The sequence below is a fragment of the Rhinopithecus roxellana genome, chromosome 4 (assembly GCF_007565055.1).
Source record: "Rhinopithecus roxellana isolate Shanxi Qingling chromosome 4, ASM756505v1, whole genome shotgun sequence".
Taxonomy (NCBI): domain Eukaryota; kingdom Metazoa; phylum Chordata; class Mammalia; order Primates; family Cercopithecidae; genus Rhinopithecus; species Rhinopithecus roxellana.
The window spans coordinates 34,499,201-35,075,916 of record NC_044552.1 but is presented as its reverse complement, the minus strand read 5'-3'; the positions used below and the strand labels follow the sequence as shown (position 1 = coordinate 35,075,916).

Below are 576,716 nucleotides of genomic sequence, written 5' to 3'. Positions count from 1 at the left end.
CCTGCAGTTCTTTTAGAACATGACCATCTTCTGACTGTTCTATTCTTTTCTTTCTTTCTTTTTTTTGTTTAAATACACTCCTATGATTTGAGCTTGTTTTTCTATCTTGTAAGCTATATCCTGGCAACATTCCAGGAATGATTCTAATTTTATTGGCAGTGGATCCTCAAATTTCTTCCTACAAAATAGGCTTCTGGAACCCTTCCCTGGAGATGGCTAATTTCAGATCATGTTTATGAATTCCTGAGATTCTCATTCAGAGTTAATGATTTTCCCCTGACTTCTGCTCGTTGCTTCATGAGGATTTGTCTTAATTCTCTGTAGGATGAGGGAGCCATCTTCTCTGGAACCTGCAACCTTGTTTACAGGGGCTGGTGTGTGTGTGTGTGTGTGTGTGTGTGTGTGTGTGTACGTGCATATATTCACATGCACACCCACACTCAGGAGGTTAAGCAAACTTCATTAGTATTCCTCTCTTTCAAAACTGAACACGCAGCAGGGCACTGGGCTGGCTTCCTGGTTCAGTGACTCCAGGCTCCCAGCCCACGAGACAGGCCCCGCCCCATGGACTTACCCCTAGCATTTCTCTGCCTCAAAGGACGCTGGCCAGCTCTGTGGTGGGAGCAGCCTAAAAGTCCCTGGGATCTGGGAACTTTTATCATTCTGAAGAACAAGAAAAACAAAGACACCTGGAAAAGCTTTGCAGGAGGAGTGGCCACGTCACCTGGTAGCATGTACATGTCTGCAGGGCCCAGCTGAGTTCTGGGGGATAGAAGGTGGTTCCAGGAAATGGTGACCCGAGGAACAGGTAGGGGCTGGGAAGGTGGGACCTCCTCTGGGAAGACCATCGAGAAAGCAGGACATGAGTTGGGTAGGGGGGGGCAACGTTGTGTGAGGGAGCTGGGAAGTGCCGGGCAGTGTCCAAGAAGGGTGTGGGGGAGCTGGATGGGTGGGGGCAGCCAGAGCAAAGAACAGGTGTAGACAGTAGGTGAGAGAGCAGGTTGGGGGAACAGGTGGAGGAAGCAGATGAGAAAGCAGGTTGGGGGAGCAGGTGGAGGAAGCAGGTGAGACAGCAGGTGGGGGGAGCAGGTGTAGACAGCAGGTGAGAGAGCAGGTGGGGGGAGCAGGTGTAGACAGCAGGTGAGAGAGCAGGTGGGAGGAGCAGGTGGAGGAAGCAGGTGATAGAGCAGGTGGGGGGAACAGGTGTAGACAGCAGGTGAGCGAGCAGGTGGGGGGAATGAGTGTAGACAGCAGGTGATAGAGCAGGTAGGGGGAGCAGGTTGAGGAAGCAGGTGAGTGAGCAGGTGGGGGGAATGAGTGTAGACAGCAGGAGATAGAGCAGGTGGGGGGAGCAGGTTGAGGAAGTAGGTGAGTGAGCAGGTGGGGGGAACAGGTGTAGACAACAGGTGATAGAGCAAGTGGGGGAGCAGGTGGAGGAAGCATGTGAGAGAGCAGATGGGGGGAGCAGGTGGAGGAAGCTGGTGAGACAGCAGGTGGGGGAACAGGTGTAGACAGCAGGTGAGCAAGCAGGTGGGGGGAACGAGTGTAGACAGCAGGAGATAGAGCAGGTGGGGGGAGCAGGTGGAGGAAGCAGGCTGACAGCTGGGCAGGTGTCTCCTCAGTAGGACTCTGAGTTTCTACTGTGGACTTTGCGGTGAGGTCAGTGGGAACTATGGAGGGTGTGAGAGAGAGTGTGTCCTGATGCTGGGAAGCTGGGGTTTCTCCACTGAGGCAGGCATTGCTGGGAAGGTCAGGCCAGATCTCCCTGCCCCTGGGAGCCCATGGGAGGCCAGGACAGACCCGCTATCTCTGTGTGGAACTAGAGCTTAGGGCCTGATGTCAGTGCAAGGCTGTGCCTCTACCGGCAGACCTTGAGGCTCACTTCACTCTTCTCAGGGAGCAGAGAGGTCAGGTGCTCCCTGGTGGGAGGCCTGGGACTTTTCACCACAGGACAAGCCCACAGGGGCTGATGGCTGGCAGGAGAGGCCAGTTCTGCCTCCACTCCAGGGCTGCTCTCCCCCCAGGTCAGCTGCTTAGTCATCCCCGCACTGGACTTCTTTGTATGGCCAGAAGAGGAACTGGAGGGTGGCGCAGGGCTGACTGACCCCCGGGACCCCTCCAGCATTTGGGGCTCAGCTGGGCAGATTCCAATTGCTGGAGGAGAAAGGAGAGCCCTTAAAATAGCCTCAGGCAGCTTGCTTCCAATAGAGAAGAGCCGGGTGGGCTGGGGACCAAGTGTCCGGGAGTGACAAGTACCCCTGAGTTAGTCAGTGAGCTGTGTGAACCTCTTGGTAGGCAGAGACCAGCATTTTTTTGTTTAATGTAATGAAATAGAACAAAAAATACCTGAATGCGTCACATTTAGTAAGAGTAACAACCGCTTTGTGAAGCTGATTTCGGTCTGTGTGTGGGTCAAATTAGATTCATTTCTTTGTGTGATTCATGGTTTTAAAAAACATAGTTTGAATCATATTTAAAAGAAGGTATTAAAATATTTTCAAGTTTCTTACTGATTGGGGAAAAGATCCATCTGTTTTCTCTCCGTCTCTCTAGCTCTCTCTCTCCCCGTGCCTCCCTTCCTCCCACCTTTCTTTGTTGTGAGGAGGATGCCTCCTTGTTGCTTCGTTACTTCTTTTACTTCTTTTTTTTTTTTTTGAGATGGAGTCTGGCTTTATCGCCCAGGCTGGAGTGCAGTGGCTCAATCTCTGCCTACTGCAAGCTCCACCTCCCTGGTTCATGCCATTCTCCTGCCTCAGCCTCCCGAGTAGCTGGGACTACAGGTGCCCGCCACCACGCCTGGCTAATTTTTTTGCATTTTTAGTAGAGTCAGGGTTTCACTGTGTTAGCCAGGATGGTCTCGAGCTCCTGACCTCATGATCCGCCCACCTCGGCCTCCCAAAGTGCTGGGATTACAGGCGTGAGCCACCGTGCCTGGCCTCATTATTTCTTTAGGCTGGGACCAGATCCCAAATGGTCCATTTGTAAGACAAACAGCAGGGTGGACGTGGCACTGTGCTCATAAGGGAAATGCCAGATTCATCCATGAGGCATTTCGAATAGACTTTACACCATCACGATGCCAACCTTTTTGAGGATAGGGGCTGTGTTTCTTTGCACAACGTTAGGTAGGGACCCCATTGCCCCTATATCCTGCCTCAAACATGGGGCGTCTTCAATCAGTGTTAGCTGAAATGTGTGTCCTTTCCATGTTTATCGTATTGGAACAAATGGAGCTCTAGACACCTTTCTTTTGCTGCATTCCCTAGCTAGCTGGACAAATTTGGAATTTAGAAAATATATACATATAGAGGCTGGACACGGTGGCTCACACCTGTCATCCCAGCCGTTTGGGAGGCCAAGGTGGACAGATCACCTGAGGTCAGGAGTTTGAGACCAGCCTGTCCAACATGGCGAAAGCCCATCTCTACTAAAAGTACAGAAATTACCCAGGCACGATGGCGGGTGCCTATAATCCTAGCTACTTTGGAGGCTGAGGGAGGAGAATTGCTTGAACTTGGGAGGCAGAGGTTGCAGTAAGCTGAGATTGCACCACTGTAATGTAGCCTGGGTGATAGAGTGAGACTCCATCTCTCTCTCTCTCTCTCTCTCTCTCTCTATATATATATATATACACACACACATATATATAAAATTCTTTAAAAAAAATTTTTTTTTGAGACAGAATCTCACTCTGTTGCCCAGCCTGGAGTGCAGTGGCATAATTATAGCTCACTGCATCCTCGTTCTCCTGGGTTCATGAGATCCTCCTTCATCAGCCTCCTGAGTAGCTGGGACTACAGGTGTGCACCACCATACCTAGCTAATTGTTTTTTATTTTTAGTAGAGACGAGGTCTCACTATGTTGCCCAGGCTGGTCTCAAACTTCTGAGCTCAAATGGTGCTCCTGCCTCAGCCTCCCAAGGTGCTGGGATCACTGACATGAGCCAACATGCCTGGCTTGAAAAGCAATTTCAAATAAATAAGCTTTAGATACATGTTACCATGACTCTAATATTGAGAAAAACAGAAATCCTTGCCTAGCTAACTTTGGACTTCTTTAATTTCAAAAAGTCTGGTAAGCTCCTTGCCATGAGAATGAGGAGTGCCCAGAATCCCCACCCAGCCCAGCTTCTGTGGAAGCCTCAGCCACCCTCATGCTCATGGGGACCCCGTATCTCACTGCAATCCAAAAGGCTGGGACTGTGCATGCATGGGACACAATGCTAGGATGCTTGAGGTTCAGCTCAAGATGCTAACTTCAACCCTTGGGAATTAGTGTCTGTCTCTCTTCCTCACCTTCTAAGCCCTGCTGCTCAGAGCCTGGCCTGCGATCTGCATTGGGCATTCTAAATGGGGCATGACAGAGGCAGGAATAAAGGCTCTCCAAGAAATGCTGAATCACAAACTTCATTTAAACAGGACTTGTTGGGTGATCCTTATGCACAGTAAAATTTGAGAAACACTTTAATCGCTTCTGTATTATCGATTACGAAGTAACCTAAACTTTTTTAAAAGGCCCTAATGTTTACATAACAGTACTCTCTGGCAGCCTGTGACGTCTTTCTCCCCTTCTTTCTCTGGCAGGTGTGTGCTCTGTGCTCCTGCTCCTCACCACACGATGGCCCCAGAGCCCTACGAAACCTGTAAATGAGTCCAGAGGCCTAAAATGCTTCTCTCAAAGGTCGTGCTGATTTCCTGATTAAAAGATTAAAAGAGCTGGGCACAGTGGCTCATGCCTGTAATCACACCACTTTGCGAGGCCGCAGCAGGTGGATCACCTGAGGTCAGGAGTCAGAGACCAGCTTGGCCAACGTCCTGAAACCCCATCACTACTAAAAATGCAAACATTAGCTGGGCGTGGTGATGTGCGCCCTGTAATCCCAGCTACTCAGGAGGCTGAGGCAGGAGAATGGCTTGAACCCAGGAGGCAGAGGTTGCAGTGAGGCGAGGTCGTGCCATCGCACTCCAGCCTGGGGACAAGAGCAAGACCTTGTCACACACACAAAAAAAAAAGATTAAAAGTGAATCATTCCCACAAAGAATAGATTTGGATATTTTCCCAGAAATGTTCTCTTCCAAACCTGTACATGTTTACAGGTCCCCATGACATAAGGCTTTTGATCACTTTCAGTGCAATGTGCTTTCTGATATGCGATATGGATTTAAAATTAGTCACAACCAACCTATTATAAGAATGCACTCTCCTTTAGGACATGGACATTTGAGGAACCACCTCTGAGCTCAGTATTTTAGCATGAATCTACCTTCAAATCTAAAAAAAAAAATTATTGTATATTTTTGAGCCCGAAATAGGACAAAAAATGTTTGGTTTCTTGCCATTGTATTAGTATTCTTTTTGTCCTGGCTTAGAGCTTTATTGCGGCATAACTGGTGCACAGTAAACTGCACATATTTAAAACCTACACGGTGAGAAGTTCTGACGATCTCCCATCAGCGAGACTTAGACCACATTCAGAAAAACGAGGCTCCTATCACCCCAGAGTTCTCCTGCGCTCGCTTTCCGCAAGTCCCTCGCCGGGAAGAGCGCTTCATTATAGACGTGTCTGCATCTTTTTGAATTGTGCAACATGGAATTATACAGTGCCCACTGTTCTGCTGCCAGCTCTTCTTGCTCAGCGTGACGTGTTCAACATTCAGCAATGCAGGCTGCATCAGCGGCTGCTGCCTTTTCGTTGCGGAGCCGTCCTCCATTGCACTGATACGTCCTGACTGGTTTAGCCGTTGGCTTGCTAGTGGATATCTAGGTCGTTCCTAGGTGTTAGTTGTCACAAATAAACTACAATAAATATTAGTGTGCAAATATTTGTGTAGAAATAGACTATCATTTCTCTTTTCTTTTTTCTTTCTTTCTCCTTCCTTCCTTCCTTCCTTCCTTCCTTCCTTCCTTCCTTCCTTCCTTCCTTCCTTCCTTCCTTCCTTCCTTCCTCTCTCTCTCTCTCTCTCTCTCTCTCTCTCTCTCTCTCTCTCTCTCTTTTTCTTTCTTTTGAGACAGGATCTTGCTCTGCTGCTCAGGCTAGAATGCAGTGGTGCAATTATGGCTCACTGCAGCCTTGACCTCCTGGGCTCAAGCAGACCTCCCAGGATCAAGCAGTCTTCCTACACCTCCCTAGTAACTGGGACTACAGACACATGCCACCATGCCTGGCTATTTGTTTTTTAATTTTTTTTTTTTTTTTTTTTTGTAGAGGCAGGATCTCCCTCTGTTGCCCAGGCTGTTCTCAAACTTCTGGGCTCAAGCAGACCTCCTGCCTTGGTCTCCCAAAGCACTGGGATTACAGGCATGCGCCACTCTGCCCAATGATGAGGTTAAATGGAAGGTATATTTGTAATTTGTAAAGAAATGTCCAAACTGTTTTCCAAACTTGTTGTACCATTTTACATTTCCACCAGCAGTATCTGAGAGTTCCAGGTGTTTTACATTCTCACCAACACTTGGTAGGGTCACATTTTGATATGTGTGTGTGTGTACTGGTATTTCACACTGGCTTTCAACTGTATATCCCTAAGTACTCTGATATTCAGCACATTTCCATGTGCTTATTGCCATCTGTGTGTCACCTTTAGAGAAATGTCTGTAAAAAATTGTTGGCCCATTTTTGACTTGGAATGATTGTTTTCTTTTATTTCTTATTTTTTCATTTTTTAATTTTTTTTTTATTATTATACTATAACTTCTAGGGTACATGTGCACAATGGACAGGTTTGTTACGTATGTATATTAGTGACATGTTAGTGTGCTGCACCCATCAACTCGTCAGTAAACATCAACTCGTCATTTACATCAGGTATAACTCCCAATGCCATCCCTCCCCACTCCCCGTAATAGGCCCCAGAGTGTGATGTTCCCCATCCCCAGTCCAAGAGATCTCATTTTTCAATTCCCACCTATGAGTGAGAATATGCGGTGTTTGGTTTTCTGTTCTTCCGATAGTTTGCTGAGAATGATGCTTTCCAGCTGCATCCATGTCCCTACAAAGGACACAAGGTCATCCTTTTTTATGGCTGTATAGTATTCCATGGTGTATATTCCCCGCGATCCAGCCTGTCTCTGATATTGTGAGTAATATCATCTCCCCCTTTGGTAATTATGAACTCTTTCACAGATGGGTGTACGCCCCCGGTGTGTACACCCTCAGAGGGTGTACACCCGTGTGTATTGGGAGTCATCTCATCCTCTTCCTCCCTGAATATGAAGAACAGTATCGCAGGAGTGTTTCTAATCCCTGCGATATTGGGTGTCATATCCTGCTCTCCCACGCGGAAATTGAAACAATATCACTGGGAGCGTGTACACCTTTTGTGATCTTTAAAGCAGTATCATCCTCTCCCTGGTGGATATCAGGAACAAGTCTATTAATTATTAATATTAATAAATATAATAAAAAAATAGTAATTATCAATATTAATGATCACAAGAAAGATAGTAAAAATTCATACTGGTTTAAAATGTTAACGATTTGTACTAATAATTAATAGTAATATCACTATTAATAATAAAATAATGATATCAGCAATTAATCTTACTGAAATCAATACAATGTGATGCTGGCAATAAAATAACAGTATTGGGGACTAATAATATTATTAAACGACATTAATATTAATAATTAATTTTAAGCGTGCATAATCATGTATTTAAAATCATTTTCCATAATTAATAATGGGATCCTATTGATTATTAGTAAAATTGATAATTATTAAAATCGATCATTGATGTTTAAAGGTCATATTATTACTCCTAATACCACAGGGAGTGTACACCTGCCGGTGATGTAGTTCCTAATATCCAGGGACCGAGAGCATGATTTTAGTTTTAATGTCGCAGTAGGTGTACACTCACCCCGTGACGCTGATCCTAATATCCAGTGGGGTAGAGGATGACAGACTCCCAACATAGCAATGAATGGACAGCCACCTGGTAATATTGCACCTAATATTCCCAGAAGAAGCCTACGCTGTTACTCCCAATATCGCAGAGAGGGTACAGCTCTTCTGTGATATTGTTCCTAGTATCCGGAGGGGGAGAGGATGATAATAATTCACAGGCTGTGTTCACCCGCCCTGTGATATTGTTATTAACATCCTGGAAGGGAGAGGGTGATATTACATTCCATACAGCAGGAGGCGTACACCCAGCCTGGGACATTGTTCCTAATATCCATAGAGGGGAGAGGGTGATATTACTCTCACTATGGAAGAGGGTGTACATCCACCCTGTGACACTCGTCTTAATATTCCAAGGCCGAGAGTTGGATATTACTCCCAGGATGGCAGACTATGTACAACAACGTGTGATACTCTTCCTGATATCCGGAAGGGGAGAAGATGGTATTAATCCCCATATGGCAGAAGGTGAAAACAAACTGTGATATCTGTGAGACACCCCCCACGATGTGGGGACTAATAGCCCATCTCTCTCCCCACCGGCTATTGGGAGCCCCATGGCCTGGGAGTGAGCCACCCCTGCGATCCGGCCCCCAGCAGCCGCCCCGCCCCGCCCCCTGGCGGCTAGGGGCCACGGTGGACTCAGCCTGTTTCTGATATTGTGAGTAATATCATCTCCCACTTTGGTAATTATGAACTCTTTCACAGATGGGTGTACGCCCCCAGCGTGTACACCCTCAGAGGGTGGACACTGGTGTGTATTGGGAGTCATCTCATCCTCTTCCTCCCTGAACATGAAGAACAGTTTCCCAGGAGTGTTTCTACTCCCTGCGATATTGGGTGTCATATCCTTCTCTCCCACACGGAAATCGAAACAATATCACTGGGAGCGTGCACACCTTTTGTGATCTTTAAAGTAGTATCATCCTCTCCGTGGTGGATATCGGGAACAAGCCTATTGTTATTAATAAATGTAATAAATATTAATAGTAATTATCAATATTAATGATCACAAGAAAGTTAGTAAAAATTCATACTGGTTTAAAATGTTAATGATTTGTACTAATAATAGTAATATCACTATTAATAATAAAATAATGATATCAGCAATTAATCTTACTGAAATCAATACAATGTGATGCTGGCAATAAAATAACAGTATTGGGGACTAATAATATTATTAAATGACATTAATATTAATAATTAATTTTAAGCTGCATAATCATGTATTTAAAATCATTTTCCATAATTAATAATGGGATCCTATTGATTATTAGTAAAATTGATAATTATTAAAATCGATCATTGATGTTTAATGGTCATATTATTACTCCTAATACCACCAGGAGTGTACACCTGCCGGTGATGTAGTTCCTAATATCCAGGGACTGAGAGCATGATTTTAGTTTTAATATCGCAGTAGGTGTACACTCACCCGGTGACGCCGATCCTAATATCCAGTGGGGTAGAGGATGACATGACTTTCAACATAGCAATGAATGGACAGCCACCTGGTAATATTGCACCTAATATTCCCAGAAGAAGCCTGCGCTGTTACTCCCAATATCGCAGGGAGGGTACAGCTCTTCTGTGATATTGTTCCGAGTATCTGGAGGAGGACAGGATGATAATAATTCGCAGGCTGTGTTCACCCGCCCTGTGATATTGTTATTAACATCCTGGAAGGGAGAGGGTGATATTACATTCCATACAGCAGGAGGCGTACACCCAGCCTGGGACATTGTTCCTAATATCCATAGAGGGGAGAGGGTGATATTACTCTCACTATGGAAGAGGGTGTACATCCACCCTGTGACACTCGTCTTAATATTCCAAGGCCGAGAGTTGGATATTACTCCCAGGATGGCAGACTATGTACAACAACGTGTGATACTCTTCCTGATATCCGGAAGGGGAGAAGATGGTATTAATCCCCATATGGCAGAAGGTGAAAACAAACTGTGATATCTGTGAGACACTCCCCACGATGAGGGGACTAATAGCCCATCTCTCTCCCCACCGGCTATTGGGAGCCCCATGGCCTGGGAGGGAGCCACCCCCAGCCATACGGCCCCCAGCAGCCGCCCCGCCAGGCCCCCCGGCGGCTGGGGAACCATCGCCAGGGGGTGAGCCACGCCCCGCGATCCGAGCCCCCAGCAGTCGCCACGCCCCGCCCCTTGGCGGCTGGGGGCACCCGATCGGCGGGGGGTGAGCCACGCCCCCCATCCGGGCCCCCAGCAGCCGCCACGCCACGCCCCCCGGCGGCTGGGGGCCCCGGATCGCCTGTATTGGGAGTCGTATCATACTCTTCCCCCTGAATATTAATTACAGTAGCCCAGGAGTGTGTCTACTCCCAGCGATATTGCGAGTCACATCCTCCACTCTCGTGCGGAAATTCGAAGCAATATCACTGGGTGCGTGTACACCTTTTGTGATAGTTGAAGTAATATCATCCTCTCCCCGGTGGATATCAGGAACAAGTCTATTAATTATTAATATTAATAAATATAATAAATGTTAATACTAATAAACGATATTAATGATCATAATAAACTTCGTAAAAATTGATAGTGGTTTAAAATGTTAACGATTTGGAATGGTAATTAATATTAATATCACCATTAATAATCAAATAATGATATCCGCAATTAATGTTACTTAAATCAATACAAAGTGATGCTGGTAAGAAAATAATGATTAGTATTAGGGACTAATAATATTGTTAAATGACATTAATATTAATAATTAATATTAAGCGTGCATAATCAGGTACTTAAAATAATTCTCCAAAATTAACAGTGGTATCCTATTATTAGTACCATTGATAATTATTAAAATCGATCATTGATGTGTAATAACCATATTATTACTCCTAATACCACAGGCAGTGTACACCTACCTGTGATGTTCCTAATATCCTGGGACGGAGAGCATGAATTTAGTTTTAATATCGCAGTAGGTGTACACTGACCCCGTGATACTGATCCTAATATCCAGAGAGGTAGTGTATGACACAACTCCCAACAGAGCAATGAATGGACAGCCACCCGGTAATATTGCTCCTAATATTCCCGGAAGAAGCCTATGCTATTGCTGCCAATATCGCAGGGAGGGTACAGCTCTTCTGTGATATTGTTCCCAGTATCAGGAGGGGAAGAGGATGATAATAATTCGCAGGTTGTGTTCACCCACCCCGTGATAGTGTTATTAATATCCTAGAAGGGAGAAGGTGATATAACACTCGGTACAGCAGGAGGCGAACACCCAGCCTGGGATATTGTTCCTAATATCCATGGAGGGCAGAGGCTAATATTACTCCCAATATGGCAGAGTTTGTACATCCACACTGTGACGTTCTTCTTAATATTAAAAGGCCAGGAGATTGATATTACTCCCAGTATCGCAGACACTGTACAACCCCGGGATATACGCTTCCTGATATCGGGAAGACGAGACCATGGTATTACTCCTCAAATGGCAGAAGGTGAACACCAACTCGGTGATATCTGTGGGGCACTCCCTGTGCTATTGGGAGCCCTATCTCCGGGGGATGAGGCACGCCCCCCGTCCGGCCCCCAGCAGCCGCCACGCCACGACCCCCGGCGGCTGGGGGCCCCTGATGGCCGGGGGGTGAGCCACCCCCCGCGATCCGGGCCTCCAGCCGCCGCCACTCCACGGGGTTTCACCGTGTTAGCCAGGATGGTCTCGATCTGCTGACCTCATGATCCACCCGTCTCGGCCTCCCAAAGTGCTGGGATTACAGGCTTGAGCCACTGCGCCCGGCCGTATTTTTCATTTTTATCCTTATGTTGATATTTGTCTGTTTTACAGCTTTAGCTATTCTCCATTAGACACATAATATGGGAGATGAGGCTTGTACCTCTTTCATGCCACTCTCACCCCTATGCCTTTCCCCCTACCTTTAGCCTTCCAATACAGTCAGATACAGTTACCAGTACAATTAACACTTAGATTTTATATTTCATGACTATGTAAATATTTTTCATAGCCTAGTCATGTGGTTTATTGTGATTACATTTTCTTTTTGGTACTACTTTTTATTTCTGTGAAGTTATTAATTGCCTTATTTATAAAATTTGCTTCATATTTTATGTGCCATCATTTATTCCTTTCCAAACTCTACACCAACAATGTAAGTTTCGTGTCAACATATTCATACATATCAGATCTTGGTTTTATTCCTCCAGCACAGTCCCATGTGGTCTAATGTCTTCCTGCCCCAATCTAGACTAATTTTCCTCCACACTTTCAGCACAGCTGAAATATCCCTTTCTGAGATATCCCTTCACCATCTCCTTGAGAACTCCGATTGCTTTCATCCCGTGTTGAAAGTGCTCTCTCCTGATCCCATATCTAATGCTCTCTTTGTTGATTCCCTCCTTGTAGAGCAGGGTTCGGTAAACTATAGCCCTGTAGCCAAATCCAACCTGACATCTGATTTTGTTAATAAAGTTTTGTTGGAATGTAGACATGCTTCTTCATTCCGTGTACTCTGTGAAAGGCGGCATGCCGCAGTGGCAGAGGTGAGTAGTTGCAACAGAGATCACATGGTCCACAAGCATGAGGTATTTACTGTCTTGCCCTTTACAGAAAAAGTTTGCTGACCCTAGAGAGGTAAGATGATAAAGAATGGAGAGGCAGCCTATATGTAATGGTGTTTCTGAAGGAGTGGCCAGAAGAATGAAAACACAAGCAACAAATACAGGCTTAATGGAAGGAAGATTTTCTGAAATGGATGACATATGTGAAGCTCTTTCAAATGTTAATCCAACCTGGAGTTCCTGGGATAAACCCCATCTGACCATGTGTATTATCGTTTTTATATACTGTTAAATTCAGTACATTAATACTGTGTTCGGGATGTTCATAAGGGATATTGGTCTATCATTTTTCTTTCTTCTAATTCCTTTTCCTGCTTTTTGTATCAGGCTAATTTGAGCCTCATAAAATGAATTGAGATATGTTCCTAGTTTTCTTGAAGAGTTTAAGTTCAATATTAGTTTTTTCTCAAATATTTATGGCATTTTGTCTTGCTAAAGACTATATTTCCCGGCCAGGTGTGGTGGCTCACGCCTGTAATCCTGGCACTTTGGGAGGCCGAGGCAGGCGGATCATGAGGTCAGGAGATCGAGACCATCCTGGCTAACACGGTGAAACCCCATCTGTACTAAAAATATTTTAAAAATTAGCCGGGTGTGGTGGCAGGCGCGTGTTGTCCCAGCTACTCGGGAGGCTGAGGCAGGAGAATGGCACGAACCCGGGATGCGGAGCTTGCAGTGAGCCGAGATCGCGCCACTGCACTCCAGTCTGGGCGACAGAGCGAGACTCCGTCTCAAAAAAAAAAAAAAAAGAAGAAGAAAAAGACTGTATTTCTCTTGAAGTTGGAGGCCAAGATGATTTCACTGGTAAATTCTGTCAAATATTTCTCGGCTCACTGCAAGCTCCGCATCCCAGGTTCATGCTATTCTCCTGCCTCAGCCTCCCGAGTAGCTGGGACTACACGTGCCTGCCACCACACCTGGCTAATTTTTAAAATATTTTTAGTACAGATGGGGTTTCACCGTGTTAGCCAAGATGGTCTCGATCTCCTGACCTCGTGATCCGCCTGCCTCGGCCTCCCAAAGTGCCGGGATTACAGGCGTGAGCCACCACACCTGGCCGGGAAATATAGTCTTTAGCAAGACAAAATGCCATAAATATTTGAGAAAAAACTAATATTGAACTTAAACTCTTCAAGAAAACTAGGAACATATCTCAATTCATTTTATGAGGCTCAAATTAGCCTGATACAAAAAGCAGGAAAAGGAATTAGAAGAAAGAAAAATGATAGACCAATATACCTTATGAACATCCTGAACACAGTATTAATGTACTGAATTTAACAGTATATAAAAAAGATAATACACATGGTCAGATGGGGTTTATCCCAGGAACTCCAGGTTGGATTAACATTTGAAAAATCAATCAGTGTAATTCATGATATTAAAAAGAAAAAAAACCCATAAGGTCATATCAAAAAATGGAGGAACACATTTGAAAAATTAGAACTATAAGCAAAGTAAGAAAATAAAGGAACTTCCTTTTTCTGATAAAGGATATCTGCAAAATACCTATCGTCAGAGTTACCCTTTATGGTGAAATTATGGTTTAAGTACTTGATAAGGCAATAAAGGGAAATATTTTGATTATTATGTAATTACAGAAATATATTAATTCGTAGATTTTCTCATATATTTTCACCATTTCCATCTAAGGAGAAAAGGAAGGGCTATCTCTCTCAGCACTTTTCTTTAATATTGTTCTGGAGGTTTAATTACTTGATAAGGCAATAAAGGGAAACAAAGGGCATACATATTGTAAAGGAAGAAGGAAAACTGTCTTTATTCACAGACAACATGATTGTATATACATTAAATCCTAAGTGATCTATACAAAAAGCTATAACAACCAACACTGAAATTTAGCAGTATTTCAGGGTACAAGGTCAATATAGAAAACTCAAGTGGACCATCTATATAATTGTAGCATACCATAGACAAATGAAATTTTTAAAATGACACTTAAAACAACATCCTAAACCATTACATATTCAGGGCTGAATTTAACAAAAAATGTGCAAGACCTATACATTCAAAACTACAAAATATTGATGAGATAAATTAAAGAAAATCTAAATAAATGGAGAGAAATAGCATGTTCCTGAACTGGGAGACTCAATATTGTTAAGATGTTAACTCTTGTCAAACTGATGTATAAACTCAATACTAGGTTGTGTCACAGACATAAACATAGTAGGCATTTTTGTTGAAATTGATGAGAGGATTCTGAAACGTATCATATGCACAGGGCACAGAGTAGCCAAAACAATGGGAAAAAGAAGTACAAAGCTGGATAACTCACCTCTGATTTTAGGACTTACTATAAAATTACATTAATCAAGACTGTGCTACTGCAGTAAGGACAGATAGTTAAATAAATAGAACGGATTTGATAGTCCAGAGATAGACCCACACATATACGGGCAACTGATTTTTAACAAAGCCACCAAAGCAATTCAATGGACAAAAGCAAAGCATTTTCAACAAGTGGTGCTAGGACAACTAGATATTCACAGAAAAAACTTAATTCTAAATGAATCATAGTCGTAAATGTGAAAGTTCAAACTAGAAAACTTTTAGATAAAAACACTGGAGACGATCTTTGCCTATAATAAATTTTCATATACATGGAATCATACAATGCAGATTATTTTATATGTGTCATCTTTTGCTCGGCCTAAGGTTTTGGAGATTCATTCATGTTGTTGGTGTATCATAGACCGTTCCTTTTTATTGCTGAGTAATAGACCATCATGTGATGTGCTGCTGTTCATCTGTTCATGTGTTGAAAGACATTTGGGAGAAGTGTATTAGTTGTAAAGGCATGTGAAAGAACTTCCTGGTGTAATGCAAACAATCTGTATCTTGATAATGATGACTGATACATGGATATATGTATTTAAGTAAATTGTAGCTCAACACATTGAGTAGAAATTTTCTCATATGTATGTGAACCAAGAGAAACAGCTCTTCTAGTCTTACCCTCAACACCCTAGACTAAAAGATTCTCTGAGCTGGAGGAGAAGAAAAAGAGGAGCTGAATGAAGTAAGAAGAGTGGACTTAAGGCCTGGGCTGGTGTGCACCTGTCTCATGTCCTGCAGATCAGGCCAGGGCCCCAGTGAAATGTCAGGATCTAATAATAGCTGGTATTGTTTCCTTATTTCCTGAAACATGTCCTCGGGAGGTGGAGAATTTTACTCTCCTGCCCACACTGGCATGGTAAAAATTATAAAAAATAAATTCATGGGTTTCTTAAGCAAGGGATAGAGATCCCAAAGTCATAAAACTCCTGAAGTGCAAAACCTGAAAGTTTTTTCTTGTGTCTAAGAGTGAAGATGATCAGGTAGTGAGAGTCATGGCTGGCCTGGCGGGGTCTGGAGGCTGGATGAGGGGAGACACTAGCAGGTGAAGCACGGGCTCCATGACCTGGGCCTAGAGGGGACTGCATACCTTAGCAGATGGCAGCCTGGAGAGGGAAAGGAGCATGAGAGAGGAGTGGAGAGCCTCACCTGGTATTAAGCTAAACATGCAAGAATGATGGATCCTTATCTTATGTGTGTTGGACTTGTTTTCACAACCTCATTGCCAAGGAGCTACAAGTGTAGCACACTTGCAGAGTCAAAGTAAGGGGCAAGTTCAGCTCATTAAATGATTACCTGGGGCTGGGCGCAGTGGCTCACATCTGTAATCCCAGCACTCTGGGAGGCAGAGGCGGGTGGACCACCTGAGGTCAGGAGTTCGACAGCAAGCTGACCAACATGGTGAAACCCCACCTCTACTAAAAATACAAAAATTAGCTGGGCATGGTGGTACATGCCTGTAATTCCAGCTACTTGGGAGACTGAGGCAGGAGAATCACTTGAACCCAGGAGGCGGAGGTTGTAGTGAGCTGAGATTGTACCACTGCACTCTAGCCTGGTAGAGAGTGAGATTTTGTCTAAAAAAAAAAAAAAAAAGATTGCCTGGGTTTCCCCAAACAGTGCTTTAAACCCTTATGATGATTGTAAGGAACATGGCTGAGCTGCAGCCACGTAGGCATAGGCTACATCCTGTATGACTCAGTGGGATTGTAGCACAGGCACACAGTCCTGTGTATAATGTAAACACAGCTATGTAGCCATAACATGGAGAGGTTCATCGCCTGGCTTGGAGCCACTATTGTTTGTGAGGTGCATAAATGCAGCACCGACAGTGTGAGTGAGCTGCTGAATAAAGCCATGTCTCATCCATCTACTGTCTCTTGAGTATTCTTCCAGCTCCCTGTCCCCTGTCCACCTGCTCCCCTTGGACCTCAGCTGGGGCTCAAACCTAAAAATGATCAAAATGGAAAAAAATATAAAGAAAAATTCTAAACTTAAAGATGCAAGGTAATTGCATTTGCCTCTTGTAGAATATTGTAAAATTTTGACAGATATGAAATTTGAGACAATGGTTCTAGAATTGTATGTCTGTCCCAAATTTGTGTAGAACTTGAAAGTGACAAACAGCTTTCAAATCCATTGTCACAAACCCTTTAGATTTTTTCCTTTGTCACCAAACCCTCCAGATCTTTTTCCGCCTCCTCTGCCTGATCTTCATCTCCTTCCATCTAGATGACAGCAAGAGCCCCCACCAGGCTCCTCCACCCACAGGTTTCACCTGCAATGTGGGTTGCACCTGCTGCACCTGGCTCTGACCCCGGAGGACCCCGGAGGACACAGAATTAGTGCTACACTGTAGAGAGCGTGTGGAGGCAAAGAGCTCTGACTCAATCAAGGCCCCACTCTGATTAGCTTGATGCACACACGTGTGCATGTATGTGCAAGTGTGTGTGTCCAGGGAGTGGTAGGAGGTATTGGGAAAGGAACTCAGGCCCACTGAGCTCTGAGACACCCACTCTTAAGTGTTTTCCTGAGCTGGTGGGAACCTCTGCAGGAGACCCAGGGTAGAGGGCCCCAGGCAGGAAGACCTAAGGGGAAAACAAACAAACAAACAAACAAACAAACAAACAAAATCTAAAAGAAGGTCACTGACGTTTATCCAGAGCTATTCACCTCAGAGATTTCGTGAGAGAGAATCCGCATTTTACAGGCAGGGAATCTGAGTTCCCTCGAGCGTGTAGCATGCTGAAACGTGTAGCATGAGTGGGCAGGTAGAATGCCCTCCTGGGTCCCTTGTGTGCTCAGCTTCTTCCAGATTCTTCTTATGTCCTAAATCTTGGGTCCAAGGAAAGAAGGTACAGGTATTCCCTGGAAGAGTAAACAATAGATTCTGGAAGCAATTGGGCCCTCCCCCCAGGGCTGTTTCCTCTAACAGGGCCACAGACTACTCCATTCCCTGACAGTGACTTCCGGTTTCACATTTCCTGGACTCCTCCCAGAGCCCTGTTCCCGCATAGCAATGAGCACCAGGCTCCACCTGGAAGAGGCAACCCTTCTCAGGATTGGGGACCACGGACTGATTGAGGACCTTCCTCTGGAGTTTCTATTCCTGGGGATTCAACCTGGGCTCCCCACAGGACTGAAGGCCCACTTAAACAGCACTGTCTGCAGCCTTGCGGGGTCTGAGACTGGCTATTCGTGGAGGCCAAGAAACGTGGACTCCACCTTCATTGTCTGCTGGTAAGGGAGGACTCCCCTGTCACACAGTAAAGAGTAGGTCAGGAGGGCAAAAGAATAGAGTGTGGGAAAGTGTTCTGGCGACACTGCAGAGAGGAGGCAGGGAAGAATTAGAGAGAAACTACAGGTGGCTGAAGATGCGTGCACGCGTGTGCACGCTGGCGGCAATAGCAGCCTTTGGCCAGCAGGGAGCAGGGGCAGCCTGTCCATCACCCCGGAGCGTAATTAGACGGCTCAACTTGGCGGTGCACCTTTAGAGCCCCTGTGAAGTGCTACGCACGCACGCAGCACCCTGGCTCTGCTTCCTGTCCTCCAGGACAGCGGCACGTGCAATGGAAGGAGCGCTGGGCTGGGCGGCCTGGGCTCCTGATGCCACAAATTCACTGGGGGGAACCTTAAGGGAATCAAACGGGATAGTGGCAACCGCTTCACAAGCATATTGTGGAAATTAGACTAGTCATTCTCAGACTCCTCTGCACGCTGGGATCATCTAGGGAGCTTCAGAAATGCAGATGCCTGATGCCGCCTCAGTGTGCCTAATTTAATTGATCCGGGTGTGGCCTGGGCTTTGGCATTAAAAAAACATATTCCTCAGGTAATTCTAAGGTGCAGAGAAGTTTGGGAATTCCAGGATCAGATACTCCTGTGGCCAGCCACTGTAAACTCTTTAGTTGCAAACGTGCTTTTACTCTTTTGCCTGAGGTCTCTTCTTTTCTACCTTATTTCCATGTAATTGAAATTCGATCCCATCTCTCTATCTGCTAGCTCATGTATAACCTCTTCAAAATGGAAAATGCAGATTTGTCTCACAGTCTGAACTCAAACCATTCTAACATTTATTCCCATGAACTGTAGAAAGTTTGCCTAAAATTCACGATCTGATTAAAAAAATCCACTATGACAAACGTCTGCAAACACCGAAGAAGACAGTCAAGGTGCAGTGAGTGCAAGAGAGAGTGGAGGGTCCATGACTGTGGTGCCTCTGCCATTCCTCATTGGAAAGAGTTCTGGATTTCTCACTGTTTAGTTCTGTCAGGTACCTGGGGGCACGACAAACTCAGGTCTAATTTAGATAAAATTTTAGCTTTAACTCAGTATTCCATGGTTATTTACATCACACTCCATGGTCATTATAGTGTAGAAGGGAAATGTAATTTCTGTGCAATACCACGTGTGCTGCACACGAACTCATGCACTAACAAGACTGTTCAACGTTAAATAATGTGATATTTGGCATTTGGGGGATTACTGTTGTGTGTACTTTTTGGAGCATGTTATAGAAGTGTGTAAGAGGTTGCAGTAATAAGTGGGGACATTGGTTGGGGGTAGATGGCCTGGGAACACTTTACTCTGGTTCCTATGTGTGGTAATTAATTCAGGCTCATGCTAGCTGAACATTGCCATATGCCACACACTGGCATAGACACAACCTTACCCCTAGAGGGTATATAGGTCTTTTTGACCTCAAACCAACTTTGGGAGTGTCCAAAAGGGCCCCTGGAATATCTCAAAAGAATTTATCTTCTCTTCTTATAAAAAGAGACATGTTAAACTAATGAGGCTTATTTGATATATTAAATTGCATGAGAAGCAATGTCAAATAATGGGTTATTGGGGGAACCCACCCCCAATATTTCATCGTAGGCTTTTTCTATTTTACATAAGTGTTGGCTGGCTGAAAAATAAAGAGGACGAGTACAAAGAGAGGAATTTTTCAGTTGGGCGGCCGGGAGTGACGTAACATATTGGTAGGACTGTGATGCCTACCTGACCTGCAAAACCACAAGTTTTCATTAAGGATTTCAAAAGGGGAGGGGCTGTAAGAACAGGGAATAGGTCACAAATATCACATGCTCCAAAAGGCAAAAAGGAGAACAAAGATCACATGTTTCTGAGGAAACAGGACAAGGGCAAAATCAGAAACTCCTGATAAGGGTCCAACAAAGATCACACGGCAAAGGGCAAAGCAAAGATCACAAGGCAAAGGGCAAAAGCAGAATTACTGATAAGGGTCTATGTTCAGCAGTGCACATGTTGTCTTGATAAACATCTTAAACAACAGAAGACAGGGTTTGAGAGCAGAGAACCAGTCTGACCTCAAATTTACTAGGGTGGGGTTTTTCCCCACCCTAGTAAGCCTAAGGGTACTGCAGGAGACCAGGGCATATCTCAGTCCTTATCTCAACCACATAGGACAGACATTCCCAGAGCGGCTGTTTATAGACCTCCCCTCAGGAATGAATTCCTTTCCCAGGGTCTTAATATCAATATTCCTTGCTAGGAAAAGAATTTAGCAATATCTCTCCTACTTGCATGTCTGTTTATAGGCTCTCTGCAAGAAGGAAAATATGGCTCTATTTTGCTGGACCCCGCAAGCAGTCAGACCGTATGGTTGTCTTCCCTTGTTCCCTGAAAATCGCTGTTATTCTGTTCTTTTTCAAGGTGCACTGATTTCATATTGTTCAAACACACATGTTTTACAATCAATTTTTACAGTTAACACAATGATAGTGGTCCTGAGGTAATGTACATCCTAGCTTATGAAGATAACAGGATTAAGAGATTAAAGTAAGATGGGTGTAAGAAATTATAAGAGTATTATTTGAGAACTGATAAATGTCCATGAAATCTTCACAATTTATGTTCCTCTGCCACGGCTCCCACTGGTCCCTCCATTCAGGGTCCCTGACTTCCTGCAACAATGGGTGATGCTAAACCTTCTTTAAGTTATGTTTGTTATTGATGAGTGTTCCAGAAATTCTGTAAAATTCTTAGAAATCTGATATGTACTAGTATAATGTTATCATCCATAATTTTAATTATTATGTTAAAATATTGTATGTTACCAAAGCAACAAAATTCCCTTGTCAGTTGCATGACACAGAATTGTGAGAGATTCATGATAAAGGCTGATGAGTACAGGTTTCTGATAACTTTAAGATCATACTATAAGGCTAGGTAAGAAGTTCCAGACCTCTAATGGAAAAGCAATGTATTATAAATCTGCTAACCTGAGATGAAGCAAAACAAAAATTAATTATGTGAGACTAAATTAACCGATGAGAATAATTATAATTGTTATAACTTTTCATTTGAAACTTTGCTGGTTCTTTAATGTCTTGCTTTCTAGATTTAGGAAAACTTTTTTTCTATAACTTAAAACAATTTGATAAAATATACTTTTGTAAACGAAAAGAAAACATTTTTTTTCTCCCTACATGATCACCCCATAGTTTGGAAGCACTTATTGAATATTCTTATTTTCATGGCAATATAGGTGTTTGCATAGGTTCAATAAGAATCTTTTCTTATAACAAGACACAATTGGGTAAGTCCTTGACTTAGCCTGTTAGCCTAGAGAGGTTTTTAAAGGTCTAATCTGAGATTCCTTGTTACCAAATAGTAAAAACAAACAACAAAATGAACAAATAACTAAAACTGACTTATACAAAGTCAATAAAGCCCCTTGGATATTACCAAAACTTTGACTAAAATGATGTATTTTAAAAATGTGCATACATAGAATCACTTTTCTTGTTACACTTACATAAATAATGAGATCAAGTTTAATAAGACTACTGATTTTGCACAAAAAGAAGAATTAACCATGATTATTTTTGGAACAATTTGGAATGACCATAAAAAAGATTGTATTTCAATAGAAAACTATAGCACCCATCATCAATTCGGGTCTTTGTTATGTCCTTGTGAATTGGATTGAATCCTAAAATTTTCTAGTTTCATTAGAAACTAAAACTGCCTGTTTCTGAAGCCCTGCCAGCTGAAATTGGATGACTTTAAATTCAGAAAAATTACTACAGCAGACCATGTATGGAAAATTTTTCATGCCTGCTGCTATGTGGGTCACTTGGAGAATTCACTGGAACACCTGATGACATTACCAGAGACATTCACATTGCAAGCCAGGAAAATCCATCAGTTTGCAAGTGCCATCCTCATTCCACCACCAAAAATGCTTCAAACTCAAATTTAGAAATCTTGACTGGCTGCTCTCTGGACTTAAAGACAAGATCATAATTTGTTCCTAATATTAACCTTTTTCTTTCTTTTGTTTTCATGGAATGCTACCTTGAACTCCCTTCAAGCAATACAATCTGAAATAAACAATTTAACCTCAACAGTACTCCAAAATAGAAGTCCTTGATATCTTAGCAACTTAACAAGGAGGCTCTTATTTGTAAAAAAAAAAAATATTATTTCTATTAATAAATTAGAAATTGTTGAGCCCAATTTAAAGGATCTTAAGGAACAAATATGTCTTTTATCAGACAGGTGTTGCCTCCTCCACTGATTTATTTTATTGGTGAAATATTGGCTCCTGGGAATCTCTGTTCCAGGGAATTTAAAAATCCTTGGCTATTATTCTTTTTATAGGCATTTTGTTTACCGTCCTAGTATATCTTATCCTGTCAAGGATTGCAATGCTTTCTGGAAGGCACTCACACATCAAATGACTGCCATCATCGTTAATTAACTTGAAGAACTCAACAACCCTACCACTGAAGCCCATGATGCAGGTAATGATGCCATGTAATCTTATATCTCAATACAACGGTTGAGGATAACAGTCACTGGAACTATTTCACTAGTGGTAACCGACAGGAATGCTATCACTTTCTTAGCTTGCTGAGAGGGTGACCAAAAGCGGGGGGATTGTTAAGGTAAATTAAAATGGAGACCAGACCTGCAGAATCCCAGAGAGGACAAAAGCAGTTACGATTCGTAAGTGACCTAAACCTTGCTTGATTTGCAAACATAAACTTAACTTGAGCTATTTCTTGTGAATGCCTATATTAAAAAAAAAAAAAAAAAAAGCAGAACTTAAGCTCAACCAATCAGAAGTTACTACTTATACAAACTTAGATAACAAGGGGCCTTTCAACCTGATAGACCAAAACAGGCAATTGTGTAACTAACCAATTAAATACTTTGCTTTACTTCTGTATCTGTCTTATAAAAGTCTCCTCTTTGTGTTCCTCAGTGGAGCTCCCAAACTATTTCTGGTTTGGAGCTGCACAGTTCATAAACTGTTGATGCTTGAAAAAAAAAACAGGCCGGGCGCGGTGGCTCAAGCCTGTAATCCCAGCACTTTGGGAGGCCCAGACCGGCGGATCACGAGGTCAGGAGATCGAGACCATCCTGGCTAACACGGTGAAACCCCGTCTCTACTAAAAACTACAAAAAACTAGCCGGGCGACGTGGCGGCGCCTGTAGTCCCAGCTACTCGGGAAGGCTGAGACAGGAGAATGGCGTGAACCCGGGAGGCGGAGCTTGCAGTGAGCTGAGATCCGGCCACAGCACTCCAGCCTGGGTGACAGAGCGAGACTCCGTCACAAAAAAAAAAAAAAAAAAAAAAAAAAACCACCGAAACTCTTCAAAATTTTACTGTGCCTCATTTTATCTTTTTTTAACAGTTCAAAAAATATTACAATAAATGATAATTATATTCTGTCCTGGAAAAGTAGGGAAAAGGTCATTCTTATGCATTGTTGGAGGGGAATAATTGATACACTTTTCTTGGAGAGCAGTGATGTAATGAATTAAAAGTCAGAACAAGAAAAACAAACAAGCAAAAGCACATGTTTTGGAACCAGCAGTTCTAAGTTTTGTTTTGATTTTTTTCTCCACAAGTGTTTTGTTGGGCATCTTCCTAAAACGTCATGCCTGTGGCCTTTTGTTGTCCTGTATGGATGCACTGCCTCCACCAGTTGGTATACAGCCATCACTTCCCCATGATTCTGGGGCTTCTCTTTGTCTCCCCTACATCATTTTCCTGGTTCTTGGATCTTTGTTTACTCCTTTATACTGGTGGAACCCATCCTTGAGTAACTACAGGAGAAAGGGGGAATGGAAAATACATTTTGACAACTTTTATATTTAAAAATGTGTGTTTTGGCTTCAACTCCCCAAGGCCTGCCTTAGCACAAACATTAAAATTTGTTATTGTTGATGGCCAAATAGGAACAGCTCCAGTCTCCAACTCCCAGCGCGAGCGACACAGAAGACCGGTGATTTCTGCATTTTCAACTGAGGTACTGGGGTCATCTCACTAGGGAGTGCCGGACAATCGGTGCTGGTCAGCTGCTGCAGCCTGACCAGCGAGAGCTGAAGCAGGGCGAGGCATCGCCTCACCTGGAAGCGCAAGGGGGAAGGGGATCCGTTTTCCTAGCCAGGGGAACTGAGACACACAACACCTGGAAAATCGGGTAACTCCCACCCCAATACTGCCCTGTAAGCATACAGGCACACCAGGAGAATATATCCCACACCTGGCCGGGAGGGTCCCATGCCCACGAAGCCTCCCTCACTGCTAACACAGCAGTCTGCCGCGATCTATCTGCAAGGCAGCAGCGAGGCTGGGGGAGGGGCGCCCGCCATTCCTGAGGCTTAAGTAGGTAAACAAAGCCGCTGGGAAGCTCGAACTGGGTGGAGCTCACAGCAGCTCAAGGAAGCCTGCCTGTCTCTGTAGTCTCCACCTCTGGGGACAGCGCACAGCTGAAGACCAACAGGGGAAGTAGCGGGAGCCGGTGCAGACGCGAACGACTCTGTCTGACAGCTTTGGGGAGAGCCGTGGATCTCCCAACGCGGAGGTTGAGATCTGAGAACGGACAGACTGCCTGCTCAGGTGTGTCCCTGACCTCTGAGTAGCCTAGCTGGGAGAAATCCCCCACTAGGGGCAGTCTGACACCCCACACCTCACAGGGTGGAGTACACCCCTGAGAGGAAACTTCCAAAGGAAGAATCAGACAGGTACACTCGCTGTTCAGCCATATTCTATCTTCGGCAACCTCTGCTGCTGATACCCAGGCAAACAGGGTCTGGAGTGGACCTCAAGCAATCTCCAACAGACCAACAGACAGTCCTTCTGACTGTCAGAAGGAAAACTATCAAACAGGAAGGACACCTATACCAAAACCCCATCAGTACGTCACCACCATCAAAGACCAGAGACAGATAAAACCACAAAGATGGGGAAGAAGCAGGGCAGAAAAGCTGGAAATTCAAAAAATAAGAGCGCATCTCCCCCTGCAAAGGAGCGCAGCCCATCACCAGCAACGGATCAAAGCTGGTCAGAGAATGACTTGGACGAGAGGAGAGAAGAAGGCTTCAGTCCATCAAACTTATCAGAGCTAAAGGAGGAATTACGTACCCAGCGCAAAGAAACTAAAAATCTTGAAAAAAGAGTGGAAGAATTGACAGCTAGACTAATTAATGCAGAGAAGATCATAAACGAAATGACAGAGATGAAAACCATGACATGAGAAATACGTGACAAATGCACAAGCTTCAGTAACCGACTCGATCAACTGGAAGAAAGAGTATCAGCGATTGAAGATCAAATGAATGAAATGAAGCGAGAAGAGAAACCAAAAGAAAAAAGAAGAAAAAGAAATGAGCAAAGCCTGCAAGAAGTATGGGATTACGTAAAAAGACCAAATCTACGTCTGATTGGGGTGCCTGAAAGTGAGGGGGAAAATGGAACCAAGTTGGAAAACACTCTTCAGGATATCATCCAGGAGAACTTCCCCAACCTAGTAGGGCAGGACAACATTCAAATTCAGGAAATACAGAGAACGCCACAAAGATACTCCTCCAGAAGAGCAACTCCAAGACACATAATTGCCAGATTCACCAAAGTTGAAATGAAGGAAAAAATCTTAAGGGCAGCCAGAGAGAAAGGTCGGGTTACCCACAAAGGGAAGCCCATCAGACTAACAGCAGATCTCTCGGCAGAAACTCTACAAGCCAGAAGAGAGTGGGGGCCAATATTCAACGTTCTTAAAGAAAAGAATTTTAAACCCAGAATTTCATATCCAGCCAAACTAAGTTTCATAAGTGAAGGAGAAATAAAATCCTTTACAGATAAGCAAATGCTTAGAGATTTTGTCACCACCAGGCCTGCCTTACAAGAGACCCTGAAGGAAGCCCTAAACATGGAAAGGAACAACCGGTACCAGCCATCACAAAAACATGCCAAAATGTAAAGACCATCGAGGCTAGGAAGAAACTGCATCAACTAACGAGCAAAATAACCAGTTAATATCATAATGGCAGGATCAAGTTCACACATAACAATATTAACCTTAAATGTTAATGGACTAAATGCTCCAATGAAAAGACACAGACTGGCAAACTGGATAAAGAGTCAAGACCCATCAGTCTGCTGTATTCAGGAGACCCATCTCACATGCAGAGACATACATAGGCTCAAAATAAAGGGATGGAGGAAGATCTACCAAGCAAATGGAGAACAAAAAAAAGCAGGGGTTGCAATCCTTGTCTCTGATAAAACAGACTTTAAACCATCAAAGATCAAAAGAGACAAAGAAGGCCATTACATAATGGTAAAGGGATCAATTCAACAGGAAGAGCTAACTCTCCTAAATATATATGCACCCAATACAGGAGCACCCAGATTCATAAAGCAAGTCCTCAGAGACTTACAAAGAGACTTAGACTCCCATACAATAATAATGGGAGACTTCAACACTCCGCTGTCAACATTAGACAGATCAACGAGACAGAAAGTTAACAAGGATATCCAGGAATTGAACTCATCTCTGCACCAAGCGGACCTAATAGACATCTATAGAACTCTCCACCCCAAATCAACAGAATATACATTCTTCTCAGCACCACATCGGACTTATTCCAAAATTGACCACATAATTGGAAGTAAAGCACTCCTCAGCAAATGTAAAAGAACAGAAATTATAACAAACTGTCTCTCAGACCACAGTGCAATCAAACTAGAACTCAGGACTAAGAAACTCAATCAAAACTACTCAACTACATGGAAACTGAACAACCTGCTCCTGAATGACTACTGGGTACATAACGAAATGAAAGCGGAAATAAAGATGTTCTTTGAAACCAATGAGAACAAAGATACAACATACCAGAATCTCTGGGACACATTTAAAGCAGTGTGTAGAGGGAAATTTATAGCACTAAATGCCCACAAGAGAAAGCAGGAAAGATCTAAAATTGACACTCTAACATCACAATTAAAAGAGCTAGAGAGGCAAGAGCAAACACATTCAAAAGCTAGCAGAAGGCAAGAAATAACTAAGATCAGAGCAGAACTGAAGGAGATAGAGACACAAAAAACCCTCCAAAAAATCAATGAATCCAGGAGTTGGTTTTTTGAAAAGATCAACAAAATTGACAGACCGCTAGCAAGGCTAATAAAGAAGAAAAGAGAGAGGAATCAAATAGATGCAATAAAAAATAATAAAGGGGATATCACCACGGACCCCACAGAAATACAAACTACCATCAGAGAATACTATAAACGCCTCTACGCAAATCAACTAGAAAATCTAGAAGAAATGGATAATTTCCTGGACACTTACACTCTCCCAAGGCTAAACCAGGAAGAAGTTGAATCCCTGAATAGACCAATAGCAGGCTCTGAAATTGAGGCAATAATTAATAGCCTACCCACCAAAAAAAGTCCAGGACCAGATGGATTCACAGCTGAATTCTACCAGAGGTACAAGGAGGAGCTGGTACCATTCCTTCTGAAACTATTCCAATCAATAGAAAAAGAGGGAATCTTCCCTAACTCATTTTATGAGGCCAACATCATCCTGATACCAAAGCCTGGCAGAGACACAACAAAAAAAGAGAATTTTAGACCAATATCCCTGATGAACATTGATGCAAAAATTCTCAATAAAATACTGGCAAACCGGATTCAGCAGCACATCAAAAAGCTTATCCACCATGATCAAGTGGGCTTCATCCCTGGGATGCAAGGCTGGTTCAACATTCGCAAATCAATAAACGTAATCCAGCATATAAACAGAACCAAAGACAAGAACCACATGATTGTCTCAATAGATGCAGAAAAGGCTTTTCACAAAATTCAACAGCCCTTCATGCTAAAAACGCTCAATAAATTCGGTATTGATGGAACGTACCTCAAAATAATAAGAGCTATTTATGACAAACCCACAGCTAATATCATAATGAATGGGCAAAAACTGGAAAAATTCCCTTTGAAAACTGGTACAAGACAGGGATGCCCTCTCTCACCACTCCTATTCAACATAGTGTTGGAAGTTCTGGCTAGGGCAATCAGGCAAGAGAAAGAAATCAAGGGTATTCAGTTAGGAAAAGAAGAAGTCAAATTGTCCCTGTTTGCAGATGACATGATTGTATATTTAGAAAACCCCATCGTCTCAGCCCAAAATCTCCTTAAGCTGATAAGCAACTTCAGCAAAGTCTCAGGATACAAAATTAATGTGCAAAAATCACAAGCATTCTTATACACCAGTAACAGACAAGCAGAGAGCCAAATCAGGAATGAACTTCCATTCACAATTGCTTCAAAGAGAATAAAATACCTAGGAATCCAGCTTACAAGGGATGTAAAGGACCTCTTCAAGGAGAACTACAAACCACTGCTCAGTGAAATAAAAGAGGACACAAACAAATGGAAGAACATACCATGCTCATGGATAGGAAGAATCAATATCGTGAAAATGGCCATACTGCCCAAGGTTATTTATAGATTCAATGCCATCCCCATCAAGCTACCAATGAGTTTCTTCACAGAATTGGAAAAAACTGCTTTAAAGTTCATATGGAACCAAAAAAGAGCCCGCATTGCCAAGACAATCCTAAGTCAAAAGGACAAAGCTGGAGGCGTCACGCTACCTGACTTCAAACTATACTACAAGGCTACAGTAACCAAAACAGCATGGTACTGGTACCAAAACAGAGATATAGACCAATGGAACAGAACAGAGTCCTCAGAAATAATACCGCACATCTACAGCCATCTGATCTTTGACAAACCTGAGAGAAACAAGAAATGGGGAAAGGATTCCCTATTTAATAAATGGTGCTGGGAAAATTGGCTAGCCATAAGTAGAAAGCTGAAACTGGATCCTTTCCTTACCCCTTATACGAAGATTAATTCAAGATGGATTAGAGACTTAAATGTTAGACCTAATACCATAAAAACCCTAGAAGAAAATCTAGGTAGTACCATTCAGGACATAGGCATGGGCAAGGACTTCATGTCTAAAACACCAAAAGCAACGGCAGCAAAAGCAAAAATTGACAAATGGGATCTAATTAAACTAAAGAGCTTTTGCACAGCAAAAGAAACTACCATCAGAGTGAACAGGCAACCTACAGAATGGGAGAAAATTTTTGCAACCTACTCATCTGACAAAGGGCTAATATCCAGAATCTACAAAGAACTCAAACAAATATACGAGAAAAAAACAAACAACCCCATCAAAAAGTGGGGAAAGGATATGAACAGACATTTCTCAAAAGAAGATATTCATACAGCCAACAGACACATGAAAAAATGCTCATCATCACTCGCCATCAGAGAAATGCAAATCAAAACCACAATGAGATACCATCTCACACCAGTTAGAATGGCAATCATTAAGAAGTCAGGAAACAACAGGTGTTGGGGAGGATGTGGAGAAATAGGAACACTTTTACACTGTTGGTGGGATTGTAAACTAGTTCAACCATTATGGAAAACAGTATGGCAATTCCTCAAGGATCTAGAACTAGATGTACCATATGACCCAGCCATCCCACTACTGGGTATATACCCAAAGGATTATAAATTATTCCACTACAAAGACACATGTACACGTATGTTTATTGCGGCACTATTCACAATAGCAAAGACTTGGAATCAACCCAAATGTCCATCTGTGACAGACTGGATTAAGAAAATGTGGCACATATACACCATGGAATACTATGCAGCCATAAAAAAGGATGAGTTTGCGTCCTTTGTAGGGACATGGATGCAGCTGGAAACCATCATTCTTAGCAAACTATCACAAGAACAGAAAACCAAACACCGCATGTTTTCACTCATAGGTGGGAACTGAACAATGAGATCACGTGGACTCGGGAAGGGGAACATCACGCACTGGGGCCTATCATGGGGAGGGGGGAGGGGGGAGGAGGGAGGGATTGCATTGGGGAGTTATACATGATATAAATGATGAATTGATGGGTGCTGACGAGTTGATGGGTGCAGCACACCAACATGGCATAAGTATACATATGTAACAAACCTGCACGTTATGCACATGTACCCTAGAACTTAAAGTATAATAAAAAAAAAAATGAAAAAAAAAATGTGTGTTTTACCATGACAGTTTGACTGATATAAAATTCTGAATTGGAAACAATTTGTCCTCAGGATTTTGAAGGCATTGCTCTGTTACCTTCTTGCTCCCATTGTTGTTGAAAAGTCAGGAGCAATTATGATAACTATGATAGTATGTGATCTGTTGTCTTCACTTTATCAGCATTTTCTTTTTGTTCCCAGTGTCCTGGAATGTCACAGGGATGAGCCTTGGAGTTTGTCTATTTCTATCCATTTGCTCCTCACAGTGAGTGGCCTTTTCAATCTGAAAATTCACAGGAAAATTTCTTGAATTAGTTCAGGCATGATTTTCCCCTCTCTGTTTTCTATGTTCTCTCTTTCTAGAACTCCTTTTATTCAAGCATTCACCTCCTGGACAGTTGTCTTTTTCTTTTTTTTCTTTTTCTCTCCCATTTCTCTGTTGTTTTCATTCTCTCTCTGCCTCCCTCTCCCCCTCCCTCTGCATCTCTCCTTCTCTTTTACTTTATTTTCTGGGGAGATTTCCTCAATTTTATATTTCAATCATTCCATTGAAGTTTTAATTCCTACTATCATATGTATTTTTAAGTTTCCAAGGGTTGTTTTGGAAACAGCCCTTGGAAAAAAAAATTTCTCTTCTTATTTATGGTTCGTTGGGTGGTCTCTGTTTCTTCCCGGTTGCCTTCACCATTCTCTGTTTAGTTTCTTTTTTCTCTCTTTCACTTGATAACTTTTTCTCAGGCCTGGTAACAAATTCTAAAGATAATTGGATGCTGTGAACCCACAGTGAGGCTGGTGCCCTGGGAGCTTCACAGGAGGGTGACTCCTTGGCCATTTGCTTAAGGAAGTGCCTTGTCAATATCATTCAGCCTTCTCTCTTGGGCTGCTCAGGATCCCCAGGGAAGACTCACCCCATCTCTTGTCTGGAGGAAGAAGATCTGGCTGCCAACTTTTTGGAATCCAAATAGGAGAAGAGGGATGGGGTGTTTCTCAGCTTCTGGTACATGTTCTTCGCATAATCCCTTGGTTTTCAGGACGTTATCACCATCCTCCCCTATACCTATTGCCCACCCCTTCCCTTCCACACCCAGAAACCCACCCTTCTTTGCAACCTCTCTAAGGCATTCATTCCCGGTTGCCTGCCAAGGTCAGTCAAGGTCGCTCATCTGCAGAAAGTGGCAAGGGGATCTGGGTTCCTTGTTTATTCTTAAACAACTTTCTACCATTTCTTCTTAATTGGACTCCCTTAAACCACCCCCACTTTCTCAGCCATCTTGGCGATACTGTTGTGTAAATAAGATTTGACTTCTGCCTTCCTCAACTCTGATGAAAGGTTCTGTTTTCTCACTTCTAAGTCATTGCCTACTTACTTATATATTTTTTTCAGCTCCCCAAATTTTCTTGCTATTTTACCTTCTAGTTTCCCTCATTCCTATGTTTCCTGCATTTCTTTATGTTCATTTTTGTGGATTTTAGGAGGGAACAGAAATAAAGGTGTATGTTCCATCTGCCATCTTTACCTGAGGATCTGAATGTTAATCTTAGATTACAGAATCTATGATCATAAATAAAATGGGCTGATAACCCATTATTCTCATTTGGTCCTCATGTGGTTTTGGTATCAATATTGTTCTAGCAGAAATTATATGAGCAGCTTCCCCCCCTTTTCTATTTCCTGGAATAAATTGTATGAATTAAGAAATATCTATACCTTGAAATTTCTTCTGTGCCTGAAGTTGCCCTGCCCTCACCTCTCTAGTGCCTGAGATGGTTATATGATTGGATATTGATTTTTGAATTGTTGTTGCTTTAATCAAGCTTTTGATCTCAACACCAATTTTAATATTTTATATCTTCCCAGAAATGTATCCATTTTAAGTTATTCAGTATATTAGTATATGATTATTCACAGTATTGTTGTGAAAATCTCTTTTGGGTGTCCGGGTATTTCTCATTTGTTCTCTTTTCTTTTCTTTTTTTCTTTTGAGACAGAGTCTCGCTCTGTCACCCAGGCTGGAGTGCAGTGGAGCGATCTTGGCTCACTGCAACCTCCTCCGTCTCCTGGGTTCAAGCGATTCTCCCACTTCAGCCTCTGAGTAGCTGGGATTGCAGGCGTGTGTCACTATGCCTGCCTGAATTTTTGTGTTTTTAGTAGATACAGGGTTTCACCATGTTGGCCAGGCTGCTCTCAAATTCCTGACCTCAAGTGATCCACCCGCCTTGTCCTCCCAAAGTGCTGGGATTACAGGCATGAGCCAATGTGCCTGGCCTGTTCTCTTTATTTTCTCTTTGCACTTTTAAACTTTTCTCTTGATTAGTCTTGCTACAGATTTGTAGATCTTGTTCTTTTTTTTTTTTTTCTGAGAGCAGTATTTTATTTTGTTTCTTCTTCACTCCCTCTTCTCTCTTTCACACATATATTTCTCTATTTATTTGATTTCTGCCTATCTTAAATAGGATAATCTTAGCTCCTTTAACAGTATAGTTCCAAATATCAACTCATCTAATGAGTGGTGACTCCGCAGGACCATTCAGGGGCCCAGGCTTTCTGTCCTGTGGCTCTGTTGTCCTCCAGGTCTTCAGAGTTCTTTGCCTCCAGGAGTGGATAAGAAAAGAGGATGTATGGCGCATGGGAATGTTTATAGGCCAGGTCTGGAACAGGTCTGGAACAGTGCCCATCACTTCTGCCTTCACTGCATGGGCTGAGATGGGGTCTACCTGAGCGTCTAGGAAGAGAAGAAAATAGGTATTTGTGAGCACCTTGTGGCTCTGCCTCTCTGCCTTCATTTCTGTCTTTCTGATGCAAAGCTGCACATGTGCTGCGCAGGACTCAGGGAGGCTGAGTAGGAGGAGCTACAGGCAGGTGCTGCCCACATCAACAAGGTAAGTTGAGCAACAATGCGCCTGAGAGACCCTTGCACCTACACCAACCTTCAGAACATCGCACCTGCCGCTTCACCTCTGCCTTCCAAATCTCATGCAAGTTTTTCTTGCAAACCCAATACAGAGCCATAGGGGGAAGTGGGTCCTCAGAAATGCAGTTCCAGCTTATCTAAGTTGCTGTAGCACAAACCCTGTGCACCTTCTCTTTCTCCACCACCCTTTCCCTGTGTAGCAGTTGTCCCCATGTGATGTATGGCTCACTTTTTTGTCTCCATCCCTCCATGAGAATGGAAGCTCTATGAGGACAGGGACTTTGTTTACCTTGTATTCTCATATCCCCAGTCCTAGAACAGTGCTTGATGTATAGCAGTAGGCAATAAGTATTTCCTAAACTGGAATTAATTGAGTATTTATTTAGTGTGTACCAGGCTCTGCTGTAAGTGCTTTGAAAGGGTTAGTTCATTTAATCTTCAAAACACCCAATGAGGGAGCCACTAAATATTTAGAGCTGAGAAACGGAGACTTAGAGAAGCTTTGTAAATCACTCAACTGAGGGAGCTCATAAGGGGCTGAGTTGGATTATAAATGCGAGTGAGGGACTCTGCAGCAATAGCACTGTGATTTAGGTGTCATGAATACTATAGTAGAAGTGTAAATGAATCTATATATTTCTTTCCTCATTTTATTCATTTATTTTTAATACAGCCATGTCATACAGAAAATAATATATTTTTCTGAGACAGGGTCTTGCTTTGTTGCCCAGGCTGGAGTGCAGTAGCACAATCACAGCTTGCTGCAGCCTTGACATTCTGGGTTCAGCTGATCCTCCCACCTCAGCCTCCTGAGTAGCTGGGACTACAGACATGTGTCACCATGCCTGACTAATTTTTAAATTTTTTTTTTTTTTTTGTAGAATGGAGTCTTCTTATGTTGCCCAGGCTGGCCTCAAATTCCTGAGCTCAAGTGATCCTCCAGCCTCGGCCTCCCAAAGTGCTGGGATACAGGTATGAGTCACTGTACCTGGCCCAGAAAATAATTTTTTTAACCGAGAAAAAGGCTGGACCACTCAACAAGGGTTAATTAAGTCTGATAACTTGCTATGTTATACTAAAAGTTAGATAAGTACTTAGTGTAAGTAGAAAAATAAGTAAAAACTAGTTCAAAATTTATCTGTGGGCATTCCTTAAAATTATATCCAACAGAAAAAGATACCCAAGGATTTGAAAAAATCTTTAGAAGAGCTATACCCACAGTATTTTGTATGAAACCATTCCACTTGGTAAATATGTTTCCCAGAAACATTTCTCAATAGGCAAACTGATCCTGAAGGGAATGGGAAGTTGACTTTGGCTAAACTGCTCTGCTCTGGTGAGCCCTCTAGAGGCCATGTGACTCCCAGGCCAGAATACTGGGTTCTGCTGCTTCCCCCCACCCCTCCTGAGACTGGAGGTACCTGAGAAAAGGACAACCCAAGGGTCTTGGAAATTGGCCTGGAGAGCTCATATTCTATCCTGCGAGGGTGGCTTGACTTTGTGGGACACTCACCGAGGCAGAGCTGAGCCTAGAGGATGGCTGTGACCTTCTTAAGGGTCCGTCTTCCCAGTGACCAGAGAGCATGGCCTGTCAGAGGCACTGCCTGCAGGCCCTGGAGACCACTGACAGATCCTTTATTGGCTTCCCTGGTCTGTTGTTGTCAAGAACCCTGGAGGTTACCAACCTGCTGCCCCAGGACCTCCAGCATGTTCTTGGGGAGCTCACATACATCCCTCTCTCGTTGAGAATGGTTTTGTTCCTTCTGTTTCACAGAGGACCCCACAAACTCAGCCCACTCACTGTGGACTTTAATCAATATTATGTTTGGAGCATTGAGGGTAGGAATATTCAGACACACATATACACACACATGCTCACCCCCACACACGCACACACATAGATATACAAATGCACATGCATACCTGTGAGCTATACGTGAAGGCACATTCATGCACACACACACACACAAAACTCAGCTTGATTTAGGAACATATAATACTGCTATGTCCTTTGGTTTTCGGTTTTCTCCTGTCATATTCTCTTCCATTTCCATTTCTACATGTAGGGTTGAATCACACAACAGAACAAACATGTGTGGCTGACCTTTGCATGTTTGAGGCTGCAAGGCTGGAATGGACGGAGCATTCTCCAAAATCTTAACAGTTTTTTACTGTTTTGTAGGTCCCATGCTATTTTCTTAGAAGAGCATAAGAAGTGATAAGGTTGATTGGTGGGTGGGTCAGTCCATGGAGAAAGAACGCCATGCTGAGATAGAAACTTATTATGGAGTCAGTGAGGGGTTACGGTAACTTGATTAAAGTTAAATGCATGTAAAAAAAATAGGATTTCCAGCTCCCAGTCTGGCATGTAAGGAGCTTGAAAATTGTCACTGCATTCTAACAAGTAAAAGTTGACCAAGCTGAAAAATTAATAACTCCAGAGGCCCCAAAGCCTGCACCTTCCCATCAAGCCTGCAGTTTTCCTCTGACTCTGTTCCTGCTTCCTGATCTTCCTTTTTCCTGCTCTGTCTCTGTCCTTTTCTTTCAGCCCAGGGGCTCCATGAGCAAGGACAATAAGAGGAAATTTGTCTTTCTATGGCCAGTGATCAATACTCTGGTCACTCTCTCCTGTGTCCTCAGGTGCCTGGCGACAGTCCAGAGATCTCTCTGAGAAGGCCAATCACAACAATGTCTCAGAGTATTCCTAACCCTTAACTCAGAATGGATTTGGTGGTGGGGGCTCTGAAAAGTCCTGGGCAGTCAGTCCTCAGTCCTGGGAGCAGTAGAAGCTTCTGAAATCAAATGGTCTTTGAGCATGACTTGCTTGGACAGCTGTGCAATACGGAGCAAAACGATTAGGAGCATATTGAGGGGAATTCTTAGTCCATGCTCTAGAAGGATGGAAGTAACTGATGATGAGTGAAGCAGTGTCTCCAAGCCTGGGAAGACCAGTAGACAACCACTTTGATATTCTTTCAGGTGTCCTACAGTCTAAAGGGTAAAAGAGAGAAGAGGCCCTGGTCCTACTCCCACCACCACTGGATGCAAATTTAAGGCTTGGTCATTCTTCTAGACTTTGAGGCACTCTGAGATGTGGATTCCTCAGATGAACAGCATTTAATAAAACATGTCACATTGCTGACATAGGCCAAATTTTTATTTTACCAAAAAAAGAATTACTTTCATCTTCTATGACTACTGTTTTTCCTAAAAGAAAAGGCGTATTTAAATTGTGAACATTGCCTTGGATCATTAGTAGAAGAACCACATCTTGCCCCTCTCTCTTCCTCAGTGCTGCCTATGGAGGTGGCAGCCATCTCTTCCTCGGCATCATGGCCGCCCTCAGGCCCCTTGTGAAGACCAAGATCATCAAAAAGAGAAGCAAGAGGTTCATATGGCACCAGTCTGACTGATATGTCAAAATTAAGCATAACTGGTGGAAACCCGGAGGTACTGACAATAGGATTTTGTAGAAGGTTCAAGGGCCAGATCTTGATGCCCAACATTGGTTATGGGAGCAACAAAAAAACAAAGCACATGCTGCCTGGTGGCTTCCGGAAGTTCCTGGTGCACAACGTCAAGGAGCTGGAAGTGCTGCTGATGTGCAACAAATCTTTCTGTGCCGAGATTGCTCACAGTGTTTCCTCCAAGAACCGCAAAGCCATCCTGCAAAGAGCGGCCCAGCTGGCCATCAGAGTCACCAACCCCAATGCCAAGCTGTGCAGCGAAGACAATGAGTAGACAGTTGATGTGCGCGTTTTGTATTTAAATAAAACTGTAAAATCTGCCGGGGGAGGGGGAGGGGAGAACCACATCCTGAGCTGGAGGAAACCTGAGGCCCTGAGAACTTCATGGAGCATGGACCCCATTCATTCCTAAACAACACACCTCTGGATTTTTACTTGAAGCAGTTTTAAGCCCTGTTACTTGGAGTTTTTCTATTCTTTATAGATGAACCTAACCCTAATACAACTCTCACTATTCAGAGTTTTGTCAGGTACACAATTTTAGTTTAACGGTGATTTTTCCTAAGCATTTTGGTGATATGATATCACCACCTTCTGGCTTGTGTTGTTTCAGTTGACAAGTCTGCTATTTAAATTTCTTCATAAATGATTGGCTGCTTCCTTTTTGGTTTGTATTCTACAATTTCTCCACAATATGCCATGATGAGGATTTTTGTTTTATGCTTATATTGCTTGGTTTATGATGATCTATATTTGTGGCTTAATGACTTTTCAAACCTCTGGAAAATTCTCAGCCACTACATCATCTCATACTACCTCTGAAGTTCAGTTTATGCCCCAGATGTAGGAAGCTCAAATGATTGCAGCTCCCATTCGCGCAAGAAGACAAAGCCAGGTAAACTGCAAAGCCATAGCTTTTCCTGACCCTATTAGAGAACTGCAGTTGCAAGGCACCCAAATCATCTAGAATCCAAGGCCACTCCAAAGAGAGTTGGGATGTGAGCACCAGCTCACCTGTCTTACAGAAAAGAGGAAGAGATGTAGAATACCAAACGAGTGGGTAAGAACAATTCAGCTAAGGCTTTAACAAATTGTTAAAGGTCAGGTGCAGGCTAGCATGACTGTATAGTACTTCTGGGATCCCAGGACACAAAAGGAGTGATCACAGTCACTTTTAATCTCTTTCCTGGGGACCTCCACCAGGTGCTCATGAGAAAGACTGAAGGTGGAGTGAGCAATGAGAGATGGTCCCTCAGTGGTGAAAACATGGAGAAAGAGAGTGGAAAAATAGACTCTTATCCTCTATTAAACAAAAGCATCAAACCACTAAGGTAGGTGGAACAAGCCCTGTCACTTCCAGAGAGGAGGTGAAGACCCACTGAAGCTAAGGAAGCGGCGAGGAGAAAACTTTCTTGTTGCTGGAACGCAAATGTGATGACTGGAGCTCCAGCAGTCATTTTGGAAGTCATGAACTGAGACGGTGGGACAAACAGAAGGAGCCAAAGTCCCTGATGGTGCGATGCCAGCCCTGAGGAGCCTATCACTAAACTTTTAAGTGAGAAGTAACAAATTACTCTTTTGCTTAAACCACTTTTACTGCAGTTTTCTGTTATACCAGCCCGCTAATTCTAACGGAATCAGAACAATCAGAACAGAACGGAATCAGACCCATAACGGAATGGGTCCTACGACCCATTTACAGAGGAATCTCACGTCCTTGGGGCTTCTCCAGATCATAAACCCTGTATGTCCACCAAGATTCAGGTGGGCAGGAAGGCAACCTTGGGTTTCTGTGGGAAGAGCTCCTTGCAAACTCCAACTGCTATTTAAAAAAGAAGAAAAAGGAAATTCTTTTAGGCTTAACTTATTTTGGTGTGGAAGGTATTCCAAGGGTAAAATTTTTGAATATTGAGATCTGAGCGTAAGGTGTCTAAAAGCTACTGTCCCCTAGGCCTTACTTAAGAAATTGTAGGAGCGAAATCAGAGATAAACCAGGTGAATTGCTCCCTCTGGTGGTGACTTTGGATTTATAAAAGGTTGGAGCCTGAGCGTTTTGCTGGCTGGTTTTGTTTTAGGACAAAAAAAAAAAAAAAAATCTGAGTTCGAAAATTTTAAAACTAATTTTTTGTTTACTTTTGTCTTTAAAAAGTAACCTTGTGTAGGCCGGGCGTGGTGGCTCACACCTGTAATCCCAGCACTTTGGAATGCTGAGTCAGGTGGAACGCTTGAGGTCAGGAGTTCAAAGACCAGCCTGGCCAACATGATAAAACCCCGTCTCTACTAAAAACACACAAAAAATTAGCCGGGTGTGATGGCGAGAGCCTGTAATCCCAGCTACTCACAGGAGGCTGAGGCACGAGAATCACTTGAGCCAAAAAGGTGGAGGTTGCCGGGAGCTGAGACCTTGCCACTGCACTCCAGCCTGGGCGACAGAGCGAGACTCTGTCTCAAAAAAGAAAGAAAGAAAAAAAAAGCAACTTTGTGTTTCTTTCTTTCTTTCTTTTATAATAGTGCACTTACTGTGGAATGAATGGCATTTTCCCCTACAAAACTTAAATGGCTAAGGGTTTATGATATAATTATTTCATAGTTTTGAATTACCACGATTAAACTGATTATTGTGTAAGTAGCTGATGTCTGTATAATTGGGTCTGTTGGCCGGGCGCGCTGGCGCACGCCTGTAATCCCAGCACTTTGGGAGGCCGAGGCGGATGGATCACATGAGGTCAGGAGTTGGAGAACATCCTGGCCAACATGGCGAAACCACGGCTCTACTAAAGATACAAAAATTAGCTGGGCGTGGTGGTACATGGCTGTAATCTCAGCTACTTGGGAGGCTGAGGTAGGAGAATTGCTTGAACCTTGGAGACGGAGGTTGCAGTGAGCCAAGACTGTGCCACTGCACTCCAGCCTGGGTGACAGAATGAGACTCGGTCTAAAAAAAAAATAGAAATAAAAATAAAATAAAATAGGCCGGGCGCGGTGGCTCAAGCCTGTAATCCCAGCACTTTGGGAGGCCGAGACGGGCGGATCACGAGGTCAGGAGATCGAGACCATCCTGGCCAACACGGTGAAACCCCGTCTCTACTAAAAAAAAAAAAAAAATACAAAAACTAGCCGGGCGAGGTGGCGGGCGCCTGTAGTCCCAGCTCCTCGGGAGGCTGAGGCAGGAGAATGGCATAAACCCGGGAGGTGGAGCTTGCAGTGAGCTGAGATCCGGCCACTGCACTCCAGTCTGGGCGACAGAGCAAGACTCCGCCTCAAAAAAATAAAATAAAATAAAATAAAATAAAATAAAATAAAATAAAATTGGGTCTTCTAATCCATATAAAATTGAAAACTGTGTGGACCTAGTGTAATCATTATGCATGACCTGGTCAAGTTTTAAACACATAATATTTCTATAGTAAGTCTTAACATACTCAAATCAATTGTTGATAATAATCTAGTCGTACTTTATGATATTATTAGTAAACTTTTCGGACTTTGGGATAAGAAATATTCCTATTTAATATTTTTGAGAAACTGGAGCTCATTAAAATGGATGTAGCTAAAAGAAAATACTAGTATATAGTAGGTACTAAATCTAAGTTAAAGATCTAATATCTATCATGCATACATGCATATATAAAACACATATGTGATTTCAACCAATGGAATAAAGAAGGAAGAGAATTTTAGATAAAACTTCGAAAATTTGTTCTTGTCTATACTCTCTCTTTCATTTATCACATGAAGTTCTCTCTAAAGTTATTAGATGCCCTCCCTAATCTCTTCCTGAGGCTAGAACAGAAATTTGTTCTTTCAGTGTACAGGTATATTGTTAAGGTAATACTAACAGGGAGAATACTCTGGATAAATACAATGTAAAATAAATGCCAAGATATTTGAGCTAAGAATGAAAAAGAATATGCATAGTTCTCATACCATTCCTGTGAGTTTCATACCTTTGAATTTATTCATACCTATGAAACAAATCTATTGTGGGCACTATCTTATCAAACGTTTGAACAAGATTTAATTATTGTACTTGTTAGATGGGGCTAGATTGTGCTGCAAGAATAACCTTCCCCCTCACTCCTCACTCTATCTCAATGGCTTAGGCCAATAAAAATTTACTTCTCACTTATACCTCAATTCTGATGCAAATGGGCCGCTAAAGCTCTGCTCATCAAAGACACTTTGGGATCCCACTGATAGAAACTTCTAAAGCCACTGTAGAGAAACAGGAAACACAGGACGTTCTGTGATGTTTCTTAAAGCCTTGCTCTAAGCGATGTGTATTTCTGCTCAGAATTTCACTGACCAAAGCAAATCCTAAGGCCATACCTACCTGCAAAGGGTGCAAGGCAGTGCAAAGAAATGGGCAGGAATGAGGAGTGGCTGAAGATTTGTGAACAGCCCTAAAGTTATCATATTTTCAACAAAAGTATAATCAAAATGTAGGATGGCAAGATAACATATGATATACTCTTTAAAAATTTTTTAAAAATGCTTTTAACAAACAAGAAAAAAGCTCATGAAAGGGGGAAATCTAATTAATATATTTTCATATCAAGACACAATAGAAAATGACAGAGTAAAGTTAAAGTTGAATTGGATACAACTGAAAGTGCACGTGAAGATTGTATATGCTATGTTTTGTTTTGTTTGGTTTGGTTTGGTCTTTGCCATTAACTTGAATACCAATTTGCAGTTGTGTCAAAGTTAGTAACAAACAATTTTGAAAGTTCACTTATAAATTTATGTTATATTCCACTTACGTTACTAGAATTTCTATTGCTATGAATAGTGAATGCAAAATGAGTTTGTTCAGTGGAGATTCCTGCTTATTAACATGCATTGAGTCATCACTTCAGGTGGACCTGATGTGACATGAAAGACCTGAAGTGACATGAAAGGCTTACAGAGTACACTGCTCACTATTCCCCACTCAGTTCATAATCTGGACTTGCAAAGCCAACTTTGCTATCTTTCAGTGGCAAAATGCTACTAGGAAGTAAGGACTAGTCACACAAAACAAGTAAGATTAGTTAGCTAATAGAGCATGAATGCTCCTGAATGAAAAATCACCAAACATGGGCATCAGGAAGAGTTCATATAACCAAAATGAAATTTTAAATTATTATAAGAAGTGAAGTGTTGGAGCCAGCTTGCACTGGCTCACAAAAATTGTTTGCAAGCCTCTCTTTCCAACTCCACATCCAGTGGTGCCATGTTGCTAGCTTGAAATCAACCATGTGAGAGTATTTATACCACAGAAATTGTCAGTCACTACAAATCAGGGAACCTTTTAAAGAGCTGGTTATTAAACATTTACCTTAAACATTCGTTGAATAGGAATGACTCAAGAACAATGGTTATTGGCCACTTGTATATCTTCTTTGGGAAACCCATTTTCAAATGAGGCTATTTGTCTTTTTATTGTTTTTAGAATTGGTTAGAATTCTTTTCATATTTTGGATACCAGACCTTTATCAGATATATGACTTGTAAATATTTTCTTTTATTCTGTGGGTTGTCCTTTTACTCTCATGATAGTAAAATTTTGCAGCATAAAAGTTTTTAATTTTGATTAAGTCCAATTTATCTTTTTCTTTCTTTGGTTACTTTAGGTGTCATATCTAAGAAACTGTTGCTTAATCCAAGGTTACAAAGATTTATTCCTGTATTTTTTTGTCCTAGAGTTTTATAGTTTTAGCTTTTACATTAGATCTTTGATCTATTTTGAGTTAATTTTATATATGGTGTGAAGTAGGTGTCTAAGTTTATTCACAAGTTCACATTTAATTGTCCTAAACCAACTGTTGAAAGACTATCCTTTCCCCATTGAATTATTTTGGTACCCCTATCAAAAATTAGTCGACCATAAATGTATAGGCTTATTTCTGGACCATAAATTCTATTCCATTGATTTATATTTTTATATTTATGCCAGTGCATGTTGTCAGACTCTACAGAAAGTGAATTTTGATAGGAATTGCATTTAATCTGTAGATCAAGTTGGGGAATATTGTCATTTAAGCAATATTAAGTCTTATAATCCATGAACAAGGAGTGTTTTTCAATTTATTGAGTTATTTTAAAAATTTCTTTCACCAATCTTTTAAAAAATTTATAAAGGTAAATAATTCATTTGGCTTATAGTTCTGGGGATGAAAAGTCCAAGGCGAAGGGGGCACATCAGATCATGGCTTTCTTTCGGAATCATCCCATGGCAGAAGGAGGAAGGGTTGGGAGGAACCAACCTATCCAGAGGAAGAGATAACCAAATCCATCTCTATTAGTTCATTGTCACATTGCCATAAAGATTGGAGACTGGGTAATTTATGGAGCAAAGAGGTTTAATTGGCTCTGGTTCTGCAGGCTGAACAGGAGGCATGTCTGGGGAGGCCTCCGGAAACTTACAATCGTGGCAGAAGGGTGAAGGAGAAACAAGCACATCTTCGCAAGGCAGCAGGAGACAGAGTGAGTGAGAGGGGAAGTGCCACACACACTTTTAAACCATCATATTTCATGAGAACTCACTCACCAACATGAGAACAGCCAAGGGGAAATCCTCTGCCATGATCCAACCACCTTCCACCAGGTCCCTCCCCCAGCATTGGGAATTACAATTCAACGTGAGATTTGAGTGGGGACACAGAGCCAAACCGTATCACCATCCTTTTGTCAGGAACCCATTCCTACAATAACTAATCCAGTTCCCCAATACCAGCATTAATCCATTCATAAGGGAAGATCCCCATGACCTAATAACCTCACCTTAATAGTCTTGTGCTCACTTTGGCAGCACGTATACTAGAATTGGAATGATACAGAGAGGAATAGCATTGCCCCTTTGCAAGGATGACATACAAATTCATGAAGCATTATATATATAATATATACGTTTTTAAACTGTAAGGATTTAATTTTATTTCCTTAACAAGTAACTTTTATTTAGGTTCAGAAATACATGTGCAGGTTTGTTATATAGGTAAATTGCACGCCACAGGAATTTGGTATACAGATTATTTCATCACCCTGGTAATAAGCACAGTACCCAAGTATCTGTTATTCCCTTCTTTGTGTCCATATGTACTCAATGTTTAGTTCTCACTTATTAGTGAGAACCTGAGGTATTTGGTTTTCTGTTTTTCCATTAGTTCGTTTAGCATGATGGGCTCCAGCTTCATCCATGCTGCTACAAAGGACATCATCTTGTTCTTTTTATGGCTGCATAGTATTCCATGATGTATATACATGACATTTTCCTTATCTAGTCTATCATTGATGGACATTTGCATTGATTCCACGTCTTTGCTATTGTGACTAGTGCTTCAGTGAACATATGTGTGCATGCTTCTTTATGGTAGAGCGATTTATATTTTTAGGGGCATATACCGAATAATGGGATTGCTCAGTTGAATGGTAGTTCTATTTTAAGTTCTTTGAGAAATCACCAAACCATTTTCCATGGTGGCTGAACTAATTTACATTCCCACCAGCAGTTTATAAGCATTCTCTTTTCTCTGCAACCTCTCCAGCATCTTTTATTTTTTGAGTTTTTAATAATAGCCATTCTGACTAGTGTGAGATGGTGTCTCACTATGGTTTTGATTTGCATTGCTCTAATGATTAGTGATGTTGAGTATTTTTTCATATGCTTGTTTGTTATGTGTATGTCTTCTTTTGAAAATTGATTGTTCATATCCTTTGCCCACTTTTTTGTGGGGCTGTTTGTTTTTTGCTTGTAAGTTTGTTTAAGTTCCTTACAGATTCTGGATATTAAATCTTTGTCAGGTACATGGCTTGCACATATTTTCTCACATTCTGTAGGTTGTCTATTTATTCTGTTGATAGTTTCTTTTGCTGGGCAGAAGCTCTTTAGTTTAATGAGGTCCCATTTTTCAATTTTTGTTTTTGTTGCAAGTGCTTGTGGCATTTTTGCCATGAAAATGCTATGTCTTTGCTGGGTCCTATATTGAGAATGTTATTTCCAAGGTTATCTTCAGGGTTTTTGTAATTTTAGGTTTTACATTTAAGTCTTTAATCCATCTTGAGTTGATTTTTTTTACATATGGTGTAAGGGAGGCAGCTCAGTTTCAGTCTTCTGCATATGGCTAGCCAATTACCCCAGCATCACTTATTGAATAAATAAATGGTGCAATAAATGATGCTAGGGTAATTGGCTAGCCAAATGGATTTTTCCCATTGCTTGTTTTTGTCGACTTTGTCAAGGATCAGTTGGTTGTAGGTATATGGCTTTATTTCTGGGCTCTGTATTTTCCATTTGTCTATGTGTCTGTTTTTGTACCAGCACCATGCTGTTTTGGCTACTGTAGCCTTGTGGTATAGTTCAAAGTTGGGTAATGTGATGCCTCCAACTTTAATCTTTTTGCTTAAGATTGTCTTGGCTATTCAAACTTTTTGGTTCTATGTGGATTTTAAAATGTTTTTTTCTAATTCTGTGAAAAATGTTATTGGTAGTTTGGTGGGGATAACATTGAATCTGTAAGTTGCTTTGGGTAGTGTGGCCATTTTGACAAAATTGACTCTTCCTATTCACAAACATGGAATGTTTTTCCATTTGTTCGTGTCGTCTCTGATTTATTTGAGCAGTGTTTTGTAATTCTTTTGTGGAAATCTTTCACTTCCCTGGATAGCTGTATTCCTAGGTATTTCATTCCTTTTGTGGCTATTGTCAATGGGATTGTGTCCTTGATTTGGTGGTTAGCTTGGAAATTGTTGGTGTATAGAAATGATACTGATTTTTGCACATTGATTTTGTGTCCTGAAACTTTGCTAAAGTTGTTTATCAGATCAAAGTGCTTTGGGGCAGAGACAATAGGTTTTTCTAGGCATAGAATCATATAATCTGTGAAGATAAATAGTTTGACTTCCTTTATTCCTGTTTGGATGACTTTTATTTCTTTCTTTTGCCTGATTATTTTGGCTAGGACTTCCAGTACTATGTTGAATAGAAGTGGTGAGAGAGGGCATCCGTATCTTTTTCTGGTTCTCCAGGGGAATGCTTCAAGCTTTTGCCCATTCAGTATGATGTTAGCTGTGAGTTTGTCGTAGACGGTCCTTATTATTTTGAGGTATTCCTTCAATGTTGAGTTTGTTGAGGGTTTTTACCATAAAGCAATGCTGAATTTTATCAAAATTCTGCATCTATTGAGAGGATCATGTGGTTTTTGTTTTTAGTTCTATGTATGTGATGAATCACATTTATTGACTTGCATATATTGAACCAACATTACATCCCAGGGTTGAAGCCTACTTGTTCATGGTGGATTAGCTTTTTGATGTGCTGCTGGATTTGGTTTACTAGTATGTTGTTGAGGATTTTTGCATCTATGTTTGTCAAGGATGTTGGCCTGAAGCTTTCTTTTTTTGTTGTGTCTTTGCCAGCTTTTGGTATCAGGATGATGCTGGCCTCATAGTATGAGTTAGGGAGGAGTCCCTACTCAACTTTTTGGAATAGTTTCAATAGGAATGGTACCAACTCTTCTTTATATTAATATATCTCTTAGAATTTGTCTGTGCATCCATCTGGTCCTGGGCTTTTTCTGGTTGGTAGGCCTTTTGTTACTGATTCAATTTAGGAATATATTATTCTGTTCAAGAATTCAATTTCTTCCCAGTTCAGTGTTGGGAGGTTGTATGTTTCCAGGAATGTATTCATTTCTTCTACGTTTTCTAGCTTGTGTGCATAGTGGTGTTTGTAGTAGTCCCTGAGGATTTTTTGTATTTCTGTGGGGTTGGTGGTAATGTCCCCTTTTTCATTTCTGGTTGTGTTTTTTGGATCTTCTCTTTTTTCTTTATTAATCTAGCTAATAATGTTTATATATATATATATAATTTATTATTTCAAATAACCAACTTCTGGAATAATTGGTCTTTTGTATCATTTTTTGTGACTCACTTTCCTTCATTTCAGCTCTGATTTTGGTTACTTCCTGTCTTCTGTTAGCTTTGGGGTTGGTTTACTGGTGTTTCTTTATTTCCTCTAAGTGTGATGTTAGGTTGTTAATTTGAGATCCTTCTAACTTTTTGATGTGGGTGTTTAGTACTATTAGCTTCCCTCTTACTACTGCTTTAGCTATGTCTCAGAGATTCTGGTATGTTGTATCATTGTTCTCATTGATTCTAAGAACTTCTTGATTTCTGCCTTAATTTTGTTATTTATCCAAAAGTCATTCGGGGAAAGGTTATTTAATTTCCATGCAATTGTATGGTTTTGAGCAATTTTCTTACTATTGATTTCTATTTTTATTGTGCTGTGGTCCAAGAGTGTGGTTGGTGTGATTTTGGTTTCTTTGAATTTGTTGAGGATTGTTTTTTGCTTGATTATGTGGTTGACTTTAAAGTATGTGCCACGTGCAGATAGGAAGAATGTACATGCTATTGTTTTGGGGTGGAGAATTTTATCAATATCTATTAGATTCATTTGGTCAAGTGTCAAGTTCAGTCTTTTTGTAGGTCTCCAAGAATTTGCTTTATGAATCTGAGTGCTCCTGTGTTGGATGCATATATATTTAGGATGGTTAGATCTTCTTGCTGAATTGAACTTTTTACCACTATGTAATGTTCTTTGTCTTTTTTTATTTTTGTTGGCTTAAGTTCCGTTTTGTCTGAAATTAGATAGCAACTCCTGCTTTTTTCTGTTTGCTTGGTACATTTTCTCCATCTTTTAACTTTGAGCTGAGAGGTCTCATTTCATGTGAGGTGAGTCTCTTGAAGATAGCATACAACTGAGTGTTGCTTCTTTATCCAACTTGCTACTCTGTGACTTTTAATTGGGATTTTAGCCCTTTTACATTCAAAGTTAGTATTGATATGTGTGAATTTGATCTTGTTATCCATTGTTAGCTGGTTATTATGCAGCTTTGTTTGTGTGGTTGCTCAATAATGTCAATGGTGTATGTACTTAAGTGTGTTTTTGTAGTGGCCAATGTATTAGGTCATTCTTGCATTACTATAAAGAAATACCTGAGACTGGATAATTTATAAATAAAAGAGGTTTAATTGGCTAATGGTTCTACAGGCTATATAGGAAGCATGGTGCTGACATCTGCTTCTGGGGAGGCCTCAGGAAGCTTACAGTCATGGCAGAAGGTGTAGGGGCTACAGGGATGGCACATGGTGAAGGCAGAAGCAAGAGAGAATGGTGGGGCCACACACTTTCAAACCACCAGATCTTGTGTGAACTCAGATGAGAGCTCACTTGTCACCAAGTCATGGCCCAAACCATTCAAGTGAGATCCACTCCCTTGATCCAAACCCTTCCCTCCAGGCCCTACCACCAAGATTGGAGATTACATTTCAACATGACATTTGGGTGGGGACAAATATTCAGATTATATCAACTGGTAATGGTCTTTCTTTAACATATTTAGTACTCCCTTCAGGACCTCTTGTAAGACAAGTCTGGTAGTAATGAATTGCCTTAGCATTTGCTTGTCTGACAAGGATCTTATTTCTCCTCACTTATGAAACTTAGCTGGGCTGGATATGAAACTCTTGGTTGGAATCTCTTTTCTTTAAGAAGGCTAAATGTATGCAACATAATTCACAATTGCAAATATATGGAATCATCCTCATTACCAACTAACTGGTAAGTGGATAAAAATATATGGTTATCTATCTATCTATCTATCTACCTATCTATCTATCTATCCATCCATCCACACACCATGGAATACTATGCATTCATGAAAAAGAGTGAAGTAGTGTCTTTTGCAGTACCTTTGAAGGAATTACAGTCCATTATCCTAAGTGAAGTAACAACTCTGGAACAGAAAACCAAATACAGAATGTTCTCATTTGTAAGTGGGAGCTAAGCTATGGATACACAAAGGCATACAGAATGGTATAATAAACATTGTGAACTCAGAATGGAGAAGGGTGGGAAAGGGGTTCAGGATGAACAATTACCTGTTGGTATAATACACACTATTTAGGTGATGAATACACTAAAAGTCCAGGTTTCACTGCTATACAATTCATCCACCATACAATTCATTCATTCATCATGTAGCCAAAAACCACTTGTACCTCTTAAGCTATTGAGATTAAAAACAAAAAACAAAACAAAACAAAAAAGAATGCTAAATATAGGCCCCCAGTCTCTTCTGGCTTGTAGGATTCTGCTGAAAGTTTGCTGCTAGCTGGTTCTCTTTGTAGGTGACCTGCCCCTTCTCTCTAGCTGCCTTTAACACTTTTTTCTTTCATTTCAACCTTAGAGAATCTGAAGACTATGTTTCTTGGGGATGGCCATTGTATCTAGTATCTTGCAGGGGTCTCTGAATATCCTGAATGTGGTGCTCTCTAGTGAGGTTGGGGAAATTTTCATGGATGATAGCTTGAAATATGTTTTCCAAGTTGCTTGTTTTCTCTCCTTCTCTTTCAGGGATTCTAGTGAGTCATAGATTTGGTCTCTTTACATAATCTCACATTTCTTAGAGGTTTTGTTCATTCTTCTTTATTTTTTTCCTTATTTTTGTCTGAGTTATTTTGGATAACCAGTCTTTGAGCTCTGAGATTCTTTCTTCAGCTTCATCAATTCTGCTGTTAATACTTCTGATTGTATTATAAAATTCCTGAAGTGAGTTTTTCAGCTCTATCAGATCAGTGTGGTTCTTTCTGAAAATGGCCATTTTGTCTTTCAGCTCCTTTATTGTTTTATTGTATTCCTTAGAATCCTTGGATTGGGTTTTGGCTTTCTCCTGAATTTCAATGATCTTGGTTCCTATACATATTCTAAATTCTGTTTTTGTGATTCAATCATTTCAGCCTGGTTAAGAACCATTGCTGGGGAACTAGTGTGGTCATTTGGAGGTAAAAAGACCTCTGACTTTTTGAGAGACCAGAGTTCCTGTGCTGATTTCTTCTCATATGTGTGGGCCGATGTTTCTTCAATCTTTGAAGCTGCCATCCTTTGGACAGGTTTGTTTGCTTTTATCTTCATTGATGCCCTTGGGGGTTTGATTGTGGTATAAGGTGGGTCCAGTTGACTAGCTTTGTTTCTGGAAGATGTTAGGGGGCCAAGGCTCAACTCAGCACTCCTAAGCTGCAGGCTCTAGCTCTGGGGGGCTGGAATGAGGCCCCCAGCTTTATTCTCTGGCCCCTTGAGGTTAGGAACCAGCCATGCTAGAGGGACAGAGGTATTCTTGGGCTGCTGGTCACGACACTCTGATGGGTGGTACCAGTCAAATGCCAGTAGGATCCGTGTGTGTTTGCATCTGTCAGCAGCAGCAGCAGCAGCAGCAGCATAGCAGGGTGCATGCTTTTTGGCTGGGGTAGGGTCCTGGCGGCTGTGAGACAGACTGTGGGCCACCATGTGTGTGTGTTTGTGCTAGTGGTGGTGGCAGTGTGGGGTGGGAGGTGGGGCCTCTGTGCCTGTGTTCACACTGGCAATGGCAGCATGGCTGGGGCAGGGGTATGCTCATGCCTGTAGTAGCGGTACTGTGAGGTTCACATGCACACATGCACCAGCGGAGAAGGGGAGGTGAGATCCGCCCACACATACGTGTACTGGGAAAGTGGTGGGGGGTTGGCTGTGAGCAAATGTGTGCTGGTAAAGTGGCATGGGGAAGGCTGCCACAGAGGGAGGGTGTGGTGGGCTGGTGTTCATCAGCAGGGGCCACTCTGCTGAGTGCTCTGATGGTCAGGACTGCTGGTGAAGGAGCTATGATGCAGGCCCCCAGGAGGCACACCAGTTGGGTATCCAAGGCTGCACTGAAAGCAGGCATGGGCAGGCTGGGGCCCCAGGAGAGGCCAGCAGACAGGAGGGCACTCAGATCAGACTGGCCTGTCTCACTGGCAAGACCACCCTGCTCTGTTGAAATCAGACAGTTTCCCCAAGGCTAAAATCTCCTAGGAGATCATGGTGAGCCTTGTGGTATGGGCATCCCCAGCTGTGCTCCACCACAGACATTCCCACACCAAACCCTCTGGGTTCTACACAGACTGGAGTCCTGCCCTTACTACCTCTCTAAGCAGCTCCTTCTGCCAGCTCAAGTGTCTGTGGGGTTGTGGGGTCTCCTGCTGTCAGGATTCTAGAGGTCTATGGCAAGAGTGGGTCATGCCTTGCCTGCTCAACTCACCTGTTCCCCAGAGTTGTTGGGGGCCAGGAATGAGTCCCAAGGTATGATGGCCCATGCAAGGTTTCCAGCTTTCTCCCAGCTTCTGTGTCCTCCCTCCATCCACTCTCAGTGCCTTCCCTCAGTACACCAGTCTTCTCTATGTCACCGTCCTTAGGTGGCAGATGTTCCTCCTAGCTGCATCTAGTTAGCCATCTTACTGAGCTCCTGCAGGTCACAGGATGGTAGAGGCTGCAGCAGAGTCACCTAGGGCCTCCTGGAGCAGAAACATAAAGCAGTGGAGATGGGACCCAAGCTGGGTGAGTGGGTACAAAAAAACAAAGGCTCTGCCAGATAACAATGTTTTGTAGTTTTTAGTGTGCAAATCTTGCATTCTTTTGTTCAATTTGTTCTTAAATATTCATTCATTTGGATGACATTATAAAGGAAATTGCTTTCTTAATTTCATTTCATTTTCAGATTGTTTGTTTGCTAGTAAGTAGAAATACAACTGATTTTTATACATTGATCTTATATCCTGTAACTTTGCTGAACTTGTTAATTAGCTCTAATAGTTTTCTTAAAAACTTCCCTAGAATTTCCTATGTACAAGATTATGTCACCTGTGAATAGAGATGGTTTTACTTCTTTGTTTCTAACCTGGATGCCTTTTATTTTCTTGCCTAATTGCCTTGGCTAGAACCTCCAGTACAATGTTGAATAGAGTTGCCTGTGAAGACATTCTTGTCTTATTCCTGATCTTGGAGAGAAAGCTTGCAGTCTCTCATCATTAAATATGTTAGTTGTAGGGCTTTTTTTTTTTTTTTTTTAATAGATGCTCTTTATTGCATAGAGGAAATTCCCTTCTTATCCTAGTTTATTGAGTATTTTATCATAAAAGAGAGTTGAATTTTGTCAAATGCTTTTTCTGCATCTATTGAAATGACTGTGACATTTTCCTCCTCCTTTACAATGTAATATGGAGTATTACACTGAAATATTTTCATATGTTGAACCAATGTCAAGTAGGACAAATCCTAATTGGTCATGGTGTATAATCCTTTTTATATATTGTTGTATTCAGTTTGTTAGTGTTTTGCTGAGGATTTTTGTGTCTATTTTCATAAGGGATTTGGTCTGTAGTTTTTTTCTTGTGATGTCTTTGGTTTTGTTATCAGGATAATGATGTTGTTCACATTTAATTGCTATGTAGGCCTTCAGCGTAGGTGAAAGGCTGGTGCAGTTGTCAGAGGCGTGTGAACAAGAGCAACTCCATCTTGAATAGGGGCTGGGTAAAATAAGGCTGAGATCTACTGGGCTGCATTCTCAGATGGTTAAGGCATTCTAAGTCACAGGATGAGATAGGAGGTCAGCACAAGACACAGGTTATAAAGATCTTGCTGATAAAACAGGTTATAGTAAAGAAGCCAGCTAAAACCCACCAAAACCAAGATGGCAACAAGAGTGACCTCTGGTTGTCCTCACCACTACGCTCCCACCAGCACCACGATAGTTTACCGTCATAGCAATGTCAGGAAGTTACCCTACATGGTCTAAAAAGGGGAGGCATGAACAATCTACCCCTTGTTTAGCATATAATCAAGAAATAACCATAAAAATGGCTAAACCAACAGCCCTTGGGGCTGCTCTGTCTATGGAGTAGACATTCTTTTATTCCTTTACTTTCTTAATAAACTTGCTTTCACTTTACTATATGGACTTCTCCTGAATTCTTTCTTGCACAAGACCCAAGAACTCTCTCTTGGGGTCTGAATCCAGACCCATTTCCTGTAGCATCTTTCTGGCAACCACAGAAGGGACTAGAAATCCCCGACCCAAAGGCTAACTCTGGGTAAGTGGTGGGGTCCTGTAACATCTTTCTGCTGACCATGGAAGTGACTATAGTGCAGAAACCCCCAACCCAATGGCTACTTTTGGGTAAGTGGTGGGCCACAGACCTCCCTGGCCTGCCTAGAGGATTTCTCAGTCAATGCTAGTTAACACTCCAGCTCTCCTGGGCCAAAGGCTCTGTCATTCTTTTCTCTTCCCAAACATCTGAGCAGATCCACTCCAGCTTTCTGGTGTTATAGACAAGGCATCTTGCTTAGTACGCAGACTCAGATCCCATTTCCATCCTTCTCCCAGGAAGATTCTTAGATCCTCTTCAATCCAGCAGTCACTGCAAAACCCTATTTCCAGAGGTGTGATCAACAGGATGCTGAGGAACCATGGTTGCCTTTCCTGTTAATCACAGCCACCTTCCTGTTCTCTTCTGATTGAATCTGGCTTTCCCTGGAGGCTGCCATGGTGGGAAGATGATGTTAGAGGGGCCTGCTGTGCTTAGTCTGTCTCTGGGTCAGGGTCAGAGCCCCTCTGCCTCTGGCTGCCTTAATCTTCCCTCTGCTAAGACCAGAGTGATTGCAGGCAAGGAAAGCAACTGGGACCCTGAAAACCGTTCCTCCGAAGTCCGCCTCTCCATCTGTGCCAGAGTCCCTTCGCTTCCACGTGGATGCCATTGTGATTGCTGTTTGTATATTATTAAAATGTTTTTATATTAAAAATGGTCTGAAAATTAAAAGGACTTCATTTAGGAAAAAAAATTAAAAAACATCTGAGGATGTTTCTGTAACATCTTTCTGGTGAACCACAGAAGGGATGGTACTGAGGAGACCCCCGATGCAAAGGAAATAGACTGCAGCACTGATTGGCGGACTTTGGGTAAGTGGGGTGCATATACCTGGGTAAAGAATGGGATTGGGTTAGAGGCTCAATTTAAAGGAGTTAGAGTCTCTCCTAAGACCTAGTGGGTTGGAGCCCCCTCTTAATAAAAGACAAGAACGCTTGACCAACTGGGTTAGAGACCCGACTTACAAGGGTTAGAGTCCCTTCTGAGATTTAGGGGGTTAGAGGTCCCTGTCGGTAAAGTCCTTCTTGGTAAAGTCCTTTTTGGCTAAGAATGAATTTAGCACTATGGGATATTAACTGCTATTCTCTTTGAAATGATCTGCTTTGCACTCTTTGCTGATGGCTGTGGGTGACAGGGTTAAGCGTATACAGGATCATGGGGCATGGGGAGCATTTTCCTTCCGAAAAAGGGGAAACTTGAGAGCTGATGGCACTGCTGGAAAAAGTTCCTGCTTGATCAACAAGTGGCTGCCTGAACTTTGCAGTGTTGCTGCAATGGGTGGGTCTTTCTCTGGCCTCCCTGAGCACCTTGCCTTCCTCACCCTGCCTTAGGCAATGCTTTCTCCTCTCTCTCTGTGCAAACTGGTTGAATGAATGGTAAAAATCACTGTTTATCTCCTCTGTAAAGTTTTGATTAATGGAAGAATTAATTCATGAAGCTAGTCTTAAGCTGTAGTGAATTTGGTGTGTTTTGTGTGTCTTTCTGTGTTCTATAACGCAGAGGAGTACTTTAGGATAGAACACAGGCCTCGGACACCTACCTGTAAGCCCACTTTTCAAGACAGCCCAGTAAACTGGTCAGTTACAAACTTTGCTGCAGGTCCCTGAAAAAACTGGATGAGGTTTCCTTCCTGTCTAGTATGTCCTTGGGAGCTTGACCTTATAACCATGTGGCCATGCTTTCTCTTTTCACAATGGCGGACTGGGTTTAGGGTTTGATTCCTGGCTTATGGGATAAGTCCTCTATCTTCTGTCTGTCTATGTATTTATATGAATCATGTGTGTATAATATAAAATAATTAGATTAATTGGTTTAAAAATAAGTGCTTAAATCAAATATTTTGTCAAAAAAGTTAAAAAGTGTAACATCTTTTGGTTCATATGACTTAAGTAATCTTTGGGAAATAAAAACAGTTTTAAAGATTATTGGTAAAATGAAAATATTTTCAAAAATGTAAACATTTGGTCTAAATTATGCAGGTCAGATATTAAGTTTCCTAAATGCTTTAAGGTCATAAACTGCTTCTTTGACTTTTAAAAGTTGTTCAATTTATTTTGGAGCATTGATTCTAGATAAGGCCTGGGGACATGTGAAATTAGCCATGCCCCCTAGCTATGCTAAGAAGGTTCTTCATAAAATGCCACTGTGACTCTTAACTATTCAACTTGTCTGCTTTACTGCTAGGTGAGACCTGGGACACGTGGAGTTAGATGCTGGAAACAGTCAGCCCTTATCTGCAATTTTGCCTGGTGTGTCCTAGGCTAGGCTCCACACCTAGTACATGATTAAAATCCTGAACTTAGCAAGGTTTTCACAATAAGTAAAAATTGCTAAAAGTTAACATTGTAACATGTAATTGAGACTACTGAAGAAACAGTTTTACATGCAGGGTGTGTGAAGAAAGTAGAATGTGTTTTTGGTAAAAAAAAATTATATGAACTCATGGGAATGTGGATTTTTCTTGCCTAGATTAAAAGGTTAAAGGATTGTTTTAAGTTAGACAGAATAAAGCTGAAAGTTTAAGCAAGTTGTGGAAGATTTCTAAAAAACTAATTGTAAAAGATATTCTATGTGTAAACATATTGGCCAAAGTTAAAGAGGTATTACTCAGATTTCTGTAAATTAAGCATTGAAATAAAAGCACAATAGGTTTTTCTGAAAGCAAAAACCTGCTTATAATCTGCTCTTTAACAAAAATTTATAAAGGTTTATGAGAATCTTACCTTATGGTAAAACTGATTAAGATGAAATAAATTAGTCTATAATGTTTTATTAAAAATTGGGCCTGACATCAATAATGTACTAATGCCATAGTGACATTTGGTTTGTTTGATATTAAAATCATACAGAAAGCATTATCAAATATAAAATGGTGTTTGGTTTTCTTTGGGCTGTATTTGTATAAACATGTTATTGGTATATGTTCCAAAATTATGGGAAACTCCTATAATTCTAATATGACTTAGTGTATGTTATTAATAATTGTTACATAAAATCATTGCAAGCCATGGAGGTAACCAGAATTTTCTAGTCAATTATGACTTTACTAGTGGCTGTCCTAAGACATTTTGCCATCCACAGACAATTGTTGTCTTGTTTTGGTTCTATTTAAAAGGTGGTTTATAATCAGCTATAGGACTTTAAAAGCTGTTCTTAAATGCAGCCTTCTGATAACTCTGGAAATAGTGACATTAGAATAGAGGAAACAACTTTCAGAACTCTCATGGAGAACTGGAATGTTCATGAATATCAAACAAAACAGGAGTTAACTACATAAACTAAACTGAAAAAGTATGAAGCAGTCTTTTTGACTTTGCTTAAAATGTTGCTGATCCTTTGTTTTGTTTTTCAGAGTTAAGAAAACTTTTAAGCTATTTACAGCTTTTAACAATTGAGTAAAGTATACTCCTCTGAACAAAATTTGGAGCATGTTTGTTTCTCTTTACCCGATTTCTCCAGAATTTAGAAACTATTTGTGAGTATTCTTAATTTATGGCAATATAGTTATTTGTGGAAGTATAATAAGAATCTGTTTTCTTCTGCAACAGCACACAGTGGAAAAAACTGGTTATTTTACCAAGGCTTTGACTGGAATGGCATGCTTTCCTTTAAGGAATCAGATTTGACTTGTAGAGCCAATAAAAGCCCCTTGAGGAACTGGACTCACACCTTGCCTACAAAGTCCATGTACAAGGTTTCTTACCAGTGGTAAGTAAAGAATGTCACTTTCTAACAGGTCCAGAACCCCCAAGAGGAATAGAATTTACTCAACTCAGGTATTTAAGGGTACAACCCTATGGCTGGGCTTCACTTTTAAAAAGTCTTATCTAAGATTCCTTCCAGGGAACAGAGTTCCATCAAAGCCAATTTAAAAAGGGCTTATGTGAAAAATAATGATTCTTGCTGCACTTTATACAAATAATCAGGCCAAGCATAATAAAGCAAATCTGTCTTGCCATGATTTGTCTTTAGTAAAAATGGGAAATTGGAAAGAGAAATATTATGTTTCAAGAACTATGGTACACTTGTTATTAAATTCTAGTCTCCTCAATTTTAAGTTTGTTTCTGCAATTTAGGCTAACCTTGCTTATTCCTGTGAACCAACCAGTGACTTCTGGCTGCTGCTCAGAAGAAACAATAGGAAGGGGAAATACAAAAATCTGGATCAATATTTTAATTCTGAGCACATATTGGAATTGGCTAACAACCCTATATCAGCTTGGTTTTAACAGCTGCCCAGTTCATGGAAAGCCTTCTAATTTAGTTTACTTGGGATAATTTTACTTATTTTGCTTTATTGTTGTGGAATATATTGCTGTTTTACTCTTTGTGTAGGAATGCAGGATAAGTTTACTGAATGTTTTCTTGAACTGAACATTTGCTAATCTTCCAGACATCAAATTTTGTCAGAACTCAAGAGTAACGAATGGCCCTCAGCATACTGATGCTTTCTGACTGAGCTCCTCCCTGCACTGAATACAAGAGACCCTAATAGTTAAGCAGGAATATCGTCACCCCTATTCAGCCTGAAGAAGTTACAGAAAACGGATCTTCATCCCTCTGAAACCCTTAGGATTAAGGGTTCCCTTATAAAAGGGAGGGGGGAAATGTCAGAGGCGTGTGAACCAGAGCAGCTGCATCTTGAATAGGAGATGGGTAAAATGAGGCTGGGACCTACTGGGCTGCATTCCCAGATGATTAAGGCATTCTAAGTCACAGGATGAGATAGGAGGTCAGCACGAGATACAGGTCATAAAGACTTTGCTCATAAAACAGGCTGCAGTAAAGAAGCTGGCCAAAACCCACCAAAACCAAGATGGCAACGAGAGTGACCTTTGGTCATCCTCCCACCAGCACCATGACAGTTTTGAAATGCTATGGCAATGTCAGGAAATTCCTCTATATGGTCTAAAAGGAGGAGGCATGAATATTCTACCCCTTGTTCGGTATATAATCAAGAAATAACCATAAAAATGGCCAACCAGCAGCCCTTGGGGCTGCTCTGTCTATGGAGTAGCCATTCTTTATTCCTTTACTTTTTTAGTAAACATACTTTCACTTTACTGTGTGGACCTGCCCTGGATTCTTTCTTGTGTAAGATCCAAGAACCCTCTCTTGGGATCTGGATCTCCTGTAACACAGTCACTTAGCACGGCTCATCAAAGATTCCTGTCCCACAATTGAGGTGCCCTTGTTTATTGACTGTGTGAGTGAGTTGGTTATTCAGTCATCGTCTCTCTGATTAACACTTCTTTACCTTGGTTTGAGTGGAGATTCTGAAACTCACTTTGTCTTTGCTGGCTGGTTCCCTGTTGGACTCTCAATAGGGGCACTAGAGGGATACTGGGAGGCTGGAGGAGGAAGACAGGACACGTCCACTGATTTCTGTTTCATCCCCTTCCATTGTGAGTAACCTCAGCGATGCTTTTCAAGGGCAACAGTGACTGGTTCCAGTTTGCAGTTTTCCCCACCCTCAGAAGTAGTCTCATTGGGCCTCCTCAGAGATATCAGCACCAGGGTCACACCATCCTCAGAGATCTGTGTTCCGGTTCCATGTGGGCCCCTCCTCTGAGCCAGAAAAGAAGATATTGTATATGCAATCTCATTGTTAAAAAATGTTAGACATATATTCTAGCTAGGTTAGATTAACCAATCTTTATTAAGGAAGAAACTGCTAATTTACCCCGTAGTGAAGATTGAGACCGACTGACTTGGGGCACTGACTTACTAAAGACAAAACAAAGCAGAATAATATTGGTATTATTTCATTAATTGTATCAATTTTGAAACTGTATTAATTTCATAATAGCTCTGAAGATAGAGTTTGACAAGTACAAAAAGGTTCATGGTACCCAAAGACTAAATCTTCCTGGTGGTAGAGGCCACCCTATGAGCAAGCATGGAAATGGGACATGTGACCCAGCCTTAGTAAAATTAACAGGAACCATAGGTCACAAATCACAATGTTCTTCTATGAGAAGCCTTAAGAAATAATATCTTGTTGGGAGCAGTAGCTTGAGAATTTAAAGAGACCCTAGTAGTTAGGCAGGAATATCGTCATGCCTATTCAGCCTGAAGAAGTTACTGGTTGGGTCATTAAACTCCTCAGAAAAATAAAGTGGTAAGGATTAGAGAATGCTGCCATGCACTGCACAAGGACGTTTTGGTCCATGACAGACCGCATATACGATGGTGGTCCCATAAGATTATAATGTCATAATACCGTATTGCTACTATGCCTCTTCTATGTTTAGATACACAAATACTTACCATTGTGTTACAATTGCCTACAGTATTGAGGACTGTAACATACTGTGCAGGCTTGCAGCCTAGGAACATGCTTTACTTTAATTTATGTTCAAGTATCATTCTCGCTTAGATTTTGTGAGGTTGAAAGATAATTGTTTAAACTGGATGTGAATGGAGAGGGGGCCTCTGGAGAGCAAAGTGCCCTCTGTTCCCCTTCCTAATATTAATAGTCTATACCATACAGCCTAGGTGTACAGTAGGCTGTGCCCTCTAGGTTTGTGTAAGTGCACTCTGTGATGTTCCCACAACACAAAATCACCTAACGACACATTTCTCAGAATGTATCTGTCATTAAGTGACACATCACTATTTACACTGTTGACCTCAAGTACACAAATAGATCAGACAAGTGGAGAAAGACTTCATTCTACTTCATTCTAATTTAAATGCAGGTGCTGTCTATAGTTAGGAAAATGTGAAGGAGCTATCAGCCTCCGGTGATATTCAAGTCTAATTAGAAATTCTTCTTGGACTGTTTAGTTCAAAGCTCCCTCTTAATCTTCCAGGAACTTAATCCTCCACACAAAGTATATGAAGACACAAAAATGTAGAAAGTATGTATTTCTACATTATGTAGAAAGTATGTATAGCTATTATTTAAGTGTGGAATATTAATTTTGTTGTAAGAAGAGGGATTTATTCACTGAAATGAGCTGCATTAATCTGACTCATCACCACAGAAGTCACACAGACTCTTCTCTGAGTCAGAAAATGTTAAGACCTTTCGTGTCTATTTTTCCTTTTTAGGGACTGCTTGACTACAGCAAAAGGAGGGGCCAGCAGATTTCAGTTCAAGCATGTTTGAAGCCTGTTTTCCGACATTATTTGTAAAACAAAAAATAAACATAGTAAAATCTCCACTACAAATGATCTCTATAAAGTGTAATAACATGATTTAAGTTTATTTCTTATTTTCTATATTTTATAAATTGCTACATTGAACAGTTTTAATTAAAAAAATTAAAGTTAACCTTGAAAATTTTTTTGGTTGTTGTTTTAATTTGCAGATATGATAGTACCTTTTAGTTGTTCCTATACTTTAGTAGCAATGAATTTGGGTATAAAATATTAGGGTCATAATATTCTCTATACCTCATCCCACTCTCTCATGGTATTTGTTACTCAGAGAAGAAATCTGAGTCCTGATTATTTCGATTCCTTTGAAGAAACCAAGTTACTTTTTGTTTAACAGTAGGAGTCGTTGTATTTAAATTTAAAAATTTTCACCTAGACACTTCCTATTCTAGATCTCACTTTATGAATTTTTTCCTTGCCCATGTTGAACTCTCAACCTCCAATTTTAGATTTCTTCTCAGACCTGGAAAGCATATTTTTAAGATAAAATTTTTAATCTTTCTTGTGATCCACCATTCCATTTTATGCTTTATGGGCATCTCTAATTTGTAGATTGGAGTTCTATGATTTTTCCTCGCTTAAATTTCTGAGCTCTTCTAAATGTCTTTATTCATTTTACATTTGGGAATATTTCTGAAGTGAATCCTCTCCGTTACTGATTTGATTTTCACGCTGTCAAATCTGTCTTTTCTTGCTTCTAGTACAAAACCTGCTGGATTTTTTCTTCTTTCTTCAGTGTCTTGAACCAAGTTTCCTTTTTAAATCTAAGTTTGTTCTTGTTGGGTGGTGGCAGTGTCCTCTCAAATTGTTTCTGGGGTCCCTACACTCCTGTGAGCTCCCAGGCCAAGTCTGTGGCAATGCTGAGGACAAATGCAGGGTATGGCCCTCCTGGTGATGAAGAGGAGGTGCACCCCAGGTCACCAGAAGCCAAGAGAACCGGCGGGGCTAAGCAGGGCAGGATGTAGAAACATGTTCTCACAAAAACCCTGAAGATGAGAAGACGAGATACGATTGTTGCCGCCTGTCCCTATGTGGGCCTGACTCTCTTCACTACACTAAATTGGATGTGAATGGAGAGGGGGCCTCTGGATAGCAAAGGGCCCTCTGTTCCCCTTCCTAATATTAATGCCTTACTTTGATTTACATTCAAGTATCATTCTTCCTTAGATTTTGTGAGGTTGAAAGGTAATTGTCATTATTACCACAGAAAGGAAAACTGGAGTTCAAAGAAACTTAACTGAGAAGTGAGTCCTGGTCTCTGGATTCTTTTGTTGATGTCAGGAGTAACAGCAACTGGTGATGAAACAGAGCCCAGGCTCAGTGCCTCCCAGGAATGTCCTCACATCCTGTTGTGCAACTTTCTGAAGCCTCTAGGTGACTGTGGTGCCTTGTAGCTGTCCCGGAAGCCCTCAGCAGCAGTTGGAGTTGGTGCACAGGAGGGATGAGGAAGACCCGGCTCTGGGGGCTGCTGTGGATGCTCTTCGTCTCAGGTAAGACAAGGAAGAGGAGTGGGCAGGGATGGTGTTTGGTCCAGGATCTCGGGGCGCCCTTTTCTGTTGAAGCTTCAGAACACAGGGCCATCCAAGATAGAGCCACCCAATAGTTATGCCAGACTGTGCTGCTCTACCCAGAATCGGGAGAACATGCAGTGTCTGCACACAAAAGTAAAAGAAGGAGAGAGTCAGGGAAACAAGATGTCTGTGCATGTTGACGTTGTCAGAGACAGGCAAAGTCTGGCATGGGAATAATGATAGAGTAGATCTCATCATGGCATGATCTACAATGTTTACTTGATGTTGAAATTTTTTTCTTATATTCCATCATGATGTTGGATGTTATATTCCATTTGATGTTGACAGTCTGTTAAACCCAAAAGGCAGAATTGATTTAACAAATATTTCCCAGGGATCTACTATGGGCCAGCAAATATACTACTGCTGAGGACACAGATGTGACCAGAAGAGGCTGGTGCTCATTTTGGTGGGGGTGATCATCCCAGCTCTCCATGGCACGCTGGGATTGGAGGGCACAGTTGCTGAGGCTCAGCAGGGCCGGCCCATGCCCCAGCTCTTCCATGTGTCTCCTCTTAAGATCTGCACAGCTCATACCTGCACCCAAACCAGAAGCATGTGAGGCTTTATTCACTCCTCCTCCTAATCCTTATGAATAACAGGAGGAAAGTGTCAATATGAGTTAAAAGCGAGGCTTGCCTTAGGAAGGCATGAAAAATTGGGGAGAGGTATTCTCTTGGGCCCTCTACTTTGAGCAAAGTCATGGACAACTGCCTTGTAAAGCCCATGCTCAGACGTTGCTCTGGGGCTTCTTGGAGCTGAAGTGATAATCTAGATGGGCAGAAGGGATTTAGGTCCTCATGGACAAGTGTATTTCCTCGTGTTTGATTCATGTTTTTCTGAAGGAGAACTGGGAGACAGCAGAGGGCTGAAGGTTATGTACTTGTGTGAGAGAAAACCAGTGGTATATATTTCATTGTGCCCTGTGGGGATAGGTTAGGGGTTAACCTGAATGCTCCTTGCAACTGGATGCTTATTTATGCTTGGGCCAGGACTGCTCTAATCCCTATCAGACTGTGTTGGGCCATGTAGCTCAGTGCTTTAGATGGAACCAGAGTCCTTGGGTTTGAATCCTGGCTCTAGCACTTAACTATGGTGAGACTTTGGGCAGATCACTTAATCTCTCTGTGCCTCAGTTTCCTTATCTATAAAATGGGGAGAATAATAGTGTCAACTTTTTACATTACAAAGATTAAATAAGATAGTCTTTGAAAACCCTTAGCACATAATACTTAATAGGTAGTATTTCTACCCTTTTAATTAACATATTCAAAGGATTTCCCTTCTTGCAATGCTGCACAGACAGCTCAGCAGCCTTCGTTTCTTACTGTCTCCTTCTTTCTGTGAGAGACAGGCAAGTTTGCAAACTCAGTCACCTGTAGCTCCCACCTTCCCTGGGGAGCTGGCAAATAAAGGAGATTTATCTGTAACATTAACTTCAGAGGTTAGGGCTTTAGTGGTAACAACTTGAGGATGGAGTCTGTGTGTCTTCCAAAGAGCCCAGCAGAGTCCCTGTGGTAGAGAAGTCTCTCAGCCACAGTCTGATGAGTGAGTGAACAAATGAGGGAACCAGGCTTGGTTTCAGACAACACTCAGCCTCTGCTCAGCTGCCTCTTGGAGGGGCACTCCTGACCGGAGTTTGTGGGAGTTGCCCAGGAGGCCTGTTTGCAAGGTTTCCTTAGAAACTGGAGTCTGCTCCCAGAAGAACTGGCTTTCAAGCCTGGCTTCATCTTTAAATCAAAATCCTTGTGAGTCCCTGAGTCGAGTCTTCCTAAGGTCAGGCAGATCTGCTGGCCTATCCTGGGGTGGGCATGCCAGGGGGCTCCATGAAAGGGGCAGTGCTTGTCGTTTTTCACCAGCCCTGCAAGGACCTAAGTGTGTGGTATTAATAACAGCAGTACTAGTGTTACCTTGACCCTCACAGTAAACCCAGCAGCACTGTCCAGCCTGTTATTTGGTGCTCCATGGGGGAAGGTACCCTAGGCCTGAGTGGGTAAGCTACAGTTTTTCAGCAAACTTAGAGAGCCCTGGGTGTCCAGCTGAAACACGGATCTTGGTCTTCTAACTTCTGCTCTGCTTGGCCTCCCATCAGCAAGGCTCCCTTGGACAAGGCCAGATGAGCATTCCCAATTCCAGATGGTTAACCCGGTTCAGCCTCCAAGAATGTGGTGGAAAACATTGTCACTGTAACTCAGGGGTTCTCAAACCTGGCACTATTGACATTTGGGGTGGGATGATTCTTTGTTGTGGGGGCTGTCCTATGCACTGTAGGATGCTTAGCCTGGTATCCACTAGATGTTAGTAGCACCCACCTCTCTCCCTGGTTATAACAACCAAAAATGTCTAGATATTGTCAGGAAAAGTTGTGGCAGGGAGCAAAAATTGCTGCCCAGTGGAGAACCACTGCTGTGACTCTGTGACATCAAAAATAGGAGGGGGCATTTCTTGGCTCAGGTAACCGGGAAGTACAAGGGGTGCTCCTCTGGAGCACAGCTGAGTCCATGACTCAGATAACGTGGGTTTTTTTTTTTCTCTCTCTCTCTTTCTCTCTTTCCTCTCTACTCTCCCCTCTCTCCCTTCCTCTCACTCACTTTCTGCCTGTTTAGCCATTCTCAGGCAGCCTATTCCCACATGGAAGAAAGTTTCACATAATAAAGTTTCATATCTCACTAACCTGTGAATCCCAGCAAGAAGCATTTCTCTTAATGGCTACAGCAGTCTCAGGGAGGATTCTGACTGGTCCAGCTCAGCCATGTGCTCCTTCCTAAACCAATCAGCCTGGCAAGGCCCAGGCTGGAGTGCAGTGTTGTGATCTCGGCTCACTGTAACCTCCTCCTCCTGGGTTCAAGTGATTCTCCCACCTCAGCCTCCCATGTATCTGGGACTACAGGTGTGCACCAGCATGCCTGGCTAATTTTTTGTATTTTTAGTAGAGGCGGGGTTTCACCATGTTGGCCAGGCTGGTCTGAAACTCCTGACCTCAGATGATCTGACCTCCTCATCCTCCCAAAGTGTGGGATTACAAGCATGAGCTACCACACCTGACCCCGAGATGGGGTACTTGGATTGGCAAAGCCTGTGTCCTGTGCCCATCCTTGAGAATGTGGGCAGCCCCAATAGTAGAGCCACACAGGATCGTTCCCTTGGAAAGGGGTGCTCTGCTACCCAAAGAAGGGAGAAAGGAGTGCCAGGTAGTCAGATATCCATGCTCATCATGCCCTCCAGACGGCTTCCTCACTGTTTGTCCAAAGGTCTTTTGAACTGATGTTCTTGCCCTGACTTAGGTGAAGTTCCTCAAGCTGTCCTTGGAGCCACTCTCTTCTAGCACTGTGTCTTTGCATTCACTTTTTATGTCATACAGCCTTGTAATTGTTCCCTCCCACCATGCTGCAGCCACTTGTGGTCTTAGCACAATGTCCCATGTTCTGTCTCTAGTTGGGTAGTTTCTTCCTCTCCAAGTCAGTCTTCCTGTGATCATTTATGAAATTTGATCCTTGTGCACCATATGAAGTCTCACTCCTATAGTAAAAAACCTACTCACAGTGGAAAGATCTGAGGTCTAGTGCTGGCTTGCAGGGCAAGTTGTGTTTTCTCTGGAGGCCTCAAGAACGTTGTCTGAAATATGGGTGGTTGGACAAGAAAAACAGGGGGCTCCTCTCCTTTTTCCCCACCCAGAGAGAGAAAAATAATTCCTCACAGAACCCAATTCTCTTTCCCTGCTTATAGAACTCCGAGCTGCAACTGAATTAACTGAGGAGAAGTATGAACACAAAGAGGGGCAGACCCTGGAGGTAAAATGTGACTACACACGAGAGAAGTATGCCAACAGCAGGAAAGCTTGGCAGAAAATGGAGGGAAAGATGCCCAAGATCCTGGCAAAAACAGAGAGGCCTTCAGAGAATTCCCATCGAGTCCAAGTTGGGAGGATCATACTAGAAGACCACCCTGATCATGGTTTACTGCAGGTCCAAATGACCAACCTTCAAGTGGAAGACTCTGGACTGTATCAGTGTGTGATCTACCAGCCTCCCAAGGAATCTCACATGCTGTTTGATCCCATCCGCTTGGTGGTGACCAAGGGTGAGTGGCCTGGGATTGGTGGGGACAGGAAGGCCAGGTGAGGAAAGGGGCGGTGGTGGTAGCATCAGCAGAGCTGGGGTTCAGGATTCCTAGCAGGCTGTCTTCCTCCCAGAAGCTCCTTGTCTCTCATCTGAGGTCTAATAGTAAGTAGAACCTTCCATGCATGAGATTCTCCTTGGATAGCAGAGCCTAATTTGGGGTGCTGTGGTAGGAATTGGGGTACAATTAAGGTGAGTGGTAGATTTGGGATAATTTAGTCCCATTCTTTGTTCTCCGCTTAGAAGTCATGTCCTGACTCCCCCTCCCAAGGACGCATTTGGTGGCACGCCTGTGTGCTTCTAAAGCAGCCCTTCTCAGAGCTTTCTGTGGGCACAGACCACCTGGGGATCTTATTTCCAATGCAGACTCCAACTGAATAGGTCCAGGGTGGGACCCAAGAGTCTGCATCTCTATTGATCTCCCAGGTGATGCCAATGCTGATGGTCCATGGCTCCCATTTTCGGGGAGCAAGTCTCCAGAGCTCATACACAACTCTATCTCACTGGATAGGAGAGGCCGGTTTACTTACCTGTCCCCTATTAATTTCAGACCTGCTTGAGGGAAGCCCCTGTGCCTTCCTGGGTTCTACACCCTTAGCAAATAATGTAGTTTCTGACACAAAGTAGGCTCTCAGTAGATGTTGCATTAAGGAATGAATTATGGAAGACAGAGGAAAGGGAGGCAGGTTCAAGTTCCCAGCACCTGGGGAATTCTAAGCCTGAGGAAGACAAGGTGCACACACAATATATTAATAAAAGATAACTTTTAAAGCAATATGCCATAAGCCAGGTGAATGAAAGGCAGAGTGAATCAAGTAAGCCTGGAATTATTCTTGGAGAAGGTGGGGGCACATGAATTGGTGAAGAACAGAAGGCAAGTGCATTTCCAGCAATACGAATGGCAAAAAATTCCTTTCTTCTTCTTTCTGCTCTCCCTCACTTCCTGCCCTTTTTTTCTTCTTTCCCTTTTTCAATCTCTGACTCAGGTTGACTCCACAGTATTTCTTTGGTTTTAGCAAAAGAAAACTTTGCATTTGGGCCATGCTTATTTCCCTCCTCAGCTTCATTTACCATACCACCTACCCGTCCATCAACTCATCCACCTTTTCATCCATATATCCATTCACCCACTCATCCACCCCTTCATCATTCATCTGTCCATCCATCCATCCAATGTGTCTTCTTGCAGGTTCTTCAGGTACCCCTGGTTCCAATGAGAATTCTACCCAGAATGTGTATAGGATTCCTCCTACCACTGCTAAGTCCTTGCGCCCACGCTATACCAGCCCCAGAACGGTGACCCAAGTTCCACCCGAGTCAACTGCCGTTGTCTCCACTCGTGGCTCTGAAATCAACCTTACAAATGTGACAGATATCATCAGGTATGGTTTTCAGGCCCTGGGCCCCTGGTTTGGACACTGAGCCCTTTTTCCCCAGTCCGTGTGCTGAGAGGATGTGAAAGTGAGGGAAAGGGGAGGGTGGGGCAGGAGCTGACTTGAGTCATGTTAGTCTGGGTAGAAAGGTCCAGGGGAAGAAGGAAGTGGTGATGGAGAATAGGGGAGGCTCTCAGTCAGTCTGTCCTTCTCCCCAGTTCACCTTCCTTGTTTCCTTGCAACCTGAGTATTAAGGAGAGGGAAATGGCATCTTCCCCAAATTCCAATGGAGCTCATCCAACCCCAGGGGTCTGATGGGTAGTGGGAAAGCACTCTGAGTGAGGGACCCTGGATCTAGTATCGGCCTGACTAACTGTGACTCTGGGTGAGTCAGGAACCCTCTCTGGCTTTAACTTCCTTGACAATTCAGTAGGCATGCTAGAAACCCAGAGCTGGAAGACATTGTCCACCTAACAGCTCTCAGTAGGAGCTGGAGCTGGGGCTAAATGCAGTATTGGTTTTTGCCTTATTGTTTTGTAAATAATATTGTTGCATGTGTCCAATTATAGATCAATAGAATTAGAATTTTTGCAGATGAGATCCATCTCAGTATTTTTAATAAGATCTTTAGGAGACTTCTAATGTGTACGCAAACTTAAGAACCACTAACTTAGCAATTTCACACCTCTGTACAGTTATTAAATGTTGATTTATATTAGAATGTGTTTATCATTAAATATTGAATTATCAGGGAGGAAATATTCTTTCACATGACCACTAGTCTAACATGTCTTTTTTCTCATATTCTCTTCTAGTCTTTATTTATGTTTATACATATTTTAATATGGCAGTAAGTCTAATTATACCTGTTTTTTTCTTTTCCCTGCTGATATTATTCTTTGATGCTGCTACCTAAATTCCATAAATATAATTTCAGTAAGTGAATATTTTTCTATCAATTGGGAAAGCCATAACTTACATAATCATTGGCCTGTTCTTAGACATTGATATAGTGTTGATAACTCTGAGATAAACATTTTCTTGCAGATGTATTTTTCTTCTTTTAAATAATTAAATGAAATCTCCATGAGATAATTTAAACACTGATATCATTTTGTATACAAACAGCATCTACCAATGGTTTTCCAAAAGATTGGAAACAATTGGCAGTGTGATTCATTATGCATAAATAAAGCAGTGTCACTGCAGGCTTACAGACATGGATTTAGTCTTTTAAATCATTAAATAGTGTGAGTTAAATCACATTCCTGCTAAAATGAATGTGAACTGGTGCCTGCCCTAATTTCTCTATGAGTGAAGACTCCACCTCCATATGGGTAGTAGCAGTGCCTTTTTTCCCATTACATTGTTTGGGGAACAGAGTGTTCATTAAACCTTTGTGGAATAAATCAAACGAACGATCCACTAAGAGTCAATTCTTTTTTCTCTACTTTCATTTTGCAATACATAAGTTAAGAGTACGTGATCTTTGCCCATATTCCTACTTTTACGGGAAGGAGGGCCTTAAGTGTAAGCTGTCCAGGTTCTGAGCCTTTTAAACAAAGAATTGGACAAGATGCACAAAGTAACAAAGGAATGAAGCAGTGAAAGCAGGAATTTATTTAAGCGAGAAAGTGCTCCCCAGGGTAGAAGTGGCCCCGAGCAAGTGGCTCAAGGGCCCGGTTACAAAGTTTTCTGGGTTTTAAGTACTCCACGTGAGGTTCCTCTCAGTTACCCCTTATCTGTATAAAGCATTTGGTTTGTGGCTACCTAAAGGCTGAGGTGAATTGGCGCCCTCTGTGGATAAACGGATGGTCGTTTCTGATTGGCACATGACCAATCCAAGGCACTCTCCCTTTCCATCTGAGACGTGGTGGAAGGGGGAAGGCTGTGGGGAGAGTGGCCTTTGATCCTTTGCTGCCGGGGAATGGGGAGATGGGGTTTTTCCTTTTGGTTTAGCTTTAGAAAATTTGTTAATTGGCCTTAGGTTCCCTGACCCCAGCCCCAGGAGTTTTCCTTTTGATCCAGTTTTGGGAAATCAGCACGAATCTGTCCTAGATTCCTTGCTCCCAGACCTTGGTGTTGCGCCTTGATTCAGCATGAATTGGCCTTATGTTTCTGTCTCCAGACCCTATTCTCCTGCCTCGCTACTAGAGACTGCATCTCTCTTTTACCTGTTAACTTTATCGTCTAATATGAACTATCCTTTCAGCAAAAGTCCAGTCTGGAATCCACTCTAGCTGTTTGAAAAGAAGAAGCTTTTTTCCTTTCCTTTCCCTTCCTTCCTTCCTTCCTTCCTTCCTTCCTTCCTTCCTTCCTTCCTTCCTTCCTTCCTTCCTTCCTTCCTTCCTTCCTTCCTTCCTCTTTCCCTCCTTTCCCTTCCTTTCCTTTCCTTTCCTTTCCTTTCCTTTCCTTTCCTTTCCTTTCCTTTCCTTTCCTTTCTTTTCCTTTCCTTTCCTTTCCTTTTTTGTTTGAGACAGGGTCTCACTCTGTCAACCAGGCTGGAGTGGAGTGGTGCAATCATGGCTCACTGTAGCCTCAACCTCCTCCCACCTTTGCCTCCTAAGTAGCTGGGACCAAAGATGCATACCATCAGGACAGCTAATACTTTTTATTGTTTTTGTAGACATGGGGGTCTCCCTGTGTTACCCAGGCTGATCTCGAATTCTTGGGATCAAGTGATCCTCCCACCTCGGCCTCCCAAAGTGCTGGGATTACAAGTGTGAACCACCACATCCAGCCAGGAAAAGAAGGAATTTAATGCAGGGAATTGTTTGCCCAGGTGATGGAAGAGCTGAGACACTAATTTGGGGATGGAGAGACACTGCAGATGTAGCCACTATCACCTTATCTCTACGTAGGTTCCCCAGAAGCAAGCCATAAAGTCTTGTTAAAATGTTTTAGGACTAGGCATCCTGACTCACATTTATAATCCCAGCACTTTGGGAGGCTGAGGTGGGAGAATCACTTGAGCCCAGGAATTTGACATTAGCCTGGAAAACTTAGCAAGACCCTGTCTTTACACAAAAATAAAAAAATTGGCAGGGCATGGTGGCATGCACCCATGGTCCCAGCTACTTGGGAGGCTGAGGCAGGAGGATCACTTGAGCCTGGAAGATCGAGGTTTCAGTGAGCTGTGATTAAGCCATTGTACTCCAGCCTGGGTGACAGAGTAAGATCCTGCTCTCTCTCTCTCTAAAAAAAAAATGACAAAAAGAAAAATGTTTTAGGAAGTGATTTCTGGCAAAGCCATTGAGGAAGTGGGACCAGGAAGGGAAGGAAGGCAAGCAAGGTTGTCATAACCAAGGAGTATCTCACAGGATAACTCTGGCTCAGTCTTATAAAGGAGCTCTGGGGACTCCTGGGTCACATTTGGAGTTGTCCCTGTAAGGGGCAGTAACTGAGCAAGGGCAGCTCTAACCAAAGCCAAACACATGAATTCCTGGCCCTTCAGGGGGTTGGTAGCTTGTGTGCAGCCTTGAAAGAAATGTAGGTGGTGGCCTGTTGGGAGTGGACATGCCCCGGGAGTTCAGCGTAGGAAAATGGTACAGCACTCAGAGTAGATAAGGCAGAGCACTCGCAGGAGAGACTTGGGGAGGAGGTGCAGTGAGCAGAGCCCAGAAGCCAGGACATTCAGGTTACAGCACTGGAATCAGGGCAGATGCTGAGGATGCTGAGTGGGCCACAACCATGTGAGGGGTGAGAGAGATGCTGGCTCCTTATCCCTTGCTGCCTGTCTCTCTGCCCCATCCCTGCCCCCGTCTCTGCCCCCTGTCCCCTACCAGTTGCTGAACTTGACCAGGCAGCCTTGGGAATGTAGTCCCCTGTGCTACAAGTCAGGGCTGTTAACTAGGGGTGGATTTCGGGCAAATAGGCAGTTTTCTGCTTTCTAGCCTCCTTTATGCTGTTTCCCTCTTTGCTAGTTTGTGCATGTGGTTTTAAGTTTTGTATAGGTGGATGTGTTGATTTTAAATCAGTTGCTTCGCTTTATTCCTTAATGTGTCTTCTTCTATTTCCTGGTGACTTTTCTTGGATTGTTTTTTAATTTTATTTAAATGTTTAATCCAGGGGGAAGATTTATTCTGCTACATGCTGTAAACTGTAGAAAAGGCAACTCCGTTATCATGTTGCTGTCCAGATACTGCAACACTATTTACTAAATGATCCTCCTGCCTCTCCAAGTAGCTGGGACCATGGGTGCATGCTACCATATCCGGCTTATCCACTGGACCTCTGATTTCCTTAGACGTTACGTTCCCGCATGGCACTGGCTCTGCATCTGGCCTTTTTGTTCCATTGCCATCTGTCTGTCCCTGTTTCTTACCATGCCACATCCTTGTGCTCTCATCTGCTTGCATGTCTGCTGATGGAACTGGCCAAGTGCCCCTCACTCCTTTGCATCTTTTTATTATGATACCTATTGATGTTTACCCAGAACCCTTAAAATCATTTCGCCAAAATCTATAAAATTCGTGATGAGATTTTCACTAGGGTTGGATTCTTCCCGGTTTATAGGTGAGGAAACTGAGCTAAAGAGGTGAGATGACTATCCCAGTAGGCAGGGGATGGTGCTGAGAATAGATAGCGGGTTTCCTAGCTGGGGTCCCCTCTCCCTACCACATCACAAGGAAGAGGATGGGCTGATCAGCCTGAGAGTCTCCCAACAGTGCCTCTCCTGGACAGGGACCTATACTCTCCACTGAATTATTTCTAATCAGTAGTTTTTGGCAGTGAGACAGACCGAAAAGCACAGGGTCAGGCAGTGTGGGAAAGGTGCAGCAAGGACCTAAGCAGATGGGAGTGGGACATGAAGGCATTTTCTAGAGGGAACACATGCATGTGGGGGAGCCTTTACCAGCAGTAGCATTCAGCCTCCTCTTTCCCGCAGGGTTCCTGTGTTCAATATTGTCATTATCGTGGCTGGTGGATTCCTGAGTAAGAGCCTGGTCTTCTCTGTCCTGTTTGCTGTTACGCTGAGGTCATTTGGACCCTAGACCCACGAACCCACGAGAACGTCCTCTGACTTCCAGCCATATCCATCTGGCAGTTGTGCCAAGGGAGGAGGGAGGAGGTAAAAGGCAGGGAGTTAATAACATGAATTAAATTTGTAATCACAGGCTACTTTTAAAGTCAGCATCTCACCTTCCTGCTCACTGCCCTCATTTCTCTAATAACATTGGGTGGGCATTTCCACCTCAGAAAAGAAGTTACAGCCCCAAACATGCCTGGTCCTTCATTCCACTGGCCACTTGGGGTTTGCATGAAGTACAGACAGGTCAATGCTTTTCACTGTAATTCTCTTGTGGGGGCTGTGACGTGCAGAAGGCACACCTGATACTTCTGCTCAGTTTTGCCCTGGACCATACAATTTTGGCCTGACCTGGACAGAGCTCCCACTACAGAAGCATCCTGCTTGCCCTATGCTGGGACTTCCTCTTTCTAGCATCAGACACTTGGGTTTCATGCGTATATGTGGTTCTTTCCAACACTCCCAGAAAAGGGTGTTGAAGATTGTGGAGCATGGAGAAATAAGATACCATGGTGAGAAAGTGTATCCTTCTCAGAGAAAAGAGTTAAACTGAGTATCTTGTCCTGAGGAAACTACTGGCAGACTGAGATGGGATCCATAGGAGAACATCAATAGACAGTGTCAGACATCCTGTGTGCATTTATCGCTGGATCCTGAAAATAGCCCCATGAAGGCAGAAATGTATGTGACTGGAACGAGGCCACATGAAGTAAGTCACCGCCCACTGGCAGGAATGAAAACTGAAGAGCTCCTTACCTGAAGGACCCCAAAGCCATATGGAATAGAATGACCAGGAGTTCTGCCTGTGTCTAAATGCCTCTTTCCTGTATCACACAAGGGGCAGGGATGGTGGAGTAAAAGCTCTCCTTCCGGGAGGCTTCTGGAGGCTGTCCCCACGTGCTCGCCTAGTTCCCCACTCTGCCCTCCTCCTCCTCTCTCAGTCTGCTCCTGGAGCACCCGCTTCAGTTTCCATGCTCTCTCCAGTGCCTTCCTCTGTGAAGTAGGTAGGTGTTCAGGCCACCACGGAGAAAATCTCTGTGGGAGATTTTCTTGCAATCTCCCACAGATTTCAATCAGGATTTTGTTATTTCCCACCATTCGAGCTTTAAAGGGAAACAGGCCTCATGGATGGGGAAAGGATGGTGGGTCCTTCCAGCCCAATTTAGTGATGTCCAGGGCAGATACTATCCTCAATTCCCAAGAGCAATCATACTTTTCTACACATACAGTATGTCTCATGTTAGGTAAATGTATTTTCACAATGAGCTCCACTTCTGTGGAAACAATTGTCTGCACGCAGAGGTCCAGCTCCCAGCCTGCTCCATCACATAGGGACTTCCCCATTCCCCTGAACGCTGCTCTGTCAGAACCTGCCCAGGTAACGGTAATGACCCTAGAGAGATGACTTCTGAACCCCAATTTTGGGCCCATTAGAAGATGTGTGGGGGGCATTTATTTCATCCTGATGCTCTGGTGAGAATCTTTGCAGAGGCACTAGATCCAGAAGCTGTTAATCTCTGCATTTATTTTCTTACCTAAAAGAATCAAGCAGCTCAGAGGCAGTGACTGTGCAGGATGCAGTGTTTGTATGCTGAGCTTGCTGGTCTGGAACTTGCACTTTAGCAATCCCAGTGTTGCTCCTGTTTATGAAGTTGACAAACTGCCAGGGCAAGGGAGTATTATCATTAAATGCACTCCAGGAGAGGTGGAACACACGAGGGCGGTGTTTCTCAGAGGTCTTTAGACCACCTGCATCAGATTCTCCTGGAGCATAAAGCAAATGCTTAGAGTCCAGGGCCCCTGCAGACCTTCTGTATCCTAGTATACAGCTCCCTCTTAGTGAATCTCAAGCTTGTTTCCAAGCAGTCATTACACTCCTTACGAAAGCCCATGACACATTCCTAGAGATTCATCCAGATGTAACCCACTGCATGGTCCAGTGCATGCCTGTGTGCTTAACTTATTATAGATCAAGTGTTATTTAAGTCCAACATATCAAACGTGCTTGAAATACTATATGCACTAAATTGGAAGACAAATGGTCATACTGGATACTCTCCCATTTGCACTTACAGGCCACGCCATGCTCCATCCTCCCCATCCTGCCTGGGAACCTGACCAGGTGGCTAAACCAGCAGGCTCCTTGGCTGCCAGTTTCTGGCTGGTTGAACCAATGGGAAACATGAGAGGAGAGCCAAGGGTGGGGAGAGAGTCAGATCAGGGTTTCTGTCCTCAGGGCTCCCTCCCTGGGAGGTGGTGGCAGGAGTGGCTGCATTCCCCTCTGAAGGTTCCTTCAAGCCCCTCACCAAACAGTTCCCATCTCCGAGTCCAGCCACCTGCTCCATCCTCTCCTCTGTAGGCCCAGTGGTGGGAACGGCCCACCACTTTTGCCAGCCTCAGCATACTGAAGCACCCCCTTACTGCATTCCTTAAATTCTATGCACATGTTTATTAAATACTCTTCAATTACCCAGTTTCAATGAGCCACCAGTGTCTTGCTGTTACCTTGACTAATACAATAGTGTTGTGTGGTTAATGACACAGACCTTGGAGGAAAACAATATCTGGGTTTGAATCCCTGCTCTGCATCCTTCCAGGGTGTCTGATCCTGGGTGATTCAGTTAACCTTCTGGGCCTCAATATTCCTCCTTGCCTTAATGGGCATGATGGTGCCTAACCATGCCAGTGATGATTCTGGATGCTAACAACAGAATCCAACTCTGGCTATCTAAAACAGCAAGGGAATTCTAGGGGGATATCAGTAACTCAGAGTTGACGAGAGGCTGGGGGATCAGGTTTGGAAAATGGGCAGAAGCCAAGAGAGAATGGACAGCAGAGGCCACATGAGACAGTCTGGCCATGTTGCCATCAACCAACTCTGGCTATCTAAAACAGCAAGGGAATTCTAGGGGGATATCAGTAACTCAGAGTTGACGAGAGGCTGGGGGATCAGGTTTGGAAAATGGGCAGAAGCCAAGAGAGAATGGACAGCAGAGGCCACATGAGACAGTCTGGCCATGTTGCCATCAATGCCACTGCCCTGGACACTGGAGGCCACCATGCTATTCCTAGACTCTGAATCCTTAAATTGCCTCTGAGTAAGTCATCTCCAACTGGCTCTGCATTTGTGTCTCATTTGCAGATCTGGGGTCCTGGGCAGAATCATGCATGTGGCCAGGCTTGGGTCAAGTCACGTGCCTGCAGCATAGCTGCCGGGAGAAGGGTGGGAGGAATAGCTGCCTCCATCCTCAATAGAAGGGGAAGCAGGGCTCTGCATCTGTGTGAAACTCACACATTGGAGCCTGTCCTCCCAAAAGGAAAAGGTGTTTGGTGCTGGAGAGTCACAAGAGGACACGCCTCCATTATACCAGCTCCCAATGTTGACAGGATCCAAGGAGATGCCTGGGTAAAGCACCCGGCACACAGTAGGACTTCAATCCATGGTGGTTACTGCTATTACTGTTATAACTGTGGTCTCCATGCCTGTGCCTGGACAGGGTAGCTCAGGGAAGCCCATACCTGGTACTCAGGCAAAGCCCCTGAGCCCCCGAGACATGCTACAGGACCCATCTTACCTATACGTGGCTCTTGCAGACATGGCCAGCTTGGACTCCTGGCCTCAGAACCACCTAAGCTGTTGTTAAAATACAGATTCCTGGGCCCCTTCGCAGATCTGCCAAGTCAGAATGTCTGGAGGTGGAGCCTGGGTGTGTACCTGTGCACTTCCTGAGTGAAGCCTCGTGCCTGTGCTTGGGAACCATGGTGCAGGCTGATATTAAAGAGGGCAGGTTCAGCAGAAAGGCTTGAATCCAGCCTTGTGGGGTGAAGAGTATTTGTTTGCACAGTACCATTTCACAGGGAGACTGGGGTGCAGGCTTATGGGTTATAGGGGTCAGTGGTCAGTGATGAGGAGGTTGGTGGCCTGAGGGGGTGAGTGACGCAGTGGGGACCTCGGGTGGGTGGGTCTAGACTCACCATGGTGCAGAAAGGGAAGCAACTGAGTGTTCCCATCAGCACTGTGACATCATGATGGCAGGAAGGAAGCTGTCACAAGGGTGGCTAGCCTGCCTCTCTTCTGCATTTTCCTGAGCTGTTCCCCCAGTCACATTTCCTCCAAGGTTTCTCAATTGTAAAGTAACTGCCCATCCTCCTGGGGAGATAGTGACCACATATGTGGGGCAACATCCTGCAGCAACTAGAAGAGGCCGTGGGCCAGCCAGCAGACAACACATCTAGGTGGCAGAGTGGAGGGGGCAGGGCTCGGGGGGTGGCCCTGGCTGCCGCTGCCGCTGCTCCTGCTGCTGCTGGTGCAGGTAAGGAGAGTGGGTAAGCAGGCTGGGCAAGAGGGCACCAGGGAGAGGGATATAGACAGCCCAGCAGAAGTGCCCACTAGTGGGAGTTTCCTCTCATATCTTTGGGATGGACTGGAATGGGATCAGGTAATGTGGTACAGATGGGAAAGGGAAATGAAGGCAATGCATGCAGACTGTGCTGGTTCACCCTGACTCAGGAGGGACTGGGAGATGAAATAGATGCTGGAGGTTCCTCTACTGCATCTTGAAGTTGAGAGAATTAGGTGGATTCAGCCAAGTAATCCCCCAGCACTGTGCTGATATCCTGGGAGATGTAAAGAAAAGCAAGGCAGGCCGGGCGCGGTGGCTCAAGCCTGTAATCCCAGCACTTTGGGAGGCCGAGACGGGCGGATCACGAGGTCAGGAGATCGAGACCATCCTGGCTAACACAGTGAAACCCCGTCTCTACTAAAAAATACAAAAAACTAGCCGGGCGAGGTGGCGGGCGCCTGTGGTCCCAGCTGCTCGGGAGGCTGAGGCAGGAGAATGGCGTAAACCCGGGAGGCGGAGAGGCGGAGCTTGCAGTGAGCTGAGATCCGGCCACTACACTCCAGCCTGGGCAACAAAGCGGGACTCCGTCTCCAAAAAAAAAAAAAAAAAGGAAAAGCAAGGCAAAGTCTCCCTTTAAGAAAGCATGCACTCACTGTGCAGAGGAGGCATTAGTAGAGCATAAGGTAAATAACAGCAAAAAGACAGGTAGTAACACGAAAACAAAACTTCTGTTGAAGTCACTAGCAAGACAAAGAACGGAGTGTGGAGAAGAGGATAAGAGTTCTGGAATCAGAGAGGGTTGGGGCAACAAATCCCATCTCAGCCACACTCTATGTATGTGACCTTGAGTAAGGTTTGTAACCTCTATTAGGCTCAGTTTCCTCATTTGTAAATGGAACTGACTCACAGGTATGTATTTGTAGGTGGTACCTACTTCAGAGAGTTGTCTAAATAATTAAACAGTGGATGGATGAAAAGCCCTTGGCTCAGTATTTAGGGCCTAATAAGTGCTTAATTTTTTTTTTTTTTTTTTTTTTTTTTAAGATGGAGTCTCACTCTGTCACCAGGCTGGAGTGCACTGGTGTGATCATGGCTCACTGCAACCTCTGACTCCCTGGTTCAAGCGATTCTCCTGCCTCAGCCTCCTGAGTAGCTGGGATTACAGGCATGTGCCACCACACCTAGCTAATTTTTGTATTTTCAGTAGAGACAGAGTTTCACCATGTTGGCCAGAATAGTCTCGCCTCAGCCTCGCAAAGTGCTGGGATTATAGGCATGAGCCACCACCCCGGCCATGCTTAAAAATTTTATGATGGGAGATGATGATGATGGAACCAGGTGTAGGGTGATCTGTGATATTGAGGGTGAAGAAGAGAGAGACTAGTGCCAGCTACAACTGTTCAGGTTGACTCTCCTCTGGGACCAAATGGGAATATCCCTTGGGATAAGAGGAGAAGAGAGAATAGTGGGAGAAGAGAGAATAGTGGGAAGAGCATCTGTCTTGGGGACACCAGGAGCTAATACAAAGAACTGTGTGAGGTCAAGTGCTATGGCTCACACCTATAATCCCAACACTTTGGGAGACTGAGGTCAGAGGATGGCTTGAGCCCAGGAGTTCGAGACCAATCTGGGAAACATAGTGAGATTCCTGTTTCTATAAAGAACAAAAAGTTAGCTGGGCATGGTGGCACACACCTGTAGTTCCAGCTACTTGGTGGGGGCTGAGATGGGAGGATTTCTTGAACCCAGGAGGTCAAGACTGCAGTGATTGCACCTCTGCACTCCAGCCTGTGCGACAGAGCAAGACTCTGTCTCAAAAAACAAAGACAAAGACAAAAGAACTGTATATCAGAAAGCAAAAGGCACGCCTGGGCCACCACAAGTGGAATAGAAAATGGATGGTAAATCTGGTGAAGTTCTTTTGTACCTTTTTATGATGAACATTTTCCAGTCTATGAAATGTAGAAAGAGTAGTTACTGTCAACTCGTCGTCTAGATTCAAACTTCAACCATGATACATATTTGCCTCATTTGCTCCATAGGGGTAGGAATTTTGCTGATATATTATATATATATAATATTATATATATAAAATATCATATCATATATATAAAATATATCACATATATCATATATAATGTATATATACAAACAGACATATATATGATTGCAGAACCTTTTAAAAATAATCACAGAAATACTTAATCACTCCTACATGCTTGACGGAGGAGCTAGGAATACTCTTCATCTGTGGTCCTATGTCTGTGTTGTGGTCTGAGACTGGGGATGCAGAGGTGAGGGAAGAAATCATGTTTGCTCAGCAAAGTGCTTGACTCTTCATTCCCGGATTCCAAGCTGTAGGTGACATGGAGGAGCGAATGTGCCTGCTAGAAGGACAGAATCTGACCGTGGTCTGTTCTTATATCATGAAATATGCCTCCAGCCTGAAGGCCTGGCAGTGGGGGTGGAGCCAGGGTCCCCTGGAGACTCTGGCGCTCATGGAGATTAGAAACAAAGACCTAAACTGAGCCTGGGCCAGGAGGCACCTGCTGGAGGATTATCCCACGGAAGCCATAACCAGGGTCATGGTGATAGGGCTCTGGAGGCAGGACTTGAGGCTGTATCAGTGCATGACCCACCTGTCTCCTCAGGACCCCTTTGTCCTACACCATCGGATTTGGCTGGTATTGGTGCAAAGGTGAGCAGCTGCAGGGCCCAGGTCAGGGAAGGGTCTCCTTAGGCACAGCCAATAAACTGGACCCCATTTGCCCATTCATGAGGGGCTGTCTGGAGAGACAGCACAGAGCAATAGGAAAAGTTCCAGGCCTCAGATCAGGGGACCTGGGTCTTCCATTCTCTTGCTTTGTGACTTTTTTGTGAAAGTCAATAGCTTCCCTGTGGGCCTCCGTTTTCTCACCTGTAAGACAAGGATGTTGGACTAGGTGATATAAAAAATTATCTTACTCTGTGGCAGAGGGCTGCTAGAGAAACTGGTTAATTGAACATGTGCTATGAGCCAAGCACGTACCTTTTTAATCTCTTTACTCTGAAATAAGTGCTGCTGTCTTCACTGCAGAAGAGAAGATGCAAAGAGGTTAAGTTATTCACTATATCATTCTGCAGATAAGTGGTGCAGCTGTGACTTACAGGGATCCATCTGATTGCCTGGTGACTCAATGAAATGGGCCCTGTTTGGCCAATGAAAAGCTGTTCCTCTTCTCAGGGATTTCAATAGCAGTAGATGAGGCACAGTTATTAGAGAGGAAAATGAAGGACATTTTGGTGACCTTCAGTTGCTTCTCATTGGTGGAAACACTGCCAGTTCCCCCTCCTTTGTTAGCAAGCCTGCCTGCCTCCATGGGGAGGTGGAACTGGGATGGTGGAGCTCAATGGTTTTGCCTCAAGTTTTTCTATAAAACTCTTTTCAAGCTAGTGAATTTGAGAGGCCTCCATTAGCACAGGACATTGCTCTTCTGCTATTTGAATATATGCTAATCTGAATATGTGAATATCAGGACAGGCTGGGGCTGAAGCTGAACTTCATAGCATCTGCAAATAAACAGTTGACCAAGCAAAGGGACAGAGCCATGGGCAGGATGGTTGGAATCTACTGAACCCATATAATAGAATATAATAATTTCCCAGTTCTTGAGAAACATCCAAGGATACCTGGTCACTGACAGGCTGATTACAAATTAATGACGCAATTGGTCAAGCGGTTCCATCACCCACTGCTCCTGACTCAGGAACATTTTAGTAATTTGGTCTTAGTGTCTCTTTGTTAAATAAATACTAAAACTTCAGTCCTTCGCAAAGGTAAGGGCAGCCATCACAGGGCAATAGAAGATTCTGGATTCTTGGTCCCTCTCTGCCTTGATCATACTTAGTGACCTTGGGGAAGTGCCTCACCCTTTTTTAGGCCTCAGTAAACCCCTGGCAGTGGGGCTTCCCCTCTGTGACATTCAGTGGCTCCAACCTTTTGGGTTTGTGGATCTTTATTGAGTTCAGGGAAATAAAGGCCTATATTTCACATGTAGCAAAGTTGGCCCAGTCCAGGCACCAGTGGATGGCTTAGTCTTTGTGGTCTGAATCCATCATTGGAGTTCTGCCCAGTTCTTTAACTTAAGTCTTAAAAAAGACAAGAGAAATGGTTGAGAAAGACTGAGCTCATACTATTAAATGAGAACTGTATCAAGTTTAATAAGGATACACTTAAACATAATTATCTTCATTGAACCATAAAACAAGCAGTGCTGTTTTGATAGCAGCTTCATATTTCTTCTCTCCAGGAACTGGAGAAAACTTGAGGCTAATCTAGCCAGAAAAGCAGCATCCCGTACAGATTGTTCCTGTCTGTCTCCTGTGTGGGTTCCCTGACCCAATCATTTCCCCCGCTTAAATTTGCAGGGAAAAAGCATGACATTTGGCATCAGAAGGCCGGATGTGGAATCCCATCCTCCCCCACCACTGCACAGTGGGCACTTTCGGATAAGTCAGTTCCTCTCCCAGGCTGGAACTCAATCCTTGCGTTCATGTTATAAAGGAAAACCTACGTCCTGAAAGATGGCAAGGTCAACTGTAAACAAACAAAAATGCAAACATGCTGTTTTTTCCACAAAAGATCTTCATGTAACTAAACTGAAATGACAGACTCCTTATTTCACAGCCCACAGTCATCAAAGGAAACACTTTACCACTCATTTGGTTTCATGTGTTTTTTTAATGTGTATTTTTATGTATAGAGATGGAGTCTTGCTATGTTACCCAGGCTGGTCTTGAACTCCTGGGCTCAAGTGATCCTCCCTCCTTGGCCTCTCAAAGTGCTGAGATTATAGCCATGAACTACCACTGCTAGTTTAATATATATATATTTTTAATCTTTACTACCTTCATCCTGAGCTCCACTCCCTACCCTTCCCTGATAGGCATCTTCTTAATAATTATATTTCATATTTTCCATGTTTATTTGCATGCATGTAGATTCTTGAAAATATATAGAATCGATTTTGTGCGCTCTTGTTTTTTACACATTTCACTCTGTTGTAGAAAAAAATCTGCAATTAAACTGAAACTTCCGCATTATCTATTGCACTCTCTTCTTCATGTTATCTGGTAATCATTTTGTGAGAGAAGTCTAACTTTCACAAATGCAGGTTATTGATAGACAAGCAACCTCTGCCCTGTCTTCCTTCCCCTGCTGAGAGGGAAAAGCAAATCCCAAACTGATATGCTTCCACATACAATTCATTTCAACATTCCTTTACTTCATATACATTTGTGTTTTTTGACTTCCATTTTTAAACTGACATAATACCTTCTCAAATAAATTATGTATTGAGTATGAGTTAAATAAAATTTTTTAACATGTGTTTATTTTTGTCTCTCATGGTTTAAGCTTTATTTTTTTTTTTGAAAATTATAACTCCAGTTCTATGTTTTCAGACAGCATTGTGCTTCTGCGACTATCCCTTATTGCTATATGTAAACCTAAATCTTCAATTTTTTGGCTGCTAGGTAGGATTTCATATAATGTAGGGGCAGTATTGGATTTCATTTTTCCATTCCTCCTAGTGATGGGAACCTAAGTTGCTTCAACTTTTTACTACCACAAAACAACACAAGCATACAAACAGAAAAACAGACAAAAGAACCTCAAAATAAACATTTCTATTAACGCTCTTGAAGGAGCCATATAAGAATGTTTTAGAGTACATGTGAAGTTGGCATTAAGCCAAATAGAAAATAAGAACAAAATAGAGGGTTTAGGAACATACCCACACACGGACAGTCACTTGACTGCCACTAAAGGGCCTCTGCAATTTAGTGTGGAAAAGACATTGTTTCTATCAAAGGGTAACGATCAGTTGGATACCCACCCAGAAAAAAAATAGGTTTTTAACTCTTTCACACTGCATGTGAAATTAATTGAAAATGTACCATAGACCTAAATATAAAAGGTGAAACAATATGGTTTCTGGAAGAAAATGTAGAAAAAAATGACCTTGGAGAAGGCAAATATTTTCTAAATAGGACGTAAAAAATAGCATAATAGAGCATAAGTCAGGGATGGAACATTGGGTATGGGATATCCACATGTTTATGCCACATACAGGCTCCAGATTGTTCTCCAGAATGCTGGGTCGTGTTGCATTCCCCCCAGCAGGGCTCAAGGATCCCTCTGGTGTCATTCACCTTCCATGTGCTCACCATTCAGATGAGTTCAAAGTGACAGCTCCATGTTTTTAAATTAGTATTTCTCTAACTAACAGGATCACACATCTATTTATGAGTTTCTTGGGTATATGGTTTTTTACTGCAATGTGTAACCTATTTCTAACCATTTTCTGTTGGCTTCCTTCCTTCGCTTGTTGATTTTTAATAAGCCCTTGGTTAGTTTAGATGTTGAAATTATTTGTATAAATTCATGGGACACAAATGCAATTTCATTAACATGCATGAATTGCATAGTGACCAAGTAAGGGTTTTTAGGGTATCCATCACCAGAATGATGTACATGATACCATTAAGCAGTTTATCACCCACCCCACTCCCACCCCTTTACTCTTCTGAGTCTCTATTGTCTATTATTCCACTCTCTATGTTCATGTATACACATATTTTAGCTCCAGCTTATGAGTGAAAATATGCAGTATTTGTCTTTCTGACTTGTTCCACTTAAACTAATGGTTTCCAGTTCCATCCATGTTGCTGCAAAATACATGATTTCATTATTTTTATTCCATTGTGTATATATATCATATTTTCTTTATCCAGCCATCCGTTGATGGACACTTTGGTTGATTCCATATCTTTGCTATTGTGAATAGTGCAGATAAACACACAAGTGCAGGTGTCCTTTTGATATATTGATTTATTTTTCTTTTGTTAGGTATACAGTTGGGATTGCTGGATCGAATGATAGTTCTATTTTTAATTCTTTGAGAAATTTATTTTTTGTAGTGGCTGTATTAACTTACATTCCTACCAACAGTGTATAGGAGTTCCATTTTCGGCCGGGCGCGGTGGCTCAAGCCTGTAATCCCAGCACTTTGGGAGGCCGAGATGGGCGGATCACGAGGTCAGGAGATCAAGACCATCCTGGCTAACACGGTGAAAACCCGTCTCTACTAAAAAATACAAAAATCTAGCCAGGCGAGGTGGTGGGCGCCTGTAGTCCCAGCTACTCGGGAGGCTGAGGCAGGAGAATGGCGTAAACCCGGGAGGCGGAGCTTGCAGTGAGCTGAGATCCGGCCACTACACTCCAGCCTGGGCGACAGAGCGAGACTCCGTCTCAAAAAAAAAAAAAAAAAAAAAAAGAGTTCCATTTTCTCTGCATCCTTGCCAACATCTGTTGCTTTTTGACTTTTTAATAATAGCCATTCTGATTGTTGTAAAATGTCTGTTCATGCCCTTTGCCCATGTTTTAATGAGATTATTTGGGTTTAATGGTTTTTGTTGTTGTTGCTGTTAAATTGCTTGAGTTCCTTGTATATTCTGGATATTAGTCCCTTGCTAGAGGTATAGTTTGTAAATATTTTCTCCCATTCTAAAGTGTTGCTCACCTTTGTTTGTTTGTTTATTTATTTATTTTGCTGTGCAGAAGCTTTTAAGTCTCCTTTGTTTTGTTTTCATTGTCACTGTTTTTGACGTCTTAGTCATAAATTCTTTGCCTAAAGTCCAGAAGAGTTTTCCCTAGGTTTTCTTCTGTTATTTTTATAATGTCAGGTCTTATGTTTAAGTTTTTAATCCATCTTGAGTTATTTTTGTATACGGTGAGAGACAGGGGACCAATTTCATTCTTTTGCATAGGGACATTCAATTTTCCCAGCACCATTTATTTATAAGGGTGCCCTTTCCCCAAGGTATGTTCGTGTCAACTTTGTCAAAAATGAATCGGTCACATATATGTGGCTTCATTTCTAAGTTCTCTATTCTGTTCCACTGATCTACATGCCTATTTTTATACCAGTGCCAAACTGTTTCGGTTACTATCATTATATTAGTGTTGCAATATAAATGGAAGTCAGGTAACACCATGCCTCCAGCTTTGTTCTTTTTGCTTAGAATTGTTTTGGCTATTTGGGTTCTTTTTGGTTTCCATGTGAATTTTAGGATTATGTTTTTCTAATTCTGTGAAAAATAATATTGATATTTTTGATAAAGATTGCACTGAATCTGTAAATTGCTTCAGGCAGTATGGTCATTTTATTTATTTATTTATTTAGAGATGGAGTCTCACTCTGTCACCCAGATTGGAGTGCAGTGGCGCAATCTCGGCTCACTGCAACCTCTGCCTCCCAGGTTCAAACAATTCCCTTGTCTCAGCCTCCCAAGTAGCTGGGATTACAGGCACACACCACCATGCCTGAATAATTTTGGTATTTTTAGTAGAGACAGGGTTTCACCATATTGGTCAGGCTGGTCTCAAACTCATGACTTCAGGTGATCCACCCACCTCAGCCTCCAAAAGTATTGGGATTAAAGGCATGAGCCACCATGCCCAGCCTATTTATTTTTGTTTTTAATAGTAATCCTATTAACTGAAGTATGGTCATTGTAATGATATTACTTTTTTTGATCCATGAGCATGAAATGTTTTTCCATTTGTTTTTGTCATCTACAATTTCTTTCATCAGTGTTTTGTAGATCTTTCACCTCCTTGGTTAAATATATTCCTACATATTTAAGTTTGTTTAAAACTACTGTATATGGGATTGCCTTCTTTATTTTATTCTCAACTAGATCATTATTGGTGTATAGAAACACTATTGATTTTTGTACATTTATTTTGCATCCTGCAACTTTACTAAATTCATTTATCAACTCTGAGAGTTTTGTGGTGAAGTCTTTAGGTTTTTCCAGATATAAGATCATGTGATCAGCAAATAGGAGTAATTTGACTCCCTCCTTTCAAACTTGGATGTCTTTTATTTCTTTATCTTACCCAATTGCTCTGGTCAGGACTTCCAGTACTATGTTGAGTAGGATTGGTGGAAGTAGGCGTCCTTGTCTTGTTCCAGGTCTTAGAGGAAATGCTTTCAACTTTTCCCCATTCAGTCTGTTGACTGTGAGTTTGTCATACATGGCTCTTGTTATTTTGAAGTATGTTCCTTTGATACCTAGTTTGTTGAGGGTTTTTAATTATGAAGGGATGCTGAATTTTTTTTTGAATGGTTTTTCTGTGTCTATTGAGATGATAATACATTTTTTGTCCTTAATTCTGTTTATTCGCTATATCATATATATTGCTTTGCATTGTGGAACCATCCTTGCATTCCTAGCATAAAACACATTTAATCATTGTGTATTTTTTTTTGATGTACTGTTGGTTTTTGTTTGCTAGTGTTTTGTTGAGAAATTTTGTGTCTATGTTTATCAGGAATATTGGTATGTAGTCTTCTTTTCTTTGTCGTGTCCTTGTCTGGTTTTGGTATCAGGGTTATATTGGTCTCATAGAATGAGTTATGAAGAATTCTCTCCTCATTGATTTTTTTGGAAGATTTTTTTTTGAGGAGGATTAGTAGAATTCAGCTATGAATCTATCTGGTCCTGAGCTTTTCTTTTTTTTTTTTTTTTCTTTTATTCTTTTGTCTTTGAGATGGAATTTTGCTCTTGTTGCCCAGGTTGGAGTGCAATGGCACGATCTCTGTTAGGTAGAAACCTAACAGGTTTCACTTGTTTCTAAAATTTTTAAAATTTCTAATATAATTTCTTCATTGGTCCAGTGATTTTGTTTCAGGAGTATGTTGTTTAATTTCCATGTATTTGCATAGTTTCCAAAGTTCCTCTTGGTATTGATTTCTAGTTTTATTCCACTGTGATCCTAGAAGATACTTTATATAATTTCTGTTTTAAGAAACTTATTCCACTGTGATATGGAATAAATTTTGATGATCATAGAAGATATTTGATATGATTTCTGTTTTTAAAAATTTGTTGAGATTTATTTTGTAGCCTACTATATGGTCTATCTTGGAGAAGGTTCCAAGGGCTGATGAAAAGAATGTATATTCTGCAGCTATTGGGTAGAATGTTCTCTAGATGTCTGTTAAGTTGATTTGTTCTAACATCCAATTATGTCCAATGTTTCTTTGTTGATTTTTGATCATTTTGTAGATAATCTGTCTAATACTGTGAGTGGGGTGTTGAAGGCCTTCATTATTATTGTATTGCTGTCTATCTCTTTAGGTCTAATAATATTTGTTTTATGAATCTAGGTGCTTCAGTGTTGGGTGCATATTCAGAATTGTTATATCCTCTTGCTGAATCAATCCTTTTGTCACTATATAATAACCTTATTTGTCTTTTTATGTTGTTTTTCATTTAAAGTCTGTTTTATATTATGTAAGTATAGCTAGTCCTGATCACTTTTGGTTTCCATTTGCTGGAATATCTTTTTCCACCCTTTGCTTTCAGTCTATATGTGTCTTTATCGGTAATGTCAGTTTCTTGTAAGCAGCATATAGTCGAATCACGTTTAAAAAAATTAATTCAGCCAATCTTTATCATTTAAGTGGAGCATTTAGTGCATTTACATTTAAAGTTAATGTTGATATGTGGGGTTTTGTTTCTGTCATATTGCTAATTGTTTTCTAGTTGTTCTATCAAGTCTTTGTTTTTTTCTTTTTCTCTCATTGTCTTTGTGGTTTGGTGAAATATTGTAGTAGTGTCATTTGATTCCTTTCTCTACCTTCTTTGTGTAATTGCTTTACTAGTGAGTTTTATACTTTCATGTGTTTTTGTGTGGTTAATGTCAGCTTTTCACTTCCAAGTTTAGGAGAATTTCATGTAGGACTGTTGTAGTGGTGATGAAGTCCCTCAGCATTTGTTTGTCTGGGAAACACTGCATTTACAAAGCTTAATCTAGCTGGATGTAGAATTCTCAGTTACCAGTTTTTTAAAATTTCTATCAGCACTTTGAATATGTCATCCCATTTTCTTTTGGCCAGGAAGGTTTCTGCTGAGAAATCCACTGTTAGACTGATGGGGGTTCTTCTATAAGTGATTAGACATCTTTTTCTTACTGATTTTAGAATTTTTTCTTTCACTTTGACTTTAGACAGTTTGATTTCAATATGCTGTGGCAAACTTTGTATATTGTATTTGCCTGGGGATTGTTGAGCCTCCTCTAAATAGATATCTAAATCTTTTGCTAGACTTGAAAAGTTTTCATCTATTATTTCATTAGATAGTTTTATTAAGCTTTTGGATCTCTCTTCATCCCTGGGAATACTGATAATTTGTAAATTCGGCCACCTTATGTAATCCCAAATGTTCAAAGGCTTTATTCATTTTGTTTCTTTATTCATGTCTGACTGGATTATTTCAAAATACCTGCCTTCAAATTCAGAAATTATTTCTTCTGCCTGGCATAGTCTACTATTGAAGATTTTGAGTGTATTTTGTATTCCCTTCAACGACTTTTTTAGTTTTAGACTTTCTGTTTTTTTAAGATAGATATTCATGCTTTGGTAAATTTCTCATTCATATTCTGAATTAATTTTCTGAGTGCTTTGCATCGATTTTGATTTCTTTTGCATCTTTTGCATCTTGAGTTTCCTTAAGATCAATATTTTGTTTTGTATTTTAAAATTAAATTAAATTAAATTTCAATAGTTTTGGGGGAACAGGTGATTTTTGGTTACATTTACAAGTTATTCAGTGGTAATTTCTGAGATTTTGGTGCACCTGTCATCCGAGTAGTGTATACTGTATCCAATGTATAGTCTTTTATCCTTCACACCCTTTCACACCCCTGAGCCCCCAAAGTCCATTATATCATCCTTATGCCTTTGTGTCCTCATAGCTTAGCTCCCACTTATAAGTGAGAATACACAATATTTGGTTTTCCATTCCTGAGTTACTTCACTTAGAATAATGGTCTCCAAATTCATCCTGGTGAGTCTGCAAATGACATTATTTCATTCCTTTTTAAGGCTGAATAGTATTCTATTCAGCCTTAAACACACATACCACATTTTCTTTATTCATTTGTTGGTTGATGGGCAATTAGGCTGGTTCCATATTTTTGCAATTGCTAATTGTGCTGCTATAAACCTGCAGTGTATGTAACAGTGGTGTATTTTGAGGTTTTGTTTCGAGACTTAGAGCTCCTTTTGGCAGTTCTTGTAGTGCTGACTTAGTAGTGGCAAATTCAGCATTTGTTTGTCTGAAAAAGGCTTTATCTCTCCTTCATTTATGAAGCTAGTTTTGCTGAACACAAAATTTTTCACTGATAATTATTTTGTTTCAGGAGGCTAAAGATAGAACCCCAACCTATTCTGGCCTGTAAGGTTTCTGTTGATAAATCTGCTATTAATCTGATGGGTTTTCTTTTATAGGTTACCCGATGCTTTTGTCTTACATCTCTTAAGATTCTTCCTTCATCTTGACTTTAGATAATCTGATGACTATGTGCCTAGGTGATGATCTTTTGGAGATGAATTTCCCAGGTGTCTTTTGAGCTTCTTGTATTTGGATGTCTAGACCTCTAGCAAGGCCAGGGAAATTTTCCTCAATTATTGCCTCAAATAAGTTTTCCCAACTTTTAGATTTCTCTTCTTCCTCAGGAACACAAATTATTCTTAGGTTTGGCTGCTTAACATAATCCCAAATTTCCTGGAGAATTTGTTCATTTTTTAAAAAATTCATTTTTCTTTGTCTTTATCTGGATTAATTCAAAAGCCTTGCCTTCAAGCTCTGAAGTTCTTTCTTCTACTTGTTCTAGTCTATTGTTGAAATTTTCCATTGCATTTTGTATTTCTCTAAGTATGTACGTCATTTCCAGAAGTTGTGATTGTTTTTTCTTTATGATAACTATTTCTCTGGAGAATTTTTCATCCATATCCTGTATTTTAAAATAAGATTATTTAAGTTGTTTTTCACCTTTCTGTGGTAGCTCCTTGAGGAGCTTAATAATCAACCTTCTGAATTCTTTATCTGGCAATTCAGAGATTTCTTCTTGATTTAGATCCATTGCTGGGGAGTTGGTGTGATCTTCTGGGGATGTTATAGAACCCTGTTTTGTCATATTACTAGAATTACTTTTCTGGTTCCTTCTCATTTGGGTAGACTATTTCAATGGAAAGATCTGGAACTCAAGGCCTGCTGTTCAGCTGTTAAGATTCTCTTGTTTCACAGGGTGATCCCTTGATGTGGTGCTCTCTCCATTCTCCTAGGGATGAGGCTTCCTTAGAACCAGACTGCAGTGATTGTTATTGCTCTTCTGGTTGTAGCCATCCAGTGGGACTACCAGGCTCTGGGTTGGTGCTGGAGAATGTCTGCAAAGAGTCCTGCAATGTGACCCATCTTCAGGTCTCCCAACACTTGGTCTGGTAGAGGTGAAAGGGGAGTGAAGTATACTCTGTGAGAGTCTTTGGTTGTAGATATGTTTAGTGTGCTGGCTTTATCAAATGTTGGTTATGCTAGCAGTGAAGTTATCATGTGGTGTATTAGCCCATTTTCATACTGCTGATAAAGATATACCTGAGACTGGGAAGAAAAAGAGGTTTAATGGATTCACAGTTCCACATGGCTGGGGAGAGGTCACAATCATGACGGAAGGCAAGGAGGAGTAATCATGTCTTACATGGATGGTGGCAGGCCAAGAGAGAGAACTTGGGCAGGGAAACTCCCCTTTATAAAACCATCAGATCTCGTGAGACTTATTCACTGTCATGAGAACAGCATGAGAAAGACCTGCCACCACAATTCAATTCCCAGACCCACTTAACTCTGCCACCATTGGCCTGAGAATCACCCCACCATCCTTCACAGTGGCTATGTCAAGCTCTGCCCAAGGAGAGTCTGAGCCCAGACTCAGGACCTTTGGCTAGCCAGGATATTGCAGGCAGTGGAATTCCACCACCTGATGGTATTTCTCTATGTGCTCTGGTAGCTGACAAAAAAGAAACTCTTGGGAACTTTATGGCCCCACCCAACACCTAAGAAACCAAAATACTTACCTTGTCCAACTCAGGACATACTTGGATCCCCCTACTAATACCACAGATGGGGCTCTCTTGAAAGCCCAGCCTCTTGTTTGGAGGCCAACCAACACAAGCCATCAGAGCAACTCATGACAGAACAACCCTGATCCCAAGAAAGAGAAGCCTGGATTCTGCACTCTGTCTCAGGGTGGGAGGTAGGATGAAGCTGGGCACAACTGGGCCAGGAAAGCCTATACTCAGACCCTCCAATGGTGAGTGCATGCACCAGCTACTACAGGGGGATGGAGCAGTACTCAGGCCCCTGGAAAAATGCTTGAGTGAGGGGCAACCATTGTTGCACTGAGGTCCTGCCACAGGGAGTGTGGGGGTGGTCCCAGTAGCCACAGATTTTGGCAACTGGTTGAGGATTTGCATTCCTCTTATGCCCCAGTCCTGGTGGGGCTCCCTCCCATATCCTGGCTGTCATAGTAAACCCAGTTACAGTCAGACCAGGCAGTTTGTACCTGGCCTGTAACTTAGCCCTGAGCTATAGGAGGCCCTGCCCAGCTCAACCAAGTCACTGAAGCAAATCTCGTCCTGCTCAGGTTTTGGGGAGGAGGTGTACCCTGTTTCAGCATTGAAGCTGAAGTCCACACTGTGCTTACTTCTTAGTCCTGTTTGTGGGAACCTATTCCCCACTCAAGCCCTGGTTCTGCAGGCTATAGCCTGAGTTCCCCTAATGCCTAAGACTGCCATCACTGGTTCCCAGGACCACACACAATTTTTTAAGAGCAAGGATCAAGAATGGCAGTTTCTTAAGTCTCAGGAAAGGTGTGAAACCCAGGGCATGCTACCTCCATGGGGAAGTTTCTTCTCACAGTCTCCCAGCAGCTCCGTAAGTTAGATTCAGGGATTGGAGAGTCAAGGTGCTCTCCCATGTCCTGGATTGTATGATTCCCCAGCAGAAAAGTGGATCACAGAAAGACTCTCACTCACTCTCTCTCATATGGAAGGGTCTCTTCTGGTTCCCAGCTGGTCCCAACTACACAAGCTTCCTGTTTTCTTTCTATTTTCCTTGATTTTGGACTTTTCTTTTGCTTTTCTGTTGAACTCTCAAGTTCCCTCTTGGATATTGTATTCAAAGTGTGATTGTCTACACACTATTTTGTTCTTCTAAGTATATGAGGTGTGGTTAAAATGCTTCCAGGCAGCCATCTTGGAAAAAACCTAGATATTATTCTATGTTAGAAATTGCAAATATCTTGTCTCAGTCTGTCATTTGTCACTTGTCAAGCTCATACAAGACAAGGCTGCGCCAAAGCCAAGTCCTGACTGATTTGACTGCTAATAATGCAATTAGCACTTTTTTTTTTTTTTTTTTTTTTTGAGAAGGAGTCTCGCTCTGTCGCCAGGCTGGAGTGCAGTGGCGCAATGTCAGCAATGAGCCACTTTTACTTTCAGTCAGTTTATTACTTACATAGACAACAAGGGAAAGATTAGGCAAAGGTGCCAGCTCCTCATGGGTCTTGTCCCACACCCCAAAACAAAAGAGGCCAGACAACTGCAATATGAGTTGTGGGACATTCCACTGCTGAGGAGTCCACTCTAGAGGCAGATAACCTGCAGCCCTATTCTGAGGTATGGGATAGAGCCTCTGGCCTCATCAGAACTCAGGAGGGCATGAGGAACTGTCTTTCAGGGGAGACAGAGAAGTTACTGGGCCATGGTTCTCACAAGCCTCCATCCTTTTATGTTCTAGGAGGGTCGCAGGCATTCTGCCATGCTTCAAATTACCTGTACTTCATGTGTCTGCCAGTGTGACCTATGTGGCATATGCAAGGTTGTCAAGGCAATATCATGGAGCTGTTCCCCTAAGTTGCTTTTGTCCACAATATATTTTGTCAGAAAAAGAAATTTTTTTTTTTGGGAATAGAAACTGTGTATACCCACATTCAGTCTTGACACTGAGAACTGAAATCACACCTTTGCTGTCTACATTAACATGACTTTACTATTCGGGTGTCTGTGTGAATATTACTTTACTGGGAGTTTTCTTGTCCAGGAAAATGGTTTGCTTGTTCATTACAGGAACTTCGTGAAAGATTCATCACCTCTTTAATGGAAAGCATTAAGAGGTAGTTGGCAACCTAAGATTCTTTGAATCCCCCACTTCAAAATCCTCATCTTATTGTTTCTACCAATGCAATACTATTTGATCGTGATCCTTACTAAATCATAGCCCAGCCCTTGCTTTGAAAGACCTACCTTAAATCAAACTTCTCAATAAATCCTAATCTTGCCTTAAAACATTCCCAAAGTTTTGTCAAGGTGGCTATTTACAATTAATTAATAAATGATAAACAGAAATGCAGTCCCTCACTCTCACTTGTCTCAGGTCAGATGCTCAATTATCATGCATGGCTAGTGGCTACCCATGTTGGACAGGGAGAGAGAACATTCCACCATCATAGGAAATGCTGCTTTATAGACTTTTGCCTCAACATAAATAGTCAGTTAAAAAGCATTCAGTTCCTTGTTATAAATTTAGCTTCTTAATACAGATTAAACATTTTATAGCACAATGTGCTTTTACATTTAAGTAGCTTGGATCATAGTTTCCATTTAATTAAAGCAGATTTTCCTCTTAAAGGGAAAAAAATCGCATTAATTTTTTTTTTATTTCAAAAGAAAGAGTTTTTATTCTTTCTCCTTCCTCAGTCTGTTTGTCCTTTCCTCTCTGAGTTTCTTTCTGAAGTGTTTTTAAAAAATACTGAGATGGGCTTCTTTTCCAGAAATTCTGATTCTATTGGTCTGTGTATGAGAACATACATATTAGTATTTTTTTAAAACTATAAACAAGGTAAAAACCAATATTGCATTTAGTCCTAACATGTGGCTCCTGCTGAGAGCTGTTAGGTGGACAATGTCTTCCAGCTCTGGGTTTCTAGCATGCCTACTGAATTGACAAGGAAGCTAAAGCCAGATAGGGTTCCTGACTCACCCAAAGTCACAGTCAGTTAGTCAGGCCGACACTAGATCCAGGGTCCCTCACTCAGAGTCCTTTCCCACTATTCATCAGGCCCCTGGGGTTGGATGAGCTCCATTGGAATTTGGGGAAGATGCCATTTCCCTCTCTTTAATACTCAGGTTGCAAGAAAACAAGGAAGGTGACCTAGGGAGAATGACAGCCTGGCTGAGAGCCTCCCCTATTCTCCATCACCACCTCCTTCTTCCCCTGGACATTTCTACCCAGACTAAAGTGACTCAAGTCTGTTCCTGCCCCACCCTCCCCTTTCCCTCACTCCCACATCCTTTTAGCACACGGACTGGGGAACAAAGTGCTTGGTGTCCAAACCCAGGGCTCAGAGGCTGGGAAATCATAGTTGATGACATTTGCCACATTTAGTGTTGACTGTGGGCAGGAGTGGAGACATCAGCAGTTGACTTGGGTGGAGGCTGGGTCACGGTTCTTGGGCTGGTATACAGTGGGTTCAGGACCTTAGTGCTAGTAGGAAGAACTGTGGGAATCTGATGCATGTTTTGAGTAGGATTAACATTGGAGGCAGGGGTACCTAAGAGACCTGTGAAAAGGCACATTGGATGAATGGATGGATGGATAAGTGGGTGATTTAATGGATAAACTATTTGGAAGTGGGTGGTGGATGGATGAATGGGTAGGTGGATAAATAGATGGATGAGTGGAGGGATGGATAGGATGTAGGAAGAATAAGTAGATGAAAAGATGGATGAGTGGGTGAATGGGTAGGTGTTAGGGTAAATGGAGTTAAGGAAGGAAACGGACATGGCCAAGAAGCAGGATTTTCTTTTGCTATAACCTAGGAATAGTGTATGATCAGCCTAGGTTAGAGTCAGGAAGAAGGAAAGGAGGAAAGGAGGGAGGGAGGAAAGGCAGAAAGAAGGAAGAAAAAATAAATATTCAGGCTATTCACTTTATTGGAACTGCACTTGCCTGCTATTCTTCATCAATCCATATGCCCCCAACTTCTTCAAGAATAAATCCTCGATTATTTTACCTTATATTATTCATTCTACCTTGGATTCACCTATGCCTGTGTCATATTGCTTTATAAGTTATCTTTTATTAATGTATTCCATATGTACTTTGTTTTCCTTAGGCTTAGAATTCCCCTGGTGCTAGGAATTTAAACCTTCTCCCTCCTTTCTCTTTCATTAATCTTCCATCCACCATATTTCTCTAATGCCACCTACCACCTTGCATCATAACCCTTCCTCACATGCTGTTTTTCTGGCCCAACTGTGGGCTCCTCCAGCTCAGGATGGGATCTCAAGGCGTTTGAGTCCCCATCCAGGACCTAGCTTAGCCCTTTGCCCTCCAGGGAATGGGCATTGAGTCAAAGCTTGGGCGTTGAAGATTGAGAAGCTTATTGGGGTCCTCTAGGTGCCCATTTGACCAAGTGGCTGGGCACACTCAGCAGTAGGGAAAAAGCACCACTGTTTCTGACCATCACAGAAAAAGGCAGGAGAGCTTGGCAATTCTAATTTCAGGAGGAATCCCCAGGGGCCTTAGGATTAGTAGTGACCCCTAACTTCTCATTTTGAAGCTTAATGACTCTCAATGGATAAGGGCAGGTCCAGGGAGAGGACCCAGGTCCCCTGAGCCCCTGGCTACTACACCTCCCAGCTTCATACCCTAAGTGTCATGTCAGCCTCATTGTTTAGCTGTCTCCTGTGTCACATTTCTTCCCCGCAACTCCATTACTCAGTGATCTGTCTTGACTACAGCCCTTTGAGAGGATGCTGGGAGTTAGGGTCAAGGGTAGGGATGTCTGGAATGGACCATTAAGCCCTTTGTGCTTGAGCATGGGGAAGCTTTACACTTATTCCAAATAAATTGAGGAGTCCTATTAGTAGCAGCAAAAATGTTAAGGGCAATATGTATGATGTGGAAGGAAGAACCAAAAGCCAGCAGGTCTGTGTTCTGGGGCTGGCTCTGCCCTTCAGCAGCAGGTGACCTTAGGCCAGGGGCTTTTCTTCTCCATGCCCCCAGTTTTCAGTGATGAGAAGGTGGAAGGAGAAGATTTCTAGGATCCTCTCCAGCTTTAACACCTTGTGATTCAGGAATTCTGAGACCCACAAATAAGAAGGGACAGAACTCACCCTGAGATACCACCAGGCAGATGATTCTGACAATGGAGATCTCAGGGGATTTAGAGATTCCACACCCATAGAATCCCAAGGCCTCTACTCTGAGCTCAGTCATGGTGATGGTGAAGACGCCATAGAGGTGATCATCCTGGATGAAGAATCGAGACTCCCAGGTTGCTGTCCTGGGACTGTCCCCTACTATGGCACACATATTGGCTGATATTTTCCCGCACCAGCTTTCCACCTGTAAATGCTGGGAGGGCTGGTACTGCTGTTTTACAGAGGTTGCCTCGCCCTCCAGGCTGGAATGCAACTCTGTCCACTGTGCTCACAATGGCCTCTCTGCCCATATTCATACCCTTCCTAGTCCATCCTTGACAAGTGCCACTACATACTTAAAAATAAGCTGTGACACGCCTCTCTTAACTCTCCAATAACTTCCTCTTGTACTTAGAATCACCCAAACTTTATCTCATGGGCTTCAGGGCTGCTTGACTTCCCAGCCTCGTCAATCACTGTCCGCACTCAATATGGAGCTACTAAATAAGCCTTTTTTTCTTGGCTTTTTTTTTTTTTTTTTTTTTTTTTTTTTTTTTGAGACAGAGTCTCACTCTGCTGCCCAGGCTGGAGTGCAATGGCGCGATCTTGGCTCACTGCAACCTCCGCCTCCCAGGTCCAAGCGATTCTCCTGCCTCAGCCTCCTGAGTATCTGAGATTACAAGCATGCACCACCACACTCAGCTAATTTTTGTATTTTTAGTAGAGACAGGATTTCAACCATGTTGGCCAGGCTGGTCTCAAACTTTGGACCTCAGATGATCCACCCGTGTCAGCCTCCCAAAATGCTGGGAATAAAGGCGTGAGCCACTGCGCCTAGCCAAATAGGCCTTTCTTATACAAGCCAAGCTCCTTCTGACCTCAGGACCTTTGTACATGCAGCCCTTACCACAGAGTGCCCTTCAAAGCACCCAGATTTCAACAGGGCTGGAGAACACTCACCATTCAGGGGTCAGCTTGGTGTCATCTGCTCAGGGAAGTGTTTTCTGATCCTCAGTACTTCCACAGCTCCCGCATTACTGAGTTACTTTCCTGTTTACTGGTGTTTTTTTTTTTTTCTTACAAAAATTTGTTATTTGCAATTATTATAGAGCAAGATTGTGTCTGTTTTTGCTCACTACTGTATCCTTAGAGCCTAGAATAGTGCCTGCCACATAATAGGGGCTCAATGAATTATGTTGAAGCAATGAGTGAATAAAACACAGCACAGACAGTGCCAAGTTTGAACCTCATCTCAGCCACCTGCTAGCTCTAGGACCCCAGACAAGCTCAGAGTCACATTGGGTTTTCAGGTCTCATTATCTTCATCTGTAAAATGGTGACAATAGTGCCATGAATAGTGCCATAAGGGCACTTTGAAAACACTACACTGCAACATGACCATTGATGGATTATTATCCTTATTATCTCTGATGTTAGTAGAGTGTGGGGCAGGGAGGACTCCCTCCACCCGTCCCAGTGCCCCTGAAGCCTACTCACCTGGAGACACATCCAGCTGGATGCCCATCAAGGGGTACAGGGTCCCAGAGGTGTTGCGCATGCACCAGTATCGGCCTGAGTCCTGGAGCCTGAGGGCCACCATGGTGATGTTGACCACCTTGGCCTGGGCATCGTCCTGCAGCAAGTAGCGGGGCCCTTTCACCCAGACTCGGGCAAAGCCAAGGTCACACTTCTTCTTCCTGACTTTGCACCAAACCTTGCCATCCACGCGGCTTTTGTAGCCCTTATAGGAACACTGCACAGACAGAGTCTCCCTTTTGAGGAGCCTCACTTTTGTGTATATGCTGTCAGCAGAGGCGCCTGCAGAGACAAGACTTGTTGAATAAGGTCTGGCAAGAGGAGAGGAAGAAGGCATCATGAAGGTTGAAGATCATGGTGAAGGGTGAGGTGGATATTGTCCTGCTGTCATGAAAACCACAGACTGATGGGGAACCATAACCCCATCCTCAGGGAGTTTTTCCCAGCCTGAAGGGAGGTAAACGGGCCCTGAAAACAGCTAGCTCCCAGTATAATGGGGGACACACAGGCCCCCCTCTCAGGGAGCTTTCAGTCCGATGGAGGAGGCAGGTATATCCTTCAGGGAGCCCCAGGTCTAATGGAGGATACGCAGCACTTACACTCGGAGCTCCATCAGACACAGCCCCTCTCCTCATGGTATTTTCTGGTCTGATGGGAGAGTGACAAGCTCTGTCTTCAGGGATTCCCAGGGAATTCATTTTTGTTTTGTTTTGTTTTTGTTTTTGAGATGGAGTCTCACTCTGTCACCCAGGTTAGAGTGCAGTGGCGCGATCTCAGCTCACTGTAGCCTCCACCTCCTGGGTTCAAACGATTCTCCTGTCTCAGACTCCCAAGTAGCTGGGACTACAGGTGCCTGCCACCACACTCGGCTAATTTTTTGTATTTTTATTGGAGATGGGATTTCACCATGTTAGCCGGGATGGTCTTGATCTCCTGACCTCGTGATCCAACCTCCTCAGCCTCCCAAAGTGCTGGGATTACAGGTGTGAGCCACCATGCCCAGCCATGTTCACTCTTGTAAATAACCTCTTACAGATTTACTTGAAATCTTTTTGGTTTCCCATAAAGTTTGGGTTGTGGGAGGGGTTCCTGTACTCTCACACATGGGTGTTACTGCACATATACTCACACTTACACACAGTCTTGCTTTCTCTCTCTCTCACACACACACGCCTATGCACACAGTCTCATACATCCTCCAGCCGCCTCTCCTTTTCCCTATCCATGCCTCTCCTCTATCCCTCTCCTGCCTCTCCTTCTGTCATCTCTACTCATCACCAGCTCCCTCTAGACTCCTAGTCTCTTGTGCAGGCTTCCTAAAGCCACCACAGTGCTTTTGCTCACCCACCTCATCTCAAGAGCCACTTCCTCCCCCGCCTCCAGCCTCTGTCAGCACGCAGGAAAGCCCCATCAACTTCCCCCTGCTCAACCCTGTCTCGCCTGTACTGCTTCCAGCTCCAGTGGAAATGACCCAGCACTTTGCCCAAGACCACACCCTTTACTTACCCCAAGGCCTAGAATCAGAAGCATCGATTTCTGATGTCCAGTACCTGTGCCATCTACTCCTTCAGTGTGTGGGGATCCAGCTGAACCCCCGTGGTTATGTATGCTCCCCCTACTCACCAGTGCCATGTTTCTACTCCTTACATGGGACTGTCAAAAAGTAAACTGAGGCACAATAAAATTTTAAACAGATTATTTGAGCAAACAACAATTCATCAATCAGGCAGCTCCAAACAGAAGAGGTTGACGAGCTCCACTGGGGTAATGCAAGGGGAAGACTCCTACAGGACAAGTAAAGTGAAGAAAATATTTAACTGGTTACAGTTATACAGTTCCCTTATTTGGCCTATCCTGTTGGAAAGACCCTAGTTTTCTACATAAGCTTGTTGGCATCTTCTGACTGGTTGAGCTTAAGTTCTGTTCTTCCTTAATATACATATTTACAAGAAAAAGCTCAAGTTAAGTTTCACTGATGTTTGCAAATCAAGCAAAGTTGAGGTCACTTATGAGGCCTAACTGGTTTTGTCTGCTCAGGGACTCTTCAGGCCTGGTCTCCATTTTCATTCATTTTAACAGGACTCAGAGCAAAAAGTCCTTAAGCTCTCACGGCCACAATCTTAAACTGATGTTGGACCCCCAAGCTCCAAGCAAAGAAGTCTATCTTGACTGACCCTAAGCTTTAATAGTCTCTCAACTCATTCACTCACTCATTCATTCATTCATTTGTTCATTCCCACAACCTCATTGCTATGCGTGGGGCTAGGTAGGCACTGGGGGCACAGGAATGAGACACAGTTGTCATCTGAGACCTCTCAGCTCACAGGTGTGTTTTGTTTTCCTTCTTCACTCTTCCTTTTTCAATGTTTCCCACCCAGTCTCAGAACTTCCTGAGCTCCCTGAGTTCAGAGGCCACTTCCCCTCCCCAACACACGCAATATGTTCCTTCATCCCTTCCCCCATTAGAACAGTAAGTTGCTTTGGGGGCTTCATGCATTTGCAATCCATGCTTCTATGAAACTGATACAGTGTGCCCAGCACTGAGCCGGGGATCGTCGAAACTCTGACCCTCGGGATCACTGTGCTGATAAGGGTACAAGGAATCAAATACTCATTCACTGATTGAGGAAGTATGTACTGGATTCAACCTTTCTTAAGGGAAATTTGGAAGCGCTGGTCAAAGTCATTAAAAATATGTATACATTAGACTTTTATGTTCAAAATGACTTAACATAACAGTGTATTTTGTTTACATTTATTTTTCCCATTAAAAAATTAAGGTCTAATTTACATACAGTACTATTCACCTTTTTAATGAACAGTTCTAAAAATTCCAGGTATGCAATGCCATAATCAAGAGAGAAGGGTGCCATCATCCCAAAAGCTTTCTTGGATCAGTAACTTTATGTCTTTGACCAAATTTGAGAAGCTTAGACATTTCTTTGAATAATTTTTTAGTCCCACACTTTTTCTCCTTTGCTTCTGGGACTCTGATGATGCAAAAGTTAGCTCTTGTGGTAATGTACCACAGATAGCTGAGGTTTTATTCAATTATTTTCAGTCTGTTTTCTCTTTGTTCAGTCTGAGTAAATTTCTTGATCTGTCTTCTAGTTCACTAATTATATCCTCTCATTTCTACTACCCTATAGTGTCCATCTAGTGAGCTTTTAATTTTGGTTATTATAGTTTTTGGTTCCCAAATATCCTTTTGTTATTCTGCTACTGATTTCTAGTTTAATTCCAAGAAACTCTACTGAGTTTGTTCTTTTCTTGTTTGTTTTCTTTATGACTTACTTTGGACACAGATTAGTTTTAAAATTTTAATTTTGGAAAATCTCTCAGCCTTTTTTCTCTATGATTTCTGTGTCTCTTATATTGGCTGCTTATGCCCGTCCTTACTAGAATTGAATCCTTATAGAGTTATTTCTTTTAGTTATTTAATATTTTCTCATTTAACACTTAATTCTTTGATCTATTTAAAATTTATTTTAGATTATAGTATGAAAAGAGGGTAGCATTTAATTTTTTCCAAATAGTTAAATATATGCTGTTTTCATTGTTAAATAAACTCATTGATGTGAATGGCTATCTTTGTGATATAGTAAGTGTATCTATATATTTGGATGGTTTATGGCAAACTCATCAACTCTATTTACCTCTGGGGCTTCCTTAGGTAGTGAAATCTGTAGTAATTCATTGATCCTCAAAAAAAAAAAAAGGGGGTGGGAAGGGAATGAAAGATGAGAACACAAGAAAAATTACCAAATGCTATAAAAGATAACAAATTGAACAAATTTCTTATAGAGAAACAAATTGAATAATCTATTACAGAGAAAGCAGAACCAGTGGGAGAACAATGATTTAAAGACGCATAGTAGATATTCTCAGAGCATAGTAGATATTCTCGGGACAATATTAGAAGCATAAAACAGGAGCAAGCAATAATGAAGAAGAAAAAATTAGAAATATTGATTAAGAAAATGATCATTGTGGAAAGAAAACTCTGAATGCAATGACTAACAGAAGAATGAGTACATAAGTGAAAGAGTCAAGGAGAGCTCCCTAAAGGCAGTAGGAAGGAATAAAGTGATAGAAAGTGTAAGAGAAACATTAAGAGGTGTGGAGGATAGAAATAGAAATGTCAATATCTCCTCAAAGAAGTCCCTAAAGGAGAAAAAGGAGTAAATGGAGTGGAAGAACTACTTGAAAAAATAATACCAAGGATTTTTCCGAATTAAACAAATATGTAAGACATCAGATTGAATGTGTTCAGAGAATTCCAAATAGAATGGATAATCAAGCTTTTGGCTTCCCGCTCCCTCCCTCTTTCCTCGTTTTGTCGCCGGGCTTCCCAAACACCCCTTGACTCTTCTCCCCCTTTTCTACCCACCTGTGTGCCCGTGGGAGCCCGGGACCTCCTCGTGGGGGTCCGCCACTGCAGCACCGCGGGCTGTTGGGGCAGCCAGGGGCCACTGCTGGCCTCTATGGTCATACCACCCTCAACGCGCCCGAGGCATGACCCAGGCAGGGTCGGCCTGGTTAGTACATGGATGGGATTCCGCCTGGGAATACCAGGTGATGTAGGCTTTTGGCTCCCTGCTCCTTCCCTCTTTCTGCCTTTTGTCACCGGGCTTCCCAACCACTCCCTAAATCTTATCCCACTTTTTCCATCCCCCAAAAAAAAGAAAAAGAAAAAGAAAAAAAAAACCCGGATAATTACCCCACATTAAACACATTATAATAAAAATTTCAAAAAGAAAATTATAAAATGTTCCAGAGATAAAATTGGTCAGTAAAGATGAATAACTATCAGATTATTATCAGACATTTCCATAGCAACACTATGAAGATAAGAAAACAATAAAAAATGTTCAAAATTTTAAAGAAAGATACATTTTTTTTAGATGTTAGCTTATGACAGAATTTACCACCTGCTTGAAAATTGTGGTTAAGGGAATTATGACAATTTTGAGGCCAAGGATGTTAAGATTTTTTCTTTTACTTCTAGATCTTCTTCAGCTTTCAGTCTGCTGATTACAGCCTTTCTTAGTTTCAATTTTATCATTTATTTTTAAGTCATTTCTCTCTCATTTAGGATATCCGAGGTGGGAGGGGAGGAAGTTTAGGGGATACACCTGCTTTCTTGCTCAGTTGCCCCTGACACATTTCAGTTCAGAGGCTGAATTTAATTAAGCACAAGAGGAAATTCATAGGACTCTCGGGCAGACCACAGGCAACAAACAGGGAAAATGTGAGGAATCCTGGAGACCTGCCCGGGCGGGGCTGAGAAAACCGAAGAGTGCTGGAGAGGAGACCAGGCGCTGCTGAAGATGCTGAGCTGGGCATTGACCCGGATGCAGAAACCCCCGCCCCAGGTCTTCCCAATGGCAGAAGGCAGGTCAGCGGAAGTAGATCTAAAAGGGTTCCGGGCAGGGGTGAGGGATCACCACCCGGGAGATACGGAGCTGAAAGTTCTCCCCAACAGGCTTAGTGCTGGCCTTTCCTCACGGGGAGGTGGGGCCTGATGCTTAGGGCAGCTCCCAATAGCTGGGCAGGGGAAGAACTGGGATTCATCCTGGATCCACGCTGTGGCTCATGCACCTAAGGGTCCTGGGACAAGACTGTGCTGGGACAATCAGAAACCTCCGTCACGGCTGTCCTGAGACGGGGCAAGAGGGGGAAAGTCATGAATGGAAGTGATGTTTTTCTGATCCTTTGTCTCACCCTGTCCCTGTTACCTGTTACTCCTTTTCCCGCCCCTCCCCCCACTTCTCCCAGTCCCCTGCTACCTTCCCTTTCCCTTCCTGTCTCCTAAACCTTCTACCCAGGCACTCTCAGCTTTGTCCTCCTGGTCTTTTTTCCTCTTAGGACAGAGACACAGGCAGAGCCCTGGGATGGGACTCCCAGAAAGCCTCTGTCTCTTTCTAAGGTCTGCGTCTGCAGGAAGGCAGAGATTGCAAGGAAACACATATTTAAATTGTTCCCAGCTGTCATTTTTCCTGGCTCTGTGATCTGGCTGCTTCTTCCTAGCCATCTTTCTAGGAACAGAATCTGGCCCCAGCTCCATTGCCCCCCAGACCAAATCCAGGCCCCTCTCACCTGTGGCACCTGCAGGTCAGGAACACAAACAGGACTCACAGCATCAGGCCCTTGGCCATGAGGAGTCCACACAGCACAGAGACCAGCAAACTGGGGCCACCTGAGCCAAGGCAGGCGGGGGCACTTGATTTCCTACAGGGAGGAAGGAGAAAGGAGGATGGACTTGGGCCAGAATGTCACCACCTCCTGTGGTGTCCCTAAGCCAGGCAGGCCCTTTGTGGTTGAAGCTGTTTGTAGAAGGGCTCACCCTGAACTGACTATGACACAGGGGTGTGGGGCAGGAGCCACAGAGGTCTCTGGGACTGAGAGGGGATCCGGTCAGAAGGAACCTCAAAGTCTTGAATGGAGGAAAAAGCTGGCCAGGGGAAGAACAAGGGATTGGAGTTCAGGGAAGGGGAGGGATAGAGCCAGGGGAGCAGGAATTCTCCCTAACCAGGTCAGGTAGGACCGGACCATCAGGAGCCTCTTTGGAATCAGAGCCAAGTGCATCTTCAAGACAAGCCAAGATATCACACCTGAGGGAATGAGGCCTAGAGACCGCACAGGACCTGACCAGACCCTTAGGAGCAGTGACAACACAGACCTAGACCTCCTGTCTGTTGGTCCCAGGGGTCCTCCCTGGGAGTGTGTAGCCCCCACTCCTGGCCTGCCTAGCTCTGATTCTAGGAATACCCTGTCCCAGCAAATCTGCTTTTCTCTTGTAGCCTCAGTAACTTTCTGCTTCAGTGTTACTTAATATATAGTAAAGTCAGTGAGCTCTTTTTATTTTCACTTTTTCATGGTTGACTTAGCTACTCATGTATATTCTTTTTTTCTGCATAATTTTAGAGTAAATTTTTCAAGTTCTTTACAAAAGTAAACAAGTTGTGTTTGGGATTACATTTGAAGACTCTTTAATTTGGGAGAAATTGACATCTTTACAATGTTACTGCCTCTTCCAAAGTCATGGATTATTTCTATTTATTCAGATCACGTGTCATCTTTTAGCATTTTATACTTTTCTCCAAATAGGTCGTGGTTAAATTAATTCTTTCTAGAAACTTTATAGACTGTGACTGTAATGAAAACTATCTTATTTTTCTAAATGATTATTCCTCATAGCAATCTATTTGTAATGTATGTCAGTTGATTTTGTCTCTGGCAGCCTTGCTAAACTCTCTTGTGACATCTAATAGTTTGTTGTTTCTCATTCTTTTTCTAGGTAGATGATCCCATCATCTGCAAGTCATGACAGTTTTTCCTCTTCTTGTCTAATCTTCTTTCTTGTAACCTGTTTTGCTTTCCTTCAAGCATTGATCAGAACCTCTAATATTTTAGAAGACATTTATGGTAGCTGTGAAAATCCTTAATTTGAGTTTATACCTCCAATAAGTAATCTTTATTGTAATCATTGGTGTACAATCTTTACCAAGTTTTCTGTTTTTATTTCTATTTTATTAAGAGCCTTTTCATATAACACAAACGTGCAGAATATTCCCAAATGCTTTTTGTGCAGCAGTTGACTTTTTTTCCTGTAGTTTATGAATTTGGTTGACTTATGTTAATAGATTTTGTAAAGTTGAACAATCCTTTTTGTTCTGTGATAAAACTCTCCTTGGTTATAATCAGTCTTCTTTTCAATGCACTCTTGAATTCAGTTAGCTAATGGTAATTTGGGGATTGACCTCATGTGCATCAGATAAATGAACCTGTAATGTAATTTTTTTGTATCCCCTTTAATTAGTTCTGAGATTTTGATGACACTAACCTCTTCAAATGACCTGGGCCGTTTTTGCTTCTTTTCTATTTTCTGCAACATCTAGTATGAAATATAAATCAAACGTTTCTTTAAAAATTGGGTTTCCTGAAAACCATGTGAGTCTTGAATTTTCTGTAAGGATGGGTCTCATCAACCATTTCAGGTTTCCTATTTATTCATCTATTGAAATCTGTTTCTTCTTGTGTTAACCTTGGCAGTTTATATTGTTAGGAAATTGTGTGCTTCTAGGATTTAAAACAACAAGATTTTATTCAGGATTTATTTATTTTAAAATCTCTGTAGAATGAGTGTGTGGTTATTTTCTTCTTTTTCTTTGATTTGTTGTTTATTCATTATCTTCTTTTGTCTTGGCAAGAACATGTCTATCTTAGTAAACTTTTAAAGAACGAATTATGAATTTCTGTGATCTCCTTTCTCAATCGTTTAATTACATGATTCTTTGGGCTTGCTCTGAAGCTCATGTTCCATCTTCTTGAGATGCTTCCTTAGCTCATTAATTTGAAAGCTTTCATGTTTTCCAACAAATGTATTCAAAGGTACTGATTACTCCCTAATATTGTATGCCTCATACTTTTTGATATATAGTGGTCATATTATAAGTTATTGCATACTTAAACATTCATATATGAATGTATTAGTAAATAGTTTGAAAAGTGCTATTTTATCTTTACTTCTCTTATGCATTCCTAATGTCATTGCGTTAGGTTTGGAGAATATATTCTGTGTCATACTGATTCTTTAGAATTTCTTCACGCTTCTTATATGTCCTCATACAAGGTGTCCTTTTGTAAATACATTCCATGTATTTGAAAGAATGTATACTATCTGTTTTTATTATGTAGAGGGTTATAAACATATATATGTGCACCTATACACTATATTTATGAATACTGTATTTTATAAAACATACATAATATATGGAATCTGGCTGCACAGCAGGAGGGTAGTGGCTGGTGAGCAAGGGAAGCCTCATAGTATTTACAGCCTCCCCATCGCACTCATCACTGCCTGAGCTCCGCCTCCTGTTAGATTAGTGGTGGCTTTACATTCTTGTAGTAGCATGAACCCTATTATGAACATGTGAGGGTTCTAGGTTGCACGTCCCTTAGGAAAATCAAATGCCTGATCATCTGCCACTGTTTTCCATCACCCCCAAATAGGACTGTCTAGTAGCAAGAAAACAAGCTCAGAGCTCCCACAGACTCTACATTATGGTGCGTTGTATAATTATTTCATTATATAGTAAAATGTAATAATAATATAAATAAAGTGCACAATAAATGTTATGCACTTGAGTCATCCTGAAACCACCGCCCACCTCCAAGTCCATGGAAAAATTGTCTTCTGCGAAGCCAATCTCTGGTGCCATAAAGGTTAGGGACTGCTGGTCTAGAATGTTATTTTTCAATGACCATGAATGTATTTTCTCTTGTTCTTCATTTTGCTCTTAGCTGCCATTTCTGTGAATTAAAAAAGATAAAAATAAACTTTCCCAAGATACTGGGGACACTTACTCCCTCACTTCTAGCAGCGTCTCCATTGTTTATTTTTCATCCTAGCTGAATCCTTCCTCCAGGACTGTTTTCAATGGGGATCTCTGCATGTGGCAAACCTTCTGAGACCTTGAGAATCCAGAGGTTTTATGATTTCACATTGGAGTGACAATTTGGCTGAATACAAAACACTGGATACAAAGTTTTTCTTTAGTGCTTTAGAAATATTACTCAATGGACTTCTTTAGTGTTCCTCTTAAGAAGTCTAATTCGTATTCTTTTGTAGGTGATCTGAAAACGTTCAGACATTTCCCTCTGCTTTTTAAATTCTTCCCTTTTACATAACGGATGTAGAGGTATTTTTGTGTGTTTGTTGGCTGTTTTCCCCTATTTGGCAATGTATGAATCTTTTCAATTTGAGATCTTTTCTTCTATAATTTTGAAAAACTTTCCTGGATTCCTTCTTCAAATATTTCTTTCTTTCATCCTTTATCTCCCACAGGGGTTCTTGATACCCATACATTAGTACATCTACTCTTTTCCTTCATGTCTCTTAACTTCTCTTTGATTTTTAAATCTTCAGTTCTTTCCAGGAACTTCTGTGAGGATTCCTCAACTTCTTACAGCTCACTGGCCAGCCATGACCATCCTTCATCACATATATTGTGGTCTATAATATTTTTCACAACTATGATTAGTATTTGGCTCTTTTTTTCCAGTGGATTGTCCTCATGATCCACATAGTTCATGTTTCCCCTCACCCCTTTAGCCAGACTGATCACAGGTACTTAAGTTCCGGGGGAATGGGCAGTTCCCATAGTTCTGCTTCACAGGTTTCTATTGTTGGGTGTGTTGCCATTCTTTTAAGGTAGTGCTTCTACTAAGAAACCTAGGTATTTTGGCTTGTGAATTCAGATTCCACTGGGCATATTAGATACGGATCTGGTAATGGGGAAGAATGGAAGACTAAATCCTCTAGCCGTTGAGGGTTAAAAATGAGAGGAAAAAGTCCTAAAGCAACAGTCCCCAACATTTTTGGCACCTGGGAACTGTTTTGTGGAAGACAAATTTTCTACGGACGTGAGAGTTGAGATGGTTTCAGGATGATTAAAGCACATTATATTTATTGTGCACTTTATTTCTATTATTATTATGTTGTAATATATAATGATATAATTATACAACTCAACGTAATGTAGAATCTGTGGGAGCCCTGAACTTGATTTCCTACAACTGGATGGTCCCATCTGGGAGTGATGGGAGATAGTGACAGATCATTAGCCATTCAATTATCATAAGGAGCATGCAACCTAGAACCCTCGCATGCACAGTTCACAACAGGGTTCATGCTGCTGTGAGAATCTAATGCTGCCACTGATTTGACAGGAGGCAGAGCTCAGGCGGTAATGCAAGCTATGGAAAGAGGCTGTAATTCAGATGAACTTCAGTGGTTCGCCAGTCACTCCCTAATATATGGCCCAATTTCTAACAGGCTTGGGGACCACTGCCCTAGAGCACAAGACCCCAGGGACCCCCATTAGCTGCCATGCTTGTTCTCTGGTTAGGGCTTCACCTTCAAACTCCCTGAGAGATAGTCTGTTTGTAATCCACCCACACTGGAGTTTGCAGGAGGAGAAGGCTAGGGAGCAAATGCTCTGGCAGTTGGTTGTCTGTTTTCATCAAGCGCTCATGGCTTTGCCCCATGGTCCCCTAGAGCACCTGTGACCTAGTCTATTGCAGCCTATTCCTACAGTGAAGGGGAGGCCGTGATGGCCTCAAAACCCATGACTACAAGGATAGAAGCAGAATTTAAGAGCATTCCTCTCATCTTTCTCTGGCTGACATCTCCAGCCACCATCTGCCCCAGGCTGCAGTCACTCTATTCACACTCACCCTTCAACACACCAACATGGCCTCCAGTTTCCACATTTTCTGGTTCCATTTTGTCTCATTGCAGAAATCCATGTTGAACTGTCTTTTCCATGGTTCCTCCACAATTAACAACCTGCATCCTCTTCCCCTTTCCTCTCTACCAAACTTGGAGTCATGGCCTGGGGGCTCCACCGCTGTAACCTATGCCCCAACCCACCCAACCCACCAGAGAAGGATCCTTGCATGCCTGGACCTGATTTGAAGCTTCAGGAGCTAATCAGGTCCTCCCTTCCCAAGACCGCCCTCCCATTGTTAAAATATCTGACCTACCTGGTCTGAGAGCCATTGATGGAGGGATGGCTAGAGGTCCCCTCTGGAGAAGTGATCAGAACTAACGAGGACACAAAGAAGACAGTGGCTGCCCAGGGGACCAGAATAAAGGATGGGATTGGGTCCCAAAAGTGTGAGAGGAAAGGGAGAGGGACCAGAGGTAGCTCATAAGGGTCCCTCAGGCTAAGGGTAACTGAGGCCTGAAATCTCCATACCCAGCTAAAGTTAAGTCTGGCACTGTCCTCTCCATGCTGGCGGGAGGCCAGTGGCAGGAGGGCTGGGACACACGTGTGCAAGGTGTCCCATATGGACTTCCCTCTAGGGCCCCCCCCCCCAACATCGTGAGAACATAGCGATCTTCAGATCACATCAGATAGTGCATGTTTCTTTCCCTGGGAGTCAGTGGGCCCTGAAGGTAGCTTCCCACTGGCCCAGGCCCCAAGAGATCAGTCCTCAGAGGTGGTCCTCCCTGGTTTCCCCTTCCCTGAATCTGAGGCTCCCAAGCTGCCTGGTGACCCTTCTAATCTCCCGCCACTGAGGCCTCCAACCTACCTGTACTTGTTGCGATCCGGGGGAAGGTCCACATAGGAGACGTTGTTGGGGCTAAAGAAAAAAGCAGACAATGACTCTCCAGGGGCCCAGAAGAGAGTGGGGTCTACCCCATACATGAGAGGAGGTAGGGGCCCAGAGCTAGACCCTCAGGATGTCTTAGGCCAGGAGTGTTCTGTGCCTCAGATCTGCATAACAGAACTGTGTGTGTGTGTGTGTGTTAGTGTGTGTGTGTGTGTGTGAAAAGAAGAGTTGTGGGTGTGCCTGTGTAACACAAAGAGAGACACAGAATGACAGAGAGACTGTGTCTCTGTCCAGGGATCTCTGGGGGTATCTTCCCAACAGTTGAGGCCAGGATGTGCTGGGTGAAGGAGAGGTGAGAGTCCATGTCTAGGGACAGGATCTTTGCTCCCCTCAGGTCAGAGCAGAAGACCTGGCAGGATGGGGGATGATAGAGGCATGGGAGGGGGTGCATGACATTTCCTTCAGGTCCCTGGGGGGTGGCACAGAGGTATTTCCTCAAGAAAAGTGCTCACCTGGAGACACCACCAGATTGATATCTCTAAGAACAGTGATGACTTTTTTGGAAGTGTTGTAAATTCCACACCAGTAGAATCCCGAGTCGTTCTGTGTCAGCTGAATCGTGGTGATGTTGAAGAAGCCAGCGTCGGGCTCATCCCAGATTGTGTAACGAGACTTCTGAACTGCTGTCCGGGGCTTGGAGCTGGTGCAAGTATGGTACACTGATCTGGAGATGTCTGCTGACACCAGGTCTTGGACTGATAGGGTCCTGTCTTGGGTGAGTACTGGCATTGCAGGAGGAGGGTCTGTCCTGTGTGTTTGTGAAGTTCTTCAGACACGGCGCCGTTTACCCAGGAACCTGCAGAAAGATACCGAGGTCAGAGCTCTGAAGGGACCCAACCTCCCCCATCACAGGCTCAGGAAGGGGAGAGGGAACTACTTCTGATGCCCACACATGGAAGAGGGCCCCTAAATTCTGTCCTGTGGTCACAGAGCCACGCTGCTTCCCTGCCCCACTCATTCTTCATCCCACTCCTTATACCCCCTGCCCTCTTTCCTTCCATGTCACCTGAGGCCAGGAGCAGCAGCAGCACAGGTGGAAGCAGCGGGTGTGGACCCTCCCAGGCCATTCCAGCCCAAATCTGTTTCTGACAGTGGAGGAGAGGATAAAAAAGGGAGTCCTCTCAGGAGAGGGAGTCAGATGCTCTGCCTGATTCTGCCCCAGGTTCTCAGTGTCTCTCATCTGGGAAAATTGAGGAAGGTCAATGCCTTGACTGAAATGGTCGGCCTGGGAGGGTGGGCTCTGCAGACCAGGGGAGGAGGGGCAGCCAGGCCTGGACAGCAGCCATCTGCTACAGGGTCTGTCTCTGGGCCTGGTCACCTCAGCCCTCCTGTATTGCTCTGCTGCCTTTTACTGAACTTCTCCCTGCATCTGCTGCTTTATGCCTTCCAGCCCATCATACTGCTCCTCTGTTGCTAGGGGCAGCTCTCAGGATGGCCAAGAATAAAGCTGGTGAATAAAGCTGGGTCATCCCTCCTTCCTTCTCTCTATGCGCTTCCTATAGGTGGTCAGGGCACTTGGAGGCATAACCAGACACCTGAGTCCTTCTGGTCTCAGCCATGGTGAATTGATGATGAGTTTTGATCATGGGACATTTTGTAGAGGGCAAATTTTAATCCCAGGAATTATAAGATGTACCCTGGAAATGGTGGGGCCAGGAGAGCAGGGAGGAAAGAGAGTGCTGGTCAGGGATATTTGGAGGGGAAGGCAGGCAGGAGTGGATCAGTTATGGGAGCTTGGGATCATCTCAATCAGTGCTTGTTGGATGAATACATGAGTGGATGAAAGAACAACATGTGTGTAAAATGTACGGTAGAAGAAAATGGCCAAAGTGAGAACTATCTAGCAACAAAATCAAGTGGTACTGGATTACCACCCAATGTGTATATTAAAACTCTAGGAGTCCATGCTGATGTAAGTAAATGACTGAATAAAGAACTGTGGGAGAATAGACAAATATCCCATGTATAAGGATCCTGCTGTGTTCAGAATGTTAGTGTTCCTCCACCTCGTATATTCAAACTTAATTTCCATGTGATAGCGTTAAGAGGTGGGATCTTGTGGGAAAATCTGGTCATGAGGGTGTCACCCTCAAGAATGAGATTAATGCCCTTATACCAGAGATTGCAGGAAGCAGATTTGCCCTGTCTGCCATGTGAGGACAGTGTTCACACCTTCAGTCAACTGAGGTTCCTGCAAGAAAGCACCACCTTGGAAGCAGAGAGCAGCCCTCAGCAGATAACAAATCCACTGACACCTTCATCTTTGACTTCTCAGACTCCAGAAATTTGAGAAAGAGATTTCTATTATATATAAAGTCCCCAGTCTAAGGCATCTTCTCATAGCAGCCTGAAGGAACTGAGAGAGATTGCAAACAACTCTTATAGGTTCTACTCTCAAGGGGGAGTGTAAATTCCCACTGCTAAAGCATGGGCTGTGCAGGTGACTTTCCTCCAGAGGACAGCATGGGGAAGGAGGAGAAGAGTAAATGTACAGTGGAGAAACCTCACACTTACTGTGGCAGCCAGGCAACCAAGATGCAGAACCACAGGGATAACTCTGGTTGTTAGAATGTGTCGTTGACTTGATGTGATGATAGGGCAATTAGCTGTGCAGACTCCTTCCCCAAAGCCACTAGCCCCAGGAGAAAAACATCAAACAAATTCCACATGAGGGACATCCTACAAAATACCTGAGCAGCATTCCTCTAAACTGTCGGCGGCCATCAAAACTAAGAAATAATTTTCAGAAACTGCCATGGATAAGAGGAGCCTAAGCAGACATGAAGACTAAAAGTAATGTGGTGTCCTAGGTGGGATCCTGGAGCACAGAAAGTACATGAGGTAAAAACCAGGGAAATCTGAATGAAGTAAGGACTTCAATTAATAAAATCTACCACAGAAACAGAGTAGAATAGCATTAGCAGAGGCTGGGGATTGGACAGACTGGGTAGGTATTGTTGAAGAAACACAATTTAAGTTAGACAGAAAAAATAAGTTCAAGAGATCTATTGCACAGTATGGTGAGCGCAGTTCATAACTATGAATTGTACACTTGAAAATGATAGAGAGTAGATTTTAAATGTTCTCACCACAAAAAGTTAAGTGTATGTGGTATTGCTTGATTTAGTAATTTCACAGTTAATACACACATCAAACTATCCTACCATGCACTATAAATACATGAGTTCTACTCATCAATTTTGTAAAATTATAGTAATGTATCAATATCAACTCATTAATTGTGAGATACATAGCATACTAGTGGACTATATTAATAATAGAAGACATTGAACATAGCACATCAGGGATGTGTGCAATACTTACACAACTCTTCAGTGAATCTGAAAGCATTCTAAGTGTAAAAGATTAATTTTAATATGTATAGAAACGATTTACCCAAAGCATATGAATAATCGCTTGATACATAACAAACAGCAAAGTTTTAAGAAATCTTAGTATGGCTAGGTGTAAAGCACAGTGACTGCAATGACTGCAGCTATTCAAGGGATTTGTTCATCCCAGGTCTGCTTGCTGCTCTGCACAGTGGCCATGGATATGTCCCTGTAGGTGTGGAATTCACAGGACTGGTTTTTCCTTAGTGTTACATCAGCGAGCTCTCCCTCGGTGCGTTCAGTCTTCATGGTGTCTTGTTGAGATAACAGGATCACTTCAACACCCTAAAATGGGCGGGCATTCCGGTCTTGTGAAGACCCACTTGTCCCTGGTCCTGCTGTGGAATAGAGCCCCCAGGAGCCCCAGGAAGAAGGACAAGAGGCAGGAGGAGGTGAGAACTTGGAGTTTCTGAGGAAGAGGACCAGGAGGCCTGGAGCCCAACCTGTCATTAGGCACGAGGAGGATAGTCAAGTAAGAGGGAAAAAAAGGAGCAGAGATCTCCAGCTACTTCCTGCACGTGGCCTTGTGCTCTCGTCACTGTCTGACCTAGCAGCTCAGCTACTTTGTCTAACTGGACTTCTCGGCTTAGGAAAAGGCCTCTGCCTGCATTAAGTTCTTATGATCGATGTTTACCACCGTCTCTAGCTTCCTACATGTCTAGACGTCATGGCCCCAGCACTGCCTGCCATGCGGGTCCTGCCTCAGACTGTGCTGGTGCTTGGCCCCCTTCCCAGTAAACTAACCTCACTTGAGTGGCGTCACATGGCAGCTCCTCTTGCTGAAGCTAATGTAGATGACTCCAGCCTGCACATCCCCATGCCCATGAGTACTTAGTGGCTGACTGCACACTATGGCTCCTGATACTGTGCCATGTTGTACTGCTACCCTACAGTGCACACTCTTCCTTTCCAGCCACACTGTCAGTTCCCTGTGGGCCAGGACAGCTTCTCTCACTTCCAGAGCCCTGCCTTGCTCATCCCTGTGGTGTTGTCCCTGTGTTTTTGTTGGTCTGATATGGAAGGGGCCACAGAGCACATCTCCAGCCTCCTTCCCTTTTCACTGTGGAGTTTGAGCTGGAGAGTGTGGCAGGGACATGCCCAAGATTTCACAGAGAATGTCACAGCTGTGCTGGGCATTTGAACCTGGTCCTTGAACACATACCCAATGCATACCCACTACAGAGCTGCTCCATCCACCCTGACTTCAGGCAGTATGTCCTTAAGGTTTCTGGAATATCCTATCCCAAAATATGCCACTTCAGCATAAGGATGATTTTGAGCTGAAGACAAGTGTGAACCAGCAGGTCCAAGCAAAATTCTCTGCCCTCCCCATATCTGCCTATAATCAGAGCATAAAATTCCCTTTTTGGATGTGTCCCCCACTTCTGGAGTAGAACAGCACTCATAAAAGATGGAGAGTCAACACTGAGAGGAGTTTGCATAAACATCTTGCTAATTTAGCCCTTGTCTGTCATTAGTTCCCCCCATAGATTTCCTAGTCGCTTCCAAAGATAGGTTGCCCCTTGAAGCCCAGATCCCCTTTTCAATTGTAAAATGGTCTATGAACCCCTGGCTCTAACTGTTTATTTGAGTTTCATTTCTTTCCTGTGAAATCCCATGCACATAAATCTTAATAAAAATTGTATGCTTTTCCTCCTATTGATCTGCTTTTTGTTAGTTTAATTCACAGGCTCTCAGATGAAGATCCTAAGAAGGTAGAGGATGTTTTGCCTCCCTGACAGTACCCATCATCCGTCCAAATGGCCTGCACTGGTAGGCCCAAAGATACGACCCTTATGGAGGAGACTCGGGGGATAAAGGACAAAGAGCCTGAGGTGCACACACACACACACACACACACACACAAAGAAGAAGAAGAAGAAAAATAGCAAGTCTTTCCTTGAGACAAAAGATCAGAAATACAATTTTTTTCCCTTTCAGAGGAAAAACTACTTTAAAGAAATAAAAACTATCAACCAAAGCATTCAGGAGGTGTCAAAGCATGTTGTGCTGTAAGATGTTTAATCTGTATTAATAAGAAGATAAATTTATAGTAAGGAGCTGAATGCTTTGTTAGGTGGCCAGTTATACTGAGGCAGAAGTCTATGCCTCAATGAAGCATGCCATCCTATATGTAGCAGTAACATCCTATATAATTTTCTGTGATGGTGGAGATGTTCTCGCTCCCCGTCCATCATTGTAGCCAGTAGCCATGCAATTGTTGAGCACCTGTCATGTGGCAAGTGTAACTGAGGGACTGAATGTTTATTTTTTATTCAATTTTCATTAATTTACTCTTTACTTTTTATTTGTTTTTGTTATTGACACCTAATAATTGTACATATTTGTGGGAATACATAGTGTTTTGATACACATAATGTAGACTTTTCAGATCAGGATAATTAGCATATCCATCATCTCAAACATTTATCATTTCTCTGTGTTGAGAATATTCAATATCCTCTCTCTATTTTAGAATATATAATATATTATTGTAACTATAGTCATGCAACAGTGGTATAGAACACCTAGACCATATGCTTCCTCTCTAGCTGTAATTTTGTATCCTTTAACAAATCTCTGCCTATCCCCCTTACCCTTTTCCTTACCATTGTCAGCCTCTAGTAACCTCTGTTCTACTCTTTACTCCATGAGATCAGCATTTTTAGCTTCCACATCTGAGTAAGAACATGCTGCGTTTTACTTTCTGTTCCTCCTTATTTCATTTAACATAATGCCCTCCAGGGTCATCCATATTGTTGCAAATGACTGGATTTTATTCTTCTATGGCTGAATAATATTCTCTTGTGCATTTATGTCACATTTTCATTATCTGTTCATTTTTCATTTGGGTTGATTCCCCATCTTGGCGATTGTGACTAGTCCTGCAATAAACATGGTGGTGTAGCTATTGCTTCAGTATACTGATTTTCCTTCCTTTGAATACATACCCAGTAGTGGGATTGCTAGATCATATGATAGTTTCATTTGCAGATTTTTGTGGTACCTTTATACTGCTATCCATAGAGTCCATACTAGTTTATATTCCTGCCAGCAGGGTATAAAGATTTCCCTTTTCTCCACATCCTTGTCAGCATTTGTCATTTTTTTTTTTTTTTGTCTTTTTGATAACAGCCATTCTAACCTTGGTGAGATGATATGATATTATAATTTTGATTTGTTATTTTCTAATGATTAGTGATGTCAAGACAAAACATGTTTATTGGCCATTTGTATATATATTCTTTTAAGTAATGTCTGTTCAGGTCATTTGCACTTTTTAAAATTGGATTGTTTGTGTGTTTTTTTCTGTTGAGATGTTTGAGTTTCTTGTGTATTCTGGATAATATACATATATTCTGTCAGATGTATAGTTTGCAAATATTTTATCCCATTTTATAAGTCATCTTTTCCCTTTGTCAATCATTTACTTTGCTATGCAGAAGCTTTGTAGTTTCTTGTAATCCCATTTGTTTATTTTTGTATTTGTTGCTGCGCTTTCGAAGTCTTGCTCACAAAATCTTTTATCATGCCAATATACAGAAGAATTTCCCCTGTTTTCTTTTAGTAGTTGTATAGCTGTAAGATTACATTTAGTTCTTTAATGCATTTTTAGTTGATTTTGTATAGGCTAAGAGATAGGGATCTAGGTTTATTCTTCTGCATATGGATAGCCACTTTTGTCAGTACCATCTACTGAAGAGACTGTCCTTTTTCCAATGTATGCTACTGGTGCCTTTGTCAAATATCAGTTGCTTGTAGATAGGTAGATTAATTTCTGGGTTCTCCATACTGCTTATTAATCTATATATTGGTTTTTGTGCCAGTATCATGCTCTTTTGGTTACTATACTATAAAATATTCTGAAATCAAGTAGTATGATGCCTCCAGTTTTGTTATTTTTGCTCCATATTGTTTTGGTTATTTGAGTTCTTTTGTGGTTTCATATGAATTTTAAAGTTTTTCTTCTATTGCTGTAAAGAATGTCATTGGTGTTTTGATAGGGGTTTCATTGAATCCATAGATCACTTTAGGTAATATGATCATTTTAACATTATTCTTCCAATCCATGAACGTGGGATATCTTCCCATTATGTTGTGTCTCTTCTGTATTTTTCTCTTTTTTTAAATCAGTGTTCTATCATTTTCCTTGTAGAGATCTTTTACAATTTTGCTTAAATTTATTCCTAGGTATTTTTTGGTAGCTGTTGTAAATTGGATTGTTTTCTTGATTTTTTTTACCTAGTTTATTGTTCATGCATAAAAACACTACTGATTTTAATGTTGATTTTACATTCTGCACCTTTACTGAATTCATTTATCAGTCCAAAGAGTTTTTTGGAAGAGTCTTAAGGGTTTTCTGTATATACAATCATGTCATGTGCAAAGAGGGACAATTTGACTTTCTCTTTTCCAATTTGAATGCCCTTTATTTCCTTCTCTTGCCTAATTACCCTGCCTGTGACTTTCAGTATTATGTTGAATAAGAGTGGTGAGAATGGGCATTCTTTCCTTGTTCCAGATCTTAAAGGAGGCCTTTCAGCTTTCCTCTGTTCAATATTATGTTAGCTATGTGTTGTCTCATAGGGTCTTTATTATGTTGAAGTACTTTCCTTCTTTTTTTTTTTTTTTTTTGAGGCGGATTCTTGCTCTGTGGCCTGGACTGGAGTGCAGTGGCCGGATCTCAGCTCACTGCAAGCTCCGCCTCCCGGGTTTACGCCATTCTCCTGCCTCAGCCTCCTGAGTAGCTGGGACTACAGGCGCCCGCCACCTCGCCCGGCTAGTTTTTGTATTTTTAGTAGAGACGGGGTTTCACCATGTTAGTCAAGATGGTCTCGATCTCCTGACCTCATGATCCGCCCGTCTCGGCCTCCCAAAGTGCTGGGATTACAGGCTTGAGCCACCGCGCCCGGCCAGTACTTTCCTTCTATACCTAATTTATTGAGAATCTTAATCATGGTGGCATGTTTTACCTTATCAAATGCTTTTTCTGCATCTATTGATATGTTCATATGGTTTCTGTCCTTCATTTTGTTGATGAGCGGTATGGTGTTTATTGGTTTGCATATGTTGAACAACTTTTGCATCCCTGGGATAAATCTCACTTCATCATGGCATACGATCTTTTTGATTTCCTGTTGGATTTGGATTACTAGTATTTTGGTGAGGATTTGTGCATCTGGCTCATCAGGAATATTGTCCTGTAGTTTTCTTTTATTGTTGTGTCCTTATTTGGCTTTGATTTCAGGGTTATGCTGGCCTCATAGAATTAGTTTGGAAAAATTATTTCCCCCTCAATATTTTGGAGTAATTTGAGAAGAATTTGTGTTAGTTTTTCTTTAAAACCTCAACAGAATTCAGCAGTGAAACCATCTGAGCCTGGGCTTTTAAAAAATTGTTACTGAGAAGATGGACAAACAGGAACAGCTCCAGCCTCCAGCTCCCGGTGTGAGAGACACAGAAGACGGCTGATTTCTGCATTTTCAACTGAGGTACCAGGTTCGTCTCACTGGGGCGTGTCAGACAGTAGGTGCTGGTAGCAGGTGCAGCCCGACCAGTGAGAGCTGAAGCAGGGCGAGGCATCGCCTCACCTGGGAAGTGCAAGGGGGAAGGGAATTCCTTTTCCTAGCCAAGGGAAACTGAGACATGCAACACCTGGGAAATTGGGTAACTCCCACCCTAATACTGTGCTTTACCAAGGGTCTTAGCAAATGACACACCAAGCGATTATATCCCACACCTGGCCTGGAGGGTCCCATGCCCACGGAGCCTCCTTCATTGCTAGCACAGCAGTCTGAGATCTAACTGTAAGGTGGCAGCAAGGCTGGGGGAGGGGCACCCACCATTGCTGAGGCTTAAGTAGGTAAACAAAGCTGCTGGGAAGCTCGAACTGGGTGGAGCCCACTGCAGCTCAAGGAGGCCTGCCTGCCTCTGTAGACTCTACCTCTGGGGATAGGGCATAGCTAAACAAAAAGAAGCAGAAACCTCTGCAGATGTAAATGTCCCTGTCAGACAGCTTTGAAGAGAGCAGTGGTTCTCCCAGCACAGAGGTTGAGATCTGAGAATGGACAGACTGCCTGCTCAAGTGGGTCCCTGATCCCCGAGTAGCCTAACTGAGAGACATCCCCCACTAGGTGCAGTCTGACACCTCACACTTCACATGGCTGGGTACACCTTTGAGATGAAGTTCCAGAGCAAGAATCAGACAGCAACACTTGCTGTTCAGCAGTATTCTATCTTCTGCAGCCTCTGCTGCTGATACCCAGGCAAACAGGGTCTGGAGTGGACCTCAAGCAAACTCCAACAGACTGGCAGCTGAGGGTCCTGACTCTTGGAAGGAAAACTAACAAACAGAAAGGATACCCACACCAAAACCCCATCAGTATGTCACCATCATCAAAGACCAAAGGCAGATAAAACCACAAAGATAGGGAAAAAGCAGGGCAGAAAAGCTGGAAATTAAAAAAATCAGAGTGCCTCTCTCCCTCCAAAGGAACGCAGCTCATCGCCAGCAACAGAACAAAGCTGGACAGAGAATGACTTTGACGAGTTGAGAGAAGAAGTCTTCAGTCAATCAAACTACTCAGAGCTAAAGGAGGAACTACATACCCAGCACAAAGAAACTAAAAACCTTGAAAAAAGAATGGAAGAATGGGTAACTAGAATAACCAATGCAGAGAAGTCCATAAACGACCTGATAGAGATGAAAACCACAAGACGAGAACTATGTGAGAAATGCACAAGCTTCAGTAACCGACTTGATCAACTGGAAGAAAGAGTATCAGTGACTGAAAAAAAATGAATGAAATGAAGCAAGAAGAGAAGTTTAGAGAAAAAAGAGTAAAAAGAAATGACCAAAGCATCCAAGAAATATGGGATTATGTGAAAAGACCGAATCTACGTCTGATTGGTGTGCCTGAAAGTGACAGGGAGAATGGAACCAAGTTGGAAAACACTCTGCAGGATATTATCCAGGAGAACTTCCCCAACCTAGCAAGGCAGGACAACATTCAAATTCAGGAAATACAGAGAACGCCACAAAGATACTCCTCGAGAAGAGCAACTCCAAGACACATAATTGTCAAATTCACCAAAGTTGAAATGAAGGGAAAAATGTTAAGGGCAGCCAGAGAGAAAGGTCGGGTTACCCACAAAGGGAAGCCCATCAGACTAATAGCAGATCTCTCAGCAGAAACTCTACAAGCCAGAAGAGAGTGGGGGCCAATATTCAACATTCTTAAAGAAAAGAATTTTCAACCCAAAATTTCATATCCAGCCAAACTAAGTTTCATAAGTGAAGGAGAAATAAAATCCCTTACAGACAAGGAAATGCTGAGAGATTTTGTCCACCAGGCCTGCCTTACAAGAGCTCCTGAAGGAAGCACTAAACATGGAAAGGAAAAACCGGTATCAGCCACTGCAAAAACATGCCAAAATGTAAAGACCATCAATGCTAGGAAGAAACTGCATCAACCAACAAGCAAAATGACCAGCTCAAGTTCACACATAACAATATTAACCTTAAATATAAATGGACTAAATGGTCCAATTAAAAGACACAGACTGGCAAATTGGATAAAGAGTCAAGACTCATCAGTTTGCTGTATTCAAGAGACCCATCCAACGTGCAGAGACACACATAGGCTCAAAATAAAGGGATGGAGGAAGACCTACCAAGCAAATGGAGAACAAAAAAAGGCAGCAGTTGCAATCCTAGTCTCTGATGAAACAGACTTTAAACCAACAAAGAGCAAAAGAGACAAAGAAGGCCATTACATAATGGTAAAGGGATCAGTTCAACATGAAGAGCTAACTATCCTAAATATATATGCATCCAATACAGGAGCACCCAGATTCATAAAGCTAGTCCTTAGAGACTTACAAAGAGACTTAGACTTCCATACAATAATATTGGGAGACTTTAACACCCCACTGTCAACATTAGACAGATCAACGAGACAGAAAGTTAACAAGGATATCCAGGAATTGAACTCAGCTCTGCACCAAGCAGACCTAATAGATGTCTACAGAACTCTCCACCCCAAATCAACAGAATATACATTCTTCTCAGCACCACATCACATTTATTCCAAAATTGACCACATAGTTGGAAGTAAAGCACTCCTCAGCAAATGTAAAAGAACCGAAATTATAACAAACTGTCTCTCAGACCACAGTGCAATCAAACTAGAACTCAGGACTAAAAAACTCAATCAAAACTACTCAACTACATGGAAACTGAACAACGTGCTCCTGAATGACTACTGGGTACATAACAAAATGAAGGCAGAAATAAAGATGTTCTTTGAAACGAATGAGAACAAAGATACAACATACCAGAATCTCTGGGACACATTTAAAGCAGTGTGTAGAGGGAAATTTATAGCACTAAATGCCCACAAGAGAAAGCAGGAAAGATCTAAATTGACACCCTAACATCACAATTAGCAGAACTAGAGAAGCAAGAGCAAACACATTCAAAAGCTAGCAGAAGGCAAGAAATAACAAAGATCAGAGGAGAACTGAAGGAGATAGAGACACAAAAAACCCTTCAAGAAATCAATGAATTCAGGAACTTGTTTTTTGAAAAGATCAACAAAATTGACAGACCGCTAGCAAGACTAATAAAGAAGAGAGAAGAATCAAATAGATGCAATAAAAAATGATAAAGGGGATATCACCACCGACCCCACAGAAATACAAACTACCATCAGAGAATACTATAAACACCTCTACACAAATAAACTAGAAAACCTAGAAGAAATGGATAAATTCCTGGACACTTACACTCTCCGAAGACTAAACCAGGAAGAAGTTGAATCCCTGAATAGACCAACAGCAGGCTCTGAAATTGAGGCAATAATTAATAGCCTACCAACCAAACAAAGTCCAGGACCAGATGAATTCACAGCCGAATTCTACCAGAAGTACAAGGAGGAGCTGGTACCATTCCTTCTGAAACTATTCCAATCAATAGAAAAAGAAGGAATCCTCCCTAACTCATTTTATGAGGCCAACATCATCCTGATACCAAAGCCTGGCAGAGACACAACAAAAAAAAAGAGAATTTTAGACCAATATCCCTGATTGATGCAAAAATCCTCAATAAAATAATGGCAAACTGAATCCAGCAGCACATCAAAAAGCTTTTCCACCACAATCAAGTGGGCTTCATCCCTGGGATGCAAGGCTGGTTCAACATACGCAAATCAACAAATGTAATGCAGCATATAAACAGAAGCAAAGACAAAAACCACATGATTATCTCAATAGATCTAGAAATGGCCTTTGACAAAATTCAACAGCCCTTCATTCTAAAAAGTCTCAATAAATTCGGTATTGATGGAACGTATCTCAAAATAATAAGAGCTATTTATGACAAACCCACAGCTAATATCATAATGAATGGGCAAAAACTGGAAGCATTCCCTTTGAAAACTGGCACAAGACAGGGATGCCCTCTCTCACCACTCCTATCAACACAGTGTTGGAAGTTCTGGCTAGGGCAATCAAGCAAGAGAAAGAAATAAGGGGTATTCAATTCGGAAAAGAAGAAGTCAAATTGTCCCTGTTTGCAGATGACATGATTGTATATTTAGAAAACCCCATCATCTCAGCCCAAAATCTCCTTAAGCTGATAAGCAACTTCAGCAAAGTCTCAGGATACATCAATGTGGAAAAATCGCAAGCATTCTTATACACCAATAACAGACAAACAGAGAGCCAAATCATGAATGAACTTCCATTCACAATTGCTTCAAAGAGAATAAAACACCTAGGAATCCAACTTACAAGGGATGTGAAGGACCTCTTCAAGGAGAACTACAAACCACTGCTCAGTGAAATAAAAGAGGACACAAACAAATGGAAGAACATTCCATGCTCATAAATAGGAAGAATCAATATCGTGAAAATGGCCATACTGCCCAAGGTAATTTACAGATTCAATGCCATCCCCATTAAGCTACCAATGACTTTTCTTCACAGAATTGGAAAAAACTGCGTTAAAGTTCATATGGAACCAAAAAAGAGCCCACATTGCCAAGACAATCCTAAGCCAAAAGAACAAAGCTGGAGGCATCAAGCTACCTGACTTCAAACTATACTACAAGGTTACAGTAACCAAAACAGCATGGTACTGGTACCAAAACAGAGATCTAGACCAATGGAACAGAACAGAGCCCTCAGAAATAATACCACCCGTCTACAGCCATCCGATCTTTGACAAACCTGACAAAAACAAGAAATGGGGAAAGGATTCCCTATTTAATAAATGGTGCTGGGAAAATTGGCTAGCCATAAGTAGAAAGCTGAAACTGGATCCTTTCCTTACTCCTTATATGAAAATTAATTCAAGATGGATTAGAGACTTAAATGTTAGACCTTAAACCATAAAAATCCCAGAAGAAAACCTAGGTAATACCATTCAGGACATAGGCATGGGCAAGGACTTCATGTCTAAAACACCAAAAGCAATGGCAACAAAAGCCAAAATTGACAAATGGGATCTAATTAAACTAAAGAGGTTCTGCACAGCAAAAGAAAGTACCATCAGAGTGAACAAGTAACCTACAGAATGGGAGAAAATTTTTGCAATCTACTCATCTGACAAAGGGCTAATATCCAGAACCTACAAAGAACTCAAACAAATTTACAAGGAAAAAAAAAACCAACCCCATCAAAGAGTGGGCAAAGGATATGAACAGACACTTCTCAGAAGAAGACATGCATACAGCCAACAGATACATGAAAAAATGTTCATCATCACTCACCATCAGAGAAATGCAAATCAAAACCACAATGAGATACCATCTCACCCCAGTTAGAATGGCAATCATTAAAAAGTCAGGAAACAACAGGTGCTGGAGAGGATGTGGAGAAATAGGAACACTTTTACACTGTTGGTGGGACTGTAAAGTAGTTCAACCATTGTGGAAAACAGTGTGGCAATTCCTCAAAGATCTAGAACTAGAAATACCATTTGACCCAGCCATCCCATTACTGGGTATATACCCGAAGTATTATAAATCATGGTGCTATAAAGACACATGCACATGTATGTTTATTGCAGCACTATTCACAATAGCAAAGACTTGGAATCAACCCAAATGTCCATCAGTGACAGACTGGATTAAGAAAATGTGGCACATATTCACCATGGAATACTATGCAGCCATAAAAAAGGATGAGTTCGTGTCCTTTATAGGGACATGGAGGCAGCTAGAAACCATCATTCTCAGCAAACTATCGTAAGAACAGAAAACCAAACACCACATGTTCTCACTCGTAGGTAGGAATTGAACAATGAGATCACTTGGACACAGGAAGGGGAACATCACACACCGGGGCCTGTTGTGGGAGGGGGGAGGGGGGAGGGATAGCATTAGGAGATATACCTAATGTAAATGATGAGTTAATGTATGCAGCACACCAACATGGCACATGTATACATATGTAACAAACCTGCACATTGTGCACATGTACCCTAGAACTTAAAGTATAATAATAAAAAATAAAATAAAATAAATTGTTACTGAGAGACTTGTTATTACTGATACAATCTTATTACTCATTATTGGTGTATTCAGGTCTTGTCTGTTTTGTTTCTTGGTTCAATATTCAGAGGTTGTCTGTGTCCAGGAATTTATCCATTTCCTCTAGGTTTTTTAATTTATTGGTACATTGTTTTCTATGAAAATCTGTAAGAATCCTTTGTATTCTTGTTCTATCAGTTGTGATGTCTCTACTTTCATATCTTATGTTATGTATTTGAATCCTTTCTCTTTATTTCTTATTTAGTCCAGCTAAAAATTTGTTGGTTTTTCATTTTCTGAAAAGCCATATTTTTGTATTATTGATATTATGTTATTTCTTTAGTCTCAATTTTATTTCTGTTTTGATCATTATTAACCTATGAGAATATCTTTGCATATAGTCTAAAAGACAATATTCAGAATATAATTGGGTTACATATTGGAAACAACATCTTAAATAAGGTGCTCATGTTATAAATCATAAGAGGAAAATGTATGGATTTAATTATACTGTCTAATTCTAGCTCCCCAAATGTTACCAACACAACCTGTTGATTATGCACAGCTTATGGCCCTAAAGGAGAACACCCGCTTCGCAAGGCTTTGAGAGTGTCTTAGAGGGAGAAGGCAAGATAAGGACTTATTGAAAAGTTTGCTTTAAGGTAGGTCTTTCAAAGCAAGGGCCAACTTAGGACTCAGTAAAGATCATGACACAACAATTGGGGATTGGCAGAAATAACAAGATGAGGATTTTGAAGTGGGGGGATTCAAAGAATCCTATGTTGCCAACTATCTCTGACTGCTTTCCATTGAACAGTTGGGTGGGTCTTTTAGGAAGTCCCCATAATGGACAAGTAAACCATTTGCCTGGACAAGGAAACTCCTAGAAAAGTAAAATAATACTCACAAGGACAGTGGAATCGCAAAGCCATGTCAATGTAGACACAAAAGTGTGATTTCAGTTCTCAGTGTCAAGACTGAATGTGAGTATAGACGGTTTCAATTCCCAACAAAAAATTTTATTTTTCTACACAAGCTATTGTGGGCAAAAGCAACATAGGGCAGTAGCTCTATGATGTTGCCCTGATGACCTTGCATGTGCCACCTAGGCCCCACTGGCAGACACTTGAACTACAGCTAATCTGAGGCACGGTAGAAGTTTCTGTGGCTCTCCCGGAACATAAGAAGATGGAGGCCTGTGACAAGATCTCTGAGTGATCTCCCTTTCTCCTCTGAAAGACAATTTCCCATCCTCTCCTGGGTTCAGAGACTCTGTCCTGCCCCCTCAGAATAGAGCTGCAGGCTATGAAACCACTTAGCTGCCTCTAGAATTGATTCCTTAGCAATGGGTATCTCACAACCCATATTGCAGTTGTTTGGCCCTTTCCGTTTTGGGGTGTGAGACAAGGAACACAAGGAGCTGAAACCTTTGGCTAATCTTCCTTACATAATCTTCCTTGTTTATGTAAGTAGTAAACTCATTGAATCTAATAGTGGCTCATTTTGTCTTTATCAGACAAATCTGTCAGGCCTTGACCTTGGCCACGTCTTGCCTTGTGTGAGCTTGACAAATGACAAAAGACAGACTAAGACAAGATATTTGCAACATCTAACACTTTCCACAAATTACTATCTAAACTCACCAAGTGGCCATTAAAAATGAAGAAACAGAAGCAAGGAAATCCTATAGAAAATGGTCAAAAATAGGTGACACATTGCAGTAAAAATCCATAAGCCTGAGAAGCCCATAAATAGATGTTTGACATTGTTAGTTATCAGAGAAATACTAAGTTAAAAACATAGAGCTGTCACTTTGAACTCATCTGACTGGCAAGCACACAGAATGTGGATGACACCTGTTGTTGTGTTGATGAGAATTGGAGAAAGGGGGAAGCCTCGAGCCTGCTGGGGGGAAAGCAACATGACTCCGCATTCTGGAGAACAACCTAGAGCTTCTGTGAGGCATAAACACATGGATATCCCACACCCAATATCCCATTCCTGACATACGCTCTACTATGCTTACTATTTGTTACGTCCTGTTTAGGAAATGCTTTCCTACTCCAAAATCATGTTGTCTATATTTTCTTTTAGAAGCTATATTGTTTTCACCTTTATATTTAGGTTTATGACTCAAATTGAATTAATTTTGTGTATGGTGTGAGAGAGAGGTAAAAGCCCATTTTGTATGTGTGTGTGTGGGTATCCAGTTGATTAGTACCATTTGATGGAAACACCATCCTTTCCCGACAAAGTCTCAGAGGCCCCTTTGTGGCAGTCAAGTGATTGTCAGTGTGTGGGTATGTCCCTGAACTTTCTATTCTGTTCTTTTCATTTATTTTACTTTATGCCAACTGGGCACGTACTCTAGAAAATTCTTACACGGTCCTTCAAGAACATAAATTAAGATATTTATTTCAAATTTATGGTTTTTATATTTCTGTTCATGTAGGTGTGTGTGTTGTTTGTTTGGGCATAGTAAAGAGTTGAAACAACTTCCGGGTCCATCACTAAGGGGAATGGAAAAGCAAAATCCACTACTGTTCTTACATTGTAGGAGAACTTACATAGTAGCAAAATAATCAAAGAATTAGATTCACATGTAGCAACAAAAAATAGTCACGGAAGAACGATATTGTGTGAAAACTTATAGAGTTAAAATTTTCAAAGATTTAACTTATACCTCTCATACAGACAAAATAAACACATCTTAAAATTTTATTCAATGTATACTGCATAACTCATACTCATTCAGAGGTTATAACTGGTTTAAAAAGCTGTCAAGATTCACAAATGTATATGGAGTAAAGGAATGTTGAAATAAATTGCATGTGGAGAAGCACCAGTTAGGGTTCTTTTCCCCAACAGCAGGGGAAGGAAGATAGGAAAGAATTTGCTTGTCTATCCATAATCCACAGTTGTGAGAGTTGTTAAGATCGCTCTCGTAGAATCACATTCACATAACTTAGGGAAGAGAATGCAATAAACAATGCAGAGGTTTCAATTTAATTGCAGATTTTCCCTACAACAGAGTAAAATGTGTAAAAAAATAAAAGCACACAAAATCAATTCTATATATTTTCAAAGGTATGCATACATGCAAGTAAGCATATGGAAAATTGATTGAAAAGATGTATATTAAATATAATAAAGAAGATGCTTATGAGGGAAGGGTAGGGAGGGGAGTTCAGGATGAAAGTGGGAAAGATTAAAAAAACATATTAGGCCAGGTGTGTGGCCGATGCCTATAATCTCAGCACTTTAGGAGGCCAAGGAGGGAGGATCACTTGAGCCCAGGAGTTCAAGACCAGCCTGGGTAACATAGCAAGACTCCATCTCTATACATAAAAATGCACATAAAAAAACACATGAAACCAAATGAGTGGTAAAGTGTTTCCTTTGATGACTGCGGGCTGTGAAATAAGGAGTCTGTCAACTCAGTTTTGTTACACTAAAATCTTTTGTGGGAAAAAACAAAAAAACCTAAAGCTAAAACAGAAACACAGCATGTTTGCATTTTTCTTTGTTTACAGTTGACCTTGCCATCTTTCAGGGGGTAGGTTTTCCTTTATAACATGAATGCAAGGATTGAGTTCCAGCCTGGGAGAGGAACTGACTTGTTTGAAAGTGTCCAGTGTGCAGTGGTGGGGAGGATGGGATTCCACATCTGGCCTTCTGATGCCAAATGTCATGCTTTTTCCCTGCAAATTCAAGCGGGGGAAATGACTGAGTCAGGAGACAGGCAAGGACGTTTCACTCTAACTGAGATGAACTCAGTAGGTGGGCAGGCATGCACTGGTGAGGGTCTCTAACAACTATGCAGGCAAAAGAGGTGGAAGCAAATGACTGATTCCCTTCAAGCACCAAAGAGGACTCTGGTCCTTGAAGAGCATCCTCTACCCAGAAAAGCCTGCCTTTGGTTCCCAAAGTAATCTTTTAGGATTTTACAAGGTTTTGAAAACTCTCAGTTTACAGGATGCTAAAATGGACCTGTGTTCACTTATGTGACTGCTGTTTAGGCTGAATTTTCCAAGAGTTACTGAACTATTTGTAACAATGAAGATTTCTCAGGAATAGATAAAGAAGATTGATGGTAATAAGAGTCATTTTCTTAAACACACTGAAGTTTCTAAGAAAAGTATGATAAATTCCGGAAGAAGAAAATAGGATTTATTCTCTGCATCTGTATCATTTGATGCCTTCAGTGTGATATGTCGCACATAGTGTCTGATGTACTGATTGCTGTAAATGAAAATGTGTTACTATAACGTTTATACTACAGAATAGGGTTTATTTGGTGTAACAAGGCAAATACTATGTTTTGACAAATAGCGTTTATTTGACATAACAAAGCAAATACTATATGTTTATTTTTCACTTAATCATATTTGACTCACTGACAGCAAAAGAAACAACAAAACTTTTAAATTTTAACTATCGTGATCTCAGTTTTGGCTGACAGTATTCAGGTAGACACTGTGAACTCACCATACATTCATTGCCACCTCTTTCTTTCTTCCCTTCCTTTCCTTCTGTTCCTTTCCTTCTGTTCATTTTCCTTCCTTCCTTCCTTCCTTCCTTCCTTCCTTCCTTCCTTTCCTTCTTCTTTCTCTTTCTCTTTCTTTCTTTCTTTCCTTTTTCTTTCTTTCTTTCCTTTCTTTCTTTCTTTCCTTTCTCTTTCTTTCTTTCCTTTCTCTTTCTTTCTTTCCTTTATCTTTCTTTTCTTCCTTTTCTTTCTTTCTTTCTTTTTCTTTCTTTCTTTCCTTTTCTTTTCTTTTTTTCTTTCTTCTTTCTCTCTCTTTCTTTCTTTTTTTGAGATGGAGTTTTATACTTTTGCCCAGGTTGGAGTACAGTGGTGTGATCATGGCTCACTGCAGCCTTGACCTCCCAGGGCTCAGGTGATCCTCCCACCTCAGCCTCCTGAGTAGCTGGGACTATGGGCACACACCAATGCGCCTGGTTATTATTATTTATTGCTTTTCATAGAGACATGGTTTCACCATGTTGGCCAGGCTTGTCTTGAACTCCTGGACTCAAGAGATCCACCCAGCTTAGCCTCCCAGAGTGCTAGAATTACAGGTGTGAGCCACTATGAGTGGCTGCCACCTCTTTCTCATGGGTCTTTCTATAGTAAAAGGTCTACAAGATCATTTCTGATTCCTTTGCAGCTAGGGTTCCAGATATATTTTAGGTCCTACCCATTCAATGTATTTGTATGAGACTTAAATGTGGAAGTGAGCTGAATGGGAAGAGAGGCATCCATTGTGCTGGTAGACTATGGGTGAGATGGAGGGGTTCTGCAGCCAGGGCTGTGCTGGCAGCTTCCAGATTTGGAAAGTTCCCTGATTTGGAAAGGGTGTTGACTGTGGCAAAGGCAGCGGTCCTTTAGTAGCCCATCCTGTGGCTTTAAGAGTCATGCCCAGAAGTTACATAGGATCTGATTCTGTAAAGCATTTCATGTTTGATTTTAAAAATCCCTTTCTACTTAAAATCTATAGCTTGGATTTTGTAGTTTGCAACTAAATCTTAACTAATGCAAGTCCTAAGAAAATATATGCTATCTGTCAGAGTGAGGTGGGAGGCCAGTGTGGAGCACATGCCAAAAGGTATTGAAACCTTCTTTGAGGAATGAATCCCTCACACACATCAAGGGTAGAAAGTTGTGAGGAGTGTGAAGACTGGGAGAGGACTTTTGGAGATAGTTGGTGGTTGTGCTGTGACCCTGGGGGAGGAGAGGGTTAGATTCCTGCATCTTATCTCAAGCCTGGGGAGAGGCTTGAGATAGGGTCACAACTTGGAAAGATGGTTGTGGTCCCTGCAGACAGGGAGATACCTTGTCTAAGGGGTATAAGAAGCTTGTATGATCATAGTGTCCCAAGCCCCAGCTCCTTTCCTCTGGGGTTGATGAATGGGACTTTTGCTGGCTTGAAGTGGGTACATCTAAGGCCTGTGTTAGGGCATGGGAATAGAAATTGAAGGGAAGGTCATTCTGCCTGCTCAGGTTCAGGACCCCCTGGGCCTGCTTGGAGTGTGAGATAGTCCCTGATGTGGTCCAGCCTGGTTCTCTGGAATCCACAAGAGAGGCATGAGCCTAGGGCCTCAGCTAATCCCAAAGTAATACTCTGCTTTCTTCTGTCCTCTGTGCAGCGATCCTCATTCAGACACAAGTTACGTTGAATCCAAAGTGTCTTTTAGGGTTGACTCTATTCGGGAAGTGCCATGTTCTGGAAGAGATAAAAGCTCTTCAGGGCCTTACCTAAGCCTACGTCCCTACTAGACACCCAGCTATTGCTTGAGAATGATGGGACAGCACACTCTGAGCTTTCCATGCCATCTCTTCCACCTGGGTGACTTAATCTGAGCAGGAGACAGACCTCCAAGGTGTCTGGAACAATTTTTCTCCTTCTGCGACATATATAAAAGAAAAAGGATCATTAGAGACTATTATTGGCAACTATGCTCTAATAAATTAAAAAACCCAGAAGAAACAGATAAATTTCTGGACACACACATCCTATCAGAATTGAACCAAGAAGTAGGAAACATGAATAGACAAATAACGAGTAACAAAATTGAATCAGTAATAAAAAAAAATCTGAACAAAGGAAAGCCCAGATGACTTCACTGCTAAATTATGTTGAAGTTTAAAGAAAACCTAATACCAATTCTCCTCGAACTACTCCAAAATATTGAGGGAGAAATAATTCTTACAAACTATTTCTGTGAGGCCAGCATAACCCTGATATCAAAATCAGATAAGGACATACCTATAAAGGAAAACTATAGGCCAATATTCCTGATGAGTTCATATGCAAAAATCCTCAGCAAAATACTAGGGATCCAAATCCAACAGGAAATCAAAAAGATTATACACCATGATCAAGTGGGATTCATTCCAGGGATGCAAGGATGGTTCAATATATGCAAACCAATAAATGTGATACATCAGATCGACAAAATGAAGGATAGAAACCATATGAACATCTCAACAGATGCAGGAAAAGCATTTGATAAATACAACATGCCATCATGATGAAAAGTCTCAATAAATCAGGTATAGAAGGAAAGTGCCTCAACACAATAAGGCCCTATAATATAACCTTCAGTTAACATCATATTAAATAGGAAAAAGCTAAAAGCCTTTCCTCTAAGATTTGAAACAAGACAAGGATGCCCATTCTCACCATTCTAATTCAACATAGTACTAGAAGTCTTAGGCAGAGCAATTAGGCAACAGAAAGAAATAAAGGGCATCCAAATTGGAAAGAAGGAAATCAAATTGTCTCTGTATGCACATGACATGATTTTATATTCTGAAAAACCTTAAGATTCTTCCAAAAAACTCTTAGAGCTGATAATTAAATTCACTAAAGTTGCAGGATATAAAATCAATATACAAAAGTCAGTAGTGTTCCTATACAAGAACAATAAAGTAGCTAAAATAAAATTTAAAAAGCAATATCATTTAAAGTAGTGACAAAAAATACCAAGAATAATTTAACCAAGTAGGAGAAAAAACTTTACAAGGAAAACTATAAAATACTGAGGAAAAGAATTGAAAAAGATACAAAATAATGGGAAAACATCCCATGTTTGTGAACTGGATGAATTAATATTGTTAAAATGATCATGCTACATAGAAATAGAAAAATAACCTAAAAATTCATGTGGAACCATAAAAGAACCCAAATTAGCAAAAGCTATTTTGAGCAAAAACAATAAAGCTGAATTTTCAGATTTCAAAATATACTACAAAACTATAGTGACCAAAAGAGCATGGCACTGACATAAACGCGGACATATAGACTAATGGAACAGAATAGAGAACCAATAAATTAATACATGTATATACAGTCAACTGATTTTTAAGAACAGCATCATGAACTTGTTTTAGGGGAAGGGCAATCTCTTCAATAAATGGTCCTGGCAAAACTGGATATTAACATGCAGAAGAATAAATCTAGATTTCCATCTCTCACCCTGTCCAAAAATCAATTCAAATGGATTAAAGACCAAAGTGTAAGTCCTGAAACTATACAACTGCTAGAAAAAAAGAAGAAACTCTTCAAGATAATGATTTGTAAAAAAAGATTGTATGATAAGACTTCAAAACCACAGCATGAAAAGCAAAAATAAACAAAGGGGATCATAACAAAATACAAAACTTCTGCACAGCAAAGGAAACAAGCAACGAAGTGGAAAGACAGCCTACAGAATGAAAGAAAATATTTGCAAACTACTCATCGGACAGGGAAATAATATCCAGAATATACAGGGAGCTCAAAAATCACAACAGCAAAAACCCCAAAAAATCCAGTTTAAAAATGTGGAAATGATCTGTGCAGCATTTCATATATATACACATATATATGTATATATGTATAAATATATGAAATATACATATATATGTATATATGTATATATAGCAAAATGTCAGATTTTTATTATTGTTGATGTCCTGTCTGAAAGGAAGATTTAGCTGCATAAACTACCCAAGTCTCCACCCTCCTGACGTATATCATAGCTTTTGGTTAAATCCATATTCATCACTTACAATCGTTCACTAGTATTTTGGGGGGCCGTTATCTCTTTATATTCTTCTTATTATTATTACACTTTAAGTTCTGGGATACATGTGCAGAACTTGCAGATTTGTTACATAGGTATACACGTGCCATGGTAATTTACTGCACCCATCAACCCGTCATCTACATTAGGTATTTCTCCTAATGCTATCCCTCCCCTAGCCCCCGCAACCCGACAGGCCCCACTGTGTGATGTTCCCCTCCCTGTGTCCATGTGTTCTCATTGTTCAACTCCCACTTATGAATGAGAACATGTGGTGTTTGGTATTCTGTTCCTGTGTTAGTTTGCTGAGAATTGTGGTTTCCAGCTTCATCCATGTCCCTGCAAAGAACATGAACTCATCCTTTTTTATGGCTGCATAGTATTCCATGGTGTGTATGTGCCACATTTTCTTTATCTAGTCTATCATTGATGGACATTTGGGTTGGTTCCAAGTCTTTGCTATTGCGAACAGTGCTGCAATAAACATACGTAGGCATGTGTCTTTACAGTAGAATGATTTATAATCCTACATGTATGTAGCCGACAAACATATGAAAAAAGCTCATCATCATTGGTCATTAGAGAAATGCAATTCAAAACCACAATGAGATATCATCTCATGCCAGTTAGAATGGCGATCATTAAAAAGTCAGGAAACCACAGGATGTGGAGAAATAGGAACACTTTTACACGTTGGTGGGAGTGTAAATTAGTTCAACCATTGTGGAAGACAGTGTGGCAATTCCTCAAGGATCTAGAACCAGAAATACCATTTGATCCAGCAACCCCTTTTACTAGTATTTTTACAAGTGTTTGTCACAGCTGAACTATGAAGATTGGTGGATTATGTTTTATTTTTCATCATTATTTGGTTTCCTTAAAAAAAATACCTTTTAGTTTCAGGTGTTCATGTGCAGGGTTTTTAGTTAGGTAAATTGTATGTCATAGGGGTTTGGTATATGGATTATTTTGTTATCCAGATAATAAGCATAGTACCCAATAGGTAGATTTTCACTTTTCACCTTCCACCCACCCTCCATCCTCAAGTAGGCCCCACTGTCTGTGGTTCTTTTCTTTGTGTTCATGTGTATTCAACGTTTAACTCCCACTTGTAGGTGAGAACATGTGGTATTTGGTTTTCTGTTTATCCATTAGTTCACTTAAGATAATGGGCTCCAGATTCATCCATGTTGCTGTAAAGGACATGATCTCTTTCTTTTGTATGGCTGTGTGGCATTCCATGGTGTCTATGTACCAGATTTTCTTTATCCATTCTACCATTGATGAACATTTAGGTTGAGTCCATGTCTTTTCTATTGTGAATAGTGCTGTAATGAACATACATGTCATGCATGTGTCATGCATGTGGTAGAACAATTTATATTCTTTTGGGTACATATCTAATAATGGGATTTCTGGGTCATATGGTAGTTCTAAGTTCTTTGAGAAATCATCAAATTGCTTTCCGCAATGGTTGAAATAACTTACATTCCCACCAGCAGTGTATACACATTCACTTTTCTCTACAATGTCGCCAGCATTTGTGATTTTTTGACTTTTTAATAATAGTCATTCTGACTGATGGGAGATAGCATTTAATTGTGGTTTTGATTTGCATTTCTCTAATGATTAGTGATGTTGAGCATTTTTTATCATATGCTTGTTAGCCACATGTATGTCTTCTTTTGAGAGGTGTCTATTCATGTCCTTTGCCCACTTTTTAAGGTGGTTGTTTTTTGCTTGTTAATTTGTTAAGCTCCTTATAGATTCTGGATATTAGACCTTTGTTGGTTATATTCGTTGGCAAATATTATCTCCCATTCTGTAGATTATTTAATCTGTTGATAGTTTCTTTTGCTGTGTAGAAACTGTTTAGTTTAATTAGGTATCATTTTTGTTTTTGTCTCAATTGCTTTCAGTGTCTTTGTCATGAAATCTTTGCTCTGGCCTATGTCCAGAATGGTATTACCTAGATTATCCGCCAAGGTTTTTATAGCTTTACGTTTTACATTTAAGTCTCCCATCCCTCTTGAGTTGATTCTTGTATATGACGTAAGGAAGGGGTCCAGTGTTGATCTCCTGCATATGGCTAGCCAGTTACCCAGCACTGTTTACTGGATAGGGAGTCCTTTCTACATTGCATGTTTTTGTCAACTTTGTTGAAGATCAGATGGTTATGTGTGTGCAGTTTTATTTCTGAGCACTCTATTCTGCTCCATTGGTCTACATGTCTGTTTTTGTACCAATACCATGCTGCTTTGGTAACTGTAGCCTTATAGTATAGTTCGAAGTTGGGTAATGTGATGTCTCCAGCTTTGTTCTTTTTGTCTAGAATTGCCTTGGTTGTTTGGGCTCTGCATTGGTTCCATTTGAATTTCAGAATTTTTTTTTCTCATCCTGTGAAGAATATCATTGGCAGTTTGATAGGAATAGCGTTGAATTTGCACATTTCTTTGGGCAGCATGGCCATTTTAACAATATTGATTCTTCCTATCCCTGAGAATGAAATATTTTTCCATTTATTTGTGTCATCTCTGATTTCTTTGTGAAGTGCTTTGTAATTCTTTTCTTTCTCAGAGATTTTTCACCTCACTGGTTAGCTGTGTTTCTAGGTATTTTATTCTCTTTGTGGCTATTGTGAATGGATTTATGTTCTTGATTTGGCTCTCAGCTTGGGCATTGTTGGTGTATAGAAATGCTACTGATTTTTGTACATTGATTTTGTATCTTGAAATTTTGCTGAGGTTGTTTGTCAGATCTAGGGGCTTTTGGGCAGAGAGTATGGCTTTTTAAAGGTATAGAATCATAAAATTTGCAAATAGAGATAGTTTGACTCCCTTTTTTCCTATTTGAATACCTTTTATTTCTTTCTCTTGCCTGATTGCTCTGACTAGGACTTCCAGTACTATGTTGAATAGGAGTGGTGAGAGTGGGCATCTTTCTATTTTTCTGGTTCTGAAGGGGAATGCTTCCAGCTTTTGCCCCTTCAGTGTGATGCTGGCTATGGGTTTGTCAGAGACGACTCTTATTATTTTGATGTATGTCCCTTCAATGTCTAGTTTGTTTAGGGTTTTTAACATGAAAAGAATGCTGAATTTTATTGAAAGCCTCTTCTGCATCTATTGAGATAATCAGATAGTTTCTGTTGTTAGTTTTGTTTATGTGATGAATTGTATTTATTGATTTGCATATTAAGCCAATCTTACATCCCAAGGGTGTTTTTGGTAAAGACAGGGTTTCCTCATGTTACCCAGGCTGGTCTTGAACTCCTGAGCTCAGGTGATTCACCTGATAGGTATTTTATTACTGATTCAATTTTAGAACTCATTATTGGTCTGTTCAGGAATTCAATTTCTTCCTGTTTCAATCTTGGGAGGTAGTATGTTTTGAGGAATTTATCAATTTCTTCTAGCTTTGCTAGTTTGTGCACACAGAGGTGTTCATAGTCGTCTCTGAGGGTTTTCGTATTTCTGTGGGATCAGTGGTAATGTCCCCTTTGTCATTTCTGATTCTGTTTACTTAGATTGTCTCTCTTTTTTCTTTATTAGTCTAGCTAGTGGTCTACCAATCTTAATTATTGTTTCAAAAACCAACTTCTTGTATCCTTTAACAAATCTCTGCCTAACCTCCTTACCCTTTTCATCACCATTTTCAGCCTCTAGTAACCTCTATTCTACTCTTTACTCCAAGAAATCAGCATTTTTAGCTTTCACATGTGAGTGACAACATGCTGCATTTTACTTTCTGTTCCTCCCTATTTCATTTAACATAATGCCTTCCAGGCTCATCCATATTACTGCAAATGACAGATTTGTTCATCTTTTATATGGTCTTTTGCATCTCAATTTCCTTCAGTTCAGCTCTGATTTTGGTTATTTCTTGTCTTCTGCTATCTTTGGGGATGGTTTGCTTTTATTTTTCTAGTGTCTCTAGGTGTGATGTTAGGTTGTTAATTTGAGATCCTTCTAACTTTTTGATGTTGGTGTTTAGCACTATAAACTTCTTTCTTAACAACTCTTTAGCTGGTTTAACATATCAGCAATTCTGGTATATCTTTGTTATCATTAGATTTAAAGACGTCCCTGATTTCTGCATCAATTTCATTGATTACCCAAAAGTCATTCAAGAGCAGGTTGTTGAATTTCCATGAAATTGTATGGTTTTGAATGATGTTATTAGTACTGATTTCTATTTTTATTGCCCTGTGGTCTGAGAGTATAGTTGTTATAATTTCAGTTTTTTTGAATTTGCTGATAATTGTTTTAAGTTGAATTGTGTGGTCAGTTTTAGAATATGCACCATGGGCAGATGAGAAGAATGTATACTGTGTTGTTTTGAGGTAGAGAGTTCTGTATATATGTTAGGTCCATTTGATCAAATGTTAAATTCAGGTCTCAAATATCTTTGTTAGTTTTCTGCCTCAATAATCTGTCTAATACTGTCAGGAGGGTGTTTAAGTCTCCCACTATTACTGTGTGGTTATCTAAATCTGCTTATAGGTCTCTAAGAACTTCTCTTAAGAATCTGGGTGCTCCTGTGTTGGCCACATACATATTTAGGGTGGTTAGGTCTTCTTCTGGAACTGAACCCTTTACCATTAGGTAATGGCCATTTTTGTCGTTTTTGATTGTTGTTGGTTTAAAGTCTCTTTTGTCTGAAATTAGAATAGCAACCACTGCTTTTTTTGTTTTCCATTTGCTTCATAGATTTTTCTCCATCTCTTTACTTTGAGCCTATGGGTATCACTGCATGTGAGATGGGTCTCTTAAAGACAGCATACAGTGGGTCTTGCTTCTTTATCCAACTTGCCACTCTGAACAGACATTTCTTAAAAGAAGACATACAGATGGTCGATAAATAAACAAAAAATGACTTGACATCACTAATCATTAGGGAAATGCAAATCATAACCATAATATGATATCTTCTCTGTCAGGTTAGAATGGCTATTATCAAAAAAAAAAAAAAAAAAACAAATAAAAAAATTTTTAAAATAACAAATGCTAACAAGAATGTGGAGAAAAGGAACTCTTTATACACTGTTGATTGGAATGTATACTAGTACAGACTCTGTGGATAACAGTATGGAGGTAACACAAAAATCTACAAATGGAACTACCATATGATCTAGCATTCCCACTACTGAGTATGTACTCAAAGGAAGGGAAATCAGCAATATCTGCACCACCACGTTTATTGCAGGACTAGTCACAATAGCCAAGATAGGGAATCAACCCAAATGAAAAACGAATGGATAAACAAAATGTGGCATAAATGTGCAATGAAATACTATTCAGCCATAAAAGAATAAAATCCGTCATTTGCAGTAATATGGATAGCCTGGAAGGCATTATGTTAAATGAAATAGGGAGGAACAGAAAGTAAAATGCAGCATGTTGTCACTCACATGTGAAAACTAAAAATGATGATTTCTTGCAGTAAAGAGTAGAATAGAGGTTACTAGAGGCTGAGAATGGTGAGGAAAAGGGTAAGGGGTTAGGCAGAGATTTGTTAAAGGATACAAAATTACATCTAGAGAGGAAGAATAAGGTCTAGTGTTCTATACCACTGTTGAATGACTATAGTTACAATCATATATATTTTAAAATAGCTAGAGAGAAAATATTGAATGTTCTTAACACAAAGAAATGATAAATGTTTGAGATGATGAATGTGCTAATTAACCTGATCTGATCATGCTACATTGTATGTATCAAAACATCACTACGTACTCCATAAATATGTACAATAATCATGTCTTAATTACAAAAAAAAGTAAAAAGTAAAGAGTAAATTAATCAGAGTTGAATAAGAAACATTCAGTCCCTCAGTCACACTTGCCACATGACATGTGCTCAACAATCACACATGGCTACTGGCTACGATGATTGACAGGGAGAGAGAACATTTCCACTATCACAGAAAATTATGTAGGATGATGCTTCTTCACAGACTTTTGCTTCAGTAAAACTGGTCAGCTAACAAAGTGTTCAGTTCCTCATTACAAATTTAGCTTCTTATTGATACAGATTAAACATCTTATAGTACAATATGCTTTGACACCTAAGTATTTTGGCTGACAGTTTCCATTTATTTAAAGCAGTTTTTTGTATGAAAGAGAAAAAACCACATTTTAAATATTTATTCTCAAGGAAACAGTTTCTATGTTTTTAGTGCCTCAGTCCCATTGCCCTTTACCCCGAGTCTCCTCCACAAGGGTCTTGTCTTCGGCCTGCCAGTGCAGGTCATTTGGATGGATGATGGGCACTGTCAGGGAGGCAAAACTTCCTCTGCCTTCTTAGGATCTTCATCTAAGAGCCCAAGATCAACTTCTCCACCTGGAAGGCAGTTGGGGTGTCAGGCACAATGTGACTTGTGGCCACACCACGAACTCATATGGAACTTGTCTGGTCTTGGGATCTTGTGCCTGGAAATAGCCTGAGGTGGCTCAGGAAGCAGAGAAAGGGTGCCAGACCATTCTCTGGCAGGGAACAGGACCTAAGGCTCCAGGGCTGGAAGGAGACAAAGGGGCAGCCTCGCTGGAGGGACATTAGTGTCTCCACTTAGACCCAACTCTTTCCCCGTGCAGTTCCATGTTTTCCCATCAGCCTCCATCAGCAAAGTTGCTGCCCCAGTATTTGGTACCTGCTTCTTCCAGAGAAATAAAGTTAGTTTCTATTTCATGTTTTTTTAAAAATCTATTCTCTTTGTCATTTTCAAGTGTATAATTCATAGTTATAAACTCCAGTCACCATACAGTACCATAGATCTCTTTAACTTATTTTTTCTGTCTAACTTAAATTGTGTTTCTTCAAAAATACCTACCCAGTCTGTCCAATCCCCAGCCTCTGCTAATGCTATTCTACTCTGTTTCTGTGGTAGATTTTATTAATTGAAGTCCTTACTTCATTCAGATTTCCCTGGCTTTTACCTCATGTACTTTCTGTGCTCCAGGATCCCACCTAGGACACCACATTGCTTTCAGTCTTCATGTCTGCTTAGGCTCCTCTTATCCGTGGCAGTTTCTGAGAATTATTTCTTAGTTTTGATGGCCTTAACAGTTTAGAGGAATGCTGCTCAGGTATTTTGTAGAATGTCCCTCATGTGGAATTTGTTTGATGTTTTTCTCCTGGGGCTAGTGGCTTTGGGGAAGGAGTCTGCACAGCTAATTGCCCTGTCATCACATCAAGTCAATGACACATTCTAACAACCAGAGTTATCCCTGTGGTTCTGCATCTTGGTTGCCTGGCTGCCACAGTAAGTGTGAGGTTTCTCCCTTCTCCTCCTTCCCCATGCTGTTCTCTGGAGGAAAGTCACCTGCACAGCCCACGCTTTAGCAGTGGTAATTTACGCTCCCCCTTGAGAGCAGAACCTATAAGAGTTGTTTGCAATCTCTCTCAGTTCCTTCAGGCTGCTATGAGAAGATGCCTTAGACTGGGGACTTTATACATAATAGAAATCTCTTTCTCAAAGTTCTGGGGGCTGGGAAGTCAAAGATCAACGTGTCAGTGGAGTTGTTATCTGCTGAGGGCTGCTCTCTGCTTCCAAGGTGGCACTTTCTTGCGTATCCTCAGTTGGCTGAAGGTATGAACACTGTCCTCACATGGCAGACAGGGCAAATCTTCTTCCTGCAATCTCTGGTATAAGGACATTAATTGCACTCTTGAGGGTGACGCCCTCATGACTTAAGAATTTCCCACAAGGTCCCACCTCTTACTGCTATTACATGGAAATTAAGTTTGAACATACGAAGAGGGGGAACACCAACATTCTGAACACGGCAGAATCCTTATGCATGGGATATTTGTCTATTCTCTCCCAGTTCTTTATTCAGCCATTTACTTACATCAGCATGGACTAGCAATTTATTTTACAAACTGTGTAGTAACCCAGTACCACTTGATTTTGTTGCTAGATAGCTCTCACTTTGACCATTATCCTCCTCTACATGTTTTATAGACATGTTGAAATGACAGGGTTTTTCATTTCTCCTCTTTCATCCACTCATGTGGATGAAATAAGCACTGGTTGAGATGATCCCAAGCTCCCATAACTGATCCACTCTTGCCTGCCTTCCCCTCCAAATATCCCTGACAAGCACTCTCTTTCCTCCCTGCTCTCCTGGCCCCACCATTTCTAGGGAACATCTTATAATTCCTGGGATTAAAATCTGCCCTCTACAAAATGTCCCAGGGTCAAAACTCATCATCGACCCACCATGGCTGAAACCAGAAGGACTCAGGAGTCTGGTCATGCCTCCCAGGGCCCTGACCACTTATAGGAAGTGCATAGAGAGAAAGAAAGAGGGATGACCCCAGTTTCATTTGCCAGCTTTATGCTTGGCCATGCTGAGAGCTTCCCCCCGCAACAGAGAAGCAGTATGATGGGCTGGAAGGAGTAAAGCAGCAGACACGGGGAGAAGTTCAGCGAAAGGTGGCAGAGCAACGCAGCAGGGCTGAGGTGACCAGGCCCAGAGACAGACCCTGTAGCTGGTGGTCCCTGTCAAGGCCTGGTTGCCCTCCTCCCCTGGTCTGCAGAGCCCACCCTCCCAGGCCGACCAATTCCCCAGCAAGGCACTGACCTTCCTCAGTTTTCCCAGCTGAGAGACACTGGGAACCTGGGGCAGAATCAGGCTCAGTGTCTGGCTCCTTCTCCTGAGAGGACTCCCCTTTTTCTCCTCTCCACTATCAGAAACAGATTTGGGCTGGGATGTCCTGGGGGCAGTCCACACCTGCTACTCCCGCCTGTGCTGCTGCTGCTCCTGGCCTCAGGTGACATGGAGGGAAAGAGGGCAGGGGGTGTAAGGAGTGGAATGAAGAATGAGTGGGGCAGGGAGCAGCGTGGCTCTGTGACCACAGGAAAGAATTTAGGGGCCCTCTTCTAGGTGTGAGCATCAGAAGTAGTTCCCTCTCCCCTTCCCCAGCCTGTGATGGGAGAGGTTGGATCCCTCCAGAGCTCTGACCTAGGTCTCCTTCTGCAGGTTCCTGGGTAAAGGGCGCCGTGCCTGAAGAAATTCACAAACACTCAAGACAGACCCTTTTCCTGCAATGCCAGTACTCACCCAAGAGAGGGTCCTATTAGCCCAAATCCTGGTGTCAGGAGACATCTCCAAATCTGTGTTCCTTACTGGTCACTAGCTCCAAGCCACGGACAGCAGTCCAGAAGTCTCGTTACACAATCTTGGACAAGCCCAATGCTAGCTTCTTCAAAATCACCATGATTCAGCTGAAGGAGGACTCGGGATCCTACTGGTGTGAAATCTACAACACTTCCAAAAACTTCATCACTTTTCTTAGAGATGTCAGCCTGGAGGTGTTTCCAAGCAAGCTCTTTTCTTGAGGAAATAACTCTGTGCCCCACCTCCGTCCCAGGGACCTGAAGGAAATGTCATGCACCCACTCCCATGCCTCCATCATCCCCATCCTGCCAGGTCTTCTGCTCTGGTCCAAGGGGAGCAAAGATCCTGTCCCCAGTCATGGACTCTCAACTCTCCTTCACTCGGCACATCCTGGCCTCAACTGTTGGGAAGATACCCCCAGAGATCCCTGGACAGAGACACAGTCTCTCTGTCATTCTGCATCTTTCTTTGTCTTACACAGGCACAACCACAACTCTTCTTTTCACACACACACACCAACAGCTCTGTCACGCAGATCTTAGGTATAGGACACTCCTGGCCTAAGACATCCTGAGGGTCTGGCTCTGGGTCCCTACCTCCTCTCATGTATGGGGTAGACCCTGCCATCTTCTGGGCTCCTAGAGAGTCATTGTTTGCTGTCTTTTTTCTTTAGCCCCAACGTCTCCTATGTGGACCCTCCTCTGGCTCCCAAAAAGCACAAGTAGGTTGGAGGCCTCGGTGTGGGGAGATTAGAGGGGTCACCAGGCAGCTTGGGAGCCTCAGATTCAGGGAAGGGGAAACCAGGGACGACTACCTCTGAGGATTGATCTCTTGGGGTCTGGGCCAGTGGGAAGCTACCTTCAGGGCCCACTGACTCCCAGAGAGAGAAATATGCACTATCTGATGTGATCAGAAGATCGCCATGTTCTCGCGATGATGGGCGGGTGTCCCCAGAGGGGAGTCCACATGGAACACCTCACACACGTGTCCTCCTGCCCCTGGCCTCCCGCCAACATGGAGAGGACAGTGCCAGACTTAACTTTAGCTGGGTATGGAGATCTCACACCTCAGTTCACGTTTTAACACTGGGAGGGAGGTCTTGGGAAGGGAGGGCCTGATTAGTTTCTGAACTCTGAAATCAGGTCCAGGGCACCCAAGGATCCTTCTCTGGTAGGTTGGGGCATAGGTTACAGCTGTGGAGCCCCCAGGCCATGACTCCAAGTTTGGTAGAGAGGAAAGGGGAAGAGGATGTAGGTTGTTAATTGTGGAGGAACCATGGAAAAGACAGTTGAACATGGATTTCTGCAATGAGACAAAATGGAACCCAGAAAATGTGGAAACTGGAGGCTGTGTTGGTGTGTTGAAGGGTGAGTGTGAATAGAGTGACTGCAGCCTGGGGCAGATGGTGGCTGGAGATGTCAGCCAGAGAAAGATGAGAGGAATGCTCTTAAATTCTGCTTCTATCCTTGTAGTCATGGGTTTTGAGGCCATCACGGCCTCCCCTTCACTGTAGGAATAGGCTGCAATAGACTAGGTCACAGGTACTCTAGGGGACCATGGGGCAAAGCCATGAGCGACTGATGAAAATAGACAACCAACTGCCAGAGCATTTGCTCCCTAGCCCTCTCCTCCTGCAAACTCCAGTGTGGGTGGATTATAAACAGACTATCTCTCAGGGAGTTTGAAGGTGAAGCCCTAACCAGAGGATAAGCATGGCAGCTAATGGGGGTCCCTGGGGTCTTGTGCTCTAGGGCAGTGGTCCCCAAGCCTGTCAGAGACTGAGCTGCAGAGCAGGAGGTGAGTGGCAAGCCAGTGAAATTCATCTGAATTACAGCCTCTTTTCATAGCTTGCATTACCACCTGAGCTCCGCCTCCTGTCAGATAAGTGGCAGCATTAGATTCTCATAGTAGCACAACCCCTGTTGTGAACTGTGCATGCGAACATTCTAGGTTGCATGATCCTTATGATAATTGAATGGCTAATGATCTGTCACTACTATTACAATGCAATAATAATAGAAAGAAAGTGCACTATAAATACAATGTGCTCCAATCATTCTGAAACCGCCCCTCACATTCTGGTCAGTGGAAAAATTGTCTTCCACAAAACAGGTCCCCAAAAAAGGTTGGGGACTGCTGCTCTAGGGCTCTTCCCCTCTCACTTTTAACCCTCAACAGGCAGAGGATTTAGCCTCTATTCTTCCCCATTACCAGACTAATATCTAATATGCCTAGGTGAATCTGAATTCACAAGCCAAAATAACTAGGCTTCTTAGTAGAAGCACTACCTTAAAAGAATGGCAACACACCCAACAATAGAAACCCATGAAGCAGAACTATGGGCACTGCCCATCCCACAGGAACTTAAGTACCTGTGATCAGTCTGGCTAAAGGGGTGAGGGGAGACATGAACTATGTGTATTGATAAATATAGTGAACCCCAAGTTTCTGTTATAAGAATCAGTATGTCAGCATGGTCAGCTCTCTTATTCTTTGGTTTTCCATTTTAAAGTTTAACTTCCTGGTTCTTTTCGGCCCCTTGCTTCTAGTTTCAGTAAAGAACTTTCCCGCCAATCCTAACTCTATAGTTCACATCTGTTCCCCTGGTCACCTGCTCCAGCCTGACTCCTCCTGGTCACTTACTTTGACTTGAGTCACCTCTGGTCACCTGCTCCATCCTGACTCATCGCTGTTACCTGTTCTGATCTAAGTCACCTTTACTTACCTGTCCCTAACCATCCTTCCTGCCAAACTACTCACCCCACCACTCTGGCTTATACCCCTCCCCTCTCCATAGGCAATCGGAATTAGCTTAGAGGGTGCGGTCCAACCCTAGCCACTAGGGGAATGACATAGCAGTAGGGGCTACCTGCATCAGGAATAAGAACTCCTGCCCCTCCCCTGTCCAGGTATGCTCTTGCTGTTGTTTCATCTGCAAGAAGTGCCCGCCCTTTCTGCAGAAAATAAAAATTACCTTTTTGAGAAAATTAATGTTCGAATGCCATTTGTTGTGGCACTGCAGAACAAGCATTTTGCATTTCTAACTTGGATCATAAGGAAGATCCATTGAAAAAAGGAGCCAAATGGTAATCATAGTTGTGAAAAATATTATACACTGTAACGTATGTGATGAAGGATGGCTGTGGCTGGACAGTGAGCAGGAAGAGGAGTGAGGAATTCTCATGGAAGGTCCTGGAAAGAACTGGAGATTTAAGAGTCATAGAGAAGTTAGGAGACATGAAGGAGAAGAGTAGATGTACTAATGTATTGGTATCAATAACCCCTGTGAGAGATAAAGGACGAAAGAAGGAAATATTTGAAGAAAGAATATAGGGAAGCTTTTCAAAACTATAGAAGAAGGAAAGACCTCACATTGAAAAGATTCATAAATTGCCAAAGAGGGGAAAACAGCAAACACACAAAAAACACCTCTAGTCCCATATGTAAAAGGGAAGAACATCAAAAACAGGGAAAAGTCTGAAGGCTTTCAGATCACCTACAAGGCAACAAGATTAGATTTCCCTCTGAGTTCTTAAGAGGAATACTAGAGGTAAGAAGACAATTGAGTAATATTTCTAAAGTACTAAAGAAAAACGTTGTATCCAGTGTTTTGTATTCAGCCAAATTGTCACTCCAATGTGAAATCATAAAACCTCTGGATTCTCAAGGCCTCAGAAGGTTTGCCACATGCAAAGATCCCCATTGAAAACACTCCTGGAGGAAGGTCTCAGTGAGGATGAAAAACAAACCCTGGAGATGCTGCAAGAGGTGAGGGAGTAAGTGTGCCCAGCATCTTGGGAATGTTTATTTTTATATTTTTTGATTCATATAAAATGCAGGTAGAAGCTAAATGAAGAATAAGAGAAAATACATTCATGATCATTGAAAAATAACATTCTAGACCAGTGATCCCAAACCTTTATGGCACCAGGGACTGGTTTCATGGAAGACAAGTTCTCTATGACTAGGACAGGGGGATGACTTCAGGATTCATGTGTATTATTGTTATTATGCACTTCATTTCTATTATTACATCATAATATATAATAAAGTAATTATACAACTCATCACAATGTAGAATCTGTGGGAGCCCTGAGCTTGTTTTCCTGCAATTAGACGGTCCCATCTGGGGGTGATGGGAGACAGTGACAGATCATCAAGTGTTCCATTTTCATAAGGCGCATGCAAACTAGATCCCTGGTATATGCAGTTCACAATAGGGTTTGTGCTAGTATGAGAAGTGGTGGAGATCAGGCGGTGATGCGAGTGATGGGGAGAAGCTGTAAATACAGATGAAGTTTCTCTCGCTTGCGCACCACTCAGCTCCTGCTGTGTGGCCCTATTTGTAACAGGCTAGGAACTGGTACAGTCTGTGGCTCAGGGGCTGGGGACCCTTGTTCTAGACAGTACCAACAGAGGGTGAAAAGGAGACACTACAAGGAGACACTAGAAGCCCATGAAAGGATGGTTGGGTACTTGTCTCATGAGACAAGCTCAATGTAGCAATCGTACTAAATCACGTAGATATGAGTCTTCAGGTTACATCAAGAGAATGTATACCCTTTCATCCAGCAAAATAAAACTCTAGGTAAAGGAAAGTTAGACATGAATTTAAAAAAATAAAGCACAGTAAATGGAAATATAAAATAAAAAGGTAGAGTTAAGTCCTAACATAAATGCAATTCCAATAAATTTAAGTGGATTAAATTCACAAAATAAGGACAGAGACACTCTGAGTTTTAAAAATTCCAATGTTATATTACCTATAAGAGATAGATACACTTACAAAAAGATCTTAAAAAGTTCAAAAAGTTAGAAAACTATATTTGACTATTAGGAAACAAAATAAACTGTTTGGTACTCTTAATATCGAACAAAATAGAATTTAAGGTAAAATATCATGTCTATAAATTTGTCTATAAAATAGACAAAGATACATTATATATACTGATGAAAGATGTGCTTGAATGTGAAAATAGAGCCATCATAAGCATGTGTGCCTAAATTTTGGCCATGAAATACATGAAACAACACTATCAGAAATGCAAGGAGAAGTAAATATTAGCTATTGTAGTTGGAGGCTCACATACCTCTCAGAGGAACAAAGACCAATCAGACCAAAACTAAATAGAGGGATCTAAGTTCTAAGCCAAATAACTACTAAATTCCAGGTACTATGCCATCATATAATATTTATAAATGTGTTATATATATTATAAGATATGTATAAGAACATAGGATGAATATGTAATAAATTATACTTTTAAATAAACAATATTTTCAAATATATAAATACGTAGTTTCAGATTGAAACTGTTCTAAACTATATAAATGTATTATGTATGTTTTATAAAATACAGTATTCATAATATATATTATATAAACCATGTATAAGTAGATATACATATGTTTATAACCCTATACATAATTAAAAAGATAGTATACATTCTTTCAAATACAAGGAATGTATTTACAAAAAGACACCTTGTATGAGGACATATAAGCAGCATGAAGAAATTCCAAAGAATCAGTATGACACCGAATACATTCTCCAAACCCAATGCAATAACATTAAGAATGCATAAGAGAAGTAAAGATAAAATAGCACTTCTAAAACTAATTATTAATATATTCATATGTGAATTATTAAGTATGTAATAAAATATATTTTGATAATATGACCACTACATATCAAAAAGTATGGGGCATAGTTAACATTGGAGATCAATTAGCAGCTTTGAATATATTTGTTGGAAAACATGAAAGCTTTCAAATCAATGAGCTAAGGAAGCATCTTAGGAAGATGGAATGTGAGCACCAGGGCAAGCCCAAAGAATCATAAAGGAGGGAAACAATCACGGTAAGGGCTGAAATAAATTGAATGATTGAAAATGAAGATCAAGGTAAGTCATAATTCATTCTTTGAAAGTTTAAAAAGATAGCCATATTCTTGTCAAGACATATGAAGATAAAAGAAGATGATAACAACAAATTGAAGAAAAAGAAGAAAATGACCATGCACTCATTCTATAGAGATGTGAAAATAAATAAATCCTGAACAAAACCTTGTTGTTTTAAACCTTAGAAGTGCACAAATTCCTTAAAAAATATGAACTGCAAAGGTTAACGCAAGAAGAAACAAATTTCAATAGATTAATAAATAGGAAAACTGAAATGGTAGATGAGCCCCACCCTCACAGAAAATTCAAGACTCACATGGTTTTATAGGTAACTCAGTCGTTTAAGAAACATTTGATTTATATTTCATACAAGATGTTGCAGAAAATAGAAAAGAAGCAAGAACAGCCCAGGTTATTTGAAGGGGCTAGTGTCATCAAAATCACAAAACCAGTTGGGGGAAATAAAAATACTAAATTACAGGTTTATTTCTCTGACGCACGTGGAGTCAATTCCCAAATTACCATTAGCTAACTGAATTCAAGAGTGCATCAAAAAGAAGACTGTATTATGATCGAGTACAGTTTTATCACAAAACAGAAAGGATTGTTCAACTTCAGAAAAATCTATTAATATAAGTGAAACAAATTCATAAACTACAGGGAAAAAAGTCATCTGCTGCACAAAAAGCATTTGGGAACCTTGAGCACATTTATGTTATATGAAAAAGCTCTTAATAAAATGGAAATAAGAACAGATAACTTGGTAAAGATTGTACACCAATGATTACAATAAACATTATTTAGTGAAGAAAGCATAAACAAACAAATTCAGGATTTCTGCAGCTACCATTAATGTCTTCTATAATATTAGAGGTTCTGATCAATGCTTGAAGGAAAGGAAAACAAGTTACAATAAAGAAGATTAGACAAGAAGAGAAAAAACCATCATGACTTGCAGATGATGGTATTATCTACCCAGAAAAAGAAAAAGAATGAGAAACAACAAATGATTAAATCTCACAAGAGAATTTAGCAAGGTTGCCAGAGACAAAATCAACCGACATACATCACAAGTAGATCTCTATGAAAAATAATCATTTAGAAACCTAAGATAGTTTTCATTACAGCGACAAAATCATTAAGTTTCTAGAAAGAATTAATTTAAGCCAGACCTATTTGGAGAAAACTACAAAATGCTAAAAAATGACTGGTGATCTGAATAAATAGAAATAATCCATGATTTTGGAAGAGGCAATAACATTGTAAAGAGGTCAACTTCCCCCAAATTCAAAAGTCTTTACATGCAATCCCAAACACAACTTCAGTTTGCTTTTGTAAAGAACTTGAAAAGTTTACTCTGAAATTAAATGAAAAAAAGATGATGCATGACTAGCTAAATCAACCATGAAAAAGTGAAAATAAAAAGAACTCACTAGCTTTACCAAATATTAAGTAATACTGAAGCAGGAAGCTACTGAGGCCACAAGAGAAAAGCAGATTTGCTAGGACAGGGTAGTCCCAGAATCAGAGCTAGGCAGGCCAGGAATAGGTGCCACACAGAGGGGACCTGGGAGGACCCCTGGCACCAGCAGACAGGAGGTCTAGGTCTGTGCTCCGTCACTGCTAAGGGTCTAGTCAGGTCCTGTGCAGTGTCTGGGCCTCATTCCTTCAGGTGTGATATCTTGGCTGGTCTTAAAAATGCACTTGGCTCTGATTCCTAGGAGGTTCCTGATAGTCCTGTTCTACCCGACCTAGTTAGGGAGAGTTCCTGCTCCCCTGGCTCTATCCCTCCCCTTCCCTGAACTCCAATCCTTTGTTCTTCCCCTGGCCAGCTTTTTCCTCCATTCAAGACTTTGAGGTTCCTTCTGACCGGATCCCCTCTCAGTCCCAGAGACCTCTGTGGCTCCTGCCCCACGCCCCTGTGTCATAGTGAGTTCAGGGTGAGCCCTTATACAAGCAGCTCCAGCCACAAGGGGCCTGGCTAACGGACACAGCAGCAGCAGGTGACATCCTGGCCCAAGTCCATCCTCCTTTCTCCTTCCTCCCTGCAGGAAATCAAGTGCCCCATCTGCCTTGGCTCAGCTGACCCCAAACTCCTGGTCTCTGTGCTGTGTGGACTCCTCCTGGCCAAGGCCCTGATGCTGTGAGTCCTGTTTGTGTTCCTGACCTGCAGGTTCCACAGGTGAGTGGGGCCTGGGTTTGGTCTGGGGGGCAATGGAGCTGGAGTCAGATGCTGTTCCTAGAAAAACGGCTAGGGAAAAGAAGACAGATCACAGAGGCAGGAAAAATGACAACTGAGTCCAATTTAAATATGTGTTTCCTTGCAATCTCTGCCTTCCTGCAGACACAGACCTTAGAAAAAGACAGAGGCTTTCTAGGAGTCCCATCCTAGGGCTCTGCCTCTGTCTTTGTCCTGAAAGGAACAAGGCCAGGAGGACAAAGCTGAGAGTGCCTGGGTAGAAGGTTTAGGAGACAGGAAGGGGCAGTGAAGGAAGCAGGTGACAGGGAGAAAGGAGGGAAAGAGGAGGAACAGGTAACAAGGACAGGGTGAGACAAAGGGGCAGGAAAGAGGATCAGGGAAAGCATCACCTGCATTCATGACTTTTTTTCTCCTGCCACATCTCAGGACAGCAATGACGGAGGTTGCTGATTGTATCAGCCCAGCCTTGCCCCAGGACTCTTGGGTGCGTGAGCCACAGCGCGGATGCAGGATGAATCCCAGTTCTTCCCCTGCCCAGCTATTGGGAGCCACTCTAAGCATTGTGCCCCACCTCCCCGTGAGGAAAGGCCAGCGCTAAGCCTATTGGCGAGAACTTTCAGCCCCTAATCTCCCCGGTGGTGACCCCTCACCCCTGCCCGGAGCCCTCTTACATCTACTTCCGCTGCCCTGCCTTTCGCCATTGGGAAGACCTGGGGCGGGGGTTTCTGTATCCGGGTCAACACCCAGCTCAGCATCTTCAGCTGTGCCTGCGGTCGTCTCCAGCACTCTGTGGTTCTCTCAGCCCCACCTCAGCAGGTCTCCAGGATACCTCACATTTTCCCTGTTTGTTGCCTGTGGTCTGCCCGAGAGTCCTATCAATTTCCTCTTGTGCTTAATTAAATTCAACCTCTAAACTGAAATGTGTCAGGGGCAACTGAGCAAGAGGGCAGATGTATCCTCTCAACCTCCTCCCCTTCCACCCTAAATGAGAGAGAAATGACTTAAAAATAAACGATAAAATTGAAACTAAGAAAGGCTGTAATCAGCAGACTGGAAACTGAGGAAGTCCTAGAAGTAAAAGAAAAAATCAGATGCCTTAAAATGACAAGAGCAGTGGATTCAGCAGCCTAAAACGGGATCCAGAACATTCAATGGAATCTGATCATCAGGGGTCAAAAATTGTGTATGTTTAATGTGTGAGGAGATTCATAGCCTAAAAGAGAAAAATAAGTTGAACTAACAATAATTGATGGTGGGAGAAAGATATATGTTTTGGGGAACGCAAGAGAAGCACACATCTGTGAAGCAAGAAGAGGCACAGTCATTTTCGAACCAGATAACATAGCGAGGCTGGGATTGACTACTCAGAATGGGGGTCCACCATGAACAACCAATTTGGGGTACCAGTGCATAGCAGCTGAATGCCAGCCCTGAAAAAGGCCACCATAAAGAGAGTACCATTTTCTGGCCGGCCGCAGTGGTTCACGCCGGTAATCCCAGCACTTTGGGAGGCCATGGTGGGTGGATCACCTGAGATCAGGATTTCGAGACCAGCCTGACCAATATGGAGAAACCCCATCTCTACTAAAAATACAAAATTAGCTGGGCGTGGTGGCACAGGCCTATAATACCAGCTACTCGGGAGGCTGAGGAAGGAGAATTGCTTGAATCTGGGAGGCAGAGGTTGCGGTGAGCCGAGATTGCGCCATTGCAATCCAGCCTGGGCAACAGGCTCAAACCAAAACCAAAACCAAAAACAAACAAACAAAAAACAGAGAGAGTACCATTTTCTTTTGCTCTTTCTGGAGAGGGGCATTGATGTGGTTTGGTTGTGTCCCCACCCAAGTCTCATCTTGAATTGTAGCTCCCATAATCACCACATGTTGTGGGAGGGACCTGGAGGGAGGTAATTGAATCATGGAGGTGAGTTTTTCCTCCCTGTTCTCCTGATAATGAATAAGTCTCATAAGATTTGATGGTTTTATAAAGGCCAGTTCCCCTGCACATGCTCTCTGCCACCATGTAAGACGTACCTTTGCTCTTCATTCACCTTCTGCCATGATTGTGAGGCCTCCCTAGCTATGTGGAACTGTGAGTCCATCAAACCTCTTTTTCTTTATAAATTACCCAGTATCGGGTATTTCTTCATAGCGGTATGAAAAGGGACTAATACAAGCATCAAACAGAAGTCTCTTCATGTATATCTCTGCTCCTGCCACATGACCATCACCTATCTGTGAGAGGCACCACTTTTGCTTTCTTTTTTTTTTAATCCTCATTCCCTGTTTCCACTTGCCTTCCCCTCCGAGGCAACCACTCTGATGCATTTGATATGTAACCTTAAATTTGAATATATTCTTGTAAAGCATGCAGCTTTTCTTTCTGTGACTGTATTTTAACTTACATATTAGAAATTGTGATAGACCTTTTTCATATATTCATTTTGTTCCTTCCCGGGTACATATACACAGCCCACTTTTCAGTGCTTATTCCATTGTGTACATATTCCACAGTGTATCATTCCAAACCCAGGGTGCATGTGCTGTTTTACCTTCACTTCTCCATATTGCAAACAATACTGTGAGGAATATTGTCCATCATGTTCTCTGGTGGAATCAGGTAAGACTTCCTTTTGGACTTATACCCAGATGGCATCAGCTGGGTTTTACGATCCCAGATGTCCGAGTAATGCTGTCAGCTTGTGTTGCCCGAAACATGAATCTAGACACTAGAGATTATTTTCTGTGAGTGTATGTGAAGTAAACAGCACAACCTATGGAATGGTATTGCCAATAAAAAAAAAAAGGGAAGGCAAGAATAAATGTAACTGAGTGACGCTACATAGGGGATAGATGTATGATTATCTTCAAAAAAATTTTTTTTGAGTCTGAGTTTTATCTTGTTGCCCAGGCTGGTGTGCAGTGGTGCGATCTTGGCTCATTGCAACTTTCACCTCCGGGGTTCAAGCGATTCTCCTGCCTCAGCCTCCTAAGTAGCTGGGATTACAGGCGCCCGCCACCACCCCCAGCTAATCTTTTGTATTTCTAGTAGAGACGGGGTTTCATCATGTTTATCAGGCTGGTTTCGAACTCCTGACCTCAGGTGATCTGCCCGCCTCAGCCTCCCAAAGTGCAGGAATTACAGCCATGAGCCACTGTGCCTGGCCGATTATTTCTTTTTTGTGAGATACTTTTGTGCCTGCTTGGGAATTTTCATAATTAAAATGATAACTAAAAATAAACAGTTGTGTGTTGAAGCCACTGCTATTTGATTTTCAGTCATTTGTGACTGAACCCAATCCTTTCTCAATTTATTGAACTTATGCAACTGCAGCAGATTGGGACGGGTTCACTTACAGTATGGAAATGTTGAGCTTCACTTAAAGAACATTGGTGGTGGGATAAAAGTGGACTAAACAAAAATAGGTCTTCCTCAATCAGATGCTAAGAGCTAGCATTTAGTTATAACTTTTAAATATTTTATCTTAACATCCTTGGCCTCAAAATTGTCATAGTTCTCTTAACCACAATTTTCAAGTGGGTGGCAAATTCTATGTCATAAGTTAACATGTAAAAGACATATACTTCTTCAAAATTTTGAACATATTTCATTGTTTTCTTACCTTCGCAGTGTTGCTATGGAAATGTCCGATAACAGTCTGATGGTTATTCATCTTTACTGACCACTTTTATCTCTGCAACATTTTTATAATTTTCCCTTTGAATTTTTATTATAGTATGTTTAATACGGACTATTTAATTATCCATTCTATTTGGAACTCTTTGAACACATTCAATTTGAAGTCTTAGATATTTATTTAATTCTGAAAAATCCTCGGTACTATTTTTTCAAGTATTAGTAGTTCTTCTTTCCATTTACTCTTTTTTATTCTTTTGGAAACAGAATAACAATAGAATATGTGGGAATTAAAAACAACAATATCCAAAATTAAAAGCTGACTACGTGGACTCCATAGGAGAGTGGAGATGACAGAGGATGTTATTAGTTAACTGGAAGGCAGACTGAGAAAATTTACTCAGTCTGATCAGAGAGAAAACAGACTGAAAATAAAAGAACAGAATGTCAGCTATCTGCAGGACATTAACATAGGAGCTAATCTTTGCATCCTCAGAGTCCCAGAAGGAAAGGAGAAAAAATGTGAGCCTGAAAATGTATTCAAAGAAACGTCTAATCAAATCTGCCCAAAGACCTAAAGCTACAAATCCAAGAATCTGATTTTATCCCAAATATGATAAGCCCAAAGAAATACACACCAAGACACAGCATAGATAGCCTTCTGAGAAGTAAAGACAAAGAAAATATCTTTAAAATGGCCAGAGAGAAATAATTATCTATAAAGGAACACCAATTCTAATTGTAGTGAATTTCTCATCTGAAACAATGGAAGCCAGAAAAAGGTGGCACAATGTTGTTCAAATGCTATAAAAGACACACAACACAATTGAATAAATATTTCTCCAAGGGTATGCAAATGAACAAATTGTATATGCTCAAGATGAAGATGCTCAATATCATTAATCATTAGGTAACTACAATTCAAAATGTAAGTACATTCACTGGATGGCTATAAACAGAAAGCCAATACAAGTATTGGAGAGATTGTAGAGAAATGAGAGCACGCATACATTGCTGGAGAGGGTGAAAAATTTGCAGCCACTTTGGAAAACTATTTGAGAGTTCCTGAAAATGTTAAACGTAGAGTTGCCATATGATCCAGTAGTTCTACTATTGGTTATGCACTCAAGAGAAATGAAAACATATGTCCACACAAAAACTTGTACATGAATAGTAATAGTGACACTGCTTGTAATAGTTAGATAGTGGAAACAAATAAAATATCTGTCAACTGATAAATGGTAAACATATATATTCATTCAGTGGAATATTATTCAGCCTTTAAAAGGAATGATGTATTAATACAACGTATAGCACAAGTACAGCTACAACATGGACAAGCCTGGAAAACATTCTGCTAAATGAAAGAATCCAGTCACAAGGAACACATATTGTTCAATTATATTTTTATGACATGTCCAGAATTGATAAAGAAATTTTTGATTAAAGATATTTTTGTCTATAAAGACAAAAATATTAGTGCCTGGGATTGTATATATAATAAATATATTGCCTGAGACTGTAGGAATGGGGACTGTGGTAAGCTGATAAATGTCCTCTTAAAAGATATCTGTGTCCTAATCCCTAGAACCTGTGATTGTTACCTTATATGGCAAAAAAAAAAAAAAAAAAGATCTTTGCTGATGTGAGTAAGTTAAACATCTTGAGACGGGGAGATTATCCTGGATTACGTAGATGGATTACGTAGATGGGAACTACATGCAATCACATATATCCTTATGTAAGACAGCCAGAGGGGGATTTGAACACAAAGAGGAGAAAGTGATGTGAAGATGGAGCAGAGGGAGACTGAAGATGCTGGCCTTGAAGATTGGGGTAAAACAGCCCCAAACCAAAGAATGCTGGCGGCTACCTGAAGATGGAAAGGCAAGGAACAAATTCTTCCCTAGAGTCTCTGGAGAGACTGTAGCCCTGTCGACATCTTCATCTCAGTACATTGTGATGCTGACTTCAGACTTCTGCCTTCAGAATGGCGAGATAATAAGTTAATACTGTTTTAAGCCACCCAGTCTGCAGTAATAGGAAACGGATCCAGGGAGTGCCTGCTAATGGGCATGGGGTTTCTTTGGGAGAAGGGGACATGAAAACGCTGTAAACTTGGTGATAGTTGTACAACTCAGTGAATATATTGAAAAGCACTGAATTGTATGCTTTAGGTGGGTCAGTTTTATATTATGTGAATTATAGCTCACAGAACTGTTGAAAAAAGTCACTGTGACCTTGGGTTAAGCAAAGATTTATTAGATATGACATAAAAATATGATCCATAAAAATTATATATTGGACTTCACCAAAATAAGTAAACATAAAGTGCTTCATACTGTACTATTTCCATTCTGGAAAGAGAGAAACGATAGGAAAAAACTCCACCAGATCAATGTTTGTCTGGGACTGAAGGGATGACTAACAAGGAGCAGGGGAAAACTTTTGGGAATGATGGCACTCTTCTCTGTCTCCATTATGGCATTGGATACAAGTCTCTAGAACTCCCAGAACTGTTCATTGAAAAGGATGAAAAGTACTGTATGTAAATTAGGCCTTAATTTTTTAATGGGAAAAATAAATATAAAGACAAAATACACTGCTGTGTTAAATCAAAAGATAGATGTAAAAGTCTAATGTATACATACTTTTAATGATTTTGACCAATGCTTCCAAATTTCTCTTAAGAAAGGTTGAATCCAGTACATACTTCCTCTGTCAGTGAATGAGTGTTTGAACCCTTCTACCCTCATCAGCACAGTGATCCCGAGGGTCACACTTTTGATGATGCCTGGCTCAGTGCTGGGCACACTGTATCGGTTTCATAGAATCATGGATTCCAAGCCCATGAAGTCCCCACAAGAGATAAATCCTCCACTCCTGAAGCAGCTTACTGTTCTGATGGGGGAAGGGATGAAGGAACATACTGCGTGTGTTGGGGAGGGGAAGTGGCCTCTGAACTTAGGGAGCTCAGGAAGTTCTGAGACTGGGTGGGAAACATTGAAAAAGGAAGGGTGAAGAAGGAAAACAAAACACACCTGTGAGCTGAGAGGTCTCAGGTGACAACTGTGTCTCATTCCTGTGCCCCCAGTGCCTACCTAGCCCCACGCATAGCAATGAGGTTGTGGGAATGAACAAATGAATGAATGAATGAGTGAGTGAATGAGTTGAGAGACTATTAAAGCTTAGGGTCAGTCAAGATAGACTTCTTTGCTTGGAGCTTGGGGGTCCAACGTCAGTTTAAGATTGTGGCCGTGAAAGCTTGAGGACTTTTTGCTCTGAGTCCTGTTAAAATGAATGAAAATGGAGACCAGGCCTGAAGAGTCCCTGCGCAAAAACAAAAAAAAAAACAGGCCTCATAAGTGACCTCAACTTTGCTTGATTTGCAAACATCAGTGAAACTTAACTTGAGCTATTTCTTGTAAATGTGTACATTAAGGAAGAAAAGAACTTAAGCTCAACCAGTCAGAAGAAGTCAACAAGCTTATGTAGATAACTAGGGTCTTTCCAACAGCATAGGCCAAATAAGGGAACAGTATAACTGTAACCAATTAAATATTTTCTTCACTTTACTTATCCTGTAGGAGTCTTCCCCTTGCATTCCCCCAGTGGAGCTCCTCAACCTCTTCTGTTTCGAGCTGCCTGATTCATGAATTGTTGTTTGCTCAAATAATCTGTTTACAATTTTATGGTGCCTCAGTTTACCTTTTGACAGTCCCATCTAAGGAGTAGAAACATGGCACTGGTGAGTAGGGGGAGCATACATAACCACGGGGGTCCAGCTGGGTCCCCACACACTGAAGGAGCAGATGACACAGGTACTGGACATCAGAAATCGATGCTTCTGATTCTAGGCCTTGGGGTAAGTGAAGGGTGTGGTCTTGGACCAAGTGCTGGGTCATTTCCACTGGAGCTGGTGGCTGTATAGGCGAGATAGCGTTGAGCAGAAGGAAGTGGAGGGCGCTTGCCTGCATGCTGACAGAGGCTGGAGGCAGGGGTGGAAGGGGCTCTTGAGATGAGGTGGGTGAGGGGAAGTACTGCGGTGGCTATAGGAAGCCTACACGAGGGACTAGGAGTCTAGAGGGAGCTGATGGTGAGTAGAGACGACAGGAGGAGAGGCAGAGAGAGGATAGAGACAGGAGACGCATGGATAGGGAAAAGGAGAGGCCGCTGGGGTGTGTGTGAGACTGCATGGGCGTGTGTGTGTGTGTGTGTGTGTGTGTGTGTATGTGAGAAAGTGAATAAAAGACAAAGACTGTGTGTGAGTGGATGCGCATGCACACCCATGTGTGAGAGTACAGGAACCCCTCCCTCAACCCAAACTTTATGCCCTGAGTCTTACAATTTGCATTTTTGCCCTTGACAAAAGTAAGATTTCAAGTGAGCCTGTAAGAGGTTATTTGCAACAGTGAACACAAGTGACTGTTCTGAGCAGCCAGGAGCCTGGGAGAGAGAGAGAGGAAGGAACAGAAAGAATCTGCAATGAATGAATGAATGAGAGTTTATAAGAACTTCCCTGTGAATGTGTATATGTAAGAAACTAGGGTCAGAGATGCTCCATCTCAGCCTGAGAGCCTGCGCCCCTGGGTCTCTGAGCCCAGAAGATTCCAGGAAAGTCTATACCTGAGGTTCTAGAAGCCTCACCCCAGTCCCCTAGCTGGATCCTAGGGACCAGTTTCCAGGCGAGACTGGGGAGGGTGGAGAGCCCTCTGACTGTGAGTCCTCCCTGGCCTGGGGCCCCAGACTGGGTGGAGCAGCCACACCTGCCTGAAGTTCTGAGGAAAAGGGCGGAAACAGCTGCCAGCACCGCCCTCATGATGGGCTCAATGAATCCCTGCGGTTGGCTGGAGGCAGTGGGTCCCACACTGCCTCACTTCCCTAAATGGGCAGCTTCACTTTTAGAACCCCAGGTCCTTCCCTGGCAGGCCCAGGTGGCACATCCTGTGTCGGGTGGGCCCTCACCTTGGATCTCCAGGCCTGACACTGACCAGCTGAATGGAACCATGGCCCCAGCCTTCCTGCTGCTGCTGCTGCTGCTGCTGCTGTGGCCACAGGGTTGCGTCTCAGGTAAGGGGAGAAGGGGCTGCCTTGTGGAGGAGGGAGTGGGTACAGAGGCAGGAGCTCAGGGCCTTTTTCTTACCCTCCTTACCAGGGGTTTTCTTGTTTAGTGTTTTGTGGGTTGGGGAAGGAGGAGATTAGGGCTGACTTAGTAGCTCTTTACCCTAATATCAGGCCCCAGGCAAAGCTAACCCAGGCCTCCCAAGCTAAGATAAAGCTCTGGACCCTCTCTGCATTGGCCCCTTTATCTGCTAGGCTTCCTCAAGCTTCAAAGCAGAGCCCTCAATTTCCTCACACAAATAGCTTTCTCTGCTTGGCCTCTGTCAGGAAGCCCTGTTTAGTTATGACAGCAATCATTGCATCATGCGTGCTTTGAACTGAATTTGAGCATTTTTCTTGAAATGCTGATGCCACATCCTGTCCCTGCCTCTGTCCTGAAGGGACCAGCGTGTGAATGCCTTTCCCACCTCACAGAAACCAATGCTCCTTGAGGGACCTCACCCATTCCTGCCCCTCTCGCTGCCATGGCAACAAAGTTACCACTTCCTGTTCAGTTCTGGGCATGGTGGGGGTTGGCAAAACTCACCACTGCCTGTGAGAGGGGTGGGAGGTGTAGACACACATGAAGACAGTGCCCTGGAGACCCATTCCAAGGTCACCCAACTCTGCACCTCCCAGAGAGTAAAGAAACAGCTTCCCAATGCCAGGGCAGAAAGGGGTCTCTCCTGTGCTAAGAAATCCTGGGCTCATCCACCAAATAATGAAGTTGGATCATTCTGTTTAGTCTGCAAGGGACAGAGGGATGCTTAGATAGGGTGTTGCCTTACGCAGAGCCTCAGTTCTAGTGGCTGCTGGGTGGGACTTGGGACAGATATCCTGGGTTCTGGTGGGACAGATGTCCTGGGTTCTGGGCCCTTGACTGTCACAGCTCTGGGTTCCCTTAGGGGAACTGGGAGCCCCTAGCATGTGGGAAAAGGAAGCATGCGTTGAGCACGCACTGTGTGCAAAGCACTGACCTGGGGCAGAATTCTCACAGCAACCTGTGAGGGGTGTGGTGCTCGTCTCACTTGACTGATAAAGAAGCAGAGATATTTCTGTATCAGTCAAGTGTTCGTTTTGATATTTCTGTATCAAACAGGTGACCCGATCACACCGCTAAATGGTAAAAACAGGGTTTCAACCCTTGTTTGTTTTGACTCCAAAATGTGTGCTCTCTGTTCTCTACTATGGGGAAGAGTCTTTTTATATGTGTTTTTGTGGAAGGCTCTGGGGTGAAATTATCACAAGAGTCACTGGTGAGCTTAGGGCAGGCAGAGGGGTGGAGGGACCCCACGGCAGCTTTCTCCCTCTCTCTGTCCCCTGAGTCACCCTGCACACCCCAGTTCTGCTCTCTCTCTACCAGACTGTGGAGTATGAGGGCTTGGACCACATCTTACTACTCAGCATAGAGAGAAAGACATTGCAGGTGGAAAGTGAATAATTATAGAATCCTGTGGTTCACACACCATTGGGAGTTTGTTTACATGTATATTTGGACAGGCTTGATCTATGGGTTTTATGTAACTAGGATATTTTAAAACTAAACACCAGCTAGAATGAACTAAGGAAACATTATTTAAAGAGAACTACAGTGAACCTATTTGTGAAACAAATAACCATTAATCATTTTTTTCAAATACTGGATTTTCTTATCTACCTAATTAGTTGGAACTGAAATTTCAGAACTTAATAACTTGTATTTGTGTCTCTGCATCTGTCTCACTGAGGGCATGACCTGGGTTTTTCTCACAGGTATTCCCTGGGAGGCTGGGCGCGGTGGCTCACGCCTATAATCCGAGCACTTTCGGAGGCCAAGGCGGGTGGATCATGAGGTCAGGAGATCAAGACCATCCCGGCTAACATGGTGAAATTCCGTCTCTACTAAAAATACAAAACATTAGCCGGGCATGGTGGAGGGCACCTGTAGTCTCAGCTACTCCAGAGGCTGAGGCAGGAGAATCGTTTGAACCTAGGAGGTGGAGGCTACAGTGAGCTGAGATCGCACTACTGCACTCTAGCCTGGGCGACAGAGTGAGACTCCATCTCAAAAGCAAAACAAAACAAAACAAAAATGAATTCCCTGGGAATCCCTGAAGACAGAGCTTGTCACTCTCCCGTCAGACTAGAAAATACCATGAGGAAAGGGGCTGTGTCTGATGGAGCTCTGAGTGTAAGTGCTGCGTATCCTCCATTAGACCTGGGGCTCCCTGAAGGATATACCTGCCTCCTCCATCGGACTGAAAGCTCCCTGAGAGGGGGGCCTGTGTGTCCCCCATTATACTGGGAGCTAGCTGTTTTCAGGGCCCGTTTACCTCCCTTCAGGCTGGGAAAAACTCCCTGAGGATGGGGTTATGGTTCCCCATCAGTCTGTGGTTTTCATGACAGCAGGACAATATCCACCTCACCCTTCACCATGATCTTCAACCTTCATGATGCCTTCTTCCTCTCCTCTTGCCAGACCTTATTCAACAAGTCTTGTCTCTGCAGGCCCCTCTGCTGACAGCATATACACAAAAGTGAGGCTCCTCGAAGGGGAGACTCTGTCTGTGCAGTGTTCCTATAAGGGCTACAAAAGCCGCGTGGATGGCAAGGTTTGGTGCAAAGTCAGGAAGAAGAAGTGTGACCTTGGCTTTGCCCGAGTCTGGGTGAAAGGGCCCCGCTACTTGCTGCAGGACGATGCCCAGGCCAAGGTGGTCAACATCACCATGGAGGCCCTCAGGCTCCAGGACTCAGGCCGATACTGGTGCATGCGCAACACCTCTGGGACCCTGTACCCCTTGATGGGCATCCAGCTGGATGTGTCTCCAGGTGAGTAGGCTGCAGGGGCACTGGGACGGGTGGAGGGAGTCCTCCCTGCCCCACACTCCACTAACATCAGAGATAATAAGGATAATAATCCATCAATGGTCATGTTGCAGTGTAGTGTTTTCAAAGTGCCCTTATGGCACTATTCATGGCACTATTGTCACCATTTTACAGATGAAGATAATGAGACCTGAAAACCCAATGTGACTCTGAGCTTGTCTGGGGTCCTAGAGCTAGCAGGTGGCTGAGATGAGGTTCAAACTTGGCACTGTCTGTGCTGTGTTTTATTCACTCATTGCTTCAACATAATTCAATGAGCCCCTATTATGTGGCAGGCACTATTCTAGGCTCTAAGGATAGTGAGCAAAAATACTCACAATCCTGCCCTATGGGAGATGACAGGCACACTTATTATCCAGACAAATAATTGCAGAAAACAAGAGGTGTTCATAAGAAATTGGGAAGTATTTCAAATAATTACAGGTAACTAGAGGTCTTCATGAACTAGGAAGTGACTTGGTCGTGGGGGAGCTACTGAAGTACTGGGGGTCAGAGAACACCTCCCTGAGCAGGCAACACCAAGCAGAGCCCTGAATGGTGAGCGTTCTCCAGCCCCCCATCTGGGTGCTTTGAAGGGCACTTTGTGGCAAGAGCTAAATGTGCAAAGGTCCTGAGGTCAGAAGGAGCTTGGCTTGTATAAGGCTTATTTAGTCGCTCCATATGGAGTGTGAGGCAATGAACGATGAGGTTGGAGAGTCAAGCAGCCCCAAAGACCATAAGTTGGAATTTGGGTATAAGAGGAAGCTACTAGAAAGCTCAGAGAGCTGTGTCATGACTTGTTTTTAAGAATGTAGTGGCCACTTGTTGAGGATGGATTTGAATGGTATGAACATGGGCAGAGAGGCCATTGTGGACATCTGGCTGGAAATACCAGTAGCCTGGAGTACAATGTAGGCACTAGTGGCAGAGAGATGTGAATGGGCTCAAATCTGTTTTTCAGACTTTCTGTTCAGCTCGTCTGTTTTGGAGGTAGGACAGGATTTGCTCAGTTGAGAGGTGAGCCAAAAGGGGGAATTGTGGATGATCCAGGGTTTTCTATTTGGTCAGCAGGTGGATGATGGTCCCCTTGATAGTGCAGGGTAAATCTGAAAGAGGAGCTAATTTGGAGGAGAAAAATCAAGAGCTCTCTTTTGTCATGTTAAGTTTAAGATACCTCCTAGAACCCTAAGTGGGGAAATGCAGCCAGCAGTGATATATCTGCCTGGAGCTCGGGTGAGAGGTCAGAGCTGGGGTATGTATTTGAAAGTATCTCTATAAAGATAGTGTTTTAAGTCCAGGGAATTAGAGAAATCTATAGATACAGAAAGTAGATTAGTAGTTGCTCAAGGCTGGGGGAAGGAAAAGGGGATACAGAGTCATAGCTAAATGGTAAGGGGTTTCTTTTGAGATGATGAAGATGTTCTGAAACTCACTGTGATGATGGTTGCATAACTTTGTAACCATAATAAAGAGCCATTGAGCTTTATACTATAAATGGGATGTGAGTTATATCTCAATAAAATTGTTAAAAATATCAAGATCTAAAAGTGTAGGCAAAAAAGAGTGGAGCACCAAGCCATGGGGTCCTTCCACATTTATTAGATAGAAAAGGGAAAGGAGTCAGCTAAAGAGCCCGAAAAAGGCAGCCAGTTATTATGCAATTTACTATCCACCCTTCCCCATTCGCCTAACCCAATTGCATCTCCATCTTCCATGGGGTCTAAACTAGGGAAAATGCTAACATGTGGAGCCAAATCTCATTCCTCCCCTCTCCAGTTCCGAGTGAGACCCAGCAAAGTTGAAACTGGTTCACTGAAGTCTTAATATGTAGGGATAGAAACATTAAACATTACATGCTTTTATTTTTTCTCATCATTTCCTCTAATCGTGTTATGTCAGATCTCACGTTCTACCTCTTAAGGATAATTTGTGAAGATTTCAACTTTGCAGGACCTTTTCGGTTATTAGGAAATAAAAAAATCCTTAGTCCAACTACAAACTCTAGTCATCTAGCAGTGTAGGATATTCCACTGTCCCTGAAGACCAGGTTGTATGGTCCAAGGCACCTAAAGTGGAAAAAGAAGATTGCTGGCTGCCCAGCTCCCCATCCTGCATCTTGGGCTGTGGAGAAGGCGGGGTTCCTCTTAGTTACCTCTTCTTGGCCCTCTTAGTGTGTTGATGTGGGAATGAGGGAGGAGGAGATGGTTATGTGGCTTAACTGAGTGTTGTAGGAATGCTGTCTCTGTTGGATGTCATTCCTTGTCTGCCAGCCCTTTGAGATCCTCTCTGAGTGTCCACATACTCTCCCAAGGCACTAATGTGTGAGTTCTCTGAAGAGTTCTTTAGGGGTGTCCCCACTGCTGAGTATGATGATGTGGGAGCTCTGACTCCAGGTGAGCCTCTTGCTCTATCCCTATCCTTACCAATGCTGCTTGCTCTGGGTCCCCTTCCCTAGAAAAATGGCTCAAGCTCAGCCACTTTCCATGAAGACCATTTGGCCCTTAGGAAATTGCCCTTTCCATGCACAGTAGTGGGATGTAGCAGCCTCTGTTTCCAATTTTCTCATTCTGTGCTGAGACAAAACCAACACTCACTGCTAGGTCGATGCCTCACAGCTCCTCCACCTCCCTCCTCATCCACTATCCAAAACCCAGGCTTCTTCTAGAAAATGGGGTGGAAAAGGGCTGGGTTGATGGGTGAGTGCAGCAGGACCAGTTTGATATCTCTTAGTGAGTCCCCAAGGAAAGTGTCTGACCCCAACTGACTGCAGATTTCTTTGGAATTTGAGGCCCTTAATGTCTCCTTGTCCTCATCTCTGGACGCTATTTGTCAATTATGGAACAGCTGGAATAGTCCCTGTTCGACATTATTTTTTGGAAATCTTTTTGGCCCATAGGAATGAAGAGGGCCTGGAAAGTAATAACAGAGAAATGGGGATGGAGAGGGAACAGGTGGCCTGACATGGGAGGGGAAAAAGAAATTGTGGTAGTCTCTCCCTTCTTCAGTATGCCTACTTCCTTCCTCCTGATATTATTTTCTGAACAAATACACATCTGATCACTCAGCAGCCAGAATCCTAGGCCCAAGGTCAAGGAGAAGAGAAGAGGACATGCCCCCATCCAGGCTTCCGGGCAACTGTGTGGGCTGCCAGGATCTGCTCCCAGCACTGAGGTCCCCAAGTCAGTCTAACGTTCCTCCCTCTCTGTCCTTCAGCTCCCAAAACTGAGAGGAACACTCCTTTCACACATCTGGCCAGCAGCCTCAAGAGTGGAACTGTCACAACTGGCCAAGCCCCTACCTCAGGCCCTGATGCCCCTTTTACCACTGGCGTGACGATGTTCACCCCGGGACTCCTCACCTTGCCTAGACTCTTGGCCTCCACCAGACCTGCCTCCAAGAGAGGCTACAGCTTCACTGCCACCAGTACCACCGGCCAGGGACCCAGGAGGACCACGGGGTCCCAGACAGGGACTGCGTCTCCCAGCAATGCCAGGGACTCCTCTGCTGGCCCAGAATCCATCTCCACTAAGTCTGGGCACCTCAGCACCAGATCGCCCACCACAGGGCTCTACCTCACCAGCAGATCTCTGCTCAACAGACTACCCTCCATACCCTCCATCAGGTACCCATGGGGCCTGGGGTTGAGTGGCACTAGCACCTAGTGCCCAAACAGACCTGGAGGTGCAAGTCTCATATCTGACCTTCCCCTTTTGCTCCCCAGGAACCCAATGTGGCCTGCTTCTGAATGGGAGGTGGGGGACTGGAAGTGACATAAAGGATGGCAATGGAGAGGAGAGGCAGGAGAGAGGAAGGGCAGGGGAAAGGAGGGTCATGGGGAGGAAGGGCAGGAGAAAGAGGGGTCAGGAGAAAAGAGAGTCACTGGGGATGAGGGTCGGGGAAAAGAGGGTGGGGAGAGGAGGGGCAGGGAAAAAGAGGGTCAGTGGGGAGGAGGGGCAGGGGAAAGAAGGGTGGGGGCAGGAGGGGCAGGGGAAAGGAGGTGGGGGAAGAGGATCAGGGAGGAGGAGGGTCAGTGGGGAGAAGAGTTGGGGGAGGAAGGTGGGCAAAGTGTCAGCAGAGAGGAGGGTCAGGGATAAAGGTGGGGGGAGACGAGGGTTGCAGGAATGAGGGCAGGGGACTATGAGAGTTGGGGGCATTAGGGTCAGGGGGATGAGGATGGGGGGAAATGAAGGTTGTGAGGGAGGAGAGTCAGAGAAGAAGAAGGTCAGTGGGAGGAGTATCAGGGGAGACAGAGGTTGTGGAGATGAGGGTAGAGGGCAATGAGAGTTGGTAGAATTAGGGCCAGGCGGGATGAGAGTCAGAGATGAGCATGTCAGGGGATGGGTGGCCTGAAGAGTCTATGGATGGAGAGGAGAGGGTGAGGATGGGGCAAGGATGTAACTCATGGAGTAGGAAGTGGAAAATGGGGGTTGCTTTAATTTTGGGTTTCTCTAGAGAAGCTGACTCTGAGGCAGGGATATGCATCTTATATGGAACACTGAAAAAAAGGTAGGGGAGTGGAACAGGGCAGGGAAGCCTCTAATAAAGAGTACTTAACCAGGTGGCTACTGTGCACAAGAGCCTAATCCCAATGGGGAGAGTCAGATCCAGCGTCAAACACACATCTACAGGGCAGAGGAGCCCATGTAGTTACATACCAACTCCAACTGGTCATCGGTAGAGGGCTGCCTGCTGTGTGTGGCATGGAGGACTCTAGTGACAAGAGAAAGGCCTCAGCCTCCCACCCACAGAAAAGGAGGTGCTGGTGATCTGTATGTGGAAATGATACTGGCAAGGGGATACAGGCAGGGCCCTGACAGCATCTGCTACAGAGGACAGAGTGGGGAAGAGGCATCCTCAAGCTCCTCGAGGAGAGCAAGCATCTTGATCTCTTAGCCACAAATGGGAGTCTCCTAGAATCCTCATCCTCACTGATGAACAGATTTGGGGGCATAATAGAGGAGAGGTACCAAAGTAGAGAGATGCTCCCCTCTACCTGGGGACGTCCTCCTCTTAACTCCGGATGTCACACTCGCTTCTATGGCTGGGTCTGCAAGGAAGAGAGTGGCTGTCTACCCTAAGAAGGGTGTGCTCTCAGGGTTTCTGCTGCTGGTCCGAACCCAAAGTGGGTTAGGATGGGGGACCTTGGTGCTCACCCGCTTCTGCCCTGTCCCTTCTCCTCAGGCACCAGGAAGTTTACTCCACTGTGCCTGTGGTGGTGCTGACCCTCCTGGTGCTGATACTGATCATGGTCTATGGGTTTTGGAAGAAGAGATACATGGCAAGTGAGTAGAGCCCACCTCCCAGCCTCCTGAGGGCAGAGCTCTGGGTAACTGCACTAAGGGTTATGACCTCAAGTCCCCAAGTGATATGGCCCTTGGCCTGTGTCCAGTCAAAAGGACCGTGAGGCTTCCACCTGGGGAGGAGGGCGGCCAGGTGGAGACCACCCAGCACAGCCTTAAGGTGGTAACCTGGAAGGAACCTGAGGCAGAGCCAGAAAGGGGCTGGGGCTGGTGGAGGAGCATCGGGGCACTGTGGGCAGGGCAGGGCCCTTCCTCAGCTCTCCCTGTTTCTTGCAGGCTACAGCATGTGCAGCGATCCTTCTAGAGGTGACCCACCTAGAAGACCAGAGCCCCATGTGGAAGTCTGCTTGATCTGAGGCCACTTAAGCATGGGGTGGGGAGCCTCTCCCAGAGTGGCCCCAGGGGGCTAGAGGAGGGGTACAGATTGGGGCCAGTCTGGATCAGATGAAGCTGGAGGACTTGTGCAGTGCTGGACTCACCCAGGACTTCCCAAAACCAGAGGCTGCCATCCTGAGCAGCCCCACAGCCCAGCGTTCTCCTGGGCAGCAGGAACCTGGGGAGGGGCCCAGAGCAAAGGGCATCAGTCAGAAAGTCCCAAGGAAATGTGCCCAGTGGTTTCTGCTCGGAGCTGCAGACCCCAGGGCTCTTGGTGGAGGCAGAGAAACCCTGAGAGTGCTGTTTACAGAGAATCTCAGCTCCCGTCTGCCTCAGAAACCCTATCAGGCTGAGCTGCCCTCCCTACCAGGGCCACTGTGTCCTCTGCTTCCCTCTGCTCTGCTTTAGCCTCTCCTAAGGTTAGGGAAGAGTCGGGCTCATGATTCCCAGAGGTGGTGATGTCTCATCCTGGAGGAGAGGAAACAGTGACTAAAAGCTGGGGACCCACAGAGGAGTTGGCAGCTTCTCTTGTCAGGCCAGGTGTCCTTTGCTGGGCCTCTGGATGGCCCTGCCCTGACTGGGGCTGCTCCTCCCTCCTGTCCTGGGACCCTGCAGAGCCCATGCTCTCACTGCTGCCACCTGCTGGCCGCTGCCTCCTTAGAAAGCTGTGACCAGGCAGCTAAGAGCTTCTGGGCTGCAGGGTCAGCCTCTCCCAAGACTGAAGTGCAGAGGCTGGACTTGGGGCTCTCTCCCCCAGCTTCTACACCTGGGTTCCAAGTCTGAGTTCCCACAGGGGACCCAGCAGCCTCCAGCAAGTCCATACCCTGGGGTGCCTGAGACTTTGGCTCTGTATGGAGGGTGCTCACCCCACAGACACTAGTGGGGAGACCATGGCTCAGAGGAAGGGTGGAGCACCCCCACTCCCCCACTCTTACTCCTCAGGGTAGAGAGAGAAGACACACACTTGGGACCCAGTGAAGACAGCAACTTGGAACTGACCACAGCCTGGAGGACCGGCCCAGGCAGGGGGACAGGGAAAATGGAGCCCAAGTAGCCTCTGGCCAGGGACCCAATGGCCCGAGGACTCTGCTTCCCACCCACTGACTCAGGGCTCGGACTCAGCCTGTATTGTCCAGACCACTGGCTTGGGGTCCAGCAGTGAAGGCTGGAGAATGCAGCCTGGATTCCCCTACACACACACACACACACACACATACACACACAGGTGTCTACTGACCTGGAGTGACTGGAATAGCACCTGGGGATAAATGTGACAACTGTGCATTCAATCCTGGGTCAGGGACATTCTAATGGCCAGGAGAGTGACACAACCAGGACCTTGATGGACAGCCAGAGGGGCCACTTCAGGATGGATGTGGGGAGAGTGGAAGAGGCAGGGAGTAATCCTGGGAGACAGCAGGAAGGAGGCACTTCTTCCCTATGTCCAGGAGAGGGCAATAGAGGGAAGACTGAGGCTGAAGAACTGATGGCTCTGGTCCCAGGACAGACAGACAGACAGATAGACACACACACACACACACACACACACACACACACACACACCCATATCTGTAGCAAGCAACCATCTATGATAGCTGTTCTCCCTATCATGATGGTGTAGCCACCATCCTGTTTTGTACTAGGAGGGAGCTTAACCTACCTGGGGGAAAACAGCTCCCCAAGAGCTCCCACCAGCACCACTGATGAACCTGCTTCCTCTGAGAGTGAGATGCCCAAGGGGAGGAGCCCTAGGGAATAAGTCAGGGACAGGGACCAGGATGCCACTCTGTCACTGTGTGACCCTCAGCAAGTCACTAACCCTTGGCCTCATTTTTCCTCTCTTTTGAAAGAGGACAATAATTCCTACTTCTCAAGATTGTTTTCAAGATAAAACAGTACTAGCATTGTACAATGATGCAAATGCCTCATTACTATTGTTTCTTAAGTTGTTTTCTAGCTCTAATGTTGTTTCCCACATTACTTTTAAGACCTTAGGATTCTATTTCTTAGTTTTGTCCTATCTGTTCCCAATTGTCATCACTATATGGATGTTGGGGTCCCCCTGATGACAGCCCCTTTGAAAAGGTCCTCTTTTGAGGAGGGGAGGGTACAGAGTGGACTCATCTCAGTGTGAACTTGGCAAGTCACTATCCCTCTCTGATCCTGTTTCCTCATCTGGAAAAGGAGTGAGAGAGGAGAAAGGAAGAAACCAGTCAGGCAGGCAGTTAGGGTGGGTTCTCGGTTGAATTCTTTTAAACAAAAGAACAGCCTGAAAAATCAAGCTGCAGGAACAGATACAGGAATTTGCACAGGGGGGGCTTGGCTAAGACATGTTCACAGCCTCACAGATAAGACAGACTACACAGATGACTTGCCCAAACATGCCCACAATGAAAAATTTCATCCCCTGACATGTGCAATAAGGGGAACAAAGCAATATGGAGTAACTCAAGCTAAGGGCCCACATGCACATTAGAAGGACACGGTGAAGCTACCATTTGCCTTATGCAAATGATCACCCAGTCCTCATTGGTTTCTTATAAAAACCTTTGCATTCAACTGTAAAAATGGCAACCCTCTTTCAGGCCCCTTCTGTACAGCAGAGAGCTTTCTTCTCTCACTCATTAAACTCCAACCTCATCCTTGGTGTCCATGCTTCTTAATTTTCATGGTTGTGAGACAAAGAACTCCAGTGATACCTCAAACAACAAGAGACCGCTACATTGTGGTGCATTGGTGAGACTGTAACAGGAGGGTGGAGATGAGCTCTGAAGCCTCTTCTCACTTCCTCGGGTATGTGTGTCAGAGGTGTTTAAACTGGAGTGACTCCATCTTGTATAGAGGCTGGGTAAAATAAGGCTGAGACCTACTGGGCTGCATTCCCAGATGTTAGGCATTCTAAGTCACAGGGTGAGATAGATTGGCACATTATATGTAAATTATAATGCATTAGCATGCTAAGGGACACTCCCACCAGCGCCATAACAGCTTACAAATGATATGGCAACATCAGGAAGCTACCTTATATGGTCTGAAAAGAGGAGGAACCCTTAGCTCCAGGAATTGCCCACTCTTTTCCTGGAAAACTCATGAATAATCCACTCTTTGTTTAGCATATAATCAAGAAGTAACAATAAATATAAGCAGCTAAGCTGCCCATGTTCCTGCTCTATGGAGTAGCCATTCTTTATTCCTTTACTTTTTAAATAAACTTGCTTTCATTTTACCGTATGGATTTACCCTGAATTCTTTCTTGTGTGAGATCCAAGAGCCCTCTCTTGGGGTCTGGATCAGGATCCCTTTCCAGTAATGTGTGCAGAACAGTTGCATGGACACAGCTCAGCATTAAGTGAGGTGGGACACACTGGGAAAGAACAGGAGCTAGCCCTGGCCTCAATCTGCTCACAGCCTCTGAGGGATGGGAGACACGGCACTGCTGGGTACACCCCAGACCTTACATTGTGTGGTCAGACGCCACAGTGCAAGAGCTAGGAGGTCCTCAAGTCCTTCCAAGATGGGGGAACTGGGAATCCTGCAGGCTCTGGCCAGCCAGGCAGGCTTCAGGGAGGAGGTGGGGCTCTATCTGAGGCCCAAACCATGGGGCGGAATCAGGAGGTGAGATCTAGTTGCAGAGAATGCATAGGCCATGGCAGCTGGGAGCCGTGGGGAGGCTTGACGAGAAGGGGCTGTGAAGGGTGGAAGGAGACATGGCCATACACCAGGTGGTTGCTGGACCCAAGAGGAGGCCTTTAGGTGTGTCCTGAAGTAGGGCACGGTAGCCGTGAAGGTGACCAACTGTCCCTGTTTGCCCCTAAGTGTTCCTGGAACCAAGTGAACCAGCACAATTTGCTCACCCGAGGAGCCTGCTCCTATATGAACTTCCATGGTAAGGACACAGGGGGCTGAGGAGGTACAGACCAAGCCTCATATCCCCAGCCCCAACTGGACACTTTTCTAAACACGCCAGCCTTTCACTTCCTCCCTCCTCTCTCAACCTTCTTCTTGAAGCTCCAGGGACCCAGATCCACAGCAGATCCACGGCAGGAAGATGCAGGGCAAGTGGCGCATCGGACAGGCTGCTCACTTTAGCAGGTGAGACAACAAAGCTTCCTGAGCAACAGGCTGTGGACATAGAACACACACCTGGGAAGGGCTGATCATCATGGCCAATGGAAGAACAAATAAAGTAAATCCAGCACCTCCTGGATATAGACATGCCTGCATGGAGTCCAGTAAGCAGGCATTAGGTTTACAGTTCTCTTCAATGGCTGCAACGTGCCTTCACTTTGGATCAAATCGAGAGAGTGGATGCCGTGCTGCCGGCTCCTCGTGCAGGACATTAGGAGTGAGGGCAGGTCTCCTCTGCCAGCTCCCTTGGAGTCTTCCTCAGCTACAGAGAGCCACCTTGCCAAGGCCAGATTCCCCTCCCAGGGCACCCCACATCCCCTGACTGATTGACAAGTCCTCAAGGGCCATCCTATCCTCGGAACTCCTCCCAGGATAGCCTGAGTCTCGTTATGGCCTCTATTGCAATCTGACTTCTCCTTCTGCCTGTGAAAGGAAAATAAATCTCAGAACCCCAAAATCACTAAGCCAGGGGAAAAGTAAAGCTGGGAACTACAGCAGGCAAACTGGCCTCCCATTTTATTCCTAAATAAGATAACTACAAAGATTTAAAAACTATATACCTCCCTCACAATTTGCCCACAAGACAATTCTTTGTGGGCCTCAAGATCTTGGCCCTAAAACAGTTGTGTTGATTTTCACCCTGGCAATGTAAACTGTTAGCTGATCTCCACAGGTGTAGGACAGAAAGTCATCCCTCTGCTCACCTGGGATGAATGCATGTCTGATTGCTTCTCTGCCCTGTTGTTTATGTAAAAATGCAGATTCACTGAGCCAGAGTAAATTGTGTATTCAGTGAAAAACTGATAGAGGACTCAAAAGAATGCAACCTTTTGTCTGTTATCTATCTACGACTTGGAAGCCACCTTTCCCACTACCCCGTCCACACCCACCCTGGACCAAATGTACATTGGTCCAGACCGAGCCAATGTACATCTTACATATATTGATTGATGTTTCATGTCTCCCTAACATGTATAAAAACAAGCTGTGCCCCAACCACCTTGGGCACCTGTCATCAGGGCTCCTGAGGCTCTTGTGGGCCTGTCCTTAACATTGGCAAAGTAGACTTTCTGAATTGACTGAGGCCTGCTTCCTGCTCTTCTCCTCCCCAGACGTTGGTCCCAGAGCGCTTTAAATCTCCACTGCTAATCCGCACCTGACTCTGTGCCCAGGAACCCAACCTGCAGCACCACAGTTTTACAGTTTTTCTTTTCTTTGTTGTTTATTAACTGTCCATAGCCTGTGAAAATTGATTTTCTATAGTTCATATAAGGACAATTTTTAAAAAATGTGTTTGATTAGTGTCGTCTTTCATGAAAGGCTCTGGAGTGATTATGACAGCTCCGAGCTGGGGAAGGAGATGATTTGGGGGCTGAGATACCCTTTCCCCTCCTCCTCCCATCCCCATCTTCCCCTCCCAAGGCTTTACTCTCTCCCACCTTTGCAATAGACACCGCCTGCACCTCCATTCCTGGAAGTAAATCTCCATCTCTTTTCTCCTCTTCCCCTCCTGTCCCCATGGAACTCTCCAGCTCCCAGGCAGGCCTGGGCATGAAGTCTCGAAACCCTGGGAGCCGGGGGTCTTCAGGTTCTGGTCAGACCTCCAAAAGGCCCCCTAACACTGTCACTCACCTTCAGCCTGTGCGTTAGCTGGGTGAGGAAGAGAAACTTCAGGCTGGAGAGGAAGTGGTAGAACAGAGGGGAGAGAGGAGAAAGAGCTTTTTGTTTCATCATAGTTTCTTCCTGGACTTTCCCAGCTTTCCCCACCCACAGCCCCAGTGGGAGGGAGGTGGCCTGACAAGCGGGAAGAGGCTGGGGCCAGAGGAGCCCAGCAGGAGCTACAGAGGACAGGCTGAGGCTTTTCCAGGCCCAGATGTAGACACTGCAGCTGGAGGGGGTCATATAGGCCAAGGCGTCCCGCTTCCTCACAGGCCTCCTGCTTCCTCAAGGGAGGCTTTACCTTCCTCAGCAATTCATCCCCAGGGCCAGATCCTGCCAGCGCTGGTTCCCGGTCCCCAGGGTTTCCCCGTTCCCTCACTTTCCTCCCACCATCCCAGCTCAAGAAGAGGACCCATGACCTTGGAGGCCACACACCCGCTGTTGAGAGTCCTGCTGGTACTCCTGGCCTCAGGTGAGGGGAAGGGGAGCAGGGCCAAGGGAGGGGGACAGCAACCTTTGTCTTACAGGGTTGTTGTGAATATTCAAGGAGAATACGGACTTGAAGGGCCCAGTCCAGTGCGTAGAATATGACCAGGGCTGTTTCTTTCACCTCTGTCCCCCTTCCAGCCCTTGACCGTGTACCTGTAAGAGCAGGAGAGCTATCCCAGAGTACTGTGTGTCTAGGGAAAGGGCACACTCTGTAGTTACCACAACCTGTGGCCTGCTTTGTTTTCTCCCTCTGCCTGATGGTTTCCAGGCCCCAGCCACAGGCACTGACAGTGTCTTCCTGCCTCTGTCCTCCCATCCCTTCTCTCCATCCACCATCGCTGCAGACGATGAACGCTGGACTCTTGCAAACCATACTTTCTTGCATCAAGAGATTAAACCAGAAACCAAGGGGTGCTGATCACCCCAGCTGAGAGATGTCCCTGAACTGCTTGTCCTTCCCCTTTGACATTTGACACCCCAGACATCTTCCCTAAAAGCCTGCTCTAGTATAAAACAGTCTCCTTTTGTGTTCTTTCTTTGACTTAAAATGGGACCTATTAAAATGTATTTTTTATCTGGGAGAGTCATTTGTCAATGACATCAGTATACTCTGAGAGCTCACTGCGTCTCCTAGAGAGGGTTGAGCTTAAGGACCTGAGACAGAGCTGTTAAGGGAAGGGTACCAGGAGAGCTCGGTGGAGACCCTGCCATAGGAGACCAGATAGAAAGTCAAGGGATAACAGTTGCAAAAGGGAACGAGACAAGGACTTGAGATAGAACCAACATTCCAGTTTTACAGAGAAAGAAGCCGACCCTGAGGGAATAACTTGCCCTAGACAACATGGCTTGTGGAGCAGAGCCCCCGACCACATGGCTGCCTACTGCCTACTGAGCCGAAGGGGACCTCAGGACAGGCTGGAAGCTGGGGAGGGCCTGTGGAGACAACAGGCATGGCGGGAGGGATGATTTTCAGGGCAGGAGGTTGGTCTGGGCTCTGACTTTCCTCACCAGGTGGGTCCTTATTCCAAAGCCCCCCATTCAAGTCCATCATCCTGGGTGTGGCAGTGGCCATTGTGCTGCTGCTGCTGCTCGTCCTCCTCAGCAACCAGTACCTCCAGATAGCCTGAGGAAGAGCTAGGAAAGGTGAGTCCTGGTTGCTGGCTCTGAGCAGACAGCCAAGTGCTTAGCCATTTCTAAGGCAGCCTGAAAGCCATGAGGACAAAGATTCTTACGCTCATTTTACTAACCAGGAAACTGGGGCCTGAGAGGTAAAGTGGCCAAGATCCCCTAGGAGCCCCAAATGGCTTTCCTCCCTTCTGCCAGAGCAACAGCCTGGGCAGCCCTGAGGGTGGTGGACCCGTCATCTTCTAAGGCTCCAGGTCAGCTCACTCAAAGTCAATTCAACTCAGTGCCAATTTGTCTACAACTAGGTGTGCTAATATCCATTTTGGATCATGTCTTATTGCCATCTTTTAGGTGAAGACTTTTAAAACAAAAAAAACTGCAGCATCTTGTGTAAGATTTATCAGATTAGTCGCCTTTAATGAATGTTACCTCCTTTCTTGCTGTTTTATGTTGATTGGTTTGTTTGGCATATAGGTACTGTGAGCTTAATAACCCTATATACTGACGATGTTTCTGCTGACAAGATTGAAACATGGGAGTGGGCCAGAATTATACTGGACTTCATTGGTTTTAATTATTCAAGCTATGAAAATCCAAAGAAATCAGTGGGTTGTAAAATTATATATATATTTTTTTAATCAGTGTAAACTCAATTTAATGGATCACAATAGGATTTTTATAAAAACATAATAGAAGAGCATAATGTCATAATGCTTTACCCATTTTTTTTTAAACTTTCGTTTCAGGAGTGTGTGTGAATATGTGGGTGTGAGAGTGTATGAGTGTGTTTGCGTATGTTGTAGTAGGTAAATTGTGAATCGCACTGGAGTTCCTGGTTCAAAAAATTGGAAAGACAGTACTACATAGAATTTCATCAGCAAATAGATGATACTCAGGTCTAATTTTAAATTTGGAATTTTCAGTGATCTGGAACTGATAATTAAGTTTATGGATTTTATGCACATTAACCACAGACAGCCAGTTTGTTTTGCTCCTTCGTATCCCTGGACACCACTCTTGCTGGGCGCTGGGGACCTCCCCAGGCAGAACATGGCCACTGATCCAGCCCTGGCCTTTTTCCCGTCAGTGTCCTTTCTGCCCAGCCAGGACCCCAATATCTCCCTCTTGTTTCCATAGGAGTTGGGTTGGGAGAGATTCCCTGCTTAACCTTGACTGTCTTCTTTGCAGGCAAGGGTGAATCCTACCATGTTTATGATGACATCCAAAAGGAGAAAACCACTGTGAGTAAGAATGACCCTTCCCTGGGGCAGCAGTACCACAGCTTTCCTGTGCAACTTTATTCCTGTCTTTTTTAATTTCCTGGCTTATACTTACTCTTAGTACCTATTTACTCTAAACCTTGACTCGCACTGGTGACTACTCATTCCCCTGCTGCCTCGTGCTTGACTTATCTACGTGTTTCCTTTGTCTATGTTTCCCCATTCAAATTTCCTAGAGAAAAAGAGAAGTTGGCTAACCCAGCTTTGCCATTCACCCCTGTGGGAGGCAGCTTTTCATGTCTCACATGTCATGAACCAGCTTGTGGATTGGCTGCCATTGGTCCAGTCAGCTGTGGGGAAGGGTGTCACATGGCAGACAACATGGCTCCCCTAGGATGCTCTCCTAGCAGGTGCTAGAGACTGGGCAGTTTCCCTTGGGTAAGTGTGTCTTGTCTAAAGATCTGAGACTCTTGGAATCACAGAATTGCAGAATTCAAACAATCTAAAGTCATCTTGATCAACCCTCTGTATTTAACTTCAGAATCAGCTCTACAAATAACATCCCTACCAAGTGCTCATTTAGCTCAGTGCTACTCAAACTTGAGTGTGCATAAAAACCACTTGAAGAGCTTGTTAAAACAGTTTCCTGGGCCTCACCTAAGACACTTTGCCTTAATATATCTGGCATGGAGCCTGATGATGCACTTTTAACAAGCTCTGAGGTGATCTGGTGCTACTGGCCTGGGAACTGAAGGAAGAATTCACTGGACAGTGAGCACTTATCAAGTACTCACATGATATAGAGCTGCTTTACCAGTGATGGATGACCTCCATGTGGCAAAGACAGCTACCAACCAGCAGGGGCCACCTCCTCTTAAAGGGATGTGAGGAAGGAGGAGCAAAGCAAAGTCAAGTACTTATCAGCTAGAGGGCAGAAGGTTTGAGTCTGAGGCCTGTGATAAGATCATGGAGGAAATTTCTGGACACTTGCCCCCCTGTTCCCCAGGGCCTACTAGGACAGAGTCCAGGTAGATAGGGTCTGGGACCCAGTGCCTCTGAGTAACCCAATTCTCGCCTCCCTTTTGCCATCACTTCCTTTCTGACCAAGGGCTATGAAATCCTGACAGATTGTGCAAGTATTTTATTGGTGCCTATGTCCTTGAGAGACCCCTCCTTTAACTGTCCTCTCAGGACCTCTAAGCCAGGCTGAGGAGTTCTGCCCCTGCCCTAACCCCCAGGCCAGATCCCTCTTCTCTTCCCTGTCCTCCTGATTCAAAATCTCCTCCTACTCATGAGATTCTTATGACCTTGCCAGAAGGAATGCCAGGATGTGGGTAGTGCCTACTGCTCAGGAGTCTCCCTGGCCCTAGCCCTTGCCCTGTCTTTGCCAAGCAGGGTGTGGCGAGGGACCTTCCTTCCCTATGGCCATCCACACAGCTCCATTAAAACTGATTTGGGCTCCCCTGCCTTGCACAGGATCATTATCCAGTCTGCTAGCTGCATCTTACTCAAACAGAGTGGGCTGGGGGCTGCCTCCTGCTTGGCCCACGTATGTTCCAAAAAGGGGACAGGGGTCCCCTTTTTATTGTGTATCCCCAAGAAGTGACTTTGAACTCTGGGAACTTCAGGCCAAGTGACCGGAAGTGGTGTCCTGCTACATCATGGGGAAGATTGCTTGGAGTTGCAGATTCATGACTTCCCAATGGTGACCTTAAAGGTCCCTGATTCTAGCTTCCAATGGGACGCCAAAACCCTCTCTACAAACCTCAGTAAGGAGTCATGAAGTCTCTGCCTCCATCTGTCAAAGGGCAGGGAGCTCACCATCTCCTCCTTAGGCAGCTGGCTTGTGAATGCTTTTGTCAAATAGGACTTGGCTTGTCCTCAGTCACAGTGAGACATCAGCCTTGTCCACAGGATGAGACTGAGATCAGGCTACATTGCGGCCAGAAAGAGTTGGGGATGGAGAGGAGAAGGGTGGGAGGTGTGAGGTCTGAAGAGCCAGGCTGTGAGGATGAGGTGTTCCTCTGGGAGGAAGGTAGGTAAGCTCCTATTACTTCTGACTGTGACAGCTCTGCTGCCATCATCCACCTTCTAGGGTCCCAGTATCAAGGATGTGGTTCTGTCCTCAGCCTGTGGCTCCATGGGGATACAAACCATGCAGGCCTGTAGGGCCAGACACTCAGGCTAAGGGAGATGGGGAACAAGAGGGAATGGGGTGTTCTGGGTGTCACCCTGACTCCTGAGGTTCCAGTCCTGCCCTGCCTGCCCTAGTCTCCTCCTGCAAGATGGATCTGACTGCTGAAGGCTAGGCAATTGCTTCACCATGCCTTTCTACCTGACCTAGCTCTGTTTTGAGAAGGTCACTGGCATTGAACTGTGGCCTCATTTGACCTCTGGTCCTTCATAGTTATAGGCTCTTGACAGTGCCTTCGTGCTTGGTGTATATTTTAGACTACATGCCCACTGGGAGAGCCCATCTCCACCAAATGATCGCTGACTTGGGTTTCCTGTCTGCATGGGTCTGGCTGCAGCACCAGGAGCCACCCTCACGAACTGTCAAAACCCAAAGAATTTACCCAGACCTAGAACTCCAGCGTTATTTACTTTTTATTTTTTGAAACAGAGTCATTCTGTCACCCAGGCTGGAGTGCAGTGGCATGATCTTGGCTCCCTGTAACCTCCGCCTTACCTCCCAGGTTCAAGCCATTCTCCTGCCTCAGCCTCCCAAGTAGCTGGGACTACAAATGTGCGCCACCAATCCTGGCTAATTTTTGTATTTTTAGTAGAGATGGGGTTTCACCACATTGGCCAGGCTGGTCTTGAACTCCTGGCTTCATGTGAAACTCCCGCCTCAGCCTCCCAAAGTGCTGGGATTACAGGGGTGAGCCACCACCCTGGCCAGCTCCAACAGTTTTGACTGATCTGTATAAATTACACAAGCATTTAGGGGTGGCTACTGACTGTCAGGCACTGTGCTCAGGGTTGAGGACACAGAGATTAATTCTAGTAAGACAACATTTATGGAGTGCCAGATTCCTTTTCATGGATTAATGCCTTGAACATCCCTGTAAGATATTTTACATATGTAGCTATTGTGGCACAGAGAGGTTAAGTAATTTCCTGAATTCACATAGTTAGTAAATGATGAATTCTAGACTCTGAAGTTTTAACCACTACGCTTTGGGTCCCTGTTCCCTTAAAGATTTCGTGTGTGTGTGTGTGTGTGTGTGTGTGTGTGTGTGTGTGTGTGTGTGTGTGTTGGGGAGATGCATGGAAAAACAATGACAATATAAAGCAGTTATGGCTACAGCTAGAGGAATGCTGAAGGTGCCAGAGGAGGATGGAGAGGATGGGGGAAGCATGACCTTTCCTGACACAAGCCTCCAGAAGGCAAGAGGGGAGAGCAGGGGTGCAGCTGACTCAGCTGGGGAGTTCAAGGGACACGATTCCCAATTAACCAGTGGCCCCAGACAGGAGGATGTGGGTTCCTCCTCCCCACCCCGCCCCAGGGAAAGAGCTACCCCTGCTACCATCAAAGGCCTGAAGGCACCTTTCCAAAGCTATGACCTCAGGAATGTACACCTTTTCCTTATCTCAGTACCAGGGCATCCATGTCTACCTCAGGCCCCACAGGAGGGATATGTGAGGAGAACCAGGACAGGATGGAGAGGGAGAGCTGGCCCTTGACCTTTGGAGTCCCAGGAGGCTTCAGGCCTATTGTGCATGTCTGAGTGTGTAAGCAGCCTTCTTCTCCCTGCGGGTCGTTCTTCAGGCCACACAGTAGGCCCTCCCTTCACTTCATCTCCCTATGCTCTTGACACATATGACACATTAAGAAAAGATTTTATTCACCAACCTGCGTATTTGACCTTTGGGTGGTTGTTTCACACTACTGTTTTGAGATAGCTCATTATGCAATGACAAACAATCAAAACAAATAGCCAAGACAAATGTGAAGAACAAGGCTATGGGGAAAGGAGATGGCTTTACCCCACCAGAAACCAAAACTTACTACGAAATCATAGTAATTACCATGCAATCCTGGAATAGAAAACTGGCAAAGGCAACAGAATCGAGAAGTGAGGAACAGATCCATGTATATGGCAACTAGATATTTGACAAGAGCAGGCATTATGAATTAGGTGGAAAGAAGAGAATATTTAATGCTGCTGATACAACAGTCTAGCCATGCGGGGAAAAATATAAAATTAGATTCCCACCTTATGTCTTACGCAAAAATAAATTCCAGGTGGGTTATCAACCTAAATGTGAATAGCCCAACAATAAAATGTTTAGACAAAAATATGAGTTGTTTATGACTTCAGGGGCCAGAATGATTTCTTTTTTATTTTATTTTATTTTTTTTTTCTTTTCTTTTCTTTTTTTTTTTTTTTTTTTTGAGACGGAGTCTAGCTCTGTCACCCAGGCTGGAGTGCAGTGGCCGGATCTCAGCTCACTGTAAGCTCCGTCTCCTGGGTTTACACCATTCTCCTGCCTCAGCCTCCCCAGTAGCTGGGACTACAGGCGCCTGCCACCTCACCCGGCTAGTTTTTTTGTATTTTTTAGTAGAGACAGGGTTTCACCATGTTAGCCAGGATAGTCTCGATCTCCTGACCTCATGATCCGCCTGTCTCGGCCTCCCAAAGTGCTGGGATTACAGGCTTGAGCCACCGTGCCCGGCCCAGAATGATTTCTTAAGCAAGATCAGGAGCAATGGCGCTCACCTGTAATCCCAACACTTTGGGAGGCTGAAGCTGGTGGATCACTTGAGGCCAGGAGTTTGAGACCAGCCTGGACAACATGGCAAAACCTCATTTCTACTAAAAATACAAAAATTAGCTGGGCATGGTGGTGTGTAATTCCAGCTGCTTGTGAGGCTGATGCATGAGAATCACTTGAACCTGGGAGGCAGAGGTTGCAGTGAGCTGAGATCACACCACTGCACTCCAGCCTGGGTGAAAAAGCATAAACCATAAAGGGTAAAATAATATGACACATCTGGCTATATTAAAATTGAAAACTTTGGTCCAAAGAAGATACCAGAAACAAAGTGAAAGGATGAGCCACCGACAGGGAGAGGCATTTGCAATGCATAGAACTGATTAAAGATTAGTGGCCAAAATTTATGAACAACTCATTCAAATCTATAAAAAGGACAAACCACTTTCAATTGAGCTGTAGGGAGAAATAAAACACAGAAAGTTTAAAAGCCAAAGGCACATAGATAATGTGTAACTTCACTAGTAATCAGAAGAATTCAAATCTCAGCTAGATGCAATTATATACGGATTGGTAGGGGTTTCAAATATGCCTGTAATTATTTATTTAATATATATAATATATATTTATACACAAACGCACACACACACACATAGTCAGAGAGAGAGATGACCTCACATATTCCAATTCCAAGGAGGCTATGGTAATAATCACAGAAAAAAGATATATAGTTCCATGGATGCATTTAGGGAGCCCAGTGGCATTTGTTCTATAAAATGCATATAAAATCACTTTAGGTATGTGTTGATTGATATCAGGTTTCTATTACATCAGTGATTTATGCAACATGGAGGCAATAACACATGGGAACAAGGAAAAATTTAAACTATGGCACTATATACAAATTTTAGTGTTAAGTATGTTTACTATAAAATTTTGCCCAATACAATGAAAGAGATAACAAACTTTTCATCTCCTAGATTTGAACCAGTTTTGTTTTTTTCCCTTCATTTTCAAATACAGCAAAATATTAAGGATTGACAAAACTGAGTAATAGGTACAAGTGTTATATTATTCTCTATACTTCCCCGTGTGCTTAAAATATTTCTAATTAAAAACAAAACAAAACAAAACAGCTATTGCAAGAGTCCACACAAGAGCCATAGCCCAGGGTGCTGTAACTTGAGGAAGAGAGAGTGGCACTGAAAAGAGGACTTAAGGTGCCACCACCTGGCTTGAGAAGAGAGACAGCCACGAGGATAGCAGAAGCGTGGGGATGGATGTGGGAGAAAGAGGAGTGATGGTCTTCTGTCTGCTGTAGCTGGTGAGAAAGAGGGAAGAATTGAAAACACACAGGGATGTACTGCCAGTTTGACTAGGAGAAGCCTGGTGACAAGTGAGTGGCAGTGAAAGATAAGTTAGGAGAATCAGTTTGGGGAGGAAGAAAATGAATTTGGTTTGCATCTGCTTGCAACTACAAGACAGCTAACCTTAAGAAGCTGCCGATGAGCATCTGGAACTCAAAAGAGAGATCAGGAGTAGGTCACTTGCTGACCCAGAGGCAAGTGGCCAGAAGAGCTCTGATTTTGGGGGGATACTTTTGTTCAGGTGATGAGAGAAAGAAGAGAATTCCAGGAAGGAGTCAGAGAAGCTACCAGAGAGGCAAAGGACATAACAGTATTCTACAACGTATTAGTCAGGGTTAGCTAGCTGCTGTAATAAAAAATGCTAACAAATTTATTTCCCACTCCCATCACATGTAGGTTGGTGAGGAAGCTCTGCTCTGCTCCACGCATCACTCAGGAACCCAAGTTTCTTCCAGCTAGTGGCTTTCTTGTTCTCTAGAATCTCAGAGCCCTCCACTGCATCCTCTATATCTGGGCAGCAAATGAGAGAAGAGAGAGAGAACATTCAAGATTGCACAGAAGGCTTTATGGGACAGCCCTGGAAGTAGCAAACTTGAAATTTCATTTCTTTCAGAACCCTGTCATGTGGCCACCTCTAAGAGCAAGAGAGGTTGGAAGACAGTCTAGCTGTGTTCTCAGGAGGAAATAGTTGGGTGAACAATTACTTGGTCTCTTCCAATAGTCAAAATGTTGTGAAATGAAAGTTCTAAATCCTTTGGGAAGCTTCCCTATGGTACCTAAATTTGGCCTGTCTTCTCTTTCGTAACTGCTACTACTTCTTCTCCTGCCTGAGCTTCTTTCCTCTGAGAATCCTTGCTGCATTTCTCAAAATAAGCTGTGTTCCTCTCCTCTTGCAACTATCATATGTGTAACTTATTTGCAAGCTGGACTTTGTAGTGGTCTTGTCTTTCATGGAGTTTCATTCTAGGAAACTCAGTACACACACACACACACACACACACATACGCACATCATCATCATCATCATCATCATCAGAGTAATCTACAACTTTATTCTGTCCTCCAAGGAAACACGCGAGTTTATATTCTCAAAGTCCATATTTATCTTGCTGTCAATACCTGGCAGCTACCTTCTCACTCACATCTCCCGACCAAATCTCTCCTCCAGCCAGTTTTTCCTGGCTCTTTAATCCTTTGCCCACCCACTGATAGGTCATTAGTGTCTCCACTGAAGAAGACATGTTTCCTCAGTCAAAACCAGAATTCACTAAGTTGGGGCTTGAGTTAGATGAAAGAGTGGGTCCTCCATGTCTCTTCAATCCCTGATATTTTAGGTCTTGTGTTTTAGGAGTTGTGATATTTGAGGCTATGGTGATGGTTTGGAGATCCAGGGCATGAGATTGACTAAAAGTGGGTTTGTTACATAGCAGTAGCCTTGTAACACAAAAGTAGCGAATCAAGAGCTAAGGCGAGTAAGCTCACTGTATCTGTTGAAGGACTGAGACTCGCTTCTCAGTGTTTCACAAAACATTAATTTTTTAAGAGATATTAATAAGTGTTATGTGAACTTACTAGGACCATGCTACTAACATATTTTCTCCAAATATTTTTAATGTAAGGAAAAATAAGCCATGTTTATTACAATTTGCAAGAACCAACTTTTAGAAACTCTTTTAATATCTGTTAATAAGAGGATAATCAAATAAATTGCTATATCCACACCAAGGAGTCACACATAGACATTATAAAGAATGAAGTAAGCCTATATTTGTTGATATGGAAAGATGTCCCTGATATATTAAATGGGAAAAATGCAAGCCCTAAAATGAGCTTATTTGTGTGCGTGTGTGTGTGTGTGTGAGTGTGTGCGCACACACATGTATGTACAACCACAGAAAAAAGTCTAGGTCAACAAGCACCAAAATATTGGTAGTAGTGTTTCTCTCTGGGGAATGGGATTAGAAGAGTGGAAGAAAATTCCACTCTTAATAAAATTGTTAACAGGTCTGGCTCTGAAGCCAGACTACCTAGGTTTAAACCTAAGTTCCACCTTTCACTAGTTGGGTGATCCTGGACGAGTTATTTAATATCTCTGAGTCTCGGTTACCTGGAAAAATAATATTACCTGCCTCACAGATAATGATGTAATATATGATTCATAAATGTGTTAATACAATATGCGTTACAATATTAACACACACTATATTAATATATTAACATCAATATAATACATTGATTTATAATGATGCTCTAAATGCTTTATGTAAAATGTTTAGAACAATACCTAGTACATATTTAGCACTCAATAAATGTTAGTGTTTTCAGTGGGAAAATTATGGACAACTTTTACCTTTTTAGAGTGAATTTTTATGTATTTTTCACAGAAAAAGTCATTAAATATGGTTTTTAAAAGATTTTGAAAATGCTTAACACATGTTATACAGTTAATAGTGTTAAATTAAGCCTGACCAACGTGGTGAAACCCAATCTCTACTAAGAATACAAAAATTAATTGGGCGTGGTGGTGGGCGCCTGTAATCCCAGCTGCTTGGGAGGCTGAGGCAGGAGAATTGTTTGAACCCAGGAGGTGGAGGATGCTGAGATCATGCCATTGCACTTTAGTCTGGGCAACAGGGAGAGACCTGGGCGACAGGGTGAGACTCTGTCAAAAAAAAAAAAAAAAAAAAAAGAAGTACTTACCAAGTAACTATTGATATCATTGATGTATGTCATCTCCTTAGTAAGTGCTATTATGCCTTGAGTCATAATTTTAACACATAAGTCTTTAAAAATTAGTTAACAGTTCTAAGTTATTTTTAAAATTCTGCTTAAAAGCATTGGAGAATCAAATTTGTATGCTAACTGATTTGTCTTAAGGACTATTTTTGCTTTCTACTCTAATCCAGGCGTCAGTTATAACTCCAGAGCTCCTGTTGATGTTGTGAAAATTTAGAATAGTTTTAAAAGGGTTTCATGGTTAAATAATATTAGGATGCACATTGGTTTCAGTATTTTTTTTTGTTTGTTTGGTCCCGAGCTGCCCAGTGTGCTGTGGGTGTAAAGGGAAGGACTTGTGACCTAGCTTAGATGAAGACATTCCAGGGAAACAGCACCACCATCTATGGGGCCCGCCAGTGCTATTTCACTAGTGGGAACTGGACCCTCTGTTACAGGAGGTAGAAAAAAGCTATTTAGCATTTTTTCGTGTGTCTGTTGGCTGCATAAATGTCTTCTTTTGAGAAGTGTCTGTTCCTATCCTTTGCCCATTTTTTGGTGGGATTGTTTGATTTTTTTCTTGTAAATTTGTTTAAGTTCTTTGTAGATTCTGGATATTAGCCCTTTGTCAGATGGGTAGATTGTAAAAATTTTCTCCCATTCTGTAGGTTGCCTGTTCATTCTGATGGTAGTTTCTTTTGCTGTGCAGAAGCTCTTTAGTTTAATCAGACCCCATTTGTCAATTTTGGCTTTTCAGAGAAATGCAAATCAAAACCGCAATGAGCTACCATCTCACAACAGTTAGAATGGTGATCATTAAAAAGTCAGGAAATATGCCGGGCACGGTGGCTCACACCTGTAATCCCAGCACTTTGGGAGGCTGAGGCGGGTGGATCACGAAGTCAGGAGATTGGGACCATCCTCGCTAACACAGTGAAACCCCGTCTCTACTAAAAAAAAAAAAAAAAAAAAAAAAAAAAAAAAAATTAGCCAGGGGCATGGTGGTAGCTGCCTGTAGTCCCAGCTACTCAGGAGGTTGAGGCAGGAGAATGGCGTGAACCTGGGAGGCGGAGCTTGTGGTGAGTCGAGATCGCACCACTGCACTCCAGCCTGGGGAGACTCCGTCTCAAAAAAAAAAAAAAAAAGTCAGGAAACAACAGGTGCTGGAGAGGATGTGGGGAAATAGGAACGCTTTCACACTGTTGGTGGGACTGTAAAGTAGTTCAACCATTGTGGAAGAGAGTGTGGCGATTCCTCAAGGATCTAGAACTAGAAATACCATTTGACCCAGCCATCCCATTACTGGGTATATACCCAAAGGATTATAAATCATGCTGCTGTAAAGACACATGCACATGTATGTTTATTGCAGCACTATCACAATAGCAAAGACTTGGAACCAACCCAAATGTCCATCAATGACAGACTGAATTAAGAAAATGTGGCACATATACACCATGGAATACTATGCAGCCATAAAAAAGGATGAGTTCATGTCCTTTGTAGGGACATGGATGAAGCTGGAAATCATCATTCTGAGCAAACTATCGCAAGGACAGAAAACCAAACACCGCATATTCTCACTCATAGGTGGGAACTGAACAATGAGAACACTTGGACACAGGGTGGGGAACATCACACACAATGAGAACACTTGGACACAGGGTGGGGAACAATGAGAACACTTGGACACAGGGTGGGGCCTGTTGTGGGGTGGTGGTGGGGAGGGATAGCAACAGGAGATATACCTAATGTAAACGACGAGTTAATGGGTGCAGCACTCCAACTTGGCACATGTATACATATGTAACAAACCTACACGTTGTGCACATATACCCTAGAACTTAAAGTATAATTACAAAAAAGAAAGAAAGAAAAGAAAAAAGCTATTTAGGCAGATAGTGAGGGCAAAGAGTCCTCGGCTGAACTTCACTTCTAACAAAAAGCAACCCAAGAAATCACTTCTTTTCTAACAAAGAGCAGCCTGGAAGATTGGGCTGCAAACATAGATAAGGAAGCTGGAAGCTGGCACAGGGGGATGGCTGTAGCTGCACAGATAAAAAGGGCTACCTGGGGCCAGGCATGGTCACCATGGGGGTTCTACCTCATGCTTTTTTAAGCACATGCCAAGTAAGAAAGAAATAAGCAACTTGGAGTAGCTCAGGCTAAGGACCCACCTGCATAATAAAAGATTGGGGTGGGGGCTGGCAGAGATTCATGCCCTATGCAGATGGCACACCGAGTCCTAACTGGTTTTCCATGCTTTATGTAGATCAGGTACTGCCTCCCCACTAGCTCTTCGGTAAAATCCCCTCAGTTTCACTGTGGGCCAGCAACCCTTTTGCTGGGACCCCTCTCTGTATGAGAGAGCTGTCCTCTTTTCTTTTCTGCTATTGAATTTCTGCTCTAAACTGCACCTTTGTGTCTTCGTGTCCTTGATTTCCTTGGCTGGGAGACCAAGAACTCTGGGTGTCACCCCAGACAACAAGGCCACTTCACCTCCTTGGCAAAACTATTTTCTTTCTCTTCAGAGAGGCAGCAATTCTCTAACAATCCTCTTTCCTTTTGAAGGTGTTAAAAGCTTCCAGCCAAGGCAGGACCCATCTTCATTGGCAGATCTCTGTGGTCAAAGTGTTGGTGCCCATTTGCACCCTGATGGGCATCCTGACTTCTCAGCTCACCCTAAGACCAGAAGCCAAAATAAGCCTTTCTGGCTGAGATGCTCTGACATATATATGTTCCAAATTCCTTCTGGTAACTCATTTGAGGGTCTCCTTTCACTTTCCCAACCCAAGGTATTGATCTAGAATTCAGCCACTACAGATTTACAATATCAGCACCACTTCCATATCCAGCAACAGAGAGGCAGCGCCTTCCTGGCACCAGCATGGTGCCTGGCACATAGTAGGTGCTTAATGGAATAAATGATTGTGTCACTTGGGAGAGCTACTCCAGGCTCTCCCACTTTATCCAGTAAGAGTGAAAAGAATAAGGTAGCTATAGGCCAAGTTTCAAAACAGATGCATGCACAACGGGTTTAACTGCCGATAATTTAAATGAGGTTCTTTTAAAAATGGGTAAGGATAAGGGAATCAGCAGGGGATGGTGATGCATCCAAATACAGAAAGCTGTTAACGCCCCTGGGCTTGAAAGAACAAGGAGGGAGAATTCTCTTACTGGAGCCAAGAAAGAGCTGGAGCCATGGAGGAGCCATCAATAGGAGTTGTGGCCATAGAGGAAATCAGCCACTGTCTGAACCACATGAAAGCATGGACAATGTAGGGAGAAACAAATACCACAACTTATTTCTCTTCCTATGTTCCAAGCTCCTTTTGATGTCTCTTTGGCCAGGCCCAGCAGTAAGCCTAGTCATAGAGTCCAGAGGTATCACTCTCCCAGGGACGGAGCAGGACTGAGCAGGGCACAGCATGGGTTGGGGTGGGAGCAAGCATGAAGAAATATCACAGTGGTCACCCATGTCAAAGGCTTAAGAGGTGCCCGAGCTGGGAGGAGGCCATTCATGACTTTCTAGGGAGCACATACACAGGAGCAATTGAAGACCATGAATAAAAAGTTGTCTGGGCTGGGCATGGTGTCTCCCACCTGTAATCCTAGACCTTTGCGAGGCTGAGATGGCCAGATTGCTTGATCCCAGGAGTTTGAGACCAGCCTGAACAACATGGCAAAACCCCGTCTCTACAAAAAATACAAAAATTAGCCAGGCGTGGTGGCACATACCTGTAGTCTCAGCTATTCAGGAGGCTGAGATGTGGGAGGATTGCTTGAACCCAGGAGGTCAAGGCTGTAGTGAGCCGTGACGGCGCCACTGCACTCCAAAAGACAGGATTCCAAGAGTTTCCAGCTTGCTGAGTAGGTGGAGGTGTCTCGAGGGTGGTGCGCCCAGAAAGGGCATGGAAGACTACTTGAATTAGCCTAAAGGACTGAAGAACTAACCATTGGTCACAGATAGAATATTCTGACCAGGCACGATGGTTTTTGTCTGAAATCACAGCACTTTGGGAGGCCAAGGTGGGAAGATTGCTTGAGGCCAGGAATTTGAGACCAGCCTGGGCAATATAGTGAAATCCCATCGCTGCAAAAAAATTTAAAAGTTAGCTGAGCATGATGACACACACCTGTAGTCCTATTTACTCAGGAAGCTGAGGCAGGAAAATTGCTTGAGCTCAGGAGGTTGAGGCTGCAGTGAGCCATAATCACACCACCGCACTGCAGCCTGGGTGACAGAGTGAGACCTTGTCTCTTAAAAAAAAAAGGAATAATCTGAAAATCAGTAACAATACTAACTATATAGATTGTTATATATCAAATGTGTCTAAATCACTCATTTATAATTATACTAAAAATTAAAATCGAATTAGTCATAATTGAAGAGTACTAATGAACTAATGCATAATTTTAAAAACATGTTAATTAAAGAAAGAATAAAGCATTCCTCTTGCCCTTCTTGTACAGGCCAAATGATGGGTGAGAGTAAGTTTACTTTCCTTATCCATATCAAAAAGGAATGATCAACTTTGCAACCTCAAATGAATTAGTGGATCTGGGTGTTGAGCAAGAACAGCTGCCAGCATGACAGAAAGAGCACCCCTCCATATCAGGTGCCTCCAGGTGGAAGAATATACCGCTGCTTATGAAGTATTTGCCAAAAGAAAAAAGTCTGAAAAGCCTCTGTAGTTAAGTATCAATTTATAGAAAATGCAGGGCTCAGAGGAGAAAGCTAAGCAATACTGTGGGGATGAATCAGCAAACTTCGTGTCACAGGAAATTCTACAGGACAAACAATCTGGTTTCTTCAACAAATAAATTGCAAAGGAAGATAAAGATGAAGGGGGAAACTACAGATTAAAACAGACCTAAAAAGCTGCGCGCAGTGGCTCACGGCTGTAATCCCAGCACTTCGGGAGGCCGAGGCAGACGAATTTCCTGAGCTCAGAAGTTCGCGACCAGCCTGGGCAATATGGTGAGACCCTGTCTTCTACTAAAATACAAAAACTTAGCAGGACACAGTGGTGCACACCTGTAATCCCAGCTACTCGGGAGGCTGAGGCAGGAGAATTGCTTGAACCCAAGAGGCGGAGGTTGCAGTGAGCTGAGATTGCACCACTGCACTCCAGCCTGGGTGACAGAGCAAGATTGTCAAAAAAAAACAAAACAAAACAAAGCAAAAAGAAAAAAAAACCCAAAAAACAAATAAACAAATAAAATAAAACTGACCTAAAAGACATATTGACCAAGTGCAACATGCAGACTTCTTTGGATCTAATTTTTATTATTATTATTATTATTATTATTATTATTTTATTATACTTTATGTTCTAGGGTATATGTGCACAACGTGCAGGTTTGTTACATATGTATACATGTGCCAAGTTGGTGTGCTGCACCCATTAACTCGTCATTTACATTAGGTATATCTCCTATTGCTATCCCTCCACCCTCCCCCCACCCCACAACTGGCCCTGGTGTGTGATGTTCCCCACCCTGTGTCCAAGTGTTCTCATTGTTCAATTCCCACCTGTGAGTGAGAATATGCGGTGTCTGGTCTTCTGTTCTTGCAATAGTATGCTCAGAATGATGGTTTCCAGCTGCATCCATGTCCCTACAAAGGACAGGAACTCATCCTTTTTTATGACTGCATAGTATTCCATGGTGTATATGTGCCACATTTTCTTAATTCAGTCTATCATTGATGGACATTTGGGTTGATTCCAAGTCTTTGCTATTGTGAATAGTGCTGCAATAAACATACCTGTGCATGTGTCTTTATAGCAGCATGATTTATAATCCTTTGGGTATATACCCAGTAATGGGATGGCTGGGTCAAATGGTATTTCTAGTTCTAGATCCTTGAGGAATCGCCACACTCTCTTCCACAATGGTTGAACTACTTTACAGTCCCACCAACAGTGTAAAAGTGTTCCTATTTCTCCAAATCCTCTCCAGCACCTGTTGTTTCCTGACTTTTTAATGATTGCCATTCTAACTGGGGTGAGATGGTATCTCATTGTGGTTTTGATTTGCATTTCTCTGATGGTGAGTGATGGTGAGCATTTTTTCATGTGTCTGTTGGCTGCATAAATGTCTTCTTTTGAGAAGTGTCTGTTCATATCCTTTGCCCACTTTTTGATGGGGTTGTTTGTTTTTTACTTGTAAATTTGTTTGAGTTCTTCGTAGGTTCTGGATATTAGCCCTTTGTCAGATGAGTAGATTGCAAAAATTTTCTCCCATTCTGTAGGTTGCTTGTTCACTCTGATGGTAGTTTCGTTTGCTGTGCAGAAGCTCTTTAGTTTAATTAGATCCCATTTGTCAATTTTGGCTTTCGTTGCTATTGCTTTTGGTGTTTTAGACATGAAGTCCTTGCCCATGCCTATGTCCTGAATGGTATTGCCTGGGTTTTCTTCTAGGGTTTTTATGGTTTTAGGTCTAACATTTAAGTCTCTAATTCATCTTGAATTAATTTTTGTATAAGGAGTAAGGAAGGGATACAGTTTCAGCTTTCTATTTATGGCTAGCCAGTTTTCCCAGCACCATTTATTACTTAGGGAATCCTTTCCCCATTTCTTATTTTTGTCAGGTTTGTCAAAGATCAGATGGTTGTAGATGGGTGGTATTATTTCTGAGGGCTCTGTTCTGTTCCACTGGTCTATATCTCTGTGTTGGTACCAGTGCCATGCTGTTTTGCTTACTGTAGCCTTGTAGTATAGTTTGAAGTCAGGTAGCTTGATGCTTCCAGCTTTGTTCTTTTGACTTAGAATTGTCTTGGCAATGTGGGCTCTTTTTTAGTTCCATATGAACTTTAAAGTAGTTTTTTCCAATTCTGTGAAGAAAGTCATTGGTAGCTTAATGGGGATGGCATTGAATCTATAAATTACCTTGGGCAGTATGGCCATTTTCACGATATTGGTTCTTCCTACCCATGAGCATGGAATATTCTTCCATTTGTTTGTGTCCTCTTTTATTTCATTGAGCAGTGGTTTGCAGTTCTCCTTGAAGAGGTCCTTCACATCCCTTGTAAGTTGGATTCCTAGGTATTTTATTCTCTTTGAAGCAATTGTGAATGGAAGTTCATTCATGATTTGGCTCTCTGTTTGTCTGTTATTGGTGTATAAGAATGCTTGTGATTTTTGCACATTGATTTTGTATCCTGAGACTTTGCTGAAGGTCCTTATCAGCTTAAGGAGATTTTGGGTTGAGACAATGGGGTTTTCTAAATATACAATCATGTCATCTGCAAACAGGGACAATTTGACTTCTTCTTTCTCTAATTGAATACCCTTTATTTCTTTCTCTTGCCTGATTGCCCTAGCCAGAACTTCCGACACTATGTTGAACAGGAGTGGTGAGAGAGGGCATCCCTGTCTTGTGCCAGTTTTTAAGGGGAATGCTTCCAGTTTTTGCCCATTCAGTATGATATTGGCTGTGGGTTTGTCATAAATAGCTCTTATTATTTTGAGATACGTTCCATCAATACCGAATTTATTGAGAGTTTTTATCATGAAGGGCTGCTGAATTTTGTCAAAGGCCTTCTGGATCTATTGAGATAATCATGTGGTTTTTGTCTTTAGTTCTGTTTATATGCTGGATTACGTTTATTGATTTGTGCATGTTGAACCAGCCTTGCATGCCAGGGATGAAGCCCACTTGATCATGGTGGATAAGCTTTTTGATGTGCTGCTGGATTCGGTTTGCCAGTATTTTATTGAGGACTTTTGCATCGATGTTCATCAGGGATATTGGTCTAAAATTCTCTTTTTTTGTTGTGTCTCTGCCAGGTTTTGGTAACAGGATGATGTTGGCCTCATAAAATGAGTTAGGGAGGATTCCCTCTTTTTCTATTGATTGGAATAGTTTCAGAAGGAATGGTACCATCTCCTCCTTGTACCTCTGGTAGAATTCGGCTGAGAATCTGTCTGGTTCTGGACCTTTTTTGGTTGGTAGGCTGTTAATTATTGCCTCAATTTCAGAGCCTGCTATTGGTCTATTCAGGGATTCAACTTCTTCCTGGTTTAGTCTTGGGAGAGTGTATGTGTCCAGGAATTTATCCATTTCTTCTAGGTTTTCTAGTTTATTTGCATAGAGGTGTTTATAGTATTCTCTGTGGGGTCAGTGGTGATATCCCCTTTATCATTTTTTATTGCGTCTATTTGATTCTTCTCTCTTTTCTTCTTTATTACTCTTGCTAGCCATCTATCAATTTTGTTGATCTTTTCAAAAAACCAGTTCCTGGATTCATTGATTTTTTGAAGGATTTTTTGTGTCTCTATCTCCTTCAGTTCTGCTCTGATCTTAGTTATTTCTGGCCTTCTGCTAGCTTTTGAATGTATTTGCTCTTTCTTCTCTAGTTCTGTTAATTGTGATGTCAGGGTGTCAATTTTAGATATTTTCTGCTTTCTCTTGTGGGCATTTAGTGCTATAAATTTCCCTCTACACACTGCTTTAAATGTGTCTCAGAGATTCTGGTACATTGTATCTCATCGGTTTCAAAGAACATCTTTATTTCTGCCTTCATTTCGTTATGTACCCAGTAGTCATTCAGGAGCAGGTTGTTGAGTTTCCATGTAGTTGAGCAGTTTTGACTGAGTTTCTTAGTCCTGAGTTCTAGTTTGATCGCACTGTGGTCTGAGAGACAGTTTGTTATAATTTCGGTTCTTTTACATTTGCTGAGGAGTGCTTTACTTCCAAATATGTGGTCAAATTTGGAATAAGTGTGATGTGGTGCTGAGAAGAATGTATATTCTGTTGATTTGGGGTGGAGAGTTCTGTAGACGTCTATTAGGTCCGCTTGGTGCAGAGTTGAGTTCAATTCCTAGATATCCTTGTTAACTTTCTGTCTCGTTGATCTGTCTGATGTTGACAGCAGGGTGTTAAAGTCTCCCAATATTATTGTATGGGAGTCTAAGTCTCTTTGTAAGTCTCTAAGGACTAGCTTTATGAATCTGGGTGCTCCTGTATTGGATGCGTATATATTTAGGATAGTTAGCTCTTCATGTTGAATTGATCCCTTTACCATTATGTAATGGCCTTCTTTGTCTCTTTTGATCTTTGTTGGTTTAAAGTCTGTTTCATCAGAGACTAGGATTGCAACTCCTGCCTTTTTTTGTTTTCCATTTGCTTAGTAGATCTTCCTCCATCCCTTTATTTTGAGCTTATGTGTGTCTCTGCACGTTGGATGGGTCTCCTGAATACAGCAAACTGATGGGTCTTGACTCTTTATCCAATTTGCCAGTCTGTGTCTTTTAATTGGACCATTTAGCCCATTTACATTTAAGTTTATTATTGTTATGTGTGAACTTGATCCTGTCATGATGATGTTAGCTGGTTATTTTCCTCGTTAGTTGATACAGTTTCTTCCTAGCCTCGATGGTCTTTACATTTTGGCATGTTTTTGCAATGGCTGGTACTGGTTGTTCCTTTCCATGTTTAGTGCTTCCTTCAGGAGCTCTTGTAGGGCAGGCCTGGTGGTGACAAAATCTCTCAGCATTTGCTTGTCTGTAAAGGATTTTATTTCTCCTTCACTTATGAAACTTAGTTTGGCTGGATATGAAATTTTGGGTTGAAAATTCTTTTCTTTAAGAATGTTGAATATTGGCCCCCACTCTCTTCTGGCTTGTAGAGTTTCTGCTGAGAGATCTGCTGTTAGTCTGATGGGCTTCCCTTTGTAGGTAGCCCGACCTTTCTGGCTGCCCTTAACATTTTTCCCTTCATTTCAACTTTGGTGAATTGACAATTACGTGTCTTGGAGTTGTTCTTCTCAAGGAGTATCTTTGTGGTGTTCTCTGTATTTCCTGAATTTGAATGTTGGCCTGTCTTGCTAGGTTGTGGAAGTTCTTCTGCATAATATCCTGCAGAGTGTTTTCCAACTTGGTTCCATAGTCTCCGTCACTTTCAGGTACACCAATCAGACATAGATTTGGTCTTTTCACATAATCCCATATTTCTTGGAGGCTTTGTTCATTTCTTTCTATTCTTTTTTCTCTAAACTTCTCTTCTCGCTTCATTTCATTCATTTGATCTTCAATCACTGATGCTCTTTCTTCCAGTTGATTGAGTCTGTTACTGAAGCTTGTGCGTTTGTCATGTAGTTCTTGTGTCATGATGTTCATCTCTGTCAGGTCATTTATGGGCTTCTCTGCATTGGTTATTCTAGTTATCCATTCGTCAAATCTTTTTTCAAGGTTTTCAGTTTCTTTGTGCTAGGTTCATAGCTCCTCCTTTAGCTCTGAGAAGTTTAATCGACTGAAACCTTCTTCTCTCAACTCGTCAAAGTCATTCTTTGTCCAGATTTGTTCTGTTGCTGGCGAGGAGCTGCGTTCCTTTGGAGGGGTAGCGGTGCTCTGATTTTTTGAATTTTCAGCTTTTCTGCACTGCTTTTTCCTCATCTTTGTGGTTTTATCTACCTTTGGTCTTTGATTATGGTGATGCACAGATGGGGTTTTGGTGTGGATGTCTTTTCTGTTTGTTAATTTTCCTTGTAACAGTCAGGACCCTCAGCTGCAAGTCTGTTGGAGTTTGCTTGAGGTCCACTCCAGACCCTGTTTGCCTGGATATCAGCAGCGGAGGCTGCAGAAGACAGAATATTGCTGAACAGAAAGTGTTGCCGTCTGATTGTTCCTCTGGAAGCTTCATCTCAGAGGTGTACCCAGCCATGTAAGGTGTGAGGTGTCAGTCTGCCCCTAGCAGGGGATGTCTCCCAGTTAGGCTACTCAGGGGTAAGGGACCCACTTGAGCAGGAAGTCTGTCCGTTCTCAGATCTCAAACTCCTTGCTGAGAGAATCACTACTCTCTTCAAAGCTGTCAGACAGGGACATTTACATCTGCAGAGGTTTCTGCTGCTTTTTGTTTAGCTATGCCCTATCCCCAGAGGTGGAGTCTACAGAGGCAGGCAGGCCTCCTCAAGCTGCAGTGGGCTCCACCCAGTTCGAGCTTCCTGGCTGCTTTGTTTACCTACGTAAGCCTCAGCAATGGCAGGCGCCCCTTCCCCAGCCTCACTGCCACCTTGCAGTTAGATCTCAGACTGCTGTGCTAGCAATGAGGGAGGCTCCCTGGGCTTGGGACCCTCTGAGCCAGGCACAGAATATAATCTCCTGGTGTGCCATTTGCTAAGACTCTTGTTAAAGCACAGTATTAGGGTGGGAGTGACCCGATTTTCCAGGTGTTGTGTGTCATGGTTTCCTTTGGCTAGGAAAAGGAATTCCCTTCCCCTTTGCACTTCCTGGGTGAGGCAATGCCTCGCCCTGCTTTGGCTCTGGCTCATTGGGCTGCACCCACTCTCCTGCACCAACTGTCTGACATGCCCCAGTGAGATGAACCTGGTACATCAGTTGGAAATGCAGAAATCACTTGTCTTCTGTGTCGCTCATGCTGGGAGCTGGAGGCTGGAGCTGTTCCTATTCGGCCATCTTGGCACCCAATCTGGATCTAACTTTTTTTTAAGCCTGGAATATATATATGACATTACTGAAACAATTGGAAAGTCCTTAGGTTTTATTTTCAGTTGCAAAAAGGAGTCTCTTAGCTGAAATCATTACGGATGAATTAATATTATGTATGGGATTTGCTTCAAAATTATACGTAAGACATTGGAGTGAGTGGACCAAGCAAAATTGGCCACGAGTTGATAACTGGTTGAGGATGGCTTATTGGTAGATGGCACTTATTATACTTCTCTTTTTGTGTATATTTTAAATTCTCCAGAGTGAAAAGGTCGAAACTTTTTCTTTTCTTTTCTTTTTTTTGAAGACGAAATGTATGGACAGGACAGAGTGGAGAAATCAAAGACCTGGAAGAAAGGATTAGGAGAGGATTAGGAGAGAAAGCAAGTTGCCAGGGACCATCCAGGGTAGAGAGAACAGTCACCTGAAGCAAGTTGCCAGGGACCATCCAGGGTAGAGAGAACAGTCACCTGGGAAGAGGAAATGGACATCTGGGACGGAGTGAGGCAGGAGGATGGAAGGAAGATTTCAGGGAGAAATAGAATGAGGAGGAAGGAAAATAATACTGACTACCTTTTTTTTTTCTTTTTGCAATTAACAATATGCCATAACTTTACATACCCAGATAGTGAAGCTAGGCTCAGAGAGTTAAGAAACTTTCCCAAAGCCACATAACTAGTAAATAACAGAGCTGGGTTTAAGCAGAGATTTGTAAGAAGCCAAAGTCTATGTACTTAACCCCTACTCTGTATTTTTAGTTTCTTTCACACCCAGGCTTCAGTGCCCACACTTTTCCCTCATGTGTAGGCTGGATATCCTTCCTGATCCCAGCCAGAATCTGGAGCAGTTCTGATTGAATCAAGAGGCAGGAGAGGTTCCCTTTGCTTTCACCTCCGCCCTATGATGCCTGCGATGTCTGCATCAGTCTTAGCACCTGGGTTCGTCTCATCTCCTGAGTTCTCATCCAGCCCTTTCCTTGGTTTAACATCCTGCATCACTTCAGTTGGACTCATTGGCTGCTGCCAGACTGGCCTGCTGCCTGCCTGAGACCTAGTCTAGTGCCATCACACACTCGCGTGCACACACACACTCCCCCAGGAGATGTCCTGGCTTAGAGGGGAGTCATTGGCCCTGAATAGGAACTGAGATCTTCAACTTGGAAAATAGGAAGTGTTAAAATGGAAGACCTGTCTGAGCTGAAAGTGTCAGAGGATGATGGTACAAATACAAAGAGAGAGAAGGGAAGAAGGGTCAAGTCTGAGCCAGATCAGAGGTGGGATAAAGATTGAGACTTGAAGGCAGGGGTTTGGATGTAGGAAGGTAGGATAAAGTAAAAGCAGAACAGAATCAAAGAAGGAACTGGAAAAGAGAAGTCTTAAGTGGCTACTTATTAGTGAATGGCATTTGTGGGCTCTTATGTTTGTAGTTTGATGGCCCCAGCCAAGGGTGGAATGGACAGCACCAACCACCCCCTTAAGCCCAGTTCTCAGGCAAGGCTTTGCAGGGGCTGTCCCAGGTTGGGCTGACAATAAGCCTGATCAAATTGGGGTTATTCCAGCTTTGAGAGGCCTGTTCCTATGTCGGCTATTCCAGTCACATGCCTCCCCATCCTAGCACAGGGGCTGGCACTGGCCATGGTCCTGACCAACACCTAGTGCTTTCCTGGCTGTTCAGGTTGGCTGTGTGCGGATAGGAAGATAATGGAGGATCTGATCTGAAAGAGGGTGAGGATGCTCATACTTGACCGTCTTGATTTGTTCCTAGGGAGAAAGGAGAAGAGAGTAAAAGTGTGTGTTTGAGGAGAGTGATGATTTGGAACAGTTACTTTAGGGCTTACTAGGGAGCCTCCAGGAGTTCTGAAGAGGATGACCAGGCAGCTGTGAAGTCTCAGTTAAAGTTAGACATCAGGAGCATGTCATGTGTCCAGTCATGCTTCTGGTTCTGAAGCTTTCCCTCCCCAGGAATGGTCACTATCACATCTAGGAACACAAAGGCTCCATGGTTCTGTAACACCATGCCCGGCACATGAATGAATGCACACATCGGTGAGTGATGAAGTTCAGATGTAACGACAGACGGACATAAGCCCTGTGCCCAGATGTGAGGTGGCAGGTGTCTTTGAACTCAGATTTAGCAAAGGGAAAAGAAGAATCCTGTGCTTGGGAGCGGGGTGGTTCAGGACTGTTCCTGTGCTCAAATATGAGGATCGAGGGATCAGGAAAATTAACACAATTTTAAGGAAGAGCATTTGATGTACGTGTGCTATGAGTAATTGGTAAGGATTTCTTGGTGCCTTCACTTTTCCATGATGTTTAAAGATCTTTTCCTCATGTGGGAAGGTGTGGGGACAAGGGGCCAATATACAGCTTAAATGGACCAGAAAGTAAGACAAAAACTTATGGAGCTGACGAGTTATGTTCTGCCTAGGAAACAGAAAGCTAGAATCATGTAAAATAACACCCCAAATCATAAAATATTTAGGTAGAAATTTAACAATATATGTGTAAGATTTGTATGCTAAAAACTGAAAATACCGATGAGAGAAATCATAGACGAAACAAATAAACAGACAGCTGAATTGTGTCCATCGCTTGGAACACTCAACAGTGTTGTCTATTTCCCCTCAGAACTAACCCATAGGGTCAATGCAATCCCAACTGAAAGCCCAACAGGTTTTTGGGGGTGAGAAGAAGAGGATTAGAAGCCCACAAGCTGATTTTATATTTTACATGGCAAAGCAGAGTAACTAGAATAGTCAAAACAATTTTGAAGAACCACTGTTTGATTTTAAGACTTACCGTAAAGCTACAGTAAGTTATCATGAAAGTGTGATATTGGAGAAAGAATAGATATATAGATCAATGGAACAGAACAGTCAGAATTAGACCTACATGTCAATTGATTTTCAACAAATATACTAAGGTAATTCAATGAAGAAAAGAAAGTCTTCTCAACAAATTATGCTAGTACAATTGGACATCCATATGTTGAAAAAATTGTACAGTGCATCTTATGCCACATGCAAAAATTAATGAAAAATGAATAATAGACCACAATGCAAAGCCTAAAACTATAAAACTTCCAATGGAAAATATAGGAGGAAATATTTGTGACTCTGAGGTGGGTAAACTTTTTAACAGAGCACAGAAAAACACAAATTGTAAAAAGAAAAATCAAGGAATTGGACTTCATCAGCAACAGAATCTACCCACATAGGCTGGGGGCAGTGGCTCATGCCTGTAATCCCAGCACTTTGGGAGGCCAAGGCAGGCAGATCTCCTGAGGTCAGGAGTTTGAGATCAGCCTGGCCAGTGTGGTGAAACCCCGTCTGTACTGAAAATACAAAAAAATTAGCCGGACGTGGTGGCAGGTGCCTGTAATCTCAGCTACTAGGGAGGCTGAGACAGGATAATCACTTGAACCTGGGAGGTGGAGATTGCTGTGAGCCGAGATCTCGTCATTGCACTCCAGCCTGTGTGACAAGAGCAAAACTCTGTCTCAAAACAAACAAACAAACAAACAAACAAACAAAAAAAGATGTTGCTAATGCTGCTAAGCAAATGAGAAAAACAGTTACAGACTAGAAGAAAATATTAGCAAATCACATATCTGATAAAGGACTGCTATCCAGAATATAAAGAATTTTCACAGCTCAATAGTAATGATAATAACAAACAATTACAACCAAAAAAAGTCCAGGACCAGATGGATTCACAGCTGAATTCTACCAGAGGTACAAGGAGGAGATGGTACCATTCCTTCTGAAACTATTCCAATCAATAGAAAAAGAGGGAATCCTCCCTAACTCATTTTATGAGGCCAACATCATCCTCATACCAAAGCCTGGCAGAGACACAACAAAAAAAGAGAATTTTAGACCAATATCCCTGATGAACATCGGTGCAAAAATCCTCAATAAAATACTGGCAAATCGGATTCAGCAGCACATCAAAAAGCTTATCCACCATGATCAAGTAGGCTTCATCCTTGGGATGCAAGGCTGGTTCAACATTCGCAAATCAATAAACGTAATCCAGCATATAAACAGAACCAAAGACAAGAACCACATGATTATCTCAATAGATGCAGAAAAGGCTTTTCACAAAATTCAACAGCCCTTCATGCTAAAAACGCTCAATAAATTCGGTATTGATGGAACGTACCTCAAAATAATAAGAGCTATTTATGACAAACCCACAGCTAATATCATACTGAATGGGCAAAAACTGGAAAAATTCCCTTTGAAAACTGGCACAAGACAGGGATGCCCTCTCTCACCACTCCTATTCAACATAGTGTTGGAAGTTCTGGCTAGGGCAATCAGGCAAGAGAAAGAAATCAAGGGTATTCAGTTAGGAAAAGAAGAAGTCAAATTGTCCCTGTTTGCAGATGACATGATTGTATATTTAGAAAACCCCATTGTCTCAGCCCAAAATCTCCTTAAGCTGATAAGCAACTTCAGCAAAGTCTCAGGATACAAAATTAATGTGCAAAAATCACAAGCATTCTTATACACCAATAACAGACAAACAGAGAGCCAAATCATGAATGAACTTCCATTCACAATTGCTTCAAAGAGAATAAAACACCTAGGAAACCAACTTACAAGGGATGTCAAGGACCTCTTCAAGGAGAACTACAAACCACTGCTCAGTGAAATCAAAGAGGACACAAACAAATGGAAGAACATACCATGCTTATGGATAGGAAGAATCAATATCGTGAAAATGGCCATACTGCCCAAGGTTATTTATAGATGCAATGCCATCCCCATCAAGCTACCAATGACTTTCTTCACAGAATTGGAAAAAACTGCTTTAAAGTTCATATGGAACCAAAAAAGAGCCCGCATTGCCAAGACAATCCTAAGTCAAAAGGACAAAGCTGGAGGCGTCACGCTACCTGACTTCAAACTATACTACAAGGCTACAGTAACCAAAACAGCATGGTACTGGTACCAAAACAGAGATATAGACCAATGGAACAGAACAGAGTCCTCAGAAATAATACCACACATCTACAGCCATCTGATCTTTGACAAACCTGAGAGAAACAAGAAATGGGGAAAGGATTCCCTATTTAATAAATGGTGCTGGGAAAATTGGCTAGCCATAAGTAGAAAGCTGAAACTGGATCCTTTCCTTACTCCTTATATGAAGATTAATTCAAGATGGATTAGAGACTTAAATGTTAGACCTAATACCATAAAAACCCTAGAAGAAAACCTAGGTAGTACCATTCAGGACATGGGCATGGGCAAGGACTTCATGTCTAAAACACCAAAAGCAACGGCAGCAAAAGCAAAAATTGACAAATGGGATCTAATTAAACTAAGGAGCTTCTGCACAGCAAAAGAAACTACCATCAGACTGAACAGGCAACCTACAGAATGGGAGAAAATTTTTGCAATCTACTCATCTGACAAAGGGCTAATATCCAGAATCTACAAAGAACTCAAACAAATATACAAGAAAAAAGCAAACAACCCCATCAAAAAGTGAGCAAAGGATATGAACAGACATTTCTCAAAAGAAGACATTCATACAGACAACAGACACATGAAAAAATGCTCATCATCACTCGCCATCAGAGAAATGCAAATCAAAACCACAATGAGATACCATCTCACACCAGTTAGAATGGCAATCATTAAAAAGTCAGGAAACAACAGGTGTTGGAGAGGACGTGGAGAAATAGGAACACTTTTACACTGTTTGTGGGATTGTAAACTAGTTCAACCATTATGGAAAAGAGTATGGCAATTCCTCAAGGATCTAGAACTAGATGTATCATATGACCCAGCCATCCCACTACTGGGTATATACCCAAAGGATTATAAATCATGCTGCTATAAAGACACATACACACGTATGTTTATTGCAGCACTATTCACAATAGCAAAGACTTGGAATCAACCCAAATGTCCATCTGTGACAGACTGGATTAAGAAAATGTGGCACAGGCCGGGCGCGGTGGCTCAAGCCTGTAATCCCAGCACTTTGGGAGGCCGAGACGGGCGGATCACGAGGTCAGGAGATCGAGACCATCCTGGCTAATACGGTGAAACCCCGTCTCTACTAAAAAAATACAAAAAACTAGCCAGGCGACGAGGCGGGTGCCTGTAGTCCCAGCTACTCGGGAGGCTGAGGCAGGAGAATGGCGTGAACCCGGGAGGCAGAGCTTGCAGTGAGCTGAGAGCTGGCCACTGCACTCCAGCCTGGGTGGCAGAGCAAGACTCCGTCTCAAAAAAAAAAAAAAAAAAAAAAAAAAAAGAAAGAAAATGTGGCACATACACACCATGGAATACTATGCAGCCATAAAAAAGGATGAGTTTGCATCCTTTGTAGGGACATGGATGCAGCTGGAAACCATCATTCTTAGCAAACTATCACAAGAACAGAAAACCAAACACCGCATGTTCTCACTCATAGGTGGGAACTGAACAATGAGATCACTTGGACTCGGGAAGGGGAACATCACACACCGGGGCCTATCATGGGGAGGGGGGAGGGGGGAGGGATTGCATTGGGAGTTATACCTGATATAAATGATGAATTGATGGGTGCTGACGAGTTGATGGGTGCAGCACACCAACATGGCACAAGTATACATATGTAACAAACCTGCACATTATGCACATGTACCCTAGAACTTAAAGTATAATAAAAAAAATTAAAAAAATAATAATAAACAATTACAAATGGACTGAAGTGTTGCACTTTGTCCAAAATACTTTGCTGAAGAAGGTATAGATGGCAATAAACAATAAAAAGATGTCCAATATCATTACTCATTAGAAAAATATAAGTTAAAATTGAATGAGATATCACCTTAAACCTATTAGGAAGGTTTTTTCAATATTAACTGTTGACAAGGAAGTAAAAATGGTACAGCCTCTTTGGAAAAGACTTTGGCAGCTTTTACAGACTTAAACGTACACTTACATGTGACCTAGCACTCCCATTCTTAGGATTTTATCCAAGGATAATAGAAACATACGTCCACACAAAATATATGTACATGAATGTCATAATTGTCCCAAACTGGAAAAAACCCAAATGTCCATCAGCAGGTGAATGAATACGCTACTTGTGGTCCAACCATAGAATGGAAGATGGTTTAGCAATAAAAATGAATACATTCTTGAGAACTGCAACTTCACGCATGCTGAATTTATTCTGACGAGTGAATGAAGACTGATCCAAGAGGATACATAATGTTTAATTCCATGTCTATGACATTTTAGGAAGGGCAGGAAGCTACAGACACAGATGTCAGCTCAGTAGTTGCCAGGCCCTGGATTAGAGAGAAAAAGACTGGCTAAAATGGGCACAAGGGCTCTCGCTTGAGTGAAATGAACCTTTTTGTATTATGGCATTGTGTTACATAGACCTGGTGATTGCGGTGGTTGTTATAGAGATGCTCGAGTTTGTCAAAATTTATACAAGCAGACATTTAAAAGGGTTAAATTTTTGTATATGTAAATTATGGGCCAATAAACCTGACTTTTAGAAACAGACCCTAGAAGAGTACCTACAGAGTGATCTTCAGCCCCCAGGCCCTTGGGGCAAGGCTGGGCAGTTGACCCTTTGAGTGGAGGCCTGTCTTCTCTTCTCTATGAACTCCCCATCTCCAAGCACATTCCCTGTCCATAAGGTAGACGCACCGTAAATATGAGTAAATAAATGAATAAAAGAACAAATAAGGGAGTGTTTGCAGGAAACTAAAGTAGACCCTGACAATCTACTGGCTCCTGCAGGCTTCTCCAGCCTCTTCTGCCACTCCCAGCACAACTCCATTTCCCACTCCTAGAATTGCCTCAAGCCTCCCCATGCAATCCCTGACTCACTGGGCCATTTCACACCTCTGTGCCTTTGCACATGTGGGTCCCTGTGCTTTGATCACCCTTCATGGGAACCTGTACCTGTAGGAAAACTCACCCCTACCCCCAGAACTCTGGAAAATACCCTGTTCTGTCCTGTAGGATAGGATGATCAGAAGTTCAAGCATGTGTGTGCACAAAATAAACACCAGTGTGAGCATATGTGCACAGGAGACACCCCACAGTTCCAAGAAGGCTAAACTTGGGCAGAAAACTCCAGGTGGGAGAGAAAATTCTCTGTCTTATGGACAGCCCATTTCCCTTTTCCCTGCTAACTAGGATAATGGTAATAGTTAATATTTGTTGAATGCTGTGTGTCAGGCCCTACTGGAAAGCACTTTACCTATAGGAACCCATGTGGTGTTCCTGATAACACTTTGCACTATCATTATTCCCACTATATGGATCGGGAACAGACACAGGTAGGTTTTGGATGTGTGGTTACACACCCAGAAAGACAGGAAGTCTGGCTCCAGAGCTGTGTACTTAACTGCTGCCACACTATAGGAATGACAGTCCTGGAGGGAAGAACTAAGAAGAGCTGGGTGAGGGTCCTGGTTTCTGAGGGCACAACTGTTCTCCAACTCTTGCAAGGCTGAAACCAGAAGACGGCAGGCATTGTAGCTAGTGGAGGGTCTGAATACTGCTGTGAGGGCAGTGATCCTTGGGCTAGGCTCTGCAAGGAAACTGAGCAGTGCAGGGCCTTACCAGCCCCAGCCATCTGGGGGCCACCCTGGCTGGCACCAGCAGGAGGGTGGGCTGGCTTCTCAGAGGTCTGGGAGACTCAGGATCCTTCTGCCATGCTGCAGTGGCCGACTCCTCCTCCCCCTCCCTCCCCACCCTGCACCGCCTCCAGACCCCAGTCCTGACTATTGCTTAATCCCCAGGAGCCCAGTTCCTGTGGGCAGCGCCTGACATGCCTGATCCTCTCTTTTCTGCAGTTCAAGGGAAAGACAAGATCTTGCACAAGGCACTCTGCATCTGCCCTTGGCCAGGGAAGGGTGGCATGGAGCCTCTCCGGCTGCTCATCTTACTCTTTGCCACAGGTAGGATCTTCTCTGTGCCCTGTGATGCCTTCTTTTCCTCACTTTGAGTATGTGGTTAGGGAGCAGGTGGCGGGCCCTGGGGTGAATTATGAAGGCGGTGGCAGTCCTTGGCATGCCTGAGTGCCCTGTTCTGCACTCCTCTCCTCCCCAACCTGCCCATATTCTTCACACCCTCCTTCCCCTCCCAGTATCAAAACCCACCCTCAGACTTTTCCTGCATGTGGACATGTAAGGGGCTGGTGCACTCTGGTTGCATTGGAAGGGAAGGAGTGCTAACGGTGGCATCCCAGGCACTGGCTGGCAGTCGGGGGAAGCTTTGGGGGGGGTGCTGGCACTGATAATAGCTCTGAAATTATAAGCCACTAATTATGAGCCCCTGCAGTTATAAAAGAGGAAAGAACCTGAGGATGTTCATCTGCATCTTTCATCTGCACTCTCTCCCCTGCTCTGAAGGTCCTCTTGTCCTCAGCTCTTGATGGGAGGTGAGGGGCCTGGAGATTTCCATCACTGAGTTGCGGGGAATTGACACACCAAATTTTTGTACACAACTGCTTCTTCCCACTGAGGGAAGTGAACCTTTTGCTCCCCCACAGCACTGGACAAACCTGGGCAAGAGGAGAGATGGTGCCAAATGGAGTCTTGTTCCTGCAGCTTTAGATGGTGTGGGGGCGGGGAGGAAGGTGGGGTCCTGAGGCAGGGATGGGAGGTGGTAAGTTGGGAGAGGGCCACTGCCCATCTGGTCTCTCTAGTTCCAAAAGGCAGGCCACCAGCTTCCCAATCCTATCTTTCAAGCCTCTGTCACAGTAATAGTTGAAGATGGCAGGCAAGGGAGGACCAAGAGAGAAGTCAAAGCAGGGGGCTCTGGGGGCTTCTGCAGCAGCCCCTGCCCCAGCAACAAGCTGGTGCTCTAAGCCCATCTCCCCCGCCCTAAGGAGGGTTCCCAAAATAGCAGCCTCATGTCTCCCCCAAAATATCTCCGAGACGGGTCCTTCCTGAAAGGGGAACAAAGCCACAGAAATAGGGAAGCTGGAAGCTAAAGGTCAGGAAAGTCGGTACCAATGTGGGCGGCTGCAGAGCAAGCAACAGTGGCGGGGCAGGGAGAGCCAGCCCCAGGACACGAGGAGAGATCCTAGTCCCATATGACAGCAAAGAGATATGCAGAACAGAACTGGAGGGGATTTTAAGACCAAGTGTCTCCAGAATAGACCCAGAGAGGGTCAGTTACTTCTCCGAGGAGGCCCAGCAAGACCAACCGTGAGAAAACCAAACCCAGGTCCCAGGTTTCCTGGTTCCCAATTTCCCACAGACACATGCTGTGCCACCTGCTCCCAACTTGCATAAGAACCTAAGCTCCTTCAGGGCAGGATTTTTGTCTGTTTGGGTCACTGCACAGAGCAAGTGTTCAATGCGTATTTGGTAAATGAAGGAGTGAATGAATGTCTCCTCCCCAGAGCTGTCTGGAGCCCACAACACCACAGTGTTCCAGGGCGTGGAGGGCCAGTCCCTGCAGGTGTCCTGCCCCTATGACTCCATGAAGCACTGGGGGAGGCGCAAGGCCTGGTGTCGCCAGCTGGGCGAGAAGGGCCCATGCCAGCGTGTGGTCAGCACGCACAACTTGTGGCTGCTGTCCTTCCTGAGGAGGCGGAATGGGAGCACAGCCATCACAGATGATACCCTGGGCGGCACTCTCACCATTACACTGCAGAATCTACAACCCCACGATGCGGGCCTCTACCAGTGCCAAAGCCTCCATGGCAGTGAGGCTGACACCCTCAGGAAGGTCCTGGTGGAGGTGCTGGCAGGTGAGTAGGCAGTGGCTGCCTCTTTGGCCTGCCCCTGTTCCAAGCCTCATGTTTTGGGCATCTGTGTGCAGAACCACCCACTGGGCTCTCAGGAATCCTGGGAAAACCCATCGTGTGGGTCTCATCTCCCTACTCAGGGCTACCAAGGATTGTTGTGCAGGTTGCTCACTGCACAAGAGGGCCAAAATCCAGCCCTCAGCCCAGACTCCTTTTGCCAGACTGTGTTCCCTGGTGCAGAGCTGCATCACCTGCAAGAAGGGCACCTTTCTCTACTTTGCATTAAGGCACTCTGTGAACTAGCCTGGCCTTAGCCCTGCTTGCCCAAACAGCTTTATCCATCTCCATCCAGTTAGCATGTGAACATGATGGGAGGTCCTTAAGGAGGAGGAGGAGATTAATTTATTCCCTCACCAACTGACCAATGGTCCTATCAACGTAAGTGAAGCACCAACCTGGTACAGAAAATCACCCCTAGAAAAATACACTGCTTGTGCTGGGCAATGTGCTTCACTTCTCTGGGCCTCCATTCTCTCATCTGTAAATGGAGAGGGTGGTGTCTGTCCTGCTGACCCCACAGGGTTCCGGTGAGTTTTTGTTGTGGGGCAGGGCAGTTGGGGGCAGGGTGCGACATGTGCTCCAAGCCTCCTGCTACTGAACTGTCTTGGGATCATCATTCCAGGTGGGAGTAGGTGGGCCAGGGTGTCTCTTTCCATCCCCAAGCTTTGCGCAGGGACCACCCTCCAAGAAGGCCTTCTGCTTGAGTCTTCAGAACACAACTGTGTCCCCAAAGGAGAATGGTTACAGAGGCCGTTTCTGACTCTCCTGTTTTCCAACCCCTTCTCCCAGTATGGCTCTTTACCATGGAAATGAGGTCAGGAGTAGTATTTGCCTGACATGGGGAGGTCAGGCGAGACTGCCAGCCCTAGACACAAACCCCACCTCCACCGCTTTTCTAAGGATGGCGGGTGGCAGTGAACTCCCTTAGCCAACTCCCAAGAGGGAGACAGAAAAATAAAAGTAACCCATAGCTTGTGTAGATAGATTGACAGTTTAGATAGGATTTTCAAGTACATCCACGATTGCATTCGCTCTTCTTAGCCCCTGTGCAGAAGGAGTGGGGAGTTGCAGTTACTGAGCTCTGATGAGGTGCTAGACACTGCCCAGAGGTGCCCTCATGGAATCCTGGTAACCCTGCTATTAAGGAAGTATTCCTAACTGCCCACTTTATAAGTGGGGAAATTGAGGCTTATGGAGTGTAATGACTTGATCCACATAGGACCAGTGCCCAGGGGACCTCACCCCACCCATAAAGGTTCTCCCCCTGCCTTGAGGAGGAAGGGGCTGGAGGCTCATGGCTTTGCCACCCACAGACCCCCTGGATCACCGGGATGCTGGCGATCTCTGGGTCCCCGGGGAGTCTGAGAGCTTCGAGGATGCCCATGTGGAGCACAGCATCTCCAGGTACAGCGATGGTTCTTTCCTAAACCCCGTGGGCAGACTTCCACCCTGCAGAGCCCCACAGGGGGTGGGGGCTGGGCATCCTGAACTACAAATTACAAGGCAACTAGAGCCTGAAGGGCCCTGGATGTGTCTTATCTAAACACCCCTCCACCAGCTGCTACATGTTAGTTAGTTAGTGTGACTGTGTCAGTTGTTCATTTATTGGAAGACTTCCATAATGGTTTGTAAAGAGTAGCTGCTCTAAGACTCCTGAATACCAGCTCCCGCCCCTCCCCTGGCAGCCCCAGACATTCCCATAATTCAGTAACAATGAAAGTTTTAGTACTTTAGTACAAAGCTAAGACCCCCAGATCTCTGCTTCTTTGGTAGGACCAGAATCAGTCTGACTGGTCCATGCCTGTGTACTGGTGTCTAAACGTTGCTCATATAACCACTGAGCACACATGTGTGTACACACACACCCCCGTGGCATAGCACTATATACAGAAGAAAACTGCTCAGTGACGGAAGGTTGTGTGTTTAAGTGCACTCAGCAGGTTAGTGGCAGAGCATGCCTAGAACTCAAGTCTCTTGACTATGGGCTCCCAAAGCCCCAAAAAGACCCATCCCAGGGGTGGTGCTGGGTGGGGAGGTGTGCTGAGGTCCTAGAAGCTCCTGGTTTCTCCCCATTCCCTGAGAGAAGATTCTAATCTGTAGGTCATCTCAAGGCTCCCATCTGCCCTCTTGTCTCTCCAAGGAGCCTCTTGGAAGGAGAAATCCCCTTCCCACCCACTTCCATCCTTCTCCTTCTGGCCTGCAGTCTTTCTCATCAAGATTCTAGCAGCCAGCGCCCTCTGGGCTGCAGCCTGGCATGGACAGAAGCCAGGGACACATCCACCTAGTGAACCAGACTGTGGCCATGACCCAGGGCACCAGCTCCAAACTCTGCCAGGTGAGCTTGGAGAGCACAGCCAATCGAGGGTGGACTTGGCAGGGATGGAAGGTGGTGCTGAGAGGGGCCACATGAGTCCTTGGACTATTGCAGGGCTGACAGACACGTGAGGAAGACGATGGGAGGAAAAGCCCAGGAGAAGTCACATCAGGGACCAGTCCAGCCTGTATACGTGCTACTTGGCCACCAGGACTCCTTGTTCTGCTCTGGCAAGAGACTACTCTGCCTGAACACTGCTTCTCCTGGACCCTGGAAGCAGGGACTATTTGAGGGAGCAGGGAGGTGGTAAGAACACCTGACAACTTCTGAACATTGGACATTTTAAACACTCACAAATAAATCCAAGACTGTCATATTTAACTGGATAGTTGTGGGCTTCATGAAAGTCTCATTTTCTTCCACAGGGGTAAGAAAATGAATCTGGATGACAAAAAGATAAGAGATCTTGCTCCTTGAGGTGCAGGACCACAAGATACCACATCCCTCCATTCTCACAGGCTTCAATCGGCCAGTTTTTTTCTTCTCTCTCCTCCCTTCCCTAGATCAGATTGCCAAGTTCTGCCTCCTCCTCTGGGGTTTCTCTAGCATCCAGTCTTCCTCTGCTCTCCTCCCCCGCATTCACCCTCTCCATCAGCTTCCCGTGGATTATGGGACATCCCTGCCTCAAGGCCCCCTCCAGCTGACTCAGTTCCTCCCCATCAAGGTCAACTCCTGGCAGACTCGTCCATTCATCTCCTTAGAACTCTGTTTTTATCATGTCACTTCGCCTTTGGAGAAATGACAAGGGCTTGATAATGTACAGCATATCAAACTGGGAACTGATGGTTCAAGCCCCTCATCATATAGAAGGGAAACTGAGGCTCAACAAGGGAAAGGAACTTATCCAAAATCCCAAGTAGAGCCTGGAAATCCAAATTTCACTTGGCATTCAAGGTGTTCTTTCCTCTAACTCACTCCTACTTATTTATTCAACAAGTATTAGTTCGAGCAACTAGTCTGTGGCGAGTGCTATTCTGAACACTGGAAATACAACAGTGGACAAAACAGGCGAGAGTTGTGCCCGCACAGAGCTCACTTTAGTGGGAGGAGAGGAGACAGACAATGCACACAGTAAATAAGTCCATCTGATTACCTGTTAGAGGCAAAACGTGCTGAAGAAAAAATTAAAATCAAGCAGGGTTAGGAGTATGGGTGTGCAGGGACAGGGGATGATACTATCTTAAATGCAGCAGCCAGAAGGTGAGGAACACTTGAAGGAGGCCAGGAAGTAAACCATGAAGACATCACGGGGAGGAGTATTCAGGGCGAGCGAACAGCCAGGGCAGCTCATGCAACCTCATCTCTCTCTTCAACACACACACCACCCTGGCCAAGACTCTGGGGGAAACTGGGAGGAGACTCCCCTGAGGGTGAGCTGCAGGGGAAAGAAGTGAGTTGGTCATATTCTTGGGCTCTCTGGACTGGGCCCAAGAGAAGTGGATGCCCAGGATCCCCTGTGGCCACCGCTCACATGGCTGCTTTGCCACCTAACCTGGGCTTGGGCACCTAAGGTTTAAATCACCAGGATGGAGCTCCCGGCACGGCCCTCATGTTCCAGCCTCACTTCAACATGTCACTCCCTGGCTCCAGCTGTGCCCCAACCCTGCCTTGTCCACTCCCAATGTAAGCTGCTCCACTGGCTCCCTGCCCTGGAGCCTTAGGATTCTGGTCCAGTCTGTGTTCCCATGGCCTGCCTGGCTCAGGGGCACATTAAACTTCCTTATTGTGTCCTGGGGCAGTGCCCCCTTCCTATAGATCCAGGGCACAGGTAGACACCAAGAATGAGCCGAGCCCAAATTGCACCTTCTCCACCTCCCTCCCACCCCTGTTGTGGGCACCAGTGCTGATGACATGGCCTGGGAGGCTCCCTGCAGCCTGCCTTGTGCTCAGGGCAGTGGCTGCCGTCAGTCCCAGCCCAGAATCAGGCTTTCCTCCTCATGGGAGCTTGGCCTTTTCTCTTTCCTTCTCTGCCGTGTCAGAGACATTGCCCTCTGGATTGGAATCACCCAGGCTCCCCTGCCTCAAACTCTGGGAGCACTCTGGACTGAAGGGGAGTGAGGCCATTTGGCCTCAAATTTCAACTCTGCCTCCTATTAAGATACCTTAGGCAGCCTCCTCAATCCCTCTCAACCTCAGTGCCCTCGCTTGTAGAAATAAATAAACAAAACACCCACTTCCCCTACTTTGCAAGGTTTTTGTGGGGTTAAAAGAAATAACATTTGTGGCCGGACATGGTGGCTCACGCCTATAATCCAAGCACCTTGGGAGGCTGAGGGGGGTGGATTACTTGAGGCCAGGAATTCAAGACCAGCCTGACCAACATGGCAAAACACTGTCTGTACAAAAAAAAGGAAAGACAAAAATTAGTCGGGCATGGTGGTGCGTGCCTGTAGTCCCAGCTATGTGGGAGGCTGAGGCAGAGAATCGCTTGAACCCAGGAGGCCAAGGTTGCAGTGAGCCAAGGTTGCGCCACTGCACTCCAGCCTGGGTAACAGAGTGAGACTCTGTCTCAAAAGAAAAAAAAGGAAAGAAATAACATTGTGAAGGTCCTTGGCCAGGCGACTAGCACATAGTAGGTCCTCAATAAACACTGGTTCCTCCATCTAACGCCCAGCAACATGATGCCTCTGTGAAGGCCAGGAACTTGCCTGGTCACCTCTGTCCCAGCACCCAGCAGTGGACCATATTCAACACTTAGTCCAGCGTTGAATACAGTTCACCTCTTCATACAACATGCCCGGGTGGCTTGTTACTATGAAAATAACTTCCTTCTAAGGCAATCAGAGAAAGCCTGATCTACATTGGCAAGACAGATGCAAGCACATCACCAACTAGGGTGACCCATTCTGGTTTGTTCAGGACTTTTTCAGTTTTTGCACAGAAAGTCCCATGAAACCCCTCAGTCCCAAGAAACCCCTCAGTCCCAAGCAAAAAGGGGAGGTTGGTCACCCAATCTTCCACTTCCACAAGGCCCAGTTTAACACATTAACTAGTTTTCTTAAGCTCCTGCTCCCAGTTTCCCATTCCTCACTCCCTTGTTCCCAAAGGAAGGAAGGAAGGAAAAAGAGGAAAAAAGGAGGTGAGAAGGGAGGAGATGGGAGTGAGGGAGAACGGCCTTTCCAGACCCTTTTCTAGGTCTTACCCTCCAGATTAGAGCAATACTCCCCTCTTAACCATCCCCAGCTGCTGTAGTCTCTTTGACCAATGGTGCTTCCACTGTGTCTGAGGTCAGATAGTTTATTAGGTTTATTACTCACACTTTGTCCCAGTTCCCTGAGCCCATTTCCACAGGGCAACATGAATGAGAGCCAGGAGCCTCCTGTGCAGGCAACGAGCTTGGATCACAGGAGAGAAATCCCCAAATTATGAGACTTGGAGTTTATATAGAGAATTTGGTGTATCTTCCTCTCTGGAAGAAAGAGAGAGAGAGAGAGAGGGAGAGAGAGAGAGAAACCTTTACTGTGGAATGTAAACAAATCTCCGGTGAAGAAGAGGAAGAATGCGAGCAAATCTCTGGACGTTGCACTCAAGGCATGTTTGCTATTCAATCACCCTCCAACAAAACTTGGCTAGTACCCTTTGCACGGAAGGACTAGAACATGCAGCAATGTGAAAATATTCATGAAGAATTGTCTTCCAACAGAGAAGATAGAGCATTCATGAAACAAAAATAGTATGCCAGAATTTTAAAATGCTCAAAGAACGAGGAATATCTTGTCTTGTAAATTAAAAATATTTTAAAAATAACATTTTAAAAGACAAAAATAGAAGGATGGAAGAAAAATGAGGAAATCTCCTTGAAGGCAGAACAAAAGAGACAAAAAGATGGAAAATGAGAGAGAAAAGATATAAAAATGAAATGAGCACATGACATTCAATAACCAACTAGTTAAGGAGTTGCAGAAAAAGGGAGGGGGAGAAGAAAATGGACATGTAATTATGAAAGAAATAATTGGTTTCCCAGAACCGAAGAATGTGGATCCAGATGGAAGGGGTCTAGAGTGTCCAGGACAATAAATGAAGAAAGACCCAGTCCAGGGTACAGGATCAAGGTGAAACTTCCTGTTTGAGGTTGTACTGCATGCAAGGACAACCTCTTAAAAGCTTGGGTGGTGGGGCGGCACTCCCAAAGAATTGAGAGTGAGAATGGCATTGGGTGAGGTGCAAGGCACTCTACCTTCCTCCTTCACAGCTGTGCACCCTCAGATTCTGTATTAGGAAGATCCTGAAGATCATCTTTCCTCTTTCTCTCTTGTCCTCCAATTGTCACAATCCTCCCATCTCACCCCTTAGCTGGGCCCCAGCCACTGCAGGCTTCTAGCTTTCTTTGGGTCTTCTCATCCTGTCTTGCCCACCCTTACCCTCAGGGCAGTTCCTGAGCACTAAGCCAACCAGGGCTTAGAAGAACTCCCTTTCCCCACTCTTGGAGGTGCCCATCATTTCCTGTCTCCCACCCCATAGTCACTAAGAACCCCACGTGACTGTCTGAGGCAGATGTTTCCTGCCCTCAGGGGAATGCTGTGTCAGTCTCCAGGCAAGCCCAGGAGTTGACATTTCTCTGCCCAGCCATGGGCCCCAACCTGCTCTTGCTGCTGCTCCTGGGACTAGAAGGTAAGGTTCAGGAGGAGCTGCAGCTCCGGGTCCCATATGCTCAGCCCATACCCAGGAGTAAAGTGTTATTGTGAACGCCACACCCATACCAGCAGCTGGGCTGGGAGGTGCTCCCAGCTCCGGCCCACAATTCCCACCTCCTTTCCTTCCCCAGGTCAGGGCATAGTTGGCAGCCTCCCCGAGGTGCTGCAGGCACCCGTGGGAAGCTCCATTCTGGTGCAGTGCCACTACAGGCTCCAGGATGTCAAGGCTCAGAAGGTGTGGTGCCGGTTCTCGCCGGAGGGGTGCCAGCCCCTGGTGTCCTCAGCTGTGGATCGCAGAGCTCCAGCGGGCAGGCGTACGTTTCTCACAGACCTGGGTGGGGGCCTGCTGCAGGTGGAAATGGTTACCCTGCAGGAGGAGGATGCTGGCGAGTATGGCTGCATGGTGGATGGGGCCAGGGGGCCCCAGATTTTGCATAGAGTCTCTCTGAACATACTGCCCCCAGGTGAGTTATCCTAGGTCAGCTACCACCCCTTGGACCTACCCTCCCCACCCCCACCTATTGCCAGGGCTCTTGGGTTCTTGAGGAGTGGGGGCCCCTGGGGAGGCGGCATTCCGAGGAGATATCCTCTTGACAGCTCTGCAGGGAGCGGAAACCAAACTGGGTGGGAAGTCTGAGATAAATCAGCTGAAAACCGTCCCCATTCCCCTTCCGCACTAGTGTGCTTCCCAACAGGAAGGCGTGTCCTTCCTACCCCAGGGACTTGGCCTCTTCTTCCAGCATTTTCAACATACTTGATGCTAATTTATTTTTTAATTAGAAATATTGTAAACAATGTTTAATCTGAGTATATAAAACCAGAATTAATTTTTGTAGCTTTCAGTGTTTTATTCCTGTAATAGTGGGCTTGATGGCTTAAGAATTATGGAATTCATACCTTATTTAATTTTGTAAGTCTTCACAGGGCATCTAGTATGTCTCACCTACAAGTGGGTACATTCAGTACCTGAACTACTTCAACTCCTTTCGTTTTAAAAATGGAAAAAGTGTCATTAATATTTTAAGCCAATATTCTTGACCCTATTTTCAGTATTAAAGACATTATTTTTGCAGGTTTCATTCCCAGAGCCCATAACTTTTCTAGTATACAAGCATTTATTAAAATAAAATTTTAAAATATTAAAAAGTTGGGTTTTTTAAAAGAAAGATAGGATGTTCTAAAAATAAAGTTCTGGAGGGAAAATGGTCAGCTACCTCAAGCACAGACAGCCACTCCTTTTCTTTTATGGAACTGGCCATTTTTTCACCTTTAAGTCTTCCTTTTCTCAGGTATTTTATGCCCAATCCCCAAATAATAAAATGAAGTAGAGCATTTTCCCTTCCCTTGTTTTCGTTTTGTTTCATTTTGTTTTGTTTGAGACAGGGTCTCACTCTGTTGCCCAGGCTGGACTGCAATGGCAGTATTGGCTCACTGCAACCTTGGACTCCCGGGTTCAAGTGATTCTTGTGTCTCAGCCTCCCGAGTAGCTGGGACTACAGGTGCCCGCCACCACGCCTGGCTAATTTTTGTATTTTTAGTGGAGACACGGTTTTATCATGTTGGCCAGGCTGGTCTTGAACTCCTGACCTCAAGTGATCCGCCCCGCCTTGGCCTCCCAAAGTGCTGGGATTACAGGCATGAGCCACCGCCCCAGCCCCTTCCCTTGTTTTTTTCCCTCTAAATAAGAGGGTAGACTATGTTGTCATTAGAATCCTTCTCATCTCAAGCCCGTGGTTATTGTCTTATAAATATATTGTTAATACTTGTCATTCTTTGCCCTCCTCATTCCTTGACACTTTGAGTTACTAAATTCAGGTTCTAACTCCCTAAAAGGCAAATTGTGACAAGATGAGACTCTCTGGGAGGAGGGTCAGGGAGGCAGGGACCTGGGCCCCCGACTTGCTGCTATGGGGCAGGTGCTGTGGAGAATGATTTTCAGGCAGGCAGGTGGCACATAGCATCCAGAGATGATGTGGCTTGCAGCTCAGGCGAGCATTTAGCTTCAGAGAAGGTGGTCAAAGGCAGCCTAATAGGCACCAGGAGGACAGGACATGTGCCACAGCAGCCCCAGTTCCTGGTGTGGCATAGGATGGGGAGTAGGAATGGTTTATCTCTCAAGAACAAGGCAAGGCCCCATTCCAGTTGGTCTGAAAGGACTGGCTAGGTTCCTAAGACAAGTCTCCAGGCCCAGAGAAACCAACCCCAAGTCCTGCAGCCAGAAGTCAATTACATCTTATGGGTGACAGAAGCCTTGTCTTCAAACTGAACCTCAGGATCCCAGCAAGGCTCTCAGCAAGGGTCAGTTGGTTAGTGTTGCATCACATGAGGGCCCACCCAGATTTCCTTCAGTCCTGAGGGCAGAGCTTGGGCTGGGGTTGCAGGGTTGCGGGTATGTGAGGAGGCCCCATTTAAGACCCATGAGAGCCAGGAGCTATGTCACCCTGAGGATGAGAACTGGAGAAACCTATTCGGGTGGGAAGGAGAGGTGGGTACAGATCATCCAGTAGGTGTTTTTACACAGACTGAACAGCTTGATAAGGCCAAAGGGGTGAGGGGTAGAGCAGGTAAAAGGGAAGAAATGCAGCGGGAAGATGGGAGGAGCTGGTGGTACAGGAAAAAGTGGGTGTAGTCACAACCAGGTAAAGACATAAAAAGCCAGTGCTATTTCCTGACCTGTGGAATGACAGGCCCCTAAAGAACTTCCCATCCTCCCCTTTCTGTGTTTCTTCCTGGGGTCCTCTCCTTCCTTGGCTCCACTCCTCCAGTCCCTCAGAACTCAACAGGATATTGAAGCCTGCCCACATGGGCATGCACTCATTAAATGTTTCCTTCTGACTCCGTTCCTGGTCTGACAGAGGACGAAGAAGAGATCCATAAGATTGGCAGTCTGGCTGAGAACGCATTCTCAGACCCTGCAGGCAGTGCCAACCCCTTGGAACCCAGCCAGGATGAGAAGAGGTACTGACAAGATTGGATTTGAGAGGCCAAGAAAAGGGTGGTGGTGGAGACAATGACTTGTTTAGAGCTCCAAACTAAATTGAAGGGGAAAACCTATGATTCTTCCCACCTCTGGGGAACTTCTGGACAGACAGACAGACAGACACATACATACTTCTCTGTCCTGGTTCAGCAATGGTCCCTTCATGCTGGTGAATCTTCAGCCAGGACACCTTAATGAGTCCCTCTTCTGCCTTGCCTCAGTCAGCCCTCCTCATTCTATTCCATCTCCCTCTCCCAATCGAGAATGTCACCCTTCTGTGGCTGTTCCAGGGCTCCTGGCCAGCAGCTCCCCACAGGCTTCAGGTCTAAGCCCGCCTATCCCTTTCTGTTCCTCAGCATCCCCTTGATCTGGGGTGCTGTGCTCCTGGTAGGCCTGCTGGTGGCAGCGGTGGTGCTGTTTGCTGTGATGGCCAAGAGGAAAAAAGGTAGGTGGCTATCTTCCTATCTCAGCCTGGCCCTACTATTCCTGTATCAACCAGTTGTGTAGATAAGGCCAGGAGTCTAGGTCCAATCCCCCTACAAATGGATTTACCTGGGCTTAAGTCTCAAGGCCCCCATATCCTAGAATTCACAGGGCTGAGGGATGGAGGGGAGGGAAGGAGATTCAATGGGAGCAGCCTGCGGAAAGACAGGAATTAGAAAGGGTGGGGCAATGCAATGGGAGGAAAGGCGTTGCAGAAGGTGGGGAAAGGGTTTCAGGAGGTAGGCTGAGTGCTGAGGTGGGTTGAAGGGAGCTCTGGAAACCATAAGTGGGTGGGGAGATTTCCAGCAGGCTGGGGAGATGGAAGGGGTAAAGGTTTGGTGGTGGGAGTGGGGAAGGTGAGTCTGCAGTAGTGAAGAGGTTTCAGAGGCTTCTGAAGGAAGGGAGTGAGGGAAGGGCTCTGAGCCAGCCCCGGAAGCAGACTATGCTGCTGTTGTCTGTTCTGCCAGGGAACAGGCTTGGTGTCAGTGGCCGATTCCTGAGCAGCAGAGTTTCAGGCATGGTAAGAAGCCTCTGCAGGCCCGCAGCCAAATTCCCCAGACTTTTCATTCATCACACTCACTGAGAGGTCCTAGGATGATGGGGTGGAGAAAGGACTGGGACCTAGCTGGGGTCGAAACCCTCTTCTTAAATGCTATAAACTTGACACTAATGGTCTCCCTTGGCATCCCACCCTCCCAGACTTGGGGAGAAACTTGGGGCTTGAAAATCTTCACAATGAAGCCCTCTTGCCCAATGACATACTCAGGATTCAAGAGATAGATCTAGTGTGGTCCTGGGCTTCCCACCAAAGGGAGATCTGGGGCAGAGGGAGGTATTCCTGATTTGCCTGCTTTTGTTTCAGAATCCCTCCTCAGTCGTCCACCACGTCAGTAACTCTGGACTGGCTGCTGAATTGCCTTTGGATGTACCACACGTTAGACTTGACTCACCACCTTCATTTGACAATACCACCTACACCAGCCTACCTCTTGATCCCCCATCAGGAAAACCATCACTCCCAGCTCCATCCTCATTGCCCCCTCTACCTCCTAAGGTCCTGGTCTGCTCCAAGCCTGTGACATATGCCACAGTCATCTTCCCGGGAGGGAACAAGGGTGGAGAGGCCTCCTGTGGGCCAGCCCAGAATCCACCTAACAATCAGACTCCATCCAGCTAAACTCATCACACTGTAAACTCATGAGGACCATCCCTAGGGGTTCTGTGCAGCCATCCAGCCAGCTCATGCCCTAGGATCCTTAGGATATCTGAGCAAACAGGTACTTTAAGATCTAATCCAATGTCCTAACTTTACTGTCAGGGAAAGTGATGCTCAGATATGACTGAGATGTCTTGGGGAAGACCTCCCTGCACCCCACTCCCCCATTGGTTCTTCTGCTATTACACACTGGGCTAAATAAATCCTAATAATGGTGTGCAAACTCTTAATGGCTGAATGGGAAAGGAAACTGCCCAAGTTTGACTAATTGCTTGGCCTGTGAACGGAAAAGACTCTGGTCTGAATTTTGTGCTGTATGATCTCCTGTCTCTCGTCAATGGGGAAATGGTTTCCTTCCCTGGTCAGAACACTACAATGCTGTTTGATTCAAGGGATGCTGAAAAGTCTTCTTCAAAAGTATTTTTTGCTTCTCTCATGATACCTCCAAGTACAGATTCATTTGCTTGAGTCAAGGAAGCTCTTCTCCTTTCTGCTCTGCACCTTGTGAATATGTGACATGATGCGACACCATATGATGAGGTGGGGGTGGTGATAGTTAACGATAGTTAAAAGAGACCCAGGACAAATGGTGTGTGAGAAATGGGACTGAAAGGAAACAGGAACAAGGACAAAAATGGAAATAGACACCAAGTCTGTTCCTTGGCAGGACACAGGATTTTCAAGCACTAGAAGACCTTTACAGATATCAGTCTTACCAGAGCTGGCTGTCTCTTAACTAGGTGGTCATCTAGTAGCACTGTTTCCCTTGGTCTAAACTCTGGAGCCCGGGAAGGGCCCCGTGGAGAAATGAACTGAGGGGAGGGAAAAAGGAATGGTAAAGGAATGGCCATGGTCAAGTGTAAATGAAAGCTAGTCCAGGCTAGGGGTGAAAGAGCCTTTAAGGACTTGCCAGAATTTCCTCTGAAACTGTTCAATTTGAAAATATAGTCATCCCTCCATATCCATGGGTTCTGTATCCAGAGATTTAAGCAAGCGTGGATCAAAAATATTGAAAAAAAATTAGATATTTCTTTAAATATTAGAAAAAAATGGTTATGTCTGTACTTAACATGTACAGACTTTTTCCTTATCATTATTCCCTATACAATACAGTATAACAACTATTTACATAACATTTATATTGTATTAGGTATTTTAAGTAATCTAGAGATGATTTAAAGTATATGAGGAGATGTGTGGTTATATGCAAACACTACACCATTTTATATAAGGGACTTGAACATCCATGGATTTTGGTATCTACAGGGGTCCTAGAACTAATCCCCCCCCAGATACTGAGGGATGTATGTATTTGCCCATATTGGGATGAAATGCTTAGTAACCCAGTCTTGTTACAATCACAAATAGCTAGGCATAAAGAGGTTTTCGACATCTGGAGGGGCCCTAAGCTTGGCCTAAGCACCTCAGGAAGAAGGACAAGCAGTGTGCCCTAGGCTCCAATTTGCCTACCAATCAACTAATGACTAGGGACTGCCTGCTGGGGAGTGGAGAGGTGGCCGAAAAAAGGGCAGAATAAAGACTAAAAAGAACCCTCTGGAAAAACTCACCATGGTCTGAATATATTTAGAGCTTTTTAGAACATGTCAGAAGTAAAGAGTGTATTTTTACTTTTGAGTTCAAAGGAAAATACTAAGAAAAATAACAATCAATTGAGTGGTAAGGAAGAGGAAATATAAAAATTCCATCATTGATCATGATAGGAGGTCTATGAATACCAACCAAAGTCATAGTTGTAAAAGTAACTTCTAAGATGAAAATACTGCCATTCTAAATTTTACAATAAGAAACACATGCAATATAAAGCAAAGCAAATGCAGGCAACATGGTGAGATGACCTCCTCATATCAGAACCTTTGGAGTTCAGTTAAAGAAGTACTCAGAGGAAAATTCACACTCTTAACAATTAAGCATCTTACTCAAAAAGTTAATTAAATTAATTAATTAATTAATTATTTATTTATTTTTTTGAGACGGAGTCTCAGCTCTGTCGCCCAGGCTGGAGTGCAGTGGCCGGATCTCAGCTCACTGCAAGCTCCACCTTCCGGGTTCACACCATTCTCCTGCCTCAGCTTCCCGAGTAGCTGGGACTACAGGCGCCCGCCACCTCGCCCAGCTCGTTTTTTGTGTTTTTTTAGTAGAGACGGGGTTTCACCGTGTTAGCCAGGGTGGTCTTGATCTCCTGACCTCGTGATCCGCCTGTCTCGGCCTCCCAAAGTGCTAGGATTACAGGCTCGAGCCACCGAAGTTAATTTTAAAAGAGAAAAATGATATAACTAATACATAAAAGAACAGCTTCTTTAAAATAAAATGAAATTAAAGAGACACTGTTAGGCAACTTAAGCGTGAAATAAAAAATGACAAAGGAGAAATAACACAAAGACAATGAAAAATGTAATGAGAGTATTTTGTGTCGAAGTTGGGAGTATTGATGGAATGGGAATGATGACAAAGGGACCTGAAATAACTTTTCTGGTTGAAATGTTCTCTATCATGACTGTGCTAGTGATTACACAGGTATATATATTTGTCAAAAACCTTTTGCTAAAATGGGTACATTTTCCTAAATGTAAATACTATTTTGATAAAATTGGCCTAAAAAATAGTTGAAAGACTGTCGAGAAATAGTTAAAATAATTTTAGAGAGAAAAGAGCCCTTTCAAGAATGAACCAAACTCAGAAGCCATAAAAGAACTCATATATTAAAACTGATCCATGCCAGAGTAAGAACCTGTGAAAACGCTCTCGTCCAAAAAGCAACAAGAAGGCCGGGCGTGGTGGCTCATGTCTGTAATCCCAGCACTTTGGGAGACTGGGACAGGTGGGTCACCTGAGGTCAGGAGTTCGAGACCAGCCTGGCCAATATGGTGAAACCCCATCTCTACTAAAAATACAAAGATTTGCTGGGTGTGGTGATGCATGCCTGTAATTCCAGCTATTCAGGAGGCTGAGGCAGGAGAATTGCATGAACCCAGGCAGTGGAGGTTGCAGTGAGCTGAGATTGTGCCATTGCACTCCAGCCTGGGTGACAGAGCAAGACTCTGTCAAAAAAAAAAAAAAAAAAAAAAAAAAAAAAAAAACACAAAAAACAAAACAAAACAAAAAAACAGCAACAAGAAACAAGAAAACTGGCAAATATATTCAGAATCAACTTTTTCAGAACTCTGGAAATTAACCAAAGACTTGCATCAATAGAGGGAATGTTTACTTAGGAAAAATGTCTTTCTCCCTATCTATCTGATTTAAAAGAGAACTTCATAGATTAACAATTATAAATCTAAAGTTAAAATTATCTATTTAACACAACATTTAACACAACAGAAGGTAGTTGATGAAGAGAGGCAAAAAGACATAAGACAAATAGAAAACAAATAAAATGGCAGGCACAAATCTAACTTTATAGTAATTACATTAAATGTAAATGGATTAAACATTCTAATTAAAAGGCAGAAATTGGCAGAATGGATTAAAAATACATGATCCAACTACATGTTGTCTATAGGAGAAAAACTTTAGATTAAAAAACACAAGCTGGTTGAAAGTAAAAGAAAGTAAAAACATATACCATGAAAACTAGCTAAAGAGAGCTGGAATGACTATACAAATATCAGGCAAAATAGAGTTAAGACTTAAAATTGTTACTAGAGATAAAAAGGACATCATAATGACAAGAAGGTCAATCCATCAAGAAGATACTACAATTATAAATATGTATGCACCTAACTATAGGGTTTCAAAAAATGTGAGGCAAAAACTGACCGTTAAAGGAAGAAATAGAAAATTAAAGAGTAATAGTTGGAGACTTCAATATCTCACTTTAAAAAATGGATAGAACAAGTAGACAGAAAATCAGCAAGGAAACAGTAGACATGAACAACTCTATAAATCAACTAGACCTAACAGACAGTTATAAAACACTCCACCCAACAGCAGTAGAATACATATTCCTCTCAAGTGTACATGCAGCATTCACTAGGATACACTATATATTAGACCATAAACAAGTATCCATAAATTTAAAAGGATTGAAATTAGACAAAGTATGTTTTCTTACCATAATGGAAAAAAATTAGAAATTAGTAACAGAGGTAAATTTTAGAAATGCATAAATATGTAGAGATTAAACAACGTACATCTAAATGACAGCTGTGTTAAAGAAGAAATCACAAGGGAAATTAGAATCACTTCGAGATAAAAATATAAACACAATATACCAAAACTTATGGGATGCAGCAAGATCAGTGCTTAGAATGAAACTTACAGCTTTAATCACCTACATTAAAGAAGAAGATCTCAAAACAGCAACCTAATCTTTTACCTGAAGCAACTAGACTGAAGAGTAAGCTAAAATCAAAGCAAGCAGAAGGAAGAAAATAATAAAAATTAGAACAGAAATGAATGAAATGAAATAGAGAACAGAAAAATAATAAAGAAAAATCAACACCACCAAGAGTTGGTTCTTTGAAAAGATCAACAAAATTGATAAACCTTTTTAAGCTACACTAGCCAAGAAAAAAAAAAAAAGACTCAAATCACTAAAATACAGAATGAAATTGGAGGGACAACTACTGGCATTAAGAAATGAAAAAGGATTATAAAGGAATACTATGAGCAATTGTATATCAACAAATTAAGATAACCTAGGTGAAATGAACAAATTCCTAGAAAGACACAAATTACTGAAACCGACTCAAGAAGAAATAAAAAATTGAATAGATCTATAACAAGTAAAGAGGTTAAATTAGTAATAATAAAAAAAAACTCACAACGAGAAGCCCAGGCCCAGATGGCTTCACTGGTGAATACTACTAAATATTTAAAGAATTTTAAAACCTACCCTTTACAAATTATTCTAAAAAGTAAATGAGAAGGGAATTCTTCCTAACTCATTCTATGAGGCCAGTATTACCTTAATCCAAAAAACAGACAAAGAAATCACAAGAAAAAACAAAAACAAAAGCACTACAGACCAACATCCTTTATCAATGGAGATGTAAAAATCTTCAACAAAATACTAGCAAATAGAATATAGTAACAAATAAAAAGCATTATACACCATAACAAAGTGGGATTTATCCCAGGAATGCAAAGTTGATTTCACATATAAAAATCAGTCAATGTGATATTATACCATATTAATAGAACAAAGGCCAAAAACCACATGGTCACCTCAACAGACGCCAAAAAAGCATTTGACAAAATCTGACACCATATCATGTCAAAAATACTCAACAAATAGGAATAGAAGGGAATTTCCTCAAGATGATAAAGGCCATCTATCAAAAGCATACAGCACACTTAAAGGTGAAAGACTGAAATCTTTTCCCCCAAGATCGGGAATAAGACAGGAATACTCACTCTTTGCCACGTTTATTCATCATTGTACTAAAGGTTCTAAGAAAGCGAAATTAGGGAGGAAAAAGAAATAAAAGGATTCCAGATTAGAAAGAAAGAAAAGCATCTATTTTTAGATGACATGATCTTGCATATGTAAAATCCTAAGGAATCTAAAAAAAAAAATTTAGAGCTAGTAAGTTCAGCAAAGTTCCAGGATGCAAAATCAATACACATTATGTAACTTGTCTGAGAAAAAAAGAAAACTATATATACACAAAAATCAGTTGTATTTCTATATATACTTGCAATGAACAGTTCAAACATGAAATTTAGAAAACAATTCCATTTATAATAGTATCAAGAAGAATATGATATTTAGGCATAAATGTAACAAAAGAAGTCTAATATTTATACATTAAAATGACAAAACATTATTGAAATAAAAAGACCTAAATATATGGAAAAGCTATCCCAGTTTCATGGATCAGAGGACTTAGTATTGTTAAGATGGCAATTCTTCCCAAATTAACCTATAGATTTGATGCAATCCCTATCAAAATTACAGTTGTCCTTTTGGCAGAAATCGGTAAGACAATCCTAAAATTCATATGTAAATACAAAGGACCCAGAACAGCCAAAACAATTTTGCAGAAGAAGAGTAAAGTTGAAGGATTCACACTTCCTGATTGTAAAACTTACTATAAAGCTACAATAATCAAGATTGTATGGTACTGGCATAAGGATAGACATATAGACCAACAGAATAAATGGAGAGGCCAGAAATAAACCCATTCATTTAAGATCAATTGATTTTCAACAAGGGCGTCAAGACAATTAAATGAGTGAAAGAATATTTTGCTTAAAAACAAATGATGCTAGGACAACTGGATAGCCACATGCAAAAGCATGATTTTGTAACATGACCTCACAAGATATACAAAAATTAACTCAAAATAAATTGAAGACCTACATGTAAAAGCCAAAATAAAAAGTTGATTTTTCTCTCCTAGAAGAAAACATGAGTAAATCTTTGTGACCTCAGATTAGTTGATAGTTTCTTAGATATGACACTTAAAGCACAAAGATCCAAACTAAAAAATAGATACATTGACTTCATCAAAATTAAAAACTTTCATTTTGCAAAATGATTTTGTCATGAAAGTGGAAAGACAACTTACAGAATTGGAGAAAATATTTGCAAATCAAATCCAATAAGGGTCCAGTATGCAGAATATATTTTTAAAACTCGTAAAATGCAGCAATAAAAGGCAAAAACTCCAATTAAAAAATGGGCATATAATTTGAATAGACATTCTCCAAGAAGATATACTAGTGTCCAGTAAGCTCATGAAAAGATGCTCAACATCATTAGTTACTAAGGAAATATAAATCAACATCATAAGATACAACTTCATACCCACTAGGATAGCTATAATAAAAAAGACAAACAAAAGCAAGTGTTGGCTAGGCTGTGGAAATTGCTGGCAAAAATGTAAAATGGTACAGAGGCTTTGGAGAACAGTTTGACAGTTCCTCAAAAAGTTAAACACAGAATTTCTGTGTGACCTGGAAATTCCTGGAAATGCCAAGATAGGCATATACTCAAGAGAACTGAAAGCCTATGTTCACATGAAAACTTGTACATGAATGTTTACCATAGCATTATTTATAACAATAGTTAAAAACTGGAAACAACCTAAGTGTCCACCAACTAATGAACAGATAAATAAAATGTGGCATCATGTGCCACAATGTGGTACAATGGAATGTTACCTGGCCATAAAAAGTAACCCTACACCATAAATAAACCATGAAAACATTATGCTAACTGAAAGAAAAAGCCATGTATAATTATTCCATTTATATGAAATGTCCAGAATAGGCCAATCTTTAAAGACAGAAAATATATTAGTGGTTACAAAGATTGGGGAAAGAGGAAATGGGGAGTGACTCCTAATGGGACCACAGTTCCTTTCTGGGGTGATAAAAATGTTCTGGAATTAGATAGTGGTGATGATTGTACAGTCTTACAAATATACTATAAAGCACCAAATTGTATACCTTAAAAGGGTGAATTTTTTCTCAATAAAAAAAAGTGCCAAAAGGGAATGCCAAAAAAAAAAAAAAAAAAAAAAAGGATGAAGTACTGCAGGGTGTTATTATCTATCACCACCTTTTGTGGGAAAGAAGGATGCAGTAACTATATACTATTGCATACATGTGCATAGAATAATTTTGCTAGGGTACACAAGGAAGTGGTAACACTGATTATCTCTGGGGAGGGCAACTGGTGTCTGGAAGACAGAGATGGGAAAGAGTTTTTCACTGTTATACACTTGTTTCTTTTGAATTTTCTACCACATAAATGTAACATCTACTTTTAAATATAAAAGCTGAACCAATAATAATAGCTACCAGTCACTGAGTGCTTACTATATGCCAGGTGCTTTATAATCATTTAATCTTCACATTGACAGTCTTTTGTCCTATTTTTAGGACAAGAGGTTATTTTATCTCCATCTACAGAAAAGGAAACTGAGGCATATAGAAGGATAAATTATATGCCCAAATGAATGCAGCTAATAAGCAGCAGAGTTAGAATTTCAACCGAGCCTATCTGGTTCCAGAGTCCTTGTCTGGATTGCTACTCTATATTACCTCCCAGAAATTTAAAGGAATGAGGGAGGACATAAAGTGGGTGAGAAGAAGACAGGGAGTAAGATGGGAGGAACTCAAGTAGGAAGAGGAAGGGAATAGAGCGACAGGAAAAAGAAAGGTATAAGAGGGAGAAAAGTGGAAGGAGGAAATGTATAGATTAGATTGCACGATTTCCACATATACACCATGGAATACTATGCAGCCATAAAAAAGGATGAGTTTGCGTCCTTTGTAGGGACATGGATGCAGCTGGAAACCATCATTCTTAGCAAACTATCACAAGAAGAGAAAACCAAACACCGCATGTTCTCACTCATAGGTGGGAACTGAACAATGAGATCACTTGGACTCGGGAAGGGGAACATCACGCACTGGGGCCTATCATGGGGAGGGGGGAGGGGGGAGGAGGGAGGGATTGCATTGGGGAGTTATACATGATATAAATGATGAATTGATGGGTGCTGACGAGTTGATGGGTGCAGCACAGCAACATGGCATAAGTATACATATGTAACAAACCTGCACGTTATGCACATGTACCCTAGAACTTAAAGTATAATAAAAAAATAAAATAAAAAATAAAAAAATAAAGGGTAAGTGCAGGCCTCCCTTTCATAAACGTCTCCCTTCCTGTCCTTAAAGTTCTGATCTTGGCCATTTGAAGAGAATAGTAAAGACTGGGTACAGGAAAGCCTAGTTCCCATGAAAGCCTGCATAGCCTAGCATAATCTCTGGAATCAAATTTGAGTTAGAAGCTCAGCTCTATCATTTTTTGGCTATGTTTGTTGGGGTAAACTCTTTCTAGGCTTCCATTTCTTCATCTGTAACATGGGATAATAATAGTACTTGACTCACAGAATTGATACAGGATTTAAACAATGTATTTCAAGCACAAGTAAGTAAATAACAAATTGCAGCTATCATAATATTAGCAAATTCACTCTATGGACACTAGATGATTGAGTTACAAAGTGTAAGAAATCAACGGGAAGATCATACTCAGCAGAAGAAACACCATCAAATAGATAAAGGCCAAAGATGGCAACTCCAAAGAGAAGAAAAAGGGAGAAAGCTAAAGTTACACGTACTCTGGCAACTTCGCAGTTTTACCTGGGAATGCCCAAATCACACAGCACAAAGGAGAAATGGATTCCCATAACCCTTTGTACCTCTCAAAAGACTCCTTGACTTCTTAGGAGCCCATTACCATATCTGTGCCAAAAGAGGGCAACACCAAGGCACTCGCACTACCAGCCCTCCTTAAGTAATGGCAATTTCTTTATTAGGGTCATAGTTTTTCATCTGCTAATGGATCTCACCTTACAAAAGATGGAATCAGTTCATCTTAAAGCCTTCCAGGCCTCCTGTCTACTCCTGGTTTTAACTTCTGGTAGAGTTGTGCTTATGACTTTTAAGAGTTAAAAAAAATCTAAGTGGCATGTTTTAGAAAAATATAGTCTTTTATTTTGATAAACATATAGATAGCAGTAACTATAAAGGCTAGTATACTTAATATGTACACTATATATTTAAAAGGAGAATCTGGGGCATTTCCTTGTGTTATATACAATAGGAGAATCACGGTCCCTTCAGGTTATTGTTCTTTTAACACATATATCTTGAGTTTCTTCTGTATCCTTGTTCTCCTTGACATCAGCCACTCTGTTAAATCCTGAAAGAAGGAACATAAAGAATGTGATAAATACAAGGAATGTCCTCAGCAATTACAAAGTTAAATAGCGGCCCTGGGAAAGAAGGAGATTTGCAGGGCTCTGAGAAAAGGAACTATATTCTTTCCTCTCCTTTTCTTGCCTAATGTTATCATTCACCTTCATAGACATTACATTGCGACTTCTAAGACCTTTTTCTCTCCTTAGTGACCATCCAGTTATTCCAAGGAAACAACCCAATTGCTTTGGCTAAAAGCAAGGAAGAACTTTCTATGCCTAAGGGTTACCAATACTGAAACAAAGAGCTGAGAGAAGCTGAAGAAATTGCTGTTTAATAGTAGAAGGGATTCCTATCTGTCCAGGCAGGGCCTAGCATTAGGAAGAGGATTATACTTACCTCTGGAGCAAGGACTAACTCCTTACATCTGTGTGTCCCTTTTTACTTCAGAAGTGCAGCCTTTGCTCATGAGTAAGAATCTGAGACTGTCTTTATGTCTCTCACACAAGGGTTCCAGGAAGAAATGCTTACTCTGTATTCCTAAATTTCTTTTCTAAGAGTTATTTTCCTGCAGAAATTCTCCTTTTATCCAAATCCTGGTCAAGCAAGTGTCAAAAGGTCTGATGCTGTTAGTCAGGGACATGAATTCTCTCTTTTCACATCTCATTACAGAGGCCTTAAGCTCAGATACCCACTGGTGATAGACAGGGCAGGTCACACATCGACAGAAGAACTCCTTAAAGTACTGAAAGGAAAGGAAGGTCCATTAGCTCTGGGATTAGTGCTTCATTCTCCTAACATGCCACTTCATCAGAACTTACAAAGGTCCTCATTCAGCATATTCACTCATGGCTGAGGGAACAGGGAGGCGTTACTGATGGCAAAATAGGCCTGGAAAACTGGTTTTGGGATACAGAGGAATTGCAGTGTGTTTTAGACTCAAAAGGGCTATAGGGAGATGTGTCAAATTACAGACTGAACCATAGAGTACAGGTCCACTGAGCAAGGCTAAATGTTAATGTTTTAATGATACTGGATAGTAGCTGGCAAAGGTGGAAAGAAACCCAGTCCAGAACTAGACGCAATAATATCTGGAATGATACATAAGGCAGGTGGAAACTTTCTAGGTGGAGAAACAAAGGATTCAAAGAGTAAAGGGAGACAGAGCCAGTAAAAGGGAAAACAAGGAAGAGATGCAGGTGGTAGAAAGGTAGAACTAATTCACTTAGGGTAGAACTAAGTGAATTAGGTGTTAGTTGAAGGACAGTTGAGAAACAGGTACCTCAAGGGTTTGGCTGCGAAGCTCTAGAGGAATATGCATGAAGATACCCTCTGGTATTTTCTGTAACATTAGCACATGGCACTCTAGGAATCGGACAAAGCCATGTGCACCAAATAGCGAAGCATTGGTTTTTTTCACCAACTGGCAAGCCTTGGAGAAATAGTGTTCAAACAGGTCCCACTGTGATTCCTGGGCAAACCTGGAGGAAAAGAGTAATAGCTCTCAGCAATATCTGCTGCTTACCAATCATGACTTTTGCTTAAAATCGTCACTTCTTTAAGGCTCTAAGACCTTCTGGACAGTCAGAATTGTGATGCTAGAAAGTGATCAAGGCTACTAACTCACATACAAGGAAACTTAAAAAGAGACCAATTATATTCAGCCTTGCTATGGGTTACTCTAGCTGTTAAGTGTAACCCTAAATGTAACCCTTGACCTACAGGCCAAAACCTGTTAAAGGGCAAGAGCCCTTTTAATAAGATGGGAGGGTATGGGAGGTGAATGGTCTTTAAAAGTTGGTTAGAGATGTTCAACAGTCCTGTCAGGTGGGGAGAGACAGCGTAAATGACTTATATGTCTATCCTTTTCCACAACCCTTGAGTAAGACATTACCACATGGCCAGGGAGGAGTGGACCCCCAGCATGACATTGCTCTGAGAGGTCAGAACACGGCTGTGCTCGTAGATTTGAACAAAACGCAGACACTCACTAAAGGGCCGAAACAGCAATCCTGTGGACAGAGAAGGTAACCACGCTAGTAATATACTATCAGTGTAGGAACCAGGGTATAGAAGTATGTGATACAGGGAAGGAAACAAGACCCCAAAGGCAGACACCCCTGAATCACAACATGGTTCCCAGACTTTAAGGAGCCAGAGGTCAGGGGCAGAGGCCATGCCTGAGGGACAGGTTCATGACTGCCTGTATTCCAAACCTAGAGCCCCATCTGAGGTCTGAATCCCTCAGTAGTACAGCAGAGACCCTGTGCAAGATTTACCTTTTCCGTAGAGCAGCAGATCTAAGCAAGCAGAGTAAAAGCAGGCCAGGCCAAGGACATCATAACCCTGAGAAATGAGCGCCCACTGACTCTCCAGTACATGGACACACAGACCAAATCTGCCGAGAGACAGAGCCACTGGGACCAGCTAGGGAGTGAGGACGATGGGTAGGAAAGGAAGGGGTCTTACACCTTCAAAGCAGCCTAACATCCTTTACATCTCCTCTTCATAGCTCTATTTATATAGAGAACATCTATGCCTGGGATCAGACCCATCTCTAGGCAAAGGAAGTGGGAGACTGCCTCTGAGGCAGCTTCCAGGGTCTTCAGCTGCTGCAATTCTCTATCTCCCTGAAGATTTTTTTTTTTGAAGAAAGTTTGTCCATGAGCCCCAAGTACTGAGGAATATATAGTAGCTCTGACTCTGCATTTCCACTCCTGATTCTTCCACACTTAAGATAATGTGTCTGGAGTGGCCAAGGGAAGGATATCCTGGGGTGTGGAAATGGAATAGCATCTCCCTCTCCACTCCAAACTTCTCTGGGAAAATATACACACCCCTCTTAGGAAACAAATACAAATGACAGAAAATGATCTTAATACTTCTTCTTCAGAAATGCAGATCTGAAGAGAACTGAGAGAACCAGATTCTCCAGAGCTGGTTTCTTGAGGTGTCTGCGTATCTCACGAGCTTGAAAACCTGAGGAGGTTCAAGAGCACCGTGTGAGGTCCAGCTGTGAACATGTACTCTCTAAAAGCCCTAGACCCACCATCCCTAAGTCCCTTTACCCAGCTTGATGGAGAAGTCAAGATGGCCAAGGCAGAGCTTGGTGTAGGCCAGGGTCTGCATGAGCTGAGCTGTGGCCAACAATCCCTCTCTGGAGAACCAACATAAACTGCTTTTCTGAATGGCCATCTGCTCACAGTACAGCCACTTGTCCTTGATGCCCATGCTCTGGGAGAACTGAGAGAGCTCCACATAGGTAGAGACAAGCTGCAGGGAAACAAACACAGGGCAAAATATTCCCATTGTACATTCATGTAACATTTCCATTTTGTTCCTTTCCTATGTAAGAAATTATGATGTCTTGCTGCTCACTCAGTCTAAACTTCTGGTATCCCACAACTTGACTCCAACCCAGCTAGAAAAATATGCTCCTTCTCACCCCTATACTTCTAACTGGATCATTCTCACTGCCTGTTCTTTAAACAAACCACTTTCTCTACATGCTTCTGCTTTTCCTCTCCAATCCATGACTTTCCCTTTCAAAACACTGATTAAACTACCTCTTCTTTGTTTTCTAATTTAAGACCTCTGATATTTGCTTCATAGAGCTCTTCAGGGCTGCTGCCTAGATCTCTATATAACTATGTGCACATCTGAAATAGTTAGTGTTCTATGTAACTATGTGTGCACTTGAAATAGTGCTCTCTTCTTGGAACACTGTCTTCCCTAGCTTTCCAGCATGCCAGGCTCTGTTGGTTTTCCTCCTGTCTCCCTGGCAACTTATTCTCAGTTTCTTCTGCTGGTTTCTCCTCAGCATTCTGACCTTTTAACACTGGAGCTGTTAACAAAGTCCCTGGAACTTTTCTATACTAATCCCCTTGGTGTTCTCTCACAGTCCTGTGACCTTAAACAGTATTTGCACACTGATGGTTCCCATATGTCTATTTCCAGCTCAGACCTCTCCCATGAACCCCAGACTTGAATATTCACCTGGACTCATATTCACCAGACTTGTCTCCACCTCGATGTCTAATGGGCATCTCAAATAAAACATGTCTAAAGCCTAGCTCCCAAATCTTCCCCCAAATCTGTTCTTCCTGCAGACTTCCCTATCCCAATTAAGAGCATCTCTGTCCCCCTAGAAGTTCGGGTCACAACTTTTTAGATTATCCTTGACTCTTCTTTCCCTCACATCCCAGAAATGGTCCATGAGTGAATCCTATTGCCTCTAAACCCCCAACCTTTTTTCCCCACAATAATCAAAGCCATCACCATCTCTTGCTTAGATTACTGCATTAGCTTCCTAACTGGTCTCCCTGCTTCCTCCCTTGTCCCCTTCATGTTATTTTCAACACAGCAGACAGAATGATCTTATTAAAATATAAGTAGATACCGTCACCCCTCTTCTCAGAACCCATTAATGGCTTCCCATCTCTTTCAGAGTAAAAGCCAAAACTCCTACAGTGGCCTATCTAGGGTCTGCACCATTTGCCACCCCACCCGTTCCCAGTCCTTCTGACCTCATCTCTTGGTTCACTCTCCTCCTCTTCCTCCCCTCCAGTCACACTGTCCTTCAAATACAGAGGATATGCCTTGGGCATTCACTGTGCCCTCTGCCTGGATACTCTACTCCCAGACAGTGTGACTTTCTTGCCTCTTTCAGATATTTACTCCAATGTCACCTGCTCAGCAAAGCTTTCTCTTGTTCAAAACTATACCCCACCCCTCACCTCACAGAACCCCATATCCCCTTGCCTCCACTTTATTTTGCTCCACTGCATTGATTATCACCTAACATACTGTATATTTTACTTATTATATTTCCCTGGAGTCAAGATCAGTGCCTGGCATATAATAGGTGTTCACCAAACAGTTCATTGTTGAATATGTGGATAAGACAGAGAGAAAGGTAAGACACTAAAATGAGGAAGACATATTTCCTTTTTTTTTTTTTTTTCCTAAATCAGCAGTTTTAAATCTTTTTTAGATCACAGGCTTCTTTGAGAATCTGATGAAAGCAATGACCCCTTTTCTTCCTCCTGCCAGCCCCCAAAGGTTCTTTTGAATATACACATAAAATTCTGCATTCAGTTCTGGGAGTTCACAGATAATCTCATACCTGGAAACACATCTATAAACTGTAAATTGAGAAACCTCACTTGAACACATGATCAGCGTTATCTGGGTTATTGGAGAACCATGCTAAACCAGGAACTTGGTTTCTGAGTGAGGTCCAAAGGTAAAGCAAGGACCTTCTTACCTGGGCTTCATTTGTAAACTCCTCGGCTGAATTCTTCTGCATAAGAGTAGCCAGGCAGGCAAACCTGTAGCTACTGGCTGTGGCCTCCAGGTTATAGAGCTGCCAGAGTAGGGAGAGGCAATGCACCTGCTGCTGCAGAACTGCCAAATTCTTCTTACTGTTGCAAGGCACAGGGTGGTTAGCACACCCTTATTCTTTACTAATGCCCAAAGTTCCCTCCCTACAAGAGCTCCAAGTCTACTCATCATGGGGCCATCTACAGATGTCCAAATTCAGAAATAGTCCTTGGTTCCCACTACTCCTAACCTCATATGCCATTTTAATTAATTCCTCTTGATCAGGAAAAGTTCAGAGAGAGGTTTCAAAAAAAGATTCATTCTTTAAATCCCTATTTGCTACATGTAATTGGCTGGGGGAGTAAGGTGGAAGAGTTAGAACTGTATGTTATACACTTATTTGTTACATGCATATATATATATATATATACATGCTAACTTATATATCTTGTTATCTGCTTGTCTGTTAGATGCTTGAAGATTATTTGATAGAAAAAGAGTAGTTCTAGGTCAAAAAGGCAAAGCTCAGGCTAGTTAACTACAGTCTTAGGAAGCCTTCTCACTTCTCACTAGGGTTGTTTGGAGGTTGGCTCAGGGTACAGGGATGCCAATACTTTTCCAGGAATGTCTGGAAAAGGACACCAAACCATGTCCAAGGGAAATTCCTTTTCAGCAGCCGAAGGGCTTTCCTAGCCAATTTTTTGGCTAAAGTGATGTGTCCCATGTTGAAACAGACCTGGAGATGGGAAAACAAGAAGAATTAATGTAAATACAAGGTTTTGGATATAACACACTGGCTCTTTCATTTTGAGATGTGTAGTTGGGGTTACTGAGGTGCTAAGAGTGAGCTGAGCTAGAGCATAACCTGGTTAGCAGTCACCCTAACAAGCACCAGTATGGCCATAAGTGAGTAAAGGGTTGAGAAAATAGGATTATGGAGAAAGTATCCTCCTTTCTCATCTCCCACACATTTGTCAGTGGGCAGTAGAGGAAGGCTGTGATTTAAAATGTGATGCTGCTAGACTGAGAAGGGATCGTCATTTGAGTGGAGACTCAGATGCTCTCACATGACATAGAAAACATCTATAATATCACCAAATCCTTTATCTCTCTTCCTAAATAGGTTGACTCACAGTAGATGTGGGGTGGGAGCTGGGGAACTACCTTGAAGCTATCCTATATCTTTACATTCTAAGGCTGAATCCCTCAAGAAAGTGATAAAGTCTATGTGATTCTAGAACAAAGAACAATCTTGGGAGGACTGTACAATAACTCTTACTTATAAAGGGAAAGAATAATTATTTAACTTTGCTCTGAAGACCTCTTGGTTGAAGCATAAATAATGCAACAATGTGACAACTCTAATACTCCCTTTGGCCTTCAAGACATTATGTACCTTAAGTTTACTATCTTAACCAAATTATCTTAAGGTTTACATTAAAATTCGTTTACATATACTCCAATGAGCAAATTAGTTTATATCTACTTCAATGAACATGAATGGATAATTCACAAAAAAATACAAATGACCAATAAACCTAGAAGAATGATGTACCTTATTAATTAAGAGAAACACATTAAAACAATATAACTTTGTCTAGGAATTAGCAAGGTTAGAAAAGACTGGTAGTATCTGATGTTAGTAAGGATATGAGGAAATGGGAAAAACTTGAATTGATATAAAATTTTTGTTTGGCAATTTGGTGATGTATTTATGGATTTTAAAATTGTGTCTTAGCATTGCCACCTTTGGAAATTTTTCTTACAGAAACACTCTCACAAGGAGAGAAAGAGATACTTAAGAAGAATATTCACTGTAGCAATGTTTAAAATAATCCCCCAAATAGAGATAACCTAAATGCACCTGAAGAAGGGAAGAGCTAAGCTATGATCTAGCCAATGGAGTACTTGGCAGTTGTAACTATGTGGTGGATCGGTATGCACACCAATATGTAAATAGGTTCTGTCTGTACTATTAAGAATAAAAGCAAGCTGCAGGAACAAGAAAATGTAGAATATGATCCTATTAAAAAATAATGGAAAACAATGATATGGCTGTGTGTGTACAGTTGGTGGAACATGCATACAATTATTAATTATGGTGGGGGGTGTAGGATTAGTGGGAGCTCTTTCACTTTCTACCTATTATATATTTCTATATTTTAAATGTGAATAAACCTTTTATCACATTATCACATTTATAATCATACACACAAAAAAATGAAGAGATTTTGAAAGAAATAATAGGGTAACCCTCAAGGAGAAATAGCCAGCACTTCAAGGTCACCCCCTGTCCTCACCTCTGACAGAAGACGGCAGAAAGTAGCCTCCTCAAACTGACAGATCTTCACCTTGTGTTTTTTCAAAAATGAAAATGCTGAGGGTTGGCCCAGAAGACTGCTTGCCTTCCTTAAATAAAAGAAGGCCTCCAAACAGGGCAAGGGATAAAGAAACCAGATTAGGATTAGGATGATGCTGGTGTGATTAGGGCAAAGGCTGGAGTAAGGTTATGATGAGGGTCAAGATCAGAATTTGAAACAGATTTGGACTTCAAGCTAGAAACAGGAGCTGGACTGCTTGTGCAGGAGTCAGGGGCAGGGCCAGCACGGGTTGCTGCTATTCCACTACCATATTCCCACTTCATGTTTTTTCCTAAATCCTTTCTAGCTCTTCTCTCTCTCCTACTTTCTTCCACTTTTCACTCATGGTTATGATTGTAAGAGATCTCAATCAAATTCTCAAAGTAAAAGGCTCAGCTGAAGGGCAGATTGCAGAGCCTGCTCACCATATAATTATCTGACAGATCCAAGGAGGCAGCCGCAGCCTCCAGCAGGTAGTAAAATGCACAGGTCGTTTCTCCAATGACCAAGCAATGCTGGGTGAGGGGTGAGAGCACTAACTTCAGGATATCCTTACAGTGACAAGGCTTTGTGATCAACAGGTCTTTCTCAGGGCTGGTCTGAGCCAGCTTCCTCTTCACTTGATCTAGGAACTCTTCCTCTGTTCTTTGTGGAAAGAAAATGAAAACCTGAGAGTGGCCACCTTTATTGGGGCATTACCAGGTCTCAAAGTCACTTTTTCCAGGAAGCTTTCCTGCATCATTCATTAATTATTTGTCTATCCTTCTCCTCAGTTACTCCATAAAATTTTAAAAGTCAGGGACCAGAGCTGTAACTGCAAAGCTCTATTAGGAATTTTTAAAAGCTGAAAGCCAATTTAAATACCTCAATCTAAATGGGGAAATACCACACTTGAATAGTTAAATAACAATCTAAATGTTAAATAAAACATAAAAATGATACAAAGCAATAATAATACATTTTTTTCTGATAGCATATTTGAATTTTCTAATACCACATTTTAATATTATTTTATATATCATCATCTAATCCTACAACAACTCTGTCATTCAGGCAGGCAAAAATTGCCTCTTTTAGGTCACTGAGGCTCAGAGAAATTACGTATAGCTTCGTACTGAGAAGTAGAACCAAAACTAGAGCTTACCACTCTGACTTCTAATCTAGTGTACTTTTCACAAGCACGCTGAGCTCAAAAGTCAAATCTCTCTGAGCTATAATGATCTAAAAACGTGGAGACTGAGGAGGGCCTTGAAGGATGGTCAACATACTGATAGGTGGAGAGATGTGGAGGTCACTCAGCATTTAACAAGGGAGAAATGTGTGAGCAAAGACACACAGGTTAGTGTGGGAGTGGTTCATGTGGAAAAGATTTTTGTTTGAAAACAGTAAGAAATCAAGTTAGATAAGTGGGATGGGAAACTGTATATAGAGTGGCTGGTGAACTCCAGGTAGGGACATTGAACACTGAAAAGCATTAGAGATCCAGGAGGTACATGGTTAGGAAATGTATGTTCATTTTAATATCATCTGGGCTAAAATAATTAAGAAGACAAATCTATAGCTGGAAATAAAAATGCTATGTATAAAATGCACTTAAAAGCTATTAAAAGGCTGGGTGTGGTGGTTCACACCTATAATCCCAGCACTTTGGGAGGCTGAAGCTGGTGGATCACCTGAGGTCAGGAGTTCAAGATCAGCCTGGCCAACATGGCGAAACCCCGTGTCTACTAAAAATACAAAAATTAGCCAGGCGTGGTGGCATGCACCTGTAACTCCAGCTACTTGGGAGGCTGAGGCAAGAGAATCGCTTGAACCTGGGAAGCAGAGGTTGCAATGAGCTGAGATGGTGCCACTGCACTCCAGCCTGGGCGACAGAGACTCCATCTCAAAAAAAAAAAAAATAGAAAAAGGTGTTTTTAAAAAGTTTTTCCCAACCATTAAGAAATAATTTCCCACCAGGTGTGGTGGATCATGCCTGTAATCCCATTACTTTGGGAGGCTGAGGTGGGCGGATCATGAGGTCAGGAGATCAAGAGCATCCTGGCGAACATGGAGAAACCCCATCTCTACTAAAAATACAAAAATTACCAGGGTGTGGTGGCACACGCCTGCAGTCCCAGCTACTCGGGAGGCTGAGGCAGGAATCACTTTGACCCGGTAGGCAGAGGTTGCAGTGAGCCAAGATCACGCCGTTGCATTCTAACCTGGGTAACAGAGTGAGGCTCTGTCTCAAAAAAAAAAAAAAAAAAGAAAAAGAAAAAGAAAAAAAAAGAAATAATTTCCCTATAGAGAATCAAAAATTGCCTTTCCAAATCTTCTCTGTTAACCTTAATACTGGGCTTAGTACAAGAGTCACCACTCCTCAACTGCAAGTGACGTGAGTGGCTCAGTTTAATGGTCATCTTTCTGTCACTTTTGGTCCCTCCATGTTCACCCTCAGCATCTCTGCCTACCTGCAGCATTCACTTGAGAAGGCCTCCTGAGTTCTGGATGGTTTCATCTGGAATGGAAAACTATCTGTAGGGAGAAAAAAAATATGATTAATTCTCCATGTTTGGATGAACTGAGGACATTTTAAATTCCTGACTACCTTTCTTCTGCAGTTTACAACACAAAATTAGGATGGTAGTTTGTAAATTTCTTCACAACTACTTGTGATTCAAATAGTAACTTTCATCATTCCCAAACCTTCAAACTAGTTCTGATTTTGAAGGAGGCACTCAGTATTTTCAAGATGAAGGAAAAATAAAGAATGTGTCCATCCTGGTTTGCTGGCTATTTCTAGTAGTGGAAATCCCTGAATACATATGGATCAGGGTCATGACCAGATCAGAGTGAACTGTAAAGGCTAAAACCAAGTGAAGAAAATTGTGATAGTATAAGATACCACAGTTCCCTAGTCAGTGATCAAGAGAGCTTTCCAGCTTTACGTAGCAGGCTTTTAAATAGCCTTTATCCTACAGATCTGATTCTTCTTCTGAAGCTGCTTTCTAACAGATAACAGCAAATATGAGGAATGATGTTGAGATGTTACCCATTGCAACTCACAGCATGGATGGTGGGATTGATAAGGAGTCTAAGAGGACTGTTTTAGGGAGAACTTGGGTTAAGTAAAAGGACTGGCTTGCTGATGATAATGATGTTAAATCACAGCTAAGATAACTGAGGATATTGGCAACTCTACTGCAGTACACAACTCCAAGAGGCACCCTCATATCATAGCCTCTGTAATAGTACCCTCTGGAGTCAGGCAATGCCAGGTCTGCAATGGCAATGCACAAAGGCCTGGGGTCTGGGAAGCCTCCTCAGGGTTCTGCTGGGCTGAGAAGGTCTTGAGCCTTTTTCCTATGGACGGACCAGGCTGTCTAATCCAAAGCAAAAAAAAAAAGAAAACTGACCTTTATTTATTTTTTTTTTATTTTTTGAGACAGAGTCTTGCTCTGTTGCCCAGGCTGGAGTGCAGTGGTGCAATCTTGGCTCACTGCAAACCCTGCCTCCCAGGTCCACGTCATTCTCCTGCCTCAGCCTCCTGAGTAGCTGGGACTATAGGTGCCTGCCACCATGCCTGGCTACTCTTTTGTATTTTTAGTAGAGATGGGATTTCACTGCGTTAGCCAGGATGGTCTCGATCTCCTGACCTTGTGATCTGCCCACCTTGGCCTCCCAAAGCCCTGAGATTACAGGTGTGAGCCAACAGGCCTGGCCAAAACTGACCTCTTAAAAGCAAAAAAGTCACACAGGAAATATGAACAATAGCACAGTTTCTTCACAATACCAGACTTTGGAAAGCACAACAGATGCAAATGCACATAGAGCTCATCAACCAATGACTAATTGCTCCAAGTCATTGGTCCACCTTCATAGTCATGATGTTATACCTAGAAGAATTGTATCATACACCAAATCCCTCATTTTAGCCTTTTGCCGACAACTATCTACCATTTTCCACATACCATCACCCCACCCCCAATACCAAACCAACTCCCTTTTATCAAAGTAGGGAAAGAGGATTTGGTTGGGTCTTGATAGCTATCTTCAAGTATGGAAGAGGGTATAATTATGAAAAATGGGTGAAGCTACAAGGAGGTACCTTACATCCTGATGAAAGAAGAAACTTTCTGACAGCTGGAGACAATGAGTTGTTCTGTAAGGTAAGCTAACTGAAAAGGCTAAACAAAGAGGAATGACCTCATATGTTTAACAGGCTATGGTGAGTATCTATTAACCAATAAAACCTTCTTCAGGTAGCTAACTCCTACTTACCCCTCAAGATGCAATTCTGACATGATCTACTTCAAAGGAGAATCTTCACTGACATATTTCCCCAGCTGAGTTAATGGTCCCTTCTCATTTTCATTGCTTTTACCATGCCATACTAGAATTCTCTATCTATATGTCTGTAGTAACCCCCAAAACAGATAGCTTCAGAAGTACAAAGATCAAGGCTTATTCACACCATATTCCTTGGTATAGAATCTGACACACATAAGGACTCAATATGTGTGTACTGAGCTGAAAAATAATAGTAATAATCAAAACAATAGCTAAAGGGTATTGAGCAATCACTGTATGTCTGGCACTGTTCAGAGCACACTACATATTTTAACTAATCCCCACAATGACCCAGTAAAGTTGATATTATTATTAATTAATTAATTTATTTTGAGACAGTCTCACTCTGTCGCCTAGGCTGGAGTGCAGTGGCACAATCTCGGCTCACTGCAACCTCCGGCTCCCGGGTTCAAGCGATTCTTCTGCCTCAGCCCCCTGAGTATCTGGGATTATAGGTGCCCACCACCATGCCTGGCTAATTTCTGTATTTGTAGTAGAGAGGGGGTTTCACCATGTTGGCCAGGCTGGTCTTGATCTCCTGACCTCAAGTGATCCTCCCGCTTCAGCCTCTCAAAATGCTGGGATTACAGGTGTAAGCCACTGCACCCGGCCCGTGAAGTTGGTATTATTACTGTCCCCAATTGATTGAGGTTAAGTAACTTGCCCAAGATTGCCAATCAAAACAAATATGATCTCTAAGGTAGTCTTTAACTCTGAGATTACATTTTTGTAAATCTCTAGTACTTAAGGAATAAATAAGTGGTTCTTTCTACCTACTTTTCTCCTTTAATCTGATTTCAACTTTTTGATGAAGAATTTCAAGTACATGAATACCCATATATCCTCTTTCTGCCTCCTGGGTTTACCTTGGGGAGAAGGCAGCTGCAATTTTTCTGTGATCACTTGTGTTAGCACTGAGCTAGTATCTCTGTAAGTACAGAATCGAGAGGTCCCCTTGGAATTCTTAGTAGAACAAACTGCAAAACGATGAAAGGGGACAAAGTCTCCTCCATGGCAGCTCCCACAGCGGCAGGCCAAAACTTGGAGAAAGCAGGCACATTCGAGGTGTAGAGCTATCTGTTGTTCCTTGGGCCAGAGCTCCCAAGCAGCTGCCCGTAGTAGAGGCACTCCAAATTCCAACACCTCAGTTTGAGGTAGGGATCATTCTTCTTTTAGCCTGAGAAGAGAGGCTGAACCACCATCTGAAATTTAGGAAAATCTAAGTGAGATTTTCCCTTATAATCCTTTGTGCATCAATATGGCAAACTCTCAAGCACATGGCTGCTAGTGTGTAAGAAAATTTTATTTATAACCCTAGGCTAATATTACTGCCTCCTTTGTATAAAAAATTTTGCACCATTGTGAGAGTGATACTGACCATATCTTGTACAAAGTACAACAGAGAAGAAATGATCAGTGGTACGAAAAAATCCTGTACTTCTATACCACTGATTTCTTAATTGTTTCTCCTAAATTGAGATTTTACTTCAAATTATTACGAATGTCAAATTGTAGGAAATGCTCTGTTCAAACATAGGGCCCAAACATATTTCAAAGTCAAAGGGAAAGTATTTGTGAATTATATGTGCTTTGGGTAGTCCATGTTACAATCTTATTCTTTCATGTGGAGAATTTGAGATTGCAAGCTATTTATATCTTGCTTTGTTCATGTCTGTTTCAATTCCACATGTGTTTGTCTTCCTTGTGAGTTTCTAAAATTGGGGATGGTTTATCTTTTTATCTCATTCTTTGTACCTAGAAGCCAATAAAAGATTATGTCAATATTTTCTGAACCAAAAATCAAAACACAAATACTAACACCTGGGTTAAGAAGGCGCTAGAATTCCTGAAATGAAGACAAGACTGAAAAATACAAGATATTTTTTCACTACATCCATGTCTCCTTCATGGTTTAAATGATAATTTTCTTTCTGTTTCTTAGCCATAGGCTTTGAGAGAGAGACCCTCAAACTGGATGTGGTGGTATGCACCCATTGAGCTCAGGAGTTACAGCCTGGGCAACATAACAAAACTCCATCTTTAAACAAACGAATAAGAGAACCCCTTGATATATGATATTGATGGTCTTTCTGAACACAGATACCCCCACAGGGACTCTTTGTTCAGACCTGAGTAAAAGGGAATAGCCCTTCCTTACCTAACTTTGTTTTCTTCTCTTTGGTTTCATCAATTATGTCGATAGAGGAAGGCACTAATATGGGTTCAGCAGGAAGCTCTTGGCTCTTGTCGGGCCAGCAGAGCACATGTATATCCACAAGAGCTCTCAACACCTGAAGTAGCTTATTTTTATCCCAGCCAGGCAGGAGGTGCTGCAGCAAATCTATATGGAAGGAGTGACCAATGATTGCAGCACACATGACCAGCAACTGTTCCTCTGGGCTCAGTTGATCCAGTTGGCTACTGCTATTTCTGCCAAAATCAATCAGTCAGTCAGCCAATCAGCAGTGAACAAGATTTCTACAAATCTAGAATATATCATGTTGAAAGTCCGTACAGTTTTTTTAAAAATGAAGATGTGCTTTTCATCTACCCATGTCTACTGCCCCCACCTCAATCCTCCCTACTCCACTTAGCCAAACTTCTTTGCTTATGCTAAGAATAACCTCTGCTTGGGAAACTGAATTTGGACTGGTAAAACTGAATGAACTGGTGGTAAGCCACAGATTTGGGCTTCCTTGGGTACAATCATTCTTGTAAAAGGTCATGCCTCTTGCAGAGCCTGAAAGCGATGCCTGTTTGGGCCATTATAAGAGATACGGCCTTTAGTGGCTCCATGAGGCCTCTAAGCACCCATGAGTCATAGTTTCATTCCCCACAGCTGAGCTATTACTTGAGGCTCCAGAGAATAGCCCCTGGAGTGCTATGTAAACTCCTGTGAAAACTTTCACTGAAGAAGGGTACCTGCTGCTGTCCTGTTAGCATCCTATATTTCCTTCTGAGTAAGAAAAGCCATTGCTAAGTATGGTCTATCACAGTTGTATCAGTGTAAACTGTCTAGTTGAACCTAAAACCTCCAGAGTAAAGAGCTTATAATATAATAGCTAACAGTCATGGAATATTTATTATGTGCCATAATTTATTTAATTTAATCCTCAACTAGCCCCATGAGGTAGGGACTATTATTGTCCTCATTTGACTGATGAGTGAGAAGTTGACTAACTTATTCAAAGTTCCATAGCCAGTAAGTGCAGGAGTCCATGGTGCCCAGGGTTTCTGACTCTAGAGCCCTAGCCTTTAACTACCATGGTGTCTTGAACTGCTATTTCATATGTGTGTCTTATTTTCTCAACAAGACCATACTTTACTTGAAGGTATGCTTGTTCATCACAATATTCCTCAAGAGGGCTTAGTATTAGTACCTTGCCCACCAAACACTTGAATAAAATATTAAAATAAGAAAAATTCATTTCTGAGAAGAACATCCCCTCTCCAACTATGCCTACCCGATTCTGATAGCTTCATTATTCTTTATGGCATCAGTCATTCTACTTTGCACTCTTCCTTTTTATTAAACTCTTGCTATGTGCATAACACTGTATCTTCACTAACACCATGGATTTTCTTAAATCTTAGCAACATCATCTCCTTTGCTTACTGTCTACTCTGTAACAAGAATATGCACAAAGGGAAACTCAGGACCTATTTTGTATTAAATAATTGGAAAACTTTTCCAGGTCATCAGTCAGCCCCAAAGAGAACAATAAGCTCATTTAAGTAAAACCTTACTCAAGTAGCATTACAAGTCTTCAAAGAGCTCTTCAGGCAATGCCAGAACTTATTTCTAGAAGGTAGATTACTTTTTTAGAAGAAATGAAGCCAGAATGATAATGAGAGACCTACACTCAACTACTCACCAAATTACTAATTGCAATGATATCTGTAATTGGTTCACTTGAGGTGTTCAAGGGACTTACCTTTCAGAAAGGGTGGTAGAAGTACTGTATCCAAGTTCACATCATCCTTGACTGTGCAGACATAAAGTTCCTGGTCTTCTTCAGAGTTGGCAGGAAAAATACTATACTTTATGGATTTCATGGCATTGGCTATAAAGAAAACAGGCTATGACTGAGGAAAGCACCATTCTCAGGGACTGTAGTTTTAAAGGCACAAAAATATAATAATTTAGTCAAAAAAAAAAAAAAACCTAAAGGATGAAGATCACTGGAGTGTACCATGGTTTAAAGTGTTTTACCCCACCTGTCTGCCTGTTCTCTAATTTTCTCTTATAAACTAACAACATTCTCTGTACCAATCAGTATCTTACAACTAATCACTATTCCTGTTCACCTTATAACAGCTCCTGCTTCTATTACATCACAGCTCTGGGATGCCTTTCTGCTTTTATACATACTTCTACCCTTTATTCCTCTCCTAATTTCCTCCCTTCTCCCATCCCCCATCCAAATCCTCAAGTCAGCCTTCTCATCAATAGTGTACAATTCTTTTTTCTGGACTTTCATGTCTATAAATCCTAATTTCCTAGCCCCACCTCTTGGGCTGCTTATAAAATGAACTATTGTAGATTGATTGGATTAAGTTATCCAAGGCAAGTCTTGAGTATTTTCACCCTAATTGTATAAGATTTGTACAGTGTGCTTATCTGGGAAGGCCTAGTGTGGCCCACAATGTTAGCAAGGAAAAGGTATGTACCTCATAAAGGCCAAGTGATGTCATGCTGGAGAATGAACTTCAGCAGCCGGACCAGGGTAGAACTCTGGGAAGCTAAGCTTACCTGAGAGGGTTTCCCACTTGCTGTTTTCCTCTTCCTCTTTTTGTAGGTCATGAAAGAGCAACATGTCCTTAGAGAGAAGGTCCTGGCATAGGACCTCACAATAAAGGGGATTTCCAAAGCACCTGTGAAGGTAGCTGCAGGGAGGTAAGTAAGGGATTGCACATTAGAGATGACCACTTTAGGGGAGCCAAACGTGATGGTACTTCACTCTGAGGAATCTTCTTTTTTTAAAGTCAGTCTTCATGACGTACACTAACAGAGGGGGACAGAGGCACAGAAATATAAAAAAGTAATTTCTGATTGGCCTTGAAATGCATTTCGGCAATAACTTTTCTTTCTCAACTATTTTTCTTTTATTGATGTTGAAAGGAACTAACATTCCCTCGCTAAAGGGTCTGGCAGAAAGGGGCCTTATCACATATAACTGACACATAAAGCAAGCCACCCAAGTCCTAATTGTCTTGTGAAAACCTGGGTGGATAGCTCAGGGAGGCAGCCCCTTACTTGATTACAAGACTGTCTCCTTTAAATCTAGTCTTGGGGCCTCATCATGGTTACTAATGCCATTCTCTCCCCCAACTCCAGTAAGACCTGTGCCTTCTCACTTATATTACGGCACTGGTTCCTCCCTTAATGAAGTGCTCAGTTAGTCCTAGCCACTCACATCTGCAGCTCTTGGGGGATGCTCACCACCCCTAGTTCCCAACATGCCATTCTTAACAGCGAGGTTGTTGCCAACTTCGAAATAGGCATAAGGATAGCTTGAGGGCTGTGCAGGAAATGCTGGGCCCAGCCACACAGAGTGAAGATAGGGGTCAACGTCATCACCATGATGATGGGCATACTGTAGAGCAATGTTTCCAAAAACTCCCAGGAAGCTGCATCCATATACTGGGCCTCATCAATGAGGAAAATCAGTGGTGTTTCCCTCGCTGCCTGGAAAGATCAGCAAAGAAATAATAACCTCTGATTAGAAATGAAGTCATCTGGTTTTCAAATCTACCATGAATTTCCCATCAATAATTTAAATAAAATGTTAACACAGGCTAGAGTTTTCGGAGTAAAATATATTCTAAGTCCAGGTAATATATATATATATATTTTTTTTTTTTTTTTTTTTTTGAGACGGAGTCTTGCTCTGTCGCCCAGGCTGGAGTGCAGTGGCCGGATCTCAGCTCACTGCAAGCTCCGCCTCCCGGGTTCACGCCATTCTCCTGCCTCAGCCTCCCGAGTAGCTGGGACTACAGGCGCCCGCCAGGTCGCCCGGCTAGTTTTTTGTATTTTTAGTAGAGACGGGGTTTCACCATGTTAGCCAAGATGGTCTTGATCTCCTGACCTCGTGATCCGCCCGTCTCGGCCTCCCAAAGTGCTGGGATTACAGGCTTGAGCCACCGCGCCCGGCCAATATTTTACTTTATAAATATAAAATCTAGTTCCTAAAAAAAGTACTGGGTTTCTGTGGACAAGAAAATATTCTACCTGAAACATGAAATACTCATCAAAATATTCTCCAAATCAAACTTGAAGCTTTCAAATATTTCATTCTGGCAAAAACTTCATTTGTGTGGGAACTCATAATACCTTAAAACAGCAATTTCCAAACCAGGCTATGCACTGGAATCACCTGGGAGTGCTTGCCAGCACTCCCAATCACCAGGACCCACTCAAACAGACTTTAAAGATCTATTTACTTTTAATCACATTTGGAACTCCCACTTCACTCTCCGCTGCCTCAAGTGACCATTCTAATGTGTTCATTGCATAGTTCTTTGTTTCTACGGTGTTCTTATAAAACATGCGTTGTTGTTTTGTCAAGTAATTGTTTTTAATGTAAATGAAACTGTATTACAGATCTCATTTTAACCTCTCTCTTTCTAACCAGGACTGTGTTTTTAAGATCATTTCATATCACTACGTTTTTATATATTCTCCTGTTTCTAAATTCTGCATTTTATTCCATCATGTTCATGCAAGCATTCATGCCGATACCTCCCTGGCCTCCACACTGTTAAGAACATACTTGTTGAGATATATACCCAGGAGTGGAATTGCTGGGTCTAGAGGATACATGTTATTAAAATTTGACTAGTTGCTTTTAGATTGCTTTCCAGAATGGCTACATCAGTTTCTACTCATACAGATTTTTGATTCCATAATCCTAGGTTAGAACATGAGTATCTGCATTTTTAACAAATACTAGGTAAAATATCTATATAACTGCATTTAGAAACTACTATTTTAAATTAAACTACTAAAATTTTATTTAGAAACAGGATCTGGAAGAGCAAAGATCTTTTCTTATATGCCATGCTGTGTTGTAGGATGAATCTAAGCTTAAAAGTAGAAAATAACAATGAAGATATCGGCAAATAGGCAGGCGAAGAAATGCCTGAATCAAAGTGTGATGTGGACAGATTAAAATAAACATAAACTATCTCCACATATTAAGAGTTAGTGACATGTAGTGAAAGTACCCACCTCCTGAAGTACTTTAATAAAAGTTAACCTTTATTATAAACCTATATGCTTTAACCTTCTTTTGTCTGGCCATGTCATCCATGTGCGAAACTTTGAAGGACAAAGGAAACTGACCAGGAAAATTATTACATGTTAGCATTTAAAATGAAAATCTAATAAAAACATGCAGGTTCTCCAAAGGGAACACAAGACAATTCTATTTTGACTGAGAATGGGTTTCTGCAAGATTGAGCAGAGTTACAAGGGCCAATCCAACATTAATATATAGTTCAAAGGATGAGACAGAAAGTTCATGAAGGGTTAGAGACAGATATCTATCTCCTTTCCATACCAGACTCTAGTAAAACCCTTAAAGGGTTATGACTAAGGAGTAAATGACAGGTTGAACTTAGCAATGCCATTTTGGGCAGCTCCAGTATCCCAGTTATTCCAAGTATACCAGGATGAAATCTGTACATGAGACTTGTCAGAACAAGATGCAACAGACATCACGTAACATTGTTGCCTGTGCTAGGCTGAGGCACATGAACTACCGGAAGCCTGAGAGCCAAAGTGAGATGACTGCTAATCTATGTAGGCAGGGGTTTAGAGACCCAAGCAAGGCCTGTCTTAAGAGAGGGATATGTTGAGGGATTAGACAGATCTTAGGGTTCCATTCCAAAATACTCTGCAGAGTGGGTAGATTAGGAGAAGTGATAGAGGATAAATAAAACAAATTGTGGACCAGTGAATTTTTAGCTTGTTCACTACTGGATACCCCATAAATCCTAGACCTCTGAAGGCTTTTGAGATCCAGATGCTGGTTTCAAATGATATATTCTGTGGTAAGGGAACAGGAAGGTAGGGTTAAAAAATAAAGAAATTATAACCAACTCAAGAACACATGGATATAATTCCTGGGGATATGCCACTGGTGAGGGCCACCTTAATGTATTTAGCACTTTAAAATATACAATGCAATCTCTTAGATACCATCTTCTTTAAAATTCACATAAAAACATACAGTACTATAATTGTTATTTCACAGATGAAAAAGCTATAACTCAGAGAGGCTAAGTGATTTGCTCTAGGACATTCAACTACCAAGTGTCAGGTTCGATACTAGAATTCACTCTCTTCAAAAGGAGAAAGCCTGAGTTTTGGTGTCAAAGGAATTTCAAATCTTGGCCCTACCATATATATATATATATGTATATCCTCAGGTTATTAGATTAGAAAACAATCCTAGGTCTGACTTTCCACAAAATATAACAGTAACCCAATTCAGAAAGCCACTGCCTTCATTACCTTCACAAATAAGAGGTCATTAAAAAGGCAGTGAAGTTGTTCTTCCACTATCCCACGAAGGTGTCTTTGTAGGCACTCTTGCCGGTAACAGGCTGGGCATGTATCAATCTCAAAGAAGATGGCCATGAGGGTCTGGATGGCATAGAAGCACTGCTTGGAATCTGCTTCCTTCAGCATCAATGGCAACACCCTGGTGAATATTACTATGGTCATCAAGAGTCCCCTGTATGACATGTAGGTTACTCACTTCACCAATCTAAGAATGCTGAATCTAATGACACGAGAGTCTCACTAACAACGGAAAGAGGCCCCGAGAGAAGTAGGTTCTGACTAAGAAAACAGGAGTCTTTACCTATGCCCTTCCTTCTGTGTCAGGAAGTTTATTTCAGCCAACAGCTGGCTTTTTCCATAGCCTCTTCCACCTTCATACAGAACTGCTTGTCCCTTCTTCTGGTGCAAACACCTTTGCTGTGCCATTTGGAAGGCTTCCAATTCTTTCTCCCGGTCTGTAGAAAGACAGGGAGCACCTAACACTCCTGGATATCAATAATTAACATTATTGATTATTCCAGGCTTTTTGGTAGATACTCTATTGATTTGAATCAATTTGCAAAGCTAACTCTCAGAATGGCTTTTTTTCTCCAGAATTCCTGGAAGAATCTCATTCATTGATGGGGCTTCATATCTCTTTCCAGAAAATCAATTCTGAGCTAATATATGCTGGTCTTGAGGGCTTATTCCAGAGCCTAAGTAGTAACATTCAGAAAAATTAGGCACCTTGTGGACACAGGTGTCTCTTAATTTTTTGTAAAAATTTTCTTAGTAACAATTTAGTCTTCAAAATCTGTCACTACTACGTAAAAATAATGGACTAATAAGTATAGACTAAAATAAATATAAAGATAGGGGATATATAGTGTGGGTGACAACAGTCTTGGTGCTATTTTCATTATTCTAAGGATGATGAATTTTTCTCTAAAGATGATCCACAATAAGCTGGTCCAATCTTAATAACTAAACTCTAACTTACAAAGATTAAATATTACTAAATGTTGGTGTTTCTCAGGCAGTTATAGGACTTCACCTGAAATTTGAATACTTGACATGGAAAAGAAATAGTAAGTCCTCTTCAAAATGAATATAATTTCACTAAGAAGGTTGCTCTCTATTTTTTAATAAAGCTTAAAAGCATTTAGTCTTACACTGTTTTGTTTTTTAAATCACATTTAGCTGTCTATAGCTGAAACAAATATGATTTAAGTTACAAAAGAAAACATACCTAACAAAGGGCGATTTTTGTTTCTCTTTCTTGCCAAATGTCTTTTTCCAAACATTCTGAAAAAGAACAAAGTGAAATGTATCTGTTAAAAACAGATTAGGAACAGCTGTCTTCATAAACAAATACTTTCAGATAATTAAGGAAGTACAGAGTTCTGAATAAAAAGATTTTTAAAAACTAAAAATTTGGGGGGAGAGGGAGTAAAGAGGGAATATTATTGATTGTTCCAGGCTCAGGGAAGTAAATGAATGGTGAAGTACGCAAAGAAAAAAAGAACAAAGATCTGGGTTAGTGACCTATTGCTATTCTCTTCCTGTTGGAGAACAGGATATTCACTGAAGAACTAGCTAAGAGCTAAACACAAAAGCTAAATCTCTCAGACACTAAACCCTCCTTTTGTGTGTCTTATTTCAGCATGCCAGTACTAGCAGCATCTTTTTTTCCAATTTCATGTAATCAAAAACCTATTGTTCTGTAAGAGATCAGAATGAACCTATCACACAATGATACTCACATACATCTTCTGTGGCCAAGATATTCATATATCTTCCCTGGGTTGGAGATGTTTTTCATCATTTTCTCTGGGAGTTTCTTGAAGTTGTAAGCAGGTAGCATGGATCTTAGATATGTTATCTCATCACAGGACACCAAACCTGGATAAGCAGTTATCATTCTGGCCGCAAGACTCACTTTTGGACCAATAACTGTGTCAGAAAGACAGGTGGAGAATTTTTGGACCATGTCTTCCACCTTCATCCCTTAACTCACAAAGATAACAGTCCAATGTCCTATTCTACCTGTATATTCGTGTCTTGCTACTGCTCCAACCACGCCACAGAATACTGGTCCATTGGTGATACTGATGGAAACAAGTCTAGGGATCAGAAAAGCAATAATGGATAAACATACAGTCAGAAGCCTCCAAGTCAGGCACTAGATCTGCCACTCCCTAGATCCAGAAGTCTAGTTTTAGAGCTTAGAGCTTAGAATGGAAAATGCCAGAGGTTGCTGTCAGTCTATATAACATGAGGGGTACAAAGTACTGAATATTAGGGAGAGAACCAAAAGAAACAGAATGGTTCCCCTAATTCAGGAGTTTTAGTTTTAGTTGGGAGTTATAATTAGTAAAAGATTTTCTTTTTCTTTTCTTTTTTTTTTTTTGAGACAGGGTCTTGCTCTGTCTAGGCTGAGTGCATTGGTGCAGCCACTCACCTAGGCTGGAGTGCATTGGTGCAAACTCAGTTCACTGCAACCTCCGTATTCCTGGGCTCAAGTGATACTCCCACCTCAGCGTCCCAAGTAGCTGAGACTACAGGCACACACCTCCACATCCAATTAAATTTTTTTTTAATTTTTGGGAGAGATGGGGTTTCATTATGTCATCCAGGCTGGTCTCAAACTACTGGGCTCAGGCTATACACCCGTCTTGGTCTCCCAAAGCACTGGGATTACAGGTGTGAGCCACCACACCTGGCCAGTAAAAGATTTTTTAAAATTTTACAACTGGGCCAGGCGCGGTGGCTCACGCCTGTAATCCCAGCACTTTGGGAGGCCGAGGCAGGTGGATCACAAGGTCAGGAGATCGAGACCATCCTGGCTAACACGGTGAAACCCCGTCTCTACTAAAAATACAAAAAATTAGCCGGGTGTGGTGGCAGATGCCTGTAGTCCCAGCTACTCAGGAGGCTGAGGCAGGAGAATGGCATGAACCCAGGAAGCGGAGCTTGCAGTGAGTAGAGATCATGCCACTGCACTCCAGCCTGGGTGACAGAGCGAGACTCCATCTAAAAAAAAAAAAAAAAAAAAAATTTACATCTGTGGTAAGGCAAATATTTAAATACCATTTGAGAAAAAAAAAATTGAAGGGGTTAACTTTCCCAGATTTATATAGCAAAAACCAACAGTAGAGTCAGAATGAGAATCCAGGCCTCTTGCCTCTTAGACTGATATTATTTCTACTATACCATATTGCCTCAGATAAAACCGAAAAATGAAAGTAGATCAAGAGGTATCAATACAGGGTTAATGGATCAAATAATGCTAGAATGTCATAGTTAAGGAGTAATCAGAATGTCAGGACTGCAGACAGAAGGCTTTCTGAAGTAAATTTACATTTAGAACAAAATTTTTTTAATAAGTAATATTTTAAAAATTCATTCATGCATACATACATTCATTTCATTCACTAAGCACTGAGAAGTGTGCAAAGTACTGAGTACTTGGCTGGATATTTAAAATATCCTGCCCTAGAGAAGTTAAGTTTGGGGAGGAGGGTGGTAGGTTTGAGGGAGGTGAAGAGATACTTATATATTACCAAGACAAATACTCCATATTAGAGACTGACATTAGCAGAGCAAACAGAACAGATGCACTAATTCACACTGAAGAGTAGATACAGTATTCATAAAGGAGAGGACATTTGGTTGGACCTTGAAAGTTGAAGAAACTGATAAAGTGGGGGAATGGTACTATCTGGTGGGAAAAGGTAAAGGCTTTGAGATGCCTTGTGTGGTCATGCAAAACTAAGTACTTCAAGATGGCTACAGCACAGACGTGAACAGAGGTGTTTGGAGTAGAGAGAGGTAATGGGAGAAGTAGTCTTACCTCTCTAGGGACGGAAGAGTGTTAGATATATGAATTATTTTAAAAGAGGGCATATACTGTTCTAGGTGAGGCAAAAGCCCAAAGGTGGCAAGGAGCAATTCATACATAACAAAATAAGTAGATTTACTCACTGACATGAAAATTTCATGTGACAGGTAACAAGATATGCAGGTGGAGAAAGATATGCAATGAGGCATACTCTCATATTAAATCTATAAACAATTTTCAGTGGTTCAGAGAGAACATGATAGTAGCAATCATGTTAACACTATTATCTCCTAAGCAATCAAAATTATTTATCTTCCTCAAAAGACAGGATTAAGGGCTCTTGGCTGGGTGCTGTGGTTCATGCCTGTAATCCTAGCACTTTGGGAGGCCGAGGTGGGGGGATCACCTGAGGTCAGAAGTTCGAGAGTCCAGTCTGGCCAACATGGTGAAACCCCATCTATACTAAAAATATAAAAATTAGCGGGCGTGGTGGTGTGTGCCTGTAATCCTAGTTGAGGGATTCTGAGGTAGGAGAATCGCTTGAACCCAGGAGGCAGAAGTTGCAGTGAGCCAAGATTGCGCCACTGTACTCTAGCCTGGGCAACAGAGTGAGACTCTGTCTCAAAAAAAAAAAAAAAGTCTCTTACCATTCATTTACTCAGCTCACTGCCCCCAGGGTGAAAAAAAGAGACACTTAAGACAAGAAGACCATGCTGTCAGTTCTGCTGCCATATGAAGAGCAAGACTGAAAATTTTTTAATATTTAATGATGCTTCCTCTGCCTAAATACCCTTTCCCATCTTCTCCATTTGCTGAACTACTTTTCTTCTCAACCTGTCTCAAAAGTCATCTTTATAGTCAAGATTTCTTTGGTGCCTCTGGGGACAATTAACCATTTCTTCCCATAGCACATTGTTGTAATTCCTATAGCATTTTATTTCTGTACTTCAATTTCGTTGTATTAAAGTTAGTTGTTTACTTAGCTGAACTGGTAAAATCTGACTTCTCTTTATGTCCATAGCACCTAGCACAGTGCCTGGCTCATAAGTGTGTCCAAGGAATGCTTGTTGAATGAATGCATTTATGCATGCCAGAAATTCAGCTATTAACAAGTCAATCATCAACAAATAATACTTTTATCATTTAGTTATTTCTTATTTCTTTTTTCTTTCTATTATACTTTATTATTCCTCCTTGCTTTTCCCAGCAATCCATATTCCTTCTTTCCTTTAAAACCTTTCTGCATTGATAAAGAATATACTCTTTATTTGATACATGTAATTGTATATAAAGTATTTCTGGTACTGAAAAACCATAATAATGACATTCTGAGACTGCACTCCCTATGTATCAAAAATATCCTGAAGAAATACTCAGGGAATCATCTTTCCTCTAAATGAGCTAAAAGCTGAAGCTATTTCTCAGATTAGAAAGAGGAATTCAGAGGATGTCTCAAGGTGAACAGGGTCTTTGAAAAAGAAGACATGGAAAGTAGTTTTGGGTCTGAGAGCTGATGTGATGCAGAGAGAAATGAGCAATGGTATCTGCTACCGAGGCCATGTAGGTACCTCTGAATCTTTAGCATCTGCTCAGCATTTCCAAAATTATCTTCCTTAGAACATTAGTTCCTCTGGATGTTTATAGGTCTTTCTGGAGAAAAGTGTTTGATGACTAAGTAAATTTGGGAAATGCTGACTAAAACTAAATATAACACATCTCTTTCCCATAACACTACTCAGAACCTTTGGTATGTTAATGTTCATTGTGAACCTTGAAGAAGGAAATATAATTTGCGTCACTTCCCAGACATATTTGGTCATGAAAATCTTTTCTTTTTTCATGAGCATATTAAGGGATTAATAACATTCTAACAAACACACTTTGGGAGATACTGAATTGGTAATTATCTTCAAGGAAAAAATCACTGACCTTGAAACTTAGCTTTGAGGCTTTGACATCTGTTTGGCTTACCAGCATAACCTTTCTGGATCTTAGTTTCTTTAAAGAGGTCAAATTTTATGAACTCTAATACCCCATCTAATTCTTAACATCTATTATATTCTAAACTAAATAAGATGGAAATGACCAAGTTACAGCCTAAGAGTGACAGAAGACATTCTTAAGGGCATTGTAAGACAGTCTCTAAAGGCCAAAGAAATGACTCTTTTAAGAGTAAGGGCCAAGGGTGGGATCCTTGAAGGCCACAGGGCAATACAAACTTCAAGAACAGAACAGACTATCACTGGAGGGGATGGTCCATGTGATGGTTAATACTGAGTGTCAACTTGATTGAAGGATTGAAAGTATTAATCCTGCATGTTTCTGTGAGGGTGTTGCCAAAAGAGATTAACATTTGAGTCAGTGGGCTGGGGAAGGCAGATCCAGATTTAATCTGGTGGGCACAATCTAATCAGCTGCCAATGAATATAAAGCAGGCAGAAAAATGTGAAATGAGGGAGACAGGCCTAGCCTTCCAGCCTACATCTTTCTCCCATGCTGGATGCTTCCTGCCCTCAAACATCGACCTCCAGGTTCTTCAGTTTTGGCATTCGGACTGGCTCTCCTTGCTCCTCAGCTTACAGACAGCCTATTGTGGGGCTTTGTGGTTGTGTAAGTTAATACTTATATATATATGTTCTATATAATATATAACATATATAATTATATGTAACTATATATATATATTAGTTCTGTCCCTCTAAGAGAACCCTGACTAACACTGCCCAGCATATCCACACTAGAGATAAGACTGGGAGGTAGGATGTAGGAGTATCTGCAGATCCCACCAAACCTGAAATAAGTGTTAACAGTGTTAACATGTATTTGCCTTGGGCAAAGAGTCTGAGTATCTATTAAGCAACTGTAGCATCTTTCTTATTTCTAAAATAAGGCTTGGATCAGATAATCTCTAAATTCCTTTCCAATATTAACATTCTATGAGTGTGTATCTATAATTATATCACATTAATAGCATATGTGATTCTTTTGGGGAGCATTTGCATTTTATGAGAGGCAGCTGGGGGATAAGTAATGAAACAACACAGGATTTGAAGACTGAAGATCTGGGTTTCATTAAAAGCTCTGCTATATGCTAGTAACTTCTCTTCTGTGACCTTAATTTCCTTAATATATAAAAGAGGGGCTGGGCATGGTGGCTCACACCTATAATCCCAGCACTTTGGGAGGCTGAGGTGGGAGGATCACTTGTGCTCAGGAGTTCGAAATCAGCCTGGGCAACATAGCAAGACCTTGTCTCTACTAAAAAAAAAAAAAAAAAAAAAAAAAAAAAAAAAAAAAATAGCCCAGTGTGGGGCATGTGCCTATAGTCTGAGCTACTTGGAAGGATGAGGTTGAGGATGCAGTGAGCCGTGATTGTTCCACAGAACTTTAGACTGGGAAACAGAGCGAGACTCTGTCTCTAAAAAACAGCAAAAAATAAAGAGGGATACAAATTTTCACATTGGTAGCATATACTAAAGTATTCTATAAATGTTAAAGCACTATTTACATGTTTGATACAATTTTTATCCATTTTGAATTAAGTTATGGCAAGCAAACCAATCTGATTCAATGTTAACACTGGAAGTAACTATTTTAAAAATTCATTCATGTACACACTTTCTCCATAGCTTTCTATTTTAAAAAGTCAGTCGAAAACTTCCAACCAACTTTATCATAATGCAACTAGTGGGAAAATAGATTTTTCTATACCTTCATCTGGGTTAGGTTTTGTGAAAGGTGGTTCGGTGAGGGGTGGATGTGGAAGAGGGAGATCAGTTCAGTGTAAGGGCCAGAAAAAGCAATAAGATCTGTGAAAGACCCAGAACGAAAGCCAAGAGAGCGCTAACCAGCTATGGTTCCTTTCTATCTAGGTAATTTCTCCACAACTTCTCTCATACTCTCTCTTGTAGACAGGCAGCCTTTATTCTGTATCCTCTCCACAGGGATGTTATTTGCATCGTATTAATTTACACATTTGCTTGTTCCTTTGCAGTGTTCTCGAATCTTGGTATGTTTGTTCTGTTTCTCCCCTTTTCCTGACCCGCTGAATAGGAATGTATCTTTATTTCCCCTGGGTATTCAGTACAGAGATCTGTATCTGGTGATTTCTTAATAGATCTTGTTTGCTCACTTTCCTTAGCATGTTCCCTTCACATTAGGCAAATTCTGGACTACTTGAATCCCTGCCACTTGTTACTGCCTCCTACCCTGCCTGAAGAGCCCCTGGGGCCTGAGAAGCTCCTCTCTGCCCCACCTTCCTCCTCACTTGGTCTTAGCAGGATTCTCCCAACAGAAGCTAAAGATGCTGAAGGAGCTCTCCAGGGCATGTGCACACTCGTCTGGCTTCTTATCACCAGGAAGGCCGAAAACACAGAGGAACATGCAGCCCTGGGATACATGACAAACAAAGAAATGAGACACTTACCTGGGAAAGGAATATGGCTTGCCTAAACTAAACCAGCTCCCCTGAATGAACCCAGACCCTATCCTTGACCATTCTCCTGTTGGAAATATAGGATTCTACATGATTCATAAAATGGAAACTCTGGGCTACAGCAACATAGACTTTTTTTTTTTCTTTTTGAGATGGAGTCTCACTCTGTAGCCCAGGTTGGAGTGTAGTGGCGCAATCTCGGCTCACTGCAAGCTCCGTCTCCTGGGTTCATGCCATTCTCCTGCCTTAGTCTCCCAAGTAGCGGGGACTACAGGCACCCGCCACCACGCCTGGCTAATTTTTTTTGTATTTTTAGTAGAGACAGGGTTTCACCGTGTTAGCCAGGATGGTCTTGATCTCCTGACCTCGTGATCTGCCTGCCTTGGCCTCCCAAAGTGCTGGGATTACAGGCGTGAGCCACCGCACCTGGCCAGCAATGTAGACATTTAAAAAAATCTTGATTTAACTATTCAAAGAACTGAAATTTAAAACACAAGAAAAATTGCTATCAAGAACTTTTCAAAAATTTAATTTCTAGTATATACCTTGAGCTAAGTCTATCTGTCCACATTTTCATCACTTACAATGTCAAGTATTAAGATTCTGCTTTTTTTCAAGATCCTTAATTATCTGAGAAAGACCTGATTACATTTGCTTTACTAATAGAACCAGAAAAACATTCTTTATGCTTCACAAGGATTCTTCAATAAGAATTCAATAAAAAATGACATGGAGAGTAACCCTCAGCAACCCTGAAAATTAAACTAACAAGAACATCCCATTCCTTAACTAACATTAGTTGAAGTTTTAATGTAATATAGCTTGTTACAAAATAAGTAGCAGGGGATTTGACTTACACTTGTGTTATGTGGGAGATCATCACTCCACACTCACCTTTAATGCTGATGGGTCAAGTTCCCTTGTACTTACTTTCTCAAACATAAAGATCCGACTCAGCTGGCCACCCCCTTTCTCAATGACTGTGGAGATGTATAAGGCAGACTCCTGGATAAGATGACACAAATGCAACATCCAAGCTGTCTTGTGGAACTCTAGGCTGACCAAAACCAGAGTCACCGTACGGAATTCAGATACATACTCTACAGGCTGGCCTTCATCAATCTGTAAAGACACATTGAATTACCTACCTGTATTTTCAACTATCAGCATCATGTTCAGGCATTTTTAATTATGTATTTCATGGTATATATTAGAAAATAACTTAAGGGTCTCAGCAAAAACTTAAAAGAAAATTCAGTATAGAAGATATACAAACCAATGCACTTGGAATTAAAACTGACTAGGCAGAATTCACTGAAGAAATCTGTCAAGATTCACTCTCTAAGAGTTAATTTGACACATCCATTAGTCATTACACTCTTACTAAGGAATTCACATATATTCATATATATATACAATCAGTCAACTTATATTTACCAAACATACACTCTATACCCTTCTTACAGTGTACTAAATTGTTGAAGAACAAACTAAAAAACAATATGGTTTCTACTTTCTAGGATTGAGAAATCTAGCTAAAGGTTTAAGACATGTTCATCACCGTATTATGTTGGCACAGATGGGTAAATCTGCTGGAATTACAATAGGGTGCTGGAGATTAACTGGGTAATACAAAAAAGTTGTCACTTAGAATTGTACACCTGTTTACATGCACGCGTGCACACACACACACACACAGACTACATGAGGATTCAAGAACTAGGAAATAACCTTCTTCAAAAGGTTTTTCATTATGTGTTTCCGCAGCTTTTGGTCAAGTTCAGAGTGTGGATCCAATTCCAGTGCAGTTCTTAGAGTCTCTGAGAAAAGAAAAATAAAATGTCCCTGGCCATGTGGAAAATTAATGTTTAAAATTTGGGGCTTAGGTAGAAAGGACAAAGTAACTTACCAGCACTTGTACGGTAATGTGGTAGATAATTGAGGCACTTGTCAAAATGCTCATCAAAATCAAATGGGTCAATGATCCGCATATCTCTTAACTACGGAAAGGAAACTGCTTAATTCTGTGCCCCCACACAAGAAAGGCTGAGGATCACCGTTGTTTGCCTTTTATCTCCTCAGCCTCACTGTTCTACCTCATCTATCTTCATAGGAGAATATTCCCAGCCTCCCTCCTAAATTGATTTCCAATGGTCGTTGGTTTGGCCAGGCAATACGTGAACACTATCAGAGCATTGCCCTGTGTAGTAGGAAGGCCTTTTCAGGATGTGAATAGATGAAGCTAGCCTCCTACCTTCACAGCTTCATCCTCCCTCATGATTTCCACTTCAAACATATACTGCTCGCAGAGCATCCAGCAGTTCCAGGATAGGACAATCTCATTTGCCTGAGCCAAATGCTGAGCTAACCGGACATCATCTACATCCTGCCCAATCACCAAGAGGTGTTGCTGCCGCTCATCTCCAACAATAACCTGGGAAATCCGACCTGCAGACAGACCTATCCAGAAAAAATGAGATAAATGGAGAATAGCCAAACTCAATTGGGAAACTATGCAACAGGAGGGGTCTGGAATCCCCACATGGCTCTATGCATCATGCCAATCTTGTTATTGCCCTCAGCTGCAGAAGTCTTAGGTGAGCTAACCTTTAAAAATAATACCTTACGGGACAAAAAACCAAACACCGCATATTCTCACTCATAGGTGGGAATTGAACAATGAGAACACTTGGACACAAGAAGGGGAACATTACACATTGGGGCCTGTTGTGGGGTGGGGGGAGGGAGAGGGATAGCATTATGAGATATACCTAATGTAAATGATGAGTTAATGGGTGCAGCACACCAACTTGGCACATGTATACATATGTAACAAACCTGCATGTTGTGCACATGTATCCTAGAACTTAAAGTATATATATATAAAAAAAAAGAATGGAAAAACAAAAAACAAACAAAAAAATAACAATACCTTACAACCAGGCGCGGTGGCTCATACCTGTAATCCCAGCACTTTGGGAGGCCAAGGCAGGCAGATGACCTGAGGTTGGGAGTTCGAGACCAGCCTGACCAACATGGTGAAACCCCGTCTCTACCAAAAATACAAAAAAAAAATTAGCCAGGCATGGCGGTGCGTGCCTATAATCCCAGTTACTCAGGAGGCTGAGGCAGAAAAATTGCTTGAACCCTGGAGGCAGAGGTTGCAGTGAGCTGAGATCGTGCCACTGCATGCCATTCTGGGTGACAGAGCGAGACTCCATCTCAAAAAAAAAAAAAAAAAAAATCTTCCCCCAGATTTCCTTCTCTTATATAATACACCTGGAGATGGACATTTTGTCTGTCTGGAGATGGTGAAGGAGAGTAGTGGAAGAAGAATGTACAAAGGGGCACAAGGAGACTTTTTGAGTGATAAGTATGCTCACTATCTTTATTGTGGTGATGGTTTCAAAAGTGTATAAATATGCCAATGTATAGTATCAATTATCCTTAATAAGACAAAAACCAAAAGAAATGAAAGATGGCAGGACAAAAGAGATGCCATATAAAACAGAATATAATTCTTTACCACTGCTCCTCAAAACATAAAAGAACAGCTGGAGTCAACTTTTGCCCTTAAAGAGGTTTCTGAACCCTTGTGAAGGAGCTTTGTGTATTGAACTTCCCCTCCAATCCTGACTCTGCCGTTGGTGAAACTTTGGCCTCTGTATATAGCTTTTTAATTTTTATTATATTGTGTTATATTTTTGATTCTGTCAAGCACTAACATAGTTCAAAAACTAAACTGTAAAGAATATATATTTTAAAATCTTGCTTCTACCTACATGCCCATCTTTATATTTTCCCGATATTAGTAATCTTATTAGTTTCTTGTGTATTTTTCCAGTGTTTCTATTTTCCTCCTTACACAAATGGTAGCATACTAAATACGCTGTTTTGTATCTTACTTTTTTTCACTTAACTATATCTTGGAGATACTGCCATGTCAAGACATCTTATTTTTTTTAAAGTTGCAGATAATCTTATTGAGTATACATATTATTTACTTAACCAGTCTCCTATAAATAAGTTGTTTTCAATGTTTTAAAATTACAAACCATATTACAATCAATAACCTTGCACGCGCAACATTTCATATGTGTGCAGATATACCTATAGGATAAATGTCCAGAAGGATTGTGAGGTTAAGGAATAAATGCACTTGTAAGAGTAAATAGTATAGATGGTATGTAAGTGAAAACAAGACTTTTTAATATATATTTTTATATGGTTTAGTTTTTCTTGACATAAAAAGTACAATAAAGACAATAAAAATAAATACAATAAAGATTGCCAAGTCACCCTGATACTATTGTTCACTCACAGTAAGAAAAAGCTCATTCCTCAGACTCACCAGAGTACATTGTCTAGCACCTGAAGTTTTGCCTATCTATAGGTAAGACAGGTAGTCAGTGTACTTCCAATTGGCATTTTTCTTATTATGAATGTTGATCCTCTTTTTACATGTTAAAAGACATGCATTTCCTTGTCTATATACAATTTACTCACGTCCTCTGTCCATTTTTCTCTTAAGAGTATTATTCTTGATTTCTTTCTTTTTTTTTTTTTTTTTTTTTGAGACGGAGTCTCGCTCTGTCACCCAGGCTGGAGTGCTGTGGCCGGATCTCAGCTCACTGCAAGCTCCGCCTCCCGGGTTCACGCCATTCTCCTGTCTCAGCCTCCCGGGTAGCTGGGACTACAGGCGCCGCCACGTCGCCCGGCTAGTTTTTTTTTTGTAGTTTTTTTTTTTTTTAGTAGAGACGGGGTTTCACCGTGTTAGCCAGGATGGTCTCGATCTCCTGACCTCGTGATCCGCCTGTCTCGGCCTCCCAAAGTGCTGGGATTACAAGCTTGAGCCACCGCGCCCGGCCATATTCTTGATTTCTAAGTGCTCTTTCCCTAGTAGAGCAATTCACCCTTTGTCTATATGAATTGCAAATATTTTTTTCCCAGTTTATCATTTATCTTGAGGTTTTTATAGTGGGTTCCCCCTCGCCCAACTGGATCACTCTTTTAGGAGGTACTACCTATCTTTAACTGCAGGTCCTGGCCTTCTCTGGTATGATAGATTCCAAATTTCTCCAGACTGCATTTTGCCACCAAGGTAATGATGTCACTCAGTTGATTTTGTTCTACTCTCCAGAGTGCCAGGAGCATGTTCCCTGCAGAGACACAGGATAGGCTGACGGGGACCAAATATCTAGTCTTACTTGGTCCAGGGCAAAGTCCCAGTAACGCCGACCCAGTGTGGATATTATGTAAGTTATCAGGCAAGGTTTCTTGGTTATATATATTATGCTAGGTTAAAATACTGCTTTAGATCCTCAAAATCATCCAGTACATAAAAATATAACTAGGTAGAAGTTTAAATGATCCTAAGGATATTTTTGGTAATCTTCCTTCCACCAGTATACTAACAGAGGAGGAGAGGTACTAGCAAAAGGTTCATAAAAAGTAGGTTCAAGTTCATATCTAATTTGATGGCTGGTTTTATTATGTTTAAATAAGAAGACAGGCCAACTCCGGGGCATACAGCTGTTAGTGATCTTGAGTTCTCCAGATAGGACATGCTTGACTCCTCCCCATCTCATGCTTAGCTTCTGCTATTAATGACCAAGTTTCTCATTAGTTTTCTCAAGAATGCTTTATTGGCACTTATTTTGCTGTCCTTCAATCTAAACAAAAATGCAAAGCATGTGAGAGTTTAATTTGAGCAAAGCTTTTCCATTAGACTGGGAGATCCTTTGAGGCACAGACTATGTCTTCCTCATCTTTGTATCCAGTACCTATTAATCAAACAATGCTAAATAAACCAATATGCTGAATTCCACCTAAACATAGTCTTCCTCACTCACAGTCTTTTAAGTATTTAGAAAAACTGAAAAAATACCTGTGATATTTAAGATATCCCCTCCAAAACAGAGAACATCTGAAATCAAGTAAGAAAGAGAGAGGAAAATGAGTCAAAATCAGATATAAACCAGATCAGGGCAGAATCATATATGGTCAAAAGAATGGCCTACTGAGTTTATCCTCATGTCATTCTTGTCCATTTGCTCACTCCAAGACTCAGGTTCCTTCTTCCTTCTTGTCATTTTCTCCCCAAATCTATCTGCACCTACATACATCTTTTCTAAAATGGAAGTATTCCTGCTCTCTTCAAAGCCACCCCATTTGTGATAGGAATCTTATCCCCTTTTACCTTCTTGAGAACTTCACACTGTTTCTAATCTCTCTACTGAAACATTCTCATCAATAGCAAAAAACAAAACCAAAACACACAAAAATAACCCACATATTCTTGGCTCTACCTTCTCTTCTGCCTATTAGCTCCATTTTTTTTTTCCTGCTACATTCACAACAAACAAAACCCCCAAATCTCAAAAAAGTTGGCTACATATATTTTCCTCATCTCCCATTTACTCTTACTCTTAAGTGTTTTCTCTGCCATTCTTTTTCTCAGCTTACTCTGACTTCCACCTCCACTACTTCAAATTATCAAGGTCATCAACAGCATTAATCTTGCTAAATTCAATACTTCTCTGACCTCACTGTACTTGACTTGACAGCTGTCATTTTCAACCCAGCTAGCTGCAGCTTTCTTCTAGAGACACGAACTGTCCTTTGGCTTCAGGAACACCACAATATCCTACCTCACTGGCTGTTTGTAGTCTCTTTTTCAGGTTCTTTCTCCCTTATCATAATCCTTCCCTGGAGTTCCTCAAGCCTCAGCCAAAGGCTCTTTCTCTTTATTTACGCTCTTCCAACATGAACTCAATCGGTTCTTAAGTCCCACTTTATGCCATCAACTCACATTTTCATCTCTAACAGGGATCTCTTCTCTGAGCTCCAGGCTCAATCATAGGTGGATTCTCCAATTGAATGGACTCATTCTCCACTTGAAAGACTTACTGGCATCTCAAACTCAACATATTCAAAACAGAATTCTTGATTTTCTTTCTCAATGTTCAGTCTTTCCTGTCTTGGTAAATGGCATGATCAACTCATTTATGAAAGCCAAAAAACTGAGTCCTTTTTCTCACCACTTCCCACTGAAATTTAATGTATTGGCAACTCCTGTCTGTTGAACCTGCAAAATATATTTCAGGTTAATCTACCCCACGCAGCTCCCCTGCCATACTTCTACACCAACAATCTTCAGTCTTGACTGCACATTGGAATTGCCTATGAAACTTTAAAAGATCTTATTCCTGGGCCAACCTCAAGAAATTCTGATTTAAATGGCCTGGGGTGAAGCTTAGGCATTAAGAGTTTTAATTAGACAAGGTGGTACGGTACCTGTAGTCCCAGCTATTTGAGAGGTTGAGGCAGAAGAACCTTTTAAGCTCTAGAGTTCAAGACAAACTTGGCAACATACTGAGACCCCAGTCTCTTCCAAAAAAAAAAAAAAAAAAAAAAAATATAGAAAAAAGAATAAAACAATCAAAAAGCTCCTCATGCAACCACAGCTGAGGTTGAGAACCACTGCTCTAGACCAAATCTCCATCATCTTTCCAGGACAATTGTCTCTTCCAGCTTCTATTCTTAAATTCACTTTCCACCAGCATTCAATCTCCACACGGTAGCCAAAATCAGTTTTAAAGTGTTAATCAGATCATATTACTCCCCGGCTAGACCTTTCCAGTTTTCCTTTATACAGAAATATATAATTCCAACTCTTTACTATGGACTACAGAGCTTGGTGATCTCATAGCTACTAACCCCCAACCTTGCCTCAAACCACTCTTCACCCTGCAAGCTACATTTTGGCCTGCACTGGCCTTCTGTTAGCTCCTAGAGCATGCCAAGCTTTCTCCTGTCTCAGGACCTTTGCACTTGGTATTCTGTCGGAAATGCTTTACCCCTAGTTCTTCACAAGCTGTTCCCTTCATCCTTCATGTGTCAGCTTAAATAATACCTCCTCAGAGGAGCCTTCTATGACCACTCTGTCTCATACACTCCCCATCCTAAAATTATTTTGTTTTTTTATACCACTATATTATGTTTATTTCCTTAATAGAATATAGAAGCTACAATTATTGTTTACTTATTGTCTGTCCCACTAAAATGGAAACTAAATGAGGGTACTCTGTCTTACTTTGCCCTGTATTTCTAGTACTCAGCAGTTGCTGGTATTAGAGTACATACACAATAACAGAATTTTTATCTTCCCCTTCATCCAAACCTATGAGAAAAAGCAAACACCCTTCCATATGTATTCCTTAAGGATAAGAGGTAAGTCAAATAATCAAATTCTTAACGGAGATACCACAAAGTAATTATTCTGGTGAATCTCAGAATGATGGACAGAAACATATAGCGAGCTGTCAGTAAAGGATGAGAATGTTACCTAAGTACTAAAAGGTATAAGGTCAGAGTAATTTCTGTTGGGTAGGCCTAACCAAAAAGTTCAAGAGTGGGTTCTTGCCCTGCCTGCACCTATTACAGTCCATGTCACAGAGTAGGTACTCAAAACATGGGTACTGCACAAATGAGTTTTTTTCCAGATACTGGAAATTTGGCAAATATCTAAAAGCTTAATACATGGCAGAAAATAAGAAAACACCTATTCCTTCCTCACAGGATCAAAATATAATAATAGAATAAAAAGATGTTTTATAAATTTGGTCTAAATACACACTTGAGATACATTATTGTTAGAACACTTTATTTTGAAATAAAATACAAATGTGCAAAGTAAATTAGCTCCTCCTGCCCCACCTTTGAACAATGAGTCAATAGAATGTAAGACTGGGTAGAATGGCAGATAATAGGCAAAGGTCTAGCTTTTCAGTGGCAACTTGAAGAAACCAAAGATGAATGATGCTAAAGGAATGACCCTTTAGTACCTGTTTTAAAGTACTTCTGACCACCTTCTTTTATAAACCCTCAGGAACCCAGCACCACACCTTATTACCCTACAATGATCACTCACGCTCCACGATGTCACTAATGTAATAACTGAAGATGTGGGCCAGTTTGTCCATGTCACGTTCCGACTTGCAGGTCAGGCTGAACCTGTCCATTAATGCTGTAAACCCTGACCAACAAAGCAGAAATTACCATGTTAACTCCAAATCCTAAACTTTTTGGCCCCTTCCTCCCCACACATCAGCCTGGTGTAAAGGAAGCAGATCTCTTCAAGCTGAGTAATTCCTTTATCCATTAGCATGGTGTAACTTAGAAACTACTAAGGGCCAGGTTGGTTGCCGCTGCCACTGGAATCCACAGGACCACCCTCTCTGCTTCTAGGAGCTGGAGATGGTGCCCTTTTCATCTGGAGCCAGCTCTTTCCCCCACCCTCTTAGGCAGCTGCCTGGCTATGGGAAACAACAGGATCCCTCCTCATGTCTGGCTAGAGAATCACTCACACGGTGAGGACACGCACCTGGTATTACCCATCTTCATATCCCTGACACAGAATAAGTATTTGTTAAACGAACGTCTCTAGGAGTGGCTGCTAGATAGCTACGGCCAGAACAATGGCGAGCACATACTTAACGACGCCAAGAATGAATTAATTGAAAGAATAAAATAACTGAAACAGAAAGCTTAATAGAAAATGCTCGGGGTTGGGAGACACGGGTTCAAAGCCCGCTGCGGGGTCCTGTAAAAATCCTTTCCTCTGAGTTTCAATTTCATCATCTTTGAGGTGAGCTCAAGGGCTGAGCTGGTTCATCCCAAAAGATGTCTTCCCACGCTAAAACGAAGACTCTCAAAGTTTCCTGCGGAAGCCGCGGGACGAAGCTAAACTGTGCCTTAGCTCGCGGGAGGCTAGGTTTGTAACCGTCGCGGCCTCCAGGGGCTTAGACCCAACGGCCGCCTCTCCCGCAGGCCAGGAGGCTGAAGTGCCGGCCATCGCCCTCACCCGTCACATGGACGCCTAGGAGGACTCCCTGGGCCGTGGCGAGCTCGGGTTCCGATCTCCGGGGCTTCCGAAAGACCAGTAGGTCGGGAAGCAGTGCACCCAAGCGGGCCTCCACCTGCCACAGAGGCGGCTTCGCATCCCGCCTGCCAGTCACCATAGCTACCCGCCCAGGTACCGGAAACAGGGTCCAGCTGCGTAGCAGCCAATCCGCATGGCAGGCTCTGTTGGGGGTCCTGCCGCCAACCAATCTGCGCGGGCTTCCTTGGGGCAACGCCAATCAGAAGCGGCTGCAGTCCCCGCCCCACCACCTTCCCACAACCTTCGCGGGGCGAGTTCCGCGGGGAGAAGGGGCTGGAGGTGCTGCAGTCCGCGCTTTCAAAGGAGCAAAGCTGTCTTTTCTACAGGAAACGGGGGGCGGTGTAGACGCTCTTGCGGTAAAGCCGTTGATATAAATATCGAGATGTCTTTCCCCCATACCACAGAGTAGAATCTTGGGTCATCTCTGAATTTGGTAAGGACAGGTTCTACTGGCATAAATCTAAGCCAAACTCAAGCAGTTTGACTAAATCTATGGAATACTGTCAGTCCTTTTCCTTCATTGTTGTGGTGAGTTTCTCCTCTTATCTGCCAGGGCAGGTCTCCTGCTCTCATCATGAATGCTACCTGGGGCTGTTTGTCTCTCGTTTGTGACAATGGCATATCGGAGGCTTCTAGTCTTTATTGTTTAGATTCCCAGCGACCGTAAGGTAAAATAGTAACAAGGTGAGCATGCTGTGGATTTTTAACCATCAGAAAAGTACTTTTGTTTTGGTCTTCTGCCAAAACAAAATCTAACAAAATGTAAAAAGTACATCTTCACTACCATGTAATTCTACAATACTTAATCAAGGCTGTTTTTGTGATAAGGGCTAATTTTCATCACATTTTGATAAACACTTTCAGTAGTAGCATCAAATGTATGATCAGCCTGCAGGGGTGACAGAAAGTATCTCTTCAACAGGGTGGAAGGGCCAAAAGGGAAGAAATTAAGGGGAGATAAAGCTAAGGGGCCCAGACATTACAAGTTTGATACTGTTTACAGAGACACCATCCATGCAGACATGTCTTGTCGGCAGAGGTCACAATTTCAACATTGGAAACACAACCTAGAACCCAGGAGTTGCAGATTCCCCAAAAGTCACATTACTTTTCGGTTATTTTTATAAATTTATTTTAAAAAATAACAATTGCAATGACATTAATGATCGATCACCTGTACACCCCCATACTGCTAGGGGAAAAACCTTCGATATAGTTGAGTCCCAAAGAAAAATCAAGACATTATTACCAGGCACCCTATAGCCACAAAATGCTCTGTTGGTCCAGTGGCATCGACACTGACATGTTCAATGTACCAGTGCAGTTAAAATATATACACTTTAAATTATCCTGCAAAAAAAAAAAAGCACTCAAGTTGCATAACTAGGCATTAAACCAATTATCCATTCATCCATTCACTCTTTCTCCATCTGTGAAGTCATCACTACAGTCACAAATAAAAATGAATAAAAGAACTAGAATCAAAGAAAAAATCCAAATGTCAATACCCTGCCCCAACTTTGTGGGCTACTATGGTGTGCTAAAGTGACCACAAGAAAAGGGTCATGAGCTATTTGAAATGCAATGACAGAATGACAACTGAAGCATTTCAAACAAAATTCAAACTCATCCCCCACAAATAAAAAATTCAGCAACAAGGTTGGCATTACTATGTACAAACTTACAGACACAAATAAATAGCATCTTCTAACTGTTGGCGGCTTAAGCACTCAGAGTTAGATCTCAATAATTTCTTTCTGAACTCTGCATCTTAGTCTCCTAAATTAACCAAGGAATATAAATTCCTCATTGTTAGTAATCTATCCTCTGAAAAACTTGGGACTTACTGAATAACATTAATATCCCAAACTCTTGTAGAGAGCCAGAAGTTTCTAGTGAGCTTACCAAAGGATCAGCCCTTGACATCTGGAAGCCAGGACAGATTACCAGATTCCTGGGACTAGGAAGATTTCACTTCCTGTTTCCTTTGCATAGCTCTGTACCTCCATTTCTATCATTACAATGATCTCTCTGTGGTGTTTTTAGAGGGCTTAATTTCTATCTTAATACAGTTAAGCTGAAGTCAAAGAACCAATTTTTATTCTTGGTATTTGACCCCCAATGTTCCTCAGAATTATTGGGTTTTCCTTGTTTCCAGAGAAGGCAGCCAACTCTTCTGAAATATCATCTTAGTTCTCTCAGGGTTCAACATCTAAAAGAGAAATAGAATTCTGAGGCACAACCCATTCTGGGAACAGTGGCCCAGTTCCTGATCCTGCAGGCATGTTTCTTTCTAGTCTGCAGTTTATTCTCACAGTACGGATGCAATGAGAAAATCTTTCTGCACAAGGCCTATGGAGAAAACATGAAAACTGGCACCAAAGAATCAGCTGCCATGGGAAGAATGAAAATGCTCGTTTTCTAGGGCCGGCATTGTGCTGCGGGAGTGAAGCCAACATCCACCTCAAGCTTTAGTGGGTAACTTAGACTCTGTTCAGGACAGCGTGACTGATCAGTGCTTTCCAGAAATTGCCAAGGACCAAATCTCAGGCTTCTTCCTTTCAGTGCTTGTTAAAGGTTCTAGAGTGTGAATTACTCTCTTCATCTTAATGATCCACTCCAGGTATCCATCCACTGGAGAATCGTGCTCTATGATAACGTATGGGTGTACATGCTCTCTCTCCCTCTCTCCCCCCCGCCCCACTCTCTCCTCCTAGGATGAAACACATGAACCTTTCAGTTCCCCAAATGCTGTCACAAAGTCTATGACTGAAAATCTCTAGTTTGGCTCTCCCTTTAGGAGTACTACAAATGTCCTCAGTGCTTCGGCAAAGAAATTGTTGAATAGTCTTGTTCTCTACTTAGGAAAGGCAGTTTCAAGGTTCAATATCCTCTACATTGTCTTAGAAGTAGCCACAGCAAGTACGATGGTCCAGATGACCAGTCAACAGAGGGACAAGCAGGCCACAACTTTTCAAAGCTAGAAAAAGAGATTCAGCAATGTATATTTTTAGTGCTTGAGTCTTTTATCATTCTATCCCCAGAGTTAGCTTTTTCTTGGCTAGAGTCCAGAAATACCAATCTACCATCTGGGCAGACAGGAATTCTTATTATTACCACAGATTAGAAGAATGTATCTCAGAAATTTATTGTTTCCATATCACAAGATAGAACTTCCTTGCTTGGAAGCCATCTCTGAATACAAAGCGTCCATTCAGTTAGTCAGTGTGAGATTCCCCCACCAGAGGGATAAATACTGTCTAGATTCCATGGGAAGGAGTGGGCTGCTGCTTTCCTGATTGCAGTTTTGGTTGAGAAGGTTGTTTTTCCCTGCTGAGATGGCTGGCTCACTTCACCAGTCAACATAAGTGCTTTGTGTACTGCTGGGGTGGCATGTGTCTCCTTGCATCATCCGAATCCATGAAATGTCAGTGTCATCAACAGTCTGAAATAGGTCCTGACTGAAAGAGTAGACGAAGGCTTGCAACTTCAATTTGCCAGGCATTGCTGCAATTGTAATACTGAGCCACTTAGGAAAAACTAAGTGGTTTCCGTCCTGTAGAAAAGGGCAGAATGTGATCGTCAATGTCCCATTGGAAGAGTTGATCAATTTCCTGGAACAGTGAGAAACTGGTGAGAAACATGACATTGATCAGCTCCATCATAAGGCCTGGGGTTAGGACACTCGGATGATCTGTGTCATTGCTTCTTCATCGGCTTGGTTTGGATCCTAGAGACAAAGATGACACGATAATTAAAGTCCTTTGCAAAAGCAACAGGACTGATGGCTCACTACTTATCCTCAAGAGAATACACATAACTTTACCAAGTAAATCAAAGGCTTGTAATACATCTTAAGTCTGCATACATGGCTTAAGTGCAGCCCCATTAGGAAAGAAGAGATAATAAACCTTATTCTTAAAAGAATTTGAAGTCTGGCCTGCGCTCCATGGTGAAACACTCCAGAACTGTTAGTGTATCTCTTTCCTAAGAACCTTGTGTTGTTCTCTATACTTAAGGGTTAAGAGTATTCAGGTGGCTAAGGAAAAGACCCAGAGAAACCATGTCATGCTCTATTTTTGTCACTGTTTTTTGATCATCATTTAAATACTAAGTACTTAGCAGGGCTGGAAAGAATCATTAGAATCTATACACTTTAATGTACTCATTTTACAGATAAATCTGAAGGCCAGATAGGTAAAGTGATTTGCCTGGACTAGGGTCAGGGTCAGAAAGTTAGGAGCCCAGCAAGGGCTAACTCCCAAATCTCCTGACTCCCATTTAATCTTTTTTCCACTAAACTCTATATGCTGTTTCTCACTTAAGACCTACAGTGTTAACACAAGGATAAATCCTTGGAAGCTTTTTGCAACACTCCGCAAGAACCACCTTTAGTTCCCCCATACCAAGGCTCTGAAGCCTTGGTAGGCAGGATCTGAGAAAAAGCTGAAAGACTTCTGGAGACAGAAGACTGGAACTGGGTCTTGAACAATGGGCAAAAACAACTAGCATTTACTGAACTCACCATGCACTAGGTATAGTGCTACATAGATGCCTAATGTGGATTACTGAATGAAATCTCTACAACATTGCTGTGAAGTATCAACAGTATTCCACTTTACAGATAAAAATAAAGAGGCTGAATTGACCAAGATCATATTGTTAGCACAAAGAATGAGGAGAGTTCCTGGCACAATGCCCTCCTATAGCTGTCAGGCCCACATTCACACACTGTATGAATGAACAGCAATGAGAAAGGAGGGGCTCTCACACTACAGGTGAGGACTAATAGCACTGAAGAGTTGTTAGTGTTCATCTGTGGGGACACCGAGGAAACCTAGTTTGACTGTTGAGAGGGGTGATAAGGCAAAGTTGCTCAGCGTTATACAGAAATAGTTTGAGATTTGATGCAGTTAAGAAATGAGGAACTATTAATAGCATGCATCCTTGACCTGGGGACTGGCAGGTTAAAAAAAAACACTTTAACCATCTGGCAGTACTATATAAGGTCAATTAGAGGAGACCGGAGATTAATTTGATGGATATTGCAATAGTGCAAGTGGAATGTGATGTTAATATAGAATGGAGTATCAGCAAATGGGAGGAATCTATTAATTCAAGAAACACTGATTGCTTGGTTCAGAACTGGATACTAAACCCAACAAATACATCTAAGTCAGTACTTAAATACAACTTACTTAAATAGAACTAAGTCCAATAAATATAACAGAGAACAAAACAATCCTGTATCCTCTATACAACTTGTAGTCTAGTGAAGGAAACAATCTCGAAAAATTCAACAACTTAATTATTATTACACTGTAAAGAAAAGGGCCAAGTGCAATGGTGTGCACTTATAATCCTAGCACTTTGGGAGGCCAAGGCAAGAGGATTGCTTGAGCCTAGGAGTTTGAGACCAGCCTGGGCAACAAAGTGAGACTCCATCTCCACAAAAATTTTAAAACTTAGCTGGGCATGTGGTGCGTGGCTATAGTCCCAGCTACTCGGGAGGCTAAAGTGGGAGGATCACTTAAGCTGGGAGGTCAAGGCTAAAGTGAGCCATAATCACACCATTGCCTCCAAAAAAAGAAAAGAAAAGCTGTTGTAAGAAAATACTGAGAGAGAAGAGACCTACTCTAGATAGGGTATTTAATTAAACCCGGACCTAACAGATGGGGAGATAGCCATGAAAAAGATAGAGCAAAGGGCACACAGACTGAAAATTCTAAGGACAAAGGCCCATGGCAGGAAATAGACCAATGAACAGTAAGCAGCAGCATAGAGACCAAGAAGTAGAAATGAAGTTAGACAGGAGCTGAAGCATGCAAGGCTTTGCTGGGCATAGTAGTAATCACTTTGGATGTCAGTCCAAGTGCAAATGGGAAAGGATAAGCATTGAAGGAGCTTGAGCAGAACAGTGACTTGATAGGATAAACATTTTAAAAAGATGACACTAGGATGTGGAGAGTAGGCTAGAGGGGGACAAGAGTGGAAGAAGGGAAACGAAATTAGGCAGTTATTTTATAAACCTAAGCCAAAGAAGAGAGGATTAGACCAGGCTCACATCAGTTAGAAGGGAAAAAAGTAAACATTCAAATTATATTTGTGATAGGGTAATAAAACTTGCTTAATAAAAATAAAACTTGTTTCTTGAAAATTAAGAAAAGTGTGACTTTCAAGAAAGAATGGATAGTAATAACTGACAAAGATGAAGAGCAAAGAAAGACCACTGGATGAAAAACCTTTAGTTCTCTTTCTATTTGAGACAGGGTCTCACTCTGTCACTCAGGCTGGAGTGCAGTGGTGCCATCTTGGTTCACTGTAGCCTCAACCTCCTGGGCTCAAGTTATCCTTCCATCTCAACCTTCCAAGTAGCTGGGATGACAGGCATGCATCACCAGGCCTGGCTAGTTTTTGTATTTTTTTTGTAGAGATGGAGTTTTGCCATGTTGCCCAGGCTGGTCTTGAAATCCTGGGCTTCCCACTTCAGCCTCCCAAAGTGTTGGGATTACAGGCATGAGCCACCAAGCCTGGCCTAGTGATTTTAAGATTAAAGTGACATAAGATTGCATCTAGTTTAGAGAATGTGAGTAGTCCCAGAGTATGAAAATAGCAAGAGGACACTGCTGAAGTCTTCAACTCAAGTCAATACAAGGTAATAAAGAGAAGAATAAAAGGTATATGTATTCCTACCTGCATATGGGGACTATCCTTTTCCTTTGGAGAGAAAAATCGTCCACCTTCACCACGCTTCCGTGCCATGGCATGACGGTGCCGAGACTCATGCAGGTATTTCTAAAATGAGAAATAAAACCATTTAACTATTAATACTATCCAGAACCAGCACAGTTATCTAGTGCACAAATTCCATTCTCTAAAGTTTAAGACAGCTGGGATCAAAGCCACAAGGGACAATTATGACTTAGAATGATGATGAAAGCTTTGGAGAAAACACCTAGTAAGTAAGATAGCTAACCATATATAACTAGTAAGAATGTAAGAATGTGAATGCTTACAGTATGAATTTTTTTAAAAAAATAACAGATTACCACCTATACTTCCCAATATACCCTTCCCTCTGCTTTAATAACAGGCCAAATTTCATTTGAGCAAATGAGTGTTCAGTAAAAAGACTTTCCTAGCATTAAAGTTTATTATTATTATTATTTTCTAGAAACAGGGTCTCACTCTGACACCCTTGCTGCTGGACTGCAGTGGCATGATCATGAATCACTGCAGCTTTGAATTCCTGGGCTCATATGATCCTCCTGCCTCATCCTCCCAAGTAGGACTACAGGCATTTGCCACCACACCTGGATGGACTTTCCTAGCCTTATCTGCATGTTAAGTGTGATCAGGTAACTAAATTCTGGCTAGTGAAAGGTACACAACTTCTTGAAAGTTTCCTTGAAAGAAAGGGTACCTGGCCGGGTATGGTGGCTTACACCCATAATCCCGCACTTTGGGAGGCCGAGGCAGGTGGATCACTGGAGGTCAGGAGTTCGAGACCAGTATGGCCAACGTGGTGAAACCCCACCTCTACTAAAAATACAAAAATAAGCTAGGCGTGGTGGCACACACCTGTAATCCCAGCTACTCGGGAGGCCGAGGCAGGATAATCACTTGAACCTGGAAGGAAGGTTGCAGTCAGCTGAGATTGTGCCACCGCACTTCGGCCTGGGTGACAGAGCAAGCCTCAGTCTCAGGAGAAAAAAAAAAGAAAGAAAGGGTACCTTTCTTGTTCCCTTTCTTCCTAGGCTGGAGTCTAAGCAGGAATCTTGGACTATGAACAGCACACTAGCAATATTAAAGCAGTGAAACAGGTCTTGAGAACTGTGAAAATGTGCTACCAGTCCAGGATAATTTATCTCTGGACTACTTTTATGTATGAAAAGGAATAACATCTTATTTAAGCCACTGTTTGTTTTCGTTATTATAACTGCAGCTGCATACAGTAATAACAAATGCTAACTCTTAGGAAAGAGATAACAAGTATCTAACATCAATTTTTTGGAAGGTACATGAGAAAACAAGCCATATAAAAGATAATTTCAAAAGCAGAACCCTGCTATTCTGCTCTCCTATATCCTTCCCAATGTTATACATACCCTTCTCTCCTTTGGAATTTTCCCTTCTGCCTCTAGTTTAGCCCGGGCTTGCCTCCTCTTAAGAATACGGTGGTATTGTTTGGCATTCACGTAGAGAGGCTCTTCTTCAAGCATCTCTGCTCCAGGTAGAGGGATTCTTTGGATAGCAGGCACAGAGCCAGCCCCAGGAACCATCTGTGTGAACAGGAAACCAGAGCTTATTGGTGGCATGAAGTATGGACATAGAGTTTCTTGGTTTCTCTTCATCCATTTTTTTCTAAATGCCACAAAAAGTAATTTGTATAGGGTACTTGGGTAAATGCAGATCCCTGGAGAAATTTATGCTAAAGATCTGCACTTTAAACAAACACCCCACCCAGATGACTGTGTCATAGGAGGTTCAGGTGCCACTCTGAGAAACTATATAAGCATGCCCTAATTCACGTCTACCCATGGCTGTAGATATTTCCGCTGCCATCTAATGGTCAGGAACAGTAGTCGTAAGACAAAAAAACAGCACAAAAATAGATGAGACTAAGTGCTACTAAATGCCTATATTTATAAAAATAATTTAATGGTTAACTTATAATTCAATCCTAATTTTTCTTAAAAAACATCAAAACACTGTACTAAATGTACGTGAAAACAAGTAACAAGAGTCCTGTACCCCACAGCTCTTTCCCAGATACAACTGCTTTGAATAACTATATTGAATCTTTTATAAAAATTATTTATTTATCATTTAGTTCGTAGAAACAAGGTCTCTGTTTGTTGCTGAGGCTGAGCTCAAACTCCTGGACTTAAGCCATCCTCCTGGATTAGCCTCCCGAGTAGCTAGGACTACACGTGCATGCCACTGAGCCAGGCTTGCTTCTGTTTCTTTTCATAGCTTCCTCCACCTCTGTGCAGACTTCTGTTACTCATTCTTAATCTATGCATTTTAACATCCTATTTTGACATATGAGGATTTAGCTTTCACTCACACCACCCAAGTCTTCCTATCTTCCCAATACATTTATATCACACTTTTTTTTTTTTTTTTTTTGGTTTCTCTATCAATTACAATCTTTCTAATTTTTAGCTTATTTCTTATTTCATCCATCATGGGCAATACTACTTTCTACTTCTCAAAGATTAATATATTATTCCCTTCATTATTTGAATTCTGAAAAGAATTGCATAAAATCACTATTTATCCATTGCTTTATCGCCAGCATCTAGAATAGTCCCTGGTGAATAGTCCCTGGCACACAGTAGGTGCTCAGAATGAATTATGGTTTGTCATAATGTTATTGTAAAAGTAGATTACTGACTGCCTTAAAGATCGATCTCAATCCCAAGAGGTCAACATAATAAATTTTAGGAGGCATCAAGTTGCATGTTCAAGAAAATTTCGAAGACAAAGCTGAAAAATACATTTTCTTACCATGACCATCCCTCCTGAATTGACCACATTGCCTGCCACTGGTAGTGTCACAGTGACAGTCCCTTGCCCACTGCTGGTTGTGTTGGTATTGGCTCCTGTCTGAACAATCTGTGCTCCTGCCAAACTGGCTGCTGGGATAGTGATCATGCCTGAAACAGGGACTGTAACTTTAAGAAAACAAAACATAAAACAAACAAAAAACAGGCACACAGAACAGAAAGAAGGGAACATAGTTAGTCCCTCTTCTATCTGGTACACACTCACTGATCCTGGCAAAACACACTGAAAAACACAAGGGGAGAAAAAGTACTCTCCCACTCTGGCGTGCTATATATAATCCAAGTAATCACAATTCTATTACACAAATATAATCACAATTCTAGAGAGTAATTCTATTAACTCTCTAGGTCCCAGTTTTGAGTAACTCTATCCTTAGCAGTTTTCAAAAGGTGAAAAGGTTTGGCAGTCTCTTCTTCTACAGGTCAGTCTGACTATAGCTGTACCTACTGCTCTTGTACATATGAGCAATCTGCTTCAGAATAGAGATTTTAAAACTTATACTTTGTTTATCTCAAACTGACAATGAGTCAGTTGTAGTATTAAAACTTAAAATTAAACCAAACATTCCAAGTCCCCAGACTATCAACAGCAGCACTTCAGGATTTGTTCACCATTCTGTTTGAGCTCTTGCCTGGGCTCAATCCAGTTCAGGGCCTCCCTCGAGTAATACGAGAGCACACAGTGCACTCTCTGGATCTTGTATATTGTAAATTTTCAATCACAAAGTCATGGAATCTAACAAGGATGTCCTTTTTTGATTTAACTATTTGACTAACAAGTGCTTCCAAAAGCCTTCAAGTTCAGTTTGTGCACTCCTCCTCCCAGACCAAACAGATCTCTCTATTATTTATGTTATCTATTCCTAAAACATACTTCCATGAGGGCCCTGCATTGTATTTATTTGTTCACATGTCTCTCCTACTAGACTAGAGGCTCTTTGAGAACTCTTCTAAGTAAAAGTGCCGTATACGTAATAGTCATTTAAAGTAATGGAGTGACCCAGAAAAAAACATAAGCAGCAACAGCACTCTAAAGTCAACTTGATTTTTGATCTATTTCTCTCTTTCCCAATAAACTCCCTATTTCTAATCTTCTGTTTAGAAACACTTCTTCCGTAAAAGCTTACACAATCCCTAGATTAGCAACCACTGTAGAAACTGCTACACATGGAATCACTGTTGGTCATGGATGGTGACAAGAAACCAACAATCAATGGAGAGCTAGAGGAAATCTTTTTTTTTTTTTTGTCCAAAAAATATGTGGTGTCAAGTTCACCACTCAAATTCTAAAGGTATCAGTTGCCTAAGGGACAAAAAAGTTGCCCCAAGAAGTCCTAGGGAAACTTATGGGTACACTTACCTTGCTGGAGAATGGTGCCATCTGCATTAACTGGCTGATAGACAATGGTCTGCCCTTCAGCAGTCTGTGCCACTTGCTGTCCCTGGACAGCAATCTGCTGCTGTGTCTGGAGGAAATAAATAACGACACAATTCAATAGATCCCAAAGATACTAACGAAGAACCATGTAGTCCTTAAAAAAAAAAAAATTATTTTTTTGAGACGGAGTCTCACTCTGTTGCCAGGCTGGAGTGCAGTGGCACAATCTCGGCTCACTGCAACCTCCGCCTCCTGGGTTCAAGTGATTCTCCTGCCTCAGCCTCCTGAGTAGTTAGGATTATATAGCATGTGCCACCATGCCCAGCTAATTTTTGTATTTTTACGGGGTTTCACCATGTTGGCCAGGATGTCCTCGATCTCTTGACCTTGTGATTAGCCTGCCTTGGCCTCTCAAAGTGTTGGCATTACGGGTGTGAGCCACCATGCCTGGCCAAAAATATATTTTTTTATGGTTTTCATCCCCTTTTCTACTATACATGCTATACATGGAATATCTGACTCAGTTACCTGACTCTTCCAAATCAGTTGTGCTCCTGTGTGACAGAGCTAGTGGAATTACCTGAGTCTGGCCAGCAGTGACGGCCGTCTGGGGCTGCTGGATGATGATCTGCTGTGTCTGGCCCTGCTGGCCCTGCACCTGCACAGCCTGTCCACCCTGGATCTGGATCTGTCCAGGTGGGACCAACTGTATCTGCAGAAAAGAACATAAAAAAGGATTGTACTCTACTGACACTGGTCTCCTTTGGTCCTGAGAGTTATCCACATTTCTCTAGAAAGTAGAAAATGTTCTGAAGAGGAAAAAAGAAGTCCTGCTCTGCCCTCCATTATGAAGTAGAGACAACTTATTTTCCATTTATGAAACAATCAAGGAATTTTGAACACTGTCTGGATACCTGATATTAAGAAATCAATCTCAGTTTTTATAAAAGATAGCAGTGGTATAATCATATATATTGAAAAGCATGTATATTTAAAATACACTCTGGGCCGGGCGTGGTGTGGCTCACGCCTGTAATCCCTGCACTTTGGGAGGCCGAGGTGGATGGATCACTTGAGGTCAGGAGTTTGAGACCAGCCTGGCCAACACGGTGAAACCCTGTCTCTACTAAAAATACAAAAATTAGCTGGGCACGGTGGTGCATGCCTGTAATCCCAGCTACTTGGGAGACTGAGGCAGGAGAATCACTTGAACTGGAGGCGGAGGTTGCAGTGAGCCGAGATCATACCACTGCACTATAGCCTGGACGACAGAGTGAGATTCCGTCTCAAAAAAAAAATATAAAAAAATAAAATATACTCTAAAGTGCTTTATTATTATTTTTTTAACCTTGCCATTTTGGTGAATAATGAAGTACTTTTTTACAGAGGAAATAATATATATATTAAAAATGTTGACAGCCAGGCACAATGGCTCATGCCCGTAATCCCAGCACTTTAGGAGGCTGAAGTGAGCAGATTAAGTCAGGAGTTCAAGACCAGCCTGGGCAATATGGCAAAACCCTGTATCTACTGAAAAATACAAAAATTATCCAGGCATGGTAGGACATGCCCGCAGTCCCAGCTACTTGGGGAACTGAGGTGGGAGGATCATTTGAGCCTGGGAGGCAGAGGTTGCAGTGAGTCAAGATCTGCACCACTGTACTCCAGCCTGGGCAACAGAGCGAGTACCTGTCTCAAAAAAAACAAAGAAAAAACCCAAAATGTATTCTACCCTAGTCAAATGTGACGACTGCAGCCCAGGACACCACCTTGACAAGGGGCTTGAGAGGACCTTGAAAGAATCCAACAAAGCTATGTCAGGATTCCTAACTCACAGAAACTATCAAATAAACTTTTTTTTTTTTTTTTTTTTTTTTTTGAGACGGGGTATCGCTCTGTCGCCCAGGCTGGAGTGCAGTGGTGTGATCTCGGCTCACTGCAAGCTCCGCCTCCCGGGTTCACGCCATTCTCCTGCCTCAGCCTCCCAAGTAGCTGGGACTACAGGCGCCTGCCACCATGGCTGGCTAATTTTTTTTTTTTTTTGTATTTTTAGTAGAGACGGGGTTTCACCGTGTTAGCCAGGATGGTCTCGATCTCCTGACCTCGTGATCCACCTGCCTCACCAAATGTTGTTTTAAGCTGCTAACTTCTAGGATAATTTGTTATACAGTAATAGATAATTAAGGCAGTGTGACACATTATATTCCTCCTATTAGTTTCCAATAACCTCACCAATACTTACTACTGTCATTAATGTTTATCAAATTTTTGTTGATTTAATTTGTATCTCCTATTTGGTCCTAGGATTGGATAGCTAAACCTTAGAAAGCAATTATGGAAAGCAAGGGATCATGTGCTATCCAAATCTATCTTCTTTCTTTTTTTAATGGCTATAGCCACTTTATTAGGAGTATTATCAAAAACCTGACAAGAATCTCGAAAAATATTTCTCTAAAATTTGGAACTAAAAAACTGCAATACAACCCTTTAAATGTTGGGTGTACAAAAGCCTATTTTCATATAACTAGTGGATACATTTTTTTTTTTTAAGCACAAAAGAGAAAGCAGTGAGGAGAGCCCCAGAGTTCAACATTTCTAGTATTTTATATTCAAGAATACCTCCTCAACTTAAAAGCCAGAATGCATGGCTACTACTAAGTAACCTTCTCTTTACCTCTTTGACCATTAATTCCATCAACAAACTTTTTTTGAGCATTGCTTCAACAGAGATGGCAGTTTGGAAGGAGGATACTTTCAGAAAGCTAGATTTTTATAGCCAGGTCACTTTCCATCCATAATTTCAACTTGGGACCACCTTGGTCTGGAAAGAAGAACATGCCTAGAATCTTAAGTTATCACAAAGTCTACCAGCTGATAGGAAAAAGGACTACTGATGGAAGGAAGGTGAAAAAAACAGGTCAATGGGTTCCATGTCTTAGAGACATTCATGGATCCTATTTTGTTAGGGGATAGATTGCCTAGGTTTTCTTAATTATTTTTTCCAAATACTTAGCTAATTGGCATTTAAAAAGTATTGGCAAATAACTAAACAAGTTTATCTGGTTATGTGAACCAACTTCATTTCTAAGTTTATATTGGCTATTAGGATTTCCTCTATCTATTCATATTCTTTGCCCATTTTTCTACTTTTGTATAAATACATAAAAGTTATTTATACATATTCTGAATACAAACTCAGTTATATGTATTAAAAATATCTTTTCCAAGTTTTCACCTTGTTTACTTTTATTTGATGTATTTCAATGCATATTATGTTTTAAAATAGTCAATTTGTTTTTAAAAAATCCTTCTCTGTAGCATAAAAATTCTCTTATAATTTTCTTTTGAATTTTCCAAGTTTACTTTCCTAAAATTAGATCTTTAATCCACCTAGCAAATATTTTTTAAAATACAGTGTGAAGTAGAAATCAATTTCTTTTCTGTATCATTCTTCAGCCATTTCTTCACTGATATGTTTATACCACTTTTATTATATGCCAACTTCCAATATTCTTCTATTTCTTGGCTCTCTCTCTGGCTCTAGTGTCTTTCTCAGGCCAAGGATTTTAATCTAAAATTATATGCAGAATTTTTCATGAGACTGGACATCTGTACTTTTTCTTAGAGGGTGCAAGCTTTACTAGGATTCTAAAATAGAGAATACAAATCAAAAAAGGTTAAGAAGTACTCTTCTTTAAAAAGTGGCTACTCAAAGAACACTAATGAGGGAAAAAAAAAAAAACTCCTATACAAAGGGGAGTAAAGCCTTAAGCATTATAAGGGAGGCTATGGAATCTCACCTAGAGAGCTTTACTTATGTAACAGAATATATTTTTTTCAGCTTGGTTAGTTATAGCTCTATTGGAAGCAGGGAAATAACTCTTTGAAGGTTCCTTATAGCAAAATAAAATCCCATAAAAATCACAGAATTTAGAGCTAGAATGAACCTTAGATATCATCTCATATAAAGTTTATTTTTAGATGAGCAAACCAACAATTAAATAACTTGGCCAAGATCAGAAAGCTTATTTAATGGCAGACCTGGTAATGAAAGCTGGATCACTACACTCACAGTATACTGATCCTAACAATACCACACTGTCTCTACTCAACAGTGGAGAAGGCACAACAAGCGGGGCTGGAGAGGAAGCAAAGAGAGAACAGAAAGGATATAGCAATAGGGAATTGAGGAAAGCACATGTTGAAAAGATATTTAAAGCCTCATATATTTATGCAAGGAGAAATGTGAAAACTATTTTTAATCCCAAGTACAATTCTGTCTTGGCAAAAATATGCCAATGGGCTCAAATATGCCCTTACCCTTTACCCAAGCAATCCCCAATCCAAAGAAATTATCCTGAAAATTCAGTTGAAAAAGAAAACTATTGTGCCCAAATATGTTTACCTACAAAAGCAAATGAAAACCAAAATCCTTAACTATATTTTATAAATTAGAAATTCTGATTCATCAAGGTGACTGAACATTATGAAAGGATTAAAAAAAAAAAAAAAAAAAAAAAAAACAATGAAAACACAACCCCATATGCATGGTACAGTTATGCCCAAAAATTATGCATGAAAACACAAGAGAATACACAAAAAGTACAAGTTTGATTTATGAGCAGTGTGATCATGGCTGCTTTTTTCAACTTAAAATTCCTTCAGAAAACTAAGACATTACTATGACTGTTATAACTGTTGAAACAATACAAAGATTTAGATAGAATAACTAATAGTTCTCTCATACTCCCTTTTACATGACTATAAACATATACTCATGAGGGGTTGGTTATGAATTACAAAGATGAGATCACACTATTTCTCTGCAAATTATTTTCACTAAAAATATGTCAGTATTAACCCACCCCAAGTCAACAGTTCATTTCTTTTAACGATGATGTAATATTCCATGTGAATATATTATGATTTATTCCAACCATTTCCTTATTCTTATTAATGGACACTCAGATTACAATTTTATTTTTTGCTAGTACAATGCTATGAAAAGTGTCTTTGTAATTTCTCCCTACTATTGATGCTTTTCTTCCTATAGGACAGATTCTCAGAAGTGGGACTGCTAGCTCAAATATTCATTGTATTTAACAGATAGTGAGGTGCCTTTCCAAAATAATTCCACAGTTTGAAATTACCAAAATAATGATAATTCTTTTTCTCCACATCCATCCTAGCAGTGGATATAATGATTTTTTGATTTTTTTTGCCATCTTGATGAGAAATACCTAATTTAAAAATTTGATACCAGAGTTGTATGTAACATTTCTACATATTTCTACATATTTCTGTTAATCTCTTCTTTTTTTCTTTTCTTTTCTTTTTTTTTTTTTGAAACAGAGTCTTGCTGTGGTGCCCAGCCTGGAGTGCAGTGGCACAATCTTGGCTTACTGCAACCTCCGCCTCCCGGGTTCAAGAGATCTCATGCCCAAAACCCCCAAGTATCTGGGATTACAGGCACCTGCCACCACGCCCAGGTAATTTTTGTATTTTTAGTAGAGATGGGTTTTTGTCATGTTGGCCAGGCTGGTCTTGAACTCCTGGCCTCAAGTGATCCACCTGTCTCAGCCTGTCTCCCCAAGTGCTGGGATTACAGGCGTGAGCCACTGTGCCTGGTCTTCCTTTAATCTCTTCTACATCTTTGCTTACTTTTGTTTTCTGTTTCTCAATCAGTCTTTCAACTGGATTTACCTGTTTTATTGGTCTGCTTAAATAATCTAGGTTTTATATATCCTTTCTATATGCCAGTTTTCTACTTAATAAATTTGGACCCACTTTTTGCTCATTTTGTTATTTTTCTAACTTTCTAAATATTCATTTTTGTTTCTTTTAAAATAAAATACACTATAAACTAGATTCTAACCTCTTTATATATTTTACAGCAATTCAAGATCATGTCTAATATCTTAGTCTTTACTGGAGCTGTCCAATTTCTGCATAATTCTAGTTTATATCACTGGTACTATAAAGGCAGAAAATCAACTGAATGCAAAATGTGGGTTAGGAAGCAGTTAAATGCATTATCAATTATCAAACAGTTTGTAATAATCTATTCTTTGAAACCTCTCCTCTGATATACTGCTCAACATTTTTAAATACTGCTCACCTGCTGCAAACCCTGTGTTCCAGAAACAGGTACTTGCATGATAGTTTGACCTTGTCCACCAGGGACAGCCTGGACCATGATGGGTTGGCCAGTTGATGTGATTAGCTGGCCTCCACTGACCTGCACCATTAATGGCTGCCCTTGGACCTAGAATGAAATAAAATAAAAACAATGAAATAACATAAGACACAAAATGGTTTTTACCAAAAGACAATCACTGGAACTATTCTGCTGTCTTGCTAGAAAAGGAAAAGGTAGAAAAGACTAAGAAAATATATGTCTTAAGTCCTCAAGTTATCTTTAAATATCTATGATACCTGTTACTAAATGCCAAGCTCAATACTTTAAGATCAGACATAATGGAGAATATCCAGAGTCTTTGAGAAGTCTCAATAGATATAAGGCATTTGTCACCAAACACGGGCTAAATCCATGACAAACATTTAATCATAATGGCAAGGTTAGTTGCCTGTTTAAACCAATCCAGGGATGGTCTCTGTGAAGGCTGGAGAGGAGGCAGTGAGAGGGAAAGGTGATGGTGGTGATGGTGGTTGAGTACAAATCCTAAATAAAGTGAAGAAGGTAAATCAAACTGTACCCAGCAATGACTCCAGGAAGCTGGGTAGCAAGCAGCTCTGGAAGCTTATGTAGAGGATGACCCTTTTCTCCCTATAGTCTCTCAAGCTAAAATGAAATATCAAATATATACCTTTACCCTGCTCATTTTACTCTGAATTCTAGATATGTGCGTTGTTTAAAGAGCTCACTACTAAAGATTTCTTAAAAATACTTTCTGGTCAGTTTGCAGTCTCCATGGTGGAATTCCTCACATTGGCCTCTATAATATCCACATGGTTATTTTAGCTTTATCAGAAGCAACAACAAATATTGAAATTACACAGAGCAGTCAAGTGTACAAATTTCAGCCTCCTATGAGTAAACGGACTACTGTAGGAGCCAGGTCACTACAAGTGCTCTGTCACATCTTAAGTCCCAATACAAAAATACCTAATAGAATGCTTTCTGGAAGTGCTTTAAAAGTGCTTTACAAGTAAACTGGAATGATCCATGGAACAGTCTAAAACTTTCATTTTCAAACTCTATCTTTGACAGAAATTACTTAGAACAGAATATTCATGACTGAAATATTCACACTTAATGAAAGTATGTGCAAGTAACAGCAATTAGTTAAAAGATCATTCTGTCCTAGATGAGTAGGTTAGATAGTGAGGTTCTCCTACAATCACCACCACCACCACCACCACCGCCACCACCACTAATGTATTAAAATCACCAGGAACGCTGAAATCCTAAGTTTTGTTAAACTGTCCATTGAGAGCCTTTACTTTACTTTTTTAAGGACTTTACAGCCTGACTCTCTCATGCTATCTCCTTCCCTTATTTCCCCATTCCTTTTGCTACATCAAATGCTTGCATATTCTGTATCAAGAGAGATTTCTCAGAATACATGCAGCATGAATAACCAAAATAACTATTTAAAATTCTCCCAAAATAATCAGATCCCTAGAGGAAAGGTTTATATTATTTCCATAAAGTGTTTCCACTTATTTTAAATAAAATCTATGTAAGTAGGAAACACAAGTTTTAAGATACAACTATTAATAATTTTCTATCTATTCATCATCTTAATTTCCTCTCCAACTGTTGTGCTATTCGTGCACATGATAAATGATTTGAGACTCCAAAGAGCTCACTGTATTTACAACAGAAAAATGTTACAAAGACACATGCATCAAACAAGAAGCCATACAGTTAAGAGCATGTTACATTCCTATTCCACAAGGGGTTAATGACAATCCAAAATACTGTTTTATATATGAGTAAGATGAAGCAAGCATGAAAAACACTAACAAGCTATTGGACTGTGAGATTTGAACACAGTTTTGGAGTGCCTACAAGCTCAGTTTCTTTCAGCTTAATTTATTTTCAAAGTTGGTTGTATATCATTACCAAACACTATTGGTGGCAGGGGTAGGGGTGGGACTGAAAGGATAAAGTGAAGTGATAACAATAAGAGGTAGTTATCTGCAGGATGTTTAGCAGCACTAGCAATAAAGTGAGATGCCAGTTCTACATTCTAGATTCTACTTTGAATCATTTCCAATTCAATGGAGGGAAAAAGTAGGGTACCCAAATCTTGCCAATTTTTCAAAAATACAGTCATTTTAATAAAAGTAACCTACAGACACAGAGTAGACTAGTGCTCCTACTCCTATTTCTTATAGGAACTGGTCAAATTAGAACCCAATTTAGGATACTTAACTTAGCCATATACAATGCTAAAGAACTGTATTGATTAACCAAGAATTATCACAGTGGCTTTAATACCTAAGACTTACAGAAAGCATATCCTGCTTCTGCCTAACCAAGAGGTATCTGGGGCAATCTTTGCAGATCTAGTAATAAGACAGGTCACTATTTCCCCAGGAAAGGTAGTGGAAACAATAGCAGTTAACAAGAGATTAACAAGACACAGCGCTTAGATAAACCTTGCCAAGTGTAATGATTATTTTTCAGTTGAGTTGCCCCTTGAATAAAAATAAAGCACAGCCTAGCCTAGCTTATGTGTGTCTATACATGTATATATTTCCTTCTCCATTATAATGCAAATACACAACATTTTTACCATGCAATTAATTGGATCAGAGTTTGAGCCCTGAATAAATTCTAATGTCACTTACAAGAATTTCTTCCTGTCACTTACACCATTTCTTTTCCAGGCATTCTCAAAGAAACACGCTAGTCAAATCCAATTCTCAGAAAGTTGATACGGGGTCTCTATATGACTTGGCACAAAACATTAGGAAACTGGCATCTTATAAGCCTCAAAGACAAGTTAGCAGCATCAAAGACATGCAACTGACTTTGCCATTCCTACTGGAGATCCTAACACAAACAGCACCAGACATGAGGAGAGGAGAAGTTCATGCAGTGCTTACAGAGAATCAGAGAGGGTACCACTACCTGGAGGGTCTGGACTTGCTGGCCTGAGGCGGATGCCACCTGGGCCTCAGTCTGCAACTGCACAGCAGTGACACCACCCTGCTGCTGAGAACAGGAACAGGAAGAGCTTGAAATATGTCAGGAAGGAAATGTGTAGTTCAAGACATGAGATCACCTTACCTCTTGGAGGAGAGGGAGGGAAGCCTGAAGGACTTTCAAAATGTACAGACTCCCTATACTGAAGCTGTTTTGTTGAAGGTAGTAGCATTAAAGATATTAGCCCTTTGTCTCCAGACTGGACCTCAAAATGTGACTCAAAAACTCAAAACAGTTGTCATCATTAACACAAAGATTTGTAATACAATATTTCCCTCCAGAAACAGGAATCTGATACTTCTACTTACACAATTATTTAATGCTCTTTTTATCTCCTCAAATGAGTTCACAAGAAAAAATGATTAGGTTTTAATAGCCCTGAAACTACCATAAAAAATTCTGGGCTTAAATGCAATCACTAAGAAAGGAGAAGTAATCACTATGAACCGAAATCATCTTCATGACGTCAACGCTCTTACGTCCCAAAACTAAGATTCTTTTTTTTTTTTTAAACTTTATTTATTTACTTATTTTGAGATGGGGTCTTGCTGTTTTGCCCAGGCTGGTCTTGAATTCCTCGGCTTAAGCCAACCTTCCTGTCTCCCTCCAGAGTAGCTGGGATTACAGGCATGCAGCACCATGCCCAGCTTCAAAACTAAGATTATTTCTACCCAACTGGACTGCTTTAAGAGCCATTTCAATGATTCAACCTTATTTTTACATCCACTAATGGCAAATTCTGAAAGAATAAAAACCTACCCTCCAGAGTACTGGTCTGAATGGAGGGCCCTTTGTGGAATCCCTTTCTCTAAAAAGGCAGTTAAAGGAACCTGCCAGAGCCACAGCAGCTGTATGGAAGGGAAAGCTATCAAGGGAGTTTGTCTTTTAATTAAGAGTAGCTCCTTCCTTTGATCATTAGATGGGAACAACTCATCATCAATACTTCCTTTGCTTTCCCTACTACCTTTCTATATTAGCTAAATTCCATTTTGAAAACAAAATATTTCCAAAATACCAATCTTGGCCTAAGGTCAAATAGAAGCATAATAAATTTCTTCTAGGGGTGGGAAAAAAGTGAAATTTTACTATAATAAACCCAAGCATAAAGCATCAAAAAATTTAACCTGTGTATAAATTCAAGAAAGCAATCTATTAATTAGGAATAAACCAGCAGCAGGGAATTCCTTTCTAATATGTGCTTATCCATAAGAATGACTGTCTAAGTATTATCCTAATGTTAAACCAGAGCTTTTCTGAATAAAAAATGTGGCAGACCAAATCAAAGAACAGAAGATTTATTGGAAGCTATGTTGGTTTGTCTGTTGTGGCCAAAGCCTTACTAAATCACAAGTTAGCTCAAACAAGAAGAGAAAAAGACCAAATAGAATCCAGAAAAATTTAAAAGTCCAAATTTCCATCTGAAAACCAGACTAGATGTTTTTACTTATAATGAGATAAAAGAGGCAATTTACTATAACCAGGCACCCATGAAGAGTAGATTCTAAGTGGTCATGGGCTAGACATGGCATTTCAGCACAAGCCATCAGACCCAATATTTCACAAGATCTGGTACCTTTCAAATAATTCCCCAGGGAAATAGACCAACCAATTGAGTGGTGCTGTTATCAGTTTCATTGCTGTGATGTTTAAAGCAGTTTTACTTCCATACCTGCTGCTGAATCTGTCCTGCCTGGACAACAATCTGCTCTGTTGAACTATTGCTGTTTGCTGTATACTGCTCCATGGTCCCTCCAAGTGAGATTCCTGTCCGCTCTGGAGATCCTAGAAGGCTGTGAGGTACGCTCCTATTAGAAAGGTGGGGAAAGAAACTAAAGTGAGACTGTCAATAAAGGCCTTACCAGACAATTAACCTGGATAATTTATCACTGTACTTTATTTGCAAGAAAACAGGATAAGAGAATAGGAAATGCTTATATTCAGTATCATTTTTAACTAGGATTATATGGCACAATCATAACATAATGTTATTTTCACGTTTCTAAAATGCTTTCAGTCATTTCTTATTGACAACCTTACCTTTCAATACTGTCAGAGCAATACGTGCACCTTAGAGATACTCATTAAGCTGCAACATCACTTTGATACAAGGCCTACGTAACACTGACTTTCAGGTTTGCACATATACTTTAGAGAATAAAGCTTCTTTAAAGTTGTAACACATAATTGCTTCCCACCAAACAAGTTACTCAGGTCCACTACATATGGCAGCCAAATTTACCCTTCTCATAAAGAGTTGAAGATCCGCTTTCAAAAATAAGGATACAATTAGATAAACTGAATATCTGCGAACCTTATTAAAGACTTCATTAAACAATTAAAATGATATAAATTAGCAATGGGTAATTCATCTTGGAAATATGGGAGGGAGGACAGATATATAAACAAAAATGTAGATAGGTCTTTCTGATTATTTTTCAGTAGGCCCTCATAAATTCCAACATCTGAATAATAAAATGACGCGGCCTAACTGAGCTGCTCATTATAGTGGCAAAGTAGAGTACCACTCTCCATAAGTCCACACATGCTGGTGGAATTCATCATTTGCAAGGTGTCTCAAGACAGTCTGAAAGAAGAAATCAAAATATGTGCAAGTATATGTCCAACTATTTAGAAAGAAGTGTACTGATATCTAAAATTTACTTTGAAATGCATCAAAAAATGGATGAATGGGTGGAGAAATATCTGGTAAGGCAATTATAGTAAGATGTTAATAATAGACCCTAACTGGCAGGTATACAGGTGTTTATTTTCAAATTTCTTTGATTTCACTGCACACTTGAAAATTCTTATTTTCAAAATAAGAATTTTGGGAAATTCTTATTTCCCAAATGAATGTTGGAATGTTGGGAAAAATATAACAAAATTTAATCAAAATAAAAATCAATCAACCCCATTACTCATAATCAAAATGGATACAATATAAGAATCTATGAGCCATAAATAACAGGCTATGTTATCACATCAAGAGGACTTGCGGCCATATGGTTCTCCAAAGCACTGCCCTTGATCTAAGGGAATGCTCACTAGGTAAATTTCTAGCTATAATTTGGATTTACATATAGATTGGCCAACAGGGAGCAAATATAATCAGCAACATGAACAACTGGTTTTCTGATTTTTACACCAGTCTCTTTGGAATTGATTGACTAAGTCTGCCCCTCAGAGATTCTGGGTATAGAATAGAAAATCAGGTTTTCAGCCAGACTGTGAATCTGTTAGGGACACTAACAGCCTTCCCTAAATTCTATCTTGTCTCTAATACACAATACATTTATGTCTGTAAACTAATGAAATTAAGGTTATGATGTAAAAGAATATATACACAATTCCATTTACATAAAATCTCCAAAAGACATCAGTAATCTAGAGACAGAAAATAGATCAGTGGTTCCTTGGGAGTGGAGAATACAGGGAGACAGGAAAGAGGGAGGTTGACTGGCATGGAGCCTTAGGAGTATTGTAGAATGATGAAAATGTTTTATATCTTCATTGTGGTAGCGGTTGCACAGGTGTACAAATTTGTCAAAACTCATCAAAATGCACACTTAAAATTATTATACTTTGTATCTAAACTATGTCTCAATACATTTATTTTAAAAATAAGGATCATGAAAGGAATGTCTTTTAAGTTTCAACGCCTCCCCAACTCCAAATTTCCTTCTTATATGAGATTTTTTCTTTGACTAATATCCAGAAGTTTACATCTTTACAAGACTAAAATATAACTTGAAGCACATGATAATGACTAATAGATGTAACATATTTTCTTCTTAACTAGTTTATCCTGGTAATATAAATGAACCAATTTAGCAATATTTAAATCTATACTTCGAAGAGTATAAAGATTTGAAGAGCAGCTTCAAATCTGGCAGCAATTCTCTCTCACATTAATGACAGTGATTTAGTCTGTATCATGATATTGATACTATTAATGGTTAATGCTATAAGCAACTGGCTTCAGTAAAGTTGTATGTTCCTACTACTGCGAGATTCAGTTAGCAAGACTGCAATACAATTCGATAGTCTTTCCCAAAGTGCCTCTTTGCCCAAGATTATGACAAACTTAAGTTAGCCAGATTTAGTCTGTCTAGTTCTTGCTCTTAACACAAAGTTTTGAATGGTTTTTCCTCAAAGAGAGAGAAATAAGAGTGTTTATTCTGGCTAGCATGAAAATTCTCTTCCTAGTGCATTCTCTTCTCAGTGTAATTCTCTTTGCCCCACTATTCCAAGGTGCAAAAGCTGAAATTTAAACAACCACTCACTAGGAACCCATTCTATGTGGACCTACACACACTCCAAAGCTAAAACCTTCAGAAACTCAACTAGTGTAAGCATATGAAAAGCCCTAGAATAACCACAGCTGATAATCACTACCAGGCAAAGCCTAGAACAGTAGCTTTTTAACTTTTTTGATCACAACCCTTAGTAAGAAACACATTTCATTATCACAACTCAGTGCACACATAATGCATAAAACATAACTGAAACGAGTTTCAAGTATTTACCCTTATACAAGATGCACTTTGTTATTTTCTATTCTTTTTTTTTTTTTCTTTTAAGAGAGGGGGTCTCCCTATGTCACCCAGGCTGGTCTCAAACACCTCAGCTCAAAGGATTCTCCCCACTTGGCCTCCCAAAGTGCTGGGATTACAGGCGTGAGCCATCATCATGCCTGGCAGATATTTTCTATTCTATTATTTTAAAATTCCCAGCATTGGCTCACTCAATTTCTTTCACAACTCAACAAGTGGGTCCTGATACATGTTGGATGAAAGACTAGACTACAACAAAGGGCTGTCCAGCTTCCCCATCATCCTACAGATTTCTGGATTGGAGCTTTCTAATGCACTTCTCTCCACTAACTATATACCATGTGCCAGACACTGTTCGGAAGGTTTTAAAAATAAAAAGAAATCTCTGACGAAGAGTCTAACTTCAAAGTGTCTTTAAGTTTAGTAATGGAGTAAAAACCTATACCGGAATCCTAAGAGATAAAGTGATGCGGGAATTTGGAGGACAGAGATTTGTTCCAGCTGGGGATAAATCAACAAGGCTTAAAAGAAAAGGTACTATTTGAACTTTTTTTTCCTTTGCTATCAGAGGCCTGCAGGATGAACTGGTCTTAAGTGTGAGAAAGATTTAGCTATGTGATGATGTGGAGGAAGGTGAAGTACTACAACTCAACAGAGCATAAAAACAAGAACAGAAACAGTTCAGCATGTGAGTAGCAGACTAAACGGGAAGAAAAGCTTGGGGCCACACTACTGTCTTTCGAAATGTCAGACAAAGAAATTCTTCTGCAGACTGGTGGAAGCTTGAAAGGTACTTAGCAAGAAAGTTACCAGATTAGAATGCCTTTTAGAAAGATGCCAAGCAAAAGTATTTAGTGATTTTGAAGTAACCAGAACATACCTATGTTTAAATACTAAGGTTAAAACATCTATTTCAGGTCAGGACGCAGTAGCTCATGCCTGTAATCCCAAAGTTTTGGGAGACCAAGATGGGAGGATGGCTTGAGCCCAGGAGTTCCAGGTTACAGTGAGCTATGATTGCGCCACTGTATTCCAGCCTGGACGATAGAGGAAAGCCCTGTATCCAAAAGCAAACAAACAAAATTTCCAAAGGCAAATATACATGCTTTTTAGACTATTTAAGCCCTATCATCTCTTCTGCTAATGCGGATAATGTGACAATCAAATGAATTAAGAAAATGATTTAAGCAACAATGAAAAACTCATCCTAAAAAGTGAAAATAAAACCTGTCCCCGAAGTTTCAGTAATGAAAGAGCACTGGAATACGAGTTTTCTGAAACCTACCAGTTGTATAGCATTAAATGTGAATTTAGAAATGGGCACCAGATACTGAAGACCTCTATGTGCCAGGGAATGCACTAGATGATTCACATGAGTAAAAATTTTCCGAGTCCTAGGACAAAAGTCTTCTCTTCTTCCCCAAAGAACTCAGCCACTATCACGGGGCAGAACCCATAAAACAAGTCAGAAACTTGTTTTTCAATCTTATGAAAAAAATGTAGCTCTAGATCCCTTCTACTTGAACCTCCATACAAAATAATAACTGTTTCCAAAATATTCCTTAGCAAGATATACAAGTATTTTACCAACTGGGCCTTTCCGTCCTAAACTATCACTACCACTGCCCACTTCCCTATCCCATCTTCCTGCCTCAAACAGTGTAATTTGATTCCTCCGCATATGCTTTTCTTCTCTTCAAGCAATGCTCTTCCATCTTTCTTGTGGAAGAATTACCATCATTCTTCAAGGCCAGTCAAAAGTGCGGCGGAGATAAGCCTTTCACGGAGGCTAGCTCACGCATCGATACGTCACAGCACTGAACTTGGCCCCTTTATAGCACTAACCGTTAGGTATTAACTACCTGTTCACCTGTCAATTTCCATCAGGTAGGCACAGTTCTTATTGACCTCTACGGACTCGCTCCCCAACACATGGATTATACCTGGCATACACTGCTGGATAATTGGTTGCCAACAGCAACCTCTCACCCTAAGGCAAACCCCACAACACTGTTAAAAGCTTCTAAACATCTGCTGAGAAAACGTTAACACAGGATTAGAAAGTGTGTCAGAAAAACATAAACCAAGAGATGAGTGGACTGGGTCAAGCCTGACACAAAGTAACAGAAAGGCGAAAGCAAAAACAAAGGGGGGGGAAAAAAACGAAACTGTACTACATTTCCAAGGGAGGGAGATTTCACAAAATGAGCAGTGGGTAAGATTAGTAATATGAACAGCAAGTTGTGCAGACTCCGGGAAAAAGAATGCGCAAGGGTATCAATCTTCTAAGAGTGGGGTTCCAGGCACCGAATGGACTAGTCTTACAGCCCGGACAAGAAAGGGAGACCGCTTGGTTGGGCTCCAAGACGGAGGTGTGCGGTCCTGCCACTGCGAACGGGGCGGGGAAGAGAGGAAATGACGAGCCAAAAGGGGTGGTCACGGCGCCGGGCCGGAGACCCGGGCGGAGCGGACTGGGAGGAGGGGCGCAGCGGAGCACGAGGAGTGGGCGAACTAACGGCCCCATCTCCCCACTAGGGAGACAGCGGGGGCGGGCCTGTAGGGCTCCGAGGCGAGGGAGGGCCAGCCCCGTTGCCAGCCGCACTCGGGACCCCGCTGCCGGGGCGCGCACCCTCCCCAGGCCTCCCTCCCGACCTAGAGGGGCTGCAGATAGACCCGGCTCGAGGGGAGCAGAGGGCCCGGGGGAGGCTTCCTGCCCCAAGGGCCGGAGAGTGGAGAGAGCAAGGGCAGGTTTAAGTTTGCGGCCAGAACTACCAGGAGGAAATCGCTGAGGCCCAGGGCGCGCATGTGTCCCCTAGTGTAGGGCCATTCGTGGCCCCGGGCCTGGGGCCTGAGACCCTGGGCCTAAGAATCGGGAAACGGGGACGCATTCCCAACTGATCCTGGCACCCTGCGAGGGTCGGAGCCCCGAGGTGCCTGCTCCCCGGGGCGCCATCCCCGCGCGGGGCGGCCCCTGCAGGCCTCGGCCGGGAGTGCCCCGAGGCGCTCGCCAGCCCCAGGCCGGGACCGCTGGCCGCCCTGCTGGGCTAGGCTCAGCTCGACTCCCCGGGCTCGACGGGCGCCTGGGCCTCTCCTGAGTGGTCAGCGAGACCCGCCAATCGGGGCGCTGGGGCCGGCTCTGGGCCGCTGGATATTGGCTCCTCACACTCACCGTGCCTCGCTCCCCCGGTTCGCTGCCCGCGCTGATTGGCTCCAGTACCGGACTCCGAAACCCAATCAGAGGCTCCAGCCGCCGCCGCCGCCGCCACTGCCGCTGCCTAGCAAAATGGCGAACCCGAACAAAGGGGAATCGGGCCTCCCTCCAACCGCCTCCGCGCAGGCGCCTCTGAGACCACGCCCACTAACTCCAGTTCTGGGCTCGCCCCACCCCTTTGGGGGAGCAACGCGCAGGCGTTCCCTGCAGCCACGCCCGCCTTCCTGATTTGACACCACCGCTAGTGGAAGGAATACGCAGGCGCCTTCGAGACGCGCCAGATCGTTCAACTCAAAACGCTCCCTTGAGCTTAGTACTACGCAGGCGCTAACTAGCCCCTTTGCCAGCTGCCCACCCCTTTCCAAGTGGCCACTAGGACACACCCGTGCGGCTAATACGCAAGCGCCACTTTTCCCGACTCGTGGTGGGCAGTTTCGTTACGCATGCGCGTGCGGCGGCGGGACACCACGGAATTTACTGCCGGAAGTTCGGCGGCCTTCGCCAAAGAGTGTGGGCTCGGCTAGCAAGCTAGAGGGGCTCGTTTCCGCCCCGCTACCGGGCGGGGGCGGCCATCTTAGATGCGTGCAATTAAGGGCTTTGGCGGGATTGGCTCAGCGTTTGGGCTGGTCCGCTGCTCCCCACCTACCAGGGTCGGATCCGGAGCCCTTCCCCGCGGGGCGGGGACCTCCAAACAACCGACTCCTTTCCAGGTGAAGGGTGACTTGGGTACGTCGGGGCTTTGCGCGAGCCTCCCCGCACCCTCCCATAGGACCCCAGGACAGACCCTGCGTCCTCGCTGACCCGCCCTAGGGTAGGAGACAGAGAATGGGAGGCTTCTCTAGACTTTTCTTCTACGCACCCCCCAAAAAAGTGGGGGGTGGTGAACGTTCTATGAGAGGCGGCCTTCCTTTCCCCACACCTGGGGCTCAGCACGCCAGTACCTTGTACACTCTGTGGTTGCGGCTTAACGGGACTGTGGCCAAGTCCCTTCTGTTTTTTTTCTAAGCTCAACCCACTGGGGAACTACTTTTGCGTCGTGCACAGAAAAGGGGAGCGTCCTAAATCCGCCTTGCTCGGGAGTGGCCCTGGAGAAAGGAGGAGGTGTGTCTTGGGGATGGGCTTTGCTTCCGCTGACGGAGCGGGGCGCTCCAGGAAAGCGCGAAATGAGAGCGGGTTGCTAAGCATTCTTCCTCTTTTTTGCCCCAGAAGAGTTTTGTGTTACGTACCAGGGACCGAAAAAAACTCACATTCATCTATAAACGTTGGGGAAAAAAGCTTATTAAGCGGGTGTACAGGGCAATCAGAATATTATATACTAAGGCTGCCTAAGCATTTTTACTTCCTTTTCCCTTCTCATAGCTGAAGAAACACTTAAATTCTGGAAATAGCGACTCAGTATCATGGCCAGCAGCCTTAATGAAGATCCAGAAGGAAGCAGAGTGGGTAACAACTATTAACTTATTGGTGAACTGAAATTCGTAATCATGGAGGTCAAAAGCATAAGCACTTTTTAATTAAATCAATGATTGAATTATCTTTTTTTTCTCGCTAGCTGATGTACTTAAGAAAGGCTCAAAATTCTAGGCAGGGATCATTCATTACTTTCCTTTTACACATGCTGTAATTGATTTGGCTTTAAATCAGATTGCAGGAAGGGGTGCCGGGAGAGGTAGTCGTGGGGGACACAAAATACAGAAAAATAACTTAGTATTTTTCTGTATCTAATAAAACTTTGTCTTTTCCTTTGCACATTTTTTAGATCACTTATGTGAAAGGAGACCTTTTTGCATGCCCTAAAACAGACTCTTTAGCCCACTGTATCAGTGAGGATTGTCGCATGGGCGCTGGGATAGCTGTCCTCTTCAAGAAGAAATTTGGAGGGGTGCAAGAACTTTTAAATCAACGTGAGTTTTGGAAAGCACTTACCTGGTTTGCCCTGGCTAGAGCACCTTTTAATCTGTTACACTTTAATAAACAAAATATGCAGATAAAGAGGGGATTTCTAAGAACCAAATGTTTTTAGATTTTCCTCCTCAAGAATGGCCTCTAGTTTGGACCTTTATCATTATCAAACCTGAACTCCTGTGAATGTTTTTAATCTCTTCCTCTTGTATCATAAAACTTTCTTGACGATATTACTGCACTTCTCTGAAACTTGAAATAACTCTGAGATGCTTAGTCTATAGGTTGGCATTCAAGATCCCCTCCTTGCCAATATTCTGCTTTTTCTTCAAAGAGGAATTTAGAAACCTCTTCTTCCTTATAGACCCCTCCCATCACTTTCTACGGGTGACTTTAAACCAGAAATGTGCACTAGAATCCTATGTAAAGCTTCTGAAACAGTTTCTCAGACCACATTCCAGGCTTAACAGACCCATTGTCCACAGTATTTCTTAGCCTTAGACAAAAGCAATTCTTACTGCTTTGTATTATTGTTATTTGTAATGATGATACCTTCTCTGGATTGAAAACTCCGTAATAATTCTTTTTTTCTATGTCTATATTCCTCTTCATGCTTTATACAGCTCTTTGTATGTAAAAAGATATTGAGTAAATACACATTTGGCAAGTAAAATCTATACATTATAAAACAATTTCAAGGCAACAGACAAAGTTTGTGGACAAATGAGGTTGTATTTGAAAGTAGTAGTGGGATCAAAGGTGGGTTGTGAGGAAACATGATTGTAAGAAAGCTGTAAGTTAAGGAATATAGTATTTGGGAATGCTGATAAAAAGCAGAGTGTTTATGGGAGACAATAGATCTTCCGTATTCCCTTCTTCGGTGTTGAAAATTATTTCTAGTTCTGAAGTAAACTCAGATCTGTAAAGATTTTAAAATCTTAGAGATCAGTGTTTGGTTTTCTTTTTCATTTCTACTATTAAATAACTTTTTCTTAGAAAAGAAATCTGGAGAAGTGGCTGTTCTGAAGAGAGATGGGCGATATATATATTACTTGGTAAGATGGGCCAATTCCTTTTTTTTTTCAGGGCCAATGCTTAATACATTTTAAGGATTTGTGAACAGATGGGCTGTACTACATTTGTGTTGATCATGATGGTCCATTCTAAACAACTAAGGATGTCAAAAAGCTTCTATCTTATGACAACTCCAGTCCAGTGATGGCGGCTACTTGGAGCACTGGGTTAGAAAGAAATGTGAGACTGCATCCCAGCTCTGTGGGGAAGTCCTGTGCCATTTACCATAGGCCTGTTCTAAGACTTGCAAAAGTTAGGAATGCCTGCCATACTATATTTCCTAGGCAGAGTGAGATAAAAACAATAATGTCTCAAGAGACAGATTTCTGAAAGGAGCTTTTCTCTTATTCCATGTCAACTAGCACACTGCTAGCAAGCGGGTGAATAAAAACAAAATAAAATAAGTACAGTCTCAAATAATACCTAGCTCCTCTCCTAACTATTGCCTGAATGTAGGGTTCTTCAACAGTCCAGGATGGCATTTGGTTCCTGAAAGGGGGTGACTTCTGTAGTGGTGGCAGTGGGTAACTTACAGCTAACCCACTACAAGCCTGATCTGGATGGCAAACTGAGTGGGGAGAGGTCCTAGCCCCTTTGAATTCTGTGCTTAAAGCTTATGTGGCTTCCAGTGTTTTAACTTTGGGACCCTACCAGTTTTTTCTGTTGCTTTATATAGAGAGACAAAAAGCAAGCAAGCACAGATTCTAAATAAATAGAGGCTTTTAGCAGGGAATTTGCAGGTGGTATGCGTTCTTCCCTGTTACAGATATGCAGCTTATCTCTTGGATGTGGCACAGAGACTTCACTTACCTGCTTAAAAATATTGACAATAGGCACCACTAGCTAATCTCATGGGTTTCCTAGGAAAAGGAAAGATTACTACGTGGCAGAGTCTGGGTTTCTCCGTCTCTATTTAGTGGATTTTCTTGAGGCTCTCCCATAAAAATGTGCTTTCTCTTTTACTTATCGGGATGTTGGGGGAATGTGATGACTTTTCTTTGGCTATCATTTTGGGATGATGAAAGTTTGAATTCTTTGTGTTCAGATTACAAAGAAAAGGGCTTCGCACAAGCCAACTTATGAAAACTTACAGAAGAGTTTAGAGGCAATGAAGTCTCATTGTCTGAAGAATGGAGTCACCGACCTCTCCATGCCCAGGCAAGGAAATCCATGGCCCTAAATGGAGATTTAATTGATTGGTGGGGTTTACTGTCTTACCCAAAGACAAATAAAAGCTTAACCCAAAATATAGATTTAAAGGTGGACAAAAGTCAAAATTTTGTAAAACCAGCAGTGAACCAGTTGTCTGGTCTTAGGCCAAGGCACAGCCATTTTCTAGCTTGAGTTGAATGAATCAGGACAATTACCTTGAAATATACATCTGCTTCAGCCTACTTAGCCTAGAGCGACTGTTGTTATTCAGCCACATTTGTTGAATTCTCAGCACCCTCTTGTTGAAGCTTGGCCTTTATTCCTGAAGCAATATGAGCTAAAGAATCAAGACTGAGCATTGGTGGTTTCCCTCTTGGACCACTTCCCATCTCCCAAACCTATTACTTTGTGTCAAGAAAGTTGTAAATTATCATTCCCTTTTATACTGCATGCTTCTTTTGGTCAGTATGGGTAACAGCCAGAGGATCTGTCCCTGATGTAACTTCTTAGACCTTAGGTATTGGGAACTGAAGGGAATGACATTGAGGGTTCAGTAGTCCCTTTACTTTCTTTTCAGGCAATGGGCCTCACCTCTTTTCTTCCTGTCACCCTGGTAGATTTGAGTCAATGCTGAGCATACATGCAATTTTGTCTCAAGCCCCACATTACTTTGTGGCCTCAATGTCCCTTTACACGGGTCTTTGATATAGTTATGATGTATGTGTCAGAAACTATTTTTTTATCACAATTCCTTATGGACTTAATTATCACATTCTGACATCAAATTAGCAATTTTAAGTCTCTTTTCCCTGGGGGGTTGAGGATCACTAGAGTAACACCTTGGGAGGTGCCAGGTAGTAGAGTTTTATGATTGAGTTTATTCTCACCAGGGTGTTGCAAAGACCTTACTCCTGGATTGCAACCATTTCACCATTTCCCAGCATTCCATCTTGACTTTCTTTTTTGCGGCTCCTGTGCCTCATTCCTCTTCTCCTTATTTTCGTTAACATTCTGTTACCATAAGTGCATTTTTAAAATACCAACCTTTCCCCATCCATCCACAGCCAATTTTAGTCAGCAGTCATAGAGGGATAATGAGTCTCCCATGTCATGACAGTTATACATTTCTAAATGTAGCATGAAATAGTTGGAAAGTGGTATTTTGTTAGGCAAACAGAAGTGATAGTTTTTGGATGTCAGAGCTGTCTAGGAATGGTCTTAGGTGACTCACAACAAGAATTGACTTCCAAACTTCTACCATGGTTGCCTATAAGGGTGTCAGACTAGGTTATTTGTTTTTATGCTTTGAGTGGATATAACTTGAAAGAGAGAAGGAGCAGTTTCCTAGACACTTTCATTGCCATCAATGGAGATATTTTGTCTTTTTCAGGATTGGATGTGGTCTTGATCGTCTGCAGTGGGAAAATGTATCTGCGATGATCGAGGAGGTATTTGAGGCAACAGACATCAAAATTACTGTGTACACACTCTGAACCAGTGAACGTTTTGGATGTTTCCATGTTCTCCTGTGTCATCTCTACTGAGCCATAGGACTGGGCAAACCTACCTTAAAATGGGCAGAGGAAAGTTTCATGAGAAGTAGTGTGTTTAACAAGACAGACTTTGGTTGCTGTATTAAAGTATTTGGACTATGACTGTGGAGGAGGGGTTGCTTAGGATATGTTGCTGTGTTTTTTTGAAAAAAAGTAAGGAGTAGGTGGCTTGATAATAGGCAGGGAAACCAGATTGTTGGGACTATGACCTTCTTCTCCAGTATGCTACCTTATTTGTTTGGCTGGCCGCTAGGTGGCAGCATTGATTCTATTTCTCTGCTTTTAAGAGAAATTTCAGGAAGGATGATCAGTTAGTTTGGCATTTTTTGTCGTTTGTGCACCTAACTTGGTGTTATCCTTCGCAGGGGAGAGTTTTTGTTTTAATTACAAAGTTAAATTCTACATTGTTAAGAAATTTGTGGTGATAAAAATGGAAAAATAAATACTTGGGGGGGGGGTTTAGTGAGGTTCTGTGTTTATGTGTGTTTGCTCTGGACGTGGGTAATGGAAGATTCACCTACAACTTAATTTCAAACAGTCATACAAAGAGTCCAAGTGGGAGGAGAAACAAAGTGAGAAATAAGAGATAAAACTGGACAAGTCAAAAGGCAGGTTTTTAGAATCTCCTCATGGTGAACTTTGCCCTCTTTTGTCCACTGCGTGGTTTCTGTGATTGAACCTGTATGAATTTAATCGTGAAAACAAGTGAAATAATATATGTTAAATGCCTGGCAGAGTTCTTAACACAGAGTAGTGACCCAATGAATCAGTGATTCTCAAAAATCCTTATGAACCTTCTTTAAAAAAATAAAGGCCACTTCCTCTCAAAAAATTCTCACATCTGTCATCCCAGCACTTTGAGAGGCTGAGACTGGAAGATGACTTGAGCCCAGGAGTTTGAGACCAACCTGGGTAACATAGTGAGACCCTGTCTCTACAAAAAAAAAAAAAAATTAAAAATTAACTGGGCATGGTGGTGCACATCTGTAGTTCCAGCTACTCTAGAGGTTGAGGCGGGAGGATGGCTTGAGCCCCGGAGGTTGAAGTTGCATTGAGCTGTGATTGTGCCACTGCATTCCAGTGTGGGCAATAGAGCAAGACCCTATCTGAAAAAAAAAAAAAAATGTGGTGGTGGAGTGGGATGGCCACTTTTGTATTTTTAACCTCCATAGAGGATTTGAATGTACAGCCAACTGGGGTCTAAATATTAGTCCTCATTTCTTCCGAAGCTGCAAGGACCAGTCCTCTGTTGTGGTTATGGTAGGAAAATAAAGTTCATGGATTTAGCCAATGGTTCAGTATCAGAGCTATTTGGGAAACTAGATGTTTTCTTTTTTTCCCCATTACTGTGGTGTTGAGAGTTAAAATGCCAGACTTGCTGTTGATTTTCTCCCTAGAGTGACTTTGGGTCTGTCACAGGACTTGCTGCTTTCCCAAGTATAAAAGAACAACTGTATTTTAGAAGGGGCTGGTTAAAACACCAGAAAAGTACTGATTAAATATGATCTTTGTACCTTAGACTGTGTTCTTATCACAAATCAGCCTGATAAGAGGCAACAGTTTCAAAAAAGTATTGCACTTTTGTATTTCTAGGTGGAACAGACAAATTCTTCATGTTGTTGGGGTAGGGGCAGTGGAGGGTCAAGTTCATTATCAAACTTTTAGATTGAGGCTTTTCTTGAAGCACTGCTTTTGTCCGCATAAAATTGAAGGGAAAAAGGAAGGAGAGATTGTCTAAATACAAAAATTTGAAAATGAGAGTGGGGGATAAGAAACTTACAGTATTTTGCTTAACTCTGCAATTACAGATGTTCCTCAACTTATGTTAGGGCTATGTCTGGGTAACCACATCTTAAGTTGAGTTCAGTTGAAGAGTATACTGAATGTGTATGGCTTTTGCACTGTTGTAAAGTCAAAGAATTGCAAGACAAACCATTGTAAATTGAATACCATCTGTAAACCTTAACACAAGTCAAAACATGGATTTTCTAGGCTTCCTTTACTTTTTTAAAGAGATTATGGTTATTTTTTTTTTTTTTTCCGTGGCGTTTGAGCCTTGATTCTTTAAACAGAACCTAGTCTCATCCAGGACTGGCTGTCAGTGGAATTCTGGGACTCAGCAGGAATGTGATAAAGCACTTTGTCATTTGCCGATAGTAGTCTTGGGTCAAATTCCGACGACTTATCACACTTGAAGCCTGGGGAAAGGAGGCATGTCCTGGTAATCAGGGTGAACACATTATTCCTGGAAACCTAGTTAGAGTTTGGCAGACACCCAGAAATTCACCTGTGAATTTTTGCTTCCACATAGGACTCAAACAAACCTTTAAAAAAAAAGAGAGACTTGACATCATCCTGCCATTACCGTCAAACATCATGTATTGAATACTTTTAAATGAGTGTATATCTGAACATTAAACTACTACTTTTCACCCACTCCTCTCTAACAAAGAAGCTAGTTGCTTTTTAACTGGCATTTGGGATGTGGCTACCATAGATTTCTCATGCTTTTTGTTCCACCTTCTGCTAGATTACTTGCCTTCAGAGAAGGGAAAGGCTTTCATTTGATTGTCATAAAAAGTCTGTATGGGAGAGTTATTCTACATTGTCTAGGCAAGTCCTGGTTTAACCACGGCTTGGTTCATATCCTGGGGTGTCCCTGTGTCTGGGACTGGCTCACTGGTCTGTGGCAACTTCCAAATGTTCGAGTTTCTTAAAAATCTGGCCACGGGAAAAACACCACTTCTTTTATTAATGTTGCTGTTTTTCTTTTTTTAAAAAATACCCAACTTAACATAAACTGCATATTTCAGAAATCTAAACCTTGGGTCTGAGGCTGTTTGTGTTAAGCAGCCCCCTTGGTTGAGCAATTAGGACCTTCAGTCCTATAGTTGACTGGAGCCCATGGATGGTTGCATTTCTCTCCTTGCAGGTCACTTTCATCCTTCCCAAGAGCAGCATTAGAGAGAGAGGCACAGCCTAAATGAATTACAGCATGAGAAGTATATTTCAAGTCCTCTAAGGGCCTTGTCCAGTATGATTGGTTGGTGTCAAATGTTGTCCAGCTCCAAATGATATTAGGAAGACAGGCATGTCCCAGATGGCTATACATGTCACTGCTGTCTCTTGGTGGCAACAGGAAGACCTTGGTAAAACAAACAAAACATTACTGAGAGCCCTGCTGACCCCCAACAATGACTCGTTTCTTTTTGAACTAAGGCTTCAGTGTGCCCTTCCCAACAAGTCCCTTAATTTCTCCTCCAGAGTTTCCTTTGGTTTCTGATTTACCCAGGATTGACTAAATCAGAAGCCAGTCTTTTGTTCATGTTTTGATGTAGTTTACACAGAAAAAGCCCCAGAAGAGATCTGCTTTAACTCTGGTCTTTTGACTAAATGTAGGATTAAATACTATTTTGTCATTTTTTTAAAAAAACAAAAGATGAAATAAGAAATGTGTAAAATAAGACACTTTATTTAACAAATGCTCATTTCTCAAGATTATTTTAAGTAAGCAGGGTTGTTCTTTTGGGCTTTTAGATTACAACTGTATCTCATGCCAGTTTTTTTTTTTTTTTTTTTTTTTTTAACTTGGTATATCTTAACCTTTCCCTTCAGAAACATGAGCAATTCAAATAGAAGACAGGGAAGCATGTTAATGGGTCCAGATAATATAGTTATATTTGATGAAAGGAGGGTTATAATTGAAGATGTCTAGTAATATTTCATTTAAAATGAATCTGACTTAGATACTTTTTCCTCAGTGATTTATTTCTTTTACTTCTGTTTAGATTAGTATAAGATACAACCCTCAATCCAAAATGTAAACATTTTAAATCTTCTTTGAAATGCTTAATTTTAATGAAAAAAAAAAATCACTGAAAAAAAAATTTAAAAAGCCCTAAGGACTTGCTAGTTAGGCAGCTGGGTCCTTGACTCTGAAAGATGTTTGAAAGGAAAGTATACTGGGATTAAATTTTAAGCTGCCGGTTAAGTCTGTAGAATCTATGTTGGGTTTATAATTACAGTGATAGTACATACACTAAGAACATCTTCAAGGAATTCTAAAAGTTAAATTTTATATTTTCAGAGGGCACCCTCAGAAATCTGTTTTGACTACTGTTCACCACTACCAAGTGTCTTATTTTATGTGAGCAGAGTACCACACAGTATACCCTACCATAGGCTCACTGACTTCACTGACTGAGTCCTGCTTTTTTAAAGAAATGGCTGAAAGTTGTATCTTCATGGGTTGGCAAATGCTCGGCTTGAGAATGATCAGGTGCCCATGCACATGTCTGATAGAAAACACCTGTCAGCATCAAGTCCTGGAACACTGATATTATTTCCTAAACGTGTCTATGAAGTGACATCTTCTCTTAAGCGTGTTAGGAGTGAGAAAGACGAAAAGTAAATTATCTTCATGGACGCATGTTGTTTTCATGTTTTAGTTATATGTGAGTTGTTGCAGAATTAAAGTTGGGTAAGAGTGTCATGAGGACCCCTCCTCTATTACTGGAAGATTTTGATCAGTAACTGAGACCTTGCAAAGGGGGCTTAGTCATAGCATTTCTGTAGGCACAAAGTCCATCAGACTAAATGCAAAAAAGGATAGTAAAGGATCGTTTAGCCCTCTTTCCTGAGGGTAATTGGCCTGTTTCTGTTAGAGTTTAATTTACCCTCAGCAAGGGGCCAAATTGGCCTTAATTGTGTCCTAATTATTTGCTTAAATAGCTAATCTTTCTCCTATCACCTCTTGATATCTGTGAGAGGTTACTTCTGAGCTGCTGCCTAATTTACAAACATCTTTTTTAACTCTTTAAATATTCCTGCATGGACTAGCTTGTTACTATATTATCCCCATTCCTGCATTCGACATCCTTCGTGAATTCTGCTGAGGTCTTCTCAACATAAGGAAAATGTTCTCGTATTATATTTTCACTCAGCAATTATTGGTCTCCTTCAAAGTGTAGCCATTTGTTTGAAAACATGAAAGCAGGTCTGGCTAAAAAAAAGTTAAATACCAGTCCATTTGGGGAATTTCAAAATTACCGTAAGTGAAAAAATTGCCCCTGAAGGACTAAAAAACGTTCATTAGAGAAAAATGGAATGGTAAGATTGCCAGTGGATATGGGAGCGGGACATCTAGAAGGTGTCTAGAGTTAGTAATCTCTGACATGTACATGGGGGCATACTCAGAGGATTTCAGTATCTTCTCTGCTGTGGTTCAGTAGCAGGTCCTTCTACCATCTCAGTCTTACCAAAGAAAGTCATCTTGTCTCATAAAAGTTTTAGGATTCCTGTCAACCTTGAGTATTCTAAGTTAGGGGAAAGTTACTTTGATACGAAAGTGTGGGAGGGAAAAGTTTAGAGAGGGATTCAGAGTAAGGAGACATGATGTTCTAAACTATTTTTACAACCAGTCAAAAGCAGAGAAATGAAACCCTTCCAAAGGAAAATCAGATGTATCACTCATTCTCCCTGACCTCACACCTTCTATTGGAGTTAACATCATAAAGTGATGGTGCCATGGCACCAGGAAAACTCACGTGAGGCCGAGCCCAGTTGCCCTACTTCAGGATGTCTGCCAGCTTCTCCTCGTAGTATAGGAAGTTCTCCTGAACGTCCTCCCAGGGCTGAAAGGCCTTGGATTCACCCTCTTCTTGCTCCACAAAATTCTGCCAGACGTATTCGAAGTCCTGGGGCTTCATGATGCGCAGTTTACAGCCAGCCTCCTTCAGCTTCTTCAGAGCAGCCTGGATCTCCGGCTCCTCCCACATGAAGAGTCGCCCCACCAGAATGAGCAGACGCAGGTTCTTGGTCTTGCTAAGGGTTTTGGTAATGCGGTCAGCGCACGCTGCACAGGGGCTGGAGGACACATACCAAGTGACATTGTACCGCACGGCTGGGTCGAAGGCTGGCAGGATGGTGTTGAAGAAAGCTTCCTCTGCATGGGCAGCCGCATGTTCATCCTCTAGGTATCCCCGAGATGCCTGCACTTGGCCCCCCTTGCCCTGTGCTTCAACCACATAGCAGAGGAAGGTCTTGTTCCTCCCGGAACTGTACTCCACATTCCGGAACTGGAATTTAAAGAAGTTGGCAGGCAGCCGTTCTCTGTAGGTCAAGGAGACAAAAGGACAGGAAAGAATGATAAGTTCTTGTTTCTAGAACCAGCCTAGAGTAGGTAGCTCTTCCAGATCAGTATTTCAGATATGCATTCACTCTTACTAGAAATAGGTCTTGCCTGTGGTAACATGAGTGACCAAAAAAAAAAAAAAAAGTATTAAAAAATCCAAAAGGGTTTTTCTGAAGGAGAGGAGAATTTGGATTGAGGTGTGCATTCTGGTCACCCTACTAGGAAGGGTCTCCAAACATTGTCTCCACCATCTCTCTTCCAGCACAACACACCCCTACATTTCTAAATCATTGAATCTTTAACCTGCCTATACCTTAGAATCACCTAGAAGACTTAAGATTAATGTTAATGCCTGGGCCTCATGCCAAACCAATTAAATCAGAACATGTAGAGAGTTGGTCTAAGCATCAGTATTTTTAAAAAGCTCTTTGGATGATTTCAATAAGTGGCCAGGTAAGTAGCAAGCATGTAAAATTTCTCAAGACAGAACAAGACAAACATTTTGCAGAACATTTTATGCTATCTTTTCTCTTCCTTGTAACTCCTGTAAATGGCATCTTGGCGTGAAATGGCCTAAAACTTGCAATACCATGCTCTCCTAGTGACTACTTCTCAAGTCTGTGTTAACTTTCAGGTAAAGGGATTGTCACATGGTAAGTGTCCAAGAAATTTTGTCTGTGAGGCCAGACTACTCAAGGGTATCTTGGGATAATTAAGCCTGTATTTAGTATTGAGTCACTTCAAAATCTTAAAGGACTTGGTGTCTGCCCTCCAGATGCTTATAATTTAGCAGCTAGATTGCAGCTGGACAGAGAAGATGTGAATGAAACAGCTGAGAACATTACAAGACTGCTAAAATTGAATAGGTACAGTAGGGGAAGTATTATGAAGGTTCTCGAAAGTATAGCCTTGATTCAGGAGGCAGTAGAGAATTGTTACAAGTTCTTGAGAAGAAAAACAATAAAAGTGATGTCCATGCAAGATTACTGTGGTGGCAATAGGCATATGGTGTGAAGCTGAGGAAAAGCCTCAAATTGAACAAGTCCAGTAGGTGTCTTAGGACACTAGACTTGGTGATGAATTGTGTGGGTGCCTTTGAGGAGGAGATGGATGGTTAGGAAATGAAAACAGCAGGATTTTTTTTTTTTCCAGAACATTCTACCATCAGATTTGTTTAAGTAGCATGATAGGTCTAAGTATCATATTTAACTATAGCGCGAAAAGGCCAGGAATTTTGAAAATTTTGGTAATAACAAGGAGAAGAAAAAAGTTGAAGATTGTTTTTACTTTTATGTGTATGTGTGTGTTTTTCTAAAACAGGCAAGATTTGTGCAAGTTTGCAGGCCAAAGAAAATGAAGTTTTAATAGGAGAGATGAAAAATGTCAGGAGAGGAGGAGATGAGTACCAGCTAGAAAGACTCAATGTTTTCCTTTTTAAAAATGTAATCTCTCTGGCTACCCCAAGAGATAGCTATGGCACCATTGATTCTACTATTGCCTATCTCCACCTCTTCTCTTTACGCAAAGAAGTCACCAGACTCCTTGGGCTGCAGGGGAATCCCTGGTATCCCAGGGCCTTGGCTGCCTAGGGATAAGCAGCAGATGCCAAAGATATGAGTAAACTTGACTTATTTCCCTGCAGGATTCCCTCACCCCCGCCCATCACCAAAATGTGTCCACCACCCAAGTTTCCATGTCCCTTGCTGTCAGGTTCGTTTTCCACTGTGGAGATGGATGTGTTTGAGGACCCAGCCCCAGGATTCCTTCAGGTACTATACTTAGCTCTCTAAGCCCCTCTGTGCCTAGTTGGAGGTGTTTATTGTTTACTTAACATTTTAGGAGAATGGATCGCCTGATGTTTCCCTGCTCCTCTTCTCAATCCCTGTTAGGCATTCACTTATAGTGAGTGCTCCCTAAAGGTACTCACCCTACTAGACCACTCCTGAACTTTACCAGTTGCCAAATGATCCCTTCAGTTCCTAGAGTGCCTTTTTGCTTTTGAGAAGCACAGAGCTTACCTTTCCTGCCCAAACTTGCTCTTCAAGCCCTTTTGCCCCCCTCCCCAAGTCTAATCCAGGGCCACCTATACGATGGATTGTCAGATGAAACCCTTGCAAGTATTCATGGCTACTCAAATAGCTTGGAGGCTTAAACAGAAGTTGCCGTGTGGTCCCTCTTTTCCTTCTGGAGCTCCCAAAAGCACAGCTCCAACTTTGCTCAGTATAGTTCAGCTGAAAGTATGAATTTAGGCCAGTGTGAATTTGGCCCAGCATGCAATTGCAAATTGGCTTGGATGGTTGTGAGGTGACTGTTTCTTTCTGCCCTTCTTAAGCTCTGACATTTTCCCCTTCTCCTCTTCCCTAGGCAAGAGGAGAAGACCCAGAGAAACTTGAAACCTCAGGGAGAGGAAGAAAGGTCATCTCTATAAATACCTGTTTCCGACCCCTCTGGCGAGCAGCCCTAGAATCTACTCTGTCCCTCAGCAGAGCCTTCTGGACTAGATGCCTCAGGAAAAGAAGTGCTTTCAAGGAGCAAAGGAAAGGCAGGGAAGGTTTGGTTCCTAGTCGTTCCCTTGGGCTTGCTCAGAGACTAAACTTGCTTGATTTCTGAATGGGTTTCTTGGTCTTCTAGAAGGAGCAAAAAGGTCAGATGAGATTCTTTAGGCCTCTCACATGCTGAAATAGCTAGGTCCTGGGGGAAAACCAGGAGAACAGAGGTAGTAGAGGTCTGGAATTTCTCCAGCGAGCTAGACAACATGGCCATCTCGGGCAATTTTGTAGACTCACAGAATAAATTAACACTATTATGCCCACTAGTGGAAGGAAGTAAATAATGACACCTGACTCGTTAAATAATCACCAGCAGGTTTTTTAAAGTAGCATGATAGGTCTAAGTATCATACTTAACTATAGTCCTTTACATTTAACCCAGAAAATATTTTACCAGTAAAGGTGTGTGTGTGTGTGTGGTGGTGGTGGGTTGGGGGTGGGGCTGGTGGTGGTGGTCAGGAGAGAGATGCTGGTAGTAGATTTCTTTCCCTGATCCAGTTACTTCCTCATACATAGAAATCGACAGCCTGATTTCTATTCCCTCTCCCCAGCCTCTAATAGCACCTTGTTAAGCACCATTTCCTTGTACTTTCTGCAAACAAGGCCAGTCACACTTCATCTACTTAGACCCAGGCTACTGGGCATTTCAATTCACTTGGGAGGAAACAGAGAGTCCAAATATCTATAAAAAAAAATGGGAAGATAATCTGCTTGATGGAGGGAGAAGGAATGTGAGTAAATGTAATACATTTTTCTCAGGTTCACGTTCAAAACATTTGAATTTTCTAAGCATAAATCTATACTGTGAAAAGAAGCAACCCAGAGGGCAGTTGAAGCTGGGCTGAGATTAAACATTTGCTCCAGAATAATCCATGAGTGGAAAAATCTACTCACAGGTTATTATGTGTTGACTTGTTTCAGCTTTCCCTCACTAGACCTACTGGTGACTGGCGTGAAAGAGGGAGGATTGCTGGTTTCACTGGCCTTCTGCTTTCTCAGAGCACTTTTCCAAGCAGATACCAAGGAGTAGGCATAATCAGAAAGAGTAGTAAGAGCAGGAGCAGAGTGTTCTAGCAGCCTGACTCCCTAGAACTGAGAAGGGAACTCCGGATTGTGGGACTGGATGGGATTTTGCCCAAGGGAAGCCCTGGACTTGTCTGTTTTCCCTGGGAGGCATGGTCTTTACACCTGAGCTTTGACCTGCTCCCAACCCACTGTGGAAGGCAGGTTGGTCAGAGTCAGTGAGTTGCCTTCTCTTCTTGATGACACACCACCCAGTGTGCTCCAGAGGCCAGGGTGAGGGTAAAGGGCTGTGTCTGGTGTTAACTGATGTCGAAGTCCCTTCACTCCTTATCTCACCCTTCTCCTCTGGACACTGCCTCTCTGTGTTCCTTACATGGCCAGAGTAAACTACTGGTAGCTAAAGAAGTGGTTGGAAGAAGAATCACTCTGTGTGCCATTTATCTTTGTTCCATAATAATCCCTTGGATAGGAGGTTCTGCTTTCTGTAGAAACATATACAACATAACTAGAGACAAAGCCAAGCTCACATCAAGGGTGTTGCCAGGCAGAATCACAGTCTCTTCTCACTGGGTTGGAAAGCTGGGGAGCAACCAGCTCTGGTGCCCCAGAGCTCCACTAAACATGCTGTGTCCAGAAGCAGGCATGAGCCAGGGGAATTCTTACCTAAGCCTCCTACTGCTGGATCTTCATACACCCTGAGCTGCTGTCTTCAAGAAACCCTCCCCCAGTTCACTCCCTGTCTTGTCTGACAGAGAGCCTAAAAACCACACAAGAGGTTCTTATTCATTAGGTCATTCATTTATTCAACAAATACGTATTGAGTACCTATCAGGAGCTTGGTGCTAAGGATAAGGCAGTGAAAAAGACAAAGTGCCATCCTCATAGAGGTTGAATACTAACGGGGGAAACGGGCAGTAAATGATCAACTCCTATTCAGTAAATATAAAAAGAATCCTCTCTGGTTTCTTGGATGCAGTGTGATGATTTGGAGTCAGACAGTCCTGGGGTTCACATCCTACTCCATCTACAAGCTTTGGCCATATGACTTAATCCCTCTGAGGTTTAGTTTCCTCACCTGAAAGAGTGAATAATCCAACTTCTAAGGTTTTGGACAACAGTAGACACTCAAAGCTAGTCTGGCACAGTGGCTCATGCCTGTAGTCCTAGCACTTTGGGAGGCTGAGGCATGAGGATTGCTTGAAGCCAGGAGTTTGAGACCAGCCTGGGCAACACAGTGAGAACCCATCTCTATAAAAAGATACAAAAATTAGCTGGACGTGGTAGCATTCACCTGTAGTCTTAGCTACTCAGGAGGCTGAGGCAGGAGGATCACCTGAGCCCGGGAGGTTGAGACGACAGTGAGCTGTGATTGCACCACTGCACTCCATCCTGGGCAACAGAGCAAGAAGCAATACCCCATCTCCAAAAAACAAAAAGGAAATTGATGTATGATACATATGATGCCTTCTCCAGGCGTCAAATTATATCCTTTGGAGCTCCATCTTAAGCATTACCAAACTCGATCCATTTTCCACTGCTCTTCTCACTTTCAGAGGTTTCTGGTTTTCAGTGGTGTGCTGGTAAGTGTAACGCTCAGCTCTCTGATAGAAGGAAGAATCCCTGATTTCTAAAGTTTGCTGATTTCCATAAGGTAAGTACTCCTATTATGGAGATTTCAAGCTCCCGAGGTGATATCACTGGATGCAGAGTTGGGAAGAGACTTGTGAACCAACAGGAGCTGGCTTCAGCACGCTATGGCAGTCTTAGGCCCTTTTCCAGAACATTCTACCATGTTACTGTTAATGTGCTCAGTTCCACTTTCTATCCTGAATGCCCTATTCAACCATGAACTGGACATCTCTCCTTCCTACCAGCTACCCCCTCCTCATGTCAGACTGTTTCCTGAAAAGCCACCTGCTCTTCTGCTAGTTTGTGGCCCAAATATAAGGAGCACTAAAGATCTTCCCTATTGGAGACCAGGCTAGAAAAGGAGCTGCTTTGGTGACCCCCTTGACTCCAAGAGGGAGTCATGGAGTGAATGCATCTCAAGAGGGAAGGAGAGGAAAACTGTTCCCTCACCCTGTCCCTGTACAGACCCAGCTGCACCTCTGGGCTATTTTAAGCCATCTGTTTACCCAGAGGAGCCCAGGAGACAGCTCTCCACAGCTGTTACTTGTGGCCAGGAAACACTCAGGGCTCTACCTCCCACCTGAACTGCTCACAGAATGCTCAGAACGCTGCCCCTTCTGTGCCTCTTTTTCTGAGCCTTGGGTCCTAAGAAGCCTCTGATCCTCTCTACTTCCCAGATGGAGATAATGTGGAGCTCTGGGAAACCTGGAACCCAGAATGAATAAGAGACCAGTAGAAAGGATACTTTGCTGGGAGTCAGAAGATGTGCCCAGTTCTGTGGTTTCGGACATATCATTCAGTCTCCCTGAGTGTCAGTTTCCCCCTCTGTAAAGTGACAATAATACATCTCCTTCTCCTACCTTGTGCTGAGTGTTGAATGGTCTCATGTTCATGAAACTATGTTGTGATTATAAAGCCCTGGACAAATAGAAGTTATATCAGGGGACTTAACCCTTCAGGATCCATTGCTCTGGGACCCCCAAAGCATGTTTAGCTCAACAAACAGTCTAATTCTGTTCTTGACCCACCTTGCCTCTGTGTTGGAATGCCACACAGAGTGTAGTGTGCACACGCGTGTGTGTATGACTAAGGATAGTGTGTACCAGCATGCTTGAGTGTTAGAAAAAGGCTCTCCTTCCATAAGAAAGCCACTGGAATTGAGGACTGTCCTGGCCAGGCTGCCCTAGGCTTTCCCTGTGTCTATATTAATCTGTGCCCAGCTGCTCCCTTAATCCTAGGATGAGGGTGAGATTAGTTGGGTGGGCATGGGCAAATGGAAGTTCAGGGGCTACTCTTGCCTCAGGAAATAGGATGCATTTTCCCTTAGGTTCTCTTGGAAATCAGAAAACATCTGAGCTGGAAGGGACCTTACTAGTATAGGTTCTTCATGTTGTAAGTGCTAAAACTGTGGCTGACTGGAAAATCACTTGCCAAGCTTGAAATATCAAGTCCAAATTGCCATTCAGGGCTTCCTTTCCCCCTTGAAAGCATCATGCCTCCTTTCTTCCTGAAACTTCTCTTAGTCTCGCACCCACTCTGCCTGTGGGCATTCCTGGAGACCCCATGAAGGAAACGTTTGGTTCAGGGAGGAAATGTGGCCTCATAGATTCCCTTTATTCTTTGCTCAGGATTTAGCAGGGTCTTCCACTACAGGAATAGAAAGGGAAGAGGAAGAAGCCTACTTAGTTTTCTTCCTGGAGATGGCATAATCTGGATAAGACAGAGGTACCCTGCACACAGCCCCCTCCTCGCAGTCTGTAGAACCTTTTCTTTGGGTCCCATTTCCTCTAGGCAATGCCTGAGCATGTTGGAACAGCTCCTGTGTCCATAAGCTCCTGGGCTGCGTTATCTGCATGTAATTTCCCTGTTTCTCTATGGGATAGCCCCTGAGGAGACTCAGAATAGATTTAATACGAAAAAAGCTGCTTCTGAGTCTTGGGAAAGGATGGATCTATCTTTCCTGTCTTGGGAGCTTCTACTCCAGGAAGAAGCTCTAAAGAAAGGGCTAGAGGCCTATGGCTAGAGGAGAGACCCACTCAGGAACAGAGAGAGAAGTTGAGGGGAAGGGGTGCTTTGACTGGAGCCACATATAGATGTGCCAGTCTCATCATCTGTCCTCACCAAACTCCCTGGGACTAAGCCTCTACCCAGAGAGGCAGGTGGCTGTCCCAATACCAGGAGGCCTGAAGGGTGGTTTTATTCTCTGGACTCTTGCCTCCAAGGAGCTCCTCCTACCTCTCCCTGATTAGAGAGCCCAAGGTGTCACCCTAAGAAGCCATGAGAATCTGCTGCTGGGTCCCCTACCACCCCTGCCGTGCCCACTGGTGCACTCTCACTGCTACAGGATTGTAGCTGGCCCTGACGCCTAATAAAATACCATCCTGAATTTCCACAGCCTACCCCAAGCCTGCACTCTTCTAGGGAGCAGAACCCTGGCCCACATCTGAGGCTTACCCTGTGACAATCTCAAAGGGTGGCAGCTCAATCAGCTCTTTCAGCTTCTCAGGGTCGTCCAGGTTCTCCAGATCCTCCCCATTCTGGGAGGCAGTCTCAGCGGCTGCAGCAGCCTCTTCCTTCTGGGCCATGGAGGGTCTGTGGCTCAGGAGTCACTGAGAGAAAGGAGAGGCAGGCAGATCTGGGCCAGGCTCTGGCGGCAGAGTCCCAAGCAGCTGTCAGCAGCTAAATCTGGCTGGGGATGACGGGAAAAGGACCCAGCAGGCCCGACTTCGTGCTCTCCCCACTTAGCCACAGGCTTTATAGCCAAGGCCTCCTGCCCCTCCCCCAGGCTCTCTCCCTCTATCTTTTTTTAATTGAGTGACGGCGGGTGCTGGGGTGGGGGAATGGAAAATCTGGCCATTAGTATCCCCTATTTATCAGTAGGCAAAGACAGGAACCTGGCAGGTGGGTATGGCTTGGCCTGCTCTCCTCTCCCTCTCCCTTTCAGCTCACCTCATATTCTCCCCTTTGTTTCCCACCCAACTTCCCTAGCTCCACTGGGGGAGAGTGTGGAAGGGGCCCCAGGGCAGGCATCTTGAGATTTAGGAGGGTGGCCTTCTGAGATATAAGCAGGAGGAGATGTGTGTTGAAAGGAGATGACTGCAAAAAGACCCAGGCCATTTCCTCTGGGGGAACATGGGTTTAGGAAAGGAGGGGCCTGGGAAGAGGTGGGATCAAAACTGACAATTTGGGGAGAAAGTGTGTGAGTTGTGACTCAAAAGCAGCGGGTGCTGATTTGCCTATACAAAGCCATAATGTAATGTCAAATTGATCAGGAGCCTCCCTGAGTAACAACAGCTGCCATTTACTTAGCTCAGAGATTTTGAAATAGGCCAGGCAGTGGGTTTAGGGGTTTAAATGAAATCAGATGTATGCTTGCCACAGCCGTGGGAGGCGATGTGTATTATCCCACGTTACAGGTAAACTGAGACTCACAGAAGTGTGCAGAGCCAGGATTAAAACGCAGTCCTTTGTACTTCAGGCCAAATATTCAACCTCCATGCTATGTGGCCTCACAGTCAGTCTTTTATTCATCTTAACAAATACTTATTGAGCATCTACTCTATGCCAGGTGCTGTTTCAGGTACAGGGAATATGGCAAAAGAACAAAGCAAATGAAAATCCCTGCTGTGACGATTTGTGGAGCTTGAGGGACTGGACAACAAATAAGTATAATACATCATCTATTTGGTGCCGATAAGTGCCAAGGAGAAAACACAGGAAATGGAAACAGGAAGTGCTAAGAGGTGGGGTTACATCCTTATAGGATGGCCAGGGTGAAGGACTTTGAAAAGGAGACAATTGAAGAAGGTGTTAAGGAGGTAAGGGAACTAATCATTTGGATATATAAGAGGAAAGCATTCCAAGGAAGGGAACAATGTGAGCAAAGGCTCTGAGAAGGGAGCCTTCCTGAGGTGTTTGAGGAACTAGTGAGGACATCTGGATGACTGGAGAGTTCTAAGAGATCAAACCAAAGAGATAACAAGGGTTAAAGGGACCGGGGCCTTATGGGCTGTCATAAGTACCTTGCTTTTTCTCTGAGTGAGGTGGGAAGCCTTTGTCTCTGAACAGATGAGACAGGTGGTCTGAGCACTTGGGAAGAGCAGAGGCAGGGGACCAATGAGAAACCTACTGAGGCCAAAGAGAGATGATGGGGTCTCCTAGAAAAGACCCTGAGCTGGAACAGCAGCAGAGGATGGCTAGATGATTTTTGCAGCTCTCATGATGGGTACTTAGCAGGGGCAAAAGTCTTTGTGTTTAGAGCAGTGCAAACCCTCTAGGCCATTCTCAGGGAAGCAGAAGGAAGGGGTCGGGGTCACTTGTAGGTGAAAAATGAGGAACCTAAGAACACTAGGGAATGGATCTGAAAACAGCTCCAAATGGGTTTGGCTGGTGGAGATGAGAGGGTAGGGCACCCTTTAGAGGGTCTGACTAGAGAAGAGGAGTCAAGATGGCTTGGAAGATTTGGGCTCCCTCCTCCAGAGAGTGAGCAGCAGAGTGCTCTGTTAGTGTGATGCCCAGCATTTTGTTTGCCAGGGATGCTCATGGTTTCTTCCTGTTGTCCAGACATAATTACTAATAGCACCCCTTTACTCCCAAAGGTGTCCCGCTGTGAACAATAAATTATATGGTCCCCTACCTTTTGGATTTACTACTAAAAGCATTTTTTTTTTTTTTTTTTTTTTTTGAGATGGAGTCTCACTTTGTTGCCAGACTGGAGTGCAGTGGCACGATCTTGGCTCACTGCAACCTCCGCCTCCTGGGTTCCAGCAATTCTCCTGCCTCAGCCTCCCAAGTAGCTGGGACTACTGGTGCGTGCCACCACGCCCGGCTAATTTTTGTGATTTTAGTAGAAACAGGGTTTCACCTGTGTTTCACCGTGTTGGCCGGGATGGTCTCCATCTCTTGACCTCGTGATCTGCCTGACTCGGCTTCCCAAAGTGCTGGGCGGCATGAGCCACCGCGCCTGGCCACTGAAAGCATTTTTATCCACATCTTATTTTTTCAAACATTTTTCCAGGGAATAAAGCACAGAGTAGAGGTAATAGTTCCTGTGTCCACAATAAAAAGACAGTGGCAGCTGATAAACTGCAAAGAATGTTGTTATGACACAAACATACCACGTTTAAATGCAAAGAGTTTACTTCATTTTCTTGTTCAGTCAACATTTATCAGAGGTTCCTATGTTCCAGGTGCTGTGGTAAATACCAAGAGTACAGAGATGAATAAGGTGCTGCCTCACCAGGGGCTCCCAGCTTTTATTATATTTGGGGCATTAATCAAGCACTCAAGCATGCATTATCTCATTTAGTCCTTACACCAGTCTCACATGGGTGTGAATTATGGACCTCATTTTGCAAGTTAGGGACTTGTGGCTGAGAAAGGTGAAGTGATTTGTATAAGATCACACGGGCTTTGAGTTCAGGTCTTTGGAGCCCAAGTTCAGCCTATTCCCAGGGCTGCGCACAGCTACCTTTGATAAAACATCTCTGAAGCATTATAAATGTGCATCTGTCTACCACTTCCCTGGCCCAGCTATGGTGATATGCCTGGATCAACGGAGGAAGAGTAAAATGTCTTGGGGAGGAAAGCAAGGAGGATGGATCCTTTCAGTTCACTGTTCTCCTGCTAGAAAGACTTCCTCCCTGAGGACAGGGCCTTCTATTTTGGCTGTCATGTATAACCCTGGATTAGGAGGCAAAAAATATTCTATGTTCATATCCCCATCTTAGCCCCTGATTCACTGTGTGATCTTGGACAAATCACTTGACATCTCTGAGCCTCTGTTTTCCCATCTGTGACACAGGCTGTGCTATTGATTTCTATTTCCAAATGGTCAAAAAGCAGAAAATAGGGCGCAGAGTGGGCTTGTGAAGACCACAGGTGAATGGTGTGGCGAGAATGTCCTGCCTCTCCCAACAGCTCAGAGTGAATGGTGCACAGGTGGTCTCAGCCTGGTCCTTTCTTAAGAGTTGACCCCTTTCTTCTATCTTACTTATAGACAATTTTCCCTTTGACCTTTGGGAGAGGGCCCTGGATCTGCCCCCAGACTGATGACTGACAGCTTCCTTTTTCACTGCTGCTTTGAGCCTTCCTCGTCTCCCTACCTGCCATCCCTGGAGGCCCTCTGATCTGCTCTGGCTATTTATGGCACCTCCTGGGGGCCTGAATTCCTGGCTGGTCTCTGGCTCTCCTTTCCAAGTCATACCAGTTTACCCTGCTCACCCCAGAGTGCAACAACTAATCTGGGGGATCAGATGCCAGGAGCTTGACTCCTCTCCCTACAGCTGCCTCTAAACTCTTTAGGACTGGCACACCCCATCCCCAGTGTTAACCCTATTGGGTAAGGTTCTATTGATAGTCCCCGTCCTGCACAGGAGGATACTGGGCAGTAAGGTATTTCATTCAAGGTCACACGTGGAGTCAGTGGGGTGCTGGGATTTGAACCCAAATCTGTCAGCTCCCAAGTTCCATGCTTCTCCTACTGTGTCATATTCCCTGGAATTTAGTAACAAGGAGAGCGACATCCTGACATTGCCCTAAAATATTATGTAGGTTAACTCATTTATTCCTCACAAGGATGTTTGGGGTAGGTACTATTATTATCCTAATTTTTCTGGTGAGGAAATTGAGACCAGAGAGGTTAAGTGACTTGCCCAAGGTGATGCAGCTAGAGAGGGCAGAGCCATGTGCTTCCAGAGTCATGTTTTACCTCCTTCACCATTCAGTCTCAACTGCTGCCAGCACCCCTGAGGCCCAGCTCTGGGAGAAGGGAAGGACAGAGACCAGTGGGAGTTGAAGAGGCTGAGAAGGAGTTCTTGCAGGAAGAACAGACTCTAGGAAGTAACTGGTACATGAAGGTGTGTGTGTGTGTGTATGTGTGTGTATATATATCTGTGTGTTGGGGGTACAGGTTAAGAGACACCAGACAGCTAGTATCTGGGGACGGAAACCAAAATTGGAATCCTCCCATCCTGTCTCTGCCGGTCCTTGCCCCCTTCTTGTTGGGATGGCAGTGCCTGAAAGGAACTGGGTTAGGCCTGGGATGCACTGCAACATGCCTCTCCCTGTCCCATTTCCCACGGTCATTTCAGAAAACATTCAGAGATTCTAGGAGGTGGTTGAGAAGGAGAGGACAGGGTCAGGCACGGTTGTTCCTTGGATCTTGGCCGGACATGGAGCTGCCCTCATTGGGAAGGGAGCAGAGAGGCCAGGAGGGGGGCTGGTGGAAAATAGAAGCCTCACCAGAGGAAGGTTTAAATTCTCACTCCCTGAAAGAGGATACTTCAGGGATGCATTGATGGAGTTGGTGCTTTATGTGCAGGGACAGCTGGGACCCTAACAGTGCGTTGCCCCAGAGACCCAGCCCAGGCGTGCCTGCCCCTCCGGTCACTACTGAGACAAGGTACACAAACAACAGGCCTTGGGCACCAGACATCCCTCTGGAGGGCAGGAGGCTGCTTCCTCTAGCAACTGCTCTGTTGATGTAAACACGAGGTGTCCAGGGCTTTGAGCAGCCTTGGCCAGTGAAGAGGGGAGGGGGCCAAGGGTCTTCCAGAGTCTGAGGCTGGGATTGGAGAAGGCACCAGAATCACAGGGCAGGGCAGAGTTTACAGTCTTCTGTACAGGACACAATCCTTGCCTTGCCATGTGGGACATGCCACCCTGGGTAAAATGGTGACTCCCGGGACTTTAGTCCTGGTCACCATGGTTTCCATTCCAGTAACTACTCCTGGCACCACCCGGCTACTACGGCTGGCACTTTCAGTCTTTGAAGAAAGTGATCTGATAAGGATCATGTACATTAAGGTGACTAATAGTATTCCTCTTTGAAGGGGTGTTTGCAAGGCCAAAGAACCTACTGGGAGGAGGTGACAAACTACAGTCAACTTTTGAGAGGAGAATTTCAGCCCTTAAGATGAGAAATGTGTTGGAGTAGGTGCAAGTGGAAGAGCTAGGGGGATTTTTTGGTGCTTCTCTTAGCGGATAATCTCTATGTGGGCCGTGGGACCTTGGAAAGGGACAAATGAGGCCCTGATGAATATGACCGAGGCCCTGATATGACCAGGGATGGCTTCCCCTGGCTTCCATATCAGAAGAAGAGCCTAAATGTATGGAGTGTCCTCGACTTTGTAGGGGTTGGGGGAGAAGGAGTCTGGGAGGTGGGTAAATGTTTTGGCGGGCTCTACCTGAGGATAGAAGAGGAAGGTCGATGTCTGAGGAAGTTCTTAGCAAAGTTAGGCTTTGGACTGAGTACCTTGTGAGCTGCTGATGAGAATCAGTGGTAAAATCCTTAAAAGGATTGTGCGCTTGTTTTCTGGAACTACAAGAAAGGGAACCTCTGGGAAGACTCTGAAACTGGGCTTGGGGTGCAGGGGAACCCCAAGAGATAGAGCAGATGGTGGCCGTTCACAAAAGAAAAGAGACTTTGGAGCCCTGGCCCAGGACTGACAACATTCAGGGGCCTCCAGGCTTCTCCTATGCAGCAGCTCTACCTGCCTGTAGGTAGGAGGGGCCAGAGATGTGCAGAATAAATACATCCTGCCCTCTGTCCCGTTCCTAGCCCAGCTGACCAACCTTTGTCCACTGGGCATACACCTACCAGTCTGCCATCTCACCTAGCCCCTCTATGTCTCCATTCTGCAGAAATTGGCAAAGTGAGGAAGAGTGAAGGAAGAGTGAAGGTTTAGAGGAGGAAAGGATGGACTAGGATACAATAGAATGAGATATGACACCTCCTGGATCTGCTGTTTGACCTAGTGCCTCTGCAGCCACTGGACGGGAGATCTGCAGAGCCTTATGATCTTGTCTCTCTCCGACTCACCAAATCAGAGGCAAATGGAAAAATACTGCTTCAGAACAAAAATGTGCACACAATCTGAATGGTGGAATCCTGGGATACACTTGCAAAGAGAAGAGGCAGCTCCAAGTCGATTTAGGCACAGCTCTTAAGTAACAAGAGAGGAGGGCCAAAGGCAGGTGTCCACTAGGCTGGGCTCTGAACTGGGAAGTGGGTAAGGGGAAAGACAAGAGTCCCAGGAAGGTTGGGAGACTGTGGGATTAGAGGCTCCCTTCACCCAGGAACCAGGGAACTGGGGCAGAGGGGGATTTTAAGGACAACTTTGAAGTCAGAGGATAAGAGTTTGGAGTTGGGATTCTGCCCTTTCATGCTGAGTTTCTGCACATGGCCAAAAATCTCTAGCTTGGCTCATGGTGTATCAGGCAGTCATGCCAGCCCAGGGCTTGGGACACTGCCCAAATTAAGCTTTCTTCTAGGGCTAAGTCCAAAGCTAGAGGCATAGGTTAGTGGCTCCAGCTTGCCTTGGGGAGGTCAAAGTAATACCATAGGCATCGTACATCTTCATGGAGGTTCCGCCTAACTTCTAGAATTAGCTGGTAATGAATAAAATTGGTAGCAAATATTACAACGCATATATTATTATAAGATGATGATAATGGTAATGGAAGATAAAGTCTGGAGTACCCATTTGCCAAGATCACACAATGGTAGTAGAGCTGGGGTAAAAACCCATGTATTGTGGGTTCCTAGCCTATCCTCTGTCAATCAGTATTTATAGCTAAAAGTTGCACCAGGTTACCAGTTAATAGATAACAGAGTCAGTATCCAACCCCAGGTTGTTCTGACTCCATGGCCAGAACTGTAAATCACCATACCCTATTGCTCTCACTCCCCAAGATGATCTGATTTCATGGGTCTGGAGTCCCAACAAGTGTCTCAGGAGGTCTCTGGGGCACATTTTGAGAAGCAGTGCCCTGCAGCAACGGGTCTCAGTTTGGTTGCACATTAGAACCAGGAGTTTCCAAAATGATTAAAGCATTTCCGTTCTTTTTTCAGTTGTTTCAGAGTAGGGGTGGGGGTAGGGGTGGCGGCAGGGCGCTGGTCAGCATTTGTTTTTGAAGTATGACAATGTGTTCATCTGTTCATTAAATTAATCAACAAATAAAAACGTACAAGCACCTACTCTGTGCTCTGCCCTGCCCTGGGGCTGGAGATACAAAGGTGGGTGGGACACTGTGTCCTCCTGGGGTGCCTGTGACCTGACCCACTGGGCTGAGCATGTCCTTGGTGGAGGAGGGGAGGCTGCAGACTCCCTCTCTTGGGTGAGCTCTGGAAAGAGCCACTCCCCTTCTCAAATTATGCTGCCCTGCTGGCTTCTCACCTGAGAGCACACAGTTTGTTTCAGCTCTAAAACTCAGCTCACGAAACCTCAGATTGTCAAGGCTAAACGGGCCCTGATAAATGATCTGTGCCCAAAGCACTCAAACTAGCTAGCAGCTGACAGAAGTGCTCAGGAGGTTTTAAATCTAAAGATGCCAAGAGCCCACCCACAGCGTTCTCATTTATGGGTCTTGGGTGGGGTCTGAGGAATATGCATTTTTTAAAAAGCTCCATACAGCTGTGGTTCTCAGCCTTGGCTGCACCTGAGGAGGTCTCTGGAAGTTTTAAAAATGTTGATGCTCGGGCCTCCTCCCTGGAGAGGCTGATGAGGATTTTTAAACACTGCTGGTGATCCCATCATGCAGCAGGTGGAGACCCCCTACCGCAAGGTGTCTGGTGCAAGGTGTCTGGGTCTTCCAGCTGACCTTGTTAAAGATTTGAGGAGGCATACTCAGGGGCAGTCACTCCTTGCCATCATCAGGGCTTTGAAACAAGGACAGAAGAAAATCAGAGAAGGGAGGAGACAAAAATTAAAAAGCCACTAAGAAGGTTTAGAAAAAAAGCAAGATAGAAGGCTGAATAAGAAGCTCCTATGAATTCACCTGTCAGCACTCTGAGGCTTAATCTGTTTTTTTTTTTTTTTCAATGTTCTTTGCCTTATTCTAATAGTGATTAATTGATGTAAAATAAGAAAAGCATAGGAATGTATGAAAGCAAAAAAGAGGGTCTATAATCTTGTTTATCAGAGATGCATCACATATATATCATACAACCATAGTATATGTTATAACGAGATATTGCATCATAAATCTGATATATAAATTAATGTGTAATCTATATAACCTTAACATGTATAATTAGTACCCCCACTTTTTTTTGAGATGGAATCTCACTCTGTCGCCCGGGCTAGAGTACATTGGCATGATCTTGGCTCACTGCAACCTCCGCTTCCCCAGGTTCAAGTGAATCTCCTGCCTCAGCCTCCCAAGTAGCTGGGACTACAGGTGCGTACCACTGCGCCCGGCTAATTTTTGTGTTTTTAGAGACAGGGTTTCACCATGTTGGCCAGGCTGGTCTTGAACTCCTGACCTCGTGATCCACCTGCCTTGGCCTCCCAAAGTGCTGGGATTACAGGCATGAGCCACAGCGCCTGGCCCCCTAGTACCCTTTTTATAAAGTGTATTTTTCTGTTTTGGCTTTTTTGTCACTTTTTAAAAGCCTTTTGTTTTTCAGGCAATTAAACATCTGAGTGCTAAATCTTTATGCCAGGTGGGGAGGCATGTGAGTGGAGGCGAGCTTGTGTGCCCACCCCTCCCCCGTGGGCCTTCACACATTCATTCACGCACACACACTCACACACAGGTCCAGAAGCTTCTATCCCACTCTGGCGCCCTAGGCATCATATTATGCATTCAAATACACACTTCACATCATACCTTCAGAGTTACTAATAGGATTTTATTATTTAAGTGTAAAATCAGTTTCCCCCCTCTTTCCCATTTCTCTGATTTCTAAGGAAAAACGGCACCAGGGAACCCAGGAGGGTGATCCCATTGGGGTGAACCCTAGCTCCACAGCCCTGCTTGCAGACACTTCCTCCCTACCCTGGCCGTCCCTCCTCTCCCGTGCCCGAGGGCCTCAGTCGCTCTTCTCCGTGGGTTGAGGCTGGTGCACTGGACAAAGGCTGTCCCTCCACAGGTGGTAGGTGAGGGCTGAAGTCACGGTGAGCCAGGCTAGGTAGGGCAGCAGTAGCAGGGCAGCCAGTTTGTTGATCGGATGCCAGATCAGTGCTGTGCTCACCACCAGCCCATACAGCAGTAGCAGGTGCAGCAGGGCCTGGGCACAGGGGCCGGGGGTCAGCTGGCTGCCCAAGAACCAGCACCTCCACCTTTCTGCAGTACCCAGCCCAGCCACAAGCTAAGTCCCTGGGGCTCTGTGCACACCATGGAAGTGCAGAGAAGTCTGCCCATCCATTTACCTGCCTGCACTCAATTGCTCTGCCAAATTATGTGCTTCTGGGGCCAGATAGTTTCACCCTCTCCCACATTACTTCTGCTACTGATCCCCGTGTGCCTTACCAGACCAGGGTTGTGGACTGTGAAAAAGAGAACCAGGACAGCCCAGCTGATGGTGAGCTGAACAGCATAGAGGCCGAGAGGCAGGGCCAGGGGCCACCCCAAGCCCCCTCCCAGGTCCTTCCACACCAGGTAGGAGGCGTAGCTGTGGAGAGATGGTGGCAAAATCATTCAATGGGAGGTTCCATGGCGAATGGAGGAGGCTCTCTGGCATAAGGACTCTTGGATACCCTTGTGGGCTGAAATGGGGGCGAATGGGTCTAGGCATCATTTAAGGGCCAGGGAGGAAGTTGGTGGGAGGAGCTGGGCACAGCGAGGTTGGGGAGGGGCTGGGGAGACTTAGAGAGGGTGGAAGAAGGGCTAACTGGAACCCCAGGCAGGCGTAGAGGGTTTCTTACTTTCTGGAGGACCCACCATAAGAGGCAAGCCAAAGTGCCTGCCTTTGGAGGCCAATATATGGGAATAATTCAGATACAGGGGACTTGTTCCCACCCCATTGGGTACCAGGGCCATGTGTGAGAAACAAGTACTCACCCCACAACAGAGTAGATGGCTGTCTGTACAAGCAATAAGACTTTGTGGAGTGGGCACCAGGACAGCATCCTCGGGCCCTCACACCAACCAGCCATGTGATCACGAGTGAACAGCCAGACCAGGATGGGCCCCAGGTGGGGCAGGAGCACAAAGATGGCCCCTTGAAGCTGCATTCACCTTGAGGAGGCAAAATCTGGGGAGGCAGAGAACACGCTAGTGATCAGCCTTCCCCTGCGGCTCCTGGTCTGTCTCTGCCTCCTAACCTGACTCATTTCCTGGCCTGAGCCCCTCAGAGGAGGACTAGTCATGGAGGTCCTTCCTCTCTCCCTGGCCCAGCTCCAGTCCTGTACCTCTGAGCTCTCTCCAGCCCCAGGCCCCACCTTGCCCATCTCCTGGCTTCCATGGACTTCTTTTCTCCACAGCACTCCTCTGGCACTTGGAGGACACTGCCCAGCACTGGTAACTGCTTCTCAGTGAAAGACCTTCCTCTAAGTGCTTCTGACTCCTGGAGATAAGGTCCTGGGTGACCAGCTTTTCTGCCTCCCACAGTGGGCAGCACTTAGCCAGGTGTGTAGCTGGCCCTCACTGAGAACTGTTCTACCTAAGCTGATCTACCAACCTGGAAAGATCACAATCTGAAGGCAGGAGCCAGAGATTCCTGGGGGCTCTTTTCTAGTCACAAATACGGCAGCCCATCTGTCCCAGGCTTATCTCACCATACTAGACTGGCACACTCATGGGGCACACCCAGGCTTATCTCCTGCCCAAATTCAAACTTGGCCTGTTGACACTGTGGATTCCTTTTTCTGAACCTTTAGCTCTCTTCTACCCCTGGAGCCATGGGGGATGAACTTCCTGCTCCATCTTTCCATTCCCAGAGTGTCAGGATGTAAGCACAAGCGTTCAGGTTTCTTGTGGCCTGACTTTTCAAGGAAACAACTGCCTGGTCTTTGATTAAAAAGCTGCCATGCTGATTGGCATGTTGCTTTGCATGTCACTTGCATGTGGGACAATGTACAGACCTTCCTACAACCAAGGCCCCTTTTGACACAGAGTTTCATTCTTGTTGCCCAGGCTGGAGGGCAATGGTGCAATCTCGGTTCACTGTAACCTCCACCTCCCAAGTTCAAGTGATTCTCCTGTCTCAGCCTCCCTAGTAGCTGGGATTACAGGCATGCACCACCATGCCTGGCTAATTTTGTATTTTCAGTAGAGATGGGGTTTTGCCATGTTGGTCATGCTGGTCTCGAACTCCTGACCTCAGGTGATCCACCCACTTTGGCCTCCCAAAGTGCTGGGATTACAGGCGTGAGCCACTGTGCCCGGCCCTCATCCATCCTTTTCTGTCAAGGGTCAGGGACACTGGTCCTGGAGGATCTGGGACACAGCTGAGCAGTGCGCCCACCTGTGCATATTTCTACTTTTCTCTGCTCCTCACTGTCCATTTGCTCATCTTCTGCCTTCCTGTTTTTCTACATTTCTGTACAGTGGTGGAGGCCCCCTCCCTGCCCCTCCTTGCCCCCATCCTCTTTTCTCCTGACACCTGCCTCTCCCAGTACCTCCTTGTTCCCAGGCCTGTGCTCCCCTTACCTCTGGCAGCACACCTTCCTGGTGGGGGTCCTGACGACATATGATGTGTGGAAGGCAGAGGAGGGTGGGGCTGGGAGGAGGGTGGTGCTGGGAGGAGGGTGGAGTGGTACTCCCAGCTGGTCTGCCTTTCTCAGATGAGAAGGGTGGTGACACTGGCTGGGAAGTCCAAGTTGCTGTTTCATGGCCCCAAAGAGTTCCTCTCAGGAGGAGCCCCCCTGGCCTACTAGACCCTCCTTGGTGCCTGGCCTCTGGAGGCTACCCCTTGATGGAATGTTTGAGGGTTTGTGGTGAGGGTTTGACACTGAGAGACCTGGCCCTACTGTGACAGCTCAGCCCCCAGTTATAATGCTATTGATGCCTGTGGTCTCTGCATCCCATGAAACAGCTCTGTGGCCATGGGAGTGAGTGGTATGAGCCTTCAATTTCTCCAGGAGCCTCCTTATAATTGGGATTGTCCCCAGGAGTGGCAAGCACCAGCTTTGGAAGTGAGTTCATAATCCATGAACACAGCCCCTGGTTATAGCCTCCTGGTTGGCATGACCTTCCTGGCTTAGAACCCTAGCTTGACAGATCTTTCACAAACCCCTAGGACTTTATGTCTCAGAGGAGAAGGCAGCTGACAAGTGGAGGTGGGTGGGGAGTCAGGGAGGAGTGACCTGGCGCTCTGGCAGAAAGTCCTGCCTCCCAGCCTCCCTAAAGAGGGGTAGGGAAGAGTGTCCCTATCTGTTGGCAAAGTCCAGCCTCCTGTGTGACTCAAACAGAGCTTTGTTAAAGACAAACACCCCTACCCCACTCCCTTCGTTCCCTCTGAAAGTTCTGAGCACCCCTTCCTGGCTTGTCTTTAGGCATGAGGTCTGCTTCCCAGGTTGCCTGCTCTCTACCCATTCCTTTGATACATGTCTGCACTTTGGGGTACTGGGCTCTTATGGGAGGTTTATATCACCCTCTCACCTCCACCAGGGAAGGAAGCAGAGGGGAGGGGATTGCAGTCAGAGACAAGAGGCTAGAGAATTATTAACTGAGACAAAAGCAGAGGAAGTTACTTATTTTCTATGGGAGATGATAACTAGTGGCCTGGGGGTGTTCACCACGCCTCCTCAACTGCAGGAGGCCACACCCTGGTGATAACAGTTACCATCTATTGACCACCCATTCAGTGGTGGGCATTTTACATTTATTAGCTCAATAATGACAATTATTATCTCACACAAGGTATATATTTTTATCTGCATTTGACAGACAAGGGAATTGAGGGCAGAGGACTTAAGTAGCTTGCCCAATATTACATAGCCAACGTGTCGCTCACCTGGGCTCAGTGTCGGTCACTTGGATCCAAAATGCATCCTCTTCCCTCTCAACTTCTTCACTCATTCATTCAAGACATCTTTATTGAACACCTTCTATCTATCAGGCTGTACCAGGAGCTGAGGAGACAGCAGAAAACATGGGAAAAGTTCCTCTCCACAAGGAGTTTTCATTCTGTGGTGCCATCGCTCCTAGACAGAGTTTCTAAGAACTCGGAATGGCAAATGGCCCCAAAGTTCAGCTGTCTCCCAAGCGGTAGTGTTTCTGCCAACTTTGGGTGGGGGAAGTAGAAAGCACCTTGTGTAAGGAACAGCTATGGGTACATCTCAGGTACACCAGCAACTGGTGAGTCATTTACCCTCTCAGTGCCTCCATTATCTTCTCTGTGCAGGGAGCGGGTGGAACTAGATGCTCTCTAAGCTCCCTGGACCGGTTGCATTGGCATCAACTGGGAGCTTCTTTGAGCTGCAGAATCTCAGGCCCCACACTAGACCTACAGAATCAGAGCCTTCATTTTAACAAGATCTCCCAGGTGACTGCGGTGCACATTATAGTTTAAGAAACTCAGATGAAGGTTCCCTCCTCCTCCTGTCTGCCTTTCTAATTTAATAATAGCCTCTGGCTGGGGACAGCCACTCACCAGCAGAGGGCACTGTAGGGAGGGGTTTCAAGGTGCAGCACCTACACCCAGGTTGTCTCCCTCCCTCCCTCCTTCCTTGCAGACCTAGACTGGCAAGTTCACTGACTTCTGGGATCCTCAGCTACTCCCTTACCTGGGCTGGACTTTGCCAATAGAGAGGGACATTCTCCCTCACCCCTCTTTAGGGCAGCTGGGAGGCAGGACTCTGCCAGGAAATGCCAGGACACTCCTGCCTGGATTCCCCACCCACCTCCACTTGTCTGCTGGCCTGTCGGCTGGGTCTGGCTGATCCGTTTCTCAGAGAAGGAATTGGACCAGCCAACAGCCTCTAAGAGCACCTAGACGGTAAGGTGAGCACCCCCTTGGGGCAGCTGGAGAGGGCATGGGCATTGCAATGGGGTTACCTGGAGCTCCAGGGAGGAGCCAGACCAGCTCAGCCTGCCTGCTGGAGTGTAGGGACCCTCTGCTGGAGGAGGGGAGGAAAATGGGACTTGGCCAATGGGTATGAGGACCACTGGGATAATCTGTGTCCTACGGAAATGTCTACTATACTAACAAATGCTGTTCATGACTTGTGTTTGGACCATCCATCCCAGTACTTATGTTCTGCAGTCACTGGACATCTATCAGGCATTGGGGAGGCACAGGGAGAACCAGTGAAGTGGAGGAAGGGTTGAGAGTTTTCTTAAAGGGTATGAGCAGAACTTTGCAGCAGGAATTTGGATCTTTGTGCTGGAGGATGCAACTGCCTAGGGACAGGTGATGGCGGCATTCTAAAGAACTCTTGTTTCAGGGACCCGCTATCCAGGGTGATCTGGGGTCTGGGGCAAGACAAACTGGAGGAGTGGGTAATGAGGAGTCCAGCATGGCGTTGGGAAGCTCCAAGTCACACTTGAATGGCTGCAGTGCTATAGATGCCATTCAACCAGACTCGGGACCTTTCCCCATTCTGGGGCCACAGGGAGGATGGAGTGAGGGCCAGGGCAGCCTGGAAGAGCTGTCAGCCTGGGAGACCTGGGGCTGGCCCAGGAGGAGTTTTCCTGCTTCAGGCCAGGTAAAGGAGTGAGCTCCCATGAGAGGCCCAGTGGGGCTTTGGGAGTGGTGCGCGCCAACTTCTCCAGGGTCAGAGGGTGAGCCAGGGGACTCTGCTGCACCACCCAGTGAGGTGCACCTCACTGGGGATCTGGACTCTGGTCTTTGGTGGCCCCAGGAAGGTTACTGCTGTGTAACCGAGGTGGGGCCCCTCCTTTCATCCCTTTAGCTATTCCATCCCCTGCCACTGGTGCCTTGGTAGGTGGGGATGTGGTGTGATGGGGTGAGTATTACCACAGAACTGAGGATGTACCTTTAGGTCCTTCTATTTGTTTTTACTTCACTTTTGCTTCTTTCTCTTCCAACTTTATTTCTTCTAGAGAAGGAAAGGAAGATACTTGGGAAAAAAGAAGGGGTGGAGAGAGAAAGGGGGTGTCTCTGGAAGGGTGTTCATCTTCGCTCCTCCTTCCTGCCTGTCTTCAGTTGTTTAGTAATTCCCTGTCCATCCTCACTGTGGGGAGAAAGCTCGGATTCCTTATCTGTGAAATGGGGATAAAAATAACACCTCACTCCTAAGGCTCCTGTGAGGATGAGATGAGACAAGCCGTGGAGAGAGCTTTAACACAGTGGCACTGAGTAAAGCTCTGCCAATGTTAGCTATTGTTATTACAGTTGGAATTACAATTATTACTAATGTGAAAGAACCAAAAGGAATGATGGGACATCAAGGGTAGCTTGCTGCTCCAACCCCCTTCTCATCAGCTTTGGGGCACTGCCAATTCACCTGGTTCACCTGTGTGCCCTCTAAGAGGCCTGGTTGAAAAAGGCTAGTGCATTGTCTGTCAGGTTGGCTCTTTAGGCAAAGAGAACAATGCCAATCCCCCGCTTCTTATTCATGCTTTCCGTGAGGACATGGAGGAAACAGGTACTGCCCCAGTCTTCAATCCTGAGGATACAGTGGAGGTTTTGCCCCAGTCTAAGAGGCACTAGGAAGAGGCTTTAGTGTTCATGGTCCTGGGGATGGAAGGAAGAAGGTGGGCCAAGCCTCAGTTCCAGGTGGGTAGTGCAAGTGAAGGGCATAGGGAGGACTGGACACTGGAAGCTCTTCCATTGCAGTCTCTAGTGAGTTATCCAGAGGGGCCTCCCAGGGCTCTGAAGGAGGACGTTGTGCCTCACAGAACTCAGCTACCAAGCCAATGAATTCCATTCCTGCAGAAGCTTCTTGAGAGCGGAATAAGACGTCATCTTTGGCAGGATTGAACTTCCCACAGTGTCCGACACACAGCCAGTGCTTAGAAAATGTTCATTTGAGTGGGAAAATCACACATGACAGCACATAATCAAGAATGACTCAGCATGGTGGGATGGCTATGGAGAGAGATTTTGTGAGCTGGAGGCTGTCAAAGGCTGGTGCGCCAGCGGGAGGCACTATTGAATGGGAGGGTCCACATAGGGAGAAGAAACAAGTGGGGAGAGCAAGTGAGTGGAGAAACAGAAAACGGCATGAGCAAAAGCCAGAGGCTAGAATTAAGCAGGTGTGGGGAGCCTGAGCAGGCTGCAGGGCAGGGGTGTTGGAAATTGTAGGGGCTGGAAGAGGGGAAGTAGGAGGAGGCGGAGGTGGGTTCTGGAGGGCCTCAGGAAGAGCTTCTGGGAAGTCTCACCCTGTGGCCTGGCTGGGTAGCCAGGTGAGCAGGAGGTGAGTGTTTGCTTTTGCCCTGCCTCATTCCAGCTTCACTGTAGGCTCGCATCTTTGTTTTTCATCTTCTTCTTCTTCTTCTTTTTTTTTTTTTTGCTTCCAGTTTTAGCTTTTGTTACTCTTGTATGTCGCCTGTCCCTGTGAGCTACCTTCAGGCCTTTCTGGCAGAAGGAGGGGCATAAAGAAACACATACATTTGGACAGTGCTTTCTCATCTACAAATACTTTTCACATGACCTTATGCCATCCTCACAATTACCCAAAGAGGCACTTTTTCCCCACTTTTAAAAGCTTCAGAAAAGAATTACAAAGGTAATACAAACTACATGCTTGATGTGAAAAATTCAAAGTACAGAGAAAAGGATTTTAAAAAATACAGAGTTTTTGTTCACACCTTCCACTGTCTCAATTTGTCACGACTCATGGGAATAGTTTGGGGGTGTGTCCTTCCAGACCTGCACAGTCTAAGACCAGACTCATTAGTACACATGGCTACTAGGCACTTGAAATACAGCCAGTCCCAGGTGAGCTGTTCTATTCATATAAATTACACATGGATTTCAAAGATTGGGTATGAAAGAAGAAAGTAAAAATATCTCATACTTTTATATTGATTGCCTGTTGAAATAACATTTTGAATATATTGGGTTAAATAAAATGTGTTAATTTCTCCTGTTTCTTCTTTTTAATATGGCCATCAGGAAATTTAAAATTACATGTGTAGTTCACATTATATTTTTATTGTACACCACTGCTCCAGACCTTTCTCTATACCTTTACATTTACATATATAACCCATAAATACGTATTTATATGCAGTTTTGTTTTTCACATTAATGAGCTCAGAATATTTTCTCTCTCTGCGACTTGCTTTTTCCACTTACAGATTTTTTTGTATCAGCATTTGTAGATCAAGGTAGATATTTGGACAGATGAGGAAACTGAGGTACATTAAGCAATATTGAGGCAGGAGGAGGAATTTGATTCCAGGCCAGATGGAAAACTGGCTGAAACAGGGAAGAGGCACCAAAAGCACCTCTCCATAAGACATGCCCACCAGTGCCATGACAGTTTACCACTGCCATGGCAATGCCTGGAAGTTACTGCCCCTTTCCATGGCAGTGACCCAAAGCTACCACCCCTTTTTCTAGAAATTTCTGAATAACCCGCCCCTTATTGCATGTAGTTAAAAGTGGACATAAATATGCTGGCAGAAATGCCCCCAAGCTGCTACCCTGGGCACACTACCTAGGGTTAGCCCTGCTCTGCAAGGAGCATACCTCTGCTGCTGCTATACGCTGCCACTTCAGGGAAAGTTGCTGTCTAACACCACTGACTCACCCTTGAATTCTTTCCTAGGTGAAGCCACAAACCCTCCCAGGCTAAGCCCCAGTTTTGGGCCTGTCCTGCCTTACATCAATATGATAAAACTTACCCAGCCACAGTGACCAAGGTGGCATTTGAACTCATGTTCTCTAACTGTAAACCCAAGCTCACTCTGCTTCAGAGCAGTTCACAGAGAGTCAGGGTAGGTTCTCGAGTAAGAGAGACAGGTTAAAAGAATTGGTGTGACTAAAGTTTGCAGGGTGCACTGGAATGAAGACAACTTGCAACTATGTGGAAGTCAAGCCTTGACCTCCACAACTTTAAAGAGCTTACCCTGACACTGACCCCTTCTTCCCCACCAGACCTTTGGCTTTGGCTGGCACAGGGGTGAAGGAGAGCCAGCAGCATTGAGTGACTGGGCAAATGAGCCTCCAGGAGAGTTCATTCCAACCCTCCCAGTTCCTACTGCTGGTGGGGGTCCCGGTGGCAAGTGTCCTCCTTCTGGCCCAGTGCCTTCGATGGCACTGCCCTAGAAGGCTACTGGGGGCCTGCTGGATGCCGAATGGTCAAGAGGAACCAGTGTCCCAGCCTACCCCTCCACCAGAAAATGAGGTCTCAAGGCAGCACCTGCCAGCCACACTGCCAGAGATGGCTGCCTTCTATCAGGAGCTGCACACACCCACTCAAGGCCAGACCATGGTCCGCCAGTTGATGCACAAGCTGTTGGTGTTTTCGGCTCGAGAGGTGGATCATCGCGGCGGTTGCCTGATGCTCCAGGATGCAGGCATTTCCTTGCTCATCCCACCAGGTAACAGCTCCTGGCTCTCTTCTCCACATACAGTTGCTCAGACTGTACATTAGGTCACCACATCTGAGGGAGCAATGTTCATAGACACCTTTTACTTCTGATAATTGTTGTATTGTGAGTATAGTTTTATTGACTTCAGGGATGGACATATTACATATCTTTTAGGACAACTTCCTGGCAGGTGGAAGTAAAGTGCCTTGTTCTAATGAATCAGTATGCTGGGACAATTCTTCAGTAAAGGGAGGCAAGAGCACCATTTGCAAATTCACGCTAGGCACACTATGGGCTAGCAAAAGTCTGGGTGGAAAGGGGAGTGTCTTGCTTAGGGTTACACTACAAGCCAGCTCCACAGTCATCTTACTCTTGTTCATACCACCGCCCTGTGTGCCCTGCTGGGGACGTCTCTCCTGGGCTCCTGCCCCACCTCCTTTCTCTCTGGCCTGGCCTCTTTCAGGGGCAGGGGTGTGCCTGCTTACCAGGCCCATCTCATCTCTCCCTGTCCTCTCCAGGTGCTGTGACTGTGGGCCGCCAGGAGCGGGTGTCTTTGATACTGGTGTGGGACCTTTCGGACGCCCCATCACTGTCCCGAGCCCAGGGGCTGGTAAGCCCTGTGGTGGCATGTGGCCCCCATGGGGCCTCCTTCCTGAAGCCTTGTACTCTCACGTTCAAACACTGTGCCCAGCAGCCCAGCCATGCTCGTACCTACAGCAGCAACACTGCCCTGCTCGACGCCAAGGTATGGAGGCCCCTGGGGCGGCCAGGGGCCCATGCCTCCCGGGACGAGTGTCGCATCCACCTCTCCCACTTCAGGTAGGCACATGCCATTGGCCTGTCTTCCCACACCCATCTCTCTGGGGACTGTCTTTCCTGCCCACTTTCTCTGTCTGTGTTATCTTCAGCTCTCTGTATAGAAGATGGTCTGCAAATCCTTTATCCCCTGGTGACCCTTTCTGGCCCCTCTGTCCTAATGTCTGTAGCAGTTTTTCTCACACTAATCATGTCCAGGACTGCAAATCCCACCGCTGTATCTGTCTGTCTGGAAGTGTCTGACTCAGCCCCATCTCTCCATCTAGAAGGGACCTGTCCTTCTCCACCTCTATCTCTCAAATTATCTCTCTCTACTCTGTGCCTCTTTCAGGACTATCCCCAAACTTAGTGCCAGTTCTGTAAGACTCCATTCCATCTTTGTCCTTCATCTCTTTGTCTTTCTAGAGTCTTAGGTCCTCTGCCTCCCAGCCTCCTTCCCACCCATTGACAGGAGTAGAGCCATGTGCAGGTGCACTCTCAAGCATGGTCACCCTGAGCCCACTTTCCCTCTTTCCCCTGCCAGCTCTCCTCCCCATTCAGTCACCAGTCACCATGATGTACTCACTTTTCATCCCCCCCAACCAGTTCCTCCCTAAGTGCTCCCCTCGAGTGCTCTCCGAACCTCCTTGAAGGCCCCACAGAGGCCCCTCAGGTGGCAGGAGGCTGGTGGCAGTGTGCTGGTGTCTTAGCCTTCCCTGCACATGAGTGCCTGCCAATGGCTCCCTCTGCAGTCTCTACACCTGTGTGATGGAGGCACCTGTGGGGCGCGAAGCCCGCAAATGGCTGCAGCTGGCCGTATTCTGCTCACCGCTGGTACCAGGACAGTCCCACCTGCAGCTGCGTATCTACTTCCTCAACAACACGCCCTGTGCCCTGCAGTGGGCACTGACCAACGAGCAGCCCTATGGTGGGCGCCTGCGTGGGCCCTGCCAGCTCTTCGACTTCAGTGGGGCCAGGGGTGACCAGTGCCTGAAGCTCAAGTACATCTCAGAGGGTGAGGAGGCAGTGGCCTGTGGGACAGGATGATCAGGAGTCCCACAGGAATGAAGGGTTCTGGGCCTCCCCTAGACATGTGGAGATTTGGGGACCCCAAGTCTCTCTCTCTTTTTTTTTTTTTTCCCTGAGTTGGAGTTTTGCTCTGTTGCCCAGGCTGGAGTGCAGTGACATGATCTTGGCTCACGGCAACCTCCGCCTCCTGGGTTCAAGTTATTCTCCTGCCCCAGTCTCCTGAGTAGCTGCAATTACAGGTGCACACCACCACAGCTGGCTAATTTTTTTGTATTTTTAGTAGAGACAGGGTTTCATCATGTTGTCCAGGCTGTCTCGAACTCCTGACCTCAAGTAATCTGCCCATCTCGGCCTCCCAAAGTGTTGGGATTACAGGTGTGAGCCACTGCACCAGGCCCCAAGTCTCTCTGTGACCTCTGGGCCAGCAGTAGCCTCATGGAGCCCCCAGGACTTTGACCACTCTGCTGTCTACTGAGCCCTTGCCACTCACTCCTAGGACAGGGTGATGCCAGGTGGGAGGCGGGAAGGAGAGGGGTTATACCCCACAGAAGCAGGAAGGGATGGAAGGCTTTTACAGTGCAAGGGCCCTCTTGGGGTCCCTGCCCAGGCTCTGGGGATTCCCATCCCCTTGAGACCCTCCTGCCTTTGTTCTGTCCTCATGCCTCCCCACAGCCCCCTTCAATACTTGTGGAGGGCCTCACTCTCTGAGGCCCTCTCCTCTCTGCCTACTCGCCAGGTTGGGAGAATGTGGATGATAGCAGTTGCCAGCTGGTTCCCCATCTCCACATCTGGCATGGAAAGTGCCCATTCCGCTCCTTCTGCTTCCGGAGAAAAGCAGGTAGTCCAGAAGCCCTGAGTGTACCTTCTCCCCTCTCTTTTCCCCTCCCGTCTCCTCTTCTCCCCTCCCAGTAACCTGGAGCTCTGCAGACCCTCATGCAGCCATGCACACAGACCTTCCCTGAAAGGCCAGGAGCCACACATATCTTTGCAGAGAGAAAAATGGAGTGTTGGACCCCAGCTTCTTCAGATTTTCCAAGTCTTACTATAGAGTCCCTTACCTTCTCCTCCTCTTACCCCAGGCCATTTCCTCACTCACTGGCCATGCTCTCACCTTCTCTTTATAGCCAATGAGAATGAGGACTGTTCAGCACTAACCAATGAGATCATTGTCACCATGCACACCTTCCAGGATGTGAGTTGGAGCTGAGGGGCAGAGGAAGGGCAGGGCCTGGGGGGACTCCTAGGCAAAGTGGGCGCAGGGTATGGTGCCCAGTAACTATGGTCTTAATCACATAGGTAAAGACGGCATTTTCCATAGAGACCCCATACCTCAGATCATCTGGGCTCCAAGTTACCCTCATCCCTGACTCTCCTTGTCTATTGGTGGATGAATCCAGCGGGAGGCTAAAAGAACCAAACCCTAGTTTAACCCCTTCTCCCAACTCAGAGAACTGGGGCATCAAGTTGATACGGTTTCTTTCTAGGTTGATTGTCTACATTTGAGAGATGATGTTTTGTATCTTCAGTGTGGGATTTGAGAGATGATGTTTTGTATTTTCAGTGTGGGAAGTGACCAGGAAGAGGGTCTTGAGTAGGCAGGATGGGAGTTAGGTATCTCTTCTCTCCTGCTGCACCAAGGGAAGATGCGAAGAAATCAGAGTTGAGAGTCTTTGGGGAACCATAGTGGCACCTTATTGGAGGGCAGGCGGATACCCTGTTGTCATTTGGAGAAGAGGCAGGGAAGGTTGGAATGGAGGAAGGGAAACATATGGCTGAGATCAGTGTCTCTATGGTTGGATGACCTCCCACTGCACCACGGCCCCTCCCAGGATTTCCCCTGGTGGCTCAGGATGCATCCTGTTTGGTCTTCATGTCCCAGTTCCCAGAGAGCTCAGTGGGCAAACATAAGGCTGAAGGTGGGGTTCTGAAGTCAGGGAGACAGCGGGTAGAGGGTGCTGGGTGTAGTGGGGTTGTATCTCCTGGTAAGGTGGCTCTGAGTGACAGACTGAAGGAGAGACATGAGGAATGGAGGTAGGACTCCAGCTTATTACTCAAGGGGATGCCTTGTGACCCCTAAGTATGTTCCCTGCCCTGTGTTGACTCAGGGCTTGGAGACCAAGTATATGGAAATCCTCAGATTCCAGGCATCAGAGGAAGAATCCTGGGCAGCGCCGCCCCCTGTCTCCCAGTCGCCCCCATGCAATAGGTGAGACGGGGGTTGCTTGGGCTGTTGCTTGGGGGATGTTGGGTTCCTACCCTGGCACCCACAGGGTGACTACAGCATTTACGGTGTATATGGGAGAACCAGAGTGGGTCTGTTTGTCCCTTTCTTCCAAGAACACCTTTTTCCCTGCCTCAGGCTGCCCCCAGAGCTCTTTGAGCAGCTGCAGATGTTGTTGGAGCCAAACAGCATCACAGGAAATGACTGGCGCAAACTAGCCTCTCACCTGGGGCTTTGTGGCATGAAGATCCGGTAGGAAGAGGGGATGTCTGTGGATGGTAGAGGAGGGTGGGCTGGGGCGGGGGTCCTCAGGACACTCTGGAGACTGGATCACAGGCAAGGGAGTGACTTAAAAGTCAGAGAATGGCTACTCTCCATCCTATTTCCCATAAAAGGGCAGCTCTATTAATCACTGTATCATCAGTATCTAGAATGATGCCTGGTGCATAGTAGGTGCTCAATTAACATTTAATAGTGAATCCATTAACATGGAAGTTATTTGGTACATGTTGAGTGCTTGCCATGCTATGCCCTGAGAAGGAGAAAGATAGATTATAGGATAATGTGTGTAAAGCATGTAGCAGGGTGCCTGACACTTGTTAATTCAATAAATGTTAGCAATAATGGTGACAGTGCAGTCATGATCCCTGTCAAGGAACTCAGAAAGCAGTAGAATACTGAGCTAAGCTCCAGAAACTACACTATGAGTACAGCAGTCAGGGAAGACTTTATCCAGGTGATGGGGCTAGAGCTGGACCCTGAAAACAGGGTGGATTTTTATTTATTATTATTATTATTATTATTATTTGAGATGGAGTCTTGCTCCGTTGCCCAGGCTGGAGTGCAGTGGCACAATCTTGGCTCACTGCAACCTCCGCCTCCCGGGTTCAAGTAATTCTCCTGCCTCAGCCTCCCAAGTAGCTGGGATTGCAGGCATGTGCCACCACGTCCAGCTAATTTTTGTATTTTTAGTAGAGACGGGGTTTCATCAGGTTGGCCAGGCTGGTCTCCAACTATAGGGTGGATTTTTAAATCATTCATTTCAGCATTTTACCATTATGCCTGGAAACTGTACTAAGCACTGTGATACAAGAGGAATGAGGCATGGTCCCAGCACCTAGGAGCGCACACACTAGTAAGGGGTTCAGAGAGCTTGAAAAATAAAGGCAAGTGTTCCTTGTGCCTTCCTGTAAGAATCCAGTATTGTATAACACATCGAAGAGAGACAGAAAACAGCTTAAGCAAGAATAATAATGAACTGTGGGCGTTATGACCGGAAGTCTGAACTAAGGGGTGCAGAATGGTCTCTTCCACCTGGGAGGGGTGAACTAGAAAGGGCTTCAGGGAGGAAGTGATGGAGGAGATCAGCCATTCTGTTTTGGGGAGCAGCAGAGGTGGCTGTGGGTGTAGTGTTTGCAAGGCGAGAAAGGGAGAGGCCTGAGCTAAGGAGGTTCAGGATGGGAGAAAGGAGAGAAAGCATAAAGACAGGGCAAGGCCAGGTGCTGGATGAGCTGGAAAGGCTCATGGAGCATGGACTGGTTAGGAGGTGAGAGACTGGAAGGTTTTTGTGGACGGGAGGTTCGTGATAAAAAGCCATGGTTTATGGCAACTGTTTCCTGAGCAGGATGTTGTGGCCTAGGAGATAGGGAGGAAGGAGGGAGTTAGGAGGCTAGGGGGAGGCTAGGGCAGTATTTGGAGTAGGGGAGGTAGAGAAGGCAATTACAGCACATCAGAGCTGGAGCAAACTTAGAGGTCCTCTTATCTAAGCCCTCAGTTTAATGAGAGGAAACTGAAGCCTAGAGAAGAGGAGGGCTCAGAGAGTTAGCCTCCAGGCGAGGACAATCTCAAGTTTCAAGGGCCTGGGGCTTCCCACCCCCGTCCCCTGAAAGGCAAGCAAGAGCAGGACGAGGACAAAAGCTACAGGGTAGGGGAGGGATGGACCTCGTGCTGCGCAGCCCAGGGAACCTGCAGCAGGGAAGGAGCCCCTCCCTGCTCCTTCCCCCTTCTCCTCCTCCCCTGCCTCGGGCCAGGTTCCTGTCCTGTCAGCGCAGCCCCGCAGCGGCCATCCTGGAGTTTTTTGAGGAGCAGAACGGCAGCCTGCAGGAGCTGCACTACCTCATGACCGTCATGGAGCGGCTAGACTGCGCCTCCGCCATCCAGAACTACCTGAGCGGGACACACGGCGGCAGCCCAGGCCCCGAGCACCGGGGCGCCCGGTATAACCAGGGCCTGGAGCTGGACGAGAAGCTCTGAGCGCCCAGCGGGCAGGGCTGGAGGAGGTGTAGGGGCGAGAGGGGTTGTTCCCCCACGCCTATGAGGGACACAGCAGCTGTTCCTGGCTGTGCCCACCACCCTTCCCAGAACCCTCGGACGGTGCCCGGGGCTGCACGCGAGGCCGGAGAGTCCTCGCCAGCCTCCCAGCAGCAGGCGCGCCCTTCGGGACGCGATCTGTCCCGCGTACGGGTCCCCTCCTGGCCGGCAGAGGGCGCAGGAGCCCAGGAGATGGCCTCAGCGTGGCCGGGCTGTCGAAAATGAGCAGGGGACGGCCACGGTCCCCGCGTGCACTTTAGGGGCGGGCGGTCAGGCCCCAAGTATTCACTGAGCGCTCAGGAAGACCGGACATTGGGCTGGTGTCATGAAGAATACTGGAATATAGGAGGCAGGGACTGGAGCCCTGACAAGCACACAGTTCTTTTGCAGGAGTCAAGATGTTCTCATAGCAGCCAGGGGCAAACTCGAAAACAGCCCTGACCTGTGGTTAGGGGATGTGTGTGTGGCTTTAGGAGCTGAGACGGGAAGAGCTGAGTGCGGGCTGGAGCAGCGAGAATGCTTCACGGAGGATATTGGGGAGAGACGATTTGACTTGCTGAGTGGTTTGTAGATCTTTAGGTGCGGGAGGTGCGGGTGGCTGGACTTAAGGTAGGAGCCGAGAGTGGGCATGGGAGCCCAGCCCCATGGGTGTGAGGCCTGGGTAGGACGAGGTTTCCCGGCTAGGCACGCCTGGCTGTCTGCCTCTGCCCCTGCTAACTTCCTTTGTCTCTTTATCCTCCTGCTCAGGTCTTGTCTTCCCCTCTCTCTGCCATTTTCTCTATCAGAAAACATTAAAGCTTAGTAGAAACTTCAAGATGATCATTCTGGCCCAACCCTTTTATCTCTTTATCTCCAACGGTGTGCGTTTTAAGTCTCTCTGACTTGGTTTTTCTGTCCCTATCTCCCACAGTTGTTCTGCCTCTGCACCTGTGTTTCTGTTTCTCGCTCTCTTAGATCTTTTTGTTTCTGCCTAGTCTCTGTGCCCTGTCTTTGTTTCTTTCTCTGTCTGAAACCCTCCCTCTTTTCCCTTCAGGCATATGTCTCTAAACCAATGTTATGAGTCAAAGACTGTTGAAAGAGACAGGGCTACTCTAGGAATGGATGGGTGGGGATATTTTCCCCATGCATTAAGATCCAGTTTAGGGTCAGGAAATAAAGGATAGGGATGAAAGAGCACCCTATTCAGTCAGCAGATACTTATTCAGCACCTACTATGTGTTAGATACTGTATACAAAAGATATGAATGGGCTGGGTCCTGAACAGAGAATAAAGGGTTTGACTCTATTCTGGAAATTCTTTTGTTTGCAAACAGGTGTTGTTAATTTGTTCAAAGGCAGGCAAACAATCTCTCTGGCAACACAATTTTCTTCTGTATTTAATTAAAAAATATTAAAGCTTTTTTTCTATGATGAATGATAAAATATGAAAATTGCCTTTCTTTGTTACTAACTGTATTTTGCTCAGATTGGCAAATTTGGATGTGAGTATGAATGATTTTATTTGGTAAAATTGTACCTATGGGGATGGGTTGGAGGGAAGCATTTTGTAGACTGTGCTTCCGGTATGAAAATTATCTGGGTCCCGCATGGTAAGTCAGGGAGGTTCCCTTCTTTTCTGTTAGATGCAAGCCTTCAGAAGCAGGCCCTTCCATCCCTTCCCTGTTCCCCCAGTGCCACCTGTCCTCTGCTACCCTTCTCATCTGTCCTCCTTACCCCACTGGGGACTGCCAGTCACGCCAGATTAGTGCCTCAGCCTTTTCCCCCTTCACTTAGCTCAGGATTGAACTGTGCAGTAGCCTGGCACTGTTTCGCCAAAGACATCATTGTGTTCCTTCCAACCCTGGAAAAAATCATTTTAAGAGTTTCACGTCTCCTGGAGTTGCAAATAGAAGCCACAGAGATTCCTGTGATGAGAATAGAATGCTTTCTGGCCCCAACTCCAATTTCTCAAAATGGGTTTCCAGTGCTGGCAAAGGGAGGCTTGGAAATCCTGGGGTAGTTGCAGGCTGAGTGATTCCTGTAAGGCAGACCCTTCCTTTCTCACATCAAACGCAGCTGGCATATTATGTATTGGCACCTAATGCTGAGAGATGGTGTGCCCCACTGGGTATCAGCAGACTTAACATTTAGCCCTGACTCATACTAACTAGAACAGCTCTTCTTTTGGGCTTTAAACTCTTCCTTGGAATGAAGCTACCATGTTAGAGGCTGTCCCAGGGCCTTTGGTTTCATAGACTTATGCAGAGGTGGCACACTGGTCACCCAAGGAATGTTCACTTGGGGATTTTTTTTTTTTTTCTTTTTTAGTTGTCTTCAAATAGAACAATTGATCACTGCTTGTGGCCTTACTTCCAGCCCTTTCCCTGATAAAGAGTTGCCTAAATCACCTGCCTAAAAACACCACATTTGTGACTTCTGCTCTTTCACATGTTGCAGAGGCCTACATCTGCACTTCCTCCTGCTGGATTTGGAGTCTGGGGAAAGGGGTTGGGGAAATGAAAGGGTAAGGTTGGGCCTAGGTCTGTGGGGTTGGAGCCTCTAGCGCTCAAAGCAAATATGTGTCCTCGGCATCCCCTTTGACCACTGAGCAATATTTATGCTAATGTTCAGATCTGTGCTAACAGAAATTCAATGAAAGCCACATATATAATTTTACATTTTCTAGTAGTCACACTGAAAATTGTAAATAGAAACAGGTGAAGTCAACTTTAATAAGTTTTGTTTAACCTAATATATTTAGAATATTATTTCCACATGTAGTCAACATAACATTAATAGTATATTTTACATTCTTTTTTATATTAAGTATTTGGAATCTGGGGTATACTTTGCAATTACAGCACATCTCAATTTGTATGCTAATTTTTCATCGGAAAGATTTCATCTGTATTCAGCTTTTATACAATTTATAACTAAAACGTACATTTACAGACACAAATTAAACAAGCCAAAAGTTTTCCAAAAATGGAATTAGGTATCAGTTTTTAAATTTTAGTTCACTGAGATAAAATAAAAATTCAGTGCCTCAATTGCACTAGCCACATTTCAGTTGTTGAGTGGCCATGTGTGGCTAGTGGGTACTGTTAATGGACAGCACAGATCTGGGTTAGGAATCCAGCTGGGTATAACTTTACAGTGTACTTGACCATTTACTTATTTGTTAATTCATCAAACATTTGCTGAATACCTACTCTGTGCTAAGCCCTGCACAAATTGTTGGTGATACATATCCAATGAAGAAGAGCATTCTTGTTTTGTAGGAGCTCCTGGGAAGCTGGGAGTCAGAAGGAAGGACACTTTCCTCCCATCCTTCTTTGTACCTGACTCAAGAAGGTAATGGGAGATGAGGTTCAGGCCGATACTCTGTGTTGCAGAAATGACTCACACTGCAGCCTGCTGTAGAGGCAGTAGATTCAGGTACATCAGTGTTCCTGGCTTACCTAGTACATCAAGTGGGTTGTTGGTTGATGACAATAGGATTCACTCTGGCTAGTTGAGGCAGATGGGATTTATTAAAGGAAACTGAAAGACAAACAATCATTTGGAGGGCGGAGAAATAGATTTGGGGTAAAGTTTCCAGGAACAATGCCCTAAACTGTACTGTAGGACTAGATCATGGAGGGAAACTGGTATTATTTTGGCTGCTGCTACTGAGCACTGGACACCAGGAACTTGACTTTATTACAGCCACTCCTGCTACCACCACTGATGCTATCTCTGAGTCAGGAACCAGACTTTACCACCACTTTTTTTTTTTTTTTTTTTTTTGAGACGGAATCTTGCTCTGTTGCCAGGCTGGAGTGCAATGACACGATCTTGGCTCACTGCAACCTCCGCCTCCCAGGTTCAAGCAATTCTTCTGCCTCAGCCTCCCAAGTAGCTGGGATTACAGGCGTGCGGCACCACGCCCAGCTAATTTTTGTATTTTTACTACAGACGGGGTTTCACCATGTTGGTCAGGATGGTCTCGCTCTCTTGACCTCATGATCGGCCCACCTCGGCCTCCCCTAAAGTGCTGGGATTACAGGCGTGATCCACTGTGCCTGGTCCCTCACCACCACTTCTGAAAGCTCAGGCCTCTTCTGCCTTCCATGCCAGTAAAAACAGAAGCTCCATGCACTGCCTGCTCTTTACGCAACTCACTTCTAAATCAAATCTCTAGTGCTGGCCTTGGGTTGTGAGAGCTCAGACCACATGCCTGAATCCTAGCTGCAAAGACACCTGGAAGCTCTGAAATCTGACTGGAACTCTGACTTCAATATCAGGGAAATGGGACTTACTACATGAGAATATCCCCAAATATGGGAAAGCTACTCAAAAGTTGACGAGAAGCCACAAATAAGACAGACGTCTACTACAGTCAGAGTGTGGTCATGCTGTAGCCTCAGGCAGCAAATTCCCTTCTCAAGAATAGCCATGCACTCAGTAGGTGCTGTATCAAGGTTCTGGCAGAGAGTAGACTGAGGATGTGCTATGGATTGAATGTTTGTATACCCCTAAAATTCATATGATAAAATCCTAACCCTCAATAAGATGGTATTAGGAAGTTGGCCTTTAAGAGGTAATTAGGTCATGAAGGTGGAGCCCTCATGAATGGCATTAGCGCCCTTATAAGAAGAGAGACAGGAGAGTTTGCTTCCTTTCTCTCTGCTTTTTATCACATGGGCACACACAATGAGAAGATGGTGGTCTGAGAACCAGGAAGAGGGCCCTCACCAGACACCAGTCAGAACCTTGATACGGTGCCTGTGTAAGATCACTGACCTTCAGAATCTTCTCAGTAAAGCATGCCTGCACACATTCCTTAGGATGACTCTCATGCCAATACACACAAATGTGATCCTGTAACCCAGGCTTAGACCATGACATGGTTTAGAAGTGCTATGGTCTGACAACAAGCTCACCAACAGTGGCGAATTGGTTCGCTCCATGCCTTCTCCAGCCCCTGTGCCTCCCTGTACTGCAGAGGCTGAAAACTAAAACGACGTTTCCCAGACTTCTTGGCAGATGGGGATCTAGATATGCTTAGGTTCAGCCAATCAACTGGACTCATGCAGGACTTTTGATTTGGAATATGGAAGGAAGATTTGGAATAATGGAGGGAGTTGAACAGGGCATGAAGCTGGTGCTCATTTTGAGGAGCTAGAGTGGTCAGCAGCTGTGGCAGCAGCTGGCCTTAGTGGCAAGTTGCATGCATAGTTTGGGGTGTTAATATGAAATTCAACTTGGAGTATATCCCTACAGCATTTCCAGTGATTTGTGAACTATCTATCTGGGCTCCATAATGTATTGTTTGTGCTTAAACTAGCCAGAGAGGGACTACATAGTATAAAACAAAGACCTGTATCCAGTGTGCCAATGATTTTTTCACTGGAAAGACTGTTCTTTATTCTGTGATCATATACTTCTTACTTTGCTTGTGTTAACAGGCCTATTATCTTATGAAAGGATGGTAAAGCAATGATAGCTTTATTAAAACGTCTACTTGGTAAAGTAAAAAGATAATAATCCTATGTTGATTTCCCCTCCCCAAATTAAAAACTAAAACACAAAAATATTGGTCTGTAAAATACAAAAGCCTGGAAATGCTTTTTTTGTGAGACCTGTCATCCTGATCCTTTTGAAAGCCTTACACAGATATGTTTATTCGTCTCCTCTGCACATATTTGACTATTTACTATGTACTTAGAAACATGGTGGGCCTTCATTTATTTTCTTATCTTCAGGTACTCTTTCTCATGCTGACTTTAATCCAGCCTATGCTAGTTTCTTGTTGGTAGAGATGTTATGCCTTCTGGCCAAAAAAAAAGCTAAGTCAATCCTAGCCAGTTAGTGTCACGACATCATAAAGGTATTAGCCCAAGGACAGGAATAGGCTTCATATTAGCTCTCAACCTTCAGGTGAAACCAGATTTCATTTCCAAACGAACTAGAAAAGACACAATTAGAAAATGAAGAATAATATTTGGAAAATGCTGAATAGGGTGAAGATGGGATTATAGAAAAGTTCTTTAGTGGGGCAGAGAGTATAGATGAGGGTGGGGAAGGGCACCCCCCCCCCCAATCTAAGGGAGGAGCTGGCTATCCTTTCCCCGGGAATCTCAGATAAATATAAAGAAGGCACATGACAGACAAGGGGACCCAGTGGCATTGGTCATTTTGGAAATCTACCAGGAAAGTCTTCACATGTGGCTTTTCCTCGCTGCATACCCACCCACAGGGTTTCATCACAGTTGGGCTTCTTGTGCTCTGGCTGAGGAGACCGTCTGTGGCTAGGTGGCAGAAGCGGACCATGTTCAGTACACAGGGTGTAAGCCCTTGGGAAGTTTCGAGTTCTGGAGACCGCCCGTCTCTGTGAGCCTGTGTTGTCCTTCCTTTCTGCCTGTGACTACCCTCTTCTTTCTGGGTCAAGCCAGTCAGATATGACTCAGGCACATTCTTCCTTGGGAGAAGATCAGGTGAATCCTTTTCTTCAGTCTCCGTCTCTTTCCCTTAACAAACTCTTTTTAATTTATTTGACTCCATCAAAGCAAGAATGTGGTTCCATTCCCTTGAGGCCCTTCTTGGAAGCCTGGTTATATTGGGACAAGTAAGGACTCTGGAACCCCACAGACTTTAACTTAGAAGCCAGCTTCTTCACTTTCCACGTGGATTCTGGCAAGTTACTTAATGTGTCTGAGGTTCTGCCTCCTTGTCTGGATGATGGGAATAATATCATTCTCCTTTTAAGATTATTGTGAGGATTAACAACTATAAAGCCCACAGCCTACATGTAGCCTGGTTCAATATTATTCAAGGCCTTCTTCTTTGTAACACCTTGTAATGATCACTGGGCTGGACATTTATTGATGTTGGCTGCAGAGCATCCCATCCCCTTCTTTAAGAGCACCATGACTTGCTTTCAAGAATCATCTTTCCCTAGTGGATTTGTCTCAGAGGGAAATAATACCAAGAGGCAGATGCTTTTTCTTGCCCTTGGTTTAGCCAGGGGGCTGGAACATGATCAATGTCTCTGTCACTCTAGACACTGAATCCTCTGTGAGTAGACTGAGGATGTGCTATGGATTGAACGTTTGTATGCCCCCAAAATTCATACGTTAAAATCCTAACCCTCAATAAGATGCTATTCAGAAGTGGGGCCTTTGGGAGGTAATTAGGTCATGAAGGTGGAGCCCTCATGAGTGGCATTAGTGCCCTTATAAGAAGAGACACAGGAGAGTTTGCTTCCTGTGTCTTGACTCCTGCTTCCTGTGTCTTGAGCATACAATGAGAAGATGGTGGTCTGAGAACCAGGAAAAGGGCCCTCACCAGCCACTGTATCTGTCAGAACCTTGATCTTGGACTTCCCTTCCTCCAGAACTATGAGAACCAAATGTTTGTTGTTTGAGCCACCCAGTCTGTAGTATTCTTTATGGCAGTCTGAATGGACTAAATCAAGATATATGGAATGATTAGTGGCTCTTTGGAGCCATGGAGGTGTGGACACCTGGCTGTTCCTCTCCCTGAACTGGAACTGGAGTTCTGTTGCCAGAGAATCCTACACTGGAGTCTCCAGTATTTTCTTGGATTTGGTGAGCCCTGACGCCCTCCCTGAAAATTCCCCTTTGGTTTACATGTACCAGAATTGGTTTCTCTTGCTTGAAAACGAGAATTTTGATTAATACCCAATAACCTTGTACTTAAGTCATAAGGTATCATAGGTGCTATATGAATTATCGATTGCTGTATTACAAATTACCAACCCCTCCAACTTAGTGGCCTCACACAGTAGTCATTTATAATCCCTCACTGTGTCTGTGGCTCAAGGAGTCAGAAGTAGTTCTTGGTTTAGGGACTCCATGAGGCAGCAGTCATCTGAAGGTTTGACTGGGGCTGGAGGATTCACTTCCACAGTGACCCAGTCAATGGCTGGCAATTTGGTGCTGATTATTGACCAGGGATTTTTAGCTTTTCTGCATGTGGGGCTCACCAAAGGACTTCTTGAGAGTTCCCAGAGCATGCCACTACATTATTGATACCTAAATATTCTGATAAGGCCATTGAGATAAAAACAACTGTGAGCTCTTAGGCTTGGAACCATTCTCTGCCAGGCAAATCAACAATATCCTTCCTCTAAAGTTGTTTCCAAACAGAGGAGGCTTACTTTAATTCTGATTGCTAGTAATTGTTTTGTTCTCTAGATGATACTAAGGTAGAGTCATCTTAGCAAAACTTAGAGCAATGTGGTTTGGTTCTTTTGCATTAGGTTTTGTAAAAGTTCATGGTGCACCTTGGCAATCACTTCTCAGTGGATCCTTGCAACAGCCCATAGGGCAAGCAGAGCTGAATGTAGTGGTTCCATTTCACAAATGAGGAGACTGAGGCTTATGGCCAGTAAGTGTTAGACATGGTGGTTAGGTTAGGAATCAGACAGGCCTGAGTCTGCAGTTTACTAGCTGTGTGACCTTGAGTGAGTTGTTAACATCTGTTGGCCTTCATTTCTGCACCCATAAAATAGGCTAACAACAGAGTCACAATAATAGTACCAGTTTACAGGGTAGTCAGGGTTAAATGAGACAGAATATATAAAACACTTAGTATAGTGCCTAGAGCTTAGTAAGCACTCAGCAACATGAGCTGTTGTAGTGAATATTAGCTCAGACTAGGATAGATGATGTAGTCTAATAATTTGCACAATTGGTTGGTTTGTATTCATCGGTGAATGGACCAACTGGTGCTTGGAAACCAGAAGGACTACCAACCCTCCTCCTTCTCCTCTAACCCACTTTCCCATGGCTCCTCCTTCTCTAGTGTTTGCTCTTCCTTCCCCTTACTCCTTACTTATCTTTTATATTATTCCAATATTTGAAGAATGCAGGGTTGTAAAAACTTATAGGGTTCCTGTATAGCTTCCAATTTACTGCAGGCCTTTGCAAAACTGTGTTCAATAAGTACTTGTTAATTCAATCAAAAATCAAGTCATCCATATGAATAAATGACTGCCCAGCTGGCTGAAGCTGCCAGTGTGCATTTGCACACATACACACACATGCACACAAATGTGTGCATACAGACACAAACATGCACACAGATACACACACACACACCTGCCAAACTCCTTGCAGTTCACCTTGGGAAACTTGTTCATCCACAGCCCAGATCTTGGACAGGGTCACCTGTTACCTTCCCAAAGGGCAGCTTTGGTGGTGGGATGTGCAGATCCCCTTAGATCAAAAATAACTCCCTACATGTGACAGCCCCTTGCAGCTCACTAGGCTGTGCCACATCCATTATCACCCTGGATTCTGTCTCAGAGAATGCTGAGGGCTGAGATGTTCAGTGGTTTTCCCATGTGAAGGACCTGGACTCATTCAAGCCTCCCCATTCTAAAGCCTGGACTATGATGCCACTCAAAAAGTCCTGCCCAGTCCCCAACTCCGTATCTCCCGCTAGAGCTGTGCTTCTGGGTTAAGTTTTGCATCTCCATTAGATACCTATTGAAACACACAAAACACTCATTTTATCTGAAAGGGGTCCAGCTCTACTTCACTGGTTAAAATTAATTTATCAGATCAGATAGTTATTACCTAGGGCAAGCATTGAACCATTCTGAACATCTTTGGTCATACCTGTGAGGAAGTGTGGTGGAGGGACAGTGTTCCAGCAGAACACATTTTCTCTTCTTTCACTGTAAAAGAATTGCTCGGGCACACATATCCCCGTCTCCCCAGGCTCCCTACAGTTAGGTGAGCCTGTGTAACTAAGTTCTCACTTGCAGAGTGTTCTCATGAGCAGAATGTGAGTGGAGTGATGTATGAGAGTCCCAGGCCCAGTGATGTGGGGCGATCAGCATGCCTCGTGCCTGCTGTCTCTCTCCTCCTGGTCTGCAAACAGGCATGGCAATGACCCAGCTGCCACCATGATGCTGAGGACGTTTTGGGGGATAGCAGAGAAACAAGATGGAAAGAACCTGGGCCGTGGACTCTGCCTGGAGCAAAGCTGCTGCTGATCAGGGAGACTCCCTCAGATGATGTGAGAGAGAACTAGATTTCTATCTTCTTTAAGCCACTGGGTTATGATTGACGCATCTCTTTGTGGCAGCAGCTTACCTATCTATCAGAATGAGACAAGTTTACACATGTGAATTGCTTCATCTGGCACATAGTAAGTGCTCAGTAAATGTTAGCTATTACTGTGACTGTATTTGTGTTTCAAAACCTTGCACATATCTCTAAACCTCAGAGTGGAGGATTTGGGAGCAGTTTTCACGAGGGTTCTGTTGGACATGTGCTGTCCTGCTTTGGTGCCAGGCAATCAAGATTGACCTGCCATGGGCATCCATCCACTTTCTGTGTGGAATGCAGGGAGGCTTCAGGCCAGGGGAGTCCAGTGGAATTAGGTTGGGGTTTGCTAAAATCCAGAGGCCATTCTTGGACACAGACCCTAGTCACCTCTGTGCCTGGCACAGAGGCCCTGCTGATGCAACACACTGGAATTTCCGGGCACAGAGGGCACCTGCAGACAGGGTAGGAGGTGAGCAGCAGACCACAGCATTTGGTCAATAGGCTTGTGTGAGACACCTCCAGAGGACCCCAGCAATTACTGGATGGGTGAGGTTTGGGGTATTCTGGAAGCTCTGTCATAGCAAGGAGGGGAAAAATTGGTGAAACATGGGTGATATCTGTAAATGTGAGCCCCCCCGTAGCCAGGTGAATCTGGAAAACTTGGGTTACCCTAAAATAAAGCTATACAAGAGTCCAGTAAGTACGGGGGCAGCTGTATCCTTTTGTAATTCTTATGTTTGGGATGAGGGTTCCTACTGCCCTGGTAATGTCCTGGTGCTGTTCTTTATTCACTAGGAGCTGTTGAGTCTCCTTGGTCCTACTCGGACCCTGTTTGTATTTTCAACAGGAGATTTCTACATGTATCTTTTCCAGATTTCTACTTTGAAAAAAGCATAGACTCACAAGAAGTTGCAAAAAGAGAGCTTCTGTAGACTCATCACCCAGCTTGCCCTAAAGGTGGCATCTGACTAACTACAGTGCATTATCAAAACCAGAAAACAAACACTGGCACAATGCAATTAACTAGATCATAGATCTTCCTCGGATTTCCCCAGTTTTTGCAAGTACTCATTTTTCTTGGTATGCCTTGCACATAATTCTGTGACATTTTATCACATGTATAGATTCATATACTACCGCTGCCACATCTGCATTTATTTTGCTTCACAGCAGCAAAAAGTATGTTCAAAACCTACAGCGAAGTGAGAAAGAGCGGGAGTGTTTTCATCAGACAGACCTGGCTTGAATCCTGGCTTCTCCCCTGGCTGACTGTGTGACCTCAGACATGAATGAATCTTTCTGAGTCGGCTTCCTCATCCACAGAAGGGAGGGATGAAAAATGGAACCCTGCTCCTGGGTTGTTCTGAAGGATCTCATTCCCAACAGAGTAAGCGCACAACATGCTATTATCAGCATCCTTTTGTGAAGGCCTTTTGACTTTATGATTCAGGGTTGTTTGTTGACTCACTCTCTGGAATAATTAAGGTTCACAAGAAAAATAAAGTAGGAAAGTAGGACTTGCATGTGATGTTATCAGCATAGTTGGCCGCAGTTGTCAGCCTCTCCCTAAGATGCTTGCTGTGGTGCCCTAGGCCCAGGTCCCTGCTTCAGCCTCTCATCCACAGCTCATTGCACTTCCTCCTCACCAATGCCTCCCAAAGGAAACTCCTTGGAGGCCCCATTTGACTCCTCCCCATCTTCCTTTATCATGCAGGGATCTTTGCAAACCTCTCCTCTGCTTTGCGTCCAGCCTTCCCACCCTTCTACTCCTTGACACACACCTCTTGATTTTTTAAATCATGGCCGATGGGAGCACCCGGCACTACACCTATAAGGAGGCCATGATAAACAGGAGTACACTTGTGTAAGCCGTATTTTTATTTAGGGGAAACGTTATTGAATAGAGATGATCTGTCTCTCTCTTTCTCTTATTAGACTGTGAGCTCCTTGAAGGCAGAGATTCTTTATTTGAGTGGTTAAGGCACTTGTGGGGGTATACAGGCACACTGCCTTCCTCCAGTCATAATCCCACACAAATAATCAAAGCTTCCATTGACTGAGCTTTCCCATGTCTTTGTCACAGTGCCTGAAGCTCTGGTTCACACAACTTTTTGCAGTCGGTGTTATGATCTCCCTTCTGTGGCTGCAGGAGCTGAGGCTCAGAACAGTTAAATGGCCAGGCCAGAACTTGTTTTCTTCCCAGAACCTATGCTCACTTTACACTGACTTACTGCCTCTCCACTCATGTCTGTTTGATTAATAACATTAGGCCCATCATGCAGCTCCCTGGGAGAGCTTATCTGTAAAATGGTGCCACGAGTCTCCAGCTTGTTCATGTCATAGGGTCCTTAGTGAGGATCCAATGACCTGGCGAAGGGGACTGCCCCCTGCAAACCCTGGCATTATAAACAGTGAGCTGGGTGGACTCTTCAGCACATGTGAGTGATGCGAATTCCTCAGCACACATGCACTGAGGGACCTGCCACCCTCCACCCCTTGTAAGATAGATAGTTACTTTCATTTCTCTTCATTCTGTCTACTGGCAATCCCGAACCTTACCTTATAATGCTCTCCTAGGCATATAAAAGGGAATAAATCCAGATTCATCATAAATTTATTAAAAGTCATCTTTGCTGTAGCTACCTCCACATTTTGTTTTGTTTTCTATTTTAGGCAGCCTCACTCTGTTGCCCATGTTGGAGTGCAGTGGTGTGATCTTGGCTCACTGCAACCTCAAGCTCCTGAGCTTAAGCAATCCTCCTGCCTCAGCCTCTTGAGTCACTGAGATTATGGGTGTCAGCCACCATGCCTGTCTCCACATAGGATATTTTAAAAAATACCATCTCAGTGAATGCTCACAACCACCCTGTGATATAGGTTTTATTCTCATCCTTGTTTTACATGTGGGAAACAAAGCTCAAAGAGATTAAAGTGATCTGAAGTGACCTGCCCAGCATCACATAGCCAGTAAATCTGGGTTTTGAACCTGGGTCTGTGTGACTCCAAGTCCAGTGCTTGTAAACAAAATGTAGTTGTTTTCAGCATTTTAAAATTCAAAATGCATGAAAGAGAAGACAGTGACTATCTTGTCTTTGGCTTCTTGGATCCCTTCTTCAGAGATCAATATCATCATCTCTTGCGTTCATATTCTATGCATTCTATTCTCTTTTGTTGTTATTCTATGCATATTGAATATATAGTCTATGCATATTGATACATGTTACTTTTTTTCACTTTTTCTATGTTCTTCTGGACTCTGCTGTTTTACTTAACAATGGATCTTGGAGATCTTTTCATAATCAGTTTACAGAAATTTCTTCACAGTTTTCCACTGTTGCATAATATTCCTTTGTATGGATGGACAATAATATATTCAGTAAAGTGTGAACACTTAGATTTTTTCCCAGTCTCTGTGTCATAACAAATCCTGCAGTGAATAACTTTGCATTTACATCATTTTGCGTGTATGGGGGCATATCTTCACAAAAAAATCCTAGAAACCAAAATTTAGGGTCAAGGGGACATGCATTTAAAATCTTGAGTTATGAGCACATTGCTGTCTGTAGGAGTTACACCGATTTCTGTGTTCCCAGTGCTCCTTCCTCTGCATTAGGCCAGCTTGGAACAGGTGCCAAGGTTAAGGAAAGCAGCATATGCCACTGGGACATATTCCTCTTGTTCTGCTCCGTCAGGGAGAACCAGGTTTCTGGCCTTTCTTGTACTCCACCCTTTTATCTCCTGGGAAGTCACCAGATGTTCTGCCATTGGAAGAAGGGGAGATAGTGTCTCCAGACAGAACACCCCAATCTATCTGTTTACAATGATTCACATCCAGAGAATCAATGAACTCTAAAATCCTTGGCAGACTCCAACTCCTGGCTGGAGGAGCTGATGATGGAAGCAGGCTGTAGGCTTCAGTTAAATATTAATAATAATATTAAACATTTACTGTGTGTTTATTCAATTCTGGGAAGTGTGCTAAGCTCCTTGCATGGATTACCTCACTGAAGCCTCAAGATCACCCTTCAAGATGTGTACTGTCATTCTTCCCATTTTAAGGATGCAGACGGGAGGATTGAGTAATATCCTAAGCCACAGAATTAGCAAGTGACACCTGCTATTTGGACCCTGGTTGTTTGATTTCTTTTTTTTCTTTTTTTTTTTGAGATGGAGTTTTGCTCATCACCCAGGCTGGAGGACAGTGGTGTGATCTCGGCTCATTGCAACCTCCACTTACCGGGTTCAGGCAATTCTCCTGTCTCAACCTCCCGAGTAGCTGGGATTACAGGTGCCCACCACTACACCTGGCTAATTTTTGTATTTTTAGTAGAGATGGGGTTTCGCCATGTTGGCCAAGCTGGACTTGAACTCCTGACCTCAGGTGACCTGCCTGGTGGGACTACAGGCATGAGCCACTGTGCCTGGCCTGGTTGTTTGATTTCCCACCCCCAACCACGGTACCAAACCAGAACTCCTAGGAGAGCAGAAAAAGACCCGACTCTTTCCCTCTTCCATGCTTGGCTTCCACCCCTTCAAGAGCCTCCACCTTTCCCTCTTCTGCACTATCCTGGCCGCCTTTTCTTTGGCAAGGCTCAGCTTGTCTCAATTCCTTTCCTCTCCACCAGCACGACTGTTCTTTCTTTGGTCCTAGTCCTCCAGTTTTTAAACTCCAGCTTCCCTGAAGTGCAGTGAGTGTACACATATTGATAAACATAACAAGTACTCTGGTCTCCACAGGACCTTAACTTGGCAGAATTTCAGGTGCTGAGGTGAGCCAGTGGGAGAGATTTTTTGAGAGAGAGTGTGTGTGTGTTTGTGTGTGTGTGTGTGTGATGAATGTGTGTGTATATATATGTGTGCATTTGTGTGTATGTGATGAATTTTTTTATGTCCTTTTAGATGACACTTCATGAGCAGCTGCCACCATGAAATGTTGGCTGAGGGGCTTGATGTGGTTTGGCTGTGTCCCCACCCACATCTCATCTTGAACTGTAGCTCCCATAATTCCCATGTGTTGTGGGAGGGACTCGGTGGGAAATAATTGAATCATGGGGGCTGCTTCCCCCATACTGTTCCATGTTAGTGAATAAGTCTCATGAGATCTAATGATTTTATAAGGGGAAACCCCTTTCGCTTGGCTCTCTTTTTCTGTTGCCTGCCGTCATGTAAGATGTACCTCTCACCTTCTGCTATGGCTGTGAGGCCTCCCCAGCCATGTGGAACTGTGAGTCCATCAAACCTCATTTTCTTTATAAATTACCCAGTCTCGGGTATGCCTTTATTGGCAGCATGAAAATGGACTAATACAGGGCTATTGACAGGGTCAGGAAATCTCTGCCTACTTAATGACAATGGCTAAGGAAGAGGAAAGTTCAGTGGTTGCTGGCCCCAGCCCACTACCCATTGGCCTCAAAGTCCCACCAGCCAGCGAAAGTGATGGTGGGAAGGGCAAAGGGAAATCCCAGGTCAGCCTGGTGTCAGTGGAGTTGAAGTCGTGGAAGAAGATGCTGCTGCTGGGGGTAGCTTTGTCTTTAGCCTTTGCTATTCCTACCTTCATCTCTCCTTTCTTCAATGGCAAATCTTCACACAGTGGTTGAGGAACACCGGCCTTGGAACTACTGTGTATGTGGCCTCAGGCAGCAGGGTAACTCACTCTAGGGTGGGGTTTGCAGCACCTCCCTCCCCGGGTAACTGGAGATGGACTGAACTGGACTGAGATGAAAGACAATGTCAACAAATGCCCTGCATTTGGCCCAGTGTCTGCTACAGAACAGGAGATCAATAAATGGTTGTTATTGGAGTTGCTGTTATTTTGTTCAGTGATTTCAATTCCCTCCTCCACTTCAGCCAAGTTCTCCCTCTCCGCCTGAACATTTATTTCTTGTCCAGAGAGCCAGAAATGCCCACATGACTCTCCTCTTGTGTGAAGCCATCAAAGGCCCTGCTGGACACATGTGCTAATATTTCCTGAGAGAGAAGGACTCTTGGGGAGGCTCTGTGGGCTTGCCAGCTATCCCTGGAGTGTCAGAGGCCTGCAGCAAGGGCCTGAGAGGTAGGGGAAATCTCCAGCCTTTGCCTCAGCCATAAACAGGATATTTAACTGATGCCAACTCAGTAGATTTTGATTGAGAACCCACTGTGTGTTGGGGAGACCCAGAGATAAAAGAAACATGGACATGCTGTTTGGGTCTTCTCCTTGCAGTTGGGTTGCCGACTCCCAGGCACACACTCCAGTGTAGAGGAGCTGTCCACACTGCTCTCTCCTGACCTCTCTTCCCATTTCCCCTCAGATCTTCTGCAGTGTGGACTTCTAGGTTGCCCTCTCCCTCAATCTCCTATCACTAGCTGTGACCCCTTTTTAGAGGTCCTTCCTTGTCTCCTCAACCTCTGAAGGGTGGAGCCCTGCAGGCTTCAGAGGTTCTCTCTGTCTGCAATTGCTCCCTCAATTATCTCATCTACTTCTGACTTTAAAGGCTGTCTTGACTCTGATGGGTCCCAAGTTTATGTTTCTGATCTCTTTCTCCCTCAGCTTCCATCCTTTTCCATCCCTTTCATCCCTTTTCATTTATCCATTCTAGATGAATCTGGACTGCAGATTCATCTACTCTCCTGCCTCCTCTGGCCTCCATTCCTGCTTCTATCACAGTCTGTATTAGCCAGGGTCCTCCAGAGAAGCAGAACCAATAGGATACATTTAGATGCAGATGTTCCTTGGCTTACAATAGGCCTACATGCTGATAAACCCATTGTAAGTAAAAAATATTGTAAGTCAAAATGTATTTAATACCCTGATAAACCGCTTGTAAAGTTGAAAAATCAAAAGTTGAACCATTGTAAGTCCAGATGTTCCTTGACTTACGATGGGGTTACACCCTTATAAACTCATTGTAAAGTTGAAAAATTGTAAGTGGATCCATTGTAAGTTGGGGACCATCTGTACATATAAGAGGAAATTTATCATGGGAATTGGCTCTTGCAATTTGGAGACTGAGAAGTTCCACAGTCTGCTGTCTGTAAGGTGGAGACCCAGGAAAGCCAGTGGTATAATTCACTGGTAAATAATAATTCACTGGTAAATCCAGTAGTGTAGTTCTGAGACCAAGGGCCTACAAACCAGGGGGAAGGAAGGATGGTGGTGTAAGTTTTGGAGTCTGAAGGTCCAAGGACCAAGAGCTCTAATGTTCAAAGGAAGGAGAAGATGGATGTCCCATCTCAAGGAGAGGAGGGAAATTGCTCTTCCTCCACCTTTTGCTCTATCCGGGCTCTCAAGGGATTGGATGATACCGGCCCAGATTGGTGAGGTCAGATCTTCTTTACTTAGGCTACCAATTCAAATGCTAATCTCTTCCAGAAACACTCTCACAGACATACCCACGAAGCCTGTTTTCCCAAAGATCTGGGCATTTTAGCCCAGTCAAGTTGACACCTAAAGTTGACCATCACATAATGTCACTTTCATATTTATTTTGATATCTATTTTTCTGTTAGTTTTCTCAGGCCATGATATAAGCTTCTTGGAGGGAAAAACTGTTTTATTCACTCCCAGTGACTACAGCATAGTAGTTATTCAATAAATACTTGTTGAATGAATGAAAAAATGGGAAAGGTGGGCAGGGGGAATGGAGGGAATGCAAGGTAGGCAGGAGAGAAATAAAGATGATTACCATTTACTGAACAATTACCAGGTGCCAAACACTTGAAACTCATTTTATTCTAACCCTTATAATGCATCCGCATTTTACAGGAAAGAAAGCTGAGGCACAGGGAAGTTATACAGGCTATGAGTGTTTGCCAGAATTCTAGCCCTGGTCTATGCACAGCCTCCTTGCCTTTTCTCCCTCTTGACTGGGGCATCTGGAAAGGCCCACAAAAGACGCATTTGAGTGTAACTTTGTGTACATATGTGGGGTCTCTCAGAACCTTACCCATAGCAACTAGGAGTTCTGAGGGTCACCCTCCCTACCCAGCCCACTCTTAGGAGACTCTGCCTTGGAAAAGAAAGCCAGGCACCACTTAGAGTTCCTTAGATGGAATCTGGCAAAACCCAGAAACTCCAGTGCGAGGTATTCATCTACTAGCTGTTGTGGATGAGTGGGTTTCTGGAAGAATAGATAGCCTTCTCCCCTTGGGCATCTCAGGGACCAGGGATTGAGAAGAGGGATTTGGCTGCAAGTAGGGTATTCAACTGCTGTGGACTGAACTGTGTCTACCCAAAATCCATATGTTGAAGCCCCAATGTAGCTGTATCTGGAGATAGTCTTTTGGAGGTATTTAGTGTTAGATGAGGTCATGAGGATGGGGCCCCCATGACAGGATTAATGTCCTTTAGGAAGAGACATTGGAGCATTCTCATGAGTGCACTCTCTCTTTTTCCCTGTCTCTTGATCTCCCTCTTTTTCTTACTCTTTCTCCGTGTGCACACACCAGGGAAAGGCCACATGAGCACGTGCTAGGCAGTTGCTTTCTACAAGCCAGGGAGAGAGCATTCAACAGAAACCAAATTGGCTGGCACTTTAATATTGGAAAACTGTGAGAAAGAAATTTGTCTGCTGTTTTATTCCATCTATAGGATTTCGTTATGGCAGCTCAAGCTGACCAAGACATTAACCATCTCCCTTGACTGGGATTGAAGGTTGTCCCAGGATGTGGGACTTTCAGTGCTAAAATGAGGAAAGTCCTGAGAAAACTGGGATGAGCTGGTCATCCTAGCTATGAGTGCCACTACCCCACAGTCCGTTGAGTGTTGGGGGTATGCCTCAGACTTTTCTGCCTCTGCTTTCTCATCCCCTGCACCCCACCTCATCATCTGCAGAAAGGCATGTTTTTCACATGTTCAACAGCTGAGGTCTGTCTAGAAGAGCTCAGGGTTCTGATATCTCCTTGAGGACAGCACAGTGGAAGACTCACTTCTCCCTACAGAAGGAAGGTTCTGATCCCTGCAGAGAGATGCCTGGTAACAGAACACTAGAGGTGGTGGGGGTGAGGAGACAGCAGGGCTTTTCCAGGGAGGCCAAAGTCTAAGAGACCTTGCTTCCAAATCCAGAGACCATCCCTTACTGGCAGCATAGCCCTGGGCAAGTCACACTTGATCCTGAGTTGCACAATTCCAGAGATAGCCATTCATACAGAAGGCGACGCAGATCGTGATGCCTTTTAGGCTTGTTCAACATGATGGAATGGAATTACTTTATCTCAGAGTGCATTTGCTCAGCTTCATCAAAAGAAGATAAGATTGACTTCACAGGGCTGCAGAGAGAATTCAACAAGATCATCTTAGTAGGCGCCTCATCAATATTGGCTCTTACTTTCCTTCTCCCTAAGTCCTATGTAGGCAGTCTAACACCATGGCTAGAAGTGTGGGCTTTTGTCCCAGACTGCTGAGGTTCCAGCTGTGTGATGCTGTGGACACATGATGTGAAGTGATGATGACACTATGACCTACGCCATAAGGTTAGGGTGTCGATTTTATGAGATAACACAGATTCAGTGCTGCCACAGCACCTACACCTAGCAAGGGCTCAGTGTGAGGTGCCATGACTCTGTTCTTTGTAAAAGACTCTTCCTTCCCACTCTCTTTTCTTCTTTGACGTTCAGCTTCTGCTTTTTTTTTTTTTTTTTTTTTTTTCTGGAACAAAGTAAAACTCTTTGCCCATGTTTGATATGGGCTTTTCCTCCTCCCCCTTGAGGGTGACAGTGAGAGGCACAGTGTGAGTGAGCCCACCTCAGCTCACCTGGCACTCATTTATTGAGGGTGTGCCATGCAAGGTCACTGGCTGGAGGCCTTATGAACACGGGAGGAGGAAGAGAGGCCTGAGGTTTTCAGAGTCAGCTCGAAGGGGCAGAATGAGGGTTGTCTCAGAGGGGCCTCTGAGAAGGGAGGCCTGGCAGGAGGAAGCCAGAAGGACCTAAAAGCGGTCAGGGTTCCTATGCTAAGCAGACACTTCTACGAAGACTCTTTACTCCTCCTCCTGAGCCTGGGCTACTGACTCAGGGCTGCAGGGGCCTGCTGGAGACTCAGATGCCCCTGTGACCTTTAAGAGACTTATTTTCAGGGTCCTTGGGGGCTGAGGCAGGTTCTGAGGGCCCAGACATCATCATGAATCAGGTAGGCCAGTAGTTCTCAAGCCTGGGTGCACAGTAAACACTTCTGGAGAAATACTATAAAATATTGAAACTTGGGCCCACCCCTAGAGATTTTGACTTAAATGGTTTGAGGTGAGCCAGAGCATTCTCCTACTTCAATTTCTAATTTCAAAAAGTTTCAAATCTATGAATGAGTTGAAAGTAGAGTATGATGAACACCTCGAACCTTTCACTTACATTAGCCACCTCTCTCTCTCTCTGCCTATGTCTATGCCTGCTTATCTATCTGTCTGTCTATCTGTCTATCTATCTATCTATCTATCTATCTATCTATCTATCTATCGATCGATCGATGTATGTTTCTTTTTTTTTTCTTGTTTTTTTTTTTTTTTTTTTTTTTTTTAAGATGGAAGTTTGCTCTTGTTGCCCAGGCTGGAGTGCAATGGTGTGCTCTCAGCTCACTGCATCCTCTGTTTCCCAGGTACAAGTGATTCTTCTGCCTCAGCTTCCTGAGTAGCTGGGGTTACAGGCATGTGCTACCATGCTGGGCTAATTTTTGTATTTTTAGACAGGGTTTTGCCATGTTGGCCAGGCTGGTCTCGAACTTCTGACCTTAGGTGATCTGCCCGCCTTGGCCTCCCAAAATGCTGGGATTACAGGCATGAGCCACCACATCTAGCACATATATATATCTAAAAACTGAATCATTTGAGTATAAGTTGGAGACATCATAATCATAATACTTTCTCTTAAACACTACAGCATGTCTCCTCTAAAGATACTCTCCTTCACAACAACAATACCATATCACTTTAAAGAAATATAATACTGATACAGTACTATTTGATATACTATCCACATCCAAATATCCTCCGTTGTCCCCACAATGTCCTTTGTAGTTCCCTCCCTGATTCAAAGATCATGCATTGTATGTGTCTTTACTATCCTTGAGTCTAGAATAGATCATTTTTTAAATCCTTCTTGACTTTTTCTTTTCCTGACTTTTTCTTTTCCTTCCTTCCTTCCTTCCTTCCTTCCTTCCTTCCTTCCTTCCTTCCTTCCTTCCTTCCTTCCTTCCTTCCTTCCTTCCTTCCTTCCTTCCTTCCTTTCTTTCTTCCTTTCTTTCTTTCTTTCTTTCTTTCTTTCTTTTTTTTTTTTTTTTTTTTTTTTTTTTGACAGGGTCTCACTCTATTGCCCGGGCTGGAGTGCAGTGGCATGATCTTGATTCATTGCAGCCTCCGCCTCCGGGTTCAAGCGATTCTCCTAGCTCAGCCTTGCGAGTAGCAGGGACCACAGGCGTGCGCCACCTCCTGGCTAATTTGTGTATTTTCAGTAGAGACCGAGCTCACCATGTCAGGCTGAGTTCACCGTGTCACTTCACCGTGTCAGGCTGGTTTTGAATTTCTTGACCTCAAGTGAGCCACCCGCCTTGGCCTCCCAAAATGCTGAAATTACAGGCCTGAGCCACTGCGCTCAGTCCTTCTTGAGATTTTTGAAGAATCCATGCCATTTCTGTTGTGGAGAAATTGGCTGCCATTTCATGTTAGTTGGTCCCGTTATAAGATGCTGAGTTTGATCATTTGGTTAAGCGGTGTCCACCACTGTTCTCCATTGCACCCTTGCCCCTTTTTAATTGCTAAGTAATCTGAAGGGGTTACATTTGAACTGTATGACTATCTCACCAACTTTTCATTCAATGGTAACAGAATACACCGATGATTCTTAGCCGAGTAACTTACTAGGTTGTAAAACGGTAATTGTCTAGTTCTATCATTCTACTTCATTAACAGGCATTCTTCCATGAAGAAGAGTTTCCCTACCCTTTTGAGTATCACCATGAACTGGGGGACTTAAAAAAAATCGATGTGTCATAATTCATTACAAATATTAAAACTCAAATTGTCCAAAATTTGCCCGGTGGGAGCCCTTTCAGTTTGACTCCTGTGCTCCTTTGACGTGTCTCCATTAGAATTTGAGGACTTTCTTGATTTTTAGCATAACCTGACATCCTAGGCTCACCTTGTACTTTCTCTGCTCCAGAATCAGATCAGTCATTTCTCCCAAGGCTCCTGGCTCCTTTTAATGGAGAACACTATTTAAAAACCAAATTCTGAATGCTTGGTGCACTCATTCCATTGGAGCATTGTTATTTCTAGGCTTTTTTAGTGGATAGAGCTAGCAAATACTGTTTCAAAAAAAGAAATCCTGTATTTACTTTGATACTTCCAATTCAAATCCAACACCCCAGGGTCTTCCTTCCCTTCCCACAATCCCTATTGATGTTTTCTTTCTCTCACAGTGAGAACTTGGTTCTCAAAATGCCAACATATTCATTAACTTTCTCTATTCTACAGCACACGCAAGTCATTTCAGAGTTACTGTACCAGTTATACTACTAACAACAAACCTACTAAGTCAGGTTTAAGGCATCTTTGTCGTGCTTATTCTCTTTAGAATATATTCCATTAAGGGTGTATAGCCAGGGTACTGTGTCCCAAATTCTTTGAATTAGAATTTTTCTATATGATTTGATACAGAATTAGATTTCATTTGCTTTTGTTAAAACTCATCTTTAGGTTTAGTTTTTTTTTTTTTTTCACTCTTGGTGATTTAATTTTGTTTCTGAACATTTAAAAACATTTAAATGATTGAAAAGTCAAACATATATAAGAAGGTATACGAGATGTCTCCCTCCCATCCCTAGCCCTTTTGCTACATTTCTACGTTTTTACTCACACCCTGCAGATAACTTTTTTCATTAGATTCTCATTTACTCTTCCTGGTATTGTTGTTATTTTAAAACAGCATTGATCCAGCTGAAGAGGAAAATGGAAATTTAGCTAAAGAAACTAAATGAATTTCTCTTATAGCTAGATTAGAAAAAAGTAGTACAAGAATGGAAGGGAAAGTTGTAGTAGGAAATTAGGGACGCAAGAGGCTTAGAAGCCAGGGAACCAGGACATCTTCTGGGCTTGAGAGTCTCAAAAATTTGACGACCCTAAAGGCAATTGTTGGTGGCTAACCTTGTGGAAAAACGTTACTCCCTGAGGATGGGGCAGGGTGGTCCTTCTCTTAAAGTGAGGGAAAGGGGTGATTTCTTGAGGCCTGCCCTCAGGAATAAAAGCCAAGAAAATTCAAAGTATGGGCCAGGGATTATAATTAAGAACTTTTAGTCTCTTGCCAGGTGCGTGACTCACGCCTGTAATCCCAGCACTTTGGGAGCCCGAGGCGGGCGGATCAGAAGGTCAGGAGTTTGAGACCAGCCTGGTCAACATAGTGAAACCATAGTGAATCCATCTCTACCAAAAATGCAAAAATTAGCCGGGCGTGGTGGCACACTCCTGTAGTCCCAGCTACTCGAGAGGCTGAGGCAGGATAATCGCTTGAACTTAGGAGGCGAAGGTTGCAGTGAGCTGAGATCATGTCACTGCACTCCAGCCTGGGCAACAGAGCGAGACTCTGTCTCAAAAAAAAGAACTTTTAGTCAGGCTCTTAAAGAGAGAAGTGACTGAGAATAAAGGAGTGACAGCTGTCAGCAAGAGAAGCAGCAGCCTGGGTCCCAAAACAGTTGGCTTAGGATTCAGAAGTGGCCATGAAGGTTCACATTGTGTAAAACGGCCTTCAGCGTCCCCTAAGTGACAGAGGGCAAGGGCTGAAGGCTGAATCCAGCAGTGTGGCCCCACCTGTAAGAAGGTGGGTAGGGAAATCTATTGTCTCAAATGAGCTAGGGGTTGTGAAACTCTCTGAAGAATCCCATTGTTCTCTGTTCTGCATGCAAAAATTAAGGGAAAGATTTGCGTGGAGAAAATGATTTAACATTCGCCGCAGATAAAGTGAGGGCAGTGCTGCCTAACTACGATTTTACCTCCTTCTTTTCCAATAAGGAAAGTGGTCTTCCAATTGGAAAGGGTAGAACAAACATTGCAAAGAGGGGATTGAAGTCAAGGACAGGCATTGAAGCAGTAAAGCCAGTAGCAGCAGCTGTAATAAACTCAGGGTTCTGAGCCTGATGAATTATGTCCTGCAGCCCGGGAGGGACTTGACATGCAATTTCAGAGTCACTGTCATCAATCTTTGATAAATTATAGGGGAGGGGATTTGTGCTCAAAGACATGAGATGGGCATATGAGCTCTTGATATTCAAAAAGGGGAAACGAATGCATTCTGGAAGTTACAGAGCAGTGTGCTGGGATGTTCTCACCAGTACATGATGGGAAGGTGCACACCTTCAGCAAAACTGGTTTTGAGTTCCAGCTCTGCTTCTGGACCAGGGCAGGGCCTGGGCAGATAGTTAGAGGGTAAGTTTCTACATTCAGAACCAAGGTGGTCTGGAGGGGGGTCCAACCAGGGGGACGATGGACACGTTTGGGGTCTTCTCTTCATTCCTTCTCCAGTAATTCCCGATTTACCACCATGGACTTCCGGCAGCCATGGTTTCCTGTTTTAGGTTGGTTTCCAGAAGCAGACCTTGAGGCAAAGGTTTGTGCGAAAGTGTTAGGAAGCGTGTTCCTAGGGAAAATCCAGAGGGAGTAGGGAAGTGGGAGAGGGAAGGGAAAGAAATGAGTATGAAGCAAAGTCTCCCTGAGGGTAACTTTGGAAAAGTCCCACAGGGGACATCTGTTAATAGTGTAAGTCTCCCTTCAGAGTTGTTTGATCGTGGAGAAGGTTGGAGAATGTTTACCCCTTACATTGTCAGTCATATTGATTGAGGGTTATCTTAGGGGATGTGAATTCCCAGGGCTGAGGCTGCTCAAGAACAGTCCTCTGACACAGAGACTCAGGTGCTGGCTGACTCAGGTGGAAGCACACCAGGAGGGGGCCAAATGCCCTGAGGGGACACCAGTAGGGGACACCGACGGCCTTCACAGCACTGCCTGACCCCGCAGCACTGGCAAACTAGCTGAGTCTGTCTCTGGAAAGCACCCAGTCCAAGGTCAACCCTCCTGGTTTCCTCTCCTAGGAGCTTGGAGAAGGGTCTGAGAACTGCAGGATGGAGCCTGGGCTCAGTGGGGCAGCCATGTCCCCCCACCATTTGGGCTGTAGGGACATTTGTCACGTCTGGCTGCTTAGCACTTTTTGAGCATCATTCTAATCCTTGCTAGAGTTCCTGACATATGGGAACTGCTGCTCCAAGGCAGAATCCAGAGAACTGAGATTTTTAGTATTCTTTGCAGCTGGCGCCAGTCATGTGACCCAGGCTCCACCGGTGAGGAGAACCTACATTAGACTTTGATTTGGAAACACATAGCTCTGGGTGGTGTATTCATTTTACTCATGCTGCTGGTAGCTCAGGCTTCTTATTTTGGGGATCCAGTATCAAATTTCCAGTGCAGAGGTGGCAGCCACACAATTGCAGTACAGTTGAGTTCCTGGCATCCAGTGTCAGCCTACTTCCTTTTGGGGAGTGATATTAAGAGTAACAGGTCTAAGGAATGCTGTAGGCAGAGGCTCCTTGGTCAGAGAGGTGTCTGACCAAGTAGCTCAGCCAGAAGACAGATGGTAGAAATGTGATGGACTGATCGCCAGTTCAACCATATCAGAAGAGAAAGGTGATTAGTGCATTGATATTGGCTGGAAGAAGGTCTCTAGTGGTATACCTTAGGGGTCTGTCTTAGCCCTGTTCCATTCAACATTGTTATCAATGACTTGGATGAAGACATGGGAGGTATGGTCCTCAACACTATGGATAACACAAAGTTGGCAAACATGTTGGGTTACAGAATCAGTTTTCAAGATGATCTTAATATCCCGAAAGACTAAGAAAAAGGTAAAACCTAACAGAATACATTTTAGTTGTGCATTGAGTCAAAAAAAAAAAAAAAAAAAAAAAGCAACTGCATAAGGACAGACTTAATAACAGTGGGTGGAAAGAAAACTTTGGAAGGAGAGGTAGTGTTCCTCTTTACATATTTATACCCCACATATTCCACAAAGGATTGTAGGGGGGCTTATAAACATACATGAAATGGGAAAGAGTTAAGACACAGTTGAGAGAATTGGGGCAAAGTTAAAAGTGGAAAAATATTAAAAGCACAGATAAGGCAAAGTCCCAGATATGCATATGGTCCAGTCCTATAGATGTTACAAAAGGTGCCCTGAGCTCCCCTGTGGCTGAAGGAAAGAGGGAAACTTGATCTAATTTGAGATGCGCATAGCAAATCTCATAAAAGATAAAACATAAAAGATAAACAAACCATTTATCCAGGAGAAGCACTGCTTTTCTTTACAGTGAAACCTGAAAGAATGTTCTCTTCTGGTTCCTTATGAAAAGGACACCTTGTGAAGCAGAGGATAAAGTCCTCAAAAGGTAGGATATCAAAACAAATTCAGTGAAAGCAATTCTACTGGGAGCCAGAAAAATTTTATCCCAACACCAGTTCTGGATTGGGGTTGAATGTTGTGTTTCTCTCTAACTCAATGTTTCTAGACTTTTCTTCATTATTGTTACCCCAAGGAAAAAAAATTCCCTCTCTTTCATTTTTCCCTATCCTAAACATTATTTTAAATAATAACATAAAATAATATAAATGTATAGAGATATAACATATGTATTGATAAATAAATGTATAGTAAAAATAAATTAAGAAATAATTAAATACTATTTTGTTGGGTAGGGTTAAACTTTGGAGGGTCATAAAACTTTGAAACATCTAAGTTTTTTCACATCCCCACCCCAGCCAATTTTCACCCCCTTGGGAGCCCTTGGAAGCATTCACACCCTGGAGAACGCATACTCTAATGAGATGGAGAATGGAATGTCCTTGGGCACTTCTCCTCAATCATAGTCACTCAAGGTGCACACTCGCTAGACAGCACTTCTCTCTGGTGAATTTCCCTCCTATTGTAATTGGTTTTTTGACTGATGTGACTCAATGGAGTACAATTAGGAGGTGGCTTTATTTTTCTCCAACTATTGTTTTCTAGCCTTCTGTTGCATTTCTCTTCCTTATTCCTGGACCATCCCTTGATGTTGTCTCAGGCACAGCCCACAGCTTTTTGGTCACCTTCAGTTATAACAACTAGTTTTATTTTGGCTGCCTCACCTCACTTTCAAGCATTGAAAGGTCATGGCCAGCTTAAATCAAAACTTCAATCTCATACCCAGCTCTACACTTCTCCCCTCCCCATCCCTCAGTTCAAGCCTGAGCTAGGTCTGCCTTGGAGAGGTGGCCTAGTCTGCTTTTTACCACCTTCCCCCACACCTTACCTCGAGTTCCTGGGCTTCCCTTTCGGGAGGAAGTCTTACCAGACCTAGAGTAGGGACACATTCCGTAGTGGTCATGTGGCCCAGATGAGAGGGATGCCCACCTCATGCCCTCTCTGTACTTGCTACTGCAAGACAGCCCAGCCAGCTTCCCACATTCCTTTACAAGTCTCTGGACAAAAAGCAGGTGCCAGCCTCCCTGTTCCAGAACCTGGGGGCAAGGGCAAGGACATTCCCAAAACTCCTGTCTGGGGAGCACCATATCAGCCTACTGGTTTCTGTGGCTCAACCAGCACCCAGCTGGGTATTGGACTCGCTCTCTCCCTCTCGAAGGCCTCCTGACCTCCCTGCTGTTCTCTTGGATCCTCGTGCCTGGCTTGAGGATGGGAGAAACATCTTCCTCCTGCCTTCATGGGGAAAGGCAGGGATGGAGAAATACCCTAGCCTTTCCTACTAGGCTGACAACTCCCTACTCTTAGAAATGTGCCTATTTCAATGGACTCACAAATCTTCCAGTATTCTCTTGGGGTGGTGGAGGTGGGATGGCAGGATTGGATCACTCATCTTTGAGTAAATCCTGCAGGTATGCTCTGATCACTTTCTTTTTAGACTGTGGGGGCACTTTTACTTATTGTTATTCACTTTAGTGCTTTAGCAGAAGTTCTGAGACTGCAGGGAAAATCCCATTTGATGTCCCATTAAGTGTTCCAACTTCCTCTTTGGCTTGGCTGCCTTGCCAGGGATCTGCTTGCCAAGGGCTCTCTAACTTTGACTCAGCACAGCCCCCTCCAGTGGTCTTAGGACCCAGATGTACAGTTGAGGTCACAGCTTTGCTCCAGGCCCTGCCTTTCCACAGTGTGCTGGGAGGCAGCTCTCCTCACCTCCTCTCTGCTGTGGAGGCTGACATCCTTCCCATTTTGCTGTGCATACCACATTTGTTAAGGGAAAGAGGAAGGAAGAATGGACATTTCTTCAATAAAGACATGTTATTTCCTTTGGCTTTGGGAGTCAGTTTTTTGTTTGCCTTTTTTTTTTTTTTTTTATGTCAACACTCTCTAAAGTTCTAAAGGTAGGAATAAGAAGGTCTAGTGTTTTTTTTTTTTATTTTTCTGTTTGTTTGTTTTGTTTTTTGTTGTTCTTTTTGGGTTAAATTAGAACCGGTGAGCCAGCTCCAACCTGGCATTTCCAACTCAAGGGACATGGTTCTGTCTCCTCTCAGCTCCGTGCACCATCTTTACCTGTTTCTTGGGTACTGAACTATGCTCAGCAGCAGGGCTGCCAGCCCTGATTTCCTGGGTCAGTCAGGCAACACATCTGAATTCTAAGAAAGCCACCTGGAGCATAACGACTTTCCTCTCCAGGTGAAACTGTGGCCAGCTAGTGAGAAAATGTAAATGAGGACAAGGGGCAACTCTGGCCACTTTTTAGTCCCATGGGCCATGTATATTAGTCACATAGGCTAGGTTTTGCTGCAATTGCAGATAACTGCACAACACAGCTTACAACAGAACTTATTTCCTACCTCTATTATGTGTCCACTGCAATCCGGCCACAACTCTGCTCCATGCTTTCTTCTCTTGGGGACCAAGCATGTTGGATAAGGCACTATCTGGAACATTTTCTGGTCATTGTGACAGCAGGAGAAGAGCCAGAGAACCACGTGCTAGCTCTTAAAACTTATACTCCAGAGTGACACATGTGACTTCTGCTCACATTTCATGGGCCAAAGCAAGTCATTTGGCCAGAGCTGCATACATCAGAAAGGAGGTGTCTGTTTCTCCTGCAGGGAGGGGCACTGACTATTCGGGACAGTCTTTCTCCAGGAGGATACCAGTTCTGCCTAAAATATAGCAGTTGCATGCCATTTAGAAATCTGACAAACAGGATTGTCAGAAAAGATCTGAAGGAAGCTGCCATGTGGGGAATTGTAATTTTTTTCCCCTAAAGATTATTTCATGCTTGTTGGATCCATCATATTCTGAAATCCTTTTGCTGTCCAACAAATATCGATAAGTGGAAGCTGTTCAGTCACACAGTTCTTAGGCATATCATGCCATAGCTCCCTGACATATGCCTACTGGCTGCCTTAATTTTCTCCCAATTTCTAGCTCCATGTTCCCCCATCTCCCTCCCCACCCCTCATCTTTTTTTTTTTTTTTTTTTTTTTTGCCCTTCTTCATTTCTTCTTTGGTCTCCAAAACCCAGATGACTGTGACTTTTCTGTGATCACCTAAGATTTTCAAGTTCCTTCCTCAACAGACTGGTAATTTCCACTTGGAGCATTTACCCACTATTTTGTCCAGCTAAGCAATGGGTTCTTAGGAAAACTGTGTCTTTGAGAATGAATTTCCATCGGAGATAAATGATTGGCATGCTTTTTTCTCTTTATCATTAAAAATAATTTTACTATAATATTTTACTAAATTGTCTGACCAGAAAAGAAATTACCAAAAATCATAGCTACAGAGGCACTTTGACAAAGTAAATATTTAATACCTGGGACCTATTTGGTACTTTTCTCTTTGCCCCTTCTTATTACAAGTACCTGAATTCTCACGCCTGATTAACGCCAGATGGAATCTTGAAGTGTCTGGCCAAGTCCTGTGGGGGTCAGAGCCCTCCATTGTGGCTGGGCCTTGGACCAGCAGTGATCAGAAACCTTTCCTGGGGGGAGGCTTTTGTTTGCTTGCAGGAATGTTTCTGGGCCACGACCCCAGGTAGCCCATTCACTGTCCTGGCAGGGAGAGCTTATAAAAGAGGCAGCCTATTTCACTTTTGTTTTTCCTCCTTATCAACTGGAACAGTTTGTTTTGCCTACTCACAGATCCGGAATTTCAGGACTAGAAAGGGGCTCCCCTGCTGTTTTCTTCAAGTGACAAAAGGACAAAGATAGAGTTTAGCTACCTATAGTGCATTTTACTTCAGCATGAAGAATATTTATAATTGTCTTTTCCAGTATGACATTTTCCTAGCCAGTTTACTTACCTTATTTTGATGTTGAGGAGGCCCATTTCCTACCTTGTTTCCTTTTGTCTAATTTTTTACTGGTCTTAGCTGGGTCTTTTGTGAGCTGCTAATTTGCTCTCTGGTCTCTTAGTAACCAGGAACTTTTCCAGCTTGTTGCTGAATCAGACCTTGGAATTGCAAAGTTTATAACAGAACCTGCTGAAGGATAGTATCTCTCCTAGAGCCAGCAATTTTAAACCAATGTTTAAACAAGAAAATTAACCAGGGTTTCAGGACATGTACATTCACAAAGGCAACAACTGCAAAACAAATGTCTGCTTCTCCAGAATGGTTCAACTCTCTTCCGCTCCCTGCCCCAGATGGCCAAGTGCTCTGGCTTACTTTGTCTTCCCTCCTGCAACACAAGGCATTTCCCATTCCCTGTTCTTGGGCTGATGTGAAGCAAATGGAGCCTGCTCAGATAGGAAACAACTGTGCCCTGCCGGGACGAGAACCAGAAAGGGGTTCAGGGTCTGATGCTTGTTAGCAGGGGTCAGGGTCAGCTGGTCACATGGTCTTTGACAGTTTCATTCCACGTGTATTTATTTCACGCCTACTATGTGCTAGGTAGGCACCGGCCTGGGGAAATGCACAAAACACAGCTGTGTCCCTGTAGAGCTTGTAGTCTATGAAGACAAACATAAATAATCTGGGAGTCGGAGGGCGGCGGGCGGCGGGAGGGCCGAGGGCAGCGCGGGCAGGCGGGCGGCCCGCCGGCGGCACGCGGTGGGCATGGCGGGTGCAGGGCTGCGGGCGGCCACTCGGCGCTGGCTGCTGTGCGGAGGCCACGGCGGGCCGCGAACCGCCTCGTCCTCGCCCTCCTGCCCTGGCTGCGGCCCCCCGGGTCCCGGCGCCCACTGCCCCGGCGCCCCGCCCTCCACGCCCGCCCAGGCACCCGCAGGCGGCGCGGACCTCAGCGCCCACCTATGGGCTCGCTACCAGGACATGAGGAGACTGGTGCACGACCTCCTGCCCCCCGAGGTCTGCAGTCTCCTGAACCCAGCAGCCATCTACGCCAACAACAAGATCAGCCTGCGTGACGTTGAGGTCTACGGCTTTGACTACTACACCCTGGCCCAGTATGCAGACGCACTGCACCACGAGATCTTCAGCGCCGCCCGTGACATCCTAATCGAGCACTACAAGTACCCAGAGGGGATTCGGAAGTATGACTACAACCCCAGCTTTGCCATCCGTGGCCTCCACTATGACATTCAGAAGAGCCTTCTGATGAAGATTGACGCCTTCCACTACGTGCAGCTGGGGACAGCCTACAGGGGCCTCCAGCCTGTGCCAGATGAGGAAGTGATCGAGCTGTATGGGGGCACCCAGCACATCCCACTATACCAGATGAGTGGCTTCTATGGCAAGGGTCCCTCCATTAAGCAGTTCATGGACATCTTCTCGCTGCTGGAGATGGCTCTGCTGTCCTGCGTGGTGGACTACTTCCTGGGCCACAGTCTGGAGTTTGACCAAGCGCACCTCTACAAGGACGTGACGGACGCCATCCGAGACGTGCATGTGAAGGCCCTCATGTACCAGTGGATCGAGCAGGACATGAGAAGTACATCCTGAGAGGGGACGAGACGTTTCCCGTCCTGAGCCGCCTGGTGGCCCATGGGAAACAGCTGTTCCTCATCACCAACAGTCCTTTCAGCTTCGTAGACAAGGGGATGCGGCACATGGTGGGTCCTGATTGGCACCAGCTCTTCGATGTGGTCATTGTCCAGGCAGACAAGCCCAGCTTCTTCACTGACCGGCGCAAAGCCTTTCAGAAAACTCGATGAGAAGGGCTCGCTTCAGTGGGACCGGATCACCCGCTTGGAAAAGGGCAAGATCTATGGGCAGGGAAACCTGTTTGACTTCCTGCGCTTGACGGAATGGCGTGGCCCTCGCGTGCTCTACTTTGGGGACCACCTCTATAGTGACCTGGCCGATCTCATGCTGCGGCACGGCTGGCGCACGGGCGCCATCATCCCTGAGCTGGAGCGTGAGATCCGCATCATGAACACAGAGCAGTACATACACTCGCTGACGTGGTAGCAAGCACTCACGGGGCTGCTGGAGCGCATGCAGACCTATCAGGACACGGAGTCGAGGCAGGTGCTAGCTGCCTGGATGAAAGAACGGCAGGAGCTGAGGTGCATCACCAAGGCCCTGTTCAACGTGCAGTTCGGCAGCATCTTCCGCACCTTCCACAACCCCACCTACTTCTCGAGGCGCCTCGTGCGCTTCTCTGGCCTCTACATGGCCTCCCTCAGCTGCCTGCTCAACTACCGCGTGGACTTCACCTACCCGCGCCGCACACCGCTGCAGCACGAGGCTCCCCTCTGGATGGACCAGCTCTGCACCGGCTGCATGAAGACCCCCTTCCTTGGCGACATGGCCCACATCCGCTGAGGGCGCCTTTATTGTCCAGAACAGGGCCCCAGCCCTTCCCGCCGTGTCTACCCTGGGCGTCCACCCAGACAAGCAATAAAAGTGGTCTCCTCCCTAAAAAAAAAAAAAAAAAAAAAAAAAAATTAATAATAATCTGGTTATTATCCGGTGTGACAAGCCTGCACTCATGGTATAAACAAAGGACCGTGGCAGGAGAGAGGAGAACTTTGCCTGGGCAGAGGAGCGAAAGCCTATGTGAATTGACCGCACTGGAAGCAGGTGAGGGGTGTGCGGTGTGAGGAGGCAGAGGCTACCTCTCTCCACCTTCAGCACATGTGCTGCAAGTCACACACTCCTGGCATTGGTCACCTGGGGGAAGGGAACCCAAGAATATTAGCCAACATGAGAGTTTACTAGTTCTTCAGGTTGTCTATACGATGTAAAAAAGCTGCTCCAAAGCTTTGTGGCATGAAACAACCACTATTTTATTGTGATCCCAAATTCTGTGGATCAGAAGTTAGAAAAAAGCACAGAGGTGGATCTTTCGGGGAAGGACGCAAACGGGGGTGCTTTCAACCACTGGGGGCTGGAGGATCCACTTCCAATAGTTTTTTCACTCATATGTCTGGCAGCAGGGCTGGGCTGGCTTACGGGTGGGCTCAGCTGACACAGCATGGAGTTCCCAGGATTGTTGGACTTCTTTGTTTTTTTTAGACAGAGCAAGGCTGGAGTGCAGTGTTTCAATTTCGGCTCACTGCAACCTCCGCCTCCGGGGTTCAAGAGATCCTTCCACCTCAGCTCCCAAGTAAGTAGGATTACAGGTGTGCACCACCATACCCGGCTAATATTTTTGTATTTTTAGTAAAGACAGGGTTTCACCATGCTGGCCAGGTTGGTCTTGAACTCCTCCCACCTCAGGCCTCCCAAAGTGCTGGGATTAAAGGCGTGAGCCACAACACCCGGCCCATTGGACTTATTACATGAAGGCTCTGAGAGAAAATAAATGTTCTTTGAGAGTTAAGTTGAAGCTGTATGGCTTTCTATGCCCCCTACCTTGGAAGTTACATAGCATTCCTTACAAATGTACTATTGGTGGGAGGAGCCAAGGACCCATTCAAATAAAACATAGGGGACAGGGCCAGGTGTAGGGCCTCATGCCTGTAATCCCAGCTCTTTGGGAGGCTGAGGTGGGCGGATCACCTGAGGTTGGGAGTTTGAGACCAACCTGACCAACATGGAGAAGGCCCGTCTCTACTAAAAATACAAAATTAGCTGGGTGTGGTGGCACATGCCTGTAATCCAAGCTACTTGGGAGGCTGAGGCAGGAGAATCGCTTGAACCCAGGAGGCGGTGAGCCGAGATCACGCCACTACACTCCAGCCTGGGCCACAAGAGCAAGACTCCGTCTCAAAAAAAAAAAAAAAAGAGAGAGAGAGAAAGTAGGAGACATAGATCTACCTCTTGATGGAAGGAGGGTAAAAATATTTGCAGTCATGCTTAAAATACCACACAGGAAAAAAAGAGTAGTCTCAGGCCAGAAGCTGTACATTTTAGACTGACTCTGCCTCTCACTGGCCATGTGACCCTGGGGTTAGGTGCTTCATCTATAAAAGGAGGGCTTCACCAGGTTAATCTAAATTCCCTTCTAATGAGGAGCAGCAGCATAACACGTGCTCCATAATGACGTATTGATGAGGAGAGAGCTGAATTTTAACTGTAGGAATGGATCTCCAATGGAATCATGTGGATCATTAAGTAAATATGAGTTTTAGAATGTTCACACTGAAAGAAACTTAAGGAACTATGGTCTGGCTCCCTTGTTTTATAGATGGGGAAACTGGGATCTAGAGAAGCTAAAGGTCTTACCCAAGGTCTGGTAGTAAGTTAATGAGGGCCATTAAAAAATAGAAGCTGTGAACCAGGCATGGTGGCTCAGGTGTGTAATCTCATCACTTTGGGAGGCCAAGGCAGGTGGATCATGAGGTCAGGAGTTCAAGACCAGCCTGGCCAAGATGATGAAACCCTGTCTCTACTAAAACAACAACAACAACAAAACACACACACACACACACACACACACACACACACACACACACATTAGCCGAGCGTGGCGGTGGGCACCTGTAATCCCAGCTGCTTGGGAGGCTGAGGCAGGGAATTGCTTGAACCCTGGAGGTAGAGGTTGCAATGAGCCGAGATCGCACCACTGCACTCCAACCTGAGCAACAGAGGGAGACTCTGTCTCAAGAAGAATAGAAGCTGGGTCCCTGAGCCACTCATCCTATGTGCCTGCCACTCCCCATATTCCATTTGGAATTTCATTCAAACATCTACCTCCAGGAAGGCATCTCTTACATAAATTGAAGGATATCTGTAAAAAGCCATCTGGAAATTTTCCACATGTCCAACCTAAGAAGTTGTTTATTGGACTTGAGGGTGTGTAGGCCAGATCTGGCCATTGTCGCTGGGACCTCACTCAGGACTGGAGCAGGATGACAATGGAGCTGTGAGACTGGTGGGGAAGAGGTGAGTTTGCTTCTGCTTTGGGTCTTATTTTTTTCATGCTGACCATATTCAGAAATGGCTCTTGTGCATACATAATACAGTGATTGAGTTAAATAATAAATGACAAGAAAGGCCATGGGAGGTGGGAAAGCAAAGGCAAGGGAGAAGGAATCTGATTTCAGCTGAAATTGGAAAGGACAATGAGCTGCTGAAGAAGGAGACGAGATAGAAAGGCAGAAGACCCCAGAAGTAATGGAACAAGAACAGAGTAGGTGAAAGGAGCCGCGTGGCTTATTTAAGGTCCCAGGAAGGCTGAGAGCTAGAGGGGCTGAAGGGAGGGGCAAACTGAGTGTGGAAATACAGGCATGTCATTGGGTACTGGAATAAGTGAGAGGTCCTGAAGTCCCATTTAGTGCTAGGGAATAAAGCAACAAAATAGTTAGTAGGCCATGAAGCTTTGGTTCCTCATGATAAACGGGCTTTTCCAGAGCTGGATCAATCACAGACAGGACTGTAAACAGAAACAACTGACCCGGGCTGATTTTGTCATATTGTTTGGACATGGACTGGGAGCAAAGTTTATCTTTGCAAAGCTATCCATCAGGGTACTGGGAAGGATGGAGGAGAGGAAACTTTGAGGAAGCCACGTGGGTTTTTCTGGATGGAGCCTGACTCCCCATCCATCCACCCTATTTCCAGCTCACACAAATTCCATTAACTCCCTCTCTAACCAATTGCCTCCTGTTCTTACCACAATTCATGCTAGATCTACCCCCATCTCATTTCTTCTGAGCCATTCCATCCTAGTCCCAATCCATACACAAGCTTTCATCCCATTTTTCAGCATAGCCTGTCCCCCTCTCAACTCCTCATTCTTGTCTTCATTTACAATTCTCTTTATTTGGTGCTCATGAGTAAAACAGTCTAAACTTTTGCAGGATTAGACGCTCAAGATGCTAGGCCCTTTGGTGCTAGGAATTTGACATCCCTAAAGCTGGGCTTTCCATCCTTCTTATTTTCATAAATACGCAAAAGTGATATTTTTACAGCCCACTGGGCTCAGCCCAATCCAGGTCCCACCTAGCTACCCCAGGGCTGAAGTATCCAGATATACCTGGAATCAATTCTCAGCACACTGTTTGGGAGATTGTGTGGTTTGCACACCCCCAATCACAACATATTTCCCCTATAGAGTTGTATTTTACCTATTTGCCCTTTGGTAGACTCAACAAGGGACATCAGTTTCAGTGACATGAAGGCTTCATCCCTCCTCTGGTATCTAAGGCAGCAGAAAAATGGACTAGCATGGCGGGGATGCAGTTCACAGCAGGGCTTTCTCATTTGCTTTAGTTGGGAAAAAGCAGTCATGGTGTTCAAACGCACCTGGGGGGAACACTGTTGTATTAGTAACAGAGTTAGCAACAGTACTCGGGTCAGAAAGGGAGACAAAAGGGAGTATCAGGTAGTCCCTGCTTTTGTGAGCTTTTATTTTGTAGCAGGAATGAGACCAGCCCAGGAGGATTGTCACAGAAGACTGGAAAGATGAGAACTGTAAGAGAAGTTCACAGCCCCTGGGTTGAAAAGAAGCAGAGGGCCTGGCCAGCAGGGAGAGAACCATACAGAGCTTTACCAAAGTCTTCATTTCAGATGAGCCTAAGGGAGGGATAGGATTTCCCCAGGAGCTGAGTGGGGAGGAAGAGCACTTTCTAAGTCCAGCAAAGAACACGAGGAAAGATCTAGAGGGGAAAAACAACAGATGGGATGGAGAAAATCACATACTCCAGGAACCCTGGGGAATGTGTAGACTGTAGAGGGATAGTTGGAGATAATTTCAGAGAAGAAAATTGGAGGAGGGTGTGTAGGGCTTTGATTCCAGAGTGAGGGGTGTTATGTGCTTAGGAGGCAACAGGGAGCCGCTTGTCTGAACTGTCATCTGGACTGGTTGAAGTCCAGGGTGCTGGCGGTGAGAGAACAAAGTAGACTCAGACTGCCCTGGAAAATGCAGAACCCTGGGCACGTAGGACCAAAAGCGGAATCAAGACTGAGACTCTCACTGAAGCAAAAATTCAAAGAGATGCAGATGAGAGGAGGGGCCCGGGTGGAAGATGAAAGTCTGGAAAACTGTGATGCCAGACAAGAAGTGGACTCTGCACGGAGGTAAGAGAAAGTGCCTGGTGAGTATTCTTGAGCCGCTGGGGCATAGTCAGTGTTTTTTGGAGGGTGTGATAGATTTCAGACAGAAATGAGGAGGGATGATTAAGAGCTCTGAGCTAGCTGGTATCTGAGGCAAGGACTTAGGTGTCTACCAGCCATGGACATTTGGGAGCTCTAGCTGGAAGATAAACACAGTGTTGGAAAGGCAGTTCACCATGAGCTCTGAACTTCCCTGCACTTTCTTGCCGAATGTCTCAGATTGCAGGGTTTATCTCTTTCTCGATGCTGAGCAGTTCTGTAGCTGGTCATAAAGGTAACTAAGTAGGGCAAGATAACCATCCCTACCTGGGAGGACAGGAGGAGAACCTATTTTTTGTTTGCTGCTTGCTACTTTGTTGGGCCCTTGGCTTGGGATTCTTCTGTAATGCAACCCACTGGGTGTGTAGGTACCACATGGGCCCACAGTGTTGTCCATGTGTGACTTGAGAAGGGGAGCTGTTGCAAATATGGTGCTTGTTGTACCATGGGTAATATAATCTTTTGCCTCTGGCCAAGAAGTCTTACGCCTTTCACCAGGGTTCATGCTAAGTTGTTAGCCTGTAGATAGGGTAAAATCTAAGACCCTTCACAGTTCCTCACAGTAGGACAGATTTCAAGGAAGTTAGGATACTATGGATAGCAGTTAGGAGGCTATAGAAGTTAGGATGCTTTTGGCTGCAAGTAAGAAAGTATATAACTAAGAGTGGTTTAAATTACAATCAATGATCTCACATCAAATATGAAGATTGGGAAGTTCCAGAATTGATTAATTTGGAAGTTCAACATCAGGTTTTGGATTAGCTTTCCTGTGACCCTCTCCACTTTCTCCTCAGGGTCCCAAGATAGCTGCCATAGCTCCAAGCATCACAGCCTCACATGAGAACAGGTCCCATTACCCACATAAAGTATACATATTGGAGAAAGAGCTTTCTTTTAATATGGCTCCCTCTTTCTATCTGGGAGAAAACGTTTTTTTCCAGAAGCGCTCCTGGAAGATTTTCTTTGATGTTTCATTGGCCAGAACTGGGTTATGTGCACACTGAAAATAAATCATTAGCAAATGGGAATGAGATTTCCATGAGTAGTTTGGACAAGTGATTCTCAAACTTGAATGTGCATCAAAATCACCTGAAGGGATTGTTAAACCACAGCTTTCTGGGTCTTACCCCCAGGGTTCTGATTCAGTAGACCTGGGGTGGAGGTCCAAGAATTTTCATTTCTAACAAGTTCCCAGGTATGCTGATGCTGCTGGTACAAGGACCGTACTTTTAGAACCACATGTCTAGAAGAAAGTTAGAATAACTTTGGGAGATTATGTATCTGTGTGTGTGTGTGTGTGTGTGTGTATGTGTGTGTGTGTGATGCCTGAGCCCTATACCCAGCCTATTGAATCAGAATTTCAAATGGCTTTGGACATCCAAATCTAGTAGCAATTGTCACAGGGACTGTCATAGGGATTCAAGCTATAAATGAAAGAGCCTGAATAGGAGAGGGGCTGGGGAGTGAACAGGGAAGAGCAGTTCTGAGGGTCTTTGAGGGTAAAAGCAACAAGACCTAGTGATTGACTGGATGTGGAAAAAGAGGAGAGAGAGGGAGAGGAGTTGATGATGGACCTGGAGGGGTGGAGGGTTTCTAAGGAGCCATGAGGAGAATTAGGGAAACCTTAGGAAAACCTGCAGAAACAGGCTCTGGGGGAATGTAATAGTTCCAATTAGGGTGTGATGAGCTAGAGATGTCTGTGGGACACCTAGTGGGAGAGATGCAGGAGCCAGTTGGAAGTGCTTGAGGCTGGAGGTGGTCAGAACCATAGCAGGGGCCTTTCTCAGGGGGTTCCTCACTTCAACCCTCACAGTCATTGCATTCATCTACGTGGCCTCAGGCCTCAACATCCCTGACCTGACTATTTCAGTAGAAACCCGCTTGGTTTCCTGGCCTCCAGTGTTACTGGAGAATGGAAAATAATTCATTTTCGATGCAACCCTCAGAATGATCTTCCTAAGACGAAACTCTGATCAATTGACTTCATTTCTTCAAGCTCTTCCATAAATTCCTAATACTATGAAGCACTCCTCAACCCAGCCACACATTAGAATCACTGGAGAGAGTGTTTAACAAATTCTGGAGCCTGGGCCACCTCATCACCATCTCCTGTGATCTTCTGATTTGATTGCTTTGAAATGGGTCCTAGGCATTGGTATTTTAAAAAGGACTCCTGGTGATTCCAATGTGCGGCCCGAGTTGAGACTACTGACCCAACAGGACAGAGTCCAAACCCCTGTGCACGGTGTGCAGTTCTTTTACTGCAAAGTTTCTGCTTATGTTGCTGGTCTTATCTCCCTCCACTTTCAAACCCACACTGTTCCCTGAATGCACCACACAATTTCACGCTTCTGTGGTTTCATACCAGCTGCTTCCTCTGCTGGGAAAGCTCTCTCCTGCCTGTTGGCTTCATGGACATCTTTATTCTGGGCTTACTCAGCTTAAGCATCATGTCTATCTGGAGGTCTTCCTCGGCCTTCCAAGGTGGAGTTGCGTGCTTTCTCCTGGGTTCCCCATGTGGCTCCATTCCAGCGTCCATCACTTTGAACAGCACAGGTGTGTATTCCTCTTTCTGATGGACTCTGGAGCCCCGTAGCTTCTCAATCTTGCTCACCCACTTACTGTGTGACTGTAGGCAATGTGCTTCAGCCCACCGAGCCTCCACTTTAGTGGTAAGAGGAAATAATGATGTCTACTGCATGAGTTTATTATGAGGACTAGAGGTAGAGAGAGAGTATGTGGAACACAAGGCCAGCACAGGGTGAACCCTCAATAAATGGGAATTGTTGGTATCATGTGACTCCCTGCCTCTAGACCAGGGCTGTCCAAGGGAACTGTAACAAGGGCCACAAATGTGAGCACAATGTGTAATTCTAGCAGCCACATTAAAAAAAGCAAAAAGAAGTGAAATGAATTTCAATAGTATATTTTATTTAATTCAGCATACCCCAAATATTATTGTTTTATAATCAATATAAAAAATTGATGACATATTTTTACTTTTTTCATATGTCTTTGAAATCCACTGTTATTTTAGAGTGACAACATATCTCATTTCAGACCAGCCACATTGCAAGTACTTGGTAGCCAGAGGTAACCAGTAGCTACTGTATTGGATGGTACAATGCTAGAATCAAGACACTCTGTGACTGTCTTGAGGGTAGGTGCAATGTCTGATTTTTTTCTGCATCACTCAATGCATGGTACAAAGTAGTGTTTAATAAGTGTTTATGAGACATTATTGAACTAAGTCTGGTAGCTACAGGGTTATGTCATTGGGCAGGTTGCTAAGGGGAATAGTGTATATACAAACATCAGCTACAATAACAGGCAAGGGAAACCAGGCAGTGACTGAGGGAGGTGCTGCCTTGTGTTGACAGAGCCAGGATGGATGAGGAGCACAGGACATCTCTGCAGCAAGTCTGAGATTCAAAGTCCAGAATTGGAAAGGCCCAGATCTTGGTCTTGATGCTAGTGGCCACCAAAAATTGGGCTCCCTTCAAATTAGTCTCATTCTAAATTAGAGGCAACCAACCTTACCCCCTGACAGAATGAGTGACGTTCTTTTAATAGGATATTGGGACCACTATGGAAAAATCACTTGACTAAGCTGAACTCAGTGAATGATTATAAAATCAGATTTGTGTTTGAGATCTGATTCCACCATCAGCAAGCTATGTGACTTTGGACAATTGACTTAACCTCTCTGAGCTTCCACATCTAGAAAATTCATAGAACAGGAATAGCATCTATCTCACAGGGTTGCCTTGAGGAAGTCATGTGCTTCTGGCTGGCTCCCAACAATCCCCACCTCCTAGTATTTATCCCCTCTGTATCCCCTCCCTTTGAGTGTGCATGGGACCCAGTGACTTGATTCTAACAAATGGAATATAGCGAAGTAAGGGGTTGTTACTCCTATGGTTAAGTCTGTAGTCTGTGACTTCTTTCTTGCTAGCATTCTCTCTCTCTCACTGGTACTGTTCCTTGACCTCTCACTTGCTCAGTCTAACGAGGCAAGCTGCTATGGTATGAGATGGTCTATGGAGAAGGGCACATAGTAAGGAAGTGTGGAAGTCTCCAACCAAAAGCTCATGGGGGTTCCATGAGGAAGTGAACTCTCAGTCCAACAATTCAAGAGGGAAGACATCTTGACAATAATCATGGACATGAGCTTGGAAGTGAGTCTTTCCCAGTCCAGCCTCAAGATGAGACTGCAGCATTGTGAGAGCCAGAGGATCCAGCTAGGCTGTGCCTGGACCCAAAGAAACTGCAAGATAGTAGATGCATGTTGTTTTAAGATGCTAAATAGTGGAAGATAATTCGTTACACAGCAATGGTTAACTATTACATGCATGTAAGAATTTGACACAACATCTAGAATGTAGAAGGTGCTTGGTAAATTTAAATATGACTCTTAGTAGTGATACCAAAAAATTCTGCTACCGGTTATAGGATCTTGTGCTGTACCACAGAAATTTGATAAGCTAGGCAGCCTATACATGGCCTTCACAAGCAGCTAGGTTTAAATTAGACTAATTGGAGTCGCATCATAGTTTTTTGAGCTATAAGCTCATTCCTCTGCACTGGAGAAGCCTCCTTACTCCAGGCTTGGTTTTCATCCCATCCCATCATGTCCCCCTCCCAACCAGTTCCCAATATGTTCACACTGTGAAGACACAAACTGGACCCTTTTCTGAGACAAGGAGCCAACTTAGAGGCTGACAGCAGCAATAGGCCTGAGAATAAGGCCTGTTTTTCCCCTCTTTATTTTTCAGAATGGTTGTCCTCTGAGATTATTTTAGTAAGAAGAATCCATGCATAATGGAGTTAAACATCTGCGACTGTGAAACCTAATCAATTGTGAAATCTAATCAATCACAATGTGCCTTGTCTGGGAAACAAATGTATTAACCAAAGTGGGGTGGTCTGTGTATCGTCTAGAGGAAGGGGATGCCATGGAGCAGTAATTTGTCAGTGTTTTTCCGGCATTGTCCAAAGCGAGGGGGCCCGACTGGCTGACAGAAACATCCGCTCTGCTTGACAGATGGGTCTAGGAGGAGCAGGGAGTACCAGACAATCATTACTCACTGACATGAGCCATTAACATCATCCTGTGGCCCTCTGGCACTGAGTCCTTGCCTTCCATGCAAGCTTCAGATGAGGCCGATCCTTTTCCCATGTATGTTGGCCTCCCACCGACGGACGTGAGGCTCTGGTTTTCTTGGAAGTAATAGTTCTCTCTGAAACTAATAAACTGACTGATATTCTGGCTTATTCATCAGTCGCTTGAGAGTTTGTTCAACCTGGGTCAATCTCTGGCCTGTACGGTATTGACCATATAGAGCTGCTGCCTCTCAAGGTGGAAAGCCTGTGCCCAGGACCTAGTGACTTCCCTTTCATTCCCCTCCTTTTTTCTCCTCCTCTGTCCCTCCCTGCCTCCCCTCCTTCTTTTTTCATCTTTCTCTTTCTTCCTTCTACCCTTGCCCCTGCCCACCTTCACCCTGACACACACACATACTCTCAATATCTCTTGTATGAATCATGAGCATTTCAGTTAAGCTAATGGATTCTGGAACTGATTGAGTTTGTGTCCTGGTTCTGTCACTTAGTAGCTGTGGGCTTTTGGGCAAGTGATTTCAAGTTCTCTGTGACTCACTTGTAAAATGAGACTAATAGCATTTGCCTCCTAAGGCTGATGTCAGGATTAAATAAACTGCAACAGTGCATGGCACTACTGTGTGCTCATTCATTGTTAGCTAAACAACAAATACTCAGTGCCTGTCATGTACCAGGACTATGCTGGGGGCTGGTGATGGATAGTGAGGAGATGCAGACCTGCTTTCAGGGTGCTTTCAGGGAGGAGAGGGAGGCTGAGACATCTACAGGCCATTTCAAAGCATACCCCAACCAGGTGCTGGCTCCCTGTGAGGGCTGGCATCTTTTGGGGACATTTGGGTCCCATTATTTTCTGTTTTCTCACTGTGATGTGGGTCACTGCTTAGGGACAATGGGCTGCAGCATGAGGGTCCAGGGGTCTCAAGGTGCATAAGGGGGCTCAAGAGAGGGGAAAAACCTACAAGGAGTGGAGGAGAGGGCATGGGGGACGAGGTTTGCCTGTCTTCCAGTGCTTCCAGGTGTGCCTCTCCTTGTGTGGCGAGGGTGGTCTTCCTTTTCTGTACTAGTTAGTGAATAATTCTGCCCAGCAATGAGGTCTTCTCTCCCAGTTTCCGGCTGTAGCAGCTGTCCTCCTGAGTGGACAGCTGGGCATGGCAGCAAGGATGTGAATGCCACATGATGCGGATGAATCTGTATCAGCCGTGAGACTGGCGGTGGTCTGATTGTTGAGGCTAGCAGAGAAACCCTGATGTCATTACCACGAATGAGTGGAGAAATACAATACCTTCCTTAGAGTTATGAGAAGAGAGCTGTAATTCTCTACATACACACACACATACACACACACACACACACACACACACACAGATTTCCACTCCCCTGAGCCTCCCACTGAAGAGTTTGCTGTCTGAGTCAGATCTCCTGAGAGCTTTGTCACATTCTCCTGTTCTCTGTTTTGTCAAATGCATGAATTCTGTGTCTTTGCTAATAAATGATATATTTTTAAACAATTTAAAACATTAAATTAATGTATTTGGGGAGTAGGTGACATACTGACATACATAAAATTCCAGAGGTGCTAAAGGGTGTGCAAAATGCATGTCTCCCATCCCTCTCCCTAACTACTGAGTTCTCCTCATCAGTAACTAGTGTTACTCATTTCTCATGAGATAGTAAGAATTTTTAGATAAAAGGGATAAGGATTTATACGATTGATATCAACTCAACAGTTATTTATTCACAAAATCTTGTGCCAGGGACTAGAGATATAGGAGCCAATAGGGAATGGTCTCAGTCCTCTGAGAGCCACAGTGTGCAGTAGGGGAACAGCTAGGGTGGACAACAATTACAATCTATTGCTATTAAAGGAGAAACAGAAAGATGTGTAAGCTACAGAGGTAGCACCAAGGGGCAGAGAAAGAAAATAATCTAACAATGGAGACAGAAAAGGTTGCATAGCACATCTTTGGGCTTTCCACAGCTGCCAGGGTAGAGGTGTTATAAAATTCACTTTTTCCTCGCTGACTTATTTTTTGATTCTTTCCTTGGTCTTGTAGAATTGAAGTCTACTTTGAACCAACTGCCACTTTGTTAAAAAAAAAAACAGCTTTATTGAGAATATAATTCATGAAACATACAATTTACCATTTACAGTGTATCATTTAATGTCTTTTAGTATAGAGTTGTACATTCCTCCACCATCAATTTTACATTTTTATTACCCCAAAAGAAAACCCGATACCTCTTAATTACTACCCACCAGCCTCCCAATCTTCCCAGCCCTAAGCAATCACCAATCTGTGATACTTTCTGTCTCCAGAGATCTGCATATGCTGGACATTTTATATAAATGAAATCTTACAATATGTGGCCTTTTGTTTCTGGCTTCTTTCACTTGGCATAAAATGCTTTCAAGGTATTATCATGTTGCAGTATGCAACATACTTCATTCCTTTTTATGGCTGAATAATATTCAATTGTATTGGATATACAACATTTTGTTCATCCATTCATCAGTTGATGAATGGATGCTTTCTATGCTTTGAGTGGCTTCTACACTTTCAGGCTAATTTTCCAGAAGCTACGCTCTTGCCTTTGTCAGAGCTACAGCTTGCCTTATTCTATGGAGAAGAGTGAGCACTGTGTGGGGAGCAAGTGCTCCACAGAGTTGGCTTCACATTCACTATGTTGCCCAACCTCAGCCTCCTGGGCTCTGAGCAAGCACACTTCCGGTCTGCTCATGGGAAGGGCCTCTTTGGCCCCAACTTTGGCTTCTGTCTACCTGGTCATTGTTTCTGAAGCTTACCCTCCTGCCTCTCATCTCTGTGTTCCTTTCCATTTCTGGAATGATTCTGCTTTGGGAGGTTGTTCTTTATGCTCAAATGTTGACAATTATATTCTTTCCCAAGACTTGACTCTCTTTTTGACCATGAACAACCCAGCCCATGGCCAGTTAGCTCATGACAACTGGTATCCCTAGCCTTCATGCTCGAAATCTAATGTTGGCCACCATCTTGGCCCAACCCTTGAACTTGGCCAAGACATTTCCATTCATCCAGCCCTTAGCTAGGACTCAAGACCTTGAATGTTAGGAAAAGTATTTGTTCTTTATCTAATAGTACTTTAAGGTAGTCATTGAAAGCCTTGGTTGGGAGAATCCAAGTAAGGAGAAAGTGTTGTCTTGCAAAACTCCCTTTGACAGTGGCATTTACAAGTGATTGGGGAGAGGAGATGCAGTGACGAGCAGGCTAGTCAGGAAGCTGCTGCAGTGACCTATCAACCTCTGGACTGGGATGGGGGCAGGTGGAAGGGCCTGATAGAAAAAAATATGAAAGTTTGTATTAATAGCATTTGGGACATGATCAGTTTAGTTTGGGATGAGAAGAGGAAGCCTTGAGAGGAAATTGTTTCTAGCAGAATTGTTATCAGGACTAGCAAGTAAGGATCCATTGAACCCACTTTAGCTGGGTGAAGTGAATGTGAAGCCAACTCTGTGGAGCACTTGCTCCCCACACAGTGCTCACTCTTCTCCATAGAATAAGGCAAGCTGTAGCTCTGACAAAGGCAAGAGCGTAGCTTCTGGAAAATTAGCTTGAAAGTGTAGAAGCCACTCAAAGCATAGAAAGCATCCATTCATCAACTGATGAATGGATGAACAAAATGTTGTATATCCAATACAATTGAATATTATTCAGAAGACGCATTTGGCTGCAGGCTTAGCTTCCGGGGCAGCAGGGCTTCTGGAGCTGTGTATCTGAGAGGCAGTTAGAGAGATGGTAAGGGAGTTGAGAGATGATCCTGCATGGAGATGGAGATTTGAAGGTGTTAGCTGGAACAGGGAGAAATAACAGAGAGGACAGGCAAGAGCAGGGACTGCAAAAGGACCCTTGGAGCAGGCACAGTGTGGAGTAGGGAGGGAAGAGAAGTCAGAGAGGGAGCTGCAGGGGACACAAGAACAGGAGAGTCTCACATAGGAAGGAGTGGGCAGCAACGACTGGCCACAGGCATTTTCCTTTGCAAGGTAAAGAATTTGAATCGTTTTGCTGGGTCCTTGTCATTTCTGAGTCCAGCCCTGGTTCTGTGATCATTAAGCGCCCTCTCTATTATCCAGTTTTCTCCCTGGGGGTGCTGAGTTTGACTTTTGGAGCAAGATGCTTCTTCAATAGATTTTGACCTAAGTTATGTCTGATTTTTATCTGACTGTCACAATGAGTGAACTCCTCCATTCTCCCAACTTGACCATTTCTCAATTTTCAGAAGACTTGAAAAAACGAAACAAAACAGAAAACTAAAAAACCTGAAGACAGAATATCTTATGTGGCTTGTTAGCCAAGCCGTGCTGTTAATATTTGGTTGCCTTGTGAATTTTTTTTTTTTTGGTTTCTTGTTAAATGTTTTCTCTGAGCTTCCTGAGATATGCTAGTGAACATTCTCCAGGATTCCTGTGGATGTTTTGCTTCTTTTTATTCTTAGCTCATTCTTGTATTTTCCTAGTTCCTATGTCAAAGCTTGAGGTATTTTATTATGAATTTCTTTTCTCTTCTCTCAGATTATTGGAATTAATTTTGTGTTATAATGTTAGTAACAGCTAACATTTGTACAATGCTTTACAATTCACAAAGCATGTCGTTTTCTTATTTTATCTTCACAGCAATTCTGTGAAGACTCTTAGGTTCCACTGTCATTATTTTATGAACAAGGCCTCTGAAGGTCAGTGAGCTTGGGAGACACAGCTCAGCTGGCAATAGAAGGAGCCATGGTGACTAAAGATCTTTGACTCCTTTCTTTTTTGTAATAATGCTGTTTTTCCTCTAAAAAAGAAAACACATAATTATTTGAGAAAATTTGGAAAGTATAGGAAATAATACACACAGAAATATGCATTACTGTTCATCCCACTGTCCAGTAACTGTGATTATCAGTGCTTCGTTGTATTTCTTTCCAGTCACATTTCTATGAATTAGTAAAGATTTTTATGGAATTAGAAATCAAGTACATCTTGATGTTGGACCCTAGTTTTTTTCTTTTTGAGACAGGGTCTTGCTCTGTCGCCCAGGCTAAAGTGCAGTGGTGCAATCTCAGCTCACTGCAACCTCTGCCTCCTGGTTTCAAGTGATTCTTTTGCCTCAGCCTCCTGAGTAGCTGGGATTACAGGTGCCTGCCACCACACCTTGCTAATTTTTATATTTTTAGTAGAGACGGGGTTTTGCCTTGTTGGCCAGGCTGGTCTTGAGCTTCTGACCTCAGGTGATCTGCCTGCCTTGGCCTCCCAAAGTGTTAGGATTACAGGTGTGAGCCACCATGCCTGGCCGGGACCCTGATTTTTAAATGTAGCATTATATGGTGATGCCATACAACTATTTCAAAATCCATTCTAGCATATAGATATATTATGACTTATATAACCATTCCTCTCTTTCTTTTCTTTTTTATTCATACATAATTATACATATTTATGGGGTACATGTGATGTTTTGATACATGCATCAAATAAATGTGTACTGATCAAATAAAGGTATTTAGGATATCTATCACCTCAAACACTTATTACTTCCTTGTGTTCAAAACATTTCAAATCTTCCCTTCCAGCTATTTTGAAATATACAATAAATTGTTTACTATAGTCACCTTACTGTGTCCACTAGGACTTATTCCTTCTATCTAAATGTAAGTTTATTCCTATCTAAATATAGGTCTTATTCCTTCTATCTAAATGTAGGTTTATACCCATTAACCAACCTCTTTTCATTCCCCCCATCCATTTCCAGCTGCTGGTATCTATCATTCTACTCTTTGCTTCTATAAGGTCAACAAGTCCCTTCTTGCTGCACATATAAGTTGTTTCAATTACTGGCTTGTACAATAAGAATTTTGATTAATGACTTTATACAATTAACACCCATCTGAATCTCTATGTTTTACGATAAGAATAAGGATGGAATGACTGGGTTTAAGAGCACATTGTTCAACTTTATTCCACAGATGAATTACATTTTATTCCAGTGAGAACTTGAGTCTATCTTACCATACCCTTGCCACCACTGAATATTATATTTTAACTAATTGTTAATATTATGGATGAAAAGCAAATGTTCATTGCTTTGTTTTACATTTCTTTGATTGCTTGTGAAATAGAACTTTTTCCTGGAAGCATTACCCTCAAGAAGTAGAATAAGACAAGGATGCCTACTCTCACCACTCCTATTCAACATAGTATTGGAAGTCCTAGCCAGAGCAATAGAAAACATAAAAGGCATTCAAATAGGAAAAGAGGAAGTTGAATTATTTCTCTTCACTGATGATATGTTTCTATACCTAGAAAACCCTAAAGATCCTGCCAAAAGGCTCCTGGAACTGATAAAACAACTTCAGCAAAGTTTCACGATACAAAATCAATGTACGAAAATCACCAGCATTTCTATACACCAATAATGTTAAAGCTGAGAGCCAAATCAAGAACCTAACCTCATTTACAATCACCACACACACACAAAATACCTAGGAATACATCTAACTAAGGAAATGAAACATCTCTACAATAAAAACTACAAAATACTTCTGAAAGAAATCATAGATGACACAAACAAATGGAAAAACATTCCGTACTCATGAATGAGAAGAATCAATATCTTTAAGAAGTCCATACTGCCAAAACAACCTTCAGATTCAATGCTATTCTGATCAAACTACCAATGTCATTTTTCACAGAATTAGAAAAAACTTCTAAAATCCATATGGAACCAAAAAAAGCAGCCCAAATATCCAAAGCAATTCTAAGCAAAAAGAACAGAGCCAGAGGCATCACATTACCTGACCTCAAACTATACTACAAGGCTACAATGACCAAAACAGCATGGTACTGGTATAAAAACAGACACATAGACCAATGGAACAGAATAGAAAACCCAGAAATAAAGCTGCACACCTATAACCAACTGATCTTTGACAAAGTTGACAAAAATATCAGGAAGACTGGTGCACTCCTAGCATGTGTTCAGAGGGAAGGCATTCAGGGTGAACAGAAGGAAGACACAGAGGCTGGGCTGAAGGAGGAGGAAGCTGGGAACCCTGCAAGGGGCTTCTGCACACCGGGACTCATTTCTGCCCCTCAATGACTCCTCCATGAAGGGGTGAGTTCAACAGGCAAGGAGCAACCTGCTCTAACCTTGGGCCTCTGGAATTCCACCAGGAGGTGACCACTCAACTACCATGGACACTTGAATTGGCAGGAATTGCTGCTTAGAGAAGAGATGGGGAAGAACTCCAGGCAGTGTGGAGCCCAGAGGGTTTGGTGTAGGAGCATCTGTAGTGAAGCATGGCCAGGGATGCCCATCCTCCTAGGCTCAACTTGCTGCCATAAGAGACTGTAGCCCTAGGGGAACTGTTAGACTGGAACTGCAGGGTGGTCTTGCCTATGAGACAGGACTAGTCTGATCTGAGCGCCCCTTAGTCTTATGGCCTCTCCTGGGGCCCCAGCCTGGCCACAACTGCTTGCAGTGCAGCCCTCAGGTACTGCCTTGGCCTGAATCATAGCTCCTGGGCTGGCAGACTGTACCTGATCGGCAGAGTGCTCCAGCAGAGCCACCCGTGGACACACACTAACTCCACCCCTGCCCTTCCCCCACTGTAGACATTGTGCAGGTGGACTTTGCCTTTCCGTCTCCACCAGAATATGTGGGTGCAGGCACCCTGACATGCTACTGCTGCTGACATGAGTGCACTGCCCTCCCACCACACTGCCATTGTTGTCAGAGTATTAGTAGGCATGAAGCCTGCCTGCCTTGCCTGCCAGTGTCCCACCCCAGCTGAAACAGTGGACCCATCCCCACCCTGAGTAGCCACTGCTGCCTTCGTGTACATGCGCAGAGGGTACACACAGTACTGCAGCTATTAGCACCCTGCCTCCATGCTAACACCACCATTGGTGCTAATGCATGCACAGTTGCCCAGTGTCCAGTGGGGCCCACCCCAAGCTGTGCTGCCACTGCCGCTGCTGTGAACACTTGCACAGAGAGCAGCACCCCAGCACCCACTAACACCCTGCTGCAGCTGAGTGTGCACCCTGCTGCGCTGCCACTGCACTGCTACTGACATGTGCAAATGAGGACAGAGCTCACTGCCACTGCCCTACGAAGTGCTTTGGTTGGCACCATCCCCCAGAGTGTTGTGACCAGTGGTCCTGCAGCACCTTGGACCCCCTCCAGTGCATCAGTTTCCTAACCTCGAGTAGTCAGGGAACAAAGCTGGGGCCCAATACCAGTCTCTCAGAGTTAGAGAACGTGGTCCAGGAGTCCTGAGCTGAGCCTTGGCTCCCTAAAATGTTTTAGAAATGAAGCCAGTTGACTGAATCCACTTTATGCCACAATCAAACCCCTAAGGTCATCAAACAGGATAAAAGAAAAAAAAACATCCAAAGGTCAGCAGCTTCAAAGACTGAAGGAACATCAGCCCACACAGATGAGAAAGAACTAGCACAAGAACTTTGACAACTCAAAAACTCAGAGTGTCTTCTTTCCTCCAAACAACCACACTAGTTCTCCAGCAAGTGTTCTTAACTGGGCTGAGATGGCTGAAATGACAGAACTAGAATTCAGAATATGGGTAGAAATGAAGATCATCAAGACTCAGGAGAATGTTGAAACCCAACCTAAGGAAGCTAAGAATCACAATAAAATGATATAGGAACTGACAGACAAAATAGCCAGTGTAGAAAATAACATAACTTCACGCCTGTAATCCCAGCACTTTGGGAGGCTGAGGCAGGCAGATCACAAGGTCAGGAGATCAAGACTTTCCTGGCTAACATGGTGAAACCCCATCTCTACTAAAAATACAAAAAATTTAGCCAGGCACAGTGGCAGGCACCTGTAGTCCCAGCTACTCAGGAGGCTGAGGCAGGAGAATGGTGTGAACCCAGCAGGTGGAGCTTGTAGCTAGCAAAGATCACACCACTGTGCTCCAGCCTGGCTGACAGTGCGAGACTCTGTCTCAAAAAAAAAAAAAAAAAAAAAAGAAAGAAAGGAAAAAAAGAAAAAAGAAAGAAAGGAAAAGAAAATAAAATAACATAGCTGACCTGACAGGGCTGTTAATTATGAACATATTATAAGAATTTTATAATGCTATTGCAAGTATTAACAGTAGAATAGACCAGGCTAAGAAAAAAATCTCAGAGCTTGAAGACTGGCTTTCTGAAATGAGACAGACAGATAAGAATAAAGAAAAGAGAATGAAAAGGAATGAATAAAACCTCTGAGAAATACGATATTATGTAGAGAGACTGAATCTGCAACTCATTGGCATCCCTGAAGGGGATGGGGAGAATGGAAGCAACTTGGAAAACATATTTCAGGATGTCATCCATGAGAATGTCCCCAACCTAGCTAGAGAAGCCAACATTAAACTTTAGGAAATGCAGAGAACCCCTGCAAAAACTTCACAAAAAGATAATTCCCCAAGATACAACCATCAGATTCTCCAGGGTTGAAATTAAAGAAAAAAATGTTAAAGGCAACTATACAGAAAGGACAGGTCACCTACAGAGGGAAGCCCATCAGACTAACAGTGGACCTCTAAGCAGAAACCCTACAAGCCAGAAGAGATTGGGGGCCTATATTCAACATTCTTAAATAAAAGAAATTCCAAACAAGGATTTTGTATCTGGCCAAACTAAGCTTCACAAGCAAAAGAGAAGTAAAACCCTTTTTAGACAAGCAAATGTTGAGGCAATTCATTACCACCAGACCTGCCTTACAAGGGGTCCTGAAAGAAGCATTAAATATGGAAAAGAAAGACTATTACCAACCACAACAAAAACACAAGTACACAGACCAGTGACACCATAAAGCTACCACACAAACAAGTTGACATAATTACCACCTAACAACATGATGACAGGACCAAATCCACACATATCAAAACTAACCTTGAATGCAAATGGGTTAAAAGACACAGAGTGGCAAGCTGGATAAAGAAGCAAGACCTAATAATGTGTTGTCTTCAAGAGACCCATCTCATATGCAATGACACCCATAGGCTCAAAATAAAGGGATAGAGAAAAATCTACCAAGAAAATGTAAGACTGAAACAAGCAGGAGTTGTGATCCTAATTTCAGACAAAACAGACATTAAAACAACAAAAATTTTTTAAAAAGACAAGGGCATTACATAATGGTAAAGGGGTCAATTCAACAAGAAGACCTAACTATTCTAAATATATATGCTGCACCTAACACAAGAGCACACAGATTCATAAAGCAAGTACGAAGAAACTTAGATTCGCATACAACAATAGTGGGAAATTTCAATATGCTACTGACAGTATGAGACAGATCATTGAGGCAGAAAATTAACACAGATATTCAGGACCTGAATTCAACAGTGGACCAAATGGACCTGACAGACATTTACAGAACTCTCTACCTCCAAATAACAGAATATATATTCTTCTCATAACCACATATCGGGTACTGTAAAATTGACCACACAGTTGGATATAGAACAATCCTCAGCAAATGCAAAAGAACCAAAATCATACCAACCACTCTCTCAGATCACAGAGCAATAAAATTATAATTTGACTAAGAAAATCACTCAAAACCATACAATTACATGGAAATTAAGCAACCTGATCCTGAGTGACTTTTGGTTAAATAATGAAATTAAGGCAGAAATAAAAAGTTCTTTGAAGGTAACAAGAACAAAGATACAACATACCAGAATCTCTTTGACACAACTAAGGTAGTGTTAAGAGAGAAATTTATAGCGCTAAATGCCCACATCAAAAAGATAGAAAGATCTCAAATTAACAACCTAACATCACAACTAAAAGAACTAGAGAAGCAAGAGCAAAGCAACCCCAAAATTAGCAGAAGACAAGAAATAACAAAAATCATAGATGAACTGAAAGAGATTGTGACACAAAAATCCATCCAAAAGATCAATTAATCCAGGAGTTAGTTTTTTTTGAAAAAATTAATAAAATAAATAGACTCCTAGCTAGACTGATAAAGAAAAGAGAGAAGATCCAAATAAACACAATTAGAAATGACAAAGGGGATATTATCACTGACACCACAGAAATACAAAGAACTGTCAGAGACTACTATGAACACCTCTGTACAAACAAACTGGAAAATCTAGAAGAGATGGATACATTCCTGGACACATACACCCTCCCAAGACTTAACCAGGAAGAAACTGAATCCCTGAACAGACCAATAACAAGTTCTCAAATGGAATCAGTTATAAATAGTCTACCAATAAAACAAAGCACAGGACCAGAGGGATTCACAGTCAAATTCTACCAGATATGCAAAGAAGAGTTGGTACCATTCTTACTGAGACTATTCCAAAACAACTGAGGATGAGGGACTCCTCCCCAACTCATTCTATGAGGCCAGCATCATCCTGATACCAAAACCTGGCAGAGACACAACAATAACAAAAAGGAAAAGTTCAGGCTAATATCCCTAATGAACATTGATGCAAAAATCCTTAACAAAATACTAACAAACCAAATCCAGCAGCACATCAAAAAGCTAATCCACCATGATCAAGCAGGTTTTATCCCTGGGATGCAAGGTTGGTTCAACATACACAAATCAATAAACATGATTCATCAAATAGAACTAAAGACAAAAACCACATGATCACCTCAATAGAGGCAGGAAAGGCTTTCAATAAAACTCAATATCCCTTCATGTTAAAAACTCTCAACAAACTAGGTATTGAAGGAATGTACCTCAAAATAATAAGAACCATCTATGACAAACCCACGGCCAACATTTACTGAATGGGCAAAAGCTGGAAGCATTTCCCTTGAGAAGCAGAAAAAGAAAAGTATGCTGCTCTCTCTCACTACTCCTATTCAACGTACTATTGGAAGTCCTGGCCAGAGCAATCAGGAAAGAGAAAGAAATAAAAAGCATCCAAATAGGAAGAGAGGGAGTAAAACTATCTCTGTTTGCAGATGACATGATGCTATATCTACAAAACCCCATAGTCTCAGCCCAAAGCTCCTTAAGCTGATAAACAACTCCAGCATAGTTTTAGGATGCAAAATCAATGTATTAATATAAAAATAATTAGCATTCCTTTACACCAACAAAAACCAGGCCCTGAACCAAATCAAGAATGCTATCCCATTAACAATTTCCACAAAAAGAAGAAAAGACCTAAAGAATAAATGCAGCTAACCAGGAAAGTAAAAGATCTTTACAATGAGAATTACAAAACACTGCTCAAAGAAATCAGAGATAAACAAGCGGAAAAACATTCCGTGCTTATGGATGGAAAGAATCAATATTGTAAAAATGGCCATACTGCCCAAAGAAATTTTTATAGATTCAATGCTATTTCTATCAAACTACCAATGACACTCTTCACAGAACTAGAAAAAACTGTTTGAAAATTCATATGGAACCAAAATGAGCCTGAATAGCCAAAGCAATCCTGAGCAAAAAGGATAAAACTGGAGGCATCACATTACCTGATTCAAACTATACTACTGGGTTACAGTAACCAGAACAGCATGGTACTGGTAAAAAACAGACACATAGACCAATAGACCAGAGTAGACAGCCTAGAAATAAGGCTGCGCACCTACAACCATCTGATCTTTGACAAAGCTGACAAAAACAAGCAAGGGGGAAAAACCTATTCAATAAATGGTGCTGGGATAACTGACTAGCCATATGTAGAAGATTGAGACTAGACCCCTTCCTTACACCATAAACAAAAATCAACTCAAGATGGATCAAATACTTAAATGTAAAATCCCAAACTAGAAAACCCCTAGAAGACAACCTAGGCAATAGGACACGGGCCTATTGGACATAGGCATGTCCTACTGGACATAGGCATGGGCGATGATTTCATGATGAAGACACCAAAAGCAATTGCAACAAAAGCAAAAATTGACAAATGGGATCTAATTAAACTAAACAGCTTCTGCACAGCAAAATAAACTAACAGAGTAAACAGAAAACCTACTGAATAGGAGAAAATATTTGCAAACTATGCATCTGACAAAGGCCTAATAATATCCAGCATTTATAGGAACTTAAACAAATTTACAAGAAAAAAACAAACAACCCCATTAAAAAGTGGGCAAAGGACATGAACAGATACTTTCCAAAAGAAGACATACGTGTGCCCAACAAGCATATATAAAAAAGCTCAACATAACTGACTATTAAAGGATTGCAAATCAAAACCACCATGAGATACCATTTCACACCAGTCACACTGTCTATTACTAAAACGTCAAAAAATAACTGATGCTGGCAAGGTTGCAGAGAAAAGGGGATGCTTATACACTGTTGGTTGGAGTGTAAATTAGTTCAACCATTGTGGAAAGCAGTGTGGCAATTCCTCAAAGAGCTAAAAACAGAACTGCCATTCAACCCAGCAATCTCATTACTGGGTATATACCCAAAAGAATGTAAATTATTCTACCATAAAGACACCTGCATGCATATGTTTGTCATAGCATTATTCATAATAGCAAGGACATGGAATCAACCTAAACGGTAGATTGGATAAAGAAAATGTGGTACATATACTCCATGGAATACTACAAAGCCATAAAAAATAATGAGACTATGCCCTTTGCAGGAACATGGATAGAACTGGAGGCCAGTATCCTTAGCAAACTAACTCAGGAACAGAAAACCAAATACCACATGTTCTCACGTGTAAGTGGGAGCTAAATGAGGAGAGCACATGGACACAAAGAAGGCAACAACAGACACCAGGGCATACCTGAGAGTGGAGGATGAGAAGAAGGAGAGGAGCAGAAAAAATAACTGTTTTATATGAGGCATAATACCTGCATGACAAAATAATCCATACAACAAACCCCCGTGATACGAATTTACCTATATAACAAACCTGCACATGTACCCTTGAATGTAAAATAAAAGTTAAAAATACTTAAAAAAACTGGGACCCTACTTATCACTGTGTATACAAATTAACTCAAGATGGATGAAAGACTTAAATCTGAGACCTCACCCTATAAAAACCCTAGAAAAAAATCTAGGAAATACCCTTTTGGGCATTGGCCTTGGCAAAGAATTTATGACTAAGTCCTCAAAGCAATTGCAACGAAAACAAATATTGACAAGTAGGACTTAATTAAACTAAAGAGCTTCTGCACAACAAAAGAAACTATCAACAGAGTAAACAGACAACCTGCAGAAAGGGAAAAAATATTTGCAAAGTATGCACCTGACAAAGGCCTATAAGAAACTTAAACAAATCAACTAGTGAAAAACAACTTCATTATAAAGTGGGTAAAGGACATGAACAGACACTTTTCAAAAGAAGACATACAAGTGGTCAAGAAACATATAAAAAATGGTCCACATCACTAATCATCAGAGAAATACAAATAAGAACCACTATGAGACACCATCTCACATCAGTCAGAATGGCTATTACTAAGAAGTAAAGAAACAACAGATGTTGGCAAGGTGGCAGAGAACAGGCAATGCTTTTACACTGTTGGTGGGAGTGTAAATTTGTTCAGGCACTGTGGAAAGCTGTTAGGAGATTTCTCAAAGAACTAAAAATAAGACTATCATTTGACTCAGCAATATAATTACTGGGAATATACCCAAAGGAAAATAAATATTCTACCAAAAGGACACCTGCACTCGTATGTTCATCACAGCACTATTCACAATAAGAAAGACATGGAATCAACTCAGGTGCTCATCAGCAGTGGATTGGATAAATAATGTGTGGTACATATGTACCATGGAATACTATACAGCCATAAAAAATAAAGAGATTATGTCCTTTGCAGCAACGTGGATGCAGCTGGATGCCATAATCCTAAGAGAATTAATACAGAATCAGAAAATCAAATGCTGTGTGTTCTCACTTACAAGTGGGAGCCAAACACTGGGTATACATGGCATAAAGATGGGAACAATAGATGCTGGAGACTACAAGAGAGGGATGGAAGGAGAGGGGCAAGGGTTGAAAAACTACCTATTGGGTACTATGCTCACTACCTGGATGATGAGTTCAATGGTACCCCAAACCTCAGCATTATGCAATATACCCTTGCAACAAACCTGCACTTGTACCCTCTGAATCTGAAATAAAAGTAGAAATAAAAAAATAGAACTTCTTCTTTTTGTTCCTCGAAGATGGACTGAGCTACACCAGTATAATAGTAGTGAGTTCCTAGACACAGGGATATCCTGGTCTTAGCATCTTCTCAAGGACAGAAATAGATTATTCCAGTGCCATCATGGTTTCTTCTGTGTCCATGGACAAGGCTTCAAATGTTTTACAAAACAAAGGAAATGTTGGTTTATAAACATTCATCATGGGCATAGTCATCAACATTTCCTTTGGGTACCATTGTCCTAGATTGGGGATGGTAAACAAATTTCATCCCATGTGCCCGTTCCTATGTGTTGGTGGTGGCTGTCTAAAGGGCTAGTTGAGTAGTAGTATCTTGCTCTCTCTGGGCTCAGCAGAGAAGCACATTGTGAGCTTATTGGCTATTTGTGTATCTTTTTTGGAGAAAATGTATATAGTATTCAAGGTTTGTTTAATTTTCTTAATGATGTTCTTTGAAACACAAAAGTTTTTAGTTTTGTTAATGTCCGATTTATATGTCTTTTTCTTTGATCGCTTTTGGTGTCATATCTAAGAAACCATTGCCTAATCCAAGGTCATGGATTTATACATGCGTTATCTTTTAAAGTTTAGAAGTTTTAGTGCTTACATTTAGGTATTTCATCCATTTGAGCTATTTTTTTTTTTTTTTAATACTATGAGTGCAGCGGTCAGGGAAGACTTTATCCAGGTGACGGGGCTAGAGCTGGACCCTGGACCCTGAAAACAGGGTGGATTTTTATTTATTATTATTATTATTATTTGAGATGGAGTCTCACTCTGTTGCCCAGGCTAGAGTGCAGTGGCGTGATCTCGGCTCGCTGAACCTCCCCCTCCCGGGTTCAAGCAATTCTCCTGCCTCAGCCTCCTGAGTAGCGGGGATTACAGGCACCCACCACCATGTCCAGCTAATTTTTGTATTTTTAGCAGAGACGGGGTTTCACCATGTTGGACAGGGTGGTCTCAAACCCCTGACCTCGTGATCCACCCGCCTCGGCCTCCCAAACTGCTGGGTTTACAGGTGTGAGTCACTGCGCCCGGCCATTTGAGCTATTTTTTTATATGGTATGTGATAGGGCTCTGAATTCATATTTTGCATGTGGATATATTCCATTATCTAACACTATTTGGCAAAAAGGCTATTATTTCCCCCATTGAATTGTCTTAGCACCCTTGTTGAGAATCAGTTGACCATAAATATAAGAGTTTGTTTCTGGACCCTCAATTCTATTCCATTGATCTATATGTCAGATATGGATGACTTTTAAGTTTTCTCCCAAATTCTTGGATTCTTGAATTTTCTACATAGATTCCTAGTAGGTCATGTTAGATATTTTTTTCTTTAATATGTCTACAAGGTAGAATCTACCAACACCTTGATAAAATTTGTGATAGGCAAATTGATGCTTACTTGATAAAACTTTGGAATGCTTCTGCCTGCAACTAACTGAGCTCTTGACTAAAATTGGCTTAAGAAATATGGAAGCTTAATTGTTCCTTGTCACAGAAAATCTAGAGACATACCCCATTCCCACTGGTTTGGAGTTGGTTTATTTAACAGCTCAGGGCTCCAGTCAGTATCTCTGCAATTCTTGTGACCCTTTCCTCATGTTGCAAGATCATTGCCACAGGTTCAAACATCAAGGCCTCACATAATAGCACCCAAGGAAGGAACAAAGGGGGATAGTCTCACAGATTTCTCTCTTCTATTAAGAAGAAAACTCTTCTTTTTTTTTTTTTTTTTGTTATACTTTAAGTTCTAGGGTACATGTGCATAACGTGCAGGTTTATTACATATGTATACTTGTGCCATGTTGGTGTGCTGCACCCATCAACTCGTCAGCACCCATCAATTCATCATTTATATCAGGTATAACTCCCAATGCAATCCCTCCCCCCTCCCCCCTCCCCATGATAGCCCCCAGTGTGTGATGTTCCCCTTCCCGAGTCCAAGTGAACTCATTGTTCAGTTCCCACCTATGAGTGAGGACATGCGGTGTTTGGTTTTCTGTTCTTGTGATAGTTTGCTAAGAATGATGGTTTCCAGCTGCATCCATGTCCCTACAAAGGACACAAACTCATCCTTTTTTATGGCTGCATAGTATTCCATGGTGTATATGTGCCACATTTTCTTAATCCAGTCTGTCATAGATGGACATTTGGGTTGATTCCAAGTCTTTGCTATTGTGAATAGTGGCGCAATAAACATACGTGTGCATGTGTCTTTATAGCAGCATGATTTATAATCCTTTGGGTATATACCCAGTCGTGGGATGGCTGGGTCATATGGTACATCTAGTTCTAGATCCTTGAGGAATTGCCATACTGTTTTCCATAATGGTTGAACTAGTTTACAATCCCACCAACAGTGTAAAAGTGTTCCTATTTCTCCACATCCAAGAAGAAAACTCTTCTAATGGGCTAGTGTCCCACCTCCTGTGGCCAGGATTGAGTGACATAGTTACCCGTAACCACAGAAATGTTGGAAAAGTGCCCACTCTTAACTCTTAGAAATTAGACAAGGACGGGAAGGGAGAGAATGGATGGAGAAGACAACTACTGTCTACTCCCTGGCTTGGTAGAGTTGAAGGGGTGGGTGTCTATGTCGGGTGCCAGGGATAGGTGAGATTCTACAGGGTTGAGAGCTGGAGCCAGTGGCTCTGCCCTGAGCCAATAATCTGAGTCAACATTTGAGATGAAAAGGGCTGGAGATGTATGGGAAAGACGTTGTTCTAAGCCACAAACCATGCAAGAAAACTTAGAAAGAACACCAAATCTTTCAGCCCAGAGGCAGGGGGTGAACTGGTGGAACATAATCAAGAGATCCAAGCCTGACAGCCAAGAGTAAAACCAGTAAAGCTCAACTAGAGCAATTCCTTAGCACCTCAACTGCCACAGAGGCTGGTTTTCATGAGCTGACAGGCACAGGGCATATGTAGATGGCCCTGGATTAGAGACCCAGGATTTAGGCATATCGTTTGTGCTTGGTGTTATGTCAGACAACAAAACGATATCTAGGGCTGTCTCCTGCCTTCAAGGACTTTCGATCTTATCATTTATCCAGAGAACATGACTCACACCTGTGAAACAGAGCAAACATTCCTGTGTCAGACTGGTTCGCAGTGCAACATGAGTTCATGCCCCTGCCTCAATGTTCTAGGTCAGGGGAAGCTAAACTCCTGCAGGAGTGACTCTTAGCACCAGGGGTAATGCCCATGATTATCATAATCATATTCACCATATTCATCATGGGCATAGTCACTGACTTCTATTGAGTACTTATATGTGGTAGACACAATTCTAGTTTTTTTTTTTTTTCCTGTGCTTATTAAAGCTTCCAACAACTCAATGGAGCACATACTTTTATTTTCATCCCTGTTTTATATGTGAGAAAAAAGTTACTGAGAGGTTAATTAGCTTTCTCAAGGTCTTGTACAGCAAGGAAATGGTGGGTCAGGCATTAAAACTCAAGCATTTGGATGCTTTAGCTAAGGGCAGTGCAGCACTGCTTCCCACCCATCAACACTTTGCTGCGGAGGAGATTCCTGTATCTGCCTGAAAAGGTGGGGTGCACTGATGCTAGAGGGGTGTGCTGATCCTGTGCTGGGTGGTCCTGCCCTCTCCGTGCCTCAGTTTTCACATGTATGAAATGAGATGGTCCCCTGACATTCTCTAGACCCTGTGGCACAGAGGTTTGTGGACAGTCCTCTGGAAAGCAGGGCAGTCGTGGCTGGTGCTTGGTGGAAGTTTCAACTCCCTCTGGCCCTTAAATTGTAGCTTCACGGAATCCTCACAGACACAGTGACAATGAAGATCCAGTAAAACTCTGAAACATCTCAAATGCTGTTGACAGGAGCAAAGCAAAGAGGATTCCCTGTGGGAGGATCAGGTGAGGGAGAAGGAGGTGAAGGATTTGGAAACAATGTGTCTCTCATGATTCCTCTTCCTCAGGAAGAGGCAGGGAGTGTGAACAGGTCAGTTCATTAAAACTATTTACTGCATTGATTTCCGTTGCTTTGATGAGGAAGACTTCCAACAGGAGATGCAAATTGCCTTGGGACCTGCAAATCCTGCTAGCTCAGCCCTCGCATTCTCAGACCTGAGCAACCAGTGTGCTGACTACTCCCCCGATGAATAAATGTTTCTGAGTTTTAGTGTGAACAGGGAGAAGAGCCCAGGGCCGTGGGGTGATGCAATTGGGCCATGTGATGTTGACCTTGGAAATCTTCACTGGGGAAGATATCAGCTTCCCAGTCTGTGGTCCCAAAAGCCTGCCTCCAGCAACATGCTTCTGTGGGTCAGACAGCTGGCTCCACCACTGAGCTTGAGGAAGTTACTTAACTTCTGTAGCCTCAGTTTCTTCATCTGTGAAATGGGAAAAATAGCAGTACTTATCTCCTGGAATTACTATGAAGGGTAAATGAGACTCTGTGTGACGCACCTAAAACAGTGACTGGTTCATGGTAAAGTGCTATAGAAATGTTAGTTCTCTGATGTTTTCTGGCCAGACTGGAAGCTTCCTAAGGTCAGGGATCTTGACTACCAAGTATAACATCACGCCCACAGGGCCTAGATCTATAATAGAGCCTCAACATATATTTGCCATATGACTGTTGAATGAATGAGCGTGTTTGCAAACTGATAAATACAAATAGGAGTCTGGCAGTATTATTATTGATCATAAGTTGTTGTTGACCTGTTTTCCTTGGGCTTCTCCTGTAGTTCAGAAGCTGAAGGGTACAGGAGACTTCAGGTCTGGTTCATTGGTCTGATGCTTCCTGGGCTCTTCAGGGTCCTGGGGCCTTGGGGTCTTTACGATCTCAGGGACCTAGCTACTAATAGGCACTAGTCAGGGACTTAAAGACACAGGTTAATTGAGAGGGAGGAGGCAGTGGCTCAGTATTAGAGACCTACTGCATGCCTTCAGCTAGAAAACTCTTTATTTAAACTGAAGCAAGCATCTGAAATTCAGAATCTTACAGGGGTCATAGAGGCAACATAACAAAATAGAGCTGGGGATAGTATTTTTGCTGAACCTTGTTTGGACTGGGTTGCTTTGACACTCATGCACTTAACCATATTGAACTCACGATTATCCTTCACTTGCATCAAGAATTCTACTCACATTCTCTCTCACTGCACTATCCTTGTGGTCCAGGCTCGCTTTTCCTAGTTCTGTTACAGACGTGAATGCAGAAAAATGTATTCCCACTGTTGGAAAAATAAGGGAACAGATGTCAGGGTAAGTGACACCTGATTCCCAGCCTCAGGTAGGGACACTGGCACATTGGGGAGAGACATGGCTACCTCTCAGCTCAACCAATTGATGCCAGTCAATGGCGTGCAGAGCTGTGGGATTGATGTTGCAGGTGCTTCCAATTTTTCAAGAGAAAGTAAAAATCTGGACCCTTAAGAAAACCTGTTAGTATTTACCCAACAACTTAAAAAAACAGTTTTAAATACTCTGTGAGTTAAACAAAATAACAGTGCCCTCTTCAGCCTGCAGCCTCTAGTTTTTGATTCTGCCTGAAGGTGGGGAGATAGTTCAGTTCAGATGAGGTAGTGCAGAGGACTCTGAGAGCAGCTGCTTCAAAGGGGAGTGCCAATGGAGTCTTCATTTGTAGGGCTGTTTTTCTTTTCTTTTCTTTTCTTTTTTTTGAGGTGGAGTCTCGCTCTGTCGCCCAGGCTGGAGTGCTGTGGCCAGATCTCAGCTCACTGCAAGCTCCGCCTCCCGGGTTTACGCCATTCTCCTGCTTCAGCCTCCCGAGTAGCTGGGACTACAGGCACCCGCCACCTCGCCCGGCTAGTTTTTTGTATTTTTTTTTAGTAGAGAAGGGGTTTCACCGTGTTCGCCAGGATGGTCCCGATCTTCTGACCTCGTGATCCGCCCATCTCGGCCTCCCAAAGTGCTGGGATTACAGGCTTGAGCCACCGCGCCTTGCCAGGGCTGTTTTCCTTAAGGCAGTTTAAAGGATGTTGTGTGCAGTGTCTCACAGGGAACTGAGGCTTAGAGAAACTGAGGGGCTACCTTAAGCTACTTACAAAGGACATTGCCAAGACTCAAACCCAGGTCTTCTGACACCAAGCCAGGGACCTCTTGCTTACACAGAGTTCCTAGGTATTAACAAACCTAGTGTTGTTTGTGAGATGAGAGACTGGTGAAAGCATGGGTTTGGTCTGTCTGTCCCCTGCAGGACGTGTGATCTTGGACATGCCACTTTCCTCTGAGCCACGTTTCCCCACCTATATAATGGGAACAGCAATAAAATCTATTCCTTCCAGGGTGGTTTAAGAATTATATGAGACAATGTGAGAAAAAAGCTTAGCTGAGATCCTGACTCAAAGAAAATGTTCAAGCTTCCATCACCGTGCAGCTCCCAGTGCCTGAATGTTGTGTGCCAGTGGTATGTGGAGGTGGATCTTGCACACTGGGTGGGGTTGGGGGAACCCATCCATGCCTTCCCTTAACAAATATTTACTGGGGGCCTATTATGTGCTAGGCACAGTCCCAGATACTCAGGAGACAGTGGTGAGCAAATGGGGCTGATCTATGCCCGGTGAGACTTAAAATCCAGTAAGACAGGCAACCATTCATCAAATACCTCACAGAAAAGATACCACAACACAGAAAAGATTTCCTGATGATGTGTGACAACATTTGTGAAGGAAAACCTAGGGTGTTTATAGAAGAGGGATCGGAGAGGTCCTGATCCCTCTTTCTTGTATATGTAAATAAATAGATATTCATATATGTGTATATATAAATAAATATATATAAATATATATTCATGTATGTGTGTATATACATACACACACACACACACATTCTGGGGTAAGATATATATTAAATTCTGGGGAAGTGACTCCTACATTGAGACCTGAAGAATGAGGATCAACAGGCTGGACACAGAAATAGGAGCCTCATTTTGTCCACGTTGTTTGAGATGTCTTAAAGTCTCTAAGTGCTGTGCCAAGCAGGTAGCTGACTGAATAGGGAGCTCCACAGAGAGGTGCTGAGCTGGAGATGGAAATGTGGGAGCCATGATCACACAGGTGGACCCTAACCTATGAGACTAGAGGAGTGAAGAGCTGGAAGGAAGAAGCTCAGACAAGAGAGAAAGAGACCTGGTCCCTCCTCCTGGAGGAGCTTGTCATGCGGTTGCAAAGTGAGGACTCGTACTTGGAACATGGCTAGAATCAGGCTGAAAATGGGCTCTTTCCCCGCATTTCTCCCACTCGTCAACTATTACCTAGTCTTTAGGGTCCAGTTCTAATGCTTTTCACCCAGTCGCCCCATGAATAGAGCCTGCCTTTCTGGTAATATGTGGTTTGTTCCTCCTCATCTGAGTGCACACATAGTGCATGCGTTGTAACTACTCCTACTTCCAAGCAGGTCTTCTTGGTCCTCTTTGAAAATTCAGAAGACAAAATGTCATGAATGTAATGAAAAGGATCTTTCTCTGGTGGGTGAAAATCTTAGAGTGACATTAGATGAAATTTCCACCATTCTGGAAAACCCATCCTCATGGTCTGGGCCTGGAGGTTTGGAGGGTCACAGATGAGAAAATGTTACAGCTAGAATCTAGAGAATTTCTGGATAAGAGCAACCTCTCCTTTTATTCTTGAAGAGACTGATTGAGGCTCGGAAGTTTTAGGAGGCTTTCCCAAAGATATACAACTGCATCAGGGTCTAGGCCACAGCATACCCTGGATATTTTGCTGAAAAAGAAAAGCCCCAGAATTTTCTTATGATTGGCCTGGTTCTTTCAAAGTAAACTAGGTGGGAGAAGTTACTAATAAAGAATTCTGGGGGGGCGGAGCAAGATGGCCGAATAGGAACAACTCCAGTCTCCAACTCCCAGCGCGAGCGACACAGAAGACCGGTGATTTCTGCATTTTCAACTGAGGTACTGGGGTCATCTCACTAGGGAGTGCCGGACAATCGGTGCTGGTCAGCTGCTGCAGCCTGACCAGCGAGAGCTGAAGCAGGGCGAGGCATCGCCTCACCTGGAAGCGCAAGGGGGAAGGGGATCCGTTTTCCTAGCCAGGGGAACTGAGACACACAACACCTGGAAAATCGGGTAACTCCCACCCCAATACTGCGCTGTAAGCATACAGGCATTCCAGGAGAATATATCCCACACCTGGCCGGGAGGGTCCCACGCCCACGAAGCCTCCCTCACTGCTAACACAGCAGTCTGCCGCGATCTATCCGCAAGGCAGCAGCGAGGCTGGGGGAGGGGCGCCCGCCATTGCTGAGGCTTAAGTAGGTAAACAAAGCCGCTGGGAAGCTCGAACTGGGTGGAGCTCACAGCAGCTCAAGGAAGCCTGCCTGTCTCTGTAGTCTCCACCTCTGGGGACAGCGCACAGCTGAAGACCAACAGGGGAAGTAGCGGGAGCCGGTGCAGACGCGAACGACTCTGTCTGACAGCTTTGGGGAGAGCCGCGGATCTCCCAACGCGGAGGTTGAGATCTGAGAACGGACAGACTGCCTGCTCAGGTGTGTCCCTGACCCCTGAGTAGCCTAGCTGGGAGAAATCCCCCACTAGGGGCAGTCTGACACCCCACACCTCACAGGGTGGAGTACACCCCTGAGAGGACACTTCCAAAGGAAGAATCAGACAGGTACACTCGCTGTTCAGCAATATTCTATCTTCGGCAACCTCTGCTGCTGATACCCAGGCAAACAGGGTCTGGAGTGGACCTCAAGCAATCTCCAACAGACCAACAGAGAGTCCTTCTGACTGTCAGAAGGAAAACTATCAAACAGGAAGGACACCTATACCAAAACCCCATCAGTTCGTCACCACCATCAAAGACCAGAGACAGATAAAACCACAAAGATGGGGAAGAAGCAGGGCAGAAAAGCTGGAAATTCAAAAAATAAGAGCGCATCTCCCCCTGCAAAGGAGCGCAGCCCATCACCAGCAACGGATCAAAGCTGGTCAGAGAATGACTTGGACGAGAGGAGAGAAGAAGGCTTCAGTCCATCAAACTTATCAGAGCTAAAGGAGGAATTACGTACCCAGCGCAAAGAAACTAAAAATCTTGAAAAAAGAGTGGAAGAATTGACAGCTAGACTCATTAATGCAGAGAAGATCATAAACGAAATGACAGAGATGAAAACCATGACACGAGAAATACGTGACAAATGCACAAGCTTCAGTAACCGACTCGATCAACTGGAAGAAAGAGTATCAGCGATTGAAGATCAAATGAATGAAATGAAGCGAGAAGAGAAACCAAAAGAAAAAAGAAGAAAAAGAAATGAGCAAAGCCTGCAAGAAGTATGGGATTACGTAAAAAGACCAAATCTACGTCTGATTGGGGTGCCTGAAAGTGAGGGGGAAAATGGAACCAAGTTGGAAAACACTCTTCAGGATATCATCCAGGAGAACTTCCCCAACCTAGTAGGGCAGGCCAACATTCAAATTCAGGAAATACAGAGAACGCCACAAAGATACTCCTCCAGAAGAGCAACTCCAAGACACATAATTGCCAGATTCACCAAAGTTGAAATGAAGGAAAAAATCTTAAGGGCAGCCAGAGAGAAAGGTCGGGTCACCCACAAAGGGAAGCCCATCAGACTAACAGCAGATCTCTCGGCAGAAACTCTACAAGCCAGAAGAGAGTGGGGGCCAATATTCAACGTTCTTAAAGAAAAGAATTTTAAACCCAGAATTTCATATCCAGCCAAACTAAGTTTCATAAGTGAAGGAGAAATAAAATCCTTTACAGATAAGCAAATGCTTAGAGATTTTGTCACCACCAGGCCTGCCTTACAAGAGACCCTGAAGGAAGCCCTAAACATGGAAAGGAACAACCGGTACCAGCCATCGCAAAAACTTGGCAAAATGTAAAGACCATCGAGGCTAGGAAGAAACTGCATCAACTAACGAGCAAAATAACCAGTTAATATCATAATGGCAGGATCAAGTTCACACATAACAATATTAACCTTAAATGTTAATGGACTAAATGCTCCAATTAAAAGACACAGACTGGCAAACTGGATAAAGAGTCAAGACCCATCAGTCTGCTGTATTCAGGAGACCCATCTCACATGCAGAGACACACATAGGCTCAAAATAAAGGGATGGAGGAAGATCTACCAAGCAAATGGAGAACAAAAAAAAGCAGGGGTTGCAATCCTAGTCTCTGATAAAACAGACTTTAAACCATCAAAGATCAAAAGAGACAAAGAAGGCCATTACATAATGGTAAAGGGATCAATTCAACAGGAAGAGCTAACTCTCCTAAATATATATGCACCCAATACAGGAGCACCCAGATTCATAAAGCAAGTCCTTAGAGACTTACAAAGAGACTTAGACTCCCATACAATAATAATGGGAGACTTCAACACTCCGCTGTCAACATTAGACAGATCAACGAGACAGAAAGTTAACAAGGATATCCAGGAATTGAACTCATCTCTGCACCAAGCGGACCTAATAGACATCTATAGAACTCTCCACCCCAAATCAACAGAATATACATTCTTCTCAGCACCACATCGCACTTATTCCAAAATTGACCACATAATTGGAAGTAAAGTACTCCTCAGCAAATGTAAAAGAACAGAAATTATAACAAACTGTCTCTCAGACCACAGTGCAATCAAACTAGAACTCAGGACTAAGAAACTCAATCAAAACCGCTCAACTACATGGAAACTGAACAACCTGCTCCTGAATGACTACTGGGTACATAACGAAATGAAAGCGGAAATAAAGATGTTCTTTGAAACCAATGAGAACAAAGATACAACATACCAGAATCTCTGGGACACATTTAAAGCAGTGTGTAGAGGGAAATTTATAGCACTAAATGCCCACAAGAGAAAGCAGGAAAGATCTAAAATTGACACTCTAACATCACAATTAAAAGAACTAGAGAGGCAAGAGCAATCACATTCAAAAGCTAGCAGAAGGCAAGAAATAACTAAGATCAGAGCAGAACTGAAGGAGATAGAGACACAAAAAACCCTCCAAAACATCAATGAATCCAGGAGTTGGTTTTTTGAAAAGATCAACAAAATTGACAGACCGCTAGCAAGGCTAATAAAGAAAAAAAGAGAGAGGAATCAAATAGATGCAATAAAAAATGATAAAGGGGATATCACCACTGACCCCACAGAAATACAAACTACCATCAGAGAATACTATAAACGCCTCTACGCAAATCAACTAGAAAATCTAGAAGAAATGGATAATTTCCTGGACACTTACACTCTCCCAAGGCTAAACCAGGAAGAAGTTGAATCCCTGAATAGACCAATAGCAGGCTCTGAAATTGAGGCAACAATTAATAGCCTACCCACCAAAAAAAGTCCAGGACCAGATGGATTCACAGCTGAATTCTACCAGAGGTACAAGGAGGAGCTGGTACCATTCCTTCTGAAACTATTCCAATCAATAGAAAAAGAGGGAATCCTCCCTAACTCATTTTATGAGGCCAACATCATCCTGATACCAAAGCCTGGCAGAGACACAACAAAAAAAGAGAATTTTAGACCAATATCCCTGATGAACATTGATGCAAAAATCCTCAATAAAATACTGGCAAACCGGATTCAGCAGCACATCAAAAAGCTTATCCACCATGATCAAGTGGGCTTCATCCCTGGGATGCAAGGCTGGTTCAACATTCGCAAATCAATAAACGTAATCCAGCATATAAACAGAACCAAAGACAAGAACCACATGATTGTCTCAATAGATGCAGAAAAGGCTTTTGACAAAATTCAACAGCCCTTCATGCTAAAAACGCTCAATAAATTCGGTATTGATGGAACGTACCTCAAAATAATAAGAGCTATTTATGACAAACCCACAGCTAATATCATACTGAATGGGCAAAAACTGGAAAAATTCCCTTTGAAAACTGGCACAAGACAGGGATGCCCTCTCTCACCACTCCTATTCAACATAGTGTTGGAAGTTCTGGCTAGAGCAGTCAGGCAAGAGAAAGAAATCAAGGGTATCCAGTTAGGAAAAGAAGAAGTCAAATTGTCCCTGTTTGCAGATGACATGATTGTATATTTAGAAAACCCCATCGTCTCAGCCCAAAATCTCCTTAAGCTGATAAGCAACTTCAGCAAAGTCTCAGGATACAAAATCAATGTGCAAAAATCACAAGCATTCTTATACACCAGTAACAGACAAGCAGAGAGCCAAATCAGGAATGAACTTCCATTCACAATTGCTTCAAAGAGAATAAAATACCTAGGAATCCAGCTTACAAGGGATGTAAAGGACCTCTTCAAGGAGAACTACAAACCACTGCTCAGTGAAATCAAAGAGGACACAAACAAATGGAAGAACATACCATGCTCATGGATAGGAAGAATCAATATCGTGAAAATGGCCATACTCCCCAAGGTTATTTATAGATTCAATGCCATCCCCATCAAGCTACCAATGAGTTTCTTCACAGAATTGGAAAAAACTGCTTTAAAGTTCATATGGAACCAAAAAAGAGCCCGCATTGCCAAGACAATCCTAAGTCAAAAGGACAAAGCTGGAGGCGTCACGCTACCTGACTTCAAACTATACTACAAGGCTACAGTAACCAAAACAGCATGGTACTGGTACCAAAACAGAGATATAGACCAATGGAACAGAACAGAGTCCTCAGAAATAATACCGCACATCTACAGCCATCTGATCTTTGACAAACCTGAGAGAAACAAGAAATGGGGAAAGGATTCCCTATTTAATAAATGGTGCTGGGAAAATTGGCTAGCCATAAGTAGAAAGCTGAAACTGGATCCTTTCCTTACCCCTTATACGAAGATTAATTCAAGATGGATTAGAGACTTAAATGTTAGACCTAATACCATAAAAACCCTAGAAGAAAATCTAGGTAGTACCATTCAGGACATAGGCATGGGCAAGGACTTCATGTCTAAAACACCAAAAGCAACGGCAGCAAAAGCCAAAATTGACAAATGGGATCTAATTAAACTAAAGAGCTTTTGCACAGCAAAAGAAACTACCATCAGAGTGAACAGGCAACCTACAGAATGGGAGAAAATTTTTGCAACCTACTCATCTGACAAAGGGCTAATATCCAGAATCTACAAAGAACTCAAACAAATATACGAGAAAAAAACAAACAACCCCATCAAAAAGTGGGGAAAGGATATGAACAGACATTTCTCAAAAGAAGATATTCATACAGCCAACAGACACATGAAAAAATGCTCATCATCACTCGCCATCAGAGAAATGCAAATCAAAACCACAATGAGATACCATCTCACACCAGTTAGAATGGCAATCATTAAGAAGTCAGGAAACAACAGGTGTTGGAGAGGATGTGGAGAAATAGGAACACTTTTACACTGTTGGTGGGATTGTAAACTAGTTCAACCATTATGGAAAACAGTATGGCAATTCCTCAAGGATCTAGAACTAGATGTACCATATGACCCAGCCATCCCACTACTGGGTATATACCCAAAGGATTATAAATTAGTCTACTACAAAGACACATGTACACGTATGTTTATTGCGGCACTATTCACAATAGCAAAGACTTGGAATCAACCCAAATGTCCATCTGTGACAGACTGGATTAAGAAAATGTGGCACATATACACCATGGAATACTATGCAGCCATAAAAAAGGATGAGTTTGCGTCCTTTGTAGGGACATGGATGCAGCTGGAAACCATCATTCTTAGCAAACTATCACAAGAAGAGAAAACCAAACACCGCATGTTCTCACTCATAGGTGGGAACTGAACAATGAGATCACTTGGACTCGGGAAGGGGAACATCACACACTGGGGTCTATCATGGGGAGGGGGGAGGGGGGAGGAGGGAGGGATTGCATTGGGGAGTTATACATGATATAAATGATGAATTGATGGGTGCTGACGAGTTGATGGGTGCAGCACACCAACATGGCATAAGTATACATATGTAACAAACCTGCACGTTATGCACATGTACCCTAGAACTTAAAGTATATAAAAAAAAATAAAAAAAATAAAAAAAAAAATTATATGGCTGTTAAGAGGCAAACTACAAGGCCTTGCAATATCAACCAAAGTCTAATTGACCATGAATGCTTTAATAATTAAATTTAAAAGAATATTCAAAAAGAAAAAAAAAAAAAAAAAAAAAAAAAGAATTCTGGTTAGCTGGCAAGCAATTATTAATGTGCCAATGTTCCTCAGTTGATCGTGAGTGTAAATTCACTTTGTTTGATCACATAAGTTCCTTGAGGCCCTTCACATGCACCTTATTCTCTCATAGTGCCTCAAGACTTGCCGGCACATAGTAGGCACTCAGTAAAGAACTGCTGAATTAAATGATGCTCGCACCCACATGCACATCTCATCCTCCAAATTTTTCCCTAACGGACCGTGGTGACATGCTTTAATTAAAAGACCGCTATTAAAAATGGAGCCCTGATGAGTAAACATGGTAATATGTGATGGAGGGAATGATTCACTAGCTTCCAGCCACCAAAGTTTAATTAATCCACTGTAATACCATTTAATGTTATTGGATATTCACCATAGGGGAGAAGGTGGGCCTCTGCAGGGAACGTAAAGAAAGATAAGGACACTCAGCTTTCTAGGATTCTCATTGGCTGAAGCCCAGAGAGGAACATTTCTCCTTCAACTGCTTCCTTGGTCTAATAGCTACTCATTGGGTACTTTGGGTTCAATATTTGCTATTTCTGCAAAGTCTGGCTTTGAATGCACCATTGGCACCACACTCTACTTATAGAACCTGCTTTATTTTCTTCTTTCTTCATCCGCTAGTCTGTCATTATTCCCATCCATCCATCTGTGATATCCACCCATCTACGCATCCAGTCAGTTTGGAGTACCTTTCTTTTGTGCCAGGCACTGTTTAAAGATAAGGTCCTAGATGATGTGGTCGTCCACTTCTTCAGCTCCTACCATCTTCTTTTTCACTCCGCCGAGTGTCACATCAGCCTTCCTGTTATTCCCCAGGGTCTTTGCATTGATGTTCTCTTCGATTGAATGCCATTCCACCAGATTCTTGCATGGTTCACTCCTGTATTTCATTCAGGCTTTTGCTCAGATGTCCCCAGGAGTACTGCACTTCCATTATGCTATCGCCTTTACACTGCTTTTTTTTTCTTTGAGCCGCTTATCACTACTTGAAATTATAGTATTTATTTATGTGTTTATTGTCTAGCTCTACTTTTAAAATGTAAGTTCCTTGAAGACAAAGATTTTATCTTTGGTGCTATATTCCTAGCACCTTAAAGATAGTCCAGCACAGAGTAAGTGCTCAATAAATATTTGTTGAGTGACAGAATGATAATGGCCTTAATTTTGCCCTCGAACACTTTATGGTATATTTAGGGAGACAGAAATAATATTTAAGAAGATAAATAAAATAAGGTGGCCAGATAAATGGTTTCTGACCATCAGAGGACAAGATGATCACGTTTACTTGGAGGGGGGATTTCTCGGAAGGCTGGGAGCACTCAGATAAGGGTGATGTAGTAGATGACATGCCTGCCCCACCCACATCCACCTGTACCATCTCCAGCTTCACCTGCATCTGCCAGAGACAGTGACTGTCACCACTAGCGCTTCCCACTCACCTGCTCAGGGTTTTGGATCTCTGGGTTTTTCTGGTACTATGGGAGTTTGCTCAGCTTAGGTACAGGGTGACCCAGAGAGGTTGGAAATTAAAGGCCCCAGAGGTCAGTAAATAACTATTTCTGCTTCCCTGTCCAGCACTGGGACAACTCAGAGGCATATTCTCTGCAGTCGCTCCTGGGGGGAGTGAGTCCAAGTGTCCAAAGCAGTAACCCCCTCATACATGTGCCCTGTATTGGCTTTCCTCCCTTTCCCATCTCACTTCTCCACCTCCCTTGGTGTCTTAGGCTCACCTCTTACATAAAACACCAGCACCTACGATCTTGTCTCAGGGTCTGCCTTCAGGAAACCCAAACTAAGACAGTCAGTGTGGGGAGAGGCTACTCCAGATACCATGAAAAAAGTCAGTAACCTGTAGATTTCCCTGGGGTCCTGACTGTCCAGCAATCTGAGCCCCGCACCTTGCTGGTGCCATTGACCACCTACTCAAATGAGAGGGGAGCCTTTGATTCCTGGTGGCCAGGGAGGCAGCAGAGTGCAGGGAAAGGGTGGGGGTCCGGGAGACAAGAGTCCTAGGTTCTCTCTGGGCTCTGCTATTAACATGCTGTGCACCAGAGAGGCAAGTCCCCTCTCTGGTTCTTAGTCTTGTCACTAGCCCAGGGAGGTGTTTGCGCTGTCTCATCCCTAAGCTTCCATGTTGCTCTGAGATGCCACACCAGCTTCGTGGTTTGCTTTTCTTCACTTCTCTTCCCTCCCACTCCAATCATCTGTATTTGCCTCTTGGTCTATTCCTGCAAAGTCCGCATGCTGGGCCTGGTTTTGGAGGTCTGGCTGGTAAAATACCCAGTGTTAGTTTTCTCTAGTAAGGAAAATGTTTTCTCTACGCCTGAGGTGTCATTATTGTTAATAATGATGACATCAATCTACCTCATCAGGACCTGTGAGTACTTAATGAAGAAAAATGCTTTTGTCATTGTTAGTAAATATGAAGTGTGCCTACTCAATCAGAATGACACCTCCAGACGGGTGAGTCCATTCCCTTCCCCACACCCCAACTACTTATTTGCAAATGAGCCCTTCTTCAAATGACAGTGTTTATTTTTTATTGATGTTTCAGCACTTCGACAAATACATTTTTCCATGAAAAGAAACATAATTAACTTAAGTCATTTATATTAATCACAAGGGGGGAAAATCATGCAAAACAGGGGTAATTTTGTACTGAACAAGGCACGATATCTAATGAATATAGATGATGCTGATTTATGTGTTTATCCAGAAAGCGTCAGTGGGAGAAAAAAAAAAAAAAGCCAACACCAAACCTCATCCCACTCCCACAAAAAACAACAACAAAAAAAGCCTTCAAGGTCTGTTTAATGAGGCTTCCTCATTTGGTGGCATCCTGCCCATAGATTGAAAAATAAAATGACTTTTCAAGTGTTTATGGAGCTTGAAAAGCCAGAGAAATTCCTTCCCAGTGTGGGTGTCCTCTGCATGAATTCAGGGAAACGGGAATTACTTATTTCTGCAAATTTAGGCTGATGAGGCCTGGTCTACACAGGTGGGCTGGCATGGACTCCTTCCCACTGAAGGTTCAGGAAGGATTCTGAGGTCTGTCATTGCAGGGTGTGGTCAACAGAGTTCCAGCTACAATAGCTCAGATTCCCCAGCTGTGTCGACCGATGGAGGTGGATCCATTTGATGGAAGGTTGGAACAATTCACCACTGTGAATGTGAGTGGTAACACTTCCTGTTCGTGTAGTTCTCTCTACCCCACACTTGTGAGTAAACTAATTGGTCAGGGCTCACAGATCAAAGAAGAAAGACTCAGGCAAGTGGGAGGAGACAAGGAAGCACCCTAGGAACATCATGAAGTCACAGAATGTTCGAGCCAGAAGCCCATACCTGGCATGAAACTCACCTCCTCATTTTCCCACTGAGGAAGCTAAAAACCAGAGAATGGGAACAGTTGGCATTTGTTGAGCATTCACTATGCATCGGGCCCTGTTCTAAGTGTTTTTTGTGTTTTAATCCTCACAATAATTTTGTGAGATAGGTACTATCATTATACCCATTTTACAGACGAGGAAACCAAGGCTCAGAGAAAGACAGGTACTTTTGCAAGGAAGGTCCCACGATAAGAGACTGGCTGAACTGAACCAGACCCCAGACTTTGGTCTTTCCAAATCCTTCATCCAGAGCGGGGGGAAGCTGGTCATTTGTGTGAATGAAACACCCGTGGGAGCTTTTATGCCAGACTTTGGAAACTTTTTAAGAGCTCATACTGTCTCTTTTTGTTTTATGTGGTCTGTTCCCTTTGCTGCCACTAGCCATAAACATCCCTACAAAATCTCAGCAGACTGCAAGCTTGCCTCAGGGACGCAGAGGTGACGGTTTAATGAACTATGAGATGATACTCCAGGGGATCCGGGTTGGAATTATTGGGCAGAGGGAATGAATATGTGTCGGCAGAGGAGCCGGTACCCAAGGGTCCTAGAAGAACAGAGAGAGGCCTGCTCTGGAGCTGGTCTGGGACCTCGCAGGGCCTTGCAATAGCAGCCCCTGCTCATTTTTTCTAGTGGAAAAATTGAGACAGGGCATCCTGTTCCTGTCCACTCAGGTTAGTGGTGAGCCCTGCCTACCTGAATCCTTTGCCTGGTCACGATTTTTCCTCCACTCCAGGCTCTCAAATAGTAGTCCTGAGGGGCAGTGAACTCTGGAGCCAGAGTGTCTGGATTCGATTCCTGCCTCTGCCACTCAATGTGTGACCTTGGAGGAGGCCTCCAACCTCTCTAGGCTCAGTTTCCTGTACCTCCACCACCGAATGGCTAAGGATTAAAGAGCTCGATGTATGCTAAGGACTTACAGCAGCAGAGCAGCATATGTTAGCATCAGCCGTCATCACTATTGTTACTGGAAACAACCCAAAGCCCATGAGTACTCACCTCCTCATGGTGACCGCATACAAGTCTTAAGCAAACACCAGATTTGGGCAGGTCTAGGGCAGTGGAGAGAGCAGGCAGGTGTCTGGTTCAGGGGCAGGCTGCAGCCACATCTGCCTGCATGCACACTGAGCCTCCTGCCCACGGACCAGGCTGCAATTTGTCTCTTGCCTGCTCTGCAGCTCCCTGCATATGCCAGGCTGAGAGCGGGCACCAGTACCAAGACCCCATCTATCCTCCACTGCCTGGATGGTGGGGCTGGGGAGCGCATCTGTCACTGTCTCCGGTGGCATGGATGACTGGCGTGTCATCTTTGACAAATGTCTGTGCTGGCAAGCTCTGTGCGGCTGTGGGTACTTACAGATGCTGAAAACACAAACACAGAAGCGCTGCTCCGTACGCTGGCAAACACAGATGAGGACTAGGGCAGCAGTGGATTGGAAGGCAAGGAAGAGGAGGCAGCAGAATGCAGGACTTGGACTGGGAAGACCTGGGCTCTGCCTCTCACCATATCCTCTCTCTGCACCAGGATTTCATCACCCATAAAGTGGCCCTAAATGTCTCTGCCCTGTCTTCAGTGATGTCATAGGAATCGATCAAAAATTTCATCATACTATTGGCAATGATAGCTACAAATCCTTGTCAAACACCTGCCTTGGGTCAGGCACTTATGCATACACACACTTGCTCACCAAATTCCCACAAGCCCATTTTACAGATGAGGAAACAGATTCAGAAAAGCAAGTTGTCTGGGGTCACATAGCAAGTGTCAGAGCCATCTTAGGACACATAGGACACACCTTAGGTAGGTGTGACCCCTGTAGGTCAGGGGTCAAGTTTTGTCTATAAAGGGTCAGAAAGTTGATGTTTTAGGCTTTGCAGGCCTATGGTCTCTTGCATCTACTCATTGCTGTCATTGTTGTTTGCAAGTTAGACAATAAATAAATGAGTGTGGGTGTATTTCAGTGCAATTTATTTACAAAAACAGTTGGTCAGCTAGATTTAGCTCTGAATCTCTCAGGGCATAGTTTGCTGACCCCTGGTCTAGGCTTCCAAATCAAAGGAGATGATTATGAGAATGGACCATTTACACTTCTGACAGGCAGCATCTGGTATGGTTCACATCACAGACTTGGGAGCCAGCCTGCTTGTGTTCCACCTCCAGCTGGGTCACTTTTTGGTTGCGTGATCCTGGGCAAGTGACTTAACAGCTCCATGCCTCAATTTACCCATCTGTAAAATGGGACAAATAGTACTGTTTAGAACACAGAGTTATTGTGAGGGTTAAATTATTGATCATGTAAAGAGCTTAGAGTAGTGCCTGATACTACTATCATGAGTGCTGGGTAGATGTCACCTATGATCACATGCCAGGGGATTTTATCTGCAACACCTGAGAGTCTGATGCTCATTTAGATGATGGGCTGGGCAAAGGCTCCTGGCTCAGCTCTCCTGGTCCCAGCTTTCTTCTCTCCTCCTGCCACCAACACAAAATTATTTGTTGGGGAAGTGCCTGCCTTATCATTTGTTGAGCATCTCAGTGGCAATCCTAACCCCCTAGGATGCCAGACATGGAAGAAACCTTAGGGCCTAGTCTGCTTCTTACAACCATAAGGACCCTGAGGCCCAGAGAGGGGAAGCAACCTACTCAAGGTCACACAGCCCTCGGGTGGCAGTTTTACTTCTTCTGACTCCCTGGTGAATGTCCTTCCCAAGTCAGTAGACTTCTCTCAGATCAGTTCTCCTGGCTTAGTAAAATGTTAGTCATTTTCCTGCAGGTGAGGGCATCCAGGCAGACGTGGCTCCCTACTGCTTGGGGCTGGCAAACACAGGTGTGAAGGACAGACACTGGGGCTGGCTGCTTTCTACCCACACACAGGCCTTGGACACCCCTCTGTCCATCCAGACACCTGAGCCTAGCTCATCCCCAGCCAGGTTCCTGTCTCCTCACTGGCTGCTGAAAAGCCTCCATCCTCTGGCCCTTCTTGAGGAGCGACTACAGGTAATATTTCCTGGATAAAGCTGGGAGTAGACATTATGTAGTATATGTAAACACATCACCCTTGAGTCAGGAGGCACTTAAGTTTTCTAGGTATTGATACCTACTGTTATACATTAAGGAAACAAACACACAAATAAATAAACAGTCCAGGCAGCTGTCCTGGCAACTACTAGCTAGGTCCTGGTGGTTCCTATTGAACACAGACAATTTCATATAATGTCGAGATCAGATGAGGTCTCTCTGTGACCATAATGGAACATGAGAAACACAGGATATTATGAAGCTGCAGAAGAATGAACATCCCTTTCTTCCAGCTAATACGAGTGACCCTATTTCTTTGCCATTGACAGCTCTAACCCAGCTTCAGAGAGCACCAAATCTAGAACAACCCTTGCTTCCTAAGCCTTCTCCGAAATCCCTCAGCACCAGCACAAACGCTGTGACAAGCCCATCCTCACTCCCTCTTACTGAGCTGTTCCATGATTCCTCAGGGTGCATGTTCTTCCTTGTTGCATGTGAGGGAGACTAACTCTGTTTTGACTATGATGGTGATCCTGGTCTTTGGGCACTGGACTTTATCACCATATTTATCGGGATTGAACATGGATGGATGAGGTGGAGGAGAAGTGTCAAATGGTGAGGTAGTTGGGTGGAGAATCATAAAAAGCCAATCTCTAATATCCTCTAGCGAATCAGATGCTTTAAATATATTAAGTAGCTCTGATTAAGTGGATCTTGCCACGAACATTATTTCATTCTATTCTCTTAGTAACTTTGATGGAGCATTAACATTCCCCCTTTATATACAAAAAAGCTGTGGTTCTACAAGCTTAAAGAACTTGCCTGGAGTTCTCAATCTAGTAAGTGGTGGATCCAGGAGCCAGAGGTCTTCTGATACCAACTCGGTGTTGATGCTTTGATATAAGGCTAATCTTCAGTCTATGTAGCAGGAGGACCCTATGCACCACCTGGTTCTCACTGTTGAGAGCACTGATGACCCTAAGATGAAAGATTTCTAGAATATGCCAACCACATGGTCAGAGTCAACAAAGGGGTTTTGGCAGCCATGGCCTCTCCATTTTCAGAGCAGGCACCAGTCCCCAAGGCCAGGTTTTCAACCCTCTGGTCTGAAGCATGCAATCCTTGCCGTTGGTCTTATCACTTGCCCAGGATCACACAACTGATAAGTGACCCAGCTGGAGGTGGAACACAAGCAGGCTGGCTCCCAAGTCCATGATGTGAACTATATCAGATACTGCCTGTCAGAAGTGTAAATAGCCCTTTCTCATAATCATCTCCTTTGATTTGGAAGCCTAGACCAGGGGTCAGCAAACTATGGCCTGAGAGATTCAGAGACTCTGATCACCATAGGAGATGGTGATCAGAGAGGAGCCCTACTGATTTGTTCCCTGTGACTTTGATCTTAGCTTTTAACACTTTCTTAACCCTCATTTCTATAGGGAGAATTCACAGAAGGGGACCATTTAACCTCATCAAAAGGTGTCTCCAATAAAGTGGTGGGGCTGAGCTTCACATTCCATGCCAGGCGTTTTGCAAGATATGTTTCACAGGTGTGGGAGCTGACTAGAGTTGAATAATTTTTAGCAGGACAACTGTCACTTGGGGGCAGCTGACAGTTTGAGGACTTTGGAAGTTGAAAGGGGTTCATTTGGGAACTGTCTTCCCTTATTTTAGGAAAACTGCCAGTCTGAATCCTTAGGTGGAGGTCTGTAGACCAAGTACCTAACCGTTGTTCTCAGAGAAAACGTTGAAGTCAGCCCAAGTCTGACTACCCATTCTTTCAATAGACAGAGAGTGCATCAGTCTATACGCTCTCTATAGCCATGGAAATGTTGGTATATTTCATCAGTCTGTGCCTTCAAAGAATTAGAAAATGTCTTTTCTCAATAACACAGACCTTTGGAGTCCCTGACAAAGTGTGATTTCAGGCTGAGTCACCCACGCTGTGGAACATGTATCTAGTAGTGATTGTGGTGGCTTTGTCTGGGCTTGGATTTCAGCCCAGCTTTGTGGGTCCAGGTATGGGGCTCTTGTGTGGAAGAGGGACATCACATGAAAGCCATTATCCTCAGGTAAAAGAGCCTGCCTTGGGATGGGGGAGGGGAGGACTTCCTCCATCAGTGGGTCTGCAAGTTCTGTTGGGTTCTGGACTCAGGGGATGGAGGGGTCTAGGGATTCTGAAGTGAGAACGCTCAGCTGGCCCACCACAGGGTGCCTGCCGAGGAAGGGCAGAAAGCCTGAGGTAAGGGCAGGGGGACTCTGAGTCCCAGAGTAGCCGTGCCCAGAGGTAGCAGAAGTCACTTCTCTGTGTTGTCCTTGTTATCTCACGGGTGTTCAATGAAACTTTGCTGAACACTCATACTCTGGTTGCTTCTACTGGATAATTAATACTGTGTCCTCCATTGCCCCATGGAACCCTGGCCTTCGTAAGCTGTTCTCTAGGGTACACTGCTGCTCCTAGTCTGGATGAGCCCATATGTGTGACTGTCCCTTCCCTTTCTCCAAGTGTCACTTTTAGTAGCACTTTCCCTGACCACCCTGTCTAAATTTCTAACTTCCTATCTCCTGCTATAATTTTTTTCTCCTTATCATACATCCCTAACATAATATATACTTTCCTTATGCATTTTGTTTATTACCTGCCTTTCTCATTAGAGTATAAGCCTCATGAAGGTAGGGGATTTTTGTCTGTTTTGGTCATGGTTGTTTTTGTCCTTGGGGTTTAAAACCCAGTTGGACGCATAGTAGGAACTCAATATATATTTGTTGAAGAAATAAACAAATTTCTTCCATTTCTATTTAGAGTTTTTAATTTCATCAAACACTCATTATTTGTTGATATGACCACATTTTTTCCCCTTGAATTTGTGATGTGATGAATTACATTAATTGGTTTCTTGTTATAAATCTGTGTTACTAGGATAAATCCAACTTGATCGTAATGACATTTTGCCAGATTTCATTTACTGGTGCTTTATTTCAAATTTTTACATTTACATTCATAGGAACAATTGCCTTACAGTTGCATTTTATTAAATGATCTATATAAGGTTTCTGTGACTAAGGCAATGTGGTTTCATAAAGCGAATTGCAGTGCTTCATCTTTTTCTATGATCTGGAAGAGTTTAATTAACACTGGAATTATTTGTTCTTTAAAAGTTACGTAGAACTCAGCTGTGAAACCATCTGTTCCTGGTGCCTTTTATAATGGTAGATCTTTAATCACCTTTCTAGTATCTCCTGCTGTAATTGGCCTTCTTGTTTTCTGCTTCTCCTTGGGTCAATTTAGGTGATTTATATTTTGCTAGGTAAATATCTATTTCTTCTAGATTTTTCATTTTGCTGCCACAGAGTTGATGTAGAATCCCCTTGGGATCTTTCAATCTCAAGTGCATCTATGGTTATGTCTCCTTTCTGACTCCCGATTCTGCTTGATTTTGTTCTCTTTCTTTTTCCCCCTTTAATCAGGCTCATGACAAATTTGCCTAATCTCAGCACTTTGAAGAAATAGAGAGAGCTGTGCCCACACTTGGAACCGTCTGGTTCATGGAGAGAGAGGAGCCCATAGGAGCCTGGCATTCACCAGCTCAAGAAGGCAGCGCAGCAGGAGCATGGTGGTGCAAGGAAGGGAGGGGCTTTGGCTCTGGGGTCTACTACTTTCTGGCTTGTGACCTTGGCAAAACATTTTGCTTCTTTGCACTTTAGTTTCCTTATCTGTTTTTTTTATTTTTAATTTTTTCATTCCTCTTAGCCCATATGTAAAATTTTGTTATCTGTGAAAGGGAGATGATAGTAGAAGCGTCCACCTCACATGGGTAGAGAGGTAGATGGGTGTTTATGTACAAAGAGCTTGGCACAATACTTGGCAGAGAGTAAATGCACAATAAATATCAGCATCTTTATGAAGGGAACATGGGAGGGAACAAGAGGCCACAAGGATTCCTGAAATCACCGGGAATCCTGTAAGAAGAATAGGCTTTGAACTACTATCCTGTAGATATCTGAGAGGAGATGTGGTTCAGACACTAAGGGGAATGTGACTTTCTTCTGTGGTCCTAAGCTAGTTAGATCTGAGGTCCTAGCAGTGATACATATATTCTCTTACAGAATCTTCCCCAGAACCCCACAAGGAAGGTTTTAGGTGGAAGCTATGAGACTGCCAATATTCAACAATTTTTAACCTACAAAGATAATTTCATGTGGTTTACCCTCATGTTATCATTATCATTTCCACTTTCAGATGACAGGCTCAGAGGGGTTAAGCAGCTATTTGAAGGTCACACAGCTTGTTTGTGGAGAGTGCTTTGGTCAAACCAGGACTATATAATTCCAAAGCCTGTGTGAGAGTTCCCCGCATGGTCAGAAAAACAAAAAACCACAACAGCCATTGCAAATTCAACTTGAATGAGGTAGCCTGTACTGATGGCTGAGAAGCAGTAGCTGCCTGAGCATAGAGGAGGAGACTGAATGGGGTTGGTGGGGGCAGAGTTCCACTGAAGAGAGATCCTAGGGTCAGTCAAAAGACCCAGTCCTTAATGCTCTGATCTACCAGTGGCAGCCACTGTCATTCTGCCATTCTAACATTCTATTCATGGAATGATTTCAACAAGTATCCCACTGCAGGGCAGATACTTAAGGTATTCATTGGCAGGACTCAGGAGCTCTTGAAAGACAGGGATTCCCGTCTCATGTATCTTGTAAACACCTTACTGTTTCCTGATATATGGTCAATTGTAAAGGTTTTAGCTTGTTATGTAAAGGATTGCTCATCCAGACAGAATTTTGGGGAGGGAGAGATGGGTGCTATTCACCAGGTTTTGCCCACTATGGACATGAAAAAATTAGCTCTAATAGTCACATAGAGTTGATCTCTCCAGGAATCTATGAGTCACAATTCTTAGGGTGGACCCTTTAACTTGGGATTTTATGAAGATGACAAAGGGGTTTGTTGATGAGAATATCTGGAATTTCACGAGGATGCATCTAGGTATCTGGTACACATGCACATACAACAGACTGATGAGGACATAGAGAGTTGTGATTTTCATCTCCAGGCCTCCCATGCTAAGGAGTTAGGGATAATTATTAACCAGAAAGGCTAGGATGTTAGCACTGTGGTCTGGTCTGAAGCTCTGTGCTGAGGACATTAACTTCCAGGATCCTCCTTCCTGAGCTGCAGCCACTTCTTACCTATTTACTCAAACACTCACTAAGAGCCCAAAGATCTGGGTCTCTCAGTAGATTCCCAGGGGAGGGTTGCCTCTCTCCAACACATTGCAAAATTCTGACACTGGTTGGGAATTGCCACAGCTCTGGTCTCCAATTGAGGAGCACCAAGGCTTCCTTCCTTCCATGTGGACCAGTGAGACTTTGCTCTGGCATTTCTATCTCTGCTTACAGGAATGGTAAGAGTCATCTCGGTCCTATTTACTGGGGTGAAGGTGGTTCTTAGAGTCCAGACCAAAAATAGAGTCCCTATTTGTGGAGACCAGGCAGTTCCTGTGAAACCCATTATGGATAGTGCTGCGTCCTTCTAATTCCCCATGACACTCTGGTTTCAGTACGCACAGACAGTGTCCTACTGGAAACACCTGCTGCTCTCTGCAGGAAGGCTTTCTCTGGCCTAAGAAGATTGGTCAACTTAATAAAGGGACAAACTGGAAATGCTTGGAAGTTAAGGTTTGTGGGAAGAACACTCAACAACAAAAGAGAGTTAGTGAATAAGAACCTTTTCTTGCCACTTGGTGGCACAACCCTGAGATACATTCTGCACAGCCTCCTAGAGTGGAATTGAGCCTAATTGCTCACAGAGGTAATCAGTTCACTAATACATTCATTCCCTGTCTTGCTTCCTCATTCTCCTACTAGTGCTTCCTGGGTTCACTTTCTAAATAACAACTTGCAACCAAATCCTTGTCTCAGGATCTGCTTCTGGAAAACCCAATTAAGACATCCCTTAAATATCCCTCCCTCTCCACCCTTCCCTCCCTCTCCAGTTGTTCGTTGATGGGTGATGCTCCATAAATAGCCAGCAGACAGCTTCCTCTCTCTTGGCTAGTCTGTTTCCTGCAGCTTAGGGCTTTGGGGTTTGCGAATCTAGAGAATTTTAGTCAAACTTGCTTATTCTGCTGCTTGAGCAAGGCTTAAGCAAAGCCATATTACTCACTGCTCAGTGAGTTTCCCAGTGAGCTCCCAGGAGGTCTTCAAGGATGGATGAATGTGGCAGGGGCGGGGGCAGGGAATTTACCTTCACTTGTATCTGGAAATAGTGAGGCTTTGGGTTGAATGCCAGTGCTCTACTGTGTGAGCTCCTCTGTTGCTGTGGTCTCTTGGTGCAGGGTTGTCCCAAAGACTGCATGGAGCTTCTTCATTGCCAGCCCAGCCGTCAAGTGCTGAACATTCCAGAGCTGGTGAGATTGCTCTGGAACTTCTGTCACTCCTCAGTCAGAAGCAGTGTGATCTATGAATCTTCAAATTCAAGATCTAGCTCTGCCTGCCTGTGACCTGGTCCCTGAGGTCTGGACTTGTGTCCACTGCCTCCTGTCTACCTTCACTAGATGCTGAATGGCATCTTGAATAAGATGCTCAAACAGAGACCCATTCTCCTGTGGTCTCCTCCAACATGGCTAATGGGCAATGTCTTCTTTTTGGCAGCCCGGGACAAAAACCTTGGGGTCATTTTGACTCTGTTCTTCTCACATCTTGCATCTGGTCGTTTAGTCATTACTGTTGCCTTTACCTCCATAATATGGCCAGAGTCTGTGTTATTGCCTCTTCCCACCTCCACTACTGCCTCCTTGGTTCAAGCAACCATTATTTCTTGCCTGGATCTCCTACATGGACTCTTTGATTTCACTCTGCCAACTGTCTGTCTATCCACAGCACAGCAGCCAACTAAATCCTGTCAGAGCAGGTCCCTTCTCTGCTCAGAGCCCACATGGGCTCCCATCCCACTAGAGTCAAGGCCAAGTCTCTACGAAAGAACCGCTCCCTCATACCTCTCTGCACATCTCTGACTTAATCTACAACTCATCTCCTGGCTACCTCCCCTCCAGCTACACCATCATCTTTCTTTTCTTCCGGTGCCCCAGCATGCCTTGTCTTAGGGATTCTGCACTCACTGTCCCCTTTGCCTAGAATATACTTCCCCAGAAGAAGCTTTACCTCCTTGTGATCTTCACTCTAGTGTGACCCTACTTAAACCTGCCTCTGCCTCCAAAGCACTGTCTATCCCCTTGTCTGATTTATTTTTCTCTCCAGTACCCATTGTCATCTGGCATTCCATATACTTTGCTTGGTTATCTTGGTAATAACTATCTAGAAGGTTTGGCAAGTGGTAGGTGTTTGATCTGTGTTTGCTGAGAGTGAATGGATAAAGGTATGTGTAATTAAACTGTGATCTTAAATAAGTCATTCTCTTTCTCTGGACCTCAGGATCAGGCACAAGCCACTTGAGGCGATTTTAAGGTCCTGTTCCTTCTCTTGCTCTCTGGTTACAACAAGAGGCTCACTCTAAGAAAACCAAAGATTTCCCCAGCATTTGTCAGCCACGTCAGGAATGAGCTTCTGGTTTTCTCATCTGAGGAATGATTTAATGGGATAGAAAAACTGGACAGGGTCAGAGGTATATTTATCCTGCTCATCTGTAGAAATGGATAGAGTCAGGGACCCCCGAATCCACCACTGAGGACATCTGAGGTCTGTGCTTACGGGCCCCTTTATCTAACTTGCTCTAATTTTGAGTGCCTATGACAGTTTTCTCTGTGCTCCAGACTGGTGTGTGTGTGTGTGTGTGTGTGTGTGTGTGTGTCTCTAAAAGTACTCAACAGCCTAATGAATAAGGACTCAGCAATATGAGCCAAGGTAACAATGGCAACAAGAACGCACAACTCCAACTCTCCAGGCTGCACCGAGAACCTCAGTCCCAGACATTTTTGGCATCCCGACCACTCCCCCAACAGCTGAGGGTCTGCACCAACCACCTGCCATCACAGCATATGGCTCCTTCTCTCTGGGAGTGGGGCTTGCCTCTCTCTCCACAGCTCTGACTCCAGGGCAGCAGTGCTAGCCTGAGCCCATACCAAGCCTGGGGCCCTACCCTCCCATGTGTGCCCAGGGGCCCAAGTGGAGGCTTCCCTGCCAGTCAAGGTACATGGTTCTTCCAGGGCTGGGCTGGGGGCCAAGCAGTTGTTGTGGAACAGTCTGTGTCTTCCCATCATGGTTAGCATGTCCAGGGTCAGGGTGAGGCTGGCGACCTCCCCCTTTGCTGTGGCTGGGTTGGCAGTGCTCCATCCTGCTAAGCTGGATAACTGCAAAACCCTCACTGGCCACCCACCTCTAATCCTTCTTCCATGCAGAAGCGAGAGGAACATTTTCAAAGAATAAATTCTATAATGCCACTGTCCTGCTCAAAACTGCTCAGCTGCTCCCCATTGCTCTTAAGACAAAGTCCAATCTCAATAGCACTGGCTCAGCATACAAGGCCATTCATGAGCTGGCTCCTGGTTACTTATCAGTCCTGCCATGCCATCCTCCTGTCCACACTGAGTGGCACCAGACCTCTATTCTCTGTGCATTCATGAGGTTCCATCAGCCTAGTCCAGCATGATTCACACTACACTGCAATCACATGCTTCCTCCTCTGGACCATGCACTCCTCAAAGGCAGGAGCTGGGCGAAATCTTTTAAAATCATTGACACTTGGCACAGTGCCTTGCTCATGGTACAGCTCAGTGTATGTGTGTGTTTGCACACATGTCTGTGCATATTCATGAAATGAATGGACGAAGCCCAGCCTCAGAAGGTCCAGGATATCAACCTGCCTTCCCTCTCTCCATTTTTGACCTCCTGTAGGTGGAAGTGGCCAAGGAGGACCCTTTGATCCCCTCTTCACCTTTCACTCTGAGGTTCACTGGCTGCCTGCTACTTACCTCTCATACCTGGCCACTACAATTTCACTGGCTTGTCTTTTGCTCCTTACTCTCCCATCCTTACGTAGCTGGTGTCTCCCTTCCCCTGCCACGCCCATCCATCCATGGGACCAAATGGCCTCTTTTCTACATAGATCTGTAGCAGACACAGGTGGTGGTCTGTCACCAACTGACTATGTGGCCTGGGCAAGTCACTTAACCTCTTTGAGTAGCAGCCTCAGGGAGCCCATCCAAGGCCCTCAGATTGGGCATTGCACAGTGCTACAGACTATGTAGTCTATTGAATGATGCTCCTGGGTCAAGCAGTGTAGTGAGCCAGCTCATGTACTTCTGATCAAAGTGGACGTGCTACCGTGTGGGATGACAGATTTGGTGATAACACAGTGCCTAGCAACAGAGCACATGATAAGTGCTTGGTTAAGTGGTAGTTTTTAAAGTGGTTTTGTTATCATTATTATTACCATTATTAGTGTTACCTAATGAGTGCTAGCCTCCCTTTCTTCTGACCCACACGGTATGACTGTAGCTTCCCTCCGGGGTGGTGGGAAGTTGAGAATGTTAGTCTTGCCTGCCATTTCTTGAGCTGGGTGGTCTAATCAGCGTGGATTGCTTTGTCACATGGAAGCTATCACTATTGCCTGCCACCGATGGGACAACCATGGCTGTACTTCATTTCCTGTTACTGCTTTGTTTGAAATGAAACACATGCCCATACATGCACACTCAGAGAAGAACCATCTGTCTTTAATCAAGCTCTTCAGTGACAAATTGTAACATACAGGATTGGCAGAGAGGCTGGACAATGGGGACTGTGCCCTCTAATCCAGTAGACTGGTCCCCTTGGACCACGCACAAGAAAACCTTGGTGCCTATTCTTTTGAGATGGTCCATGATGAATATTCCTTATGTTTCCAGAGTGTTCTATAAATATGCCCCCTTCTTTCCTCATGTAACCCCCCGCCCCAGTCTTGACCTTGCAGGTTTCAGGACTCTCTATCCCCTCCAAGCAGAAGCTGTCTCTTCTGCTGACTTTGTACTTGTACAAACTTGAAGTAAGTGCCCTTTAAATTTTGCACCCTGGATGCCTCACTTGCCTCATCCTCATCGTGATCATGCTTCTGTCTTATAAATTTTCACCATCCTGGCCTGGTCTGTGAATCAAAGCCATTCTCTCACTTGACATTTCTTAGGCAACAGCTGTTTTTTCCCCAAAGAATTGGGGGAGAGCATTGAGCCCAAGGAAAGAGGGTGTCTTAGCTCCAGCCACTATAACAAACATATCATACACTGAGTGGCTTAAGCAACAGACACATATATTTTTTAATTTAATTTAATTTTGTTTTATTTTTTTGAGATGGAGTCTCAATCTGTTGCCAGGCTGGAGTGCAGAGGCGTGATCTCAGCTCACTGCAACCTCCACCTCCCGGGTTCAAGCGATTCTCCTGCCTCAGCCTCCTGAGTAGCTGGGATTACTGGTGCCCGTCACCATGCCTGGCTAATTTTTGTAATTTTAGTAGAGATGGGGTTTCACCATGTTGGCCAGGATGGGCTCGATCTCTTGACCTTGTAATCAGCCCGCCTCAGCCTCCCAAAGTACTGGGATTACAGGCGTGAGCCACTGCACCTGGCAACAGACATGTATTTTTTATAGTTCTGGGGGCTGGGAAGTTCAAGATCAAGGAGTGACAGATCTGGTGTCTGCTGATGGTCCTCTTCCTGGTTTGCAGACAGATGTCTTCTTGTTGTATCCTCATATGGTGGAGAGAAGAGAGAGAGGCACCAAGCTGTCTCTGTCTCTTCCTATAAGGGCACTTATGCTATTCATGAGGGCTTCACCCTCAGGACCTAATTACCTCCCAATGGCCCCACTTCCTAATACCATTTCCTTGGGGTTAGAATGTCAACATAGGCATTCTAGGGGGACACAAACATTCAGTCTATCACAGAGGGGAAGGAACCCCTTCTGGTGCTCCTTCATACTGTGCTCCAGTTGGAATTTTTTCATTTTCTTGTCCCTAAGTGTCTGAAAACAGGTAGACCATTGCACACCACAGGGGCTGGTTTCCCTGCCAAAAACCTTATCAGATCTGCATAGGAGAGTCATATCTCCTCTGCTGCCATTCCTCTGACCTTATTACACTTCAAATTGAGGGTGCATCAGAAACATAGATAGCTGAGCTCCACCCCTCTGAATTTCTGAGTAGGTAACTCTGTGATGGGGCACGATAATTTGCTCTTACACTTTCCAGGGGATGCTGATGCTGCTAGTCCAGTGACCACACTTTGAGAACTACTGAGCTAAAGAAACCTTTGCCCCCTTCCCTCAGACTTGGGTTAACTAACATAGTCTTTTTTCATTATCTTGAAGGGAGAATTCCCTTGACTTCAAAGTGTATGTTGTTGGTGGTGGTGGTGGGAAGTGAAGAAGGGTATAATTGTAATTGGCATACAGAAATGTTAGCTATTTATGAGCCCTGTAATGAAAAAGGCATTGTGCACAAATATGACTGGGATGAGATTTTTGCACTCAATAAAGTGCCAAAAAATATCATACATTATCATTACCGGGCTTTGTGGATTATAAAGAGTGTCTGCATGCATTTTCTAATTTGATCCTTAGAGAGACCCTATGGGGTGAGCAAGGCATACATCATTGCCCTCTTCTACAGGTGAGGAATCACAAGGGGAATTAACCTTTTACTTGTTTGCTGTGTGCCAGGCACATCACACACAGCAGCTTGTTCCGTCCTCACAACCACCGTCAGAAATGGGGATCATTATTTATCACGGAGATCAGGAAGCTGGAGGCTGAGAAGCTGAATGATTTGTCAAAGGTTATGCATTTAATTAGCAGCAGAGTCAGAACTAAAATAAATTTCTCCTGACTCAACATTCAGGGCTCTTTCTAAGACACTACATTTTTTGAAATTTATAACTCTTCAAGTCGTTGTAATGAAAGAGAATCTTGTTGTTCCTTCAGATTCTGTCTTTCCTTCCCTCTTTGAGTTCAATATTTTTCAGTTGAGTTCTCAGATATTTTGTGACACAGAATGAAGACACTGGGGAGAGAGTTAGAACCAGAGAGTCTAAGCTGAGTTACAGTAAGAAAGAGGGAGTGGAGAGAGGTGTTTGGGGAATGCCCGCTGGGCTGAGTGAGTGTTGAGAGTTTTGTGGGTTTGCCAAGTGAAGGGCCCCAGAGTGGTTGCCAGGTGGGGATTGTGAGAGGAGAGAAAGGAATTTCACAGTTTGTCTGTGTAATTTATATAGGATCTCTGCTAATATTCTTTAGGAGCTGCAGGAAAATTGAAATAAATGCAAAATTACTTTTGGCAACTGGACTGTGCTCATTTATATGTGATGCTGTGCAGAGAATGGGTCACATGGGACCCCAGCTTATATTAAGGTTTATGTGTGTATATGTTTGCAGGAGATGTTTGAATGTGAAAGGTGATATGTGAAAAAAAGGGTTCAGTGACAGAGACACTAGGGCTGAGAAAGAATAGAGAAGGGGAGAAAGGATTAAAAGAGAGAAAGAATAAAAAGGGGAAATTATCAGGAAAATGCACAGGTAGGGATAGACATATAGAGAGGTCTCAGGGAAAAAGAAACCAAGGAGAGTGAATTTTTCTTCTGCCTGTGTCCCAAGGCTCTCTGTTGCTGGGTTTCCCAAACTTTCTGAACTGTGATTAACTATTAGGAAAATGTTTTCCATTGCTACCCATTACTTATACAGACACACAACTAAACACACACACACACACACACACTCACACACACCTCTTTTCTTTCTTTCTTTTTTCTTTTTTAGAGATAAGGTCTTGCTCTGTCACCCAGGCTGGAATGCAGTGGCACCATCATAGCTCACTGAGGTCTTGAATTCAAACTCCTGGGCTGAAGCAATTCTCCTGCTTTGGCCTCCCAAGTATCTGAGATTATAGCCACCAGCCACTGCACCTGGCCCTTTAAGAGAAAATAATGCTTATGCTTGTGGCCGGCAATGAGCCCCATCTCCCAGTATTCATGCTATTTTGTGGTCCCCTCTCACATTGAATCTGGACTGCTTCAGCCAGTGAGACATTAGCAAGGGTCCAAGCCTCCAAATGAAGGCTTGCTAAGCTCTAGGCTATTGGAAGGTTTGTCCTCTTGGAAGGTTTACTCTTGTGATGCTTCCCCTGGGAACAAAGCTGTCGTATGCTGGGAAGCCCAAACTAGCCACACGGAGAGTCCACTTGGAGAAGCACCAAGGTCCCAGCTGAGCTCCCAGCTGATAGCCGGCAACAACTTGCCAGCCCTGTGAATGAGGCATCTTGGAAATCAATCTTCCAGCCCCAGTTAAGCCACCCCACCTGATGCCCATGAAGTGGAGATGAACTGTCCTCACTGAGCCCTGCCAAATTGCAGAATCATGAACAAATAAATGTTGTCTTAAGCCTACTAAGTTTTGGATTGTTTTATTTTACGGCAATAGACAATCAAACGTCCTTATTATAAGTGACGCACCATGATATTATCTATTATATTGCATTCTATTCTATTTTTCAAAATGCTTAGTTGATTTCATGACCCACTAATGAGCCATGATCCGCACTTTGAAAAGTACTACTCTAATCAATGCAGATGTGATTGAGATAATCTCTCTTCCAACCGCTCCTTCTATCCTGATGCTGTTAGAATCATGACATATAAGAAATGAAAGTGTCAATGAAAACAGCCAAACTCTGTAAAATATTTGAAGAGATTTATTCTGAGCCAAATATGAGTGACCATGGCCTGTGACACAGCCCTCAGGAGACCCTGAGAACATGTGCCTAAGGTGGTTGAGGTGCAGCTTGGTTTTATGCATTTGAGGGAGGCATGAGACATCAATCAAATAATTTGAGAAACACATCGGTTTGGTCCAGAAAGGCAGGACAATTCGAAGGATGCAGGGAGGTTTGAGGCTATAAGTAAATTTAAACATTTTCTGGTTTACAATTGGTTGAGTTTGTCTAAAGACCTGGGATTAATAGAATGGAAATGTTCAGGTTAAGATAAAGGATTGTGGAGACCAAAGTTCTTTTGAAGTCTTATAGTGGCTGCCCTTAGAGACATAGATGGCAAATGTTTCCTATTCAGACTGTTAAAAGATGCTAGACTCGTAGTTTATCTCTTAGGAGGTTTGGGAGGGCCTGGAAGAAAAAGATCTAATTGTGTTAATATAGATTCTTTACAGATGCAAATTTTCCTCCACCAAGGACAGGGTCATTTCAAAAATATGGCAAAGAAATAGGTTTTGGGGTAAAATATTTTGATTTTCTTCTTTGTCACAGAATGTTATGTCAGAGTCAGATTGGAAAGTAAGTCACAATATATAGGGCTAAATAAAACCCATCTGATGAGAAGGTATTTATCCTTTCCCTGTGCTTGGCTATGAATCCTATAAGCATAATTTACAACCAAGCATGTTCTATGGGTGACGAATCCTTCCAGATACTGATGTCACCCCCACTCCCCACCCAGATACCTGCTCCTCTTCCTATTTCTCCAGTCTCTGGGTTAAGATGGAACAAGCATCCTTCTGTGTCACTCAGGCTTTCTATATTACAGTCCTACCAAATACATGGCTTCTTCCACTCATACCGTGATTCCTGAATTGTGTTCCACAGGCCAGATGTACTGCATGCGCCTGCGGAGCTTGTTAAACGTTGAGTCCCAGGCCCCACTGTAAGATACAGCCTCAGCACTCTCTGGAGAGTAGGGCCTGGGAATCTGCATTTTTAACAAACTCCCCAGCTAGTTCTGCTGCACATTGGGGTTCAGGTTCAACTATTCTAGGGGCTTATACTCTAGGTCAGTGCATCTCAACCTCTTTTTCTTTTTTAACCTCAAGTTACAGTACAAAAAACATTTACATTCTGTCTCTGTGCATATGCACATATATGTAAAAGAAACCACAGGTTTCATCAAGCTCTATATACGTGCTGCATTCTGACTTTTTTTTAAGTCTGTTTTGTTTTTTTTCAAATGCTGGTTGTGACTCATTAAACTGATTTTATGACTCAGCAATGGGTCTCACTACACAGTTAAAAACAAAACTGACCTAAGAAAACACAGCCTAGATACTTGTATGGTAGACAGGGCGGATTCTGAGTGCTTTGCTGTAATGATGGTCATTTGGAGTTGTAAGCTCAGTTTGCCTTTTTCCAGGTGCCCTTTGATTCTAATGCTAATGGGGCTTTGTCAGTGCAGTGATCCTCAAGAGAACCCTGGGAAGTAAGCATGGCTTTTCCTGTGACTGGGTCTCCACAAGAGCCCAGTCTAGTCTCAGAGTGCAGCTGGTTGCAGATTTTAAGGCCTGGGGCTTCCTCCAGGGCTCAGTTTGCAGGAACCAGTAGACCTAGGAGCTTCTGGCTGTGGGAGGAAGGAACTAAAATGGGGCAGGACAGGGTAGGGCTATGATGACTAACCTCCGCTTTCTCCTCACGAAGTTTGTCCCTGAGTCCTGAGGGAGCAGGAGCTGGACTTCAACATCCAGTGTAGGGTCCATGAAGGACCCCTTGAACTTCCCTTCAAGGACCGAGCTGCTTCAGGATCTACCTGCTCCTGAGCACCTGTGAGTTACCTCTGGGGACTTCCAGAAACAAATTAGAGGAGACCACTCAGGCAGACTATCGTGTGCCTGCATCTTTATTATCAATAATGCATGGAACCTCCTCTTGAATTGATATTTTCCCCTTATGCAACTTCTTCTTCTTCTTTTTTTTTTTTTTTAAGAGATGGAGTCTCACTCTGTCGCCCAGGCTGGAGTGCATTGGCATGATCTCGGCTCACAGCAACCTCTGCCTCCTGGATTCAAGCAATTCTCCTGCCTCAGCCTCCCGAGTAGCTGGGACTACAAGCACACGCCATCACACCCAGCTAATTTCTTTTGTATTTTAGTAGAGACGGAGTTTCACTGTGTTGCCCAGGCTGGTCTTGAACTCCTGAGCTCAGGCAGTCAGCCCATCTCGGCCTCCCAAAGTGCTAGGATTACAGGTGTAAGCCACAGTGCCCGGCCCTTATGTCACTTCTTGGGAGTTCCCTAGATTCACTGCCTTCTGGGTAAATAGTACTTACTTGTCCATAACCTGCCTCTTTCAGAGGCAAAGTGGACAACCTTCATGGGCTGATCCAGGGTTGGGGCCCGGTCCTTGTTTTCTGTTTCATCCTCTCTGGGCCTTCACATACTCTGCAGTCTCGATTCTTCCAGGCCTAAAGAAGCCTCCTCTTCTCCGTCTGTCCTCAGATTTCAGTCTCTCTGTCCCCTCCCTCATTTTGACATTTGAGACAGCCACTGAAATCAAAACAGATTCAAAACTGTGCCAATTATGGTGTCCAAGAAAGCCAACCTGATCCCCAAATGATTGATTTAGTGTTTGCAGCTGGGCATGGATGCAGACAGACAGCTAATGAGGTAATTTTTCTAAATGCAAAACATAAACAAGATAACAGCTCTCTCCCTCCCTGTGAGTCTCTCTGGGTTTCTCTCCCATCTCCCTCAGTTTTCTGCAGAGATTCACATACCAGTTTGCATTTCTCCACTGTTATGTGTACACTCATATCCTCCTCCTACCATATGACACATTAGGGTCCTAAGCCCCATTACTTCAGAATGCAACATTATTTGGAGATAGGATCCTTACAGAGGTAATCAAGTTAAAATGAAGTCATTAGAGTAGGCCCTAATCCAGTATGACTGGTGTCCTTTTGAAAAGGGGACATTTTGAACCCGAAACACCCATAGAAGGAAGACGATGTGACGAGACAGAGGGAAAATATGGTTACGTATAAGGCTGGAGCGAGGCCTGGAACAGATTCTCCCTCCCAGCCCTAGGAGGAAACAACCCTGCCCACACCTTGATCTCAGACTTCTGGCCTCCAGGTGGTGAGACTACACACTTCTGTTGCTTAAACCACTCAGTCTGTGCTACTTTGTTCCAGCTGCCCTAGCAACTGGATACATACACATTTAAAAATCTGTGCTGGCTGGGCGTGGTGGCTCACACCTATAATCCCAGCACTTTGGGAGGCCGAGGTGGGTGGATCATGAGGTCAAGAGATCAAGACCATTCTGGCCAACATAGTGAAACCCCGTCTCTACTAAAAATACAACAATTAGCCAGGTGTGGTGGCGGGTGCCTGTAGTCCCAGCTACTTGGAAAGCTGAGGCAGGAGAATCACTTCAACCTGGGAGGCGGAGGTTGCAGTGAGCCGAGATTGTGCTGCTGCACTCCAGCCTGGCAACAGAGCGAGACTCCGTCTAAAAAAAAATAAAAATCTGTGCTTCTGTGTTCTCTCTGTGGGAAATTCTCCTTCTTGAGGGGGAGGAGGGCAAATTGGTTAAAGGCTGAGGCAGATTTACCTGGAATCAAGTGAGGTTTAGGCTTTGGGGCCCTCAGTTGAACTGGCTCTTCCAAAGTCCTGGGGATGTTTATGTGGGGAGCCTATGTGTCTGTAAAATTTGCAAATGGTGGTAAACCCACAGTCACTTAGGACTGCTGACTCTCTTCATGGCAGTTTTTCCTCCAGCCTTTTCTATTGCATGGTGGCCTTCAAGTTGCCATGCAGTGTTGAGTTGGAAATGCATGTAATTGGGGTTCAGGGGGTTATAGGTATGGCTCACAGTCATTTCTACACATCTTGCTACCCATCTGTTTTGAATCAGTGTCCCCACCCAAATCTCATTGAGAATTATAATCCCCACGTGTTGAGGGAGGGCAGTGATTGGATTACAGGGGCAGTTTCTCCCGTGCTGCTATTGTCATGGTGAGTGAATTCTCACGAGATCTGATGGTTTTATAAATGGTAGCTTTTTCTGTGCCTTTACCCTCTCTTTCCTGCTGCCTTTTGAAGAAGGTGCTTGCTTCCATTTTGCCTTCTGTAATGATTGTAAGTTTCCTGAGGCCTCCCCAGCCATATGGAACTGTGAGTCAATTAAACAGCTTTCCTTTATAAATTACCCAGTCTCAGGGAAGTTCTTTATAGCAGTGTGAAAACGGACTAATACACCATCCCCACGTAGGAACGGCTTCCAGGAGCGCTCCTACACCTTATGTAGTGATGTAGGCCAAGTTGCCTCACCATACAAACGGAACCCATGGCTCCCAGTACCAGAAGTATGTGGGTAGTGGAGGAATAACAAGATTTCAGTTTAGAGCCAGAAGCTAGCTGGTGATGGAAATTCTCCCAGTCATCAAATATATAAAATTATAAGTTTAATATTAGAGGGCTGTGACAAGCAGTTAATGATAGGATATTACTTTTCTGCATTGTAGATACATTTGTGGTATTTGTCAGCTTTTAGAGTTTCTCATCTTTAATGTTTTTCTTAAGATATTTACTTTTGTACCCTATTTTGTGTTCATAATATTGTAGTGTTTTCCTTAAAAAAGATCCTAAAATTGTACAAGCTTTAGGCTCCATTTGACTTTTTTTTTTGGAGACAGTCTTGCTATGTCACCCAGGCTGGAGTGCAGTGGCATGATCTCGGCTCACTGCAACCTCCACCTCACAGGTTCAAGCAATTCTCCTGCTTCAGCCTCCCTAGCAGCTGGGATTACAGGCACGTGCCACCATGCCCGGCTAATTTTTGTATTTTTAGTAGACACAGGGTTTTACCATGCTGGCCAGGCTGGTCTCGAACTCCTGACCTCAGGTGATCTGTGTGCCTCGACCTCACAAAGTACTGGGATTACAGGCGTGAGCCACTGCTCCCGGCCAATCTAGATCTGGTTCCGGTGTGAGAAATGAGGGAGGAAGAGAGATTGGAGCCAGCAGGCAGGGAATTAAGAGGAAATGAAGAGGGAACGTGGAAGAGGGATGCAAAGGCCAAGAAGCAAGTGGGGGGCAATGGGCAGGGCTTTGGACTGGGAGCTGGAGGATAGCAATCAAGGCCCAGCCCTGCTGCTCATTTTGCTCTGTGCCTCTGTGCAAGCAATTTCCCTTTCTGGAATTTCTTCTCCTGTGTGAGAGCTTTGTGTTTGTCAGGGGGAGGGGGGAGGGACAACCTCTAAAGATACCTTAGACTCCAGCGGTCTAAGATTCCATTTATCTGAATCACCAAGGGGAGAAGATGGAGTCAGAATTGTTAGTGGTTGAGGGAGCCATTGTCTGAAGGAGGAGGAGAAGTACAGTGAGAAGCACCCCTCCCAGATGGGACTGGAGTCACCAAAGCCCCCAGCTGGGAATCCTATGTGACAGGTACAGGTTGGGTGTGGCAGGCAAGTTCTCTCTAGTCATTCATATGTTCATCTGTTTATTGCTTAAACAGCTTTGCACAGGGCAGATCCTACATACTAGGCACTGGGGACACAGCAATGAATCTGCATAGCCCTATCTTTGAGGACCTGACAGTCAGCAGTGGGGACAGAGAATGCAGCAAGGAGCTACAGTGCAGAGGCATCCATACTCTTGCAGAGGCTCATCCGTTTCACCGAGGTTGCTTAGTGAGGCTGAAAGGTGTGGACATGTGTGATCCAATGGTCTGATCATGGCTGCACATTTTGAATTTCCAGGGAAGATTTTAAAATAAATATATTTACTTGGACCTACCACCAGGAAATCTTAACTTGTCTGGGATGGGACCTGGGTAGCAGCATTATTTATTTAATTTCAATCGTTTTTGGGGAACAAGTGGTGTTTGGTTACATGAAACATTTTTTGGTGGTGATTTCTGAGATTTTGGTGCACCCATCAACTAAGCACTGTACACTGTACCCAGCATGTGGTCTTTTATCCCCCACTCACCTTTCACACTTCCCCTTGAATCCCCAAAGTCCATTGGATCATTCTTATGCCTTTGCATCTTCATAGCTTAGCTCCCACTTATATAAGCGAGAACACACGATGTTTGGTTTTCCATTCCTGAGTTACTTCACTTAGAGTAATGGTCTCCAACTCCATCCAGGTTGCTGCAAATGCCATTATTTCATTCCTTTTCATGTCTGAGTAGTAGTATTCCATGGTGTGTATATGTGAGTGTGTGTGTGTACCAATTTTCTTTATCTACTTGTTGATTGATGGGCATTTGGACTGGTTTCATATTTTCACAATTGTAAATTGTGCCGCTATAAACATGTATGTGCAAGTGCTTTTTTTTTTTTTTCTTTTGTATAATGACTTCTTTTCCTCTGTGTAGGTACCCAGGAGTGGGATTGCTGAATCAAACGATAGATCTACTTTTAGTTATTTAAGGAATCTCCACACTGTTTTCCACAGTGGTTGTACTAATTTACATTCCCATCAGCCGTGTAAACGTGTTCCCTTTTCACCACATCCATACCAACATCTATTATTTTTTGTTTTTTTAATTATGGCCATTCTTGCAGGAGAGTAAGGTGGTATCACACTGTGGTTTTGATTTACATCTCCCTGAATATTAGTGATGTGGAGCATTTTTCCATACGTTTGTTGGCCATTTGTATATCTTCTTTTGAGAATTGCCTATTCATGTCCTTAGCTCATTTTGAGAATTGCCTATTCATGTCCTTAGCTCATTTTGAGAATTGCCTATTCATGTCCTTAGCTCATTTTTTGATGGGATTTTTTTTTTCTTGCTGATTTGTTTGAGTTCCTTGTAGATTCTGGATATTAGTCCTTTGTTGGATGCATAATTTGTGAAAATTTTCTCCCATTCTGGGTTGTCTGTTTACTCTGCGGATTATTTCTTTTGCTGTACAGAAGCTTTTTAGTTCAATTAAGTCCTATCTATTTATCTTTGTTTCGGTTGCATTTGCTTTTGGGTTCTTGGTCATGAAGTCTTTGCTTAAGCCAATGTCTAGAAGAGTTTTTCCAATGTTATTTCCCAGAATTTTTATGGTTTTGGGTCTTAGATTTAAGTCCTTTTTTTTTTTTTTTTTTTTTTTTGAAATGGAGTCTCACTCTGTTGCCCAGGCTGGAGTGCAGTGGCATGATATCAGCTCACTGCACCCTCCGCTTCCAAGGTTCAAGCAATTCTCCTGCCTCAGCCTTCTGAGTAACTGGGATTACAGGGGCCCACCACCATGCACAGCTAATTTTTGTAGTTTTAGTAGAGACGGGGTTTCTCCATGTTGGTCAGGCTGGTCTCGAACTCCTGACCTCAAATGTTCCGCCTGCCTCAGCCTCCAAAGTGCTGGGATTAAAGGGGTGAGCCACCACACTTGAGCAGATTTAAGTCTTTGATCCATCTTGAGTTGATTTTTGTATAAGGTGAGAGCTGAGGATCCAGTTTTATTTTTCCACATGTGGCTTGCCAATTATCCTAGCACCATTTGTTGGGTAGGGTGTCCTTTACCCCACTTCATGTTTTTGTTTCTTTTGTTGAAGATCAGTTGGCTGTAAGTATTTGGCTTTATTTCTGGGTTCTCCATTCTGTTCCATTGGTCTGTGTGACTATTTTTATACCAGTACCATGCTGTTTTGATGACTATAACCTTGTAGTACAGTTCGAAGTTGGGTAATGTGATGCCTCCAGATTTGTTATTCTTGCTTAGTCTTGCTTTGGCTATGTGGGTTCTTTTTTTGGTTCCATATGAATTTTAGCATTGTTTTTTCTAGTTCTGTGAAGAATGATGATGGTACTTTGATGGGAATTGCATTGAATTTGTATGGTTTTTGGCAGTATGGTTATGTTTACAATGTTGATTCTCCCCATCCATGAGCATGAGATGTGTTTCCATTTGTTTGTATCATCTATGATATCTTTCAACAGTGTTTTGTAGTTTTCCTTGTTGAGGTCTTTTACCTTGGTTAGGTATATTCCTAAATATTTAATTTTTTTGCAGCTGTTGTAAAAGGGGTTGAATTCTTGATTTGATTCTCAGCTTGGTTACTGTTGGTGTATAGCATTACTACTGATTTGTGTATGTTGATTTTGTATCCTGAAAATTTACTAGATTCTTTCATCAGATCTAGGAGATTTTTAGATGAGTCTTTAGGGTTTTCTAGGTGTATAACTATATCATTGGCAAACAGTGACAGTTTGACTTCCTCTTTACCAATTTGGATGCCCTTTATTTCTTTCTCTTGTCTAATTGCTCTGGTGAGGAGTTCCAGTACTGTGTTGAACAGAAAGTGGGCCCACCTTTACCAAGTGGAGAATGCTTTCAACTTTTCCTGTTCAGTATAATGTTAGCAGCGGGTTTGTCATAGATGACTTTTATTACCTTAAGGCACATCCCTTTTGTGCCAATTTTGCTGAGGGTCTTAAACATAAAGGGATGCTGGATTTTGCCAAATGCTTTTTCTGTGTCTATTGGGATGATAATATGATTTTTGTTTTTAATTCTGCTTATGTGATATATCACATTTATTGACTTGCATATGTTAAACCATCCCAGCACCAGCATTTTAAAAAACTTTCCAGGTGAGCAGCCAGGGTTGAGACCTGCTGCTTTACGACCATACTTCTCAACCTTAATTGAGAATCTTGGAGACCTTGATCAATGTAGATACCAACTTAGTAGGTCTGGGGTGAGGCCTGAGACTCTTTCTAACCAGTTCCCAGGTTATGCCAATGCTGACTTTTAGCAGAGGTGCTCTATGATCTGACCTTCATACCTTCTTCAATCTCATCTTTTCCTTACTTTCCCCCTCACTCTCTCTGTTCCAGCCACACTGGCCCCCTTGCTGAAGCTTAAATACTCTAGGCTCACTTACTTGTTGTGGTCTTCACACATCCTCTCCCTGGAACATTCACTCCCAGATGTCCATATGGCTTGTTCCTCATGTCTTTCAGTTCTGCTTAAAAGTCACTTGTTGGAAAGGGCTTTCCCTGACCACCTGACAGAGGATAGCACCTGCATACCCCATCTTTATCCTTCCCCACCCGGCTTGCCTTTTCCAATGCACTTCTCATGACATGATAATAGATCATGTGTCTATTGTATCTGGGGTTCTCATCTATCTTCCTCACTAAAATAAAAGCTCCATGGCAGCCAGAACTTTGTTTTACTCCCACCGACCACTCTAGCACATAGAACAGTGCCTGGCACGTGAAAGACACTTGGTAGATATTTACTACATGGAGAAAGCAAGGGGAGAGAGGTGGAAAAGGGATATTTAAAACTTGGAATCGCAGACTTGTCAAAGTTGGGAAGACCTCAGAACATCATGTAATTCAATATTTCTCAGTGAGTTTTCTTCTGGCATTTTGGGTGGGATAATTTGTTCATCATAAGGTACTGTTTTATACATTGTAAGTCATTTAGGATCCATGACCTTACCCCCTAAATACCAGTAGCCTCACAAGTTGTAGTGACCTCCCCCCACCACTTAGGTGGGGATCAACTCCCAATTGAGAACCACTCATCTTGTTAGATTTTCTCATTACATAGATGGGGGAAGTAAGGTGCAGAAACGTAAAACTAAGTGCCCAAGGAGACATGGCAAGTTAATGGGAGACCTGAGCCAGAGTTTAGGATTCCGAAGCTTCAGCTCATGGTGTGTTTGGGTTTGTTTTGTTTTACTATAGTTTCAACATCTTGCTCTCAAGGAAGGTCCTCTTGAAGAACCCCTAGGATGAGGTTGGAGGAGAGCTATCATCCCCAGATAGGACATGTTGCCAAAGAGCCTCAATTTTTATCCTGCTTCACCGTGGGGCTGATATCAGAGTGTTCAGGGTCTGTAGAATCTAGATTATGCTGAGAAAGCAGACAACTCCTGCCTCTCCTCCTCCATGCTGGCCCCTGGAGAGATGAGTTTCTTTGGGGACCATGACAAAGCACCCTAACTGAAAGTCATCCCTCAAACCTTTTCAGTCTATTAAGCAAGGGAAATGGATTTGAAATTGAGCATAAGTTAGTACAGCTTTGGAAAAATCACTTTTATTAATCAACATGGATTTTACTTTTCAAAGTTACATAATAGTGTCATATGTTCTTCTACTAAGTAAAGGCGTTGGAATAAGTTGGTCCTCAGGCAGAAGCCCTGGGGTGATGCCATCTTTCTCCAGTGAGGCCTAGGAGACTCTCTCTAGGGACTGTACAACCGGACTCTCCTTTAGCTGGGATCCGTCTGGTACCTGGAGTGTCTCCATCCTACATAAGTGCCAGAGGAGGGCAGATATCACTGATCCTCTGGGCCCCATGAGGGTCTACCCAGTAGAATAGAAAACCTAGGCCAGGAAACTCTAGCCAAACCCTTTCTACTCTTCCTCCTCTTTCTTTGTGGTGGGACACTGGAACTCCATGATAAGTTCACAGTGGTTGAGAGGATGTCTGGGGTGGGTAAATGGACATGGTAACTTGAAGACCTTATTTCCATGTATTTCACAAGAGAGAGTGATAAATCAGAGATGGTTCTTCTGTCTGAAACAGGGACGTTCAGTGAGGGACTATAAATTTCATGTAAAGGGACCCAAGCCTGTGGCTCTGTGCCTGGAACATAGTAGAAACACAATATAAATACTGTTCAACTCATGGACATAGAGAGTAGAAAGATGGTTACCAGAGACTGGGAAGGGTAGTAGTGAGTTGTGGGGAAGGTGCGGATGGTTAATGGGTATAAAAAATGTAGTTAAAATGAACAAAACCTACTATTTGATAGCACAACAGGGTGACTGTAGTCAACAATAACTTAATTGTACATTTTAAAATAACTTGTGTAAATGGATTGTTTGCAACTCAATGGAGAAATACTTGAGGCGATGGATACTCCATTCTCCATGAGGTGCTTATTTCACATTGCATGCCTGTGTGAAAACATCCCATGTACACCATAAATATATATACCTACTATATACCACAAAAATTAAAAATAAACAATAACAAATGCTGTTCGAGTTAAAACAATTGAATCATGGAGCCCTGGCACCTGTCTGTGGGCCTGTAGGCAATTCAGGATATGGGAAGGGGGTGAGTGAGTTACATGTACATTGCAGATGAGGTCCCCCTTAGCATTCACCTCCAGCTCATCGGTCCAACCAGAACTCCCAGAAGCCTCAGGGAAGCTTAGGGCTGCAGGTGAGAGGCAGAGTGGCTTCTCATCTCAAAAATATCAGGTTATGATACTCTAATTGTGGATGTCATTCATTTATTTCACAGCTATATTCACTAACTATTTCATGTGTGCAAGGTTAATGTGAACCTGGGCCCTCCTGGACAATGGGGACCTCAATAGTCTTAGAGGGGCAAGAAGGCTTGAGAAGGTCAGCAGGAAGGAGCATCCTGTGTGGGAAGGATAAGTGGGCACTGGGCATTGAGAGCTTGAGACAGAATTACCTCCTTTCCCTGGATTCAGCGTTCCCTCACTTGAAAAACAAGAAGGTTGAATGAGGTGGCCTGTAAGCTCTGACATTCTTAACAGTCTGTGATTCTTGTACTGCTGAAGGTAGTCTTGGCCTTAGAGCTGCCCTGATGTGGCTACTCCAGGAGGGGAGGTGTAGGCACCTGCTACCCTGAGAAAGGGGCACCATGGGCAGCTCTAGGGCCCAAGGGAGGAGTTGCAAATCACCCCTCCCCAACGGAACGTTTCCATTGGTTAATCAGCAAACATTTACCCTCCACCTTCTGTGATCTTGCCAGCAATGTTCAGGCTCTGTGAGGGACATGAAGACATGACACCAGGTGCCTGCCCTCAAGGAACTGCTTAAGTTGAGGACACAACCATGTGTACCTGAAAGAACAGCAGAAATTCCAACGGGGCAGATGACCATGTGCAAGTGAAGCTGTGGGCTTGTGTGAGTGATTTATCTGGGAAACATTGTAAATCCCCATGTTTTTGAATGCTAAAATGTTTGTGCAGCTTCCTGGCTTTTCCCTGAAATGCATTCCTGTCTAGAACTACTTTTCTGAAGCACAGTTGCACAGTACAGTCACCACTCATGTATTTACACATCGAGTAAATGAACATTGAACACTTTCCATGTGCCAGGCACTGAGGAGCCAATATGAACCAAACAGAGGGGGAGCCTACAGTCAAATCAAAAAGGAGGCCAGAATTGCCAGTACCACAAGGGGACTGCCTTTACACCATCACCAAAGTCTTCTGTTTCCCTTGGGGAAAAAAGGTGGTCATTTTCAGGAGGAAAACATTTTCTTAAATTACTTCCTGACAACAATTGCATACATGACAGATGAGCAGAGTAAAACAGAACAGAGTTTAAATTTGGAGGTTGAATGCACTGTAGGGTTCTCTCTCTAGCTACGTCACTTTAAGCATCAGCCTCACAGCAAGACACTAAAATCTGCCTCAGCAAAATTGCAAATTGCTACATATAGGGGGCTGTGGGGTAGAGGGAAATAACTCAAGCTGTAATCATTCTACCCACTCATGCTGAGACTCACTGTATCAAGGGGGATTATCTGAACAGGGAGGCCCAGCCAGGAAGGCTTCTTCATTTGTTCATTCAATCATCAAGTATATGGGTCCTGACTTGAAGGGCACACTGATCAGTCATGGTGATCAGTGTGCAGTGAGTGTTCAGTCTTTGGGAAAGTTCACTGTTGTCACCTCTTCTGGCTTCAAGCAATGGAAATGGATTTGCTAAGGGGAGGGACGTCTTGGAGGCAGGGAGAATGTGAAAGTAGAAATCTGGGAAGTCAGAACTAGCAAGTCTTGCAGGGAGAGCAAGTTGAGGGACTTGGCTAATGCAGATAGGCCGTCTTGGGATGTAAGGAGCTGAGATGGGAAGCAGGGAGTAGGGGATGGTTGGTAGAGGAACTTCTGTTTGAATGTGGATTTTATTCTGTGGGTTGTAGGGAGCCATTGAATGTTCCTGAACCATATGGGGCAAAAAGAACAAAGAGGTGTTTGAGAACAATTAATTCCTCAACCACAGGGTGGGAAGAAGTGTGTGGAAGCGATGAGTAGATTTTTTACTTTTATGGTAATTCTGGGGACAGCTATTGGAGTGTGGGAAAGGACTGAAGGGTGGAACCTGGGAGAGTCCATAACTCAGGGTAAAGGGACAGAGGAAGTAGCAGGAGAAAGGAAAGGGTTAAACTCAGGAGCACAGCAGGCACTGGTCTCCAGACCTAGAGTGAAAGGCAGTCAGGCTAGGGCCACCCTGTCCTGACTCAGCATCATGCAATCACCTCCCTCATTAGAACACCCAACCCAAGTGGTGGGTCTGTGATTGTGTGTTTGTGTATGAATTAATTCATCCTCATCAAAATACGGAATCCAAGTGCTCAGCTAGCCCCGCCCTTCAGAGTTTGGAGAACAGGAGTGAACCACAGGCCAAATTTCTGAAACTTCTACAGTGTTGCAGGAAGAAAGATGCCAGGATCATTTGTTGCAGTGAGTCATGGCTGTGTCTTTGGCGGCTGCCCTGTGCAGGAAGGCTGGAAATCAGAGGTATATTTTTGAGACTGCTTTATAACAACCTGCGAGCAGCTCCTTCTTTTACGCTTCCCTGAAGAAGGGCCTCTGAACCTATGACAGCTTCCCAAACAGCAGCCTCAGCTGCAAATCAAGACTGCCTTACACCTGCAGGGCACAGGTGGCCAGAGGCGGCACTGGACGAGCATCAGTCTTTCTCTACCACACCTTGGGGTCTCCAAGTCAGCAGCAGCCACCTGTCATTGTGTCAGCTTTGGATACAAAGGCAAAACACAGCCATCTCGGTGAAGCAGGTCCCGGCTCACACCCTCTGCTACTTGTCTACTCACCCAGTTCAGACACCCTCTCCTCCATCGGAGGCCCGGGAAGTCACCTCCTCCCCTAACTCCTTGACGACTAGACTCACTTGGCATTTAGCCTGTGCCATCCTGTTTCTTCTCTTATGGTTTCTTTTTCCTTTTTTTAGGTTTAAGCCTTTTCTTAGCCTCCCTTCTAAATTCATCCTTTGAAGGGAAGGACTGTGTCTTATACTTAGGGTGACATATAACCTTTTATCTAAACCAAGACATTTCCAAGAGTGGTACTGAGGCTGCTGATGCCTGCTCATATTTTCTTACTCTCACTGCTCTTATACCCTCTGACGTGCTCACTGCCAGCCTGCAGGCTTGCTTTGTTCACTGGAGCAGGCTAGAAAAGCCAGAGTTAACACCATGGGGAGCAGCCCACAGCCAGTGAGCGACAGAAGTTGGTGGACGCACACTCTCCTCCGTGGGGATGATGACGTAGTGCTCTACAGTCTCCTGGAGGCCCCCATAGGGCTGAGCCCCAGCTGCTCACGGTGCCAACTGGGATTGGCTCCTCCTTTCCTTAATGCCCAATCTTTGCTTCCCCAATAAATAACTTACATTCAAATCTTTGTCTCAGGGACAGTCCTGGGCTAATAGGGAGGTCTGGTGAACCTATATAAACATCTCTTGGTCTGACATTGCCTCACAGGGTGCCAGCCAATGGCACTCACCCACATTTTGCCAAATGAATGTGTGAATGGATAAAAATGTTCTATTGTGCCCCCAGCTAGTTCATGAGAACCAGTTTCTTAAGGCACATAAAGGAATTAAGCATTTCCCCTGTCCTTCTTACTCTCACTCTCTCAGATAGCCATTTCATGGCTTCTCTCCTTTCCTTCAACCTCTGACACCTCCATCCCTATCCTTTCAGTTCATGACCTCACCTCCTATTTCACTGTGACAGACACCATTGAGGGGAAGGAGCTTCCACGTGCTCCCATCACATGCACCCACCCACCTGCGTCTGTGCTACAGCACTGTCTGCAAGGCCCCCTGCAAACACTGTGAAGGCCACTCACTATCCTTGGGAATCTCTGGCCCTGCTGTTTCCCATTCCCTCTCCTCCTCCAGGGGTTTGCTCATTTGTTACCTGCTGGGGAGGCCTTCCTCAGTTAAATTGCACACCCTCCTCCTGATCATCCCCTATCCCCTGCCTAATTTTTCTCCGTAGCACTCCTAACCACCTGACATCTTATGCATTGGGCTTATCTTTATTGTCTCTCTCCCCTAAAATGTAAACTCCATGTGGGCAAGAGTCTTTGTTTTATTTAATGCATGAAAATCAAAACTCATGAGAAGAAGAAAGGCAGGCAGGCAGGCAGGCTGGCAGCTGTTTAAAGTGAGAGAATTTAAAAAACTTAGAATGTAAGATCAGAAATGGACCATAGAGATTAATCAAATCCAACTCTCTCATTTATAGATGAGAAAATGGAGAAGCAGAGGCTCTCTGGCAGCTGGGTGAAGCACTGGAACTGGAACCCCTCACTCTCAGATGCCCAGTGTGGGGTTAATTCCATGGCTCATCATTACAGGCCTAGAGTCCTAAATCTCTAGTTCTGCCATGCTTGGGGAGGGGGGGGGGATTTGCTACTCTCTGTGTGGCTATGTGTTAGTCACTGTTTATTTTCTGTAATGTGGCATTAGCACTCCCATTAGAACTGAAGTCCTCAACATCATGAACTCGAGCTTCTTCCTTTGAAATGCCTAGTGCATAACACAGTGCTTAATATCATTGTGAGCTGGAAACCCTGGAAGGAACCCCTGCCCTCCTCTAAGCCCATGACTCTTTTAATAGCCGTTGTTTGCTGAACATCTTCTAAGGGCCAGGGGCTTAAGGTACCTTAATGCATCACTCCTGAAAAGTGCCCTGGAAAGTAGGTACCGTGTTCCCTATTTTATGGATGAGAAATTGAGGCTTGGAGAGTTGAGCAACCTGCTTTAAGGTTGAGCACAGGCCAGTAAGGGCTAAGGCAGGGATTTATTCCCACCACATTGTGGAGAGGGAGCCATGGGTGGGGAGTGGAGGAAGGATGTTAGTTCAAAGAGCATACGTTCGCCACCTGCTTATTCCCTGTTGCCTGGAAGTCCTTATAAAGGAACAAGGATGTTCTTTGAACAGAGCAAGCTCAAGAGATCAAGAAGTGGGATAGATTCTTCCCTGAGAGAGAGGTGTGACTGGAGTAGAGGAGGGAGAAGAGACTACTAAGTACTGAAACAAGGCAGGGGCCCAGAGGTGCAAAGGCTTTGGGATGGATGAGCAGAAGCACTAAAGACAAATTCTTCCCAAGTCACAATGGGGCCAACAAATATTGAAGGATCAGTTGGTTGATTACCCCTGGCATATCCCAGTTCAGCCTCAGAAAGAAGTCCCAGGTGCCGACTGTCTGCTTGGTTTTGAATTTTAGCCATTACAATGTTCATGCTGGAACCAAATATAGATCCACAATGAGTTGGAGCGTTTTGTTTGCAAGCAACTAGCATAGCCCTTAGGATAGCCATAAACAAGCTTAGATATGCTTTGCAGGCTGTGAATCTTGCAGTGTCTCCGCTGGAAGTGTTGATTGATATGCCAAGATTCACAAGTGAGCTGCCTCTTCCGGACAAGATAAATTAACAAGTTTACAGGCAGCTCGGCAGGGGGAGGCCTAACTTGGTGGCTGCCAAGCCGGAATGGGTCCTGTCCTGTAAGAGCCATGCTTCCACCACAGAAACAGGGTGAGAGGCGTCGGGGATGGGTGAAATCTAGTCCAAACCCCTGGTATCACAGAAGGGAAACTGAGCTTCAGGAGTGAGAGAGTTGCCCGTGGAAATGGATCTGATAAGAGGCAGGGGTGGAACCAGAAACCCATCTGTGCCCTTTTCAGGAACATTGCTGGGCCTGGCTTCACTGCCTTTTGTGGGCAAACTGAATATGTGTGTGACTTGATTCCTGAAAGCTCCACACCAAGGGCATGGTCTGGACATGCTGTGTCATTATGAAAGGTGGGACCCTTGGACAAAGGCTTTAGCGAGAACACCTAAAAGAGGTTTCCATTTTTCTGAACTGGAAGAACTTAAAAGGAAAACATGAATCAATCTCATGACACTGCAGCTCCCAGGACTCATCCAGGGAAGAAAGCAGCTGGTATCTTCATTCTGGAACACAGTACTGCACTATCTCCTGGAAGAAAAGGAATAGATAACAAGTGAAGAGAAAAAATAGTTTCTTAAAGTGAGATACTGGGGAGTTCCTCCCCCTGAGCTGCTGTCTTGGTTCAGGTCCTCAGCACTCCTTTCCCAATCTCCTCTTAAAACAATTTGAAAACATATATAAAAATAAAATACAGAGAAAAGCATAACATGTGCCTACCACCACGATTAGCAAATGTTTACTTTCTGTCATTTATACCTCTATCTCTCTATTTATGTATGTGAAGCCTTATAGATACAGTTGAAGCCTCTTTCCACCTCCCTGCCAAACCACTCCTGTCCCTCCCCACCATGACTAATATCCTGAAATTACTTTGTATAATTCCCAGCTACGTTACAGAATTCCCCTCACACTGACTGTACTTTCTGCAACTTGATTTTTCTGTGACATTATGTTGTCAAGCTGCAGCCATCTATGATACACATAGATCTGGTTTATTCTTTTAATTTAATTATTTTTAACTTTATGCCCCCATTGAAGGCCATTGTATTAGTTTGCTAGGGCTTCTATAACAAAGTACCACAGACTGGGTGGCTTAAACAAAAGAAATTTTTTTCTTCTTGGTGCCGGAGTCTAGAAAAGATCAAGGTGTTGCCAGGGTTCGTTTCTTCTGAGGCCTTTCTCCGCGGCTTGTGGATGGCTGTTTTCTCCCTGTGCCTACCTGTGTCCTAATCTTTTCTTATAGGGGCACCAGGCATATTGGATTAGGGCTCATCCTAATGAATTCATGTCAACTTAACCACCTCTTCAAAGAATCTATCTCCAAATATAGTCACATTCTGAGGTTCTAGGGGTTAGGACTTTAACATATGAATTTTGGGGGGACACTATTTAGCCCATAACAGCCAGTTAGGTGTGCTCTGTCTGTCTGTCTCTCATTCTCTTTTGCTGTAACAGGCAAGGCTGTAATGAACATCCTCGTATATATTCCTGTGAATACATGGGACTGATACTGTGGCTTGGAATCCTGGATGCAATGATGTGCACACTGCAACTTTTTTAGATGTTGGCAAGTTGCTTTCCAAAGGAGGCCTATAATTTATACTCTTACTATCAGTGTGTGAGTAGTTCAGGAATGCTCAGTATTATCATACTTCAAATTTTGCCAATCAGCTGGCTATGAAATGACGACATGTTGTAGTGTTCATTTTAATTTCCCTGATTGCCAGTAAGGTCTTCACCTTTACACATATTTAGCGGCTATTTGTGTTTTCCATTCTACCAGTTGTCTGTTCATATCTTTAGTCTACTTTTCTATTCTGCTTTCTTTCTTTGTTTTAAAAATCGATCTGCAAGAAACACTTGTATGTTCTAGATGTCACTCCTCAGTTGAGTGTAGCAACCTCTTCTCTGGTCTCCTTGCTTTCCAGTGTTGATTCCACTTGCCGGTTTTCCTCCTTTAAGGATCTTCATTCTCAGAGATCACAGGATGAAATTCAGACTCAATATGGTCTTGCAGGCCCTGACAGTCTGGCTAGAACCTCACTTTTCCCTCACCACTCTGCCCACAGGTTGCAACCAGCTGGGACCAGCCCCAGTTCCCAGAACGTACATCGTGCTTATACTTCTGAGTCTTGGTATGTGGCTCCTGCTTCCTGGCAGGCCTGGCTTCTCCCTTGTTAACTGTAGAAATCAGACACGCCCTTCCAACTGCAGTTACCCTGTCAGCTCTTGAGTAAGGTCCCTCAGTCCCGAGGCAGACATGAGAGTTACCATTACACCATTACCAGGACGACTGCTACCCACTGCTGGGGTTGGTTGTTTCACTCTATTTCTTTGGCCAAAACATGAGTCCCACCAAAAGCAAACACTTCCCCTCCTCACTTATTCATCTCCATGTTTTCACTATTTATACATGGTAAGTCTTCCATGTTTGCTAAATTTTATCTTTTAAATCCTGGAATGTTATTTAAAAGATTACAATAGTTAATGAGTAAGCAGTGGTAATAGAATTGTGTAGCTTATTCTTCTTGTCTGAAATTCACTTATTATTTCTAAGGTCATAAACCTGGGCTCACAAACAAACTCCACAGGGTCTATAATGAGAGAGATGTAACCTAGCAGCTGCACAAGGGCAAAGAGGGAGGGGATTAAGAGAAAGCCATGATGAGTAAGCACTGAGAAGTGGTTGCTATAAATGCTAACACAATGCTGGGATGTAATAATAGAAAAGTAGCGTCTAGAATGAGAAAACTGTTCTATTCTTCTCTCATTAGATCACTATTGGAGTGTTGTGTTCTCAGCATCATACTCCAAGAGGGAGGAACACAGACCAACTAGAGTACCTTCAGGAGAGAGGGCAACCAGGAGAGGTAGGGGCTTAGATCCCACAACACCCAAGGGTTGACTGACAGACATCGCTAGGGCTGTGTATCCTGGAGGCTAGAAGAAATTCAGGGGGGATAACACGGTCTTCAAATATGCAAGGGGTGTCTTTTGGCACAAGGAATAGAATTGTCTTGTATCACTCCTAGTACAATCAGGACTGATGGAAGGAATTTATAAAGAGATAGATTTCTGCCTAACAGAGTAAGACATTTTAAACATCTAGAGCATTAGAAGATGATTCAGCTGCTTTGAGCAGTAAGGATATCTCTATCAGGGGAAGTACTTGTGTAGTGGCTAGATGAACAGTGGATAAAGGATGATGTCCAAGGGGTTCTGGGATCAAATGGAGATGGTGTTTGGGACTGGGCGCGGTGGTTCATGCCTGTAATCCCAGCACTTTGGGAGGCCGAGGTGGGTGGATCACGAGGTCAGGAGATTAAGGCCATCCTGGCTAACATGGTGAAACCTCACCTCTACTAAAAAATTACACAAAATTGGCTGGGCTTGGTGGCACACACCTGTAGTCCCAGCTACTCAGGAGGCTGAGGTAGGAGAATTGCTTGAACCCGGGAGGCAGAGGTTGCAGTGAGCCAAGATTGCGCCACTGCACTACAGCCTGGGCGACAGAATGAGACTTTGTCTCACAAAAAAAAAAAAAAAAAAAAAAAGGGAGGGGCTGGAGTAAAGTCTTTTCCAAAGTTGAGATTTCACAAATTTATGACTTCGAGTCAGATGGATCATGGGGACCAAAGTCTAAATGTATCTTTGAGTCTCATAAGTCTTATAAGAAATTTACTCTTTGATGGGCAGTACCTCTGGCTGATGGTCTTTCACTGCTCTCCCCAAGCCCTGATGCCATTTTAAGCAATTCCATATTTATATAGATGTCCCAGCAAATATGCTGTGCTTCCTGCCTCCAGTGATCTTATCCCCCATTCTCTTGGTTCTTTTCTCACCTACTCGTGTGGCCAGATGCTTGATCAGTGGTCCTCAAACTTTAATGTGCACTAGAAAAATCTGGTAGACTTGTTAAAAACAGATTTCTGGGCTCTAGGGGTGGAACATATCCTCTAGGTTTATGTCATGCAGCAGCATACTGCCTCCCTGGGGCCCAAGTAACTAGTCCAGGGATTGGCATGTGAGTAAATCAGAGCTGATGAGATGTCATGAGACACTTTAGGGCAAATAGCAGTGTTCTTTTCTATTGACCAAGATACTGAAAGGGCTGAAGCTTCTGTCAGAAGGAGACTAGAAGCAAAGTGAGGAAGATCAACATGTAGGAAGAAGGAGCTGAGACGTTAGGAAAACCTTGTTCTAATAATACAACTTGAGCTCTGAATCCGAAAATACCTGAAGCCAGACTGTTCCTGGGCTTTGTCGTTATCTGAACTAATTAATTTGGTATTTTGCTTAAGCCAATTTGAATTGGGTTTTCTGTCACCTGAAAGCTCCTGACTGATACAGAACTAAGCATCATTCTTTGTCTATAGATTTGGTTGGGTTGGGCTGGTAGAAGAAGTGTGCATAGCTTGTAAAACATGTGCCTCTGCAAAGGAGCATGGCTTCTATCCCAGCCCTAGTGAATCAGCATCTATTTATCATGGGTTGAGGATCTACTAGGTGCCAAAGCATTCAGGCAGATGCTACAAGTGATCAACAGAAATAGGAGATCTTGGTCCTTCCCTTTGAGGGGTTCGTACTCTACCAGATGCAAGACCAAATTAGGAAGACAAGATAATATGGGGCAAGTGTTAAGTGAGTGATGAGGGCTGTAGAAACTTGGAACAGTCATCATGGCCTGGGGTGGTCAAGGAAAGCTTCATGGACAAGAGGACTTGAACAGAGCCCTAAAGAGGTGACTACAAGACAGGAAAGGGGCTTTATCAAAAGCTGGAACTCCATCTCCAAGCACCTTATATAAACTGTGAGCATTATGCACACCACAGGGTGAAAATGAAGAATTAAATAAAATTTCATGCAATTATACCACATATTATGCTTTAGATGATATAATTATACAGACAGATGTGTCTGGGAAGAAAGATGAAAAAAACCTAAGTGCCTAAGAAGTAAAGACCTTTGGGGTTATGAATACACAAACCCTGTACTGTTACAGTGGCATAAAATGTTTAATTGGATATATTACACGCTTTGAAAGTTGTCAGGTCACATGAGTTTCTGTGGTTCTTCAGGTTAATTTCTCTGTTAATTCTTGAATGGGGCTTAACTCTTCCAAAACTGATGGTAGATTGAATCTTTATAGCTTTTCTCTTGCTTTCCTGGGAAAGCTGAGGTAGAGTTAACCCTGAACCCTGCTCTGTGCTCAATTCTGTTTTTGGAATGAGGTTTGCAAGGATCCCATCCATTGGGCCTGCTCTCCTGCCTCCATAACCTGGGAGCCTCTACTTCCTAGGTCCAAGAACCCTTGGGTGGTACCTAAATCTGGTCTTTTCTAGCCTTTTGCTGAGTGACTTGCAATCTTGGCGCCAACTGGTTTGGTTCCCATTCTGAATGGAACACTTGCAGACCCTTGCTTTACTTGTTTCTGTTTTACCTAGACAATGACTTCAAAAGATCCTTGGAGAAAGGGCCATACTATTTTTCCTATGAAACGAATGTCCTGCACCCTTTTCTAGTCACCCAGTGCTTTGGACAGAGTAGGCACTCAATATGAAGTTTGCTAAATACATGGCTATGTCAATTTAATTCTGCTATTAGAGCTTGGAAATTCATCTTATTCCTGGCTGATAAGAATTACTCTTGGAGTCTGGATCATAGTGAAACAGAGCTTGGCCCTTCCCCCATGTCCCATTTTCAGCTCCAGGTGGGCACTTAGAAGCCCCCCTCCCTTGGAATCTCCCTCTTCAGTCACTGTCCCTAGGCTCATATTTCATTCATGGCTGCTCCTTGAATGTACACTAGCTACTCCTTTTTCCCTGGGCCATCGTCACAGTCTTCAGTGTGGAGTTCCTGAAAGCCTAGCAAGGTACTTTTGCTTATGTGCCATATGTCATTAGACTAAAAGATGCCATCCCTATCAGCTGAGGGTAGGCAGGGGCACAGAGATGATGGGTCCAGATATTCAAATCCTTGGAAAATAACTGCAAATCCATTAAAAGAGTGTTTTATGGTGACTCCCTCTGGCAAATGTCTGCCCCTGCCGCAGCCTATCTCTGATGCCCGAATTTTCTCTTTTGGGGTTAAAGCACTGTTTCATGTTAGACTGAAGACTCTTTTCACCCATCACATTAAACTATTATCACATATGATCATCTTTATGCAAATACATTTGTACAGGCTTTCAGGTATACAGATGATGAGAAGGAGGAGGGATGCAGAAGAAGAAGCAGTAATTGGGATACACTGATGCAGTGGAGCATTCCAAAGAGCCAGGGTCAGGCTAGAGGCAGACGGTGCCTGGAGGTCATGGGATAGGGGGAGGTGTGGCCAGGGAGGATGTGAAGGGGCATTCTCAGTGTCAGTCCTGCATTTGGAATGAGGGGAGTAACTGAGCCATGGGACCTAGGTCAACAAGCCTCACACAGGCTTCTCTTTACTAGCTCAACACAGTTTATCAAATGGGTAATATTTTGGGTGGATCATTTATTGGCCAAACTGTGGTACTTTTTAGGATGAAAGAGGGTGCTATTAATTTCTGTCCTGGGACAACAGGCAAACTTGGATGTACAGTCACCTTAGTAACATCTGCAAGGCTTTATGAAAACTCTGCTCTATTCCAGACACCTGCAAATGAGAGGCAGAACAATCAAAGCAAATACTTAGCACTTTTAAATGCACCAGGCACTGTACTAAGTGCTTTTGTGACTCATTTAATCCTTCCTGTAGTTACTGGTAATAAAATAACAGATATAATTATTTATGTAACTAGTATAATATAACAAATAATCCTGTTACACAGATGCAAACACTTGTTCAGCCCACATGGCTGCGCAGAGGTGGAGCCAGAACTCCAGGGCAGGTTGCCTGCTCCCAAGCCAGGCTCTTTGATACCAAGAGAAGAAGAGATGCAGTGCCACGAGTGTGCCAAATAGGGAGGCAAACTTCCAGCTGGGGAAAACAGTGGGGTCTTCTTGGCAATGGAGGCATTTAGCCTACTCTGTGAAGGAGATAAAAGGAGAAGAGCATTCTGGTGGGGAAAAAAAATGGTGGGATCAAAGGCATAGAAGCACGAAAAACATGGGCATGTTTGGAAATGGAAAGGATTGGGTTTTGGCTAGAGCATTTTGGAATCAATGATAGGTAACTGTTCTCAAGGGCTTACTAGGGATTGTGTCTTCTGATTGCCACAGCAACCTTGTGAGGTTGCAGCTATTTTGCTCCCAACTTATGGATGACAGTCTGAAGCTTAGAGAGGTGAAATAATTGGCTGCACGTCAATCAGCTGGTAAGAGGTGGGACTGGGAAGTTTGTCCTGGTAGTGTGACTCCAGAGGACACACTCTTAATCCTTACACCACCACACCACCTTCTTGTGGGGTGGGTGACACAGGATACCGGAAAAAGATTCTAACTGGGTTGAGAAGGTCTTAACTTAGGAACACAGGGTAAGGAAGCAGAGGAGGAAAGGGTAAAGGGCCATCTGTTGACGCTGTGTGCTGCATGAGGAGAATCAGGGAAGCTCAAGTTCATGGGGCTGTGTTAGTTTTTAGTTTGTAGGAGGATGGAGTATTTATTGGTCGTAGGTGTCCTGCTTCCAAATCTAACTCAAGAACTCTAGCAATTTTTCATGAGGCCTACTGTAGGGCTTTAATTTTCCCTTTATGCAAACAAATGAAATTCTCTAAGCAAGGGACTCAAGGACATTAGAATATTAAGTAACTTAGTTGACTCCATCAAGAGGGTCAGAAAGGGAGATGAATGTGTCTCATTACGGACTTTAAAGTGGATAGGAATCTACTGTCACCCAATTCTACTAGAGATTCTGGTTTCCTTAAAGTCCCCTAAAGAGAAGCTAGAAAAGGTAAAGGGAAAAATATCCTTGATGTCTTTTGAATCGAATGGGAAGGACTTCCTTCCTGATGCTGCAATTCTTCAACATTTTCCCAGTCAAAGAGAGGTTGTGGGTCAGTGTTCAAAAGAGTCAGCAATTAAAAGGCTCACTGTCCGCTCCCTCTGATGGAGGTGAGTTCCTATTTTAGCAAACGCTGGCTCCTCCTGAGGTTGAACTGCTACCAAAAACCAGGTGTGTCTTCTTCCCATCCCTGGGGTGCGATAGAAAGCTGTTTTGACATTTGCTGTCACTTTCCTTGGGCACCATGCCTGTGAGACAGGACGGTATTCACCTGGCCCAAATGATTAGGATTCTCAGAAGGGTTAGCAGTATCTCAGATCTAATAGCACATGATTACAAGCAATTACATCTTTTCTATAGAAATCAACACTTGGATTAAAAATACCATCTATTCACTAACATTCATGCTAGAGCTGTGAGCAAGAATTAGAGAAATACAAATTCTAAGTGCAACTGATAGCTTTGCACCATTCCAAATGTGATCAATTGCTGTTCAATTTTATTCTGGTTTTCTATTCTGCTTTAAAGAGAAACACTAATCTCTCATTTATTTATTCCACAAATAGTTAATAAATGCTTCCTGTGTCAGAGACTAGCTTTCTGGTGGGGATTGGTGGTGAAAAGGCAGAAAGCATCTCTTTCCTCATGGAGCCTGCAGTCCGTGCGGGGAAGAGGAGGCATGAAGTAGACAGCCACACAAGCAACAATTAAAATTGTAATACAATCCACAAAGAGAAGCTCTATGTTGAAGGCAACCAAACCTTCCAGCTTGCAGGCATGGCCTGAGTAAAGATGCCTACTACCTAAGTTTTTTTTTCTATAAAACTTCAGGTTTTATGCCATTGTATTGGAAAGGCCATTTCTTGTGCTATTATAACTCTCAGAGGTTGCAGCAAATCTTGTCACTGGGTTGACTTATTTTCCCCAAATGTATGTTAAATTCCAGCCTGATTCCTGGAGCATTCAGGAGATGTTTTGCAATGAACCCAGAGAGACTGAGCTAGAGAACCCTCTTTTCCCAACCTGCTGCTTAAGCAGCTGTGAATGGCAGCGAGCCCATCAACAGCTGCTGGAACCACTTCCTCCTAGAGGTTGTAGGTGCCATGAACTCAGTTAGAAAAGGCTATTTTCCTTGCATATCTTTGCTGTAAATTGAACCTAATTAGGCAAAGAGAAGGATGTTCTCCTCTCCAACATTAAAAAGATGGCACATGAGGTAATGTAGGGTGTTTCTCACGTTACCCAGGAACTTCAGTTTCCTGAGTCCCAGGTCATGGCTGTGTTGCTACCCTCCCATCCCAGGTGCTGAGCCAGCCCAAGAGCATATTCAAGGACAGGTATTAGAATCCCGCTACTTCCAAGTTGTGTGATTTTCCACTTCTGAGCCAGGGTCTGACTGAATGCTATGGCATGCGCTCTCAATAGAGGCTCACCAAAAAATAGGGGACCAAAATGCTTCTAGGGCTTGTGTGGCCAGGACCCCAACCAGTGTGGAGACAAAGCAAGGAGGCCCTGCCTCTAGGGGAAGGTGTCAGGGACTCAGCTCAGCAACTATGGTTCCCAGGGAGACCTGGCCTATAGGAGGTGTGGTGGATGCAAGTCACTGATTCACCACCACTTTGCAGTGGGATATGAAATATTAGAATAATGGCTTATCCTTTTTAGCTGGCATTGCCCTCTTTTGTAGAAACAGGAATGAAGGAGCAACTGCAAGCCTCACTTATCTCCCTGGGCCTGGCCTATCTACAAGGTGATGGCAGCCTGGTCCAGTAAAGAAGAGGCAGGCTTCCGGGTGCCATTGTTTCCTGCCTGCACTCTGAAGGCGAGTGGTCTACATACCCACTGATCGGAATGCTCTGAATTCTATCCTGTGCCAGGCACTGTCCCGGGTGTTCAGGATGCGGGGATGACAAGGCCCGGTCCCTGCCCTCAAGATGGTCTTGTAGTGTAGCAAAGGCCTCACCTGATCTGTTTTAGAGTCTGTGATTACTGAAGCTTGGCATGAGGTAGAGTGAGATCTAGTGGCTCGCTCATCAGCATTTCTACAAGTGAAGACTGAGGATGAACTATGGAATGGGGCAGTGCAGACAGGATGGAGGACTGGTGAGCTGGTCACATGGGTGGGAGATAGCCAAGGGCAGACCAAAATGCTTCTAGGGCTTGTGTGGCCAGGACCCTAGCCAGTGTGGAGAAAAAGCAAGGAGGCCTGCCTCTAGGGGAGGGTGTCAGGGACTCAGCTCAGCAGCTGTGGTTCTCAGGGAGACCTGGCCTACAGGAGGTGGGGCGGATGCTGGAAGTAGCCTTCAGCTGGAGGCTTGGTGTCTGGTGATACTAGGGAATGCAGTTGCTGCAGTGTGACACAGTGATGTGGTAGCCTCAGGCTCCCCAGCCTTCCCCACCTCACAGATTCTGAGGGTGGTTGGCAGTGTCAGCTGAGGCTGCTACTGACATTTCAGCCTGGCCAGATTGGTCTGGGAAATAGGGTGGACCCAGATCTGGCATGTATATTTTGAAGGACACCTATGAATCCAGTTTTGGGGCTTTGTGGGAGACACTGGCAGAGGAAAAAAGACCTGGCCACAGGCTCTCTAGCTCTGTGGATTCTTCCTCAGAAAGCATCAGTGCTCAATGGTTCCTGTGTCCCCACATCTGAGCACCAGCCCCGATGTCATTCTGTCTCTCTCCTTCCCCAGTACCTCTGCCTGCACACCACTCTCCATCTACTCAGATGTGTGGTAGGCAGAATTCCATGCTGTTCCCATCATAGCTGCCCCTGACATTAGTTCTGTGACTATATTACATTACATGGCAAATAGGATATTGCGGGTGTAATGTAGGTTACTAACCAGTTGATTTTCAGAATGTGAGATCACCTGGGTGGGTCTAACCCAATTCCATGAGCCCTTCTAAATCAGTGTTTTCTCCAGCTGGTCACAGAAGGGGCTTTAGGAAGCTGTGAAACCCAAGAAAGATTTGAGGTGCCACTGCTGGCTTTGGAGGTGAAGGGGCCACATGGAAAGGATGAGGAGGGGCCCTTAGATACTGAAGCAACCCCTGCCTAGCACCCGGCAGAAAAAACAGGGCTCTCAATTGTACAACTGCAAGGAACTGAATTTTGCCAACAGCTTATATGATCTTGGAGGTGGATTCTTCCCCAGAACCTGCAGAGAAGAGCCCAGCTCAGCCAATGCCTTGATTTCTGCCTTGTTAGACCCTAAGCAGAGAACACAGCTAAGTCCTCCTGGACTTCTGAGCTACAGAAACCATGAAGTAATAAACGGGTGTTGTTTTAAGTTACTAAGTTTGTGGTCATTCGGTATGCAGCATAGAAAACAAATACAGATGGCCTCCTGCTTTGCTGCCAGTCATCCCTTTTGAGGCTGTGAGAACAGCTCACAAACAGGAACCCAGGCCCTAGTACCCTGATGACACCGCCCTCCCTCAGGGTCTCAGCATCCTTATGTAGGATGAAGGGTGGGTGGGTGGGGTGATCACTGACTTATCTTTCAGTTCCAGAGTCTTCCGTTCTCTCTGAATAGCCTGAAATGTTATTCAGTTCCGTCTCCTCATTGGGCTTTCTGGGGTTCTAGTCTGGCCGACTGGGCTTCCTCTCCATCCTTTCTGTTTCCTTTCTCCTTCTGGGTCTGGGACCCTCTCCATAGCCTTTCTCCAGTCTCAAGAGCCATTGCTTCTTCTCCAACAGCACAGGCCTGGGCAGCAAGTCTTCAGACATCTCCTGCCCCCGAGGGGGAGTCAGTCCCATGCCCAGCCTCTTTTGTTGCTGTGACCTCTGTCCATTGTTCAGACCCTTCCTGGAGTCTACTCCTTGTCGGTCAAGACTATAATGCCTCTGCCCTGTTACAGCCTGGGCTCCCGATCCCTAGCTGGTGGGCTGGGTCCCTCTTTATCCCAGGCTCTTCTCTGGCTTGGACAATCGCTGTCCCCAGTATTGGCACTCCTTCCCCCTCCCAGCCTGCCTCTTCCTGCTCACCTGTCTGCTGTGAGGAAATTCAGGTGCAGGGGAACATGCTCCTTGGATATTCCCCTTGGTTCCATGCTGAGGTGAGAGAGTGCAGCCAAGCCAGAAGGTAGCATGGAGTGGCTCAGCCCCATCTATGCTTGGATCAGGGCTGCAAGCTCCCAGAGCATGGGGCAGAGGGTCCTGAGGGTGGGACTGTTTTATCTCCTGAGTACTTTTGACTGAGCCTCTGTCTGCACAGAGGTAAGGGCAGTACCCCTCTGGGGGGTTTGTGAGAGGTCCATAGTCTCTCCCTTGCCAGAGCTGTCTTCCTAAACCAAACTCTGATCTGACATCCACAGGTAACTCATTTACTGTGCAGAAGGCCTCAGGTCTTAGCAAGATATCCAAGGCAGTTTGTGGCTCCAAGATATCCCCACTCCATGTTCAACATGAAGTGCACTCTGGGGATGACGCCAACATTAAAGATGTATCACCCTGGATTAAGTATAGGCATTATCAGTCTTTAAGTATTCATGGTTCAACACATAGTAATTTTCTATCACTATATATTCTCCAAAAAAGTAGTTTATCAGCTTCTCACTTCCTTTCCATCTCAGGAATGGAAAATGAAGGGGAGAGTTTTCAGAGGAGACTAGTGGAGATCTAGGTCTCAGGACCCCAGAGCTGCAGGGGACACTGAAGCTCATGTGGTACAGTGTTCTAATGGTGGCTGGCCTCCTGGATGGGTGATTGCTCCAATCTCTCCTGAAGTGAATCCAGCAACAGTAGATTCACTGCCTATCAACTGATGTCACCCATGCCATCTTTGCACACTTGGATGGACATGTCCTCTTTGTACTGAGTTGATTTCTCTCCCTGTAGCTTCCCCACATTGTATAACACTACCCCTTGAGACCTCACAGACTTGTCCTTCGCATTCATTCACTCAACAAACTTGTAGCAAATATCTGTTATATGCTGGGCAAGGTGTGGGGTTTTAGAGAGTAATAAGACTCAGGCAGGGCACCAGTTGCAAAAATGGAGCCCCAGTATTTGAGGAGGGCAGCTAGCCCTCCCCACATCCTCTCTTCCCTAATGGGACAATCCTGGAACTTTCTGGAGTCTTTACTGGACATTTTGGAGACCTTTCAAAGAGGAACTCACTGTGGTGGTTCTTTTCAAGAACACCCTGTTTACCCGTCAGAAGCTCCCCCTTCCTCCCTCTGCCTTCAGGGCTCTGAGAACAGAAAAGGGTCCTCCAAGGGGCTCTGCTCAGCGAAGAACAGTGGGCTCCTTGCTTCTCATGCTAGATGCACTGTCATTGTTCATGCAGCAAAGACTGTGGAAATACCACAGGCAGCCACAAAACCCTTGCTGTGCCTTGGTTTCCTCAACTATGTGATGCTTGAAGAGGAAATGAGTTAACACGTGTGGAGTGGGCAGTATGGTGCCTGACGTGAGTAAATGTTCAATAAATGTCAGTATTACTACTGTTGTTCTCTCATTATTATTATCCTACTAGCCATGCCTTTAAAGCTGATGGAAAATTAAACACTCACGTTTTCCTTTGATGTTCACACTTTTCTTCTCTGTCTCATACTGGGTAGAAGTGGAAAGTTTGCTTCTGATCCTAAGGAATTTATCGTATTAAAACTGGTTCCTCATCTATCTGCTGAGATAATAGAAACAGTATCCATTATTGAGTACTACATGTGTGTCACACATGTCACCTTGAATCTTTACAACAACCCTGAAAGGTAGATGCTATTATCTTCATTTTATAGACTAGGCAACTGGGGCTTCAAGAGATGTAAGTGTCCCAAGGCCTCATTGCTGGTAAATACCAGAGCCCAGAATGCAAATCCAAATTGGTTGTTTCTGCCCAAGTCCATTCTTGTCATCAGTGTCTATCCTTTGCTTGCTAGCTGCAAGTCACTCACAAATGGTGGGTTCGGAAAGCCTCGTCTACTCTTGTCCAGGCCACGGCTGAGAGTTCTGAAGCTCCGGAGAGCTCCAGATACAACGTGGTAACAATAAGCCTGGCCAAGCTGTGCAGAGGACCTTGCGGGATGGGAACCATTGAGTGCACAGAAGCTGCAGAGCTGAGAGAGGAGCTCAGACTTGCAGGGACTCTGAAGCCAGACTCCCTAGGGGCAGGACTACCACTTGCCCACTATGTAATCTCTGGGTCTGTCTGTTTGGCTGTAAAATGAAAAATAAAAAATAATATCACTTTATTGGCTGATTGTGAGGATTAAATGAGATGCATTTTATAAAGTTTTTAGTGCAGAGCCCAGTCAGTATTAGCCATTGTTATTACTAGTAATATTATAAGCTTCCAAGCAGGTGAGTGACTGCTGCTAAGGCATGCACTGGCAGCATCGGTCTGGGAGCAGAACTCCCTTCTCCCCTTTTCCTGCCAGGTTTCCATTGCCCGCTCAGCCCGGCTCCGGCTCCAGCCTGCGCATGCGCACCTGAGAAATGCCGCGCGCGTTGCCAAGAAACCGCCTTCCCCATCTATTTTAAAACCTTGATAAGCTTTCTGTTTAATGTTTTAAAAGGTTATGTTCTAAAGAGGGGCATGGTTAAGTAAATTATGGCACATCAACCTGATGGGATATTAAACAGCCATTAAAGTGATAAATATGAAGATCATGTAGGAACATGGAAAATGCTTATGGATTAATATGAGGTGAAAAACATGGAATAAAAAAATTGGATTACACAGTAATTGCCACTAGCCAACACCACATGCCTGTGAGCAAACATTCTTTCCCTATGAGGGAAAGAATGGCGTCCTTTAACTTCTTTTATTGTTGTTCTATTGTTTTTATAATAAATAATGGTTGATATCATTGAAATCGTGATTTTATAAATCAAAAACTGCAGAACTCTATTATGTGGCCTGCAAAAGCAGACACTGTGCTTAAAAGAACCTCCCAGGCCATGGGTAATGGGTCATTTGCTGCTGTATTTACATTTCATGTTAATAACTGGTAGGGAATGAAGGGAGATTTTGTTTTTCAAGTAGAGCAGATAATTATCATCCTACCCTCCCAGTTACTGATGGTTTTAAGAAGGGGGATGCACTCTCAGAGTGAAGATGCTTGAATCTAATATTTCTTTTGGCTTCTGTGCTGGGAGGGTGGCAGGAGGGGGAATTAGGGACAGAGACTTAAGTGGGGGCTTAATGTTTTCCTTCCCTCCCGCCTGAGGGGTAGAGGCAGACACAGGGAGCAGGGACATGTGCTCCCACACACCCAGGAGAAGAGAGACCTGAAAGGCCTTGGGCAGCACGAGGCTGAGTGCTGGATGCAAATTAAAGCATGCAGGTACAGAAGAGGGTTGACGTTTCTCTACTGACCTTACAAGGGGAAAGGAGATTGGAACCACTGTTTTTCTTCCTTCTTTTCACTCCCTTCCATTGCCTGCCCCCTCCCTTTTTTTCCATTCTACTTTTTTTCTCTCCTCCTTGTTGAAATGGGAAAAGTTTCCTTGTCCCCCTGGCAGGGCATGTGATGGGGGTGTGGCTCACTTCTTCAGTGCCCCTGTGGTCAAACCTCTAGGAGAGCATACAGACAGGCAGGTTGTGGGGCTCTGACCCCATGGCAGTGTCTAGGGGTGAATGTTTACAGCTGAAGCCCCAGTGGGCATGTGTCACAGGGTGCTCTTTTAGTTTAGCCATCCGTAGGCAACTTGTGGCATCAGCTCAGTTAGAACCCTGCCTTATCACAAGGACGGAGGAATTTCTGCATCCCAGGGTTCTTGCCTTGGTGTGCTGGAAGAATCAGATCACATATGGGCTTGGAGAATGAGCACAAGGTTTTATTGAGTGGAAGTAGCTCTCAGCAGATGGGGGAGCCAGAAAGGAGATGGTTTTCCTCTGAAGTCGGCCACTGGCTGGCTGGACTCTTCTCTGATCGCCCTGGCCAAACTCTGTGTCCTTCTGCTGGTCAGTGGCCTGCTGGTGTGCCGGCATCTGTCGTGTGCGCTTCCACCGATGTGCTCCCCTCTACGTCCCCTCAATGTCCAGACACTTGTGTCTTCTTCCGCCGACATGTTCCTTTCGACGTCCAGCCGCTTGTGTGTGTGCTCGCTAGGGTCTCGTGGTTTTTATAGGCACAAGATGGGGGCGTGGCGGGCCAGGGTGGTCTTGGAAAATGCAACATTTGGGTGCCAAGGCAGGAGTGTCTGTCCTCACCTAGGTCCGTGGGCACAGGACCAGGGGCGGAGCCCTTACCAGGGACCCGCCGTTCTCTAACCAGCACTTCCCTGCCCCCTTCCGTATCACTGTCATTTAACAGCAGTTTACTGGGCTCCTACTCTGTGCAGACACTATGATCATCACCCAATTTAGAGAGACAAAAAGGCAGTTTCTGCCCTCAAGATGTCTAACCTGCAAGACAAATCTGAAAACAAACAATCCTGATAGGTCTGAATATGAATAATTCAGTGTGACAAAGAAAGTAATTAACTCAGCTCAGAGAAGTCAGCAGAGCTTCCCCAGTCAGTATCCCATCCCGGTATCCTGAGTTGAATAGGAAGGGGAGGAGAGAAGGGTTGGGTTAGGGGACAAGGTGAGGAAGAGGGAAGAGCATGCTCAAAGGCATGGAGGAGTGGGAGGACAGGGCTGAAACCTCTTTGGACCTGTGGGCCATTTATCCCGGCTTCTGTGTCCAACAGGGAGATCAACGAATTGCATGTCTACCTGAGTTATTCTCATAGGTCTGGTGCAACTCAATCCCACAACTATACTTAGGACCCTGTTATAGCTCTGGCATCCAGGAATTTATTAAAACCACTGTGAATCAATTGATATTTTCCTAGAATCTATGGATGATAGAGTCGGGAGAAACTTCAAGGAGTAGCTAGCCCCCGATCATGCTAGTCACCCAGGGAACAGCTGGAAATGGAAGTTAGCCTCAGTTCAGGGTATGAGGGCACTATTGATTTGGGTTCATTGCCCTCATTTCAGAGCTAAGGAAGCTATAGCCCAGAAAGGGGAAGTCCGTGATTCATTCAAAGTCACTGAACAAATAACTAGCTTCTACTCAGTTCTTCTGGCTCTAAACCCAGTAGTCTTTGTAGCACATGAGATCTCTTTTTCCAAAAGAGGGTGGTCTAGCCTCTTTTCATGCCCATGAACCAGGAGCACATCCCTCTTTGCTCTGTTCTTACCTCTCCTCAAATTCAAGGGTGCACAGCCCTTCTTAATACTGTAACACGTAGGCAAGGCGTGGTGGCTCATGCCTGTAATCCCAGCACTTTGGGAGGCTGAGGCAGACAGATCATGAGGTCAAGAGATTGAGACCATGCTGGCCAACATGGTGAAACCCTGTCTCTACTAAAAATACAAAAATTAGCTGGGCATGGTGGTGCGTGCCTGTAGTCCCAGCTACTCAGGAGGGTGAGGCAGGAGAATCCCTTGAACCCGGGAAGTGGAGGTTGCAGTGAGCTGAAATCGGGCCACTACACTCCAGCCTGGCAACAAAGTGAGACTCCGTCTCAAAACAAACAAACAGACAAACAAAAACAAAACCAAATACTGTAACATGTAGCTGACAAGCCCTCCTCCACACTCATGGCCTTCACAGTTGTATCACTCCATGACTTTCCTCTTTCTAGGTTGCCTGGTTAGGACAATGCCTGATCCCCTCCTTCTGCTTGCAGGGAAATGCCTCTGGGCCTCAAGGTCATGTGAATCCTCCCTTTTCCACCTCCTGCAGTTCCCTTCTCTCTGTTGAGAAACTGCATCTAAGTAAGGCATTCTGGCTAGAGTAAGGAGAAGTGGCAAACTGGGAAGGAATCCAGGGCTCCATTCCTTTTCCATAAATCAGCTCAGAAGTTCCCCAGAGCAAATCCTTCTTGACTCTGGTCTCATCTTTATCTGGCAATGGCAGGCACTCGGAGAGTCTGAACTACATGACCTGTAGTCCCTCCAAAGGTGGGGGCCAATGGGACTCATTTTCTGTGAGTCTGCATGTAAAGGGACAATGGGGACCAGCTGTCGCGGATGAATCCTGTCCTCCTCAGTCTTGACCCACATGCCTGGGAACTGGGGCATGATGGAGACCAGAACTTGAATGTCATGACAGAAGCTGGGGAAAGAGGCACATAAACCAAGATGGACTACAAAGAGCTTCTGGGCCATTTGCCACTTGTTTTTCTATTTTTCTACCTATCAGTCTGTACACTTGCTTTGGCATTTATGTAGTTTCAGAAGGCTATTATCTTGTCAACATTGTTCTACAGCATTGACATTATCTCTTAATTACACAATTACTTTGTTATGTACTGTAGACCTAGTAATAAAACATTTGAAGTGTTCAAGCACAGACAAGAATTTTTAAAATATGATTTGAGTCAAACCATCTTGTAAAAATCACTAATAAATGTCATAAACAGAGGAGACCTCTGTTCATTCCACCACTGAGAGGAGCAAGAGCTAAGGCCCAGGGAGAAGGGATCTGCTGCTGGTCACACGGGTAATTACTAGAATGAGTTTTGCAGACATGAGAGCTCACTGCAGATCACACAGCAACTGAGAGCAGAGTTGGGACTAAAGCTCAGGCCTGATGATTCCTGGGTTACTGCATTTTTTCTTTTTCATAAGTAGGTTATACACTTTTCCATCTCCACCATGTCACCCTCAAGGTCTGTCTAGGCCACACAGTTAACACTGAGTTGGGGAGCAAATCCCCAAAGCACTGGATTACTCTAAGGATTAGGTCCCACTTCTCCTTGATAAAGCCCCACTGGGCTAAATCTGTCCTCTGTGTTAAGGAATTTTGTCTCCAAGAAGTTCCCATTTATTAAGAAGCAAATGGCCAACTGGCACATGAAACTATGTGTGCTATTGGCAATGACTAGTTTATTAGCCAGGAAATTCAGCCTGAGTTTATGGCACACAGGACTGGTGATGGCGGCTGAGGGAGTAGGAGGGAGAAGATACACGGAGTGGATGACCTGGGAAAGACAGGCCAACTTCCAGTACAGATGGGGAATTTTGGAGCTGGGAGCATCCTGATAATAGTCTGAAAGACTCCACAAAGGGACAAGATCTACTCTTTGGTTAAATTCACCTGTTTTTCATTGCTTGTGATCCAAGTCTAAACTGAGCAGGGCTGGCACTTGGCAGAACTCCCCTGCAGTGACTATGGAGAGCCCTGCAGATCCATTACTTTCTATCTCTGAGCTTGGAGACAGCCTTAGAATTCTTAACTAAACTTTCACAGTTTTCTCAGAAGAGGATACTTATTTAATATCTGTCAGTGTATTGAATTGTGTCTCCCAAAAGATATGTTGAAGTCCCAGTCCCTGGTACCTGTATGTATGACCTTATTTGGAAATAGTCTTGGCCGATGCAATCATGTGAAGATGAGGTCATACTGGATTAGGGTGGGCCCTAAATCTAATAACTGGCATCCTTATAAGAAGAGGGACATTTTGACACACAAGGAGATTTCTGTGTGATGACACAGGTAGAGTTTGCAGTGATGTCTCTCTAAGCTCAGGAATACCAGGATCTAGAAAGAAGCAAGAAAGGATCTTTCCTTAGGGTCTTCAGAGAGAGCATGGCCCTGATGGCACCTTGATTTTAGACTTTGTGCCTCCAGAACTATGAGAGAATTAGTTTCTGTTGTTCGAAGCCACCCAGTGTGATACGTTGCTATGGCAGCCTGGGAGGTGAATCTACCATCTCTGGAAATTGTTTGTCTCTTGTCTCTGTGTTTCCCATCTCCCTTTCTCGTGCTCTTGTGGTGTCATCTCTCCCTGTCCCTGACGTCCTCCTCCTATTCCCCACCTGAGTCATTCTTGCCCATCAGGTGCAACCTAAATGGCCCTTTTCTATGACGTCTTTCATGATCCTGTCCAATATGTCTTTGCCCTTTTCTGGCCTGCTGCAGTGTTCTCAATGCTTGTATCTCTGTCTAAACTCCCACAGCAGAGGGGGGTCCCAAGAAGAGGAAGGTGAGAGAGAATGCAGACAAAGACATCTCTGTGGGCTTCAGCATTCTGCCTTTGTTCATCCTAGCAGTACCTGGGAGTGGGCGGTGGGCAGTGGTGGGAGGACCCATTACTCCTTCAAAGCATGAAGCAGTTTCTTCAGATAAAGGTCCTAAAATTTCACAATAGTGTATTATTATTATTATTATTATTTTCTTTTTTACTATACTTTAAGTTCTAGAGTACACGTGTACAATGTGCAGGTTTGTTACATATGTATACATGCACAATAGTGTTTTTTTTAATTATTTATTTTTTATTATACTTTAAGTTCTAGGGTACATGTGCACAATGTGCAGGTTTGTTACATATGTGTACTTGTGCCATGTTGGTGTGCTGCACCCATCAACTCGTCAGCACCCAACAACTCATCATTTACATCCGGTATAACTCCCAATGCAATCCCTCCCCCCACCATCCCCATAATAGGCCCCGGTGTGTGATGTTCCCCTTCTAGAGTCCAAGTGATCTCATTGTTCGATTTCCACCTATGAGTGAGAACATGTGGTGCTGGAAACCATCATTCTAAGCAAACTATCGCAAGAACAGAAAAACAATAGTGTTTTAAGAGCAGAGGTTGTCTAGCTTCCTCTTTGCCTCAGTTCAAGGTGTTTCTTTTTTTAATTAATTAATTTTTTTTTGAGACAGCATCTCTGTTGTCTGTGGTCTGCAATTAAGAACTTTTGTGTCATATGAGAAGTCACCTGTTTGAGCTGCACTGGAACCTGGGCTGGCTTATGTTGGCTTTAGTAACCTTGGAACAAATAATAGAATTTAATTTAAAAGGGCTTTTGAGAAAACCCATTGAGAAGAATCGATCAGGAAACCACTTACTGGTGAACTGGCTAAGAAGGATGGGTTAGAAAGGAGGCAGGCAGGGCCAGAAACATGATGAGCCATGTCTGAGGATCAAGGAGGGTAGGGGTGGAGGGGTGCAGAACTTTGGTGGAAGGGAAGAGTGTTACCTGACTAGACCTGTGAGTATAAAAACAAGGGCTCATCCAGCCAAACAGCTAAACAGATGAAAGCTTCATATTTCTTTTGGGTGGATTCCTGGTTGTGCACTGACCTCTGGGAGGAGAAGTCAAGGAATTTGGGGCTTGGAGGAAGGGCCCACAGGGACAGGGGTTTTTGTCCTTTGCCTCTGTGGCACTCCTTCCTCTCTGTGTTCTCTCCTCTTTTGGCTTGTAGTTCAGGACCTGCCTGCATCCCCTGTTCTGGCTTCTAAGCAATAGCTGGTGACTTCTCCCCAACATTTGAACTTGCCTTCATAGTGCCCCCAGTCCTTAGGGTGGCTAGTTAGCAGATGCCTGACCAAGCATTATTAGTATCCAGGCCCTGTGACTGCCTTGGGGGTTCACAATAGGAGCTCACAGGCTAATGAAGAGGCGATTGCGAGGCAGTCTAAAAAGCGCTATAACAAAAGTATAGGGTATGTATGACATTGAGGAAGGGTTGTCAGTGATGGCAGTTCACAGGGTAGGTAAACAATTAGGTGTGTATATTATAGAGGTGACCCATAATGATCATGAGAGACAAGTGCAAGCAAAGGACATGACAGATGCAGGAATACTTGACGGTAGGCTCCTTGAAGGCAGCGAGGGCTCATGCATTTATCAATACTGTATCCCTGCTCTCACATGTAGAAGGGCTTATGTGGATGTGAATAATGAATACATGAAAAGAAGTGATGGTATATTGGTTAGAAAGCTATCAGTTGCAAGTAATAAAAAAACTCTTAAACCTCAAACAGAAAGGGAATATATTAGTCACATAACAAAGAGATAGTAGGTGGTAGGATTCGGCCTCCAGCTCTTTACAGCAGTTTTAGGCCACACATTCTAACACAGTGATGTCCAAAGGCAGAAATAGGACTGTCTTTAATGGGGTCTTTGTCTTAAGGGCAAGAAAACTTTCTCATAAGGGCTCCAGTGGAACTTCTGTCAGGTCTCATTGGCCCCATGCTTAGCTGTAAATCAATCACTGGCAAGAAGAATAGGTTAGCCCTGATTCACTAAGACCAATCACTGGAGCTTAGGTGTTGTGTCATCCACTGAAATGAGAAAGGCTGGAAGTGACTCTACAAAGAGATTCTGGGGCCTTTAATTGAACTTCATCTTACTCTTTAAAAGTGATTTCTGTGGTCACTGATGTATAATTTCAATTGCTTTAGATTATTCTTTTAAAAGCGGAACTCCTAAATTTTTTAAAATTTGAGCTTTCATAAAATCTTCAACAATTAGGTCACTATTGATATTTATAGGGATATTTTTGAATAAGAAATGGATAAAGCTTCCTGTCGATTATTTTCTGAGAAGGCAATAGATAAACTTGGTAAAAAAAAATGAAGATACAAGGAGATTTACCATGAGAAACAACTCTCCTCCCATCCCTGTCCTCCCTCCTACCCTTGCCCTCCCCAGAGTCAGTCACTACTAAGGATTTCTTATGTGGGCTTCCAGAAATACTATATGCATGTTCAAACATGTACGCAGTCATATTTACCACTTCAATACTAAACAAACAGTACACACTCTACCTTGCCTTTACACTTGGATGCCACTTTAAAATGGACATTCCTAGCTTTTATATTTTGCCTGAGGTGGTAAACTATTAATTCTAAATGGAATGTGAAAAAATATCCATGTATATTATACTTTATAGAGAAACCATTACAAATAATATGAAGAGATATAGCTAAAAAGTTAAAAGGTATATTAAAATATAATACTAAAAATATCCAAAAAATGCAAGAGAAGGCAGGAAAGGGGAAACAGGAGCAAGAAACAGGGGAAAAACTAATGAAACAATAGATCTAAATTCAATCATGTCAGTTAAATTACATAGAATGTCATGAAATATAAATGCTCTTAACACACCGAGAGTGTCAGAGTGGAAAATAACAAGAAAACAACATCCCACCTCTATGTTGTCTATGAGACAGACTTTAGATATAAAAATACAAATAGGTTTAGGTTAAAAGTAAATAGTCATTCAGGAGCAGGTTGTTCAGTTTCCATGTAGTTGAGCAGTTTTGATTGAGTTTCTTAGTCCTGAGTTCTAGTTTGATTGCACTGTGGTCTGAGAGACAGTTTGTTATAATTTCTGTTCTTTTACATTTGCTGAGGAGTGCTTTACTTCCAATTATGTGGTCAATTTTGGAATCAGTGCGATGTGGTGCTGAGAAGAATGTATATTCTGTTGATTTGGGGTGGAGAGTTCTATAGATGTCTATTAGGTCCGCTTGGTGCAGAGATGAGTTCAATTCCTGGATATCCTTGTTAACTTTCTGTCTCGTTGATCTGTCTAATGTTGACAGCGGAGTGTTGAAGTCTCCCATTATTATTGTATGGGAGTCTAAGTCTCTTTGTAAGTCTCTAAGGACTTGCTTTATGAATCTGGGTGCTCCTGTATTGGGTGCATATATATTTAGGAGAGTTAGCTCTTCCTGTTGAATTGATCCCTTTACCATTATGTAATGGCCTTCTTTGTCTCTTTTGATCTTTGATGGTTTAAAGTCTGTTTTATCAGAGACAAGGATTGCAACCCCTGCTTTTTTATGTTCTCCATTTGCTTGGTAGATCTTCCTCCATCCCTTTATTTTGAGCCTATGTATGTCTCTGCATGTGAGATGGGTCTCCTGAATACAGCAGACTGATGGGTCTTGACTCTTTATCCAGTTTGCCAGTCTGTGTCTTTTCATTGGAGCATTTAGTCCATTAACATTTAAGGTTAATATTGTTATGTGTGAACTTGATCCTGCCATTATGATATTAACTGGTTATTTTGCTCGTTAGTTGATGCAGTTTCTTCCTAGCCTCGATGGTCTTTACATTTTGGCATGTTTTTGCAATGGCTGGTACCGGTTGTTCCTTTCCATGTTTAGGGCTTCCTTCAGGGTCTCTTGTAAGGCAGGCCTGGTGGTGACAAAATCTCTAAGCATTTGCTTATCTGTAAAGGATTTTATTTCTCCTTCACTTATGAAACTTAGTTTGGCTGGATATGAAATTCTGGGTTTAAAATTCTTTTCTTGAAGAACGTTGAATATTGGCCCCCACTCTCTTCTGGCTTGTAGAGTTTCTGCCGAGAGATCTGCTGTTATTCTGATGGGCTTCCCTTTGTGGGTAACCCGACCTTTCTCTCTGGCTGCCCTTAAGATTTTTTCCTTCATTTCAACTTTGGTGAATCTGGCAATTATGTGTCTTGGAGTTGCTCTTCTGGAGGAGTATCTTTGTGGCGTTCTCTGTATTTCCTGAATTTGAATGTTGGCCTGCCCTACTAGGTTGGGGAAGTTCTCCTGGATGATATCCTGAAGAGTGTTTTCCAACTTGGTTCCATTTTCCCCCTCACTTTCAGGCACCCCAATCAGACGTAGATTTGGTCTTTTTACGTAATCCCATACTTCTTGCAGGCTTTGTTCATTTCTTTTTCTTCTTTTTTCTATTGCGGCACTATTCACAATAGCAAAGACTTGGAATCAACCCAAATGTCCATCTGTGACAGACTGGATTAAGAAAATGTGGCACATATACACCATGGAATACTATGCAGCCATAAAAAAGGATGAGTTTGCGTCCTTTGTAGGGACATGGATGCAGCTGGAAACCATCATTCTTAGCAAACTATCACAAGAAGAGAAAACCAAACACCGCATGTTCTCACTCATAGGTGGGAACTGAACAATGAGATCACTTGGACTCGGGAAGGGGAACATCACGCACTGGGGCCTATTATGGGGAGGGGGGAGGAGGGAGGGAGTGCATTGGGGAGTTATACGTGATATAAATGATGAATTGATGGGTGCTGACGAGTTGATGGGTGCAGCACACCAACATGGCATAAGTTTACATATGTAACAAACCTGCACGTTATGCACATGTACCCTAGAACTTAAAATATAATTAAAAAAAAAAAAAAAAGAGTAGGAAAAATGTTTATGCCATATGGTTCATAATGGGTGTTCAGCAATGTAGGATGATGCCAATTATGATGACAATGGTGACAAACAGCATGAAACAATAAGTAATGAAAAAAAGTGTTTAAAAAAAATAAAAAAAAATTGTTGCATTCTAAAAACATTAATAAGGATCTCTCAGCAATAAAATATAAGTGTAGTGACTGTAAAAAAAAAAAAAAGTAAATAATGGAAAATATATACCATTCAAACAGTAATCAAGAGATAACTGAAGTGATATAAAGTGGCGTGGCCAATATGGAAAGAGTCTGGTGGTTGTATTTAAAATAGAATTATTATACAATCTAGCAATTTGACTTCTGGGTATAGATCCAAAAGAATTGAAAGCCAGTTCCCAAGAGATATTTGTACACTCATGTTCACAGCATTATGTACAATAGCCAAGAGGTAGAAGCAACCCAAATATGCATAGACAGCTGGATGGATACATGAAATATGGCTTAGCCACACAGTGGAATATTATTCAACCTTAAAAAGGAGGGGAATTCTGACACATGCTACAACATGGACGACTCTTGAGGAAATTACGCTAAGTGAAATGAGCCAGTCAAAAAAGACAAATGCAGTATAATTCCGTTTGTATACGGTGTCTAGAATGGTCAGATTTATAGAAGAAGAAAGTAGAATGGTTGACGGGGCTGTGGGGAGGAGAAAATGGGTGAAATGTTGCTTAATGAGTACAGAGTTTCAGTTTTGCGAGATAAAAACGTTCTGGAGATGGGTTGCACAACTAAGTATATGTGAATATACTTAACACCACTAAACACTATTGAACACTTAAAAATGACTAAGATGGTAAATTTTATGTGTAGTTTACTATAATTTAAAAACATCACTGAAGTGGTTAGATTAATATCAGAAAAGATAGACTTCATAACGTGGAAAGTTACCAGGGATAAGAAGAATACTGCAGAAGAGCAAAAGCGTCAATTCACCAAAAGACATTACAATTCTAAACATGTATGAATCCTACCGTAAAACCTGAAAATAAGTAAAGCAAAAATGGACAGAACTGGAGGATGAAATAGAAAACACATCATAGTTGGAGACTCCGACATGCCTCTCTCAGTGATGGATACAACTAGATATAAAATCAATAAGGTTATAGAAGACCTAAACAACTCTAGTAACCAACTTGACCTAATGAACATTTTTAGACAAAGTCCATAGCAGAATACTTATTCTTTTTAAAAGTGACATTCCGAGTGTACAACAGGTCCTTCCAGCCTTTCTTTCTTCTTTAGCTCTTCATTCATATAATTATTTCTCTCTTCCTGTCTCTTTCTCTCTCTCCCATCTACTGCTCCCTTTTCCACTTATTTTGTTACTCTCTTCCTTTTCCTCCAATCTCATTGCTTTTTCTCTTTCTCCCACCCTTTAATATATTCTATCTAGTACTAATTTCATACAATTAGATGCTTACTGTTTTTAATTTAAAAATGAAGTGAATGTTTTCTTAACAAAAAATAAACAGTTTTAAATTAAGTTGACTTTTTGTGTGTGAGGTGTTGAGTTGATTTCTCCCCCTAGATCTGGCCCTGACTATTTGCTTTAAATTACTTTGGAAATTCATAGCAAGACCATTTATGACTGCAGTTGCTGGGAAAGGAAGGCTTCCTGGAGGAGGTAGAATTTGGAGTTGGATAAAGCTTGGATTGATAAGGGTGGTTTAAGAGGAACTCCATTTTAGTTTATCTCTCTGTGTTCAAAGCATGTAAATGATCTGTTTGTTCACATGGCATCGGATGAAGTGAATGCATAAATGTGGGCACCCCTCCCTTCTCCATCTCACAGCTGCCATTTTTGGGGAAGAATCTCTCCTTTCTTAAGTGCCCTTTCCCCTCACTTTTCAGAGCCAGGCCATCTGTGATAACTAGATTTTCCCCTGCTGGAACTCTCCATTTTGCCTAACTGCTTACCATTGTCAGGTATGCAATTAGCTTCGCCACTTCTCTGGGAGCTGCCAGCTCATTATTTGTTTGTCTCTGGATGCCCTGCAGCCTCTGCTGCTCTGTCTCACTGGCCTTGGATCAGGCTCCTATGCATGACCTGGCAGCATGCCACCTGCTTCCTGAGGCTCCTGGAGACCTCTTCCTGTCCTTCTGTCTCTCTAAGTGAGGGATGCTTTCCTCTCTTGGACTGCGAGGCTGCTTTCTTAAGCACCTTCTGCTGTCTCATTGTGTGTGCATGTGGATGTTTGCACTTATGGAAGTGTGTGTGCATGTGCCAGAGGAGGATGTGCTCATGAAATAATAGCCTGACCATGCAGCTTAAATCGACAGCATATGCTTGGTGGTACAAATGAAGACCCATCTGGAATCTCCATCCCAGCCTACTACTTCTCACAGGGCCAGTCTGTCCTGTGAGTTCCTATATGTTTATCAGTTTCACATAGAATCTGAGCTGTGATTTGCAGCAACCCAGGAGGATCTCTCTACTCCAGAACTCCTCCTCCACTGGGGCCTGAAGTTTTGCCATTGGCATTTCTTAATTTGGGTTGAGCATTGCCTTCTAGAGACTCCCTTTTAAAAGTGCAAATACTTCTGGAAGGAGGCACCCAGAGCCAGAAAGATGGGGTATTATATGATTAATTCCCTTCATATTTTTACAGACAAGGAAGGAAAGCCATGTGCCAGTGATGTTTCTGAGGTCACCTGGCAAGTACATGGCAGAGCCCTAGTTCATTAGTCATCGCCTACCTGAATCACAGGGCACCACCTTCACAATGTGCCCTAAAGGCATTCACCACAGGCTTCTTCACCTAATGGGGCCGTTATTGGGAACATGATGGGCAAGACCAATTGGAACAAAAGGTACTGATAATGTTGATAAATTTGGACTTTTCCATAACTTAGGGAACTGGTTTTCTGTCTAGGCCAGTGCTATTCAATGGAAATATAATGTGAGCGACAAACATAAGCCATGTATGCAATAAAAAACTGTCTAGTAGTCACATTAAGCAAATAATAGGGAAAAAAGGGAAAAAACAAAACACGTAAAATTAATGTTAATAATTTATTAAACTCAACCCAATATTATAAAAATATTATTTTAACATGCACTCTAAAAATGCACTTTTAAAAAAATTAATGAGATATTTTGCTGTTTTTTTTTTTAACAAGATCTTTGAAATGTAGGTGTATTTTACATTTAAAACTCATCTCAATTTGCACTAGCCACTTCCAGAGTTCAAGAATAGCACATGTGACTAGTGACCTCTGTATTGAATGGCGGCTCTAAACCATCCCTTTAGGAGGATTCTCTACCTATCCCTCTGACCAAGGCATTGTCTGCACATGCCTTTCTCTTCCAGACCTGATGTTCACAGGCCTGTAGGTACCATAGGAACCATCCAATCTGAGGACTTCACCTTCTATCCCATAGAATCCTCAGAGATGCAGACAGGGGTGGAAGATCGGGGAGAGGAAGTGTGCCTGTGGCTTTGCTTCCAGTCGTGTGCATTGCTGTTATATGGGTGCCCTGATGAAGATCTGCAGATTACCTTATCAAGTGTCACCTAAACTAATCCCTACAAAAGAACAAACTGCTTAAAGATATCCCTACGACAAAATAATATCTGTAAGGCAAGCCCAAGTGGATGGTGAGATATAGCTGAACTGGCATTTTTTTACTCCCATGACAAACTCTCAGTTAGCAGTGTGAGGAAACTACAACAGCAGTGGTAGAGCCAGCTTCTACATTTCAAAACTATCAGTAAAGTTATATGAAATGTGAATGTATATCCACCGTCATTAACAAAGAACTTCACTCTAAGAATGGTTTATGGCTTGGTGTATTAGTGTGTGATATGTCTAATTTGTTACATATGTTTTATCATGTAGGCAATATATTTGTTTCATAGGTGGACACAATTTGGACATACATACAGACTTTGAAAACATTAGTTGAATCAGGTCACTCTGCTCAAAAGCCTGCAACAGCTCCCCACTCCGCTCAAGGGAAACCCCAAGGCTTATGATGGCCAGTGGGTACCTCACCATGTGCCTGCCTCACCATGTTTCTGATGCCATATCCTACCACTCTCACTGCCTTTCTCTCTGCTCCAGCCACACTGGCCTTTTTGCTGTTTACCATTTTTTATTAAACCCGCAACAACAAAATCCATTCAGTTTTGCACATTTTTGAACTTTTTGGAAGTGCAGTCATGCTGTATAAATTCTGCTATCTTAATCAATTTCATATTCTGAAGATTCATCCATGATATTGTATGTAGCTATAATTCATTCATTTTCACTACTGTATAGTATTCCAATATGTAATTGTACCTCATTTAAAAAGACATTCTCCCACTGTAGCTTCTAGTTGCTTTTTTTCTGTTCAAACTGGGCCACTATGAACATTTTGTCTTTGGATGTGTGTCCTAGGGCTCATGTGCCCACATGCACTTAAGTCATAGGTGTACACATTATCTACATGCCTTTTGTCACTACCTTTATATATGCTTGTCAGTAAGCTTGGAATCTCTTCCTTCTCTGCCAAACTCCTGCTGGTATTTTAAGACCAATGCTCATGTCATCTTTTTTGAGGAGCCTTCCTCTCTGTGTCTTGAAACTTACCACATTAAGCAAATAATAGGGAAAAAAGGGAAAAAACAAAACAGGTAAAATTAATGTTAATAATTTGTTAAACTCAACCCAATATTATAAAAATATTATTTTAACATGCACTCTAAAAATGTGCTTTTAAAAAAATTAATGAGACATTTTGCTGTTTTTTTTTTTTCTTAACAAGATCTTTGAAATGCAGGTGTATTTTACATTTAAAGCTCATCTCAATTTGCACTAGCCACTTCCAGAGTTCAATAATAGCACATGTGACTAGTGACCTCTGTATTGAATGGCAGCTCTAAACCATCCCTTTAGGAGGTTTTTTTCAAAGTTTAGGAGGACTTTTTCAAAGTTGTGGGGTTCACAGAGAGGACTTCTTTATCATGCCTGCTCAAGTAGACTGCCTGGTTGCTGTAAATCAACCAACCTTCCTTCCTTCCTTCCTTCCTTCCTTCCTTCCTTCCTTCCTTCCTTCCTTCCTTCCTTCCTTCCTTCCTTCCTTCCTCCTCCCTCCCTCCCTCCCTCCCTCTCTCTCTCTCTCTCTCTCTCTCTCTCTCTCTCTTTCTTTCTTTCTTTCTTTCTTTCTTTCTTTCTCTTTCTTTCTTTCTTTCTTTCTTTCTTTCTTTCTTTCTTTCTTTCTTTCTTTCTTTCTTTCTTTCTTTCTTTCTTTCTTCCTTTCTTCCTTTTTCTTTCTCCTCTCTTTTCCTTTCCTTTCCTTTCCTTTTCTCTTTCTCTCTCTCTTTCTCTTTCTCTCTCTCTCTTTCTTCTTTTTCTTACTACCAGCCCATTTTAAAGGTATGTTTGATTATGTGGTACCTAGCATGAGTGGCTCCATTGTGATTTGGTCTGGTCTCTTGGGGCTTAGTGCAGGAGCTCATCCAAAACAATGGCCATCCATACATTTTAGCACTTGTATGTGATGCATCCTAGCATACCTCTCTCTCATACCTCTGTACATTAAGTGTAGTGTATTTCTCTTAAGTAACCTCTGCTGCTATTATTCCATTTAGGCTGCTGTAACAAAATACCATAGATTGGGTGGCTTACAAGCAATAGACATTTGTTTCTCACAATCTGGAGGCTGGGAAGTCCAAGATCAAGGTGCCAGCAGATTCAGTGTCTGGTGAGGACCTACTTTCTGGCTCATAGATGGTGCCTTCCTGCTGTGTTCTCACAGAGGGAAGGGGTGAGGGGGTTTCTCTTGAGCCTCTTTTATAAGATCATGAATACCATTCATGAGGGTTCTGGCCCCATAACCTAATCACTTCCAAAAGCCCCACATCCTAGTACCATCACTTAAAGGGGTTAGGATTTCAACATACGAATTTGTAGGGACACACACATATACCATAGCATCTGCTTAAAGCCCAAACTTCTGGCTTAAGGCAAGCTCTCTGCTCACCCTCTGATGCATGCTAATCAATGTCTGAGGCCCAGTGAACCTTTATGGTTGACCGGCTTCTAGCTATCACTTCTGCTCTCACCTATTGAGTTAGACACATACCATGAGCTCCCAAACCTGCCTAGCCTAATTCCATCTGTTATAGTAGTTGCACGATCTAACTAAGTGCAGCACAGACCAATGAAATACAGGGGAAAAAGAGTGAGAGTTGTTTTTATACAACTTAAAAGTTGAATGCTTCAGGAAGACACATGGAAAAGCTGATGCGTGAAGGGGTTTGAGAAAGCTCATTTTCATGAGATGCTATTATGTGGTCATGTGTGTATCTCCTCAAGACTGAACTCAAAGACAGAGACCATGGTGGCCCCACCTTTGTGCCTCATGTTCCAACCCACGGCCTGAGACAGAGTAGGAGTTGATGAATGGATGTTGATCAAGAAATGAATGAATAAATCAATGTTGAGATTTTAAAAGGGAGAAAAGGCTCCCTAAATGTGCGTCATGAAAACAAACTGCTAAAATTAGGTGTGGGTGAAACAACTGTAAACGATTAGAAAACAACCTGTAAAAATCTCAAGGTTTTCTGCACTTGAACTGCATTAGCAAGTGTCCTTGAATTCTCACTCCAGTTTAAAGAAAAAGAAATAGGCAACTCATAGTCTACATGTTATGGATGTTGTTTGTGAATGAAAGAGGACATGGAAATTCAACTAGCAGACCCACAAGCAAAGAAAATATCTTGGCCTTTTAAGGAACAGGTGAATTAGTACGTGTGTGTGTGTATTTTTTAAGTTGAAAAAATGTTTAAGGGGTGTATGTTAGTAGAATCACAGCAGGGAAAAAATTACATGCTCAAATTAGATACTTTGAAGAGGGTTTAATAAAATAAGAAGATTGCTTATAAAACTGTGGGTAGAAATTAGGAAAACTACAGGATAGGACCTCAAGTTGGGGGAATGCAGAAAGGCTCCTGACAGCAGCTGAGCTTCGGGATGAGGGAGGCAGCCAGTGTGCCAAGGTGCTGCAGGAGGGAAACGGAATTAAATGCCCTGGCCTCTCCCTTCTTTCTTCCTGCAAGCTTCTACCAGTGTCTCTTATTGTATAAACCCAACAGGAAGGAAGAAGGAACAGGAGTCCATTGATGCAGTCCATAGAGTTGAAACCCCCAGTGTAGAAGGCAGACAGAGAGTGGAGGAGAGCGGATCGGGGCCAAGTGGAAGTTGTCTAGCATGGTAGGAATTTTTATGATTCTCCACTTTGATATTTTCGATTTTCTGACAAACTGTGAGTTTAAGTCCTGCCAGATTCAAGGGCTTCTACTTTGTTACTTTTTGTTTTTTGAGACAGTCTTTTTCTGTCAACCAGGCTGGAGCGCAGTGGTGTGAATATGGTTTACTGCGGCTTCAACATCCTGGGTTCAGGTGATCCTCATGTCTCAGCCTCCTGAGTAGCTGGGGCTACAGGCATGTGCCGCCACATCTAACTAATTTATTTTATTTTATTGTAAAGACAAGGTTTTGCTATATTTCCCAGGCTGGTCTCGAACTTGTGGGCTTAAGTGATCCTCCTGCCTTGGCCTCCCAAAGTGCTGTGATTACAGGTGTGAGCCACTGCGCCTGGCCTCTACTTTATTTGTTTTCATATTTATCTGTTCCACTAGACTGTGACTATCTAGACTTCCACTACTCTAGACTATCTAGACTATCAAGATAGACTGTGACTCTATCTTGGGCATCTTTGGATCTCCAGGCCTGGCCCAGGGCTTGGCATGAGGAAGAAACTCAATAATTAGTTGAATAAATACTGAATACATTGTAAGAAAAATTACTTGTCAAAAAAATCAGTAACCTAATACTTATTCATTTAAGAAATACTTGTTGAGTTCCTACAACATGCTGGATGCTGTTCTAAGCAGAGGATATAGTGGTAAACAACAAGGCTACAGTCTAGTGGTGAAGGCATCCAACAAATGCTTTCACTCATTCGACATTTATTGAACCACAACAATGTGCCAGACACTGTTCTAGATTCTGGGGGTTCAATAATGAACAAGATAAAGCCACTGCCCTCACTGAACTTGCATTTGAGTGAGTATGTTTTGCCCTTAAGTAGCCATCTTTAAAGTTGAAGGTAAGCACAGGGGCACCAGTTTTTTAGAAAGCAAAGCAGCTCTGTGGCTCCTGATAGATGAGAGGCAAGCAGGATGCCACTTTAGGTCATGGAAAGACAATCCCCTGAGCTGGATGGAAGCCACAGCTTGGAGTGAATGTCCTTATGAGTCAAGGGTGTCCTTGCTAACCACATCTGATCCCTTGGCGTTGGGGGATTGGGATGGGTCCCAAGTAAGAAAATCTGAGCTTTTCACACTTCTCCAATGACAAGGCCTTACACACAGTAGGTCACTTAATTTCTTTGGGATTAAGTGACTCTTACCAGTCATTTATCAAGATGTGGGCTCCTAGAAATGGATCTTGAGAGATGAAGGACTAGTTGGAGCCCAGTGGAGCCCTGGCAGAGGAAGGGGGATAACATTGCCTTGTTTAGATGCTCTGGATTTTTTTAGAGCATGTGTCATTGGCTGTGTATGCTGGAGCCAGCCTTTTCTGGGAAGCTAAAGGGTAGACTGAACACAGCCTTGTATCATAATAATATTCCCCATTCTCCTAAGCTTTGGGAGTCTGTATTCCTCTTATGTGTAAGTACCAAATTGCAGGGGAAATGGTATTTCTCTGCATAGAAGGAATACCTTCCATGGGATTTTCCAGGGATGGGAGGCTGGATTCTGGTTCTACATTTCTCCCATCTTGGTGTGAGGCCTTCAGGACTCAGCTGGATGAAGTAATCTCTTAGTGTCCCTTTCAACCTCACCATTCTCTCTTTTGAGACATTTCTCTCATTCCCAGGACTTTGGCCATTGCAGTTGGGCTGCTCCTTCTCTCTCGTGTATCTTTGGCCACCAAAGAAGCTCCTGTGAATCTGCAGGATTGGTTTTAAGCATTGGTGTTTGGAGACAGCTGCGTACCCAGTGTGATTTTTGCAGGCTCAGGGAAGGGACTTTCCTCCCTACGCAAGTCCCAAAATGCTTCCTTTATCAGTCTTTTGGTGTTTGGGATTGCTTTACTGTGGACAAGCCTTTCATTCCACAATGAAGGATCAAAAATAGAAATGAATGCACATGTGTTTGGCATTGCCCATAACAAGCTGTTCTTGGCCTTCATGCTGTTGCTCGTGCTGTGCCCTCTGCCAGGAATATCCTCCCCATGCCCTCATTTCCCTTATACTGATCCTTTAAGAGTCAGTTTAGGCATTTCTTACCCTAGAGGATGCCGTAATTGGTTTCTCTTGATTGCAAGAAACATAGTTACTCAGAGTACCTCAAATAAAGGCTGGTTTAGCGGGTTGTGACACTTAGAACATGAACCCCAGGATGAAGATGAGGAGGGGACCTAACTATCTGCTTCTACCGTCTGTCTCCCCTAAATAGGCTTTCAGATCTTGAAAGTAGGGGCTATGTCTTACTCGTTTTTGAAAGCTCAGACCTAGCACAAAGTCCACCTTTTAATAGATGTTTGTTGAATAAATGAATGAATGAATGAATAATTGAATCCTAAGTATGGATAGAAGATGTGGGCTCTGTCTTTTAGGTATTTATAGTCTAGTTGGGAACTAGAAAATAGGTAAAACGTTAAGTAATATAAGAGATAAGCGGTGCAAAACAATGGTTAAAAACTGGTACAAAGCTTGCAAGATGCACACATCAAAGGCATCTTAGGGGAGATAAGATTTAGTTAGCAAATAGCCCTGAGAAAGACTTCAGTTTGACTAAGATGTTTGTGAGTGCAGAACACAGACTTTTAGTTGATAAATTGAAGGGAACATTGAACTAATGTATAATTTCCTAAAGTGTCCCACAAAGGATGACTAGGGACAGCAAAAGGGAACCAGGGAAGCCTCAGAGTAGGACTCAGGGTCCTTGTTACTTGGCCAACAGCTGGCCTGCTGCATCAGGTGCCTTAGATCCCACGCCAATTCCCCTGGACTCATGAGTGACCCCTGTGGCCTTATCTTAGTGGCTGATCTGACAGGTAGAGCAAGGTGTGTGCTTTGCACCTGCTGAGTTACTGATAGCTTCCTGTGGTGGATAAACAGGCAGGCCTCTGGGCAGCCCTCAGGACTCTACAGTGAACAAAGAAAGTCATTCAGATGTTTCCAGATTGTATTGAGTTAAATCAAAGGCCAAGAGAGCAGAGGTCTTTGCAGTTCTTTGTTTTAGAGGCTGGCCCCTGGGCGAGTCCCTTATCATACTCTCTTCTATTTAGATGTGTTTCTTTGAGCCTTCCCGCAGAAAGTGATGCCCTTTGACAGGCTCCCTCCGCTTGCCAAGGATAAACAGTGAGCAGTTGTGAGGGATTCCCTGGGTCTTTTCTCCCATAACGTTTATTGTCAGTCCTGCACACCTGAAACTTCATCTTTTCTTGTACTCAAAATAGAGAAAGTGGGAGCCTAAGTGAACCCACTGAGCCTAGCCCCCTCAATGAGGAAACTGAGGCTCAAGAAAATGAATCTTTCTTCATATTCATGTAGTGGTTTGAGTTTATCCTGTTTTGCCACATATGCTCACATGGTTTTCCATTTCCTTCATTAGACAGCCTTTTATGAAGGGCCTACAATGTGCCAGGCCCTGTTCTAGGCATTGGATGGGTGTATGGGTTTGGCTGCAAGTAACAATACTCAGCCAGTAGTGGCCTGAACTCTTACCAGAAAGGGGTCCCAATCCAGATCCCAAGAGGGGGTTCTTGGATCTTGTGCAATAAAGAATTCGAGGCAAATCTACAGAGTAAAGTGAAAGCAAGTTTATTAAGAAAGTAAAGGAATAAAGAATGGCTACTCCACAGGCAGAAGAGTCCTGAGGACTGTTGGTGGCCCATTTTTATGGTTATTTCTTGATTATATGCTACCAAGGGGTGTATTATTGATGCATCCCCTTTTTAGACCATATAGGGTAACTTTCTGACGTTGCCTCAGCATTTGTAAACTGTCATGGCGCTGGTAGGAGTGTAGCAGTGAGGATGACCTAAGGTCACTCTCATTGCCATCTTGCTTTTGGTGGGTTTTAGCTGGCTTCTTTCCTGCAACCTGTTTGATCAGCAAGGTCTTTGTTATTTGTATCTGTGCTGACCTCCTATCTCATCCTGTGACTTAGAATGCCTGTCTGGGAACGCCACCCAGTAGGTCTCAGCCTTATTTTATCCAGCCCCTATTCAAGATGGAGTTGCTCCAGTTTAAACACCTCTGACCAAACAATGCAGACATTCATTATCTCATCTAAAATAAGAAAGAAGTCCAGGGCTGTGGTCCTTAGAGGCTGTAGGTTCCACAGCTCAGCAGTGCCATCAAGAACCATTCTTGGTGCATCAGTGATATCTCTCCTTGGATGGCAAGATGGACATCACAGCCCCCAACAACATCCTAATATCCTAATGCTCAAAGACAGAACAGGGACCTTCACTTTGCTTTTTTTTTCCATAGGGGAAGAACACCTTTCCTAGAAGTGCCCAGCTGCCTTCTCATTATAACCCAGTGACCGTATTTGGATCACATGCCTGTTTCTAGACCAGTCACAGGCAAACCAGAATGGGATGCCATAACTGGCTGCCTTGGGCCAATTGTGATGTGCTGTTCATGGGAAAAGCAGTGAGTCTATCATGTCCACTAAGAGCCCAGGCTCTGGAGCCTGATGGCCACAGTTCAAATCATGGCTCCATCACTTCTGAGTTATATAACCCTGGGCAAAGGAGCTTAACCTTTTGTTCCTCAGTTTTTCCATTTGTAAAATGGTGATAATGATACTTCACAGGTTGATGTAAGGATTAAATGTTTAATGTACATAAGGTGCTTAGCACAGTACTTGGCTCCCAGTAAAGGTTAACTACTAATTATCTATTGTATATTTCAAAGGAGCTAGAAGATAGCAATTCAAATGTTTCTAGCATGAAGAAAAGACAAATATTTAAGGCAATATATATCCCAAGTATAATGATTTGATCTTTACAAGTTATTCAAATGTGTTAAGTTATCACATGTATCCCCAATGTATGCACAACTATTATGTATCAATAAAAAATGAAATTTTTAAAAGTTAAAAAGAAAATAACCATCATCCTCAAGACTGAGCAATTTCTTGCCTGAATAAAATCAGGAAAAGGTCCTAGGTGTTGGGTAGGCAACTCCAGTGCCTGCCACGTGTGGTTGCCTTCTGGTTCACAGACAAGTAAGCAAGCAATGTTGAAATCTTGTGCCATGGTACCAGATACTGTGCACTGGCCCCCTCAAAAGGAGGGGTGCCTGGTCCAGACTTGGGGGATGTCAGAGAAGGCTTCTCAGAGGCAGTGGCACCGATGTAGGATTTCAAAATATATAGCAGTGGCTTGGCAAAGGCAGAGTGTGGGTGGGTGGGAAAGGAAGGTTCTCCAGGCAGAGGCAGCAGTGGGCCTAGAGACACTGGAGCATGGTGCTCTGTGGTGTATGTAGGACAAGTACACGCAATTGATTGTGCCCAGAGAGTGAAGTGAGAACCAGGGGTGGCTCTAGACGTATGTGCTGCCAGGCTGGGGAGGGCTTGGATACCAAGCTAAGGGGTTTGTGTCTTTTCCCACAGGCTATGAATTTTAAGCTGGAGGTAGCCTTAGATTTTTATTTTTGGTCAGTGACTCAGGCTGCAGTGAGAAGGATGGATGGGGGGCGGTGGGACCTAGGTAGGAGGCTACAGCAATATTCAAGGGGACTAGCGCAACAGCCTGAACTAGGGCACGTACTGGAGGGCTGGAGAGAGAGAGACAGAGCGAGCAAGAAAGTGAGAAAGTGGGATGGGAAAGGAAAAGGGGGGATATAAATACAGGTAGGAGCATGGAGAGAAATGGGGGATGGTGCATTCAAGTTTGGCTAAGTTGGGTCTAGAGGCAGCTGGAGATGTCAGCAGACCGTCACATGCACAGAGTCTGAAGCCAGGAGAGAGACCTGGGCTGAAGACAGCAGATGCAGATGTTATCATCATGGAGGAAGTAGATAATAGATAAATACTTGAGATAGATGAAATTGTCCCGGGAAAATAGAAATAAGAGCAACAACCCTGCAGCTCTGAGCATGGCTTGGATTGCCAAAATGTTCTGTTTTGTTTGGAAGCTTTGTCAGGCTGGGTATGGTTCAAGGCCTGTAGCCAGGCAAAGGTTTTGTTTGGTTGCTGTACAAGCAGCTATTGTTTAATGCTCAGCCTGCTGGGTGAATTTCTGCACACTCTTTGTGGTTATTCAAATCTCTAAGCCCTGATGTGGTGTGAGAAGAGAGATAGGTTGAAGGTGGAGCCCTGTAGAACACCAGCATTAACAGGGCAGCTTGAGGAGGAGATCAAAGGGAATGTTAGGGAGGTGCGAAGGAACACACAAGAATGTCCCAGGACCCAAGGGAGGTCATGAATGCACTTCATGTGTTAGTCTCTTCAAATGGACTGCAGATCCTAGCAGACGTATTACATATTTCTCTTCTATCCCAGCAGAGTCCCACTGTCATCTATTTGGAATATTAAATTATATTGAGAATCTATATTAACTTATAGTAAGAATCAAGATCCACAGTAGAGAGGATGGGGAAGCGGGTTATCTTCCTGACCATCCCCTGTGGGTGGGGTTAATGCCAGAGGTTCTGGGCCACACAGAGTTGAGGTTGAGAACTGACTGTCTGTGATGTTGGGCAGCTTACTCAGTGACTCTGGGCCTTAGCTACCCGATCCATCAAACAGAGATACTAACACCTACCGTAAGGATGTTCAGACAATTAAATGAGATACTGCATGCTAATATTCAGCATATGTGAATCCTGTCCAGTAGCAAGTGCTTGCTAAGTGGTAATCACTGTTGTCCCAAGGTCCTTGTCTAGCATCCAGCTCAAGATTGGAACTCTAGCATCATGTTTTGAATGAAGAAGGGAAAATAGTTTTGCTAGTGAAGAAAAACCTGAAGGAGCATGCGCTTGCCAAGAGTTAAGGGAGCCAGCATAGACCAGAATGTGAAAGATAAGCAGAGAACCATCTTGGGAAGAGCTCTGTAAGAACTCTCAACAAAGGCAACAGCACAAAAACAAAAGCAAAAGGATTCTCAATGAAGAACAGACTGGCCACAGGAAGCTGGTTATAGAGAGATCCAAAATGGAGGTGGAAACTGGCAAGATCTCCAAGTCTGGGTCCTATAACTCTTCTGTATCGTTGCTGTTTCTTAGCAATTCAAATGTTTCTAGCATGAAGAAATGACAAATATTTTGTCATTTTGTCTTTGTGGAGTCTGCTCTGCCTCCTTGACCATTCTGTCATGTTTATGTAGTTAACATGGTAGAAAGAACATGCACACTGGAGTCAGAGAACTCTAGGTTTGAGTCTCAGCGTTATCACTTACCCACCTGTGTGATCCTGTCAAAGTCATTTAACTCCCCATGCCTCAGTTTCCTCATCTGTGAAATGGGCTAATCCACTTCAGCCAGTTACTATGTGGTGTAAATGAGATTAGTGTGCATAAACCAGCAGGCACAATGCTGACACATAGTAGGCGCTCAGTAATTATTTTTGCCGCGTTTTTCCTTGTGCCGTAAGTAAGTTTCTATTGCCCTTGAGAAGAGAGTCTTAAAAGCATATTTCATCCTGTCCAGAAAACCCGTTCTGAGGATGGAAAATTTTGCTGAGGAGTGAACTTGGAAGGATCATGTTTCCAGGGTCAGGGCAGAAAGGAAGAGGACCAAGCCCTGGGGAAGGAATGGCATCAGGACACAGCTTGGTGGTGGTGACCCCCAACCACGGGCCCAGCAGGCCCTGTGGAACTCCCACATTGACTTCCCTATCTATGAAACAGTGCCAGTTACTCAGTCTCAGTGCTTCCTTCCCCTTCCCTGTCCCCTGAGGATCCCCGGCTGGGAACTCCAGTTGTGGCGGCTCCATAGCACCTCCTCTGCTGCCTCCCAGAGGTCACTTCCAGGATGGCCATCCCAGCCAAGCCCTCCTTCCAAGATGCAAATGGCCTTAGCCCCTCTTCATCTGGCCCAGAGGCCACTTAAGAGGTCTGTGGGGGTCCGGAGGGATATCTCTCAAAGGGCCCCTCCCACCGCCCAATATACTGGAACTCACAATTGTACAGCACTTGGAAGATAATCAACGCTTTTGCATTCCCCATAATGTAGGCAGGGAAGCTATTTTACAGAAAAGGGAAATGGAGCCGCAGAGAAGAGGCCTGCTTCCGACAGCATGGCTAATACATGTTGGAACCAGGACTTGAACCCAGGAACTCCCAGCCCAGGAACATTCTGTTTTATAAATACAGAGGGCACAACATTCCATCCCTTTGACTTATAATTAGTGGGTGTTGTTTGTATGGCTATGAGCTTTACTCATAGTTTTTGGTGCTAAGAGGGAATCTGTCTTCCTCCTCCGCTACCCTTCCTCTCCCACACCACTGTTTCCCTGAGTCTCTAAAAGGTGTCCTGAAGGACAGAACTCCATCCCCATCTCCTGGAGGACCTCACTGACCCTCCTCTGTCTAACACCCAGGCTCAAAGAGTGAAACAATTTCCCAACCTGCTAATGGCACTGCTGGGAGCTCAAGAAAGCTATGCTTTCAGGTGACGCATTGTCATGCGTGTCTGCACGAACATCTCTGTCTCCTATAACAGCATCTGCCACAGCAGCAGCCCAGCTCAAATGGCAGGCAAAAAAACTTGTCTGGTGCATTCCATTAAAGGGAAGGAAGTTACCAGCATTGATTGAAATTCTCAGGTAGAGCGAGTACCGGGTGGCATTTGAAGAGGATAATTTAATTCAATAGTTTATATTCCACTTAAGTTCCTCCTCTATCTGACTGCTAGTAAACAGCTGTAAACTGCCTTAGCTGTCTTAGAGGTGAAGAGGAAATAGTCTAGAAAGTAAAATGGTGATAGCAGGACAGAATCTCAAGAGACCAAAAACTCCTGGGAAAATAGGCATAGGTAGCCTGGTGTGTGAAGGGTGGGTCCAGATGCAGGAGGCCCCATTCCCTCCTGGGCCCCCCCTGTGCAATGATGAGCCCACAGTCAATGATCACTGATGGTTCTTGCTGCTCTGAACTCCACACTGTTACTGGGGAGCTGTGTGGTGTGGGGAAGGGAGCTGAGAATGTGGATTCAGAAAACCAGAGCTCAAACCTGGTCTTGGCTCTTACTTCTTGCAGGAACTTGGGGGCAATCCACACTGTCTGTCTCCCTCCAGGGTGCAATGAGGGGCAAAAGAAAGAATGTATATGATGGTGTCTTAGGCCCAGGAGGGCCAGTTGGATGTTAGTAGTTACTGTTGCATTGTTATTGGAACAGAGAAGCCCCCACAGGCCTGCTTCCCACCGGTCTCCTTGCCCAAGGGCCGGGGGTCCTGCAGGAGGGCCAGATCTGTGCTCAAGCCAGGCGGGCAGTCACCCTATGATTTGAAAAGTGCCCAAACTATGCCTGGCCCAGCAAAGCTTGCCTCCCCACAACGGACCTATTAAAGCATGGTAGTCTGTTGCCTTAAAGGGGTAATGGTGACATCTTCTCAGGCCCTGACACCTGAGCTTCCTTCCCCTCTCTGATTGGTTGGTTGGCTCTCACCTTAGGAAGCAGAGAGGAGACCATTGAAAGAGTGGGACCATCCTCAATTCACTTTCTCCTGTGTTCCTGGCACTGTTCTGGGGTGGGGGCGCAAGGCAGCGCTCATGTCATCTCTCCATTTATTCCTCCATTGCTTCGGCAGGCACTGTGAGAGCATTGCCTATGGCAGGTGCTGAGGACGCAGAGATGAAGGGTGCGGCGGGAGCCCAGGCGCCTGGCGTCTGGCTGGGGGGCCCGGCACACACACAAAGGATCTGAGTCCTCCAGTTGGGCTTCCTAGTTCCTCTATAACCAGAAGCGAGGCTGCCAGTGGGCACCTCAGGAGTTCTGCCACCATCCAGTTCCTGCTCACTGCTTAAAAAGCCTAAATAATTGGAAAAAAGTGGTATGATCTGTTTAATACAACCATCTAGTTCAGTGTCACAGAGTTCACCTCCTACTCTTCATTGTCACAGGTAAACTGCGATGTCTTCTTCTGTAACGGTAGCCCCGTGCTGACAGTCTCGGGTTGCTTTCTGTAAGCATCATTTGAGTTAAATATGTAAAGAAGTGGTAAGGGGGGCAGACAGCCTCACTGCAGGGTTGGACCCCACCCGAGGATGGCCTGGCAGCCTTGACGATGGTGGCTGGTTGCATGTGTGTGAGCCTCAGCCACATGAGGAAGATATTTGGAATGAGAGCATGTGAAACGACGGGTCCAGCATCGCTTTAGGGGTGGGGAGCCATAGCTAAGGGAGGTGGTGAGAGCTGAGTTCAGAGTATCTGAAATATAAACTCTAAGAAAGATCACTCCTCACCATCCCAGTCTAAGTCAAAACCATCACACACCTGGACTGTTGCACTGGCTTGTGGTCCATCTCCCTGTTCTTACCCTTGGACCTCACCTTCTGCCGACTGTGTGTGATCTGACCTGCTTCGCTCCCATTCTTTCCTAGCTCATTCTGCCCCATCCCTGGGCTTCCCTTCACAGATTAAGTGCATTGCAGTCTGCCCCACGCGCTTTGCAACTGTACTTCTGTTGTTCTAGTCCCCCCTCCTGAACATTAGGGCCCTGCTCAAATGTCACTTCCTCAGACTTTCCCCACTTAAAATCAGACCCCTTCGCCATTACATCCCAGGGCCTAGAAGAATGGCAAGCAGGTAGTAGGGATTGATGTGAAGGAATGAACTGCCCTAGTTAGAGGGGGGTGGGGAAACAGACCTCAGGACCCAGGAGCACAAGGTTGGGGAGGGACAGAGAACTTGTGCACCAAGATTTTGCCTGGCTACTCTCTGGGTGCTGAGGGGGAGTGGAGGTCATGGAAAGAGGTGGGGAATGAGAGGTGTGGGGTGACTGGGTCAGCATGGCCAGCACCCCTGCTCTCCCCAGGGCCCTCCTGGCTGAGCTCATTCCTACTTTCCCAGCTTCCTTTCACGCTTCTTTCATTTCCACCCTACCAGCCACTCTATGGGACTAATGAATAATGACAGGCCTGTAATTAGACTGACATTGGAGCCTGCATTGTCCCAGATAGTCACTCTACGAGGCAAAGGTCTGGTGTCGGCTCCCAGCCGGCACCTCAGCCTTTCCCTCCACACCCTTACTCACAGCCTTGACTTCCTGCAAAGCAACTTGCCTCCCAGATCCTGAACAGTCAGGTAGGAACCCGATGGGACGTTGGGACATCCTGTGCGACACAGAATTGGAGAGACATGGAGCATCTTTCAGCTGGTGTCAGCATGTCAGGCAGAGACAGAATGAGTGAAGAGCCCAGGGCTGGGATCGTGGCACTGTTGCTTCAGCTCCCAGGTCTCAATTTGGTCTTCCATAAGCCCTCGAAATGTTGGCCAAGATCAGCCATTTTGTACTGCATTTGGAATGCCCTGGGAATGCAAGTTATTTGAGTTCTGCATGGAACCAGTGACAGCAAGAAGATTGTAATCATCGCCTGGTTGGCAGGTTTTCACTGAGGTCTGTGGACCCCTGTGGGGCTTCTGAAGGGAGCAAAGGGCACAGTGCCTGGCACATAGTAGGTGCTCACTCATTACTGACTGACGGACTTGAGAAAGGTTTTAGCATGTAACACATCTCAGTGGGAGAAAGTAGCCAGGACGTGGAGAGCTGGGACACTTGTGCAGACAGGCCAGGGGTTGGCTCCACCCTGCCCCTTGAAGCCTGCTCTTGTTCCTCCTGGAAATACCTGACAGCAGCAATTAGCAGGAGGTCCTTGAGTGTCCCCCTCTCCACTGCAGGCTTCCCCCACTAAGGGAGGGATGGTGTTTCATCTGAGTGACACCTCATTCAAATGGGAATGAGTCCTCAGTCTCATCCAGAGTGGAAGAAGCACTCATTGTCTCCTGATTCCGCTTTAAGACCATTGTCATTGCTCTGATGAGCCACGATGGTTCTGGCCTCAATGGGGGACATCATGGAGAAAGAGGTGGGCACAATGAGTCATGCAATAGCAGAGGCTGAAGAGGGCAGCAAGGGCCACTAGAAACCAAGAAGGAACCCCAGAGTGAGCCCCACTGAAAGAAAACCAAGAGTCACAGTGCAGCATAAGAGAAACTTGTGTCTCGCTGAAGTGACGGGAACTTCAAATGCAGCTCTTCTAGGAGTGGGGTCTGAGCCCCTCTGTCAAGCTGGCTCAAACACTGAGTGTGTGCATTGATCTCACATAAGGAGTGGTCCAAAGCAAGGACGGGTTTCAGGGCCTCACGGCTGAGAGCAGCAAAGGCAGAATTGGAAGCTGACTACAGGTCTGGGACCCTGACATGTAGTGGGGAGGTCTTGGCACCTTCCTCAGATCACCCTGCTCAGCAGAAGCCCCTCTGGGCCTCAGTGAGGCAAGGGTGGCATCACAGCCTCTGTGGAGATGGGATGGGGCTGATGGCCTGTGTCCCTGGCTGGAAGGCTGACCATAACAGGGATGTCTGTGGGGGAAAAGGGAAGGTAGCCTTTACAGAGGTCTGGGGTGGGTGCAGGGACCAAGTTTTGAAGGGATATATGGAACAGGAGTAAAGTGAGCTATCGGGACCATGGAGTCAGGGGGGTAAAGGATCCAGGCCTCAGGGCAGAGCAGATGTCTTATGAACTCGAAGACCACAAAATAAGGAAAGAAATTTCACAGAGAGGGGCAGGTATTTAATATCTACCAGTTTTTAATCCTTAACATAGCCTTATGAATTGACAGGGGAGAAAACAGAGAGAGAACCATTAAATAATTTGTCCAAGATCATTCAACTGGGAAGTAGCAGAGCTTGGATTTGAACCCGTGCCCAAATCCATTGTTTTTCTACTTGCCAGATTGGTGAGGGTCATGGGGGAAGCTGCTGCTCAGTGAACACGGGTGTATGTGAGACTCACCCAGATGCATTAGACGTCACGGCTGCAAAGTTGCTTCCAGACTCCACTGGCTGGCCAGTTGCGAGCCCAGGACTGTGCAGGCTATCTTGACCCTAACTGGTTGAGGGTCTGGATGGGCCAAGGGCAGACGGAAGGTTCTCACCCCTCTGAACAGGGCTGGCAGAGGTGACAGGAGCCATCAGAGGTATTAGTCTTTGTTTCAATAAAGTGGTTTATGCATTTTGTGAGCTTCTCAGCAAAACAATAAAGCAGTTTATGCATTTGTGAGATGGGGATCAGAGGTGGAATTTCCTTTCTTCTCACCACCATGATCCAGTTTTTATTTCATTTTTATCCTGAGTATGTCCTTTCTCTTTCTCAGGCGGCTTCCACAAGCAACACCTAGTCTTTTGGGAGTCCTGGCGTGCTGTCATTGTTTACTTGATTTCTCAACACCTTTCTCCTGCCTGAAGTGCTGCCTGACAAGGATTTTAAAAAATTATATTACTGTGATTTCCCTTGCTCTTTTATTTTCTCTCTTTTAACATGAAAGGAAATACGTCTTTATGCAATCCCCCACCTCTCATCTTGGTGGGCTGCTTCTTATCAAGTAACAATCCTCTCACACCCCTGAAGGTTTAACCAGAACAGCTGCAGGTGGGGCCAGGAAGGGCAAGAGTGGATCCCAAGATCCTCCAGGTTGACATGCCACTCCTGAAAACATTCTGCTTTAAACAGAAGCCACTTTGCTGCTCTGACAGGAATTTCTCTAACCCAAACATACTCTTTGACATAGAGAGATCAAGGCACGAAAAAATGGACTTCTCAAGGGTAAGTTGTGTTTTCAGTAGTAAGCTATTTACTGTTTTACTGTGTACATTTTAAGGTGTTGCAGGGAAATAAAGCTTCTCTAGCAGCCAGGATGTAAAAGAGCAAAAACTTTGCAAGTAGCTGTCACAGGAATCTTGGGTGTGCTGCCCAGAGCAGAGGGGACTTAAAAGAATGGTGAGTTTGGGGGTGAAAGGAAGGGGTGTCTGATAATTTGTAACAAAGACACTCAAATAATTTAGGACTCTAACAATTTTACTGTAGTAAAGAATGTATTAGTTAGGGTAGAGGCTAAGCTGCTCTAACAAAGAAACATTCAAAATTCAGTGGGTTAACTTTTCTCTTAAGTGGCCATCCAGAGAGAGGCAGCGGGTTCATGGTGGGCCTGTGGCCCAGCTCGTGAGGTTATCAGGGTCCCAGACTGCTTCTCTAGATTATTGCCCTTGTCTCCATAGTCCCTGCAGTTTCCTGGCACTGTGTCTGGGTGATATAGAGGTGTCAACACTGAAGCGTTAGAGGGGTAAGACCCGGAAGTTGATGACATAATTTCTTCTTAAATACCCTGGGCAAGAACTTGGCCCCATAGACAGCTGCTGGGGGGCCTGGGAAACTCCTGCTAGATGAGAGGCCAGAGCTGAAATCCGGGTTCCGTTGGCCAAAGGAAGGGAACATGCATATGAGGGGCTGATACGTAGATTCTGCTACAGAAGAAAAAGTCTTCCAATCAATCCCTTATTTTAAGTTTATCTTTAAAAACAACAACAGATGAACACCCTCTCTCCTTTCCCCTAAAATACCACTTTAAATGAGCCACAGCAGTGAATTAAGATGGCCTCAGAAAAAAGAGGTACCTCTTGCCCCTTCAAGCTGATCTCTAAACCCTTGCAGCTGCCTTGCTTGGCAGCACCCCACAGGACTGAGATCTTATTTTTCCCTCCAAGGAAGCAAGAGGAACAATAAATAGCAGTACACAAAACAGCACACATTTCATTCCGTAAAGGCATAGCAATTCTACCTCGAGGCCTCACGGACAAGGCTTTCCAATCTTTTCTGAGACTTAACACAGAAAATAAATTCAATTTCAGCACTCAGTGGCTGCCTCATGGTGGGCTCTCCGTAAACGGTTGTTTAATAAATGCTCTGGAAACTGGCCGTCTGGATAATGTCTGGGGTATCATGGAGGAGGGGACTGGCTCCCATGAGCACAAATGAGTTTTCTTGTCTTGTTTGTGTAAAGAGAACAGGAAGTGTGGCTTCACTTGCCACAGACAGGCCTTACCAAGCAGCCCTGTCCCCTGGGCCACCTCAATCCCCAGTTAGAATGACAGCTATGTTCATCTGGGGTGGGGGCACCTTTTATTTGTTTCTCCATCACTTTAGTAGTTAAACGTTAGAAGAATTAGTATCACAAACAGATGTGTACAGTTAATTTTTTGAAAAGAATATGATATAACTGGAGATGCCCACTGAGCTGCAGTTCTCAAAAGATTGTTGGTTCAGGGCAAGGAGCTACAGAGATACCAACATTCAGAATTAGGCAGGGAAGCCCAGCTGATGAGTAGCCAGGGAGAGAGCCAAGAGCTAGGAGAATGTTAGTATCCAAGGGGAGGGCCAGGCAGGTACTTGTCACCCAGGAAAAGAGGAACCAATGCTGTCTACAGGAGCCATAGGGGCAGAGCAGGGGCTGCTCAACTATCCAGACAGGCAGGTCTGTAAGAACAAAGAGAATAACAAAAATGACATTTATATAGCACACAGCTAAGTGCTATTTGTACATTATGGCATATAAGAGGCTAGTACAAATCTCATTCATTCCTTTTCTTTTGCAGATGAGGAAACAGACATTGAGAGGTAAAATAACACGACTGAGTCTACACACTCCCTGATGGCTAAGCTGGGACTTAACCCCAGGTCCAGTGGCCTCTAGAGGTGTTGTGTGTTGCCACCATCCCATTCTGCCCAACTGAAGCAAACAACAGAGAAACAATACACAGGCAAGTACGGCTGGACTGACCATGATGAAAAAGGGCTTTGGTGATGGAGGCATCCTTCAGCTTCCTGAGCAAGTGTTGGTTCACAGGCAGGTACAAGATTACTTGGCAGGAATGGTCAGTGAGGGAACCAAGAGAAAGCAGCTGCCACCAGTGAGCCTGACCCAGGAGACCCCAGACACTAGCGGACCCCAAAACTCAAGTGCAAAAGTTGTAAGAGAGGAGCTGGCAGAGAATGGACTGGGAGACTGCGACCAGGTGCAGGCTCCCACTACCATCAGCTGAGATATCAGTGTTGCTCCAAGACGCTGACTCAGGCCCTCCTCTCCTCTTCTCCCTCTTCTCAAGGCCATGTTTACATCCCCTGGTTTGATCTCTCCTCTGAGCTGCAATGCTATACATCCAAAGGCATGTGAAACATCTCTCCCTGGCTTTCCCACAAATCCGAGGTGTCCACATGAATCTGTCACCTCTTACCCCACCAGGTCCTTTGCCTGTGTTCCCTGCCTTGGCTGAGAGATGATCTCACCATCCCTTTAGACATCCAACCAAAAGCGCAGGAGACCCCCCAAAGACTACATCCTGTAGAGTCTACTTCCTAAATGTCTCCAGTGTCCCCTTCTGTTCACATCCCCTTGGCATAACTTGTTTTCCCTCCACTGGTCTCCCTATCCAAGTCCAATCTCCACAGAGAAGCCCAGGTGAGCTAACCAAACATGTGTCTTTCTATCTCTCTTCTGTTTGAAATCCTTTGGTTACTTCCCTCACCTACCAGAATCACCTGAGCTCCTGAGCCCAGCCCACACAGTGCTGGGAGTCAGGTCCTTGCTCTTCTCTTGTGGTTTCCACAGCCATGGCCGGCACATTCTTTCTACATCTACATGGGCCTCCCCCATACCTCCACCTCGCATCTTGGCCTGGTTAATGACAATTCCTTTTCTGAACTGAACCCTCTTGCCAGAGTGGAGACTCTCCTTGGTTCATCCTGTGTGGTCATCAGTCTACGATTCTATCCACCACTTGTCACCTGGATTCCCTACCTCCCTTCTCTCTCTCTCTCTCTCTCTCCCTCTCTCCAACCTTTCTTCTTTCTCTCTTTCTTACTATTAGAAAAACTTCAAACATATGCAAAATAGAATAGTAATGAACTCCTCATAGTATAATGAACTACCCATAATTGGCTTCAACAATCAGTAACTCATAGACAATCTTACAATCTTGCTTGATCTAGACACCCCTCTGCTGACCTTAGACACACACACACACACACACACACACACACACACACACACACACACACAGCTAGTTTAAAGCCAGTTGTAAGCATCAAATTGTTTTATCCATAAAAATTTTAGTTTCTATATCTAGTAGATAAGGAAGTTTAAAAAAATAACCACAATACCATCTCAACATACCTTGTAATTAGTTAAAATAATCAAATATCCACAAACGTTCACATTTTTCTGATTGCCTCATAATAGTTCTTTTAAACAGCATTTGTTTAAATCAGGATCCAGGTAAGGTCTTACATGACAATTGATTGATATGTCCCTTAAGTTCCTTTTAATGTATAGATCTTCCCTCCCTCTTATTTTTGCCCTTTGTAGTGTATTTACTGAGGAAGCCTGGTGTTTGCCCTGTAGTTTCCCGCTGTCTGAATTTTGCTGATGGTGTTTTCATAGAGTCGTTAAACATGACTTCAGCTCCTCATGCTTCTATAAATTATTCCACTGGGTAGCCTCACTGTCCACTTCTCAAAGATGGAAGTCACTTTTTATCTCTGCATCTCTGGAACCTAGAACAATGCCTTCCATATAGTAGACACATGAGAAAAGCATTTTGGAAGGAAGGAAAGAAAGAAGAAAGAAAAACAAAGAGAATAGAAGCACAGGACCAGGGTGTGATTGTGGGCCAGTGTTTCTCAGTGTGATCCACATACCAAAGTTATCTTTAACTGATTTGTTACAAATGGTTCCTCGGCCTTATCCAAAGTCCACGACAATCAGAACCGCTGAGTTCTGAGTCCATGAATCTGCATTTCTGACAAACTCCCCAGACATACTTCTCTTTCTGTGGCTCTGAGTCTCCTCGTCTGCACAGAGAGGACCCCTTCACTAAGGCCCCTGCCAACTCTAACATTCTGAGCCCAAGTCAGGATTCTAGGATTCCAAAGAATGGGCTACTTCACTTCAAATGTCATACATTTGAAAAAAGCAAAACCCAGCACCTGACTCTGCCCCTGAAGGCGACTGTGCTTGCCTTTAGTAGGTTTCCTCCATTCAGGTTGTAGGTTTCTTCAAGGTGCAGCCTTCAGTTTCCCAGTCTCTTTGGGCTGGTGATGTGACCCACCTGGCATAGAGCCACTGGTGAATCCCACTGTCTGGCAGGCTCCTGGTCAATCTCCTTCTCTGGGCCATCCCCTCTCCAGCTCCCCAAACACCCTGGCATATTCCACACCTCTGCACATTTCAAAATCTTCCTTCCCCTCTCTTAAGTCACCCTCCTTCCTTTCCCTACTGTAGGGCTATGGGTTTTGGTTTCTCCTTTAATCATTCTTTGTTTGTTTATCTTTCCCCTGGTTTTCAACCCCAGGGACAGTTCTCCTCACCAAGCCAGTTTGAATTAATTTTGCAGGGACAATTCCACAAGACGGTGTATCAACTGCTGTATTAAAATCAAGATACATTGCATCCCTTCCATCCTTCCCACCTTTTAATTTCCTAGTTCCCTTAAAGGCACAATCCAGTGTTGTCTGGCATAATTTGTTCTTTATAAACCCAGACTGCTCATTGCATGGACTTACAATTTGAGAAAGATTTTCTGGCAGTGTTTTATTTCTGTAATACTTTTCTTTATTGTATTTGGTGATTGAATCTCAGTGATTAAGGTGACAGTGAGGTGGACCTCAGGGCCAAGCTTCCTCACCAAGGCCTTCTCCCAGACTTCATCCATCTCATTCAGTCCTCTGCCCTCTGGCCACGATCTAGTCATGCCATCACCTGAAGGGTAGGGCCATCAAAAGCGAGGGACATAAGCTACAAGCTACAGGGCTCTTTTGTCCAGCGTGCAGTGGACAAGCTCAAAGGATAAAAATGGACCTGCAGAACAAAGGCCTATGGGGTACGGAGGAGTGATGACAGGCATAGAGGGTGTTAAAGGTTGAATTGTGTCTCCTCAAAAGTTCTGTGTTGAAGTCCTAACTCCCGGTACCTCTGGATGCAGCCTTACTTGGAAATAAGGTCATTGCAGGTGTAGTTGGTTAAGATGAGGTCCTTAGATGGACCCTGATTCAGTATGGTTGGTGTCTTTATAAAAAGGGGACATTTAGACATGGAAGTGAACACAGAGAGAATATCATGTGAAGATGAAGGCAGAGCTGGGGTGATGCTTCTGCAAGCCAAGAAATACTAAAGATTGGCAGCAAACCAGCAGAAAACTAGGGGAGAGGCATGGAACAGATTCTCTCTCACAGCCCTCAGAAGGAACCAACCCTGGTGACACTTTGGTCTTGAATTTCATACCTCTAGTGCTGTGAGACAATACATTTCTGTAGCGTAAGCCACGCTGTGTGTGGTACTTTGTGGTGCTTTTTTTTTTTTTTTTTTTTTTTTTTTTTTTTTTTTGGCAGCTCGAGGAAGCTAATACAGTGAGTATGAATGTGGGCTCTGCAGTTAGCCAGACCCAGGTTTGAATCCTGGTTCCACACTTCATTAACCATGTTGCCTTGGACAAGGTAGCATAACCTCTTCTAACCCCTGTTGCCTCATCTAAAATAGAGTTATCTAATACTTTCCTTAGTGGTATTGGGAGATGTGGCAGAGGCTGTGGGTGTTCTGTCTACATTCCTTTAGCCAACCAGGCAGTGAGGGACCAAAGCTTTTTCTCCTCTGATGAGGGGACAAACCTGAGCAGTGTTCCATATAGTCTCCCTGAGGCTCAAACCACAGTTTCCCAGAGCAGTGAATCCTTCATTTACATACCCTTTATGAGCTTTTCTCCCGTCACTGCCATTCCCCATAGTAATCCCTGGATCAACTCCCAACTAAACTACTTGCTCCTAAATTTTTGCTTCAAGGTTTGCTTTCCAAGGAACCCAAATGAAGATAGAATGACTCAAAGAGAAGATGTATAAAAGTACTTACGGCATGTGGCACATGGTAAGCACTCAATTCATTTTAGTGAGTCTAATGTGGCATTCCTGCAGCATAAATGATGTGCAGTCAGCCTGTGGTGTTTGGAAATGGAAGGTGTATGTGCATGCACCCAGCCTCCAAAGTTGGTAACATAGTGTGAATAGGGAATCTCCACTCTATAATCCATGCACTGTCTGGTCTGATGGGTTGGTCATGTGGCCACCAGGAGAGATCCGGAACTGTGTGGATATGCAGGCATTGAAAAACATACTCTGGGTATGCAGTAGGAGTACCGTGGTTTAAGTACAGAATATAGGGAGTATCTGCACATGTGCAAATGTCACTGTACAGTGTATAAGGGGCAGCTGGTCATCCCCTGACCCTTGCAGCCTCAATGCCCAGCCCTGAGTGTTTGGAAGCCCCAGGAGAGCTCACCAAGACTCAGGCAGAGCCAGGCCCATCACCATCAGCTGACCCACTGCCAGGAATTGCTTGATTGATTGCCATACTGCCTAGCTGCTGGAGCACTGGGAAACACAGCAACTGTTCCCAGGAGGTGAAAAGCCCAACCAAACCAGTGGTTTTCTTCACTCCACACTCACTAGCTAAGTTTCTTTCTTCCCGTGCTACCAGGACCTGCCTGGCTTTGTGGTAGAATGAATGAAAGACCTGGTGTCACAGAAACCCCTGTGATGTGTGCTGAGGGCTTGCTGCCTGCTTTGAAGCACTCCTGTCTCCCAAGCAAAGAATACACATTCGGGGAGTTGGAAGGAGTCTCAGCTTTCATTTGAATTCACCCATCATTGTACACATGAGAAAATGACTGTGATATACTGGAGAGCAGTGTTGACATCTGGGGTTGGACAAGTCTTTGTCGTGGGGCTGCCCTGTACACTGTAGGACATTTAGGAACATCCCTGGCCTCTACCCACTCCATGCTGGCACCACCTCCTACCCGCAAGCTGTACCAACCAAAAATACCTCCAGGCATTGTCAAATGTCCCCCTGGGGGACAAATTGCTCCAGATGAAGAATCATTGCTGTAGAGAAGTCAACACACAGAATGAGCATTTGTGAACAAACTGGGGGTGCTCGCTTATGAGTCCTGGATGACGTCAGCTTGCATGGTAGCTGAAAACAGGTGATAACGCAATCTGTAGTGATACATATCTGGCTTCAAATTTCATTTCTCATTCACCAGCTTTGTGACCCAGGCTATAAAATGAAAATCTAATCATACCACTCCCCTGCTTAAAACCCTCCACTGGCTTCTAGTTTTTCTTAAAATACAATCCATCTTCCTTACCATAGTCTACCAGACCTAAACCTTGTTGTATACCCCTTCCTGTTCTCATGTGCTCTCCTGAAGCCACACAGAGTTCCTTCTGTTCCCTGAGTATGCAAAACTCCTTTCTGTTCCCACCTCCAGTTTTTGCACTTGCTGTTCCTTCTGGCTAGAACATCCTTTCCTCACATCACTGTGTATCTGGCTCCCTCCCCTTCGCTCATGCCTCAGCTTAAATGTCTGTTTCTCCCACAACAATGTAAGTTCCATAACAGGACCTATAACAGCATTAGATAAATAATGTACTATTATAGGTTTGTGGTGAAGATAGAATGAGAGAATAATAATAATAATAATAATAAATAAGAGTAATACTAAAGCACTTGGCAAGCAAGCTCAGGGCATATAGTAAATACTCAATAAGTGGTGATTATAAGATTCTAATTTTTTTTTTTGTGCAGTTTAGAGATAATCTGTCATTGTAGCTGGCCCGAATTATCTGACCTCCTCTCCACATTTTGACAGTTCCCTGCAATATGACTCCTACCTCCCCAGTGCGTACTCTAAAAACACTACATTTCCTAGCTAGGGTAACCAACCTGCCCTGTTTTGCCTGGGACTTTTCTGATCTAGCACTGAAAGTCCTGCAACATGGGAAATCCCCAGTCCTAGACCACCTGGGATGGCTAGTAACCCTATTGCTAGCTTCCAATATGACTTCTTGTTAGGTGTGACTGAGATGTTGACTGGGGAGTGAGTTACGTGAGAGACCAGGCAAGGGATAGAACACTCTTTGTGCTGGTGGCTGGTGCGTGTGTGTGTGTGTGTGTGTGTGTTGCAGGGGTGGGTGGTGGTGGTGATGGCAGCTTGCCAACCATTTCACAGGCATAGGTTTCTTTACTGGGCCAGTATAGAGGGTATTTCTTCTCCAGTTCCAACGATTTTGTGAGCTCTCTATATCTGTACTAAACTTCTCTCTGCTTAAACTACCTAGAGAGTATTCTGTTGTCTGCAACTGAGAAGCTCAACTAATACATACAACAATTGTGCCAGTCTCTTCAGTAAGTAAAGAGCTTCTCAAGGGATGCTTGAGATAAATCAGTATCTGGACAATCCAGGGGGTTTCTCATCACCAGTCCTTTCACTTGATGAGATAAGTGGCTGTGTCTGTCATTTCAAATGCTCCAAAGACAGAGTCTGCTGCACTGTGTGGCAAGATCTATCCCCTGTCAGTGTGGTCAGGCCATGAACACAGACCTCTTGCTTTCTAGGCCTCTGTACCTGGGCACCAGGCAGACTGTGGTATCAATTACAGTGGACCCCACACATCCCTCAGCCATCCAGGCAGGTGCAGATACTCCTCAGGCTAGGGGTAGGCTTGGGAGGCTGACTCAGCCAGAAGGTTGCCCTGGAGAAGACCAGGTAGTCCCTACTGGCATGCTTAGAGGACATGTAGATCTATCATGGATGGTCAGAACAATCAGCAGTACCAGGATATCTGGATCTGGTAAAAGATATTCCAAGAGGAGGTTCAGTTCGGAAGGCAGATGGGGCAGCAAACTTCCTGTTCATACACAATGGATGAGGGACCCAGGGACCTGATTCAGCCCAGGGGAATGAGTTCAGGTGGTGTCTGGGTGGGAATCAGGGTCAACAACCACCATCTGGGACTTAGAGGAGAACTCAGTTCAGAGGCAGAAATTCAGATGTCTTGAGGGGCAATCTAATGTTTATCTTTGAATTAGTATGAATCCCTATAGAAATGCAGTGTTGCTTTGCATGTATATGACTTCGACTTTACACAAAGAATACAGTATTATGAACCTTGTTCTGTATTTCACTTTTTAAATCCTAGTACTAATTTTTTTTAAACATTTGCTTTCAGGTACATTTATTTATTCATTTACTTATGCATAGCTTTTATACAGTAACATGCAAAATATTAAGCATGTTGCTCAATGAATTTTTAATAACAGCTTTATTGAGATATAATTCACCAATCACAAAATTCACAGTTTTAAAGTTTCAGTAGTTTTTGGTATATTCACAGTTGTGCAATCTTTACCACTGTCTAATGCAGAATATTTTTATCATCCCCCAAATAAATCCCATACCCATTAACAGTCACGTCCTGTTCTTCCCTGCTCCTTACCCCTGTGCCCATTAATCTACTTTCTGTATTATGGATTGGTCTCTGCCTCTGTGGATATTGGATATTTCATATAAGTGGAATCATATATGACCTTTCATTTCTGGCTTCTTTTACTTAGTATAATGTTTTCAGGGTTCACCTATGTCATGGCATGCATAAATACTTCATTTCTTTTTACTGCTCAATAATATTCCATTGTATGGATATACCACATTTTGTTTATCCATTCTTTAGTTGACGGGCATTTGGGTTGTCTCCATATTTAAGGTATTATCAATATGAATAATGCTGCTATGAACATTAGTGTATAAGTTTTTATGTGGACATGTATTTTCAGTTCTTTTGGATATATACCTATGAGTGGAATTCCTGGGTCGTATGCTAGTTATATCTGTAACATTTCGAGAAACTGCCAAACTGTTTTCCAAAGTGGTTGCCCCATTTTACATTCTCACCAGCAATAGATGAGGGTTCCAATTTCTCCATCTCTTTGCCAACACTTGTTATTTTCTTTTAAAATTATAGTTGTCCTAGTGGGAGTGAAGTGGCATCTCATTGTACATTTTTTTTTGCATTTTCTGAATGACTAATGGTGTTGAATATTGTTTCATGTGCTTATTTTAGTGACCATTTGTGTATCTTTGAATAAATATCTACTCAAATGTTCATTGAATTTTGACGTATGTGAAGTTACCCTTGTGTAACTATCACCCAAATGAAGATACGGAACATTTCTAGCTCCCTAGAAGATTCCCCTGTGCTTCTTCCCAGTCAAGTTCTTTCCCCAAGAGTAACTATTATTCTGATTTCTATTACCATAGACTAGTTTTGTCTGCTTTTGAACTTCAGAGAAATGGTACTGGATGAGCTTTTTTTTTTTTTTTTTTGACAGAGTCTTGCTCTGTCACCCAGACTGAGTGCAGTGGCATGATCTTGGCTCACTACAACCTCCACCTCCTGGGTTCAAGCGATTCTCCTGCTTCAGCCTCTCAAGTAGCTGTGATTACAGGTGAGCCTTACCACGCCCAGCTAATGTTTTTTTTTTGTATTTTTGGTAGACGTGGGATTTCACCATGTTGGCCAGGCTGGTCTCAAACTCCTGACCTCAAGACGTCTACCTACCTCGGCCTCCCAAAGTGCTGGGATTACAGTTGTGAGCCAACGTGCCTGGCCATGGATGAACTGTTTTATGTCTGGCTTCTTTTACTCAGTGCAATGCACGTGAAATTTATCCATGATGTTCTTTGCTGTTTTTTTTTTTTTTTTCCATTTCCTTGTAGTATTCCATTGTATGAACATACTACAGGAGGCTCACTCATCCTACTGTTGAGGTTGATTTGGGTTGGTGGTTGTTTTGGGCTATTACAAACAAAGTTTCAGCACTTTGAAAAGTTTGTTCATTCAGCTGGTCTCCCCAGGAGTACAGATTAGCTACCTGGGTCTCAGAGCTGCCTATCACCAGAGACTTAGTGGTGGAGACACACCTGAGACCCCAGTGGTGTTCAGGCTGGGTTGCTGGTCCTCAGTCTGAGGAGGGTGAGCCAGTTGCAGGGTGGTGGTGTGGTGGCATCAAATTGCTGAGCTGTGACTTGAGAGAAAAGGCGAAGGTGGAGGAGGCAGGGGGTTTGAAGGTTGGGGACTAAGAAAGGCAGGGACACTCATGAGGGTGTCCCCAGAAGTTCCCCTGCCTGACCAAGTGCTCAGGCCTCCTCCGACTGCTGAGATCTCTATGTCCAAGCTCCCCCTTCTCCCGAGCCTGGCCCCAGGTAGCAACCCTGATGGAGGCAAGACCACAGTTACTCACTTCTAGAGATGAGTCAGAGGTGAGTCAAGGGGCCTCACCTCTCCCAAGGAACCTTAATCATGCAGTGACTGGCAAGGGGACCACGAACTTGCACTCATATGAAGGGCCCCCTGGGCATAACACAGAAAATCACAGTGTGCATGGTGCCCCTGGAATTGGGCTACTTGACCCTGAAGGGGCATGGGCATTTGTTACTAATGTGGGACCACAACCAGGAAAATTCCAGCATTTTCTTAGGCTTAGCTGTGTCTACGAAGGTAGAACCACCAAACAAAATAAGTATTTTCCTAGTGCCAGGACCACCAATGCAGAACGTACCCACCCACAGTGCTTGGGCAGATCAAGGCTGTGCATATCCTCAGCCAGAACTGCATTCTGGACATGAGCTACAGGGTGACCTCATGAAGGTCCACTGTAGATATGCACATGGATATTTTGTGTAGTGATGCTGTGGCAGCTGGGATTGGAGGCAACACAGGTGTCCATCGCTAGACGAATAGAGAGGTGGCATGTGGCAGCATCCCCTGCAAACTCTGGGCAGCAACCAGAATGATGAACTCCATCTGCACATAGCATCTCTGCTAGACATTTTGAAATAGTGCTGAAGTTAAAAAAAGAAAAGTGAAAAGAACAGAGTCTGTAATGCAATACCATGTGTATGAATTAAAAAGGCACAAACATACAAATCTAACCTCAGGGTACACGACAAAAGAGAGTGGTTGCCTATGGTGGGGGTGGTGAAGGGTGGGAATGAGAATGTGGGTGGGAGAGGGCTCCTGCATGATGATCTGAGAAGGATGTGTGCCCTGGCCAAGACACTTAACACTCACATACACCCACAGAAAGAATGGGAGGGAGGGAGGGAAGAAGGAAGAAAAGAAAGAAGGAAGGAGAGGAGGAAAAGAGAAAGGAAGATAGAGAAAAGGAAGGAGGAAAGAAGGGAGGGAAGGAAGAAAGGAGAAAAGAGAAAGAGAAAAAGGAAGGAAAGAAGGATGGAAGGAGAAAGGGAGAAAGGAAGAAAGGAAAACAGAAAAAGAAGGAAAAAAGAAAAAAGAAGGAAGGGAGGGAGAAAGAGAAGTCACTTCTGCTCTCTCAGACTTGCTCAAGGACCTTCACTGAGGTGGGGGCTGCCAGTGTAATGTTCAAAGTTGTTGCCATTTCCCAGGAGTTTCCAGAGGGGCAGGGAGGGCTGAGCAGCACAGTTCCCACCGCCCAAGGAGAAGGGAATTAGCAGTGTTCTCCTCCTCTCACTAATTGAGCACTCATCTGGGCGGGCCTGGGCTTATTGAGTTTCCAATTCATCAAGGTTATGAATGAGGTTTCTCCTCCTTCCTGTGGAGCAGGTTGAGATTTATACTACATCCTGGGCAAAGGATTCTCTGGGCTTCATCTTCCTTTCTGGGGCTTCTTTCTTGAAAAAGCTGGATTGGACACCCTTGCCCAGAGAAATCCCAAAGCTGAGAGTTCTCCTGCCCACCCCCAGCCCTCCCCCAGGCAGGAGTTGGTCCTGTGAGGAAAACAGGTCATATCTAAGCTTCTACTGTTTTCCATCTCATGTCTGTCCCTCCATATGCCCCCTCCCTCAGTCCTGGCCCCACCTTACCTCATATCCCTCAGCAAGGTCTCTGCTCAGACCCTAGCTCCGTTCTAGGGAGGGGAAGCTGGTGCAGAGTATAGGGGATAGCATAAGGGCTCTTCAGGAGCCATAAACAGAGTCCCGCTTACCCTGAGCCCATGGCACTGGGGCGTTCTTGCTCACCTATTTGTGAAGGTCTACCCGGAGGAAATGGGCTATGGCACCACAAAATGGTCCAACTGGAAGTCAAATATGAGACACTAGAAAGCATCCTACAGGCTGCAGTGCTTGGGGATCTTGAGACACCTGCCAGAAATCCTCAAGGAGAAAAGAGGAGTTCATGGACTTGTGGCCTTGAGCCTCTTGTGCTGTCACTTACACCTATTTCCATAGAATTACAGAGTGTCGGTGCTGGACACTAGACAGTGTAACATCATCTCGTCCAACTACCACTCACCATGTAGAAGGGAAGTGGAAAGGGAGGATACTTCCAAGGGAATGTGGAAACAGAAGGAAGTCACATCTCCCTGTGCCATCCTAGACTACTGCTCTGTGTGTGTGTGTGTGTGTGTGTGTGTGTGTGTGTGCTACACACACACATGTGAGCAGCTCCTGCTTTGACCTGAGCCTAGAGCGTTCCTCCTTGGAAGGGAACTCTATTTCACAATCCATCTGGTCCTGGAGCCCAGTGGGGCTAAGTTTGGTTTAGGGATGGAGGGAGAAAGCAAGTGAAGGAGAGACAGATAGAGAAAGAGATGAAAAGACAGGGACAAAGACCTCTTGGCAGAGAGAAATTATAAAACAGGGCAAGAAAGAGAGAGAAGAGCAGACACAGGGATGGAGAAAGTGAAGAAGGAGGAGCCAGAAAGAGAGGAATGAAGGGTGACCAGCAGACCAGGCAGAGCTCACAGTCCACCCTGGCAGAGTTTCTTTTTGCAGGTGATTGCTCTCCCTGTTGCCACCCTCCTGGTCATTCTCTGGAGCCCCTGGTCGTGAGTGGGCATTAGCTTAGCCCAGTGTTGGTGTTCAACTGTTACCCAATCTGAGCCTCCCTTACTGCACCCACAACTACCTGGTTAAATAAAACCTTAAGGAGGGGTGGCAGGGAGGAGGCCCATGTGAGCCAGTGCCCTGGGTAACTCCCACTGTCTTGCTTGCCTTTTTCCTAATCCTGAGACCTGAGCCTAAGCAAGCCAGTGTGTGCTTTGGCCCCAGAATCCCTGTTGGGGGCAGCAAAGGAGACACAAAGTGATGGAGGAAGCACGGTGGTAGCCTTGTGGCTTCAGTGACCCTGTGTGAGACAGAAATCAGGGTTGGACTGGAGGAATGGGGAACAGGTATTTCCTGTGGTCCTGCTGAACAGTGGCTCAACCAATCCACCCAAAATGGCAGAAGCAGAGAAACTGTAAACATGAACAGCGGTGCCATAGCAAGAGCTGGCCTGTGGAGGCTGGCACTGTGAGTCTAGGCACAGCACCCCAATGTACAAAGAACCTCCACTTATAAGCCATGTGAGGGCAGGCAAGGTACATTAACTTCCCTGGCCTCAGTTTCCTCATTGTGAAATAGAGCTAATAATAATAACCTAACAGGGTTGTAGTTATTTAATAAAATATCCCAGCACTGTTTCTGTTTCCTAGTCAATGTATAATCCACAGTCTTTACCCCCATTCCCTATGAGAAGGCACGGTAGCTTCTAGACTCTGGGCAGAGCCCCACACGCAGCAGTCAGGATGCTCAGACAGAAAAGCAAAGCCCTTAAAACTCTCTAGCAGCTAGAGCTACCTGGTGTTTGGAAGCCAGGCAGAGCCCCACAGATATGCATGGGAACACCCAGGATCATAATGGAGGAGGCACAATGCCAATCACTTAAATTTAGGTGTTCTTGGTTTCCTAATTTGATGGAAGGGTAAACTGAGGCAGAGAGTGGGGAAACGACAGATAATGCAGAGTGAACAAGTCTTACTTTGGAAAAAACAGTTTCCCTGGTGGGAGAGGAAGGGAGATTGTGCTGTGACTATCACCTAACTCAAATGTGGAACCCAAGATGGGCAAGAAGCTCAGGTGGGGCTAATGCTGTACAAAACACCTGGTTAGCTCCGATAAGCAGCTGTCACAAGCCAGGACTCTGCCCTGGCTGCACTCATCCAGCCCAGAGGGGCCATCACTCACTCCTTTCGTCTGGCTCACTCTGTCTTCATCCCCAGCTGTCAATTCATGTGTCTCAAAATGACATGAGTTAAACATCTTAAAGAACTAGAGATTTATCATATGGCGATGTCAACTCAGAAAGCAGAACCAGGGATTTGTATCTCAGTAGTGGATGATTACAGTTTTCTTGGTGCTATGAAAGCCCTATATCCTCACGTGTTGCAATCTGATTAATAGGCAGTGGTAGGGGTTGAATTATATCCCCCCAAAAGATATGTTGAGGTTTTAACCTGTGAATGTGATCTTCTTGGAAACAGGGTCTTTGAAGATATAATTAAGGTAAGATGTGATTATTAGAGTGGGCCTCCTCCACATACAACTATTATCTTTATAAGAAGAGAAGACAGAGAGAGAAAAGGAAGATGGTCATGTGAAGATGGAGGTAGAGGTTAGAGTGATGTAGCCACAAGCCAAGGAATTCCTGGGGCTACCAGGAGCTGGAGGAGACAAGGAAATATTCTCCCCTGGAGGTGGCAGAGGAAGCATAGCCCTGCCAACACCTTAATTGGCAACCCCAGGAAATGAATAGAGTAAGAAAGAAAAATTAAGTGGGAGGAAGGAGTCTGGGAGGAAGGAGGACATTCTGTTTAAGGGAACCCTGGAATCTCTTTTCTTCTACCCCCATGTCCTTCTCTATTTTCTATCCTCTATCTCCTTTCAACTCTTCAGCCAATGGATCTTTAATTCTTAAATCAACAAGCGTCAGTGAACTGCCTCCATGTGCCTGGCTTTGTGATGGAGGCAGAAGCGGCCCAGAGATGTGAGTTGAACTCCCTGCCTGTTGACCTCTAGCCTCCTGAAGGCAGTTCATGGGTGTGGGAAAGGGTGCTGGCTCCAGGGTCAGAGCACCTGGGCCCAAATCTCTGGGTGACCTCAGGCATGTGATTACGTGCTACATAGCTTGCTTCCTCCTCTGCAAAACGGGGAAAATAACACACCTATTTTGTGAGGTTCTCTTGAAAATTAAATGAGATAATATATGTCTAATGATTAGTACAAGCAATCAATCAGCATTAATTATTGTTATGACTGTTATTATTAGCGTAGGGAAAATAACATGAACAGCATTCAGCCAACTACAGGATAAAGTGTGATAAATGCTGGCACAAAGGTGCAGATGAAGCATTTTGAGAAGAAAGAAGAGAGATGAGTTATTTCTACCCAGAAATCAGGGAAGTCTTTGTAGAGTCACAACATTTGAATAGAGCCTGAAAGAACAGGTAGATGTTACCCAGTGTGTGTGTAGGTGGAGAAGGGACTTGTGGGAGGGATAAGGGAGTTTCTCCTGGAGGAAACTGCATTCACTGAGGCAAGGAGGTCTGACAGGTTCAGCAGAGAGAGTAGATCTATGTGTGTGAAGCATCCTGTGTGCGGTGCATGGTGAGAAGTGAGACCTAGGACAGGCTGGGTCTAGAAGGTTGTGGCTCTGATGTCAGGAGAAGGAGTTTGGTTTTTATTATGAAGACAGTGATCCCTAAGGGAGTTACAGCAATATGATGGAGGAAGCTAGGGTAGGGACGGGGAGGCCAGCAAGTTCTCAGTGGTCCACTCCAGTGACGAGGTCTGAACCAGGTTGGGGTGGTGAAGAGGAAGGGGCAGATTAAAAAGTCATGGAACTAATACTGAGGGGATTTGATAACTGGTTGGGAGTGAGAGGAGATGGAGAGAAACATCTAAGATGGTTTCTTGGTTTCTTGCCAGAACTATCTGGAAGGAAAGTAATGGGAGATTCTAGACTCCATAAAGGCTGAGGCCTCATCCTTTCCCCTTACCCCATGCCAGTACCCCACAAGGCCTGCATGGAGTGGGTGCTCAATACATAAATATTTGTTGAATGAATTTGATGCCAGAAGTGGGAAGGGAGACCAAGGGAAGGATAACAGGCTTGGAGGGGTGGTCACAGTATGGTCAAAGTTAAGATACCCACAGGACCATCACGTCAGGCTGGCCTGCGGGCTGCCAGACATGCAGCCTTGGGGAGAAGTGCGGGAGGGAGATAGAAACTTTGGAGCCAATAGCAACCAAGTGAAAACAAAAGCCACACGTGGGTTTGAAGTCCAGAGATAGCTCAGATCTCTCAGTGGGCTCCATGAGATTTGTCATAATAATTAGAGACAATCTCAGATGCTGGGTGTAAAGGGAGCACGGTGACAGATGAAGGTAAACTAATTATCCTCACAGCAACCTTGAGAAACGGGAATGTGCATGCACATTTCCTTGCTACGATACAGAGAAGAAAAAGGACCAGAAGAGTTGCATGATGTCCCAGAAGACAGCCAGAGCCCTGGCACAGCTGCAGGAACACCCAGGAACTCCTTCCTCTACTATCCCCCCTTGGAAATGTCAGCATGGGTGGTTTCCTCATCAAGGAATGATTTTAAGAATTTGTTTTTAAAATAAAAAGGGGTTTTAGAGTTGGGAAGCCCTTCGGGCCATAATGAGATGTGTTTTATGGGACCATTCACCAGCACCTGGAAAACAGGGATGACCTATAAATGTATTCATGGATTCAGACCCAGGGCAGGTTTCATGGGCTGATTACAAATGCCTTGGGGATGGCATCAGCATTCAGGAGACACAGTCGCCCCTGAACACCAGCCACAGTGCCATACACACCTTCACCGCCTGCACTCCCACCCCCTCCTCACCCCTGCTGCTGCAATGCCAACTCCTCAGTCTCAGCAGCTCCTGGAAGCTCTAGGTCACCTTTCAAGGAAACCACAGTTCCTGATCCAGATCAGGGCAGCCCAGGTCATTATCTTTGTCCCCTCAACCCACATAAGCCCAGCCTGTTCAGCCTCATCCACATGACTTCCTCAATCAGCCTGGCATCCCACCCCACCGGGTCCCCCTCCCACCTCCTCCGCCATCATAAGTTTCATGCAGAGAGTATAGCACTTGAAGCTAGGCTGACCTGGCCTCCCGTCCTGACCACTTAGACCCTGATCTTGTATGAATCAGTCTCAGAGACTCAACTTTCCCATCTGTGAAAGATCTCTCTCCTTGTCTGTACCCTCCTGGGTGGTACACAGGACTTCCTGTGGTGGTGGTCCACAGATGCCACATGGATGCATGAATGCATGGCTTCCTGAGAGGATGACACAGATGCACGTGGATTTGTATCACTTGCTGAATGGAAGTGAGACTTAACAGGGACCTCTTAGGAGCCTGTGGGTTCCCCCAAGTATAGAAAAAAAAAACCTCTTCAGTTCTTTCAAGGGAAATTTCAGGTACCTAGCTAACCCTGAGAAGTAAATGTGGTAAGGAAGAAGGTAATACTAGCTTAAGACCATAGCCAAGGAAGTTAGAATCATGGGATGTTTGGTTCCCAGGTAGAAACTAGACATAACATCTTAACACATGCCACTGAGTTGTTTTTCAGAAACCTGGATCCCCATCAAATGGATCTGCTGGCACATAGACCCCAGGTAAGGGGAAACTGACGCCTGGACTCTGACCTCTCTTTGTTCTAAATTTCTCCTTGAGGGGCCTGGAGAAAGTCACATCCTGCAGCCAGAGCTAACATCCCTTTCTGCTGATCCCACATTTTTAGGCAATCCTTCCTAAACCAACCATAAATCGGAAAATCTTTGAATCCACTTCTGACCTGTGGCTTCCTGCTTTGAGATGTCCCACTGTGTTAGGTCAAACTAATATATGTTCTCCATGTATTGATTTATGACTTTGCCTGTAACCTCTGCCTCCCTGCCTTTAAAAACCCTTACCTGAAAGCCATCTGGGAGTTGGGGTTTTAAGTGTGAGCCACCCAATTCTCCTTACTTGCTGCCCTGCAAATAGATGCCTTCGTTTCGTCTGCTGCAAACCTTGGCGTGGATGTTTTGGCTTTACTGTGCCAGGTAAGCAGACACCAATTAGGGTTGAGAACAGATGCGCTTAGTAAAATAAATTGCTTCCAGATGCTGGTGACACCATCTTGGCCTCCTCTTGGTATCCCGGTTGGCTCTCTATTTGAAAGACTCGCCTGGGCATGGTGGATCAGGCTTGTAATCCCAGCACTTTGGGAGGCCAAGGCGGGCGAATTGCCTGAGGTCAGGAGTTCGAGACCAGGCTGGGCAACATGGCAAAACCCCATCTCTACTAAAAACACAAAAATTAGCTGGGTGTGGTGGCGGGCACCTGTATTTCCAGCTACTCAGGAGGCTGAGGTGGGGAGAATCGCTTGAACCCGGGAGGCAGAGGTTGCAGTAAGCTGAGATTGCACCATTGCACTCCAGTCTGGGCAACAGAGTGAGACTCCATCTCAAAAAATAAAAACAAAAACAAAAACAAACAACGACAAAAAGCCTCTGTCCATCTTCTGTTGCACAAATCCCGCCTCACTCTCTGAGCCCTGGTGGAGCTCCATGTTCCTCATTGCAGCCCTCCTGGCTGCCCTCAGCTGGCACAACTCCATCGTCTGGCTGCTATCCACCTTTTGGTCAGTACACTTAGTTTGCACTAGACTGGCATCACCCAACTGAGTTCTAAGGCTGACAAGGTGCTGTTTCGTATTTGTCTGTGTTTTTATTCATTACATAGACCCCAAATACAGGCAGGCTGAGCCCTCCTCAGTTGCAAAATCAGTCACCACAAAGGATTCTTAGATTAATCACCCAGTAACATAATCTTAAAATACTGATTTTGGACCTGGGACACCGCCTAGACACTGATATGTTCATGGGTTCGTATACACATGCACACATGTGTGCACACACTTTGGGGATGGGATAGTATTTGTTTTCCTCTGAAGCTTCACTGAGCTGCCTGCCAGTTCAGAGGGGCCCAGGTCTGGGCTTGGAGATGGTACACATGATGTAAGAAAGGTTTCTCTATCCCCTGGGGCTGGTTGACTGCGATATGGCTGCTGCTTTCCCTACGGATATGAGATGCATGAGGTGAAGTGGAAAGGGACAAAGCTGTGCAGCTTGAGCCCAGGAAGGGGCACTCCCACGCCTGAGGTGCAGGGATAAGAAGGGGGGCACAGGGATCCCAGCCTGAGGCTGTTTCTGAAGGTAGGTTGGGCTTACTCATGGACACCCATTCATATCACACACACACACAGACACACACACACACACACCACAACGACAATAAGTACACAGTCTCCAAACATTCTCTGCTTACCACACACTGATACAGTGATATAGTATGGGCTCCAACTGGCTTCTCCTCATGGAAAAGTAGGAATAAGGAAGGGATGTGCTGTGAAATGGAAGGGGCATGTACACAGTGTGCAGCTTCGTTGTCTATTGATTGGTAACTTTGTTAAGCAAATATTTACTTTGCACCTCCAAGTGCCAAACACTGAGGATACAGACATGAAAAAATACATATACCTGTACAACACAGTTCCCTAATCATATGTATTTGGGGTGAAACCCCCACACATAAGCACATTTAAATGTAGGCTCACTTGCATCACAAATGCATTCACACACACACACACACACACACACACACACAACTATACATCCATAGACACCCAGCAATGGGCAATGGGGTTTTGTCCTATCACTCACAAGAAAGGCAAAATGGGAAGCTTATGGTTTTAACAGCCATCCCTGGGCCCAGTACTTTATTCCTGGTTATCTCTCCTGGGGCCAGGGGTCAAGTGTCAGATGAAGTGACTTTTTAATGTCCATCTGGGAATCCAGAAGGTAAAGGAGGTGGTAATAATACTCCCTTTGTAACCTGTCTGTCTCTCTAGCACTTGAGAAAATTGGATGCTATTAAAGTCAATTGAACTTTAAAGGGCAATGAACAGTGGAGACATGATAGAGACAGGAAAAGCTTACAGCTGCAGCCCTGAGGGCTTGCTGGAACACTGCAAGGTGCCTTTGGGGATGGGACCTCTGCTCACATGGATCTTTTAGGTGGTCCCAGTATGGTTTCTCCAGCAACTGAGGTGTGATCCTAATCCAAACTTTTTTGCAGTTAGTTACATTCACCCTTCTCTCAGCAGCTCCATGGACTGTGCCTTTGGGGGTTCCAAGTGGACTCAGGTAAAGGAGAGATTAGACCTGGCCCTTAGGGAGCTCCTCAGCCGATGGGAGGGTCATGGCTGTGACTTCAGAGAGCTCCTGGCCTCATCCAGGGGTTATCCACATGGATATGCAAACATACGGAAGAAAAAATAGATTGGAAGATGAAGAAATATTCATGCAGTATTATGAGCATTTATATGAAACTTAAAAGCATAAAAAATAATTTCACATATTGCTTTGATGGACATATGTGTGTTGTATGAAGTTCACACAGTCCTTGCTCTTCCCAGTTCCCATGTACAAAGTTCTGTTGTGGTTTAGTCGAACCAGTCCCCAACAACAAGGTTAAAATTTGAATTATGATAGCGTATTGACTGTGTGTGATTGCACAAAGTACAAACTTTGATGCCAAGTTCTTCATTCCACACATTTCTCCATGAAGAACAGATGTGCATCCTGATTTCTTCTTTCATGGTCTGTCAGGTGACTGGTCACTGAGCATCTGCTATCCAGTTTTCCAGTTTACACACAGACAGCAAAGTGTGCAGTTATGTTGCTTCCATGTCTCTGGGTGATTAACCTATGTTACGCTTTGCAAAAATAGATGATCTAAAGAGGAAGTTGACCTTGAAAGATGAAAGCACAGAGAAGAAACAAAAAGCGATAATGCTGCAAATGGAATTCAAACAGTATGTCAAGGAACTGTAGAAGGAAAAGCTGGTGGTGGGAATATGGACACCACCACTAGGAGAGGGACTCTAGATCTGCAGCCAGAGGAACTTAGTGAAGGACAACTTAGTGACATTATGAAGAAAGTGGTTGTGATGAAAAGGATGGGGATGTTCCAGAGGAAGTGATGCTGGCAAAAATTTCACATTAAGGGAACTCTCAGAGACACTGTGCAACACTGAACATGCAAAGGATAAAATGCTAGAAGTTGACACAAACTTAAGAGTATGATGATTTGCCAAGTATAGAAAAGATGTTTGCTCTGTATTATAAGTTATATGACGAAGAGAAGGTGAGCACTGTTCATACTATTCTTGAAAGTTTTTTACGAAGAAATAAAACACCTTAATTCTCAATGTTTCTAAAGTTTTAAATTAAATAATTTGGATAATATTAATATTTAAAATGCTGATTTCACTATTTTTTTAAAAAAATTTCCATATACTATTTATAGTCTGAAGTAAGAGAGTTTTAATGTTTTTGACAAGAATTGTTAAAGATCACAAGACCATTATAATTTTTTCTCACAGATTTTTAAGATGATTTTGCACAGTTTCAGCTTGTGTGGTCATTTTTATAGCCCTGCAGAGTGAGTCCTGTCTGTGTAAAGAATAATGTATTAAGTATAAAGAAATGCTTTGGAATGACAAATACTCAATTCAATGTCTCTAGTTAGATCTAGAGGAGAGGGAGAGAGGGGAGAGTATGATTAGGGAGGTGCACACATGGGCTTTGACTATGTTTATAATATTTATTTCTTTTTTTTTTTTTTTTTTTTTTTTTTTTTAGAGACGGAGTCTTGCTCTGTCGCCCGGGCTGGAGTGCAGTGGCCAGATCTCAGCTCACTGCAAGCTCAGCCTCCCAGGTTCACGCCATTCTCCTGCCTCAGCCTCCGGAGTAGCTGGGACTACAGGCGCCCGCCACCTCGCCCGGCTAGTTTTTTGTATTTTTAGTAGAGACGGGGTTTCACCGGGTTAGCCAGGATGGTCTTGATCTCCTGACCTCGTGATCCGCCCGTCTCGGCCTCCCAAAGTGCTGGAATTACAGGCTTGAGCCACTGCGCCCGGCCTTATAATATTTATTTCTTAAGTTGGAGTCTAAGTTAGTTTTATTTCTTAAGTTGGAGTCTAAGTTAGGCTGTTCTTGCATTGCTATAAAAAAAATCAGAGACTGGGTAATTCATAAAGAAAAGAGATTTATTTGGCTTATGGTTCTGCAGGCTGTATAGGAGGCATGGCACCAGCATCTGCTCAGGAAGCTTCCAATCATGGTGGAAGGTGAAGAGGGAGCTGGCATCTCACATTGCAAGAGCAGGAACAAGAGTCTGAGGGAACTTCTACACTGCTGGTGGGAACGTAAACTAGTACAACCACTATGGAAAACAGTGTAAAGTAGAACTACCATTTGATCCAGCAATCCCACTACTGGGCATCTACCCAGAGGAAAATAAGTCATTATATGAAAAAGATACTTGCACATGCATGTTTATAGCAGCACAATTTGCAATTGCAAAAACATGGAACCAACCCAAATGCCCACAGATCAAGGAGTGGATAAAGAAACTGTGGTGTATGTATATGATAGAATACTACTCAGCCATAAAAGGAATGAATTAATGACATTTACAGCGACCTGGATGAAACTGGAGACTATTATTCTAAGTGAAGTAAGTCAGGAATGGAAAACCAAACATCATATGTTCTCACTCCTATGAGGATGCAAAGGTATAGGAAAGACACAGTAGATTTTGGGGACTCAGGGGAAAGGTGGGAAGGGGGTGAGGGATAAAAGACTACAAATTGGGTGCAGTGTATACTGCTTGGGTGATGGGTGCACCAAAATCTCACAAATCACCACCAAAGAACTTACACATGTAACCAAATACCACCTGTTCCCCAATAACCTATGGAAATAAAAAAAAAGAGTCTGAAGGGGAAGACGCCATACACTCCTAAACAGCCAGATCTCGCAATAACTCATTCACTATTGCGAGGGTTGAGTGAAGAGGACAGCGCTAAACCATTCTTGAGAAATCCACCTCCATGATACAATCACCTCCCACCAGGCCCCACCTCCAACACTGGGGATTACAATTTAACGTGAGACTTAGAGGGGACAACATCCAAACTATATCAATAGTATTTGTTGCATTTTTTTGCATGTCTTGATAGAAACTTAAATATGTGAGCTATCCAAACAAACATATCCAAATGGGCTCATTTCTTTATTATAAATTATAAATATTGGGGCTGATCACTAGTTAGCAGGAGGGCATTTGGGAAGGCAACAGTGCACAGGGCGCTGCAGGAGGCCCTGAGACCACACAGTACACTCAAAAAGACTCCAGACTCCCTGGGATGAAGGCTGCAGGGATGGGGAAGAAAGGAGGATTCAGAAGGCCTGGGTTCTAGTCTTCCTCCACAGTTAAAAAGCTTAGTGCACTGGACAAGCCCTTCATCTCCCTGGGTCTCAGGTGTCTCTATAAAATGAGCATGCTTGTACCTTATCTGGAAGAAATGCTTTCCTGATGCTTTCCAGGGCTCGCCATGCTTATTTCTTGCACTCTAGGGTTAAGGACAAGTATTTTCAGTTCTCCCTACTACTGGCTGGCTGTGTGAGCCATTTCTCTGCAAACAGGAGTATTCCTGCTGTTCCTCTGGTCAATCAGGAAGCTCATGAGAAAGTGCTCTGCAATTTTGAACAGGAAGCAAGGAATGTGTCATGCCTACCAACATCATCTTTCCTCTTCTCTTGCTCTCGGAGATCACCAGAAGCACACTCGGGTCACCAGCCACCTTTGCCGGTATTGACTGGGAAGAGTTCCCAACAGTGGTATTGGTCCAGGCAGTTGTATCACATGAACCCTTGTAAGTGGAGGTTGACCTCCAGGGTGGTGGTGCTGAACCCCTGAAGGATTCTGGGCAAACTAAGCAAAGGGTTAGTTTACAGTTTTCCCTCCTCCTTTTTTTTTCTTGGAGGCTTAAGGAAAAACAAATTCTTATCTGCAGTATCCTGTTCCCAGCCTCCCGTCTTCTTGCCTCCCCATGGGTCCTTAGCCTCCCTTGAATCTTTTAGAAAAGAGTTGGCTCCCTGAAGACATGGAGAGAACTGCAGTTTGCCGTTTTCCAAAGCCTGTCATTCATTCCTGGTCTCCTTCTCATCACCTTGCCTCCAGTTCTAATTTAGTCCCTGGGGCCGCTCTCTTCTTGAATGATTAGAACCAGAGGGCAATCAAAAAGAAAGGAACTTTCTGCAGAGGAGAGAGGGGAGCCAGGAGCTTTGGGGACGTTTCTCTTCCCTCAAGGGATGAGGTAGATTTTCCTAAATTTATAATTAACAAGATGAAAAAAGACACTTCAAGAATTCATAACTCTCGGAAAATACTCCAGTTTGGGAAACACTGGTCTGGAACTTGTGGTGAGTCAGCTCTTGATTCGTGAAGGCAGAGATGCACAGATACCACATTGAGAAGATAGTAGATGATGTAAACCCACTGGAGAAATGGAAGCTTTCCCATGGGGAAGGCTGCATGGGCGGAGGAAGTAGTCCTCTGGTGGAACAGAATGATAACATACCGTTCATCACAGCCCCAGGTATTGTGCTCAGTGCTTCACATTTAACTCAGACAACCACCCATGAAGTAGGTCCAGTTATTAGCCCCATTTTGCAGGTGAAGAAATAGAGGCATGCAAATCTATGCAGTTTTTCTAAGACCCTACATCCAGTTAGAGCCGCCAAGCAACAAACACTGACATCTAGAAGAATGTGTGAATAGGTTGTTGGAGTCACAAATGCCCAATTAATCAGTTGGTGTCATCTTATACACCCATCCCTCCAAAAGTTGCTATTTTTTACTTTCCCTGGCCCTGGAAAAAGGGGGACCCCAGGACAGTGTCCTGGACTGGAATTAGGACAGCTCCATTCTATAGACTGGTCAGCCCCTCATTCTATGTGTGACCTTGAGTGAGACCCTTCCTGATCCTAGGTCTTGGTCTCTACATCCATCAGAGGAGGCAGTGAGACCAGCTGGCTTCAAAAGTTCAACCCAGTCCCACCGTTCCAGTACATGCCAGTCTACCTGACTCCACGGGGGAGGTTTTGGGGGCGGGGTGGATCTTCACGTTGCAGCTGCTGTTTATGACTTTTCCAAGGCCCCTCCTCCCTGGGCTCCTCGCCCCCATGCTTGGCATGCTTGGCTCTGTCTTGCAGTGAAGCGAGCCGTGTAGGAGTTTCTAGCTGCCTGTCTCTTTTGGGTTCTCCCTTTTGGGATGTCTTTTCACACCTCCAAGTGCTGGGTGGGAGTGGACGAATGCCACATGTTTGGCTCTGACACCTTCCTTTCCCCTCCATGGGATGCTTGCAGCCCAGGACCTGAGCATGGATGCCTCTGTGCTAACCCTTTGTGAGGCTGCTGGGGCATGTCTACAGAGCAGCAACCCATCACCGCTGCTGTGTGAGCCACTATTCCTTACTCCCGGAAGGCCAGCAGAAGCTCCTCCTTTGCTGGAGCTGGTCCCACCCAATGGAGGGGGCTGATTAATTATGTAGCTTCAGGCAAGTCATATCTCCTCACTGGGCCTCAGTTTTTACATTTGTAAAGTAAGGATTAGACCAGACAGGCCCCTAAGATACTCCAAACTCTAATGTTGTACAGTTTATTTCATTTCTGTTTGTTTCATGTCATTCCCAGTACCCTCATATCCTTCGTGTCTTGTAGACATCATATCTGCCAGCTGAGATTTTTAGCTGCTTCAAACACCCCACTGGAGGGACGTATCTCAGCATGCTGAGATGAATATTTTGTTAGAATAACTTGCTATTAAAACATGATTAATATTGAAGATTTGTTTATGAAATAACACTGTATGAAGAAGGCAGAACAAAACAGAGGGCACACACATTCGTTAGAACACGGAGAAAATGTGTCCAACAGCACTGGAGAATGACCACAGAGAGATGTGTTGTTTGAGCTTCATACTCAATGGATTCTTTTGGCTGTAATGTTGCTTAAGTTAATAATTTCTAAAATTGTGGCTGATAAGACTAAGAGGCCTTTCAAATTTCATCAAGGAGCCTGTGGGCCTTCCTTAAAATTTCATTAGGAGGAGACCAATTTAAAGATTAGCTAATGTAAGAGATGCAGTTATCTAATTAATTGTAGCAGGTCCGTGAGGTAATCCAGTGAGAGAAGCTCCTGGCAACTGATAGAGACCAAGAAAAGGAGAGCTAAAGAGTAAAGAATTGCCAGTGTTTCTGTGGCCCATGTTCAGGGTGGAAGACTCTCTTTTCGAATGGTGAGTCCCAGTGGTCTAAAGACTGATGCCTCTCCATACTGGTGGATTGAGAATAACCTTGAGATGAGATTTAACTTCTTTTCACATATTTCAAATTCTTCAATAGCCTTTTAATCAAATTTAGTCTCTGGGCAAACCTTCCCAAAACGAAGAAGTACTCTGTGCAAATATTGCTGTTAAACTGCCAGATATATCTCTCAGTAAAAATAATAGCAGCAGCTGTGAGTTATAGTGCCTACAATGTAAAAAGTACTTCACATGCATTTAACTGTAATTTTTGCAATAATCTTGCAAAGTGGGAATTGATACTTCGGGGCTATCATGTACCCATGCAGATTGTGCACTGCACAACTCCGGGGACACCATTCACATTGGAGTCTATGTGAATGGCATCTTCTGGAGTTGTATGGTGTGCAGCCTATCCTACTCTACAAGTTTAATAACAAGACTTCTATAGTGTCATGTACTATTCTAAGCACTTGTATATATGTAAGTATATTTAATCCTCACCTCCACCATGCAAAGCTGGTGTTATTATTATCCCTGTTTCACAGATGAAGCATAGAGAAGTGGTTAAAAAACCTTGTCCAAGGTCATACAGCTAGTAAATGAGGATGCCCAATTTAAACCCGAATGTGTCTGGGTTTCCTCTTGGGAAATTATTTTAATACACCATTACATAGTCTCCAGGTCAGCCTCTGCCTGTGACTGCCATGCATCTGTCAGAGTGTGACTGCACTGAGCTGAACCTGTGAAGCCCAGGACCCAGCCCTCAAGGGCAGTGACCCACTGAGGCACATATTCTGGTGGGCTCCCCCAGGTCAACCAGGGAGCCACTTTCCATACACATCTATTACCATCTTTGCCATGTGTCATGTCCCCCATTGAAGCAATGGCATATGTTCCACATTGTAATAGAGTAAGAACATAAATCCTCTTGAAAGATTATGAGTTGATGCCATAGTCAGAAGGAAGTGGTGGAACAATATAAGGATGACTCTTACCCCAAACCCTCCCGTATGAGTTGACCAAAGACGACCTACAGACAATCCTTAGATTACTAGATTTTTAAAGACTGACCTCTGGCCAGATTTGGCACATTGTGTTCTAGGAGTAGGGGACAAATCCATGTCCTTTCAAGAGTCCACATCCCAGCTCCTGTTTTTGTTCAGATGCTAGTGTGATGTGTCTGCCACACAGGAAGGTAGGGGAGTTATTTTGTGGTTAAACTTGGATGAAACATTGAACAATGCCCCCAAGAGAAAGGTACACCTGTTCATAGGAAGTAATAGTGAGGGTCATCTAGCACCCACCACCCTAGTCCAGACAGGCAAGGCCGCTTTTCTGGTCTTTCTCCTCTGCTGCCCCTGCAGGTCAGTTTTGGTGTGACAGGCACCCTTAAAATGGGAAGGTCTTCCTGCCTCCAATTCCACACAGCCTCCAGGGCTTTCAAGAAGTCTTGCTGTTGCTACGGTAACTCTACCTAGGTTGTCTGCCACACATTTCTGAGTGCTGGTTGCATCCTGTCATTTTGTCCCAATGCCTGAGGCCAGCTTGAGTGGGGAAAGAGATAGAGGGAAGGTGGCGTTGCAATCAGGCTGGACAGCTTAATGTCCCTCAGTAACTTGGGCTAGGTGGAAAGAAACAGAATGCTTCAGTATGGTTTCTTATTCTCTGAATAGCCCTCCTCATCTCATCTACACCACGGGACATCCCCTGCTTAACTTCCTGAGATGTTCTTCCTTTTCCTGAATGTTCCTCAGGTTCCTCCCACATGTTAAATGTCACAGGCAATTCTCCCAGAGGTCTGCCAGCCCCTGCCCTGGTTTAGATTAGAGGTAGTAGACCTAGGGGCTTATGTCAAAAGAATTGACATATGAACCTAAGAACAGAAAAGCTGGTTCTCTGGGTAAACCTCCAAACTCAAGATTTTGTGTTTTGACGGGGGCAACAAAAACGGGGTGCACAAAAATATAGGAGTCATTGTCCTTATTTCTCCCCAAATGCTAGAGACAGTTCCCAAAGACTAACTTTCCTTAAGTCATTCCCAGAATTACTCTGGTCTATTTATATTAATCCCACTTTTTTTTTTCCTCTCAAAGAAGAATTTTGTCATAGTTACCTTGCTGAACACTGAGTGTTGCTTTTCTTTTTTTCTTTTTCTTTTTTTTGAGACAGGGTCTCCCTCTGTCACCTAGGCTGCAGTGCAGTGGCGCGATCTTGGCTCACTGAACCTCCACCTCTCAGGTTCAAGCGATTCTCATGCCCCAGCCCCCTGAGCAGCTGAGCTTACAGGTGTCCGTCATGAACCCAGCTAATTTTTGTATTTTTGGTAGAGACAGGATTTCGCCATGTTGGTCAGGCTGGTCTAAACTGTTGTGACCTTTAGTACAGTGCTAAATTCAATTCCTAACCACTTGTCAGAACCAAGGCAAACCCCTTTCTCTTCCTTAAGTGACTGCTTAGGCAGCCCCTTGCATCTCGGAGAGCCGTGGAGACGGGGATGGCAGTCCTTTGAGCAGACTCCACATGTTGGCTTCAGAGCTGTGTTGGGTGCTCTAAGCTTCAGTCCCCCAGCCCAAAATACATACTTAAAAAATATGTCAAATTGACTGCTTTAGACATGACATGCAAGCTTTTATTTGCCACACTTTCACTGTGTCATACTGTCTTTTTACACTCTGATACATCACTGAGTGGCCTGATTGATCCACAAAGACATTCTTCTTTGCACCCTCTGGGACAAGAACTGGTCTCCCCTTGGTAAGTGGCAATATGTCTCAGCTTTGCTGTTAACTCTTCTGTGCTGAGCTCAGTAGACTCCCACTTGCTGAATAAAGATCTATCTTTTGAAACCAAAGTCTAGACACAAGTATTATTCATATGCAGGGTTGGAGAAGGGAAAAGGCCCTGCTTTAAATAGGGACAGGTTCTCCTTCACATTATTAATATGCTGAGATAATTACAGGTCTCCTGACAAAATTTCAGGGGCAGAATAATTGATTTAGGGACTTCTTGGAGTCAAAGTCAAGCTGCCCTCTGATATAGTCTCCCCAGGAACTTGGTGAGCATCATTACTAAGGCCATCCCCAGATGTAGTAGAGAGTGGGCCCTGGCTTGACTGCTCTAACTGGGCTGACCACAGGGGTGGGTGAGGGACGCGTGAGGAAGGACACAGCAAGATTTGGAAGGCAGAACACACAACATTCATAAAACCAGGCTCAGCAGATGAAGCTTTAGAATCTGGAAGGATGTGATAGGAAAGGAAATGGTAAAGGTAGTACACAACTCTCCAGATCTGGGCTCCCTAAGTGGGGGGGTCTATGGAAAGAATATAAAGGATCTATGAACTTGGACAGGAAAAAATACGTCTTTAATGTCATTAACTTCTAACTGTAATCTAGTGTTTCCTTCATTATGAAGGTAGACAAACCACAGCGTGTTACCAGAACCTGAGGCTTTCCACCAAAGGAAATTTACTATTTTCATCATGTTACGCTTTTGCAGATACCTTGTAATGTTGTTTATACATATCATTATTCTAGATTATTTATTAGACCTGCCTCTAGATTTTATTTAGATTTAAATATGTGTATAATTGTATTACAAATTAAAACATATTTTGATACAGTATATATAGTATAAAAATTCTCTTAGAATTTAGATGTGATGAATATTAACATTTTGAGGTAACTGTAAAAATTGTAACATGATGAAAATAGTTGATTAGACATATAACTATTATATATAACTATTACACATAAAACTGTTGCACATATCATAGAGTATATGTCTAATCAGTTATTCTCACCATGTTACAATTTTTACAGTTACCCCCAAATATTGTTAATACTCATCATTTATCTAAATTCTAAGATAATGTTTGATATTATAGATATAGTTTCCTTTGTAATCCTGCACATTTTACTTTGTACGTTTAAAAACATTATTTTGAGAAGAGGTCCTATGGCCTTCATTACAGCGAGCGCCAATGAGTTCTATGTTGTGAGGAAGGGTAACAACTACTGTAGGTCTCCCTTTAAAAGAAGAATCAACTTCTGGAACTTATAGCTAAGGCCAGACTCGAGGAGAAAAGCCTTAGAAACTCCATTTAGGCTGGGTGCTGTGGCTCATGACTGCAATCCCAGCACTTTGGGAGGCTGAGGTGGGCGGATCATGAGGTCAAGAGATCGAGACCACCCTGGCTAACACGGTGAAACCCCATCTCTACTAAAAATACAAAAAGTTAGCCGGGCGTGGTGGCGGGTGCCTGTGGTCCCAGCTACTCTGGAGGCTGAGACAGGAGAATGGCGTGAACCCGGGAGGCGGAGTTTGCAGTGAGCCGAGATCACGCCACTGCTCTCCAGCCTGGGCGACAGAACGAGACTCTGTCTCAAAAAAAAAAAAAAAAAAAAAAAAAAAAAAAGAAACTCAATTTAGGCACACTCGTATATATAGAAGAATCTTTAGGATGGTAATGCTGAAACCACAGGAATACAATTCTGATGATGGGATCTCAGGCATTTGTGGAGAGATATTTTAGACTAGAACTTTAAAATATCGCAAAGGGAAAAGTCCACTCTGTAGGCACCAGAGCTCCATTTCAGCTCAGATGGGGTCAGAGGGGTGACGACATGTAGTATTTAGGATGGGTTGTCCAATTATCCCACTACAGGGTAGAGGGAGAGTGTCTGTGAAGTTTCCCGATGTGTGGCTCTCTGGATTCTTTTTCAGGGAAGGGTGTAGTGGAGACTTCCAGCTTGAGTCCAGCAACCTTGGAGCTACAGTGCCCTCCCTGTCCAAGAAGCCTCCTCCTTCTTTGGGTGGCTGCAGCCTGCTGAGCCCTAAGTGGCCAAAAGAGAAATGTAAGGGGAGAGCCCCAGAAGCTTCTCTACAGCCTAACTCCTGCAGTCTCCTCTCCTGGGAGGTGCAAACAAAATGTAAGTCAGCCTTTCAAAGTTGGACAGAACATTCTGTAGAAAACTATTCTTTTTCCAATCGCAGGTAGCTACTTGTTATTGGGTCATAAATCAATTTAGTGTATCACAACAAGCGTTAAAAATAGAATAGAAAATAGTGCGTGTCACACCCAGGTTACGTATTATCTCGTGAAACTGGTTTTTGTTTTATATATGCGTATGTATGTGAGTACTGTGTTGCCATGTGATTTATTTCTTATTGTGGATTGCAGCCAAGAGTTTGAAAAACCTTGCTGTCAAGATGCCGCTGTAGCCCCACGGAGAAGTCACAGCAGAGGGAAGAGAGTGTGAGATGGAAAGCATATCCTAAAGTAATAGGAGTTAATAATTATTTTTAATACATATTAGAAAAAAAATAGCATACCAAAACCCTGGGAATTCAATATCTTGCTTAGTACCAAACTCAGATCAGGACCTCATCTTCCATGGACTTCCTTAATCAGTGAGTGGTGCTTGGGTGAATATAGCCAAAAATGCAAACAAGCTATGTGAATGACCACATTTTGGGAAACACTTAGAAGAAAGAAATGAGGTCAGTAGAGTACAATTGAGAGGGCAGACCTCTGATTGGGGGTGGATCACAACCTAAGTCTTTGTTTTGTTTACTTAGACTTGTTTCTTAATCTCTAATATGGGGTGTAATTACAGCAGTCTGGCTGCCCAATGGGGCTGGCATCATGATCAAACATCATCATATGGAAGAAAACCATGTAAAGCATAAAAAGCGTCAGGAATTATTGCTAGCCATGGGGGGAGGTCATTTTCTCCTCCATAGACCACAGATTTCTAGTGGGTTTTTGGAGCTGTTTGCATTACCATGAAAAAGAGTATGGGCTCCAGGCAAACAGGCCCTTCAGGCTCTTTCTCCTCTAGTTTTGTCCAGTACCATTTCCAAGTGGAGCGGAGAGGTGGGGTGGTGGGTACCAACAGAGCCCAGTGCAGCCTGCTGCCTGTGATCTGGAGGTTACAAGAATAATGACCCAGCTCTGAGCCGGTCGTCCCTCTGCAAGCAATTTGTTACCCTTTTCCCTGTGACTGGGCGCTGCTTATCTCGGGTGTTGGCTACAGAGTCCTCACAGAGGTAGGTGTTGGTGTGCAGATCACCAAAACCCACCCCATGTGAGCCCCTGCAGCACAATTAGCCTCAGGCCTGTGAGGCTCTGGGTCCCCTCAGGAAGCTGGCAGAAGAGAGAATAAAACAGCAAGAAGAATGGGAAGAGGTGGAAGGTGAGAGGCGTGAAAAATGGCACATCTCCCTTAGGGGCTAAACTGTATCCCTCCCCGAAATTCATATGTTAAAGTACTAACTCCCAGGACCTCAGAACGTGACTGTATTAGGAGATAGCACCTTTAAAGAGGTGGTTACATTACAATGGGGTCACTAACAAGGGCCCTGATACAATACACCTGCTGTCCTTCCAATTTTAGTATATGTACTGCCAAAGCGAGCACGCCTGCTGTCTTTCTAAGGAGAGGAAATAAGAACACAGAAACATACTCAGAGATGACCAGGTGAGGACAAAAGGAGGAGAAGATGGCTACCTCCAAGCCAAAGAAAGAAAACTTGGAAGAAACCAATCCTTCCAACATCTTCTAGCTTCCAGAACTATGAGAAAATAGATTTATGTTGTTCAATCCACCCAGTCTGTGATACTTTGTTATGGCTGCCTGAGCTGACTAATAGAGATGGCAAATTCTGCAGTCAAGATAGGGTGGGTGCCACAAGATGGATTATGGCCTGCAAACTAAGACAGAGGCACACCCAGGGAGTTGAGAGTCAGTGTGCAGGAAGCAGCTCAGCCCCAGGCTTAGGAGTGAAGATGAATCAGTGTTACGAGCTTGGATGTGATGAGTAACTGTGTAGTCTTCAGCTACAGGCATAGTTGTTGAGGCTAGAAAAGGAGAAGACTTTACTTCAATGGTTCTCAGTATGGTTTCCAGGCCAGCAGCATCAGCATCACCTGGTAACCCGTAGAAAATGCAAATTATTAGGTCCTACCCCAACCTAGCTGTGGTTTATTAAGACCTCTGGGTGATTCTGATGTGCACTCAAGTTTGAGAACCACTGCTTTACATTTGTGTGTGTGTGTGTGTGTGTGTGTGTGTGTGACTAAGCACAAGAGTTTGTGTGGTTGCATCACACAGAGTAGAGGGTCAGGGAAATTTGTTGCCGTGGGAATTTTGCCCAAAGCTTTCGGAAGGGGCCCTTGTGACATGCAGTTGGAAAGGAGAAATATCAAGTGGTGGAGAGACCATTTTAATCCCATAGCTCAAGTTCCCCCTGTCTCAATCAAAGTACAACAGCTGGGTAACCACAGGATCTTAGCACTTGGATCATTCCAAATTTCTGGAATTCTTTCTCTTATCAATCCCTTTTGTGATCAAATCTTCACCCACTAAAAATATGGTCATAAATAATGATGCTGTCCCTCTAAGATTTGCACTCTGGGAGGGAGTAGGAGTGGGGAAGGTTGGAGGATAAGAGAAGGGGGAGAGTAAGGATTTTTTTTTTTTTAAATTATACTTTATGTTCTGGGATGCATGTGCAGAATGTGCAGGTTTGTTACATAGATGTACACTTACCATGGTGGTTTGCTGCACCCATCAACCCATCATCTACATTACGTATTTCTCCTAATGCTATCCCTCCCCTTGCCCCTGACACCCTGACAGGCCCCAGTGTGTGATGTTCCCCTCCCTGTGTCCATGTATTCTCATTGTTCAACTCCCACTTATGAGTGAGAACATGTGGTGTTTGGTTTTCTGTTCCTGTGTTAGTTTGCTGAGAATGATGGTTTCCAGCTTCATCTATGTCCCTGTGAAGGACATGAACTCATCCTTTTTCATGGCTGCATAGTATTCCGTGGTGTATATGTGCCACATTTTCTTTATCCAGTCTATCATTGATGGACATTTGGGTTGGTTCCAAGTCTTTGCTATTGTGAATAGTGCCGCAATAAACATACATGAACATGTGTCTTTATAGTAGAATGATTTATACCATTATATACCATTTAAACACCATTTGACCTAGCAATCCCATAACTGGGTACATACCCAAAGGAAATTATTATCTAAGTGGAGCCTATGTGATGCCAAGCACTGGAAGGCAACTTTCAGAGGTGACTTTATTAAGCGGCTTAATAAATGGTATTTTCTTCCGTTTTCTCTTATTATGTAATAGCTAGATGACCACCAATGAATTGAGAGAGGTAGCAATAACTCTAAAAGCCAGTTTTGGCTCTCTTTACGTGGTACACAAATGATGTCAAGGCATTTACAAAAATGGTTTTTTTTTTTTTTTTTTTTTTTGGTCTAATCTCAATTTTAATGGGATTAGGACATAATGACAAACTAGTTCTGAGAAAGCATCTTCACCTGAAGCTAAAATATTGCAATTCTAGAATGTAGCTTCTGGAAGAGTGAATATTTAGAATGTCATTTTCGTCCTTCAAGGTACATGCAATCTGTGCAAGTACAGCCTAGAATGCCCCTCCTCCACTCCCCCAATTATGTCCACTGAATTTTGCAGAACTCTGGAGAGAACACTGGAGTTGGAGGGCTCTGGCAAAGGTCTGAAGGGCAAGCAATGGATACTGAAAAAGGGATGCATCTGTTAGGCATGTAGCTGGCTAGCAGGGCATCTTGATGTGATAGTTGGGACCCTGGTGAACTTTCAGTCTTTCCTAAGTCTGCCTGGAGTTGGATTCTGACAAAGGATGCTTTAGTAGTAAGAGTAGCTAACACTGACTAGGCACTTACTATGAGTGTCAGACACTATACCACATATGTGACTACATCCTTAACCCAAGATGAGTGAGTTAAGTAACTTACCTAGACCACACAGTCACTAAGTAGCCAAATCGGACCCAGCAATGATGTCTTATAGATACCCAAGATCAAGCTGTTGACCGGAATCCCCAGGACTCAGTGAGAACAGAGAGGTGCTCATCCAGGAAGGCTGGAGAGAGAAAGAAGAGGTGCACCAAGTGGCTGTAACACCCAAATATATGAACCAGGAGAGGCAATGAGAAAGTTATCTACTCACTGGATGATACTGGCATGCTTACTACAGAAAGGAGGCTTTTGGGAAGGCAGAGCCATTTGGAAGGGCCTCAGGGACCATGCTGAGGCATTTAGAAAAAACTGATGAGGAGAAAAGTTTAGAGCTGAACAGGGAGTGGAAATGGCTGACCACGAGGAGGCGCAGAAGACACAAAATTTGTAACTTACGGGGTTTCCTGGGCCTCAGCCTCCCTTCTCCCGCAGGCACCCTCTAGTAGGACAGTCTTCTCTCTCCCTCCTCTCCCACCACATCCACATCCAAAGCATCCTCCCAGAAACTACCTTATCTTCTTAACATGTAGTCTAAACTTAACTCTTTCCCCTAAAAACTTCCTAGACTTTCACATCATCTTTCTTTGATCTACTTAATACTTAGTGTGTCTGTTCACTGTAAGACAGTCCCTGCTGGGACCAGACCAGGGCCCTCCCTACTCCCCATACATCAAGACATCTCTCCATGGAGAAAGATCAGAGCCCTCTCTGTTGCTGTGCACACCTAAGATATCTGCCTTTAACTCAGCAAGACAAAGGCCCACACCAACTCCTCCATAAATCCACCACGGTTACCACCTTGAAAGTTCTGCCACCACAGGGACTCACACAGAAGCTGAATTTTGTAGGTCAGCGTCTTCTGATTTTCTTTTTATAACCATCCATTTCCACATGAAAAAATGTAGCAGTTTTCTTTTTCCCTTCATTATCTGCTTTTTTCTCTCAGGTACTTACTGCCTTGGCTTCTCTTATAATGAACCTTTCCTTCACCCACCTGCTTTCCCAAATCCTCACTCCATTGTCAAAATCTCCTACCTTTTACGCTTTCATGGAAACTTTGCCCCGATACACCACAGCCCTCCAAGCCCAGGCTGGGCTGTGCTCTCCCAGAGATGCTGAGAGAACTGCAGCAATTACTCTTCCGAGCTCCACCGGGATTCCCACAGCCTCTTGTCCTTCTTCCTTCAGTACACGAGGCCAGTCCTTCCTCTGTACCCTTCCTCACTTCTTCCTCTACAATCATGCTCCATTAACCCAGCTTCCTTGATAGCTTCAACATCCCCTTTCCATGTTCCCACCCTCAGCCTGCAGGCGTTGCTCATTTTTCTCAAAAACCACCTTTGAGCCTCTTCTTGAGGTTACCAACATTTTTATTCTCAAACTTGGTGCTCACCACTTAGCTTCCACTCAAGTCTTTACTCCATTGTATCTCAGTACAACCTAGCTTTCAGTCCCTAATAACTCCATTAAACCATCCTTGCTACAGTCATCAATAATATTCTAATGATAAAATCCAATCAATTCTCATAGTCCCCAGTGTTCACTCTGCTTTATTTTATCTATTGGCCACTTTTCTTTTTTTGCAAACTCTGGCTTTGTTGGCACCATATAATCATGGTATTATATACTTTGTTATTTCTTTGTGATCTCTTCTTTTATGATCTTAGGCCTTAGGGACTCAAGGAATTTTTAAACATCTGTTACATAGCAGTGCATTGTGCAGCCATAAACGGTGCTATTGCTAGTTCCTCCTGCTGTTCTCCATTTCCTGTGAGGCTTGTAGGCATACTCTTTTCCTGTCTTCCCTACCAGCCTGGTAGTATGGACCTTCACTTGTGAAATGAAGGAAAGTTAAAGGGAGATGAAAAAGGATAAGATAGAGACAGATGTAAATAACTCTCTTTGTCAGCCTTCAATTGTCTGTCAAGGTGGGGAGAAGTATATACGTTGGTAAAATACTCATCATCTCTGTAGCTTAAGTGATAAAGGACAAAGAGAAAATATATGGGAAGAGCTTTTCTGTAATGTATTTGTACTTTGAGGGCAGATATCTATTTGATCTTTCATAAATCATGACTATCTCTAGCCTGTTTATGTTCAGATCCTGTTCTCGTGCCTGTTCCTTCCAGGCTTGTTTCTATTGGCTATGATATTTCCTCTCCCTCGAGTTCATGTCCCTTTCATTCCAGTAGGGCTGGAGATACTGGCAGGACAGGGGAAAAATCAGGGTCTGAGAGTTTAGGCATTTGTCAGTGACTTTCCCTCTACTACCCCTTTGGGTTTTCTTGTCTGCAGTCTCTCTACTGCCTTCTGCAGAGTGGAAAGTTTTAATATCCCTCAGCTTTTTACAAATTAACACAGAAATTCTGCTGACAAGCCTTACCCTTTCCAAGGTTTAAATCCCAGGGCTCTTGAGCTGTGACAATTTAAATGAGCAAGATTTTCAAAAACTGATGAGTGAGGTTTTAAATATCTTGTAGAAGCATGTTGCCAAATCCTCGTTAAAGAATTCTGTAGGACAAAGTAGTCAGTGAGCAGTTGCCTGCAGATGAGTGCATGTGCATGTGTGGTAGTGGTGGGGAAGCTGTCTGTGAAGAGTAATTACAAACCATAAGAGCTGGAAGAAACCTTAGGAACTAATCTGCCAACAAGCACATTTTAAGGATGAATAAAACAGAGCTGAGGAAGGTCAAGTCACTTACTCAAGGTCACAGTGTCAACTGTAACTTAGGTCTCCTGACTCCAGTCTAGCAATCTTTTTTATTTCATAAGGTAGTGGGGTGTAGGATATGTAAGAATGATCAGGCAATGAGCAAAAAGACGGACTTAGCTCACTGGGGAAGCAACTCTCAGGAGCCAAGCTGTGTCTATTTAGCATTTCTGTTTGGTCTGCCTGCTGTCTTTTGCTGTTCTAACTAATAGCTTTCTAGTAGCTCCATCTCCATTCCGCCCCTGCCTGACCCACCAAAGGTTAAATCTATTATTAATCTAAGAGGTCAAGATTATTTAAAGATACATTTAACTTTTATTCCAAGAAAGAGGATAAGCAACAGAATAGACGAAAGAACAAGGAGATTTCAAGCCACAAACTGTAATTGCAGGAGCAGTTAAAATCCACTTAGTCACATCACTTCTAGACAAGATGGTATAGACACAGTTTTCCCTATTCCTCCCACTAAGTACAACTAAATACCCTGGACATTGCATATAAAACAAACACAAGAAGTTTCTGAAAGGAGGAGAAAAGAAGGTAGGACAGCTAGGAAACTCAGGACATGAGGAACAATATGTAGTAACTTCCATGGGTTTTCTTTTTTTCTCGTATATCCCAGACTTGGACCAGGACAAGCAGGCAACCTGGAAATGTCAATGGGCACAAAATATGGTAAATATAGTACACTTTTCTTTTCCTTTTGGCCTTTCTATATTATGTTTGATGGTCGAAGCAAAAATATAACACTGTTTGATGTGGTTCTCAGTGAATGTACAGGAAATAATTAAAATATAATTAATAATTATATACAGGAGAGGGTACAGGAACATAAGGGCTAATACGTTTTCTATACTTCACTCAAACTGGTAAAGTGATGATACCGGTAGACTGTGATAACTTATGTTATATTATGTAATACCTAGAACAACCACTGAAAAAAATTTCTAGAAGATACATTCAAAAATGCTCTAGATAAATGATAATGGAATCCTAAAAATGTTCCTTTAACTCACAAGAAGGCAGAAAAAAGAAAATAGAGAAATTAAAAACAGAGAGAACAACAGAAAAGAAAAACTAAAATGGCAGATTTAAGCCCTAAGATGATTAATAATTGCATTAAATATAAATGATCTAAATATATAAATTGAAAGACTAATTGGTCAAGTGGATAAAAATACATGCCTCAACTATATGCTGTCTATAAGAAACTTACTTCATATATCATAATGTAGGTAGGTTGAAAGTAAAGGGGTTTAAGAAAATACGCTGCAAATGTTAATCAAATGAAAGCAAGAGGAGCTTTCAGAAAAAGTAGACTTCAGAGCAAAGAAAAGTATCAGGAACAGGGAAGGACATTACATGATAATAAAATGGCCAATCCACTAAGATATGCAGTCCTAAATGTGTATGGACCACAGAAACAGAGCTGAAAAATATGTGAAGCAAAAACTGATGGAACCGAAAGAAGAAATCATAAATTCACAATCATAGTTGGGCATTTGAGCCCCCATCTCTCAATAATTGATGGAGCAACCAGAGAGAAACCTGTATGAATAGTATCAGCAAGAATATAGAAGAACTCAACCACACCATAAAACAACAGGATCTAATAGGCATATAAATAACACCATATCCAACAAGAGCAGAACATATTCTGAAGAGCCCATGGAACAGATACTAAGATAGACCACATCCTAGGCCACAAAAATAACAGCAACAAATTTGAAATGACTGAAGTTATGCAAATTATGTTTTCTAACAAAAATGGAATTAAACTACACATAAAAAGAAAGAAAATGAAATGTTCAAATAACACGCTGCTAAATAATCAAAGAGGAAGTCTCGAGGCAAGTAAAAAAGAAATCTATGCTAACGCAGTGCTGAAAGAGAAATGTATAGCGCTTAACATTTACAATAGAAAAGAGGAAAAGTTTCAAATCAGTAACCTAAGCTCCTTCCTCAAGAACTTAGACAAAGACGAACCAAATAAACACAAAACAAGTGGAAGGAAAGAAATGAAAAGAGAAGAGCAGAAATCAATAAATTGGAAATAGAAAACAATAGGGAAAGCCAATAAGACATAAACTTTTTAAAAAGATTAATAAAATTGGCAAACTTCTAGCAAGACTAACAAAGAAAGAGAGAAGACAAATTACCAATATCAAGAATGAAACAGCAGCTATCACTGCAGACCCTGCAGACATCAAAAGGGTAACACGAGAATACTATGAACAACTCTACACACATCAGTTTGACAACTTAGGCGAAATGGACCAATTCCTTCCCAAACACAAACTATCACAACCTCCCTTATATAAAATAGACAATTTGAATAGCCTTATAACTATAAAGGAAATTGAATTTATAAGTTAAAAACTGCTGGAAAAAAAACCTCTCCAGTCCCAGATGGTTTTACTGGCGAATTCTACCAAATGTTTAAGGAAGAATTAGTGCCAATTCTACACAATCACTTCCAGAAAATAGAAGAGGAGAGAACACTTCTCCAGTAACTTAAGAAGCTAATATTACCTTGATACTAAAACCGGACAATGACAGTACAAGAAAAGAAAGTGAAAGACCAGAATCCCTCATGAATACAGATGCAAAAACTCTCAGGAAATTATCAGCAAATAGAATTCAGCAATACATAAAAAGCAAACTTCAAAAGGTCACATACTGTATGATTCCATTTCTAAAACATTTTCAAAATGACAAAATTATAGAGATGGAGAACAAATTAGTGGTTGCCAGGGGTTAGGGATGTGGTAATGATGATAGGGGTGTGACTATGATGGGGTGGCATGAAGGAGATCTTTGTGATGATGGAATAGTTCTGTGTCTTGACTGAGGTTCTCATAAATCTACATTTGTAGTAAAATGGCATAAAACTATACCCACATTATACCAGGATGTTTCCTGGGTTTTATATTGCATCATAGTCATGTAAGATGTAACCATTAGTGGAAATCCAGGTACAGGTACATGATACTCTGTAGTATCTTTGCAACTTCCTATTGATCTATATTATTTTTAAATATATAGTTTAAAAACAACTTAGTCCATATCTCAGCTCGCAGATGTGATGTCAAGCTTTGGTCTATCAATGGCCAGATCCCCATGCCACTCCGTTGCTCTTTCAATGTCCTAGGGCATGTCATGTCCCACAAAACATTTGCTCAAGTCTTAATATTTGCAGCTGTTTCTACCAGTTCGTCAGTTAGAACTTTGTATCAAGGTACCAGTGAAGCAATTATTTGGCTCTTTGCTTCTAAACTCAATTTTTTTCCTGTCCCTCTTTGGTCTCTGCTTCACTATCTGGAAAGCTGAAACAGGAAAGATAAAGGAGAAGAAGGTTGCCTTGGTAGTATCAGGCCTGATGTGCTGGGGATGGCTTTAGTCTCTCTCCGGAGATGTTCACGATCTTCAGTCAGAGTTCACACTCCTGGATTTGGAGTCTCAGTAGTGGGCTTGGAAGATGAAGAAAAGCCAACACTGCTGGCTGGAGAGAAGACACTGGGGAGCCCAGTGTGCCAAAGCTGGAAACTGAAGATGGGGCTGACACTGACAGGAGACTAGACCATCAGGTGCAAAGCAGAGCCCCATTGTTTCTGGAATCAGTCTTCTGATCAGGGCCCTAATTGCTCTATGAATGGAACACCAAAAGTGGCTGGCTCCTACAGGCAATCTCATTTATTCCTAACGACCACCCTGTGAAACAGTTACATGTATGCAGCGTCATACAACTTAACAGTGCTTGTATGGCCATGTTCCCACTTGAGTCTTCCAACCCATGTGCAATAAGTAACCAGAGCAGAGTTAACAACTTAGGTAAGTGACTAAGGGCAGAGCTAATCACATAAGGAAACTGTTCACAAGGTTTTGGGACAGCGTAGACAAAGACTTCTTCCACTTCAACCACAGCATTCACTCTGACCGTGTCTGCATGCTCTTGGACAGAAGAGAAAACTAATTCACAGTGGGTTCAAAAAGGGTGACCTTAGAAATCTTTATTCCACTAAAAGCTGATTCACTCCCAGGGTTACATTTGATCAAGTCACTGGGCCATTCTATTATATGTGTACTTCCACTAAAATAGCTTCTTAGAAGCCAAGCTAATTATACACCAGAATGTATCTCTGATAGCCTAATTCAGTCTTGGGCTTTTTTTTTCTTCCTCTTATACCTCAAAGGTTCTCTCTGTACTGGAAGTCCCTGTTGTCAATCACCTTCCAACTTTAAGAGCTGAGCACTGCATTCCCAAGCAGGGGAAGGTGGGTCACATGCATGATCAGCTTTACTGGCTGCTAAAACTGGATGGTGGAGCAGCCGATTGATGCCTAAATACCCCTAGATGGCTTGGTCTTCTTTAACCAGTAGGTTGACTCCTGAAACAATCTCATTACAAGTTAGTGACCAGTGTTAAGGTTCTTCATCTCCCTCACCTCAGTAAAAACTGAAGGCCCAGCTGTGGTGATAATTCCTTCCTTTCTGAGCACAGGAAATGAAAACTGACACCTACGCCAGAACCTGGAGGTCCACACTTCAATATGCGGGCCCACAGAGCGGCTGGATATGGAAACCATTAAGCAGCCTCAGCCAGTCTGAGGCAAAGGCATCTGGAACTTTCAATAATAAAACTGCAAGTCCCAAGAGTAGGCTTAAAAACCAATGTCCTAGGAGTTCTCCAAGAAATATCCAGTATTTTGCTTAGAATTATCATAGTTGCTAATCATCAACTGTTTCACAGTATTTTCAGCGTATCTGCACACATTTGATCTTACAGTTCTGAGCAAATTTCTGGGAAAAATTCTGGGTAAATTCGGCACTATGAGGGCCAGTATTTGTACATGAACCACACTTTTGCGTTTATGAAGTACATCCACATACACTACACTCTGATCCTCTCAACCAATCCTGTGAGGCAGTCAGAATGGGAAGGTAAGAAGAAGACCAATGCACATTGCAGAATGTAGGCATCATTGTCTCAGAGCAAGTTCAGCTCTTTTCATTTCCCTTTAGCCCCAAGATACACTATATTGATTTCTCAAGGAGATGTGTCATATTGCTAAGCCAAGAACTATCCATATTGGTCCCAGATACAAGGGGCTTTGTTTATATATTGTTTTCATTTAATCAGAAAGTCATGAAAATCACTTATAAATACATTTACTTCCAATTATTATTTCTTTTAAATAAATATCACCAAATAACTGAATTCATCAGTAAGACTTTGTAAATGATTAAATTGTGCCCAATAATTTATGCCTCAAAAATACCTAGTTTGTGGTAGTTTTAGATGCAATAGAAACCAGAGGGAGAGCCAGAGGAAAGAGGACTAAATACAAAGCCTGGAGCTGGGTGGGCAGAAATAAATGTAAGCAAAATAGCTCCAGGCAATTGCTTACTGCTCCTGGTGCTTCTAAATCTCGGTGAATTCAAGGGCACAGCACTTCTCTTACACCCAACGTTTACTTTTCAACAGTCTTCAGAATTGTCGTAAAAGTTGGGGTGGAGGATGGGGAAGGCTGGTAAAAAAAAGAAAGTTCTACAATTCCTTTGTTAACTTTTGAGTAGGAGAAAAAAGTCTATTTTAGCCATAATGCTAAAAGCAGAAATTCCAAGTTCATATTTAATTGTACATTCAAGAAATCATCATTCGTAAGAAGTGTGCCAACTATGTATTAGATACTGTCTTACAGTCATTTCAAAGTCTGACTTAAAATATTTCTTTTGGAATAGATAATTCATGATTAAACAGTCAAAATTTTGAATGGATTTTTCATGATTGAAAAATGGAAACTGTACTGTGAAAAGTCTTCTGGACATTCAGTTTCTTACACCGGATGACACTAGTAGTCAGTTTCTTTTGTATAGGTATAAAATCTCAGGAAAGATGTAAACAAATACAAAATGTATTCTTATCCATCTTCTTCCTTTTTACCAATGAAAGTCTGCTTTTAACTACTACTCTAACCTTTTCCTCTCAATTTATCTTCAAGGTTTTAAAGTACTTAAAGGGATGCCTCATTCTTTCATGATGGTATACTGTGTCATTGTGTGGAGGTACCATTATCTAACCGGTCCTCTACAGAAGCATTGGCTTAAATCTTTTGCTGTTATAAACAATGCTATGATGAATTACCTCTTACATACATCATTTGGGAATGCATACATCTTTAAGGTAAATTCTCGACATGTAGTTGCTTATAATTTTGATATACATTGACACATTGTCCTCCTCACCAAGTGTGTGTTGATGTGAAACTTTCCATTTTTGCTGGTTCTCTGCACCCAGGAATGCTGTGGTTTGGCACATCTCATTACACACATAAGAATCTTCATGTCCTCAAGAGTAGCCCACAACAAGCTGAGCAGACTGATGGAACAGAAAGAATTAATACAGGATATGGTTTCCATCTTTGGAACAGAGACTGGGATGAACTGCAGGTGATATTTCAACTAGAAATTCTCAATTCTTCTCTGCCTCAATCCAACAGCCTAGTAAGGCTTCAGGAGAGACATATGCACAAGTCATAAACATTGTCTAAAAATTGGTATTACATTTGCTTTGGTTCTGTTTTCTAAGTCAATTCATAACTGGCTGTAGATTCCAGCTCCCTCCCCTAAACAGGTAAATGTGCCCCTCTGTTCTTCTGTTTGTAGAAGAACATCATGGACTCGTTTAACACATATACTCAATTAGCATACAGTCGCTCCAATATCAGAAGCAGTTGTAAAGACTCCATTCATTTGCCAGTCTTTCGAATGCTGCCGAATTTGGGATGATGAACTTCAACGTGTGTCTTGAGGCCAAAAATCATAAGCAGATTTTCCTGCCTTCTAGTTCATCTGTTTTCTTCTGAAACAAGGATGTTGTGGCAGCAGCTAGCAATAACTGTGCCAGCTTGTTCTTTCAGAGGAACATTGTTCTCTCTACCTTGAAAAGATCAGGAGCTTTGTAACACAGGCGGGTTCACATTCTCAGGTGTAAGAATAGTTTCATGGCAAATTCACCAAAAAGTGTAGATTTCAGGGGTGCCATCATTTGAGTCAGGGGGTCCTTTTCGGCCTCCCTGCAGGGATGCCTTTGTTCCCATTCAGTTGGGACAGCTTGTATATCTTCTCTGTCATTCCTAAGTCATTTTTTCTAAGAAGTCCACTTGTAGAGATGAGGGTATAGATGAGCTTTGAGAAGTTTGCACCTTCTCATGTACTATAGACATATTCCTGAAGCATTTTAAGAATGTGAGCAAAAGCTCTTGTCTCCCCAGTGGTTCCAAGGCTGGGGTTAAACAGCTTAACTGATGCCCTACTGTACTGATTCATCAAGTTGAGTCTGTCAAGCAGTCATTACTCAATTGCTAAACAATGGAGCTAGGCATATAATTTTTAATTAACTTGATTTTAGACTGACTGGGCAGATCACTTTCACTTGGGACAGTATCAGAGGTAGTAACAAATCTAACCCTCCGGTGACAGTATAGTTTTGTTTGTTTAATCATTTAATTTTAATTTTTTTTAAACGTAGTTTCTCAATCCCTTTCCTCAGAAACCTGGCTTCCCTGTCTAGAAGCAAATAGTGAATTCTTCCAGAAAAATTCTATGTATATACAGGAAAGCATACTCTTAACCTAAGTCATATGCAGCAGTGTTTTAATATTCTTTTATCAACTTCCCCAAATTTCTGTCATGAGTACACTGCTTTGGAGCAAACAGGCCAGAGTCAATAAGAATACAGCGTGCCCTTCAAAAGCTACATGTTAAATCAATCCCTTTGACTAAGAGACAGTCCTGGGGTTTTGGCAGTGCTGTATTATCAGGAATACATTTACAAAACATGTTCTAGGTGGATGTCACCTGGGGGAGATGTAAAACATTTTTGTTATAAAAACTCTTAATTTTACACAAAAGTGGAAAGAATAATGTGAAATGCTATGTGCCAGTCATCTGGTTTCATCAGTTATTAATCTGTAGCCGATCTTCCTTCTTCTTCTATTTCTTATTGGATTATCTTAAAGCAGATCCCACATGATAATTCAGCCTGGGGGAGACTTTCACAAAAATGAGTAAGAATACTCATTTCAGAGGGTAGTTTACTAATATTTTCCTCCAAGCTGGAACCTTACTTGTGGCCAGTCCTACAACCACTATCTTCCCTTCTCAATATGGTCACCATCATAACCTTATGCTGTTCAGTGGCTTTCACTGTTGAAATATGTTTTTTCCTTAAATGGATAGAAAACAGCCAGCAGGAGCCTGCAACACGGTTAGAAGTGATGAATGTGTTGTTACAGAGGACCAGGAACGAATTCTCACAAAAGGTTCATCGATGTCCTTTTCCCCATACAGGCTTTTGGAAAGGGTCCCTTCTTCTCCATTTCCTTAACATAAACCGGCTGGCTACATCAGGCCTCTTACTTAATCAGTCAGTCTTCCTCCCTTTTCCAATTAATAGAAACATCTAGGAGATCTTTCATATTTCAGACTTTTAAAAATGGGCTGCTAAAAACAGAGGCTGGGTCATGAGAATCCCTGGGAATCTTTCTACTGGGGGATATTAGGTGTGAGAGAGGTAGGGAATAGTGAATAGAGACAAAATAGAGATTAGAGATTTAAACACAAGATAGAGATTAGAGATTTAAACACACGCGCGCGCGCGCGCACACACACACACACACACACACACACACACACACACATGCTTGAGCTGCTTAGACCCTTATAAACAGATTACAGACAGGTTAGGAAAAGGCGATGCTCTTAAATCTATTGTTGGAGTACAAATACATGTTTGGTTAAATGTCAACATGGGCAGAATGGATCGGAGCGGCCTTCCAGCCAGAACAATGTTACTAGAAACCAAAACGCACTTACGCAATGCTTTGACATGTGGAGATTTAAACAAAAGAGGTTTGTGCTGGCTTAGTGTGATTTTACGAATAAGGTACTTATCTGGTTGAGTCACTCCCTCTTATTACTTTTGGAAAGATATACTCCAGGATAGAGATTGGTTCTACTTGGGACCCAAAGTTTTCAGGAGACATATTAAGTTAGAGTTAACTAAGTCTTAGAGATCCACCTAAAGCACAAGATGTCATGTTAGGGAAAAGCAAGAGAGTATCCTAGACTCCAGGGCATAACTACAGGAAAGGAGTTACTTACCAGAAAACAAAGGCCTTGAAGGCACTGGCTTGCATGGAAGAAAGTATTTTTCTAAAGGGAAATCTTGAACCCGGAAATGGCCTGGGACCTAGAAACAGGAACCAGCCGAGGGACCTGGGCCCAGGAAGGTGAATGTCCAGGTGGAAGTAAATAGGAGTGCCTGATTCATGCAGGGTTGGAGAAGGGGATGCTTTCCTTTCCTTATAAACAGTGTATTCACTGATAACTCTAGACTGGTGGAAAAATAAAGATAACTTTGTAGCTCTTAAATCCATGGAGATTTCTTACAGATATAGAAAGGGTACCATTGAATCAAGCCCTTGCTAATCTGCTACTCCTTGAAGAATACCAGATTCTTCATCAGCACTCATTGGAGCCATAAGAAACAACTTCACCTAAGAAGGGAAGTGATGAACAGGTAGGTTAAAACAGAAATTAGAGCCTAGGCTGGGTTCATTGGCTCATGCCTGTAATCCCAGCACTTTGGGAGGCCGAGGCAGGTGGATTACCTGAAGTCAGGAGTTTGAGACCAGCCTGACCAACATGGTGAAACCCTGTCTCTACTGAAAATACAAAAATTAGCCAGATGTGGTTACAGATGCCTGTAATCCCAGCTACTCAGGAGGCTGAGGCAGGAGAATCGCTTGAACTGGAGAGGTAGAGGTTGCAGTGAGCCGAGATTGCACTACTGAACTCCAGCCTGGGTGACAGACCAAGACTCCATCTCAAAAAAAAAAAAAAAAAAAAAAAAAAAAAAAGAAAATACAGAAATTAAAGCCTGCTTCTGATTCAGACAGCCATGAGCTCTCTGAATTCAGGTCTATTAACTGGTAGTACCAAACACTACCTAACCCTGGACTCAAATGAGAAGGTCAGACAAATACTTATTCTTGAAGAGATACTAATTATGGCACTGAATTATGATCATGTTGGCATAGCACAAACTATGCTAGCCAAAGGTATTCCATGACCTTGGCTTCAATATTACATGAGCCAATTCTTCACGCTTGCAGCGTTTAGGAATTAAGTGTGGGTGTTTGTATACATTACCTGTTCTTCATAGTGTCTTAAGTGGCGTGTTCTTTTTCATTTTGAATTTTCATAGCAGGGAATTCCCCAGCCTCACAGCAGGTATCAGCAACACAGCATCATTCCAGTACACCTTGAGATTGTACTTCACTTTTTGTAGAAGAAAATGCCTCCTTCAACCGTCTCACAACCGGTTCCATTCTCAGGGCAGTTTGATATTTTTAGAATGTGGTTTTGTCTGAGGCTCCAGGATTACTGGTTGATGCCTATCATGTTCATCTTTGAAATAGTAATAGACCGAGTTCCTCTAACCTCGTCTTACTAGTATCAAGGTTTCTGACATCTTCAGTTACTAGAGATCAGCTTCATAAAGCTGTCCTCTGTTGGCAAATACTTTAAACTCCTGCAAATCTTTACCCAGAATAACCCTTAACTGCTTCACAGTCATATGTGTGAAGGCAGGTGACACTGAACATCAAACCCTTCAGGTTCAAGGGAGGAGGGATAATGAGAATTCCTTTTACATATGTTTGCTACCTGAGCTGAAGCAGTTGCTGTAGCAAGCTTAATCTTTTTAGTTGAAAAGATACACTCTGCATCAGCCTCATGAATACATAATGAACCCTCATCAACCTCACTAATGAGACAGGGGAAAGTGACCAACGCTGCCATATTCAGTTAACCAGGCAGATAATGTTGTTCCAAATCAGTTTTATCACCAAGACATAGAGGTGATGACAGACACTAGGTCGCTTCTCTTCTCTTTAATCATTGTAGGCAGAACCCATTTACGTTGTAAAAACACATAAATGCAGAACTTTCATGAAATCAACATGGTTTTTTAGTTGAATGCACTGACATTTTCTGAAGGTTGGCTTCTTGGGAAAGTTTTCCTGATAAAGCTACATCTGTTTCTCTAATGACTAATTCTGAGGTCACTCCAGTGGCCTTTGGTATCTGATATGGATTTCAGAGACAATAATTGATTTTGGGGACTTAGCAATAAGCTTTGGTGTTCCCCCATCAGGCTTCACCATAATCATACATACCCCAGGGGTTCAAACAAGATGTATTTTACCAACTGGCACAGACAGTGTGACTTTGAGAATTTTCAATTTCTAGTCACTCAACCAGAGTTAAATGAATTAAACTCTGTTATGAAGCTTATGTTGGAAACAATAAAATATTTCAGTATGGCAGTACACCTTTCTCTTTGCTGCCTTGTCAATTGGTTTTAAAAACGTTTAAAGCCTTTGAAGAACTACTTTATAGATCAATCTCAGTTTCCTACAGTAGTACTGAATTTTTAAGTCAAGTTCTCTAAATTTTGATTATTTTAAAAATAAGGTGGGAAATTTTAATCAGAGTATTCAGTAAAGTGCCAAAGTCCTTCAGCTTTTAGCAAAACAACAATAGTAACAACGATTCAAAATAAAGCGTGCAAACAAGAAAACATTAAAATGTATCCCTACAAAAGCAAGAAAAGAACAAAACTTATCAGAATGGCTATGATAAAAAACAGTGCCAACAGCAGATGCTGGTAAGGATGAGGAGAAATGGAATCATTCATACATTGCTGGTAGGAATGAGAACTCAAATGGTGTACAAAATTTAATTTTTTAAACTTTTTGTGTTGAAATAATTATAGATTCACAGGAAGCTGCAAAAAACTGTGTTGTGAACCCTTTCACCCATCTTCCCTCAATGGTAACATCTTATCTAACAATAGTACAGTATGAAACCCAGGAAATTTACATCAGTACAAGCCACAGAGCTTATGTGGATTTCTCCAGCTTTACATGAGCCCATTTGTGTGTGTGTACAGCTCATGCAATTTTACCACATGTGTAGCTTCGTGTAGCTTCATGTAGCCACCACCACAATCAAGATACAGAACTATTGCAGCACCATGAAGCTCCCTTGTGTTACTCCTTTATAGACACACCTGCTCCATTCCCAACCTCTGGCAACACTATAATTTTGTTATTTCAAGAATATTCTAGAATGTTGTATAACCATTATACAGTGTATAACCTTTTGAAATAGGCTTTTTTCCCTCAATATAATTTCCTTGAAATTGAATCACACTCTGTGTATATCAATAGTTTGTTCCTTCTTATTGAGCAGTAGCCCTGAATGTACTACAGTGTGTTTAACTTTTTATCCCTTGAAGGGCAACTGGGTTACTTCTAGTGTTTGGCAAATACGAATAAAACTGCTATGAATATTCGTGAACAGATTTTTGTGTGAACATCATTTTCATTCCTCTGGGATAAATTCCCAAGAGTTTGGGATTGCTCAGCCGTATGGTACCAACATGTTTAGATTTAAAAGAAATTGCCAAACTAATTTCCAAAGTGGTTGCACTATTTTACATTCCCACCAGCAATATATAAATATATAGCTTCTCTTCATTCTTGCCAGCATTTGGTGTTGTCATTATTTTTTATTTTAGCCATTCTCATGGGTGTATAGTGATATCTCCTTGTGGTTTTAATATACAGAGATGTAATGGCTAATGATGTTGACTATCTTTTCATGTGCTTATTTACCATCTGTATATCCTCTTCAGTGAAATGTCTGTTCATGGAAGCAGCCCATTTTCTAATTGGGCTTTTTGTCTTATACTGTTGAATGCTGAGTTATTTATAGATTCTAGATACAAAAACTTTGTTGGATATGTGGTCTGCAAACAATTTCTTCCAGTCTGTAGCTGGTGTTTTCATGACTTTAAGAGGGTCTTTGGAAGAGCAAAAGTTTTTAATTTTATTGAGCTCCAATTTGTCAGTTTTTCCTTTTTATGGATTATGCTTTAGATCAGGTGTCCCCAGTCCCAGGGCCATGGTCCTGTACTGGTAGGAACCCGGTCACATAGCAGGAGGTAAGCATTAGGGCCTAGGCTCTGCCTCCTGTCAGATTAGCAGGGGCCTTAGATTGTCATAGGAGTGAAAATCCTATTGTAAACCACACACGCGAGGGATGTAGGTTGCACGCTCCTTGTGATAATCTAATGCCCGCCATCTTCCCGCCCTGTGTCTGGGGAATGATTGTCTTCCACAAAACCGGTCCCTGGTGCCAAAAAAGTTTGAGGACTGCTGCTTTAGGTGTCAGATATGTAACTCTTCACCTACCCATAGGTCCTATTTTTTATTTATTTTTTCTAAAAGTATTCTGGTTTTATGTTTTACATGTAAGCCCATGATATATATGGAGTCAATTTTTGTATAAGGTGTGAAGTTTAGGTTGAAGTATTTATTTATTTATTTATTTTTGCCTATGGATGTCAGTTGTTCTAACATCACTTGCTGAAAAGACCGTCTTTCCTCCATTGAACTGCTTTCGCACCTTTGTCAAAAATCAGTTGGGCATATTTGTGTGAGTCTCCTTCTGGGTTCCCTATTCTATTTCACTGGTCTGTGTCTAGCTCTCTGCCGATACTGCACTGTCTTGACTACTGTGGCTAAAGAGTCAGCCTTAACATCATGTACGGGATTCCTCTCACTCTGCTCTTTTCAAATTGTTTTAGGTATTCTAGGTCCTTCAACTTTCCACATAAATTTAAAAATAAGCATGTGGATGGCAGAAAAACCTTCCTGTGAATTTGATGGAAATTGCCTTAACCTATCGGTCAATTTGGAGATAATTGACATTTTTACTATGTTAAGTCCTCCAGTCCAGCCACACGGCATGCCTTTCCGTTTACTTAGGGCTACTTTGACTTCTGTCTTCAGCATTTTGCAATTTTCAACGTACAGAATGTTTTGTTAGATTGATACCTAAATATTTCTTTTAGTTTGGAGCAATTATGAATAGTATTGTGTTTTTAGTCTCAATGTCCACATGCTTGTTTGTAAATAAACAGGTGATTGATTTCTGTGTGTTCACCTTGTACCTTGGTGAACTCCTTTATCCTAGGAAATTTTTATTTTATTTTATTTTTTTAAGATTTCTTGGATTGTCTATGTAAACAACCACGTCATCTACAAATAGGGATGGTTTTATTGATTCCATTCTAGTGTACATGTCTTTTATTTCTTTGTCAAGATTTAATTTTTAAGTTCTATAAGTGTGCTTGGGAATGTGTTGACTTGTTTAAAGAATCATTTGATGAAACTCCTATCTTTAACTGGACATATTTGTATTCTATGTTTTATAGGTTTGAAATTGAGGAAGTGTACAGTTTTGAAGTGTTTACATTTAATGAAGCATTAAAAGGCATTAGACAATTTATTTAACCAATTTTGTCTCAGAAAAATATTTGTTGAAGAAAAGTATTCAAAAGAGATAAAAATAAAGTACACTGGAAAATGGCTCAGTATTTATGTATTTTAATTTCAAAAATAAAATTTAGAATATCATACATTTAGCAGATGTGTTCTGGCCTTACTATTATGATCACCAGATTCCAAGTTTATTAATCATAATATGCAACTCTGGATTGCATAACATATTGAAATAAATGAATTATTCAGAAAAATACTCATGACAGGTAATGGTTAGACTGATTAACAGATGTGAATATATACCAAAGATAATTACTCTCCTTGCTATTTTTAAATGTTTAAATGTCAATATAAAGCTTTCATTCTGCTTTAACATAGATTTTATTTTTTAGAAAATATCTCATTTTTAAAAGCTTAAAGAAGCCCCTCTTTTAGGTACACCAATACAATAAAAATCAATGTTAGTTAATATATTTCAACAAGTTATAGAATTTTAACTGTTTAAACATCTCCTTTTACTCTCAAATAGTGCCCTGGCTTGGACATGAAATTTCATGACCCCCCTGGTATAACTTAACTTTGAAATCACAGGTATGTTTAGCATTGTGACATTCTGAAATGGAACTGTTGATAGAGGTACCAGAATAAGGAAGTATCTGGTTAGAGACCCCTAGAACACTAAGAGGGTGCAGATCCAGAATCACCATAATTAGGAGAAATTAGGGACACCCACATGAGGGAGAAGGCCTGGGATAGTGCTCTTTGGGAACTAAAGAAACCTCTGGACCTACATCAGAGAGAGGTATCCTATGGCAGTCCTGGGATTCTGCTTCTTGTAGAAGAGCACACGTGTAGAGAATTGAAATACAAGATTGTAAATCCAGGGCAACTAAGAAACATGTTTATTGAATTGGGTGAAGATGCTGGGAGTTATAAAATTTGCTTGTGGGCTTTTCTCTTTAGTCACAGCAGTGGCCAGCGCTAACTGGGCATGCACAGTGTCCCCAGTGTGACACCAGTGATGCTGCACCCGTTCCCAGGACGCCCCACAATTATCAGACCGTGCGTGCAAAGACATGGGCCACAACGTCTACCAGGAGTGTCCTTGAAGGAGTTTAGAGGAGAATTATTTGTTTCTGTGTTGAGCCAATTCAAAAGAAGGGAAGAGCTCACTAGTGCTGAAGGCACTAACTTAGAAGAAAGCAGAGACAGGGGAAGGGTGAAAAAATATCTATTCTGCTACAATTCTAGTTGGTAGATTTGAGAGGTGTGTTAGTTTTCTAAGGCTACGGTAACGAAGTATCATAAACTGGGTGGCTTAAAACAGCATAAATTTACTTTTTCACAGTTCTGGAGGCCAAAAGTCCAAAATCAAAGAGTTGGCAATGATATGCTGTCTCTGAAGCCTCTAGGGGAGGAAGGGTCTTTCCTTGCCTCTTCCAGCTTTTGGTAGCCCCAGGTATTCCTTGGTTTGTGGCCAATCTCTGCCTCCATCTTCACATGGCTGTCTTTCCTCTGTCTCTCTCTCTCTCTTCCTTTCATAAGGACACCAGTCATATTGGATTAAAGGCCTGACCTACTCCAGTATGATCTCATCTTAACATTCATCTTAACAATATCTGCAGACTCTATTTTCAAATAAAGTCACATTCACAAGTACCAGGGATTAGGTTCCACACATCTTTTTGGAGATACAATCCAGCCTGTAACAGGAGGTTTAACAATTCCTATCAAGAATCTTGAAGAGGCCGGGCACAGTGGCTCACACTTGTAATCCCAGCACTTTGGGAGGCCGAAGTGGGTGGATCACCTGAGGTTGGGAGTTCGAGACCAGTCTGGCCAACATGGTGAAACCCTGTCTCTACTGAAAATACAAAAATTAGCTGGGTATTGTGGTGCCTGCCTGTAATCCCAGCTACTCAGGTGGCTGAGGCAGGAGAATCGCTTGAATCTGGGAGGTGGAGGTTGCAGTGAGCTGAGATCATGCCACTGCACTCTGGCCTGGGTGTGACAGAGTGAGACTCTGTCTCCAAAAAATAAGTAAGTAAATAAATAAATAAATAAATAAATAAATAAATAAATAAATAAAATCTTGAAGAAACTCCCTTTTCAGTGAAAGAAAAATGTGTAACACTCAGATTATGGGTACCTTCAGAAATATTCAAGAAATGTTATGCAAACATAAGACAGAGAAATGTGAAATATCAGAAAAAGTTTCATGAATTTGTGCTGTCCAGCAACATTGCAATAAATAATACCCTCGAGGTTTTCCTGGAAGAACCTACCACAAGACAAATGTTCTCATTTCCAGAAGAGATATCTGAGTGATATGTATAGTCTAATTGAGTGGAATGGAGATGACAAAAGCTCAGTTAAGAAAAAGTGACACTGTGTAGTCACATGTGCCATTTGAAATACTTAATACTATTACTGACTCCAAAGAAAATATAAATGCAAGCTAAGTCACATCTCTGCAGAATCACAAACATACCGGCCAAGATCTCTTTTCTTTTAGAACATTTCCCCGGGAAACATAAAGTAGTTCATATAAATATGCTGACATCTTTCAACAGCTGGAAGGACTCATTCCGGGTGTTAACACAGCAGGGAACTGGAAGAATCAGAACTGGAAGAAGAAGAAGTGATTGGCATGCTGACACACTGCTGTAAGAATTGCAGTGGGGAACAATTACATTGCTCAAAGAACACTTCACATTTTGAGGGAAGAGAATTATGTCAGTGCTGAAGGATTTCACAGCTGTACTCCAAAACAAACCTGGAAATGCACATTATAGGTACTGGAAGCAACAGAGTCTATTATTTTGTCTTCTTTTAGGTAAGTGGTAAAGTGCTGGGAGGTGGCAGAAAAGATAATTCTAAAGGGGCAATTCAGCCTCCTTGTCAGACCTGGGTTTTGCTAGTTGTCATTTCCATATGTGTCACAACTTCTTCGAAAAAGCAAGGCCAGGCTTGGTGTAGAATATTAGCATGAACCCAGTCTGAAAATTTATTTTTCTTTCTACCCAGAAATGATTCCTTTACTATATTGATTTAGGGCTCAGAAAGTTCCTAACATCAATTTGTAGAGAGACTTTTGGTAGATGACTGAAGGAACAATTTTAAAAAATCTGTTTTAGAAACACTGGATGGGCAAAATAAAAGTCTTTGATTTAAGAAAGCCCCTAGGGTTATTCCAAATTTAAGTAAGGGTGATATACAGAACGCAGTAACCTAGTTTACTGCTTTACCTCCCTCCCTGCATGTAGACGGGATTATAAGGTGCATATGCATCTTGTTTGGGTTATTAAGCCCTTGCTCCTTATCTGCTGACCTCTTCCTATATATCCCGCTATGTCACACTGGGCTGGGACCCTGCCAGGTCCAGCCCTCCTTTGCTAGCTCCTTCTCAAGTTCTGTCACTAGGGGGAACTAGAGGGAGACCAGAAGGAGGCTCACGCTGCCAGGACGGGCTTATTCTTTTTTGTTCTTTTTTTCTTTTAAATTATACTTTAAATTCTAGGGTACATGTACACAACATGCAGGTTTGATACGTAGGTATACATGTGCCACATTGGTTTGCTGCAACCATCAGCTCATCATTTACATTAGGTATTTCTCCTAATGCTATCCCTCCCCCAGCCTCTCACCCCACGACAGGCTCCCGTGTGTGATGTTCCCCTCCCTGTGTCCATGTGTTCTCATTGTTCAACTCCCACCTATGAGTGAGCATATGCGGTGTTTGGTTTTCTGTTCTTGTGATAGTTTGCTGAGAATGATGGTTTCCAGCTTCATCCATGTCCCTTCAAAGGACATGAACTCATCCTTTTCTGTGGCTGCATAGTATTTCATGGTGTATATGTGCCACATTTTCTTTATCCAGTCTATCATTGATGGACATTTGGGTTGGTTCCAAGTCTTTGCTATTGTGAATAGTGCCACAATAAACATATGTGTGCATGTGTCTTTATAGCAGCATGATTTATAATCCTTTGGGTATATATCCAGTAATGGGATTGCTGGGTCAAATGGTAATTCTAGTTCTAGATCCTTGAGGAATCGCCACACTGTCTTCCACAATGGTTGAGCTAGTTTGCACTCCCACCAGCAGTGTAAAAGCGTTCCTATTTATCCACATCCTCTCCAGCATCTGTTGTTTCCTGACTTTTTAGTGATTGCCATTCTAACTGGCGTGGGATGGTATCTCATTGTGGTTTTGATTTGCGTTTCTCTGATGACCAGTGATAATGAACATTTTTTTCATGTGGCTGTTGGCTGCATAGATGTCTTCTTTTGAGAAGTGTCTGTTCATATCCTTTGCCCACTTTTTGATGGTGTTGTTTGTTTTTTTCTTATAAATGTGTTTGAGTACTTTGTAGATTCTGGATATTAGCCCTTTGTAGATTCTGGGTAGGTTGCAAAAATGTTCTCCCATTCTGTAGGCTGAGGAGGGGCTTATTCTTTTTCGGTTTCGAGTTTGGTTCCTATAATAAACAGTTGCTTCTCACCCAAGCAACTGTTTGCCCCAGCTGGTGGCAGTTGGTTCCAATTCTTTTCCTACTTCCAGAACCAGACTCACTATGCTCTCTTAGAGCCACCAGTCCAGCCAGTCAGTGCCTGTTACTTTGATGCCTGAGTCTGGCATGCAGGGACCCTGGTCCAAGTCACTCAGACACCACCAGCAGCCTCAATGGCATCTGACCCTCTTCAGAGCTGCTGAGACATCAGCACCTTTCCCTGAGCTTCTAATAACCCCATCCTTGCCCCCTTTATTCTCCTGGCCTGGAGAGGGTTGCTGCAGTGGTCGCCTTTGCCTTTTCAGCTCTCCAGTATCTGTTATCTAATTCTTTTTGTGAAATTCTGTCTGTTAACAAACTGATGCTGAGTCTCTTTTCGTGACCTCATCCTGACTGAAAGGCATCTATATCTTCATACTTGCTCTCTACTTACTGTTTTTGTAGCCATGGTGTTTGATGTGTCTGTAGGTCATTTTCTGCCACATAGAGCAATAAGAATTAGATGGATGCATATGTGTTTGCACAGAGCTTAAATACATCATCATGCAATCTACTTAGCCTGATCTTCGATCCTTCCCCTTAAATAATACTCTAGCGTGTTTAAATGCTGCCTGACCTGAGGAATCTTTATGGTAGGTACTCAGTCATTAGCTGAATCATCATATTATGACATTTCCTGCATGGAGAGCACAGCAGCAACTTCAGATCACAGCTTTGAAGAATGCTTAGACCATCTTCAGTTACTTCTGTCTCTGTGCCAAACCTCAGTGAATTATTGTCTTGGGATAGCTGAAGGTAAATATTTGAGTCACAAAAGATTCACTATTAGGTACTAGAGAAAAGCTGCCATAATAAAAGAAAAGGACCACTTTATTAAATACCAACTAGGGCAGATCATTCCTGGGATTAGCATAGTATCATAGGAGATTTGCTCTTCACCTTGCTAGTATCAGACTACTCCGTGATTTAATCCACATAGTTGCAATGTAGGGAGCTGCCAGCCAAGAGTATCTTGGGAACCTTTTATAATGGCTATAAGATGCAGATTTAAGAGGAGTACTCCTTCACATGCATGAATATGGAATATCCAGTGGTCTATGTGAGCAGAAAGTTTTTGCTCATAGAAAGAACTCGTGCCATCTCTGAGAGTTTTAATGAAAACAAACCTTATAAAATTGGACAATAAATCATAAGCAAACTTTGATCAGGCCTACATGACCACCATTAACAGACTCTTAGAGACTGCAAGGCTTCCAAATCAATGAGTAAACAACCCAGAAAAAATCAACGGGAATCCAGATTAAGCAGATCTTACACGGAAAGCAGACATTGCACTTAACAATTTTTATGCTTAAAAAAGAGAAGGGGTAAATGTAGTCATCAATTGTGAGAATTTTGTAGTTGTTTGAAGCATTATGTTTGGTGTCTCTGGAGTTCCAGAAGAGCTCAAGTGCACAGAAAGATTTATCCACAGCAACTTGAAATCACAGAGCACTTTACACCAAACTTAGAGATGCAGATGTACCAGAATGCAGATGTACCAGAATTTTCAGTAAATGAAAGAAGCATGTCTATAAAATATAACTAACCTCTGTTTCCTTCTCTTTGACTTCTGAGTCAGTCATTTCTGGCCAGCAGCAATAGATGCACACATGACCTTTCTGCCCATTTTCCATGAGAACCAGTGCACTCCTCTTGTAAATACTTCCAAGGTGAGGGTTGGAGCGTGGGTTTGAATAGTGAGCACTAAGCAGTAGGACTCCTGCACTCCCATTACCTCTCTTGATGATGTACTCTCCCGCTCACCACAGCTTTTCTGGTTCACATCTTGTACCACCGTACATAACTGAAATGTCCCTCGCCTTTCCATTTCCTCTTCACCTTCCATCTCCAGGAGAACAGAAAATTGCTCCATTCAATCCTATAAATCTAAAACATACTTCACAGCTCTTGTTGCAAAGTGTACCATGTGCAATTTATTACCACCACTTGCATGCCTTGAACACTTCTCCTACCTTCCAGAAAGGTTAGAACCTGTCCTGTGGTCTCTTCATCCTGCTAGGCGGGCATCCGTAGTCACTTCAATATCCTTGTTAGTGACCTTTCTAGAATCCTGGTTTCCTGTTGCCATGCCTCTTCAACTACTCTCTGCTACCATGGACAAAGCCATAAGCCAGGCCTCGACAGACACCTTCCACACGTCCGAGATCTCAAACCTTAGGCTTCTCTTTTGACCTCAACTCCCGCTCCTTTTGTTAATCTCAACTCCAAACTGAACTGCTGCTGAGCTCTTATTTACTCTCACTGCAGTGCTGGGCCTCGGCTTCCTCCAAAGTCTCCTTCCAGCTTCATGATGTCCTTACTCCCCCTTGCACCTCTGACACCACCTCTGTCAGCCATTTTGCTTTGATAGCACAGCGATTCTCTCGCCCTTGAAAGGGTCTGGCTCTTGTCCTAGTCTGTTAGGGCTGCTATCACATATTTCAGACTGGATGGCTTATAAAAATAAATTTATTTAAATGTATTACCACCAAATTTATTTTAAAAACCAATTTGTCAGCCGGGTGTGGTGGCTCATGCCTGTAATCCCACCACTTTGGGATGCTGAGGCTATTGGATCACAAGGTCAGGGGTTCAAGACCAGCCTGGACAACACGGTGAAACCCCATCTCTACTAAAACCACAAAAATTAGCTGGGCGCAGTGGCGCGTGCATGTAGTCCCAGCTACTCGGGAGGCTGAGGCAGGAGAATCGCTTGAACCTAGGAGGCAGAGGTTGCAGTGAGCCGAGATTGTACCACGGCACTCCAACCTGGGTGAGAGCAAGACTCCATCTTGAAACAGCAACAACAACAGCAACAACAACAACAACAACAAAAACAAATTTATTTTTCACAGTCCTGGAGGCTGAGAAGCCCATATCAAGGCTCCAGCAGATTCAATGTCCGGTGAGGGCCCCGTTCTTGGTCCATAGTAGGTCTTCTTGCTGCACCCTCACATGGCAGAAGGGGCAAGGCAGCTATCTAGTACTTCTTGGTACCAGAAGTACTGTCTGGTACTTTATAAGGGCACAAACCCCATTCATGAAAGCTCCACCCTCAAGACCTTGTCACCTCCCAAAGGCCCTACCTCCTAATACATTACATTGGGGGGTAGGATTTCAACATATGACTTTGGGGTGCACACACACTCAGAGCTCAGCAGCCCCTGATTTGCTAAACCTGAACCCTGGTCATGGGGCACCTTGACCTTCTGGGTACTTCCTCAGCCAGGGACCACAATACCCAACATTTTCTGAAAATGGCCCATACAACTTCATTTAGCTGGAGGACACGGATCTGAATGCTGGCGTCTGACCTTTTTAAGCCCTCTTCATGAGGCTCCAGTCTTTATGCTAAGCTGCAAATGTGCTCCAAGCACCTCCTGCACCTACTCCTTTCCCTTCTTTCCCCACTCCTTTCCCTTCTTTCCCCACTCCTGCCTCCACCTTTCCCTGCCCTCCACCTTCAACCCTACTCCGCAGACAGAGGTAACATCCAATCACCTTAGACCTCTCCAAGTTAATGATTAAATTCCCAGCTCCTCAGCTTGGTGGGTCTCTGTACTCTCCTTCACCCCCCTGTCCTGTTGCACAAGAAGAGGAACTCCTCTTTCGGGCCAGCTTTTTTCCATGGCTCCTACTTCAGAACACGCATCCACATTTTCCTTCCACCCTGAAACTATTAACAGAGCAGAGTCATTCTGCCGTCCTCCACTCATTGAGTTTACCGACATCACAGGTGTTAGACAGTTCCATCCTCATGTGGCTACATTTTCTGTGGATCCCTCATACACCCATATTTTATAACTGGACTTTGATCAGGAAAACTCCTGACCAGGGAATGAAATGATTCTGTCTGTCTCATGCCAGCCACCTTTCTGGCAATGCATAGTTGAGTAAGCAAGCTGCCCTGGTGAAGGGTCTTCACTTGCCCTTCAGTGGTAGGTCATTAGGGAGCTCAAATTGTTCCCCGGGGCTAATGCAATCTCAGGGACATCAACCCTACCCCCAGGGCTGATGTCATCTCCAGGGGCATGCCAAGTGTCAAATATTGGCTGGAAATCTAGCTTCTAGTGCCAGTCTCAGAAAGCACTAGAACGTGGGTACCATGTTGTCTTGGTTCTTGGTGTTTTGCCTGCCTGGCCCCCTCCCACATATCACAGGAGCCACCCGCAGGCCTAAGATCCCTGTCAGGGGCCTTGATCTTTGGTCCAGCCTCTGAAAGTCATGATATAGAGCAGGGATTAGCCAACATTTTAGGCTTTGAGGACCGGAGGCAATTGTGTAGGAACTTAGATAACAAGAGAAAATGACCACCTCTCCCTGCTTTGTTTGCCTGGTGTGGGCCATCCCAGGGGGTAGGCACACTTTGTGTCCAGTTGCTATGCCAAGAATGTCAGCTGGAGACATTCTTGCAGGGAAGAGCACAGGTTCTGGGAGGAGGAATGGCTCTGGAGGGAGGGATCTGAGTACTACTGGGGCAGAGAGTGAAATTGAGCACAGTGGCTGCTCGGCCCCACCTGCAAGACCACATGCCTTGAATTTATTTCTGAGAGAGTATTGACTCCCACCCACCCCCTTCCTCAAGTCCTATAGGCCATATCAGTGCTTGGGACCCTTGGTAGGGCCCTGTGCCTTTGGTGCCAACTCCAGAGCTCACCATGTCACCTGATTCTTTGAAGACAGTATTGGTTGGCTACCACTCCCCACCTCACCCCTCATCAGGGTGCCTTGATTTCTGAAGTCAGCCACTGTAGTCATTGGAACATAGTCACTGCATTAACTTGGCTCTTGCCACAGGTATTATCTGGCTGCCCAGCCCCGTTCAAATAACTTTAAATCTCCCCCAAATTAATGGTAACTCTATTGACTCAGTCCTTAGGTTGGGGGCCCAGGGCTTTGGTGCAGGTCTCTACACCCATTAGAGAGGAATGTAAGCCTTGCCTTGCTTCTTCCCAGAGTGTGTTGACTGTCCAGTCCCCCACATCCCTGGGGTTACCCCAAAATCACAGACCCTTGGCAGTGGGCTGGGCCACCAGGGAAACCCAAGTAGTCATGAGAAAGTAGTCCTCACATTGCCTTGGTTCTTCTTAGAGTTCATTGGCTCCCTGGCCCCTACATCCTTAACATCACTGGAATCCACCAAGGCCTGGGACTCTTCGCAAGGTGCTGAGTGCCATCCCCAGAAGCTATAAGAGCTGCACTATGGGTTGGGCATGGTGGTTCATGCCTGTAATCCCAGCACTTTGGGAGGCTGAGGCAGGTGGATCACTTGAGGCCAGGAGTTCAAGACCAGCCTGGGCAACATGGTAAAACCCCACCTCTACAAAAAATACAAAAATTATCCACGTATGGTGGGGTGCACCTGTAGTGTCAGCTGCTTGGGGAGACCGAGGTGGGAGGATTGCTTGAGCCTCAGGCTTCGAGGCTGCAGTGAGCCGAGATTGCACCACTATACTCCAGCCTGGAGACAGAGAAAGGCCCTGCCTTTAAAAGGAAAAAAGAAAAACGAAAAAAAAGAAAGCTGCACCATGGTATAGGTGGCTAGTGAGCACTCGAAATGTTGAAATGTGCCTAGTTCAAGTTGAGATGGGCCAAGCTACACACCGGATTTTGAAACTTTAGTCCTAAAAAAAAATGTAAAATATCTCATTAATATGTTTATATTAATTACATGTTGAAAGGATATTATTTTGGCTATATTGGTTTATTCAAATCAGTTTCACCTATTTCTTTTTACTTTTTAATGTGGCTACTGAGGCACATGTGTAAAATGCCCCACGTGCCTCTGTTGGGCAGGGCTGCATTAGAGGGTCGTTGCGGTTTGCCTTGGTGTTTTCCCACACCGCTGTGGCCATAGTAGGGACTCGCCCTTGGCAGTGACAAAGCATCTGGTGCCCACCCCACAGTGATGAGGGTGGCCTCTGTGCTGCCTTGGTTCTTAGGATACATGGGCTGAATGGATCGCACTTTGCCAGATTTAGCAAATGAAGATACAGAATGCTCAGTGACATTTAAATTTCAGATAAACAACAAATCATAGTTTGTAGGTTTCAGGCCATTATTTGTGGTTTATCTAAAATTCAGATTGGGCTGGGCATCCTGTATTTTCTCTGTCAATCCTGTGAGTTGGGCTCCACATTTTCCCCATATTCTCCTTATTGCTGGGGCCACACCAATGACTCCTTGAAAAGGGGCCTGAACCGTGGGTTCCAGCCGCAAAAGACCTTGCAGAGAAGCCACTGCATTGCCTTGGAAATTCTCAGAGTATCATGGCTGCCTGGGCCCCTTCACCCTAGATTCCCGGGGCCACACCAACACCCCACAAACGATTAGAGCATTGTTTTCACACTGCCTTGGTTTACCTAAGGTGTATTGGCTGGTCTCACTGGACCCTGCTTCACTGGGTCAGCACTAAAGCCTCAAACCTTGGCAGTAGTAGTCGGCACATTGACTAGATTCTTCTTAGAGGGCATGATTGCCTGGCCCCCAATTTGCCCACATAACCCACATCCCCCGGGTTACATCAATGCCTCAGTCCCTTGGCAAGGAGCCTGGACCACTGGTACCAGCTGCTAAAGCCATTGAGGCTGGTGTTGGCATGGCCTTTGTGGTTTTCAGTGTGCATTGCCGACTGGCCTTCACATTCACCTCTCGTGGCCTGCTTCTCCTTCTGGTGTCCTGGATGCTCAGCCTTCTCTAAACTCCCACTGCTAAGTTCATGCAGTGCTTTGACCCTTGACAGTTGGCCTGGCCCTCTGCAAATCTCAAAAGCTAGTAGGAAGTACACACCCCATTTCCTCGATGTCTTTGAAGTATATTATCTTCCCAGTCCCATTGATCCCCTGTCATTGGGCCACACCAGCACCTCTGCTGCCAGCCCCAGAAAGGACTAGAAGATGGTCTTAGTGCCTTAGTTGATTTAGCATGTGCTGGTTTGGCTGTCCAGTGCCCACTTGCCAATGGGCCTTCAGAGAGGAGACACTGTTATCTCCTGAAAAGCACATTGGCTCCTGGCCACCTATTTCCTACAATGTTGCATCCACAGGGTTGCCTCTTAGACGGGGTGCCTTGGCTATTCCTGGTGCATACCAGCTGCCCAGCGCCCAGCGCCCAGCCTGTGTCCTGACATCTCAAGGCCTACCAGGGTCCTAGGCCACCCAGTCGGCCACAACAGCCTTGGTTCATCTCACAGGGGATCAGCTGCCTAGACCCCACAATGCTGAAGCACTCAGTTGCCTTAGACCTCTTACAGGTGTCCTGAACCCCTAGTATCAGTCCCCAAAGCAAGCATGGGGTGGCCACCCACTGTGATGTTCCTTTTCGCCCCTCAGGGTTACACCAGTGCTTTGGACTCTTGGCAGGCAGCTTGTGCCTCTGATTCCTGCCTACTGGAAGGTGGTCTCTGGGTCACCTGGTACACTTTCCAGACAGTGGGATACATGGCACTTAAGCCACTTGATACCAGGATGCCAAGCTCTAACTAGACTGAGGGCCAGACCACCTTCCAGTACGAGGAACTGGGGGCTCTCCTGGCTGCTCCTTCTCTCATGAACTGTCTCAGTGACTCTCCCAGTGGCTGTGCTCTGGTGGTTGAGACCTGGGGTTTCCTGGCCCCTGCAAGCGGGAGACTTGAGGTTTCTGGCACTTGAGGGGTAAGATTAGGGGTCTCTGGCCCCTGAAGGGAGGATGGTGAGGAAGATTTCTAACAAGAGGAAGGATTCCCTCTTATCCCTCCAATTCCGTGCACTGGCCCTGTCTCAAATGTCTTCCCTTACTTGAGGCTTCAGATTATAACGGGATTTTGGCATTAGGCCAGTCAAGTTTCCAGCCTTGTCACTGACAATGGATAACAGTGACATGGTCTTTCTGGCCTTGGTTTTTTTAGAAGTGTAATAGGGTGGTGATTGCCAAGACCGAAGGCTGGTCAGTCTTCCAAACTCTTTCATGGCCTGTGTCTTTGTTTGTATGTCAACCCTTGGGCATTGTTTTTGTTGCCTTGTGTTTTTCAGTGTCAATTCTAGTTTTTTCTTTGAATGTGTGATGTGGTGATGTTAAATAAGAGAAAGGAGGGGGGAGAGTGGGTACTTGATAGAGCTCCAGGTAGGAAACACTGTCCACCTTTCCCCCATGCCCCTGCTGGGTCACAAGTCAGTTATCAGATCATGGCACTTTCTGGAAGGCACAGGTCTCACCCTCTGGGCCCCAGCCTTTCCTTCATGGAGGTTGGGTTGAGGGCTATCTCAACCTGTGGAACTTTCTAGAAGGCTAGTTTTCAGAACCCCTATTGTCTTGAAAGGTCACCGTATGACTTCTTTAGGGACCGTGGAATTTTCTAGAAGCCCTCACTCCCTTGTCCTCAGCCTTCCCTTCATGGAAGTTGGGTCGTGGAGCTTTTTGGAATGCCCGGGATCACAAAAATCTTTATCATTTTTGAGCCTCCACTCAGAGGGTCTTGGTTTATCCAGATGTTTTAGAATCTTCTGAAAGTTCCTTTTTCTCCCATCCAAAGAAGAGGACTACCCACCCAAAGAAGGCTACTGTGTTTCTTTTTTAAACTTTATTAAGGCCATCATTTTCCAGCACCCACGCCCGGTGGGTGGGAAACAACACTTAACCTCTAATTGGAGGAGGCCTGAGTGTGTGGTTCTGCAGGGGTGGCCAAGCGAGCCCCAGGGCATTTAGGGAGAGCCTGGGGGAGTTTGCTTTTCCTGGCTGAGAGGTAGACTTCTCTCCCTCACTTTTTCCCTTCACCCCATCCCCTTTCCTCAGAGGCAGCTGGGCAGGAGGCTGGACAGGCCCTGGGGCCTAGTCCCAGTAGTGGTGGCTGGGTCTGCCTGGGCTCTCCAGGCATGTGGCCCCCACCATGCCCTCCTTCTCCCTGCAGGAATGGTGGGCTGGGAGCCACCTGTGGAGGGGGCTGCATGTGGGCTCTGGCTATCCTAGGGGGCTCCCATTTGTTTCTGGATGAACCCTTCTTTCTTACCCCTCACTTCTTCCACCAGTGGAGGGTGGATTCCTCAGGCCCCTCACAGGCCACTTCAGAGCCAGCAGGGACCCGTGGGCTCTGTGGGAAGCTCTGGCCCAGCCTGCCAAGCCTGAAGGCTGGTCAGTCTACCAAGCTCTTGCATGGCCTGCTTCTTGGGCATTGTTTTTGCTGCTTTGTGTTTCTCAGTATCACTTCTCGTGTCTCCATTGAATGTGTGATGTGGTGCTGTTAAATAAGAGAGATGAGGTGGGAGGGTGGGTACTTGCTAGAGCTCCAGGTAGGAAATTAGAACACCCGTGCTGGGGTCCACTCCACCTTGTAAGTTCTAAGTCCTATGCAAATCTGGAAAAGCTACTTAAACGTTTAGCCTCAGTTTTCTTCTCTGTAAATGAGAGGGGGTGTCCATTTGAACATTTTCGAGGATGACAATGACAATTTGAGTTCTCTAGAGATGTTAGAACATAATTTTACATACTGTTCAGTACCCACTTTTTGGTTTCTGACAGCCCCAATGACGTAATTGTGCGCTAGAAGGGAGAGGAAGACCACCCACAAATTCAAGATATCTTTTTAAACTCCTTCTATAATAGTTTTGGAATGGAAATTAGAGTAGTACCTTTCCCCGATCTTCTTATACCTGGCACAGAGCCCTATACCTAACCAGATGTCTTGTCTTCTGTCACAACTCCAAGTATCCTTGTCCTGAATCTCAGCTGTGACCTAAAGATATTTTCCATGTGGCATCAACACCAAAGCCAACACTTTAATGTGGACAGAGTCCCTTAGCCTTGACAGCAAACTTTAGAAGAACTTGAAAGTTTTGTTTTGGCCTGAGGAGCCTGGCCAGTCAACCAGACCCCCCTCAAAGCACTTAAGAACAGTATTTTGTATGTTATTGCCAGGGGTTGGGTTGGTGAGCTCAGATGACCAGGTTAGGATCATCTTCCAGTCAGGATCAGTGGGCTTGCACCGAAGGGAAGCTGGACGTTAGGGGTAGTGTGTAAGAGGGCCTGGCCTTCTGTGTGCCAGCCCCTGTATACCACACCCACAGCCCTTCACTCTGCCTAAGGGGGCTGACAGCAGTCTGCAGCCTTTTTGAGCACAGCCTCATCTGTCACTAGGTGACTTGGTACTTGTGGTTTAGTTAGAGAACCATCCTATGTGTATTTTCACTTTAACAAGAGGAGAACTCTTATTTCTACAAGGAATGGACCCCCGTACCAGAAGACCTGGTACTGTGGGAGACTTGGGCCCATGGATGTTCAGCTGTAAGGCTGCTGCGGCCGTCCTGAGAAACAGGTAGTTGGGTGAGGGATGATGAAGGCACCAAGATGACAGTGTGAGCTGGTGCTGAATGCAACTGTATTGGCTTCTCATGACCAGCCTGGGTGCTGCGGCAGGGACAGCTGGAAATACATGGGTTCTCATGAGATCTTCCATTGGTAAAAACTACAACAAAGTGTTCATCCAGGGCCACAGGGGATATCAGCTGTCCCCTGTCCCTCTCTGCTTTCTTATCTTCTCCAAGTCATGAAGAGCAGGACCAGCTTGGCAGGAAGACAATGGGCATCACAGAAATTTCAGCTGGGCCCAGGTAAAGCCACAGAGGCTGGGGTCACTCTGTGGTCTCTGGAGCTCTGGGTTTCCCAAGAGGGTCAGGGTGATGGCCTGTCCCTCCCCACCACGGGTCCCATGGGCCTAGTGCTCAAGCCATTGAGCGCCAGGCTGGTTGGAGGATGTGTATGAGAATTTCTCCTGAAGTAGCTCACTTCTCAGGGAGGATTCTGAAATTAAATGTGTTCATCGTTTGTAATGAGATTAATACCACTTGGCACAGATAGAGAACAGGGGATGCCAACACCAGATAAGGAAGGCTGATGAGAGAACCCTTCTAACTCTTGAGATTCTATGGGCTTAATCCTGTTATTATTGTTAATACATGTAATTTAAAATATCAATGATGCGTATTAATAACAAGGCTTTATTTCATATTTTCTAAATATCTGGGTCATGCATATACAGTGTTTCATAGTTTACAAAGCAGAGTGGTAACCCTGACAAAAATCCTCCGAGCCATTTTACAGCTGAGAAACGTGGCTGTCAACTTCAGGATCCCAACTCCTGCCCCCAGGCCTACCTGTGGTGGTACAGTCTGTGTCTGCAGCGGCCGCCGGAGGCCTGGACAAGACCTTTTCTGGGCTTTTCTCTGACAAGTTAACTGTGTGATCCTGAGCAAGGGGTCACTTCCCATTCCCGCCTCAATCTCTGCTCCTTCTCCCACTATCCCATAAACATGAGGTGACAACTACCTTCCTGTGGACAGCACCCTGGGCTCTGTGAGTCACTTGGTCATGCCTTCCCCATCTCCTCCCAGAGTGTAGGTTCTCAGAACCATAGGGACTCTTGACTGTGAGTGAATAAACCACCATATATTTAAAAAACAGTAATCTGGGAATCAAGTTGTTTTTGTCTTTTGAGGTAGATTGTAATAGCCTTAAGGACATAGATGATGTTTGTATATTTAAAATATTATTTTTCAACAGTTTGGGGCTTGGTCTAGGCACCTAACAGGCCCCGTGTAAATGAGTGCTAAACTCTCTTTTCCTGAGGGTGCAGCCTTTTAAGCCTCCTTCCTCTCATGTCAGGCCTTAACACGACACCCAGAAAATTCCCTGCGTTTCTAATCGCTTCTGCTCCCTGTAGGTAATTGCACAGAAAATCCATGTTGTGAAGCCCTCAGAGAGAATTACAAGGAATTATAAAATCTCCTTTTCACCTTACTAGGCTTTATTTCTGATGCAGAAGTAGGCACATTTTTAGGATGGGGATTGGGATGTGCAACCAACCTCCACTGTGCAACTGAACCACACACTTTCCATGTTTCACTCCAAAATCAACATGTGAGCCTACGTAAGCTGGGGCCTCAACAGATGCTCAGTCCCAGGGCTGATGTGGCTCTTAGAACTCTGTCTAACCTAGCCTCTGATGAGGACGCTCAGCTCCAGAAATGGGACATGTTTAGCTCAATGCCATAAAACTGGTTCAAGCTGACCTGAGATGTCTATTGCCCAGGGCTCTTCACAGGGCTTGATAGCTGAGAAACTCTACCTGGAATAATGACTTGGAATAATGGTCAGTGGCAACTGGAAGATTTGCATGGGGCAGTACATCCACTGAACTGCTTTGCAACAGCAGGAGTAGAAACTCAGGTTATTATAAATATGCAGAACGTTTTATGAGGCCCGCAAATGGGACACAAGGTCTAATAGTGGGATCAGCATGTGAAGCTAGGCTTGTCCTGAGATACTGTGGCTGAGATTCTGGTCATCTTATCCTGGTTGGCAGCTATAGGAGGTCAGGAATGAGGGAAGAAAGCAATGAGTTACGACATCCTGCCCTACCCATTCTGGACCCATCCCTACCCAAAGGGAACTCCAGTCTGTTGGTCTGTTGGGAGGAGGATACATGTGAACAAGGGGGTAAAAATTGTCAGGGATGTCAGAGAAGTAACATTCCTGAGGGCCTCCAGGGAAGACAGCATAGGGTGAATAAAAGTACATAACAAAATGGTAATATTAACAATAGCTGCTGCCCCCTTGAAGTGCTTGCTCTGTGGCAATCACTGCCCATACACAACCTTATTGTCATGAAAGCCTTGAGAGGATGGTATTATATTCTTCGTTTTACAGCTGAAGATACTGAAGTTCATAGAAGTTATCACTTATCCAAATCCTCTCAACAAGTAAATGGCAAAACCACGATTCCAACACAGAACTCTCTGACTCCAAACTCAGAGATTTTCCACTGAGGCAGAATGGAATGAAACAAAGTGTAGATTCTGACATTAGACAGGGCCCCATTCCACCATTTGCCAGTATGTGGTCCTGGACAAGTGACTCAACTTCTCTGTACTTCAGCTTTGTCATCTGTAAAATGAGGAGTAGAAGAGAATGAAATGAGATGATGCCTAGAAAGCACCTGTCACAGTTCCTGGTTAAGGAAAGTGAATGACAGATTGATGGTGCTGTTATTCTTATTTCAAAGCCTTCGTTGTGGTAATGGGTCCCCCTACCTTTGGTCAGCTTTGTTGATTTGAAAATCTAATATCCTTACCTTGTGAGGAGGATAGACTTATCTTTTCCCACTGTTCTTTCCCAGTCTTTCCCATCTCAGTAAATGACATCCTTGCTGTGGACTAAGTTATGATCCCTCAAAATGTAAATGTTGAAATCCTAACACCCAATGTGACACCTGTGGAGACAGGATCCTTAGGAGGTAAGATGAAATGAAGTCATAAAGGTGAGCTCCTAATCCGATCAGATTGGTGTTCTTATAAGAAGAGGAAGAGAGGCTGGGCGTGGTGGCTTACGCCCGTAATCCCAGCACTTCGGGAGGCCGAGGCAGTAGGATCACAAGATCAGGAGGTCGAGACCATCCTGACTAACACGGTAAAACCCCATCTCTACTAAAAATACAAAAAATTAGCCGGGTATGGTGGCGCATGCCTGTAGTTCCAGCTACTCAGGAGGCTGAGGCAGGAGAATTGCTTAAACGCCAGAGGCAGAGGTTGCAGTGAGCCGAGATCGCGCCACTGCACTCCAGCCTGGTGACAGAGCAAAACTCTATCTCAAAAAAAAAAAAAAAAAAAAAAAAAAAAAAAAAAAAAAAAAAAAAAGGAGGGAGTGGGAAGAGAGACCAGAGTTCTTTCTCTTTCTATTTTTTGAGGATGTAGTGGGAAGGCAGCCACCTGCAAGGCAGAAAGAGAGCCCCCATTAGAAACCCATCCTGCCAAGTCTTACTTTCAGTTCTGGAGACTTCACAGTCTTCGAGCTGGCTAGTACAACCACCGTGTGATGAGCAGGGTAAGCCAGAGACCTGGATGCTGCTCTGATACTTCCAGTTCCCTCATGGCCCCCATCATGCCAATCATCCCATACCATAGTATATTAGATCACTTCTGTCTCCAAGACATTTCTCCATCTTCTCATTTCTCTTGGTTCCATTCAACATTTTTCCCATAGATTTTTTTAAGTATCTGTAAGAGTAGAGAAAAAAATACTTTATACCAAAGTATTTATCACCAGCTTCAACAGTTATCAACATGTGGTGAATCTTGGTTCATCAACTACCGTATCCACTTCTTCACTCCAGGTTATTTTGAAACAAATCCAACACATTGTATAATTTTGCCCATAAATAGGTCAGTATATTTCTGTAAAAGATATCTACTCGATTTAAAAACATACATACTACATTAGAAAAACATAACCACCTGACCCTGATCACTTCTAATATTTTAAGTAATTTCTTCAAATACAGAAATATAAGGTCAGTGTTTATATTTTCATGATTGGCTTGAGAAAAACATATTTTAGTAAAGTTTGAATCAGGATTCAAGTAAGATTGGCTGACATGTGTCTTAAATCTTTTTTGTTTGTTCCCCTATGTCTTTTAATGTCCATCCAGTTTCTTAATGAATAATTTGGATCATTTGCCCTGAAGAGCTTTACAGAGTCTGAATTTTGCTGATTTCCTCCCTGTGGGATAGTTTAGCAAGTTCCTGTGTCCTTTGTATTTTCTGTAAATAGGTGTGTGTGTGCATGAGTGTAGAGAAAGAAAGAGAATATTCCATGCAACTACATTTTGTTTTTTCTCTCTTTTGCAGGGATCTGAGGAGTTAGGTATATTTTTATAACTTTTGGTATCTAAGAAGGTTTATATTTTTGTTCTAACTGCTATCCTTAGGTAATGCTCCACTCCCAGTACCAAAATCTGTATTAGTCAGGATTCTCTAGAGGGACAGGACTAACAGGATAGATGTATATATAAAGGGGAGTTTATTAAGGAGTATTGACTCACACGATCACAAGGTGAAGTCTCACAATAGGCCAGCTGCAAGCTGAAGACCCAGGAAGCTGGTCCGAGTCCCCAAACCTCAAAAGTAGGGAACTGACAGTGCAGCCTTCAGTCTGGGACTGAAGGCCCCAGAGCCCTTGGCAAACCACTGGTATAGGTCCAAGAGTCCAAAAGCTGATGAACTTGGAGTTCGATGTTCATGAGCAGGAAGCATCCAGCATGAGAGAAAGATGGAGGCCAGAAGACTCAGCAAGTCAGCTCTTTCTATTCCTGCTTTTATGCCGGCAGCTGATTAGATGGTGCCCATCCCGGCTGAGAGTGGGTCTGCCTCTCCCAGTCCACTGACTCGAATGTTAATAATCTCCTTTGGCAACACCCTTACAGACACACCCAGGAACAATACTTCGCATCCTTCAATCCAATCAACAAGTTGACCCTCAGTATTAACCATCACAGTTACCCTTAGGTTTTGCTTATAAAAATACTTTAATTCCCAACTCCCGATGCTTACTTTGCTGGTGTCTATGGGTCTGTTGATGTATTCATGAAATTATCTTCATCACCATGCATTTCCATTATTCTAGTCTCAGTTACCGCTTTTTCTCCTTTGAACAATTGCAATGGTCTCTGAACAGGCCTCCTTACATCTACTTGGTTTCCTCCAGTCCAGGCTTCACCTGGCAGCCAGACAGATCTTTTCAAACGACCACGTTCTTTTTTTTGTTATTATTCTTTGTAACAGGGTCTTGCTCTATTGCCCAGGCTGGAGTGCAGTGGCATAATCATAGCTCACTGCAGCGTCAATCTCCCAGGCTCAAGTGATCCACCTGTCTTAGCCTTTGGAGTAGCTAAGACCACAGATGCATACCACTACACTCAGCTAATTTTTTTGTTTTGAGACAGAGTCTCAGAGTCTCTCTCTGTCTCCCAGGCTGGAGTGCAGTGGCCTGATCTCGGCTCACTGCAACCTCCACCTCCCAGGTTCAAGAGATTCTCCTGCCTCCCGAGTAGCTGGGACTACAGGCATCCGCCACCACACCTGGCTAATTTTTGTATTTTTAGTAGAGATGGGGTTTCACCATATTGGCCAGGCTGGTCTCGAACTCCTGACCTTGTGATCTGCCCGCCTCGGCCTCCCAAAATGCTGGGATTACAGGTGTAAGCCACTGTGCCTGGCCCACTCGGCTAATTTTTAAAAAGTTTTTGTAGAGAAGGGGTCTCCCTATGTTGACAAGGCTGGTCTCAAACCCCTGGGCTCAAGTGATCCTCCTGCATTGGTCTCCCAAAGTGTTAGGATTACAGCCTAACTGCCACTGCACTCAGTCTAAACAATCATATTAATCCTATTTTTACACTGTCCTGGGCTTCTCACTGAACTGAAAGTGCAATGCAGATGCCCTCAGAAGGCTTCCGCAACCCTGTGTGGCTGTGCCCTACCTGCTGTGCCAGCAGCTCCCCGAGAGGCTCTCCTCTTCTGTGTCACGGTTCACCACTCTGCCTTCTCCGTGTTTCCCACCCCAGGCCCTTTGTGCTGCCTGGTCCTTCTGCCTGGAGCATTTCCACTCAGTGTTTGCTTGGCTGGCTCCTTCTGTCTCTGCAGCAATCAGCCTGTGTAGCCCTTCCTTGGGGCAGCCTACCCTGGCCTCTTCCCCTGTAATATGCCCCTTGCCACTCCTCTCCCACAGCAACCTGCTTTCCTTCATGGCCTCTGTCATGACTCAGACTGCTCACTTCCATTTGTGTGTATGCTTATTTTGTATTTGCCTTTCAAGGACAGTACATTTGTCCTTGAGTAATCTTACAACTGTGTTCTTAGCATCTAACATAGGGGTTGAAACACAAGAAATGTTCAATAAAAATTTGATAATCCATTGATCTAAATGACGTGACAGGAGATGGGAGCAGCAGCTGGAATACAAAGAGAGGCATGGATTCCAGCCCTTTGGAGAAATTTCTCTTCCCCTGGTCCCTCCTGATGGTGGTAGGGAGGGGCTGGCCAGGCTCAAGTGTAGAGAGCCAGGTGCACGGTGGGGCGTGAGGGCTTGGGGGATATACTGGTGTTCACTCTAAGAGGAGGGTATGAATGCATATAGTTTATTGGGAGGTGAAGGAAACCCCAGGAGGATAGAGGGGAAGTGGGACAAGACCTGGAAGCCCCAATAAGGGAGCATCATCAAGTCAGCCATCCCTGTGCGTGTGGGGGCTTAGTCCCGCAGGGGAGCTCTGGGAGCCAGCATGTCAGAGCTGGGTTAGGGAGCAGGGCATTTATCCCTAGACATCTCTGGCCTGCCAACAGATGGCAAAGTGGGCTCAGGTGGACAGAAAATGTCCTCGGGAGAGGACACACAGATGGGGTTAAGTCAGAAGATCTGGGCAGAGCGCTGACAGCACCTGCACACCTGGAGACACCTGCTACCTCATGAACCTGACACTGGGTGATGCAAAATTACCCAGATACTGTCCCTTCCCCTGACTGCAGACAGACATCCTGACAGACCAGACAGTGGCCATGGAAAGAGTTAATCCCACTGCAGGCAGCAGAGGCCTTGCATCCTGCAGATGAGCCTTCTGCATATGCAAATGAGATGTCAGGGAAGTCTGCATCTCATGCCCACCTAATCCAGGCTCTTTGGGGTGGGTTAGGGCACCTGCTACATGAAAGAGCGGGATGACAACAGTGACGTAGCACTTTTCCCCTCTCAGACCACTTATACATCTATGATCTGTTCCTGCCTTGCAACCGCTCCAGCAGTGGGTGGGAAGAAATTATTCCCCTCCTTTTATGGAGGAAGGAACTGAGGCAGAAGGGAGAAGTGACTCTGCTGTGGTCTGTCCAGAGCTGGGGAGGGGCAGGCCTGACGCTTCGCCCTAGCTTCTTTCTTGGAGGCGAGCATTTGTGTGGGTGAAGCTCTTTTGCCAGAAGTTACGGGTACTGGGAGGAGAGTTCAGATCCCAATGAGAATTCTGTGGCACTTTTTCCAAACTGGCCAGGCAGGCGACATTCTTAGGAGCAGCCACAAGATGGCAGAGAGGCCGCACACTGCACATCGGGTTTCCTTGGGGGCTAGGGGAAGCAGCCCAAGATGAGGGCCTGCTGAACATCCCTGAAAACCCCTGAGGATTCCTAGAGGGCTGACTGGGAGTAAAGGAGGAAACACAGGGGGACGCGAGAAAGTGGAAATTCTGCCAACTACTTACTGTGTGACCTTGGGCAAGTTACTTGCCCTCTCTGGACCTCAGGCTCTTCCTTTGTAATCTAGGGTATTTGGACTTAAAGCAGAATATTAGTCTTTTCCAGTTCTGGTACTGAAGGAGGTATGACCATGGAGGCACTTTGGTATCTGAGCTCCCACTCTGGCTGTGAGGCTGGAGGCTGGGAGACAGCCAGAGGTGGTTGGAGTGTGACCGAGACAACTGTAGTCTGACTGATTATTTCAGAGCAGGGTGAGGAAGGGACAGGAGGGAGAACTCTGAGAAGATGCAGAGCAGAATGTGGGGAGTAAGGAAATTAGGCACCCTAGGCAGGGACTGTATCTGTTCTTCCCTCTATGCATAATTCTCAGTTTCAAGCTTCAGAAAACCACCTTTACTTTGCGTGTCCACCCACTGCACACATATCTTAGCTCACTGGCCTGTTTTCTTTCTTTTATAGCTATTATCCCTTTCTGAATTTATTTGCTGATTTATGTGCTTATTTCTATCTTTTCCCCTGGAATGCAAGCTCCATAAGGGCAGGGACTTTGCCTTCTTGTTTACTCTGAATCCTTAGCAACTACAACAGCTCCTGGGAAAAGCAGTTGCGGAATAGGCAGCTGTTGAATGAATGAATGAATGAATGAATGGATACCTGAATTGGGAGTCAGAGTTCTAGGGCCTAATCCTAGAAATGTGCTGTGCGATCTTGGGGAAACCTCTTCTCCTTTCTGAGTTTCAGTTTCCTGATTCTTAAAATAAATTGTTTGAGTTCCCTGATCAAGTGTCTTAAACATTTAGAGGCAGAAGTTCCTTCTCCTCTAATTCTCAAGTCCTAGGGTTCAGTTAATCCAGTCAATCACCCATCATGGTTTACTTTCCCCTCCAAGACCAGCAGCCAGCTGATGAAGAAAGCTTTTGGCAGGGAAGTCTTTCCTCATTCAGTGAACATTCCTGGGTGCCTACTTTGTGTGAGGCTCTGCTCTAGATGCTGGAAGTCCAGAGGAGACCAAGTTAGATGTGCATACTGACCTCTCATACTCTGGTGGGCAAAGGTGAAAAATTGTGGGTCTTTTCCCTTCATTCTTAGAGGTAGAAAAGGCCAAGCTTTAAAGAAGGCACTCTCAGCTCAGCGTTATTCAAAAGGAAGACCCCCTCATAATAGGAAGATGGGGCTTATGGGACTCGAGCCTCCAGAGATTCCTGTGGAACATAATGGGTGGGTGAACCTGAGTTTTAGCCCCTCACAACCCCTGCTGTGGCCATCCCAGACCTGGTCACTGGGAAATACAGCCAGATCTCTGCTTGGTGAGCCCCACCCATCTCATCAGAACATCCCAGCCTTGTGTCCCTTTTCTTCAGTGCCTTGCCTTTGTTGAGGGATTAATCTCAATAGACGAACAGGGTAGAGCCAAGGCATGAAGGGCTGAGTATGATTTACCCTCCAAAAAGAGAAGCTGAATTTAATTACCAACTCGAAAGAGGTGACTCTAATGGTAGAATTTTAGGCCCATTGACAGGTTAGGTTTGGGGAGAAAGATAAGTTCTACTTCCTTTAGTCAGTTGCCTGCAATGACCCCAACTTCCCCTCCCCTTGGGCTTGAGCACATAGGTCTCAAAGCTTCTCTAGAAACTCGCTACTCCAAGCACAGGCAGAGGCTGCTGCATTGGCCTCATCCAGGAGCTTCTTAGAGATGCCCAGCCCTCTCCCCCTAACCCCCCACCCCCACCTACCAGACCTCCTAAACCAGACTTGAAGTTGACTTTAAGGGAACACGTGGGCACGCTTGGATTTGAGAGCACTGGGCTGAAATGCCCCTTGTTCCCCAGAATGATGCCTGTTCCTGTGGACAGTTTGTTTTCCATGGCAAACCCTGCACGACCACTGCTTGTCTCTGCATTCCCTTTGCAGGGGCACACTAGTTTCTCATTAGGAGGCAGAAGAAGGAGAGGCATCAGGATGCCTGGCTAAGTAAGAAGGCTGAGACTTGTTAGCGTAATGAGCCAACGAAGCTCCCTGAAGGACCAGCCCTGGGTGCAGGGTGGGCTGGATAGTGGGGTCCTCCTCAGAGGTGGGAATTCTCTCTTCAACAGTCTAACATTTGTTTCAAAGGAAATCAGGCCATGAAACAGCATTTGCACTGTTCTACTATATATATGCATATGGAGAGCACTCTCAGTCACTTACTCTCTCACTCTCTCAATCTCTCACTCGCTCTATTATGGTTGCCAGATCCCTTCCCTTGGCCCTTTCAGATCCACACTCCCCCCTCTGCACCCACTCTCTGCCCTCAGAGGCTTGCCTGTGTGGACTGCATCAACCTACTTCCTGCCCTCTGGCTTCCTGATGGCCCAGTTGATGGGAGAGGAGAGTGAGGCCAGCATTCGTTCCCTCCCTGCCAAGCTGCTACATCTCCCTACTGAGGTGGCTCTTCTCCCCAGGCAGCCCTTCCACAAGACCTTTAGGCCTTCCAGTTCCTGGTAACTGCTCCCTCCCTCCCCTCACCCCTTCCTGTGGGGGTGGGGGCGGTGTTAACTGCACTCGCTGAGGGCCAGCCCCAGGTGTTGCATCCTACCTTGCTGGTTTCCTTAAACCCTGCCCCACACCTTGTAAACTCCTTCTTCAAACTCTCCTCACCTTCCTCCCCTGGTGAGGCATCTATTCCCTGATAGGTTTAATATGCCTGGGAAAAAGACCGGAAGGACATAAACCAAGCTAGAACTGCAGCCTGGAGTCACTCCAAGGAATGGGGCTCTTCCTTTATTTCTATAGGCACAGGCACTTTCTAGACCTTGCGAATGCCAACCCCCTTTGCTGAAGTGTGTGGGGTTGCCTGTAGGGATCATGCCATCTACAGGAAGGTTATGTCCTGAGATGGATTTCTCCAAGGACAGTTGCAGGCCAGGCCACTAATATTTTAGGGAGCCACAGTCATGGATTCTAATCCTGGCATGGCCATTAACCAGCTGTGTGGGTTTGGGCAAATCACTTTCTCTCTGTAGTTATTAGTGTTTGCATTTCTCAGGCCCTAAAAAATTAGGAATCCAGGGCTTCAGAGTCTGGCTATAGTACCTAGACTTGAATAGCTTAGGAAATAAGCTGGACTTGGAGATGTTCTGTAGTTCGAGGTCTGTCATCATTCCTAATGATTTAGTCTTTCCCAGTCAAAATCTCTGCATTATTCCCCAGGATGCCCCCCTTCCCTCATTTCCTGCCCTTGCCCGCTTCCAGATCTCCTCTGGGTCTTTGTACATGCTAATCCACCATCCTCAAATGCCCACCCTTCCTTACCCTCCTGAGTCTACACCAGACACAGCTGAGGCTCACCCGCCGTTCCATCAGACCTTATTCTTTAAGCACATACACATGGACCCAAGCTCATTGGTAGCACCTGTACCTCTTTGCCTGCAGTCTCTTGCTGGCTGTTGGAGCCTGAATGACCACTGTGGGGAATGAATGGCTCTTGTTGGGGACTGATAGGAGTGGTTAATAGGTACCCTAAATATCCGCACTTCAGGGGAGAATTCTAAGGCCCTCGTTGTCCTATTGCTCTAACTCCCATGGTTCCCTAGTAGGATTGAGCCTTATTTACATTTGTTGATAACACGCCTTTCATTCAGTGTCTTCCCTTCCTGTCTCATGATTCCATTCCCTACTAATATTTTTGGAAGATCAGTTCCCAAATAAACTGTGTGCACTCCAATCCATCTATTCCTGAAGACTCAGATCCATGGTCACCTTTTGTTGAAAACCTTCCCTGCCTCCCTCAAGTTGGTTGCTCGTGCCTCAGTCTTCTTGCAGCTTTTCTCTCTGTATCCACCCTGTTGGTGGGATTGAAAGGATCCCTTCTGGAGTCAGTCGGTCCCACAGGGTGAAGACTCCCTGATGACAGAAACCCATGTCATTTCCCTTCGTGCTTATGTGTCCAATAGGGAAACGGAGCTGCCGCTCTCCTTGTCTAGTCTTCCTGCCTTTCTCAACTGTCCAGCAGAAGCCTCCTGCTACCTTGGCAAATAATTCAATCAGTTCCAGATTTCTCTCCCTCTGCTTTACCCCTAGATTAGCCTGGGTTCTGTTTATAAACACCTGTACTTCCTTACAAACACCCTCCAAATGGACCAGTTGCCCATCAATACTTGACACAGGAAAACACCCCTGCGGGCCCTTCCACCCACAATGATGCTTCCTGTCCTAACTCATCTCCATGCAGGTGCCAAGGGCCAGGGAAAGTGCTCCTCTCACTGTCCCGCCCACCTCCTAGGTGCATCTCTTCAGACTTACCTGCCTCCCAGCCCCTTGCTTTTGGCCTTCCTTTCCCGGAAGAGGGCAGGGGGAGCATCTTCAGAAAGAGAGGTCAGTACAATCCTGACTTTCTGTCTCATTCACATTGAAGATTTTTTGCTTTCCTCTGCTTCCAATTCTCTGAAGGAAAGAGGGAGGGAGGAAGGAGGGAACAATCTGGTTTGGATTACATATTGATCTCTTGAGCAAATGCATCCAGCCTGGACAGCCTGCTGTCTCAAAGACTGCTCTCCTCTCATTCTGAGAGCCTGGTTATCGACCTGTGATTTCATCCAGGTCCCTGTGGGCTCTACCCAAATGGATGGAGCCACTGCCTAGCCCCTGCCCAGGAATTCTGTCTTTCAGGAAGCCAAAGCTTTGTCAACCTCCTCTGTCTGCCTCATAGAGCCCTAGACTCTAGGTTCAACCTTGCTCCGAAGTCGTCACTCCTCTCCCACTCACCAGGAGAACAGGCACTTGCTGCCTGATTTGATTCTAAGCGCAAAGGGTGTTCTACTATTCCCTATACATCCTGCCGTTGCCTAACTGGCTCTTAAATATCCTACACTCCACTGATCTCCAGTACCGAGAGCAAAACCCTTCATGCTGTAGTAGGCATGTTTGTTAACTGAATTGTTAAAGCATTAGTGATCCGCCTTGGGTTGTTGGAGTATTCATTACCTCTTAAAATGCAAGTACATTATCTTAGTGCCCTTGATGTATTCCTGTGGTTTCCTTTACCAGGGTAGCAGCTTGCCACCCTGCAGAGAGCAGGAATGGCAGGGAGTGAAGCACAGAACAGGTAGGTGTGGGGAGGGAAGGGGTAGGTGGGAGAAGTGGAAGTAAAGGTGAGGCCCCAGGAATGGGAGTGTTTGTGCTGACAGTGGTGGTGGAAGCTGGTGGGGGGTGGGCACCCAGGGTAACCCTCTTCTACTTCACTGCTTTCCCTGGGGTAGGGGGCACTGTGCTCCTCCACCAACAGTTTCACCCCAGCATTGCTGGCGCCATCCTTCCCCCTACACAGTATGCAAAAATCCTGGTTATCCTCAGACACCCCAACCCAAAGTCTCCATCCACCAAGTTCCCAGTGCCAGTTCTGCCAGGCCACTTTCCTCTGCCCATTCCTGCCAGGAGAGCAGGTGTCTGGGATGCAGGGTCCAGTCCTCACTCTGCCCTTGGCAACATCTCTCTCCCCCATGGCGCCCATGCCACGGTCAGCAGTCTTGGCAGGCTCTTTGAATGGGGAAGCTGGGCCCTCCAGCCCAGCCCTGTTTCCAGTCCCCTTTCAGTTATGATCCTTGCCTCTGGCTCACCCTTGGACCAGTGCTCCTTCCCTCTTCCTCTCTCCCAGACCCCAGAGTCTCAGGAAGCCGGGTTTTGCTCTCTTCACAGTGTCCTCAGCTCACCTGTCAGCCCAAGGTGGGAATCTTCTCTGGAGCTCTGGAAGTTCAGCTCCTCCCTGGCACCAGCAGCAGCTCTGTGAGAGGAAGCCCCCTGCAGAGTTTAAAGCCTGCTCAGCCTCACCCCCCTGTGATGCAGCAGGGGCCGAGCTGTTTTCCTCTGGGCTTCACTTTCCTCTTGTAGACAGGTCTGTCTCATACGTTTAATACCTTTGGAGCCCTTGCCATAGGCCGGGCAGTTACAAGCAAATATCTCCTTGTGGAATCCTCATAATAACCTGAGAGTAGTGCTGTCATCCCCATTGTGCAGTGATCCATCTGGCCCCTGGGCTTCCCTAGTGAGGCGCAGAGAGGTTCAGTGACTTGCCCAAGGTCACAGAACTGGAAATTGGCAGAGCTGGGCTGGGAACCAGGCAAGGCATCTGGCCCCTGAGTTTTGGCTCTAAGCCTAGGCCATCCTACGCCGATCTCCAAAGCCTATCTGCTCAGACAACTCCAGGCTCTTCCACCCCTTATTTGTTAGCACCTAGCTTGGTTTCCCTGGATTAACTCATGCTTTTATTCGTCCTCTCACTTATCATGCATTCACTCAACCAACAACCATCTCCTGTGTACCAGACACTGCTCTGAGTGCTGAGGACATAGAGAAGTGTTCGTGCCCTCAAGGGAATTGTATTTAAGCTGGAGAGACAATAATAAAACAAGCATATTATACTTATATATGTTCTAGATTGTGTGTTTACCGTATTTAATAAAAAAATGTGGCAGGATGTGATAAGTGTAATAAAAAGATATGGTAGTAGGAGGAGGTAATGAGTCCAGGGAAGGCCTGTCTGAGTCGGTGGTATTTGAGCAGAGACCTGAGTGAAGCCAGGCAGGGAGGCTCTGGGTCCAGGAGGGAGCACTGCAAGGAGCAGGGCCTCTCAGTGCCAAGGCCCCAAGAGGGCAAGTGTGGAGTGTGAGGGACCCCCATAGTTGTGGCTAGAAGGGGAGGGAGAACTGGTGGGAGGGGCATTTCCTCAAGGGGACAGGAGAAGGCGGGGGCCTGGAGGGAGTTGAGTGGTGGAGAGGTCTCTTTGGGAGCAAGAGAAGAGCTGAGACCAGGAAGAAGGAAAAGCCAGCCTTCAGCTAGCTTCTAAGAGAGACAGGCTACATTAGGGAAGGGTGCAGTTTTGAAGACTGCCTTTCTCTCTGTCCATACCTACAGACGGGTGGAGAGGTCTGTGGAACAGCCTAGAGGTGCTGGGGAAGAGCAGAGAGCGCAGTCCCAGGAGGCCAGCTGTTAGGGGCAGGGGAGCTTGGGGAAGGAGGGGAGGGAGAGAAGCTGAAGCCATAGATACCAGAGATGGAAAAGACCTGCTAGGTCATCGAGTGGGTCCCGTGGGGCCCATGGAGGAGACACAGCTGCAGGAGAAACCCTGCCTGCTCGTTTCATGCTCCGGCTGAGAGCTGGAGCTGGAGATGGGAGCTAGTTGAAATTAGATGGGAATTTATTTTAAGGCTTTTAAACATTGCCACACTCAGAGGGCCTCGAGAGAACCACAGATCATTCCCTCACAGCCTGCCCCGAAGCCACAGCAGTGACACATCTGGCCCCTGGGCTGCCCTAGTGAGCTGTGGAGGATGGGGGAAAACAGGCTGCCTCCACCCCCATCTCACCTTGCAGCCTTCTCAGTCTGGAATGCCACTGGCTGGAGTGTCCTGGAGCTTGCAGTGGGCCACACCTAACCATGTCCCCTGTCTGGCACATACAGATGTGGAGGGCAGGTACACTGTATCGTCTCAGCCGTCCTGTTTTCCAGGGGAGGGCTGAGTACTAATGGTTGAGGGTCAGAGGAGGGTGAAGGCTGCTCTCTGACTTCCCCAGCTGAGTCTATCCCAGTGTGCTGGGGCCTTAACAGCCTCTTTCTGGCCTGGGGGCCAGATGCCTTTACAAGGTTCACTTTTTCTAGATATTGTTGACTCACACATTTCTCTAAGCTTCACCCAGGGTGTTCAGAAACCATTT

At 43.6% G+C, this 576,716-nt stretch overlaps 12 protein-coding genes, 1 long non-coding RNA gene, 1 other non-coding gene and 2 pseudogenes across 32 annotated transcripts; 10 read left to right on the top strand and 6 right to left on the bottom strand.

The window, feature by feature from the left end:
* Positions 1-684: 684 nt before the first annotated feature.
* Positions 685-4,722, top strand: LOC115896950. Its single transcript, XR_004056898.1, has 2 exons — positions 685-808; positions 4,585-4,722. It is a non-coding gene; the product is annotated as an uncharacterized LOC115896950 (long non-coding RNA).
* Positions 4,723-36,508: 31,786 nt separating this feature from the next.
* Positions 36,509-36,917, top strand: LOC104682933 (annotated as a pseudogene).
* Positions 36,918-43,420: 6,503 nt separating this feature from the next.
* Positions 43,421-43,527, top strand: LOC115897093. The gene has a single exon (XR_004057040.1). It is a non-coding gene; the product is annotated as a U6 spliceosomal RNA (small nuclear RNA).
* Positions 43,528-61,122: 17,595 nt separating this feature from the next.
* TREM1 (triggering receptor expressed on myeloid cells 1) lies at positions 61,123-81,300 on the top strand. 2 transcript variants are annotated; one of them, XM_030928770.1, is made up of 4 exons: positions 61,123-61,275; positions 65,083-65,436; positions 66,664-66,856; positions 80,627-81,300. In XM_030928770.1, the coding sequence occupies exons 1-4, from the start codon at positions 61,227-61,229 to the stop codon at positions 80,637-80,639; spliced, it is 609 nt and encodes a 202-aa protein (XP_030784630.1). In that variant the 5' UTR covers positions 61,123-61,226; the 3' UTR covers positions 80,640-81,300. The 2 variants fall into 2 exon arrangements, with proteins under 2 accessions (XP_030784630.1, XP_010388064.1); XM_010389762.2 differs by lacking the exon at positions 80,627-81,300 and adding an exon at positions 71,736-74,345.
* Positions 81,301-101,770: 20,470 nt separating this feature from the next.
* TREML4 (triggering receptor expressed on myeloid cells like 4) lies at positions 101,771-213,496 on the bottom strand. Its single transcript, XM_030929582.1, is given in 8 exon segments — positions 101,771-102,508; positions 102,949-103,080; positions 108,403-108,463; positions 108,955-109,005; positions 109,488-109,682; positions 109,685-109,831; positions 212,295-212,399; positions 213,430-213,496. Coding segments are annotated over 7 exon segments (723 nt in total). The 3' UTR covers positions 101,771-102,508; positions 102,949-102,983.
* TREML2 (triggering receptor expressed on myeloid cells like 2) lies at positions 157,440-170,173 on the top strand. Its single transcript, XM_010389760.2, has 5 exons — positions 157,440-158,453; positions 160,971-161,291; positions 164,541-164,949; positions 166,509-166,609; positions 166,904-170,173. The coding sequence occupies exons 1-5, from the start codon at positions 158,201-158,203 to the stop codon at positions 166,981-166,983; spliced, it is 1,164 nt and encodes a 387-aa protein (XP_010388062.2). The 5' UTR covers positions 157,440-158,200; the 3' UTR covers positions 166,984-170,173.
* On the top strand, positions 176,046-209,378 carry TREM2 (triggering receptor expressed on myeloid cells 2). The gene is given in 7 exon segments (XM_010389759.2): positions 176,046-176,061; positions 204,700-204,804; positions 206,256-206,606; positions 207,977-208,067; positions 208,804-208,864; positions 208,866-208,998; positions 209,092-209,378. Coding segments are annotated over 6 exon segments (693 nt in total). The 5' UTR covers positions 176,046-176,061; positions 204,700-204,764; the 3' UTR covers positions 209,109-209,378.
* A 35-nt stretch (positions 213,497-213,531) lies between the features above and the next one.
* Positions 213,532-218,652, top strand: TREML1 (triggering receptor expressed on myeloid cells like 1). 3 transcript variants are annotated; one of them, XM_030928769.1, is made up of 6 exons: positions 213,532-213,648; positions 213,803-213,985; positions 216,527-216,629; positions 217,008-217,096; positions 217,602-217,654; positions 217,997-218,652. In XM_030928769.1, exons 1-6 carry the CDS (start codon positions 213,606-213,608, stop codon positions 218,309-218,311), a joined length of 786 nt encoding a protein of 261 aa, XP_030784629.1. In that variant the 5' UTR covers positions 213,532-213,605; the 3' UTR covers positions 218,312-218,652. The 3 variants fall into 3 exon arrangements, with proteins under 3 accessions (XP_030784629.1, XP_010388057.1, XP_010388059.1); XM_010389755.2 differs by having other exon boundaries at positions 213,803-214,135; XM_010389757.2 differs by lacking the exon at positions 217,602-217,654 and having other exon boundaries at positions 213,803-214,135.
* A 9,150-nt stretch (positions 218,653-227,802) lies between these two features.
* LOC115896852 (adenylate cyclase type 10-like) lies at positions 227,803-236,572 on the bottom strand. The gene is made up of 11 exons (XM_030928425.1): positions 236,139-236,572; positions 235,654-235,779; positions 233,917-234,089; positions 233,298-233,454; positions 231,100-231,304; positions 230,914-231,010; positions 230,311-230,429; positions 229,926-230,043; positions 229,314-229,512; positions 228,431-228,776; positions 227,803-228,035 (listed from the first exon to the last, which is right to left on the bottom strand). Exons 1-10 carry the CDS (start codon positions 236,139-236,141, stop codon positions 228,585-228,587), a joined length of 1,389 nt encoding a protein of 462 aa, XP_030784285.1. The 5' UTR covers positions 236,142-236,572; the 3' UTR covers positions 227,803-228,035; positions 228,431-228,584.
* A 1,426-nt stretch (positions 236,573-237,998) lies between these two features.
* On the bottom strand, positions 237,999-267,363 carry LOC104682944 (adenylate cyclase type 10-like). Its single transcript, XM_030928424.1, has 20 exons — positions 266,255-267,363; positions 265,802-265,906; positions 263,681-263,956; positions 262,757-262,795; positions 259,124-259,329; positions 258,779-258,869; positions 258,601-258,689; positions 257,800-257,991; positions 256,702-256,823; positions 250,640-250,716; positions 250,357-250,546; positions 249,843-249,898; positions 248,916-249,069; positions 248,564-248,753; positions 245,463-245,734; positions 244,799-244,932; positions 243,981-244,109; positions 242,204-242,475; positions 240,912-241,247; positions 237,999-238,230 (listed from the first exon to the last, which is right to left on the bottom strand). The coding sequence occupies exons 5-18, from the start codon at positions 259,181-259,183 to the stop codon at positions 242,447-242,449; spliced, it is 1,785 nt and encodes a 594-aa protein (XP_030784284.1). The 5' UTR covers positions 259,184-259,329; positions 262,757-262,795; positions 263,681-263,956; positions 265,802-265,906; positions 266,255-267,363; the 3' UTR covers positions 237,999-238,230; positions 240,912-241,247; positions 242,204-242,446.
* A 431-nt stretch (positions 267,364-267,794) lies between these two features.
* Positions 267,795-294,801, bottom strand: NFYA (nuclear transcription factor Y subunit alpha). Of its 6 annotated transcripts, none has more exons than XM_010389753.2 (10): positions 294,663-294,801; positions 288,610-288,745; positions 286,863-286,949; positions 283,881-284,027; positions 278,343-278,474; positions 277,745-277,850; positions 276,326-276,492; positions 274,921-275,094; positions 273,506-273,607; positions 267,795-270,542 (listed from the first exon to the last, which is right to left on the bottom strand). In XM_010389753.2, exons 2-10 carry the CDS (start codon positions 288,682-288,684, stop codon positions 270,489-270,491), a joined length of 1,044 nt encoding a protein of 347 aa, XP_010388055.1. In that variant the 5' UTR covers positions 288,685-288,745; positions 294,663-294,801; the 3' UTR covers positions 267,795-270,488. The 6 variants fall into 6 exon arrangements, with proteins under 6 accessions (XP_010388055.1, XP_030784288.1, XP_030784287.1 ...); XM_030928428.1 differs by having other exon boundaries at positions 286,866-286,949; XM_030928427.1 differs by having other exon boundaries at positions 286,863-286,946.
* Positions 294,802-295,089: 288 nt separating this feature from the next.
* Positions 295,090-302,855, top strand: OARD1 (O-acyl-ADP-ribose deacylase 1). 8 transcript variants are annotated; one of them, XM_030928431.1, is made up of 6 exons: positions 295,090-295,414; positions 296,064-296,147; positions 296,464-296,608; positions 297,603-297,661; positions 298,726-298,838; positions 300,223-301,168. In XM_030928431.1, exons 1-6 carry the CDS (start codon positions 295,283-295,285, stop codon positions 300,323-300,325), a joined length of 636 nt encoding a protein of 211 aa, XP_030784291.1. In that variant the 5' UTR covers positions 295,090-295,282; the 3' UTR covers positions 300,326-301,168. The 8 variants fall into 8 exon arrangements, with proteins under 8 accessions (XP_030784291.1, XP_030784293.1, XP_010388051.1 ...); XM_030928433.1 differs by having other exon boundaries at positions 295,128-295,430; XM_010389749.2 differs by having other exon boundaries at positions 295,140-295,430; positions 296,064-296,143.
* Positions 302,366-314,449, bottom strand: APOBEC2 (apolipoprotein B mRNA editing enzyme catalytic subunit 2). The gene is made up of 3 exons (XM_010389748.2): positions 314,174-314,449; positions 305,932-306,496; positions 302,366-303,530 (listed from the first exon to the last, which is right to left on the bottom strand). Exons 1-2 carry the CDS (start codon positions 314,302-314,304, stop codon positions 305,953-305,955), a joined length of 675 nt encoding a protein of 224 aa, XP_010388050.1. The 5' UTR covers positions 314,305-314,449; the 3' UTR covers positions 302,366-303,530; positions 305,932-305,952.
* A 2,275-nt stretch (positions 314,450-316,724) lies between these two features.
* On the top strand, positions 316,725-340,664 carry UNC5CL (unc-5 family C-terminal like). The gene is made up of 9 exons (XM_030929368.1): positions 316,725-318,576; positions 332,457-332,902; positions 333,412-333,712; positions 334,441-334,703; positions 335,454-335,555; positions 335,842-335,909; positions 336,823-336,923; positions 337,077-337,190; positions 338,969-340,664. The coding sequence occupies exons 2-9, from the start codon at positions 332,518-332,520 to the stop codon at positions 339,189-339,191; spliced, it is 1,557 nt and encodes a 518-aa protein (XP_030785228.1). The 5' UTR covers positions 316,725-318,576; positions 332,457-332,517; the 3' UTR covers positions 339,192-340,664.
* TSPO2 (translocator protein 2) lies at positions 323,334-326,198 on the bottom strand. 3 transcript variants are annotated; one of them, XM_030929369.1, is made up of 4 exons: positions 326,096-326,198; positions 324,506-324,698; positions 323,975-324,116; positions 323,334-323,732 (listed from the first exon to the last, which is right to left on the bottom strand). In XM_030929369.1, exons 2-4 carry the CDS (start codon positions 324,676-324,678, stop codon positions 323,535-323,537), a joined length of 513 nt encoding a protein of 170 aa, XP_030785229.1. In that variant the 5' UTR covers positions 324,679-324,698; positions 326,096-326,198; the 3' UTR covers positions 323,334-323,534. The 3 variants fall into 3 exon arrangements, with proteins under 3 accessions (XP_030785229.1, XP_010388046.1, XP_030785230.1); XM_010389744.2 differs by lacking the exon at positions 326,096-326,198 and adding an exon at positions 324,886-325,203; XM_030929370.1 differs by lacking the exon at positions 326,096-326,198 and adding an exon at positions 325,125-325,173.
* A 29,652-nt stretch (positions 340,665-370,316) lies between the features above and the next one.
* Positions 370,317-371,984, top strand: LOC104682921 (annotated as a pseudogene). Its single transcript, XR_004056938.1, has one exon. The product of XR_004056938.1 is annotated as a 5'-nucleotidase domain-containing protein 2 pseudogene (transcript).
* The last annotated feature ends 204,732 nt before the right edge of the window (positions 371,985-576,716 follow it).

Bases quoted from the DNA above. Each gene is read 5' to 3' on its own strand.
- TREM1 (XM_010389762.2), top strand. From the start codon at position 61,227: ATGAGGAAGACCCGGCTCTGGGGGCTGCTGTGGATGCTCTTCGTCTCA. The intron at 61,276-65,082 runs GTAAGACAAGGA...CCCTGCTTATAG, and splicing joins GTGGATGCTCTTCGTCTCAG to AACTCCGAGCTGCAACTGAA. The intron at 66,857-71,735 runs GTATGGTTTTCA...TCTTTCCCGCAG, and splicing joins AATGTGACAGATATCATCAG to GGTTCCTGTGTTCAATATTG.
- LOC104682944 (XM_030928424.1), bottom strand. From the start codon at position 259,183: ATGCTCTGCGAGCAGTATATGTTTGAAGTGGAAATCATGAGGGAGGAT. The intron at 257,992-258,600 runs GTTATTTCCTAG...GTGTCTTTACAG, and splicing joins TGAAAAACCTTTTGAAGAAG to ATTGATGAAGGCCAGCCTGT. The intron at 256,824-257,799 runs GTAAGTACAAGG...CATGTATCCCAG, and splicing joins GGATCTTTATGTTTGAGAAA to GGCTGCATGTTCCTCTGTGT.
- TSPO2 (XM_030929369.1), bottom strand. From the start codon at position 324,678: ATGCAGCTTCAAGGGGCCATCTTTGTGCTCCTGCCCCACCTGGGGCCC. The intron at 324,117-324,505 runs GTGAGTACTTGT...ATCTCTCCACAG, and splicing joins GCCATCTACTCTGTTGTGGG to CTACGCCTCCTACCTGGTGT. The intron at 323,733-323,974 runs GTAAGGCACACG...CCCTGTGCCCAG, and splicing joins CAGTCCACAACCCTGGTCTG to GCCCTGCTGCACCTGCTACT.
- TREML2 (XM_010389760.2), top strand. From the start codon at position 158,201: ATGATGGGCTCAATGAATCCCTGCGGTTGGCTGGAGGCAGTGGGTCCC. The intron at 164,950-166,508 runs GTACCCATGGGG...CCTTCTCCTCAG, and splicing joins CCCTCCATACCCTCCATCAG to GCACCAGGAAGTTTACTCCA. The intron at 166,610-166,903 runs GTGAGTAGAGCC...TGTTTCTTGCAG, and splicing joins GAAGAAGAGATACATGGCAA to GCTACAGCATGTGCAGCGAT.
- OARD1 (XM_030928431.1), top strand. From the start codon at position 295,283: ATGCGTGCAATTAAGGGCTTTGGCGGGATTGGCTCAGCGTTTGGGCTG. The intron at 296,148-296,463 runs GTAACAACTATT...CACATTTTTTAG, and splicing joins TCCAGAAGGAAGCAGAGTGG to ATCACTTATGTGAAAGGAGA. The intron at 298,839-300,222 runs GCAAGGAAATCC...TGTCTTTTTCAG, and splicing joins ACCGACCTCTCCATGCCCAG to GATTGGATGTGGTCTTGATC.
- NFYA (XM_010389753.2), bottom strand. From the start codon at position 288,684: ATGGAGCAGTATACAGCAAACAGCAATAGTTCAACAGAGCAGATTGTT. The intron at 284,028-286,862 runs GTGGTACCCTCT...ATTTCATTCTAG, and splicing joins AAGTCCAGACCCTCCAGGTA to GTCCAAGGGCAGCCATTAAT. The intron at 273,608-274,920 runs GTATGTATAACA...TTCTCATTTTAG, and splicing joins AAATTCCAAAGGAGAGAAGG to AAATACCTGCATGAGTCTCG.
- TREML1 (XM_010389755.2), top strand. From the start codon at position 213,606: ATGGGCCCCAACCTGCTCTTGCTGCTGCTCCTGGGACTAGAAG. The intron at 216,630-217,007 runs GTACTGACAAGA...TCTGTTCCTCAG, and splicing joins CCCAGCCAGGATGAGAAGAG to CATCCCCTTGATCTGGGGTG. The intron at 217,097-217,601 runs GTAGGTGGCTAT...CTGTTCTGCCAG, and splicing joins GATGGCCAAGAGGAAAAAAG to GGAACAGGCTTGGTGTCAGT.
- LOC115896852 (XM_030928425.1), bottom strand. The intron at 234,090-235,653 runs GTGAGGACAGGG...TCCCATCTCCAG, and splicing joins TCTGCCGTCTTCTGTCAGAG to GTCTGTTTCAACATGGGACA. The intron at 231,305-233,297 runs GTAAGAAGGTCC...GTTTCCCTGCAG, and splicing joins AGTTTACAAATGAAGCCCAG to CTTGTCTCTACCTATGTGGA.
- UNC5CL (XM_030929368.1), top strand. From the start codon at position 332,518: ATGAGCCTCCAGGAGAGTTCATTCCAACCCTCCCAGTTCCTACTGCTG. The intron at 335,556-335,841 runs GTAGTCCAGAAG...TTCTCTTTATAG, and splicing joins CTGCTTCCGGAGAAAAGCAG to CCAATGAGAATGAGGACTGT. The intron at 337,191-338,968 runs GTAGGAAGAGGG...GCCTCGGGCCAG, and splicing joins CTTTGTGGCATGAAGATCCG to GTTCCTGTCCTGTCAGCGCA.
- APOBEC2 (XM_010389748.2), bottom strand. From the start codon at position 314,304: ATGGCCCAGAAGGAAGAGGCTGCTGCAGCCGCTGAGACTGCCTCCCAG. The intron at 306,497-314,173 runs GTAAGCCTCAGA...CTTGACCTACAG, and splicing joins CCCTTTGAGATTGTCACAGG to AGAACGGCTGCCTGCCAACT.